Source organism: Antechinus flavipes, chromosome 2 (assembly GCF_016432865.1).
Source record: "Antechinus flavipes isolate AdamAnt ecotype Samford, QLD, Australia chromosome 2, AdamAnt_v2, whole genome shotgun sequence".
NCBI lineage: Eukaryota > Metazoa > Chordata > Mammalia > Dasyuromorphia > Dasyuridae > Antechinus > Antechinus flavipes.
In genome coordinates, this window is record NC_067399.1 from 170,934,944 (window position 1) to 171,511,659 (window position 576,716).

General features: G+C 33.2%; 1 protein-coding gene across 5 annotated transcripts; it reads right to left on the reverse strand.

Annotated features, from left to right (window-relative positions):
* Window positions 1-1,092: 1,092 nt before the first annotated feature.
* On the reverse strand, window positions 1,093-478,590 carry PLCB4 (phospholipase C beta 4). 5 transcript variants are annotated; one of them, XM_051975936.1, is made up of 42 exons: window positions 477,803-478,589; window positions 476,902-477,345; window positions 447,553-447,600; window positions 447,228-447,283; window positions 299,561-299,620; window positions 186,144-186,242; window positions 159,235-159,315; window positions 158,609-158,668; window positions 157,046-157,189; window positions 120,899-120,978; window positions 119,564-119,617; window positions 112,380-112,461; window positions 111,114-111,214; window positions 110,402-110,459; window positions 104,512-104,620; window positions 96,433-96,643; window positions 95,579-95,672; window positions 93,035-93,114; window positions 92,298-92,382; window positions 87,011-87,101; window positions 81,504-81,599; window positions 74,805-74,902; window positions 72,561-72,596; window positions 70,341-70,482; window positions 69,513-69,597; window positions 69,062-69,186; window positions 66,524-66,575; window positions 58,231-58,333; window positions 55,771-55,935; window positions 52,034-52,238; window positions 37,812-37,900; window positions 35,796-35,946; window positions 31,804-31,853; window positions 31,583-31,648; window positions 22,424-22,539; window positions 18,690-18,765; window positions 15,770-15,945; window positions 11,042-11,143; window positions 8,635-8,692; window positions 8,192-8,278; window positions 4,838-4,874; window positions 1,093-2,711 (listed from the first exon to the last, which is right to left on the reverse strand). In XM_051975936.1, the coding sequence occupies exons 6-42, from the start codon at window positions 186,225-186,227 to the stop codon at window positions 2,623-2,625; spliced, it is 3,618 nt and encodes a 1,205-aa protein (XP_051831896.1). In that variant the 5' UTR covers window positions 186,228-186,242; window positions 299,561-299,620; window positions 447,228-447,283; window positions 447,553-447,600; window positions 476,902-477,345; window positions 477,803-478,589; the 3' UTR covers window positions 1,093-2,622. The 5 variants fall into 5 exon arrangements, with proteins under 5 accessions (XP_051831896.1, XP_051831900.1, XP_051831899.1 ...); XM_051975940.1 differs by lacking the exon at window positions 4,838-4,874 and having other exon boundaries at window positions 477,803-478,590; XM_051975939.1 differs by lacking the exon at window positions 72,561-72,596.
* Window positions 478,591-576,716: the final 98,126 nt, after the last annotated feature.

Below are 576,716 nucleotides of genomic sequence, written 5' to 3' on the forward strand. Positions count from 1 at the left end.
ATATATATATATATATATATATATATATGTATATATATATATATATATATATATATTGATTGTGCAATTTGGAAACAGGATCCTTTTAGCTCAGTCTTTTTTGTCATAAAGGCCACACACAACAGATTTTAAAATTAAACAAGGGAAGTGGTATATGATATTTTTTAACTGGGAATGAATTTTCCCATCCAAATTTTTGTTTTGTGAATGAGCTTGGCTTTTGTTGTTTTTGTTTTGTTTTTTAGGATATCACTTAACTGAAATTTCATGGAATGAATTCAGATTTCAAAGTAGTTTCTTTTACGTGTCTCTCCTGACTATTTTTCCTGATGCTCTCTCATATTTCACTAATGCAAAGTTCCATTAGCTGGGTATGCCTGGAAAGCACAAATGATGGTTAACATAATGGCTTTTAATAGAAGGCAATTTTAATGTGGATGATTTGATTCTGGCATTTTAGCTTCCTTAGTACCAGCTATTAACTGTGGTTTGTAGGGGTTGCTGTTGAGAATTGTTTTCAGGGAGTGAAAATTTAATGGCAATGTGGTTGTAAGAGAAGGAGCTAAGTGATGATGGGCAAAGTATTAGACCTGGAGTCGAGAAGATTTTTCCTGAGTTCAAATTCTGGTCTCAGACACTTACTAGCTGTGTGACTCTGGGCAAAGACTTTAATCTTGTTTGCTTCAGTTTTCTCATCTGTAAAATGGGCTGGAGATGGAAATGGCAAATTATGCCAATATCTTTGTTAAGAAGATTCCAAATGAGGTCATGAAGTGACAACATGATCAACCCTCCCTCCTTTCCCCCATCACCAAAAAAAAAAAAAAGAAAAAAGAAAAAGTGAAAACAATAGCTGTAAGATACAAGTCATTGAAGTTCTACTTGCAGTTGGGAGAATACTTTCACTCTTTTGAGGGAATATTAAAAGGTGGGTCAATGTGCAAGATATCATTTTCTTTATTTTGGGGAATGGTGCTGGGCTCAAATTGAACTTCTTGAAGACAATGAGGAAATGAGAGGGGAAGGTTTTTCCTCCTCCAAACAATCCCACTGAAGTTGCCTTTAAGAACTACTCCACTGACCAAAGGAGAATTTGTTTTAAGTTTTTATTAGAGAAGTTGAAAGTTTAGTTTCAAGATTGATGGTAGCATAATTTTATCTTGTCATCTGTTTTGTTCATAGGAATACACAGAATCAGTTTGTACAAGCATATGCAACAATTCAATAGGTGCTTTGTGTACTAAAATCAGTTATCTGATTGGTTCTAAACTACCAAGATTCCATGCAGTCTCCTTTGCATTGGCTGGCAGCATGGTAAAATTCCAAATGGAATGCTTTTCATGCACTGTTCTGCAATATAACTACAGCAGGCTTTCAGCCCATGCAGATTAACACTGTAGCAAATTGTGTTTTTTTTTTTTTGTTTATTTTTTGTTTTAAATATTTAACAGACATAAAAAGGTTATTTCCTGATATGAAATTCTGAAAATCTGCATAAATATTTTTGTGTAAAATTAAATTAGTTATGTACTTTTTAAACTAGAACTTGAAGTATCAAGAATGCCCACATAATTCATTTACACACATATATATATATGTGTATGTATGTTTTTGTATACACACACATATATATGCTTGTTTCATTTTGCTAAAAGTCTTGATAATTAGTCAAATGCTATTCTGTGCCATACATTTAATCAGCACTTACTTGTTAAGAGAATGAATGTGATCTTACACATTTATATTCATCATTGGTGCTTGTGTCATGCAAACACAGGTCTAGTAGTCCTGCTTACTAATCTTGTCATGTGGCAACATTTAGGTGATTTTCTACAATATTGTGAATTTAAGTGTATAAATACTTTATACATTTTCACAGTTACAAACTTTTGCCAATACCCATTTCACAACCTTTAAGATACAATAATGAATTGTAATATTGGGAATCTGCAGCAGTAGGATCAAAATGCAAATTCTATTAAGCAATGTTTGATGTAAACTTTTCTTAAAGTGCCTAATACACAATTCTTTTAACTTTTGAGCACTGATGAATTTTGGCACCTATAGTTCTCTTATATTTTCCATTGTTTAACCATTCCAACAACTTCTACAGGAAATTGGCTTCTTTCGGCAAGATGAAGATATGGCACTTACTAATGAGGTAACTTGGATGTAAGGAATATCCTGCAAAGTTATTGATATGTCATACTATAATTTCTGCTAATGAATTTGCAGAAAGTTTTCCAATGCATGCATTTTTTGTTGTTTCTGCATGATATTTTACCTCAAACACGTTCTAGTACATCACAAAGCAGGGTGCTTAATATCAAGCTCATTTTCTTGTGATGATGCTGAACAAACATTTGAATAGAATTACAAATGGTTAAACCTTGTGCCTCATTGGAAAGGCAGGTTGTCACAATAATAACAGCTCCTATTTGACAAATGTTCTTCAGTACTCAAAAAGTTAAAACTGAAATATGCAACTCTTACATATTCTCCATGGTCTCAGGCAATGTATTGCCTAAATCGATGGGGGAAATAACAAATAGAAGAAATGATTTTAGTCTTCACTGTATAGGGATCTGCAGTTTGGAGGAATATTTGGACATTGTTAGCTTCTCAGTTTGGATTATGGAGTTTTACACCACTGTTGCTGGTCTTCGGTCCATCTCGGCTTCCAATTTCACCATCTGCTGCATCTCCTTTGCCTGTAACACCAGAAACAGAGTCTTAACCAGAAAACTGCTTGCTTGAAGATGGTGAGAACTGAACTATGTCCAGTTCCTCTCTCTCCCCTGCTCTACCCCAACATTTTGAAGCCGATTCTGTACAATGCCAGGGACATTAACCAAAACAGTGAAAAGTTCAGCCAGTTACGAATCTTGTTTAGTCTAAATGATATCTAATGATTTTACTCCTATCCATCTCTGAGATGAACTGAGATTGTCATGGCTTGTTGTTGATAAAACCAATGTCACTTTTTTCCTCATGGTAAATTAAATTGACCTTTATGTCGCCTAGATGCTAATGTAACTTGCTCAGTTGGTTTGGTTAGATTTTCATTTCAATGGAATATTTATTAGGGAAACATAGAGTTTGCTTGATTCTGTTTCCTCAGGTTCACAGACTTACCTATGTGCTTTCTTACTGGACAAATCAGCTCTTACTTCCCCAGGTAGGTTACTACTTATAAATCCCCAAAAAGAAATTCATGTTACTGCCAATTCAGGCAGAGCATCAGGACAACCCCAACAATTGGCAGATCTGAAGAGGGAGGTCTGATTGCTTCACATCATGTAGACAAAACAAGCAGCTGAGAAACTTTTTCACTTTTTAGGTGTCCCTGATGTTGTACCAACATAACCATTGCTCTGGCTCCCACTGTAAATATCTATATTTGCATATAGATATAAAGTGAATACCACAAGATATATCTAACCTGAAAAAAAATATTGACTGCTTCATTTTCAAATGATATAACATTTAGAAATAAAGAAAAAGTAAGAATGGAAACACAGAGACAGTAAGATACAAATCAAGATTTAAGTCTTTTGAAGTGCTCAATTCAGGTTGTGTACCTACGTTTCAGCTGAATAGTGGGCTCATTGGAGGGATCTATAGGATTGTGGATTGTGATCATCTGCTTTTAGTTTTGTTACAAAGTCTTGTTAGTAAATTAGTTTGACCAACACAATGTAATTGGAGAGTTCAGTTCTTGCTATGTCTTTTGAATAATATATGTTTCACTTGTAGCTTGATGGTAGGGGTAGACACAAGGTAGGGTGAAAGAGTTCAGGCCTTTATTCTTAAGATGAAGGTAATTTTTCCCCACTGTCCTATTCCTCTTGCCAACACAGAATTTTTAATTTTATTTTTCTTTAAACTAAGGATATATTTTTTAAATTTTATTTTAAAACTAAGGATAATTTGCATAATTTAGAAAAATGGAGATGTGAAGAAAAAAATACATATATATGAAGATGACACATGGAGACAGTGTTTAAAAACATGATAATGACACACTATAAACTTTGGAAACTCAACTATGTTTTGGTTTGTTTTTGAAAAAATAACAATAAAAAAATTTCTAAAGATTAGATTGTCTTGTGTTTTTCTTCTTCTTAACTGGTTGAAGTCAACATTTCACATAAGAAGAAAAATAAAAGATTTAATAGTAAGGTAATTTATTGTCATGATACACCAGATTAAACCAGAGGGTGGTTAATATGAATCTTATGAAGGAAGATGATTAGGAAGCTGGAGCAGAACAGATGATGCACTAACTACGACAAAGATTCTCTGAAAAGTGTCTACAAATTTAATTTTAAAGATGTGAAAGCCTTATCTGTCATTATTAAAAAACATCTAAGTCCATTTTCAGAGAGACACCAGGCTTACTAAAGCTACTCTCTGATATGGGAAGGTTTGTGGTCCTTTTGTCTTAACCCAGTTGCTGATAGCATTTATGGCAACAATTAAAGACTTCATTTGTGATGGACTTGATCCATGACCATGGATCTAGCCTTTCAAACTTACAGTTGGTAAATCCTGATAAAATACCACAGAAATAATTCTCAGAAGGGTTTTCAGCATTATTGCTCAACTGGATCCAGTTATGAGAAATACAAACATGAAATAAACAGTTAAGGCTATTCAATCCAAAACCCCAAATAATCATTGTGAACAGATGCTAATCATAAATGGTGAACAATGCTATTAGCAATCATTATCTGGCTGGTACTTTTGTGAGACTGCATTTGCAAAGAGTGCACCCAGGATAATCATCTCATTTAGAAGGAAAGCAGCAGCTTGCTGATTATAGGTTCAGTCCTACCTTGTGTTTGAGACACTGCATGACAGGATTTCAAAAGCTGTTTGTACAAAAATAGTAATGTCAAAATTGAGTCATACAACATGAAGCAAATAAAATAAATGAATACTGAAGTGAATTGAAGAAATGGATGCGGAAACCATATGGAGAAAAATAAAAGGTTAATAAAACATATGTCTGCCCATTAATGAAAAACTTCCCCAGGTCAATATCAATGGGAAAATAGTTGATCTTGGAAGCAAAGATTTTTTTCCCTTTTGCTTCTGCTTTAGAGACTTCAGAACATACACCTTTATTTAAGCAAGATCTTGCATAACTCTATTTGATAAAAGGCAAGAAAAAACAAGAAAGGAATTAAAACTCTGATTTCAATGGCCAGATAGAACTCTTTGGCATGAGAGCACTACAACTATTAATGGTAATGATATATCCAAAAGGATGACCAACTCCTTGAAGGGAAAGGGAAAGGAGACTAGAGCAAAAGAGGTTGATATTAATTAAAATGCAATTGAATTTGTGTCAGGAAAATCCCTGCCATTGTCACTTGAAGTGTTTTAATGGATTTGGTTCTTGAAAATATATCTACAATGCTGCACTGTTGGAAAGAAAAGCATTTCATTAGAATCCTGAACCAGGACTAAAAGCTGAGGGTAATCTTCACACTCAGTACTAGACCTTTACTCTAGAAGCATGTCTAGTCTTGGGTTCCACGATTTAAGAAGCATTTTGGGAACAAGACCAGCAGGAGAGCAAGAATTCAACCCTTTCACTAGGGCTAAGGGATGCTAGTAAGAGTTTTCAGGTAATGTTGGGAATTATTTGACCAAAGGAAGATTGAGAACAAGAGTATTCTACCTACACTAAATTTAGAATAATATTTGTGTTTTCCAGTTTAGAAATAAGAACCCATTTCTAACAGTGAAGATTGGGAAGCAATTAAAAGGCTTACCGAAGGTTAAAATATGACAAAATAAAGCTAGAAAGAATCTTACAAGTGGTGTAGTCCAATTTCTGTCATTTTTACAGATGAAGAAACTGAGGTCCAGAGACGTTAAAAGATTTGCCCAAGATCACACAGGTAGTTAAGAATCACATAGGATTCAAACTCAAACCCTGATACCAAATTTAGCATATGATTAATTACACCATGAATCATTGTGGAAACATCTCCAGAAGTCGTGAAATTCAGAATAAATTCCCACCTGCTGTTATCTTTGGTCTTCCTTGAAGTTGGCAATGTAACCCACTATAACATTTCCATACAGAATTTCCCTACAATTATTTCACTTTCCTTAAGCTCTGTGATTGTGGTGACTAATCTTTTATATTTTCCTTCTTTCTTCCTCTCCTCATTCTCTTCTCCCTAGCACTCTATATTGATTTTTGCCTAAAACAGCTTACTAAGTCCTCAGTTATTGTTTGATACATTTGAAATTTTTAAACATAAGGATGTTAGAAAATATACTTGATAGGTATTGGACAAATTCTATTACATATTAGGCAAGTTTATATTGCCATAGCTATAAGCACATATGCAATATCATAAAATGGTATTTTGCTGTGCTTTATAAAATTTGAATATTTTATTGAGTCTTATTGTCTGTGGGACCTATGCTTCTGTGATTCAAATTAACACTTAGTTGATAGGGAGCTTTTGCTATTAAAAGGAAATATGTGGAAATTTGAAACACAAATACTACCATAAAATAACCAGACATAGCTATATTTAAAATAATAATTTTAAGGCAAAAGTGTGTGACTTCCAAACTCTTGTTTTTATTCTCTTTTTCTGAAAAGTGTCTCAATTACAAATGAGAAGGAAACAGGGTAACTGATAAAATCTTATAATTAAGATACCTATTAAAATGTGACTGGTATATCAAGAGGAATGTATTGATTAAATTTTCAGTGGCATAGTCCAAAATCCTGCCCTAGATAAGAAATTTTAAAAAAAAAAAAGAGTTTTAGTTTTGGCTCTGCCAGTAAGCTGACAACCTTCTATGGGTCTCATTTTCCACATTTGTAAAATGAGGGGGTAGAATTTGATGGTCTTAAATATTTCTTCCAACTCTAATATTTTATGAGAAAATCATATATATTTACTAAGGAGAAATTTTAAAAGAACATTATTGTCTATTATAGGACTACCTAGTATATGTTTAAATACTCTAAAGCCACTGGTGAAGAGATGAAAATATCCAACTGTACATAGTTGTCTAGACATCTTTGAACTTATAATTAATAGTTTTTAAACCTACAGCAAACTATACCCTCAGGGGAGATATTTTAATGAATTATTCTTGTTAATTAGGCACTAAGTTCATTTATGTCTATATTTTTAAAGGGCTAAAAATGTTAGCACCTTGCAAATGTCAACAGTTTTCAGTAAAAAAGTCTTCGTTACCATATCTTTCTCATGATGGTGTTAGAAACTACAACATCATAATCCAGAGTTCACATTTTTCTTCTAAGAATCAATGAATCCTTAGTCAAATAATTTCAAAGATTTTCTTTGCCATATTTCCTCTCAATATGAATTACTTAATCTTGTAGAAAGAATGTATTACTGGTAGAAATATGACTCCAAAAAAGTCTCTCCTACAAAGAACAAACAAAAAAGTTTTTTGGAAGTTTCTATACTTTTAACAAAAAACAAATTTAGTTACTACAACACTGCTGAATTGTAGACACTCTCAACTATTACTTATGGTCATATTGTCTTAATATATAATTAAGCAGAGAGTATAGTGTAGTGGAAAGACCACTGGACTGGGAGTCAAGAGGACTAGATCCTAATCCTGGGTCTTCTACAAGTTAGGTGTGTGATCTTGGCAAGTCACGGCATCTCTCTGTATCTTTGATTCTTCATCTGAAAAGAAAAGGTGTGGATGACATGATTTATAAGGTCCTTTTAAGTTCTAACATTCTTTGTTAACTGTAAATGATGTTACTGGAGGCTCTTTTGATTGGGTGCCATCTACAACTGCTTGTTTGCCTATAGAAGATGAGGATCTACCTGAAAATGCCTCCAGAGAAATCTTTTGCCTTTTAAATAAAATATTTTGTCTTTGATGAGTATGAAGTCTAACATTTCTCATTGTATTATCCTCTGATCACTCCAGAAATGCCTTAATGCCTTTTGGCTTATTTTCCTCATGTCCACATTCCCTTCCCTGTTAAGCAACAATATTTTCCATCTCTTTAAGGTGTAATGGTGAAAAGTACAACTTCTTAAAAATCACCATTTCTTACTGTTTCTAATAGCAGTAGCTTCACTATTAAAAAAAGATAGTAAAAAATGTTTTTATCTTTATATTATAAAATAGCTATTTATTTTATACTATTCTGGTAAAATACCTGCTCATTTTGTTTTTCCAGGACTTCTAGATGCTCAAGTTGAACTTTTTTCAACTGATCCATTTCTTTTGACTGTTTCATTGCAAGCTGCAAATAAGACAGTGGAAAATTACATTAAAAACATAGATTGCCCTTTCAAAGTGATAGATGACTGATTGCCAAATTAAAGGAGATAATGAAAGTATATGGAACATAAAGATTTTTGAAAAGAGAAGTGTTGTTTATAAGGACAATTCATGGTTAGAACTTGGCTTAATTTTCTGAATGATACAAATAAAAGACCAAATAATGAACCTAATCTAAAACCTTGATTGGGGAAACTACTTTTGCCATTTAGTAGAGAGAGCAAAGCCAGAACTGAGATTTCTATGTAACTGGGTGTTAAGCTATACAAAGAGAATAAAAAATATATTCATGAGCAAGTACCAAAAATTAATACTTACTCTCTTTCTTTCTTCCAGAAACTTTTTAGTGTTACTGCTGTTTAGTTCCCTGACTCTCCTAAGAAAAGAACAAACACAAATATTTGCATTTGCTGACATGATACTGTATGCAGTTGATTAAAATATCAAATAAAGAGCATTAGCTTCTAATAAATTATTTGGATTTATTTATTTGTTTCTAGAGAACTAGTTTTGAGTGATTATAATCAAGCTCACTGAATAAATACAAAGACTCATGAGAAATGAAATATGACTCAACTCCCATTTCACAGACATCAGGTGTGTGTGTGTGTGTGTGTGTTTCAGGATTGTTTTTTGATAATTTACTTGTAGATGGTTTGGTAAAGTTTACTTAACAAGATAGCAAAATGCAACTTAAAAAAACAAACTTAAAGAATTCACAGTTTTTATCTTTTTTAAGCTGTCTATTTTAATTGAGGATTTATTTCTAGACCTGGTCTACCTTGAGAGTTATCTTTTGAAAGAAGGTTTGATAAATGAAGAGCACAATAAGATCAATAGGTAAACATTAAATGACTTTATAAAATGACTCCTTAAACGATCAGAATAAGTGAGGTTTTACTGTAATAATAATACTTAAAATTTCTGAACAACATTCTGTAGTTTTCACTCATATGATGCTTTCTTGATGGAGTGCCTTCTCATGAATAATCAAAGGGGAATACTTAAGAATGAGGTGCTCCAATATGAATCAAGAAAGTGGCGCTTACATTTAAAAGAATGAAGACTTTATTTCTTTCAGAGTAAACATGTATGACTCTTGATGAGGAAATGCAAAATGGGAAAAATAAAAATCTTAAACCTGATAGATCTGAGAATTCCAAGAGCCTAAGTCCCTGAATGCCTAATTTAGAAAATCCAAAATTAAGAGAGGTTAAGATGATAATGAAGATATAAATATTAATAATAACTGAAGGAATGTGAGTCAAATTCCATTACATGAAAATTCCCTCCTCTCTCTTCTATGGGTTACCCCAAGAGATACTAAAAGTCTTCAAGTCTTGGTTATAGCTTTTAATATTTTAAGCACTTATAAGCAATATTAAACAAACATAAAATATTTAAAAAATAAAAAACTCTAAAAAAATCAAAAACAAATGAAGTGGTACTTTAGCATTCTTTTTAGTAATATCTGACCTCTATTAATAATATTGGTATAAAATTAAAGCAGTAATTTATTATACTCAATATTATACTCATATATTCATATTACACTCATAATTTACTAATATTGTTAAATATTTTTCTTTTTTGGTATTTTAAAATCCATGCAACATTTTGACAACATTATTTAAGGTAAATGGCTCTCATAAATAAATAAGCTTGGAATGTGCTAAAATTTGTCTCACTTAAAAGTGTTACATGAGATTTTTGATCATGAAGAGATCATTTTTCTAGTATTTTATCACAGAATGTAAAATTCTTTAAGCCAATACAAAACTGAAGTGTGAATGAAATTTAATATTCAAAGCTTCACATTCTTCAATTTGAAAAAGAAACTTTAATTTAATATAAATCCTATAAGAATCAGCCAATTTAGGCGTCTACCTAACCATAGCCCAAAACAAGAAGTATAGTTTAGGTAACTTATTCCTAAAAATTTCACAGACTACAATAGTCAAGATTTTTGGTATCTTTTAAAAAAATAATCTGTAAAATGTCTACTAGATAATCATCACTGATATCTTAATAGAGTGTTTCAAGATCACAATAAAACAAACAGATTAGTTTTTATCCCTAAGACTCATGATTTCTCAGTGCATTTTCTATGGATTAATGACAGGCTTTGCTGTGGATCATTAAGCTCAGCCACAGGGTCATCTTCTAGCCAGTCATAGTTCTCCAGCAGAAGCCCTATGTGAACATCATTATTTGTGGACAAATTTAGAGTTTATTTAAATCCTTAGTGTGACTCAGAATCACTTTATGCTTGATAATATGTAAACTCCTAGATGTCACAGGAAGTAGATGGAGAAATTTAGAGGAGGGACTAAAGATTTCTACCTCAGTGTATGTTCCCTAAAAACTACGCTACTAGAAGGGGAAAAAAAAGAGTAATATTAATTCTTCCTAAAAATCAAATGAAAAAAGAGGTGGCAAGGCAGACAGCAAATCATCACCTGCATTGGCTGGCAAATTGAAAATTACAGTGGAAGAAGTAAAATGTCTAGATTGCACATGTGGCCCTTTAGAACAATCATAGTAAAGAATAAAATATTACTTCAATGACAGCCTCAATCATAAGCCTTCATAGCAGTTATGAGAAACAGAGAATATGATGAGCCTCAAACCCATGTCTTTTATTTCTAAATCAGAGAACACTTTTTTCTTGTGGTGTATGTAAGCCAAAGCCACACCTTCTCACAGTAAGCAATCTTCCACTTACCTCTCTCTTTCTGCTTTATTTTTGATTGATTTGTCTTGGCTGATGGCTTTGCTGTTTTCCATGGAAATCTTGGCCTGATTGGCGCGCATTTCCTTGCATTCTCTAGACACAAGGAGGATTTGCTTTGAATTTGTTAGGTTCACTAATGATTTTTATCTTCTTAGGTTACTTTTCTGCATGGGATATGTATGCATATATATATTATGTATATATATACATACAAACAAAAACACACTTCAAGATATCCATGCTCTATGAGTTCATCAATGACATGAGATCCAACCATTAATATATACCACAAACCTTCTGTCTCTAGTCTGAATATGGTGTGCCTCTGACTGAAATATTCATCATTGTGTGGACATTTAGGAAATAAACCTTTCTGGATTTTGCTAAATTGGGCCTTGAAAAAGAGACTTATCAGTACTGCATAACCATATGCCACCAAGACCAAGCTACAAATGTATCAGAGACATTCTTCAGCTATAGAATATATGCTATTAAATGCTTGTATCCAACACACTGCCACTTCTTGAAGGATTACAGATTAAAGTCTGAAAATCTCTGGATCTAATTATAGCCAGAATAGAATATCTGTGCTAGCTTTCTAGCAACACTATCAGCATAATTTTGAACCAAAAAAAATTATGAATTTTTTGCTTAGATGTCTGCTAAATTTATAAAAAAAGCAAGTAACTCATTAGATAATCTATGAGATATGTGTCAACCTTAAATAACTAAAATTCTTTATAGGCAATAGGATGCATACTATGGGGCCTGAAGTTAGGAAGACACATCTTCATGAATTCAAATCCAGCTTCTAACATTTACTAGTTGTGTGACCCTTTTCTGCATATTGAATCAAGAATATTTCTTATGGGCTAAGAAAAGTGACTACTTTTTTTCTGTTCTAGGGACAGAAATTTTATATTTTAAATGGAATTAAGAGGATATTAAGCTTTGAAATTTTCTAGAAGGTAAATTTTATTTTTTAAGGTCCTTTCCACTCTATTGTGGCACATAGATGAAGTGTTCTCAAGGTTTATGTTGTCAGTTTGAGGGCTGGTGGGTCCAATAAGAGGGAGTGGGAAGAACATCAGACCAGGAGTCTGGAAGAGTTCAGTTCCAATCTGGTCTCAGGTACTTTCTAGCTGGCAAGTCATTTAACTTTTGCTTATTTCATTTTCCTCAACTGTAAAATGAGGATAAGAGAATCTACCTTTCATGCATCTTGAGAAGATCAAAAGAGAGAATGTTTGTAAAGTTTAGCACTGTGCTATTAAAATGTTTTTTCTTTCCCCACCAAGATGTATGGCTTTGGGTATAGAACTAGCAACCCAATATGCATTATTCAAGAACCATCCTAGGTGAGTTGGGAAAGTTCAAGAAGAATCAGAATCTAAAGTCTGCAAAAATTTATTATTCTTAAACAGAGTTTGAAATTACTGAAAAGACCTGATAGTAGATTAACTATTGCTTCCTGGAAGAATGCTTTTATAGATAGGTAAAGAATGGAAAATACCTGATCAACTTCCAATATTTGTTCCCAGAATATTCAAATCAAAATCTGCTAAACATAGATTCATCAGTCTCCTTGTTTATATCTTCCTTTCCCAGTATTGTATAATCCTTCATTGTTTTTTAACCCTGTGCCATCCTCAATCTAGTTTTAAGAGTACCCATTAGTCAGTCATGATTAGCTCAGAAGAATATGGCTATTTGAATATTATGGTCCTGTCCTTTTCTTTAGCAAGAAATAAAATGTCATGTTGGCTAAGTCAGAAAAAAATGGAGTATTGGCCCATTTCTTCAGCATTCATCATCAAAACAATTTATATCAGGAAATTCATTTTTTTCAAAATGGGCAACACTTGGGGCAGCTAGATAGAGCACCAGTCCTGAAGTCAGGAGGACCTGAATTCAAAATCTGGTCTCAGACATTTAACACTTCCTAGCTTGTGGCTCAGGGCAAGTCACTTAACCCCAATTGCCTCAGCAAAAAAACAAAAACAAAAACAAAAACAAACAAACAAACAAAAAAAACCCAAACCCAAAATGGACAATTCTTAAGAGGTTGCAATCAATATCCATGGAAAAGATATATAAACTGATGGAATGATGACTCTTTCAAGCTATGAAAGTATTGTTCATTTATATACATTCACCCCAAATAATGATCAAATCTCTGAAAGTATAAAAAAAAAATTTATGGGACTGTGTAAAATAGGATGAGGATTTAGATAATCATACTGATGAAGAAAAAGATTGTTCAACTAAAACATCAAAATAATAGAAAAAAGTGGTAATTGGGGATTTTATTTTTGTCTTGTATTAGCTGCAAAAAAATCACTTACACTCTCCTTCATTATGTGTTTAATACATCCTAAAAATGTGACAAAGATTATGACCATGATTTGGGACATATCAATAATTGTTTAAAATAGTGACTAGAAACATAAATTTAATTTGAATTAAAGATTGACATCATTAATAGCCAAATAACTTCTGCTATGGAAGAATATATTTGGTAACCATTTCCTATGGCTTTTCAGAGATTCAATGAGTGCAGCCCCACTGGCCATCTAATACTTTGGAGTTTTGTGAAGATGGCAAGATAGGGCAAAGTCAAAAGATTTAATGCATATGAATCTGAAGAAAAACTGCCTTCTCTAGTTTTCTCAAAATGGGAATGACCTACCAATGAAGTCTAGAAAACAATGAACTTCTTTTTTTCCTCTACAAAATAGTTCAAAAGCAATAGATTAAGAAAGTCATTTTAAAACATTACTGCTCTAACTTGTAGTGCAAAATATTCTGTACTTAGTTTAATCACACTAAAAAAACAGAAAACAAAATTAATAATACATTTTTTCAATGTAGTCACAGCATGAGAATGAACTGTAAACTTAAAGGCATGCAAATGACAGTATCACCTCAATTATTTTTTCTTTGGATTCCTGCTTTCTGGATATTTTAGGTATGTGATGAGTAAATCAAAGGAGGAAAAAACTCAAATAAATTATTTTAGTTATTTGTTAGCAACCCAAGATAAAGACTTACATAGACAAAATTATATAAACTAAGGGATATTCAGGGATTATTAGGGATAATCAAGAATTGAACAAACAAATAACTCTGTTATTGACTTAATTCTTCCAATGTCTTTGATGTTCTCTGACACATCTTTGTTGAAAGAAATGACAAACCACTGAGGCATTTGGATATCTAATGGATAATATTTTGTCTTTTTATGTATCTCTGCAATATTAAAAGAATGAGAGGCAAGCCTTCAGTGCATTGGGTAACTGATCTCTTAGAACAGTGCCTGGCAAACAGAAAGTGCTTAATAAGTGCTTGCCTTGCTTTTAAAAGATTTATGGGAAAACATACTCTAGCTTTTGCCAGAATAAAATATGTTGAAGGAATGCAGCAACCTGCACTAATGGAGATAGTTTCCATACACACACGTGCACACACACACACAATCAGAGCTTTCCCAAAGTATCAAGGGAACCCTAGCCAAGCTGTGCTTGGAACACATATTAAAGTTTATGGCCTTGTTTCCAAATGAGGGAATCTGCTCATGCCATTTGCCTCTATCAAAAACTTGACTGAGGAAAAGTCACTGAAGCCAAACGAGATTGTATTTGCTAGCAGGAGCAAACAGACTTGAATTACTCAGCATTGTTCTAATTCCACACAGAAAGGCTATACATTTTTATAGATTTAAAAGGAGGGGATGTCTATTAGTAACAGCAGAAAAAAAATCAATGGTGCTACTATATTCTGGAATAGCCACGGACTGAATTAAAATCTGGCTTCAGACCCTTACTAACTGATTTTGGGCAAATCATCCACCTTCTGTATGGCTCTAGTTCCTCATCTGTAAAATAGGGGAAATAACACCCACTTTTCACAATTGTTGGGTAGATAAAATGAATTAAGATTTATAAGCACTTTGTAAACCCTAAAGTACTGTTTCCTCTCTTCTTTCTTTCTCTCTCCTTTTCCCCACATTGGTTCTAATTATCAGTATTGCCCTTCCCTGTTTCAGGGTTGTTACTCCCAGATGGAGTTGGTCTTTTCCCTCTTTATGCATCTGCCACAAATTTCTCTCTTGCCAATCTAAAGCTTCACTTTGTTCAAAGCCTAGGTTATGGTGTATTCTCTTCTTTACATCCTTTTCCTCCTGACTGTTCCAATTTCCATTGATTTCCCCTTCCTCTGAATTTCCTTAGCACTTATTTATTCCATTCATATGATACTTATTACATATTAATTATTCTGCTTCTCTTTTCAGGTGTGTATTTTTGTCTCCCTAGCTCCCTGAAAGGAAAAAGTTCAATTTTGGTATTTGCATAACTTTTGTGATGTCTAATAAATATTTCTAGGAGGAATGAATGAAATTATATATATGTAAATATATATGTGAAAATAACAGATATATAATCAATAAACAATGAATAATGATAAAAATAATATGCAAATATATAAAATAAACATATAATTAGTAAGTATGATATCTAAAATAAATAATAAAATTTTGCTCTTGGCTCAATGAACATTCATTTTTCTGAAAACAAACAAACCAAGGTACATATTGATGTTCAGAGTGAGAGTACAGTGCAGCTTCCTAGATTTCATCAATAAAATGCACGACAATTGTTGAAGTCTGAGTATGAAGGATAACCATATGAGTGATTTTTCAGTCTGTGACTTCAAACTTACCTGTCATGGGAAAGCTTTAGCTGCTGAGTTTGTTGCTCATGAGCATTGATCAACAGTTTTTTCAAGAGATCACACTGCTGGCTAAGGTGCAAATCCCGAATTTCTTGCTCCTCAGCGCTGTGGGTATTGATCATTTCTGACCATTCTTTCGTATGCTGGGCTACAATCTCTTTTACCTGTTCAAGGAAAGGAAGAGAGTTCCACTAGAATCCTCATGGATTAGCTATGATAGCCATGTGATGGAAGCAGACTGCAGATTCCATCGATAAGTAAAAAAGGCAATGGAGAGGTATATCTAAACATCGGTTAATTCCCCTTTTTGTTTTTAGTAAATGAACTACCTTTAAATAATTTGTATTAAATACTGAAGTTAGTAGCATCTAGTGGGTTTGAATAAATCAGATATTTCAAATAAGAATATCACAGTGCAGCATTTTTGACATTCCCATTAGAGCTCTGGTTTACCTGGACCTGGGACCTTTCCATTTCCTTTATTGGTATCCACTGCCCTGTATGACATGAACTCAGCTTTTCCCTTGTGAAGAGGATGAATCCATAATATGGATTATTTCATCATCTGCTTTCCCAGCAATCCAAAAATAAATAAAACACTATACTTAACTCAGCATATAGGGATAAAAAATTATAAAAATGTTAATAAACTGGAAGGAGGTATTGAGGCCACCAAGGAGAATAGTTCTTCTCAAGCAAACAAACAGCTATATCTACACCCTTAATATTGGAATAGTGATATGATGGTTTCATTTGTAGCTAAAATTTGAACCGAATGATCATGGTTCATGTGGAGAGAGGGGCAACTCGAATAAGTGATGATTCCCAGTCTCAGTTGGCAAAGATGGTCATTGATGATCTTGCCTAAAAGTTATAGTTGAAGGAAATTAATAATAAGTTTTCAAGAAGAAATAGTTTACAGCTTAGATTTTGAATTGGAACTCGGGAGCAAGATGTCTGAATTTCTAAATGGTCTTTTGAGAGCGTCTCTCACCATTTTTTATGACTGAGGAAATATGCATCTTTTGTGACTCTAATATGACTTTCCTCACCTGACCATCACCAACTATCTCAGGAGACATTGGGCAATGAACAGGAAGAAATCAAAATTATAGCAAATGCCAAAGAGCAATCAAATACTTTTGTATTTCAAATATTTCTCTGAAACCAAGGATATATAGGATTTAGGGCAGCTTCAGTTCTTGAAGTCTAAATAATTGTTCTCTTGACCTGATGAATAACCACTGTTCTGAAATAAACAAGTTATGACTAGAGATGGATTTCCAAAGGGAAAGGGCAGCTGTCTGGACCATGGCAATTGTGAGAAGTTTTTCTTTATATTTGTGTCTTGTTCTTCTGGACATTTGAGAATAGCTACAGTCCTCTTGACTTTTCATTTAATATGAATTAATCACCAAATGAGAAGTAACATGTAATACTGGATAACCTTAGATTCTAGAAGATCTGCATTGATCTCACTCATTAAGTCAATCAACATTTTTAAAGACCTATTATGTGCCAGACACTGAACTAAGAGCTGGAGATACAAAAAGGGGCAAAAGACAATTCCTGCCCTCGAGAACTTATACTCTAAAAGGAGAGTATGCAAACAAATACATAAAAAAAAAACTTTATATAGGATAAATAATTTTTAAAAGGCACTGAAATTGAGGTACAGAGAAAAGCATTCTCTAGATGGTAGGATTTTACTTGAAATTTAAAGGAAGCCAGTGCGTTGTAGTCGTATTCACATCCTACTTATGACACTTACAGATTGCATTAGATTGGGTGATTTCAATTCTCAGTACTCAGTACACTTTCTAAGATGATAAATTGTTACATAGCAGTTGGAATCTGCATTACTGAAAAGAGTTTTCTTTCTGGGAGTTCATCATACCAATAAAATCACAAATATTTCTCCTAAGAATTCATTTAACTATAATAAATGTGATTAACTTAGACTCTTCCCATTCAAGAAATTAGAATTTTGAGGGACAATTATTGTTTACAGGTTGCTATAAGTGCTTTTCTTCCTCATTATAATAAATCAAGATTTTTTCAAAGGGGCTGATCTGAATCAAGTTATTCTTAAGACACAGAAATGGTATATCATGGCCCTTACTAGATATTATAGCTATTATTTGTCTGATTTCCCAAAGGTAGCCATTAAGTTGGAGTTGAATTGGACAGGAATAGTACAAATAAATTCTTTCATTTTTGCTTTTTGTCTGATAAACAGCAGCGTTATCTCTGATACATGATTGCTTTTGAGGAATATCCTGGAAAATCCAAGTGTACTTCATTATAAGATGCTAGCTCAGATAAGATTTTAGTTCCAGAAAATTAAAATAATTAAGGTATTCAAGTTCAAATTTCTCTTCAGGTCAAACTGAATTCTTGAAGTTTGGTGGTTGGAGAATGCTAATTCGGATGTGGGGATTCAGCCTTCTGATGCACTCTACCTACTTTGAAGCAGTACAAATTGGATTTATCTTATTATTAATAACATGATGTCAAACATCAAACAGACCTTGAGATCTCTTTCTAGGGTACTGAAGGAATGTAGTCATTATATAGAAATGAGAGAAAATTTTCTTTGAAAAAATTTTAAAAAAGGTTCTCTTTCACTAGAACAAAACTAATTCAGTGATCAACTTTGGAATGGATATTATAAATAGAACAAGTCTCAAATAAGTTCCCCATTTGTTTCCATGACTTTCACAGAAAATCAAGTATCCTTCTGCTTGGAGAGTTTTCAGAACAACAAACAAGCTGTGAAATAAGCAAGACAAGCTCTTTTGTTCCATCATTTTGCATGCATCATTTGTATCATTTTATAAAAATAAACTTCTGTTGGCCTCATTCTCTTTTGAGTATGCCCACTGGCAAAACTGGCGTATTTTCTTACCTTAGATTTATGATCTGATGTTAATGTCTGAATTTTAATTTCAGTTTCTTTCTTCATTTCAAGACAATTACTTCCTCTAAAAAGGAAATATGTGCCAGAAGTTATATTTTTTCCATCCAGTTGGCTTTTGCTAAAAAGATTTCTATTGAATACAATATATTCATCAAACATGAAATGTTATGGCTTATGTGAATAACATTTTTTCCAGTAATATATTTACACCTTACAAATATTATTGGTATAATGATCATTCAATTTAACCACTTCACAATGAAATGCCTTTAGATCCAATGATTCTTCCATTTTTAGGGGTTTGTTATTGTGTGTTTCCATTTTGAATCCTATTCCCCACCCCTTTTCCTCCACTTTGCCAATAAAACTCACATTGGACTGAAAACTGGCAAATAAATTGTTAGCCTTGAAATGAATTTTTATTTATATTTCTTTGGTTCTAAAGCCAGTATTTATCTTTAAAATGTTTAATATGGGGAAAATATAGCATTTTATTTGGTATTAGCATAATTTTTTTTCTCTTTCTATTCTGAGAAAAAAATGTGATTATAATAATTTATTCCAGTTCCTGGTCTGGCTTGGTCATTTTCTTCTTCCTTAATACTTAGCATTCTTATGTGAACTAACTTTGAAATGTTTTTTAATTAAATCAATTCCTATTGAAATATCAGTACTGTAATCAAAGTAGGAACCAGACCCAAGGAAAGTAAGTCAGCCTTCCCTTTTAAGATACATTTGCTGATATTTAATATATCATATTAAATTACTGAATACATGTACTTCTTAATAACCATCTTATCACACTTTCAGATTATATTTTTATTATATTTTTTAACATTTCCTTTCTTTTCTACTAGACTATATTTCTTATAAGAATTTATAAGAACAAGGACTAAGCATTCTTAGTTATTCTCTTAGTGTCTTACAGTTTCTATAGGAACATTCACTTTTGTAGGATGAATACTTTGATCCAGGGATTCTTAATCTTTTTTTTTTTTTTTTTTTTTTGTCGTGGACTCATTTTCCAGTCTGATGAAACCTGTGGATACCTCAAAATCATTTAAAAAAAATCATAATTAAAGGAAATTCTAAGTTTTGGTTAGAAGTGAATTTTTCCCATTTGAGATCTATAGTCTTTCTGTAATCTATCCTCAAATTGGGAATCCCTGCTTTAGACTGCCCTTCACATTCTGAATAGACAGTATCTCCTTTATTAGAATAAATAAATTGATTCTAGAAATTGTGATCTCAATTAATTGAAAAATCTTAATCTCTCATTCTCACTATTTCTATTTTTCTGTTTCAAGTGTTTGCTTTCATTTTATCTGGGTTCTACACTGCTAAATTTACCTGCCACTAACTGATGCCATCATCTATCCACTAAGTATATAAAACACTTTTAATCAAGAAATCCATTCGAAGAACTCCAATTCCTTATTATAATTAATTGATCTTGCTTTCTGTTTTCTAGTCAAATTAAATGTTTCTTAGGGTCTTGAATTTTCTTCTTTGTCCTGGTTCACCCACTCTGCATTCAGGTGTACTTAATCGAATGCCTTGAGATTAATATACAACATGAGACACAACTGTTGTCTCATAAGCCAATAACTGCAATGCAGCTGGAGGTACCTCCTCTTTGCAATATTCTTCAGTCCCTGTGGCATTGAGAGTACAGATAGGATACTAAATTAATATGAAAATTTCCATTAATTTTGGAAGATATTTCTGCCTGAAAAATTTCCAGTAACTGAGAAGCTGTCCCTGACCATCATACTTAATAGCTTTGTTAAAAAGGTAAATAGGTTTAGGGTTTATTTATACTATAATTTATCATCAGGTAATTTAATCAGATAGGTATCCAGTTTAGACAATCCAATCCCATATCCCTTATTTTTCTCCTAATAACGTCTTTATTTGGATTATCAAGGTAATTGACTTAATTTTTGACTTCACTAGGTAAGAGCAACCTACCAATATTTAACACTGTGTAAACTTAGAGTGGGGGGGAGGGAGGTGTTTAAAGAGTGTCTATAGAGATAGCATTGAAACTAATTTAGTCTTTTCCATTTCATTCAACAGTGTCTTATTTATTGAGAACATTTTCAAGTGCTTTATTCTCAATTTATGTTGAAAATAAATCCAAATGTCATATTAGAGATAATAATTCCTCCCTCTACCCCCATCCAGATTCAATGATGCAGACTGAAAATAACTCTTAGGGGAATTATTTGCAAAAGAAACCTAAGGGTAGGCTGTGCAGATTAAACAGTTCTATCATTTTTCTTGAGCAGCTAGGTGGCACAGTGGATAGAGTGCTAAGCCTAGAATCAAGAGTTCCAAATTGGTCCCAGTCACCTGGCATGATACTTAACCCTGTTTGCCTCAGTTTCTTCATCTGTAAATAAAGTGAGAAAGAAATGGCAAGCCATTCCAATATATTTTCATTCTTCTTTGTTTGTTTTTGCTGAGGTGATTGGAGTTAAGTGACTTGCAGAGCATCACACAGTTTGAAGCGATAAGTGTCTAAAGCCAATGATTTCAGGGCTGATGCTCTATCCATTGTGCCACCATAGCTGCCCCACTCCAATATATTTTCCTAAAAAACTCCAAATGGGTTATGACTCAGACACCACTGAAAAATGCCTGAACAACAATAAATCAGTTATCTGCTAATTAGTGCGTATTATTAAATTGTTAGAAAGGTAATATGGCCAAATGGACTCATAACTGAGCTTCTGATTCCATCTGTTGTTGTTGGAAGAAGTCTCCATGCTTATGAAATCACAGATTTTTGATGTGTGTAGTATAATCACACACAAAGAAAGTAGCCAAGGAGCAATTTTTCTAATTGGTAAATCCTAATATCCATCAAGATAGAACACAATTAATTATAGGTACCTCTAAATAGAAACCATTTACCATTTAATTTATGTCAATCACAAAACTTTTTGGGATTTAAATCCTTTGAAGGCAGGGACTGTTTCTTTGTTCTATTTTGTATTTCCTGAGCTGAGGATTGTGTAGGTACTTAAGTCTTGTTAAATTGATGTCATTACATCAAATCTAGGGAACTAGAACTTAAAGAGCAAGTACTCCAATATCAAAAGGTCTTGTAGTGAAGGTAATTCATTATGTTTGCATGACTATAGTTTTCTAGAATCACCCTAAATAAACTAAAGGGTTCATCTACTAGACCTTGAGAGGAAAGCAATGCTTCCCTCTCAAAATCACTATTATCCCTCACTTAAAGGGTTGCAGAAAGTATCAATAGATGGTTGGAGAAGGCAGGGAAGCACAAAAGAAAGTCCAGAAAGAAACAGAGCAATCTTGGAAGTCTGGGTTCATCCCACAAGAACAGAACTTTTTTGTTTCCATTGTTTGTAGCCAAGGTATTTAAAAATGTTAGGAGCTATTGTACTGAACAGGCTTAATTTAAAGCATCTCTAGTGATATCCTCTGTAAAATTTTCTAGGAAAGTCTGTTTACTTCATGATGCTTAAATGAGCGAGTATCTTATTTTCAAAGAACAAATTAGTTATGAGTTTTAATGATTAAAACTGAGTAATTGAATATGAACACAATTCATATTTGGGTATGAACAGTCCTGCTGCAAAGTCAATAGCTGGCTGTCATGCTAAAAAAAAATTAAAAAAAAAAAAAGACTTTTTCTGGGGTAAGATAAAAAAGCTGTTTTTTTTGAGGAGAAAAGGAGGCAACATTACCCCTTCTTCTTCATTGCTTTTTCTAAGATTTTCTCATGAGATAACTTCTCTTTGTCAAACTGAGCCACAATTTTGTCAACTTGTGTACAGTGTAACTTCTGCATGGTGCTGTGTTCCTACAAAAAGAGCAAAACAATTAGTAACTTGGATTTACAAGATGACGCTAGACCAGCCTGTGTGAGGAAAACTCTGGAAACAATCTCCTCCTGTAGAACTGTGGCTGGCCAAGTCTTTCCATTGCCTTCCAGGACTTCATTTAACAGAATTAATAACTGTAGAAAAACTAGAGGATTACTGGGGATACCTGCATGCAATGAAAGAATCCCGGTTACAAAATTTCTGACAATCTTATCATCCAACTCCTATGAGAAAGGTATCTCTTCTAATACTTTTAGTTAATATTTTCCTCTTCTAGTGTCCATATATGTAGACATGGGCAGCTATGTCACAGTACATAGAGTGTTGGGCCTGGAATCACTAAAATTTAAGTTCAAACCAGCCTAAAAAACTTCCTAGCTGTGTAACATTGGATGAGTCCCCTTTACCCTGTTCACCTCAGTTTCCTCATCTGTAAAATGACCTGGAGAAGAAAATGGCAAATCATTCCAATAACTTTGCCAAGAAAACCCAACTCTTGTGGAATCTGAAATGACTGAACAATAACAAAACATTTATCTGAAGAAGCTAGGTGGTAGAGTAGAGTGATGGGACTGGAGTTGTGAAGACTAGTATTCTCACTGGTCTCAGACACTTCTAGCCATGAGATTCTGGACAAGTCACTTTACATGTGTTCATTTTCGTTTCCTCCACTGTAAAATGGAGATAATAATAGCACTTTCCAAAGTTGTTTTGCAGAACAAATAAGGTAATGTTTATATAGCACTTAGCATAGTGCCTGGTGTATAAATGAACACTTAAATTCATTCTTCCCTTCTCTTTTCTTTTCCTTTTTCTTCTCTCCTTTTTTTTTCTTTTTTTCTTTCCTTTCTTCCCTCTAACCAATAGTCTCATCTCTCTTGCCTTTCAGATATTTGAAGGCAGACATCATGTGCTTTTATGTTTCTTCTATCTCCACACTCCCAGTTCCTTTAGCAATACTCTTTCAAAGCTGGATTACCAGTATTTATTCTTACTTCCTGTTTGTGTAGGAGGCTGAGTACTTACTGAAATGGAACATCCTACCACTCAGTTGGGGCCATCCAGACTATCATTATCCTCTCTAGCTGGAAACATGGATTCCAAGTTTCCTCATCACACAATTAGCACAATAGACAAACACATTCTAGTTTGTCTATATTCCTTTTCACAAAAACATAGTTCCTGGCACAGAACATATTTATAGAGATATGGGCAAACCGGTGCCTAATAATGTATTTTCTTATATCATATATTTATTGCTGACTTTGGAAGGAAAGAAGGGATAAATATACAAGATGCCTAAAACAAGGTATGTCATATTTTTTGTAATTATTGCATTTTTGATCAATTAAAATTACATCTCTTTCATTGAATTGATCTCACACCCAATTTCCATTATCCTTTTTGTTTCTCCCCCAGACTGAACCTATCATGTCATTGGTAAGAAAATTCCTTCTCCAATGGCACCTTTTCTGCAGATTAGTCTTACAAAGTTTCCTGGGGGACACTGAGGCATTAAGTGACTTGTCCTGAGTGTCAGAGGTAGGGATGGAACTCAGATTCTCTTTGACTCTGAGGGTATCTTATATACTTGGTACATTTACTGGCTGATTTCTTTTTCTATATAGCCATAACTGTGGACTTTCACCCAAGGTGGTCCCTTCATCACCTGGAATGTAATACTTCCCTTTGGTGTCCATGTCTCTGTCGGAAGGCTTGCCACACATACCTGCACTGTCAGTTCTGCAGTGGAAGCTTAGAAACCACTTGGTATCCTAAGAGTACTGCCTGCATTTAGCTCACACACTCCCAAATAATCTCCCTTCAACTCTTTAGTCCATTGCTCATCCCATCCCCAACTTCTCCTGGAGAATGGATGAAGGTGATGAGGTCTTCAATGTTGGGTGTAGTTAGCAAAGGAAGTAATAAAAATCTGTCCCTAAGGCAGGCAGGAAAAAGGCACTGATAGAGATCAGTTTAATTCCATGGTCCCACCCTCAAAGGCACTGATAGAGATCAGTTTAATTCCATGGTCCCACCCTCTGGGGATGTCATCCAATCAGAAATCCAAGTCATGTCAAACCCCTGAGACCCACCCTCTGTAAGGGTCTTTGGCAGCCTCACCTTGTCATGCCCTATGAGAAATCCCAGTCATGTCCTGGAGGTTAAATTTTCCCTATAAAATCTACTTATGGTCCATCCTATGCTCCCTTTCTACTGCATAATTGTGATTTCTGCTGAGGAACTTGTCTTTCATATGCTCTCCTACTCTATTTCTTTTTACCATTCCCAGTGTCTATGTATCCCTTCATTTTGTCTGTAACTTATTTCCCTAAGTAAATCTACTTTTTCCCAAAGAGAATGGTCATTGTGAATTTTTCACATGACTGAATTCCAACTTTCGGTGCCTATCATTATCTGATGTCTTCATCATTCACAACAAAGAGAATAAATATTCATTGAACACCTAATAGTTTCGGGCACTGTGCTAAGTGCTTCATAAATATTATCTCATTTGATCATCACAACAACTTGAGGAGGTGGGTGTTATTATAATCCCTATTTTACAGTTAAGAAATCTGAAGCAGACAAAGGTTTAAGTGCCTTGGATAGAGTCAAACAATTTCCTAAATGTCTGGATCAAATTTGAACTCAAAACTTCCTAATTCTAGACCATACACTGCCTGTTGGTGTGCTTAGCTACCAAACACAATTCCTAGTTATAACTCTGAATCCAAAGAGAATCTGGAAGTGATGATCTGGAGGTGACAGAAGAGTGTGTTTTATATCTGCTTTTGGTGTATTTCATCCTGCTTTATTGCAGCAATCCAACATTTTAACACAAATTAAAAGGGAGGTATTCACTCTTTGCATTTAGCTAATTGTATTTTTTAAGGAATTGCCTTCCTTTTTCCAATTTTTTTCTCATTTTTTTTTCTACCTCTCTTATTTGCCTTTTAAAGTCTTTTATGAGCACTTCTTTTTTTTTTAATTAGAGCTTTTTATTTCCAAACATATGCATAGATAATTTTCAGCATTCATCCTTGCAAAACCTTGTGTTCCAAAATTTTTTCCCTCCTTTCCCCCATCCATTCCCGTAGACAGCAAGTAATCCAATACATGTTAAACATGTGCAATTCTTCTATACATATTTCCACAATTATCAATCTGCACAAGAAAATCAGATCAAAAAAAGGGAAAAAATTAGAAAGAAAACAAAAGGCAAGCAAACGGTTAATAAAAAAAGTGAAAATTAGTTGTATTTTCTGTTTATTATGTATATATACTTAGTTTTCACAGGCCTCTTTCTGAGTGCAGGTGGGCTCTGTTCATCACCAAACCACTGAATCACTCACAGTTGAAAAGATCCACGTTCATTAGAACTGATCAGAACATTGCCTTCAGCGTTCTTTTGGTTCTACTCACTTCACTCAGCATGAGGTCACGTCAGTCTCTCCAAGCTTTTCTAAAATCATCCCGCTGATTGTTTCTTACCCAGCAATAATGTTCCATAACATTCATGTACATAACTTATTCCGCCGTTCTCCAACCGAGGGGCATCCACTCAGTTTCCAGTTTCTTGCCACTAGAAAAAGGGCTGCCACAAACACTTTTGCACACGTCTTCCCTTTTTTATGATGGTTTTGGGATATGGGATGGGGGCGCTGCTGGATCAGAGGATATGACAGTTTTATAGCTCTTTGAGCATAGTTCCAAATCGCTCTCCAGAGTGGTTGGGTGCATTCACAACTCCACCCACAATGCATCAGTGTCTCACTTTTCCCACATCCCCTCCGACATTCCGCATTTCCTTTTCCTGTCATCTCAGCCAATCTGAGAGGGGAGTAGTGGTACCTGTGAGCACTTCTAAGAAGCCTCTTTGAGCTTGAAACTCATTTATCTACTCTTTGAGTTTTGTTCTGTGCCCATTCTGTCCTCAGATATCTGAGTTTGTGCTTTGGTCTGCCTGTCATTATGCTAGCTTTCTGTGGGCAAAGTTCTTTTCTGTTTCTTGCTTATTTTCTTTCCTTTTCTTTTGATATTTCCTTTTATACAATTTTAAGGTGTAGCTCTGCTTTTGAGGTAAAGGGGGCGCTGTCCCAACCTTCCTGCGCAGCTCTGAGCCTTGGCTTTGGGCACAGCGCCCCCTTGTGTTTGGAGGGGCTAACTTGGCTGCTCTGTTCAGGAAACAGCCTGCTTTCCCAGACTTTTCCTTCTGAGCTGGACTGGAGGCTGCCCCCTGCTGGGCTCCTCTGCTGAGCCAGGACTGAGAAGCTCAGGCGCTGATCTGCTGTGATTCAGACCCTCTCACCGGCTTTCCCAGGGTCTGTCTGATCTGGGCTGAACTCCCTTTTCACCGCAATGAGACTGACCTTTCTTGGAGTTTTTTCAGTCCCTCTTGAGCCGCAGAGGGCTTCCATTCTGTCAGACTGTTCAGAGGTTCGGTTTCATTTACTTTTGGGGGGAACCTGGGAGAGCTCGAGCAGCTTCCGGGCTTTACTCCGCCATCCTGGCTCTACCCCGGAAGTTTCGCATTCACTCTCTTGATTATGGAAAGGCAACATTTGGCCACAGCCCGATTTATCCCAGTTGACCTGTCTCCTCTTTACTTTGGGGAAGAATGGAACTAAATTTTCACATTAGTTTCTTAGTTGTGAAATTTTATTACCTTCTCTGACTTCTTTGATTTTTAGCATTTGTTTTCATAGCATTCAAAGTGATTTTTAAATATCTCCAACAGTTGCTGCATTTTGCATTATAAAAGTTGAGCTTTTTTTCTTCTACTTTATCCGGAGCTTTAGAGTAGAAAGAAGCCTTCAAAAACCAGTATTTAATATGAAACTGAATTTCCAACAACTGCTAGACTGTCTTCTTAAGACAAATCTGGGGTGTATTTGTATTCCAAGCTGACGACCAGACACAAAAGTTCCATTTGATGGAAGCCATGTGGGGATAGAAGAGGGAGGGAGGAAAACATACTTTTGTATGAGAAGAATGTCAGCTCCAGCGGGGAGTCAACCTAGTTAAGTCAACCTAGTGACTAACCATATAAGAACCAGACAGTGAGGATAATGATACAGTCCTGATGGCCCTAAGAAAAGCCTTAAGTGACTAGTGGGATGTTCCATTTCAATAATTACTTAGTTCTCCCACACAAACAGGAAGTAAGAATAACCACTGGTAACCTAACTTTGAAGAATATTTGAAAGACAGATCAGCTAGATTCTTAAGAAATCTGTGAAAATGAGTCTTTATAAAAAGTCGAAATTAAAATAGAAGTATACAAAGGAACCACTTTCCTTTTCATTAAAAAAAAAAATTGGGATGATTATTTTAATTTTATGAACAAAGCTCTTCCTCCTTAAATTACCACAAGTATAGAAATAAATATTCTTCAAAGTTGGGAGGGGATGTTAATTTACTTTACAAAAGTCTTACATTGTTTAACAAAGAATTAGTCATTTGATTCCTTTAGATATCAAAAGCAGTTAGATGGCACAGTAGATAGGGTATTGGAGGTGGAAAGATCTCCGTTCAATTCTTCCCCCAGATACTTATTAGCTGGGTAACCCTAAAAAGTCACTTCACTTCTGCTTGCCTCAGTTTCCTCATCTATAAAATGAAAATAATGATAGTTCCTATTTCTCAGGGTTCTGAGGATCAAAGGAAAAACTTATGTAAAAACACTTTGCAAACATTAAAATATTCTATAAATGCCACCTATTATTTTAAATATTAAAGTTTTATTTCTAAGACACATTCAGAAATATCTGTTACATACAATGAAATGTATCTGTGGCATACAAAATATCAGAATTCTAGAAAGCAATAATATTATCTCCTTTCATTGTATAATATTTTACAAAGCACTTTTATGTATATTATCTCCTTACACACACACACACACACACACACACACACACACACACACAACCCTCCTCTCCCCCCACCCCTTCCCCCAGGCACAAAAACCAAACCAAAACAAAAACCTTCTTCCAGGGTTAATGTAGGGCATATTCGCTCAATGCTAATATTAGAATTAGATAAGGGTTTAGTTTCCATGGAGTCAGGAAATTTAAATTAGGGAAATGAAAAGAAATGAAATTTAAATCAGAAAAATGAAATTGAAACCTAAGAAATGAAATCTAAAAGACTGATGTGGAACAAAAGGAAACAAAATTTCTGAAAGGAAGCCATAAATTAGAATAATAAACACATTATGAGAGATATTTAGGGGTAGGGACAAGATGTAATTAGGGGGAAAGATTTACCCAGCCAATGGGAGAAATAGGGGAGGAACTTGTATTTTAGAATAGGGAATAAAAAGCTATGCTATTGTACTTCTGGGGCATGGAGTTATCCTGGCTCTATCAGGGGGTTTGTAGAGTTCTTAGTAAGGACATGCTAATAAGGTAGCCTCCAGTTTAACAAGTTCCAATCCTTATTCCTCTCAAACCCATTATCTATGAGTGTTTAGGAAGGAGGGAGTAGAGGCAATGAGATTAAAGGGAACAGATCTGATCAAAAGCATACTTTGATTTAGGGAATTTCTTAAGTGAATTTGCTTATGAACTACAGAAAATCAATTAAAAATATGAAAATTTTGTAATCCAGAAATATTTATAGCAATTACGTAACATCATTCCAATGACAGTTTTGTTTTCACTGATAATTTCTAATTTCATAACTTCTCATGTGTCTTCTCTTTTTCATTCATTTAGCTTCGCTCTTAATCCAGGACTTCTTTATTTCTCTTTTAGACTCCTGTTATAATTTTCTGTTGGTCTACCTGCCTCAAATCTCTCCCTACTACAATTCATCATCCATTCAACTAAGAAGGTAATTTTTTTTTCTTTCAGTGGAAATGTGATGGACTCAATATGTAGAATGAGATTTATACTTTTGGATATGGCCAATGTAAGAATTTTAGTTTGACCATATGTTGTTAAACATACTTGTTTTTCTTTTGTATTTGTGAGGGGGTGAAATGGGAGAAATTTGTTAATTGGAAGAAAAAGTAAAGTATAGGTCTATGTTACATCTCTTGCTCAAGAAGTTCCATTATATACTTATTACCTCTAGAAAATAAAAGTTTCTTTGGTTTTAAAACTGTTTGTAACCTAATCCCTTCCTATTTTTTCCAGACTTCTTAAACCTTACTTCTTTATATGTGCTCTAAGATCCAGCTATACTTCATCATTCAAATGCATAGCTTTGCATTAGTTGTCCCTAAGGCCTTTAAATCATCACCTCCTTCTTTTGATTGTTCCCGGTTTCTTTCAAAACTCAAGTCAAATCCCATTTTCTTCAGGAGAACTTTCCAGTCACTCTAGCTGCTCTTGCCTTCCCTTGCATATTTCCTTCATATGCTTTGACTATTTCTTGTATTTACTAGGAAATATATGTTGTCTCTCTGATTAGAATGTAAACTTCTTAAGGACAAGGGAATATTTTTGCCTTTCTTTGTGTTCCCAGAACTTAGCATAATACCTAGAACATAACAAGAACTTAATAAATGCTTTGGTCACTAGTCAATTTATTTTAAAAATTGCTCATATTTTGGAGATGGGTTAACTTTATGGCAATTAGACAGAAACATTATAATATGAATGAAGTAGAGTTTGGATCAGAAAAACATGTAAATTTTTAAAAACTATAACACCATATTTGAAAGCTCAGTGATAGAATTGAACTGCATAATCATCATGGCTCCTTCATTTTATTGAAGTTTTCGACTTCTGCTCAGACAGTAAGGGTAAAGGCAGCCAAAAACATTCATTAAGCAGAATAGTTAAACAGCTGTGACAGAATGCTTTGTCCTATCCTGCTTGTATAAGTATTTCTCTCAGGTAGAGAGGCTTATACTTGATAAATCAGACTAAATCTTAACCCACTAAAATTGTTCTATGTTATTTTAATATCAGCATAAAACAGTGTTTTAGTATAAAATTGACTCATACACAAACTTAAAAGGAATTTTTGCATTTGGGGCAATATAGTAGTACTGTAGAAAGAATTCTGGTACATATCTTGCCTGAGATGCTTACTATTTGTGACCTTTGGTCTCAGTTTCCTCATAAATGAGGAACTCAATACAATGGTCTGGATCTTTTAAAGATATAGATCTATGATCCTATGACCATAAATATCTCAGCTTGGTGGGGTAGCAGATGAAGACAAAAGATCAGAGGATAGTTGTTTAGGAACTTAGACTGCTACCTGGTAGTAATGAAGTGAATTTGGTAGCTAGGTGAGCCATATAGAAGGGTAACTGACAGGAGAAAGTTTTGTGAAATTTAAGTGGGCTTTTGTTGCTCTGGGACCTATCTAGATGAATTCCCTTAGCTACTCCCTAAGGCAAGCAGGGAGGAGCATTGTCAGGATTATTTTCTAATTTCTTGTCAAATTACTTGGATTGACAAAATCATCATGAGCCCATAATCAGAAGATCAAGTTATAAGGTTATTTTTCTCCTATAAAAGAACCTATTGGTACTCTATTTCTTCACTAACTCCTGTTAGGGTTAGCCTTCTTACTAAGTGTCACAATGACTAATTCCCTTTGAAACAGCACCCTCAATCAATGGTATAATAATAAAATCTTTGTCTCTTTATTGGAGATGGTTATATTCTACACATTCTTTTGAAACACCTCATGACACTAGCTTTAAGCCCCAATATATTTTGGGATTCAACCCTCAAAGCCCATCATTAGCACCCTGATTTAATTTATTACTATAATTAGGTGTTTTCCTCTATTGTTTTTATGTTGTTAGGAAAAAAAAATGTCAATACCTTCTTAATTTGGCATTGGATCAAAGACTAGTTATTGTACCCTTCTTATTTGCTCTAAGCTGTCGTTAAAACTGTAGATGGCAAATAATGACCAATGACTAAATGGTTAAAATCTAATTCAGTATTATCTAGGTGACCAAAAACTTTTGTAGTAGTTACTTTATATTCTTAGGTGATTTGGGGGACAGAGTCCATAAGTCAATCAGAAGGAGAAAAAAAATTGTACCTTTGCATGTTTCTTCTTTAAAGAATTTAGCTCTTTTTGTTGTTTCTTTAAGTGTTTTAAGTAAGCCTATTGGAGAGAAGGGGGGAAAAAAAAGACACCAAAATCAGTTTTCCTATAGCCATAGGCATTGAATCAGACAAAAACAAACAACTCCTCTCCCCCCCAACAATTTTGGATTATATTAACATGCACATTATAATAAAAATATCAAGCCATTTTACCTTCATTTGTTTTAAGTCTTCTATCCTCACTTGAGGAATAAGTTCAATACCTAAAAGACATTAGGGTATTTTGTTTTTAACATTAAGCAAAATTAACTATACTATTCTTTATGCTATTAACATTTCTGTTACTCTTTATGAAGGACTTAAACATTTATCTTATATTTAGTATGAACATGGAAATGAGCATCTTCTCAATGGAAAACAACTGTATGCTTAAGAGAAATAGCCATTTTAATCTTTGCATTCTAAGGCATGTTTATGCTAGTCTACTTGCTTAGAGTACAAAGCAATAACTACAACACAAATTCCTGGAGTGCTGTTCCAAATTCATTACCAGATAAAGAACAAAAGCAAAAGATTCCATAAAATTAAATTTGGCATTTTAGCACTGATTGTCATATATAAGAGAAAAACCAAATGAACCAATATATAGCAGGATATTGTAATGGGGACCTAGAATTTCCCAAAGAAATATATCAACTTATCACAGTGTCTTTGTGATGAGCTAGACCAAGTGTTGCCATAGCAACAGCAGCTGGAAGAGATTTCCAAGACAATAGAATTATGTTCTGTTTTCATGTAGATTTTCTTTTGAAGCAAACATTGCTTATTTAATTTTCTGGAGCACTGAATGAAATCAACAAGAAAATTAAAGGGCACTGTATACCATATTTAATTTCCATTATCAGAAGGGGGAAGGGGGAAAAAATTGTACCTTGCATGTTTCCTTTTTAAAGAATTTAGCTCTTTGTATTGTTTCTTTGTGGATTTCAAATAAGTTTATTGATTTACCATATCTGATTTCTAGGAAAGTTGTAATAAAAGGCATGTATGATTAGGGATGGTAAGAATAAATCCATAGGTCTATTTTCTTAGTTTCATTCATTATAAGTAATATTCATTATTAATGAATAACAATTCATTATTATTTTATTCATTATAAGAACATGAACATGGTTATTATATGTATCTATAGATGATGAACCATATCATTTGTCCATAGTTGGCTTAATGTACCACAGATATACCACTGGTATACTATGACAAGACTGGGTAGGGAAGATATATCTGGCCAGCTGAAATACTTTTGGCTTTGATATATTAAGTCAAAATAGATTATTATAAGGAAGTTAGGGGCATGTTACTGATAGCAAAAGCCACATTTTACTCAAGCTTACTTCCTGGGTCCCAAGAATGCTTTAAGACTACTTTTCAATCACTACCAATCAAAAAATCCTCCTTTTTTACTGTCCATGCTATTTATTTTTATAATCTAAATTTCTGTTGGATAGAATGCTGGGTTGAGTGGACCACCTATTTGCCTCATTGTGACAGTTTTTCTGCTATTAATTGTGTAAAACATTGATTAAAAGGAACCCCCTCAAGCAGAGCCCTCAATTACTGGAAGTTAGTTTTTTTATACTAAGCTTTAAGGATAAGCAACACATAATTTAGAAGGCAAAGCTGACAGAGTATTTAAAATAATACACACACACACACACACACAAACACACAGACACAGACACACACACACACACGCACACACACACACACCCCTTCCAATGTAGATCCTAGGATAAATATAGGTTCAGGGCCACTCTCTTGGCAGAAGTCTTGCTAGTTAAGTGAAGTAGAGAGTCCTAATGTCATCATGTACTTCCTAACTGTGGGTCCTTGATCAGCACATTCTCAGTTTTCTCAATGGTAAAATGGCAATTTTAATTATACCTACTGCCCAGAGTTGTCATGAGAATCAAATGAAATATTTGTAAGGTATTTGTCATAGTGTCTGGTGCATAAGTGGATACTTAATAAGTACTTGTTCTCTCTCCCTTTCTCTCCAAATACTTTCCTATTCTTCTCTAATACTATAGAAGTATGTAATAGTAACATCATTTTGAATGATGGTTTTTAGATACTTCAAGTTCCTCAGTCATAAAACAAAGAATCGGTAATGCTTTCTTTGCTCTACTTACTGAAGCAAATTCATACAAGAGAGATTTTCCAGTGTTAAGGTGGAAGGGTCTTTCTTAGCTAACTAAATTTTCTTGTTTTGCTTGTGTCACACAGAATAACTGAGGTATGACTTTTTAAGGTTTCAGGTTAGTTGCTGTTCTTGTGAATGTAGGTGTTAAAAACAAGTTGTAATCCTTCAAATTTTAATTTGAGAATTGTGTAGGATTTCTTTTTCCTACTCTCTTATCTTGGAAACTTATAAAACCTCAGTGAAGTTTGTAAACCTAATTCTACTCTGCCATGTATCTATCTATATTATCAAAGCAGTGTTTTCTAATTCCTACTTTTAAAAAATGTGACATTGATAACAGATAAAAAGTACCTTTGTATTAACTGACACATGAGTCTCTCCTTACTGGCTCTCATTCTAATAGAAGCAACTTCTCTTCTCCTTCACTCAGAGAAAATCCAGGGTCTATTTTTTGCCCATTGTTTAACTATTACCACTCAACAAATTCTCCTTTTCTGAAGTCCATGCCATTTAGTTATACATGTTGCAAAAACCTTCATGTATTTTTAAGCTTTTTAAAGCTATTAAGAACTTAAAAGTACACAAAGATTTTTGGAACACCATGTATAACTGCACATTTTTGTCATAATCTATTCATATCTGGGATATCTTCCCAGTCCATCTCTCAACATATAATCTCCCTTCCCAAAACACAACTTCTTCCTATGTTACCATTTTTTTTTTTTTTTTTGTTCATTAATACTATTTATCCTGGCTAAAACTTTTGTACCTTCTTTTACATTTCATTTATTGTCCATATCCAATCATTTACTGTCTTGTTGATTCTTGAATGTCTCATATTCACTCATTCCTTTCCTTTGGTCTTATGTTCATTTAACTTGGACTCCTTATTACCTCTTGCCTATAGTCTAATGCAAATGTTGCCCAACTGGAGGAATTTACCAAAAAACTCAAATTCCTAACCTGACCTTCAATTCCTTCCTGCCTTCCCATTTCTGAATTAAAACTGGGAAATGAAACTAATCTTTATTTGTAGCCTTTTTAAACTTTATTGTTATATCTTGCAAAGACTCTTTTCATTTAGCCAACATTACAAAGGCTGCTCATGAATAGAACTTTATAACAAATTTCTCTTTTGTAGGTTCCCAAGTAGCATGATACTATGGGAAGAGTATTGGATTTATAGTCAAGAGTTCAAATTCCAGTTTGGCTGCTTTAAGTGTGACTCTGGGCAAGGTACTAACTCTCAATTAGCTTCATTCTCATATGATTCTGCTATTTATAAAGGATAAACATTGATTAAAGAACCTGGCTGAGAACTAGACTCATTTAGAAAGATGACTCTGGGTTTCAGAACAAAAGGTTTTTCAAGAGAACACAGGAAAATATGTCTAGAAATCCGCAGAGAATGGAAGAGGAGAGAGGGTAGATCAGTGGGCCATATCTACTCTTAGGGTTACACTAGTGATTGGGCAACCAAAATACAAAGTTCACTAACATACATTGGGTAATGGTCTAATAATCAGGGGTCTCAAACTACCGCCCACGGGCCAGATGCAGCAGCTGAGGACGATTATCCCCCTCATCCAGGGCTATGAAGTTTCTTTATTTAAAGGCCCACAAAACAAAGTTTTTGTTTTTACTATAGTCCAGCCCTCCAACAATCTGAGGAACAGTGAACTGGCCCCCTATTTAAAAAGTTTGAGGACCCCTGGAATTCTTAAAAGAAACAAGTGAGTCTGGAGCATTTTGAAGAGTTGTGAATTTAACTAGCATGGAAAGAATGAAGTCAACATAACTATGTTGAACCAAACAGTATTCACATTAAGAACAAAGAAAATTAACCACTAATGTCAATTCCAAATTGGAATAAATATGTGTGTGTCTTGTAATCCTGTAAATCCTGAAATACAGTAAAATAACAAAATAAGTGTCTCTAAGACAATACAGCAGTACTCTTCAGAAATAGCCATCAAAAGCAGCTAGAATGATTTCATCTTACCTTTTTTCCCTTCCACTCCTGCTCCTAGGCCAGAGGTGGTAGCTGGCCTGAGTTCAGAGCTGCTCTGAGGAGTCACATTGGCTTTAGCATTATTGGCTTTTCCTTTCTTGTCATTCTTGGAAGTGTCATTTGGCACATCAGCTATATCACTCTGAAATATATGGATTTTTATTTGCTCTTCAATAATCACACTTCAAGCTTAAACATATCAATAGGATGTCATATCATCTAATTCAACAGAAATTTATTAAATACTTTATATGTTCAAATCATTGTTCTGTGATCTGAATACACAAAGACAAAACTTCTGTCCCCCTTTGAAAAAACACAACAATCCCTGTGCTCAAGATTACATGCTACTATAGGTAGAAAAGTGAGAAGAGGAAAAAAAAAGGGAGGAGAGGGGACAACAAAGCATAAAAAGGATTATGATTCAGACCTTTGTTTCAAACTATTTCATCTCAGCTCCACTTTACCTTTTGAAAAATTACTGAAGACCACCCAAAGAGCTCTTGCTTATATGGATTATATCTAACAACAGTTATTGTATTTTAAGATAAAGTGACTTAGTAATATTCTGAAAATATATTGGACCTTTAAGAATTTCCTGAAATCAGCTTATGCCTCATATTTAAGTTCAAACTTCATCTTTGAAAATACCCTTTAGGGGTCCCCAGACCACAATTTGATAATTGCTAATTTTGAGCTTGAAAGGATTTAAAGGCCACCAATGCAATTTTGTTATTTTTAAGATGACACATAGAGAAATAAAGAGGACTTGTCCTAGGCCAGAAAGATATGAGAATTGATCCTAGATAATTATGATTCCAAATCTAGTGCCTATTCTGTTGTATAAGACATCCTGGGAGAAGTGCTGTATATGAATTTAAGAATACCAGGTTTAAATCTCACCTCTCATATTTATTATCTGTATAATTATGGACAAATCTTCTAACCTTTCTATGCCTCAGTTTTTCCATCTGCAAAAATGGGTATAACTCCTGTAGTACTTGACTCTTGGGGTTTTATGACACTCAAATAATGAATGAATTATTCTTTGAATATCTTTGAAATCTTGAGGAGCTGCAGGGCAGCCTTTGCTGACACAGCTGTTGCAGACTGAGAATGAGATAAATTGAGGAGAAGAGGAGAAGAGGAGAGAGGTCAGACAACTCAATGGCCTCTCAGTCAGAGAACAGCAACTGCCTCTGTCTCCTTGTATCATCCTCTCACACCAGGAGAAACATTCTGGGTTGGATCTCCAGCAGCCACTGTCAGGTGGCTTTTGTATGCCAACAGTCACTGTTGTCAGCAAGCTGTAGGGTGCTGATAGAAGAAAATGGTTTGGTCTGTTTCAGTTAAAAGAAACATTAATGTATGTGAAAAAGAGAAGACAATAAAGAAATGAAGAAATGTAATTTTAGTTGTCATTAAACAGAATGCACTGATTATGCATCACATGAAAATTTGCTTCCGTAATGTTTTCTTAAACTATAATAGATGTTTCTTACTTCATAATGGAACAGTTCAGATTAGAAAAGATCCTTTAAAAGAACAAAGAAGAAAGATGGACAATTATCCATGTAAGAGCCTGTTAATATAACGGCATGGGTTTTTGAAAATGAGTGACTCCAGATGTGAATTTTCTAATTTTCCAGGTTTGTATGATTTCATTTAATAAAGGCTAACACTTTCTCCATCTTGACTCTCGGAAGAATGAACTACTTGAATATTAGGGCTACTTTTCATATCTCATTTTTTTTTTAAGGAAAGCATGTGTGCACAGCATATGCTTGATTGTTGATTCCTGTAAAAGACAACAACAACAACAACAGGTATTTCTTTTCCTAAGAAGGTTGACATACCATCAAAAGTCCTAAACATAAGCCCAAATATATAAATCATCTCAAGGGTTCCAGTTCAGCTTGTAAATTTAATGAATGCTTTACTCTATGTATTATGTCAATATTTTTTAACATGGTCATAAATTCTGTTTTGCTAATAATTAATACTTACAGTTTCAATACCCATTGCTCTCATTTGATCTGCTCTCTTTTCCATTACAGAAAGAAATTTTTTTGGGTCTGACAAAGCGTCCACAATGTCTGAAAGAAATTCACTCATGTTAATCTTAAGATTTTTCATAATCATGCAATTCAGCTTGAAGAAAGGTTTTTCATCATGAATCTGTTTGATTATTTGTTTCATGTGATTGTTGCTCTTAGAAATCTTATCAAGGTTATAAGAACTTATATACCAAGAAAGAAGAAAAAGGAAGGGAAAATTTTCATTAATGATTCTCTACAGCTTTTCCCAATACATTTTCCCAAACATTTAATTTAATTTTGAAGTCTAATTTTATCATATATTAACAATGAGCATTTCTTCTATTATTTTCTTTCTTATAATCTGCACTTAAAGAGATTAATAACAACCTATATTTCACATGACATTCCCTGAAGTATTAACACACTTTTAAATACACAATTTTCAACAGTTAACAAAAGCAACAAACAAATTCTCCAATTTTAAATTATTTTTAGAAATTTGTGACTTTTCTCTCTTAACCTTCAGGAATTAACACTGTGTTTTGTTTTGTTTTGTTTTCATTTCAAGAGGAAACATTACCAATAACGGGAATTGTAACCAAAATGTTACTAAAAATATGCCAAAGAATATCCACAGAATTTTAAATAAGTTGACTCAGTTCCTAATGTTCTAATATAGGATCATACAAAAAAATCAGAATTTCAATCATCTTCAACTCATACCTAACATAAGTATACCATATATCCAACACGTAGTCAGCCAACCTTTGCTTGTGTAAATCTATTAAGGAGGAACCTTTGATATTGTGATCTTTTGATTTGCAAAGTTATAAGAAAAGTAAATGGAGACAGGGGAGTAGAATATTGATACATCCTTTCTAGTGTAAATGTCTGAGTTGATTTTATTATCAGGAATGCAAAATGCAAAACAATTTTTCAAAGGAAGATGCTTTTGGGTCATTTCCAATGGGAAATTAACAATTTTTAATAATGTAAAACTTTTCTTTTTTTCTTCTTGATTTTGGAAAATATCTCTTAAGTTGTTAAACAGTGGAAATTATATGCTTAATAGCTATGAATTCTTGAATATTAATGGGTGCTATATTTATGCATATATGTATCCTCATTACTTATGTTGTGTTCTCTGAACATGTAGAATCCGTCTCATATTTTTTTGTAAGTCTTGTAGGTTTAAGAGCAGTGCCTTACACAAAAAAAGGGTGAATACATAAATAAATATCAGAATACAAAAGAATTATGTCAATAGCTCAAAGGTCTGTGATTTTTTTTTGTGTGAACTTCTTCCCCCAAAGCAAAGCCTTCTATAAATTAGTAGACAAGTTTTAGAGAACTGCAGAAGACTGCATGAGGGGCCATTGGTATTACAGCTAGTAAATAACAGAGATACTAATTTAACCTGTATTTTTGTGAATCTCACTTATCACTTGATCCACTTTCTACTACTCAATCAAAAAGTGTTTATTAAGAAATAACTTAATAAAAATGAAAACTTTACTTTAAAATGAGAAAATTATTTAAGATGCAATACAGATTTTCTAAGGAATCAAACACAACTAAAATAATTTAAAAATATTTTTATTAAAAATTTAGATTTTAACTAATCCCATTTGTTGGTGTGGATTATTTGCATTATACATTAACTCCTTGGGAACAGGGACTGCCTATTGCCTCTATTGTATCCTTCCTACAAGTCCCTTGCATAGAATAGAAACTCAATAAATATTTATTGATTGGTTATTTGATTGATTGATATTGGTAATGATTTAGAAAATACTGATTGTATAATCAGGTAGTTTGCCTTTATATTTAGATACAGCAGTATTAAGGACATTAGTCATACTGTGCTAGCTAAGTTATAAGGTATAAAGTCCTAAAAAATAATAACTACTTAAATAGTTCTTAAGGTTTTTAAGAAGTTCACACACGTTATCCCATATGAGCCTCATGACAATTGTGAGATGAGTTATAATTATCTCCATTTTCAGATGGGAAAAATGAGATTAAAAAGTTATCAGGTGAGGCAGAATTTGAACTTAGATCTTCCTGACCATTATGTCATCTATCTTCCTCTAAATACAAATTATTCACCAACATTTTTGCTTTGAAGATAGGATAACTGCCATCTAATGGCATTCCTAAGACTGCATAATAAATCTATAGAACTGAGTCCCTGGCTTTATTTTAGGATCATAGAAGAAGAATTGGAAGGGACTTTAGAGGTCAACCAGTACCAATGTCCTATTTAGCAAATGAGGAAACTGAAGCTCAGATAAATTAGATGGCTTGTCCAGGGCCACATAAATAAGAAGCAACATAGTCAAGATTCAAACCTATGTCCTATGAATCAAAATCCACTGTACTATGCTGCTCTCTATGCTTTGTCCATTTATCTATGCTATATGGATTTTAAATAGTCCATAAAATGCCCTGGATAACTCCATGGATTATTTTATGTCATTGAATAGGGTGTTAAAAAATTTCAATTTTCTGTCATCTTCTTTGGTGGAATCTAGACATAACTAAAATGACTGAATTCAATAAGTACTGCAGATATATTCATTAGTTGGATAAACATCATTATTTAAATTTCCTCTCAATTACCAATATTATGATTTCTGTGAACTAACTGAGGAGTTAGACTACCAGGTACTGAAATTTTATGATTATTTTTATATATACATAAGACTGATGCTTCATTATTTTCTTAGCAGATACAAATTTTATTAATTTCCAAAATATCTTAAACACTGATTATGAATCTTTTCCTAAAAGTCCAAAATAGCTTTAAAAAAAAAAAAAAAAAAAAAAAAAAAGGAAAAGCTGGGTCATAATTAGATATGTACCTTAGACTTTAGGAAATAAAATTTCAAAACTTAAATAAAATTAATAATTGCTTTTGCCCACATCCTGACACTCTAGAGGAGATATCAGGTTGAGAGAGAAAGAAGGCTCTTTCAAATGAAATCATCATGATCTATCCAAAAAAGATCTAAATTTGGAAGAAAATAGAACTATATATCTAAAGAGAATGATGTATGTAATACATTGGGAATTCTCTGATGAGGTCAGAATTTTAAAGGGCCATGTCTAAAAAAATCATAGAGCCATGTTCAAAAAGAAAGGAGAAGTAATTTTAGAAACTGATGAACCTGATAGCCATTTAGTGCAAAAATCTAGAATGGATTATTGCAGGATGACTGTGGTCAGATAGGTAGGAGAACCAGATGAGATTAGTGTCCTGAAAACTTCAGAATACATGAAGAGAATGATCAATAATGTTTAAGGTTTATGGAGAAGAATAACAGGATTGAGAAAGGGCCAATAGATTTGGTAATTAAGAGATTACTGTTAACTTTGGACTCAGCAGGTTCAGATGAGTGATAAAGATCAGTTAAGAAGAAAATAAGAGGAGATAATACCCAGCAGTGTTATTGAGAAAATAGAGACGATATTTTTTTAAGTATTTGGCCCATTGACTAGCACACAGTAGGAATTTAATGAATGCTTGTCCTTTTCTTTTCCTCCCTTGAACTATAAATGTACATTGGTAGTTGATAGTTAGATTCTGAAGACAGAGTTTTGCATAGCTAACAGGCTGATGAGCCTCTCTATAATTTGCTAATCTGCTTTTTCCACCAGCCCTGGATCTAGGGTCCTGTGACTTGGACTTTGCCAAGTGTGGTAGGATATAGAAACTGATGGGGTTTGTGGTCCTTTGTTAGTTACTAATTTCAGTACTTAGCAGAAATAACTAGTAAAATAAGAAGCTATTAAATATGTTGTCAGTGTGCACATCTAGGACTGTGTCCTCCACTAGCCACTGTGAACATCTGAGAAGAAAAATCTACTTTTTTCTTGCATAAGTTTAACTGTTGTAAATGTGTATACAAATTAGATAGGTGGTTAATTATATCTATTACCCTAAAAGATTAAAGAAGGAAAACACCCTAATGTAAAAGATGTCTATAACAGTTCTTTTTGTGGAAATTGAATGTGTATTCACCATTTGAGAAATGGCTGAACAAATCATGGTGTATGAATGTGATGGAATATCAATGTGCCATAAGAAATATTGAAGGGGATGGTTTTGGAGAAAGACTAATATGGACTAATGAAAGAATGAGATGGGCAAAGCCAGGAAAATAGTTTATATGTGACAACAAATATTGTACAGAAAAATAATTGAAAGATTTAAGAACTCTGATCAGTAGTGATCAACCCTAATTCCAAAAGTATTCCTGATAAAACCTGTTATCTGCCTCTTGACAAAGAGGTGATGGACTAAGACTACAGATTGAGATATATTTTATTTGAATATGAACATTGTGGGAAGTTGTTTTGCTTGATTATATATTTGAGTTAGAGGGATTTTATTGTTCTTTATTTCTCAAGGGGAAAAGAATTGAAGGGAGGAGGTAAGAGATAGAAGACAGAAGGTAGATTTTTGTTGATTGAGGGTACCTAAGGTTCCTGGGTTATAGATATACTTTCTAGATGGGCTTCAAACCTATGTCTCCTAACTCCAAATTTAGCACTCACTGTATGACCGACCTATAAGAAAAAATTCCTTGAGGCTCTAACTCTTCTCCCATAGAGTAAGGCAAAGAATTCTCTATCACTTGAATAGCTTTGCTATTTTCAAGTAAGTGTATGATGTTGAAATGAGCCTTTACTTAAAGTACAAAAAAAAGGTTTTAAAAACCCCATATAATGTGTATTATGCATGAAGGACCTATGAGTGATATTTTACAGTCACCAAAGGTGATATTTTAGAACCTGCAGCATCAGCTGCAAAGAACAGTCAATCTTTCCTTATTATGCTTAAACCTAGAGGCTTTAGATTTATTGGAGAGATTTTTGCAAGCATTGCTATAGTAGACAAATTTCATTATTACTAAAAATTGGTTCAGGGAACAGAATATACTAAAAAGAGAATTTTCTGAAAAAAAAGTGATAGCATTCTTCTCTGTTATAACAGTAGTTATAACAACCTTTTTAAAAAGTACAGCTTTAGTCAATTGAATCTTAATTTGTCTTTTCAGTGAGCAACTCATGTATAAACTAATTACATAGAAATTGGTCTTTGGGCTGGTACCTCAAATAATATTGTATAAGTATGAGAATATTTAGAATCTATAATTAATTTAAACAGCTTCTCTTTAGGAGCCTTGAGGTTATAGATAACAGAGGCATTGATGTTGTGTTCATCCAATCACACTACCCATGTTCATTCTTTTCCAGCCAAGCAAATACCAGATGTTCATTTAAGGTAGGATACAGATGTAATTTGACCTTTTGTTTTTCTCTGAAGGAAAGCTGGAATTCATATCAAAGGAGATCTTCTATCTAGTAACATTGACCTCCTAGCTGTTCATAAGCAAAACACTTCATCTCTTACTCAGCTCCATGTATTTTTTCTCACTGTTCCTCATGGCTGGAATACTATCCTTCCATTCTAACGGACTTCCCTGGCTTCCTTTAAGTCACAACTAAAAACTCACTTCAATCCCTATTAATTTTTATGCCTTTCTTCTGTTAATTATTTCCCATTTATTTTATATAGTTTGTGTGCTCTCTCTCTCACTCATTCTCTTTCTCTCTCTCACTTTCTCTCTCTCTCTCTCCACATATATAGTATATATGTATATACTTTGTATGTTATCTCCTCTATTAAATACATATATAAGATATATGATACATATGTTTTTATATGTATATGTATGTAATTTATTTGTATGTTGTTTCCTTTATTAGATTGTAACTTTCTTGAGGGCAGGAGCTCTCAGCTTTTTTTTTTTTTTTCCTTTTGTATCCTCAGCACTTAGCACAATGCTTGGCACATAGAAGCCTTAATATTTATTGATTGATGTATACACAATTATTATACTAACTATTCTATTCCACCATATAGCATTGTGGCTTAGTCTGTTATTATAATAAATACCTAAATTATCAATCTGATTGCTAAATTGTCCTTAACATAGTACTAAGAGAAATTCCTGAGGTACTGACATCAGTACAATAGTCAGTACAGGTATTTGTTCCTCTCCTATTTTTCTTTTGTGCTTTTTCATCCCTCCTCAGCAGAGCTATCAAATTGAATCAATAAGCAATTAATAAGAATTTATTGTGCTAAACACTGAGGATACAAAGAGAGTAAAAAAAGAAAAAAAAAAAGGAGACCTTATGCAGTTTTGTCTAAATAACAGCACCTTAGACTCTTCTCTCTTATCACCAGGACTCTCCTCTGACAGAAAAGTTAGATATCTATTACTCACAACCTACTAATGCTACACCTGTTGCTTATGCTGTCATGTCTCTTCTTTGGAATCACTTTTATGTATAGGGCTTCTCCTGTATAATAAATAATATGCACTATATACCACCGGGTAATCAAAGATAGCCTTTCAATGGCTTGTGCAAATACAACCAATTATAATATATTTCACTTTTGTATGATAATTTTCATTTGGGAAATGAATAGAAATGAAGGAAACAAGAGCCTTCATTCTACTTTTGTAATGTAATTTTACAATTATATTGTAATTTTGATCTCTTTTCCAGCTTACTTGTTCAAGTTAATTGGTTACTTAACTCCCATAGAGTATTTACTCAATATACAATAATCCTGATAAAAATAAGAAACCATATAACTAGGTAGAGCAATGGAATAACTGAGGAGTGAGGAAAACCCTTAGCTATGTGACACTGGGTCAATCATTTACTCTTTCTCAACCTCATCTCTAAAATGGAGATAACTATAGTCCCTTCCTCACAGGATTATTGGTAAAGACTAATGAAGTAACATGTAATGTGCTTTAAAAATCTTACAATGGCATATAAAAACTAGATGTTGATAGTTATTAATAAGAAGATTGGGAAGAAAAACATATCATTCTGTGGAGTTTATAAAATACTTTTCTCACAACCCTGAAACTTGGCAGTGAAAGGATTATCATTCCTGTTCTATAAATGAGGAAACTGTGAAAATGATTATCTTTCATGAGCTACTATTAGAAATATTGCAATTCTTTTGGACCTTGGGGATTCTGGAGGAATAATATCTGAATAATAAAGATTTTATCATTGCTTTATTTTCTTTCTGCTATGGGAGATATGAAAAATTAAAAAACCAACAGATCATTAAAGATTGCTTAGTTATGAAGAAAATAAGAAAACAATAGTTCATCAATAATCTTTCAGAGAGTTTGAAAATTCAAAGACAGGAAAAAATGAATCATATCCTTAAGAAGCAACTCAGGAATGTGTCAACTAGTTCCATGACTGGCAAGGCTGTGTAGCAAGGTTTTTTCCAGGTTTGTTCCTTCTATGTTACATAATGAACACTAATAATAGCCAGCATTAATATCACACTTTAAACTCTATAAAATTCCTTCCAAATATTATCTCATTTAATCCTCACAGACTCTTGGAGATAACAATATAATTAACAACAACAATAATAATAACTAATATTTATACAGCATTTACTATATATCAGGCACTATGCTAACTGCTTCACAAATGTTATTGCATTTGATACTCACAAGTCTGGGAGATAGGTTCTATTATTATCCCCATTTTACTGGTGAAAAAATTGAGGCAGTGAAACTACAGTGAAACATTAGTGTCTGATGCAACATTTAATACAGGTCTTTCTGATGGACAGGTATAGATGATGTATTCATCATGCCACCTAGGTAACTTTCTTATTATTACTTTGAATACAAATTAATTATGTGTGAGTTAGAAATAGGTACAGTAGAAAACTAGATTTTCTCTTTTCAAGTGCTTTACAGTAAGGATAAAAATCAGCAACTCATGAGAAAATCGAGTTTTATATTAGACATTTTGCTTGAATACTTGAAGTAGAGAATCATTACTATCCTGCTTAAGAGGGAACAGGTTTTACAACTGAATACTGAAACAGAAGCAATAGCTTTCAATCATAGCCAGAAGAATTTAAGTTAGGTTTTTGAATAGCAGAGCTTCTTGATGGAAGCAATGAATATGATACTGATTCTTTTCTCTTGAGTATTTAAGAACAAGTTGGCCAGCATGATTTTGGAAAGGTTTGAATTCAGTAGAGTTCAAGGGAGAAGGAATGGAGTAGGAGTTTCCTTGTAGAACCCATTAGGAAAGTGGGAAAGGAAATAAGCTGTCTACTTAACGGGTTATGGAAGGAAAGATAACAACTCATTAGGGAAGAGAAGATAAGAATTGTTCCCTTTTTTGAGAGAACAAAGAGGTATGAACTCAAGGACAAAGACTTGAAAATTACTTTTAAATATAATGATAAATTTCTGGGTACTATTGAAAGCATCATTTAAGCTCAGATTTTTTTTTTTTTTTTTAAAGACCCTACTACTAGGCATTCAGAAAAGAATAAAACAAGCAAGAATCAAAAGCAACAGTGGATGGGAAAAGAAGAAATACTGAAGACTCATTTAATACTCATTAGTACAGGAACTGTTTCCAGTCTTTGGCAGCAGAGTAAGTATATCTTTTCTCTAGGCCACCAATATTTCACCAGTAATTCAAAGCTGTAATGGATATCTTCAGTGTCTTTTTTCCTCTGTGATAAAGCAATTAAAATAATACCAGTAATCCAATAGGCCAACTGGCATTTGACTTAGCAGTGCCTATAGAGCTTATCAATTGATTTTCTTTTTTTTAATTGTATTTTGATTGATAGGCAATGTAGCTTTATCAAGGAAAGGAAAATAAAAAAGATTTATTATTTTGTTCACAGAAATTTTGAGTCACCTTTTCCCTAGATTATACCTGTTACTTTCTTATAAAACATTTAGTTTTTCAAAAGACAGAAAAAAGGCTACTGAAACAAAGAAATAATTTCTAAGGGCCCCCATTGGTTAATTGTACTTCTAGAGCAATGAACCTAAATGGTAGTTACATGGAAAGCCACAGTTATTATGGAGATGAAGGCAGTGGAAGGGCATTTCTTCAACTTCCTTGATCACATGAAGGATGTAATATGTATATAGGTTTGGTCTTGTATATATGTTCTTTGAAGTTTTTGTAAATATTTTGTTTGAGGTGGGTGAAGAGATGCTAAGGATAGAAGAATCTGGTTTGTGTTGGGTGGAGGCAATGGATTAAAAAATGTATGTCAGTAATTAATTTGTGATTGAACAGGAAGAGTGCAATTTTATATAAGGAACATCTCAATATTAGTTAGTTCCTTTTCAGTCTCCTTTACTAGTTCTTCATGTCATGTTCTATATATGTGGGTGTCTTTTGGGCTCTTTTCTGGGATTTCTTCTATTTTTCTTTTAGTACTATCTCAGTTACCCATCAGTTATCAAGGATTCAATTATCATCATTAAGCAAATGATTTCAATCTCTCTAATTGTCACTCTCTCTCCTGAGTTATAGTCTCAATGACCAACTGCCTCTTAGGATTTCAAAATGGATGTCCTGTAGGCATCTTCATATATTTAAAAAAAAAAAAGAACTCAGTACAACTATTCCCAAACTCAGACCTCTAAATGAACTTTCCCATTACTAGCAAGAACTAGTCTTTTCTAGTCTTCTTTCTCAGCTTCTCAGCTTAGGGCTATCTTCCATCTATTTTACCTGCATCAATTTACTTATACTCATCTTTTCCATTAGACTATAAGCTCCTTGCTTTTTCTTTGCTTCCCTATCACATAGAATATGTCAATATATATTCCTTATCACTTTTGCAACCTCATTGACTTTTTTGATAGCTCAAATTCACTTACTTCATCTATTCAATCAACTGTCAATTTTTGTAATTTCTTTCTGTATAATACTCCTCATATATGTTTTCTTCTCTCCATTCATAGCCATAATCCTACTTTTGATCCTCTCTCATGGACTATTGCAATGGTATTGTTAATCTTGTTGGCTCAACTCTAATTGTCCTCCAAGCTACCCTCTACTCAATTGCCAAAGTTTTTTTTCCCAAAGTATAGGTCTAACTATTTCACTTACTCTTCCTATAAAAACTCCAATTGCTCCCTACTACATCTAGGCTAAAATATAAAGTCCTTTGTCATTTAACGTTCTTAATGATCTGATCCTTTCTACCATCCAGGTTTTTAACACATTACTCCTCTTAATATACTCAATGATTCAGCAATATTGGTTTACTTATTAATCCTCACATATGGTATGTCATTTTCTCTCTCTAAAAATGCCAATGTACTAAAAGGCTATATATTACTGTTCATGATGACTCATGATTAGCAGAGTACAAGGCAGAATTCTGTCTTAATGTCTTGTACATACGAAATGGAATGGAATATTACTGGGGAATGCAGGAACCAAAAGAGAGAGAGAGAGAGAGAGAGAGAGAGAGAGAGAGAGAGAGAAAGAGAGAGAGAGAGAGAGAGAAACTGGCTGCTCATATAATAGTGAGGGAAAACAGAAAGTTTGGGGAGTGCTGAACTAAAAACTGGTCATGATGAGTAGATTTCCATTAAAAATTTAAGAGTGGGGCATGGAACTTCATGGGATGCATTGTTTGAGAAAATACTTACATTGATGAAATCATAAAAATGTCAACTTACTGAAGCTTTACTAATCTTTAAAATAAATCTTTAAAAGTTTTACAATCCACGGGCCTCCTGGGTCTTAATGATAGACATTAACACTATTAAGACATTTTAAATCTGATACTTCTTAGCTGAAAGTAAATTAAATATTTCCTCCACTGAACATTCATTAATAAAGAAATAAATAGCAGATTTTAAAACTTTTAAGAGAAAATCAAACATAAACAAAGACTAGAATTTTGTTCTGTAATATTAGAGTAGCTGGTTATAAAAGTTTTTTGTAACATATGCCTTTTGAGAGGAGGTCCTCAACAATAGCTCTTTAAAACACAGAGAATATTTATTTTTTTCTTCATATCTTCAGACAGGAATATTACTTTTTACATAATAGATACTTAATAAATACCTATTGAATTACATCAAATTGAATAGTAACCCTAAACTTCCCATAAGGAAAATTTGTGAAGTTCTTGTAAGCAGTATAAACTTGAACAGCACCAATTTCTTGTGAATCTGATTGATTTATTGAAACGTTATGGACCTATTTGTATAGGAAAGTAGATGACTTATAGTGGTCATATAAGCATTTAGAGCGAATCCATCCTTAACATTCAGATTTCATAGGAAGAGTTTTTCTCTTTGGCAAGACCATTTTGGAAAATTTTAAAATTTAAATTTAAAAAAGGCTTTCAAGGATGTTTAAACTTATTTGTAATGAGGCAAAATAATTTCAAAGAAAGTTTTTAATCAAATGTTTTATAAAATGTTTATATAAAATTTGGAGGCCCATGGCATTTCCTCATAAGTCAAGAATTAAGCCAAAAGCCTTAACTGAATTTGCTGAATGACTCTTTAAAGGCTATCAGAACTAATGTATTCTCTGGAAAATTGAGAACAAATAATTTTAGAAACCATCATTTTATGCCATTACAGAGGGATTTGATTTCCCAAATGAGTCAAATTGTTCACAAGGAGCAAATTCTTATTAACAGAATCTTACCAAATAAAAATGTATTTCCCTTGTCCATTTTTAAAAAGGTATTATCTTATGTATTCCATGAAAAAAGATGGTTGTCTCTTGGTACTAATCCTTATTTTTCCACATAAAATCTCCAACCTGAGTTATTCTCCCTACATCTGTAACACACTCTCTAGTTTCCACGGGAGAATCTCCTACATTTTTAGCAAAAAACAATTTCTATGAACTCCTACTAGCTCAGAGAAATGGTAACACTTCCGCTATGACCCTTCTGCAGAGAATGTTTATATGTAAGGGGCTGGAAGTTTCATTTTGAACTTGTTCTTTGTAATTGACCAGGATAAGGAGTCAGAATGCTTTAAATAGAAAAATTGAAGTGTCATGCTTAGGAGACTCATAAAATACAATATAATGTTCATTTGTGGTTTTCTAAGTCAATATGCTGCCTGTAGGAATCTGTGTTTGAGTTTGACACCACTGCTCTAAAGCATTTTTTCCATAATGGAAATTTTGAATTCACTAAGTCAGAACTTATATGCAAGGATTTCAAAGAGATTTGATACTCTGATTTCCATAAATTCTATTTCCTAAAATTTTTCAATTTAATAGATTAAAAACCTGAAATTAATTCTCAATGCCCAAACCAATGACTTATTCTTAGTTATATCAAAGGACTACATAGAAATTAAGAAAATGGAAGCCCTCATTCTATTTTTGAATTAAAGTTCTCCAAGGATTAAGATCAATTTTAAACTATCATGTTTGCTCTTTGGCCTCAAAGGTAAATGAATAACCAAAAATCCTTGATCAGTTACTTGGTGAATATTAAGTTTAAGACTAAATAGTTAAATACAGGTCCATCACCAGCATGGATGGAAAAGGATTCTAATTATAACATCCATTGTACTAAATGTGGCAAAAGTGAAAAAATCCTAGCATTAAGGAAAACAATCCTAAATTTTACTAAAATGAAGAATGGACAATCTAATATCAGGTGTTCTAAATACTTTTGGACCAAGTCTAGAACGTTCTAAATCATCTAATAATCTCATACAGATTTCATTTATCTAGCATTATAGGCTAATGGAATATTTCACATAAGTAAATTTTATAGATAAATTAAGTTTAGCCCCTTAAGTGTCAAAGCTTAAAAATTTAATTATTTCTCATGGAAACATTTCTAAAATGTGCTACACTTTTCCTGCTTTCTTAAACAGAGAACAGAGAACATAATTCAACCTGCTCTTGCTGAATCACAGTAATCACTATGAATAGTACATAATTAGTATATTGTGCTCTAATACAGTACAATCTCTTGGGTGGCTGAGGTGTGTAGGTCTTTTTGATGCTTTGGTACACACAATATAGCTCCTAAGATTTCTTCAGGCTGTTTGCTATTGTTCTGTATCCTTTCCTTTCTTTTTGTCTTCATTATTTTCTCCCTTTTGATCACTTGCTTTATTTTATATATTGCTATTTAGGTGAGACTTAGAGGCTGAATATGTTTTTCCAATAGACAAGTTTTGACCTCTCAGAAGTCTCTTTTACTTTTTACAGTTTTAGGATAGAGTTGAATCAGTAAAGCTACAGTTGCTTGAAGGATGAATTCCAGATAAATTCAATATTAAATTTCCATCCATTCAAGAGTCTCTATAATGTTCTTAGAAGACAAAACATGATTATTATCCATAAGAAACTTACATTTTTTTGGATAGATGAGCATTAATATACACACCAGATATTGACTATATGATACCTATGTTCTCTTAGACAAGTTACAATCTTCATTGGGCATCTGTTTCTCTATTTGTAGAATGACATGTTAGGCTACATCATTTTAACAATACTATAATCCATGCTTCTGCTAAGATCATTGTAATGTTCTAGTTGATAGATTTTAAAGATGTGTAGATTCAGTTTTGGTTCAGACTGGCTAAATGTTTATTTGTGTTTGTTAATCTTTAGTAAATTTAAGTGATGTAATTTAAAAAACGGATTCAGCTGGGATTAGCAGAAACGTTCAGTTTACTGTGGTTTTTGGTTCAGTTTATTTAAAGTTTTTGCCAAAAACCATCAACAGCTCCTAAGTTTGCTGACAGAAGTGCTGTAAAAGCAGCGCTCCCTTGTGGATTTGAAGGAAAACTCAGGCAAAGAAGAATGAATGCAATTTATATCTTTTGGCGAAGTTGTATGTGGATGCTAACACTCAGCAATTGTTGACTTTATATTCTTTAGTTCGTTTTGATTGTCAGTATGGATGTACCCTTTATCAAAACATTTGTAAGGATTAATAGGCAATTCAGAATATGAAAGCCACATTTTACTAGAAACCAGGAGAGGTGAAGTAATTTATTCAGTCACTTTATTTGTTAGTAGAACTTTTCAGTGTGGTCCAGTGGGAAAGTGTTATCATGGGGTCAGAGGACAAGTTCAAATCATATAGCTACTAATTTCTAATGTGACTTCCGGTAAATCAATTGATTTCTCTGGGCCTCTTTCCTCAGTAGTAAAATGAGGTTGCCAGACTAATTGACCTCAAAGATGATCTTTTATTTCTAAATATATAAACCTGTTGTTTTAGGGGCTTTTCAAATTCTTGGTTTTTGGAAAAACCTACACACCATAATTCACTTGCAAGTGTTTACTTACCTCCAAAACCATCTGGCACATATGTTTTAAGCACAATGTTGCAGAAAACAGTTGGCAGTGATAATGGTTTATTCCCTTCATTTCGAAGAGAAATGTGTCTGTAGCCTGCCTGGAGGCCATCAAGAGGGAGGATTCTTTGACCAATCAGCTTGTTGTTGTCATCATACACAGCTATTCTCAAGACAGCCAGATCAGGGAGAATAACCTGTTAATCAAAGAAAAGAAGTTTTCACAGACCAAAATAATATGGTCAGTTACCAAGTGTCATTGTTCTAGTTATTTTGGACCTCAACCATATAGCTTTGGCTATATACTCTACTGTCACTGGCCAGAATATATATTCATTAAACATCTTTAATATTTCTAAAGTCAGATAGACTTTCTATTAAATTGTTAGGTGGTCAATGGTCAAACAGTCACAGCATTTTAAAGCTAGAAAAGAACTTTTAGAGAATTTAGATCCAATTGCTTATTTTACTGATTAAAAAAAATGAAACATAAACAGTTACTTGTTCAAGGTTATATGGCAAGTTAGTGCCAGAACCAGGACTTACACCCAGGTCCCCCAATTCCTAGTCCAATACTGTTTCAACTATCCCCAGTTTCTGCCTCCTGATGTTTATGTCTCATTATTTTTAAGGGCATAGAAAATATCCTTGAAACAATTATCTGAACCTTAAAGAACATTAATCTATGAATGAGAGTCAGGTAAGGTAGGTTCCTGTAATTTTGAGATCTTGGAGATTTTCTGCTATTAAACTGAAAAAAAATTCACCAGCCATAAATCATAAATAATATTCTGACCTCCTCAAGATACCTTCTTTTACTCCAAATAGAATGACTGAACACAAAAATCTGAATTTAAATGGCAGAAGTTTTATTCTTATATATTATTATTATGTATTATATATATTACAAAAGAGCAAGACAATAAAACAAAACTCCACACATTTTGTACCTTCTGGAATCAGTGAGGACCTTCTCTCACTGGCATGGGAGGAGTCAGCTCATCTGGGTCAAGTTGAACATTCTGGCTAAAGATAGGCAGAATGGCTTACTGGCCAGTGGAAAACCCATCCAACTCCATGGTTCACAATCCTAATCTGATTTCATGATTATTTAATGAGAACCTAAGACTCAACTAACTGGTCCCTAACTACTCCCTATATGGACTTCCTACAAAGTAGAAACTAATTTCATGGGGGTGATTGCAAAAGAAAGAAAAAAAAAATCTTTTTTTTTAAATGCAAGTCAATACAAGTTATATTATGAAGCAAAGCAGAATTTTAGTTTTAAAATGATAAAAACAAAACCTTCATAAACCAGGGTTCAGTTATATTAACAGAAATGGAAAGAAGTTTCTTTGTCAGTGGTATGTAGCAGTATAGAGAGTGTGGGGTTTAGTCAGACCTAGATTTAAATCCTGCCTCTGATTTTTTGTAGCTATGTGACTATGCACAAATCATAAGAAGGATGATATATAAAAAAGGAATATATATATATTTTTTACATGAAACCAGAATTAAGTGATCCCTGTAAGGAAGAAAATTTAGGCTTGATTTAAGGGGAAAGAAAAGAAAAGCTTTCTAACAATTAAATCTACTTAAGAGTAGAATGAAATGCTTTAGGAATTCTTCAAAAAAAGATTGAATGATGTGGGAGAAGGAAATCTTTTTTTTTTTTTTTTTTTTTATTTATAGAATGGTCTAGGCAGCCTTTTCCAACTCAGAGTTGATTCATTAACCTCTCTTAGCCTCAATTCAAACATCTGTAAAATGGGGATAATGATATCTGTAATACCATCTTGATAAGGATGCTAATTGTTCAAATGCAATAACAATAATAAAAGTATTAACAATTAGCATTTGTATAGCATGTAAGGGTTTGCAAAGTATTGATCTCATTTGATCCTTAAAACAACCATGAAGCTAAATACTTTATCTCCAATTTATAGACAAGGAATCTGAGACTGACAAAAAGTTGTGACTTGTCCAAAATAAGTGTCTGAAGCTGAATTCAAACTTGTCGTCTTGATTCCAGGTTTAGCAATTGCTTTCCAAATATATGAAAAGCTCTCTGTAAACTTTAATATGACATATAAATGCCATTTGTCATCATCATCATCATCATCAAGTATTTCTTTATATTTTCAGATGTGTGTGGATGTTTATACCAAGAGACACTTTTCCTAATGCAATAGATCTGACCATTGCAACCAAGAAAACTACAATTTACAAAGACATGAAGGACTTGTATGTATGTGTGTGTGTATGGGTATGCAAATATATATATATATAATATATATATATATATATATATATATATATATATATACACATACATACATATATAATATATACATACATATATATGTATGTGTATATATATATATAATATATATATATTATATATATATATCAGATAACCCCTCACAGAGGATATAGAAATGGATAATATACATATAACATATAAAGCAATCAGATTCCACCTTGCAGAGTATATAGAAATTATTAAGATTATTATTAAATTATTCAGCCCAAAAGACACACCAGCATTCAAAACAGGCTGAATGGGCTAACTTCATCTATATCCCTCTACTGAGGTGGTACTGAATTGTTAAGGCAAGTTTGCTATATTTGAATCAGGAAGGAAATTATTTTACTTAAATTAGATAATCTAAATGATTAAAATCGAAGGATTAATAACTCAAAAAGAAATTAGGGATCAGAAATTTAGAGCTAGAAGTGATCCTAGTAAACTCATTCAACTCATTCCCATCATTTTTTTCTCAAATGGGGAGATTGAGGCTTGAGAGGTTAAGTGACTAACTCTTAAGTCACACAGGTAGAAAGGAAGTGACAGTTGACTCCTCTGGTCCTCTGAATCCCACATACTATATCATTATGCCTGTCATTGCCATGAAATGATGCTAAAGGAAATAGGTTATTTATGTTACATGATATATAGAAAGTGGTTTAGTATCATGGCCACCTGAGGAAAAACAACAACAACAAAACAAACATGTTCCTAAAGGAAAAAATAATCACTTTAGGTGAGACACCAGAACAGTTAGGAGAGAAAATGCACATTCTTGGGGACAGCACTGTTGACACATAGATTTTTGATGAAACTCCAATTGACGATAAATTAAAAAAAAAGAAAAATACAACTGAGAAATAAAAACCAAACATTTGATATGATGACTGTGATCTCTCTTGGGACCCAGCATACACTGTCAGGATAAGTGGGGGGAAAATACATGATGCACACAGTCTACAGGTGGAGGCAGGTGCCACTAGATTGGGAGGAGCAGCACCATACCAACTTATCCATGGGAAGACATTGACCTTAGCTTTGGATGTAGCATCTCACCTGCCCTCTTGGCTGAAGGAATAGTGCAAGATACCAGCCACTGCCAGGGCAGGGAAGAAGATATCTCCAAGGATTGTTGGTGTCCGCCAGCGGGGGCTCATTCTGAGCAGACTGCATACCTGGAGCACAGGCATTGTCAACGAAGTAAGTGAGTTCCTCCAGGAAGGAGGAGAAAGCCAAAAAGAAGGAAAAGCCAAACAGAAAAAAAAAAAATCATATGACAGCTACAGAACTTATCCATTAGAAGAAGAAGAAGAAAAAAAAAGCTTGTGGATTAATTCAGCCACTACACCTTATATCTTCTGTGTTCTAAAATATGGCTCAAAAGTTAGTGTATTGAGCCAGACATATTGAAAATATCCTACCTTTCGGAATACGAATGATTCCTCATTGTAAACAGGATTGAGACCATTGTTCATAACCATACGTGTTCGAAACTCCTTCCGTATAGTGTCTGTGGGCAAACCGTACATATCCACTTCTACATACGTACCAATTTTCTTATCAGATAAGAACTGTCCTGATATAACCTGAAATAAAAACACAACTCTGATGAGAATAGTGGTTTAATGATTTAAACACATCCAAACCCCAATCCTCCACAGTCAATTACATAAAGATAAGGGTACTGATTTAATAACTAAATAGTAGCAGTAGATCCAAAACATATATGGGACAATTAATGATTCTCAATATGAATAATTCTAGTTGAAAGGAATCATCTCAATTTGAGACTAAAATATAGGTCAAAGGTGTCAAACTTGAAGCCCATTGACCCCAGTCCCAAATTCCTGATTAGGTTTTGAACCAATTTAAAATGTAATTGGAAAATGTAAAACAAAATATAATACTAATTAGATAATATTAATTAATAGTAAATAGATAAGTCAATATGCCAACTGTAGGGATATGTTTCAATTTGAATTTAACATCACTACTTTGGATAACATAGTAGTGTGTAAACTTATGAATTGTACTCCTGCTAGAATTGTACAGTGAATAGAGTGCAGGGATTGGAGTTATGAAAACCTAAGTTTGAATCTAAACTCAGATTCTTAATAGCTGTATGACCCTTAGGTATGCAATGTAACCAATCTGCTTCAATTTCTTCATCTGTAAAATGGCTGTAAAAACTTTCAGGGTTGCTGTGAGGATACAGTGAGATGATACTTATAAAGTCCTCTGCAACCTTAAAGCACTATATAAAAGATAGCTAAATATTAATTTCAACAAAACCTTTAGCCCTAATTAGAGTGGTGAATCTCCAAGAGAATATTTACTGAATTTGGCATAAAATGTAATATTTATAAAATTCAAACATATAAAGTGTATATTAAAAATTGTAATGAATATGAAAGTGTTTTTAAAAAAGTAGAAAACATGATACAGATATATCTGAGCTGGGCTCAGAGTCATTTATGAAGACATGAATTCAACTACTAACATTGGCTTATTTCATCTGTGAGATCATGAGCAAAGTCCTTAATCTTTCTTTGACCATCCCCCATCTTCAAACAAAACAAAACAAAACAAAAACAACAGACTGCCAACTTGCATTGGTGGAGGGAGAGTTTATAATGGGAATTCTTCATATAGATGAAACCACAGATCCAATAGGGTCAAAAGAGAATCATAGTTCATGAATTTTCCATTAAAAAAATTCCTTCCTATATTAACCAAAAATTAATATAGCAGGCACAGCAGATAGAGTGCATGGCCTGGAATTAGGAAGACTCCTTAATGGGTGTTCAAATCTGGGTTCAGATACATGTTACCTAGCATATTACCTATGTGACCTTGAGCATGTCATTTAAACCTGTTTGCCTCAGTTAGTGATCCATTAAATAGTTGGAGAAGGAAATGGCAAACCTTTCCAAGAAAACCCCAAATGGAATCCCAAGGAGTTAGATGTGACTTAAAAATAACAACCACAACAAACATATTAACAAAATGTTGGTTACACACTAAAGGATAAGTGTTTTTGTTTCTTTTATTCTATATGTTTTATTTGGGGGTTAGTTTACATTTCAATTGACTGCAAATCATTTGGCAAAACTTTTTCATGGGACCTAATATTCAGAATTTCCAACTAGTGAATTAAATTATAGATCATTAAAAAAAATAGCTATAGGTAAGATGCTTCCTGGGATTTCTGAAAATATTTATTCTACATTTTAATACAAATTTTTATAGTGCTCTATAAATTCATGTTTATTAACATAATGCAAGGATCAAAGGATGAAATAGTTGTAAGTCAAATCCACTATAAAATGACAAATTCACAGAAATTTATTAACCACAAAGAACAATTATTCTATTGTCCTTAGTAAGATTTGTCTTGATATTAATTGGACTATGAAATATTCCTAGAATTCAATACTATCAATTTAGAAGTCTTTTTTCAGTATCTTATTAAATGATCATCTAATCTCTTCATGAATAATTTTCATGATGGAGAGCTCATTATCTTATGAGGCATCATGAGACCTCATGAGAATCTATTGCTAGCCACTTCTTCCAATAGAAATTATAACTACTGAAGAATTTATTCCATAATGATTCTTGACTTCAGAACCATAAGAAAGAGGAGATCTCTAATCACTTATTGGCTCATTTTAAATGAGTGACATATTATTACTAATTAGTCTACAGAACATTATATTCAACCCATATAAACACAGATGTCTTAAGAGGAAGTGAAAATAATAAGTAAAAAACAAATCAATGGAACCCACTTAGTTTATGTCCACGTGCTACAAATAAGACTTTTTAAAAAGCTAGAATATAATATTTGGATTACTCAGAAATCTAAGACCAATCTTTACCTGCACTGAACAAGTAGCTGCAATAACACCATCTACAGGTGTTTCAGAGAAAGGATCAAATGTTCGATCTGGCCGTCGCATGAAATCTGGTTTGAGAAGATACCTGATATAAAGAAAAACATGAACAATTTTGTTTTTGTGACTGTCAATATCTTCATAGCCATAGTTGCTTGTGTAGTTGAGAGAAAAGAGGGTTTAATTGCTCTAACTATTCATATTACCTATCTACTCTTCTCAGTTTCACCAGGGACATTCAAAGTCAAACTGTTCTTTCTTCCATATACTGTCATTAACATTTATATGCTGAATTATGTACTGAAACCACTGGGACAAAGGCATGAAATTAATATCTAGATGAAATTGTAGCCTCAGATTTTATAAAGACCACATAAATTTCACTTTGAGGCACCATTAAAGAAAGGTCAATGTTTATTAGGTTGACTAGTAATTCAAGATGCTATGGAAGCCCATGGTTAAGTCACTTGTTTCATATTCAAAAGCATCAAATTAATGGTTGATCATGTTTTTATTTAAAGAAAAATATTTCAAAGAATTTTGAAAGAAAATTTTAATGTATTTTTATATACTTGGTTAAATATTTCCTAATGTAAAAAATTTTACATTTATTTTTAAAAATTTTCAGTCCCAAATTCCATTTCTCTTTCCTGCCCCTCCCCTACCTTTGAGAAGATAAGCAAAATATTGATTACACAGGTGAACTCATACAAAACATAAGTAGAAAACTAGTTGTTGTACCCACGGTGCTATAAAATACAGAATAGTGAAAGTTGCATTTTGGTCATGAAAAAGTTCAAAGAATTAAATATTATAAATGCATTCAGGAGTTTTCTGACAATTCTATTCAACAAATATTTACTAAACACTTAAAAAGCATACATTTATGTGATTACCGAAGCAAAATAAAAATACAACCTAGATCTCAAAAAGTTTGCAATCTAGTTGGAATAAGAAACATATGTAAATACCTAAATACAAGATAAATAATAATTAAATTTATAAGAGAAACCAAGCAGAGTGACCATGGGGGTTCAAGGAAGAAAGGAAGAAGGGAGAGGGTTCAGTTTCAAAGAGGAATTGCTAACTGAAAGATTTCAACAAACAGATATTAAAATAAGAAGAGATTAATTTTAGGCATGGGGCATGGGAGGCCATAAGGACCTGGAGACAGAAGAATGCAAAATGAAATCAAGGAAGAGGAAATAGTCCATGAAATAAAGTCAGAAAGATATGTTGAATTGTGAAAGGGATTAGATGCCAGAGTAAAGAGTTTCTCTTTTATTTTATAAGCAACAGAGATTTACTAAAGATTTTCAGTAGAGGATTGAACTTGTCATATTCATGAATAAGGAAGGCTTCTGTGAAGACTTGCCAAGAAGGATGGATTGGAGAAATGAAGACATTACAGTCAAGAATAGAGACCAATAGTCTAACCCTTTTCCTTAGGGAATAGGATTATAAGAACCTGGGTTAAGGTGATGGCCACACTGATAGAGAAAAGGAGACAGAGGTGAAAAAAATATAATGAAAACAACTGGGCAACTAATCAGAAGGGGAAGGAAAAATAAGAGTCTAAAAAAAAAAAAAAAAAAAAGCCTGCTGGAGGACTTCTAAAGAAATAATCATTGAAAACAGGGAAGTTAGAAATGAGTTTCTGCATTGGTGAGACACTCTGTCAGCAATGCCCAATGAGTAACTGAAAATGCAAGGCTGAGGATCAAGGGAGAAAAAAGAGCCAAGGAGACAGTTTATAGGAATTAATTGTATATATTGGAGGTGATAATTAAAACTATGAAAATGGATAAAACTACCAAATGAAGGAACATGGAGAGAGAATAGGGCCAAGAACAAAATCTTGTGCAGGGACGATCCCTCATAGGCTAAAGAAAGAAAAACAACTCAGCAGAAACAAAAGAAGGGTTAAAAGAGCAAGAAGCCAAGAAAGAAGCACAGGGATATTTTCAACAGTGTCAGATGTTGCTGAAAGCTCAGGAAGGGTAAGATGAGACTACCAGAGTAGTCAATTAGAAGGTTCCTGGTGACCTTATAGAGAGAAATTTCAATAAAGCAGTATGGAAAGAATCAATTAATTAGCAAACGTTTATTAAGCTTCTACTATATGCCACGCATTGTATTATGTGGAGAGGATGGAATTATAAAAAATGAAATATCGTCCCTGTCCTCAAAGAGCTTACATTATAATCTAAATGGGGAAGACAACACAAACAGAAGCTAGGAAGCTGGGAAGGGGGAAAAGATAAAAGAGAAGATGGTTATGTTGATGGAGTTATGGTGGAGAAGTCAATCAGAGATGTACCATAGTAGTGCAGCCATGGGAGAAATGAGGGGTCTGAGTCGAGTTCTTCTTAAGGGGCAGTTTGGAATTTATATCCTCTTCCTCTAATCAGAAAGGCAAAGGGTAATAATGAGGTAGAAGGGTGTAGAAAGAAGGCAGATTGCAAAAAGTAAAGAAATAGGTTGGCTTTGAGAAAGTGGTATTTGCCCAAATTCTTCCTGAAGATCTAAAAATCAATCAAAAGCATTTAACAGCTACTTTGTGATTTTCTGTATTATACTTAAGATAAAAATACCAAAACAAGATAGTTTTCTACTCTCAGAGACCTTATCTTCAAGCAACTAAGGGAAGAGAAAAACAAGACAAAGGCATGAAAGGCCAGGTATGGGCTAGCATAATAGACAATGTGCTGACCTGGACTCAAGAAGAGGTTGGTTAAAATAAATGAGATTTGTAGCGTGCTTAGCACAGTGTCTAACTATGTCATTCATTACCTTTCTCAATAAATTCTGGTAATTTCTTCCTACTTTTAGGATTAAGCACCTAGGCTTTTAAAATTTTTCCACATCTGGATTCTAGACTATATTTCTGAAGTTATTATTCATTACTCTCCTTCATATTTTCAGCATTTTAACTAACTAGTTCTTCTTGGTCCTCAAAGATTATGTTCCATCTCTCATCCTATGCCTTCTCCCAGGCTGTCCTCATCCTATTCATCCCCATCTCTCTGAATCCCCAATTGCTATCAAAACTTAATTCAAATGCCATCTCTATAGGAGGTTCTTCTTGACCCTAATTACAACTAATGTTTCTCTTCACCACTTCTTTCCCTTTCATTACATTTACTTTGCATATGTGATGTCCTTGGTCCTTTTCTAAAAGGAAGGATGAACAACAATGTTCTATCTTCTTATATGAACACTTATTCTTGTGAGCAGTAGGCAGCTAGGTAGTGCAGTGGAGAGAGTGCTGGGTTTGGAATCAAGAAGACCTGAATTCAAATTCGGCCTCAGACAGCTATGTGATCCTTGGCAAATCACTTAGCCCTATTTACCTCAGTCTCATTTGTAAAATGAGCTGGAGAAGGAAATGACAAACCATTCTAGAATCTTTACCAAGAAAACTCAAAATAAGGTCACGAAAAATCTGACATAACTGAAACAATTTGCTTTTATTTTCATTTTTGCATCTTTGCCCAGTGCCTGGCACATAGCTGGTCCTTAATAAATAATGGCTGATTGGCTGAATGGCCTGGCTTCAATCAGGAGACCTGAGTTCTAACTCTGTTTCTGCTTAACCTTGAGCAAATTACTTTGATCTTCTCAGTTTCCTATCTATAAAATGAGAATGTGGGGGTGGATGACCTCCTTGGTTACTTTTAGCTTAGAAATTCTATGATTTCTGAAAATAATGCTGATACTTATTAATTTCCATAACAGCAGAAAAGACACTAGATTCATATGGAATTTTAGTCAATCTAGTTTTTAAATTTTATTTTATTTTTTACTGTTTAAAAAAAAAAAACAGTTGATCAGCTTCAAAGTAAAAGACTTGAAAATAATAGTGAGAAAAGAACTACTGGAACAACATGTCTAACGCTCCCTATAGGTTTTTACTCTAGCTCAGAATATCGGTGTAACCAATTTGTGCAATGATGGGTAACAAATGAGAACTGTGGCTTTAAAATAGAATGACAGTCTTTCGATGTCAGCTGGATGCATCAAGGCAGGTTATTCCCTTCTGATGATGTGGGGTAGAGAGGGAGATGTGAAATTAGATACATTCTGCCAACTCAGCAGCTCTGCCCAGGCAGCAGCTGTCAGGAGCTTCTTTTTTACCCATAATGTAGTTTCTTTAGGGTTATAAGCATCCATAACCCAAACAGAAGAAATTGTATTGGGGAAGTTGTAAATTTAAAAATTTAACTTATTTTCACATTGGCTTTGATTAGAAGTAAATAATTGTCTTCAGAATGAGAGCGATTTATCCACATTTAAAAATAATAATAGAAAGAACAATGGATTTAAATTCAATATACTAAGACATGTTTTAATTAAATTGTTTGGTAGGAAAAAAATCTTAATTTTTATTGTCTATATAAATATGAAAATCCAAGTCAGTCACATAAACGCCTGAAGAATACTAAATCACCTTGTCTCTGGGGAATGTCTTTTCTGGGCCTAGAGAGTGTCCCATAAAACCAGAGACTCTGAATGTCCCTTATTAGATAGTTTGGTCAAGGTCCCAAAAGGGAGTATTGATTAGGGACTGAAGGAGATTCCAGCTTTCTGATCCATGCAAGGGCCTCAGCTCTAAGCCATATGGATGTGTGTGGTGGAAGAGAAGTCATAATTTGGAATCAAATGGAAAAGTGTTTTCACCTTCAACAAAGCCAGTGTTAGGACACCAGGATCTATTAAGGAAATAAAGAAAGCTAAGAGGAATATTAAAAAAAGCTAATAGAAATATAAAGCTAAGATGGTGTATTGTATATGCAGATGAATGAGAGAGAAGTGAGAATATGGAGAAAAGCTAACCTAATTTGGGTACCAATAATAAAATTTTAAGAAAATAAAACTCATTAAGAAAAATAAAATAAATTTCCCTGTTTTATTATGTTTCCTTGGGGGTCCCATGGAAGAATCTCTGTTTTCATACTTAGAGAAGTTGATTTGAAAATAATGAAATATTAGGGAAAAAATTCAGGTAAATTTTTATTTTATTATCTTTAGGTATTTGGGAATTAGCTTTTGAAATAAGGTCCTTTGTGAGAGTCAGATATGCCTGTATGCTATGTTTACATGACTTCTTTCCCACCTCTACTCTCACCAAAATTAAAGAATAAGAGAATCCTAGATTTACTCCTGAGGTTTTTATGCCACAGATAGTTTTTTTGGGGTTTTCTTTGACCCATATTCTGATATTATTTTTAAAACCATTGTGGATTCACTTGCTGGACGTAGAAAACAGGAACACTACTTTCTTATAGAAATACACTGGATGTAAAGTCAGACAACCTTGGTCTAATCCCCTATTTATATTACTTATGTCACTTGATTTTTCTGTGCCTCAATTTTCTAATCAGTAAAAGACGTGAATTGAATGAATTGATTTCTTAAAATTCTTTCCAGTTTTGAATCTTGTGACCTCTACAATTCAATCAATTTTTCTGGATATTTTCATTTTTAATTTTGTGATCAGGGGTGAAGCTTAAATGAAATAAGGGATGCAAAGTACTTTACAAACTTCTTAAAGCTCTACATAAATATCAGGTATCTATCTATCTATCTATCTATCTATCTATTGTCGTCGTCATCAGCATCAGCATCATCATCAGCATCATCAGCATCATATTTTTATTAGCCTTCAGTCGCTAGGCCTCCAATGTGGTGATGATTCCATTCCCTGAGCTTTCTACTACATTTCTGTGGGGCCCTCTATGTTTATAGAAAATACAAGAGTGTGCTGATAAATGTTTAATTACCAGATTCTTCATGAAGAGGGTAACAATATATGCCCATCCTTCTGAGCTTAATCGGCATTATAAACATTTTCTTACATTTAAACAATAATAAATTTATAGCAATTTGATTTATAGCAAAAGTCAATTTCTGAATTATAAATGTTCACAGTGAAAATTTCATTCTCTGCCAAAACTTGGCTCTATCTATGATATTAAGAGTTCTAAAAATATTGCTTTTTGGAGGCATTGCATGTAGGTGGCCTTGACCCCTGGAAAGGGCAAATAGTGTCCAATAGTAATGACTTTTTGCTTTTGTCATCAATAGCTGCCTTGGATCCTTATGACCTCAGACAAAAATGAAGGGGACTATACAAGATAACTCCCTATTTTTGCTTTTTGATAACAGGACTATCTTCCTTTATTTGCAGGAGATGGATAAGTATGGCATAAGGAGGGATTAATTTTGAACTTGTCATCATCAATTCCATAAGTTGGGCTGTCCCTTATGTAAATCTTTGCTTTTCATGTCTACTACAATTTTCTAATCATCCGGATAAAAAAATAAACAATCAAAAGACTGAAACCTAACAAATACTACTGAACTGAGATTTAGAAGAGAACTAAGGAGTCCATTTCATCCAACCCATGCCTGAATAAGAATCCCTTTTACAACATTCCCAACAAGTGGTCATCTAGTCTTTTCCTAAAGACTTCACTGAAGAAGAAACTACTAACTCTTTAACAGCCTGTTCTACTAGGATGCAGTCCTAATTAAATACCAGACATTTTCTCCCTAACAATGAAATTGAATTTTCCTCTTTGCCTCTTCTACTCCATTCATTCTAGGTTTTGCTTCCTGAGACCAAATAGCAATAATAGTATGTGAGAGTTATATAGCATCTTTGTAATTTAAGTGTTATTATTATCATTTTACAGATGAGAAAACTCAAATTGAGAAAAGTTAAATGACTTGCTCAAGTTCCCAGGTAAATGTAAGACAGTGTTGAACTCTAGTTTTCTTTACTTCAAGCCTAGCACTTTATCTACTATATCAATGGATGCACAACATCCTTTCAACAGACAGTCCTTCAAACACATGCTCCAACCTCTCCAAATCTTTTATTTTCTAGGATAAATATCCACATTTCCTTTAATATATACTCATTTGGCATAATTTAAATACCCGTCACTATCCTGATTATCCTTCTCCAGAACTTTTCCAGTTTATCAATGTCCTTCCCAAAATGAGACCCAGAACTGAATACAAACTATTTTTCAAATGGAATGAGGCAAAAGGCCTAAGCAGAAGGCTGGATGTTTCAGAAATTTATATATCCAAGTACTCACTAAATATATGTCTCCATGATAATTTTAATTTCTAAGAGAAAAAAGAATGAATAAGTGTAATCTCTTTGAAGGCTTGAAAAATCATTCTGTTATTCCATACCTGGAGTTGTTAATCCAGTTGTTAGTGAATAATGGGTGGGCATCCTCCAATCATCTGCCCAGAAGCTCTAAGTTTACAGACATATATACATTAGTACCTCTTACTTATCATTTTATTCAAATGAGCAAAGTGGTCAGGGCCAAATCTGTCCACATGGAATGAGTCGTCAATGCTTCTTTCTATCTGAAAGATTCTATCTTTCTATTTATTTTTATTGTAATAGCATGACTGATTTAAAATACTTATATTCAAGATTTTGATTTTTCAAAATGTTTTATAAGTTCTTTTAGATGATTTTGTAGATATAGTATAAATAGAAGAGCACTAACTTTCTCAATTCTTAATTCCACTTCTACACTTTCTATCAGCGTGAATTTGACTGCCAAAAATTCACTTTCTTTGAGTCTTAATTTATTTTAATTTTTTAAAAATCACATCACTTAGAGGTTGGAAGCCAGACTGCAAAAAGATTGAGAGGAAAGGAAGTGGAGTCAAGGAGCATAGACTTGTTTTTCTAGGTATTTGATGAGAAAAGGAGAAGAAATACTTGAGAAGATGGCAGAGTTTAATGGTTTGTTTCTTTTTAAGGATAAGAGAGACTTGGGCACATTTGTAGGTAATTAGGAAAGAACCAGTAGATAAAAGAGAGAATGAAGAAGATAGGGGTAAGGAGATTAGAAAAGGGGATGATTTAGGTTACAATCTGTTGGAGAAGATGAAATGAGATAGATCAAAGGTTTATGAAAGGGGTTGAATTCTATGAGAAGGATCACCTTGGAAAGGAGGAGAGAATAAGGGATATTGTCAGGGTATTGTTAAATTTAAAATACATGAGAGGAAGTAACTTTCTGCTTTATATGTAATACAAAGTTTTTTTCCTCAGTTTGTTTAGGGGATGAAAACTATGTATTTTGCTAATGTAAATCTATTTAGCAAATCCATTTCTTTTCCTCTTGTCCCTCATACTCAGCTTTAATTTGGCAACATGTAATTACAAGTGACATGATTTTATTAAACTTATAGCACAGGGCCATGAGACAATGACAACAGTTTAAACCATATTACTCACCCACATGATCCATTATATTCAAATTTTCCCTGATTCAATTGCATCGCTAAATCTGTCAAGAGACAAAAATAATTTAGCATCTTCTCTCCCTGGACAATGGAGATCTTGAAAAGCTATCTTTCATAATAGAAATCAGACGCACAACCTGGGAAGAATAGTTAACTTAAAAAGGGATTCTTCTGGCACGCCACAAAGAAACCAAAATATTTGTTTGAGGAAAATTAAAAAAAAATGAACATAATCACCAAATTATAATATTGAAATAAACTTGTGCCAGTACTTAAAGAAAACATTTATATACATGGTGAATTTAAAGCAATACTTTGAAGTTTTAATGTTGAATGTAAATTTGTTTTCCTGAAGCTTTTATTACTCACTTCTTTAAAATAATTTACCCTTAAAAAATAATCTGAGTATTATCTTCTCAACCTGCTTATCAGCTGGATTTGGAAGCACAATTTTTTCATTGAGCTGACTGCATGACCTTCATGACTATCATTAAGGCAAATGATGTGGTCACATGAAGAACAATGTGGATGTGCAGTCTGGCTAGATAATGAATATCAAGAGACTAGGCAAGAATCATGTGCCAAATATCATCTAGGTTTAGAGCACAACTCTGAGGAAAATTCTTCTAGAATAGAGGTTCTTAATTTAGGGGACTGGAATATTATCATGCTTTAACAAATGATGGATATCTTGACAAAAATGTCTGTACATTAATATAATTGGTTTACTTTGTTTTCCTATGTGTTTCATTTTATGCATTTCAAAACATTATTCTGATAAAAGGTCCATAGGCTTCTCCAGGTTGCCAAAGAAATCTATTACACACACAAAGTTAGGAATGCTGGATATAGAAGGTTTTTACATTGGCAGGATGAGCATGAGATTTTAGAACTCTTGGCAATTAAGGTCATGTTTCTGTTTTCTAAATGGATGAAAGAAGGATAAAGTAGACTGATTGAACATAGTTGGATCATGGGAGGATTCTCCTCCCATTCCAATCCTTACCCCCAGCACATATCATAAATGTTAATTTCCATTATTTGATTACATGTCAATGTATTTGATGAACTAAATTATAAATATGCTGATAATTAAAAATATCCTGTGCCCTTCTAAAGATGATGAAAGTAACCTCTGCTGCCAATTTTAAGTCTCTGACTACACTAATGATCTATAACAGCACAAAAGCTTAGATACTGCAGTGAATCTCGTGCAAGAGGTTACTCAATAAGTAAGACAACTATAACAACAATCAGCATTCATACAGAAGTTAAGAACCATTTATATGGTTTGCAAAGCACTTTACATATTTAATTTCATTTGATCGTCACAAGAACCATGTGAGATAGGTATTATTATTATCCTCATTTTAAAGATGAAGAAACTGAGGCTGAGAGAGGTTAAGTGCTTGCCAAAGACCACAAAGTCAGTAAATATTGAAGATAGGGTTCAAACTCAGACATTCCTTAGTCCAAGTCCAATATTTCATCCATAATGCTGAAATGATCAATCTTTTTCAAAGAAAAACAATTGAAGCTTTATGAATAGTAAGAGATGAATATTAGAATATTTTGTTTTTAATCAACATAGGCTGATTCTTAGAGTCTGGTGAGTGACTAATATGGGTAAAAACTGACTGATAGGGAAGAAATGTAATTTCTAGCCAATCAGAACATTACTGTAAGAAGAAAATATTTTTTGGTTTTAAGAAGAAAATTGTGCAAATAATTCTATGAAATGGATGGAATTTTTCTTTTTCTCTTTTTGTTTAATAAATTCATACAAATTTTCAATCTTTTAAAGATAAGCAATAAACAATAGACAAATACCTATATTTTTTAAAAAAGATCCCAATTTCTTAACCCAAACTAAAAAGAAAAAAAAATATGTATATACAAAAGCTATTTCCTCAATTCTTTCAATTCACTATATCCAGGAGTCTGGTCTTAAGCCTTAAGCCAGACTAGTTAAGCTAATTATAGACTGGAGTCCTTTCTAGCCCTAAAAACTTTGTGATTTTTATCCTGTTACTAGAACAAGGATATCTTCTGGTACCTACATAAATAAAATTCCACAGATAAGGTTTATGGTTGATTGGTCATAGACTGATTTTTTTTTCTTTCTAACAGTAGGCTTGTTTGTTTCTGATGAGGTATTAAATACTGTTCATTGTTTTATATTTGCTGAATGTGAACAAAAATTTAGTGATTGCCTAAAGGCAAAAATAGGCATGGTTCTTTGCAAAAATAGGACGAAACAGATTTGTAAGGATGGGAATTTAGAAAAATGGAAAGTGGAGGATGGAAGGACACATAACAAGAGATCTGTGACTCTGTATAAGAAAATGTTAAAGTGTGTTGTCTTTAACAATTGACCCTTTTCTTGTTTTCCCAAAACACATCCAACATGACATTCAGCCTTATGTCTGTTTTCTTTAAAAATGCTAAAAGCAAACTGATGGCATCTGTTGGCACAATACTATCAAAAGCCTTCCTCTGGAACTTGGGTTCACTGGACATCATTTTGTACCTGGGGTTTGATAGTTCAGTGACACCATCTGGCAGCCAGCATTCCAGAAAATCTGAGGCATGTAATTACTGGAATCCACTCGACCTCCCTTGGGGTAAATCCGACTCATTTGCCGTTTATTATAACTGTGCAACTTATTAAGGAAAATGGAATAAGAAGTGCTAAAGCAACAACAATACACTTAAAACAGACAACATTATTTCCCATAGCTATATATACATCCATTACATAGACAAGCTATATCTTTTAAAATGAATCTTCTGTGGAATTTAGAATTCATGATCTATAAGATAGCATATGACCTAAATAGATGTTGGTAGTTGGCAATCTACTTTCTATTTACTAGAGAATTCATGGGTATTTCAAAATGACACACTGAAAATTCACGCTCACACACACACACAAAGAAAGAAAATAGTTAGCTATTATTCCTTTTATCCTACAAGGATACTTCACAAATTCAATTGCATGCGTTTTCAAGTAACCAAGTCCAACTGATTCATTAAAAGAAGACATGTTGTAATGAATATTCCGTTCTGTAAAAGAAAGAAGAATATCCCTTCAGAGGCATGCCATCAAATAGTTTTACATGAGCCAGCACAGAAAAAAATAAGTGCAGCTTATATCATTAACTATCATATTGGTTTCATTTATGTTGTACAATTCTCCTTTCCCTTAATTCATAGCTGATTTTTGAAAAATTAATATTTTATTTTCTCCCAATTACATGTAAAGACTATTTTTATCATTCATTTTAAATAAAATTTTGAGTTACAAATCACAGAATTTTTATATAACAACAGCAATAAACTTGAGGAAGCAGAAAAGAATTTGTATTATGCTCTACTCAAATCCCATGTCCTCTGTATAAATGTTTTTCAGTAATGGTGAGTACTTTTCCCTCATAGCAAGTGTTATTTCAGGGAATGTTTTAAAGAAATTTCCACAACTGTTAATCAAAGAAATCTAGTTTATGTAGAAAAGTCCTTTGAAAATATAAATGATAAATATGTTCATGCTGTCCAAGGAGCTGCCTTCTGCTAACTTACTCCTAGTAACTGAGAGCCACCATGTGGGTGATTAGTGGAATAACAAGGAACTATATCATGGATATACCATCAATGGACAGTCTATCAAGCAAATCTCTATATCCCATCTCTTTCAAACCCCCCAAAAAGAGAAAAACTGAAAAAAATGCACTAAGTCAGATTCCAACACTGCAGGACAGCATAAGGCAAAGCAGACAAACATAGCTATTAAATGTAATCTTTTGTGTTACCTTCTGCTACATTGAAGCCCTGAAACTTTACAGGCTGGGCATAGTTGATCATTGTGGATAAATATGGGTGAATATTGGTTGTAGCGCCCACATATTTGTATGATGCCATCCATGCCTGTTCATCTTCCACAGTAACTAATCCCTGAAAACATATTTAAAGGAATAAATGCTTTTTATTTCTTCCATACTGCTTATTAAATTTATCATCTCAATGTAGATTTTTTTTTGAAGAATAAGTTATTCAGAGCTGAAAGATTAATGTTTTTCTTTCTTTAATGAATAATGTGGGCTGTATCTCAAATAATGATGGAAGGGCATGACATCTCATTAAATTAACAAAAAAAATTATAATTGTTTATATTGCTCCAGAGCTTTAAAATTTTCGCAGTGTTTTCACAAACCTTGTCTCTGTGATCTTCACAATAGTTTTGGTGAGAGAGGTAAGGCAAGAATAATTATCCCCAGTTTAATAAATGAGAATACCAAGGCACAGAGAAGTTGATTGACTTGCCCTGCTGTCATTCAGCAGGTTAGTACAAGAGCTGAGACTAGATCCCAGATTTGCTGATTCCTAGCCACAAGCGCCTTCATATTTTATATATATATAATGCTTCATTAACAACTAGTTTAAGACTTGTGAATGAAGTTTCTTCTCAGAACAGCATGGCATCTTTCTAAATCTATTTCTTTGAAATTTCATCATGTCACATGGAAAAATGAAGATGTAATTTGCTTCTCAGGAAATTCAGAGTATAAAAATAAAACTTCTAAATAACAAAATTAGTTTTAAATAGATAAAAAGACAATAACATTACTGAAAACTTTGAAGAATAATAGTTAAAGACTGAAAAAACTTCTCAATAATGGTTTGAAGCACCAACTCCCTAGATTATGAGTTGTTTTTAGTAACACATTTTTTTTTTCTAGTAAATCCACAGGTCTTTTCAACAAAACAAGTGGTTAAATTCATTTTTTAAAGAGAAAGAATATCAAATTGGTGGTTTGACCCAGGTGCCTGCATAATTCAATCCAAACTATCCAAGGGGCTTCTTCATTGTATCTCTATGTTGGTACTTAACACCTGCTATTAGCACTGAACTTATGTGCAAAGCATGATCCTTAGACGGTCTTGAGGTTGTGATCCATGTCTTTCGATTTCTGTGCTTTCTCAGAGTTTAATATAGTTTCTAATATAGAGTAGGACTTGATATTTACTGATCACAATAATGCCCTATCCTCAGAGTGTAGACTTAGAAACTAATTTTTTTTTCCACAGGACAATGAGGAAATTTGTTTTCTTGATTATCCATTTTTGTAAAAATGTTTTTTTCTTTCATTTTCAATGGAGGTGTAGGAGAAAAGGAAGAGACATGAGGGAGAAAAGGCAGATTTTATTGATCGAAAGCAATAAAAATTTTTAAATGATGCCCTAATCCTCATTTGTCTTCATTACAAAGCAAATACAAAGGAGGATATCTTTATAGCAGGCAAGACTGATTTGAGATTGTGGCTTATACAATCAGTGACTTAGCTTTACATTCATATTAAATTTATTTGGCAAATACATAATTTTCATCTTTATGAAAAAATAAATTAAGGTAACCTAATTCCACATAATGTTCTTTCTCTATAGTTAAGTCAATATCTAATCTCTTGTCAAATAAAAAATAAGGTTTAATATATTAAATATATTAAAGGAAAGTGCTAGCTATTAATGTTCTTAGGTCAGGTCAATATTTTAGATTATCAAGAGATTATATAGTTCTTTTTATTAGCCCAGAGTTCCTTTTAATTCAGTTCCAAGGGGATAGAGCTAATGACCTAATGGGTCATTAAAAAAAATTTTTTTAATAGGCTGATATTGAAGGCCTGGCTTTATATACTACAGCATTGAACCATAAAAATTCATTCTAATCAATTAGTGCAAATTAATTATTCCTAATCATGGCCATTAAACTTGGTTAGTATGTTTTTTTGATATGGTTTCATCAGACTTTAATAATCCTGTGTCTTGGAAAGTTGTTTTCTTTTTAATATTATGTATTATGAAATATAAATGTTATACGTAAAAATCAAATTTCTCTGAATAGGGAAGAGTAATTTAAGGACTTAATACTTCCTTGAAAAACTAGGTATAGGATTGTATTATTCACAAAATAAGTTGTGTTTTCTATAAATAGAGGAAAGTAGAAATTATAGGGAATTCTTTTTTTGTTTTACCTTTTTATTGTTTTCATGTTCAAGGTCTTCTGCAGCCTAAAGAGAAAAAAAAATTATATTTACCCCTCCAAACTGCAAAAAAATTATCTCTTACATGTTTATGTATGTGTGTCAAGAAACACACATAATATATTGAGAAATCTGTTTCTTCTAGAATAGTAATTATTTTCTAAGATTTTTATCAGTATAGAAAAGGATAAATATTTATTGTGTAATATCAAATGTACCTCAATAGCATGTAAGTTCCTTGAGGTCAATGACTGTTTTAATTTGTCATTCCCCTCACTAGTAGCACAGTGTCTAGTGCTTAGTAGACACTTAATATATATTTATTGAAGTAGAATAAATCTGTTTTATTTATAGACAGTAAGGAGGGGTAAGTTAATATTGGTATAATTTTTTTAAAGCAATGAATGGACATTAAAAAAAAGATGGGACAATTTCATTGTCCAAAATTGTCCTAATTTCATTGTCCTAATATTGCTTTTCTTTTACTTATAGCTTTACTTTTATATTTTCAGTCATATTTATTAAATAAGTTGGTTAGGTATGGTTCCAGAAAAAGCTTTTAAAGAAGTACCTGCCAAAAATGAGTGTACCTTCCTCACATGTGAGATGTAGAGTAAGCATTTAAACAAATGGCTGTTTGTTTTATTTTTATTTAATGTTGAAAGTAGAAACTGATGAAAATTATTGCCAACTGAATGATGGAGAAATACCTCAGTTAGTTGGAAAACAATATAAAATTGTTTACATTTAGCATAAGAAATTCCCAAGTCTGTAAATGTAAGATCATCCAAAATAGGCAATCATAAAACTTGAATAAATGAAGTGATTTGAAGTTTACAGAAGCAGTACCTTTGTTTTACATTTATACCACATTTATGTGGTAAGTATATCGTTTTCATCTTCATGAAAATTTGGTATCAGAAGACCTGGATTTACAAATCATGTTACCAAACTCTAGAATACCAGCTCTGTTACTTACCACCTGTGAGACCTTGGACAAGTAATTTAACGTCTCTGAGCCTCAGTTTCTTCATCTGTAAAATTAGGGGGTCTTGAACTAGAACAGGGATTCTTAATATTTTTTGTCTCATATAACTCTTTGGAAGTCTGGCAAAGTCTATAAAATCTTTTTTCAGAATAACATATTAAATATATAAAATAAAATACTTAGGATTATAAAGGAGACTCGATTGAAATGTCATCATCAAAATATTTTAAAAACAAGTTTACACACCCAAGGTTAAAGATTTAACATCACTTCCAGATTTGTGTCCTCAGTTCTCAGACCAATGTCTGACACAAAACAGATGTTCAATAAATACTTTATTTACTTGGCTTGACTCAATCTTATGCTCCTATGGTCTTTCATTGTATGTTCACTCATGATCAGTCTTACTATAAAAGTAGTTCATGCCTTTTTTTTTAAAATGGGTTATTGGGAATATGGGAGAAGGCATGCTAAAATAAGACTATTTATTGATGAAATGCCAGAACAGTGGACTAAAAGTCAGAAGGCCCAAGTTCTGAATTCAGTCTCACATAAACTAACTATGTGACTTTGCATAAATTGCTTATCCATTCTTTAGGTTCAAGTTTTCTTATAAATATAATTTGCATTAAACAACTTTTAATTCTTTCTAATTATTTTTTGGGGGTCTGTGATTACATTTAGGTTTTATTTTCTAGCCTAAAAAAGGTTCATGCTTTGGTGATAGTTTTGGTATTTTGATACCACCTTGATCATTGTGTTTTAGTTACACTATAAGACAGATACTTCATTAGTAGGCTGTATTTCTGGATGATTCAAGTACACTCCTTTACCAGCTGGGAAGGGCAGCTTCAGCATTTAAATTGTCTTTGTATGATTTTTTTCTCCACAGAGTAATACAGAGGAAGAGGCTCATGGCAATAAGGGGCAATGCCAGATGGACACTAATTGCCTTAGCACAATGTCTAACACACAGAAAAAAATTAATAGATATTTATTGACTGATTTTTTTTGTCATGTTCTATTACTGGGGATAATTCACTATTCCCTTAAAATTATTACTGTGTGTCTTGAAATAGGATACAAAAGTGTGTCCCCTAAAAAGGCTTCTTTTTTATAAGCAGTTTAGAAGGGAAGAGTAGATTTATTTTCTTGTGGGTTAAATTCCCTCAATTTCAGAGCAAACAGCTTCTCTTGGAATTCAAAGTTAAAAAAAAAAGTCAGATGAATAGAATGCAGCCGCCAACCTTCTTTACACTATTTGCAACAGCTTCCTTTTGACTGAAATCATCAGAGAGTTCACTTCCAAATTTGAATTCTGGGTGAGCTTCTTCCTCTTGGTCAACTGTATGAAAAAAAAGAGAGAGAAATTGGTCACAATAGCAAATAAGCAAGAATTAGGCTGTCAGGCATTGTTAAGTACTTGGGGATGAAATGGTGGTTAGTGGGGGAGAACAATACTGCCAAATTAGAAGAGGTCTCACATACATGTGGTTTTGATTTTAAAACTGAAATCCTTATGCAAGGATATGAATACCAGTTCCATCTCAGTGAGACATGAGTATTAGAAGCTTAATCCACAGATGACCCCATTTATATTTGAGACTAAAAACGTCACAGACCTTTTAAGATATTTAGTTCCATGCACATGTGCACACACACACACACACACACACACACACACACACTCCAATTAAATAGATAAAATTACTGAGAAAAATGCTAGAAATTTTGATTGGGATTTCAGTGCTGTCTAATGAAGTGATAGGTATGTAAAATGTGTGAAAAAAGTTAAGATAAAAAAAGAATTCTATAAGAGATTTAAAATTCTGGATAACATAATAGAAGTTAAAAGATTAGAGATCAGTGAATTAGGATGGTTAAGAAATATCACAACTCTTTCTAATACAAATAACAATAAAATATAATATTTATATAGTATTTCAAGGTTTGCAAAATACTTTACATGTATTATGTCATTTAGCTCTCACAACAATTTCTCTGAGATAAGTGCTTTTACTATGCCATTTTATAGAAAAAGGAAGCTGAGTTGCAAAAAACTAAATGCTTTGTCCAGGATCATACAGCTAGTAAGTCTCTCTAAATCTAAATAAAGTTACTGTTTATTTTCTCCTCTAAACTACTTAGAAAAAGGAAGCCCTTTTAGGGGACAGACTTTTGCATCCTATCTCAAGACACAGTAATAATTTTAAGGGAATACTAAATTATTCGCAGTAATATAACACGATAAGTAAGGGATTTGACCACATCTTTCTAATTCCAAATGTAGAACCCAGTCTTTTATATCAAGTCCTACATCTCTAATGCCAACAGTGTTTTATTTTTCATTTTAAAGATGCTCACATGAAATCCTTGAGAACAGTGTTGTAAATAAACTGAAGATAAGAACTTTGACTTATGTCAAGTGACAGTAAATGGATATGAGCAATATGACTCCTCTGTCCAGTGAAATGCATACTCCTTGAGGGTAGGGGCAATTTCATTTTTGTTTTTGGTCATTGGTCACTGTCTTTGATCATGGTCATTGTCTTTGGATGTCCACATAACTAGCACAGATCTTGGCAATCAATCAATCAACAAGGAGAGTTTGATAAATGCTTGTCTAATTGAATTGAATATTATGAATCAAGTGGGTTTTATTTGTTTTTGTTTTTAATTCTATATGTCACTGGCCTGATATCTTAAGGTTCTCCATACTCTGACTCCAACCTTCTCTGACTTCTTCTTCTGTGAATTATTACCTACTTCAACCAAGCCAACCTCTTCATTAGCCCTCAAAGATGTCATACTCATTCCTAATGCCAAGCCTTTGCTGATGTTGCTCTCTATCTTGAAATGAATCCTATTGCTCCTTTGGGGTTTCATTTCTCTAGGATGCCTTCCTCAATTATTCTAGGCCAAGTAGAGGCTCTCCTATAGCTGAACTCCTCTAGTTCCATTAATATTAGCACAGTAACTTAGCTATATTATATGTGCTTGTCTTGGGTAACCAAATGGGCTGTAAGTTCCTTGAATACAGGGAGAAAATGTTTCCTTTTCCATTTCCTCTAATAATTCACATAGTATACAGACGTTGTTTAATAGGTACTTGCTGACTGATTTGAATAAATGAACAATTATTTTGGTGGATTTCAAATATTGAACAATCTCTTCTGATCTTCAAGTCAGGTCAAACTTCTTTTACACTTTTGCAACATGGTTTCCAAGCAGTTTGATGTACATTTTCTGTTACAGGCTGCTACGATTTAAATTCTGTCTCACAAATGGGCTTCACTTCCTGATAGCTTTTGCCATTCTTCATCTGGTTGTGGGTCTTGCCCATGTGAACTATGGTACTTTGTAGCAAGAATAGCATAGGCAATATTTTGCCACAATTGTACTCAAATAATTCACCAGAATGGAAGAAAGGTGTTGGTGAGAGAATCTAAGAGCACTGTCCAGAGTTTAGGTAATTTATGCTATGCATTATATGTATTGTTCCAAGGGGAATTCATGGCTTCCTCTAACTGACACATTATAGGAAGAGCATTAATAAGTTGAATAGTATCCATAAGAGAGGAAGTCAAATGGTGTGGAGTCTTAAGATCATTCTCTATAAAGATTGACTAAGGAAAGTAGAGATACAGTTAGGTTTCTATTAAGGTGACTATTTATTCCTCTGAAGCAGTCACTTTATTTGAATTTACATTATTTATTTTCATTGTTCTGATATCAACATAATGTTCACTTGTGAATTTGAATGCAAGCGATTATTTCAGGGATTCATTAATTATTCGGCTTGGAACTTTGCTACACTTAACCTGGAGAAGTCAAGGGAAGGTATGATAGCAATTTTCATATTTTGGAAGGACTGGCATATGGAACTCAGATTACATTTATTTTTCTTGGTGTGAAGTGATAGGACTAGAAATAATAAGTAGAAGTTGTTAAGAGACAGTTTCAAACTAGATGTAAAAACAAACAAAAAAACAAAACAGGCTACTTCATGAGATAATTGTTCTCAAACAATTGAGGAGTTTGAAGGAGTTTTGCAGAAAGAATTCTAGTGGGGCTAGATTATGTTATGTTTGGAGCTCCTTATTGCTATGAGATTTTGTGATTCTATGCTGCCTGGGCCAAAGAACACCTGTTCTTGCAATTCAGACAACACTTAAAAATATTTATTAAAATTTTATCATATTCTAGGCCTTGTGCTAAGATTGAAGATACAAAGAAAGGTTTAAGTAGCTGCTGCCCTCAAACATAGTCTAAATATGAAGACAAAATATCTACAGGCTATATATGGAGTAGATGGAAGGCAATATGAGAGGAGTAGACCACAATAGCAAGGGCAAGGGGCAGGTAATGATAGATTGTAAAAGGCCTCTTGCAGAAAGTGGGATTTAAACTAATTCTTAAAGGAAGTCTGGGAATCTATAAAGTGAAGATGAATGCACAAAGAATTACAGGAACTGAGGAGGCAAAGGTAAAGAGATGGAAGATAGGGTGTTGTGTTTAAAGAAATGCAAGTGGAATAGTCTTTCTAGATACAGAAAAGTACCCTAAAATGAATGGAAAGGTACAAAGGACCAGATTATAAAGCACTTTAATTGCCAAAAATGAATTAATATTTAATCTTGGGAGAGAATAGGGAAGCATAGAAATTTATTGAGCTGTATATGACACAGTCAGATCTATCTTTTAGAAAACACCTTAGCAACTATTTGGAGAGTATGAATTAGAGTTTGGGAGATTTGAGGCCAATAAGAGAGTTATTGTAAATAATCCTAATAATAGAGGTTTGATTTAGGGTTGTGGCTATGCAAATAGATAAGGGGCATGTATAAAATGCTATTAAAGTAGAAATGACAAAACTTAGGAGAGGATTGGATACATAAGGAAAGTGGGAGGAATTGAGAATTATAGCCAGGTTGTATGGTTCCCTCTAAGATAATAGGCAAGCTCAGAAGATGGGAAGGTTATAGGGAAAGATAATGAATTCTGTTTTGGACGTGTTGAGTTTGAGAGATGTCCAAATGGCATTTAGCAAGGTAGGTCCTATAACACTGTAGGGAATAATATAGTATCATATTGTTACTCGTGGGTGAGTTTTGAAGGCAATATGACTGATAATTATCACAAGCAAGTGGAAAGTGAGAGAAAGTCATTGGTTTGCTATGGAGTTGAATTCATCATGGAGAAAAATGCAACTGTAGAGTATTGAATAGGGAGCTGTGATCTTAAACTAATTGTGTGACATCAACCATATTACTAAACTTCCTTAAGTTAAGCCTTTTCCCCTGCTGTTACCTAATTATCCTTCACAACTTCATAATTTTGATGCTCTTGGTCTAAGGGAGAAGATATTTGTGAAGATGTTTTGAATTTTTTAGACAAAAAATATCCTGTAAGAATATTTCAAAAGTCTTAGTGTAATTTTAAGATAAAACTGTCCTGACTTTTGGGACATCCTACATAATCCCAACCTATTCTATTATAAGACAATTGGATGGCACAGTGGATACAATGCCAAGTATGCAGTCAGGAAGAAAAGTTCAAATCTGTCCTCAAACACTAATTAGCTGTAAATCTCTGGGAAGTCACTTAACCCTGTTTGCCTCAATTTTCTCATCTATAAAGAAAGCAAACCACTCTAGTGTCCTTGCTAAGAAAATGGGAACATGAAGAGTTGGACACAACTGAAAAATGACAGAATAACAATTACAGCCATGAAACACGGGTGTTACTCATGATCCAGCTAAATGCCAATTTTCTATCATCTTGTTTACCAGCTCCAATGGGCTATTTTATGCCTATGACTTGCAATATACTTTGAAACTCCTCAATAATCCATTTCAAAACAAACAACAAGGCTGTCCACAAATATAAAGTGACAAAAAGCCTGAGAATTCCAGCTAACTTTATATAGTAAAGAGAATCATGGACTTAAAAACAGATGATCCTTTTTCAAGGGACAACTCACATACTTACTAGATATGTGAAGGTAGGAATGCCCTTTAATCTCTTCATGTCTCAGGTTTTTTTTTTTTTTTTATTTTGAAGTGGTCATAGTAAGTAGAATCTCAGAGATGGTTTTAGAGGCCAACTGATATATCTAGAATCCTTTCTATAATATATCTGACAAGTTATTCAACCAATCTAAATTGGATAATGACTTTAGAACATAAGGAGTTGAGGGCATTCTAGATGGCTCAGAAGGTAAACACTGGGCCTGGAGTGAGGAAAATCTGAGTTTAAACTCAACCTTAGACACTTACTAGCTGGGGCACTTAATCTCTGTCTGCTTTAGTTTCCTCAACTATAAAATGGGAATGATAATAGCATCTATCTCCCATGAAAGTTTTGGAAAAGAAATATCTGTAAAAGTGCTTAGCACAGTTCCTGTAATATAGTAAGCACTTATCAATGTTTATTCCCTTTCCTAAAAATGATCAGCACATAGAAAACATTTAATTCAATTTTTTTTTAAACATTCATTCACTTAATATCAGTCTATGCCCAGGCTATCAACATTCTAGGCTTCTTGGCAGCGAAGTAGATCAGTGGGTAAGAATACCAGAACCGGACTCAGGCTAAGTTCAAATACAGTCTCAGATGTTTACCAGTTGTGTGACCCTAGGAAAGTCACTTAAACTGTCTGTCTCATTTTCCTCATCTATAAAATGGAGATAACAGTAGCACCTGCCTCTCAAAGTTGTTGTGATGATTAATTGCTATATTTTTTGTTATATAATACTTGTATGTTATATAATATTTATAAAATGTTTTGCAAATGTTAAAGTGCATATAACACTAATTATTGACTAGTATTAGCTAGCTACTGTTACCTATTATTACTGTTGCTATTATTATTATTAAGTCTTTTTCCCTCAAGGTCTACCTTATTGCTTCTTAAAAACTGATTCCTTGCTAGAGTGCCAGGTTTAGAATAACAACTGCCTTATTGCTTCCACTTTCCAAATAGGATAATAGCATTATGTCAAAACAATAAATTATTGTTTCCACTTTCATTCCTTATATGCTGTTAATCTCAGGGTAATTATGAAATAAATGCTTTATATATTATAAAGGACTATAAAAGTGTAGGTAATTCTAATTATTATTATAGAGCAATAAAAATCCACTTTTGTTTCTTTACCTCAGTTGAAATAAGTTAGGGACATCAATAGTTTTATTTATCAAAATAATCACCATATTTCTCCAGTTCATTTACTATGTATAAATACAGGTTGTCATGCTGTTAATTTTCAGTAGTTTCAACTTTTCATGAGCCCATGGGTTTTCCTGGAAAAAATACTGGAGTGCTTTGCCATTTCCTTCTTCAGTTTATTTCACAGATGAGAATACTAAGGCAAACTGGGTTAAGTGGTTTGCTGAGAGTCCCTCAGCTATTAAGTGTCTGAAAACAGATTTGAACTCAGTTCATCTTGACTCCAGTCCTAGCACTCTATCCATTGTGCCAGTTAGCTGTCCTGCATACAGGTTTGCTACTTGAATTTGCATTTGTACTTTTTTTCATCACTCTTCATTCTTTGATTCCGCACATTCAGCATTGATATAAATAAAGCTGGAATTCGTGTTCAGGGACAAAAACCTAGAGCATGGGGTGTTGCTAACCTCCTGCTTTCTTCAAAAAAGATGTTTCAGGGATTTTCAGGCTATGAATCTATGCCCCTCAGTTGAATTCATAATGGAAAGGAGAATGACCAGCTATGACATAATCTGAATATTATCATAATAGTCATGCTGCCATATTTTGACTTTGAAGAACATAAAAATGTCAGATTAAGTATATAAATTTTAAATAAAACATATTAGATTAAAAGCCATTTATACACTTAAAGATTAATTAAATTAAAGTTAATTTCTATGCTCTTACCTCACTTTTCAAAGTACTCAAATAAACATAATACTTAAAAACTCACCACATTCTATTTCTTCTTCATTGTCATCTTCTAAGATATTTACTGGGGCTGCTGATTCTCCAGCTTCCATCATACTTTTTAATGCTTCAAGCTGTTCTGTTAAAAAAGATAAATCACATGTTTATAAATTCATGTTTTACAATAAACAGAAAAAGTGATAAGGAACAGAATGAATAGTCAGTCAAGATTGCTTGAGAACCTCTGTATTTTTCTCTGGGGGAGCTAATGTAGAGGAGGATGTTCTTTTTTTATGATTTTATTTTGTTTTTGAGAAGGATATTTTTTATAAGATGTTACCTTTACTTAGAATGCTCATTTCCACATATCTTGGGGGTGCCCATTGTCATTCTCAATCTGAATTTTGTTGTTGTTGTTTTCAAACCTGGATCGCATATCCCTGCAGCCTAGTTCTCAACCTCTCTTGTCTGTGATGCCTCCTAATTTCAGATCTCTGTCTGGCTCAGCCCATCTTCTCTGAAGGATTAACCATGCCTGATGGCCCCTTTCTTAGTTTCTTCTATTGTTTCTTACAGAATTCTAATTTGATTGGAAATAGGTTCTCTCACATCCTCTAACATTTTTCCTTGAATCTGCCACCTTTATTATCTTCTCCAATGGATGTTTCTTTTACTCCCAACAAATCAAAAGGTCTTCTATTCGTCTCCTGATAATTTCAGACAATTGCTCTGTGGTCATTAAACATCTCCCTTTTGGAAATTTTTTTTGGCGGGGTTAGAAGGGAATAAACATTATGTGCCAGGCAATGGGCTAAGCACTTTATCTTCACAATAAGCCTGAAAGATAGGTGCTGTTATTTTCTCCATCTTACAGTTGAGGAAACTGAGACAAATGGAAGTTAAGTAACTTGGTAATCATTAATTACTGTTGATTATGTCTCTTTTTATCTTCAACAAAGTCATGTACCAATCTCTAAGCTTTTTCCATTATCTTTTAAAATTTTTTATTTAATTAATTTAATATTTTCTAATTATACATGTTTTTAAAATTAATTTTTTAAAAATTCTTAATTTCAAATTCTCTCCCTTCCACTTGCCCATTCTTCCTCTTTGAGAATGCTAACAATTTGGATATTAATTATACATGTGAAATCATGGAAGAACACATTTCCAAATTAGACAACTTGTAAAAGAAAACACAAAAGTCTCCTTCACTCTGCATGTAGAGTTTATCCATTCTCTCTCTAGAGTTGGAAAGCATCTTTCTTTTTTATTGAAATTTTTATTTTCAAAACATATGCAAGGATAGATAATCTTTCACCATTGATCCTTGTAAAATCTTGTATTCCAATTTCCCTCCCTTCTCCCCACCCTCTCTCCTAGAAGGCAACTAATCCAATATATTTTAAACAAATAGCATCTTCCTTCATAGGTCCTTTGGGATTATCTTGGGTAACTGTCTTGATCAGAGTATATAAGTCTTTTGCAGTTGATCTCTATTACAATATTGCTATTACTTTTTACAGTGTTATGATTCTATTCACTTCACTTTGCATTAGTTCACATAAGTGTTTCCGGGTTTTCTGAAACCATCCTTTTGTGACACAACTTATTTGTTCAGTTATTCGCCAGTTGATGAGTATCCTCTCATTTTCTAATTCTTTGATGCCACAAAAAGATTGACTATAAAATATTTTTGTACAAATAGGTCCTTTCCCCATTTTTATCTTTTTGATCTTTTTGGGATGCAGAGACGGTATTGGTATTGTTGGTTCAAATGGTATGTACAGTTCATAGCACTTTGTTTATAGTTATAAATTGTTCTCATGGCCTTTGGGCATATTTTTAAATTGTTCTCCAGAACTCTACTAGCAGTGAATTAGTGTTTCAGTTTTTCCATTTCCCCTCTAGCATTTGTTATTTTCTTTTTTTGTGTCATGTTGGTCAATCTTATGAGTATGAGGTAGTATCTTAGAAATATTTTAACTTGCATTTCTCTAATCAATAGTTACTTAGCGCACTTTTTCATGTGCTTATTGGTAGCTTTGATTTCTTTTGAAAAGTTTCTGTTCATATCCTTTAACCATTTATTGATTGGAGAATGGCTCTTATTTTTATAAATTTGGATCAGTTCTCCATATATTTGAGAAATGAGATCATTACCAAAGAAAGATGTCAGAATTTCCCCTCCCTTAATTTATTGTTTTTCTTCTAATTTTTGGCTGCATCAGATATGTGCGTGTGTGTGTGGGTGTATGTGCACATGTGTATGTGCACGTGCATGTGCAAAGGCCTTTTAATTGCCTGTTATCTAAATTATCTATTTTACTTTCTGTAATTCTATCATTTGTTTGGTCATAAACTCATTATTCATAGAATACCTAATTTACTTATGATATCTCCTGTTATGTAGAAATCATTTATTTATTTTGACTATCTTGGAAAGCTGTTAGCATAGGTCTAGGTTCTATTCTACTGCTTTCCAATTTTCCCAGCAATTTTTGTCCAATGCTGACTTCTTATCCTCAATGCTTAGATTGTTAGGTTTATCAAACACTAGGTTACTCAGATCATTTACTACTATATATTGTATACCTAAACCATTCCTCTGATATACCACATTAGTACCAGATTGCTTTGATGATCATTGCTTTGTAATAAACTTTGAAATCTAGTAAAGTAAAACTGCCTTCCTTAATGTTATTTTGATTTATTCTCTTGATATTCTTGACCTTTTGTTCTTCCAGATGAATTTTACTATTAATTTTTTTTAGCTCTATAAAATATGTCTTTGGTAGCTTGATTGGCATGGCACTGAATAAGTACATTATCTTAGGTAAAACTATCATTTTTGTTATATTGGCTCAACCATGAGCAATTAATATTTTTCCAATTATTTAAATCTATGTTTATTTGTATGAAAAGTAGTTTGCAATTGTATTCTTAGAAGCCTTGGGTTTGTCATGGTAGAAGTATTTTATGTTGTATTTATTTTATAATATTTATATTCTATTTATTATACTTGTATTTTGCATTTATGTATACTTGTATTTATATTGTTTTTACATTGTATATGTTGTTTGCAATTTTTAAAGAGATTTTTCTCTATCTCTTGCTGCTAGATTTTGTTGGTACTTTTCTACTTTTCATGATTTCAACTCCTTCCTAAAGTCATTTTAGAATAAGGCTTGCTCTTCACCAGATCCTGTGTCCTTCATTCCCTTCTTCCCACTTCTTTGCAATCTTTCTTTCTTTTTTTTATTGCACCTTATTTGGTTCTCTTCAATGATTTTTTCCCATCTGCCTACTAGCATACTTAGGTGATGGGATTCTAAAAAAATTAACTCAATCCAGCTTTTCAGTTAAATCCCATTTTATTTAACCTTTCTTGACTGCCAAACTTTCCAAGGATTTGATATGCTTTGTTTCTATACTCTCTCTAAGCATTTAGTTCCCACTTCCTTCCCATGGCTTCTATTTCTAAGACCCCAGTGAAACTTCTTCTACAAAAGTCATAACTAATCTTCCCTACTTGCCAAATCTAATTTTCCCCCTTGAGTTTATGTCCCTGAATTTTCTGTGTTTCAGATTACCAACCCCTGTTTAGATTCATCTTTCAGATGCCATTATATTTGTTTTCTTCTTACCTTTCTATCATTTTCATAGGTTCTACTTTTTCTCCTCCTTAATGAATTCTCCAGTGTTCTATTGACTTTTCTTTCCTTTTCATTTTTTCTTTTGGAGGAGGAACAGGACCTCATCTATTCCTAAGTCTTCAACTATATACTATTACTACTACTAAAGATGATATTAATAAAGATGGTAAAATTAGATATACCTCATTTTAAATAATCATTTTTACTAGTCTTTATGTGGGCTAAGGTACAATATAGCACAATCCTCAAAGGAAGTCTTTGAATGTTTTATTAGCTCTTATGGATTTAATTATCACCTCAATGCAGAAGATAGCTATATTTTTGTGAAGATGAATATTTTGCATCTTCATACCACATATTAGACATCTTAAGTGCAATGTTCAAAACAGAATTTGTTATAATTTCCCCCAAACCCTCCTTTCTTTTTAATTTTCCTATCATTGTCAACAGTATCCTCATCCTTCCAGGCATCCAAACTTGCAACCTCAGTGTCACCCTTCATTTTTCACTTTCTTTCAACCTCACACAACCAAATCAGCTGCCAATTCCTATTGTTTCTACCTTATCACTTCCTCCAAACCTGGGACTCTTTTTCTTCTTCACTTCCTGACTTCCCTAACTTAAGTCTCAACTCCTATAAGAAGTCTTTCCCAATCCTTTTTAATTTTGGTGTCTTTCCTTTGAGATTATATCCAATTTATTCTGGATAAGTTATGTTCATGCATAGTTGTTTGCTTGTCTGCCCTATTAAACTAAAAGCTACTTGATAACAAAGATTTTTTTTTTCATTTCTCTGTATCCATTAAACTTGGTATAGAGCTTGACACATAGTATGTGCTAAATAAATTCTTGCTGATTTGATTTGATTCGTCCCTTACATCCAATTTTTTCCCAAGGTTTGTTGATTTCATCTCCAAAATATCTAAAAATTTCCCTCTTATTTCCATACTTATAGTCAGCATCCTTGAAAGTTATCCTTACATCTCCTCTTAACTAAGGTAAAAATCTTGGTTCTGTTTTCTTTTGATTTCTTATCTTTCTAATCCATTCTGCACACAATTGCCATATTCATTTTCCCAAATCAGGCTCTGACCACATATTCTAGATTTAAAAACTCCTTGTAGTCTACTAAAAACCATGGCACTGTAGTTTCTCTGAAAAAAACATTAAAAGAAAAATGTGTCTTAAACTATAAACTTCTTGGAGGGCAGAGGCAAAGTCTTATCCTTTGGCATTTAGTAGGTGCTAGATAAATGATTGGTTGTTTTTGATAATCATATCACATTAATTTCCTAAAATGGTGGTTTTCACAATAAATAATTGTTCAAATGAAGTGACTAGTGCTATAAAAACACATGAACAAAGATCTTTCAATGGATTCTGGGGAATGGAATGACACAAATCCTACTCCTTAGATTTGAGAAGTGAGATCATCCTGCAAAAGGGAAGAGCATCAGCCTTAGGTTAATCATATGCTTTCATGAAAATGGCTCAAACCAAAAAAGCCAGTGGAGATAGTAAATGTAAACTCTGTACTGGGACACAAATTATTAATGAAAACATCATATTATTTGTATCTACTTGACCATTGACCTATTGGGCAGGAGAGAGGAAAAATATGAATATTGGAGTCTTCAAGAATATTTTTTATGGAAATACATACTAAGAACTCAAATACTTCTTGGCATCAAATGAGAGAAATATTATGTTAAATTTAACAAGAACCTTCGAAATTGAGCTTATTGTACCTATAAATTGCAATAAGAAAATTATGAAGAACACTTGAAAGATGTGACCTGAAAAAGAAGAAAATATATTTCATCCTGGACACTAACTTTGTCCAGACATATACAGTATATTTGTTTTAAATGGCATAGAGTAGTACTTGACTTACTTTTTTCCACCTCAGGTTTCAGTCGTTTGTTTTTTATCAGAATTTTTCTTTTAAGGTCATTAGGGGATGGTAAAGGTCTTCCTGGTTCAAGCTAAAATATGAAAGAAAGAAATATATATATAAACTACTGAACAATAATCATGCACCTCATGCAAATATTAATAGAACCCCCAGATTCAGGCAAAAAATAAGGATTAGTAAGGTAACAAGTATAGTACCTAACAGGTAGATAACAGTCAGAATACTGAAGAGCTGAAACACTGAGTCAAATCTAATAACATGAAATTTAATAAGGATAAATAGTGAACAAAAAGTAGGAGTCCCACTTGATATGTAGCTGCATTCTACCCTCTGTTTTCTATCTGATCCCCAAGATTTCACCCTGCAGCAAGCTGCCTAGTTTGATTAAAGTTTATCTAACAGGACTCAGATAAACTATGCTGGACTCCAGCCACTTTTTTCTGTGTTCCAGCTGTCCTTTCTCTTTCTTCCAGGCCCTCCCTATCCCAGTCCTCCAATCAGATTCTACTTCGTGCTCTGGGAAACTTATCAATCAGCACTCTATGAGGAAAAGAAACTAAGGATGACTGTTATTATCTGCTACCCATCTGGTAAGAGATCCATCTAGATTCTCCTGGAAGATCTCTAGTGAAGAGACTCGCATAGAATATCAGTCAATCCCGTTAACTAATCTAATCACCAATAACTTCATTTACCATTTCTATGATTTTCCCCACCAAATAACCTTTTCCTGTCTAACCCCACTCTCTAAATGTAGTCTTTCCATATTACAATGCATATAAAGGCTGTCTTGTTATTATAGCATTTTTCCATTTAATATACTTCCATTTAATATATTTTTCAGTCCTATTTAACTCTTCATGATGCCAGTAAGAGTTTTCCTGGCTAAGATGCTGTAGTGACTTGACATTTTGATCCCTGAAATCCCCCCAAATATGTTGGGTTTTAAGAATTAGAGTTCAAGTTCTTATTGATTGGCCAACTATAAGTCCCAAGCCAAGCCCTCATTGGTCATTATTTGGGCCCTGATTGACTCAAAAAGTGAATATAAATAACAATTGTTTCTGTTTTGGCCAGAAAACCTGAGGGTCTTCATTTCCCAAATTGGATTTTTTTTTCTGACTGGGTAAAAGAGACCATTCTTTGTCTCAAAGCTTTCCCAGAGCAGTTTGATAGTTCAGATAATAGTTTTGGACCTGGAGTCAAGAAGACTCATCTTTCCTAATTCAAGTCTGACTTTGCTTACTAGCTGTGTGACTCTGGCCAAGTTAACTCAGTTCTCTTGGTCTCAGTTTCCTCATCTATAAAATGAGCTGGAGAAGGAAATGGCCACTCCAGTATCTCTGCCAAGGAAACCTTAAATGAGTCAGACATGAATAAACAACAAAAGAATTGCAATAAAAGAGAGATTAACTAGGAAAGTGATAATTACTTTTGTGCTCATAAGGACATAGTATATGTTTTATATTTAATTCTTCATGCTCTACATTAGGAAAGTCATACAGAGGACTTTGAAGGAATTAGGTGTGTTTAGCCTGTAGACTTGGGAGTGGTGGGGAGAGAAGATGACAAATCTGTTTTCAAACATTTGAAGAATTGTTAAATGGAAGAGTGGATATCTTGATATAAATGCTTTATGCAATATTATATATTACATATTTACATAAACTACATCTATAAATTATATTGTGCTATCTTATATTATGGCATATTATATATTATATAATACTGTACATTCTTTCTCTATCTGTTCTCCTTAGCTCCAAAGGGCATACGTAACAGGTGGAAGTTGATGAAATAGCTTTAAGCCTGCTATAATTAAAAACTTCCTACCATTAGAGTTATCCTTAAGTGGAACAGGCTGCTTTGACAAGTATTGGAAGCCTCCTCATTGAAAGTTTTCAAGGAGAAGTTGAATAACCACTTATAGGGTATACAGTAGAATAAATTTTTCATATATAAATTGGCTTAGATTTCATTACTCTACTGTCAGTCTGGTTGAAAATCTAAATTACTCTTGGTCTCTTGATTTTTTAACTCCCTGATTTTAATTGAGTAACAGAACATACAGTGGAAAGCATCTTGAATTTGCTCTCAAAGGGCTTTAATTCTAATCCTATCTTGGCTAATGTATCTTCTCGAGAATGCTACTTGACCTCTGTCTCCCAGTTTCTTTATCTGTAGGATAAAAGGGGTTGGGCTGAGTTTTTTACTGGCTCAAATTCCTGAGGACCTTGCCTCCTCAGAGCCTATGATTCTGAGCTCCTACTACATTACACATAATTTTTCCACTAGATGGCAGTAGAAAGAGTTATCATCTATTTTCCTTATCCTGTGTCATCAGTAGTCAAAATCATAGTGTTTCTTAAACTATAGTTCAGAATTGAAAACTAGGTAGCCATCCCTTCTGGCAACTAACATAATGAATGTTTAGCCCTAGTCTAATTTCTTAAGACTCTGGAAAATCATGTCTTATTTAGGAGATTTTTCAAAGAGCATGAATTCAGTTTAAAATCTTAGGATTTGCCTGTAAGAGATTGATATTAATAGTTCATGGAGAAGGAAGAGAAAAATATCTAGACTTTTATTTTGTTGTAAACTTGATAATCTTATGATAATTAATAGGACAGACTTGCCTTTCTCAAGCTCTTTGAGTCCAATTACAAGATAATGAGCTGGTGGGGCCCCCAAAACTCTTTTCTGACATGGACACTTTGATTATTGTCATCACCTGTCTTACACAGTGGATAGGTGTGTCTGTTAGAAGGCACTCATAATACTAATTATGATTAGTGTGTATCTACATGCCATGAAAAAATGGAAAACTAAAGGAGTTAGCTGGACTATTAAAAGACAAACTCTACTTTTACTCTAATCATTTCTACCTTCAGGGAAAGAGTTCTATATTTCTCTTTTCTTATTGAAATAGCCAAATGAACTCTCTTTATCCTTATCCTTATATATTTATCCTTCCCTTTCTCTCTTTTTTATTCAAACTTTCCTCTAAGTACCCATTTCTTATTTTATGTCTTTCTCCAATTGGCTATGGTGATCCTTTCAGCCTCAGAATCTTCATATTACTCATTTGGAATTTAACATATAATATACTCTTACATACTACTGGCAGATATATCTATGTGTTCTTATCTCCCCATTTGGATTGTGAGATCCCTAAAGGTAAGGGATGTTTGAAATTTTTTTTTTTAAATCCAGTGATTATCATAGGACCTTGTGTTTATGTGCTTAATGAATAATTCTTGTTTTATGACAATAAATGAAATGCAAAAATCTCTTAGTTTTTCTATAAGAATGAGTGTTCTGGCCCTATCATGAAACTAAGAATTATAAGTGATTCTATTTATGAATGAAACTCAGGGAATAAGTTGTAAGGAAAATTAATATTTCATCTTTGTATTTTTTATTTCTACTTTACTTATGTATTCTGTGAAATTGTTCTTAGGGAAAATCCAAAGTGATTACATTCATCTTCAGTGAGTACTGCTGATGAACAATGAACTGGGCCTGAATAGGAGAAGGAAGAAATAACCCTGGATAAAATTTGGGAAACTGCATTGTACTTTCAAGAACTACAAGTTTTACTTTGCTGCCAGAGATGATTCTTTTACCGTCATTATTCTTCCGTTGTTGTTCTAAGGCAAGAGAGCCTTAGTCATAAAGTGCCTTAGAAGACTCAAAATTCCAGATTACCCAGAAGTAATAGAAAAACAAAAACACTGAGTGTAAGAAGATTGTGGCAAGTTCCTGATGATGAGGTGTGTGAGATAAACGGAATAAGACATGGCACCAAAGGCATGTATAAACAAAAAGAAGATAGGTCAGTCAAGTATCAAGAGTGAGGGATAACCAAAAGATAGTCTGAGTTTTACACAAAAGATCCAGGAAAAGGCCTTCAATGATTGTTAGATCCTTTTATGAAGAATTTACTGGAAAAGATAGAAAAAACATACACATGATAAGAAAGGATGGATAGATTGTTATTTGAATGAATGGTAGGAGTAGCCAAATTGATGAAATCATCTCTCCATCTCAGTATCAAGAACCTCTAGAGTGACAGGGGTTCTCAAAGTTTTTAAATAGGGGGCCAGTTCACTGTCCCTCAGACTGTTGGAAGGCTGGACTATAGTAAAAACAAAAACTTTGTTTTGTGGGTCTTTAAATAAAGAAACTTCATATCCCTGGGCGAGGGGGATAATCATCCTCAGCTGCCACATCTGGCCAGCAGGCCGTAGTTTGAGGACCCCTGCTAGACTATCAAGTAAATTAGCAAATCTATAATCATCTGGATAAGCTGTTCAGCGTCAAAAATCAGGCTACACAATTCAGGCACTAAAGTAGATCTTTAGGCCTGAACTATCCAGTGTCTTATACCTATAAAATTAATTTCGCAATATGTACATGCAGGATTAGTATAATTAATGCAAGTTCATTCACATTTTCTTAAAACTTTTGATAATAAGGAAAAAAACAGAAGGAGGCAAGGTTGTAGATTTAGGCTTAAATAATAATTTGAGATTTGGCCAAGTAATTTTGCTTAATTAAAGATAATTTCTTGAAGCCTATTGATTTCTGAAGCTCATTTTGAAAACTAAGTCTGAATTAAATATAAACTGCCTCCCTGAATGTTCATTCCTAATTTCAGTATTAACTATGTGTTTTTCTCCTGTAAATCAAAATTGCTCTTTTGTGGTCTCTTAATAAATACTTTTTATTGCTCAAGGAAAGAATAATAATACTTTACATTTAAACAATGTTTTAACTTCTTTAATGATATTTTATATAAGTTGACATTTGATTTTGATACCATTTGATGAAATGAATATGGTAGCTATTTATCACTCTCATTTTACTGATGAGAAAACCAGCTTCAGAGAATTTAAGTGACTGATGCAAAATGAGAGAGCTGGTTAGTTTTGAATTAAGGTCTATTAACTGAGCTCAATTTCATGAAACCATATTGTGGACCTTTTGCCTATCCATAGCTACTTTATTACATTTTCAAAGAGAAGGCCAAATAACTACAAGGTCCTAGGGAATGACAAAATTAAATTGAGCTTAAGGTTCATTTTATTTCTGTCTATCTTGACCCCACTCTATTATGATTAAGCAGCCATTTGCCCCTAAAACATTATATTACATAAATATGGAAATCTTCTCTATTGGTCTGAAGTTCCTACTTGACTCTTTAGAAATGCATTTCAAAACAAATCCATTTAAGCTAGAAAAATGGTCTGCTAAAAATACATACTGGATGTGATTCAAGTGCTTGTTTCAACAGGAGATCTCCAAATAGATCTTCACAATACTTGGACATCTTGTACTGTTGATATTTGCTAAGGGAAATAATTGTAATTGTCAAATTCAAACACTTATTAACAATTATAGAAATCAAAAAATTCATCCCCATAGAATTCAAATATACTTTCTGCATAATGCATGACCATTCTCTTGATGTTTATATTAAAAGTATTTTTTAAAAATATCATATAAAAATAATCAGAAAGCAGCTTATAAAAATTGATGAGGTTAGCTAAAAATGTCCTCCAGTTTTTCTTAGCACTTTGCTTGGACCTCTGCTTTGCACTTATCTCACTCTCCCTTACAGGATATCTATTTATGTATAGACCTCTTCTTCCCCTCCCTTTGTCCCCAATTAAATTGTGAGCTTCCTGAAAACTATCTTTATAAACCCCAAATTATGGACTGAGCACAAGATAGATGGGTTTAATAAATACACATTGAATTGATGCTGTCACATCTCTAAATTAAAAGTAATCATAGGAATGTATCCCAGGTTTTAATCTTTTTTGGGGTAAATGTTTGAACTATCCTAAAATGACTTGGAAACTTTTTTTAATACCTAACATAATATACAGAAAATTACATCAATTTTTATTGGTTTTTATGGTTTAGGACAAAAAAAAGCATCTGGTTTGTCATTCATTACAAAGGCAGGTGTAGAAAGAAATGAATGGATCACTTTACCTGCAGTGATTTTCAAAGGACAGAATGACAGGATATTCTGATGTGACAAAAGCTGTTTCCTTGATGGCTTGAATCACATCCTTTAAAAGACAAACAGAGTTAATGAGTAGGAAGACCAGAGCTTTTCAGGTACTTACAGATAAGGTTTTACATATTGGGGAGGGAGTATTCTTCTCAGTACCTGGCAGAGTATTGTACATACTTAGTAACTGTTCAATTAAAAAAAAAAAAAACTGGAACAAATGAATGCATTCATCAAACTACCCATTTAGCTGTCAAATATCTCCATCATTATGTGCTGTGTCAAAGCAGTCCTTGTCAATCATTGTAAAATGTTCTCGTTGTTCAATTACAGTTGAATAAATAACCTGAATTACTCTACTGTGATAAATAGAAGACTATAGATGAAAAAATTTTGAGTTTCATGCTCCTCAATCAAGAATGTCATTTCGTTTTTCTTTGTTTCTACTTGGATTCCTTGCCATGATCTCTCAACTGAACTACTTTGTACAATCATAGTTAGAGCCACACAATTTAATTTTATTTTTAGTTATTTTATGTGTGCCAACTTTACCTCTCCAACCAGATTTTAAACACTGTAAGAGTAAGGACAGTGTATAATCAACCAATCTATAAATGTCTATTAAGTGCCTACTATGTACCATAGTACATATATTGTGTTAAGCTCTAGGGATATTAAAAAAAGACAATAGACAGTCCCTGCCCTCAAGGAACTTATAGTCTAATGGGGGAGACAATTCACAAACTAGAATGTATAAAGCAAGGTGATAAATAGGTGATGATTAATAGAAGGAAGAATTGGAATTAAGAAGGGTTAGGGGAGACTTCTTGTAGAAGGAATGCTGGCCACACAGTATGAAATCATTAAGTTTTATTGATGTCTTTTCTATGTATCCAATAAAATTCATTTCAAAAAGAAAGAGGCAGAAGCAGAAAGAAATGAATGGACCATCTATCTTCAGGGATTTTCAAAGGACAGAATGGTAGTATTTTCACCTGTAACAAAAGCTATTTTAAAGTTGGTATTCACTTTGTAAATACAATCTGCTTTTGCTGATCAGTTGATAGTGGCATTTATTGAATACACAGAACTGAACTAAATATCATGTGAAGGTAGAAAAAAGAGAAAAAAATTTCCTGCTCTCAAAAATGCTTAAATTATTACCCAGAATGTTATTCCTCCTCATCTCTACCTCCTGCTTTCTTGGCTTCCTTCAAGTTCCATCAGAAGCTCCTCCTTTTACAGGAATCCTTTCTTAATCCCTTTTAATTACAGTACATTATCTTTGCTGATTATTTCAAATAAAAGAGTTAAACAGAGAGCTTAACTATTTATAACAGTATTTTATTCTTCTCCTTAGACTATGAGCTCCTTGACAGCAGGGAGTGTTTTCTGCTTTTCTTTATATCCTGAGGGCTTAGCATACCACCTGGCACATTGTAAGCACTTAATAAATGTTTATTGACTGAATTATTGATTCTGAATAATTTGCACCTACTATATTTACTTATATGACACATTTCTTCTTGATATTTCTAATTTGTAACCAATTATGAGAAATGTGACTGAAAAAAGGGTAGAATTAATTCAGTTATGTAGGTTCTAGTCTGATAACATCTTTCAATCTCCATTAATTTTTTATTTTCCTTTCAGCAAACAGTAAAAAGAGAACTTTAATCTAGATGTTATTACTAATATATCTTTTTCCTCAGCAATTCATTATTGCTTTAAATGAATATTGCTTTACAAATTTAATTTGTATTACTATATTATGAATGTTTGTGAGATGTGAAGTATGCTAAAAGTAATTGAAAAGTGGTTTTTATATCTTTGATTTTCTTTTGTTTTAATTTTCTAATTTTGGACTTAAGCACCTTTGATCTAAGGAAAGGAATGTGTAGTTCTACTGTGCATCCTAGGCCCAGCTTTCTTCATCTTGGTCAATGCAAAAATGACCTTAGTTACTTGCTTCTTTAATACCAAGAGATATAAAAATAAATATTCCATCTGACTCTTGAGTGATTTTTTTAAAGAACAAGGTGGATTTAGCTGTGAGATAGTTACTACTTTAAAACAGAAAAAAAGGAATGTGAAGATGAATTTCTGAGAATAAGACATTGTTCCTGACTTTCTCAAAACAAGAAGGATGAATAGTAAAAAGGTTAAAAAAACCCACCACCTCAATACAAATATTTGTCTTTACTATTTCACCATACAAAATTTCAAATTCTTGTTCTGTCTTAGCTAGGAAGGAATGACAATTGTAGTTTTTGTTGGCAGAATGATACAATAAAAAAAGACAAAAAAAGATACAAAAAAAATGATAAAATAAAAAATAATCTTTTTGTGTGTCAAGGATACTTTCTCAGAATGTTTTTAAATATTCAAAATAAAATACATAAGATTTCAAAGGAAACCAATTATACTGAAATATGATTACCGAATAAGAAAACATTAAAAAAGTTTATGGACTCCAGTTCATGAACTCCTGCCCTTAGATACAGGCACATTTTCCATCTTACCTTAAAAAGAATATCTGTACACATTGCTTTTCCATGAGTTATTATTGGTTCTTGATCTTCACCTTTCCCATCCCAGCAATCTAGCTCAACGCATCTAAGAACACAATAAAATGACAAATATTTAATCTTTTAAGTAAAAGAGGACATGCAAAAACTTTAAAGTGCATCATTTTCTTGTAGCACTAGAAAAGGAATGAATTACTAAAATTATCTTAAATAAGATGTACTATCTAAAACTTTTTCTAATGTAACTTACTTTGATTCTATAGCATGTTTACAGTATATGAAATATTATATCCCCTTGTATTTTCATCACAAATACTAAATAATTTCATCATCTAATATGTGTAAAATGAGATATAAATGAAGAGTTTTTAATCTTATGGGGGTCATTTTGGATCATTTAATAGACTAATTTCTTACTTAGCTATCTATTATTCTAATACTTATGATATCTATTAGTGGAGGCTAAAGTTATATTTATATTTATAAGGAGGAAAAGGGAGAAATGTCATAGTCTACTCTATGTCATGCACCCTATTAAGCAGTTTCCAAATATTATCTCACTTGATCTTCATAAATCCATGTGGTAGGTGCTATCATTATTTCCATTTGACAACTGAAGAAATTGAGGAAAACAGAGGCTAAGTGTCTTGCTCAGAGTTACATAGCTTTGAAAAAAACTCCCCTTAAAATCCTATTTAATTTCTTATGCTTATCCACAATATATTGAAATCATGATGGAGAAAGTCATGATGTGGAAGAGATAACTGTATATGTCTTTTCAGGAGACTAGGATGGATTGAATATAAACATATAATACTGAGATAAAACAATGACTTTAGCTCACCAACCTGCATCCAGCTAAGAGGATTTGTCTGTACATTTCCACCGAAGATTTCCCACCAAATTGACGTCCTGTGAGATATGTGTTATGGGAAGAACTGATAAAGTAGTGGGCCAAAGGATGATCCATTTCTTGGTAAAGTTCCAGGCGGTCAAGGAAGACTGGCGCATTTTCATCAGACATCAGATATCTGCAAAACCCGTCACTGGATATGAGTCCTAAAAACAAAGAAAATAAAAAGCTTATATAACCTTTCACATTTATAGAGGATGTAGGAAATGTTAAATCATAAATATCCCAATAGATTGAGACTCCCTGTTTCAGTCACAGAAACTAAAGGAAGCTTGAAACAGTGAGGGTGTAAATTTAATCTTTTTCTAAAGAGTCTTCATTCCATAAAGACAGTTTTGGAGGAAGAGTTGACAAGAAAGTATATTAAAAAAAATGCTAACTTCATAATGTCTCATGCAAATAGGCAGAAACCCTGTCCAAATACCAATTCTCCCAGTTGACATTGCCCTTCTCTCATTTTCCCATAATTGCTATGTATGCACTTTCTATATGGGAATAAGTTGTTTTATCCTGTAGAACATAAGCTCTTCCAGGGTACAACATAGGGGCACAGAAAAATGCCCCTTAGAGCAAGAAACCAAAAGCTTGTTTGTAGAAGGCTGGAATTCTGAAGAGGTATACTTGAATCAAGGACAGAATGGTGCTTGTGGTTCAGCACCTACTCAGTGTGAGATAATGGTTCTCTATGGTGATGTCATGATTATGTGTGCTTAGTGTGCTGTACTGATGTTATCGTACTGAGGTATTTAAGGGAGTCTCAGACATAGAAGACTCTCTCCGCCACAGCTGTCAGCCCCAGACACAGAGAAGCTCCAGACTCCAGATTCCAGACTCCATCTTTGACCAGCCACATGGTAGCTCTCCTGCCTCCTTTACTTCTTCACCTAAAGACTAAGAATTCGGGCTGATCAGGAGGTCTTCCAGAGAGCTAGCCCGGACATTACATTTGTTGGTAGTAGGAATTGCATTCTTTGTATTTTATACTTTGTACTTGTATCCCCAGGGTCTGTTTTTGAAACATAGAAGATATTTAATGAAAGATTGTTGATCAAATATTATGGATTCATATGATGTGCAAATTAGCTTATGTAATCTCTGAATAATCAAGAGACTTGTATCAATTGCTCTCAACTTTTTTTACAAGCACAAAATTTGAGGAATGAGTCATAGTATAAATTTAAATGGTATTTATATGGATAATTTCTATCGTATTGATGCTATCTTTATATTCAGTTTTATAATAATTCCTTTCAAAGCTCTGAAATAAAAAAATATGTATTTAACTTTTGTCGATCTTTAGTATGTTGTATTTTAAATATGAGAATGCACAATTTTTTTTTTTTAGTAAATCTCTCTTTTTTTTTTTGAAAATTTAATTTTATTTAATAATAACTTTGTATTGATAGAATCCATGCCAGGATAATTTTTACACAGCATTATCCCTTGCAATCACTTATGTTTCGTTTTTTCCCCTCCCTTCCTCCCCCCCCCAAGATGGCAAGCAGTCCTATATATGTTAAATATGTTGCAGTATATCCTAGATACAATACATATTTGCAGAACCGAACAGTTCTCCCGCTGCACAGGGAGAATTGGATTCAGAAGGTAAAAATAACTCAGGAAGAAAATCAAAAATCAAATAGTTCACATTCATTTCCCAGTGTTCCTTCTTTGGGTGTAGCTGTTTCTGTCCATCATTTATCCAATGAAACTCAGTTAAGTCTCTTTGTCAGAGAAATCCACTTCCATCAGAATACATCCTCATACAATATCGTTGTCGAAGTGTATAATGATCTCTTGGTTCTGCTCATCTCACTTAGCATCAGTCCGTGTAAGTCTCTCCAAGCCTCTCTGTATTCATCCTGCTGGTCATTCCTTACAGAGCAATAATATTCCATAACATTCATATACCACAATTTACCCAGCCATTCTCCAATTGATGGGCATCCATTCATTTTCCAGTTTCTAGCCACTACAAACAGGGCTGCTACAAACATTTTGGCACATACAGGTCCCTTTCCCTTTTTTAGTATCTCTTTGGGGTATAGGCCCAATAGAAACACTGCTGGATCAAAGGGTATGCACAGTTTGATAACTTTTTGGGCATAATTCCAGATTGCTCTCCAGAATGGCTGGATTCGTTCACAACTCCACCAACAATACATCAGTGTCCCCGTTTTCCCGCATCCCCTCCAACATTCATCATTATTTTTTCCTGTCATCTTAGCCAACCTGACAGGTGTGTAGTGATATCTCAGAGTTGTCTTAATTTGCATTTCTCTGATCAATAGTGATTTGGAACACTCTTTCATGTGAGTGGTAATAGTTTCAATTTCTTCATCTGAAAATGGTCTGTTCATATCCTTTGACCATTTATCAATTGGAGAATGGCTTGATTTTTTTATAAATTTGAGTCAGTTCTCTATATATTTTGGAAATGAGGCCTTTATCAGAACCTTTAATTGTAAAGATGTTTTCCCAGTTTGTTGCTTCCCTACTAATCTTGTTTGCATTCGTTCTGTTTGTACAAAGGCTTTTTAATTTGATATAATCAAAATTTTCTATTTTGTGATCGGTAATGGTCTCTAGTTCATCTTTGGTCACAAATTTCTTTCTCCTCCACAAGTCTGAGAGATAAACTATCCTATGTTCCTCTAATTTATTTATAATCTCGTTCTTTATGCCTAGGTCATGGACCCATTTTGATCTTATCTTGGTATGTGGTGTTAAGTGTGGGTCCTTGCCTAATTTCTGCCATACTAATTTCCAATTATCCCAGCAGTTTTTATCAAATAATGAAATCTTATCCCAAAATTTAGAATCTTTGGGTTTGTCAAACACTAGATTGCTATAGTTGACTATTCTGTCTTGTGAACCTAACCTTTTCCACTGATCAACTAATCTATTTCTAAGCCAATACCAAATGGTTTTGGTGACTGCTGCTTTATAATATAATTTTAGATCAGGTACAGCTAGGCCACCTTCATTTGATTTTTTTTTCATTAATTCCCTTGAGATTCTCGACTTTTTATTGTTCCATATGAATTTTGTTGTTATTTTTTCTAAATCATTAAAATATTTTCTTGGAAGTCTGATTGGTATAGCACTAAATAAATAGATTAGTTTAGGGAGTATTGTCATCTTTATTATATTCGCTCGGCCTATCCAAGAGCACTTGATATTTTTCCAATTATTTAAGTCTGACTTTATTTGTGTGAAAACTTTTTTGTAATTTTGCTCATATAATTCCTGACTTTCCTTTGGTAGGTAGATTCCCAAATATTTTATGCTATCAACAGTTATTTTGAATGGAATTTCTCTTTGTATCTCTTGCTCTTGGATTTTGTTGGTGGTGTATAAGAATGCTGAGGATTTATGGGGATTTATTTTGTATCCTGCTACTTTGCTAAAATTATGAATTATTTCTAATAGCTTTTTAGTAGAATCTCTGGGGTTTTCTAGGTATACCATCATATCATCTGCAAAGAGTGATAGTTTGGTTTCCTCATTGCCTACTCTAATTCCTTTAATCTCTTTCTCGACTCTTATTGCAGAGGCTAGTGTTTCTAATACAATATTGAATAATAATGGTGATAGTGGGCAGCCTTGTTTCACTCCAGATCTTACTGGGAAAGGTTCTAGTTTTTCCCCATTGCATATGATGCTTACTGAAGGTTTAAAATATATGCCCCTAACTATTTTAAGGAAAAGTCCTTTTATTCCTATGCTCTCAAGTGTTTTTATTAGGAATGGCTGTTGGATTTTATCAAATGCTTTTTCTGCATCTATTGAGATGATCATATGGTTTTTGTTTGGTTGGTTGTTGATATAGTCAATTATGTTAATAGTTTTCCTAATATTGAACCAGCCCTGCATTCCTGGTATAAATCCTACTTGGTCATAGTGTATTATCCTGGGGATGATTTTCTGTAATCTTTTTGCTAATATTTTATTTAAGATTTTAGCATCAATATTCATTAGGGAGATTGGTCTATAATTTTCTTTCTCTGTTTTCAGCCTACCTGGTTTAGGTATCAGTACCATATCTGTGTCATAAAAGGAGTTTGGTAGGACTCCTTCAATCCCTACTTCTTCAAATAGTTTATTTAGCATTGGAGTTAATTGATCTTTAAATGTTTGATAGAATTCAGATGTAAATCCATCTGGTCCTGGGGTTTTTTTCTTAGGGAGTTTATTGATTGTTCTATTTCTTTTTCTGAGATAGGAGTGTTTAGGATATTTACTTCTTCCTCTGTTAGTTTAGGCAAGCTATATTTTTGGAGGTATTCTTCTATTTCATTTAAGTTGTCGAATTTATTGGCATAAAGTTGGGCAAAGTAACTCCTAATTATTGCTCTAATTTCCTCTTCGTTAGTGGTGAGTTCTCCCTTTTCATTTTTAAGACTAACAATTTGATTTTCCTCTTTCCTTTTTTAATCAGATTTACTAAGGGTTTGTCTATTTTGTTGGTTTTTTCATAGAACCAACTCTTAGTTTTATTAATTAATTCAATAGTTTTTTTACTTTCAATTTTATTGATCTCTCCTTTTATTTTTTGAATTTCAAGTTTAGTGTTTGACTGGGGGTTTTTAATTTGTTCCTTTTCTAGCATTTTTAGTTGCAAGCCCAATTCATTGACCTTCTCTTTCTCTATTTTATACAAATAGGCCTCTAGAGATATGAGATTTCCCCTTATTACCGCTTTGGCTGCATCCCATACATTTTGGTATGATGTCTCATTATTATCGTTTTCTTGGATGAAGTTATTAATTATGTCTATAATTTGCTGTTTCACCCAATCATTCTTTAGTATGAGATTATTTAGTTTCCAATTTTTTTTTGGTCTACTTTCCTGCGGCTTTTTATTGAATGTAATTTTCAATGCATCATGGTCTGAAAAGGATGCATTCACTATTTCTGCCTTACTGCATTTGAGTTTGAGGTTTTTATGTCCTAATATATGGTCAATTTTTGTATAAGTTCCATGAACTGCTGAAAAGAAGGTGTACTCCTTTCTGTCCCCATTACATTTTCTCCAGAGATCTATCATATCTAATTTTTCTAGTATTCTATTTATCTCTTTGACTTCTTTCTTATTTATTTTGTGGTTTGATTTATCTAATTCTGAGAGTGCAAGGTTGAGATCTCCCACTATTATAGTTTTACTGTCTATTTCTTCTTGCAGCTCTCTTAATTTCTCTTTTAAGAATTTAGATGCTACACTACTTGGTGCATATATGTTTAATATAGATACTTCTTCATTATTCATTCTACCCTTTAGCAAGATATAGTGCCCTTCCTTATCTTTTTTGATTAGATCAATTTTTGCTTTAGCTTGATCTGAGATCAGGATGGCTACCCCTGCTTTTTTGGCTTCACCTGAAGCACAGTAGGTTTTGCTCCAACCTTTTACCTTTAACCTGCATGTATCACCCCGCTTCAGGTGTGTTTCCTGTATACAACATATTGTAGGATTCTGGCTTTTAATCCATTCTGCTAACCGCTTCCTCTTTATAGAGGAGTTTACCCCATTCACATTTATGGTTAAAATGACCAATTCTGTATTACTTGCCATCTTGTTAACCCCGGTTTATGCTTTTCTCCCTTCTTACTCCCTTACCCCCCTTCCCAGTATTAAGCTTGTGAGCACCCCTTGCTTCTCACAACCCTCCCTTTTTTAGTATCCCTTCCCTCCCCTTAGAGTTCCCCCCCCAACTTGCCCCTTTCCCTCCCAGTTACCGTATTCCCTTCTACTTAGCTTATTCCTTCCTTTTTCACTTTTCCCTTCTCACTTTTCAATGAGGTGGGAGAAGTTTCACCATAGATTGAATATGTCTAAAATTCTTCTCTTAATGCCAATTCTGAAAGCAGTAAAATACTCACTATATTCATCCCTCTCCATTCTTTCTCTCAGATATACTAGGTTTTCTTTGCCTCTTCATGAAATGTAGTACCCCCACTTTCCCTTTTTTCTGGTACAATGTCCTTTCCACATCTAGTTTCTAGAACAAGGTATACATGTATTCTTTATACATCTTTATAGCCGAAATATAGTTCCCAAGATTAATCTTTACCTTTTTAGATTTCTCTTGAGTTCTGTGCTTGTAGATCAAATTTTTTGTTAAGTTCTGGCTTTTTCATCAGAAATAGATGAAATTCGCTTATTTCGTTGAGTGTCCATCTTCTTCCCTGGAAAAAGATGCTCAATCTCGCTGGGTAAGTTATTTTTGGTTGCATACCAAGTTCCTTAGCCTTTCGGAATATCATATTCCAGGCCCTTCCATCCTTTAATGTGGATGCTGCCAGATCCTGGGTGATCCTTATTGTGGCTCCTTGATACTTGAATTGGGTTTTTCTAGCCGCTTGCAGTATTTTTTCCTTTGCCTGAGGGTTCTGGCATTTGGCCACTATATTCCTTGGTGTTTTGATTTTAGGATCCCTTTCAGTAGGGGATCGATGAATTCTTTCAATGTCTATTTTACCTTCTGTTTCTATGACTTCTGGGCAGTTCTCTTTGATAATATCCTGGAAAATAGTATCCAGGCTCTTTTTTTCATCATACTTTTCTGGAAGTCCGATGATTCTCAGGTTGTCTCTCCTGGATCTGTTTTCCAGGTCTGTTGTCTTCCCCAGAAGGTATTTCACATTCTTTTCCATTGTTTGATTTTTTTGGATTTGCTTGACTGATTCTTCTTGTCTCCTTGAGTCATTCAATTCCAATTGTTCGACCCTGATTTTCAGTGAGGTATTTTCTTCACTCACTTTTTAAAGATCTTTTTCTAATTGTCCAATTGAGATCTTTTGTTCTGTGGAATTTTTTTCCATTTCGCCAATTTTGTTTTCCAGTTCACCAATCCTATTTTTCAAGGATTTGGTTTCTTTATCCACTCTCTCTTTAACTGACTTCTCCAGGCTCTTTTCCCAAGCCTCCCTCTCCTTTTCCCATTTTTCTTCTAGCTCCCTTGTGAGAGCCTTTTTAATTTCCTCCATGAGATTCATCTGTGCTGAGGAACATATGATCTCCTCCTTTGGGGATTCACCTGGGGACTGTTTGTTTTTAGTCTCCTCAGGATTTGGAGTCTGCTCTTTATCTGTATAAAAGCTGTCCAGGGTTAAATTCTTTTTCAGTTTCTTGCTCATTCTGTCTAATTATCAAAGACAAACTATCAAAGAAACAGAAGGAAAAAAACCCCTTGAATGGAGGCTGCTTTCTTTGGGGGAGGGGCAGGGTATTCATGAGGCACGGGTCCTACTGTGCTATGGCGCCTGCGCGCTGAGATCCGAGCGCTCTGAGATCCGAGCGGGCTGAGACACTGTGGGGGAGGGGTGGCCAGGTCCCGAGAGACTCCAGCTGTTTGGGGCTGTATTCTTCACCCCCGGTGTTTTTAGCTTCTCTACTGGGCTGCTGACTCGCTGCAGGAGCAAAGTATCTAATCCTGTAGCAAAGCTCTCCCCGCAGAGACGGCTGCGATCACGTCCCACCCCCTCTCCGCTCTACTCGGTTCTGAGCTGCTATCTGTGCTCTAGCTGCAGCTGCTGCCCGCAGACTGCTTCCGATTTAAATACCATCCCTGCCCTCGCGCAAAAACAGACCTTTCTTGACGAGTCTCAAGGATGGTTTCTCTTGGTAAGTAATTGTATGTTTTTTTTCAGTCGAGCATTAATTCAGAGGCATGAAATGAAATGGATAGTGAGAGAAAAACACGGAGGTTACACAGCAGTATGCTTCCTCTCCGCCATCTTGGCCGGAAGTCCGAGAATGCACAATTGAAAAATATTTCTACATTATATTTTATGAAATGCTGAATTTAAAATGGTACTCTGGCTAGCATGGTGTAAATTCTAATTTAGTATGAAATGTGATATATTTAAAACTGAAAATCAAAGTTACTTAATCTTGGCACCAAGAAATTCATTTGACCAATATCTATATGATTTACTTTAAATAAATTCCCACCTTCCTGCTTTTTTTTAATAGAGAAAGCAAAACGAAACAATGTGTCTTCTTCGTTACCTTTTGTCTTCAACTCATCATCAGGCTCATAAGTCTCAATTATCTGCATTGCCCTTTTTGTATCATAGAATGGGAATAAAATTTCATTCAGTCGAGGGTCTCGTTGATGCTAAGATTAGAAAATAATTCTCTTTAGTATGATAGTATTTGCCATATTAAAAATTCTTAGAATGTTTCCTATAATCAAAATAGAAAATTTCTAATACATGAAATGTACAGTATCACAATTGTAACTTAAAAGTGTCAAAATACTTTTTAAAATTTCTTTCCTTCCTTCCTTCTTTCTTTCCTCCAAAAGAAAGGTTTTTTCTAAGATACTTTCTCATACAGAAAAGCAGAGTCAGAGAAAATAGCTATTCTATACTGTCTTGTTTTTAAGAAGCTAGAGCAAGACATAAAACATGGATGATCATGCATATTCTAGACCTAAATCTATAGAATTTAACTGTAATCAATTACTATGCTGATATAGGATGAATCTTCCATAAAAGACTGCTCAGTATTAGCAAACTTCATTCTATTGAGCAAGTTTGCAAATGTAACTTCATAACTGAAATATCATTGCAAAACTGAAAATAAGAATATAATTCATTGATTTACATTTGTGAATTGGCAGGATGGGCCTAGTTTAGTCATTTAAAAAGCTAAGATCATTTCATTCTAAAGGAAATTATCTGAAGTTCACTCAGAATGCCCGTATTTAAAAGCCTATCAATTTCAGGGCTAAAATCTCCTGATCCTATATTAATAATAGAGGGAGGAACAATATAACCTTCCAATGGTGCCTAACTTCAAAGAGGACGAATGAAAAATTCAATTTACAAAATTTTTGGTAGTTACACTTCTTTTTTGTTCATTGTAGATTTGAGGGCTGCACACTGTGTACCTGATTCTCCATAAAATAAATAAAAAAGATAAAACAAAATTCAACTGTCATGGCAGATAAGCAGATGCAAGCAAAACTTCACCAATAAGTATGACCATAGCAACACTTCTTTACCCAGATATATGCACATACTTGGGGAAAGGTACTTTTAGGTTTATGAAATTTCTACCCCACCCATGATGCCCCCAACTTGAATGAATAATTTAAAGATAGACAATGTGACCAACAGAGCGCTTGATGCAATTTTTAAAAATGCACGTCTTTGGCCTCTTTCCAAAATCAGAACTGTTGATTCATAATGAAGCAACAAAATCTCTTCTGAAAGTTTATCCCAATGAAGCATGCTGATAGTCTAAAAAATTATAGCTTACAACAATATGGCCATGCAATGAAGGGGCATAGAATTATTGCTACCAGCAACAGATCTCCAGCATCTAAAGAATAGCAAAAACCATTCACTATCTGTGCAGCATCTAGAAGAAGCAAAACTATGAGAACAACTATGAAAGGTCAAATAAGCAGGATACACAATGTTCCCAGCTAGCAATATAGCACAGGCATGCAGTTGTGTAGCCCATTATTCTGATGAATTATAAACTTTTCACTTCTAGTTGAAATGAACTTATATTAAAAATCAAATGGCTAATATCTTTGTACTCTTGTTAATATCTGTTAATAATGGAAATGAAGAAGATGAATAAAAGAAAAAAATGATTGTGGCTGTGGTTATATAAAGAGCATAGTTGCCTTTTTGCATTATGCTAAGGATTAAATGTCTGTTTACTGTTTATATTGGTAAAATTCATGTAATATGTTCATTATCAAATACTCTGTATGCATGTGAGTGTATAAGCACACACACATAGATACTTATACATTAAAATGAAAAAAAATTAAACTAATTAATTAATTAATTAATTATATATAAAATAAGACCAATTAAAAATACATGGAAGAGATGGCTTAAGATTGGAGAGCAGAAAGTGAGAGATGGTAAAAAGAGGCAGGGAGAAGGAAAAGAATTGTATAGTTTTCTCATTTGTGACTAACTTGAGTCTTCCTGATTCTATTTGGATTTTTTGGGCAAGGACATTGGAGTGGTATGTCATTTCCTTCTCTAGCTCCTTTTACAGATGAAGAAACAGAAGCAAATAGTTAAGTGATTTGCCTAGGGTCGCACAGCTAGTAAGTGTCTGAGGCCAAATTTGAACTCCGGAAGATGAATCTTCCTGACTCTAGCACCACCTAGCTGCCTGGGAAGAGATTAGGAAGATATAAAGCAGCTCCCTTTTATTGCTCTAAGAAAAAGAGAGAAAGACAGAATTATAAAATAAGAAAAGGTACAGGAGAAAAGATGGATCATCATAGTTTTGCAACTTACAATGTTCATAACCTAGAAAATCTCTTACCCTCTTTTATTATCATCTCTAAAATGGGAATAATGATAATACGTGCTGTATCTCATAGAGGTATTAGAAGAAGCAAATGAGGCAACAGGTATGAAATCACTCCACAAACTATATAATAAAATGCAAATAAAGCTAATTGTTATTAGTAAAGTTTAGGCATTAATATTAGCATAAGGAATGCCAATGACTTAATGTATAACCTAATGTCTCATTGTATATACAGGGAGAATGGAGATGAAATTAAAGAAACTCTGCCAAAAAATTAAAAATGGTACTTGAAAGATTATTTAATACATAGTTTCAAATTTTCTGGCAATTGATAATAAAGTCCTTATAATATGATAATATATGTCAATGTATTTCTTTTCTCAGTGAGAGACTTAACATCTCTTGGCTATTACTGTCAAATGCAATTTATGATATTTTTACTTGAATCCTTCAGCATCAGGTCTATATGGAGATTCAAAATTCAGAGACAAAATCCTGAAGAAAATCAACATCTGGGCTACAATCTCATGATCACTTGGTTACTTTCCAGCAATAATGGACATTCATTTAGAACAACAACTGTTAAATGTCAAGAAATTTTCTTTAGAATTGATATGCAACAATTATTTATTAATCACTGATTGCATGCTAGGTACACTGCTAGGTAAGCTAATATATGTATCCTGTTACTATTTTCTTTAAAAAAACTGCTGACATTTTAATTTTTGTCACTGTCCTGGCAGCTGCCAGTAATTAAAATATTAACAATAGTCTATTATAAAATTTAATGTTCACAAAGCACTACATTGTGTCCTATTAAGTAGCAATGTTTGTTCCAGTTCAATGTCACACATGAGGTTGAGCTGGTGTGGGTTTAGATTTCAGACGTTGTTCTGACACTACTAGCTAGCTATATATGCCAGGGCATATTGCTCAACTTCTTTGGAATTAGTTTTCCTCATTTTAGTGTGTGTGTGTTCTGAACTAGATACTCTCTAAACTATTTTCCAGGTATAGTATCTAATTACTTCTGTTCTATTAGATTATCTATTACATGACTCATCTATTCTAATTGGTACTTAAATTCCATTCCAGGAATAAAACTTTGTGACTATTTAAAATAGCCAGTTAAGGTCTCTTCACACTAGTGGCTACTTGCTTTTTATTCTCAATATAATCAATATAACTAACTCTTGATTTCTTAGGCCACTCAATATTCCAATCATTGTTCTCTTATTTCAAGACTTTTGTCCATTTCTGTACTCATTAGTATCTTTATTTGAGGATTAAAAACAGAGAGGGAAAAACAGAACCAAAAACAGTCAATTTGATTATTTATTAGTAATATATTTGAGTTTGTAACTAAATGACTTAAAATTATTATTTGGTTATATGATCAGAAATGACAATGTTGTGGTCTTGATTAAGTAAATAAATTGGAGCTTTTGTCAATACTTTCTGCAAGTTTTATCAACCTGGACTTTGTTATTTCAATAATAAAGGCAAAGAGAACTTTCCTTAAGCCATCATAGAAGAGCCAAATATTTATCTATGACAAAATTTATTAGCCTGAAATGGTTGGATGCCATTGGCTAAATTACTTCCCCATCTGATTCACCTCTTTAGTAAAGATGACAAATAGCAGAATGTTTGTATTTGACTTACAGCTATATAATGTTATTTATAACACAACTTTCAAAAATGATGGCTGAACTGAAGCAATCATATTTATCAACATAGTTGTATATAAACACTGTATAATATTAGCAACTAGAGAAAACTTGGTACTGAATTGAATCCATCATTTTCATTACTCAAATTCAAGGCGTTTCCTTTCTCTCTATAGGAGTCAAGTGGAAGAAAGATAGAGAAAGTATTTAAAAGAAGTAAATAGTTTTAACTATTATGATAGAATGTAGAAGAAAGTCAACCAAATGACTACAGAAATGAAGAGTATATTTTCAAAACTGTTTTATGGCTTAGACTTTCAAAATTAAATGTACACTAAAGAAAATAAAGCAACAAGTAAGGGCTCTTGGAAAGTTAAATATGTATATACAACATTAGTAATGGTTCTTATTCAGAAACATGGAATTCTAAGTAAGATATAAGAAATGTCTAGTCATTGCTTTGAAGCCATGAAGTACATTTTTCCAAATGCAGTAAGTTAACAGACATCAGACTTCCTCTTTTCCATCCTACTATCTACTCATTACAAGGGAATATGTTTTTTGGCCCACCTTAATAATACTTTGATTATTAATGATTCAAAATGCAAGAACAGGACAACATAAATAGAATATTAGCATATATTGATGAAAAACATTCCAAGCAATCTATTTTTCTATTATTTACAATATAAGAATGTGGATAATACCTGGGTAAAGATTATAAGCATAGCATATGCATCACTAAGAAAGAATGGAGCACATAACAACTCAAAAAAATTTCAAATGAAATAAATAAATATTAAATTATATTAAGTGAATTTAAACAGTATTTTCCTTTTATTTTGCATGTAATCAAGACTTGATTAAAAATTCCTAAGACATAAATATAAATAAAATATGAAGGTACTGAAAATTTTTGGTGAAAAGAAGAAAGGGGAGTGGCAATGAGATGTTTAGCATTAATAATTTATCTAATTTATTTCTTATCTCTTTTTTATTATAACTTATCAAACATCTGCTATGTACCTGGCACTGAATTGATCGTTATGTTTCTTATGGTGATGAAAAATACATATTTACACATATATACATATATACATACATACATACATGTATATATGTTACATAATATCACTTTTAAACCAGCAAATGCATTGTTCTAATTATTTTCATGATAGTAAAACTTCTAGGTGGTTTTGATAAGATAGGCTTTCAGAAGTGTGAAGGATATGAAAATAAAATCTATCTGATATAAAAATTGGACCATGTAATTGCTTGTATAATTCCTTTCCTGTTATCAAATAAATTGAGTTAAAACTTTATTAAGTGAATCTGACTAAAAATTAGATTAGAAAAATGTAAAAATAAGAAACACACCTAAAATTCAATTAGCCTTTTCACTACAATAACAGTTAGGAAATCTAGTGATTCTTTAAGTTTGTTATAAAAATATTTCATTCTACTCTATATATCCTTACATGCAATCTACTAAAAAAAAAAAAAAAAAAAGATCGCTAATGCATGCATCACTAGTGAGAAAAAATTAGCAATGGAGAATCAAACTACAGTGCCATAAACTAATCATTCTCTAGCTAATTAAAAAGATCAATATAAAACAATTCAATACATTTTAATATATCTGACAACTGAACACCAACATGTTTAATTAAATTAATATAATATTATAAAAATTCATAGACACAATAGTTACACACCACAGCAAGTAATCAGCAAAAAGCAAGTGGCAAAGCCAACATACATAAAGCACAAGAACACATAGAGTTGCAGCTGATTTTTGCACCTGGAGGATGCCATAATGGAAAGATCAGCAGGTCAGAAGCAAAGCCAATGATGGCATGATGCATGCAATGAAGAAACTGGAAGAAGCAAGCCACTGCAGACAGACTTTATGGTAGTTAATGTATGAAAAAGCTTACTTCATTTAGAAAGCTCACTAATTGGTCTACCGTTAAATAATCAGTTTTGTCTCCATTGCTGAAAAGAAATTTATTAGAAAAAGTAAGTTTCTGTATATGATGCTATAGTAGGTACGATTTACATGTTGACATTTGTTGATGATACTTTCTAAGCCTATTTTCTAAGTAGTTGTACATTCTTTTAAAGGCCAAAAACCCTTTGTAAGGACTGCACCCCCCACACCCCAACCATGAACACCATAGTCAAGACTTTTACTATTCTTTTTCCCTAGTAATTATTTAAAAGCTGGTAATTCGAAAACAACATGTAAGTCATCCACTTTAGATATCTGAATGAATGAACTTTCCAATAACATAATAAGACTCCATACTTAATCTAGTTAGTTTACAAAATGTGTTAATAACCTAAAAGAGCAGGTTAAAATTACAGGGAGTTAGTAAAGCCAATGCAAGAAAAAAAGTTCCAGGTGCTTCCTTTAACTTATGTAAAAGTTTCTTGAAAATATGGAGTAAACTTTTACATTGATAAATTAAGAGTAGGAAACATAACTCTGACCTTGCCTGCTAATTTAGGATATGGAGTAACAGGCATGGCTGGATACTCTATTCATAATGCACTGAAATGTTGATGAAAAACATTCCTAACATGTGAGAAAAACCTAAAATGAGAATGATACAGCTTAAGAGTCACTTTGTATAAAAAAGAACTTACATTTTCCTAAAGAGGTCCTCGATGTCAGTCCGAGGACAAATTTTTTGTGTTAGTTCATAAAACTTTTCATAAGTAAATGCTGCAGGCTCAATTTCATCATTCTGGAAAGAAATGGAAGGTGGGTTATTCATTCAGCAGTAATTTCTCAATGAGGTGTAATAGAGACAATGAACTGCTGCCACTAGAGTCTCAAGGCATGTTGATTATGACTGGCCACAACCCAACTGGTAGAACCAACAAGTGCATCTCAGCAGTGATTTTACATGGTGTGGGAGCTAATCTGATAGAACATAGGTGGCTATATCTTTTTCTTTTCTTTTTTTCCCCTCCCAGGGTCACACAGCCAGGAAGTATTAAGTGTCTGAGATCATATTTGAACTCAGGTCCTTCTGACTTCAGGGCTGGTGCTCTATCCACTCCGCCACCTAGCTGTTCCTACTAGGCCTTTTTCTTTGCCATATACTCTGATATGTAACTCCAGGCATCTGTTGGAACTTTCTCAAATGCACTGAAAGAAACATGAAAGAGTTGGGAGAAACTATTGTTCCCTAACCAGTCTTCCTGGCTGTGTAAGCCAATGTTTCTTTATAGGTGAAAAAAAATTTAAAAAGGCAAATTGAAGCCACAACTTTTTTTTCTTTTGACAGTTTTATAAAACCAAGAGAAGGCACTTTATGAAAAAAAAATCTTTATTTTTCTCTATTTAATTTTGAGCAAGATTTGCTTAAGTAGTAACACTGACATTCATTCTCTATCATCAACAATAATAAAAGCTTGATTCTCTATGTGAAAAGTAACAAAGAGAAACAGAAAAGGTTTTTGTGGAAAAAATCTTATGGCCTAAGACACTTGTTAATTTTGCAATATCTATAATAGCTGGGATTCTATAAAACTCTATTGGGCTAAATTTGCTTTTAAAATACAAGTGTTTACTTAATCTTTCCATTAAACTTGATTATATTTTGTAGCCAAAATGGCTTTTCTAAGTCAAAAAGATATTTTAAACTTAATTCTTGTGTCTAAGAGAACAAAAATGATCAAAAAGTTATCTGTAAATTTTAAAATATTTTTGTTAAACCCATTAAAGTGTGCCAAAAAGTAAACTAATCAATTCCCATGGGAAAAAGGGTACTTGCAAAGTGAGGTGTCTGGCAAAACTGATTTAATTCATGACATAATTTTATGGCTAAAATAATTAAATAATTTGAAAATATTTTTAAAAAAGAGTTACTTAGTAATACATTATTAAAATAACTTGATAAATACCTTTCCACTGGGAAGACCTAACTCCTTAAGGGCTTGAAAAATCACCTTTTCTGTTTTACCTGATGCAAAGGTTCTAGTAATACTACAGAAGGAGAAAAAAAAAAGAAATACTGTTACTTTCACATATTGGCATTTTTTACTTGCCAAACAAGCCCAACCATTTTCACTTAGTCAACATACTTAATAGTAACAACAACAACCACAAATAACTGATATTTACATAATGTTTTAAGTATAACAACCCTATAATGTAGATAGAACAAGCATTATTATGCCAACTTTACAGGTAAGGAAATAGAAATGTTCTTTCTTGTAGAAGGTAAAAAAACAAGAAGAAAAACAAGGAAGAACCAAAACTAAACTAAAAAAGTTGTTTGACCTCTAAAAGTTACTTTCATCACTGATTCTGCTACAAACTACCTATTTCATCTTGCACAAATATTTTATCTCTCTCAGGCTGAGCTTTCTTATTGCAAAATGAGAATGAATTTTATGTGATCTCTAAGGACTCTTTCCTTTGCTTTGTTTTGCTTTGTATCTCCCAGGGTATACCACAGTATCTTGAAGGTGGGTCAATAAATGTTGATTAAAATGATTGTTTTTGTTTTTGTTTTTTCTGTTTTTAAAGGATGAGTGGAGATATTGGGAGGAAAAAGATAAAGAGTTAGTCAATAAATACTGATTTAATATCTACTATATGCCAGACACCATGCTAAGTGCTAGGAATGAAAATAAAATTCTTGCTTTCAAAGAGCTCACAGTCTAATAAGGGAGACAATATGCAAACAAATTATGTAGAAACAAATTATATGCAGGGCAAATAGAAGAATATTAACAGAGGGAAGGCACTAGAATTACAGAGAATTAGGAGAGTCTTCCAGTAAAAGGCAGGATTTTAGTTGAGATTTGAATGAAACCAGAAAAGTCAGGAGGTAAAGATATGAGGAGGGAGAGAAGTATGGGGGGCAGCTAGTGAAAATACCCAGTGCTGAGAAATGGAGTGTAAAGTTTGAGGAACAGGAAGAAAGCCAATATCACTTTAAAAAGTATGTTTGTGAGTGGGAGAGGTGTAAAACTCAAAATTTTTAAAAAATGTCATCTAAAAATAAATAAAAGTAAAAAAAAATGCTGATTTGAATTGGTATTTAATGTAGATTAGGACACCTATAGAAAGAGCTTAATAAACATTTGTGGAGTAACATTATCGAGTACAATGAAAGGTAGGAAATATCATTGCTAACTCATTGAACTTACATATAAAATTGTGAAGCCCTGTGGAATGTAATAACACGAGGCATAGCCTAGTTTTATTATGTTAGCAGAGAAAGGATATTATGCTATTAAGTGCTTTTCCATTCAACAACAACTAGACAATTATAAAATATCACTTGTTTCTCTACCAAGACATTTTGTATAGGATTGGCTCATCTAGTAATCTGGTATTAACTGTTCAATCACACTTTGCTACAGCTTCCTCACCATGGGCAAATTTTATATGAGTAAAATCACTGCATATTCTTAACTCTAGTGACTAATGTAGATGAAGAGAAAACTTTATGAGTTAATATAGTATATAAATTTCCTGATGGGTGGCAAATATGTAAGAAGCAAATATTGCAAATTCTTTGATTGAAACTTAAAATGAATTCAGTATGACAATTTCAGACACTGAATATTGCGCTCTGCTGCCAATACTGCCTGGATAGCTCAATGGTTTTTTTATTAACTAATTATAAGATTATGTACTTCAGATTATCCATCAAGAGCTTGTTAACTTTTCAAGTTTCCTTTTCATGTCTATCAACAATTTCTCTGAGAACAGTAGGCTTCACATCTAAGCCATGGAAATATCTTCTATCTGAGTATGAAAGGATTTTTAATGACTTCTACCAACTTCCCACCCTTTCATAAAGCTCAGACATTCATGCTGAGAAGATGGCAAATTCCTATTTAAGCATTAACAGCCTGTTACTAACACTGATTTGCCAAAATAGATGGGGAGAAGTAGGCATTGGGTAGATTTATTCAGCATTCATACAACGCTTTCCTCTTTCCAATGGGCTCCAAAGATTTCCCAAGAGGTTAATTTTAATATTTTAAAGTAGATAGAAATTATTGTCCATGAAGATTAATAAATCAGTGGGAAGATTATAGCAGTTTGCTCTCATTTATGGATCAGAGCAAGTCTCACTAATGGCATACTTTTATGATAAAAAGAACTTAGGTACTAGAACATATTTCTAGATGGGATGTTGCCAAAATTCCAAAATTCCTCAAATTCTTCTCTAACTAGTGGATATGTCTTTAAATTCAGTTAGTTGTGGCAAAATTAAATTTATATAGATTTCCAAATATTTAACATATGTCTTTTAGTTACTAAAAAGAATTTTGGGATCCTCCCACCAGCACAGGATCTCATATTTAGATTAGGAAGGGATTGTTGAGACCATCCATCTAACTTCAATGTTTTCATTTCATGGTTGAGTAAACTGAATCCCAAAGAGATCATGATTTGTCCAAAGTCACACGGCTGGCAAGTCGAAGATTTAGAATTGGAATCTGGAACTTTGACCCCAACTCCTATTTTTCATATTTTTCATTGTAAGATACTGCCTTGATTAGGGAATCTTAACACCTTCTATGATTGGACACTAACCATCAAATCTTAAATCCTAGATTTTATAACTAAACTGAGAAAATGCTGAATATGCTGCCTTTGTCTAATTGATTAAACATCATCTCTTCAGTCAATAGGCATTTATTAAGATATTAGATGTCTAGGTGGTAGGGATAAATACAAAAGGGAAACTAATCTATTCTCACTTTATTGAGTTTACCCTTTAGTAGGATAGATATCACACATCATGTTTGTAGAAATATGGCATTAGTTTTTATGGAGCCATAGGATATCAATATAATCTAAAAGGCAACACTATAAAACCAGCTCTGCTTGGAAAGAGGCTAACAAGGCACTTCTTCAGCTTTGGCAACAAGTATGCTCTACTCTGCCATCTTTTTTGTTAGGTTGTCCCTAAGGTAATTCAAATGGAAAAGAACTAGAGGCAAATGGCAGGATTGTTAATTGTGCTACATTCCTCAACCTATTCCTCCGCTCCTGGCTCTCACTCTTTCTCAAATTTAGCTTATGTAGACTGGGAAAGGTAGAGGTAAAGAGTGAAGATAGAAGGCAAGTAGAGATAAAAAGTACCAAGAAGTACTATGAATTTGTGTTGCAGAGAAATAGAAACAAAGACATAGCCAAAGACAGAGACCCAGAGAGACAGTGACTGAAAAAGTAGAATATAAAACATTTATGTCTTCTAAGTAAAGACCTAAAAGATAAATGAGAAACAAGATTTAAATATTCCTTAATTTGTCACTCCCTTGACCTTCTAAATAATGTGGTAGTGCCACTAGTGTGTAGCTATCCTTAATCAATATCATGATTCTGAGTATCAGCTCTCTTGTAAAAATTATGTAAACCATATTAATATTTCCACTTAAAGATCTTGAAAATTGATGCTATGTTATGTTATAACTGAAATGAAAATTTTAAAAGTATTTGCTTTTCATATCTATTATAGAATTCACTAAAATTTCCACCAAGCTCTTGGCAGATTGCACACCGGAAGATCCATCCACCATTTCTGGCTTTGTAAAAATCCTCCATCAACTCTAATAAACTCTTTTCTCCTGCCCCTTTTCTCCACCCCCAAAGAACAGATGTCCTATGTCAAGCACCTGTTAATATTGGCATGAACAGTTCATCAAAATCCATGAGCCAAGATTACAAAAGTCTGTTGTAGATGCCAAAATACCTTAGTTATTTCCTTTAAAAAAATAATAATGATTTTGAATGGGAATAGCCCAGAAAAAAGGCATAAATCACAAAAGTCTCTAGACCCTGTACAGCCATGAAAATGAGTACGATATTTGTTGTCAATGAAACTATAGTAGTTTAGGAAGTGTCCTAATCATAACCTATTCATTTCACTTTTGTTCATGCCCTAGAAACAAGCCTTGTTTTAGAAGCTGTATACATTTAGTAAGTGCATAATGTTGATCAAGTTGCATTTCTGAACTTTGCAATATAATTTTCCCCTCCAAAATTTAGACAACTATTTCAATATTGACTTTTAAATAAAAAATGAACTGTGTATTTCATAATAGATCCAGGATGCTTGGATATACTAAACAATTATACTGCCTTAAGTCAAATGAACAAATTATTTTGAATAAAATAGAGATTACCTAAAGTGTTCTCAAAAAAATCATTAAATATGAGGTTTAAAAAAAAAACTTTTAAACTAGGCATAAAACATTCACTTACAAATTAAGTAGAATAGAAAATTGTTAAGGCACATTTGTCAAGGAAGGAATTTATTGCAGATGAGAACTTGAAAGAAGTTTTAAAAAGCACTGAAATAGTATCCCTTTCTTTGCACTTTCCCTAACTTTCCTTTTTCATTTAATTTCTTCACTAAAATCATTCTCTATTGTAAATCCATCCTGTATCACTCCTACCTAAAGCTTCAATGTGATTTGGAGGTAATCTGGAGTTCTACAAGTGGAATATAAGTACGAACATCTGAACTAAAAAGACTTTAGTATAGCTCAGCAAGAGATTCAATAACTATAATTCTAGGAATGCCCCTATATCACCTACTAAGGCAGAGAAAGGTATCATTTTACATGGGTATACAATGTATTTTAAAAGGGAAATAGAAGATCATTTGAGAATTTTAATATAATAATGTAGTATGAAAGCTAGTTCATGTTACTAAACTACTTGAAAGTAAAAACATGAGAAGAATGTTAATGTAATTCTTATACATTTAATTTTTTTTAAATTAAAGATTTGTCCTTTAATTTAGTGATCCTATTGTCATGCATATACCTCAAGGAAGTCAAAGATGTTGAGTAATGTATCATATGTATGTGTATATATATATATATATATATGTATATATATATATATATATATACACACATATATATGTGTGTGTGTGTGTGTGTGTGTGTGTGTATTAGACTATATCATTAAATGATAGTATAAAATAGATGGACTTCACAGGTGCTTATTTAAACTAGGGTAATTTTAAGAATTAGGATAGAATGGGCACGCATATAGTTTCACTTTTTTCTCTAGCAAATTAGAGCAATTCAAAACCATCTCCATTTATATAAAAACTTCTTATGAAAATCCATTCTATTCTTCTTTCAAGAATGTTCAGACTAAAATTGAAGAGTAAAGTACAAACTAATGAAATAAGGAACACAGGAAAATCTATTTTCATTTCATTGAAAGAACTAGATTTAATAGCATTTTGATCTTTTAAAAAATTCATCAGGTGAGGAGTATTTATATTTTTTCTCTATAATGAGTTTAAAAGTAATAGTGGAGGTATGGAGTTGACTTTAAGCTTGGATGCTAGGAGTAGTTCTGATCTGAATCATCTGAACATCTTTTTTCTTAATTTATTTTTAAAAACAAATTGGTAGATATAAAATTGTTTGGGTCCAGGACAACCCCATTCTAGAGAAAATTTTTATTTCAAATTCTAGAATTAACTCTTACCCATGAAACCCACACAATATTCTCACAGTGTTCTCAAATAATATGATACTTCAAGGTAACTTACTGGGAGGAAAATTCTAGAGCTGGCCCAATTTTTACTGATGAACTTTCTGATAGCAAATAGAACAAAGAGTAATAGTTTTAAAATCTTAAAATTTACATATCTGTTCACTGTGGAAAAAGTAAAAGGCTATTAAACATATAAAACAATTTTCAAGGTAAGTGTTTTGATGCATCTCAATACATGTTTGTAATAAAATTTAATATCCATATTATTCTCAAAAAAACTAGCTGTGGCTTTCTCAGCTTGCACTGAATAAAAAAGCCCATGCCATATGCAAGTTCAAAAAGTCCCTGAATTTTGGAGGGGCCTTTATACATAAATACATCAAGTGTATAGGTAGTAATTAACAACAAGAGATTATAGGAAATATACTTAATATGACTAAAAGAGGAAACAGTATCTTCTCACTCTTCCCACTTTTTACTGGGTTATGATAGTCATGGAAATGGTATAATTATTGGAGATATCATACTACTGATGTAAGGAAAGTCCTTGCCAATATACATAAATAGCAATAAATTCCTATGGGATATGGGATATAATGAAACTTATTTTATTAGTTTGTACTTTACTCTTCGATTTTAGTCTGAACACTCTTGAAAGAAGAATAGAATGGATTTTCATAAGAAGTTTTTATATAAATGGAGATGCCTTTGAATTGCTCTAATTTGCTAGAAAAAAAAGTGAAACTATATGCATGCCCATTCTATCCTAATTCTTTAAATTACCCTAGTTTAAATAAGCACCTGTGAAATCCATCTATTTTATACTATCATTTAATGATATAGTCTAATATATTATATATAAATACATATGATACATTACTCAACATCTTTCACTTCCTTGAGGTATATACATGACAATAGGATCACTAAATTAAAGGACAAACCTTTAATTTAAAAAAAATTAAATGTATAAGAATTACATTAACATTCTTCCCATGTTTTTACTTTCAAGTAGTTTAGTAACATGAACTAGCTTTCATACTACATTATTATATTAAAATTCTCAAATGATCTTCTATTTCCCTTTTAAAATACATTGTACACCTGTGTAAAATGACACCTTTCTCTGCTTTAGTAGGTGACATTCATGAATTGCCATAATGGAAGAAATTGTCTTCAGACCTTCTGGCATTGATCCTCTCTGAAATTAAATAGGGGCATTCCTAGAATTATAGTTATTGTTTCTTCGTTGTTTTGAAGAGTTAAAGAAAAAAAGTCTAAGTCCTATTACAATTAGTTCTTTGAAGTTTGAAATGAAACTAAATTTTTCCATGTTCCTTATTTCATTAAAGTTTTAATTTTGTCCATTCTAGACTGAAGATAAAATTCTAGAAAAAAGAGCAGAGTAGATCTTCTTAAGAATTTTTTGTGATAACTCATTTTTAAGAAACTGAATATATTATGAGGTAGTTATTTAAATGAATATTCAATTATTATTTTAGATAAATCAATTTTAAAAGTATTGACATAGTGCCTTCTCTCTGATTAACAATAGTTACATAGTAAGATACATGATATTCATAAATTATTTACTTACCTCCTAACTGGAATTTTACCATTTGTGTTTGTCATAAATGCCAATTTCATCCAGCTGAAATCCAGAAAAAAATTTAATTGTGTTGTAGTTGTTTTTAGGGGGGAATTAATCTTAATATATATACATATTTTTTATTAAAGCTTTTTATTTACAAAACATATGCACAGGTAATTTTTCAACATTGACCCTTGCAAAACCTTTTGTTCCAAATTTTCCTCTCCTTCCCCCTACCCTCTCCCCGGGTAGCCTAATACATGTTAAATATGTTAAAATATATGTTAAATACAAGACATGTATACATATTTATACAGTTATCTTGCTGCACAAAATCTTAATATATTTAATCTTGTGTTATTATGAAAAATAAACTATAAATAATTTAATGCTTATTCAAATAAATACCTATACTTTGAAATTGAAAAATTAAAACTGCATCTTAAATTAATTGGAAAATTTATCACTTCTATTAAACAACATTTATCATTAGCGTCTGGTAAGTAGTTTGTCATTTTCTTGGAGTTTTTTATTTTATCATACCAATGAAGATCATTGCTACAATTGAGAAGTTAAGCTCTAGCATTAAATTGACTTTATAAAGTTTCCTAGTTCTGCTAGCTAAGATGGCTGCAAATCTCTGTCATATGCCATTGTCAGAATGGAATAGCATCTTTGATTTTCTGTAATGAGAAACTTTACTCAGCTTGGCAGCTTATGAATAAAGTGGAAGGAAGAGGGTGACATAAGATTGAGAATTAGCAGGGAAGCAATAGTGATAGAGCAAAGCGTCAAGAGACTGGTCTTACTCATTCCTTGTCAAACAAGGAGGTGCTAGCAATGTGGATTCTGATAGTTTTTATTTTTCCAGGCTCCTATTTCTCATTATTTGCAAGTAGAAAATTCTGGACAAGTGAACTTTCTAGCTGTTCTCTAGCCACTGAACATTGACCCTTCTCAAGGCTGCATAGAAGTGCTTGGGCTATGCAAAAAAAGTTTATGTGAAAACATGATCTTTTAATGCTAAAATAAAACCACTTTAACTCCACTTCCATGGTTTAGATCTGAATAGAGAAGGAGAACAGGACTTAGGTTAGAAATAAACTATTTCTAACTTGGATCATTTATTTGATGACAACCAAAAGTAGATGCATCTTTCAATCTCTCTCTCTCTCTCTCTCTCTCTCTCTCTCTCTCTCTCTCTCTTATCTCTCTGTCTCTGTCAGTTGATCTTTCAATATATGTTTACATACACACACACACACACATATATACACAACACATGTATATGATAAATAAAACTCTCAATTTTTAAAAAAAAAAACAGAGTAAAGTACTCACTGTTTCTTCAGGCATGTCATTGGACTAACGTTGTTAGCTCTAAAATTATGTATGATTGCTCTTAACCCTTCGAACCATTGCTGGAAGAAAAAGAAAATGAACTTAATAAAGGAATCCAAGAGGAAAAAAATTAAGCAATTTTATGATTCCTAATAGATTTTTATCTACTTTTCGGAAATTAAATAACAATTCTGCAATCCCTTGCTCCAACTTTTTTTAAATTTTTTACTTTCATATTTTATTCTTTAATAAACAGAGGTTATGGTTTTTATTCTTTCTAGCCAGATAAATGTGGCATCTGTAGTATCATTAAACAGCAGGCTGGCAACAATGGAAAGCTGCTCTTTGATAGATTTATTAGCTCCTCTTTTTACAATTTGAATAAATACAAGCCCTTCTTTCTTTCTTTAGCTGCTGGCAATCTTAGTAATTTCTAAACAATATTATACAATAAGTGATGGCATATTTAAGTATTCCCAGTTTAGAAAATGAATGATTTCTTGAAATAAGGAGGCAGACTAACTTTGTTAGGAGATTTCATCCTAATCTAGCTATCTGCTGCATAGTCTATCTGCCTTTCTTTCCCAGGAGAGCCCTAAAATAAAAAAATTTTCCACTGATCATGAGGATGCTTAGGAGTTAATAGTGAATCCTTATATATTTTTTGTATAAGGATTTAGACTTCAGCAGCAGGTTAGCCATTACCTCAGAGATTTACAAAGAAAATAGTGGAAAGGTTATGTATGGCCTTAAAGGGATTTTGATCTATGTAGATCATTATACTAGTAAGTGCCAATCCAGAAGCCAAGGCCAACATTTGCCTTTAGGCTTATTCACATGGCTCCTATTGACGTCAAAGGAAGCCACACATGTGAGCCTGGGGAAAGAATATAACCCTTACTAAAATGTTATTTAGTCAAATGGATATATGATTTATAGAGTAAAGTAGATCATGGCCCAAGCCCATGGAGATCGTTTTCAATGGTACTTAGTATGAATGGTCATTATTCTTCTTAAACAAGGGGAAAAATTTTTAATCTCTTATAACTTGAAAAATATAAATTATTTGTGCATTTATAACTAAGATTTCTTAGATCCTAAGAGAGTTATTGGAAAAACCATGAATGAGGAGGTGAAGCAATCATATAGCAAAGTACTGTTTCTTCCTTCCTCCCTCCTCCCTCCTCTTCTCTCTCTCTCTCTCTCTCTCTCTCTCTGTCTGTCTCTTTCTCTGTGTCTTTGTCTCTGTCTCTGTCTCTTTTTTCTCTCCTTTCTCTCTCTTCTCTCCCCTCTTTCTTTCTTTCTCTCTCTCTTTCCCCTTTCTTTCTTTTTCTTTTCAACATTTTACTACCAGAAGAATTTTGAGGGAAGACAAGGTACATGCAGGAACTATTTTTCCTCTGATTACATTTATAAAACTGTATAAATACACTTTTATAAGTGTACTTATAAATGTACTTTTTAAAGTTCCTACATCAGGAACACCTTGAGAATCTTAAATGAGAACTCAAAAGTCATGGTGTGTCGACAGAGAAACACTCGTGCTAAACAGGATGAAGAGTCTGAACAAATCATGCATAGTTGTTTGGATTATGAGATAGAAGAAATAAACAAAAGGCAACACAGCCTCAAGGTGTTTATCATCAGACTTCACTTCCTATGTCAAATTCAATATGAAAAACACTTTACTTGAGAACAGCGAATACTCCCTTATTGACTTCACTAACCACAAATCCATGAAGCTTCTCTACATTTGATATAAAAAGCCTACATAATCTGTAGTAGTAAAAGAAAAGTATTTTTTTCTTAATTTAAAGGTGTATTATGGCTTCCCAAACTAAAATAAATAAATCTGCTAACTTCTTTTTCTAATATTCCAAGTTTTGGACTCATTCACTTATTTTTTCTATTCCTTGTAATTTAGCCTCTTATATCACAAGCAGGTAGATGATGCAGTGGGTAGATGTCAGGTTTTGAGTCAGGAAAACTCATCTCCCTGAGTTTAAATCTGACCTCAGATACTTACTGTGTGACCCTGGGCAAATCATTTAATCCCACTGGCCTCAATTTCCTCATCTATAAAATGAACTAGAGAAGGACATGGCAAACCATTCCAGTATTTTTGCCAAGAAAACCTCAAATGGCATGACATAGACTCAGACATGACTGAAAATGATGGAACAAAATAACAACAAAACGTTAGTTAACACTCAAATGACAAAGGAGCTAGGTTCTGAATGTACTTTTAAAAAATTCTATAATCACAGTACTATAGTGGTCAGAGGACCTTAGTGGTCATACATTCCAGTGGAATATATATTCTATATATATTCCAATCTAAATAAAAAAGAATTATCCTTACATAATAACTGAGAACACAACTGAGAAATGATTTCCAGATTTTGTTCTAAAACTACCCACAAGGGGGAACCCATTCCCTCCCAAAGCATCCCATCCTGCTTTTGGATAGCTTGAATTGTTGGTAAAAATGTTTCCAATATTTAAGCCAAATTTACCTCTTTAAAGCTGACAGCTATTGCTTTTAGTTCTGCCCTTCTGGTGCCAAACAGAATAAATCTAATTCTTTCTTTTACAGGGCAGCTTTTCAAAAATTTGAAAACAGCTAACTTTCCTCATTTTTCCTCTCAAAAAACTTTTCTAACTATTCTATGAATTGTACCTATGAAATTCAATTTATTTTGACATAAAGTGGCTAGAGAACCTTAGAACTTCTATATCTGGAAGAGGTTTTAGAGATCTTTTAATTCAATCATATCTCCTGTACTTTGTGGTTGAGAAGCATATAACAAGATGAACATCATTATTCTGAAATATAGGGTCTTATTGATCTGATTTAACCTTTTTGTCTTATAAATATAGTTAAACAAATATTTGTTAAATGCCTACTGTATGCAATGTGCCCCTGCCAAACATTGCATATGCAAAAATGAAGTCATATACCAGCCCCTATCCTTAGTTGATGAAACTGTGGCCCAGAAAAGTGACTTAAGGTTGATCAGCAAGTAGATTGTATCAGAACCAATGAAAAGAACCTAGAACAAGAAAATCAGATGTCCTGTTGGTGAAGTTCTCTTTTGTTTAGATCATGTTATATGGATTTTAATCTTATCATGGCTATCATAATTTCTTCAATTCATCTTTATTGTAGCACACATCCTCAACTCTTGTCAAATAAATATGAAACCTAATTCAGGAAATAAATAATAGTGAAAACTTAACATTATTTGTTGGAATCTTTATAAACTGCTAACTCATTAGAGTTGATAGATTATTGATCTGATCTTACAAGAAAATGTTTTGGGCCAGAACCTGAAACAAGGTACTAAGTAAAACTAATTGATACAATGCTTGTATTTGCACCTTTACTCATTGGAGTTCACATGTTTGGGAAATTTCAGGGTTTAGTATGAGATATCTGAATTCACACCTCCCTTGAAGCTCTTAGAGGGAGAGCACTATGGTAGAAAACCCATAATCCCATTCTCTCAGAAGAGTCATATATAAGCCAGTAAAGAGTGATTCAGAAGAATATTTTCCACTTGGCTGGTTGGTGGAGGAAGGAGAGTTTTCAGAGGAAGAAGCTACGAGTTGAGAGTTCAGCGGAAGATTGTGAAGGCTCTCTCAGAGGCACAACCAGATTCATCTTCATCTCACACCACTGTGGTGGCTGGGCTCCTGCACTTCCCCCACTGAGACCAAGCTGGTCTGAAAGACTCACCAGAAAGCTAGCCGAGCCCCAAGTGAAGGAGACAAGAGATTCATTCCATCTTTGTGCTGGCTGGAGGCTGAAGAAAGCAAAGGACAATCTTCAAGAGCTCTTGGAACCAAGCAGAGAGAGAGGCCTCAACTAACCAGGCTACTTTGGAAGGAGAAAATAAACGTTTGTATTTTTACCAGCTGGCTGCATTTGGGGTAATTATTGATCTGAACTGATACTAAGGCTGCCTCCAAGAAAACCTCCCCCGAGAAACCTGCTCTCTCCCCCAGAGAGAACTATTATACTTATTTTAAAAGAAAAAGATCACCACAATTATTTGATCCTTTGCTTGTTCTTTCTTTTAAAAAATAATCTGGTGAAATGCCAGCAGATGTCAGTAGAATCTTAGTGTTTTGTGCCAATGTTATACTCTAGTGAAAAGAATAATGAATAATTTTTGCTTTCCGAATTCACAGAAACATGAAATTTTCACACAGATGTCACTTTGGAATATCTGAAAATAAGCAAGGATGTGAATCACCTTCTCAGAATGTTTCAATGGAATGTTGTAGAAAACTCTCCCTGGCACCTGACTTGTACATAGTCCTAAAAGGTGAATAGGTATCTATCTGCAGGAGAGTGATGCTATATTAATAGAATCTAAGCAGGGTTGAGTGCTTGGCTTCTGACTTTGATCAGGCTGGGTGAAATAGAAGGCTAAGACATAACTTAATCAATTCAGATGATATAGATCAGTGAAATAATTTATATGGGGAAAAACTGCTCTTTTCCTCTCATAAAATAAGTTTTTGGTCTAAATTATATTTCTGCTTCTGCTTTCCATTTAACTTTCTCTCCATAAGCATAGACATATCAGACACATCTTATTAATCCTCATTAACACCTCTGAGAATTGGCTATGTTTTGTTCCTGTTATTATTCGAATAGCTCTCATGATAAATGGCACTAATAAGATTTAGGCAAGATTACTAAAATATGGTATCTTTTTTGGACCTCCCATACACTGATGATTTTGGGTTTTTTTAATATATCCATTCATTTAACAAACATGCATGAATCATAAGATGTAGGTAGAACACCATTAGATGAAGAGGAAATTTGGAGTTTAAATAAAAGCAACACATACAGAGTGTCTCAAAAGTCTTGGTGAATTTTTTAAGCTACTGTAGCTTAAAATAGGTTCAATAGTTTAAAACCACACTAATACTTTTGGGACATCTTGTACACAGGTATAAGGCTTACAAAATTCTTTCTTCACAAAAAAGTCTTTGAAGGTTAAGTACTTCTTTTTCAGATGGGAAGACTGAGGCCATGAGAGACTAAAGGATTTGCTGAAAGTCACACTTTTCCTAACTATTATTATTGGAATGTAATTCAGGTCTTTGCTGTGAAATCTAGTGCTCTTTCAATGATGTTGGCACAAATTTTCTCATGGATCTTACAAGCTAGCAGAAGGAAAAGATTCAAATACATGCAGCTACAATTAACAATACTTATATGTTTTTAAGATCTTGGGAAAAGATTATTAATGACTTGCAGAATAGAAAATTTTTGAAGGTAGCATTTGGGTTATTTTTTTATGTTGGTAGGATTCAACAAGAAGAAAGAAGAAAGGATATGGCTATTCCACTTGTATCTAAGCGACAAGATAGCTGAAATTCAGTTTTAAGAAATCATTTGGTAGGACTTAAATTCAAAGCAAATGGAGAATTCATCTACTTCAGAATTAAAAATAGAATTTAGTAATGTTGATGTTGCTTTTTGTTTTCTGGATTGTACTTGGGGAACAGTGGCTTCCAGACTCTAAGAAAAGAAGGCCATGGCATCTAGAGGAGGGGGTGGAAGGAAGGAGGGGAAAAGTTGCAACAGAAGTTTTTGAAAGAATCAATGTTGAAAAATTACCCATGCATATGTTTTGTCAATAAAAAGCTATAATAAAAAAGTTTCACAACAATAAAAAGAAGGCCATGGGATCCTAATTTGGAACCTTCATGAAGTCTGAACTTTGTTCACATCATATACCCTGCTAGATTGTACACTCACTGAAAACAAGAGCTACCTTCTTAGGAGCAAATATGGTGCACTTTGTGCATAGAATGTTGCATGAATGAACAAATTTAAGCAATCAGATTCATGTTTCTTTGACACTAGAAAGTGGCTAGAAGGAAAGGAAAAGAGAATGAAAGGTTGAAAAGGCTTAATTTAAAAAAAAATGTTTCCAAGATTTTCTCTTATATTCCTTGCTGCAGCAGGCTGTGAGATTCTTGTAGCACTTTCAATCCTAACTCTTCCTACTGCGGTTAGATAATGTATACATGAGTAACAAATCCTGGTCTGGTGTTCTGGGTAACTCCCTTTGCTATTTCCCATGTAGAAGCTCAGGGAATCATGTTACTAGAGAAGGTCCATAAATTGCCTTCTATGTGCCCTATGCGTTATAGATAATTAAAGAGCTGGACTTGGAGTCTGGTAGGTTCAAATGCTGCCTCTGATATATGTTGACTGTGAGACTCCAGATTTAACCTCTGAGAGCTCAAAGCACCTACGACCAGAAAACTGGAGAAAAAGTGCCCACATGCATTAGTTGAGGGAGTTTCCCCAGTCCTGGTGCCCAGGGTCCATAACCAGTAGTGTCTGAAACCTCAGTAGTTTTATCCATGGTACCTCCTAGCTGACTCAAGATTTTCAATGATGGTTACTTCAAGAAAAGATTTTCATTTAACATCATCAAGAACACCCATACTCAACTTTCCCAATAACATTCAAATATCTACATGAAATAAATGTGGAGGGGCCATAAGATTCCAAATCTTTGCCTTGTCAGACTTGATCATGATACAGAAGGGATGGAATAAAGACCCTGCTTCATTTGTTGTATCTATGCAGCTCTCCACAGGCCATAGCTAACTAACTAGTACTAAGTTTTAGGCATGAAAAAAGTAGCTTACACCCACATTGTTACATTGTTTTATGATGAGGCAGATCCTATTTTAACTTGTTTCCAATGTATGAGGTTAACATTTGGCAAATTCTGAGAAATGCAGCAATGACTTTTTTTTTTTTTTTTTTTTTTACCCAGGACACATAAAATTGAAATAATTCTTCAAAGATTTTCAAACTAAGCATTACCTATTGGCTGACGACAGTGCTGGTATTTTATGTGGACCTATTCCACTGCTGGAAAGTGGAATCATTCCTTGCATATAGTTTCTCAAAAGCCATGAGTGGTCATGGAGAAATGTACTGGACAAACCCATGGCTTTGATTCAGAAAGCCTGGGTCCAGATTTATCCTTAGATATTCACTAGTTCTGCAACCTAGGGCAAGTAATCTAACTAGCTCTACGCTCAGGCTCTTAATCTGAAAAAAAAAAAAAACAAACGAAGGGGTTGGACTAGATAACGTTTAAAATATCTTCAATCTTTGTTAAGGGGCAGGTCAATTTCCTGAGAGCTTCTACAGCTGTGGATCAGAACATCTGAAGAAGTTGGAGGGCAGCCTTTGCTGACAAGGTGCTGTGGACTGGATATGAGATAAAATGGAGGCAGAGGGAAGAGGAGGGAGGTCAGACAACACAACAGCCTCTCAGTGGAGAGGTCAGAGAACACAACGACCTCTCAAGCTCCTTGATCCATACTGGGTAGGGTCTCCAGTAGCCACTGTCAGGTGGCTCCCGTGTATTCCAGCAGCTCTCTCATGTATTCTAACACAGCTTTGACACCTATTTCACAGGATTATTTCAAAAAAATGACTGATTTTGTTGTGTTCAGTTATTGTTACATCCAACTCTTCATCTTTCATGTAGGGTTTTCTTGGCAAAGATACTGCATTGGTTTGCTATTTTCCTTTTCAGTGGAATAAGGCAAATAGAGTTAATTGGTTTGCCCAAGATTACTTAGCTATTAAGTGTCTGAGGCCAAATTTGAATTTTCTGATTTCCAGACCCAGTCCATTATCCACTGAGCCACCACCTGTCTCCTTTTGAACCTTTAAGAGTTATATAAATGTGAAGAATTAATATTATTTTTTAAGAGTTACTTTTGCCAAGATTTTTTCCCAGATTTTTTATATAAGAACTAAATGAACAATGTACAATACATGGATGATGAAACTGAAGTTCGATTTAGGAAAAGTCATTTTATTTAAATCAGTTTAATACATAGAAAGTTCACATATATCTTAAGTCTGACTGGGTTCATGTATACATCTGTGATATACTGTCATTAGCTTCACATGACAGCATGGATAGTTTACAATTTTAATGTTCAGGATGGAGCATGGTTCTGATCCTGGTCTTCCTCTGCCTAGGAAAATTCATTGAACTGTAAGAGTCATTTTACAGAGAAATGAAGGTCACAAAAATATTAAGAGCTGGGTTCAGAATCTAAATCTTGGGGCTTCTAATCCCACACCTGACACATTGTTCCTTCATTCTTAATTCTAAGATAAAAATCAAACTGCTTAGCTTGGGATTTAAAGTAATTCACAATTTGTCCTAGCTTTGCTTTATAGGCTTGCTGTACACTCATGCTCTCCAGATACACTAGAAACCATCTAAACAGTCCTAATTATAATTTCTTGAACTTGGCTTCTTTATGTTGTTCAGTTGTGTACAGTTTTTCATGAACCCATTAGGGTTTTCTTGGCAAAGATACTGGAGTAGTTTGATATTCCTTCTCCAGCTCATTTTACAGATGAAGAAACTGAAGCAGAATTAAGAGACTTCCCCAGGATCACACGGCTACTACTCTCTAAGGCTGAATTTGAATTCATGAGTCCAAGTTCTGCACTTTATTTACTGCATCACTTCACTGCTCTTAAGTCTGAAATTCCCTATCTTTTGACATCTTCCTCCTTTTGACCACTAATATGGGACTGATCTAGGAGGTATCATACCTCTTGAAAAAACATTATCATCATTTCAGTGCTCCTTTCCTCTTTTCCTCATCACTGGTGCTAGCAATTATATAGCATTTTAGAATTTTATTTGATCCTCAAAGCAATCCTGCATGGTAAATGCTCCCATTTTTCAGGAAATGAAGGCACAGAGAAATTAAATGGAATGTTCAGGGTCACATAGCTGGTGAAAGTCAGAGATATGATTTGAACTACGATCTTCCTGACTCAGTCCAACAGTTGTTTATATGCCAAATTTCATTAGTAGCATTTTCCTTATAGACAGAGGGTGTTTTTTTGTCTTTTTGGTTTTTTTGGTGGTGGAGTCTATAACACTGTACCTTGTATGTAGCAGATATAATAAAGGCTTGTTGGACTGGACTGCATTAGACTGCTTTTCTGAATCAGTCAAAAAATCCATTCTTAAAATGAGTTAGATGTAAAAAGCTAAGTTTTTGCAAAAATCAGAAGCGATTTCTAGATCAACACATGTACAAGAAAATAGCAGATCATCTCAGAAAAATCAGATTTATAAATCAAAGATTCAAAGAGCAAACTAATGGAGGACTAATTTTAAAACCAAGGGAATCAAAAACCAAATAAAATACTTCATTAAAATCAGGGCTTTAATGGGGAAAAACCATAGGAAAGTGTCAAATCCTTCAGTACTGGAACACAATATCCACTCTCATAAACTTTGTAAAATTGAAATTGAAAATTTGAAAGAAGCTAAATAAAAATATTTTTATTTTCCTGATTCCATGCTAATACTTTTTTCAATCAAGCAACATTTATTTAGCATACTATGTCCCAGGTAGGAAGGTGAAATCCTTTTAGTACTGGAATATGGCCACAGGTGATGAAGGGAGATGAATACCTCATTAGGATTCTCCACCAGTAACAACAACAAAAAATATTTGGCCAGAGACTAAATTGGTAAACATGGGAATGGATATTATACTGCCACAAATGGGCAAAATTGGTCAAACATCTCACCAAACTAATGCTTATGTATTTCTGGGCAAAATACATTATGATAATCAAAACAATATGTTACCCTGAGATTCTAAAATGGAAAAGAAATTGAGATTACCCAGACAAGGAAATTGAAAACTTAAAAAATGATACTGAATTTCCCAAAGTTACAGAAGCCTTATCTTAGTCCTCATCCTCCTGGACCCGTTTAGAGCATTTGGCAATATTAACAACAAAGGTCTTCTGGATATCATTTTGCCTTATTTCTTGTAAAGCTATGTTCTCTTCGTTCTTCTCTTGGGGACTCAATGACTCACTTCAGTGTATTTCATATAATATACATTCTTGCCCTTTAATATTACTTCACTTCTGGGCTTTGGTTTCCTGACATATAAATTGGGATTGCATACTATCTTCCTCATAAGACATTAGGAAAAATGCTTTGTAAGTTATAAAGTGTCAAATTAATCCAAATTGATATTCTCATAAAGGTTGTTCTGAGCCTTCTTTTATTTCCCTATACTCTATTTTTTGAAGATCTCATTAACTTGCACAGTTTCAACCATTATCTCTATTTAGATGAGTCTCAAATCTTTTTATGGAGCCTTGACCTTTCCATTGAGTTTCTTTCAAATACACACATTAATCTACCTGCAAGACATCTCCACTGCTTGTCCTATCAAAATTGAAACTCAACATATTAAAAACAGAACTAATTATTTTTCCCACCGAGTCTGCTCCCTCTTTGGCTTTTCAATTTTTGTCAATGGGTGTCAGTTGAAATCCTTTTTCTTTCCCTTAACAGTATTCTTTTTTTCCCAAATACAGTATAGTGGTCCAGTTCGTTTTCTGGAGGTCTCTGGACCAGCCTTTGGTTCAGTTCAGTAATCACCACAAGAATAGCCAGGTGTTAAAGTCTAAATTCTTTACTGTCTCCTTGCCTGTGGCCCAGCTAGCTTTCCTGAGACCTTCAGATGGGTCTTGGTCTTAGTGGAGAAATGAAGGAGGCCAGCTATCATGGTGGTGTGAGATGGAGTGAATCTGTCTCTGGGTCTCCATGAGTCTGAACCAGTCTCTCCCCAAGGAGGAGGAGAGCCACCAGGAGCATGATCAAAGATGGAATGTCCCTGGCTGAGTTTGTCCTAGCTTTATATGCTCTAATTTAAGTATATTATCATAGGTGTGAATCTTGTACAATAGTGTCAATCTTGTAGAACTATATTAAGAACTAAGTACATGTACTAAGACTACTCCAGAACTATTAATCATCATGCTAAACTAGATAAACATTGTATTATCAATTCCAATGAATTAGCACCTTGTAAGAATCCTTGTTTCAAGTACAGAGTTCTGGTCCATAACAAGATAGTTCTCTCAAAAGTGTTTTGCTTCTGACTATCCTTTCCCCTAATGTGCCCTCCCTTCTAACAACATTCCCTTTTCTCACATCCCTTTTCCCTTCTCCTTTTCTGCAAAAGGAGAAAAAAAATAGATTTTTATACCTAATTGAGTGTGTACATTATTTCCTTTTTGAGCCAATTCTAATGAGAGTAAAGCTCTAATAATTTATACCATTTCTTTACTCCCTTTCCTTTCCTCCCAGTACATTCCTCTCTCAACTCTTAATTTTATTTTTTAGATATTATCTCTTCATATTTAATTCTGTCTATATATACTCCTTTTAATTGCCCCAATAATGAGGAAATTCTTATAAATTACAATTATCATCCTCTCATATAGGAATGTAAACATTAACTTTATTAGTTATATTATGCAATTTCTCTTTCCTAATAACCTTCTTTTGCTTCTCCTATGACTTGTATCTAAAAGTCAAATTTTCTATTTAGCTCTATTTTTTTTCAGTATGAATGTTTGAAAATCCTCTACTTCAATGAATATCCTCCTTTTCCCCTAAAGAATTATACTCAGATTTGTCAAGATGATTCTTGGTTGAAATCCTAGCTCTTTTATCCTCTTGCAAGTCCTCTAATCCTTCTTGATTTCTCACAAAATCATTAGCTTACGTTGGAAGCTAATTTGTTAAAAAAATCAAATTTAATTTTTAAGGAATTATTTTCCTCAGTCAGTTTTTGTATTCCCTTTTCCATTTGGCCAATTTTGCTTTTTAAAGACAATCTTCTTTTCATATGGATTTTTATATTTCCTTCTTCATCATTCTCATTTCTCTTCCCATTTTTCTTCTATCTCTCTTACTTGATTTTCTTTCTTTCTTTCTTTTTTTTTAAGGCTTGAGGCACAATTCTTTAAGAGGGACATAGTAACAAAGTGATACAGATCCAAAGAAACACACTCAAAATTGTACAGAAAAAATAGTACCTGAGAACCAGTTGAAGAAAAACAATCTTTTTAACTATGAATAAAAATTAGGAAAGATATTATAGTAATTTTATATTCTTCCTTGGTACATGGGAAGATAGAACAGCCTTCTTCAGTGTCACTATCAAGTCAGCAAATTGCTCAGCTACTACTCTTGCCTTATTTCTCTAACCATTACTGAGCGTGCATTCACCTTATAGCTTCTTTAAATGTACTATATCATTTTTTTTCAGATCCTCCCTTCCCTTCCTTTATTTCTTTTTTTAAAAAATCCTTTTTAAAAATTTTTATAATAACTTTTTATTGACAGAACCCATGAAAGGGTAATTTTTTTTACAACATTATCCCTTGCACTCGCTTCTGTTCCATTTTTTCCCCTCCCTCCCTCCATCCCTTCCCCTAGATAGCAAGCAGTCCTATATATGTTAAATATGTTGCAGTATATCCTAGATACAATATATGTTTGTAGAACTGAACAGTTCTCTTGTTGCACAGGGAGAATTGGATTCAGAAGGTAAAAATAACCGGGGAAGAAAAACAAAAATGTAAATAGTTTACATTCATTTCCCAGTGTTCTTTCTTTGGGTGTAGCTGCTTCTGTCCATCATTTATCAATTGAAACTCAGTTAGGTCTCTTTGTCAAAGAAATACACTTCCATCAAAATCCATCCTCATACAGTATCATTGTTGAATTGTATAATGATCTCCTGGTTCTGCTCATTTCACTTAGCATCAGTTCATGTAAATCTTTCCAAGCCTCTCTGTATTCCTCCTGCTGGTCATTTCTTACAGAACAATAATATTTCATAACATTCATATACCACAATTTACCCAACCATTCTCTAATTGATGGGCATCCATTCAATTTCCAGTTTCTACCCAATACAAACAGGGCTGCCACAAAGATTTTGGCACATACAGGTCCCTTTCCCTTCTTTAGTATCTCTTTGGGATATAAGCCCAGAAGTAACACTGCTGGATCAAAGGGTATGCACAGTTTGATAACTTTTTGGGCATAATTCCAGATTGCTCTCCAGAATGGTTGGATTCGTTCACAACTCCACCAACAATGTATCAGTGTCCCGGTTTTCCCACATTCCCTCCAACATTCATCATTATTTTTTCCTGTCATCTTAGCCAATCTGATAGGTGTGTAGTGGTATCTCAGAGTTGTCGTAATTTGCATTTCTCTGATCAATAGTGATTTGGAACACTCTTTCATATGAGAGGTAATAGTTTCAATTTCATCATCTGAAAATTGTTCATATCCTTTGACCATTTATCAATTGGAGAATGGATTGATTTCTTATAAATTAGAGTCAATTTTCTATATATTTTGGAAATGAGGCCTTTATCAGAACTTTTAACTGTGAAGATGTTTTCCCAGTTTGTTGCTTCCCTTCTAATCTTGTTTGCATTAGTTTTGTTTGTACAAAGGCTTTTTAATTTGATATAATCAAAATTTTCTATTTTGTGATCAGTAATGGTCTCTACTTCATCTTTGGTCACAAATTTCTTTCTCCTCCACAAGTCTGAGAGATAAACTATCCTATGTTCCTCTAATTTATTTATAATCTCGTTCTTTATGCCTAGGTCATGGACCCATTTTGATCTTATCTTGGTATACAGTGTTAAGTGTGAGTCTATGCCTAATTTCTGCCATACTAATTTCTAGTTATCCCAGCAGTTTTTATCAAATAATGAATTCTTATCCCCAAAGTTAGGATCTTTGGGTTTGTCAAACACTAGATTGCTATAGTTGATTATTCTGTCTTGTGAACCTAACCTATTCCACTGATCAACTAATCTATTTCTTAGCCAATACCAAATGGTTTTGGTGACTGCTTCTTTAATATAATTTTAGATCAGGTACAGCTAGGCCACCTTCATTTGATTTTTTTCATTAATTCCCTTGAGATTCTCGACTCTTTATTGTTCCATATCATTAAAATCATTAAATATCATTACTTGATATCGATACTTGAATTGGGTTTTTCTAGCCGCTTGCGTATTTTTTCCTTTGTCTGAGGGGTCTGGCATTTGGCCACTATATTTTTTGGTATTTTGATTTTAGGATCCCTTTCAGTAGATGATCGATGAATTCTTTCAATGTCTATTTAATCTTTGTTTCTATGACTTCTGGGCAGTTCTCTTTGATAATTTCCTGGAAAATAGTGTCCAGGCTCTTTTTTTCATTATACTTTTCTGGGAGTCCAATGATTCTCAGATTGTCTCTCCTGGATCTGTTTTCCAGGTCTGTTGTTTTCCCAAGAAGGTATTTCACATTCTTTTCCATTGTTTGATTTTTTTGGTTTTGCTTGACTGATTCTTCTTGTCTCCACGAGTCATTCAATTCCATTTGTTCGATTCTGATTTTCAATGAAGTATTTTCTTCACTCACTTTTTTTATATCTTTTTCTAATTGTCCAATTGGGTTCTTTTGTTCTATGGAATTTTTTTCCATTTCACCAATTTTGTTTTTTAGAGAGCTGTTTTCTGTTTCCAGTTCACTAATCCTATTTTTCAAGGATTTTATTTCTTTATCCAGTCTCTCTTTAAATGAGTGGGATGACTTCTCCAGGCTCTTTTGCCAAGCCTCCCTCTCCTTTTCCCATTTTTCTTCTAGCTCTCTTGTGAGACCCTTTTTAATTTCCTCCATGAGATTCATCTGTGCTGAGGAACAGATGATCTCCTCCTTTGGGGATTCACCTGGAGACAGTCTGTTTTTAGTCTCCTCAGGGTTTAGAGTCTGCTCTCTATCCGTATAGAAGCTGTCAAGGGTTACGGTCCTTTTCAATTTTTTGCTCATTTTGTCAGAAAAGAATCAAAGACAAACTAGCAAAAAGAAAAAAAGAAAAAAAAACCCTAAATGGAGTCTGCTTTTTTGGGGGGAGGGGCTTGGTGGTGTCACTGAGCTTCCTCTACAGACTGTGGGGGAAGCAGTGAGGCACTAGCACTCTGAGACTCCTAAAGTGTGCTGAGACACTGTGGGGGAGGGGTAGCCAGGTCCCGAGAGACTCCAGCTGTTTGGGGTTGTATTCTTCCCCCCTTCCCCCCCCCCCCACCGTGTTTTTAGCTTCTCTGCTGGGCTGCTGGCTTGCTGCCAGGGAAAAGTATCCAATCCTGTAGCAAAGCTCTCCCCGCAGAGACTGCTGCGATCACACCCTACCCCCTCTTCGGTCTGCTCCTGTGCTCTCATTGCCACTACCCTCAGCCTTCGCCCAATCTAAAACCATCCCCGCCCTCAAGCAAAAATAGACCTTTCCTGGCGAATCTCAAGGATGGTTTCTCTTGGTAACTATTTGTGAGGTTTTTTTTCAGTCAAGCATTAATTCAGAGGCTTGTAATGAAATGGATTCTGAGAGAAAATGTGGAGCTTACATAGCTGTGTGCCTCCCCTCTGCCATCTTGGCCGGAAGTCTCTCTTACTTGATTTTCAAAATCTGTTTTGAGCTCTTCCGTGGCCTGAGATCATTTCTTATTTTTCTCGGAGGTTTTGGATATAGGTACTTTGATTTTGTTATCTTCTGAATATGTGTTTTGATCTTCCTTGTCACCTTAATAACTTTCAGTGGTCAGAAATTTTTTGGTTTCTCTGGTCATTTTCTTAGCCTGTTATACTCTGCTTTTAACTCTTTGTTAAAGTAAGGCTATATTTCCAAGGTAGAGGGTGCAATGTCCCAAGCTTTAACAGTTTTGTGCAATTGTTTTTAGAGATTCTTCTAGGTTTCCTATAAGTTTTTAGTTCTTCCAAGGTGGTATGATCCAAGGAGAAGTGTGTTTCCTATCCTCCTGGCCTGTGTTCGGGTCTATTAGTGACCACAAGCACAGTTTTCTGCCCTGAAATTGGGAGGAGGGTCCCTGATTCACTCTGGATGTAAGTTTTAGTGCTCTAAATACATCCAGGATCTGAGCATGAGGAAAGCAACAAAGTCCTGCTTCAGTGCTAGCAAAGAGACTCCTAAAATCTCCTTCTGATGAGCTGTTCAATCTCCTTATTGTCTACAGGCCGAGGCTGCTGAAAGATGCTACTACCACTGCCACTGCTACATCTGCTGATGATTCAATAGCTCCCAAAACCTGCTCCTTGTTTGCTGGGGTTTCCTTCTCACTCTAGTGCAAAGAAGCTTTCCTGCTGACCCTATAAATCATCTTTCATGTCTGTAGCCTAAAAATTTTGGAAACAGTCAGTGTTACCACTGATTTAGAGGCCCCAAGTCTTGCGGGGCTAGGGCTGTGTTGGACTACGCTGTACTCCCATCCTGGTGCAACAAACCTTTCCTGCTGATCTAAGTTGTCTATGACTAGTTCACGCCATATTTTTGTGGGTTCTGATACTCTAAAATTTATTTGGAGACATTATTTAAAGGTATTTAGAGGAGCTTAGGGAGAGCCTCAGGCAAATACCTACCTGCCTTTACTCTATCATCTTGGCTCCGCCTCTGCATTTGAAATCTCAATGTCTGTACAATTCTACCTTCATACTATGCTGCCTTCAATCTGGCAATCATGCCTTTGTTCCTTCTCCCCACCCCCATTCCATATTCTTCCCTCATTCCCCCCAACCCAGCTGGAAACTCAGACTTTACTTCTGGGACACTGAGTTCTGATGGATGAACTTTTCACATGATCAGAAGCAGGATTTTTTTGCCACTTCTCAGCAACTTCTATAACTTGCCACGTCTTCCCCCCTCCTTTTCTAATTCCTATTTATGATCTATCTCTTTACCTCTCTCCCAAATTGTATTACCCAGTAAATTATTCCCTTCTATTCAATTTCAAAATATTTCTTCTAAATTCCATTATCCCTGGATAAGACCTCATCTCTATAGATTCCTAAATAGTTTTCCTTTGTCAATTTTCTTTTCCTTCTCATCTATCCTTCCCACTGTTGCCAGATGAGTCTGTCTTAGGTTTCTTCAGATACGATTTATATTAACTCTCTGTTCAAAAATCCTTTAATGGTTTTCTAAAAACCTTTAAAGAAATTTCTCTGCCTCATAGGTTAACTGGGTTTTGGAACTAAACTCAAGTATTAAAAAAAGATCTCTCCATGAGAATAAGTAATAATTCCCTAATACTTTAAGAAAAAGGAAGCTTGACTAAATAAATGGCTGTATTATAATGCTTGTCACTTTGGGCAAAATGATTCAGGTCACAGATTCCACCATGAATCTTTTCATTTCATCCATGTAGTTCAATTAAAAACTTTTTAAAAGACATTATTAGAATCAAAGCATTTTAGAATGAATGAAACTCAAAGATTATTGTGTTCATCCTGTGGCATGCATAGCTTAAAGCATTGAAGATTCTATATAACACAATCTAATAAAGTCATTTTCTGACTCTTCATCTAATCTTCTTTCTAGCACCATATACTGAATGATACAAAATGAACCCGGAGACAAATGATTGCATAAGTAATAATTAAAATTCCAAATGGATTTTACTTGCCTTCACCTTTATAGTAGACCCTAGACCTATGTTGAAATGGGGTAGGAATTTAAAGTAAATATAAATTTTATTTCTAGAGGCCAGAAAATAAATTCTTTACTATTTGTTATAGTTTTATTGCAACTATATTATTGTAATGCCACATTGTTATACTATTACAGTGTCACATTCCTCTTATCTAATATCTTTGTAATAAAAATAATTATAGCTAAGTGATTTTTTTCATGGTCTAGAATACACAAAAATTTCTTGGAAAAGAACAATAATGATATTTCATCAGTAAAATAGCATATTTACCATTATGCTCATCAGTATTTTGAATGATAGTTGTCAGGAGGGTGAGAGGTTTCTGAAGCAAGACCAAATTTATTGCTACGCTGTGGCCCAAGAAACAAGGCATATTCTTTCTAAAACCATAAGGAGGAAAAAGTGGCCAAGGACATGGCAACCTCTATTGGCTTTGTATTACACCTGCAGGATTAGCACTGTTAGCTTTGTCAAGGAATCGTAAAGGAGAATGGATGCTATTACCGTCACAGTGTCAGTGATTTAAATATTGCCTATTCAAACGTTTACAATGACTTTGCAAAAGTAATTGCTGAAGATACAAGAGCTGTTCAAAGCTGATGATTGCCAAAGTGAGCTGAGTGGGGAATGTTCCTCACTTTATATATGCTGAATGAAATCAGTTTCCTGATGCAGAAGGAAACTTGTAAAGAGTTATAAAAAAGTTCTTCAAGGCTAGTTCAGGGTTATTGAGAGAGGAATTTGAGAACCAGATTTACCTCAGAGTGAATCCAGTAAATTCAAAGGAAGAACTGTACATACAAATTTATTTTCACTCTGAGTTTTCAAAAGAAGAAAACAAATAAAATGTACACACAATGAAATGAGAAGACAGGAGATGATAATGGAAAAAGATGACCTTAAATGCAGACAAAATATATGATGTGATACTTCTTAGTGATGTGACCTTGAACAAATGAATTAATTTCCGTGATTCTCAGTTTCTCCTTATCTGGAAAATGGGGAATAATAGTAACTACTATTATTATTACAATTGTAATACTTATCACAGTTATTGCAAGGAAAGTGTTTTATGAACTTTAAAGCACTATAAACATGTGAGTGATATACAATCAACATTATTTTTAGAATTTGAATTCCTATAGCACTGATTGTTTATATCAGATACAACCTCTTTGGGAGTATAATATCATGTAACCTTGCTCTATTAGTTAAGTACTATTAAGTAGCAAGCCTCTGATTCTGGGTACTCATTCACTTTCTAAATCTTTATATCATCAGTGCTCTCAAATTACCTTCCATGCATACACTATCTATAATTCTTCAATTCTTATAATCATATTACTGGGAATACCCTCATACCATTTTTTTTTTGCACAGAACATTTTCCTTTTCCAAATGTTTTATTTCTCTTACATATAATACTAATTCTCTTCAACACTGGAGCTGAAAATACTGGGGACATACTTTATTCCCTCTCTTTTTTCTTATATTCCCTGTATTTTATCACACACACACACACACACACACACACACACACACACACACACGTAAAATCCCTTTATACCAACAGCAAATCTTTTCCTCTCTTGAAATGGGATTCATATTTGCTCCTTTCTATTTCCATTGCCACTGTCTTATGTTTGGGCCATCATCATTCCATATGTAGATTATCTCAACAACTTCTTTACTGGTCCCCTGCAATATATTGTGTATATAGATATATCTAAAATGCAATTTCAGTGACATTCAACTCCCTTCTCCCATTCAAAACTTTCCAGAACTTCCTAGTAGCCCTGTGGTTATTGTAATTGTTGCAAATTCCTTGTTTTCAAAGAGAACCAATGCGATCATAGGGTGATGTCTTGACTTGTGTGTGAGGCAGAGTTGTGCAAAGTCATCAACCCCACTCTCTCTCTCAGAGTGATTGAAATCTAGGGGCAGAAAGAAGCCAGAATGCCTGACAATGGCCCAGGATGCAATGGAAAATATCAGCTTCTTTGATATCTGACCACGTTCTAAGTACTCCACATCTATCTTCAAGGCCACTGGAACAAATTGTTCTTATCCACTCATTCTGCCAGGATGCTTGTGGTACTCACCTTCATAACTCATGTAGAAATAGCTTAGCTAAATTCTAAACTTCTTAGTCTGTCAATCAAAACTTATCTTTGATATTTTAACTCATTCTCATATCTTCCAGAAGGCCTTCCTTTAATTTCAACATTATTAAAATAATACTAAAATATGACATTTTAGTGTTTGTAAAACATTTGAAATATGTTATTTCCATGTTTGACTCTCACAATAATATAGGTAATATAGGTGTTATTTATTATTATCCCTATTTTATAGATGAGGAAACTAAAGCTGAGAATTTAGCAAGTAAGCATCTAAGACAGAATTTGAACCCAGGCCTTCCTAACTCTAAGTCCACTACTCTATCCATTAGTTTATTTGACTGCTTCTGTTATACCCATTGATATCCTTTTTTCCTAACTCTTTTAGAAGTTATCATCTATCTTCATCCTTTGGAGAGTTAATCACAGACAGTCTTGTTATATTACTTAAATGCTATGGGATATCCTATCCTCCTTGAGCACAAGATACTGCTAATAGTGCTTTGAATATGGTAAACCCTCAATATTTGATATGATTTTGGGAGGACTTACATAATGTCTTTTTAACTCTATGATTATGCAATTCTATGATAAATAATTCTTGAATGAATGAATAAGATGTTAAAAATACAAATAACTATGGCCAAATATATTCAGTATCTATCAATCATTCAAACCTAACTAAATTCATTTTCTAACAACAAATTAGCTGAAATCTAAGGGGTAGTAGTTTTGATGAAGAGAGAAGAAAAGAGAGGATAAAATAGTAACATAAAGATGTATGGCAAAACACTGGAATAAAGGCTTCTGGGGAGCTAACAGAAAGATAGAATAAGTGGGGTAAGAACCTGCACGGCATCAAGGAGGAGTAAGCTTAGCAAATATAAAAGAGCCTTTAATGGATACTAGGAAGCTAGGAAAAGTAGATTTATCAATTTCACAGTTTTGTCTAGGTTCAGGGTCATGAAAAACAAGGCAATTTAATGAATGGTTTCCAAATTGAACCTAAAGATAAAACAAATGAGTCTAATTATTGTTATTTAGCAGGAGGATTATCGCCTACTGAAAGGACTGGGCATTAAAAGCTGATGAATATACAGACAATACATTCACTGACTCATTTCTTCATTGTAACAAAGCTATATTTTTATAGATTTAATATAGAAATAATTGAAAACAAAAAGACAAACCAATTCTGCAAATCTCTTTACCTGAAAAGCTCAGAGAAATATGAATATATAGTTTTGAAGGATAAAGTAAAGATATTTTAATTAATTAGCAGTCAGTCCAACTCTATACTTGGTGGAAAACTGTGTCCATTACTTTTTAAAATGAGTGTTACTGTTTAAAAAAACAAACAACTTTCTGTTTTCTAAGCCAATGTAAAGAGATTGTTGAGATAGTCTACATATGGAATCATGTGACTTGCCTGGGTCAGATGCTTAATAACTCTCACCTAGATTGCTATAATATGATAACAATATGATACATTAAGTTTTTTGGAAGCAGGGACTGTGTTTTTATACACACACATACATATATTTTTTGTTGTGGTTGTTGTTTGTATCTCACTGCCTGATATGATGTCTTACACACAGTAGACTCTATTTGTTAGGTCTCTTGGAATTCATCTTCCTTTCAGTTCATTTTATATACCAATATCTTTTTAATTTTCCCCAATACTTTTCTCATATCTATCATTCTCTTGTTTGAAAACCTTCGATGGTTTCTTCTTTTCTATTGATTGATGGGATTCATCTTTAAATAGATAACTGTATGTTTTAACAATGAAATTGCTGAAATAATCAGCAAATTGGAATTTGAGGATAATGAAAATTTCCTAATTTATCTAGCTAATGATATTTTTTCTATTTTTCAGTAAAGTTTCTTTGCTGTACCCAAGTCACTTGTTACAATACCTAATTATGTTTTATTCACTCTTACATTCAGAAATGTCCTCCCTGCTAATTTCTAATAACAGAAACGCTACATTTTCTTTAAAATCAAGTTGAGGACCCATATCCTCCATATTGTGTACCATAAAATCTCAACCCACATTGATCTTATCCTTCTCTAAGACTCTACTACATGTTGGTTTGTACCCAGAACTTAAGAATTTATTTATTAATACTTGTGTTGTTTTCATCAAAGTCATCTCATTCACTGATCAATTCATACTATCTCTTCAAATAGATTATAAATTAATTTATAGTGGGAAGTAAGTCTTTTAATTCATGTATATATCAACACAACAATAAAAATAATTCAATTTTATGCAATACTTTATAATTCTATATGCACAGGGACCTTGTAAGGTAGATAGTGCAAGATAATTACACACATTTCACAGATGAAGAAACAATCTCAGAGAATTTCTCAAGTGTCATGTTGGGATTCTAACTTCATACTATGTACACATTTGCTTTTTGATAGATCTCAGGCTATCTTGGCAATAGGTGACTGACATTAAAGAGACTTAGCTTTAGTACAGTTTCATATATCTACATTTCAAAACTCCTTAGTATTTTTGGAAAAGTTATATATAAATACCAGATATCACATTTCAGCAACTAATATTTAAGATTTTACTCAACCAATGCTCTTTTAAGATGGAGTTCTACTTAATCAAAGTATTATTCTCAATAAGAAATTACCCCAAAGAAACACCATTTTGCAGGTCTGATTTCAGAGAATTCTATTAAATAGAGAGTACAATGGAACAATTTGATTTGTAAGTCTCTCTCCATGAGGCTTTTGTTATAATTAACAAAATCTTGTTTGGATTCCTCTAAATGTATTGAAATGAGAGAAGATAGAAGAGAGGAAATACTGAGGGAGGGAGGACAATAGTTACCAGAGTAAGATGGGTAAAAGCAATGGAAAGAATATAGGTCTCTTGTTAGTTTAACAACCACTAAATCACAACAAAGCAAAGAATATGAAGTTGAAATCCCTTTTCATCCATCTGCAATTTAAATCCAGTTACTCAATTTTGTGGCTGTTGTTGCTATTTATTTGTGTCTGATTCTTCATGACTTCATGGATTTCATGTCCCTATGAATATTATCTCCCGATGTCTGAACAAGTTAAAGTTGTTTTTGTGACACTAATTATCTATCTCAGTTTCTGCTATCCCATTTACCTTTTGTCTTTAATCTTTCTTCACATCTTTTCCAATGAGTGTCATCTTCTCATTTGACCCAAGTACTTAAACTTCAGCTTTGATATTTGACTTTCCAGTGAATAATCTGAATTATTTTCTTGCATTATTATTTGATCACCTTGTTGCTCAAGGGATTCTCCATTTTTTTTCAATACTACAATTCAAAAGTATCAGTTCTATGGTACTTAGCTTTCCTTATAATCCTTATAGCACAACTCTTATAGTCCTACTGGAAAAAAACACACATCTTTGACTAGATGAACCTTTGTCAGCACGGTGATATCTCTTGTGTTTTAGTATGCTGTCTGGATTTTTCATAACTTGCCTTTCAAGAAGCATCTTTAAATTTTGGGATTGTAGTCACCATCAGCAATGCTCTTTGAGTCCAAGAATTTGACACTGATAAAATTTGACACTGCTTCCATTTCTTCTCCCTTTATTTTCCACAAGGTGATGGGATAAAAAAGTTGCCAAAATTTTGGGTTTGTGTTTTTTTTATGTCAATCATCAAGTTAGCTTTTATATTCTTCCTTCACCTTCATCAAGAGGCTTCTTAATCCTCTTCACTTTCTGCCTTCACAGTGGTATCATCTGCATATCTGAGATTGTTGCTCTTTTTCCCAGAAACTTTTTCTCCAGCTTTTGATTCATCCAGACTGGCATTTCACATGATATACTCTGCATATAAGTTAAATTATTAAGGTGATCCATATAGTCTTGTCATATTCCTTTCCCAATTTTACACCAATCAAGTTATTCCATATTTGGTTCTAACTGTTGCTTCTTGGCCTGTATACAGGTTACTCAGGGACAAGTAAGATGAGTTAGTACTACCTTCTCTTTGTGCACTTGTTACATTTTGTAGTGATCCACACAAACTTTTTAGTGTAGACAGTCAAACAGAAGTAGATGTTTTTTTGAAACTCCCTTGATTTCTCCATATTATGGTGAATGTTGGCAATTTGCTCTCTAATTCCTCTATTTTTTTTAAAAAACATCTTGCTTTTCTGATAATTCTCAGTTCACTTATTACTGAAGTCTAATTAGCAGAATCATAAGTATAATCTTGCTTTTGTGTGAAATGAATTTAACTGTTTGGTAATTTGAACATTTCTTGGTGTTATCCTTCTTTATGTTTGGTATGTAAACTAATTTTTTTTTTCAATCTGATGGCCATATTGAATTTTCCAAATTTGCTGGCATATTGAGTACAGTTCTTTAACAGCAATATTTGTTATGGATTTAAATAGTTCAACTGGAATTTTATCACCTTCACTATCCTTATTGTTAGTAATACTTTCTAAAGCCCACTAGACTTCATTTTCTAAGATGTCTGTTTTCTTCTATTTATTTTCATTGCTCATATAAGGACATATTCATAGTTCTCATCATTTTTTGGAATTCTGCATCCAATTCAATGCAGTCCCTTTCCCTTTTCCCTTTTGCTTTTTTTTTGTTTCTTTCTCAGCTCCTTGGAAAACCTTACTAGGCATCCATTTTGCCTTCTTGTTCTTCTGTTTCTTTGGAATATTTTTTGTTGCTGCCTCTTCAGTGAACCTCTGTCCACAGTTCATGGAACATCTATCTAGCAGATCTAATCTCTTAATTATATTCATTACTTCCACTTCATATTCATAAAGAATATTATTTATGTCATACTCTTATTGTCTGATGGTTTCCTTTACTTTCTTAAAGTCTGAATTTTGCAATACGAAGTTCATGATCTGAGCCAACATTCAGCTCCAGATCTTGATTTTTTCCTTTATTTTGCTTAATAAGATTTTGTTTTTTTCAATTACGTGTTAAAATAGTTTTCACTATTAATTTTTGTAAGATTTTAAATTCCAGATTTTTTACTCCCTCCTCCCCAAGACAGTAAGTAATCTGATATGTTATGTATGTATAATCATGTTTAAGGTATTTCCATATTGGATATGTTGTGAAAGAAAGATTATACTGCAGTATTGATTTTCTCAGCCACTTATTAACTAAAGAGATACTCCCATTTCTTCTAAGGAATTCCTGCCCACAGTAGTATATGCAGTGATTGCTTAAATTTAATTCCCATTAATTTAAGTTTACTGATACCCAAGATGATGTACACGTTTGATCTTTCCATTTCCTGTATGACCACATGTAGCCTAACTTGATTCATAGAATTTACATTTCATGCCACTATATAATTCTGATCTTTGCAACACTGGACTTTTGTCACTGAACATATCTACAGAAGAACTTCTTTTTGACTTTGGTCCAACCAATTCATTAGTATTAATGCTATTTGTCTTGAACTCTATCCCAGTAACATGGTGGATACCTTCCAACTTGAGGAGTTAATGTTCCATTGTCATTTCTTTTATCATTTTAGTTTTGTCCATGGGGTTTTCTTGGCAAAATTAATGGAGTAGTTTATTATTTACTTCTCCACTGAATCATCCTTGTTAGAATTCTCTACTATGACTGTTCATCTTAAGTGAAGCTGCATGGTATATACCATAGCTTCATTGAACCACTCAAGCCCCTCTTCCAGGACAAGGCAGTGATCTAGGAAGATAATTCAATTTTGATATTTCATCAACTTTGTTAAAATGAGATTCCTCCAATGCCAATTTAAATATTCAGAGAAACAAATTCCATTAAAATTTCATTTCTATGGTATTTTTATAAATTATCTGGATAATTTTATTGGAAAACCCCACTTAGAAAGCTCAATAGTTATTTGCAATTTGTACAATGTATAATAAGCAGGATGGAAATTATTTAATTCCATACAAATATTTGACTTTAGAGTCTTGTAATGGCACTTTTCTGGATAAAGGAAGATGAAACGATATAAAATTGTAAAGTTCCACTTGAAGGTTTTTTGTTTTTCAAAAGAGGACTACTCAATTTTATCTAAAGTGAACCTGTGGTTTCAGTTCGATGTTAACTGCTGCTGCAACATAATAAAAAGACATCTGAATCCTACTTAATTTTCCAGACATCAAGATTGTATGGACTTGGTTGCATTTGGAAATAAGAAAAACAAAAACAAGAAAGCAGAGTGGCTTTTTAAACTAATGAAATGGGCATATGAATAATACATATTAAATGCTGACTTTTTTTACTTTGAATGCTTTCCATAGCTCATTGAAAAGCTATGGGCACAGGACTCTAGATGGGACTTCTGGTCAAGATGGCGGAGAGGAAGCACACTGCTGTGTAACCTCTGTGTTTTTCTCTCACTATCCATTTCATTTCATGCCTCTGAATTAATGCTCGACTGAAAAAAAACATACAATTACTTACCAAGAGAAACCATCCTTGAGACTCGTCAAGAAAGGTCTGTTTTTGCGCGAAGGCGGGGACGGTATTTAAATCGGAAGCAGTCTGCGGCCAGCAGCTGCAGCGAGAGCACAGATAGCAGCTCAGAGCCGAGCAGAGCAGAGAGGGGGTGGGGCGTGATCGCAGCCGTCTCTGAGGGGAGTGCTTTGCTACAGGATTAGATACTTTGCTCCGGCAGCAAGTCAGCAGCCCAGCAGAGAAGCTAAAAACATCGAGGGTGAAGAATACAACCCCAAACAGCTGGAGTCTCTCGGGACCTGGCCACCCCTCCCCCACAGTGTCTCAGCGCGCTCAGATCTCAGCGCGCAGGCGCCATAGCACAGTAGGACCTGTGCCTCACGAATACCCTGCCCCTCCCCCAAAGAAAGCAGCCTCCATTCGAGGGTTTTTTTTTTCTTCTGTTTCTTTGATAGTTTGTCTTTGATTATTAGACAGAATGAGCAAGAAACTGAAAAAGAATTTAACCCTTGACAGCTTCTATACAGATAAAGAGCAGACTCCAAATCCTGAGGAGACTAAAAACAAACAGTCCCCAGGTGAATCCCCAAAGGAGGAGATCATATGTTCCTCAGCACAGATGAATCTTATGGAGGAAATTAAAAAGGCTCTCACAAGGGAGCTAGAAGAAAAATGGGAAAAGGAGAGGGAGGCTTTGCAAAAGGAGAGGGAGACTTGGCAAAAGCAGAGTGAGGCTTTGCAAAAGGAGAGGGAGACTTGGCAAAAGGAGAGAGAGGCTTGGCAAAAGAGCCTGGAGAAGTCAGTTAAAGAGAGAGTGGATAAAGAAACCAAATCCTTGAAAAATAGGATTGCTGAACTGGAAAACAAAATTGGTGAAATGGAAAAAAATTCCACAGAACAAAAGAACTCAATGGGACAATTAGAAAAAGATCTTTAAAAAGTGAGTGAAGAAAATACCTCACTGAAAATCAGGGTCGAACAATTGGAATTGAATGACTCAAGGAGACAAGAAGAATCAGTCAAGCAAATCCAAAAAAATCAAACAATGGAAAAGAATGTGAAATACCTTCTGGGGAAGACAACAGACCTGGAAAACAGATCCAGGAGAGACAACCTGAGAATCATCGGACTCCCAGAAAAGTATGATGAAAAAAAGAGCCTTGACACTATTTTCCAGGAAATTATCAAAGAGAACTGCCCAGAAGTCATAGAAACAGAGGGGAAAATAGACATTGAAAGAATTCATCGATCCCCTACTGAAAGGGATCCTAAAATCAAAACACCAAGGAATATAGTGGCCAAATGCCAGAACCCTCAGGCGAAGGAAAAAATACTGCAAGCAGCTAGAAAAACCCAATTCAAGTATCAAGGAGCCACAATAAGGATCACCCAGGATCTGGCAGCATCTACATTAAAGGATCGAAGGGCCTGGAATATGATATTCCGAAAGGCTAAGGAACTTGGTATGCAACCAAAAATAACTTATCCAGTGAGATTGAGCATCTTTTTCCAGGGAAGAAGATGGACATTCAACGAAGTAAGCGAATTTCACCTATTTTTGAGGAAAAAGCCAGAACTTAACAAAAAAATTGATCTACAAGCACAGAACTCAAGAGAAATCTAAAAAGGTAAAGATTAATCTTGGGAACTATATTTCGGCTATAAAGATGTATAAAGAATACATGTATACCTTGTTCTAGAAACTAGATGTGGAAAGGACATTGTACCAGAAAAAAGGGAAAGTGGGGGTACTACATTTCATGAAGAGGCAAAGAAAACCTATTATATCTGAGAGAAAGAATGGAGAGGGATGAATATAGTGAGTATTTTACTGCTTTCAGAATTGGCATTAAGAGAAAAATTTTAGACATATTCAATCTATGGTGAAACTTCTCCCACCTCATTGAAAAGTGAGAAGGGAAAAGTGAAAAGGGAAGGAATAAGCTAAGTGGAAGGGAATACGGTAACTGGGAGGGAAAGGGGTAAGTTAGGGGGAGGAACTCTAAGGGTGGGGGAGGGATACTAAAAAAGGGAGGCTGTGAGAAGCAAGTGGTGCTCACAAGCTTAATACTGGGAAGGGGGGTAAGGGAGTAAGAAGGGAGAAAAGCATAAACCGGGGTTAACAAGATGGCAAGTAATACAGAATTGGTCATTTTAACCATAAATGTGAACGGGGTAAACTCCTCTATAAAGAGGAAGCGGTTAGCAGAATGGATTAAAAGCCAGAATCCTACAATATGTTGTTTACAGGAAACACACCTGAAGCGGGGTGATACATGCAGGTTAAAGGTAAAAGGTTGGAGCAAAACCTACTGTGCTTCAAGTGAAGCCAAAAAAGCAGGGGTAGCCATCCTGATCTCAGATCAAGCTAAAGCAAAAATTGATCTAATCAAAAGAGATAAGGAAGGGCACTATATCTTGCTAAAGGGTAGAATGAATAATGAAGCAGTATCTATATTAAACATATATGCACCAAGTAGTGTAGCATCTAAATTCTTAAAAGAGAAATTAAGAGAGCTGCAAGAAGAAATAGACAGTAAAACTATAATAGTGGGAGATCTCAACCTTGCACTCTCAGAATTAGATAAATCAAACCACAAAATATATAAGAAAGAAGTCAAAGAGATAAATAGAATACTAGAAAAATTAGATATGATAGATCTCTGGAGAAAATGTAATGGGGACAGAAAGGAGTACACCTTCTTTTCAGCAGTTCATGGAACTTATACAAAAATTGACCATATATTAGGACATAAAAACCTCAAACTCAAATGCAGTAAGGCAGAAATAGTGAATGCATCCTTTTCAGACCATGATGCATTGAAAATTACATTCAATAAAAAGCTGCAGGAAAGTAGACCAAAAAATAATTGGAAACTAAATAATCTCATACTAAAGAATGATTGGGTGAAACAGCAAATTATAGACATAATTAATAACTTCATCCAAGAAAACGATAATAATGAGACATCATACCAAAATGTATGGGATGCAGCCAAAGTGGTAATAAGGGGAAATCTCATATCTCTAGAGGCCTATTTGTATAAAATAGAGAAAGAGAAGGTCAATGAATTGGGCTTGCAACTAAAAATGCTAGAAAAGGAACAAATTAAAAACCCCCAATCAAACACTAAACTTGAAATTCAAAAAATAAAAGGAGAGATCAATAAAATTGAAAGTAAAAAAACTATTGAATTAATTAATAAAACTAAGAGTTGGTTCTATGAAAAAACCAACAAAATAGACAAACCCTTAGTAAATCTGATTAAAAAAAGGAAAGAGGAAAATCAAATTGTTAGTCTTAAAAATGAAAAGGGAGAACTCACCACTAATGAAGAGGAAATTAGAGCAATAATTAGGAGTTACTTTGCCCAACTTTATGCCAATAAATTCGACAACTTAAATGAAATAGAAGAATACCTCCAAAAATATAGCTTGCCTAAACTAACAGAGGAAGAAGTAAATATCCTAAACACTCCTATCTCAGAAAAAGAAATAGAACAAACTATCAATAAACTCCCTAAGAAAAAAACCCCAGGACCAGATGGATTTACATCTGAATTCTATCAAACATTTAAAGATCAATTAACTCCAATGCTAAATAAACTATTTGAAGAAGTAGGGATTGAAGGAGTCCTACCAAACTCCTTTTATGACACAGATATGGTACTGATACCTAAACCAGGTAGGCTGAAAACAGAGAAAGAAAATTATAGACCAATCTCCCTAATGAATATTGATGCTAAAATCTTAAATAAAATATTAGCAAAAAGATTACAGAAAATCATCCCCAGGATAATACACTATGACCAAGTAGGATTTATACCAGGAATGCAGGGCTGGTTCAATATTAGGAAAACTATTAACATAATTGACTATATCAACAACCAACCAAACAAAAACCATATGATCATCTCAATAGATGCAGAAAAAGCATTTGATAAAATCCAACAGCCATTCCTAATAAAAACACTTGAGAGCATAGGAATAAAAGGACTTTTCCTTAAAATAGTTAGGGGCATATATTTTAAACCTTCAGTAAGCATCATATGCAATGGGGAAAAACTAGAACCTTTCCCAGTAAGATCTGGAGTGAAACAAGGCTGCCCACTATCACCATTATTATTCAATATTGTATTAGAAACACTAGCCTCTGCAATAAGAGTCGAGAAAGAGATTAAAGGAATTAGAGTAGGCAATGAGGAAACCAAACTATCACTCTTTGCAGATGATATGATGGTATACCTAGAAAACCCCAGAGATTCTACTAAAAAGCTATTAGAAATAATTCATAATTTTAGCAAAGTAGCAGGATACAAAATAAATCCCCATAAATCCTCAGCATTCTTATACACCACCAACAAAATCCAAGAGCAAGAGATACAAAGAGAAATTCCATTCAAAATAACTGTTGATAGCATAAAATATTTGGGAATCTACCTACCAAAGGAAAGTCAGGAATTATATGAGCAAAATTACAAAAAAGTTTTCACACAAATAAAGTCAGACTTAAATAATTGGAAAAATATTAAGTGCTCTTGGATAGGCCGAGCGAATATAATAAAGATGACAATACTCCCTAAACTAATCTATTTATTTAGTGCTATACCAATCAGACTTCCAAGAAAATATTTTAATGATTTAGAAAAAATAACAACAAAATTCATATGGAACAATAAAAAGTCGAGAATCTCAAGGGAATTAATGAAAAAAAAAATCAAATGAAGGTGGCCTAGCTGTACCTGATCTAAAATTATATTATAAAGCAGCAGTCACCAAAACCATTTGGTATTGGCTTAGAAATAGATTAGTTGATCAGTGGAAAAGGTTAGGTTCACAAGACAGAATAGTCAACTATAGCAATCTAGTGTTTGACAAACCCAAAGATTCTAAATTTTGGGATAAGATTTCATTATTTGATAAAAACTGCTGGGATAACTGGAAATTAGTATGGCAGAAATTAGGCAAGGACCCACACTTAACACCACATACCAAGATAAGATCAAAATGGGTCCATGACCTAGGCATAAAGAACGAGATTATAAATAAATTAGAGGAACATAGGATAGTTTATCTCTCAGACTTGTGGAGGAGAAAGAAATTTGTGACCAAAGATGAACTAGAGACCATTACTGATCACAGAATAGAAAATTTCGATTACATCAAATTAAAAAGCCTTTGTACAAATAAAACTAATGCAAACAAGATTAGAAGGGAAGCAACAAACTGGGAAAACATTTTCACAGTTAAAGGTTCTGATAAAGGCCTCATATCCAATCAATTAGTCAATATGAAGCACTTATTATGTTCAAGGTACTCTGCTAAGTGCTGAGGATACAAAGAGAGGCAAAACAACATGGTTGCTGCCCTCAAAAAGCTCACATTCTAAGGAGGAAGTCAACATGCAATCAACCATAGAACCAGAGTTTCAAGTCTGACCATTCCTGGAAAAGAATGACACTCCTGACAAGTAATCACCAAGCTTTGGTTTAAAGAGCTCAAGTGGAGCCTTCAACAATTATTTCCTAAAGTAGTTCACTCCATTCCTGAAGAGTTTTTTATTAGGAATTTTTCCTCACATTGTTAATTGGATATTAATGGATGAGAATTAAAAATTCAATAGGCAAAAAGGAGGTTCTTTTAGGCCAAGCAATAATATAAATTATGGCTCAGAGATGGCAAGATATAGTAGACAAATAATGATGATGATGATGATAAATAACATATAGGATTGCCAAGAATTGTGCTGAGTGCTTTACCAATGTTATCTTATTTGATCCTTATGACAGTCCTAGGAGGTAGATACTATTATTATCTCCATTTTACAGAAGAGAAAATTGAGACAAGGACATTTCATTTAGTGAGGATACAGAGTTGGGGCCCATGCTACTTCTCTTAGAATTCACCATGATCTACTGCATCCAGAAGCAGTGGAGTGACTCCATCTTGTTCTTTGCAGGGTAAGCTTATGTTGGCTGATCATTAAGCACCTCCTATGGGCCATGCCTTGTATTAGACACAAAGTTAGATGCATCAGTTTCCTGCTGGATATTAGGATAAAGGGAGTTTAACATTAGCTTTCATTTTAGGATTTAAAATTCATTCATATTATGAGAAACCCAGACTAAATTTGTTACTGTACATCTCATTCACATTGCTTATTTTTGCTTGGCTGCCTTTTTATCACCCCATTCAAAAAACTTTACTCATACTGGTTCTTGTACTTGAAGTACTTTCCTCAACCTCTACCAGGACATCTTTTCTTACTACTTCAACTCATACCAATTTCTCTTTTTATCAATTTCTTATCAACATAAGAGGCTACAGCAGAATTTAGCCATTTATTGTATCCAAGTCTAAAAATACTTGAGGACTGCTAGAAATTAGATCCCAGGAGAGTAGAAATTGTATTAAAAAGTAATGATTTTTACTTTCAGGGCTGTATTTATTCAGTGTGTGTAGCATCATGGATTACTCGGTTCTAATGCCCAAATGTCCCTTGACTTCATGAAATTCAGTTTTCTCACCTGTAAAATAATGAGGATACAACAGATCTTGGGGTTCTAATATTGTTTATGACTGGAGATGCCTACAACCCCCTTCTCAGAATAATACCTTTAAATGCATTAAATAAAATGCAAAGAAGATTACAAAGAAAAAATAAATATATTGGAATACAGTTAAAATACAGTCCATAAGCTCAGGTAAAGAACCCCTGAAGCTGATGATTTGTGATGACTCTTTTATCCCTATTTCTTTGAAATGTTCACTTTATCATTGCTTTAGTCACTCAGTCCATAAGCATTTAATAAATCCTTACTATGTACCAGGTACTGAATTAAGTCCTGAGGAAACAAAGAATGACAAAAGACAAAAATCCTTCCTTTTAAGTAACTCACAATCATATGGGAAAGATAACATATAAACAAAAATGTACAAATAAGCTATATGTAAGATAAATTGGATATAACCAAAAGATGGAAGCACTAGAATTAAAACTGATTGGGAAAGATTTGTCATACAAGATGAAATTTTAGCAGGGACAGCAAGAAAGATTGTAAACTTATACAAAGGCTAATTTTTCTAAGATTGAAATAAATAGTCATTTGTATCTCAAAAATATATGTAATATTCTAGAAGTGGTCAATGTGCAATTTCACAATATAAATGTTGCTGTGGCAACTACAGAGTGGGAAGATATTTACAACAAAACTGCAGAAAGAAGGAATAATGCATCTTCTTTAGAAACACGCACAACTTAATTGTATAAAGAAAAAAAGCTTCATCCTCCTTGCTTGTCTAGATCAACAGGGTTAAGCAATCATTCAAAGTATGCACAATGTTCTAAGCAGAGTAAATCAATAACACAATATTGCAGCAAAATGTGTCTTATTAAAAGTATTTTACATGAAAAATAGATGTGGAAAATGAATACACTTTTAAAAAAGAAGCTCCATTGTCTTACTATTGCCCACAAAGGCGATGATCCACAAGGATCATGATATGGTGGAAAGAATACTCAACTAGGCTCATTTGCAATATATTATATTATCATTAGCTGAGAGGCTACCCAGGGGTCCTCAAACTTTTTAAATAGGGGGCCAGTTCATTGTCCCTCAGACAGTTGGAGGGCCGGATTATAGTAAAAACAAAAACTTTGTTTTGTGGGCCTTTAAATAAAGAAACTTCATAGCCCTGGGTGAGAGGGATAATCGTCCTCAGCTGCTGCATTTGGCCACAGGCTGTAGTTTGAGGACCCCTGCTATGTGAACAAAAAAAATGCCTAGTCTCTGAATATCAGTTACTACGGGAAGTTCTAAATTCTATTTTCTTTTTTATTGCATCCAGGGCCATTTCTAGTTGTCCTGAACAACCTAGATGGCTCCAGAGGTTAAAGTGAGGCTGGTGACTTTGCACAAGCCATCTTCACTAAAATTCAATTTACCTGCCAGTCATGAAATCACTTTCTTGACACTTTGGCCCTTTTTAAAAATGAAGGACAGACAACAACAACAACATGACTATCACTATGGATCTAAGTTTGTTCATTTGGAAAAGAGGAAATGTACTAAATGTACTAAATTTCTACAAAATAAAGTATAAATTTCTGAGCTCTCCTCTAGATTTAGTGTTTTTGTAGCTTGCTCTTCATTCTCCTTACATACAATCCCAGAAGAAAAAAGGTCACTAAATATCAGGCTCCTGGATCTTTGAAAGAAGAGAAGGGAACAAGTATTTATAAAGCACCTAATATGTGTGAAGCATTATGATAAGTGCTTTTTACAAGTACTTTCTTCTTTGACAATGGGAGTCTAAACATGATTTCAATGGACCTAAACAGAGAAGAGAGGGAAATTTCAATTTCATGCTACACACAAGGACAAAATCCTCTAAGTAAAAGAAAAGAATAACCAAATGCAATTAAGATCATCCAGAAGAGGGAGACCAGCTTAGGTAAAATACTCAAGATCATGGCACATGAGGATTGGTGGAGAAATTGGGATGTTTAATGTAAAGATACTAGAACAGATTCAGTAGAGATCTGATAGTTATTCTTCATGTATTTGAAAGACATCCAAATGGAAGAAGGCTCCAGTGGAGATAATTAAACAATGTGTAGAAGTTGCAAAGAAGAAAACAGTTACACAAAAGTGGGACGAAATGCTGCAAGGAAGAGGAGGCTCTGCTCTTTGCAAGTTACCAAGGAGATAATGGATAATGCCTTCTCTGTGGTGTTGAACTAGGGATGAAATAGTTTCTGAGGATCTTTCCAAATCTAAGAGTCTGTGATTCAGTCAGTCAATCAGATGCAAGTATTCAGCTCCTATTATATGCAAGACACTGCTAAGGCAAGTAAGGCAAAAACAGTCCCTAGACTCAGAGATTCTGGTCAGCCTAATAGTGGCAACAACAAGCAAACAGTGATGTAGAAACAAGTTACATAGAGGATAATTTGGAGATAATCAACAAAGAAAAGGCTTGAGAAGTAAGAGAGGTTTGGGGAAATTTTTCATGTAAAGTTGGGATATTAGATGGAATTCAGGGAAACCTGAGGAGCCAGGAGATGAATATCAGGCTTGGGAAACAGTAAAAAGACCTGGAGTCTGGAGACGGAGTGTCTTCTTAGAGGAACATAACAGAGGGAGTGTTACTCAGTCACAGAATATGTGGAGAGTCAGATATAAAAATACTATAAAAGTAGGAGGGAGCCAGGTTGAAAAAGTCTTTAAAAGCCAAAAGTAGATTTTATATTTGATTCTAGAGATAATAGGGAGCCACTGTAATATAGAGAATAGGAAGAAACATGATAAGCCTTGTGTTTTAGTAGCATAAGTTGAAGATATATTGGAGAGGGAAGAGACACAAAGCATAGAAAGCAACCAAGAGGCTATTGAAATAGTTCAGAAATGAGGTGATGAGGACTTATATCAGGCTGGAGGCAGTTCCAGAAGAGAAAAGATCATGTAAATGAGGGATGTTATGAAGGCAAATTCTAGAGGACTTGGCAATAGACTAGATATGGACAGATGAGAGTGAAGAATTAAGAATAACACCTAGGTTGCTAGTCTGGGAAACTGGGAGAATGTTGGCATCCACAGTAATCAAGCAGCTCAGAAATGGGGAGAATTTGGGGAAAAAAATATAAGGAGTTCAGTTTTGGACATGTTGCATTTAAGATATCTATGGGATGTTCATTTTGAGATGTTTTATAAGCAATTAGAGACCTGAACTTCAATATTAGGAAAGAAGTCAGGGCTGAGCAAGTTAGACTTATGAATAATCAACATGAAGTTGATAACTGAAACCATGAACTCACCAAGTAAAATAGTATAGAGGGAGAAGAAAAGGTACAGGAGACTGCCAAACAGCCCTGTAGTACACACACATTCAATGGGCATAAAGTCATAAGATTTAAAGCTGGAAGAGACTTTAGAAATAAATGTCACATTTTACAGATGAGGAGAGACCCAAAGAAGTTAAGTGAAATTTTCCCTAGATGTATGAGCAATAAATATAAAATAATATTTCTTCGTACTGACCTGTTATATAAATATGCCAGCAAAGAAAAAAATAATCCACAAGCACATATACATACAAACATATTTTTAATTTTTTAATTATTTAATTTAATTGATTATTTAAAGGTAGCATACCTTGGCAATTTCTGGATTTTCTGCCACCATATAAGTGAAGCTGATATTCACCAGGTCAGTGCCACTGCAGACACAGACTATCCTTCCCTCCAAATCACTCTCTGATTTTCCAAAAGCCTCAAGAGCTGCTAGGATTTTGGGATCCTGTTTCATAAAGAAAGCTAATTAGATGGCACAGTACTTAGGGAATAATTTAATTATACCCAACAGCTTTGAATAATAATGTACATACAATGTAGTAAATGTCATTTAGACTTAACTTGAAGATCTCCAATATAGGAAAACCAATCACTCTCTGAGATGCTTCTTGAAAATATGTTTTTCTTACATTTCAATAACCAAAAACTCTACTGACACCCAACTCAGATACAAGTATTCATCATTATATGACAATATTGTTATTATTTGAAAAGTAGGGGCCCAAAACTTCCCAATTATAGACAGAATCTCTTTCCTTCATGTAGTCATTTTTGGTTCTAATGCTAACACAGGTGAAGAGTTTAGACATTTGAATGAAATTTACTTATGATAATATGTTAAGAAAAGGCTTCTATGAAATTTTTCAACAGTGTCCCTAAATGATTCTAGAGGATTCATGTCAATTTACCACAACTGATTGTCACTGTTAAATCAAGAGAGATTACATTTGTCATGTAGCCCAAGAAATAGAATAAGTTTTTCTATATCTTTAAAAGTTTTGTTATTTTTAAATTAGAAATATGAAATAAGAAAGAAATATGAAAAATAGAAATAGAAAGATATATTGTTGCTGGAGAAAACTCAAAAAGTTTTAGAAAACTAGAAAAGTGAGGGTATGACACATTTTACAAAAATACAATAGGTCTCCTGAACATATTTAAAAGTTAGCATATTTGCAGAGTTCAGATTGATATTATGAGAAATATCTACCAAACCATGTCAGAAATGGAGAAGGTATAAAATACCATGTGCTTTGTGTAAAAACTGAAATATTCTCTAAAAGAAAAAAAAATTCTTCTGAGATCTAAATACTGATGAAAACAACTTTTATTCAAACATATTCATCTTTGGAAGGTAAGTTTGTGATCTCTGTCATTTTTCCTTTAAGAGGAAAGCAACATATTTCAGCCTTTAAAATGAGATGACATCTTTTAGTGTGCAGGTGCACAGACATGGAATTATACAAGCCATTTCAATTTTCATGTCAACTGAATGAAGCCCAGTAGTGAAGTATTCATTGCCAAATCAAAAAAAAATAGGGTATGTGGTACACTGGTTGTCAAATTCATTTTGCAGTTAAAGAAAATGTATCCTGGATGCTCAATAGAAAATTACCAGAAAAATCTTTTTTGAACAGTGAGATAGCTCCTGAAATCTCCCAGGAGTCCTCTTTTTAATAGGCAAACAGATTTCTGATACATTTATAAATAACAAATTTAAAATGAACCAAAATCTTAAAGCTTATCTAATTTCCAAAATGTGCTATTTTTCCCCACAGTAAATGGCTGATGCATTCCATGGTAACTTTTCAAATTAAGCACTTTTTATAAAAAAGAACAACAAAAGAAATCAATTACAGAGTACCTTTGGTACAGATCCAAAACGAATGCTGTTGATGAGGGAGCACTCTAATACCTGTCCTTCCTGAAAGCAAAGAGAGTTGCAATTTATTATTGCTTGAATTATAGTAATGTGTGTTTTTACTAAACAGCACTTAACATCTTAGATATTCAACAAATGGTTACCAATAATAATGGTATTTATGATGGTATTGAACTAATGTGAGGGGAAAAGGTAATTTTCAAAAAAATAAATGAGGATTATATCTTTCATACACCTTAAATAATCAAGAAATACAACTTTTCATTTCAAAGGGACATATGAGTATCAAAGTATAAAGAATTTTATGTATTCTAAAATTTGAAATTCAGGTTAAGGGAAGTTAAGTTCCCATAACTTTTATATAGGCATAGTCTTATCTTCTTCCTTCTCCCATTCTTCAATTATCTTTTATGTGTTGTCTTCCCTCCTTCAAATATATTCTCCTTGAAACAGGTACCATCTTTTTGCTTATTTTTATATCTCATAGCTCTTAACATCCTGCTTGGCATATATCAGCTAATCACTGACTTGAATATTTTCTAAGTGAAAGGATTAAAAAACCTAGTTGTTATATAAACTAAAGACAATTTATTGCTATTTTACTGTACCTTTCCTTCACTTTTCCAGGTCAAAAAGAAGCCAAATTCATCCACTTTGAAGAGGCAGTTAGGTTCAAATACAAAGGATTCCTGTTGAAGAAAAAATTATTATTCTTCATGAATTATCTTACTTTTCTTAAGAAAAATATAAATATAATATGAACTAAAAATCTGTATTAAGTTCTTATAATCATAAAAATAAACATTAGTTACAATTAAAACCTAAAATTAAAAGTAAAACTTAACTGACACTCATTCCTTATTAGAATCAAATTAATATATTTGAATTGAATATGGGCCTTTTTCCAATTTTTTTCACATCTTGTTTGAGGATATTCTTATTACACAGTTACAATGTTTGATGACATTACCAAAAGCATAAAGAAAAGTGAATTCAGAAGTGTAATGACAGGTCAGTAGCTATCAATCCCTAGGTATCTTTTTTTTCTTGCCTAGGCAGATTTTCACATAAAACTACATGGGGCCAAGTTAATAATTTGAAAAATTCTTCTAATTATCCTAGTGTTTGTTCTATATGATTTATATATAAACATTCACAGATGGTTGAGTTTTCCTCTTTTCATCTAGATTTAGTTTGAAATTAGAGTCAAAATTTCATTATCTAGGTTCTTAGTTATAAGAGAAGATGGCTGACATTCAGAATTTGTGGTAGTTATGGAGCCAAGATGGCAGAGAGTAGACAGGTCTTTGAGCTCTTCATGGCTTCTTTCAGAACCAACACCAGATCCAGCCTCTGAACAGGTTTTGGAGTGACAGAACACACAAATGCCTGGAGTGTAACACATTTCTAGAAGAAGATATTTTGGAAGAACTTCAGGAAAGGTCTGTCTCAATCAGGGTAGGGGGAAGCAGCCCAGAGCAGATACTACATAGGGATAACCAGGGAAAAGAGGCCACCCCACACTGGGGGAATCTACTGGGAAGTTCTTAGTCAAAATACAGCATTGTTGGTTACTCTGTCCTGGTTCAGAAGCCAGTGGATCAGCAGAATAGCTGTAAGACCTCCAAAACAACTGTAGAAGGCAAATAGTGAGCCCCAGCACAACAAGCAGGACTTTGCCACTCTATTCATCTCAGGAAGACCTTAATCTTTAAAAATGAACAAAAAAGCAAAATGAGCTCTGACCATAGATAGGTTTTATGGAGACAGAAGCACAGACCTCAAACTCTGAAGACACTAAAGATAAAATGTCTCCAGATGAAGCCTCAAAGGGTAATATAAGCTCTTCTCCAACTCAGAAGACTCTCTTGGAAGAATTCAAAAAGTATCTCAAAAGAGAGTTGAAAGAAAAATGGGGAAAGGAAATGAAAGCTTTGGAAAAGGAAACACAGAAATTGTCTGAAGAAAATCAATTAGTTCTTAAAAATAGATTTCGTAAAATGGAAAAAGAAAACAATTCTTTTAAAAACAGGATTGGTTGTTGGAATCCTTACAAACTGCTAACTAATTAGAGTTGATCTAATCTTACAAGAAGATGTTTTGGGCAGAACCTGAAACAAGGTACTAAGTAGAACTAATTAGTACAATGCTTGTGTTTATACCTTTACTCATTGGAGTTCACAAGTATGCCAGCTTCACAAAGTAAACTTTGTACCTTTGTGAATTCACACTTCCCTTAAACTTCTTTGGGCCAGAGAGCACTATGGGAGAAAACCCATAATCCCTCTCTCTCGTATCCCACAATTCATCCCTCTTGTATAAAAGAAACAGACAGAGGCTCTCGGTGAGATTTCAGTGGAATTACGCCAGAAGCCCTCTCTCCGAGGCAAGGCAAGAGAGAATATATTTTCCACTTGGCTGGCTGGTCGCAGAAGAGAGTTCAGCTGGACTGGAGAGGAGCACTCTGGTGCAGACAGAGAGCACTTTGAGAGATTTCACCGGAATGACATGAAGAGTGGTGCTGGCTCTGGAGGCTGAAGAAAGCAGAGGCAGAAGCAAAGGACAAAGCGGCAAGAGCTCTTGGAACCAAGCAGAGAGATAGGCCTCTAAACTAACCGGGCTATATTGGAGATAATAAAAGATCCGAACTTTTATCACCTGGCTGCATTTGGGAAGAAGATCACCACAATTGGTGAAAGGAAAACAGAGAACAACTCTCTAAAAATAGAAATGGTAAAATGAAAATAAATCAAATAAACAAAACAACTCATTTAAAATTTCAATTGGCAAAATGTAAAAGGAAGCAAAAATTTTAACTGAAGAAAACAATTCACTAAAAAATAGAGTTGAACAAATGGAAGCGAATGATTCAAGGATCAAGAATCAGTCAAAAAATGTAAAATACCTCATTGGAAAAACAACTGATCCAGGAGAGACAATTTAAGAATTTTTAGACTGCCTGAAAACCATAATGAAAAAAAGATCCTAGATGACATCTTTCAAGTAATCATCAAGGAAATTACCCTGATGTCCTAGAACCAGAGGATAAAATATTCATTGAAAGAATCCACTGATAACCTTCTGAAAGAGATGCCAAAATAAAAACTCTAACCAATATTATAGAAAAATTTCTGAATTATCAGATAAAGGAGAAAATACTGCAAGCAAACAGAAAGAAACAATTCAAATGTCAAGGAGCCACAATTAGGATGACTCAGGATCTAGTAGCTCTCATTTAAAGGATTGAAAGGCCTGGAACACGATATTCAGGAAGTCAAAGGAGCTTGGATTGCAGCCAAGAATCAACTATATAGCAAAACTAAACATTACTTTCAGGGGAAAAGATGGATATTCAATGAAATAGAGGATTTTAATTTATTTTTCATGAAAAGACCAGAACTGAACCAAAAATTTCATTTTCAAATTAAAAACTCAATAGAAGCATAAAAAAAGTAAAAAAGGAAAGAAAAAACTTTGTTTTTTTTAAAGATTAAAAATACTAGAGAGCAAAGAGATGAATGGAGTTTTCCTTAAAATGATCAGTAACAATTACTTAAAACCATCAACAAGCATCATATGTAATAGGAATAAACTAGAACATTACCAATAAGATCAGGGGTGAAACAAAGTTGCCCACTATCACCATTACTATTCAATACTATATTAGAAATATTAGCTTTAGAGAAGAAAAGAGAAGAAAAAAATTAAAGAAATTAGAGTAGTTAATGAGGAAATCAAAATATCACTCTTCACAGATGATATGATTGCATACTTAGAGAATCCTAGAGAATCAAAATCAACAAAAAGGTACTAGAAACAATTAACAACTTTAGCAAAGTTGCAGGTTAAAAAATAAATACACATAAATAAATCATCAGCATTTCTATATGTTATCAACAAAGTTCATCAGTAAGAGATACAAATAGAAATTCTTTTTAAAATAATTGGAGATAATATAATATATTTGGGATCTACCTGCCAAGAGAAAGTCAGGTACTATATGAACATAATAACAAAACACTTTCCACAAAAATAGTCAGATTTTAAAAATTGGAAGAATATCAAGTGCTTATGTGTAGGCCAAGGTAATATATTAAAAATGACAATTTACCTAATTAATGTACTTATTCAGTGCCATACAAATCAAATTGCCAAGAAATTATTTTACAGAGCTAGAAAAAATAATAATAAAGTTCATCAGGAAGAACAAAATGTCAAGAATTTCAAGGGAATAAATAAAAGAAATGCAAATGAAGATAGCCTATGTACCAGATCTAAAACTGTATTATAAAGCAGCAGTCATTAAACCATTTGGTACTGGCTGAAAAATAGAGTAGTGTATCAGTAGAATAAGTTAGGTTCACAAGACACAATAGTTAATGACTACAGTAATCTAATATTTGGTAAACCCAAAGACCCCAGCTTCTGGGATAAGAACTCACTATTTGACAACAATTGCTGGGAAAATTGGAAAATAGTATGGCAGAAACTAGGTATTGACCAATAATTAACATCCTATATATAGATAACGTCAAAATGAGTTTATGATTTAGGCATAAAGAGTGATACTATAAGTACATTAGAAAAACAAAGGATCGTCTGCCTCTCAGATCTGTAGAGATTTTGATTTTATTAAATTAAAAAGTTTTTGTACAAACAAAACCAATGCAGACAAGATTAGAAGGGAAGTAGAAAACTGAAAAAAAAATTTACAACCAAAAGTTCTGATAAATTTTTATCATTTATCTATTCATCACACAAACCTTTATCATTTCTAAAATATGTAGAGAATTGACTCAAATTTGTAAGAATACCACTCATTCCCCAACTGATAAGGGGTCAAAAGATATGAACAGACAATTTTCAGGTAAAGAAATTAAAACCATTTCTAGTCATATGAAAAAAGTTTTTAATCACTATTGATTAGAGAAATGCAAATTAACACAATGTTGAGGTACTACTACATACTTTTTAGATTGACTAAAATGACAAGAAAAAATAATGATAAATGTTAGAGGGGATGTTGTGAAAACTGGGACACTAATACATTTTTGGTGGAGTTGTGATCTGATCCAACTATTTTGGAGAACAACCTGGGACTATGCCCAAAAGACTATCAAACTGTGCATACCCTTTGATCCAGCAGTGTCTCTACTGAGCTTATCTCCCAAAGAGATCATAAAATAGGGAAAAGAACTCAAATTTGCAAAAATGCTTGTAGCAGCCCTTTTTGTAGTGATAAGGAATTGAAAACTGAGTGGATGCCCAACTCATCAATTGAAGAATGGCTAAATAAACTAAGTTATATGGATGTTATGCAACATTATTGTTCTATAAGAAATGAACAGCAGGATGATTTCAGAAAGTTCTAGAGAGACGTACATGAACTTTTATGCTAAATGAAATGTGTAGAATCAAGAGAACATTGAACACAGCAACAACAAAATTATGCAATGATAAATTCTAATGGATATGGCTTTTTTCAATTGTGATGAGATTTAGGCCAATTCCTAGACTGTGATGAATAGAGCCATCTGCATCCAGAAAAATGATTATGGTGTTCGAGTGTGGATCACAACACAACATTTTCACTTTTTTGTTGTTGTTTTCCCTGTTTTTTTGTTTTCTTTCTCATTTTTTTTTCCTTTTTGATCTGATTTTTTTTGTGCATCATGATAATTGTGGAAATATGTATAGAAGAATTGTACATGTTTAACATTTAACTTCTCAGATTACATATGAGAGCCATTGATACTACTTTAGACACTCTTCCTATAATTATCTAAAAAAAAGAAAGTTCACCTTCCTTGAGAAGAAAAATAAAATAAAAACAAAATACTACCTCTCAATATGTGAGTGACTACTAAGTTTTGTGTGACTTGGAAATGATATCTGGTGTATTTAAATGTGTTTTATTTCATTTATTTTATATAATTTTATTACTTTAAAACTTTTATCTATTTCAATAATGATGAAATGCAGTGCTTCTGGTAGCCATAATACAATCCTAAATTGAAGGCCTTCAGAATAGGTTCCTGGCATAATAACTTCTGTTCCCACATTTCAGAAAACTTCTCTAATCATCAAATGGATCAAACTGAACATTTCTAAATTAAGTTGGATAATTAAATGTGAGATGTTAAAGGCCAAATATTCTATGATTTTATTGAAACTACTGAAGACACTGATAAGTTCTACTTTGTTATTGGATAATAAAAAGGACATCATCTTTTGCTGCATTCTTTTTACTTGGCTCCAGTAATATGCATTAGCAAGCTTTTGAAGTACAATGTGAAGGTGATTCCATCTCTAAACTGTTCTCTTAAAGCAGTTTTAACATTCATTGACAAACACTTGGATTATGATTGTGAACTCAGTCCATTAATACTAGTCAATGATAGTAGTAATAAATGATAGTCCCAATGTACTCTGCTCTGGTGGGATCACATCTGGAGTACTATAGAGCATTTATTATTTTCAAGTCTGGAATTCACAGTCAAGAGAAGGCATTGATAAGGACAAAGATATCCAAAGTAAGTCAACTAGAATGATAAAGGGACTTGACTCTATGCCATGTGACTTGCTGTAAGAACTGGGGACATTTTGCTTGGAAAAAAAGGAGACTTTGAAATTGGCAGGGAGAGGAATGGTATGATAGCTGTCAATTATTTGAAGGGCTCTCCTATGAAAGATGGATTCAATCTTTTGTATTTGGACACAAAGGGCAGAACTAAAAACAATCAATAAATATAGGAGTTCCAAGGAAACAGTCTTAAGTTTGATACTAGGAAAATTTTATCAAATTTTATGAGAATTATGTATGAGCAGAATGAATGGCCTCAGGTCTCCTCTCAGGAGAAATCTCTAAGCAAAGGCTCTATAATCACAGTCAGACAAAAAGCTTTGATTAAGCATCTATTATGTGCCAGACACTGTACTAAGCACTGGGGATAGCCAACATTTGTATGGCAAATACTGTGTACCACTCCCTGGGCTAAGTGTTTTACAATTGGTCCTTACAGCAAACCTGTGAGGTATTTGTGGATGTTACCCTCATTTTTCAGATGAGGAAACTGAGGCAAAACAGGGGTTAAATGATTTGTTCAGGTTCACATAGGCTGTAAGTGTCCAAAGCTGAATTGTAATTCAGGTCTTTCTGAATTTCTAAAGATAGACAAAAGATATTCCTCGTCCTCAAAAAACTTACAGTGTAATACAATTTTTTACAATCAAGTCCTCTATAGGATAATTTATACTCTATATGGGACAATAATTAATAAAAGCACTAGAAAGAAAGGGTTTTGTGGAAGGCTTCATGTAAAAGGTGGGAAGGAAGATATACAATATAAGAAGATTGGAAAGGGGGAGGGAGGCATGGAGATTACCAAGGACTTTGAATGCCAGACTGAGAATTTTACATTTGATCCTGTTGGTAGTAAGAAGCTTCATAGACCAAAAGCAGGAAGAGATTAAAGAGGCTGCCTAACCTAATTCTCTCCTTTTAGAGAGAAAATTGAAAACTACAGAGATTAAATGACTTGTCCAAATTAGTACTCATAGTAAGTAACACAAAAGGAAGAAATCCTTTCTCTAACCGAGATTAGCTTATTGTACATTGAAAGAGTAGTACTGAAGGAAAAAAAAATTAAATTTCTGTTGGCTTGCAAATTTAAACCTATCAGACAGAATGTTACTATTAATCCCACATACAATTTTTGAACTGTAAGAGGCCTGAGAGAAAATCTAGCCAGTAGCTTTTTTTTTTTTTTTTTTTTAACATAAGCAGCTAACTGGTCCTGAAGTCAGGTATCATTTTCCCGAAATCAAATCTGGCCTCAGGTACTTACTAGCTGTGTAATCTGGGTAAGTCAGTTAGCTGTTTGCCTCCATTATCTCATCAGTACAATGAGCTGGAGAAGGGAATGGCAAATCCTTCTAGAATTTTTGCCATGAAAACTCCAAATAGGGTCACAAAGATTTGAACATGATTGAAAAACAACTCAGCCATATAATATAAACTACCTGAGAGTAGCAACTATTTCCTTCTGTTTGGAACAATACCATCAACATACAGTAGTAGAAAATAAATGTTGGTTAAAATCAATTACATACAGTAGTAGAAAATGAATGCTAGTTGAAATCACTGTGATCTGGGTACAATCAAGTTGTCACTCTTCAAAGTTTCAAAGCCCAATGTATTTTAAAAAGATTAGTTCAGCTATGTAAATAATAGGATCTCTTTCTTCACCAATTGCATATTATGGGAGCTGAAATTTTTATTTCAGTGGTGAATATAACAGTAAGAGAACATAACTTTAGTATGAAATTTAAAAATAACTAACTCAGATTAATTTATTATTATTTCAGAAAAAAAATAAAAGCTTCTTTATCCTCACACCCTCAAAAGAGGTCTTACTTGGAACAGTTTATGAGAATTATTTTAAAGTAATCAGAGTAAAACATAAAGCTAGGCAGAATCTTATTTTTTTGTATCCAGTTTTCTAATGAACCTGAAACTTGGTCTACATGGTTATGCTCAGAAAAATTTTCATGCTTCTAGCAACTTAACTTTACTCAGTTTCCAACTTGATCAGTAAGGGAAAGGGGATGAGAGGGAACTATAGAATATAGATCTAAAAGATGCCATTTCTCTGTTGGACATTTTCTATTGGTGAATACTTATTGATTCTTCTATTTTGTGGGAGAATGTTAAAGTTTGTTCTTCAGTGTTGCCAATAAGTTTCTGAATATCTGCCCAGAGTTCTTTGTGGATGGGACTTGCTTTCAATCTTGACGGAATTAAAAAACATTTGGTCTGAAAGTTTGGGAATAAGGTGGTAGAACACACAGGAATTAATGAGAACAGAAATAGTCATTGTAGTCCTGTAAGTATGTTTCAATGATACTTTGACTTGATTCTCTCATAAAAAAAAAAAAAAGCCGGTCTGTCTGTGTGTGTGTGTGTGTGTGTGTGTGTGTGAAAAAGAGAGAGAGAGAAAAAGAGAGAGAGAGAGAGAGAGAGAGAGAGAGAGAGAGAGCGAGCTAACTAAGACAGAGACAAAGAGACAGAGAAACAAGATGACCAAATATTTCTAATGGGCATACTGAGTCATCCTCCAAGTCTAAGAGAGCACTCATGTTGTAAGACTCTTATAAGAGGCTCCCTGACACTTGCCAGAGAACACCAAGAAATGACTTCCAAGATATTCAGCAGTCGTATATTTAGGCAGGCAGAAAGAAAGGTCAGAAAAACATGTCTTTAAGAGAGGGAGTGGGTGGCCAATCACCAGATACAAACTTAGATAAGCTAAGCAGTCACCTTATTTAAAAAGCAAACCATTTCTGTTTTAGAAATTAAAATGAGAAAAGAATAGACAAGAATTAGTATCTGAAGAGCTCGGGATATTTTTGCTATATGAAGTAAATAAACAGATTCTTTTGGTAATAATCATAGTTTTTTTTGGTTGTTGTTTTCTATGGAGAAATAAATAACACAAACAGGACTTTATAAGAAGCAAAAGAGATTCATACACACTTCCAATATAATGCCTTCTTACTAGCTTTAAAATCACCTTTTTATTTAAAAAGTTTTTAAATAATTAAATTCTTAGGTAATAGTCTTTTGGGAACACCACATAAACATCCTATTTCCAAAGTGAAGGAAAATGCATGTAAAACCTTAAATTGAGTGGATATTTTAATTAAAAGCAGAATTAAAAAATTAGTAATGATAATAGATAACATTCACATGATACTTAAAAATTTCAAAGTATCACACTACACTACTGCACTACATACATGTATCCTATGTATTGTGTATACACAGATGAATATAGTTATATATTATAAAACACATATAGTATTACATACATGCATATACACACATACCTATGTATGTGTATTTGCATGTACACACATAATACATACATATACAACACATCTATGCATACATGCTTTGTGTTTGTAGTGCCATGTGCACATGTTCAAACATGTAGACAGAGTATGTATACACATATATACAATTTGATCCTGACTACAATCCTATGAAGCCATGTTACCATTATCCTCAAATCACTAAGATCTCTTGTCCATAGTCATACAATTAGGAAGACTAAAGGACAGAATTTGAATCCATCTCTCTCATCTTAAAGTCTCATTTACTTTCCACTATTGCCATATTGTCACCAAAAAAAAAAAAAAAAAAAGTTGTATTACACTCTTGTTAAAAATTAACTCAATTCAATCTTTAAGAAGGCTGGGATGGCCATGGAAGACATTATGGTAGGTCTACAATTTCTTAAAGATTGACTAGAGTTAGTTTTTAATAAGAGTGAAATACAACTTTTTTTTTTTTTTGATGGCAATATGGCAATAGTGGAAAGTACACTTTATCTTTGTGTCTAGATTATAAACTGTTTTAGGCTGTTTGTCAAATTGAGAGAAGTGCTTCAAGATTTTATTTTCCTAAAGTGCAGATTAAAAACTATTCAGCAATTCATAGTTTTAGCTGGTTGCCTGGGAACATTGAAAGTAAATGACTTGGCTCAGGACCATTCTCGGTTATCCTGATATATATCCTACCAATGGACTCAGATGGTTATGAAGGAGAGAGTGAGGCTGGTCACTCTGCCCAGTTCTAGCTCATTTAAACCTAATTCACTTGCAAGTCACATCGTCCCTTCCCGATATCATAATCCTTTTTAGGAATGAAGGTAGTACAACAACAACTAACCTAAATGAGTTAGAGCAGGATTTGAATACAGATCTTTGTGACTCTGAAGTTGGACTCTGCCTCTACCCACTGAGAAAATACGATCATAAAATATATAGTGTCAATAAAGTTTATGGGGAAATTATTTAAAATGGGCATGATCGATGTCTGATAAATATTTATGCAATGAATTTGATTATGATGCATGATTTTAATCAACTGATGTCATGTTTCAGGAAGTAGATAGCAAAGGATCGTTGTGTTACTCTACCATTATCTGATTATTTAAACATTTCTTAAAAATATAGTACTGAGAAATTTGTAGACCTAGACAAATAATAAAAGAATCCTTGTTAAAAATATCCCAATTAGCTTTAGCCCACAATGACCTCAGTATTGTTCAAGTGAATCAAAAGCCTCTCAAGATATTTACATTTTAAGGAGATAAGAGGCAAAGTTGATGTATTGATAGATTTTCCTCTTTTCTGCATTAGTATGGGAAATTAGCATCCACAGGATCCACAGAAGACCAGAGTGCAAAGGAAGCTCTTGGGCAATTTGGTCCAACATGTAACAGAAGAAAAATTCTATCTACAATGTGCCCCAGGAATATTTGCCTACTTTTGCAAGATGATTTCCAATGGAGAAAAGCCTAGCATATTTCAAGGCAATATTCTACTTTCAGTTGGCTCTGCTAGCAAATTTTTCATCTCATTTAATCAATAAATATTTATTAAGTTCCTGCTGTATGACAAGGACTGTACTAAGTGTGAGAGCTAAAAACACAAAAAAACCCAGACAGCCCTTGTACTTAAGAAGTTTCCAGTCTGGGGCAGCTAGGTGACGCAGTGGATAGAGCACCAGCCCTGAAGTTAGGAGAATCTGAGTTCAAATCTGGTCTCAGATACTTAGACTTCCTGGCTGTGTGACCTTGGACAAGTCACTTAACCCTAATTGCCTCAACAACAAAAAAAGAAGTTTCCAATACAATGAGAGAAGATAACACAGAAAAGGAAGCTGAAAAGGGGTGAAGAGAGGAAAGATATCTAGAAGGAGCATGATAAAGTCTAGTCCAAAGAGAAATAAAGTCAATAAGTGAAAATTCACTCCTCTTCAAACTACTTCTGCCCTCTGTAGCCAAGTCCAACAAGTCTGGTTTCTCTTTTAGGTGACAGCCCTCTACATAATTGAAAAATAGATTTATTGGTACTTAAGTACCTCCTCAAGGTGTTCTTAAAGCTTGACTTCTTTCCTGTTCAAATGTCTTCACTAAAATATATAATCCCAGTGAATTACCCAGTTCTTTCAACTAGTCACAAAATATTTCCCTTGTGTTTTTATCTGATTTCATCCAATGGTTTAAAACTTCCTCATAAATTGATTAAGAACTTAACTATACCTAGTTTAAATCTTTAATAATTTTGATTAAATAAAGCTAGACTTGTTTACACCTACTTTATGTCTTTGATTAATTGAATATGTAACTTAATCAAAGAGTCATTCTTGCCCATTGAACATCTTGTTAATTACTTTGAAATTAAGGGGTATGAAATGTTGAGTTGATATTTGTGTAGTTGAATTCCAAATTACTTGAGCCAGGGAAGAATGGTAGAAAAGAAGGCTTAATTCATGATAAGTTTCAAATGAGAGGATGAGTCCGATTTGGACGCCATGTATTAGCTATTAGAGGTATGAGGGAATTTCTCAGGAGGCACTAGAGGTAGATCCATTTAATGAGAGCTCTACCCCCAAAACTACTTAGCACAATATCTTTTTATTTTCACATTCTCTACTGACAGCTTGTTTGACTGGTTCTTATCCAAAACATAATAGCAGTAAGCTCTTTAGAGTCTTGCCATAACTAAGCAGGCACCTGAATTTTGAACATTCTTGTTTACATTGGTAGAACTCAGAACAAAGCATGGGCCATAGATTACTGGGCCTGAACTTTGACAGAGAAATGAACACAAAACAAAACCCTTTGTTAGTGCTCAAGGACACTTCTATTGGAATACATAAATAATTTACTGCAGGAAGTTCTACAAAGGGTCAGCCAATAACTTTAATTAAATATTTCTGGCAAGAAGCCAAAGACAAGAAGCCAGACCAGTTGTTTAGTGTATATGAAATAAGGATGGTAGAATGCTTCAGCATGGCTATCTAATACTCAGAAGTTTATATTATTGCATATTATATGTCAAGCTGTTTGTTGAAAATGTCTTTCTTCCTTTCAGGAGAATGGAAAAAAGAACAACAGCTATGCTATCCCTGGATGGAATATATAAGCCTATCTCTATCTATCTATCTATAAATATATATCTAAGCAAATGATGTATGTCATTTGCTTAGAAACTCCAGTCAAAATAGGGAATAAAAATAAATAATAGCTAATGATAATTATTTTCATTTATATTTCACTTTAAAAATTTTAAGTTTAAGGCAATTCATGTCTTATTTTCATTGAGATTGGTTTTTTTTTAATTATCTCCATTTTACAGGTGAGAAAACTAAGGCTCAGAGAATAACTTGCCCAGGATTACAGAGCTAATATCTGAGGCATGATATAAATGCAGGTCTTTCTAACTTCAAATCTACTTTTTTTTAGTATGCCATCTAGCTACATAATAAAAATATTCACTTAAGTTATTTATTGTTAAACATTAAGTAAATGTTTTTGGATTAAGTTTCACTGCCTACAATGGCTGTGTTTCCCATATTCCCATTATTGTTGATAATTAGGTAGTTGAAAATAGGATCATTATAATCATATTCTAGATAAATCATCATAATAGTCTGACAAGGGTGTTCTTAATCTTGTTTTTGTCATGTACCCATAAGTAAGATTTATGGACCCCTTTTCAGAATGTTTTTAAACAAAAAACACAGGAGCAAAAAAAGGAAGCAATTATGTGAAATAGTGATTAAAATCTATTCCTCTATCTATTGATCCACAAAACAATCCAAGTTGATGGACCCAAGATTAAGAAACCCTGATCCAAATGAAGTAAAAGCACTTGATCTCATGTGATATCTATGAATGATAGGATTTAAAAATATGCCCTTAAAATGTTCTCATAGTGATCACTAGCTAAACAAAATATTTTTAAAATGACATTCTATTTGTCAATACATCATGATTTCATTTAAATAATTTTCCATAAAATTTAAATAAACAAGGGATTATTAAGTATTTAATATGCATAGAGAGTTGGTGATACAAAAATGAAAAACATACTCTTTGCTTTCAAGGAGTTAATAATTTAATGGAAACCGTTTTATACTAATGGGTATGAAATAAGGAGAATATGATAAGGCCAACACAGTGGCTGAAAAATAACTGCTATAAGAAATTTCAAGTAAAAGAGATCTTTTTCACCTGAAAGCCCAGGGAAGCATTCCTGCAAAAGGGGACATCTGAACCACAGTAAAACTTTGTGGAAAGGGAAAGAAGAATGTTCGTCATAGGGGATGGCCTGCAGAATTTTAGCCCAGTATGGGATTAAGGAGCAGCTTGAAATATACAAAGGGAAAAAGAGTGATCCTACACATACATCTTGGTAACAAACTGAGGATACCTATCAAATACAACTTGTGGACTATCTAAATTTTAAGGATATGATCTTTAGATTTTTCTCATCTGTGCAATTGGAAGCCACAAAAGGTTTTTAAATGGAAGAATGATGTTGTCATATTTGTACAGTGGGAAGATTATTTTGGCAGGTGTAAGAAGGATGAATTGGAGAGAGAAAGAAATTTGGGGTAGGCTGGCCCATTAGTGGGTTATTGCCATAGTCTAGGGTATATGTGATGAGAGAATCAGCTACAATCAGGAAGACTCGGGTTTAAATTGGCTTCAGGGACTTACTAGCTCAACTGACACACCTCATCACTCAACCTCTGTCTTCCTCAGTTTCTCATCTGTAAAATGATTCTACATCCAGGTAAAAGACATTGTTTTTTTTTTTTTTTAATTTTTAAATAACTTTTTATTGATAGAATGCATGCCAGGGTAATTTTTTACAGCATTATCCCTTGCATTCACTTCTGTTCCGATTTTTCCCCTCCCTCCCTCCACCCCTTCCCCCAGATGGCAAGAGTCCTTTATATGTTTGAATGGGTTGCAGTATATCCTAGATACAATATATGTGTGCAGAACCGAACAGTTTTCTTGTTGCACAGGGAGAATTGAATTCAGAAGGTATAAATAACCCGGGAAGAAAAACAAAAATGCAAGCAGTTTATATTCATTTCCCAGTGTTCTTTCTCTGGGTGTAGCTGCTTCTGTTCATCTTTGATCAATTAAGGCTCTCTTTATCGAAGAGGTCCACTTCCATCAGAATACATCCTCAAACAGTATCATTGTTGAGGTATATAATGATCTCCTGGTTCTGCTCATTTCACTCAGTATCAGTTCATGTAAGTCTCGCCAGTCCTCTCTGTATTCATCCTGCTGGTCATTCCTTACAGAACAATAATATTCCATAACATTCATATACCACAATTTACTCAACCATTCTCCAATTGATGGACATCCTTTCATTTTCCAGCTTCTAGCCACTACAAACAGGGCTGCCACAAACATTTTGGCACATACAGGTCCCTTTCCCTTCAGCCCAGTAGAAACACTGCTGGATCAAAGGGTATGCACAGTTTGATAGCTTTTTGAGCATAGTTCCAAATTGCTCTCCAGAATGGCTGGATGTGTTCACAATTCCACCAACAATGTATCAGTGTCCCTGTTTTCCCACATCTCCTCCAACATTCCCCATTATCTTTCCCTGTCATTCTAGCCAATCTGACAGGTGTGTAGTGGTATCTCAGAGTTGTCTTAATTTGCATTTCTCTGATTAATAATGATTTGGAGCATATTTTCATATGTCTATAAATAGTTTCAATTTCTTTGTCTGAGAATTGTCTGTTCATATCCTTTGACCATTTATCAATTGGAGAATGGTTTGATTTCTTATAGATTAGAGTCAATTCTCTATATATTTTGGAAATGAGGCCTGGTAAAAGACATTGTTGAAATGACTAGTCACAATGCCATGAGGAAAAATTAAATCCAAATAGAAGGGATGAATTGGAAGAAGAGACAGAGCTGTGATAAAGGCAAAGAGCAGTTTTAGGAGGAGTAAAACAATGAGGGGACCTGAAAATGGAGTAAATGGAGAGGGAAAGTCCTGAGTTGGGGATTTTTATAGGTGGGGAAATTTTAGTTCTATGATTGGAGGAGTTTTGGCTGGTAAAGGATCTTTGAGATTATCTAGTTCAACTTTCTAATTTTATAGATTAGGAAATTGAGATGTCATGAATAAATGTAGGAGAACTGGTATTCAAACTTAGATATTTTGATTCCAAATCTAGATGTCTCTCCACCATGTTACCTTCAGGTGAGACCATCATCAAAACTGAGCAGATGGGCTGAGGGCAACTGGCAATAGATGTCATGGAACCTGATGGGGCTAGATTCTGGATGGCAAGAATGCAGCTTGAATACTAAAGTAATCAAAGATGATAGCAGAAATTGATTGTTTCATAAGGTAGGTGGGAAGCAGGATGATAAATTCTTGAGGTTGCTAGATGTTAACAATGAATATTGGGACTAATCATTAATTTCAAAGCACAGGTTGTTGAGGTGATAGTGCCCAAGCTAGTGTCAGTGAAGAAGAAATGAGTTAACTCTTCCTCATGGTCGTGTGAATTTGTGGAGAGAGAGAGAGTAGTGAGGGTATTGAAACAGGTAGTATATATAGAGAGGGTGCTAAGTGATATGATGACTTTAAAAGAAAACTAAGTTCCTGTGGATGGAGGAATGAAGGAACGAATTTAGAATTACAACAGGATTCAGAGGACACTAGAGACGAAAGGCACAGAGGAGGATTGAGTCTGGGGTAAAGCAGAGCAAAAATGGATTGGGATGAATGAAGGGCTTGGAAAACAGAAGTTTAGCAAAGAAAAATGAAATTTTCACTTGGGCCACGGATCTAAGTCATAGGAAAAGATGAAATCTGAAGGCAAAAGATACATTGGCATCATGGTTCCAAACAGAATGTTACTTTGCTGAAGAAATGTCATCGTATAACCAACACATTTTTCTTTCAATTTCCTCTTTTATGAGGGAAGTATTAGTAAAGAGCTTGAAAATATTTTCACTCTTCCTTCTTCTGTGTCTAAAGGATTCAATCTTAATTTATATCCAGCTTTTAATTCTATAGTTTTGGAGAAAAAATCCACTCCTTCATGTAGCCTAGGAAATTTATTTATATTTATACTGCATTATTCCAGTTTTTCCATTTCCCTACTCCTCAAAAGAAAAAAAAAACACTGTCAATCAAAGATTTCAAAATTTTGTCATAACATTATTTAAAATTTCTATTCCCTGAAAGCTTATTTTCTTATTTTGCACTGAACCAATGGATCTTCAACTATTAACTTAAAGGCATAAATATTTACATAAAATAGAATATTCAGTAATTTCTCTACTAATTTTGGTCATCTTAACCACCAGCATAGATTAGCACAACTGTGATATTCAGCACTGATTGTGAAAGCTGGCAGAAATGAATGGATGCGTTGTATTGTGTCCTAGTTTACCTAGCATATGGATCTGACTCAAAATTGGGGAAGTGAGACATTTCCCTACTACACACCTTCCAAAGTCTCATATTCTCAGCAATGAACAAGACTGAATGCTATGACATCGTCTCTTTCATATATTTGAGTCTAAAATACTTGGAGAGTATTTAGTATGAGAGTATTTTGTCTGAGAGTGCTAGAGTTATATTAATGCTGTCCATGAATCACAAGATTTTGGAGCAAAAAGAGACTTGAGCAATCTACAAAAATTTTATTTGAGAAAAATAAGGCATTCTGACTTACTTCATATGTATTTTTCTTCATTTTCAATTCTCTTTTCTCCCAGCTCCCATACAATCTATGTCTACAAAATTCTCATGATTTTAACTACATGTTTCTTCATTCACTATATGCACCGATCTAGAGATCTGTCCCTATCCACCTCTCCCCGCACAAAACAGAATGAATTGTAAGTGCTATCCATGTGACTGGCTGAGACCAGGATTTCATGGGTAAAAAACTTCTAATCTCCAGGGTGGGTTTTTCTTCTACTACTATCAATAAAGTAAGAAATGCTAACAAAATGGGAGAAAGGGGGAGACGAAAGGAAAACTTTCAGAGAGAAATGAAACAAAACAAAACTAAACTAAGAACAATTATGGGGACCTATTAGAACAGAGAAATAAAAGAATAAGATATATTTTGTTTCAAAGGGATAAAAAGAAATGAATGGTCAAAAATAAGAAGACATGAGGAACAAAGGAGTAAAGATGTAGAAATTGGTTCATAACCTTTTTCATCATAGCTAGCATTTATACAGCACCCAGGGATTGTGCTAAGGATTTCACAAAGCACCTGACAATTACCCTGGGAGATAGTTGCTACTAATATCCCCATATAACAGTTAAGGAAATTGAGGCAAACAGAGATTAACTGACTTGCTCTAGGTCACATAGCTAGTTAGTAAGTATTTGAGGCCTGATTTGAACTCAGTCTTCCATCAAAGTGTCACTTAGCTACTCTATCACTCTTTGGACTAATATTAAATATTCTTCTCAATGTGCACAGTACTAAGTAAGATTAATAGCTGAGTCTGGGTTTCTGTTTGTTAGGCCTTTACAGTTTGAGATAGACAATACACCATTCCCAAAGAAGCTTATAATATAAACAACTAAAAATTCTTGGCAACGTGTGAGATTCATCTCTCACTTTTATCGCTTACATCTATTTAGTCCCCAGTTCAATTCAACAAACATTTATTAAACTGCTATTATAAGTAAAACACTTTGTTGAAAGGGATCTAAAAATTAACAAGGAAAAAAATAAATGGCATGGTCTTTGCTTTAAAGGTATTTAAAGACTTTTTAGTAGTCTATGATATACAGAAATATAACATATAAAACAGAAAAGTGTATAACAGATACAAAATGCTAGAGAAGTTTAAAAGTTGGGGCACTGGAAGAATAGTATATATCAGGAAGCTTTTATGTAGAAAAGAACATGAGTTGGAGCTTAGATAAGAAGAATTCAAACTGGGAAAAAAGAGGGTCGGGTATGTTTGGTATTTAAAGCCCTTTATATTCTAACAGCTTCCCCTATCTTTCTAGTCTTCTTATATTTTACTCCCCAAGGTATCCAGTGACACTGGCCTTCTGGCTGCTCTGTGAATAAGACATGCCATTTTTTGGCTCTGGACATTTTCTTTGGTTATCTTGTTTGCTAGAATTGCTCTCTTTCTTTCATATAGATCACCCACCTCCATGGCTTCAATTAAGTCCCAACGAAAACTCTATCTTCCATAGGAAGCCTTTTCCAGTGCCTGTTAATTCCAGTGCTTTCCCTCTGTAAATTATTTATTTATCCTATAGATAGCTTGTTGTATATATTAATAATAACATGTAATTAATTAGATCCCCATAGATTTTTGAGACAATTGCTGTGTCTTTTGGCTCTTTTTTCTATCCTCAGCACTTATCACAGTACATGGCACATGGTAATGACTTAATAAATGTTTGATTAATTGCTGTGTATTCCCTACTATACTCACTATACTACTATACATATGGTATTGTGGCTAAGTCTGTTGTATTACATATCCAGATTGTTGCTGTGGCTGCTAAACTGTCCTAAATAAAATACCCTGATACCAGAAGAAATTCCTGAGGTCAGTACTGATGCTTGTAACTTTCCTACTCATTCTCTTAGCCTTTCCTTAGGAGAGATATCCAATTGAGTCAATCAACAATTAATAAGCATTTTCTTATGTGCCAGGCTCTGTGCTAAGCCCTGAAGATACAATGATAGATGGAAAAAAAGCAGACCAAATGACATGTATTTTGTTATTCAGTTGCTTTTCAGTCACATCCAAGTCTTCATGACCCTATTTGAGCTTTTCTTGGCAAAAATATTGGATGGTTTGTCATATCAGGGTCTTGACTGGGGGCATATAGCTTATAAATATCTGAGGCTAGTTTTGAACACAAGCCTTCATGACCCAGGTCCAGAACTCTAACCACCATAATACCCAGCAGCCTTTTTGCTTTACAGACAATAATCCTAATAAAAATAAGAACCCAGACAGTTAGGTGAAACAGTGGCTATAATTGGAGTGAGGAAGAGCTGAGAAGTCAGGAAAACATTTAGCTATGTGATACTGGATCAATCATTTAATTGTTTTCACCTTCAGTTGTCTCATTTCTAAAAAGGTGAATAACAATAGCTCTTACTTTATAGGGTTAAGAGTGATGAATGAATGAGATAGCATGTAAAATGCTTTGCAAATTATTGTTGATTATAATTATTAATAAGATCAGAAAAAATAACTCACATTAATATTATTCTTTAAAGTTTTTAAAATACTTTTTTCACAATTCTGTAACTTGGCAGGTAAAGGATTATTATCCCCACAGAATATTGATTGATTGAAGTGTGCAACTCCAATTTATTTTTACTATGATTGCAATTCCTGTTATAGCCACCTCATCATGGAGTTGAGGCCAGCCTCCTCGTTATAAAAAGAAAATTGCTAGATTTGAATTCATCACCAAGGTTTAGATCCTAGTTTTGACACTAACTGTGTGACATTGAGAAAATGACCTTATTTCTCTGGCTTTGGTTTTATTACCTTAAATAAGGGGATTGGACTAGATGAAATTGAAGACTATTTCCAACCTCAAATCTCTTACCTTGAGTGGTAATGAACCCTAGTAGTAGCCAGCCTCTTTAGAACAGGGCTTCTTAAACTTTTTTCCACTCATTATCCCTTTTCCCCTGAGAAATTTTATGTGACCCCCACATTCAATGACATGACCCCATTTGGGGTCACAATCCACAGTTTAAGAAGCTTTGCTTTAGAATATTCTATTCAAATATTATATTTTGCTAGATAATGTACGAAGTAAAAATGATAGTAACATCTGTAAGGTAGATGAGTGTACTCTGCAAATAGGAAAAGGCAATAGGGAATATAGTCATGTTCCACTATTTCTGACTTTATTCCTACTATGTTCTAAGCTAGTGATAATTATCCCTCTAAAGAAGGGGGGAAAGGATGTGTGTGTGTGTGTGTGTGTGTGTGTGTGTGTGTGTGTGTGTGTGTATGGAGAGAGAGAGAGAGAGAATAAAAACCAATAAATTTCAGAGCTAGAAAATGACCTTATAAAGGATCTAATACATACCATCACCATATTTACAAATGATAAAGATTAGGGATTTTAAATGATTTGCTCAATGTCATGCAGTCTGTATCTAATTCATGATTTTGAATTCTATTGCACAGTTTAAGTTAGACAAATTAACAAGTAGATTCCGTAATTATCTGAGTATATTGGGAATGTACTGTGAATATTGAGAAAAGTCAATTCCTAGAACAAAGTCAATTAGCCTGATCTAGATTATTCAATTCCACAAACATTTAATCTATTGTTATTGCTCATGTTTACCCAACAAAATCAATAGTTGCCCAATCTTTATACTATGTGATTTCACATGTCAAAGCTCCTCAAAACCTTGGTAAGGAGGAATTATTTTTCATTTTTTCAGAAGGCTTGAGCTTACATGGGCAGGGAAGTTCCAATAGTAGAGTCCAAAAGTAAAATCTGATATCAGGACGATGCCTTTGCCTATGTTATATTCCATCATAGAACTTATAATAAACTGTGGAGAGGCAGGCATGGCAACTTTAACTAGTTCAGAGTTCTACTTCGTAAAGCTTAGAGGTTTGTTGTTATTACCAGATTAAGAGGTTGGAAATGTTACTTAGATTGTCTAAGTTAAATAAACCATGATGAAAGTATCTTGATGATTAATAAAATCTAGATACTTTATATATCTAGAATTTAACCCCCCTAATCTTCTAATAACTACAGTAGTTTTCCTTAGTAAAGCATAATATGATAATGATGCACCATCACTGCAAGATTCTGGAGTGCTTTCTGAGTCATCAAAGAATGATTAAATTACAAACAAGATAAAATCAATATTGAATTCATTTTAATGCACTCTACTTGAAAATTGGTCACCCAATGTCTGGTTTCACAGCAGAATTATCAAAGAATAACATGGATTTTACCAAATGATTCCTGAGTAAGAATTTTCTTTATCACATACCTAACAAGCGGTCTTGAAAGTTTTACACAAATAATTCTTATAAGGGAGAATCTGCTACCTCCTGACATAGTATGTTTCATTTGTGGCTAATTCTAGTTAGAAAGTTTTCCCATTGCTCCTAGTTTCTCCCTTTGGGACCAATCAGAACAAATTCATTTCTTCTTATAAATGACAGATTCTTGAAGACAACTATAACAACCCTCACAATTCTCTTCTCCATGACAAACATCTCTTGCTTCAAATAATTCTTATATAACCTTATATGATCTCAACGTCCTCACTATTCTGCTCACCCTATTGTGAGTATCAATTTTGGGACTTCTTAATCTGCTTTCTAAAATCTAGTTCTCAGGACTAATCATGATATTTCTCATGTATATAGTCTCATTAAGGTATATTTGGCCATATTTCTCTTCTCTTCACCTCATATACTATTTTGAAAAAAGGTACCTTTATATTAATCCCTAGTAAACTCATCTTGTTGTATTCAATTTAAAGTTCTGGTAGATTGGTTTGTTTTTAAATTTGATTCTATTACCCAATGTGTTAGCTATAGTGCCAAACTTTCTGTCATTTGCATAACTGATCATTGTACTATTTGATATGTATTTTGATAAAAATGTTATATAGCAAAGGGACAAACATAGATCTTTGAGTTACCAATTGAAGCTTTGAAGCTAGCAGAGCATCATTAATGTTGATACCTTGTGTCTTGCCATTAAAGTTGGTCCAAATTCATTGAACTGTCCTATTGCATAGTCCATTTTGTTCAAAATAATAGCAGTAGATTTTGCCAAATACTTTCCTAAAATCAAGATAAACTGCATAAATAGCACTCCTCTACCAATCCTGTTGAAAGGTCAAAATAAATTATTTTGACCCATACTTAATGTAATCAGAAGATTATCTTTGATCGCTCTTAATTTATTAGATGCTAATTAACCATTCTTTAATGAGAATTTCTAGTATTTTTGCCAAGCATCAAAGTTAAGCTCAATGGTGTGGAAATTTTGGGGTTTTTTTTTTTTTGAAGATTGAAATGACAGTTATTCTTTCTTAGTCTTACACTCATTTCCCTCTTCTCTATTATCTTTTTAACATCACTCACAATAGCTCAGAGAACATATCTTCAATATGGTGGGATGATTTTTATCTAAGTGTGATTTTTTTTTTAACATTTTGAAAATAGTAAGAATCCCCTATCACTTTCCTATTTCCCTTCAGTATCAATTCACTACTAAAACTGTTAATTTTATCTTTTCCTAAAGACCATTCTCTGGCAGGAGATATAAAGTCAAAGGAAAAGTATTTTCTCTGTTTTCATGATTCCCTCTATTCTTACAAAATTCTGGCTTAAGTTGAAGAAAGTAGGGAAAATCATTAGATCATATAGTTATGACCCAACTATCATTCCTTATGAATGTAAAGTGGAAATTATGAATAGTTTTAAAGAATTAGATCTAGTAAACGGAGTGCCTAAAGAACTATGGAGAGATTGCAATATTGTATAGGAGACAGCAACAAAAAAAATCATATTTCCAAGAAAAGAAGAACAAGAAAATGAAATGCCTGTCATATGAGGTTTTACAAATATCTGAGGAAAAGGAAAATAAAAGATAAGGGAGAAAGGGAAAAATATACCCAACAGAAAAGCAAGGAGAAATAAGCTTTTCTTAAATGAGCAATGGAAAAAGAAAAAGATAAGAGATCTCTTCAAAAAAAATAGAGCCATAAAGGAAAAGTTTCATGCAAAAATGGGCCTGATAAAAGTCAAAAATTGTAGAAATTTAACAGAAGCAGAAAAGATTAAGAAGAGGTAACAAGACTACACAGAACTATTCAAGAGCTTAATATCACCTCTAACCACAATGATATGATTACTTATTTAATGGCATATATCCTGGAAAATGAGTCAAGTGGAACTTAGGAAGCATTGCTAACAGTACGACTAGTGAAGGTGATGGAATTTCAGCTGAGTTATTTAAAATATTAAAGTATGATGCTATGAGAATGTTGCACTCAACATGCTAGCAAATTTGAAAACTACAACAGTGGCCACTAAATTGGAAAAGATCAGTTCATGTCCCAATCCTTAAAAAAAGGCAATGCCAAGGAATGTTCAAATTTAGCAAACAATTGGGCTCATTTCATATAAGATTCTGCAAACAAGACTTCAGCAATGTATAGACAGGGAATTATCAGATGTGCAAGCTGGTTTTTGAAGAGGCAAAAGAACCAAAGAGTAAATTGCCAACATTTACTGTTATGGATAAAGCAAGGGGGTTCCAGAAAAACATCCACTTCTGTTTCATTGACTACACTAAAGCCTGTGACTGAGGACCACAACAAAATGTGGCAAGTCCTCAAAGAGATGGCAATATTAGATTATCTTATTTTTCTCGAGAGAAACCTGCACGCAGGCCAAGAAGAAACAGAACCAAATATGGGAATGGTTTCAGATTGAAAAAGGAATATGACAAGATAATATAGTTTCACCCTATTCATTTAACTTTCATGTAGAGCACATTATATGAAATGCCAATCTAGATGAATCAAAAGCTGGAATAAAGTTGCTGAAAGAAATACCAACAATCTCAAATATGCATTTGATAACCACTCTGATGGCAGTGAAGAAGAATTAAGAAGCCTCTTGATGAGGATGAAAGAAGAGAGTGTAAAAGCTGACGCAAAGCCTAACATTAAAAAACCTAAGATTTTGGCAACTAGTCCCATCGCTTCCTGGTAAATAGAGGGAGAAGAAATGAAAATAGTGTCAGATTTTATATTTTCGGCTCAAAGATCACTGCAGATGGTGACTGCTGTTATGAAATTAAGAAGATACTTTCTCCTTGGAAGAAAACTATAGCAGAACTGAATAACATACTAAAAAGCAGAGACATCACCTTGTTGAGAAAAAAATTATAGTCAAAGGTATAATTTTTTCCAGTAGCAATGCCTGACTAAAAGGAAAGCTGACCACTACAGAACCAATGCTTTTGACTTGGGGTGCTAGAGAAAACCTTTGAGAGTTCCCTTGGACAGCAAGCAGTTCAAATCAGTCAATATTTAAAATAATTCATACTATTCACTAGAAGACTCAATACAGAAGCTGAAGCTTAACTGAAGCCACAAATAAGAACACAAGATTCATTGGAAAGCAAAAGCAGAGGATAAGGCAGATAAATAGTGTCATGGAAACAACAAATATGAACTTGGAAAGACTTTGGGAAATAGTCAAGTATAGGAAGGTCTGGCATGCAATGGCCAGCAGAGTCACAAAAAGTCATAAACAACTGAATAATTGGAAAACCACAACTTCTACCCTTTCTTTATTCCTCCTCTTTTACCTGCTAGTATGCTAAATATTCTAATAACACTTCCACAAACAGACTGAATTTATTGTAGTTAAATTAAGCTTTTATATTGCCTTTAGTTTGAAGGATAATTTGTTACCACAATTTGACTGGGAGGAATATTCAAACTTTGAACTGAATGTGGGTTTTTGGATATTGGTGTCTGTTTAGAATAAAATTTTTGAAAAGCTACAATTTCCCAGGAAATAGATAAAAAACTCTTAAAAAGTCATAAAATTTTAATATGTCTATTTGGTAGCCAGTATTCTTTATTAAATAGTTATCTCAACATAGGAACAGAAGTCAGAGCCACCTTTAAATTGCTATGCCTTGAACATATGCTTCAGATCCTAAAAAAAATCAGTCTTGGGATGAGCTTTGAGCAGTGGCTAATCCTTTTGCTTTTCTGTGATGCCAATTCCCAAAATGTAATCCTGGATACATCAGGCACTTCTTACAGAAAAGGGAGTATAACTCTGGACTCATACAAGCCAATTTCAACCATGGAGGACTATCATCTCTCAAATACTGTAATTAAGTTTTTTTTTTCATCCTATCTGGTTTATTTTGCCTTACCACTCAGTAGCTGTAGGGAAAATCTTCACAATATACATTAGGTGTTCATGTCCAGGGTATTCCCTGAAAGTGATAGAGTCCTCCTAGAAAAAGTACTCAATATAAAAAGTAGCCATCAGGCATCAAAGAAGCTATTTATATCTTCTACCAAAAAGAAATGCTTAAAACACATAAAAAATTTACAAATGTGCATCAGTCAATAGTCAAAACATAAAGCAAGGATTTACACATTTAACATATTCCCTCAAAAGATAAAGAGACTATTCAGGGGCTGATGAAAAAAATATTTCTCCTTCATTTTGGTCACAGGAGAACTGTGGACCTGGATGCAGATCTAACACAAAGAGAGCACTAGGACTTGTGGTTTCAGGAAATCAGAGGCCCTTCTTGAGTAAAGACTAGAGTGCAAATCAAAAGAGCAATGACCATTCTCTCTCTGGATCACACTGCTTTGCAAATACCAGAAACTTGCAGACTTACCAAAATGGCCCCCAAAAAGAAACAGCTACACAAAAAAAATCTGAAAATTTGGATAATACCTTCTCACCTTAAACATGAGCAAAACCCAAATTTAACATAAAGTTCAAAGTTAAGAAAAATTAAAAGAACCTATATACACCAAAACATTTATGACAGCTCTTCTTGTGGTGACAAAGAATTAGAAATTAAGATGCTCATCAAGTGAAAAAAGGTTGAGCAAATTTTGGCACATTCTTATGCTGTGGAATATGAAGAGGGAGGTGGCTTCAGAAAAAAATGGCAAGACCTATATGATTTAATGAAAAAGGAAGTAAGCAGAGCCAGGAGATCACTGTGCACAGTAACAGCTATATTGTGAAGATAAATTGTGAAAGACTTGGATACTCTGATCAATACAATTACCTAGGACAATTCCAAAAGACTTGTGATGAAAAAAATGGCAACTACTTCCAGAGAGAGAGAACTGATAAACTCTATGTGCAAGTTAAAGTAAAATTTTCTCACTAATTTTTTTTGTTTTTTTGAAAAATATGGAAATATGTGTTGTATGATTTCACATGTATAATTGATATCATGTTATTTGAGTTCTTGGTGGATATGGAAGGGCCTGAGAGGACAGAGAGAATTTGGAACTCAAAATTTAAAAAGAAAAAAAGTGCTAAAAAATAAATGCATAATAAAAATTTAAAAAAAATAAAAAGAAATGATGAACAGATTAATTTCAGAAAAATCCTGAAAGACTTACATGAAATGATGGAGAGTAAGTGAGCAAAACTAGAACAGCATTCTACAGAGTAACAGAAATATTGTACAATGATCAACTGTGAATGTCTTAACTATTCTGATCAATACAATGATCCAAGATAATTCTGAAGTATTTCTGATGAAAAATTCAAACTACTTTTAGAAAAAACCTGAAGGAGTTTGAATGCAGATCAAAGCATCATTTTTAAACTTTCTTTTTGCTGTTTTCTGTTTTCTTTTGCATCATGGCTAATATAGGAATGTTTTGCATAACTTCACATGTATAATCTATATCAAATTACTTGTCTTTTCATGGTAGAAGTAAGGAGGATGGGAGGGAGAGACTTTGAAAATCAAAATTTTAAAAAGAAACAAACATATTTTTACATGTAATTGAAAAATACTTAATAAAATAAAAATATAATGGAGAAAACATTTAGTAGAAAATATTAGTAACAAATCTTTTTACCTCTTCATATCTGTCAAAAATGGCTCCCTCCTGTAAAAATGGGGAAACTGGCTTCTGCCAGTTAAATTCATATGGTTTGGCCATAATTATCTTCAAAACCTGAAAATAAAAAGAATTGCTAATTAGTAAGTTAACCAAAAGAAGTTAAAATCAAAATGATATTTATTATTTTCATGCATATTTTTTTCTTTTGGTAAGCTTTTACTAACATTATACTTGGGTGAACTTTTATTCTCCCACTATGGATAAACAATATTATTAAAAAAAAAAAAAAACTACAAGCAATGTAAACAATAATGCACCAGAAATGTTTTGAAGATATATTTTTCAATACTACAATTTTTACTCTGTGAAGTAGGGACTTCTTGCTGTAAATATCATTACTGATCCATCCCTTTAAAAGCCTATTGGGGATCTCAATGGATAAAACACTAAATTTGGCATCATGAAGACTCATTCAAAGCACCTCAGACATTTACTAGCTGGGGGACCCTGCACAAGTCACTTAACCATGTTTATCTCAGTTCAAAAAAATGTAGAAGGAAATGGCAAACCACTCCATTAATTGCCAATAAAAGCCCAAAATGAGGTTATGAAGAGTCAGACATGATGGAAATAATCTAACAATAAAAAAGTATGGATGAAGTTTTCATTAATCACCATTTCAAGTGGAATGCAACACTCCATGAATTAACACTATTGAGATTCTATACCAACTTGCTACTGAAAGACACAAAGATGATTCACCTTGCTAGAAAGGGTGGAAAGAGGCAGAGGTTTTCTTCTAAGGCATGGGGAGTGGGGTGTGAAGGAAGGGAATAAGAATTTATGTAGTGTCTACTAGGGTGTCAGGCAGTGTGCTAAGCATTTGAAAATTACTATTTTATTTGATCCTCATAACTCTGTGAATTAGAATGCTATCATATCCTTATTTTACAGCTGAGGAAACTGAGGTAAACAGAAGTGAAGTGGTTTTCTCTAGATCAGACCAGTAATAATGTCTGACTAGCAAGTTGAACTTGGGTTTGTTTTCCTGACGCAAGGAGAAATGCAATGTAAAATCAGTAGTAGATCTTCTTCTATTCAGTTCTAAAAGAGAAAAATTCTTGGACCTAAGGCTGAGAAAGTACATGATTTCTATTTGCAGGTTCATTGAATTTATGTATTCTGCAGAGTAAAATGGATTTCAAAACAATTACATTGGAACACAAATGTGTTATAGATTGATCCACAGCCAGAATGACTGTCCACGGGTATAAAAGTCCTGACATTAAATACCAATTTGAGAAAAGAGTAAGTTCCTTTCATTTCTGTTAGACTGCTGGTGACAAGGAGAAAATGATCAGTAGAAATTTACCAAGATTTTACTAAGGGCAAGCACCATGCTAGATCCTAGGAATACAGAGAGCAACGAAAAACTGTCTAATTCCTTCTTTAGTTAAACAGACATCTGGATTTTACATTCTATGTTCTCCAAAGGAAGTGACAATAAGAGTCTGTCTGTATGTGTGTGTATATATATATGAGAGGGACACAAAATTTCATATATATATGAAAAACATATTAATTAATGGAGTAAGCCATAGGGGTGAGCAAAGTACTGACCTGGATTCCGTGCGTCCTTACCAAACCTATTTCACAGGACATACAGTAGAAGCACTCTGTGTTCACTACTTTCCCTTCCACTCCCAAGCCCTTCAGCTATTATATTCACATGTACTCACAGCACAAATTTGAATTTTTTTCAAGTTCATCTGCTTAATGTGAAGAACTGTAATGCTTTTGTTCCAAATGCAGAGAAAGAAAATGAATATTGGATCATTCAACAAACATTTGTTAAGTATTTAATTTGTGCCAGGCACTGTGGGAGATCGATTAGTCTGGAGAGGTTACCAAAAGTGGGCAGTGCAGATTAATGGAGCTTCCTATTTAGATCTAGAAGGAAGCTTAGACACCATAAAATCCAACCTCTTCATTTATTTGATTTTATCTAGCTGTCTATCTATCAGGGCAGGATGGGGAGATTGCTTTATTTCTGACTGGGGCTCCCATATAATATTAGAATCTCAGTGAGGACACGCAATGGGGTTAGCTCCCTATTGTTCAGAAAACCTATCGTTCAAGAGATCTACCTTATTCAGCCTTCTCTGGTAATAGAAACTACTAAGTATCACCTTGACCAGCAACCTTTCTATTTAAAAAAAATAAGAACACCTAAGCCCAAAGCATTAATGGCAGACCTGAGATTCATATCCAGCTTCTAAACATCCCCAAATAATTTTTCCTTACTACAGTAGGTAAGTCCCAAAGAGAAGTATAAGGGGGTTCATAACCTATGCACATATATTTCTATAAATTTTGTGAGTTTATGATAAATTTAAATCTGGGTCAGAAGCACTTGCCGAGCAGACTGGGAAAGAATTTGGATTTTTCAGAATTATGAGTCTGAGCTAAAGAATTGCTTACCATCACGAGAACTTGCTAAGAGATTGGCATGAGGAGAATCTGTTTAATGGCCTACTCTGTAGAAAGAGGCCAATTTGACCCCATATTTGGAAATGGTATGGTGTCATGGGGAAAAAGCACTGGGATTAAAATCAGAGAGTGTGGGTTTAGATATCTGCTCTGTCAATCACTGCCAGTGTGATCCTGGGCAGATCTCTTAATTTCCCTGAGTTTCAGTTTCTATATCTATAAACTGTAGTCAGATCAGATGACCTCTAACTTTCCTTCTAACTTTAAATTATGATTCTATGACTGGAAAATATTAGCAGACAGTGAATCATTATACTACCTAACTCTAAAAACTACTTCAAAATTTAGAACAAAATGAATTTAGATACTATGCTCCAAATGAGTGACCTGAGAATAAAATAAATTTGATAGAGAAATTATTTCTTTTTAAAATATGTTTTCTAGCTGTCATACCTGGAAGATTATTTTTTAAAAGAAATCTCTTTTAACAATAACTTTAAAATCTATCTACAGCTAGCTAGAATTAGGTTGTTGTTTTTTTTTTTAATTGTTATTGTGTTGCACCAATATAACCTGTTTACAAAGTACTATTTCCTTATGTCTGAGGTCAGATACTGAAAGTTTCATTGCTTTTTGTTCTCTTCCTCTTTGAGAAGTACCATCTCACTCAAAATAGTTTATAGGAGAGGGACACAAAATTCTTAAACTACCACAGATCACCCCAAGGGATCAGTGCATAGATTTCAAGAGAGATTTGTGAACTTGAAAGGGAAAAAAAAATCACCTCCACATTTCACTAAATTATATTTGAAATTTAGCCTTTCCTTTAATTATGATTTTTAAAATATTCTTTTCAGATAGGGTCTATAGCTATGCCAGACTGCTAAGGGAGTTTATGGCATAAAAATAGTTAATAATCTCTACTTTAGAGGGGAAAGCAGTCTAATACAATCAGTGAAGGGATTGTTACAAAGACAAAGGATGGATATATACCCATGCACCTTTTCCAGTGTAAATACCTTAACTACTTTGGAAGGAGACCAATGAGTTTTTAAATAGTCTTATTGTTTCTGAAGTCTTATGCAACTAAAATGGATTATAAATTTGACTTTCTGCTGAATAAAATTTATTATACTCAAGATAGCTCAGTGGGCAGAGTAAAGCATAGATGAAATATGTCCAGGAATTCTTTGTTTGACAATCAAAATGATATATATCAGGTCCCTCCAGAAAGATACTTTCTAAAATGATAACCAAAATCTAAGTATTTTAGTAGGTTAATAAAAGAGAACACAAATATAGGAGGGAGGTTGAAATGGAAGAATAGAAAGATAATAAAGAGGGTTGTTCAAATTAGAAATGAATAATACAATGTGGATACTTTCATTTGCCTCTTCTATTCTTATTCAAACCTGATATCCCTCTCCAAGGTGGGCTCACAGAAGATTTAATTACTAAAGAAGCCATCTATAGATCTGGCAGAGATAGGCAGGACAAGGAAATTTGGAATCAAGGAATTTCTTGTATCTGGATATACATACATCTATTCTCTGGGGCAAAGGATTGGAAAGTTGAAAGTATTAGGAAAAAGAAGGAAGTATTATGCTGTAATTAGGATTTTCTTGAGTAAAGTCCTCTCATCAAACCAGTTTCAAAAGCAACTACTACTTCATACCCTAGAGAATAGGAAAGGGTGTAAAAAATTAAGGCAACTGCAGTAGAAACATCTTCTAGTAATTCTTACTTCTTTTTGTATTTGATGAGTTTGAGCTAAGTGACTGAGAACATTATATCTCTTCTTAAAGACTTTCTAAATGTATTTAATTTGTATTTACTTATTTAAAATGTTTTTAAAATGTTTATTTATTTAAAATGTATTTAATACATTGCTCTCTCAACCCTTTTCCTAGACTATTCCATATTGGAGGCATCTGATGGGATGCTTCATTTTTCTTCCACTCCTCCAAATTTCATTATTTCAATATAGCACGGCAAACATAGCAACCCAACTGATTTTTCTCAATATTCTACTCTAAACAACTTCAAAATAATATCTTAAATAAAATTCTTGAGAGACACAGCCAACTTTGGAGTTGAGGAAGTAGAAGCACCAGTTGTGGTTCTTAGATGGGGCAGCAACACCTGCAACAGCAGTTTGGGAGCTTTCAGCCCAGAGACAGTAAAGGCATTGGAAAACTGGTCAGAAAGAGATTGCAAAGGGCGTTGGCTACAGGGCCTGGTGCTTCTTGGAAATTCTGTGGTCTGTAAGCAGCTCTGGGTTGTAATTACACGCTGTGGTCAATCACAAAGGAACAGGGGCCTTAGTCACAATTCTAAGGCAGGATTGGAGTGCTAACACTTGTGGCTATGGGAGAGCAGGGTTCCTTTCTGGGTAAAGATCAGAGTTTATACCAGTAAAACAACAATTACATCTCTTTCTGAATCACACCACCTTGGGAACTCCCACAGTTTGCAGATCCCTAGAAGTTCTGAAAATATAGTAGCATGAAAAAGCCTGTACTCCTGGATGAGCCAAGCCAAATGTAACATGAAGTTCAAAGTCAAGAAAACTTAAGACAGAAAAAGAGAACTACCCAAATTTTAAAAGGGGCACAAAAATTCACTAAAGAAAAGAAATCCTTAAAAGGCAGAATGGGTTGAATTGGAAAAAAAGAGTTACAAAATCTAATGGCAGAAAACAAATCCTTAAAAATCAAGTTGACCGAGTAGAAGCCATCAATTCCATGAGACATCTAGAAACAATAAAACAAAATTAAAAGAACAAAAAACAATAGAAAAAATGAAATATTTTATTGAATAAAAAGACCTGGAAAAGAAATCAAGAAGAGAGAATTTAAGAATTATTGGACTACATGAAAAACATGATTAAAAAAAAGAGGCTGGTCATGATATTTCAAGAATCTAGAGGATAAAAGAGAAAACAAAAAAAATCTATTGCTTCATCTGTTGAAAAAGATTCCAAAATGCAAACTAAAATCTTAAGAATATTATATCCAAATTCCAAAGCTCCCAGATCAAGAAGAAAATATTGCAAGAATTCAGAAAGGAACAATTCAAATATGGAACCAAGAGAAGATCTCACAAGACTTAACAGATACTGTGTTAAAAGAGTAGAGGGCTTGGAAAATAATATTCTGGAAGGCAAAGGAGCTAGAAGTACAATCACGAATAACCTATCTAGCATAATCTCTTTTGGGGGTTAAGTATTTAATGAAATATAGGATTTCCAAGCATTTCTGATGAATATAATTTATATTTATAATTATATTTATATAATGTTTTATATTCATAACTGAATATAAAATCTAATAATCAACTATAAGACTCAAGAGAAACAAAAAGATAAACATGGAAAAGAAATCATCAAAGACTCAAAGTTAAAGGGCTTATATTCCTACATGGATAGATGATATATGTTACATACTAAGAACTTTATCATTATTAGAACAGTTAAGAGTCCAAATGAACAGAGGACATTGGTGTTGAATAAATTATATTGGGATAATATTAAAAATAAAGAAATAAGAAAGAGGGATGCACTGGGAGAAAGGAGAAGGAAGAGGAAGAATGGGGAAAATTTTCTCACATAAAGAAGGCATGTAAGGAAGATCTTTTATAGTGTGTGAGGGGGAAATGGGGATGGGAGGAGGCAAGCAACCCTTGAATTCACTCTCATCAGAATTATTTTAAAAAAAGATAGATACACACCTATACAATACTCAGTTGAGCACATAAATCTCTTACCCAGCAGGGAAATAGAAGGGGAAGTAAGTAAGAGAATATGCAAGGGGGACTTGTGTGATAAAGGGAAGATAGATCAAGGAGGGTATTAACAAAATCAAAATAGACTTTTCAGCATTGATACAGTAAAGAGAAAGAGAAAAAAATTGAAAGAAAGCATTATGGGAATAAATAGTGAATGTGAATGAGATAAACTCATCCACAAAACAGAAGTAGAGAGCAAAAAGGATTAAAACCCAAAATCCAACAATATGTTGTTTATAAGAAATACACGTGAAATAGACACACACAGAGAATTAAAATAACTGGACAGAATGTATTATGTTTCAGCTGAATCAGAACAGGCAGAGATAGAAATCATGAACTCAGACAAAGCAACAGCAACATTTTTTTGTTGTTTTTAAGTTGTTTTCAGATTGTACATTCTTTGTGATCACAGTTGGGGTTTTCTTGGTAAAGATACTGATGTGGCAGGCTATTTGTTTCTCTAGCTAATTTTAAAGACTAGGAGCTGAGGCAAACAGGGACAAGTAACTTACCATGGGTCACAGCTAAAAAGTGTTTGAGGCTAGGTTTCAACTCAGAAAAATAAGTCTTCCTGACTTCAGACCCTACACTCTATCCACTGATCTATCTAGCTGCCCCCAAAGCAAAAATAGACCTATTTATAAGAGAGAATCGGGAAAACTATAATTTGGGTAAAAGATATCACAATCAATGAAGTTACATCAAAATTTTTACCACAAGTTTCTCTGATACTGTTCTCATTTCTTAAATATATTGAGATCTAATTTATAGTTCTCATAAATAACTAATGAGTCAAATTTATACAAAAATGGGTCATTTGCATGTTGATAAATGGTGAAAGAATATGAGGGACAGTAAAATACATAGAAAGAATTCCAGGCCTGAAGTCAAGAATACTCATTTTCCTGAGTTCAAATCTGGCCTCAGACAATTACTGAGTGATCTTAGCAAGTCATTTAACCTTATTTGTTTCAGTTTTTTCATCTGTAAAATGATCTGGAGAATTAAACGATGCTATTCCAAATATCTTTGACGAAAACATCCCAAAATAGGGCCACAAAGAGTGGGATATCGTTGAAACCACTGATCAGTAGCAACAGCAACAAGGAAATAAGCAGTTTTCAGAAAAAGAAATGATAGCCATCTCTAATTTTATGAAAAAATTCTAAATTACTATTGATTAGAGAAATGCAAGTTAAAATAGCTCTGAGGTACTATCTCACACTTAAAACAAATGAAAAAGGCTGGTGGGGATATAGGAAAATAAGTACATTAATACATTGTTGGTGGAATTGTAAACTGGCCCAACCATTTGGAACTATGCCCAAAAGGCTATAAAACTGTGACTAGATCTTTATCTCAAAGAGGTCAAAAAAGGGGGAAATATTTACATGTACAAAAATGTTTATAGCAGCTTTTTTAAGGTGCTAAAGAATTCAAAATTGAGATAATGTCCAGCAATTGGAGAACAATTGAACAGGTTGTGGTATATGATTGTGATAGTATACTATAATCAACTTACAATAACGTTTTATTACCTTCATCTCTTGACTTTAAATAAACCATTTTTAAGGGGCTAGACATTATATTTCATAAAACTAACTGAAGTTTTGTCTACTGATGCAGCACAAGAGATGTAAAAAGGAAAAAGGAAAAAAAAGAGAGGAAAGTCGCTCTTTAGGGTCTTTTTTATTTTTAATTTTTAGGGAAAAGTACTGACATGTTCAGTTCCCATCCCAAGTGATGCTTTTCATGATCTCTTTTCATCAAGGCACCTTTCCTAATATGGTTCAACTGTGAATGTGTGTGGGGGGGGATGGGAGGGGAAAAGACAACTCTGGTTTAGAGGATATAGGAAAAAATGAGATTGTCAAAAACAGACTTTAAAGACAACCCATAACCCAACCCAAAATTTAAATGCTCAGAATTGGCAGCACAAAGGGAAAGCTCTCTCCTGACTTGTACTGTGACAGTCTGAATGCCCCCAAAAATTGTACCAAAGAATAAAAAAAATAAAAATATAAACATAAGAAAAAAACCCATAACAAACTTTAGGTAACTATTTTGGACTGCAAAATAAGGATAAATTTAATGTTCAAACAAAATCTGATAAAATAACCATTTGGAAACTGGAAAAATAAATAAATAAATAAATAAACAAACTCCTTTTACGTCCCAAATCGATTTCTAAGATCAACTGCTCTCACAAGATCACCTAGACCTTTGGAGTAAATTTAGTTTAAGTGTAAAGTTAATTTGACACTAATACATAATGTAATTAATGATAAATCTGTCTAAATTCTAAAATAGATTCATTTTCATTAATTCATTAAATACCCTCTTTTTAAAGTATATAAAAAGGAAACTATGCAAGTTAATGTACATAAAAAAACTTCTCCCCAAAAAATCAATATCTGTGTTAATCTTTATAACAACTGAAATTTATAAAGCACTTTAAAGCTCATAAAGTGGCTTACATAAATTATCTCATTTACAATTTTCAGCAATACTCTGGGAAATCTATTATAGTTTTCATACCCCTTTTGACCGATGAGGAAACAGACCCTCAGAATCAATAAGTGATTCATACAGATCCTACTGTTGAAAAAAGCTGGGGGAGGAGGATGAATGATTTGAACCCAGCTTTTTTTTCATTCTAGGTTATGAAAGATGAAGACTATAGCTTAAGAGTATGAGATCTTTCTTTTCTTGAGGGAGAAAGATATATAGTATTTTGAGAAACCTCATACTCATTTGAAAGTACATAGAACTTATTTATTATAGCAAATGAACAACTTATTTTAATTAAAATGTTAATCCAGAAACTGCTTGTGTATTTTATTTTTTGAAAATTAATGAGAATAAAATGAAACAATTATTTGCAACATACTTTGAAGCTAACTTCCAAAGCAAACTTTACATGAAAAACCCCAATTTCAATTAAAATTTTATTGAACTTAAAATTATAGTAAAATTGTTTTTATAAAGAAGGAACCTGATGACTTAATTATATTGTTAGTTTTCCTCATTCATGCCTTTAAAGGAACATATTACAGAGTTTACTTTGATGTAAACAACTTAGAAGAGCAAAGAACTAAAAGAAATATTTAGTAGATAGCATGGTACAATGCAAAGACAACAATGAATGCTTTTAGGAGATTTAGGAGATGGATTAAAATACTATTTGCATCTTGAAGTTGTTATGTACGTTGGGCAAGTCACTTAAAACCTTGAAACCTCAGTTTCTTCATCTACAAAGTAGATATAATACTAGCAAGGTCTTGTGGCTAGATTGCTTAATTTAGCAAAAGGAAGCCCTCCTAAGTTCAAATCCTGTCTTAACTATTTCTTAGGTATGGTATGGAACCAGAGGAGTGACCCATGGTCACTCTTAACTTCTTCTTCAGCTTTAAAGTAGAAATAATATGCTTTTAGGACTTGAATGAAATAATGCTTGCATGGAGCTCTGTAAATTTTAAAGTGCTCTATTTGAGTTGCTTTGTGGATCTCATGAGATCATTTCCTACTCCTAAATTGCTGCTGCTCATTCTTTCGTTGTATCTTGCCAAATGTAAGCACTTGTTTAATATGTAGGGTAGACACTGCCATCACTGACATTATTTACTTGAGGCGTTTTTCTTCTTAGAACCAACCCCTCCATTACCACTCAATATTACACTCTGTTAGTTTCAATTTTTGGTCTTTGACAAGAATAAGAAAGGACAGAAAGAAATGTCTGGATTCAGCCAACGGATTAAATCTAAAAATCAAAAGAGAGAAAAGGATGAATAGAAAAACAAGATATTGTTAAATATGAGGAATACAAGTCATGGGATTGAAGTTCAAATTTTACCTCTGCCATTATGATCCATGTAACTTTGGTAAAGTCAATTAGCTTCGCTTTCTTTGTTCATTAAATTAGGAGGTGAAGATAGATGACCCTGAAGGTCCTTTTAAGCTCCCAGTTGGGAAATGGAGAAGATTGAAGAACTTTCCACCATCTAGAATTGCCAAGCACAGGTGTGCTGACCAGATGCATTCCATGCTACTCTGCAGCAGGGAGAAGGAGCTAGTCCAGAGTGGACCAATGCAATAATGGAGGAGCAGAGTCCTGGTTTCAGTTCCAGGGAGGAGAGGACAACTCTAGTTAGTGGTGACTGGAAGACAGAAGGGAGTAATGTGCATCACAGCATGACCAGGAGCTCTAGCAGTAGAGAAGGGACAGATCTCCGAAAATAAAAGAAGGAATTGAGACTTAGGACATAATTACTCATACCTCAAGACTAAAATCTGATCTCACTAATAGATGCTAAAAAAACAAAAACAAAATACAAAAACAAACAAACAAACAAAAACAAATAAATAAATAAATAGGAGCAAGCACAGGAGAAAGAATCTAACCATAGATAGTTCTGTGGGGATAAAGAAAATCTGGGTTCACATTTAGAGAAAAATAATAAAGCTAAAAAGTCACTCTTTATTTTATGAGAAACATCAAATGGTTCCAAGCACAGCAAGAATGTATAAAAGCATTTAAAAATCAAATAAGAGAGATTAAGAAAAAATTAGAAAAAAAATTCAAGAAAATCAATGAAATTGTGAAAAGAAAGACAACGAATGTGAAAAAGAGAATCAAAAACTAAAGGAAGAAAATAGTTCCCTGAAAACTAGAATTAGGTGAAGGGAAGCTAATTAAGTTCTAAGACACAAAGAAATAATAAAAAAAAATCAAAAGATTAAAAAAGGAGAGAATTGAAATATCTCATCAGAAAAATAACAAATCTGTAGAACAGATTGATGATAAAAAATATAAGAATAATTGGACTGTCTAAAATCATAATTTAAAAAAAAGAATTTTATACAATATTACAAGAAATTATCAGAGAAATTTGCCCTGAAGTTCGGAAACAAGAAGGCAAAGCAGAAATAGAAAATATCTACTGATCACTGTCAGAAAGAGATCCCAGGAGGAAAATATACAGTAATATCATATCCAGGTTTCAAACCTAAGTTAAGAAGAAAATATTGAAAGCAATAAGACGAAAAATTAATATCATGAAAGTACATTACACAAAATCTAGTAACTACTATATTGAAGAACTGCAGGTCTTAGAATACTGTATTTTGTAGAGCAAAAGAGCTGTGCTTACCACCAAGAACCACTTTTTTCAGCAACGTCAAGTATAATCCTGAATTTAAAAAAAAAAAGAGAGAGAAATGGGATACTCAACGAACTGAAAGACTTCCAAATATTTGTGATAAAAGAGCAGAACTTAAAGGAAAATGTGACTTTTGATATCCACGAGAAATATAAACATTAAGGACCAATTATAAGGGATTCAATAAGATCAAAATATTTATTTCTTCTAAATGAAAATATTATCAGTTATTTTATGACCATCATTTTTACTTGGGTAGTTTGAAAGAAAAGTTTGAGTGGAGTATGATGGCATGTATATATAACTGTGTAGGCAGAGATAAAAGGAGCAATTATCTCATACAAATGTAGCAAAAAAAGAAGAATAGATGTAAAAGAAGCCAGGGGGGATAAGGGAAGTAGTGTTAAACTTTCATGGGAATGGATTAAGGAGGGAACTACATATAAATCTAGAAGGGTATAAAAGTCTCCTAAATTTCGAAAGAAGCAAGAAAGCAAGGGGATAGGGTGGGGAGAAAAGATAAGGGAGGGATTCTTAGAGGGGTGGGTGGGTTAAGGAATAGGAAGGAAGTGCGGAGTAAGGAAGAAAAGGAGTAGGAAAGAATAAAGAGGAGACATAGGAAGAAGAAAAATGCAGTAAGTAAATTATAGCTTAGAATGAAAATGGGATGAATTTATCTATTGAATGAAACCTGACAACAGTTTAAAATTTTGAATTCAACATTCCATTATGCTTCTTTCTGAAAAATGATATAAAAATGAGAGATACTCACAAACATAAAATAGGTTAGTAATATAATTTTAAAAGTAGGTGTAGTAATCATGATTTCATACAAAGTTAAAGCTAAATTAGATTTAATCAAAAGAGAAAAATAGGGAAACTACACTATATGTCAGTCATTTATTTAATATTGTTTTAGACCATTTGAAGTAGCCAGGCAGTATAAAATATCTAAGAACATACCTGCCAAAGAGACACAGGAACTATATGAATAAAAACATAACATACTTTTTATACAAATAAAGTTAGATCTAAATAATTGACATAATATCCACTGTTCATGGGTAAAGTCAATATAATAATAATAATAATAAAAAAGGACAATCTTACCTATTTATGTAATTCCATTCCAATTAAATTACTAAAAATTATATGAGCTAGGAAAAATAATAATAAAGTTCATTTAGAAGCACAAAAGGAACTTCAAACAAAGCAGGGTGAAAAGGTTGTAAAGAAAGCAGATTCAGTAGTATCAAAACTTAAACTATACTATAAGGAGAGGGCTTTGTTGTGAGCCACTGAGCCCCTCACCTACCCAGTCCTGCAAGTCAGTCAGCAGAACTGCCCAAGGGGAAACTAAACTGACAGTCTCCCCTTTGCCCTAAGAGCTGACCTCAACCTTTAAAAAATGAGCAAAAAATCAAAAACAACTCTGCCCATAGACAGCTTTTATGGAGAAAGACAAGAACAGACTTCAAATTCATTGATAAATCAGCTACAGATGAAGCCCCAAAGGGTGATATGAGTTGGTCCTCTTCTCACAAAGATCTCTTGGAAGAATTCAAAAAGGATCTTAAAAGAGAGTGAGAAGAAAAATGGGGAAAGGAAATGACACATTTGCAAGAGAGTATAAAAAAGGAACATCAGAAATTATCTAAAGAAAATTCCCTAAAAAATAGACTTGATGAAATGGAAAAAGCATACAACTCCTTGCAAAATAGATATGAAAAAGAAACCAGTTCATTGAAAAACAAAATCTGTGAAATGAAAAAAAATGCAATGAACAAAACACTTCATATAAAAGTTCAATTGGACAAATGCAAAAGGGATACAAAAAGCTAACTGAAGAAAATAATTCACTAAAAATTAGAACTGAACAAATGGAAGTGAATCAATGAGACTTCAAGAATCAGTCAAACAAAACCTCCCCCAAAAAAAGAAAATGTAAAATACCTCATTGGAAAAACAACTGACCTTGAAAATAGATCTAGGAGACAATCTAAGAATTATTGGACTTCCTAATATATCTGCCAAAATGAAAAAAAAAGAGTCTAGACATCATCTTTCAGGAAATCAAGGACAACTGCCCAATGTCCTAAATAACCATTGAAAGAATTCAATGATCACCTAAAAGAGATCCCAAAATGATAAATCCAAGGAACATCTTAGCTAAATTTCAGAATTATCAAATCAAGGAGAAAATATTGCAAGCAGCCATAAAGAAACAATTCAAATATCAGGGAGCCATAATCAGGATTACCCAGGACCTAGAAGCTTCCATTATAAAAGATTGAAGGGCAATGGAATCTGATATTCTGAAAAGCAAAAGTACTTGGATTGCAGTCAAGAATCAATTATTCAGCAATATTGAACATCATCTTTTAGGGGAAAAGATGGACATTTAATGAAAGGTGGATTTCATCTATTTCTGATAAAAAAAGAACAGAGCTGAATAGAAAATTTGATATTCAAATAAAGAACTCAAGAAAAGCATTAAAAGGTAAAAAGGAAAGTAAAAATAACTTTCTTTTAAAAGTTAAAAAGCTTATATCCCTATATGGGAAGATGAGATTTTTAATTCCTGAGATCTATATCTCTGTTATGGGTATAATTAGAGGGTACAGGTATAATTTGATTTTATTGTGATAATTAAAAAAAGAAATTAGAGAAGGAATGGTGATTCAACTGGAAAAAAAAAGGAAAATGGAGTTAAAATGAGGTAAATTACATCTGATGACAGGCAAATATGACCTTCTGCAATTGAGGGAAACGGGGGTGGGGGGATGAGTATTGTGTAGATCTTACTCTCATCAGATTTGGCTCAAAGGGAGGATATTAGACACATTTAGCTTCACAGAGAAGCTTGTTTCATTCTATAGGGAAATAAGAGGGAAAGGGGGAAAGGAAGAAGGGAGGTTAATAGAAGGGAGAACAAAAGTAGAAGGGAAAAGGTATAAAAAAGGAGGGGCCTGCAAAAGGAGAGGGCTGTTTGAGGAATTGGATGATCAGTGACAAAATACAAGGGAGGAGAAAAAGGGGGAAAGGGAATATAAAAATATAAGTGGGGTTAAACAAAATGGCAGAGATAGTAATTTTATCTGTGAATGTGAATGGGATGAACTCTCCCTTAAAAGGGAAGTGGATAGTCGACTCAATTAAAAGCCAGAATACTACAATTTGTTATTTATAAGAAACTTATTTAAAGCAGAGAGATACATTTAGAGTAAAGATAAAAGGCTGGAGCAGAATCTATTATGCTTCAGCAGAGGCTAAAAACAAAAAAACAAACGGGGATAGCAATCCTGATTTCAGATAAAACAAAAGCAGAAATAGATTTAATTAAAAGATATTAGAAAGGAAACTACAACCTACTTAAAAGTATCATAGATAATGAAGTAATATCAATACTAAACATATATGCACCAAGTGGTATAGCATCCAAATTCCTAGAGGAGAAGTTAAGAGAGCTTCAAGAAGAATTAGACAGCAAAATTATACAAATGGGGGATATCAACCTTGCTCTCTCAGAACTAGATAAATCAAACCACAAATAAATAAGAAAGAAATTAAGGAGGTAAATGGAATCCTAGAAAAGTTAGGGATGATAGATCTTTGGAGAAAATTGAATGGAGACAGAAAGGAATATACCTTTTTCTTGGCACCCACATATGGAACCTATACAAAAATTGATCATGTATTAAGGTAAAAAAACCTCAAAATCAAAAAGCAGAAAAGCAGAAATAGTAAATGCATTTTTCTTAGATCATGATGCAATAAAAATTACATGCAATAAAAGGCCAGGGTAAAATAGACAAAAAATTAATCGGAATATAAATAATCTAATCCTAAAAAATGAGTGGGTGAAACAAAAAATCATAGACACAATAATTATTTGATCCAAGAGAATGACAACAATGAGAAAACATATCAAAATTTGTAGGATGTAGCCACCTTTGGCTACATAACCCCTTGGTTATTAGAGGAAATTTTATATCTCTAGATGCTTACTTGCACAAAATAGAGAAAGAGAAGATCAATGAATTGGGCTTGCAATTAAAAAAGCTAGAAAAAGAACAAATTAAAAAACCCCAATTAAATACCAAATTTGAAATTCTTAAAATAAAAGGGGAGATTAACAAAGAAATAAATAAATTAATAAAGAAAGGAGGGAATTGGAACACAAGGATTTGCAAAGGTTAATGTTGAAAAATTATCAATGCATATCTTTTGAAAATTAAAAAGTTTTAATAAAAATAAACTTGAAGTTGCTAACCTAAGTTCTTATGAATTATTTTTTCAAGTCTTTTTAAATTAAATATGTCAATATAATGTTTTCCCTTGAAATCATCTGTATCTTACTCTGCATTTAAAAACATTATTCTGAGAAGTAGTCTGGCTTTCCCAGACTGCCAAATGTATCTAAGACACATAAAAAGTCAATAACCTATTCTAAACATATTCACATGTTCCAGTTTCACCTGCCAGTCTGATCTTTAACCTCAGCCTCACACTTGGACTTAAAATAATCACATACCCTCTTTCTATATAAACCATCCCCAATAAGTGATCTCTAAATCTGTATATTGTACTAACTCTGACATATTCCCTTTTCTCCAGTTCCCAATTCTGGGCTTCTTTCAACCTGCCCTATACAACATTTGCCCATGTTTGGGCTGACAGCATCCTCAAAATATAGCCGAAATGAATCACACTTGTCCTGGAGTCAGCTATTTTTAGTCCCTATTTTGCCTCAATAATCGGAATATTTTTTCCATGTGTATCTGAATAATCTCTCTGGAAAATGCCTTAAGTTTCAACTTTAGTTTGTTTGGGTAGAGACAGCCGACCAAATCAGAGAAGGTACTTTTAGACATAATGAAAACAGCTGGCAAGTAGTGTCATTTAAAGGGTTTCACATACCCTTTCTTTTAAAAACTAACATTCTTATTAAGAATTTTAAATACATACAAATCCTTCAATTTAATCATGACTCCTGTATTTAAAAACTTTCAAAGTTGCCATGTAAATAAACTTGTTGGATATCTTCACATATCTTACACAAGAATAGAAAGAATCAGTTCAAGGAAAATACTATACCCTCTGGAACCTAATTCCTAACCATATCAGGAGAAAATTAGAGACTGCGGCCTGCATTCTGAGGTAAAAAAGGATTCAGAACAAACTCAGTTTATATGGATAAAACAGTTTACATGACCATACATCAGGGATAATGTATGGCTTTCAATAATTTCCAAGACAAAACAAAACAAAAAAACGAATTGAAAACTCTTTCATTCTTAGCTACAAAAACTCTTTCTTACTTCTTTTGTGCCTGAAACTAAAGGCAGAAACTAGCTTTGTAAAAGAGGGATGTTAAGGAATTTTTTTTAATGGAACTTAAGAGTTGTGATTTTTTTGGACTTGGTGTTTTATTCCCATGTTTATTGTTGTTTAGTCATTTCAATCTTGTCTGTCTCTTAGGAACCCCATTTGGAGTTATGTTGTCAAAGATACTAAGCTTTTACTTTTTCCTTCTCCAGCTCATTTTAGAGATGAGGAAACTGAGGCAAACAGGATTAAGTGACGTGCCTCAGGGTCATATAGCTGGTGCTGAGGCCATATTTGAACTCAGTATTGTAGGCCTGGCACTTTTAGCTGCATTATCCTATGTTAAGTATCTACAAAACCAAATAAAAAATAACCACCATTCTGATCTTTTCTTCTTTTTTTTACATTCTGTAACTAAAAAACAATGTAGACATAGAAAAAAGGAGAAAAAAATCTATTCCATTTAACTCCCTTTAAAAAAATCTTTTCAATAATGAATCTCCTCTGTATCCGTGTTCCATTAGGGGACTCCCACACTCAAGTTGGGATCATTCCTTACTCTCCCTTGGGTTCTATAGGATAGCCCTGAAGATCTGAGTATGCTTCTCAATGACTAGAAACCAGTAACCTCAGATTTTGACAAAAGGACATTTACTAAGTGGGCACAGCAATAAGAATTATTGATACAAATAATCTCCCTAAATCACAGGGGCATTCTCTCCTGCCATATACAAGATCCTCAGGGTGAGTAGGCTCAAAGTCATATTAAAATGATAACGAAACTTAGGATTTAATAAAAAAGATAACACATACAGGAATGAAGAAAATGGAGAATATGTGATGTAGCTGAGAGTGTAAGATGGTGACATGGTGAGGATGGATGGACCAAACAGAAGTATGATGTAGAGTTGAAACAGAATGGACTAAGTAGACTGTACTGGTTCCCACTGAATGTTCATCAACACAATCAGCCATATGGATTTTTTTTGAAATCAGAATGTTTTACTTTGTAAATCAAGTTATATCCATTCTATTAATCAACACAAAAAACAATGAGTCCCCATTGTATATTGTGGAATAACTGACAGGAAGAATCACATGGTACAATTTCTAAAACATCTCTGTAATATCAAAGAACACTCCTCAGATCCTGAATGCTTACCCAATTATTTTTACAGAGAATGCATTCACATAATTGTCTCTTTCATAAGATGTGTGCTTTTATTGGATTATTTTAAAATGTACTTGTTCTCATAGTTCATATAGTCACTAGGAAGCATTCCTCACACTAACAAGACCCAGAGGCACTGGAAAGAATTGAAGAGGTCACACACTTGAATGAGCCCTGAATCCCAAGAGTTCATGTGTACCTTTACTTTAGTGAATGTCTCAGATTTCCTACTTGAGGAATCTAAGCAGGTTAAAAAAAGTGTGAAAACTGAAATTATTTAATTAAATTCCCTGGCCCTTTAGTCAGATAAGCTTTCAGTTTCCTCATGCATTGACCATAGCCTAAAATTCTAGTAAGCTGTCCTAAAAATTCTTCCAGTTTTTGAGCCTGCAATCAATTATTTTCTTTCTTGAGGGGTAAAGTAAGCCCTGTTATAATCTGAAAGGCTAGGAAGCTATAAGCAAGTTTCATGAAGAGATCAGAAAGAATTGAAAAGACTTGTCAGATAATCATTAGGATAGCATCCTCAATTAGAAGACCAAAAAAAATTGGCTCCAGGAAAAATGAAAATTCATTCCTATTCACTCTTGCAACACAAAGGTTACTATGCTGAGAGGCTTTTCAAAAGTTGCCCTCTAAGTTATGCTCTATTTTTAAGATAAATAGGCCAAAAAGTCTAGTTAAGGCAACTAAAAATGGGCCTTTCGACCATTAGGAATGGTTTTTAATATTGTCTTTGGAATGCAATTAAGCTACTTTGATACTGCATACTACATATCAAAAAATCAACTTGACTGCCTCAGTATGACTCAATAGTAAAAGATATATATGTGTTTTATATATATATATATATATATATATATATATATATATTTATAAAACACATATATATATACACACACACACACACACACACACACACACACACACACACCTATATAAACAAACTGTTATTGTCATCCAGTTTTATAAGCATATATATCTAAAATTAGATAGGTTCAGGACAGCTAGGTAGTGTAGTGGATAGAGGACCAGCCCTGAAGTCAGGTCCTCCTGTGTGTCTCTGGGCAAGTAATTTAACCCCAATTGCCTCAGCAAAAAATAATTAGATAGGTTGCACCCCAAAGAAGATGGTACAAATGCTTTTTCTACTTTTTTTCTTTGTAAACAGCGCCACAAAACTACATTAACACTTTTGTGAACTGACAAAGAGCTAAAAAAAGTAGAAGTCTATAGATACAGCAAAGAGTAAATAAACTGTTGCATATCAATGAAATGGAATCCTATTTTTTGTGCTGCAAGAAACAATAAACATGATAAATACAAAGAAAACAGAGATTTATATGAACTAATGCAAAATTATATAAGCAGAGTCAAGGAAGCAATGTACATAATGACTATATCAATATAAATAAAAAGAACCATGGAACATCTGCAGATGAATGAAGATGTAGTTTATCTTTTAATCATGAAATATGAGAAGACACCTCATTGTACTCCTTTGTTGAGTTAAGGGGGTTCAAAGGATAGAACATTGAATATTGATTCTTTTTTAAAATATAGATATCATTTTCCTGATTTCTTTTCTTTTTTCCTTACACACATACAAACACATAGATATTTATATATAGATAGTTTATATATATGTATATATATTTATGGTTACTTTATACATCTGGAAGCACAACTATACTAATAATTATCATGGGAAATAGTTCTTATTCTAATCTTGGAACTCAATTAAAGTATATTAAAAATATAGTTGTAGGGTACTTAAAAAAAGGAGATGGGAAGAAATGCATACATATCTAAAAAACAAAGAATTACCCTAATCTTTGTCACAAATTATCTATGTGGTTTTTGGAAAGCCATTCTAAAAGTCTTTAGTACTATAAAAGGCTTTAGTACTGTATTTTTATCTCTAAAAGGAAGGGATTGATCTAGAAGCTTTTGACAATCTAGGAATCCATGAAACCCAAGTATGTTTTAAAGCCTTGTATTTAATGTTGTATCTCAGATGTGTTAAATGCCCTATGGCAAAAGAGGAAGAGTTACAAAGCAGAGTGATTAGTAGAGTTAGTACCAACTGTGCTATTGGATAGAGCACTGAATTTGAGGTCAGGAAAACTTCAGACCAAAAGCAACCTCAGAAACTTACTAGCTCTGTGTGTTACACTAGAAATATCGTTTTAATCTTCATTTGTCTCAGTTTCCTCATCTGCAAAATGAGGATAATAACAGCACCCATGTCTCAGGGGCATTTTAAGGATCAAATAAAATCAATATTTATAAAGTACTTTGAAAATCTTTCAGCAACATAAAAGTACTAATCCTTATTCTCATTGTAGTATCTCCCTTTAAAGGAACTTTATTGGAGTGAGCAAAGCCCTGTCCTTGGATGAGTTCTGTTCTATATAATTATCAACGTTTTGGATGAAATCATAAAAAAAATTAAAGATGATATGAAATTTGGAGGACTGGTTTAATACACTCATTGATAGGCTAGATTGGCTGCCCACATATCAAAATGAAATTTAATTAAGGATAAATGCAAAGTATTTTATTTAGGTTTTAAAAATCAATTGCTAAAACACTGAAGGAAATGTGGCAACCAATGAAATAAATTTGAGAGGAGTGAACAATGTGACATGGTCTCCCTAAAAGCTAGGATGACTTCAAGTAGCATCAACAGATGGTGCACAAGACAAGGGAGGCAAAGACATTAGAACACATATGAAGAATTCTGCTTAATTTTAGGGCATCACATTTTAGCAGACTGACAATATGAAGAGGGAAGTAAGCAAGATGTTGATGGAGCATATTACTATTATTTAAGGAAGTAGTGATGCTGAACCAGGAAAAAAGGAAAATGAGAAAATTTGGCTAGATGGTCTCATGGGTCCTTTCTGGTTTTATTTTAACAATGTAACTCTGTTAAAATGCAAAGGGTGGGGCATAATAGCCATCTTAAAGTATTGGAAGAATTAACATGCAGAAGAAGGATTGCATTTGCTTTGGTTGGACCCAAAGTTTAGAAGGAGGAAGAATGGGTGGAAATCAAAGAGATAATCTGGCCTTAAATAGAGAAAAGAAAAATCCTTAATAGTTGACATTGTTCACAAATGGAATGGACAGTCATAGGGGGAAATTAATACTCTCTCTCTCTGGAAGTCTTTGGAGGAAAAGCTAAATGATCGGTTCCTAGGTATGTTAATAAGGGGCTCCCTGCTTCTAACATATGGATTGGGCCAGATAACATGCGAGGTCTCTTCCAAATCTGAAATTCTATTATTATAAAGGGTAATGTAAATGTATTATATCAAAATTACTGAATATATCTACTTGATTTGTTTTATTATATAATTGCCCCCTTCCATGTGGCTTTTGGGGATACAAGAATTCTAATTATTTAAGAAAAATGACTGTTTCTATCTTCATTGTAATTCGAGGGAAGTCAAGAGTGGAATGAACAACCTGAATACTTATTTTTGATTACGATTCTGTCACATTAGAAACCAGCTCCTCAGGTGGCAGTAATGGAGAAGAAATTGGGCCTCCATGATGGCAATTACTTGAGTAATGAGTTAACTATATTTTACTTTTGACTGACTAAACCAGAATTTGAGTATTAAAAAAATCTAATTTCATTAGAATCAGGGGTTCTATTAAATTTAATTACAATTCCTTGAAGTTTTAAATGGAGGATAGCTTATAATTGCAGTATAGTTCCGCTTTCTGAGGGGCAGCACCCTAAATGTGGAAATATATGTGTGGAAAGATTGTTCAATTACAATGATAAATTTGATGTTCTGAGATAAGTTGCTTTATAGTCACCATTAAACTAAATGTTTTCAAAGCTGTGAAGGAAACTCATCCAGTTTTCCTAAATGTGCACAAAAGCAAAATAAAATGAATAACAGAAGCATAGAATCACAGAGTTGGACAGGATCACAGAAGCTGCCAACTCTAATGCATGCATGAACAGGAATCTCAACTACAGCATACCCAACCAGTGGTCATCTGTCATTTCCTTAAAGAACTTGAAGAAGGGAGAAATTAGTAGGATAATGGGAGTGCTCCTCACCTTCCATATATCACCCCTCCTCCCATTAGTGGCCTTGGCTCATAGTTCTATGGAAGGAAATAGACAAATGTTCTGAGTAGATTCATTAAAAGTAAAGTACATTGAAAAATCAAAAATGAGTAATTGATTTGAGTATTGCAATGCAAATATTGATGCTCTTTTTGAGGATTCATATTCTACTTCTGAGAAGCTCTTAATGCATGGGTATCCTCTTACATCAAAACTATATCCTCTATCCTCTATTTAGAAATCAAATTATCTTTTCTGAACTGAAAAAGTTAATTTTACTGAGGCACAAGTGTTTTTTTTTTGGGGGGGGGAGGCAAAGAGGTCAATGGAGGAGATAGTGCTAAATTGTTTAATTTCATTAATTATCCATTTCTTTGTAGGAACAAATTTACGATGTCTTAGCCTAGTTCATTTCACTTATGCATTCAACATATTTGTTGAGTACCTACTCTGTGTAAAGCATTATGTTTTTATATAGACTAGGTGTATTCATTTTCATGGACATTATGTCATGCATTATAGGGATAAAAATAGATATAAAATAAAAGTAAACCTAATTTCATATTCCTGAAACTTAAAAGTCTAGTGGGAGATAATACATATAAAAATATCCCAAATATAAGACTATAAAAATCGTAGTGCTGTTTTAAACTTTAATAGCTATTTAAGTTTTAAAAGTTTAAAACTTCATTAAGACTTTTGGAGCACCCTGTATAAATGTCATATTCATGACATCAGCAATAAATAAAATTCAGAAGAAGCTAAAGTCACCTTTGGTCACATATTTGTTATCAATTTTTAAATCTTTTAAATTATTTTTATCTTTCAGTGTATTTTAATTTTAATGAATACCTTCAACACTTTTTTTCTGATTCTTACATTGGAGCAATAAGCCAAGGCCACTAAGAGGGGAGCGGCACTGATTCATGGAGGGTGAGGACCATTTCAATCCACTCTCCACTGACTCCTCAAAACATCTTTACACCATAAGATAGAGGAAGGAGTTGTTGCCCAATTTTGACTCTAGTAGGACCCTGCCCCAGGACTTTCACCAGCACTAGGCAACCTTTCAAATATAAACTTTTCCATCTCCTACTCCTCCAGGGTCTAATTCAGGATGAGCAAGACATGAAGGGTTCATAACTGAGATTCTATGCCTTCTCTGCTTCTCTTGCTATATAAGACACTCCTTGTGTCTCATAGGACAATTCTTCATATTCTAACAGACTGAAAATTAAGGGGGGGTGGATTCTGATTCACTATATCCTCTGGAGTGCCTATTCCACAATTAACATCTTTTCATCTTAAACCTCTTTCTTTCTTTTTCACTCCATTTCTCCTCCTCCTCCTGATCCACTTCCTGCTCCTCTTCCTCCTCCTCAAGTCCTCCTGATTTCAGGGCCAGTGCTCCTCCCACTGTGGCATCTAACTGCACCTCTCTTCCATCTTCTTGCCCACATTGAGATACACCTGCCTTTCAATGATGCTACTTTTCTTGATTACCCTCTCCAGTATGTATGAATTATATTTTCCCTCATCTTCTGATTGTGATGGGAGAAACAGACTATTCTGTTGCTATTCCCTGCTATTCCCCAATCCTCTCCTTACCATCTTTACTAAGGAAATTCTTCACTGAGGTTCATTATGTACAAATTTATCAACCATTTTAGACCCAACTGGCTATAATTAATCAATACTTAGGATAGTCCTCCTTCCTTACTCTTTAAGTTCAATATCTGGCTCTCAATATTTCTATGCTCCCCAACTCCAGCCCTCACTTTTAAAATGAAACCCTCATAGATGCTTATTTCCCTGTTCCTCAACAGATTCAGTTCCCATGAGCTATTTCTCCAGTTTGTCTGAGTTACATGCAGAAATGGCCACAACTTTATTACTTTCATAACTCTTATGTTCCACTTTCATGATCATGAACTTTGAATTCTTTTATTTGATCATATCTTGTATTACTCTATCATTCCTTATGTCTTACAATCCCTCCAGTTTTCAATTGTTCCTTCTCCCTGCCCCCAAGCTATCCCCTCAACAGAAGCTACTCTTCTCTCATTCTCATATTTACCTTTTGTTAACCAGTTCAAGTCTATACTATTGTCCATCCTCGATTCCTTTCACTCTTTGTTTCATGGCTAATATGCCTTGCTAAGCCCAATTCTGAATTACTCTTACAATCTGTCACTTTTGCGTCAACTCATGTGTTTGTTGATTGGAAGGAAAGGAAATCATGAAACCCTATCCAGTAGACCCATTACAGATCCACATTCTATTATCGCTATTGGGCCACTGTAGTACCTAAGGAAATATTCTATTCCTAATTAATTCATTATCCCACTCTCCATGGTGATTATTCCAAATATTTTTTATCTCTCTTCAAACTTTTCACAACACCTCTCATCTCACATTCTTACTTCATACTTCACTTAAAAATAAAAAAAACTGAGACCATTTTTATAAAATCTCTCCTTTCTCTCTTCTCTTCCTCACCTTCTTCCACTACTCTCTTTCATTCCAATCTCAGATGCTGAGCTGACTATTTTCCTTGTGAAGATAAAATTGCCTACATGTTTCCTTAAGACTAACTTTTCCAAGGTCAAACAAGTAGTAAGAATAAGGAGCAGTATTTAACTAGAGAAAATGTTCTTTACTATACTTCACTGTTTGGCCATATTACAATTGTTTTTAACCAGCTTCTCATCCCAAAAAGTCCAGTATCTAATTATAGAAATTAAAGTGAATCCAGTGGAGTTAAGCTAACTTTGAAAAATGCAGTCATGCTTAATAATTCCTTTATTCTTCATGGAGCATGTTTAGAGTAGTACTTTTCTATCAACCACATGGATACTCTAAGCTATACATATTTTTTTATTTCTTTTAGGTTACATATGTACATTCATTTAAAAAATATTTCCATATGAGTCAGGTTGGAAGAGAAAAATGAGAATAAAAAGGAAAAAATATGATAAAGAAAAAAGCGAGACTAAAGAAAATAAGAAGGAAAAAAAGGTAAAAATAGTGTGTGTTGATCTGCATTCAGTCTCCAAGGTTCTCTCTCTGAAAATGGATGGCATTTTCCATCCAAAGGTTATTGAAATTGCCTTGAATTCCACGGATTTGCTGAGAAGAACCAATTCTATTATAATTTATTATCACACAATCTTGTTGTTGTATACAATGTTTTTCTAGTTCAGCTTATTTAATTCAGCATCAGTTCATGTAAATCTTTCCAGGCTTTCTAAAATCAGTCTGTTGCTCATTTTTTATAAAAAAATAATATCCCATTACTTTCACATACCATAACTTATTCAGCTATTTCCCAACTAAAGGTATCTACTCATTTTCCATTTTTTTGCCACCATAAAAAAAGGGAGATGCTACAAACATTTTTCCATAAATGGGCCCTTTTCCCTCTTTTATGATCTCTTTGATCAAAAATGGTTAGATCAGTTCACAACTCCACCAACAATGCATTATTGTCCCATTTTTCCCAATCTTCTCCAATATTTATCATAACTTTTCCTGTCATCTTATCCAGCTTGATACATTTGAGATAATACCTCAAAGATGTTTTAATTTGCATTTCTCTAATTAATAGCGATTTAGAGCATTTTTTTATATATATGACTGTGGATGTCATCTGAAAATTCTGGGATGTACTTCTAACAAATCTTTTCATATGTTGATTGGCTTGGGTCAGAAGCATGCAACAAAGTATCTAGGTCAACTTGAAATAGGAAAAACAACTATAAGTCTATTTCACAAGACAATCCTTGATATGGCTTTATCAAACTAAACAAGTTCTTTGAGCTAGGTAGGGCACCTTGTTATTGACTAAGAAAAGATTTGCTGTTACCTCTGGCAGTTCTTAAAAGTCAGCTGAACAATTAGAAGAGGAGTTCAGTTCAACATAATTTAGATCAGGAAAACCTGTGAGAAATGTTCTTCAACTGGAAGGCAGCAGGGGTATGGAAAAGATTTTTTCTCCTCCCTTTCCCATTAGCTATGGTGTCTAGACATGCAATAGTAAACAGAACATTCAGCAGTTAAGTTTGTTAATATGAGTGAGTCCAGAAAGGAGCAGGCTTTCTAGTAAAGAAGCATACTTTCCCCATGTACACAAACACAGACAGGCAGTAACTTTAGGGAGGTAACAGTTTCTGAAAAGATGCAAAGCGGAAGGAAAGAAAAGAATTGAATGGGGATTCAAGGGACACGTAGCTATGGTATTTAAGTGGTGTGCTACTTGAGAATTTCATATGGGAAATAGATATTGAGGTCCTGTGGTATTGAGCCATGCATAATTTTCAGTGGCCACAAATTGTTAGGATTCTTTCAAGGTAATAAGTCGGTTGTCTAATTTTAGCATCGTGCTTAGCAGTTCTCTGGTTCACTAATGTGTTTATTACTCACTGGAGTTCTACAAGATTCATAAGCTGAGAGATTCACAAGTCACAGCTCCCACAATCCCACTCTCTCGAAGGAGTCAACCTTTGAGTTCACACCTCTAAAAGAGCATATAAAAGGACAAGCTCACTAGAAGCACTTGGAGCTTCAGCCAGGACTCAATTGGGGAGATTGAGAAACCAGGATTCGGAGAGAGCGAGAGGCTGAAGCTGGAAGAGGCAAAGGACTAGCAACAAGAGCTTCTTGGGACCAAGGAGAGAGATAGGCCTCTAAGAAAGCTAATCAGGCCCAAGGAAGGAGATTAAGAAGCCAGAGATAATAGAGGAGTTGAACTTTTAACAGCTGGCTGCATTTGAGGTGATTATTACTTTGAACTGAAACGAAGGCTGCTTCCAGAAGCTCTCCAAGAAACCTGCTCCCGAAGAACATTATATTTAGAGAAGAGAACATTACAACAAATATTCTCTACGTAGGAGCCTCACTACTATTGTTCTCTAGATTTGTGCTCACTCTTTACATGGAGCCTGTGTATATTTGTGGAAGGATGCACCCCAAATTAATGGGGAGGGGAATGAACATGTTTTATAGCTACTATCTTTACTTGAGCTAATTATTTCTGGCTGACTATTAATGGGAAACAAAAATGGGCAATTGTTTTACAAGGGTGGCCCCAAAGAAGGACCTGAGATGAGTTTTACTCATAAAACTCTGAGAATGTGTTTTATAAATATAACATAAAATAATTCATGGTAAATATTTCAGAGTTATAAAGCAAAGAACTTTGTGCTAAGATTCTGTCACATTGGGATTGGAGCTAATTTTTTCAGAGGTTATTTTATTTTTATTACAGCTTTTTATTTTCAAAACATAAGCATAGATTATTTTCAGTATTCATACCTGCAAAACCTTGTGCTCCAAATTTTCCCTCCTTTCCTCCCACACCCTCACCTAGACATCCAGTAACCAATATGTTAAACATGTACAATTCTTCTATAACTATTTACACAATTGTCATGCTGCACAACAAAAATAAGATCAAAAAGGGAAAAATGAGAAAGAAAACAAAATTTAAGCAAACAATAAAAAATGAAAATACTATGCTCTGATCCACACTTAATCTCCACAATCCTCTCTTTTTTCCTCATAAGACCATTGGAACCAGCCTGAATCACCCTGCTGTTGAAAAGAGCCATGTGGGAGCTAACTTTTACCTTACCTGATCATTTACTAGATCTCCTGTTTGGTGGAAATCTAAATAAACATTTCAGTATACGCTCAAAAGTTTTCCATTTATGCTGTGTAACAGAATTATGAAATTGGGAATCCAAAATGTAAATAGTTGAAAAATTATTACTTGCAGGTAAAGTTTAGTTTTGTATTTTTAAAATAGTTTTGGAGTTAATAAAAAACACAATTTATTTTCTCATTCATTATCTCCTCTAGTTTGTAGTATTAGTTGGTTGTCTAAATTGGAAAGAGCTGATCAAGAGCTGGACACAGCTCTAATGCTATGAGATATATTACCTTGTTTTTTTGTATTTTGTTTCTAAATAGGAACAGATAAATGGTTTCTAGTTTTAGTTATTCTTGCCTTAGGTTTCAATTCAATTAAATAAGCATTTATTATGTTATTCTGTGTTATTCTGTGTTAGATATTATTACAGGCACTGAATATGGGGGAGCACAGAAAGTAAATTTCAAAGATTAGCAAAAAATTCTATTTGGGGAATTGTACTTTCTTTGCTTTCCTGATATTCACTCTCTTTTTCTACTGGATAAGGCATTCTTATTTAACTCTGGTCACAAATTGTCAGAGAGCTGCTAAACAGCTGCTACATTCCACCCCCAGGATGGTATTTCTGAGATTCCTTTGGGATGAAAATTTCTACTTTTATTATTTCTATTTTTAGTATAAACACTATTATCACAAGTAAATCGCTAGGCATCTAAGTTGGGTTTAAATGAACCCTGTGTAAATGAACAGATATATTTGAAAATTACAAGCTTATTTTCAACTTTAAATGCATGATAATTATTATTGCAAAACTCAAACAAAACTACACAGTGAGATTTGAAGAAATCACATGTAAGATAAAATCTGAAATGCAAAGATAAATCTTGTATATTCATAGTCAAAGAAATTCTTGTCTCTTCTGCATCCTATATCAAAATATAGTTTTATTAAGGTTTTATGGAAAGGTCACCACTGTAATATTAAAATCTATCCGAGAATACTGAAATCCCCTATGAGCCTAGCATATTAGTTCAGGACAACATTTATTAAAGTTTTGGCATGGCTCAATATTAACTTGATCCAAATATTACAAGCATTTTCAAAAGTTGATAAGCACTAGAATTGAAAACTACAACTCATATTTCTAAAACAAGGGAAAACTAGTTATCAATTAATAGAGATTAACTCCAAAGACACTGTACAACTGTAAGGCAATGCACCTACTAATTTCAGCTTTTGTTGAAAATGTCATTTGGATAAAGATAAATGGCCCAGAATGTGGTACTTTGTTGAAGCATTAAATTCATATTTTCCTAATTGTTAATTAACATAAACATCAAATTCAAAAGAAAAGAAAGTAACTCTATTTAGTTTCATAATCCCCACTGTCACACAATACTTTCACCTGTAGGGCAGGTGAAGTCTAGGATTATCTTGACAGATGCCAGGTGTATCATATTCTGTTTTCCTAGGTTTTCTTTTCACATTCAAGGAAAGATAATAATATTTATTTGGATCCATCTGGAAAGAGGGACATATTATCTGGCAAAGAAGTGAAGGATAGTCAGTCCTCCCAAAGCAATGGCAATGATTTTTTTAAATAATATTTTACAGAATAAAAATATAACCTTTCCTTTTGATAACTTTTTCTGCACAATATAATCACAACTTTAGTCAATGTTATAAAAAGCTACCTGTCTCAAAAATATGCTAACCATACATGTTATGATCTGACATTTTTAATGAAATCAAATTTTCTTTCAAGGGCACATTTTCTCCACATTATTTTTCATCATCCAGCTGTCAAATCACAGGATGTGTTTGCTTCAAAACTTAACATAGTTCATGCTTCTCTGGTCAGAAATACATAAATGTTAATTTGCAAAGTTCAATTTGCAATAGTTTTCATTCTTTCAGGGAGAAAGGAAAATTGAAACACAGATATATGTGTTTAAACTGCACTTTCTTTCATTCTGGTGCTCTTAAGAGAACTTAAGGATCAATCACCTTATTTTCCTAACTTGTTCTTCCTATCCTTCAAATCTAAGCATTATTCTTCCACATTTTAAAGGGAGTGAGAGATGCTAGACATAGCTTTCCTAATTTCCTCACTAACTTCTGATTACTTGTATCTATCTGCCTATACAAAGTGTCATTGGCCAATTAATTACTGGGGAGAGGGGAATAAGTATATGTTAATAAAGAAATTATAAAGTCTTGTTTTCATTATGTTTACAAAACAAAATTCAATGTAATCTGCAAGATTTTCTTCAGGGCAGAGAAAGATGGAAGATGGAGAGTGATTATCTTGATCTCAAGGTGAAGATGTGACTAGATCCCTTGCTAAGAATAAATAAATGTATGTAGTGTCAATTTCCCTTCTAGGGAGACTGCAGGTTTAAGTCAATTAAAAATGGAATACTAAAGTCAGATTCACTTGCAAATTCAGCTTTAGGACTTGAGAATAACAAGGTTAGAATTCCAGCTTTGCTGCTTAATTCCTATGTGATTTTTTGGGAAGTCACTTAATCTCACTAAGCTTATTTCCTGATTTCTAAAATGAGGGGGTTGAACTGGATGAGCTTTGAAGTTCTACTGAGATACAGCTCCAAATATCTGACCTTACCTGTGAAGTATATGGATTAAAGGGGGAAAGGCCATGTATTTTCCTTTTGATCTGGGCTACAAGACTCCACATAGCATGGGCAACTTTTTCATTAAATGCTAAATTGTCTCAAAGATCTAGTTCATATAATCTTCTTCAATGAGCCAGACAGACTAGATGGTTGTTAGGGTCCCTTTCAATTCTAAAATCCTTTGATGTTACCTGAAAATATTAGGATTCCTGGTTACCTCCCCTCGTAATAGTATCTCAGCTCTGCCACTGACTACTACATGACGATAGTCAAGTTAGTTCATGTCTCTGGGATTCAGTTTCTGTGTTTGTAAAATGAGGGGAGTTTAATTAGATGATTTTCAGGTTCCTTGTAACAATAAATACATAATCCTATGATCCTATGGTATTCCTTTCTTTAGTTAAAAAAATTCCTATAACTTACTAAGAATGAATGGATAAATGAATGAAAAAAACAGCATTAAGAAGGAAATAATGTCAGTGGGTTTCATAGTTAGTTTGCATATTAACAATAAAAACCCCACAAATCAACATTATCTATGTTGTAATGTATTTTTATTTATTTTGTTAAACATCTTTCAACTACATTTTAATCTGGCTTGAGTTGTACTCCGTAGTTTTCCAAAGGAGTTTGATACCTCTGGTGTAGTAGGTTTGGATTTGGGGAAGATATGGTAAATGCTAATTAATTAGAAGCCTAGAATTTCAGAGTAGGTGCTTAAATTCTAGGTTGGAGGTAGGAGCAAGAATACAGGAGCATAACATAAAAATAACTGAAAAGAACTGTGATAAGTCTAGATTGGGACTATATATGGTGAATGCTACACAACAGGGATCTCTGGGGACTTGGAAGGCTATTTGAGTTCTGGATCAAGACAGAGAATGAATTACAGGCAGTCTCCTGTCTGTAGTTGAATACCTAAAGCATCCACATAAATGTAGAGTTCTTGAGTGGTAATATGCTAACTACATGAGCAAATAGCTTGTTCACCATTCTTCTTACTCCCATTAAAGCCCATGTCCTTCTTGTTTAATGCATGGAAGATCTCAGCAACTGGTAAGGATCTGCCTCTCCAAATCAATAAGCTTTTCTTTAAAGTTCCTTCTAATGCTCTTATTCATTTCTGTGACTATATTTAAAACTACTCCAATATACTACTTCAAGTGAAGAAATATGGCAAGTAATAACATACAACAATAACAGAAAGAAAAAACCTGACATGCTTCAAAATTGGCTATTCTAATGGTGAATTCACCCTTACTTTCATTTTATGCAACAGTGAGTTTCAGCTATTCTTGTGTAACCAAATACTAATGTTGATGGATTGCTGCAATGTACGTCAAAGAAGAACTGAACTGCCATAGATGGCATTATCAGAAGGCAGTTAAAACTGCCAACCACTAGCTTTCACACTAATCTGTCTTTTTAGCACTATTTAAGGGCCACCAGCATTAGAGAAGGAAAGATAACTTCTTCAGTTAACATTTCCCAAGGAAATGTACATAGTTTCTGATTTTGTGTTAATGAACTATATTAATGAATCTCAGAGTTAAAACTAACTCCAGAGGTTATCTATTTCAGCATGATACTAAACAAGAACTCCCTCTATACCATAGCCAAAAAATGGTCATCCAGCATTCATTTAGAATATCTTTTATGAGGGAAGAGTCAGGTTATATTCCCCTATTGCACAGCTCTAACTATTAGGAAGTTGAAATCTATCTTTCTGTACCTTTTCCTCTCCAAGCCAACCTCTGCCTTCTGGGGCCAAGTATAACAAGCTTAATATTTCACCCATATAGCAAACGCTTTAAATACTTGAAGATAGATGTTATAGCTTTTAAGCTTTTCCTTCTATTGGCTAAACACACATACTTTAAATCAAATCTAATATGCTAAATCCATATAGATAATAGAGAGATCTACTACCATCCTGTTCATTTTACTAAGGATATACTGATCAATGTAATTTCTAAAATGTGGTATCCAAAAATGGAATCATTCTAAAGCAGAGCACAATGGGATCATTACCTCTCTCCTTCTGGGTACTATTTCCTTCAATGAGATCTAATATAATAATGACTTTTTGTACCCATCAAATTATATACAATATCAGTTAAGTTAGCGCATCAAATTTTTAAATTTTTCTTTTTCTCATGGCAGCATCTAGAAAGCACAAAATAATGTGAAAATTACCACTGCATGAAGATAGAACATTTAAAGTCATTTACCCCTCAAATCCCCCCAAAGATATTAAATGCACAAAGTATAGTGGAAAGAAGACTAGACTTCAAAACTGAGATTCTGGTTCTAACTTAGTCACTTGCTAACTGTCAATTCAAGCAGCATTTTAAAGTACTTAGTCTATGCCAGTCACAGTATTAAGCACTGGGGACACAAAAAATGGTTAAAAAAAGTCTCTACACTCAAGTTCATATTTTTGTGGGGGAGACAATATGCAAACAATTATGTAAAGATATATATTGGGTAAACTTGAGGTAATCTTAGAGGGAAGGCACTAGCAGTGTGGGCGGGAAAGGCCTCTTACAGATGGCAGAATTTAAGCTAAGTCTAGAAGGAAGCCAGGAAAGCAAGTGGGTATAGAAGAAGAGGGAGAGCATTTCAGGCTATGGGAGACATCCAGAGAAAAGGAACAGATAAGGGAGATGGAGTGTTATGTGCAACAAACTATAATAACTCACCGGCTTTTGTAGAACTTACTTTCTTTAGTTTTTACCATGAAGTGAAAACAATGCTGTTTCTCATCTATCTTAGGTTAATGTCAAGGATAGGGCATCCTAGGCAGAGTGCAAAGATAGGGTGGTATGAAGGTATAATAAATACATATTTGGACAATGAAAAATGGGAACCTAATTGCAGAAAAAAATTAAATCATGTCATCTGACGTTTTAATTTTAATATTATGTGATCAGTGTACATATGAATAATTATGAGATTCAATTTAACTGGAGGATAATTATCAAGTGATAGAATCTGTATTGCAAGCATAAATAGATTTATATAACTTTTTTATATAACTTTTTTAAGTTTGCAAAGTGCTTTCCATTTAAAGTCTCCTTTGAGCCTGGAAATTTGGGACTACTGGTATTATTGTGACCATTTTATACATGAGTAAACAGAGTCTCATCTTGTTACATGACTTGCCTAGAATCATGAGGCTATTACATTGTTGTTGTTGTTGGTAAGTAGTTTTTCAGTCATGTCTGACTCTCTGTAATCCCATTTGGGGTTTTTGGCAAAGATATTGGAATGGTTTGCCATTTTCTTCTCTAGCTCAATTTGCAAATGAGGAAACTGAGGCAAACAGGGTTAAGTGACTTGTCCAGGGTCACATATTTAAGTATTTAAAGTATTTAAGTATTTAAGAGCATTAATCTCTCTATAACTGCAGGCTAGATATTGTATCCACTGTATTACTTTGCTGCCCAATAAATGAGGAAACTGTGGCCAGAATCACAGGCCAATTGAGTTGATGCTTAAATCCAGATATCTCTGACTCCAAGGCAATTATTCTATCACACCAAATGTTATCTTCTTAAAGAAGTTATTAATAAATCGTCATATAAAGTAAGATTTCTATTATGCCATTAGAAGTAGATAATACTTTGTCTCCTATCCAGAGACTATTATTTCTGATTCTTATGTTTATATAAGCTGTTCAACACGAACATGTGTGATATAAAATAGGCAGTTTACAATAATATAATTATTAACTCTGAGGTACTACTTCACACCCATCAGACTGGCTAACATGACAGAAAAGAAAACTGATGAATGCTGGAGAAGGTGAAGGAAAATTGGGACAGTGATGCATTGTAGATGGAGTTGTACATGGATCCAACCATTCTGGAGAACAATTTGGAACTATATTATATTTTATATACTTTGATTCAGCAATACTACTACTAAGTTTGTATCAAAAAGAGATCAGTAAAAAGTGGAAAGGATCTACATGTACAAAAATATTTACAGCAGCTTTTTTTTGGTGGCTAAGAATTGGAAATAGAGGGAATGCCAAACAATGGGAAATAGTTGAATAAGCTGTGGTATTTGAATGTAATGGAACATTCTTGTGCTATAAGAAATGATGAGAGGGTAGATTTCAGAAAAACTTGGAAAAACTCAGATGAGTTTATGCTGAGTGAAGTGAGGAGAACCAGGAGAACACAATAACAGTTACACTATGTGATATTCAACTATGACAGAATTAGTTCTCAGCAATACAATGACCCCGATGCTCTATGCACTGGGGCTCGTGACTGCCTGTGATATATTAACTTCTAGCATGAGGTAATGGACACTAAGGTGGTCCTGGATCCAGGGAGAGCTTATTGACCCCTCTGATACATACTGTCTGTGCAACCCTGGTTAAATCATAGAAACTCAGTGCTCTAAGCTACTCTCAAAGTCAAAATTTTAGACAAGAGATAGGCCATCCAGTATCTATTGTGAGGGAGTTCCCTTATTAAGGATTCCATTTATGATTATGAAAGAACCAAACTAATCAACATCCCTACCCCAATGAATCATAAAGCCATTAACAAATAGAAAAGAATGTCCAAGTGTAGTGAGTTCAAATGTTGAGTTCTTGTTCTTCTTTAAAATATTATAAAAGTTCTCTCTGGGTGCTTTCCCTGGAATCAGGATTTTGCCGGTCCCTATTCGGGCGCCAAAATGTGGTAAGCTTTTTCTTCTCAAAATTCAGCCAGGTGATAAAAGTTCAGATCTTTTATTATCTCCAATATAGCCCGGTTAGCTTAGAGGCCTATCACTCTGCTTGGTTCCAAGAGCTCTCTCCGAATGTCGCCAAATCCAAAGGTCTGGTCCTTCAGCCTCTGTCTCTGCTTTCTTCAGCCTCCAGCCAGCTCCACTCTTCATGTCATTCCGGTGAAATCTCGACTTGTAGCTTCTTCCCTCTGAAGAACTTCCTTGACTGGCCCATTGAAGCTCTATTTATGCTCCTTCAAGAGAGGGATTGTGGGTTTTCTCCCATAGTGCTCTCTGGCCCAAAGAGCTTCAAGGGAGGTGTGAACTCATTGAACTCCAATGAGTAAAGGTGTGAACACAAGCCTTGTATTAATTAGTTCTACTTAGTACCTAGTTTCAGGTTCTGGCCAAAACATCTTCTTGTAAGATTAGATCAACTCTAATTAGTTAGCAGTTAGTAAGGATTCCAACATCTCCCCCTTTCTTTTGTTTTAAAACATAGGGGGTTTCTGAGGGGGTACACATAAATCCATCAATATGGGCCAGAACTTTGTAACAGATATACATGGTATACATAAATCCATCAATATGGGAGGCATTATACATAATTTACATAAGTACATAGCAATATAACACAGGCTAGTAGTAATGTAACAAATAACATGAATCATCCTGAAAATTTACACATGTCCATAAGTCCTAGAAACAGTCCAATAGGATTCCATTGTCCATTAGTTCATGTGCCAGGAATCCAATAGTTCCTGTAAGCTCTGAAGTACTGCAAAAAGTCTCATCAACAATTTTTCATCTTAAGGAATCCAATGATTCTTGCTAGTTTTTCAAGAACTGAAACAATCTCATCTTGTCTTAGGAAATCCAATGATTCCTGGGATTTTAAAAAGTTCTTTTAACAGTCTCATTGTCAGCTATCTGATTCTTTCTCCATCTGTGGAAATATAAGCAGATCCTCTTCCCCAAGCAGTTAACCTAATTCCCTTCTATTTACCAAATTTGGGATTTCTCCTCATCATCTGGTAAGGGTCAATATACATTTAGAGGCCCAATGAAAGCCTCGGTTACATTTTGGACATGGGGTTTTGGGTTTTCTCTCACCCTGTCTTTTCACTCTATCTCCATTTCTACATTGAGCTCTCAAATGTCCAACTTTTCCACAATGAAAACATCGACGAGTTTCTCTAGAATTCCTCTGCCAAGAAGGACCTTGTCTTTCCATCTTCATCATAGTCTGGGCATAATAAGCATTTGTGCCCACTGTGGCACAGCGTCTAATGATCTCCTCTAAAGAAGCATTTTTGTCTAGCCCCCATATAATTCTCTTGCAAACCTCATTGGCATTTTCCTTAGCCAAATGTCTAGTCATTATTTCTGTGGCAGCATTATCTCCAATGGTTCTTATTACAGCTGTTTGCAGATGTCACACAAAATCTGCAAAAGGTTCATTGGGACCTTGCTTTATTTTTGTGAAAGCATTATTTCCATCTTTCTGTCCAGGGAGAGAATTCCAAGCTTTTATTGCAGCCTTAGAAATTTGCTCATACACTGTTATGGGATAATAAATCTGTTCTGAACTCTCTGCATACTGACCTTCACCAGCTAGTTGGTCAAAAGCAACTTGTACAATAGCTCCTGTTTGTCTATTGCGTTGGGTTTGAATCCTACATAATTCATGAAACTCTGAAAGCCACAATAAATTTTGTCCTGGTTCAAGACATGTTTTAGCGATGGATTTCCAGTCATTCGGGGTTAAGATTTCATAAGACAAATTATCCAGTAACATCTTCACATAAGATGATGTAGCCCCATAAAGAGTGCAACCCTTTTTCAAATCTTTAATTTTTCCCAAATTAAAAGGAGTGTATTTTCTCTCTTTTTGACCTGAGGAGTTGAGCTCTTCAATCACAGGATATGCATTTATAAAATCAGATATATCTTCTCCTTCATTTTTTGCTTTAATTAATGCTTTTTCTAATCTTGTCAAATTCTGCTTTACAGGAGAAGTTGATTGTGTTTCTGTCTCTCTCTTTCCCCCTTGTTCCACCCATGAAGGGTTAATTGCGGGGGGAGGGTCATGAGATGTGGAATCACCTAATTCCTCCTGCTGTGAAGTATCATACTCAGAATTATAATTAACTCCATTCTCATCTGATTCGTCCTCCTTTTCACCTAGTAAAGTTGGCACTTCTTCCTCCTATACTTTCCTTTTCATCATTCTATCACTCAAATAACTTCTTATAGCCCATTGTATTACATTATATGTATTAATTATTGAGTTAGGCCCATTTTTATCATAGAATTGACAAAGATCCTCTCCAACCAATTTCCATTCATTTAGATCTAATTCCTTATCAAGAGAGAAACAAGGACATATGTCCTTTACAGTTTGTAAAAGTTCAGTGATTTGCTGTAAACTTATAATTAAACCTTGGCTTTCCATAACTTTGACAATGCTCTCTAAACATTTTCCTTGAACAGAAACAGGCTGTTTTGTAAATATCTGTCCCATCTTAGCTGAAATTCTACTTTAACTCTTCTAACAAAATTTCTTTGTTGCACTCACCCTAATTTCTGGGTTGAAGAGTCTTTTCCACTGGATCAGGATCAGAGGCTTTTCCACTTGAATCAGGATCGGAGCTTTTCCACTGAAATCCACTGAGGGGGTCTGTTAGCCCCACGTTGGGCGCCAAATGTTATGAGTTCAAATGTTGGGTTCTTATTCTTCTTTAAAATATTAAAAGTTCTCTCTGGGTGCCTTCCCTGGAATCAGGATTTTGTCGGTCCCTGTTCGGGCGCCAAAATGTGGTGAGCTTCTTCTTCTCAAAACACCGCCAGGTGATAAAAGTTCAGATCTTTTATTATCTCCAATATAGCCCGGTTAGCTTAGAGGCCTATCTCTCTGCTTGGTTCCAAGAGCTCTCTCCGAATGTCGCCAAATCCAAAGGTCTGGTCCTTCAGCCTCTGCCTCTGCTTTCTTCAGCCTCCAGCCAGCTCTACTCTTCATGTCATTCCGGTGAAATCTCGACTTGTAGCTTCTTCACTCTGAAGAACTTCCTTGACTGGCCCATTGAAGCTCTATTTATGCTCCTTCAAGAGAGGGATTGTGGGTTTTCTCCCATAGTGCTCTCTGGCCCAAAGAGCTTCAAGGGAGGTGTGAGCTCATTGAACTCCAATGAGTAAAGGTGTGAACACAAGCCTTGTATTAATTAGTTCTACTTAGTACCTAGTTTCAGGTTCTGCCCAAAACATCTTCTTGTAAGATTAGATCAACTCTAATTAGTTAGCAGTTAGTAAGGATTCCAACATCCAAGAACTTGAGGAGATCTAGAATGTAGGATAAATAGGAGAAAAAAATTGATGAAACTTAGAAAAAAAAAGACCAACTTTTTCTGAAGGAAAATAATCAAAAAGACACAGTCTATGATTGAGAGAACATGGGAAAAAAGGAAAGCCAAATATACTTTTAGATAGCAAAGTACAGGAAACTAGATGTGAGCTTGCCTTTTGATTTTATTTATTTTTTTAATAATTTTTTATTGATAGAACGCATGCCAGGGTAATTTTTACAGCATTATCCCTTGCATTCATTTCTGTTCCGATTTTACCCCTCCCTCCCTCCACCCCTTCCCCGAGATGGCAAGAGTCCTTTACATGTTGAATGGGTTGCAGTATATCCTAGATACAATATATGTGTGCAGAACCAAACAGTTTTCTTGCCTTTTGATTTTAAAGGGAAAGCATACTGGTTATAATAAAGAAAAAAAAAGTGGAGTGCTCTCTGTATGGTTCTAATGATACCATATGTGTAAAGGGGTAACCAATCTTTGGCAAAAAATTTGGGGTGTTGGGATAAGGAAAAGAATCCTAGAATTTCAGCTCTGAAAGGGGGCTATAGGTCTTACACAATTCACAATCAAGGAAGAAATCCTTCTATGATGTCCCTAAGAAGTGGATATCCTTGAAAAGTTATGAATCATTCATTCATTTCTAAATTTAAAAATATAATAATACTGCTTTAATAATTATTTTTAATATTTTAAAATAGGCAATTAACAATAATGTAATTGTTAACCCTGAGGTACTACTTCATACCCATCAGATTGGCTCACATGACAGAAAAGAAAAATGATGGATGCTGGAGAAAGTGAAGGAAAATTGGGATGAATTGTAGGTGGATTTGCACATGGTTCCAATCATTCTGGAGAATGATTTGGAACTATATTATATTTGCATACACTTTGATTCAGCAATACTACACTAGATTTGTATCCAAAAGAGATCAGTAAAAAAGGAGAAATGACCTACATGTACAAACATATTTATAGCAGCTTTTTTTGGTGGCTAAAAATTGGAAATTGAGGGAAATTAATTTTAATACAATCATAAAGTACTTTGCATAAATTATCTCATTGAATCCTAACAATGATCTTCTGGTAGAGACCACTCAAGTTGAATTATCTCAAAGTCTCAGAGACATTTAGTGATTTGCTCAGTATGTCCCAGCTCATAAGTGGTAGAGCTAATGTCCCAACTCTGGTCTTACATCTCTTATGCCCACTGGTTTTTTTAATCTATTTGTTTTGTTGTTTTTCCTGTTAGACTGTGCTGACTTAAAGGCATCATTTCTAAGAAACTGATGATATTTTATATTATAGTGAGTTAAATATGTGTGTGTATGTGTGTGTGTATAATACTCATGAAGATAGTTATAGAGAAGGCTATGAATAGAGAAAACTCTTGATTTCAAAGGTATAAACAACTCCCAAGTGAAGAAATTCTTTCTACCACTGAAGTTTGGCACCTTCTCTGAATCTTACAGTCTTTATTTAAAAGCTTCACAAAGAGCACAAAGAAATATCTTCTTAGAGTTCACATAGCCAGTATGAGGCAAAAGCAGAGCCTGGCTCCAGGTCTTGCTACCAGGAGGCCAGTTCTCTATGCATTCTATCCTGGTGCCTTTTAAATGCATTCAAATATTATTAGAAATAAAGAAGTAAAACACCTAATTTAGCTTTATCACAGGCCAATTTTTATATTCCAGCATTTCAACAGATCTATGAACTTAGAGAAAAGGTATTCTTTCAAGTATTATAAATATATATATATAAATTTAAAAATTTATTCATACCTTTTCATCTCAATTAAATTTTGTCTATTGTCTCCTATAAATGATAGGATCCATGAAATATAACTAATGTCCTAATAATAGCTAGCCTTAATATAAAATGTTATTGTTTGAGAAGAACTTTGTGCATATTACATCACTGAATCCTTCTACTATTCCCATTTTACAGCTAAAAAGCTAAGGCTGACACAAGTTACACACATTGCCTTGTATCACACAGCTAGAAAGTGATTGAGGCAAGATTTGAACTCAGATGTTGGAACTTGCTAATTCCATTTCCAGAATTCTATTCACTATCCTGCTTAGTGACCTTAATATACTGGACACCTTCCCCTGGATCCTCTGACAATAGTGTGAATACAAATAGAACATACCACTTTCTATTTTTTGTCCCTTACTTTCATTATATGATTATCCTACTCATTTTCTCATCATGTTTCTCCCTAGACATATGTATCCATAGATATATATCTAGAGTTGCTGTTCTTTGTCAATTCCTGTAATTGACTGTAATATGCTGTAACTTACTAATGCTTTTGAGGTAACCCCAACTTTTTACCTCTTTAGATATTCCAATGACTTGCTGTCATACACTATTGTCAGAAGATTATTAATTTTAAAAAATGTGACTTTCATAGAGAAGGTTGGGAATCATTAAAAAGTGTCATGGAATTTCCCAAAAGCAATTTAGCCTACTCCTCTTCTTTTGTTCAATTCTAGGCTCAATTCACTGTCCATCTGCAATGTCCATCCAATACATATACATTGATTATTCAGGAGTATAGGTTTTTTTTATTTAAATGCATATTATAGTTTGCACAACAAGCATTTTTTGATCCATTTAAATTTTTCAGGTCTGGTTTAGCCCAAATATTTCTGAATCATTATTGATCTCATTTAGAAGGAAATATAGTATTATGGATATTAATGAAATAATCATGATGTCATCCCAAAATGGGAGCATCTGAAGAATTTCACTATGCATAGGAATCTTTCTTACTTTTAGATGATATATACTGGCATATATGCTTTACTTAATGCTAATTAATAATCTGAAGATCCAATAAAGCTTTTCTTTCTAGTATATTTTTCAAAGAATTTAAGATAATTTTAATACATTTCTGGAATGTACCTTGAGGAAAGATTGCCTGTAAGGTAGCCTTTTGTTCTATCAAATCAAATAATTATCTATAGTTGATAAGAAATATTCAGCAAGATTTATATTCTCTATACTTTTCAGACTATGGTATAACTGTAAAAATGAGATCATCTATTGAATGTCAGTTATGAAAATATCTTTGTTTCTTATTCAAACTTTTATAAAGGATTGCCTTACTGTGTTTGGATTAATTTCATAAAGTTGGATTTTTTAGAGATGAAAGAGTGGATATATGAGTCACTAGTTATTGGAATTTTTTCAAATGATTTGTAGAGTTAATAAGGTCTAAAATTTCCCCAAGTATTTGGAATCCATTTTTCTCTCTGAGATATCTTGAGAACACTTTCATCAATGTCCACAAAATAACATCATCCTCAGAATAGATCTCCTCTGTATGTACATACTTGTTCTAAGCCTAGCTGCTCTTTCTATCTTGTTTTTTTCTCAATGCTGTGTCTACTTCTCATATATCAGGGATTATGCTGTTAAAGCTCAAATGTGACATAAAAACTCAAATTTTCACCATTAGGATTGCTATTTAAGTTAAAGACTTATTTCTGAAATTGTGTTCCATGAAAACTTAAGGTTCTGTATGCAGAACCAAATTATTCTATGAAAAAAAAGTACATTAGCACAAAGGAAAGACAGACAGATTCTCAATTTTGCTTATTGACATGTATACATTCAACTAAGTAATGAAGCAACTCAGGTAGAAATTAGTCATATGACAAAATACTAGATTTTTATTGATCAGATTTCAAATCATTGACCAATAATAAATAATAAATAAGGTGTTGATCAGTTTATCTCAGCAATATGCAAAAAAATCTATTTTTAGTCTGATTTTGTTTTACTATAAATATTTGATTCTGATTTCTACATCAAGAAATTGGGTATAATTGGGAAATTTTAAGAGAAGAAACCATTAATAACTAAGATAGTTAGACAATAGTATCCATGAGCTAGCTAAAGTACCACAACACAATAAAAAGAGATAGAAGGATAATTATTTCCAATTTATTTTTATTGCTAATGCAATTGTGTTCCCATTTTTAAAGTTTGATGCTTTTTCCAACAACAAAAAAAGATTTTCAGTCAACAAGTATTAATTAAGCATTTACTCCATTTCAGGAACTTGCTAAGTGTTGGGGACATAAGAAAAGAAAAAAACATAGTTCTTGCTCCTAAGGAACTCAAATTCTAATGGGGGAAACATGTAAAGAACTATATAAACACAAGATACAATATAAATGGAAGGTAATCACTAGGGGAAGACTTTAGTAATATGTGGGGATTGGGGGAAGCAATATTTTAAAAAATGAATACAGGATACTTAATCCAACCCTAACTCCCTTTTATCAAAAAATCAAAAACAGGGTTCAAAATACATAGGTCAATTAGAAAAATAAATGCATTATGAATATTTGGTGCATGCTAAAAATAGAATTGATGTTAATGTCTGAGCAGCTTTCCAAATTGCACAATCTAATCATTTCTTCTTCCTATGGATCACCACAATCATTTCAGTCTCTAGTATTTCCACTCTTTATCCAATCATATTCAACACAGATACAATATCCCTCACATATACTGTCTACCATGAAGTGAAAATAAGAGTGAATGGGAGGAAATTATATTTATCTATCATCTATCACTTAAGCTTTTCTGATTAGAGGGCTGGAAGATAGAATTAAAAAAAAATGCAACAAAACAAAAAAACTCTTCCTATAGTCTCCCTTTGTAAAGGACTCCAAATTCCAGACATCTCTCCATTTGCCTCCATTGTTTGCTTTCACCCAACCATCAATCTCATCATGTCCCTGAACTGGGTATCCTCGGATGCAGGTACCTGATCTCTTTAACATCGTCCTTCTTTTAGTCTATAAGTACCTTTAGGGCAAGGTCTGTCTTTCTTTTTTTTCCATATTTGTAGTCCTAAAGCCCTTAGTACAGTGCCTAGCACATGGTAGGTACTTAATAAATGTTTAATATACCTTTTATCTATACAACACAGGATTAATGTATTTAAATAAAATGGTTGGATAAATATAGCATTTATATGTTTATTATAGTATTTACTGAGAATTCACAAGGCAGTTTACATTGAATGATGATCATCAATATTCTCAACCAAATGAATTAATGAGAATAGATTACCCACAATAATAAGGAGCAGTCAATTTACTTATTTCTAATTTAATTTCTGCAAATCACCTATCAAGGTATCTCCTGGGATCTCATGATATACATTTCATTTAAGAACACAGAATAATTTTCAAAATTAATTTAGGTTAGACTAATTATACAGCAAATGTAAGTGTAAAGTCATCTGGAGTAGTTCTACTAATGCAATCTTTTTGGTATCCCAGTTCAGTTTAATTACTTGGTAATATCCATCACACTGAACTAAATTGTGTTCCCTTTGTTGTACGTAGTAAGTCTTGCATTTTTCAAAATGCTGTAGATAACAGATGTGTCTCACTTTTACAAAAGGCAATATACCAAACACAAATTTACAAAACCATTTAGAAGTTGATTATTTGCACTAGAAACCAATTGTTCTCTTTTTTTAAAAAATTGTTTACAGAGTTCCTTTTTAAAGATGAAGTTCTCATGAGCATTTGAAATATTATTTGATTAAAAATTGACTTTCACATAATTTTTCAGAATATAATTTTAGTGTAAAATGAGGTTCCACCTCTATTTTCTTGTTTCATAAAAGATATTTATTTGCTACTGACTTAACATTCTCTTTAGCATCTCCCTTTAAAGAATCATAGCAATATTCTGCCAATTAAAATAGACATTTATTAAGTACCTTAAATATATGCCAGGAACTGTGTTAGGGAACTATATTAATACTGTGTTTTCTGACTTCCTCTACCATTCCCAGCTGTCACTTCCCAACTTCAGACCTCTTCTGCCATGGCATAAGCTTGAGTACATTCCTAGTTGCCTAGTCCAACTTGCTAAACTATGGAGTACTTCCTCCCAAAGGAGTACTCAAAAAAGAAAAGATGAAGTATTATGGACAAATGTACGGCTTGATTTCTTAAGTAGAGTAAGATTTTGCTTAATGAGTAGAGGTCAGGATGAAAATGAAGTAAAATTCTGTTGTATACTGGACAACACAATTATGTTATATGAGTCTGATCAGTGAGTCATTAAAGAAAAGTTTATTACACTTAACCCCATTTCCAGTTTATTTAAACATGAGAGAATTTAAAATAATATGTTTTCTCAAATTTCTTTCAGCAGGAAATATTCTTGCTTAAACATTTTGTATGATAATAGCATAAATGCTATTGGAATAAGAGGAATAATTAGAGAGGCCACTGTAATTTCAATTAATTTTAGTTTCATTTGGTAGCACAGGGCAGATATATCAGCTGTCTTTAATCCTAATTTGCTTCATGATGTGCAGAAGTCACTCATTACTTTATCAAATCCTTGATTTTCCAACTGAAAATCTGATTAAACAAATTTCTTCTAATTTTCTCAAAAGAATATGAATAAAATGATGAAATTCTGGTAATAAAGAAGTTTTCCAAGCTGAAGTCCATTAGCATATGTCTCCATACTCCTTTTCCACATTGTACCTAACTGTCTTAAAACAGCAATTTATTATGTGTGTAGGATTTCTCAGAATGCTCAGCAAATTCACCAGTTATTCTTCTCCTTCTGAACTATGGTAAAGATTACTCCTTCCTTCTCCTAATAATAATAATCATCATCAGTTATATTTACAGACATCTTTAAAGTTGCACAAAGTACTTACATCTTCACAACTTGGCAGAGGATTAATGAAAAATTATTAGACATTTTGCAGATAAGTAAAGTAAGACTCATGGAGGTTAAATGATTTGTTTAAGGAGGCAAGCTAATAATTAGTTGAGTTGGGCTTTGAAATTGAATCTTTTGACTCCAATTATAGTGTGCTTCTTCAGTGAACATAGAAATGAATCATTCATCTCACTTCAATTGAGTAGACAGTTATATCACCTGTCCCACTTTTTTCTCCCCCTCAAAAATTATATTTCTATTTTTCAGACAATGAGATGAAGTACTTTCATAGCTATGATGGAAAAAAAATTCTTAACTGAACAAGAAATTGATGTAATCAGAAAAGAGAAAATAGATATTTTCAATTGCACAGAAAAGCTTTTGTACAAACAGCTAGAACAAGAAAGAAAAATACTGAGGGGAAAATCTTTGTAACATACATCTCTAAAAAGAGTCTGAAATCTAATAAGTGTATAAAACTAATACAAACATATAAGGCCATGAACCAGTATCTGATGCGTAAGTAGCCAAAGGATCTGAACAAATAGTTCTCAAAAGAATTGTGAGTTATTAACCACCATATGAAAGTTTGCTCTAAGTCACTTATAATAAGATAAATAAAAAAACAAGTCTGAAGTTTTTCCTCACAACTAGAAAATTGGCAATGATGAAAAAAGATAGAAATAGTGTTGGAGGTGTGGTAAATACACAATCATATGAATACACAATGGAATAGCTATGATTTGGTAGGACTATTTGTGAAAGCAAGTTAGAATTACAGTTTTTATAAGGTGACTAAAATGCCCAGACAACTTTATCTAAAAATTCCATGGCTTGGCAAACATCCCAAGGTTGTTAACCACAAAAATAAAACTCTCATATAAAACAAATTTTCACAATAGTCCTGTTTGTCATAACAAAAAACTAGCGACCAAGTAGGTGGCCACAGATGAAGGAATAGCTAAACTAATTGTGATATATAAATATAATGGAATGTCACTATGCTATAAGGAAAAAATGATTAGAAAAATTTCAGAGAAGTACCAGATTGTTTATATGAATTAATGAAGAGTGTACTAAGCACAACCAGGAAAATAACATATATAAAAATTTCACTAATGGAAATGAGGAAAAAAGTAAAACAAAAACAAAAACAATTTATATTCTCTCTCCTCCTTTCCCTGCCAATATATTATTCAGACAAGATTGATGTGTTTGTTGAACTGCTTTTTTTTCCCTCTTTTTTTTTTTAAACAAGTCTTTGTTAAAAAGGAGGATTCACTGGTTAAGGGACGTGGGAGGAATATATCATAAAATGAAGGCAATATACAAATAGAAGCTGTCTGTAGAAGATTAAAAACTATATTTCATCCCCATTGCAAAGGCAAAGGAAGGAGAGACTCTGAAAGAAAAAAAAATCTGTTATTCATCATTATGGAAGGAATAGCACAAATTGGGGCATCTGGGTCAGGCTTATAAAAACCTGAGGTAGTTTATGATTCCATCTACTGGATTATCATATAATCGCACAAATCTCAGATTTAAAAGGAATCTCAGAGATCATATAGTTTGTTTAACCTTCCCCAGATTCCTCTATGGATATTTCTGAAAAGTGGTCATAGAATCTTTCCTTAAGGATCTCTAGGGAGATTCATATAATCATATATTTAAAATTAGAAGGGATCTAGAAACCATCTAATACAATCCCTCCATTTTACAGATGAGAAAACTGAGACATAGAGAATTTAAATTATTTGAAAAACAAAGGATACTAGTGAGCCTAAAATTAAATCTAAAAGAGAATTCATAAGATCTAATCAGAGTTGTTTTAAGCATAGGATTCTAAATAAACCATATGTCCTGAATGTGTTTATCATTATCACATCTCTGGCTTAATCTCTATTCCTCCCATGAAGGGTGAGAAGGGATGTATCTTCACTAGTTCTCTATTTTCCTACTAACATGAGAGTCTAAAGTGAAGTTCATTGGTCTCAGAAAACAGATATGATATATGAAAAATAGCATTCAAATCAGCAAACACTAAGGGATTTCATTATGAACAGTTACTAGCTAAATACATTACACTACACTAAGCAATTTACAAGATTCCTAAATAAATACTGGTGTATAATGAAAATATTTAAAAAGACCAATCATTTAATGGGAAAAATTCATAATGTATGTATGATAGACACAGCAAAGAAAAACTTCTATAACCTTTTAATATGCCTTATTTTTGTAAGAGTATAAGGGGGAATAAGCTCTCATTTTATGCTGGGTATCCTTAGATTGGGTAAATGGTTCCCTTTTAATATTTGACTATTTTTGAGTAGGAGCTGACTGTTATTGCCCATTCTGAAATGCCATATCAGTTTATTAGGTGGCTGTGCACCTTCCCAATATAGCCAGGAGGTGATTAGGGGTGAAGAAAAAAAATATGTGATGGCTCAGAGCTTGGATAATAAGAGGAGTTACTGTATTCTAACTGTTCAAATTATGTGGAGGTTAGCCAGAGGATTTACTAGATTTACAGAGCTTTATCATTCAAATCCAGTAAATGTGTACCTCACCATACATATCATGCTATTTGTTCTTCATTAATACAGGGCTTTGAAATATTTACTGAAAACACAAGAGTTTTCACTTATAGAAACATTTTGAAAAAAAAAACACTAAAAGGGCAAGATGATCCTCTGTTAAAATGGCTTATGTTCACAAATTTCATTTTAATACTTATTTATTGATTAAGTATTGTCATTATTTGTTAAGGTAGATACTGGAATTCAATTAAACATTGATTAAGTATCCAGTGGTATCAAGATTTGAGTTAGGGCACTGCAGATACAAAGACAAAAACAAAACAATCCTTACGTGCCTCCAAGTTGCTTAAATTTTCCTAGAAAACTTGAAGGAGAAAAATACATAAGGATGATAGAAATATAGATTTGGGAGGAGATGATACAACACTTATAAGCTAGTTCGTATTTATGATTAAATTCATTAAAAATTGGCACAAATTCCTTTACTAGTTTTTTTCCTCAAAAAAAGCTTTGGTTTGTTTGTTTTTAACTTTAATTCCAGAGGTAATTAACATCTTTTCAGTAGGTGAAACTCCTTAAAAACAAAGGCAGAATAATTATCTCAGCATGTACCTCCTAACCATCTTATATGCAGTTAAAAATGTAGCTTTTAATAAGTTAAATTCTTTGCTGTCAGTAGAATATCAATAGTGTCTCCTTAGTCTGCTCATACTTCACTAATAAGAAAATAAAAAATTTATCTCATTTATAGTAGAACATAGTTTGATTAAATGAAAATTTATCAAATCCCTAAATGGTAAAACGGGCTCGATATAGTACCAGTAGTTTGATGATTCACCACTAATCAAGGAATAAGAAACTAGGGCAATTTCCCAAAGTTCTGTGTTCTCTTTAACATCCGTGTACAAATGTTCAATATAGCAGAATGGAAGCATTTGGCCCCCAGGTCATATTGGGAGAGAAATAACTTTAAGAAAAACACCATCATCCTTTATGGCTCTGAGAATATGTGAGTATAACACTGGTAGAAACCCAGCATGGACTCATTTTTTTTTTTTTAAAAAGGTGTTTGTTTAAACCTCCACCAAAAGTATGGTGATTTAACAGCAACCAGCTTATGTGATGAGCAATTGAGATGGACTTGGCTCTTTTCAACAATAAGGTGATTCAGGCCAGTTCCAATAGACTTGTGATGGAAAGAACCATCTGTACCCAGAAAAAACAAAAACAAAAAACTGTTGGGACTGAATGTGGATCACAACACATTATTTTCACCTTTTTTGTTGTTGCTTGATTTTTTTTCTTTTTCATTTTCCCCCTTTTGATCTGATTTTTCTGGTGCAACATGATAAATGTGGAAATATGTATACAACTGTACATGTTTAATGTATATCAGATTACTTGCTATCTATGGGAGGGGAGAGAAAAAGGGGGAGAAAAAGTTTTGCAAGGGTGAATGTTGAAAACTATTTTTACATGTATTTTGAAAATAAAAAAAAACCTATTATTTAAAAAAAAACAAAATGTAGTGATTGAAATAGTCAAATATTGAGGAAACAGTTTGTTCTAAGTAGGGCTCAGTCAGAGAGGTGAGGAGATATCCCAAGATATTTTTGCAAATAATTAACCATCAGAATACTTTGATATCCAGAAGTATGCTTGAATATTTTAGTCTATTTTGGAAGTCTACTAGCTGTTATTTGACTTGGTTGGCATTTACTATAGGAAGTAGTTGCCCGTTACTTATGTGTTGGAATATATCTGATTTTTTTTATTTGTTTTTTTTTCCAAGTGTCAGGTTTGATGAACCCTAATTAGATGTGATACAAGATAAATCCATTTTCCCTTAAAGGGATTCTTTATGTCAAATGATTAAAATGAGGCTATTCTATCCATTTGTATTGTCAGTCTCTTTATGGAAAATAAAGCAAAAAATAAAGTACACTCACTTATATGACTCCTGATTTTGTAAAGATTTTTCATAATCTATGAGACCTGTACCACAATTTCTAGGAGGAGGTGAAATTTCTAAATACTTGGTGGAAATTTGGAATTGGTAAATCAGATGCACTAATATCTCCAAATTAGAGATTTCTTTTTCTTAAAATCATACTGTAAAAGGCATTTTATACAAGCAAATGCTCAGAGAAAATGGCAAACTGGGAATGTCAACTTTGGAACCATATGGTTTGGGAGAAGAAAACAAAGTTGTCCTTTTGGGAAAAGCATTTCTCTGTTAGCTGATTGATATTTTCAAAATTCTCTTCTATTTGGGTGGGAAGAATTCTGACACTGATTTCTTTCCATACCATATATGAAAGGCAAGTTATGATTTCAAGATCTAAAATATCTGATCTAACAACAACAATTACTCATTTGGGCATATTTCATAATTATTCCAGGATGACCTTATATGTCCTCAAGACGGAAAGAAGACTCATGAAATGAGTAAATCCATTTCTATCTAGCTATGATTAAAAGCATAAGCTGTAGCAAACCAAGAGTGAAAACGTTTACAAAATCACCAATCTGTGAATCCAAATTTTGCCTGGCCACTAACAAATAAGAAAACAATAGCATTTTTCATATCATCCTTAATGGATAAAGAACAAAGGCTAAATTTGTAAGTTTGATGGAAACTACCAATTTGTCAATTCACAAAGCTGGTTGATATCACTGATATATTAGAGAAAAGAATCATGATTCCAAAAGATTTTAACAGATGAGAACTAAGTGTTGAGTCTTAGAAGGTGATACAGAATAATGATAAATTTTTAAAAATTAAATTTATTTTAAAAAAACACACAAGTACAAAATTGAAAAAGTATGGCTAAGTAGCAGTAATCTGAAAAAAAAATTACCCCGTGGTCTTAGTGAACTACAAATTCAATATAGTCAATAGTATTGTACAATGATCCCAAAAGCTAAATTAACCTCAGACTCATTGGGAGACATAGTGACCAGAATGACAGACATGAGCATCCTGCTAGAGTCTCTTCCTCAGTCAGAACTCATCTGAAATACTGTTTTAGATAGCATATTTAAGACCAATATTGATAAGCTGGAAAGCATTCATGAGACTATTAATAGAAAGTCTCAAAATCATGCCACTTAAAGATGAATTAAAGAAGCTAGTGACACTGATGGGGAAAACCAAAGACTTAAATGAGACATGATAACTGTTTTCAAGTATCCAGAGATTCCTTATAATAAAGATTGAGAGTCTTTGGAAAGAAGTATTATCCCACATAGAGAGAAATGAGGAAAAGGAAAATAATTCTTGTTTTTGGAAGCTCTTTTAAAACAAAATTTTGACAGGACAATTGCAAATGATCTCAGCTAGGGATAAAAGATAAAGATATTTTAAAAGATTCATGGTATTATCAAAGCCCTCAAATGAGCTCAGATTTTAAAAAGACACTGAAGAAGATGACAGGAAGGACATATCACCAAGGATGAATACAAATGAGTGGCATAGACCTGTAAAAATAGTTTCAGGAAGGGCAGAGCCCAGAATTAGCTGAAGGAAAAGGCTGAAGGAAAATTAAAAAAAAAAAGATTTACTTTAGTTGTGTTAAGAATATGAAAAAAAGAAAGTGCTAAGCCCAGTACTTGGAAGTAAATCAACAAACATTGATTGAGGCAGATAGTTTAATAGATAATAAATACCACACCACAAAGAAAATAGAGTTTCTTAATTTCTTGCTGCACTTTTTTCCTATTTCAGAGAATCATTTTCAAATACATGTTTGCTGTGTGTTAAATTGAATTGAAATTGGAAAAGGGAAATGCCAGAGAAAATAAGATAACACCAAATACATTCATTCAAGTACTATGATCCATGACAAATTATATCTTTGGGTACTTTAAAAAAACAAACAAACAAACAAACAAAACTCTGTGGATTACATTAACAAACTACTGCCAGTAATCTTTGAGTAACTATGGAGAAACAGCAAGTGCCAGAAGATGGGACATAAAACAATATTAACCTGTTTTCCAATAGGGGGGGGAGATGAATATTAGAGTCTGCAGATAAATTTTTCCCATTTTCTACTGTTTAGAATGAGCCTATTACTTATTTTACCCTTCAACATTTTTATACATATGTGTGTGTATATATATACATATATATGCATATATATATATATATATATATATATATATATTATATATATATATATATATATAAAACTCAAAATCATTAAGTAAACATGGTACTGTAGGGCAGCCTAGCTACACAGTAGTTAGAGGATAGATTTGGAATTACAAAGACTCATCTTTCTGATTTCAAATCCAACTTCAGAGTCTTACTAGCAAGTAATTTACCTCTGTTTGCTTCAGTTCCTCATGTGTGAAAAATAAGTAGGTGAAGGAAACTAAAAAAAAAAAAAATTCCAGTATCTGCCAAGTAAACCTCAAACAGGTTCACAAAGAGTGGGGCATGACTGAAGTGATTCAATAACAATAATAAAGCAGGGTACATTGGAAGAAGTATAAAGGAATGATACAACATAATCTCTGGGACCTCAATGTGCTAACCATCTATTTGGAAAGTCCAGACTAACATATAAGCAATTATCAACAAGACAAAAAAAAATCTATCTTGTGCAATATAAGGCATTGATACTGTAAGAATTCAGAGGATTCGATTAATTAAAGATATCTTAGGAGTTGAACTCTTTCCTAAAGGATGAGTAAGATTTAAATAGATAGAAAGAAGAAAGAAAGGCATGCTGGAAGAGAAGAATAATATGAAAAGGGTGGCGAGGGAGACTGATCACATACTTTTCTTCTTTTTTTTATAAAGCTTTTATTTTTATTTTCAAAGTATATGTACGGATAATTTGACCACATTGATCCTTGCATAGCCTTGTGTTTCAGATTTTCTCCTCCTTCCCCCCACCCTCTCCCTTTCAATATATGTTAAACATGTTAAAATATATGTTAAATCCAATTTGTATAAACATATACAATTCTCTTTCTGCACAAGAGAAATCATGATCAAATACTTTTCAAAAGGGGCTTTGAGGTATAGGGGATGCTTAATGAATCTGTTGAAAAGACCTTAAAAAATACTCTATAATAAAAGTTACTAGTCTTGCTAGTTTCTAATTGGAAGAATTTTAAACTAAGGCCACAGACTTTAATTTTTTATGCTTCAATGAATAGTAAACTACAGAGCTAAATGGGAAAATAAAGGGAAGGGCAGGAAAAGGTCATTTCACTCTATATAGGTATTCTTAAAACAGTACAAAATCTAAAATTTCAAGGTGATTATAATGAAAACTGTATCTGCAAATATAATTTTAAGAGTACTGGGAATGTTAGTGAGGAAGACTATATCTGCTTCCCTTGAAGAAATAGATACCAAATTTAATAGCCTTGAAAAAGAAGTAATTCACAAAAGAAAGGCATAGGAAACCTGACAAAAATAACTATTTCTGTGCCCAGGGTAATATTATGCATAAAAAACAAAGGTTACCTTTTGTCAGCCTCTTAAAGAGGTAAAATAGATTGGTTACATGGGAAATAAAATCTCTCTTCAGTTTCTCATTCAAGGGAAGTTGGGATAGTATTTCAATTAGAAAGCCTTTATTGCCAAGGACATATTCAATGACTTTCCTTCCCCCCAATTACAACACACAAGCTAAGGCCTATGTGCACATGTGGGATGTTTCAATGAGGATAGTTTAAAATGCTACTAGGGTGAAATTTACATTTACATCTAAGAATGATGTCTCCTAAACTCCTAGAGAAATATGATTTCATTTGTTATGCATTTAAAGTTAAAATTTCTTCATATCAGTTAACTAAACAGCTCTGGGGGCAAGGGTGAAATGTTGGACTTGGAGTCAGAAGATCAAATGTTAGTTACCTTTGAATGTAACTACCTGTGTGACCCTGGACAAATGAAGCTTACCTTACTTAAACTACCTGTAGCTTAATGAAGTCTCAGATTTAACATCCATAAAATGGGGATTATAACAGTACCTTCCTCAAAGGGATATTGTGAGGACCAAAGAGAGAATATGTGTGAAGCACTTTGCAAACTTAAAAACTACTAAATTAATGCTATTGTTATGATAGTGAAGATGGTGGTGTTGAAACCTAGATTTTTCTGAGTACTCATAGGCCCAAGTTTCTCATCGAAATCCTCTTCAATTACAACAACTATAATCTCAGTATCACATAAGGGAAGCTACAAAACAAAATGGACTCAGCAGTTCACACTATTTCCCTTCCATCCTCTCCAAATAATCACCATTTAAAAATCATGATTTTCTCTTCCTTGGCAACATCCTTATAAACAGCCAGATCTAACACTATTAAACTCAGAGTTTTGTTCTCTAAATGCAAATCAGAGGGGAAAATCAGCCAATCCAATTTGCTACACCTTTTAGGGTATTATGAATAACACATTCTTCCCCACTCCACCCCACAAGATAAACAAAATTAAACAATCAACTTTAAACAAACTTGGAGAATATTAGAATAAAGGGATCAAATGACAAATGCAGAGGTCCCTGGAGCCAAAGACTATTATAGTTAATAAAGGTCTCAGATAGCAGTCACTCTTTGGAAGCAGGGGGCAGTGTATAACCTGCTTTAGATTAGCATCTGTCAAAGCGTGCCATAGCTATGCAATTAATAGACTTGTATAGTTGAGAAAAGTCTATCGTGCCCATAATATTCATGAAAATGATGCTACCAAAAAATTCTGATTTGCCTAGCTGGAGAGATGAAATCTATTTTGAAAGGTCTGTCACTATAATAACAATTGCTGTTACCTACATGAGGTGCCATGGATTTGTTAATTTCTTTAAAAAAAATCTCCTAATGAATTTTGTTTATACTTCTCTTATCATTTAATATAGTCAAATTTGTACTGATTTATCAGTTTCCCTGTCTTATCTTTTATACTAAGTTAAAAGCTTTGCAAGGGCGGGATTAGACATCTTTAATGCACAATGTTTTATGTGTAGGAGACATTTGAGAAACATTTACTGAATTATACTGAGTGCTTCTTTAACAGCGCAATATTTCTTTTATCCTATAAAGTACCATGACATTTTGATTCAAGATTCTGGATCTTATTTGATTTCTCTTGTTAAGAACATTATATAATAATAAAAATTATGCAATTATATATATGTGTGTGTGTGTATATATGTATGTATATATATATATATAAAATAAAACTCACAAAAACTTATATTTTCTACATAGTTTTTAGGGGATAATAAAAAGTCAAATCATTCCCCCCCAATATTACCAAATGCATGAAATAAAAGCCTATAATAATATGATCAGCCTATAAGACAAATGTGACAACTAAATGATGCAAGTAGATACAGTGCCAAGACTGAAGTTAGGAAGACTCATTTTCCTGAGTTCTAATCTGATCTGAGATATTTACAGCTAGTAAGTTAACCCTATCTGCCTCAGTTCCTCAATTGTAAAAATAAGCTGAAGGAAATGGAAAAGAACTTTAGTATTCTTTACCAAGGAAATCCCAAATGGAATCACAAAGAACTGGACGTGACTGAATAACAACAAAAGGCAAATAATAGTCCTAACACCAGTATTATAAGCATCTTGTACTAAATAGCATTACTCATATTATTTACAGAAATTTATTGAAAACATTTTGAAATATTTTTATTTAGCAGGTTTACATAATCTGTGTCCTCTTTATCACACAGACAGAAAAAATGGAGATCAGAGAGTTTTGAAATGAACTCCATCTGCTAACTTTGTTATGACCATAGGTAAAATAAATTTTTGTAGTTGTCTTTTTACACTAGTTGTGTCAGAGATCTGATGCATTTATTAGTATATTCATTTATCTTACATCCTGGTGAATACGCTGTGAATAGCTTTGCATGGTACATCTCTCTAAATATCAGATCTTAAGCACTAATGATCACCTGACCCCCTAATCCAGGCTTCTCTCCAAATGGACTGCATCTATTTTGAAAGCCCTGTCACCCTAATAACAATTTCTATCATCTGAATGATGTGCCATTTTGGTTTTGTTACTCACGTGCCTTTGGTAATGATGTTATAAATCAATCAGTTGGAAAAATTTCCTTTGATTTTGCATCCTTGTCCACTCAGCTAAGCATAATTAATGTCCTTCCTGGTATTTGTATTTCAGTTGAGATATTAAATTGAAGCCCTGGCAACTACGAAAACTAAAATCATGGGGCATTATCAAAAGGAATTAAAGATAAGTCTTCAAGTACTGGACTAATTCCAAATTGGATACATACAAACCAGTGAATTTCCTCAGATTTCTGAAGCTGAATAATATATCCTTTTCTACTTTCCTTAAAATGCTGGATAGCTTGGCTATCTCCCACAATAAGCTAATTGTAATCTCTCACATTCAATTACACAGCCACTGTTGTAGTTTAGGTCCTAATCACCATTCACCTACAAATTGATTTACCTCTTTTTTACCATAGTCCATTCCACATGGCTGCTAAAGTTTTTCTTAAGTTTGGATTTGATCTCCCAAGTCATTTTCCTACTCAATAACCTCAAGGGGCTTCCTACTATCTTTTATCATAAAGTATACAATCTTCTGTTTAATTTTTAAAGAACTCTCTAATTTCACCTCTAAGCTATTTTTTTTAGCATTATGATATCCTATTTCTCTTGCTAATTGCCCCCAAATTCTGTGATTCAAGTAAATAGCCTTCTCACTGTTCCTCACATACATCTATCCATCTTTATCTATTCCCCAAGTCTAGAATATATTCTGTTTTATCTCAAATTCTTAGAATTTAAATTTTCCTTCAAAAAGATTTCAAGTACCATAGTCTGTACAACTCCCCTTCTCTCAAACCACTTTGCACTTATTTTATATATTCTCTTCATATTAATTCTAATTCTATTATATGATGTGCATTAGGTAGCTATGCATTGTGTAGTACTTCTGATCTCTCATATGGGCATATGCCCAAGGCTCTTCTGAGTAGAGATTGCATCATTTATTGTATTTTTTTGCTGTTTCCTAATATCTTGCATGTTCAACAATGTTCTGATTTTGTTCAGCTAGCTTTTCATGACCTCTTTTGGGGTTTTCTTGACAAAGGTACTAGAGAACTCACCCCATGTACAAGTTCAAAAAGTCTTTCATTGGCAGTTCTAAATTCCATGAGAATGATTAATACCACCACATGTTAATATTTAAATATTCTAAGAGTTCTAGGAATAACTCTATTGGAGAGAGAATACAATTTCATTATCCACCACTTTCACTTTTGAACCTTCATTGATATGCTTCCATTAACACAAATGAGCCATTATAATAACACTTTTAAATGTTATATATAACCAATTATTTAGCTTTTAGGCAAAAGAAAGACATAACAAAATCACAGATATTCACATATTCAATCAAGTTCATAAATAATAAAATGCATAAACACACACACACGTAAACCTAAGTCATGTTCTTCTACCAAAATATTCTGGGGAAAAAAAGAGGCAAACCCTCACAGAAACTTGTCAAGCAAACCATGAGTCTCAAGAATTGTCCATAGAAGTGTCCAAAAAAAGTGCCCTTAAAACATTTTCCCTTAAACATTGCTTCTACAACTAAGCTGAATTGATATAAATTGTGCTTGACCAACCTCTCACTGCGGACTTTCTCAACAAAAGTAATCAGTCTACTAGTTGACTTCCCTGGCTTTTTGCTTCCAACCAGCTGTTCTGTTCATATGGACATGTTCTGTGACATCAATGATACTGCAGCGTTAATCACTGACTTCTCTATTAACTTACTACATTGAGATTCTGAGTCCTTTCTGTGAATGGTCCTATCTTAGCTTATAGTTAGGAAAAGAAATTCTCATCTTCCTTTCAGAATCAAATAAATTACATTTTCTCATAAGTAGAAAACAGTTCTGATGCTCACTTCTCTCCAGTATTCCCTATCCTGACACACTCAACAAGAATGACTATCTCAGAATTTTAAGTAAAGATTACTGCTTCAATTCTTTTAATATTTAATTCAGTAATAAATGGCTACACAGGAAAGGGGAAAACCTTAAAGGAACAGTTTATTGAACTTTTTATTTGTCCTTGTTATCTCTTCTGTCAGATTCTAAGCTCCTTCTGAATAGAGATTGCGTCATTTATTGTATTTTTTACTATTTCCTAATACCTTGCATGTTTAACAATGTTTCAGTAATGTTCAGCTCTTCATGACCTCTTTTGGGGTTATCTTGACATACTAGAGAGCTTTGGCATTTCCTACTCCAGCTCATTTTACAGATGAGGACACTGAGGTAAACAGGATTAACTGGGATTGTTCAGGGTCATGCAGATGAAACTGTGTCTAAGGCTGGAATTGAATTCAGCTCTTCTTGAGTTCAGAGCTAGCTCATAGTCCAAGTATCTATCATAGTACCTGGAAACACAACAGCCACTTAACAAATGCTTGTTCATTTTTGATTAATTAGTCCCTAATAGATGAAGTCATATCCAGTCTCTAATAAAGCTTTATAATTGTAAGGATTCTACATTTGTAAAGAGGCTTCTCTCTGGTTTAGTTTATTTCTCATTAGCACATATGATAATTTTCTTTCTGCCTACATTTGAAGCGTAATTTATCCTAGCTTCACAATATATCTTTTATTGCTTTCTAAATCTATTAATAAAGCATGACATCACCATAACTAAAGGTATTTTATTTGTAGGCTGTCTGTTGTACATTCTCAGCATTAACAATTAAGCAAATTTATTAATCTTAAAATAGGTGCTGCAGACTTGTTTAAAGGAAAACTTCCCATGTGGCACAGCAGAGCTTCAACAGTAAGAAAAGGCAGCATTAGCAATCAGCCACATCTTCGGATCACTAGGGAATGTGATATCTACATGATGTGTTAGAGTTCTAGTGAAACCATAGAAATATTTTCAAAATCTTACCAGCTTCCCTGCAGAGGGAAAGCTAGGCAAGAAAGAACATTGAAAACGAGGGCATTAGGGAATGAGCCAAAATAAATAGAGGAGATAAAGTGAGAATATAAAGGCATCTAAGAACCTGTCCTAGGTGAAAAACCCTACATATACAAGATTTTCAAAGTTGGATCACATTCTTAAATGATTTTTAAAAAATAAGATAGCCAAGGTTATTCAAGAACAAGAGAGATAATTCAGAGAGATAGAGAATCATGTTAAAAAGAAAATAAGTAATTAATTCAGTAAGTTCAGTCTATATTGCTTTATTTTTGAGAGAGAAAATGGCACATCAGCAAGGTTTCCTTATTGTATAATAGATTTCATGCCCATACCTTTTGTTCTTTCTCCTCTAGATTTGATTCTTCCCTATTTTGAAAGTGAAATCTCAGGTTACTTAGCTCTACTCTGAAGTGATAATTACTCAGGGCTATCTTCCCATTTTTATTGTCAACTGAGCAGGTTCTATTGCTGCAATTAATTGATCCTGGGGAATTTCACATTATAAAAATAGAACTCTTATTTTGCACTTGAATTTTGACCTGCTAAACGATGATATTACTTGGACTCCTACAAAGACAGTGATGAACTGAAAAGCAACCCATCAGTTTTCCCTCTCCATTCCTTTTCCTAATAAATGAGATCATAATTGTTGATCTCAAAAGTTGATCTTGGCCAAATGCCAAGATGGGGAAAATATTTTCAAAAATCTGAAATGATTTAAGAAGTCAGAGATTGCTTCAAATGAGAAAAAATTAATGTGTGAAGTAGTTTTGTTCAAGGGAAAATGAAAAACATGACAGAGCAATGACTAAAGAAATAATTAGAAATAAAGTTTAAGAAGGCAGGGAGCAATTTGAAAAGAAAAATAAAATACATTATTTCTCTCCACCTGGCCAGAAAAAAAAATTGTTAGCCAGAATATAAGGAGTAATAACATTATTGGCATGGAAAAGAATTAGCAGTATTAATATAAGTAAAACAAGACAAAACAAAACTTCCATCTCTTAAAATTTATAACATTTTAAGTCATACAAAATTTAGGTCAGAGTAGTCAGTAAATTTCCTTCAAATATGAATCAGCATAATTTTTTTCTCTTGTTAAAAATATACAAATTAATATCTCTAAACAAACGATATCCTTATTCTTAACATAAATAAAGCCTTTTAGCTCTCTATATCCATGTGAAATAATAGTAAATTATTTCAAAAATTAATCTGATAAATTTTCAAAAAAATTTGGTTTCAGTAAAATGCATTAGAAATATATTAGACCTTAACAGCAGGAAGGTCATTATATTTAATATAATTCAGCATTCATTATTTTGTAGTTACTGGCAAAATCAAGACTTTTTTAAAACTTCTGCTCAAATAATTTTTCTACTACATCACAATGGTTATTTTTTCTCCTAAAACATAGATAATTTATCTAGCCATTAAACTAATGGCTTAAGCATCAAGATAGAAAAGGAAATAGAATGTATTTTCAAAGGACTGGGGAGAGGGAGAATTGGTCATTTTACTTTGTTTCACAAGTTTCTGTGTCAGGAGAATTTATCACTAAGTGGACATATTTCAATATTTATATTTTCTTATCACTATCTATATTTGCATATTGATAGTAGAAAAGATTATGTGATATTTTATCTTTTATACATTAAAATATTTGGATTAAAATAGAACATAAACATGCATTAAAATATTTTCTTTGAATAAATGTAAAAATCACCACAAAAGTCGTCAAAAAGTCTTTCCATGAAAATGTAATCCTGGATTCTTAATTAAAAAGAGCTAGTTCTGGAGATTTGAAGTTTTTTCAAACTTTCAAATTGGTATAACTTGGGGAGAGGTCTGCATTCTGATCCTTACCTAGTAAAGGCCCCTGATTCCTCGGGACTGCAACTGATTTTGTTCTTTAGGGTCCCTGACCTCTTGGGACTGGAAACAAAACTTTTCCTCACAATAACTACTACCAATGGATAAAACACCAATGCTGAGTCTAAGTGATAGCAACAGAAGCAACATCACTTTTGGGAATTCTCACTCCATGAAGGATCCAGTTCTGCCTGTATCATGGTACCATAGATCTGTTTGGTCTGCAAAATTGTCTCATTCTGAACTTTCATTGACTTTGCCATTCAAGAATTATATTTGAGATATTATTTTAAAATTGTTTGGAGAGAATTTTCTTTAGATGTCAGATGAGTGCTTCTCTACTCTGTCATCTTACTTTTAACTGAAAATATCTTGGCTCCACCCCCCTCCTCCAAAATCTCTACCTAAAAAAAAAAAATTATGAACTTATCATCATCAAGCATTAACATTTTTATAAACAAAGAAAAAAAGGAAAAATTGAAATGAACCTACAAATTTGTTACATAAAATTCAAATACAATAAAATTGTCTGTTTATACCCTTCTGAATATATTTTTGTTTTTTTCTGTTATTGTTTTATTAATACTTTTTCTTTCTCTTTCTTCACCTCTATCTCTTATTCCCTTATTGATTTTCTGCCTTTTATATTATCATCCTATTTTTTTCTTTCTTGACTTCCTTCATCATATGAAACAAATATAGTTGGGTATATAGTACATGCTCTAGAACTATAACTCTTTAACTCTCATTTCAATTGATGAGTCAAGTCCACAATATACCCAGTATTTACAATGCAAGACTTAGAAAACATTATAGAATATCATAAAAAGAACCACTTGTTAAAAGATTTTAAAAAACAGTTTAGTAGAATATGACTATGGTATAAGAGAGCTTGGTTTGATATCTAGTTAAATCACACTATTCCAAGAACATCATACATCAAGAACAAGGACAAGACACGCCAACTGGAGAAATCAGTATTTTTTCCATTAATATTTCTACTATTTTTGGATACAATCGCATTAAAAATGGTATTTTTAATAGTAATAGCTCTATCGCTGTTGGACAATACATAGAAATTGGGTGTGATTCAATAACAAGAGCACTAAAGATAATGAGAGAGGAGAGATTGTAACTAACTAAAGACTTAGGGAAGAAATCTTGGTGGAAATGACATAATTTGAAAGACAATTAAGGATTGACTTTCAAATTGTCTCAGAAAGGAGAAGATTCCAAAACTATGAAAAGATCATAGATTTTTACCACAAAAAAGCTGAATGAATAAATCTCAATCGCCATTAAGCCACATACCTCTCTATAAAGATTTACTGAGGAGAGGCTTTCATAGATTATTTTCAGTAGCAAAGCATATTTTTATAGTCACACAACTAAATGAAAATTTTGCAAATCGATGATTCATTCTATCATTTGAATTTTAAGGCAGTTGAAAGACAGCATAGCAGAAAATAGAAAGGTCATACTTAAGACACATGAGCTCCATGGCCACAAAACTCCCCACTCCTGTCAAAATCAGATTAAAATTAAAATGGAAAATGGATAAAAATACAATAAAACAGAGATGATGTTAATTTCTGGTTTTCTACGTGAATATGTATTACCAAAGAGTCCTTTTCCATTTATGTTTAACACCACTAGCATAGAAGACAGAGAAGCCTTGGGTTCAAGTCCAGCCTCTAAAGAAAATTAGCTCTATGCCCATGAGAAGTTCACTTAATTTCTCAAGTTCCCAGGAAATGTTCTAAAGTTGTAAAAATAAAGGTACTTATATCTATATCAGTGGAAGGAACTAGGATTTAGAAATGTAAAGAAAAATAAGGCCCAGAGAAATTAGAGCATTTGTCCACCAATCACAAAATGAGTAAAACATAAATCCAGGATTCACAAGTAGGTTTTCTGAATTCAAATCTAGGGCTTTCTTTTTGCTTTCCGCTATACAAAACTGCCATATAGAAAATTCATATAAGGACATAGAGGACCATCCTATAGGATGGAAAAAATGAATAAACAGAAGTAATGCATACACCTGTGAGATCATTATTTGTGAAAATGTGGTCTCCTGAAGCATCCTGAAGCAATATTTGGGCTATCACATATAGTGAGATGACCTGTCCCAGCTATGCATAGCCATTCCAGTAAAAAAACAGAAAACTGAATTCTTTACAATACATGAAACATTTCTGGTATCTGGTGACTATGAAAATGACTTTATATACAATGTTTCCACAGCCTCCTTCAAACACAAACTTCTTGGAGCTTTTCTTTTTGGTTGCTTCATGCTGATATAATCTAAATTTTCTGTTTTATTTTCAGTTTATAACTAGATACTGAAAGGTTTTCCCCAAATGAATCAGCTTACCTGAGATGAACATGTTGTATATTTGCCCATTTTAATATTTAAAGATATTAAACTATGTAGGAACTCTCAGTTTAAAGGTAGATTAACTTTGAATTCTTGGACCCTATAAAAGAATCTCTTGAATTCAATATTGTAGGATTCATAAATTCAATGGATTAATAGAGCTTAATTTTCTGAATCTGTACCAAAACTTTCCAAGTTTATCTTTTCTAATAAGCTTTTGTCTGTTTTCCCCAATAATTATATATGAGGTTAGCGCTTACAAAGCTTAGTAAGAGATACGTTTTTAAAATATTAGCATTAAATATTGAACTAATGCAATTTAATGAATGCATTAATAAACTTTAAATTAATGAATATCATATTAAATATTGTTTCAATGATATCTCAATTTCAGTGCATGGTTATACAACACATTATAATATAACATTATAGTATACATTATAGTATAACAGTATAGTAAACAGTGGTCTGAGTAGGACCATCACTAGTTGTCCTGACCTGTTTTTCCAGTGCATTCAGATGGCTCTGGAGGAGAAAATAAATCTGGTAACTTTGCACAGCCTGCCTTCACTTAAATCCAATACACTTGCATGGAAAGGCATCACCTCCCTAATGTCAGAGATCTCTTGGAGAAAGAAGGATGAACAACAACAACAAAACAAATGATCTGAGACTGACCAGATGAGAGAGTAATTCTTATGAGAGTGCTTTCAAAAGATATCCAGGAAATAGACTAGATCATCCAGGTAGTGTTTTTTAAGGTCTCTATTCCAACTTAGCAGCCAATCAAAAGGCTTCACTTTTTCACACGCTGGAAACAATTTCTGCATGTGCTATAAAGTTCAAGAGGGTGAATCTGAAAATTCTGGATCAGGAAGAGGATGCTGGATGGGCTCAGAAATGCTGGTCTCTCATTGGCCAATACAAGTATTCTATTACACCTATAACTTAAAACCCCCCAACAATCTCCTAGTTCTACTTCTGATCTCAACATAGAGGCAGGGAACTCTTGAAAAGGAGTAGGAGATATACTTATTAGGAAGATATAATTATTTGAAACTCTCCTCCATCCAGCCAAATACATAATGTGAGAAGCAAAAGAGTATAACAGAGTGTTGAACTTGGATTCACTTTATCCCTAACAATACTTGCAAATCACTTAACAATGTTTTTATCTATAAAATGGGGATATTTATTGAAGTGTTCTATTAATATCAGTTATTAAAGATAGGGATTGGATTTATGAATTCATAAATATAAGGAAATTCCAGGAAGGAAAGTTCCTCAAGAAATGCAGGTTAGTGACTTTCCTCAAATTAAAAAAAAATCTTAAGAGAATTGTCTGGGCCATTGAGAGGTTAAGAGACATGCCTGTTCAAATCAATCTCAATAGACTTTGGACAGAAAATACCATCTGCATCCAGAAAAAGAAAGGAGACTGAATATAAATCAACACATGCTATGTTTGCTTCTTTTTTCTGTTTTTTTTCTCTCCCATGGTTTTTCTCGTTTGCTCTGATTTTTCTCTCTTAACATGATTCATAAAGCAATGTGTTAAAATTAATTAAAAAAGAAAAAATGTAATAAAATTGTTTTGAATGTAACTGGGAAAAATATTAAATAATTTAAAAAGAGATATCCTAAATCACATGACCAGAATCTGTTATCAGTGAAGACTTGATGATATTCTTAGCTCTAAAATTGTCTTTCTATAGTTACTACATTATGATGCCTCTCAATATGAATTTTTTATTATTAACATGTACTTCATGCACTTACCCCACTTTATAGTCTATAATATAAACGTTTTTCTGAGAATTCATTGAATTCTCAAATTCTGAGATTTTATGACAACTAATATATTACTGAGGAATCTGAAAGAGATCACAGAGTGGGTGGAGTTTGGAATGTAATTTCCAATTACTGACATTAGAAGTAAGAGAAAAATACATAGATATAAATGGTGATGCTCACTATGACTCACCTATGTCCCATCTGCTTGCTGATAACCTTTGAACCACAAACTTTGCTACTCTTACTGAAGCTATATGAAGTTGGTTCCAATTTAAGAGTATGATGGGTTTTAATGTTTGAGTAGACATAAGCAAGAAGAAAAAGAAATGAATTTTCAAGAGATGACTCTTGCAAATGTTATAAATTGGGTGTAAATATGAGATGGAATGTGAATTATTCCCAAAATGAATGTACAAGGAAATGTGCAGGTCATACAATAAAACTCAAATATTCAAACAGATTAGTGATCTCATCTATCTAGGAGTTCTTTCCAACAATGCAAATAGAAAAATCATCTTGTCCGTGTCCTCCCAAAAGTCTGTACAGGGGGCTATAATAAAACTTGTTGACAATCTAAAAACTGTGATTCTTAACACCTTCCATCCTTTCTACCATTGCTCAGCCACCAAGACCACAGAAGCAAAAAAGGATCTGTGAACTTGTTTAAATGTTGAAGAAGGAAGGGATAGCATAGTAAGTAGCTGGAGTTGGTTAAAAAATAAACACCATAGGAGTTTTTATTAGAATTAAGGAATCTAAAATAAACTTTGCAGTCAAAAGAAAAAAAATCAATAAAGGTGGGAAAATGTAAGGGATTCTGTCTAGAAGGATGCATATTGCAGTTTTTTTTCTTTATAAGAATCCTGTCTGTAAAGAGTAAACTTGCTTGAATTTTCAGTTGATTCCTAGCCATCCATATTCCTAGTTAAATCTGTGTGATCAAAGAATAGATTGTCCCTTCTCTGAAGTTTTGTTTGTGTAAAGTGTCAGCTCTTCTGAAAAAGACATTTTAATAGAACACACACATACAAATATACACAGAGATGATAATTATTTGAATCATAACAAATAGTGTCATTTCTTCTGATTCTAATGTGACAACTCATGCTTATTTTTATGACCCTTCATAATCATAATGATTTTGGATAGAATACCCTTGGTTTTCCATTTATCCAGCCATTAACAATAGGTGTCATTAACTATACTGATATTGCATTTTTTTTCCAAGAATGATTGATTTGTACTTATATATTAGGGATCATTTCCTCAATTCTCTTCTGAAATTAGAGTATAGCATTGGAGATGAAGTCTACATCTTCATTTAATTCAATATATCTTTTACATGCTGTCCATTGTGTCATGGACTGGGTATGTAAAGATGGAAAGAGTAACAACAAAAATATGAAGGTGTTATAATGTTGGAGAGGGCTGTAAAACATAAATTAACTCAATCAATAAGAGTTTCTTAAGTACTTCATATTATAGGGTGTCCTAAAACTCTAGCTTTTAGCTTTCCACTTTTAAAATGTTTCAACAATAGTTGATAAAGAATCACTTTATTCAAGCAAAACGACACAGGACTGCTTCCTCATCATAAAAACAAGATCAGATAAGCTTCAATTTAAAATTTAGAAGCTTAAAATTGAGATTTGGGGGATATGCTACATAATAGATCCCGCAGCAGGGGTTGGGAATACAAAGATAAAAATGAAATATTTCCTCCCTCAAAGTGTATATTTTATATGATATAAATTTTTATGTTATATTTAACAGATGAGACAACAGGATATAAACAGGCATATCCAAAATAAATTCAAAGTAATGCAGTAGTCATAGGGGGTATTATTATCTAAGGGAACCAAGAATGACTTTATATAGAAAATGGAATCTGAGTTGAGTTAGGAAGGAAAGCAAAAATTCTAAAAGGTGGATGTTAGAAGGAAGTACCAATTCTAGACATGGAGAAGAATAGAGGTTTGGAGGCAGAAGATGAAATGCCCTGCATGAGAAAAACGGTGATAAAACTGGCTTAACAACAGCATTGTTGAGGGAGCTGCCTCATATTTGTATGTACTCTTATAGATCTGCCAGTTTTAGCTCCCTTTTCCTCACATGGGGTAATCCAACCTCAGCCACTTTATAGCTGTGTGATCCTGGGCAAATCACTTAACCACAATTTGTTTCCTCATCTCTAAATAGAGATAATAATAGGCTTCTCTTCAGGTTTGTGAGGATTAATTGAAATTACATTGGAGAGAAATTAAGATAATGCTGGCACATAATAAATGCTATAAAATTCTAGCCATGAGGAAGAGGAGGAGGAAGAGCACTAAAGAAGCAAGACATCCAGGAGGGAGAGAGTTAAGGTAATAATTCCAAACTTTTCTCATCAATATTCTTTAACCACCTGAATTAAGGTGTCACTAAATCTCTTTATCAAGCTACCCACTTCAAACAAAATAAAGGTTGGTGGTATGGTCTAACTCTTTATGAGCCCATTTGTGACTTTCTTAGCAAAGTTACTGGCATAGTTCACCATTTCCTCCTCCAGAAAATAAAATCAAGGTTGCCACTGTGCAATTCATAATGAAAGGAAAGCAGTACTTGTATGATGTATATGTAGCCCTAGAGGTTTCTTGTGACACTGCCTGGATTTATTGTGAGATCTTGTTTTAATGACAAGGCAACAGTCCTGTGTCATTTTGTATGAATAAATAAACCAGTAGCTACATCAGTTGCTGGTGACAAGGAAAACAATGAGTCTGTCCTCATTTAAAAAGTGCCCCAGGACATATCTTTTTTATGCTTAGGGAAGGCTTCATTTGACCTAATATTAGGAACTGTTTAAGAGACTGCTACTGATTAAAATCAGGTAAACATTTCATTATCCATTTTATTTAGCGCATCTATGTTTTTGCATTGTACTGGGATACCAGAAAGACAAGAATAAAAATTTCCTCTTTAATCGCCAATGAAATTGAAGTATAGGTCTAACAATCTGAACTCTTAGTATGTATGGGTGTGTATATATGTGTATGTGTGTATAATATATATATTATTGATTATTTAAAAGCTGGTCTGTTTAAACCACCAATGCAATCAGGATTTTTGTAGCTACTTAATTTGTTTTGTTTGTATTGATGGCAACACATTTCATTACATTTATGTAGATTTCCCATATATGTCCTAAATTGTTTGTTGAAAATGAAATGCAGGGGATGAAATCTATTTAGTAATTTAAAAGTACTTCAGTTGGAAGGAAGGGAAAATCTATTTTAATTTCAATTTGAAGCAATTATATAGCCTTTGTCCTTGAAATTAGAAATTGAGGACAAAATGAAGGAAAATAATGATGAATATAGTTAATTATATATAATTTATCTGATTTATGTTACAATTTCCCTCACAAAAGCAGTAAGTAATAGAGGACAAGGGGGTGGCAAGGTTGTGTTCCCTTGCCCTGAATTGGAAAAATTTACATTATTAACTATTTATTCTCTTTTAGCAGGTAAAAACTGTTGAATTTAAGCTAATTACTAAGAATTATGAGGTAAAATATGAATGGGACTAATTGGATGAAGTTTTCTCAGTTTATGAGATTAGGCCTAAGTCACATGATCCCCATACCCAGAGTTGGGAAAATGAGGTCTTGGGCTTCTGGTTTCAGGAAGTCACATGATTTCTGGGCCCAGGTCTCTAAAGGTCAGACTCACAGGAAGCAGACAACATTGGTAACCATTTGTCAAGGATGGTTACTTCCTTTTAGTCTATCCAATAAAAAGGCTTGAATCTTTTGCTATTTAAACCTGAGAAGCCAGAAGCTGGGTAGGTTCTGTGAGCACATGGTGGGAGTTGGGATGGCTCCCAGGTGTGTGTCTGGGCCTCCCCTTGCAGTCTTTGTACCTGAAAATGTCTCTGAGTATTTAATTAGGGAAAGGAGATCTAGCACACATCCTACACAAATAGACATTAAGGGTCTGTTTCCCTATAATATAATCAGACCCTTTAGGTGGTGACTTCTTGATGTCTCAGAGTTTCTAACTATTGGGTCTTAGGGTCCCAGTGTTTCTTCTCTGTTGAGTGTTATCCCAGTCCTCCCCTTTTCCAACTGAATTTGTCTTATAAAATTTATTTGAGATTGACTTTTTTGGTTGCTTGACTCAAATTGATGGAATATAGTTTCTGGGGGAGACAGGAGTAGAAAGGGCCCCCCCCCAACTGTGGGGTGATTCTGTTCTAACTATCTGTCAATGATTCTAAAGTCTTTTGGCTTTAGAATCAGTGGTTCTGAGGTCCCCCTAACTTTAGAGTGCTACTGAACTAACAAGCTGTCAATGATTGTAAAAGTCTTCTGGGGTAGGAATATAATATTTCTTCCCTTAGACTTTAGAGAAGATATATTAGTGATCCTAAGACTCTCTAACTTTAGAGTGCTGTTCTAACAATCTGTCTGTGATTCTAACGTCTTCTGACCTTAGGATAATCCTAGATCTGCAGGTCAGTGACAACCAAATTCCTGAGTCCATTCCTCAGACCTGTAGATCATAACATTAGCATATCAATGACATAAAGAACTGCATAAATTTGTCTCCTTGCTCTGGGCTTCCGGTTGAATTCTTTTGGAACTTAGCCTGCTTCAGTTGGCTTGAATATGAGTTCAAGTCTGCAAATTCTTTTTGAGATACCTCGAGAGGCCAGTTTGTGACCTCAACCTTTTGGGTCTCCTTCTGAACCTCAACAGAATGTTTTATATGATGTTTGTTGTCCTTAGGACCTAAAGTACTAATTATGGTTTTAGCCTTAGTCCCTCTGAACAATTTTGTAGAAATTAATGAATTGCTGAAATCAAGGACAACCAAAAACAATTCTTTGTTGAGCAAGAAATCTAAGGACTACTCACTGAGAAAAAAATGACATAGTTGATGACAAAGTTTCATTGTCCATAAAAGTAGAACAAGACAATATAAAATTCTGGATTTGGAGTCAGCAAATCTGGGCTACTTATATTGTATAACCTTAGCAAGTCACTTAAACTCTCTGAAACTCAGTTTCCTCATTTTTAAAATGAGAGAGTTAGACTAGATGTGCCCTGGATCCCTTTCAGCTCTAAATTTATGATCTTATGAACCAATGATCCTTTCATCTTTTAACTTCCAAAAACGTTGCTCAGATAAAACTGAAGAACAAAAGAGATTTTACTTACTTGATGAATTGCTAGAATGAACAAGATCACTGAAGATACTAACCCCAAATATTTGACCTAATAATTTTCAGGACCACTTTTAAGAGAGAAAAATACTAGAAACTTTGGATGGAAAATGGAGAAAGGGGTTGGTGGGATCACAAGAGTAATTTCAAGATTATTATTGAGCATAGGTTTCCTTCCTAATGATTGTCTAACAAATATTCAAGTAGCTAGGGAGTAGTAGAAGCTGTATTAAAAATATGGAGTCTAGCACTTAATCAGAAGGTTTTTTTTCCCCATTCTTGTCTGACAGAGAAATGACTCTTTGATCTCTTTTGTTACTGCTTAGTCATTTTCAGTTGTTTTTGTTTCTTCATGAGTCCATTTGGGCTTTTCCTGGCAGAGATATTGGAGTGATTTGTTATTTTCTTCTCAATTTCATTTCACAGATGAGGAAACTAAGGTAAATGGGTTAATTGACTTGTGCCAGAGGCCAGATTTGAACTCACTCAAGTTTTCCTGACTTCAGACCAAGTATTCTATCCAGTCACCTAATTGCCATATTTGATTTTTAGTTTCTGGCTTATTGCCCCTGGTTCTATCAAGCATTAAGTCTACTTTTACCCAGAATAGCAGTACCTTCCATTGCTGTGATCTATGGTGAGAAAATATGAAAGTAGAAAATACAAAAAGTGCTACAAAAAGGTAAGTACAAGTAGGTGGCAGAATAGTTAGAGTATTTAGTTTGCAAACCTCTTTGAGTTCAAATCTGGTGACTCTGAGCATGCCATTTAATCCTGTTTGCTCTAGTTTCCTCATCCATAAAATGAGCTAAAATCCCAAATAGGATCATGAAGAATGAGACAGAACTGATACAATTGAACAACAAAATTAAAAATTATCAAAACTGAGAAGATATCATTAGAACTGGGTAGCAGTGAGTACTATGTAAAATTTAGTCAGTGTTACAGAAATCATTTAATGGGTCAAGAAAATTAAAAAATTAAGATTACTTTAATTTACATGAGGACTAATAGCCTTACAAACAATGTTTTATCACAGGATTCTTTCCCATTGCTACTGAGAATACAGTTTTCAGAAGCTATATACAATGAAAAGAAAAAAAAGACACTAAGATTTGGAAGACAAAATAATCTTTTCCTCTTAGGGAATAGTGTGCAAAACAGGGAGTTAGTGCCTGCTCTAGAAGAGACTTCCAAAGCCAAAGCTATGAAACAAACAAAAAATGATCTCTGCATGCCAATTTAATTACTTCTCTCTCAAACTTCATTGGATCAACATTTAAAGAAGTTACTTGGCAACTGTGTTCATTTTAAACAAGCTTCAAGCTTTAAACAAACTTAAACAAGTTCATTTTAAACAAGAACAAGAGAGTTCACCCCTCTCACTCTATCAAATGAGAAGAATCATAGTTTAAGTGCCACATGACCATGTAATATCCACTGCCACACACATAAATCTGGTTCAACAGCCAGAGAGCTTTGAAACTCAGTTCAACTTGCTTCCTGCTGAAACCTTGCTAATACATGGACATCAAAAAAGCATAGGAAAAAAAAAGAATCTCTGTGAAATAAAGTCCTCAGGAGAATTTATTTCTTAAAAGTGCTAAACTGCCTCAAGTGGTTATAGTTTTTACCTGGGCATTTTTTCTGATTGCCCTCCTGGAAGGTTCACCCTCTCCACTCTGACTACTGATTGACTTGGGAAAATAGGTTGGATGACATTTTAGTTAATATTAGTACTAAAATATTGAAATAATAGTTGATAGTTTGCTAAAAGGAAGTTAAATAACTTTCAGAAAGAAAAAAAAATGGCCCAAGTATACTAAAGTATTTATTTGAGTGCTGGCAAAAAGACATTAATATCCAGCTAGCTTTTATGGGGCATTTTAAGTTTTGCAAACTCTTTAAAAATATTATCTCTAATTCCTTGAGGGCAGGAAATGTCTTTTGTCTCTTTTTATTCCATAGCATTTAGCACAGTTCCTGGAACATAGTAGGCAGTGAATGTTTATTGATTGAGTTGATTCTCACAATGATCCTAGGAAGTAGTGTTCTTATTATCCCCATTTTGCAGGTGAAGAAACTGAAGGAAGAAGAGATTAAGTTGTTTGCATAAGGTCACTCAATTATCAAGTGCCTAAGGCTGTCTTGGAACTCAGTCATTCAAACTAATTGATTTGATAATCCATCTACCACAAACTTTTTGGATGGAATTTTAACTGTCCATTTGTGCAAATAAGAAATTTCAGATGGCTAATCTAATCTTAGATTTGAAAATTTAGGAAGAAGGAGGAAGATTATTTAATGCTGAATCATTTTTAGTTATGAAGTTATGTAGGAGAGGATAGAATATTTTCTGGACTTTTAAAAATCAGTCTAATACTCAGTAGAAATGCTATTGAATAAAATTGCTCAGCCTATAAGGTATGCGTATCTACTAAGAGAAGGATCTGTTTTAGTCTTAAAAACAGTTAACAAGTCTGGAGGGACAAAGGAGAGTGGCTGAAGGGACATAGGATGGGGATCTTATTTTGAGCTATGATCTCAAAGTCAAATTGCTGGTCATTCTGAGGTCAAAGCTAAAAAGTCGTAAAGCAAAAGGAAAAATGGGCAGGAAAGAATGAGATGGATAGTATCATGGAAAAAACAAATATGAACTTGTATAGACTTTAAGAGATAGTAGAAAATAGAAGGGTCTGGTTTACTATGGTCCATGGAGGCACAAAGAGTTGGACACAATTAAACAAATTCAATGGAATTCAAGTTATTGTTGCTACTATTTTGGCCAGAGAACATCTAGATTTATTTGGAATGTAGTGATTTATTTCTCCTTTCAATATCAAATAACTCATTTAGTCAAAATAAATTTTAAATTGTAAATAGCTATGAAAATTGCCTTTTTCTACATGAAAAGACAAAGGTATTTGCTGGGTTCTTTGATTCATCTAAAATTGTTATTATTTTGCAGCAGTTATGTCACATAATCACAAAATCCTGAAATGCAAATGTTGGAAAGGTGTTATGCCACAGTTTTCTTTAACTGTCCTGACTCAGTTTCCTTGTACAAGTTTCCCTTGTCTCAGTCTTCCTAATTACTCCCCTAAGCTGTAAATCTCCCTCTGGTCCATGAAGGCTGAGGACCAATTAGTCTAAGGTTATAAATTGTTAGCCCAAGCAAGATAAACAAGAGTGTAGACCTCCTGATTATCTTCTGTCCTTGAGAATTTACAACATCCCTCTAAAACATTCCAAGATAATTCACTGACATATTTATCTCTGGGTTCCTTTTTAATTCATAGCCTTTTCCAGCTGGGCTCTTTCCTACTCTTTCCCTCTTCTTTGTCTCACAAAAGGTATAAAAAGGTTAGAGATTCTCCATTCATTGCTGGAGAATGGCGGCTGGCTGTGGATGCTGGACGCTGGATTCTTTGAGATGATAGTCTCCTCCAGACCTGGGACCAACATGAATTCCTTGGTCCCAGTATATCTTTATCTCTGTCTGACTGGATAATTTGAGACGAGAGTCCTGTCCAGTCAATCTTACTCTCCCATTAATAAAATATTAAAAACTCTCTAATCTCTCTCCTGCCTCAGTTTGTCTGGCATTACAAAGGAATGAGAAAGTGACCTGGTCCAACTGGTATTAAAAATAATATTTAAATATAACAGAAGGAAATATTGCCTTGAAACATTCTCAAAATATACCCCATGCACAAATTAAAATTATTTAAGACTTTTTGAGAGATGCAGTTAAAAAAGAAGGCCATTATTCCACAACTCACAAAAATAAAAAATTAAGTAGTATAAAATATGGAAACATTATCATCCAGGTTGATAATCAGTGTCACAGTTCTACAAATTCCAAATGAATGGAGAATTAAAAAAAAATGATAACTAGGTTTTACAAGTGCTTCTATTCACAGAGCTCATTAAGAACTCATAATAATAGTAGGTTTCATTTATTTAGTATTCTAAAGTTTACAATAAATTTTTATGTTAATTACAATGTCTTGAAATACTACCAAATGCCTTCAAAATATCCAGTTATGTTAAAAAGGAGAGATTTGTCTAAATTTTTTATTAGAAAAATGAAGTGAATAAAAATGTTTTTGTTAAAATTATAATTTGCTGTTTATAAGCCAGGTGATCATATTATATTTGAATTATTCCTTGGACAATTGCTTTATGAGTGATGTCAGACTCATTAGCCTCTCTAGTGCAACCAAACTGGTAATTACAAAATGTTTCACAATTTTTTTTAAAATGTTAATTTGTAGTTTTTTTGTTTTTTTTTAAGTCAGTATGTGACCAGAAGAGGTCCAATTCTGTTTTGTACTTGATATCATTGCTTTGGATGGGATATAGAAACTGAACAAAGTGAAGAGGTCATAGAATCCCTGTTTTCTTCAGAAATGCAAAACAAGCACTACTATCTATACATATTCTTTTCTGTCCCTTTTCCTCTTAGTCCTCCAAATGATGTTGCCATCTGGCACATTATAAACCCTTAATAAATGCTTCCTCTGTTGACTAGCTCTCTATCTTTATTGCATTATCTACTTTATATCCATGTATTTATTGTTTTTATTCATTCTACATAGATATGTGTACACACACACACACACACACATACAAAACAAAAAGTATTTTATAGATGTATAGAAGATATATATGCATATGTCTCCCCCAATAGAATGCAAACTCATTGAGAGTAGGAATTATTTCATTCTTTGTACTTTTACTCTGAAGCAGCACTTAGCAAAGAACCTGGTACATATTTGGTATTTAATAAATGATTGCTGTTTGGCTGATTACTTGAGATGTGATTGGATTATGTTTAGATAAACATATATAACTTTCAGTGATTCCCAGATAGTCCACTGCCACAAACCTGATCTCCTACATACCTAAAGAGATGCTATAAATCATCAAATGCCATTACCTTGGAAAAATCAATATTACAATGATGCAAATACGCATGGTGAGTCTAAGTAGGCTACAGCATATTACCAATGACAACTAAACCTAGGAGTGTCATTAGAAACATTAAGGTTGTCTGTGACCAGACAAAAAGTTAATTGGGTATATAGTAAAGAGAGAAAAAAGATGAGTAGCTTTAGTACTGTATTTGTTCTCAAAATGGAATAAAACACTCAAAACAGAGGTTCTTACTGTTTTTTGAATCATGGACCCATTTGGAGGTCGAGTTGAAGCCTACATGACAATGTTTTAAAAGCTTAAAAAAATGCATATGATTACAAAGGAAACCAATTATATTAAAACACAACTTGTCAAACTATTTTTAAAATTCACAGAGTCCAACCTAAAGATATGACTTATAGGAATGAACATGTGGATTTTGTTCTTCCTCAGTATTTTTTTTCTAACGGATTACTTAAACATATCTTGTGGGAGGGGGGTTCAATGCATTTTATTTGATTTTTTTGTTTACAAAGCATATTTCACTTTTAATTTTTGTATTACAAGCATATGGGCAAAGTATTTTGTGCAAAATTGATACTTCATGTAAGATTATTGAATTTAGAAACAATTTTGTGAATGTTCTATAATCTTTACTGAAACAGTGCTAAAGATGCAATTATCCAGTATTTTCAAAGTCTTGATGCATTCAGAAAAGTGACTTAACGTGTTTGGGGCCAAATTTTCAATAACAGCTTCTAAATCTGCAAGCCTGTGTTTTGGCTGTGGGCACCTTTCAGGCCGCCAGGAACATCACTTGGTGAACACTAAGAGCTTTAGATGCATCCAAAAATGGTAATAATCACATATCCAAGTATGAAGTTGAAAATTTTCTGTACCTCCCACATGACTCAAGTGGCACAAAGTAATGGGTAGCTAGGTTTAAGATTGAATTGGGGAAATATATTCTATGATAGATATTCACACTTGAACTCACAATTAAATATAAGATGCAAATCAAATAGAAATAATTAGGTAAAATGGTAGCTAAATGGGAAAAAAATAATTCTGGAAATATACACAATGTTGTGAATCTTTTTTAAAAAATCTTTTTCCTTTTAAAGGAAAAGGGGGGAGGATTTTATTTATTGTGTGTTTATGTAGTGATGAACAAATAGTCAGATTTAGTTCACAGAACTAAAATTATGGTAGAATGTTCTAGAAAAATCCTGCATTTTACCTAGTTTTTCTTCCCTAAGTTTTTCCTAGCCTTGCCATAGAATTTCTCCTCCTTAGCAAATTGATATCTTTTAAAATCCTCTCAGAACCTTTCATGGTTCCAGGTACTTCTATAAAATGAGAAAACTAGCATAAATTATCTCTAATGCTCCTTTCAGTACTAAGAATCTATGGTTCTAAAGAATTCAAAGTTATATGAACCCACAAGCTAAGGTGATTAGGGGAAGTATTAAGTCACATATTCTCTTCAAGATTGAGCAAATGATTGTTAAGCCTTGCTCTGGTGATTTTTAATCTTTTTCAGTATTAGGTGATGTGTGTGTGTGTGTGTGTGTGTGTGTGTGTGTGTGTGTGTGTGAAAGCTTGGTCTTGGAGAAAGAAATCTAGCCAGTAAACTGCAAGATACCTCAGCAGGTCCCTCCCTCCCTTAATCCCTCCCTCTCTCCTTTTCTTCCTTCCTTCCTTCCTTCCGTCTTCCTTCCTTCCTTTTTCTTTCTTTCTTTCTTTTTTCTTTCTTTCTTTCTCTCTTTTTTTTCTCTCCTTCTTTCTGTCTTTCTTTCCTTCTTCCTTCCATGTGACATAATGCTATAGTCAGATGAAAATGGAAGTCAAACACTTAGAAAATATGAATTTATAAAGAAATTTGAATTGTTTTATTATTTTACTATGCTAAGATTTTTGTCAAAAAAATTATTCATTCAAGAAATATTTATTGAGTATGTGCTAGGTATTGCAGGGATATGCTAGCAGCTTTCAAGTAAAGAATTGCTGTGAGACTAGGAATAATAGGAGCATTGAGTTATATCTCTCACCAGTTGTGATGTGTCTAAGAATGTATCGTATTTTTGTTTCTTTTTGTGTTTATTCTTTCCTGATTTTAGATGAATAAGTATCTAGAGATTAAATGGGTAGGTTATAATCTTGTGAATTTCCATAGATAAAAAGACTCACAAAAGGTTGAGCCACTAGGGTCAATAGCAGAACCTGACAGGACCAAGAGCAGTGTGGTCCAGTAAGAAGCTAGCCATGAGGAATAACTTACTTGACCCAGTCAGTTCAGCACAAATCAATAAAGTAGTTAAGACACCATGTCTTTTTTTTTTTTTTTTTTTAGCAAGAAAACGACTCTTTCCTTGGCTATGCCAGAAATAAATTTGGTCAGGACTCTAGGAAAGGAAAATGTATTCCCAGCACCAGGGAGTCATAATAGCTTTTTCCAGGATGATTCAAGAGTAGATCTGTGTAGACAATTAATTAGCATATAATTTCCAAACCAAAGATCTGTGATACTTGATTACATCTTTAAAGATGTCATTGGTATTTTGAGATGTCTTTAATCACTTTGCCCATTTTGAAAGGGAAGGTGGTGTGTTGTAGTACCATGGTAGAGACAAAGGGTGATTATTGGGGTATATTTATATATACCAATATCTAGTTTTCAACCATCTGCTAACCATGCTGCCTTTTACTTGGCATCTTCTCACTAATATATGACTCCAGGACCTGGGATCCTGTATACTGACACACAAATTTTTCTTTATTTTACTTAATTTGTGAATATACTCCATCACTTCCTTCTTCCAATTCTTCTTCTCCTACATGTGTTGCCTTCACTAGTAAGTATATAAATTCTTTATACTGTCTTGTTTGTTTGTGTTTTTATCTCTAGCACTTAATAAATACTTCACAAATGATTTTTCATTTACTCATTAATTCATTTAAAGCAAAATAAAATATAGTATCTTTCTTCATGAAGCTTATGGATCAGCAGAAGAAAGGAAGCAACACATATATAGCAGTAATAATAGGGAAACTAATAAACAAATTATGAAACTTAAAAGAAGAGAAAGATTAATTCTGTTGTTGGCATCAGGGAAAACATCATCGCGAGGGAGCCATTGAATATGGACCATGAAATGTAAGTATGCAACTGAAGCAAGTTTTGATATTTTATTTTACAAAAATAGATTAGGTTTTTCCAAAGCACTAAAGAGATTTAATAAAGGCAGATTTAACTTTTCCAGTCTATAAAACAAACAAATCCCTTTCTATTGGATTAATATCTCATAAAAGCTTCTTTTTATACTATAATAATCTACAAACTATGCCAAAGAATAATAAGCAAAAAAATTATGTAGTGCTCTTAGAAGTTTTAACTGATTATCAAATTTATCTGTAATCTCCAAAACTTTTGCTTCATCTCAGCTCAAACAACTGTTCAAGTTAACCTGACATGTTACAATATTGTCAAATATGGTATTAGCTACAATAACCAAATCAGAAATCATTAGTGTTAAGAAAAGGATTCAGTAGTTTAAAGAGTATTTAAAAAAGTAAATGGTAATCAAATAAGGCATTTCAATGGTTCAATTGACCTGAGAAATTGAGATTTCTAAGTACATTTTCAAATATGTAACATTTTCTCTATATTCTTGATCTTATTTATTTTCCATGATCAGATATAGCTATTCATTGTGTAATGCCAGAGAAACTGAGGCAGGAGAGAGATTAGAGAGTTTTTAATATTTTATTAATGGGAGAGTAAGATTGACTGGACAGGACTCTCGTCTCAAATTGTCCAGCCAGACAGAGATAAAGATATACTGGGACCAAGGAATTCATGTTGGTCCCAGGTCTGGAGGAGACTATCATCTCAAAGAATCCAGCGTCCAGCATCCACAGCCAGCCGCCATTCTCCAGCAATGAATGGAGGAATCTCTAACCTTTATATACCTTTTAGAGACAAAGAAGAGGGAAAAAGAGAGGGAAAAGCCCCGCTGGAAAAGACTATGAATCAAAAAGGAACCCAGAGATAAAGATGTCAGTGAAATATCTTGGAATATTTTAGAGGGATGTTGTAAATTCTCAAGGACAGAAGATAATCAGGAAGTCTACTCTCTTGTTTATCTTGCTTGGGCTAACAATTTATATCCTTAGACTAATTGGTCCTCAGCCTTCATGGACCAGAGGGAGATTTACAGCTTAGGGGAGTAATTAGGGAGACTGAGACAAGGGAAACTTGTACAAGGAAACTGAGTCAGGACAGTTAAAGAAAACTGTGGCATAACAATTGAAACGTATCTCTTGCCAAAAGAATAGTAATTTTCATAAGATACAAGGATTCCCATAACAAATTGCCATTTTAAGTATATACATATTTTGGGAGGCATTTCTCAATATAAATTTTAAATATTCTTTTCATCAAAAGAGGAAAACTATGTGAGTTAACATATTTCCCCTTTTATTTTACTTGTCAGAAACATCAGAAGAAAGTGTCTTGTTCTCATACCATACCCTCTGGCTTCCTCTCTTATACTGATATTCTGTGTTTTCCCCACATTTCTTATTTTATGCTGTGGTTTATCTGTGTCAAGCTCACTTGGAAGATAAAAATCATCAGTTATAAGTAATTCAAAGAAATATATAAATAAAGAAAAATACTTTTAAAAATAAACTTGAGCTGTTTCTAGACAATCTCAAAACAACTAGATTTACAAAATTCAGGAATGTACTATTTGAGTGCTGTACCTGATAAGAATCTTAGAAGTCTTCTTATCCAAATGTTTTATTTTATAGCTGAGGAAACAAAGGTCCAAAGAAATATCTTTGCTAAGATTTGAAGGCAGGTATTCTGACTTCAAATTAAAGAATAGGCCAAAGAAATCTATAGAGAAAAGATAAGACACAGTCCCTTTCTTCAAGCTCATAATTTAATTTTACCAAGTTATAGTTCATCTCTTGTAAGGGCAAAAATTTGGAAAATGCCTGTCAATTGAGGAATGGCTCAATAAAGGGTGGTGTGGGTTTATGATGGAATATTACTGTTCTATGGGAAATGATGATCAGGATGCTCTCAGGAAAAACCTGGAAAGTCCCCTATGCACTGAAGCAAAGTGAAATGTATTGTAAACAAAGTAATAGCAATGTTCCAGGATGACCAGCTATGAATGACTATGCTATTCTCAATAGTACAATCATCCACAACTACTCTGAAGGACTTATGATGATTGTGTCTGAATATAGATTGAAGCATTTTTTCTTTCTCTCATTTTTAAACTTAATTTTTCTTCAGGATTTTTATTTACATTAGAATAAAATGTCTATTTTTTTTCCTATCAATTGACTTTTATGGAAATATTTTGCATAATCTCACAATTGGTTTCTTAATTGTGGGTGGAGATAAGGGAGAGAACCTACAACTCAAAAATTTTAGAAACAAATATAATTTTTTTTGTTTTGACTGTAATTGAGGGAAAATTAATAAATAAAATGAAATCAAAGTTCTAGCTCAGTTTATATCTTAAAAACTTGGTTGAATAATTACCTGTTACATAGGACTTCTCCCCAGGTTATCTATTCACAATCACCCCCCTCCCCAATAAGTCAAAGAGCTATCACTGGTCTCTTTGCCTTCGGTTTCAAATTAACTACCATTCATATCACTACCAGATTAATCTTCTCTGTGTATAGAGCTGATTATATCAATTTTTTACTCACATCCCTTTTGTTACCTTTTTTTCTTTCTGAATAAGATTCATATTACTTAACCCATCTCAGTCTGACACAATCCTTCCTCCCTCTTTCCATGTTCTTTCACATACTATAAGTTCCAAACCAAATATATCACTTCATCCCAGAGAAATCTTATAAGATCCATAAGTGCTATCTTTAAATATTTGGAAAACCGTTGGGTGTAACTTGTCCAAACTGCCCCCAGAGGGCAGAAACAGAAGCATTAGAGTATGGAAATGTCAGAGAGGTGAATTTTGTTGTAATGAAAGGATAACTTCCTAATACTCCTTCATATATTTGTTCAAAAGTATATAATGAGGTGAATCAAGAGAGAATGAGCTCCCTTGGAAGATAAAAATCATCAGTTATAACTAATTCAGAGAAATATATAAATAAAAAAATACTTTTAAAAGTAAACTTGAGCTGTTTCTAGACAATCTCAAAACAACTATTCTTGTTTTTGTAAATTATTTTGCATCAGCTAGGTGACTCAATAGATAGAAAGTAATACATTTGAAGTCAGGAGGACAAGAGTTCAAATACTGCCTTACACAATTATTGTATTACATTTGGTTAAGACACTAAACCTCTGTCTGTTTTATCATCTACAAAATTGTAATGATAATAGCACTTACTTTCCAACATTGTTGTGAGGATAAAATGAGATAATAATTGTAAAGTGCTTTGTACAGTGCTAGTACATAGATAGTAAGTGCTATATAAATATCATACTGCTGCTACTGTCTTAATTAACTTTTTATTTCCTACAACATCCAATATAGTGCTCTGTAAAGAGTAGGGCCTTAAAAATCATGGAATTTAATTTAACATATTCCAAGTGAAGTTTTTATGTATAATTTAAAATGTATATTGAAGTGCATTTCATGCAGTTGGCTTAATTAGCATCAAGTATAAACCAAGTTATGTGCCCAATGTAAGCTTCTTAAAGACAGAGGCTGCTTTTGCATGGCATTTGGCACATAATACAATTAAAAATACTTGTTGATAGATTGCCAATGATCTGGCACTAGGAACAATTGTTTTATTGAGGTTCTTCAGGAAATTATCTGTGGATTAAAATTGGTAAATAGTATTTACTTAATAAATTATCTAGTTATTGACTTTCTAAAATAATCATGTGATAGACAGAGACACAAGAAATACATTAAGCCCCATTATTTACTGTCATAGCTTTCTTCTACTTCATCTTCCACTTGGATTTCAAAACACTCTTTCTTTAATACCAATCTATGTTATTCCCTTGCTCCAGAAATTTTTGCTATTTTTGTTATTGTTATTATTCTATGTATCCCTCAAGCCTTATATACTAGCTTTCACACAGTTGGCACCTAATAAATGATTGTAGTTTAAAAATGAAATCTCCTTTTTTCCTCTCTAGACTCTGTACCACTGTAAATTTCCAGACTTCCTCTTTCTCATTTGGAAGAGCCCTCTGCTTTTGTAGTCCCTTCCATTGATTGATCTATTTAGGCTATTTTAAAGAAGAGCTCAAGTCAGCCATATTCACTCCTTTATTAATCGTCTATGTCCAGGGTGGTTTATAGGAAGTGCTGAGTATATGGGTGTTGACTTAACTTGTTGACTTAGTTGTTATCTCTGGGATTTAAGAGAAGATGAGAGTTGATGAGCTATCTATCCCAGGGCTATGGAAATTTCTTAAAAAAACAAAACAAAACAAAACAACCCCCCCATCCCCCCCATCCCCCCAAAAAAATCATGGTGTAATTTATAATTCTGATACAATCTGGTAGCCAAATTAAAATTTCCCATGACTAAATGCGCATCTTTACTAAAGTAATTAAATTTACTAAAAACCAAAAGCACTTTAAAATATTTATGATAATATATTTTGGGAAATGTCATTAAGTATTTGGCATATTATATAGCATTTAAAAAAATTTTTAAACTGGATTCAATTCCCAGTGGGAAATGAAATTCAAATTCACTTGGGTTTTTGTAAGAAGTAGGAAAGTTGATCTAGGCAAAGTATGAGAAATGAGTCATGAACGAGATGCTTTAATGCCACATTTGAGGAGCCACCTCCCAATAGAGGAATCGTATAGCCAGAAATTATCTACAGACCTCATTTGGCACACTCCCATAATGTTCCTTTCAAGCAATACTGTATCTACATCATTCAAAACAGATGTTTGAATGTTATAATCTTAGTTATTTTTTTAAAAAGGTTTCATGTCACTAATACTGTGGTTCTACATGAATAATTCTACATGAGTACTGTGGTTCTACTTGAAGGGTGAAGTCCTAAAAAGTTCAAAAACTATTTATTAAGCCTCTTCTTAAATTAGGTACTAGGTAAAAGAAAAGACAATTGCCCAGAAATAATTAAATTTTGTGGGTAGGAAAAAAAATAAAAGATGAGCCCTGGAAGAAACTGTTCGAGATGAATGAATAAAAAAGCAATTATGAAGTGCTTATTACATAGCTGTCATATTTAAACACTGTGTTAACAACAAGAGATGAAAATTTAAATAACAGACAGTTGCTATTCTCATAGGTTTTACCTTTGAATGGAAGTAACAACACACAGAAATATGACTTTCAAAAAGGACACTTGGATCTAGCAAGTCCCAGGAATGCTAAGTAAACCTAAAGAGGAGAAGACTGACACACTTCATTCAAGAATAACTCAAAAGTTGATTTGTTTGTGATTATTGTTCCAGAGAAGGGGGTGTTTGAGAAAGGAAAAGGAAAAGATTAGAGAAGACAGTGTGGAAGAGGGGAAAAGAATGTAAAATGGAGCACAGCTGGGAGTTTTCTGTAATAGGAGAGAGAGAGAGAGAGAAGAGAGAGACAGACACAGGCACAGACACAAACAGAGAGAGAGAGAGAGAGAGAGAGAGAGAGAGAGAGAGAGAGAGAGAGAGAGAGAGAGAGAGAGAGAAAGGGGAAAAGAAAGGGGAGAAGGGAAAATGAAGGGGAAAAGAGACAGAGATACAAAGATAGAAACAGAGATACAGAGACAGAGAGACCGAGACAGAAACAGAGACAGAGACATAGACACAGACACAAATACAGACATAGACAGAAACAGACAAAAAGACACACACAAAGACAGAGAGATAGAGTGACATACAAAGACAAAAGTAAAAAGAGACAGAGAAATAGAGATAGAATCATATAGACAGAGAGACAAACACAGAGAGATACACACACAGAGAGACTCAGGGTGCAAGTTTATTCAGGCCATGGTAGCTTATCTCTGTAGGGGGACAGGCTGATCAGAAGGTTATGGAGGAAGTGATTGGAGAAAAATGAATGAAATCCAGATATATCTGAATCATTTAGGTTAGAGTGTCATTTCTTGGATTCCATTGAATGCATAGCTTTCTTGCTTTTTTTAAAATGATTGTTGCAAAAAGAATTTCTATAGCAATCACAATTATAAAATTAGTTCATTACTTTAAGATATTTTTATCACTCTAACATTCAAAAATTCTTTCCCTAAGTTCATGAGAAATTATTTAAGTCAATATGTTCGCATTCATTTCTCTTTAGACAAGAAAAACTGATCAATATCTTTATTCAAAACATTCAGAAATTTATAAACAGTCAACCAACTTTTATTCATCTAGGCTAAATAGTATCAAATCCATTTATTTATTATCCATTCTTTCAATTATCTTTGGAATTCTTTTCTTGATTTCACTTTGATTTTCCATATTCTTTTAAAATCGTGGTTATACACACTGTATACTGGTGATATATTGCCAAGCACAGAAGAATTACTTCAAAGCTTGCTTGTCATTTTACTTTTGAGTTATCTTAATATGGTAGCTATTTTAAAAGTAATCATATGAGGCTGATTCACTTAAGTTCATCAGCTATAACGCTGAGGTTTTTAAATATATTTTACTTACGTTTAATTAATCCTCTGTGCTATAATTGGTCTATCTATCTATCTATCTATCACCTCAAATTGGCCTACTGAATCAAAGACTGATGTGGATTTGCTATTTTTTGCCTATTTGATGGATGGAAAATTAGAATATGTATGAATATACAATATAGAAATAGGAGAAGTATTCCCCAAATTCATGATGAAATTATGGCCAGGAAAAAATAAAAAGTAAATACAAATTAAGGCAAACTTAATTGAATGTTCTTAGTAGAGTAAATATGAACAAAACTGTGTATCTAATAGTATCTATACCCTCTACTGATTTCCTCTTTTCTAAATTTTCATGAAAACCTATGCCTGTGGATTAACCATATGTGTTAAGGATTTGGAGGGGATGGGTATCATTGTTCAATATTAGCTAATGTAGTTTCCCTCCCTAAGTGGGGGCTAATAATAGTGCTTCCTATATTGTTGAAAAGTTCAGTAACAATTGGACAATGAGCAAGAACTTAGTAATGAATTTTGGGATCATAGTATATCACAGAGTAGACAATGAAAACAAATTTCACACAATGAAAAAAAAGGGTGCAGAGAGCATGTTTTCAGAAATAAATGGGAAAGTTCCTCAGGTATAATCTGATTATTCCTGAATACTACCATTGATATCTTGGGAAACTGCATTACAAGAAGACATTGGCATGACCCTGGTGACAATTTTCATTTACCTTTTATGTCCTGGAAAATTGCTGAAGCAGATGTTTGTGGTAATGAGAATCATTTGAAGGAGGCATTATATAACAGTATGGCACTGCCTGGTGACTGGATCATCTGCAAACCACATTCTCATAGTGAAGTCATATTTTCTAAATCAAACTGAACTGAACGTGAACTGAAAGACAGGAACACTTATAGAAAACTTTGTGGTCCCTTTAATGTACTGACCACTTTCCAAAAAGCATATCTAGAAGGCTGTAAAGATAATTAACATACACTATTGACCTTCAGTTACCAGGACAAAATGGTGGGCAACAGTCCTTTCCTTCCTACTACTACCACTTGCTACTATTCTCACTTTGCTGTTGCAGGAACCATCTTCTTCTTTCTCAAACTTCTCTTTTTTTTAGGGTAATATAAGTTTAATTGAAATAGAATTCTAAATCTAGTACAGGGAGGAAAAGGAAGTATATACTTTTCCCTCTTCTTTTGACTCTGAAGCTATTCCTACATCAGCTTTTATTCTATAGTATCCCTACTCATCCACCTCATTCCCTTCCTTCCCTTGTAGAATCCATCATGGAATCTCACCATTCTATCAGACCCTTTTTCTGCAGTGTCTCATAGCTCAAAAAATCTCTTTCCCACTGCCTGGAAGATAGGAAAAGTCAAGTATTAGACAAGTCCTTTTTTTCAAAGAGGAGACAAAAATAAAGATGTAAGAATTGTAAACACATTGTCCCACATAAATATCACATTTTTATGTTTATGACATAGTAAATATATTTCTGAAGACAGCTTACATTCAATGAAAATCATGAAAGAGATAGTCCAATTCAGTAAAATAAAATTAACTGAATGTTTCACTTTTCAGCCAGATATTTGATATTCTGTTCACATTCTAGAGTATGATAAAGAGTGATCTCAGAATTGGTCAATTTGAATCAGAAAAGAGTTTCAGATATCTATTACTAATTACTGACATTTATATAGAACTTTAAAGCTTAAAAAAACTTTACATAGATAATCTTATTTTGTGTCTCCATTTGCTCACCCATTAAAGTGGGGATATTAACACTATTTACTTGAAAGAATTGTGAGGAAAACTTTTTATAAACTTTAAATGTGAACTGTTATTATTATGAAAATATTAAGGATTCAAAATGTTTCAAACCATAAGAATTTCTTGAAAGGCAAAAATAACCATAAAAATACTTTTCCCAACACAAATTTCTCCTTGAAAAGTGACCATTTTCATCATACAAACTAATTATTCAAATGAAGACAACTACCCCCTTAGACTCCATGGGACACATTACCATTAATATGTCCTTCAGGAAGAAGTAAGATCACACTACATACTGCTGTGCCAATAAAATATTTTAAAATGGCTATCTGCTGTGAAGAAAACTTTTATCTATTTTGTTCTCCCGCCATTTTCCTTATAGGTCAAGTTTTTATCCTAGCTTCTATAACTAATGTTAGATTTTTTTTTTTAAGCCAACAACATTCATGTATTGCTCTCTTCTGATATTAGTATCCATGGAAACACTTAAAATGATACTGATGGTTTGTAATAGGAACCATCATCCCCTATCCATTCAAACTAAGTACGGGAAAAGCTTCCACTGAATTTTACATCTTCCAGCTACATTATGTTGCCAGAAATATAGCTGTTCTTAAGACTCTGTTACCTTTATCAGAAATTTTAGTTCTTATTCTTGATACAAAATGACAGATTAAAAAAACTATCTTGCCCAATTAACCCTTGTCTCATGGGATTGCATCTTGCAGGGATGCAGTTACTAGTTTCACTGATATTTGTACCCTAAAATATTAATAATTTCAAAACTCCATAATTCTGAAAGAGAGAACTCGGGTATCAACAGCTGGTATACATCAATAGTTTGTCATTATTAATTGTGTTTGGAGAAAACAATGTGATGTTTAGGGGGAAATAATTCTTACTTTTCTAGAAAAGATGCTCTTAACCTGGTATCTGCTCTTGTTTTCCTCCAACCCCCAAATTGTGATAATAATATCTCAATATAATTCATTTCCTTGGTAAGCTTATGTATTTTATTTTTATCAGTTTAAAAGATTCTGAGAAGTGTTCTAGAGGTTTCACCAGTTAGCCAAAGGTTTCCATGATACAAAACCAGGTTAAGAATCCCCATTCTAGAAAGAAAGAAGAGGGATAGGGCATACAGGCTGTATGTGAAGTATAATAATCATGCACATCATGTAATTTTAGCTCTGTGAGAAGCAATATGATATACTTGACAAAGGACCAGACTTGCAGTCAGAAATCCTTAGATTTAAGTCCTATTTCATACATATTGTGTGTGTGATATTGGACCCAGGATGAGTTGTGAGTTCAAATTTAGCCTCAGACACTTGTTTCATCTTATACAAGTCACTTAATATGTTTTTGCCTCAGTTTCCTCAACTTCAAAACCTACTTTACAGGGTAGTTGTGAAGATCAAATGAGATAATATATGTGAAGTGCTTATGATAGTGCCTGACATAAAAGAGCTATGTAAATATTTATTCCCCTATATGTTGCACCAGTGACACTTGGTTCAAACCATGCTTTTGTATGCATTTATTACTTATATGATCAAACAAGTCATTAACCCTTTTATTTATCTTTTTATTCATTTGTTTTTTCAGCAGTGCCTTTATGTGAAAAAATGAAGGGATTGGGTTAGATTATCTTCAAGACCACTTTCAGATCTAAATCATTTAACCTATGGATGCCCTAGGAATTTGGGAGATGTATGGTGGAAAGAAAAAAAAAAAACACTAGACTTTGAGACAAAAGATCTGAGTTGAGTCTTAAATTTTTTGTGTACTAGTTGTAGAAAAGTATTAACATCTCTATATGTCAGTTGCCTTATCTAAAATGAAGCAGTTGGAAAAGATTTCTAAAATCATTTTCAGCTATGATATTGGTTGATCCAATAAAATCTGAATGTCAAAAAGTCTGCAACATGCTGGATATCACAGTGAGCTTAAAGTGGCCATAGTAATACTCTTTAAAAATAGAGAGAAATTATTTTTCATAACCAGAGAAATTCTATAAGAAAATATATTGCTTTTTCAGTCTCTGACCTAGAATATGACTGGGGAGAGGGGGAATGACTTTTGGAAGAATTTGTAATAAAGATCAATGGCTGGCAACATTTAAGTAGTGCTAAATATAAAATGTGAATTTTTATACAACATTTTAATGGTGCCAAGTACTATATTTTCTAGGAAAAAATTTACTGATTTTTTGAGCATTTTATTCAGTTGTAATCCAAGAATAATTTTATAATATATATTTCTCAGAGTAGATTTTTCTAATACCAAGATGACATGCATAGGGAAAGGAAAAAAAAAAGCTACAGAAGTGTATAAATGTATGATGTCTTAGAATGAGACTTGGTAATACTAATTCATTATCTTTAGTAATTGAAAGACTATCTGGTGGAAACATTCTACCACTTTGTAGAGAGATTATTAACAATTTCCCATAACCTTCAACCCAACTAATCAAAAATAGCAATAGGATTGGAGTGACTAATGAGAGTATATATTTAAAAAAATTAATCAGATTGTTAAATGAAAGTTAAATTCAGTTATTTTTATTGATTTTTTTCCTTTTTCCAATTTGTTTAAATTTACATGTTCTGAGGAACTGGGTAATTTCTCTATTTAATAATGCATATTATTTTGTTTTTATATACTTAAAAAGTTAAATTAAGGTGGCATGCATCACTCCTAAGGAATGAGAATAACATTAAAGGTGATTAAAAGGCCATTCTCAGAAATAGGAAGATCTGGTCTAGAATTCTACCTCTGACACATTCTATTCCTTTTAACTTGCTATCTGTGTTGGAGGAGGAAAACTATACCTTAAGAGTCCCCCAAACCAAGGAAATCATTGATCTGGACAAATCCAAATAAACAAAAAAGAAAGGCAAACAACATATGTCTCCATCATAGTATGGTAAAATAGAATTTGATATGTTAGAAGTAATAATAGAGACAAAGCCCAAATAATGACTCCAAATTTTGGGAAGGAAGGGGAACAAGTAGAGAAATATTAATAAAATAATTTTATTCTAGTTTTATATTACCAAAATTGTTCAATATCAAAAATTGCTGAAAATCTTTTCTTATATCTTATATCTATAAACCTCTGTCTTATGAGCATTCTGAGTATATCAAAATAAAATCAAAAATCATACTTTGGTCATTCAGAATTATTTGCCATTGTTCAGTCAATTCAGTCCAACTCTATGATCCCATTTATGGTTTTCTTGGTAAAGATACTGTAATGGTTTGTCATATTCTTCTCCAGCTCATTTTAGAAATAAGGAAACAGAGGCAAACAGGATTATGTGACTTGCCAGGTTTGCATATCTGGTAAGTGTTTGAGGCAGATTTGAACTCAGGAAGATGAGTCTTCCTGACTTCAAGCATGGAACTTTATACATTGTACCATCTTGCAACCTATTCAGAATGATAATTTGACTAAAAAGAATGCAAGAAAAATGCTTCCATTACGTTGTCATTATTCTTTGACACATTAATCATCTTTGGCTTTCTGGATTGCTATCTTAGACTAAAGAAGCCTTTTGATGGTTAATAAAAGAAACTGTTCTTAATCAAGTTCCATTTCATACTGAACCCAAATAAACATATAACAAACTTTTTCTATTATAGTTTTATCCTACAAATATTATCTTTAGACATTCTGAGAACTACCAAATCTAAGAGGATCACAGACTTAGCACTATGACTAAATTTGATGTTCCCAAATTTAATGAACTGATTTTCTACTGCACTTATCCCTTCCAAGATTTTTTAAATGCCCACACAGCTATTTTTTTTCCTAAAACAATGTTACCTTTAAGCAAATAATCAAACAACTAATAAATTTTAGGCTGTCATAAAGTATACAAAGTACTTTATTTGATTCCCACATTACCTTCATTTTACAGATATGAGTAGGTGACACAATGGATAGGGCATTGGATCTAGAGTCAGGGAAACCTGAATTCAGATCTGGTCTTAGTTGTGTGATCCTGGGCAAGTCACTTAACCCTATTAGCCTCTATTTCCTCATCTGTAAAATGAGCTGGAAAAGGAAATGGCAAATCACTCTTGTGTCTTTGCCAAGAAAATCCCAAGAAGGGGTTATGGGGAGTTAGATACAACTGAAAACAACTGAAGAATAATAATAAGAAAATGTTTCCCCTGTCATACCATGAGTGAATTTAAACTCATCTCTTCTGATTCCAAATTTAGAGTTTTTCTACTACACCATACTGCCCTTATAAGGAAAATATTAGCCATCCAATGTGTCCATTATCTAAATCGTCTTAATTCACAAGCCCACACTTTAAATATACAATTTTAATTAATGTTCTAAATTTTAACTGACATAATTTAAGCTATGGTTACACTGAGCAAATATATAGTAAATTATTGTGCCCATTTATCTTGCTTTAAAAAACTTATTTATATAATAAATAAAGAGATAGAAGAACCTAATTTCATTTATTTAAATTATTCTTTTAAAAATTTTCTTGAGTTCCAAATTTTTTCTCAACATCCTGCCACCACCTCTGCTTACTAAGTAGGCAAGCAATAGAATATCAGTTATACATATGAAGTCATACAAAATATATTTCTATATTAGGATGCAAAAATAGCAAGAAGCATAAACACAATGAAAAAAAAAATTGCTCCAATCTGCCCCATGAGTTCATTTATTTGTCCCTAAAGATGGAGAGTATTTTCCATTATGCATCCTTTGGCACTGTCTTGGATCATTGTTTTAATCAGAATAGCTAAGTCTTTTTAGAGGTGAATATCCTTAAAATGTTTTCCCAATTTCACTTTAAGTCAACTCACTGCATCAATTCACATATATCTTCTCAGATTTTTATGAAACCATGCTGCTCTGTTTTTTACACCAAGTAATGCCATACCACAAAATCCTGTACCAGCACTTGCTCAGAATTGTTTCTTAAATGTCTGATAGAATTCACCAGACCATTTGTTCCCGGAGATTTTTCCCCTTAGGGATATAATTAATAGATCATTCAATTTCTTTTTCTAAAAAGGGTTATTTAAGTATTTTATTTCCTTTTCTTTAATCTGGGTAATTTGTATTTTTGTAAATATTCACCCATTTCACTTATATGTTGTTTTACTGGCATATAATTAGGCAAAATAATGCCAAATAGTGCTTGAATTTCATCTTTATGGGGCATTAATGCACTCTTGGTTGAATTGCAAATTGGTCCAGCCTTTCTGATAAGCAATTGAGACATATGCCCAAAGGTTATAAAACTGTGCATACCCTTTAACATAGCAATTTTATTAGGACTGTATCTCAAAGGTGCAAAAAAAGGAAAAGGACCTATTTATACAAAAATATTTCTAGCAGTTTTTTTTTTTTGTCATGGGAAAATATTAGAAATTGAGGGAATGGCCATCAATTGAGGAATGACTGAACAAATTGTAGTATATGATTATGTTAGAATACTATTATGCTATAAGAACTGACAAGCAAGATGATTTCAGAAAAGCTTGGGACCACTTAAATGAAATGATGCAAAGTGAAGTGAAAAGAACTAGGAGAAAGTTGTACACAGTAACAGAAATTCTGTATGATAATCAACTGTGAATGATTTAGCTGCTCAGCAATACAATAATCCAATAAATTCCAAAGGGCTTATGATAAAAAATTCTATCCATCTCAGAGAAAGAATTGATGGAGTCTCTATGCAGATCAAAGCATATTATTTTGTAAAAACAAACAAACAGAAACACTATTTTGGTTTCCCCTCTCACTTTTTTGAAGCTCTGTATTTTCTTTCACAACATAGCCAACATGAAAATGATTTTTGGTCATTGCACATGTATCATCTATATCAAATTGCTTTGCTTCTCAAGGAAAGGGAATGGGAGAGAAGAAAACAATTTGGAACTTAATTTAAAAAATGTCAAAAGTTGTTTTCACATGTAATTGGAAAAAAATAAATTTTTGTTGGAATCCTTACAAACTGCTAACTAATTAGAGTTGATCTAATCTTACAAGATGTTTTGGGCAGAACCTGAAACAAGGTACTAAGTAGAACTAATTAGTACAATGCTTGTGTTTACACCTTTGTGTTCACACCTCTCTTAAAGCTCTTTGGGCCAGAGAGCACTATGGGAGAAAACCCATAAGCCCATTCTCTCAGAAGATTCACATATAAGGCCAATGAAGAGAGAGCTATTCCAGAATATATTTTCCACTTGGCTGGCTGGTCGCAGAAGAGAGTTCAACTGCATTGGAGAGGAGTTGGTGGCTGGGCTCCTGCACTTCCCCCACTGAGACAAAGCTGGTCTGAAAGACTCACCAGAAAACTAGCCGAGCCCCAAGTGAAGGAAACAAGAGATTCATTCCATCTCTGTGCTGGTTGGAGTCAGAAGAAATCAGAGGCAGAGGCTGAAGGACCAGATCTTTGGATTTGGCGACATTCGGAGGGAGCTCTTGGAACCAAGCAGAGAGATAGACCTCTAAGCTAACTGGGCTATATTGGAGATAATAAAAGATCTGAACTTTTATCACCTGGCGGCGTTTTGAGAAGAAAAAGCTCACCACATTTTGGGGCCTGAACAGGGACCGACAAAATCCTGATTCCAGGGAAGGCACCCAGAGAGAACTTTTATAATATTTTATAGAAGAACAAGAACCCCACATTTGAACTCCAACATTTTGGACTCACAACAAATTTTATACATATATATCTTTTAATTTCATTTTCATTGGTAGCAAATTACTCTTCATTTTTGACACTGGTAATTTGGTTTTCTTTTTTTGTTATCACTGGTTTGTCTATATTCTTGTTGTTGCTTTTCAAAAGAAATCCTAATTTTATTCATTACTTCAATAACTTTTTTTTGCTTTCAATTTTATTAAATTTTCTTTTAATTTTTGGGATTTCTATTTCAGCATTTAAATTGTGACTTGAAATTTGTTCTTTTTCTAGTTTGTTTTTTTAAGCAATTCGTTGATCTGTTCTCTCTCTCTTTTGTTAATGTGTGTATTTTGAGGTGTATATTTTTCTCGAGCGACTGCTTGACTACATCCCACAAATTTTGATCCATTAGAATAAGATAATTTTAGTGTTTAATATTCTGCCATTATAGGACATCCCTATTCTAAAATCCATTCCTAGAACAATAGCAACAATGCTTGATGATCAACTATGAAAGACTTAGTTTTTCTCAGCAATGCAATGATAAAAGACAATTCTAAGAAATTCATGACAGAAAATACTGATCCCATCCAGAGAAAGAACTATGGAGTCTGAATGCAGATCAAAACATATGATTTTCATTTTTTTCTTTCTCATGATGTTTACCTTTTGTTCCGAGTCCTCTTTTACAACATGACTAATGTGAAAATGTTTAATATGACTGAACATATATAACCTATATAAAATTGCTTGCTGTCTTCAGAAGAGGAAAAGGAAGAGGGAAAAAAATTTGCAACTCAAAATCTTATAAGAATGGATTTTTAAAACTATCATTATATGTAATTATTTTTGGGAAAAAATAAAATACTATTAAGTAGTAGGAAATGACTAAATCTCACCTTTCACAATTGCTTCTTATGCATGATTTCATTGTCTTGTGTTAATTAACTCACTGATTACTAACCAGGCTGTTGAGTAGAAAGATCTTGGAAAAAAAAATTTACTTGATGTAATATTTTGATTCATCAATATAATAAAAACTCTTTACTTGGCTCCCATACTACTATATTTTTGTCATATCTTGCTTGCTTTACCTTGCACACACAGTAGAATTTATCCAGGCTTTTCCATATATTTCCATTCAGTGTGTCAGGAATTAAATAAATGTAACATCTTTCTACTTAAATGTGATATTATAGAATCTTTCTAACTACTCTTTGCATGGAAGAGACTATCCAATGGTGTCAATCAAAATAATAAGAATGACAGCTAACATTAACATAATACTTGTGAGACTTATTCATAGGAGAAGGCCTGGACAGTTCTTCCAACATTAACCTTTACACTTTGTTCTATATTTGAGTAATTAATGCTATATTTCTCAGTATAATCTAAATAATATTCTGCCTCAACTTATCTAGATACACAAAGCAACACTAAGCAAAGAGAACAAAATGTATTCAAAGAAACATTTTGTTTAACCTTTTGAAGGTTATCATTCTATATAAGCATGTTACTATCTATATAAGAGCATGTATTAATTACTCTTCAAAATATCTATCTGAATAATATAGGTAATGCTTTGCCTTTCAGAAACTAGCAACTACTTAAAAGTTTATTGAATTGAATGACTATGGGCATACATGAATTGCCTCTCCAACTATGGGTTTATATATTGTTGCTATAAATGAATATGATTTAAGAAACAGATACATGGAACTTGTGCATTCAAATCAATGTTCCCTCTTTGAGCCATTTATTTTTCAGAAATTATGCAATTACTGTGATATGGTCATTATCACTTTTTTAGAATTACCTTCTGATAATTATTTAGCATGGTTCAGTATGATAGATCTGATCCTACAAGGAGATGTTATGGGCCAGAAGAAACAAGGTACTAAGTAGAACTGATAGACAATAATGCTTGTGTTCACACCTTTAGAGAGCTCATATAAGCAAGAAGTATTTAAGTACTCATTGGAGTTCACACATTTGGGAGATTTCAGGGTTTATTATGAGATATCCAAATTCACACCTCCCTTGAAGCTCTTAGGGCCAGAGAGCACTCTGGGAGGAAACCCATAATCCCACTCTCTGGTATCCCATAATCCCTCTCTCGGAGAATGAGCATAAATAAATAGAGCTTCAGTGAGCCAGTCAAGAGAGTTCAGCTGAATTTAGATTGAGAGGGGAGCATCAAGTGAGTTCAGCCAGAAGCCCTCTCTCGGAGGCAAGAAAGATTCATTGCAACTTTTACCTTGGTGCTGGCTGGAGGCAGAAGAAAGCAGAGGCAAAGGACAAGCTGCAAGAGCTCTTAGAATCAAGGAGAGAGAGAGAGAGAGAGAGAGAGAGAGAGAGAGAGAGGCCTCTAAGAAAGCTAACCGAGCTATATTGAAGGACACAATAAAAGATTTGAACTTTTAGCACCTGGCTGTATTTGGGTAATTATTACTTTCAACTGAAACTAAGGCTGCCTCCAAAAAACCTCCCCGAGAAACCTGCTCCCAGAGAAAACTATTATTATTTTAAAGAAGAACAAGAACACCAACATGTGGTAAATTATCCAGACCTTTCTCAATTTTTGACAATATCTGGGTTTTGATGGTGGAATTTGGAACTAATTAAATTTACTCAGTTACCAGGCAAATAAATTAGGCTTTTGGATGAAGTTGAAGTGGGAAAGGAGATAGGAAATGAATTGTATGCCAGAAAAGTGATTTTCACCCCCTGCAATTCATTCTTAGGCTCCAAAGGCAATTCCAAAATTATTTGTCTCCCCTAAGCTCTCATAACACCTTGTTCATATCTCCCTCATGGAACCTATCCCATTCTATCCTGCAATATAATTATGTGCATGCATGCTTGAGTTAATTATTTGCATTTATATCAAATATAGGATTTATATTGCAAGTTCTAGTTTTAAAAAATAAATTATTATTTTTTTGAATGAACTCTGTAAAAAAAAATTAATTAATATTCCTTAAAACATGGTTAATAGATTTTATACATCTTGAATATCATTTTTCCAGATTCATTCTAATAGCCTGTTAATGTCCCTCCTAAACAGTGACTCCTATATTTGGCCAATTCACTTAAACCTGTTTATCTTAGTGTCCTTATCTGTAAAATGAGCTGACGAAGGAAATGGCAAATTACCCCAGTATTTTTTCTAAGAAAACTCAAAATGGGGTCACAATCAGACACAATAAAATAATAATAAAAATTTACTAAAGCTTTCTGGTTCAAACTTTGCTTCTGCTTACTCTACTGAAACTGTTTTCTCCAATGTTACCCATAACATTTTAACTACCAAATCTAACGGACTTTGCCATTCTTCTTTCCCCATAAACCTGGGAAGATTTTTTTCTTTACCTTATTAGCTTCCTGTATCATGGATATTTCCTGATTCTCTTTCTGCTTGACCACTCCTGTTTGGTCTCCTTCAATTATTCATAATTCCTCTCCTGGCAGCCTAAGTGAGGATATTTCCCAAGCCTCTCTCCTCACCCTTTTCCTCTTTTATACCTATATGCCTTGTTACCCAGACTCAAAACCTTGTAATTATCTGACTTGATCTTCTGCCAGCTCTTATCTTCAAAATAATTCTCATATCTGTTACTGTCTTCACTTAAATTACTACCAACCTCATCACATCTTTTATAGACTTGTTGTTCAGTTGTTTCAATTGTATCTAACACTCTATGATTCCATTTGGGGGTTTCTTAGCAAAGATACTGGAGTGGTTTGAATTTTCTTTTTCCAGCTCATTTTACAGATGAAAAAACTGAGGCCAAAAGGATTATGTGACTTTCCTAAGATTCCAGTGCTAATAAGTGTCTGAAGTACAATTTGAATTCATGTTTTCTTGACTTCAGGTCTGGAACTTTATCCACTGAACCATTTAATGATCCCTTTCATGTATTACTATTTCTTAACTCATTTCCTTCTTTATAATTTCTCCCCTTTTCAAATAATCCTGATTATGGGTACCAAAATAAACTTTTAATGAGCAGATTAGACCTGTATATTCCATTATTTAATTCCCAGTGATTTGAATTTCCAAATTCCAAATTCTTTGATAAAAATTTGCTCCATTTTCTTTACTGTACAGTCCTTAGTCTGTCAATTAAAGCATTTCTAACAATAGAACAATCTAAAACCAAGTTACCTTTTCAGTCTTATTTTAAATGTCTTCTTCCTTACATTACATTACATGTTTTGCCAAATTATATATATTCTTTATTTCCCATAAGAGACTATAAATTTTTTGAAAGCAGGGATGAAATTGTTTTTTTTTCTCTTTCTTAATATTGTATTTTTGTATTTAATAAGTAATTAATAAAAGTATATAAAATTTTATTATTTAACTAGATTGGACAAGAAGTGTAAGGATATAAAAGTATTAGGGAACTGCCAGGTAGTTCCTAGTAATCATTTTCACATTTTTTTATTCTTTTAAAATTATTATTTTAAGTATAATTTAATAATATATTCTAAAACTTTAATGATATATCCTAAAACATTAAACTTCTTTGCCTGTAACTTCCAGAACTTTTCTTTTTCTTCTTTGGAAATAAGAAAAATGTGTATCTACACTTCTGAAATCTTTCCCATCCTTAAAGATGATTGCTTATGAACATATTACCTTGTTTCTACATTGATTTTACAAAGTGCAGTCAGAAAAGACAATTTTCTTATTTATACTTCTACAGCTTATATGTCTGAACAAACAAAATGATTAAAGGATAAAACATTTTTTAACCCAACAGGGCAAATTTATCATAGTCTTGGATGGTCAGATCATCTGGAAATACTCAATGAGCAGCTTCAAAGGATTCCTAACTAACATTTCATAACTTTTAAAAATGAAAACTCTACATAGTCAGCAAATCTTTAAAAGAATTATTTATACTTGAAATATAATTGTGCTTGACCTTGCTCTAATAACCTATCTTCCCTTTCTGAAACTGCTAGCATTTTTACTTTATATCTGATATTGTATGAGACAAATTCAAGTCAAGAAACTATATAAAAGTCTCTATCCTAGGTACTAGAGATTTAAATGTAAAAAAGCATAGAGACATAGGTCTTACCCTCAAAGAACTGCTGCCAAGTAATAGGTATAAGACATATATACAAATAAGTATAGAAGAAGTTAAATCAGAATTTCTCATAAGAGATCAAAATGATTATGGTAACATGGAATCAAGGAAAGAGGAATAACTTCTGGCTGAAGTAATTAGGAAAAGTATCCTGGAGAAATGGTGAAAGAGTATGAAGGAAATGAAAGATTTCAATAAGTCAAAATGTGTATCTGGGTGGAAGAGAAAGGGAAGAATGAGAAAGAAAGGAGTCCATTCTGTATATAAATGTATGGAGATGGGAGAGGGTGGATTTGGAACAGTTAAATATAGCATTCTGTGGAATAAAGAATAAAGAAAAGAAAAGAAAGTTTGTAACCAGAATATGGAAAATTTTAAATGCTAAACTAAATTTTTTGCATTTTACTCAGTAGAGAAGAAACTGAAGATTTTTCAACAAAGGCGTGATGTGATCAGACATTTTTATTTGGAAGACTATTTTGACAGATGTTCAAAGGACTGATTGGAAACAGAAGAGAGTGGAAGCAGAGAGAACAGTTATAACACTATTAAATGCTGGATTTAAAGTCAGAAAGCCAAACACATCTTGCTTCTGCCACTTATTACCTTGGCCAAGTCATTTAACTCTTCAGGGTTTCAGTTCAATCATTCATAAATGAAGAGGTTGGATTAGAAAATTTCTAAGTTCTTTGAAAACTCTTCCTCTACGATCCTTAACTATGAAGGTATGAGTTAATTAGAATGTGACCAAGGTGATAGTCATGAGAATAAAAAGGAGAAGATAACTGTGAGACAAATATTCAGAGTTCCTTCAAATTTTTGAGTGTGTGTGCAACTTTATTTTAAAAGGCTGCCATTTTTTGAGAGTTTGCATAATTACTAAACCTCATAAATTAAAACATATGCAGAACCAAAAGAACAATGATTGAAGTTTCTCCAGTTTCTACAGCAAATGGAAATGTGGTACATTTTCTCTTCTTCAAAGAGCTGCTAGAGCATGTCCCCTTTGAATGCTGACAAGCTGCTTTACTAAAAAGACATGTGGAGTGGTTTTTCTTTGAATGCCACCAAAGCAGTTTTATTGAAATTTCAGTAGATACCTTGGCAGGAGGGATTTTGCTGGGAACACAAACTCTGGTTTCTGGTGGCCATGTAGGCAACTTGTATACACACTTAAGAGAGCTGTTGCTTCACCTCAATTAACTTTACTGAGTTAAAGTAGCAGAGTAAATCAAATCAGCAACATAAAGCAAAGGGAAAGAAAAAAAGAAAAAGAAGAAAGGAAAATTTTTGCAAGATATGAAAAGAAGGTAGAATAAAAAATCCATTCTCCAGTCTGAATAGTAAAGGAAGCAGTGAAGAACTCTACTCTTGGATGATTAGAATACTGAAATGCATAATACAGATGATGACATGGAAGCTGATAAATTTGTCAGTAGATGGAAATGGTCTTTACATTAAGTCAAAGAAAAAAGTGCAGAATTATAATACATGTTGAACCTAGTAAACTTCAAGAAGGATAGTATCACTGGGCCTATACTACAGTAATTTGCCAGTTATTCTGTTTACATCAAGTAACTCCCCTCTCTAATTATCCAATCCTTCCTCCAATCAGTCATCAAAGTCAACTTTCTAAAATGCAGGTCATACCATTATCACCCATCATACTCCTAATCAATGTTGTACTGTCTTCCTATTACTTTTGGATGGAATATATAAAAACTTCTTTTTGGCATTTAAAACTCATCAAAGATAACTTTTGGGGATAGCCAAGATGATGGAGTAAAGACTCATTTGAATTCTCTCAACATTCTTCTCCAAACAGCTTTAAAATAACATCCCAAATAAAATTCTGAAGTGGCAGATCCAACAAAAGATTATAGTGCAGCTTTTTTCAGCCCTATAAAACATAAGAGATCAGAGAGATTTGTAATGCAGAGATGGAAGGTAACCCAGAGCACTTGTGAATGAAACATTAGTGGTGAAAGTAGGTGGTAGCAACAGAAGGAACAGAAGCAGTAGTAGCCTTGGGAAGTCTCTAGCCAGAGATGTTGAAGGAACCTGGTAACTCTCAAAAAGAGAATACAAGGTACGCCTCTCTGAGCAATAGATACAAGACTAGATGGTGTTTATTATTCTTTTACCCAATTCTGAGCAGGAGCAGTTCAGGAGCAGAGAGGAGTACTTTCAGACAAAAAAAAAATGGGAACCCTGAGGAGCAGCTATCCTGAGGGAGAAGGAACCTAGAGATTACAATCTCAAGAGATCAGGAGCAGTCCTTGGGTAAAGACCACAGTGAAAATAAAGTAGTGACCTTTTTTTAGAACAGAGCAATGAAAACTTTCAAACTCTCAGAACTTGTTCTAAAATCAATATTGCAAAAAATCCTGAAGCCTATGACAATTTCCCTCTCCACTCAGGCGAGGAACAAAATTCAACATTAATATAACATTCCAAATAAAAAAATAGGATGAAAAAATGAAGAAACAACAACAAATAGCAAAAATACTTTATCATAAAATGCTATCAATATTGACAGAGAAGCTCAAAAAACAAACTCAGAAGAAGATAAGTAAAACCAACCATAATTAATTTTAAAAAATTAGAATCAAACAGAAGAACAAAAGAATTCCTAGAAGAGCTAAAATGATTTTCATGTCCAAATAAGAGTGGCAAAAGGAAAAAATGAGTAAAGAATTGAAAGCAAAAAAAAAGACAATTATGAAAAGACAATTAACAGTCTGGCAAAAAGAGGTCGAAAAAATACTGAAGAAAATATGTGAAAAATAAAATTAGCCAAATGGAAAAAAAGTTTAAAAATTAACTGGTTAAAATATATCTTTTAAAAGAACTGGACAATGGGGGAAACAAATACAAAATCTCACTGAAGAAAACAGTATCTTAATAATTAGAATTAGGTGAGTGGAAACTAATGATTTCATGAGATATCAAGGAACAATAAAGTCAAGTTAAAAGAATGAAATAATAGAAGAAAATATGAAATACATCATATAAGAAACAATTTGGAAAACAATTCAAGAAAAGATCATTTAAGAATGATTAAACTACCCAAAAGTCATGATCAAAGAAAAAATCTTGACATAATATTTCAAGAAACAATCAAGGAAAATTGACCAAATATCCTAGAAGCAGAAGATAAAATGAAAATTGTAAGAATTCTCCAATGACCTCACAAAAGACACTACAAAATAAAAACTTCCATGAAAAATACAGCCAAATTGCAGAATTTTTAGGTCAAAGAGAAAATATTTCAAGCAGCCAAATGGAAACCATTCAAACTGTGGAGCCAGAGTCAGGATCAAACAAGATTTAATAACTATCAAACTGAAGGAATGGAAAAGTTGGAATATAACATTCTAGCAGGCAAAATAGCTGGGATTACAACCAAAAATCATCTATCCAGCAAAAATGAGTATAATCTTTCAAGGAAAAGATGATATTTAATGGGATAGAGATCTTTCAAGCATTCTTGAGTAAAACCTAGACCTGAACAGAAAATATGACTTTCAAATATAGGATTTAAGAGAAAATTAAAAGGAAAACACAAAAAATAAATCATAATGAACTTTTAGTACTTTATCAATATTAGGGCACTTAGAAGGATTCCATATAGGAAAAGGATGTGGGAGCAATTTAATTACATTGGAATTATGTTTTTTTTTTAAACATGTATAGATAAGAAAGGGAGATTCACTGAGAAAAAGGGGAAGAAAGAAGAAGAATGGGGCAAATGATCTCACTTAAAAGAGTCCCACAGAGAAGAGTTTTTCAAATGTTGAGGAAAATGATAGGATTTGGTAGGGGAATAATGCATGAACCTCACATATATAAGTTAGTTCAAAGAGGAAAGAATATATACATACACACACACATATGCATGTACATACCTACTCAATTGGCAATAGAAATTTATCTTATCCAGCATGGAAGTAAAAGAGAAAGGGGATGATAGGAAAGATGTAAAGGTTATAAAAACAAAACAAAAAAAAAAAAAGAGGGCAGACAAAAAAAAAAAACACTGATCAGGATCACAAATAGAAGAAAATAGAATCAAAGTAAACATAGTAATCATAACTGTGAATCTGAAGAACTAACAAAAAAGAAGTGAACAGCAGAGTAGATTAGAAACTGCAATAAAATAATATGTCATTTAGAAAAAATCATGCTTGAAGCAGAAATAAACATATAAAATTAAAATAAGGTGCTGTGAAACAATCCATTATGCTTTAGCTAAAGTAAAAAGAGACGGGGTAGCAATCATGATCTCATATCAAGCAAAAGCCAAAACAAATCTAATTAAAAGGAATGAGCAAGGAAACCACAACTTGCTAAAAGAAAAGTTAAATTAATTAAAGAAAAATAGAATACTAGTGGAATACTTTTCCCTCTCAGAGTCAGAAAAATCTAACCATAAAATAACTAAGAAAGAAAATAAAGAGATGAATAGAATCTTAGAAAATTTAGATATGACAAACCTCTGGGGAAAAGAAAGAACAGGAAGGAAAAGAAATGAATGTACCTTTTTGTCAGCTGTTCATGGCACCTTAATAAAAATTAATCATACATTAGGGCACAATAACCTCACAATCAAATGTAGGAGAATTAAATGTAACTTTTTTCAAACCATGATACAATAAAATCATATTAAAATAGTCTTGGAAGCATAGATCAAAAACTTATTAGAAACTATATAATCTAATCTTGCAGAATAAGTGGGTCAAAAATGAATCAAATCTTGCAAAATAAGTGGGCCAAAAACAAATCATAGAAACCATCAATAGTTTCATCAAAGAAAATGACAATACCATAACTTTCCAGAACTTGTGGGCTATATCCAAATTGGTACTTAGGGTAAATATTACATTCTTAAATCTTACATCAACAAACAAGAGAAAGAACAAAATAGTAAAGTAGGCATGCCTTCAGAAAAAAAAAAAAAAACTATAAAAAGAAAAAAACTAAATCCCCAAGTAAATACCAAAATGGAGATCATGATAATCAAAAGAGAAATAAAATTGAAAGTTAAAAAATAGAATAAAACTATGAGCTGCTTTTATGAAAAAAATAGATAAGCCACTGACTAATTTGAGTAAAAAAAATAAATCACTAGTATAAAAATGTAAATTGTTGATGTGTTCACCAATGAATATGAAATTAAAGCATTTATTAGAATTTTTTGTCTTATTATATGCTTGTAAAACTGAGTGAAAAGGATGAAGTACAAAAATATTAATTGCCCAGATTAACCAAGCAGGGAAAAAAAGTACTTAAATTTTTCTTTGTCAGAAAAAGAAATAAAAAATGTCACCAATGAGCTTCCTGAGAAAAAAATCTTCAGGACTAGATGAATTCACAAGTGAATTCTATCAAAAAATTTAGGAATATTAATACTTCCTAGCTGTGTGACCCTGGGCAAGTCACTTAACCCCAATTGCCTCAGCAAAAAAAAAAAAAAAAAAAAAAAAAAATTAGAAATAATAAATCCCACTACTATATAAACCATTTGAAAAAAAAGTAGGCCTACCAAATCCCTTTTATGATAAAAAACATGGTTTTGATACCTAAACCAGGGAGAATAAAAATAGGGAAAGAAAACTATAAACCAATTTCCTTTATATATTGATATGAAATTTTAAAATAAAATATTATCAAGGAAGTTATAGCAATATATTAGAAAGATCATACACTATTGATCAGGTGGAATTTATACCAGGAAAAAATAAATTATCACTTACCATATCAATAACAAAAACAACAAAAAGCATAAATTACATCATAGATGCAGAAAAAGCCTTTTACAAAATACAACCCCATTCCTATTAAAAATACCAGAAACCATAAAAATCAATAGATCTATTCTTAAAATGATGAGAAATATCTATCCATATCATCAACAAGAATTATCTGCAATGGAAATAAAGTGAAATCTTCCCAATAAAATGAGGGATAATCTTATTTACTAGAACTTCTCACTATTGCAATAAAATAAGAAAAATAATTGAAACAAAATTGGCAACAAGGAAACAAAACGATCAATCCTTGTAGATGATACAATGAAATAAAGAACTCTAGAGAATCAAATTGAAACAGTAACCAACTTAAGCAAAGTTGAAGGATATAAAATAAATCCAGATTAAAAGAGTTAGAGAAATTTCATTTCAAATAATGGTAGATATTATAAAATATATTGGAGTCTATCTGCCAAGATAAATCCAGGTCTATATGAACACCATTAGATTGGAAAACAATTGTGGAAATATTAATTGTTCATTAGCAGGCTATGTCAATATAATAAACATTCTAAATTAATTTACTTATTCAGTATCATATCAATTAAACTATCAAATAATTACTTTATAGAGCTAGGAAAAATAATCATAAAATTCATCTAAAAAAAAAACAGAAAATCAAAAATAACAATGGAATCAGTGAAAAAAAAAGTGAAGAAAGGCAGTCTAGCTGTGGCAACCAAAACCATCTGGCACTGTCTAAGAAATAGAGTGATGGATCAATGTAATAGATAAGGTACATGATAAATACATCAAAGTAGATGACTATAATGTTTGATAAATCCAAAAATCTAAGTTTTAAATATAAGAACTAACATTTGACAAAAATTATTGGGAAAACTGGAAATCAGTTAGGCAGAAACTGAGCATCGATCTTTATGAAATGCTATATATGAAGAAAAGCTCAAAATGGGTATATGACTTAGGCACAAAAGGTAATACTATAAACAAATTAGGAAAGCATGGGGAAAATGTAGCTGTCAGATCTATGGATAAGACAACAGTTTTTTATTTTAAAAAGAGACAGGAATATAGAAAGTGAAATATATAGTTTTTTATTTCAGCATATGAAATTAAAAATATTTTGCACAAACTAATGCAGTGAGAATTAAGTTGCATTAGGAAAACAGGATATTGGGGAAAATATTTACATTGTTTAAAAAGTCTCATAAAAGCCTCATTTCTCATCTATATCTATATTTATATCTATATATAGATATATAAGGAACTAAGACAAATCATTTAAAAAAATACTTCCCTAAAGGTCAAAGAATATAAACAGAGTTTATAGAATTAAAAACTATCAATAGTTACATGTAAAAAAAGTTTTAAATCATAACTGATTAGAGAAATGCATATTATAACAACTCTGAGATAATATCTAACATGTTATCTAACATGAGAAAAAAGGAAAATGATATGTTGGAGTGCATGAGGAAAAATTGGGACACTAATAAACTAGTAAAGTTGTGAATTAGTTCAACAATATTGGAGAACATTTAAGAATACACTCAAAGGACCGTAATACTATTTGTACCTTTTGATCGAGCAATACCATCACTAGGTCTATAGATAAAGCAATCAAAGAATAGAAAAAAGGATATAGTCACACAAAAATATTTATGGTAGCTCTTTGTGGTAGCAAAGAATTAGAAATTGAAGCGATGTTCTTCAAATGCAGCATATCTGAATAAATTGTGGCATATAATTGTAATGGAATACTATTGTGCTGTAAAAAATAATGAGGAGAAAATTTTCAGAAAATCCTGGGAAAGACGTATATGAACTAATGCAAAGTAAAGTAAGCAGAAATTGTATAGTAACATAAATATTGTAAAATATCACCTATTCTGATTAAGATAATGATCCAAGAAAATTCCTAAGACCAGATGATAAAGAATGCTGTCTAAAACAGATAAACTCTGAGTGTAGATTGAAGCATGTTTTTTTACTTTCTTCTTGTTTTTGTTTTGTTTATGTTTTCTTTTACAACATGGCTAATGTAAAAATAGATTTTGTATGAATTAAAATGTAAAATCAATATCAAATTGTTTGCCTTCTGGGAGGAAGACAGAGAATTTGTATCTCAAATTTTTAAAAATGTTAAATTATTTCACATGTAATTAGGAAATATTTAATGACATTTAAAAAATGCTTTTAAGAAGTGCATCATAACCTGCTTTCCCTACCCTTTTAGTTTTCATATTATTCCTCTTTATGTACTTCCTGACAAGGCCTCCACATTGTTATTCTTTATATTTGGCACTTCATCTTATAACTCTGAACATTTTCTCTAGCTGTCTCTAATACTTAGAATGATCTTCTCCCCACCACCAAAACAAACAAACAAACCAAAAAAAAAAAAACCCCTCTATCTCCTGTCTCCAAGTTTCAGCTAGATTCTTGCCCTTTGCAAGTAGCATTTCCAGTTCTACTCATTCTTAGCACCTGCCACCTGAGACTATCTCCAATTTATCCTATCCTATATTCTTCTTTAAATATGATTATTTGCTTATTATCATTTCCATTAGGCAGCTCCTTGAGCACCTTGAGATCAGGAAACACCTTTGTGCTGGTTGTTTTCTGTTTCTTTTTATCCCTAGAGCTTATCTTAGAGCTTGGCATATATATAGTCAATACTTTAAAAATGCTTATTGACTTGATACAATGAAAATGAGTCATTTGTCTCCTTCTCCTGAACTCATTTCCACCTCCACAGCATTTTTCACAGTATTTTCTCTCCAATTACAATACCACCACCTTATTTCAAGCTCTAATCACCTCTCACCTAGACTATTGCAATAACCCCTTAATTGGTTACCTTGCCTCAAGTTTCTGCCTTCTACAATATATACTTTACACATTTGTAATCAAAGTGTTTTGTCTAAGGCTCAGAACTGACTATGATACTCACCTTCTTAAGAAACTCTACTGGTTACCTATCACTTCTCGGATATATTAAGGGATGTTAAGAGGTTCTTTGAACTTGTCTTTTTGAGTTTCCATAAGTAACTCAAAACTTTTCTAGAAGCACTGGACCAGAATATTCAGGAGACTTTGAAAGTATCAAGGTTGAAGTCCCACCTGAGCTGACATAATGTGTTGTTTGCATCCCAGGCTGTACTCCTGAGTCAAGACAAGCAACAGACAATCTGCATTAAGCTAAGTAAACTCCTTATGAAGCTGAGACCTTATATACCACTATATGCAGACCCATTATATCTTCATGGTTTAGCAGTTTCCAGTAGAAAAGAATGTGATTTTTGCTGTTGCCTCCTCTTTGGGAGGGGTTTTATTCTTTTCCCATCTTTACTGCATCCTTCCCCCTCTCAAGTCATGCTCCTTTAAGTGAGGATTTGTGTTTTATATTCCTTTGTTGTACTGTTACAAATCAACAAACTTCTGTCTGCATTCTGAACTCTTTGTGTTTTATCTTCATGTTCATTTCTCTTGTAATAAATCTAGTTTTCACATAAATTATGATTGCCTGTTGACAGATAAAATATATATTTTTTTATATATAAAGCTCATGATAATAAGGCTCAACCTCCCTTTCTCTTTGTATTACACAATATTACTCTCACTATAATCTAGTCAACCAACAGTTTTGGTTGTTCTTCACAAAAGGCTATTCATTTCCTGCCTTCTTGCCTTTTTACTAACCTTCTACTTTCCCTGGACTGTTCAAGCACTGCAATCAGATCTTCCTTTATTCTCCCTTCCACTAGTACATTATCCCTAAATTCACTTATATTTGTAGATATAGATGTTATCTCTCCCTACCCCAATGTCCAATCTAATTGTAAGTTTTTTGAGGAGAGGAGTTATTTACCCTTTTGTCTTTTTATCCCTAGTGATTGACACAATGCTAAGAACAAAAGATAATATTTAACAAAAGCCTGTTGATTGATTGTTTTATAATAATAATAAAATGAGTAGTATTTCTATACCACTTTAAGGTTTATAAACATCTCATTTTCTTCCTTAAAACAAAACTAAAAATAATTGCTATTGTTATTACTATTTTATGAATGAAAGTGAGGCTAAAAAAAATTAAGTGATTTGCTCAGCATCACACAACTACTAAGTATAAAAGGGGAAAAGAGATTAATTGACTATTACCAACTTTGGCCTTTTCATTCCAAATGGCTGTCTTCTATCATCAGTCAAGTGAGAAGCTACAACAGCCAGGAATGCAGTTAGCATACCATCACTTTGATGAAGTGCCAGTGATTTAATTTTAAAATGTCTGTTTTTAAAATGACATTTTATATATTTCCAATATGCCTAAAAACACTCAACATATAACTTCTATTCCATTGTACTTTTACTTTTGTTTCTATTTATTTTAAATATTATCATTTCCTCCAGCTACTAATTCCTCTGCTATCAATTATCATTATAAAATAGCAGAATTTCTAGCCAGATGGAATTACTGAACATATTATGTCAGAATTTTTGGAATGCTCTCATAGGAAAGTTTTTCTTTGCCTAAAAGAATGGGAACTGCAAAATTTCATCTCTTTTTTATGACTTAAGATTATTCAAAATACAACAAAATACAGAAAGAAACAAAATAGTTTTGGTAGCTTGTAAGAGAAACTCTTCCTTCTTTTAAGATTTTTTGTTTATTTCTTTTATTTGACTCCTTTGATTTTTTTTTAATTCTTATATTATTTTATATAATTTTTTGATTCTTAACTCTTACTATGTCATTTTCTTTTTCTCTCCAATTCCCAAGAAAACAAGATACAAAAAACCATGTGGGTTTTATATTATGTATGTATAAAGAAAAGACATACCACTTAAATTACAAAGTTTCCTGAGGGATAAACAAATTGTGGTATATCAATGGATTATTGTGTCATAAATAATGAGAAAATAGAAGACTTCAAAAAGATGAAAATACTTGTTTGAACTGATGCAGAGTGAAAGCAGACCCATAAGAACAATTTATGCTATAATATCAATGTTATAAGAGTTAATAATTTTAAATACTTGTAAAAAGTGTTCAAAATGAAATGAGCAGAATAGTATAAAAAAGATTTGAAATCTGCAAGAACTTTGATTAATGCAAGGATCATGCATAATTTGAGAATATTACTGATGAAACATGCTCTTCACCTGATAGTCTACAGAATAAAGTGTATTTACTTGTTTATTTTAGCTAATGAGGGAATTTGTGCTGTTTGACTCTGTGCATTTGTTAAATTTGTTTTCCTTCCTTTTTGTCCCAATGGAGTGAAGAATGGACCAAAAAATAGATTCGTATTAATACAAATTAAAAAAAAAACTTTAAAAAGATCTACAGGCTGTTTTGTACTATAATCCCCAACAAAAAAATACCCACAAATTTATTTCAGTAGTGACATAAAAAGGATGCATGAAAAGTAAATATAAACAAATATGACATGAGAAGTTAACAAGGTCAATGAAAAGGACATAGCTTTAATGAGCTCAGGCTATTTCCAATGATTTCAGGAAGATTTGAAGGGATATTGAAGCAGAAAAAATATATATAAATCACAGGGAAGAGGGTAAGAAAGGATATAGTTATAGCATGTATTGATATTAATATCCATAGTTCAATGCACGGTATCCATGTAATAAACAATGTGTAGTGGAAATGCCAGTAAAAGGAAGTGACATTAAGGTTGGGTGAAGGAATATGAGAAAAGCGCCTTTAATGAATCAGAAAATTTCTAAGCATTTCTGACCAAAAAAAATGGAGCTACAGAAAAAAATTGAGAGTGCAAATACTGCAGTCAAGCACAAAAAGTAAGCATGTATGAGCACTTGTAAGGAAATAAATAAGGATGAAATATTTATATTCTAACTTGGGAAAATGACACATGTGTCCCTCAGAATCCTATCATCATCAGGGTTGATAAAAGTAGTCTAATTAGGCAGAAGGCTTAAGGGACTTATGTGTGTCAATTTTAAAAGAGGAATGGAAAGGAAAGATGAAGAAAATATTCTAGTTGGGAGATGGGAGAGGAAGGATGAGAAACACTATTGCACATAATTAGGATATAGAAGTTGAAATTAATACAAACAATGAGGAAGTGGTATTAGGGACAGATGGTACTTGGATTTAATTTCTGGATTGCCCAAATGATGAAACAATAAACACCCTATTGGGTGCAGAAAGGAAAGGGACAGATACAGATAAAAGGAAATATAGATTAAGGAAGGGGAGTCCCAAGCAAAATAAACTCTTTAAGAAAATACAAAAATATTTATAGTAGTTCCCTTTGTGGGGGTCAAAATTATGGTATATAAATATGATGGAATACTATTGTACTGTAAGAAATGATGAATGAGTTCAGATCTATGTATGAACTAGGATGATATATATGAACTGATGCAGAATGAAATAAGCAAAATTAGGAAAAGGTCTATACCATGACAACAGTATCATAAAGTGAAATAACCTTGATAGGCCTAGCAAATATGATTAATGTAATAATCAATCATGATTTTAGAAGATTAATGATAAAACATGTTATTTATCTCCTAATTAGATAGATGGTAAACTCAGAAGAATGCAAAGGAAAAAAAATTGAACTGCATTTGGAGGGTGTGAGAATTTATTTTTTGACTGCATATATTTATTATTGAGGTTTACTCTTCCATCATTTCTCAATTGGTGGAAGAGAGAGAGAAAGTGGATTTTTATTGATTTAAAAAATACTCATTTTAAGCTGCACACATTCAGGATAAATAAGACCAGGCTTGATAATACTTTACATGTTAAAAGACCTGAGAAATTCAATTCAGTGCAAATTCAAAAGAGCCAAAAGTATATTATACTTGGACCCAAAATAACAACTTTTAAAAATAGCAGTTATTATTAGTTTATAGCCCCAAATTCACTAAGGATGAACAAAACATGTAACTGTTGGAGAAGACCTAAAAGGAAATCTTATTTGTGACTTATTTTTGAACTACCTCTGAATAATCATTGGGTAAATATGTTTGTTCACTTGAGAAAAGCCAATTGGTCCACAGGTTAGAATGGTAGAAGAAATAGACATTCAATAAAGAATTAAGAAAATTGCACATCCATTGTGCTAGATATTTGTAATTTTGGAATTTTGTTGGGAAATTCGTTGTTTATACCTGGAAAAGCTTAAAGGCAACCACTCTGTGTGGGAGGAATCACATTTTTTTTCCTGTTCCAAGTTTTTTAAATATTTGACTTAGTAATTCATAGCAACTTAATGATACTAATGTTATTGAAGAATAGTATCAATGATATTGAAGATCAAATGAGATAATAGATAAGGAACTTTGGATACCTTAAAATGCTACATAAGAATAAGTGATAGTGACTATGATGAAGATGATGATGATGAAAACACATTTATTGAGTACTTTTAAGATATATAATCTTTAATAAATCCTAAAACACTTGGCATAGAGGATTTATAACAATATAACTTATTTTAAAAATTTGTTTGAGATTAAGTAGTTAACTAAGTAAATAGTAACGCCTAAGCAAGGACTGCACAAATTGGAAGAGTTAAAAAGTAATGGTCCTGCAAACCTCAAGTCCTTGCCTGCTATGGGAAGAATAGGCTGCAATTATTATTCTATACTGATTTAAATCACTCAATCCTCCCACCTCATTTTGCCTGTTAGGACATAACATATGAGTCATCTTTTGAAAATAATACAATAATACCTCACTAAAAATAGATAGGGGTAATTCACCAACAAATTTCATTCTTAATACTTTTGTTATATTATTAAATTCTGATAACTTGGTAAAATAATGAGAATTGTTAGGTACTTAGTACTGACTGCTAATATGTGATTATTACCTATAGATTATAGCCCTTAACAGGAAGCTTTTGTGAAAAATAACATAATTTTAGAAATCTGGCATCTGAATTTAAACTTTTCATGAAAAATGTAGAGAACATTTCAACTTTTTTGTTAGAAAATTTGTTTTCTGGGTAAAGAAATAGATAACAAATTCTTCACTATAGCTCTAAAGAGCAATCAAAGAAAAAATACAAGGGTTCACATGTTCTGCTTTTTATTTTTATCCTTTGATGAATTTTAGTGAAAAAAATTTCAAATAATCAACTTATTAAAAAAAATTCTCAACCTTATAAACAAAAGACTTTTCCAGAGTTCAAAGGTAAAATGACCTTAAAAAGATAAATTCCAAATTGTACTGAAGACATTAAGAGATTGCATTTTGTTTTGTTTTTTACTGCATACAAATAAATAGTTCATGACAAAAGAATATCCCTTGAATATGGATCTTACAATGAATATTATTTAACTTGACAGAGTTAAATCTGCAAAACCCTTGGCTAAACCACAGGTGAATATCACAAACCAAAGGTAAGAAATTTAGAAAAAAGAAATAAAAAGTATTCTGGATATTCTATGGAAAACAAGACAATAACTGTAGTATATGAAGTATAAATACTATGATAGCAAATATATGTATATATACACATAAATAATTAATAAGGAACATGTGTATTATATATGTAAATACATATATATGTTATATATACACTACATATTAACAATATATATAATATAATATAAATATAATAATATAATATATAATATCTATGTATGTATAGCATCACTCAATTTTGAAAGTTAGAGGTAAGCAAAAAAAAACAAAACAACAACACATTATTTTGCCCATAGTTATAGTTTTAGAGGCAGCTGGACAGAAGAAAAAAAAACTGAACCTCAAATCAAGAAGAAATGAAAGTACAAGTCCTGGCAAATGGTTCTTGTGATAATGAGGCAGTCCAATTAAACTCTCCATGGTCCAGAAAACTCTTTAAAATTAAATTTCAGAAAATGCATCAGCCTATTTTAGTGAAATCATTTTCCACGCGAGTGAGATCATAGGTCTGTTCCAAAATAAAGTTCACATTTTATGGTGCTCTGTAGTTAAAGTACTCTAACTCATTGGGACTTCACAACAACCTGTGAGACAGTAATAAAAGTATGACCCTCATTCTCTGTATGAGAAAACTAAGATTTAGACAGAATGAATGCCTTGGTTCAGGGCATACAGCTAATAAGTGACATGACCAAGTACAGAACCCCAGATCCTCTGACCTCAAATTCAGTTCTTTTCTACTATGTTAAGATGCCTCCCTGAGTCCAATAAATATAACTAATCCTTCACATAATATTGAAAACAATACAAAGTCAATCTTAATATCAAATGAGCATTGGACATAATTAGATATTATGATATTAAACATGTTCTGAACATGATTAATATAAAAAAATCACTCAAAATATCATTGTGTACTGCAATGAAATATAAATAATAAAAGGACAAAGTTGCTTATTATATTATACTCATGTTTCTTCTATAATTAATTATTTATATAGTTAGATTTTCTTGTCACAAATATTTCCCCTTAGGAAATGGAATGTCTTAATTTATATTTTTAAAAACTCTATTAAATATAATGTTACTTACCTATATTGTTGCAACAATCATTATTAAATTTATACTACATGTGCAACATGAACATAGAGGGATGACAGTATTTATATTTAGTCAATACCAAATGTAATGATTTAGCTACTTATTTCTAGGATAAAACAGTGTATACTTACAGATCAGCTCTTGATGAACCAGGACTGATTGTCTAATTAGTCAAGTGGATGACTTCTTCTCTGTAATGTGAAATCACACACAAAAAATCAATATGAAGTCTTTTAAAAACGGACATTATCTATATCTACTTTCTACTTCAAAAATGGAATTAATAATAATAGTGGAAAAGCAGATTACTGCCTTTAAAAATTAATTTCCCTAACAAAAAAACCTTAATTTTAATGCTTTTCATGATTTAAATTATTAGCATCTTGCTCTGAAAACATTTTAAGTTAATAAAGTAAGAAAAATTGTCAGAACACAGAAGTTGAACAATAATAGTTGAAAATCTTCCAAAAATGGATATTTATTGGTCCTTTATGTCTCACTCAACAACTACCACAGATAGACTGTATTTCTTCCAATCTATTGTAATAGATAAGTTGAATATGGCAAAGTCATTTATATGCTGGGATGTTGGTACAGAAAAAATTACACAGATATTATATAAATTATATCTTTTTTACACCATATTTATAAAGAAAAAAAGGAGGGCTCATGTGGGCTCTAGATTTATGCTGGACTTCTGGGTTTTTTGAGTTTCAGATTTCAAAATCCATTCTACATATTTCGACCTCAGGAAGTAAATAGGAAAGAAAACATGGAAACATGTGACTAGAGAAAATTCCACTACTGAATTTAGGAGAAAAGTAGGGGAAAGAAATAAAGGAAACTGAGTGCATGAGAAGTTGTTGGAGTATCTATGGGAAAGTTATTCACATTATCGTAGTAAGTGTTCAAGTTACAAAGGCAAAAAGGGTACCACACAAGTCTTCTTTAAAGCATATTCCAAGTTCTTGTCATTTAAATCTGTTTCCCATTCACAATAGATTTTTTTTTGTTGTTGTTATTTGCTATTCTCAATTAGTACCTATAGTAAAGTAGGTTGGCAAATTTAGCTTTTGAGCAAAGATCAGGCACAAAAATAGATATCACTAAATGCAGCCAGGTAATTAAGGTGTTTAATGGTGATCTGGGTAGAGTGGTGCAGTGGTCACAGCTCTGAACCTGGAATCAGGAAACTCTGACTTCTAATCTAGCCTCAGCCACTATTACTTGAGTAGCCCTGGACAAGTCACTTAACTTTTCTGTCTCAGTTTTCTCAACTATGAAATGGGAAGAGGCACTGGAATAAATGTCTTATAAATATTACCTCAGTTGATCCTCACAACAATCCTGTAAAGCAGGTACTATTATTATTCCCATTGAATAAATGAGGAAACTGGGGCTATTTACTGAAATTTTTACCAATGTTTTATTCTTATCCTTTGGGACTTTTCATCTGACAGTAAACATGGAAACAAACTTCAGAGTCAAAGTTCTAAAAGATATATAGAATTATAAAGGAAAATTAATTTCTCTTTATATTTCTTTTCATAGTGCTCAGCTTCTGGACTAATTATTCTTAAGTTGCAATATTATACAATTGGTTCATATTGAACTTGAAGATTACTTCTAATCCTTTGTCACCTGTGTGCATAACATCTCCAGGTCGATCTTGTATTTATAAAACTGTTTTTTTTTGTTTCCTACTAACTTATTTTGCACTTATGCCTAATGAATTACACCAGGTTACTTGGAGATTTAGAATGGAAATACTTTAATAGATGGGATGACATGATATCTAGGACTTTACAATGTGAATATCTTGATGAGTATGTCATGAGGAACTAAAAAAAACCTTTTCAAAACAAAGATATGAGATTATGCTTTATTAATGGGGCTGAAACAAACAAAAATATTTGTCACTGATTTTAAATCACATAGCTAATAACTAGTACTAATTGTTTGCAAAGCACCTTAATAATAACTAGCATTTAGATAGCATCTACTATGTGCCAGGAGCTGTGCTAAATGCTTTACAATTATCTCATTTGACCCTCACAACAACCCTGGAAAATAAGTGCTGTTATTATTCCCATTCTATAGATCAGAATATTGAAGCAAGTTAAACAAGATCATCACAGCAAGTAAATATCTGATGCTACATTTGAATTAAAGTTGTCTCGACTCCAAGTAGCAGTTATATACTAGCATTTACAGATTGGTGATACCTAACAAAAAGAGCAAGCACTTCAAGATATATTCAATTCTATCAAGCATTATAATAAAATTCTCCAAACAATCAAATTAAAATTAATATTAATATGCCCTTAATTTTGAAAAGACAGAAGAGTGATAATGGTAACTTTCAGAGAAGAGAAGGAAGCAGGTTATCTGGAAATCAGTGATATAACAACTTAGATAACATAGTAAAATCTACAAGTACAAAAAGGTGAGATGTTAAAGAGAGACAAAGATAGACAGAGCCAGAGACGTGGAGACACAGACAGAAAGACAAAGATGAAGACAGAGAGACAGACAGAGAGAAGGAAGCAGGGAGAGAGCACTCCAATAGATATCTGGATAGCTTTACCAAAGGATATTGAAGTACCAGTGAAGAAGAACTCTGGAGAAGTTATAAAAGAATATGTTTCAGATAGTTCAGGCCAATTCCAAGGATCTTGTGATGAAGAGAGTCTTCTACACTCAGAGAGAGGATAACATGGATCACATAACATTTTCACGCTTTTTCTTGTTGTTTGCTGGAATTTTATTTTCTTTCTTTTTTCCCCCTTTTTAATCTGATTTTCTTGTGCATCAAGATAATTGTATCAATATGTATGCATATATTGGATTTAACATATATTTTGCTATGTTGAACATATATTGGATTACTTGCCATCTAAGGGAGGGGGTTCAGGGAAGAGAGAGAAAATTGGAACGTAATGTTTTGCAGGGGTCAATATTGAAAAACTATCCATGCATATGTTTTGAAAATAAAAAAGCTTTAATAAAAAAAAGAATACGTTTCAGGGCTATCCCCTAGTAGTTTAAATTTGAAAAGTTTCCAAAACTCTTTCTTTTTCTAGGTCTTTGCTTTCCTCACAAATGTCCCAAATTCACATAAATCCACATCTAATCATAGCAAGAAGATAACTCTGGGTTCTCAAAAGATCTGTGAACATAATACAAGCTTGTAGAGGTTGTGCCAGCCTGCTATACTAGTTTGGAAGAGAATACTTTCAGTAGTGGGTAGGAATACTTTGACAGGGGAAAAGGTCAGCTAGCAAAATTTACATAGGCAATACTAGCCTCAACATCATCATCTCCTGTTTCCATACTATTTAAGAATAGTAGAGCAAAAATGGGCTTCAGTTCAAACTCTACCTTTGGCATTTATTATTTCTGTGACCTTAACCGGACTCTCTGGGTCTTAATAGTAGGATATGATGAACTCCAAAAGTACCTTTGAAATCTAAATTTCTGATCCCATGAGAAGAATCCCTTTCATTATTAATATTTCTTGTCTCAGATGCTGAGATATCAGTGTAAATAATGACTCTCCACTTTATACCATATTTAATTTTCATATCCCTGTTATGACATGGGAATAGTACTATAAAAAAGATGGGACTAGCAGCTCAACTAGAGTAAGAATACATAAAGGAATTCTATAGAGGTCATCCAATTTTGAAGGTATTGAAGGATCAGTTCTCAAGTTATTTAAAAGAAAAGAAGATATCACATTTGTAGAAAAACAAAAAAAAAACACAACAAAAATCTTGGATATCATTGTTATAAAAAGAACTAAAGGGCAAGTGAAGGAATATCAACAACTGACTAATACAATTGCTTTCCTATATACAGTATTTTTACACAATATTTGCATACATTGAAAGAATCCTTGATGGAGGTAAGAGAAGGGAACAGGCTCATGTAAACACAAATATTGTAGAGTAGACCAAATATTTACAGTTATATAATTGACTAAAATATAGGGAATAATTCTAATATTTCTTACTACTATAATATTCTACTCTTCTACTAAAAATACTATTATTAAGCACAATCGGACATTTCTTAGTTTTCTGACTTTGAAAAAAAGCATTTGACTTAGTAAAATAAAATACTACCTTAAAGGATCTCTTCCAACACAATATGTCTTATATGTGTGCCAAATCATACACAATTCTTGAGAAATGTTTCAATAGAGATAATTTTGTACAATGGCCCTCTCATTATGATGATGAAGGTAAAGCATAAAACAGAGAAATGACATACTCAAGGAAATGCAAATAGCAGAGCATTCTTGGATCACAAAATGTATAAAAGACACTACTGTGTAACAAGAAAACACAAAAGGAAGGGCCAAGTTGTAAAGAGCTTTAAATGAAAGAAACAAAAGAGTTTCTATTTGATTCTATAACAGAGTTACTAGAGCTCACTGGACATAGTGGTAATATGGTCAGACTTTAGATAAATCCCATTTGCAACAAGGTAGACAGATTGTATGTGTGAGAGAGAAGGCAGAGAGACTTATTAAAAAGCTATTGAAATAGTCAAAATGAGAATTGATGAGGATCTGATCCAATACTATGATTGTGTCAGTAAAAAAAAAAGGGAATATTAATAGGAGATGTGAAGGTAGAAAAGAGAACATTTCATAAACTTCTAACTATTCACCCTGAAAACAAGCAAATGAAAAATGCTTGTTGGCTAGACTATGTTATATATTTGGATGAATTAAAGAGGTGGTCTATCAATATATGTACGTTTATAAGCAATAATTGGATGATAGAATCAGTGGAAGGATATAGTAGAACAAATTTATAATTGAAAAAGAAAGGAGAACATATAGTACGAGAAAGGTACAAGAGAATAATTATTGTTATTCTCTTAAAATAAAATAAAATTTTAAGAGATTTAATGAAAGCCTCTGGATTATTGGTTTATCTTCCATGGATAACTCATAGAAGGACAGAGTTGAATGAAAATGGAGAAACAAGGACTGGGTTGCCATCTGGAAGGAGTTTCTATATCAATGAACTACTATCACACTGGAACATCCAGGAAAAAATGCAGAATTAACCTGCAATGCCACTGACTTCAATAAATAAAACTAAGGCAATATTCATCAAATGAAGAAGAGACAGATATATTATAGTATATGAATATAATAGAATATCATTGTGCTGTAAGAATTTATTTCAAAAAACTTGGAAAAGACATATGAAGTAATGCACAAATTAAAAAAAGAACAAGAAAACTATTTATACAACAAAATTATTAAGCAATTTGTCTAATGCCATACATATAGCATTTGGCAGAGTTGGGACTCAAACCATGTCCTGTGATTTTTGACATTATATTTCTTCTATTCTATTTAACTGAACAGATTTTTTTTAGAAATTTAAGGTTTAGTATTAGTATTCTATCCTAAGTTATATAGTTATAAAAGTTGTGGTTATTGATTTCATTTTTTTTTCTCAAAAAGGACCAATGACATTATGAGGATGATGTCTTAACTTGCTCATGAATTGGACTTGTGTGAAGCAGAGCTGCATAAAGTCATCAGTGTCACTCTTCTCCAAGGTCACTGAAGCCTACTATCAAGGCAAAGGTTGTGACAACTGGCAATACCTCAAGATGCAATAGGTCACTTTGGCCTTTGTAAATTAAAGTCTTTCCCAAATCTCAGTTTTTGTGAGGGAAAATTCTCAGAGTTTCAGATTAGAACAGGAAATAATTGCTATTTACACTCATTTTAAACTTTTGAAACCTAAACAATGAACCACTGAAATTTGGGCTAGGGCTATTATTGACCATTAAATGAAAGGGAGGAGGAAGAAAGAGGAGGAACCTAGAAATGACTCAAATCTATTTGAAAATTTAAGAAAGAAACAATTCTCAGGTTGATAAATAGATGTTTTAACCTTTTAAAAATTCCAGATTGAGTAGATTTGTCAATAATAAAATAAAATAAATTCTCTAAAAATGATCACAAAGCATGTCCTTATATAACTTGAAAAATCATTAATTATATTGATGAATACTATATTTCTTCAGCATCTAATAGAATTCTTTACAAATAAAAGTTTGTAAAATTGTATCAAATTAATATAAAAACTAAAATATCTTTTTATATTTCACTAGTATAGTCATATCTGATAACATAGTCTTAATAGATCTATATCTACTCATGCTTTTTCAAATTTGTTAATTCTCAAAACTCTTTTTTTTGAATTTCATTTCTCACAGAATGCACTTATATTTTTATCCTTGTAAAAAGGCTTCAACTTATATTAGCCAGAATTGTTATCACCACAAAACAGTTGCTTGGAATGGCACAGCATCTACACTATCTCCTTTGGGTAACTATGCTTAAAAAGATGAGAAGAGAGGAATTCTTAGAGAAGAGTGTAATCACAATCTTATGTTTTACTGCCACAGGCAGACAATGTGGTATAGTGGGAAAATCTTGTCCTTGTATTAAGAACATATCAAGGAGTGAATCTAGTTTCTTATTCTTACTAGTTGTATAACCGTAGTCAAAGCCTTTAGCCACTTTAAATTTAATTCTTTCATCTAAAGAATTATGAAAACCATATGTATTATTTTCTTACATGTATGGGTCAGACTAGATGATCATTTAGGTTCCTTCTTTTCAACTCTCAAATTGGTGATTCTGTTGTAAAGACCAAATTGCTGTGACTAGCACGTGAAAACCCAGGAATACACCATTTCACAAACCTTAAAAATCCTATGTAAATGTCAGTTTTAATTATCATTATTGCCACTCCCAAACACATATTCAGGATTATATTCATTTACCTTTTTTTAAAATTTTCATTTAATTCCAATCCTAAATTTGATTTATGATTCAGTATCAAAATGAATGAACTTAGTGTTCAAAAAGGACCAGTTTTATAGGAATCAATTCTCAATTATTTGAAGGAAGAAAAAATATCATGTTTGTGGAGAAACAAAGTTTCTCAAAGTTTTCACAGTGTAAAATCCTATAAATCATATTGGAGAATAACTCATAAAAATTTTGTTTAAAAATTAAATAATCATATTTCCCTCCTACATTGTCCAATAATCCATGTGGCCAAGATTTTTGTCATGGAGACACATTTTTGGGGTCATGGAGATACAAATTTTTTTTAAAAATAATTCAATGTTTAGATTATACTGTTGGAAAAATTGTACTCTTTGTTAATGGCTTAAAATTGTTTTGCTCAAGTTTTCTATATTTGGAATGTGTTAGCCAAATGTCTGTTATGGAGACTGCTCTCCTGAATAAAGCCCAAATAAGAGGAGGAATTCTTTTTCAATAGAAAAAATAAAGACATCTCAGAGATAGCATTCTTATTATTGTATCAAATCCTGAAATAATATCAGGGCTTAGGAAAAAAGTATTCTCCTGATGAGTGACATACAGATGTTACTCACTAATGGTTTGTGGAAGTAGACTGGTATATTAATAATAATGATGATGATGATAATGATGACAACTGACATTTATATAGTATTTTAAGATCTGAAAAGCATTTCTACATAAAATGTTCCTTTTGCAGTTAGAATAACCCGGAAAGGGAAATATTATTATTCCTATCTTAGGCAAATAGAGGTTAAGTGACTTGTTTAATGTCACTCAGGTATTCAGCATATGAGGCCCAAATTACTCAAGTCTTCCTGAGTCTAATCAGTCAGTCAATAAAATTTGTTAAACACTTACTATGTGCTAAGCACTAAGGAAACAAAGGTAAAGGAGTCCCTACTTTTAAGGTGCTACAACTATATACAGGATAAATTCAAAATAACTGACAATATCATTAAAATTAAGAGGTATCAGGAAAGTTTCCTTTTTAAAAGATGGAATTTTAGTTGAGATTTTAAGGAAGTCAGAAAGCAGAGATGGAGTGAAAGAACTTTCCAGGCATAAAGTGTTAGAAAGTAAAAATGGCTAGTCAGAAAGTAGTTGTATTCGAGGAACAACAAGGAAGTTAATGTCCCTCTAATGCAGAGTACATATGAATGTATGATGCAAGATTATGAAGGGCTTTGAATGCCAGACAGGATTTTATATTTGATTCTAGAGCAACTGAAGTTACTGAATCGGATAGGAGGATTGGGGTTTGGAGTAGGTAAGAAGTTTAGACAATGCTTTAGGAAGATCATTTGGACAGCTGAATGGAGGATGGACTAAAGTAAAGAAAGGGTAAGGGAGAGTTTCCGTTTGGAACTCAGGTAATAGAATTCAGTTTTGGATATGCTGAGTTTAAAATGGCCACATAATGTCCATTTTGCGATATCAAACAGGAAACTGGAGATGTGAGATGAGGCCAACAAAGAGATGAAAACTGGACAAGTAGATTTATGAATCATAAGCATATAGATGATAATTGAATCCATGGGAACTTATGAGGTCAGTAAGTGAAACAGAGAAAAGGGAAAAGACCTATGGGTGACTAATAATTAACAGGCATGAGCTAGATAAAGATCCAACAAAGGAAATTGAGAAGAAGCATTGAGATAGATGAAAGGAGAGCCAGGAGACAGTAGAGTCATGAAAGCATAGAAAAGAATGCAAAAGAGAAGAGGGTAACAAGGAAAAGAGAGTAGTGAATAGTATCAAAGTGTATTCTTTACATCATCAAGAAGGATGAGGATTGAGAAAAGGCCATTAGATTTAGCAATTAAGTGGTCTTTAATTAAATTTAGGAAGAAGTTTTGGTTAAATGATGAAGTTAGAAGCCAGACTATACAATGTTAAGAAGTGAGGGAAAGGAAAAGGAGGTGGAGGAACATGTTCTAGAATGACTTTTCAAGAAAGTTACTCATAAAATGGAAAATAGTTACAAGAAGAGGTAGTTGGGATTAAGTGAAGGTTTTTTGAAGATGAAAAAAACAAGCACTTTTGTAGGCATTAAGGAGGAAAGCCAAGAGAAGGAGAAACGGAAGAAAGAAGAGACAGTAGGTCTGAGAGGGGGAGAAATTTACTTAAGAAAAGAGAATGTAATGGGGTTATTAAGAAATCCTATGCTAATAGTCATCGGATGCTGGTTGGCAACTTGATTATGCACACCCATTTTTGTATTACAGTTCAAAGGTAAAAAGGAGCACTTTCATTCAAGAGGGAGGTACTATTGCTGTAGGTGGAAAAAAAGACTCAGAAATCCTGAGGAGTAGTATCATTCCTGGTCCCAAAGTAGCAGTGGCCCTGAGAAGTATCAATTGTAATCCCAAGGAACCAGAGACCTTTCTTGGTAAGAACCAGAGCACAGGCTAAGAGAGCAGCGTCCATACCTTTTCCCAAATGATATTACTTTGGGATCACCAAAAATTCCCAAAATGCCAGTTAGCTTTGGAAATATCAGTGTAAAAAAGCCTAAAGCTTAAAACAATGACCTTTCCCACCTCACAAAAGAATAGAGTTCAACATTAACAGAAAATTCAAAATCAAGAAACGGGGGAAAAATGAACAAACAACAGCAATAACATCAAAAAATAACATCTTGATTATAAAAAGCTACTATAGTGAAGAAAAGATTAAGACACAAACCAAAAAAATAAATCAAATAAAATCAAAAGTCAAAATAGCAACAAACAAATTCTCAAAGTAAAATGGGAATTTGATACAAAGCCACAAAAATTCCTGGAGGAGTTCTACAATGATTTTCAAGTTTATATGAATGATAGAGGGAAAAAAAAAAACCTTAAAAATAAGAGAATGAAAGAAAATTATCAAAAGGTAATAATTAACAATCTGGTAAAGAGGCAAAAAACCCTGAAGAAAAACAAACCTTAAAATAAGATTTAGCTAAATGAAAAAAAAATCCACCAATCTTCTCGTAAAATAGATCCTAAAAGAAAATTCATAGGAAAATTATAGCCAAATTCCAGAAGTCCCAGATCAAAGAGAAAATACTTCAAATAGGTTAGAAAAAAATCATTAACATGCTATGTAGCCAAAGTCACACAAGATTGAACAGCTACTAGATTAAAAAAGTATAGAACTTAGAATATGATATTCAGGAAGACAAAAGAGTTGGATCTTCAAACAAGAATAACCTATCCAATAAAAATGAGTATATTTCTTCATGTGAAGTAAAAAAATATTTAAGGGAATAGTGAAAGCTTTCAAACATTTCTGATAAAAAAAATCAGAGTGGAATAGAACATTTGATGTTCAAATACAAGACTCAAGAGAAACATAGAAAGCTAAACACAGAAAGAAAGAGAATCATAGTAAGTAAAATAGACAATTTTGTTTATGGTATGTGAAATTAAAAATCTTTTGCACAAAATAATATATCCCAAATTATAAGGAAAACAGAAATAAATAAATATATTTATTTATTTTTATTATATTATATAATAAATGAACACATATTATGATAAATTATATCCTATATTTATATTTTATATATATATATTTATAATATGTATAAATAAATAAACTAAAGTCTAATAAAGGTTTCAGTGTTCAAATATATAAGAAACTGAACCAAAATTATAAGACATGTGCCAGTCCCCAATTAATAAGTGTTCAAAGGATGTGAATAGGCAAAGGAAGAAAGCAAGCTATCAAACGTGACATAAAAAATGCTTTAAATTACCACTGATTAGAGAAATGAAAATTAAAACCATTCTGAATAACCCCTCACACTTATGAGATTGGCTAACATGACCTGAAAAAGAAAATGACAGATGGTGAAGAAGATGTGGAAAAGAAGGTACAAGCACATGCCCATGAGTGGAATACCAAAGGGAGCAAGACTATTTTGGGGACAGCATGTTTGAGGATCATAAAACTATGCATTCTTTTTGACCCAGCAATACCAATACTAAGTCTGTATTCCAAAGAAAAGGGAAAAGGACTTATTTGTATGAAAATATTTAGGAGCAGCACTTTTTGTGATGGTAAATAATTTGAAATCAAAGGGACAGCCATCAATTGAGGAATGTTTAAACAAGCTGCGATATATGATTGTGATGGAATAAGAAATTTGATTTTTATAAAAAAATTTCAAGAAGTATGGTTTAAAAAAAACTAGGAATATACAAAGTTAAGACAAATCTAAAGTACATTGTACATAGTAACAACAATATTATAAAGATGATCAACCATCAAAGACTTAACTAGTCTGATCAAAAAAATGACTTAAGATACTTCCAAAGGACTCAAGATAAAAAAATATAATCCATTTCCAGAGAGAGAACTGATGAACTCTGAATGCAGACTGAAGTACACATTTTTTAATGTTTTTGTTGTTGTTGTAGTGTTTTGCTTATATTTTCTTTTATAACATGGATAATATGGAAATATATTTTCATGACTTCATATGTATCACTGCTATCAAATTGCTTGCCTTCTCAGGAAATCCAATTGGAAGGGGAGAAGAGAATTTGAAACTCATACAAATTTTAAATTATTTTTTTAAATTGCATATGCAATTAAGAAATATTTAACAACATAAATAAAAATATATTTCTATTTAAAAAGAAAAGAACAAGAATTGTATTGGATCAGTGAAATTGTAGAAGGAAAAAGCTGCTGCAATAAAAGCTTGGTTCCAGCTGAGTACTGCAATATGTTGATATTTAAAGAGGGAAATGGTGAACTGCTTTTCAAAATGTTCCACAAGAAGAGACTCAAGGGGCAGTAGAGGAGAAACGTAGTAAACAAAACTTATTTGACTGCTTTAGCAGAAGTACAGAAGTTAGTGAACTTCCTTAACTATGTATTGAGTAGATTTCCAAGGACTCAGAAAAACCTCAAATGTGTCAGAGGGAATGGTGGCCTCACCTAGCTGAAACACAGCAATCAAAGCATAGAAGAAAGGCTAAATACTTCTCATCTCTCATTAAGCTGGATTTTATTTAGGTGAAAAATAGAAAAGTATCTCAATTTTGCCTTGCTGTGTAGAGAAAAGAGGTAAATAAAGGTGACCTTAAATAGAGTGAATTAATGAGATAAAATATTGCCGTAGTTAACCATATATATCATGTATCAATGTAACAAGATAGTCTGACTAGTGTGCAAACTTACATGGATCTTGCCTTATTATGAACAGCCCTGGAGGTTTTGAATACAAAAATATGAGGAAGAAAAGATTTAAAATCATTCATTGCCATTGTTAACTAGCATCCATATGAAATTTATTCATGAATTAGCATACATTTGTCTTGATGTATTTTTAAATGCTACTCCTTATTATCTTCATAGCCAATTTACTTTCTTTTTTAATATCTGCCCATATTCTCATCTTTAAATATTTTGTTCAGAAAAACTAAAATTTGATTATATTGAATATAGAAATCTATTCATTCATCTAACAGGATGACATCGCCTACTAGTGGTGACTAACAAAACTACAGACATAAGGTGAGCTGGTGCTTGCATATCATTTAATAAAATGAAAAAATAGAAATATGTTTTAACTCAATTCATTAGGAAATTTTAAATAAACATGGAAGGTGATTGTTGACATGATTTTCAGGATGACCTAAAAGTATTGATGCAGTTTTCAGCATTTCAGTAATTAGTAAAGCTGAAAACCACATTATGACTTTGGGGATGCCCTGGTTTTTTTTTTTTTTTTTTTTTTTTTTTTTGTGTGTGTGTGTGTGTGTGTGTGTGTGTGTGTGTGTGTGTGTTTTTCAGAGTCTGAAAAGTAAAAGATTAATTCAGTGAATTCAAGAAAATCAAAACATGTCAACTTAACAGTTTCACCCCAAGGCTTGGAATCAGGAAAATTATGTTCTATTCTGGGCTTTCTCACTGACTCACTGTTTCGCTTTGAACAATTCATTTAACATCCCTCATGGTTCATATCCTCTACCTCTAAAATAGCACTTTCCAAGCATATTATTTTGGGTGCTCAGATGCCCTGCAGAGATCTCCTTACTGAGCGCTCTATGATATGTGTTCTCAAAGATCATTCTTTTTTTTCTCAAGGATGTATGACAGATATCACCAAAATTATAAAACTTTTCTGGGGATCAATAAGCAGTATCTTTTACTTTGGTTGCTTTGCTCCCCAGGAACAATATACTTTATTTCTGGTAATAGTCACAGAGGACTTAGTTCTATGTCTTTCACCTAAAATAGAGAAGAAAAATTACATAGAACAAGAATAAAGGACTGTCTTCCAAGGCCACATGGATGGCCTTAGATTGGAGAAGTCTTCAAGGCTTCTTCCCTTATATAATGTCATCTCTCATTGGATACTCTGATCAAAGAATTCACCAAATGATGTAAAGAGAGTCAGCCAAATCTATCTCAGTCCTTTTTGCAGTTCCTGCTCTGCAGCCAATTCAAAAAGGCTCTTCTCAACCAAATGGCTAATAGATCAAAACCAATTAGAGAATATCTACCTATATGCTCCAGTCTCTCCAAAGTCCTTCCCCTTGAAGTCATTTCAAATTTGCTATTAGTAAGGCTTTCTAGCTTCTCCATGTGAGGAGTTAGATCAGTTAAGGAAGCTGATAAGAAAACCCCTGATTACATCAACAATGTTGTAAATTCTCTGCATGTGGCAAGGAAGAAAAAATGGGATTTCTTATTTTTTCTCATTTCTTCTCTTATCCACTCCACAAGCTATATCCTCCTGCTCTGAAATGGAAAGGAGATAGGGAGCTGGCCTGTAAGCCAAGAAGACTGGATTCAAATTCAATCATCTTTGAGATTTGTGATCCTGAGTGAGTCACTTCTATTAGTGTTCTGCATCATACTTTGGGGCAGTCAGATGGTACAGTAAATAGAATATCAGGCCGGAAGTCAGGAAGGCTTATCTTTATGACTTCAGATCTGGCTTCAGACACTTACTAGTTTTATGTGTGATCCTGGGCAAATCATTTAATTCTGTCTGCTTCAGATACCTCCTCTGTAAAATGATCTGGGGAAGTAATCCTTTTTGTATCTTTGTAGTATCTTTGCTAAGAAAATCCCAAATGGGGTTACAAAGATATACTAAAATGAGTGAACAACAACAACAACAAAACACAATAGTCTTAAGATCAAAAGTTTCAGAGCAACTGCCAAACTCCATTGGCAAAAGTTTCTTTTTTTTTCTATCCCTTGAAATTCAAAGTCCAAAAAATAAAATAAAGTTTAAAAGAAATTCTAGAAACACAAAGAATACATTATTTCTTTTTTTTAATTTTACATAAAAGACAAAGAAAAAATTTTCACTTGCATTTAACTAAATTTGTATATGTTTTGTACATTAAACAGCTTCATTAATTCCTTCTAGCCATAGAACATGACAATATATTATCAGATGCTTTTTGTCAACATTAGAAGTAAGAATGAGGTCACATGTATTAATTAATCAGTCTTTATAAAATGTCCCAGAAAGGAACAGAAAAAGCAGAGTACTAAATCTTGACATTTACATTAAAATATATTTACTTTAAATGACTCATCTCAATAAGAGGCAGGGCTAGAATGGTCCAAGTGAAAGATGATATTTACCCAGGTAGCTGAGTTGACACTGAGAAATGAGTTAGGACACCTACATATTGGAACCTTTTCTGAAAAAGGTGCAAGGGAGGAGGGTAAGAGAGAATGGTAATAATTAGCTTCAGTCAGGTTCTTTGTGTTATACATCCATTTTATCTCTATATCAGTTTTTCATTGATAACTTAGAAAAGATCACCAAAACAATAAAAATGAAGGCTTTTCCAGTATCTTCTCACTTTGAATTGATGTGGTTACATAACAGATTTTTTTTTGTCTCCGTATTTACAAGGTCCTATTTGTTTGTATTGTTCATATCACATTATTTGTTTTAAAATAGTTGTTCTGGAAAACTAAAAATTGAAAAATTGCTAGGATCACATATGCACAGACACACAACACACACACACACACACACACACACACACATCTTCAGTTGCTTGTGGTCATTTAAGATCTATAGCATTTTTAAAGAGGGTAGGGTCTCAGCTCTGGAAACCTGGCTGAATGCCAACCCAGGTAATTATGCTCTGTCTACCTAATTTCCCTAGGCAATTTTAATTGAAAATGGTATTATCCTTTGCTTCAGCTTAATCTTCTGTGAAGTAAGTGTTCCTGTGTCCTGCTTCTTAATTCTATCCTAAACTAGCTGAGCTGATTTCTTTGTGCAGCTGAGGGGGGAAGGGAAAAGAAAAAGGTGGGGTGGTTTAGCATCTATCTAGGTGAAAAATAATAAATAAATACAAAGCAATTTATTTAACCTAATACTTGTGATCTTAAATCTTATCCCTTAAATTTTTCAAAAGTTTTTATTTGGTGGATAAAAATACAGAGATTTTCTTATTATAAAATTGTTCTTCATCTAACCCTAAAAAGTAATCATCAAAAATCACCAAAACAAACAAACAAAAAAAGTATTATAGCAATTTTATTACATATTTTAGAATAATAAGGGAGGAAAAATAAAGAGAAGGTTATTCATATAAGTAATTTGGAGGTCAATGAATAAATGTAAATTCCAGTTATTTAAAGAGGATTTTTAAAAAGTCATTTTTGAGTTTGAATATATGGATGCAAATTAAGCCTGATCTTCATTAGCAAAAATATTCCATTTGCAAATTTTGTGTTTATTTTTTTTTTTTAGGAAAGCCTAAAAGAATTTATAGTTCATAGCCTACTGCTATTTTAGTGCAACAATCCCATAAAATTCTAACAGAATCACTGTATAGAAATACTGCACAAAGGAGAAAAGTTCTCCTTCTTTCTGAGAAGAATTGCCATTCAAGTAGTCATTCTTTGGTCTTTTATATTCAGGGTCAAAGTAATGAGCCCTATGTATTTGGATTGCCATTCTTCTATAAGTCCCCTTTAGGCTCTCAGTTCAAAGATAGTTAATCTTCTCCCAAATTCAGTTCCTTCCTGTTGTGAATTTAAAAACTTCTATTCATGTTCAAAGCAAAATGAACAAATAAAAATGGTAAAAATTAATATTATGATAGAACTATCCAACAATTCCTCCACTTCCCCTCCCCTCCGTACCTGAAACTCTACAGAGTGACGTCTTAGAAGCAAAAACCATGATCTGAATGCCAGATTTGACCCTTAATAACTATGCGACCCTGCTGAAGTCACTTAACTTTTCGAAATATCCTCTTTCTTCACTTTAAAAAAAATGAGGTTTTCAAATGCACAGATAGAATAGAGTAGGAATCATTCAAAAGGCTGAGACTAATAAATCTCAGCATTTTTGAGATTCAGTGGGTGAGTTAAGCCTATCATTTTTGATACAATGTTCAGCATTAATATTGTTAAGTCTTCATAATTGAGGAATGGGTCAGAGGAAAAGAATAGTGGCTATCAGGGTGCAGGAGAGGAACTGATTTATATCAGAAACAGGTCAAATCTCACATAGGGATTACAATAGGACTGCCCAAAAGTAGTCCCTGTACTTAGATAGGCAATCTTTAAAATGAGAGAGAGAGAAGAAGAAGAATAAGGAGGAGGAGGAGGAGGAGGGAGGGAGGGAAAAAAGGGAAGGAGAGAAAAAGGAAGAAAATTAAAATAAAGAAAACAGGTTCTTAAATTACTTACTTCACAATGTTGAGGAGAAAACAAACTATGAATATATCAATTAATATTCTTATAGATGCCTTGATCTTTATGTCTCAAGGCAAATCAATTAACCTTTCAATGCCTCAGACAATTTTCCCAGATTGTAAGCTACCTGTATCATTAGGGGGAGTTTCCTCATCAGGAGATCACTAAAACAATGAAATCACAAGTCTGCTAGATAAATAAAAATTAAAAGTAATTTAAAAACAAGTAAAAATATTGTACAAATTGAAGAAAACCTTAACTAAGACAAAATTATCTTAGCAGTCCATTCAATAAAATTGCAAAAAAGGGAAATGATACTACTAAAGAAAGAGAATGAGAAAATGCTTAAGACAAAGAAACACATCAACTAGTGGTTCCACAAATTTTGAGGTGAAGAAAACTAGTCTTACTTGGATTGGAAGAGGAGAAGAACTGCAAGACAATAATCAGGCTTTGGTTTACATTCTCTTCTAATTGTATTTAAAGAATGAAAGCCATTGTTTTTTCATAACTGGAATACTGAGACTTGTGAAGAGAGCATCTTCCTATTGAGCTAACATATTCAGCTAAAAGATTCACTCCTAGGATTGATGTTGCTTCCCTGGGAAATTGAAACATTTCCAGCACTGGCTATATTTGACATCAAAGTCAAAGTATATCATGCTGAGCATTTCCTGTCCAAAACGAAGCAGGAATAAACTTCTTTTAAAGTGTGATATCCAAAGGGAAAAAAATGAAATGGAGAAATACATGAATAACAAGCAAATTTTAAAACTTTGATTATATTTTGTTTCCCTGATATCAGGAGAGCGAGGTTATTCATTTTTATTATTTTCATAATAATTTTCTTCAACTTATTTTTCATAAGTTAGAGAAGTTATATAGACATCATGTAAGTTATAGAGCTGGGAAGGATCAATCCTGTCTAGTAACTCTGCTCTTAGGCAAGCAAGGCATTTCTATTCTGAAGATAAAACAATCTGGTTTCTGGCTAAAAGTAGAGATATCAATAAATTATTGATATCTCTTGCTGGCATTTCATCTTTCAAAAGATAGAAAAAATGAAGACGGGAACATCTTCTCGGGATCTGATTCTATCTAGTAAGGAGGACCTGGTTGTTAGAATAGAAATAATAACCTGAAAAGGATATATAATGCCATCTTAGAGTTCACATTTTATAAGGAGGGTAACAAACTGAGGTTACAGGGGAAAACGAAGTGAGAAGAGAGCAAATAGAGAGAAAAAAGGAGATAAGATTAACCAAGAAGGTCAGAGACAACTTCCTTCTCTGATGCTTTTTAGATGCCAAGATTTGTAAAAGTGGATTTCCAAGATTGTGGAGATAGCAGAGGGTAAACAAGGAGTCTGGCATCCTGCTTTCTAACATAGAGTAGCCTTTTAACTGCCATATTCCAGATTTAGAAGTTTGCCAGTGTAGAAAAGAACTGTGTTATATGTAATAATAACACATTTGGTATTCAATAAAGTAAGTGCATATTGTAATGTATTGTAGTAGTATATTGTATAACTGACATTTTAAATGCTAGTCTTCCAACAAAATCAGTCTACATATCCCCCTCTTTATTCTCATCATTGTAATTCATAAAATAATAGGAATTGCCATCCAGATCTTCTATAATTTCCATCTATATCAAAAGTTCACTAACTTAGATTATATTATTTTAAAGCCATAAAAAAGATTCAGAAGTGGGATAAAAAGTTTATATTTTCACTACTGAAAAAGAAAAAAATGTGTGTATATATACATATATGTTTATACATACACATATACACATAAATGGATGGATAAATAGATCAATAGACAGACATAAATATTTATTATATATTATATATTTATTTATATTTATCAATAGAGTGTCAAGGGATACGAAGAATTGTTTCTTCTGAGAAGTAAACAATTCTCAGAAGTATTGCAAAGTATTTCGGACCAGTTGAAAAAATGTTCCAATTAGTAACAAGAGAAATGCAAGTAAAAAACAAAACAAACAACCCTCCCCTCCCCACAACTCCACAAAACTCCCAAGTTTCATTTTATTCTACAAATTAACAAAAAAAAAAAAAGAAAGAAAAAAGGTAGGGAACAAAGAGAAGAGAGGAAGAAAAGGAAAGGGACATAAAGAAGAGGGAGGAGAGAGAAAAGAGGAAAAGATAGGGAAGAAATAAGACTACACACACACACACACACACACACACACACACACACACAAACACACACACACACACAGATTTTTTTTTTTTTTTTTGGTGATAGCAAAGAATTGGAAACAAAGCAGGTAACTTTAAGTTAAATAATGACCAAATAAGTTGTGGTGCATCTGGCTATAAAATATTAATGTTTCATAAAAACAAACCAAAATGATTTAAATGAAAACTGCAAAGCATGTAAGGGCTTATATATGTCAATGAGAAGTAAAGGAAGCAAAACCAAGAAAACAATAAACATGATGACTAAAACAATGAAAATAGAAAAACAACCACAAAACAATTAAAAATGAATGTTGCAAAAATTAGAAAGAACAAGCTGCTCCTAAATAAGAAATAAAGAAAACATCTACGCCCTACTCTTTTGCAGAGGTGTGGGTCCATAGGTACGAAACACTTGCATACAAAGTCAATTTTTTGCAATGTATTGAACAGTTTTTGTTGTTGTTGTTGTTGTTTTTTCTTTGTTTCTGTTCTCTTTTTATTTTTATTTTTAAAAAGTCCCCTTTAAAAAGGGGATAATACCCTGAAAGGAAGGAAGGCCAGGAATACAGGAGGAAATTTCAATTATGTAACAAAATGTTTCAATAAAATTTATTTAAAAAAAAAAAACCTTGGAAATAAAATAAACTAAATTTAGAACAGGATCTTAAAATTTTGTATTATAATATTAAAACATAATTTTTCAAAACCCAGCATATTCAATTATATCCCTCTCACTATTTCAGTGAAAATAAAAGGCTTTCTGCCATTAATAAATAAAATAAAATTACTTCAAAATAATTGTAAAACAAAATAAACATTAAAAAAATACAAAGAACAAGCTTGGCCCTAAAGAAGAGATGTAAGAAGATATCTTCCCAACTTCTTTGCAGATGTAGGAAGTTTGTAAGTAGACTATTTCAGATTTTTGAAATGAATTTATCAGTTTTGCTGTTTTCTTCTGGAAGATAGCAAAGAGAGGAACACAGGGAAGTCTAGAAAATATAACATCCAAATCTATCGAGAAAAACCTATTTTTAAAATGAAAAACAAATTGCTAAGCCACGGAACAGCATAAATCAGGTTGTGATCAATCAACTTTAGAAAATAAAATTAATTGCCAATACTGAAACTGACAATATATTTTTGCATAAATATAAAACACTAACATACTACTAATAACATACTAATTACAAAATGGGAGCAGCTATTTGGTGCAGTAGATAGAGCCCCAGACTTGAAGTCCCGAAGACTGATTTTCTTAAATTCAAATCTGGTCTCAAACATTTGAATTATGTGAACCTGAGCAAGTTATTTTACTCTGTTTGCCTCAGTTTCCTCATTAATAAAATGAATAAAAGGAGAAAATGGCAAACCAGTATCTTTGCCAAGAAAATTCCAAAGGGGGTCCTGAAGAATTGTATAAGACTGAAAAAAATGACTGAACAACAGTAACAATTACAAAATATTTGTTCATCAATAAAACAGGCTAGTAGTAATTGTACTCATTTATCAGTAATCCATTGGCTGTTAGACCTTTTGCTTATGTGTATTTTATGTTAGTAACAATGAATTTCTATGTAAATAGTTTATATTTACATAGAAACACAGTACTAAATAATAAATTAAGTTGGTCTGCCAATTTTAACAATTTTAAATCTATACCAAATGATATCTGTCTAGTATTGTTGAGAAATAACTAATTAAGATGAGGTTGATGAATAACATTGGTGAAGCTGAAGGATTAGAGATCCCTTTAACCAATGGGAAAAAGCTAATAACAATGATTTTTAAAACATAAATAATACTTATAAGAAATGTCAACTTATTGAGCTCTAGTGTGACAAAAGATAGAAAAAGGAGAAAATGCATTTGTTTGGTGGAGTTCAAATTTAAAGTTAGAGAAAATATTTCTGGCAGAGTAGGAAAAGAATCTACCCATTCTGTGAGAAATCTTGAGAAAAACCAATTATGTCACTGAGAATCTAGTTTCTATTTTCTAGTTTTGATGGCTCTCTTGTAATATATTTCACAATGCTAACTGTAATTAGATTTGATAGGAATCATTCAGTTAGTGTTAATTCAATCAAATACATATTGTAATATAAATAAAGATGAATACAACAAAAATACAAACAGTGTTTTTGCTTTTGGTTATTTGGTTTCTCTTGGTCCAAATGTGATTTCATTCATATGGAGAAACTCAGCTGATGTAGACATGTAATTCAGAGGTAATTTAAGCTGTTGGAGAGCTTCCTAGAAGACTGGGATTGCCCATGGTGACACAGCAAATATCTGTTAGAGATGTAAGACTTGAAACCAGGTTTCCCTAACATCTAAACCAGACTTGCATTTATCTGCACATGCTGCTTCTTGTTCAGAAAAAAGTCAAAATATCTGAACTGCAACTTCAGCAGTTTCATATGTTACTATTAGAAATTATAAAAATCAAAATGTTTGTTATAAATAGTGGTATATATATTGTACAAAATAGGTAAAGAGATGATTAAGTAAGGAGATCAGAGTTGTCACCTAGGAATTCCATTCCAAACAACATACCCAAGCGTTGTTTTAGTGTTTATGTAATACATTGTTGCATCCATGCCATTATACTATCAGAACCCTTCTGAGAGATCACAGGAGGAGAAATCACTGAATGAGCAAGCATGTGAAGAACTAGATACTTTTCACATTTTGAAATTTGTAGCTCTTCAAAAATTCTCAGTGTCTGGTTACAATTATAATTAATCATTGGTATTGTACTAGGAATCTATAGCACATAGGAAAGACTTTGACTAGACTCTTAAAACTAGGGAGCTAAATGAATTCTAGTGATGTTTTAGTTGATTTTAAGGGTAGGACAATAGATATTCCTCTAATTCATTCATGCATATTCCAGAACTGTGACCTATTCTTCCCCTAATTATCATCCTGTAGATTGTCCAGCTCATAGAAAACTACAATCTTGAAACCTCTAGCATTTAAGAAAAAAAAGTAAAGACTATTTGGAACTCCTCAATGAAGTTAAATGACTTCAAAATTTAATAACACTTATTAATAAAGTCTCAGTGGTATGTTACCTTTTCTCTCTTTATGATATATTTTATCACCCCAGATCTCTCCTTATTAAAGGTATTTTACATTATGTTGTAAATATATTTAGTGATTTATGTACATTTTTAACACAATCTTCCAATGAAATGCACTCTTCTTGAAAGCAGTGTCTGATTCTTTTTTACATTTTCATTGTCAATGCCTAGAACCAGTCCTGCACATAGCAGGTGCTTATTTGAATTTAAATTTAACTGAATTGAGCAAATCCAAGGACAAAATAATAGCCAAAAACATTAAGTTTATCTGAGAATTCAACTATCATTCCAAATGGAAAATTAAAGCTTTAATAGAGAAAATTTTTACATTTATTTCCATCATACAAATGATCATACTGGAGAAAACAGTCTGATAAATCATTGTGCCATTACATAATTTAATATTCTCATTTTATATTAGTTCTTCTACTGAAATGACAGCAGTTCCATTTTAATAACTACCAGACAACCTAAAACCAAAGAGAATAAATCATCTTGCAGTTTCTCTATATTTCAAAAAGATGAAGAACCAGTAATTATGATACTATTTAATGGATAAAAATCAGTCTTATTTCCCTTGCTATAGTTCATAGAAAGATAAATATTGCAGAGAATCTCTCAAAATGCTTTTTTTTTGGGAAGTGGTATTTTTAAAGGACATGCTATTTTGTTATCAAAACAAAATTGTTGTGGTAACAGACTACTTTGCATGAAAAGTTACTTTTTAGGCAGCTAACTGAAGAAATACAGATGAAAAAATGATTTGGTCTAGACATTGTTGTCATACTCTATATTTGCCAGGGACAACTAGCTGGAGCTAGAGAAATTTTCAACAATCCATTTGTCAAGACAAGAGAACCCAAATCAAAATGTTATATAAAAGGAGCTTCTCTTGACAAATGTAAGAATGTTTTAGGTTTGTTTTGGCCTTTTCAGGGGGATTAAGCAGGGAGAAATTTGTGCCTCTATGAAATTCTTAAAAAGGAAGGAGTAGCATTCGGATGTTTTAGAGAGGACTGAGTAAGCGCTTCTCTGTAGAAAAAATATCTTTTCAATAATATAACATAAAAATATGCTATTATAATAATATTTAATAACATAATAACAGTAATAATTTAAAAGTGAACAAATTAGCCAGAGATCTCTGGTCCAGTCATCCATTCACTTGATGAATGGTAGGGAGACATTTTTACAGGATTTTATTCTGCCCAGAACTTTATTCTCCTACAGCTATTAATTTCCAGTACATTTGCCCTTTCACCCTTAATAATGCTATTATTCATGACAAATATTGGACATTTTCAGTACTAACTTCTCTGTTGTTAAGTGTTGTTCAGTTAATCAGTTGTCAGACTCTTCATTACCCCATGCCTTCTACTGGTTATGGGGTTTTCTTGGTAATGATAATGGAATGGTTTGCCATGTCCTTTTCCAAAGGATTGGGTGGCAAAATGCTTACTCAAGATCACACAAGTAGTAACTGTCTGAAACTGCATTTAAATTCAGCTTTTCCTAACTTCAGGTCCAGATCTCTATATAATGAGTCATCTAGCTTCCTCACTAACCTGTGTCCAGTTTGTCAAAGATCCAAATGGAAGGCAGATAGTACTCACCTGCTGTACTCCTATTTGAATAGAAACTATATTTCTCAAATTAGACTTCTTAATAATAGTTCTTAATACAGTTTTCACTTTCTCTCCACAAGACTGTGTTCTTGATTTCTAGCTTTCAGACATACGTTTTCAGACTTAATATATGGGCATGTTTGCCCCAGCCTTGCTTATATGTCTGACGCTTAGTGGTGTACTAGACTTTGTGGTTTTATCTAGATTTCTAGAATGGAGTTTCCCAAGTTGTTCTATCCCAGGTAAAACATTAAGTATGCAAAATATTTTTTGAAATTATAAAGAGCTATACTTTAAAAAATAATTCAAGGATTTGTCATTTCAACAGCAATAATAAACACTTAATCAATGAAACTTCAACTGCTCTGTAACTTAGTTGTCTAAAGAGTCGCTATAGTGGCCAAAAATAACATCATCCTAAAGTCAACTTGGTGACAAGCCAGCTAGGTGACATAGTGACATAATTATAAATTCTATCTCATATACTTACTAATCATGTAACTTTGGGGAAATCACTTGACTTAAATCAGCCTCAATTTCCTCATTTGTAAAATAGGAATGAAAATAGCATTTAATTCACAAGAGTGTGGTGAGGATCAAATGAGATAGTATATTTACATTGTCTGGCAATCCTTAAAGTGTTAATACCAGCTAAATTGATGATGATAATATGATGATGATGATCTTTTCTAAATGCAGTTAGATTAGGTTTCACATGATAAATATACGGTCCATCACCGAATTCATATTCAAAGGTTTTCCAGTGTAGTAGGATCTTCAAAAGTTTATACTCTGCTGGCCCAATTGTTCAGAGTATTGGGCAACCGTCTTCATGCTATGATGTCACTAAGTGAAAGAAATTTCTTTAAAAAAGCATTCTCAGACAAATTATTTTCTTCCTATAGTATAAATCTGAAGAACTGAACAAGGTGACAATATTTATTAGATGCTTTGCCTGCTACATTTTATATAAGTTTACTGAATTAACGAATTAGAATTCATTTCTTTCCCTTAGGTATTAAAGACAAACTTTGCTAAGATTAACACATATATATGTATATATAATACACACACACACACACACACACACACACATATATATATATAAATTTTAAACAATATTTTACAATCCACTTAGAGATACCAAAGAAAATGATGAAAGGCTTAACATGTTTTTAGCATGGTCTTCTCTTGGAAACTTTAAAATATTATATAAATGGTGATTATTAGTGAATACACAAAATACAGATATGAATACCCTTCCAAAGTTCAACTCTAGTCCTCATTATATATAATTCAGTATCCAGTCCTTTATTATTATTATTAATTATTTCCACTTAGGGAATTAACACTAACTTCCATTAACCAAAAACAGCAGTTACCTGGTCACAGTAAATCTGATGGAATGACAGGGAAAAACAAAACAAAACAAAACCTTCTTCTTAGTGAAGAATACTTAGAAAAATTCTCTAAACACCTAACCCTTATTATGCAATCTGCTCATCCAAGTGTCCATTTATATGCCCAATAGTCATTTTAATTGCAAATTAGAGGTCATTGCTGATAATATGGCCCTCTTCTTCCATTCTCAGGGCATTCTGGTCCCCAAAGTCATTAGTACAAACTTGTTTCATTTGCTTCTGATTCTATCTGCACATAGACCTGTCTGTAGGGACTGCTTAGCTATTTCTACACTTCTTTTACACAGACTGTGTCACTAGAAAAAAAAAAGTTCTGCCTTTTAAATTGCTACCTGAAATTCTCCCAAAATTTCTACATTTTTCTAGTTTGTGACCATAAGTACCTTTTACTGTAGGAACTGTATGATATGCTATTTGTTTTTTATTGAATCCATTAGGTTTTTTTAAGAAACAAGTCAAAGAACTTTGCTACCATTAAGTATTCATTTAAGGCAGATGTCTTCAGTCACAGTCATTATTCTGCCCCTGTATCTCTGGCTTTGGGTGGAAAAACAACAAAGGTTTATAGAAAATCCCAGTTTGACTAATTGGCTGGTATTTTATTCAGGCATCCATTTTACTCTTTTCCATGAAGAATTAAATTATCATTCCAAGTTGAAAATGAAAACTTTTGCTATTGTAAACAGAGTTTATCTTAGCAAATTGCTTTACTCCTGCTCATTACTTTTCCTCTCTCTACCAGTTTTGAGATCCTACTTTATATAACAATAGAAACACTCTAGCATTAAAAAACATATATTTTGGATCAGAAAGTTTCAGGGTAAGATCTTACAAATGGCATTTTCAACAAAGGAGCTAGTCTGATATGTATTTACCTTGTACAACTGAGCAGGACAGATTTCAATGCACACTGAGAAAGATACTACCAAGATAAAAAATGCATTTGGATGGACAATTAATCAGAATGGTTGATTTTACTTGTACTTTATATGCATTGTGCTAGAAATTGTTGATATAAATAAACAATGCAGCTTTTGTTATCTTAAAATTTAATTCAAGATAAATTTCTGAGAGAACAGAACTCTCCTAGTGTGGTCTTAAACTCCCGCTATCTCATAACAATAAAGTAAAAGTTTTATAGTATGTGGCACTGTTATTCACATTCACATTAGAACATAAATTACTAATGATTTTTAAGTGCTCATGCAGCCAATGAATAAAATAACTCCAAATAAATTGTATTTACATCTAATAGGCCATAATAGTTACACTGTAGCTCAACCAATTTTGTTTTTTAATGCCATCCCCAAATTCCATTAAGATGACTTATGAGATATACAATTAATAAAATCAACTTCAATTTTAAGTAAACAGTTTGTTTTTAAAGATGTATTCATTTATTATTATAGGCATTTATCATTGGGTTGTACTGACAGATATAAGTTTTCTTTCTCTTGAGGTCCTCAAACTTAAGTTGGATGACCACACTTTGAGAATTCTTGTTCAGATACAAATTTTAATAAATGACTCCTGAGATCTTATCCCATTCTGTAAATTTGTGAGATTTTGGAGTTTATATATTGAGAAATCATTCCTCACATTTTATTCTTTTCTACCAGTGCTTTTTGCTACTAAGAATAAAATCATGAAAACCACAATTTAAATATCATGTACAATGTACCAATATGGTATTTCAATTCAAGGTTTACAGACAAGTAATATACTTTAAAATTTTTTGTTCACCTTAAAATGAGTTATGTACTCTACACCCAACCTCTCCCAAAACAAAAATGACTAGCATAAATATATATATATATTTGCATTGCCATCTTCCACTTCTGCAATGTACTTCTTCACTTTTGCTTCAGAGAATCCCTCAGTCCCTCAAAATACAGCAAACGCAATCATTCTCTATATCAAACCTTTACTGTACTGTTGGGGCACTACTGGTGCCCTCATTTCCAAACATAATTATAGGCATATATATTATTTATACCTTTTTTATATCTAGATATAAACAAAGTAGTTTTACACACACACACACACACTTTTGCTTATTTGTGTTAGCTGTATGTATTTTATACTGTATATACTTCAATGTATATATGGATTCTTCTGATATGTTGTAAACTACAGTAAAGGCTTTTTTCAATTTTGCATTTCTATCTTCAGCAATTATCCCATATCTGATACATAGTAAGCACTTAATGATTGTTTTTTGATTGATAATTTGTGTGATTTCAAAAGTACAAGAAAGAAAAAAATAAACCCACCATCTAGGAGGGGGAAAACTATATAAAGTTGTAACTTCATCCTATAAGAAAAAAAATGACATAATTTGAAAGTTTTAATAATATACATTAGTAAATCTACTTTGATCATATATTTATGTAATTTAAGCTTTAATTAAAATAATACCTTACATATGAATTATGCACAGTTATGTGCTTTAATTATGCATTTTATACTATGAATGGCAAGATTTTGTTTTTTGTTTATTTGTTCTATTAATAAATAGAAATGTTTGTTTTAACTTTAGAAATTTTCATTTCCCTTTGTAACCTTCCTTATATCTTTTTATTTGCAATTATTCCATCTAATTAGTGAAAAACAGTTTTAAAAAAGGGATTTTTTTAAAAAAGTAGTATATAACAATCATTTTTTAAAAATAATCCTGATAATTTCTACTAAAGCCTTGCTTCAGCACCTCATTCTGGGAAAGAGCTATGCCAATTTACTTCAAGGTTTGATAAATTCCGTAAAATTGGGAGGCCTTGTCCCTTTTCTCAAATTCCCTATTTCTACTTCTGGAATCACAGTTCTCCCAAGAACTCTAGCTCAAAATCAATCATCTCTGATTCTCAACTTTACCTCACATTATTTTTTCCTTCCCACATACAATCAGTTTATAAATCTTGCTATATGCTAAATATAGTCAATTTATATTTAATTAACCCCAGACTCCAATTTTATTTAGTTAACTGTTCAGATTGTTTATCATCTTATCCATATGGTAGCCAATATGGAAACGTTCTCACCATCTACCTTCCGCCACCTTTCCAACTTTTACTGCTTACATAATCAAAACAACATTCCTCATGCTTCTGGAAAAGATGCTCCTTTGGGTTCAACCACAATGACCTCTCAGACAAATTTCTTCCCTGGTCCCTGATGTACTGTCTTCCCCATTTTAGAATGAAAGTTCTCTGAGGACAGTTTGCATTTGTATTCTCAGTACTTGGCACATTACTTGACACACAAGAAACAATTAATAAATATTTTTCTCCTTGACAATTTTCACATTTATCCTCTCTTCTGTAATTACACCAACAATCAGGTTTAGATTTTTACCACCTGGACTGTTAAATGAGCCTCCTAATTAGTCTTTTGGACATGGACCCATCAATCCATCCCTGCAAAAATATTTCTGCTTCGCAAATCTAATAATTTAGTCACTCTCCTACATAACCCATAGAGTTGTGTTTAAGATAAAATAAGAGCTTCCCAATTTGACACTGAAGGGACTTGCAACCTACCTCCATCCCATCTTCCCAACTATAAATTATGATTCCTTGATTCCCTTTCACATTCAACATTATAGCTCAAATAGAGTGCTATCTAGTCTGCAATCATTCCTTGAATTTTTCTGCCTCCATCTCTTGATTTAAATCATCTCTTATACCCAGAACACCTCTCCCCAATTGGGAAGCATCTCCCAGAACCTCCATAAAAGGAAGATGTCCAAGCCAGTCATTGCACTCAATCATGTTCTCATGACTCACCTTCTTATGAGCCTCTTTTCAATTTCCTTTTATGTGTTGTCTTCCCCATTAAAATGTAGGTCCTTTAAGAGAAAGGATCAGTTTTCTTTTCTGCTTATACCTGTATTCCCATCCCTCAGTACAGTGCCTGGCACTTTTTAAGTACTCAATAAATGCTTGCTGCCTGAATGACCAACTTCTGTCTCCTGGAATCTTTTTAGACCTCAGCTATCTAGCTCAGGTGCCACTTTTTCTATATATTCTTTCCCTCGGCTAAAATTATTTCCTAATCATTTCCAAATTTCCCTCAGCATGTTATTGATTTATTCCTTCATTCTCACCACAATCTACCAAACAGAATATTTATTTGTTGAAGTGCATTAGCTCTTTTATAAGATTCAGGCTATTGAGGGAAACAACCAAATCATTTTTCATCTGTACATCCTTACCACTTACTACAGTCTTTTGTATATATTGTTTAATAATTTTTTTGTGGAATTGAATACAAACATGGTTACTGTCTGCATATCTTTCATCTATACATCTAAAGTATGTTTAGAGAAGCTTGCCTCCAAATGGTTGAACATTAGATGATAAACTGTATGATTTCTATAACTTGGCAATACCATTTACTAGGTTGAGAGTTGATGATCTGTAAAAGTAAAGGGACTGATAACCATGAATTTTATTTCATGTTTATAACTGGTCTCCTATAACCTTTTCAATTTTCTTACATCTAATCCTCTCCATGTATTCTGTGACCTAGTGTCACTGACCTCCTTCCTCTTCTTCTCAAAAGAAAATCCATCAACCAAATCCATGCATTTTCACTAGCTATCCTTTATGCCTGGAATTCCCTTCCTTCTCATCTCCATCTCCTGGCTTCCTTCCAGATAATTATTGATCATAGAAAAAAGTCAAACTTAAAAAAATTAAATAAAGAGAAAAATCTATATTATATGCCAGCAATCTCTTTTAAATGTATGTGCATACATTTTATATGCATATGTATTTATAAATGTTTGTATGTATGTGTGTAAATATGTATATATGTTTACATACATATGTAAAAATGTCTGTGCTTATACATGTATGTATAACAGATTTCTCTATGTATATATGCATATACAGAAATCTGAGCTTATATATGAATGTATATCTATGTATGTGTGTATATATTCACATATCTATATCTATTTATACACACATATACACCACTTACTTGGAGAAGGTGTGGGGGAAGAATAGAGGAAAAAAGAATAAAGTAAAAAATGCAATGTTCTCTTTTTTCTAGAGAACAAAATAAAACCAACAAGGAAGCAAAGAAAAGATGGACAGGTATGATTACATTTGTCTTCTATTATTACATATGCTTCCTGAAATGGAAATTTATTGTTGCATATTTTAAATCTTCTCTGATATTATTCTGGGAACATGACAATGTTTTTGGTTTTTGTTTTCTGGTTATACATGTATATTAACTTTTAAAAATACACATCTTTTTATTTTTATATACATTGCTTTATGAATCACATTGGGAGAGAAAAATTAGAACAAAAGGGAAACCATGGAACAGGGAAAAAAAAAAAACAGAAAAAGGAAGTGAACATAGCATGTGCTGATTTATATTCAATCTCCATAGTTCTTTTTCTGAATGCAGAAGGCATTTTCTTTCCAAATTCTATTGGGATTGCCTTGAAGAACCAAATCTTTCATAGTTGATCATTGCACATTCTTACTGATATTGTGTACAATATATTCCTGGTTCTGATTGTTTTGTTCAGCATCAGTTCATGTAAAGCTTTCCCGGCCTTTTAAAAATGAGTTTGTTCATCATTTTTTAAATAGAACAATAACATTTTTTTACCTTAACATACCACAATCTATTTGGCCATTCCCCAGTTGATGGGCATCTACTATATTCCAATTCTTTGCCACCATAAAAAAAGAGCTGCTACAAACAGTTTTCCAGTTTTCCACATATGAATCTTTTTTCCTCCTTTATGATTTTCTTGGGATACAGACCCAATAGAGGTACTGCTGGGTCCTAGGTTATGCACAGTTTTATAATCCTGTGGGCATAGTTTCAAATTGTTCTCCAGAATGGTTGGATCAATTCATGACTCTACCAACAATGCATTAGTGTTCTAGTTTTTCCTACATTCCCTCCAACATTTATCATTATCTTTTTCTGTCATCTTAGCCAATCTGAGAGGTGTGAGGTCCAAAAAACATTCTTTCAGATTTCTGGATATCTCCTCCTATTTCTTATCTTAACAACTATATTCAACTGGCAAATGGATGTTGTTCCAAAAGTGTGTTGTAAATGCAATTGTTTAGAACATGGAATGTTTATTGCAATAAAAACAACAAAATAATTAGTTATTGAGTTTCAATCCAATCCATGAGTATTTAATATTTAACCCAAAAAGTAGCCAAAAAATTGTCATGATGGCAAAAAAAATTATTGCAATATTGATAAATAAACTGAGCACAAAACAATAAAATTAAATAATGCAATGTAATTCAACAAAGAAGTATTCAGTGGATACTGTGATATACTAAGGGAGTAGAATAAGAAATAGTTGTTTATCTCAAATGCTTGTATTTGAAAGAAAAGTTTTAATTAGAGAGAGGTAATCTGGCAGATGAAAAAATTTTGTGCAGATTTTGAAGAAGAAGACTTATGGGAATTTAAAGGTAGTTGACATTATTTCCTTTAGGAAAACTTGCCTTGAAAAATGTGGTATTAGTGGTGGTATGGTATCTATTATTACTGTGTAGTTAGCTTCATTTGTTTTTGTTCCTTTCTATTTGTGTATATCCCTACAAAAATGACTGGGGAGATTAGAGAGTGATATTTTGGGAGATGTAGGTGATATAGAAACAAAATGTATCAATAAATATGCATTATCAAAAAAAAAGAGAGAGAGAGAAAAAGAAAGAAAATCTTGCATGTTAAACCAGCCTGATGTTTTAGACAGAGGAAACATGAAGAGCTGTGGCAGTCATGCATTCTCATTAAAAACATTTTAGGAATCATTCCTCATACTTATCCATACCTAGAATGGTTATATGATACATACATAAATACTAATTTTACAAAGGAGAATCTCTGTGTCTCCCCTATAATATTTCTTTAAATATTCATTTAGCCAGGATTATAATGGATTTGACTGGAAGGGTTCTTTGAGGCCAACAAATTAAACTTCTTTATTGCACAAAAAAGGAAATAGTCATATGAAGGTTAAAAAAATAAGCCCAAAGATAAGAATTCACTATTTGACAAAAACTGCTGGGAAAATTGGATACTAGTATGGCAGAAAGTGGGCATAGACCCACACCTAACACTGTATATCAAGATAAGGTCAAAATGGGTTCATGATAGACATAAAGAATGATACTATAAACAAATTAGAAGAACATAGGATTGTTTGCCTCTCAGATTTGTGGAGAAGGAAGGAATTTATAACCAAAGAAGAACTAGAGATCATTATTGATCACAAAATAGATAATTTTGATTATATTAAGTTAAAAAGTTTTTGTACAAAGAAAATTAATCCAGACAAAATTAGAAGGGAAGCAATAAACAGGGAAAACATTTTTACATCCAAAGGATCTGATAAAGGCCTCATTTCTAAAATATATAGAGAATTGACTCAAATTTATAAATAGTTCAAGCCATTCTCCAATTGATAAATGGTCAAAGGACATGAACAGATAATTTTCATATGAAGAAATTAAAACTATCTGTAGCCACATGAAAAGGTGCTCCAAATCATTATTGATCAGAGAAATGCAAATCAAGTCAACTCTGAGATATCACTACATACCTGTTAGAGATTGGCTAAGATGACAGGAAAAGATAATGATGAGTGTTGGAGGGGATGTGGGAAAACTGGGACACTGATACATTATTGGTGGAACTGTGAACAGATACAACCATTCTGGAGAGCAAATTGCAACTATGCTCAAAAAGTTATCAAACTGTGCAATGTTTCTATTGGGATTATATCCCCAAAGAGATCTTAAAAGAGAGAAAGGGACCCACATGTGCAAAAATGTTTGTGGCATCCCTTTTTGTAGTGGCAAGAAACTGGAAAGTGAGTGGATACCCATCAATTGGACAATGGCTGAATAAATTATGGTATATGAATGCTATGGAATACTATTGTTCTGCAGAAAACGACCAGCATGATGATTTCAGAGAGGATTGGAGAGATCTACATGAACTGATGCAAAGTGAAATGAGGAGAACTAGAAGATCATTAAACACAGCAACAACAAGACTATATGATGATCAATTCTGAAGGACATGGATCTTTTCAACATTGAGAGGATTCAGACCAGTTCCACTTGTGCAGTGATGAAGAGAACCATCTACACCCAAAAAAAGACCCATGAGAAGAGAGAGTGGAACATAGCATAACATTCTCATTCTCTCTGTTACTATTTGCTTACATTTTGTTTCTTTTTTCTCAGTTTTTCTTTTGCCTTCCTTCTTGATCTGATTTTTTTTTTTTTTGCACAACTAGATGGCTGTGTGAATATGTCTACACATATTGTATCTGGTATGTATTTTGGCATATTTGGTATGTATTGGATTGCCTGCCAGGTTGGAGAGAGAAAGGGTGGAAGAAGGGGAAAATTTGTAACAGGGGTATATGCAGGGGTCAATGTTGGAAAAATTACCCATGCATATGTTTTGTGAATAAAAAGCTTTAATTAAAAAAAGAAAAGAAAAGAAAAGAAAAAAAAACTAGTCCAAATTCTTCCAAGTAGTGACCACCAGAAGCAATCTTTAAACACAAGTTCTCCAGCTCCAAGCCACTTCTCTTCCAAATGGACCATATTCTAAATTAGAGTCTATCCTGATGGAGAAGACTCTTAGTTATAGAGTTATTCAATAATTCAATCAATACAAATTTATTAAGTCCCTATTATGTGTAAGATACTATGCTAAAGTGCTAGAATTATTCATAAGTCAAACAGAACTTCTGATTGTTTTGGGTATTTTCTCTAAAAGGATGATAAAGGCTTTATCCTGCTTTGAGGTTTCTTTAACATTTGATTCTGCTAACCACCTTTCTTCTGGGATATCTTCTTCTCTTTGTTTTTTGTTTATTATTATTATTTTTTTAATGTTGTTGTCTTTTGGTTTACAGATGTAAAAAGTGAGATTGAGAGGTTAAATGACTTCCTCAGACTCACATAGAAGCCCCAAATCCAGATCTTCCTGTCTATAAAACCCAAACCTGCAGTGCATATAGTTTTTCTCTAGCAAAACGAGATATTTCATGGCATGACTTTGCCATTGACTGGAAAGCAATATATGCTCTTGGTCATTCTTATTATTGTCAGTTATATGTTAGGAAATTCTGACCTTGATGTATAATTTTTACTTTTGGCATAAATGTGGGGTTTATGATTTTTTGGAGCCAGGGTTTACTGACCTGAGTTGATCTTTTATAATATTTCCTGAAAGCATACAAACACAGAAGCAGAGTACAATGAGATTTGGAAATAGGCATAATGGTCAATTAGTTCAATCTGTACCTTTACAGCATACATAAATAAGTATTCATTTACTTAAAGACCTCCAATGAACAAAGAACCACTGTTTCCCTCTGGTATTCCATTATACTTCTGGATAGTTCTAATTACAAGGAGTCATCAAGCCTAAATTTGCTTTTATGCAACTTGCACTCATTTCTATTCATTATACATCCAAATAAGTTTAATTCCTCACAAAACTGAAAAGTAAAGTTCCACCGGATAAATATTACTGATTACTTCAATTAACCTTCACAAGGCATTAACAAGGCCTCCCTAAAATCTTGGCCATTTGCATCTGGGTGCTCTGCAATTTACCAGTGTCCTCCCTATTGAATAATTAATTATTATTCCATCTGTGATTTAGTTTTACATCTAAAAGCATTTTAGGTCACTTTTCAATTTACATTTTTAAAATGTTGCATAGAACCCTAATTAGTCTAGTGAGCAGTAATCTATCCCAGCATTCAACAATTGCCTTTCTTTTTCTTTTAATTGTTGCTGATCTTGTAAGAGTCATCCATAACAAATACTCTAGTGTTCTCTAAATCTCTGGCACTCCTTTTTCAATTACAGTTTGGCTTAATGCACAAAATTTGTCCATCAACTTAGGGAAACTATCCAGAAAGACAGACCATAGATAACTACTAGTCACACATACCTCTGGCTGCAAATTTTTTCAGCTTCCCAGAAAATCATTTGTAAAATGATGAATGATGATGACGCTAATATTAGTTTATAATTAGATGTTTAAATTCATATTTTAGTAATATATTTATATAAATGTAAATGTTTCTTTGTGTGTATATTTATACAAATATTTATTTATATTTTATTTATATTTATAAATAGCTTTATATTGAATTGCTTCACATACAATAACTCATTTAATCCTCACAACTCAATTAACACAAATCAGTGTATTATTCCCTCTTTATACTTATGAAAACTTTAGTTGAGAAATTAAACAAACTGCTCAAAATTGGGGACAAAGATAAGATAAGATACCTAAGTCTTTTTAGTCCTTATCTAATATTATTCCCCTGAACAAGATTTTTTTTTTGGGGGGGGAAGGGGAGAAGGGAGTAGAATAAAATAATAGCAGATAGTGATTAAAGGATAACAGTGAGCTATATGGTAAGAATATTGACGTTATTCAAGTCACACGTCATTTTAGAGGAGAAAATCATCATCTTTCAATTATGTGATCTTTCATGCACTATTATTTGTGAAATTTTACCTACTAATGCCCACATATCCTCAATGTATATGTAGATTATTCTCAGGAAAAAAAAAACAGATATAAATCAGAAAGTAGGCATATGGATTAGAGTTTTTTGATGTTCTGATAACATTTCGTGGGGGAAAAAAAAGACTAATACAAATTTTAGCTATTCTGCTTATAAAGCAATGTTAAAATGGGCCTCCAGTTAGGCTGGATCTGGAACCCTGTCCAGAAAGAGTCTCCACAACTGTCAAACAGATGCAGAGAGAAGCAGAAGGAAACTGAAGATGAATTGAATAGTTCAACTGTACTTAGGAAGGCTCTCCCAGACACACAGCTGTTTTTCCTACTATCCTTGGCTCTCTTACACAAAGATTCTAGGCTCTCCCTCTACTAATCCCAGAAGGTTTCTCACTTTAACACAAGTGCAGTCTGCCATGGTTTGAATTAATTTGTGCTTATATACAAATCTGTAATATAGTATACATGGAACAGTACGGAATACCCCAGAGAAAGCAGCCTTTCAGTAGTAAAGAATGAGATCTGTGGCTTCTGGTCTTCCAAAGTTTTGTGCACACACCCATTTGAGGTCATTTGTCAGAGAGATCATTTGAAAAGAAACTTCCTGGCATATGTCATGCTTTGTAATTGAATTCTGGGTAGAGAAAAGGAAGATATGCTTTTAAAAAATTTCTTTCTTTCCAGTTTTGCTTTCTCTGTCTCCCCCTCTCTCTGCCTCTGTTCCTCGCCCCTATAATTAATCTGCCACAGGTCTGTAACTAACAACTGTAGCTATGTTCTGCAAAGCACTGCTCCCTCCTTCACGTCTTTCATAAACCAAGTGAATTGATAATTGGGCATTGCTCCCTGGCCAATGATTCTGATATGAGACATCTTCTTGGTTGAAATTATTCTATTCAGTCTCATAATTTAAATTTATAGCACAAAAACAGGAAAGAAAAAAGGAATCTGTTCTACAGTATTGATGGGATTACTCTTGATTATCCTCTGGATCTTCTTAAGAAAGCTGCCTTTTGTTTTTATGGGAGGATCTTAAGTGAAGTTAGAAGGCATGTGACTAAAAATGATTAAAGAAAGGAAAAGACTAAGTTGACCTATGATTCCTCTGGCCAGCTGACTTCAAACAAAGCTTTGGAGAATTGCAAACTTGAATATGGAAACTATAGTTAAAGCTACAAGGTGATATAAGGACACAACTGCTATAAAGGCAGATTGGTAAGAATGAATCCATGTTGGAAAATAGAGACTTTCAAAAAAGTAGTTAACTTAAAAGTTTAAGTGAGCAGAATATCTATTCCAGTATACACAAATTTTATTCTAACCAATTTGACTCCTCTTCATTTATCACAAAATTCTCTTCTCTAGATTTTATCTATAATGCTAGAATAATAATATAAATAATAACTATACATGTATGCGTTTATGCATGCCCTATATATGTATTTGCACGTATGTGTTCACACACACACATACACACACATACACACATATACATACACACACACATCCATCACCAAGCTTTTGGCAGAACATTTTCTTTCTCCTTACTACGAATTCAGAAGAAATGAGATGAGTCTTCATGATAATGTTAGTTATTAAATATAACCTTTCTTTTAGGAAAATAATTCCATATTAATACTGACCAATTTCTTTGTAATACTACAACATAAGCACAACTTAAAACATATGGAAGAAAATTTCAAAATGCATTTCTTTTCTAGATTTATTTGCACTGTATGACATTTTCAGGCTAAGATAAAAAAAAATCAGATAAGTATATGAAAGTATTTAGGATTTCCAGGTTTTTATACATGTATATGCAATCATATGTAATTTACATGACAACATCAAGCACTGTGCCCAATTGGAAAATAAGATTGAATAATATTGAATGAGTGGCTTTTATTCCACTGAATTTGCAGTTAGATTGGATTCACATTCTAGCTCTCCCACTTACTATATAAAAACTTTAAACAAGTCATTTCAACCCCTTTGAGCCTCAGTTTCAAAGAAGGTTAGAATAAAGGATCTTTAAGGCTTCTTCCAGGCACTTTGGTGGTACAGTAGATATAGTGCTGGATCTGGAGGAAGGAAGACCACAATTCAACTAAGACCACAAACATTTACTAGCTGTGTGATCCTGGGTAAGTCACTTAATCCTGTGTGCCCTTATTTCCTCATCTGTAAAATGAGCTGGAGAAGGAAATGGCAAACAATTCCTGTATCTTTGCCAAGAAAACCTCAAAAAATATCGTGAAGTATGAGGCATAATTAAAATGACTAAACAACAACAACAACAACAAAACTTCTTCCAAATTCAAATCTATTATCCTTAAGGGTCTAGATTAGAGTCTTTAGGTGTGTGGTAAAGCACCAAACTCCTACCAGCTTAGCATTTTAAGATTTCCCATCAAAGCAATTCCAAATTAAATCACAGAACCCAACACCTGCCTATGTATATTTGTATATGTGTATATGTAGTTGAGTGTGTCTATTTGTCTATCTTTCTATCATCTATCTATAGCTGAGCGAGGTAGCACAATGAATAAGAACTAGGCCTGGAGTCAGAGAGACCTGAATTCAAACTCAGCCTCAGATACTAAGAGCTATGTGATCCTGGACAAGTCACTTAACCTATAGAAGGGGATGACAGCACCAACCTCACAGGGTAAGTGAGGATCAAATAAGGTCATATTTGTAAAACATTTAGCACAAACCTGGCACATAGCAGATGTTATTAAACACTTATTCTCTTCCTTTTAAAACAAAGGTAAAGAAGATTGAGATAGAGATCTTCTCATTTTACTTACAGAGAGTAAGCAGCCAAGAGTTGGCATGGTAGAGAGGAGAAGGAGCTGACTTCAGATGGGCAGAGCGTGGGAAGAAAAAAGTAAAGTAACCAAATTATTCCATTTGGACCAAGAAGAACCTTGGTAAGGTAGAAGGAGGATCCAGTCTATGCAGATGGCATTTGTGAAGAATGGGAGTGAAGGCTAACTTCCTGAAATGTGTCCCACACCCAAAAGCCACAAAGATGGTCAATACTGCAAAGGCCAAAAACCCGTGGAAAAGCAGCATAAGAAATGTCTTCCATTGTCTAAAACTTTGCAGACTGCTCAATTCAATTTATGCAATTACAGTGCTTGAAATTTAGCTTCATTTCTTCAGATTTTGGACTGCCTTTTTCTGAAAGGCAGCCAGACAAATTCAAATCAATTTTCTCCAAAATTATATTGAAGGTTTCCAAAATTCTATTGATGTAGATTAAATCTGCTACAAACAAAAACAAAGTGCTGATAATGAATGAAAGTAATTTGCTCTTGCATTTCATCTAATAAGAAGGGGCACTTATGTAATGATTAGAGAGGTTAAATATAAATGCAGTAGAGAATTTAACTTTAAATTATTTTTAAAACTGTGAAACAGATCATTCTTAGCCCACAAGGACTAAGTATAAGATTCAGAAGTACTCCTTTACAAATTCTATTATAAATGCATTGAATTATTGATAGAATAAAGTTAAATGGAGATTCTCTCTCCTCTCTATTCCAAAATCACAGATTCTTGAGACAAATATGGTAAAGTTGCCATGTAGGTATATGTGTTTTCTCTCCCACAACGTGTACATTAAATTGAATAATTTCTAGGACATTTTGTCCCAGTGAGAGAATAGGTAATTCAATTCAAAAAGCATTGATTTAAACTTTTATTATATACAAGGAATTGGGAATATAAAGACAGAAAGTTAAAACAAATTCACTTCTTTTGAGAGGAGGGCAGACAAAAAGAAAAGGTTTTGAGAAGGGTTCTAAAATAAATTGGGGATCTCAGAAGATGCAAAAGTAAGGAAGGGGAGAATCCCAGGTATGAAAGATACCTGAGGCTATGTGCTCTATTTGGTAGACATCAAGAAATAATTCTTTTATACTCCAGTTAATTGATTAAAGGTTTTTTTTCCTAATTTTAAAAATATATATAAAAAATCTTTTGCTGAAGTTGCAGGATTTAAATAAACCTATATAAGTCATCAGCATTCTTATATATCACTAACAAAATCCAACCGTGAGAGTTACAAAGTGAAATTCCATTTAAAGTAACTACTGATAGTATAAAATACTTAGGAATCTCTCTGCTAAGAGAAAATCAGAAACTTTATGAGCAAAACTACAAAACACTTTCCACCCAAAGTCTGATCTAACTAACTGGAAAAATATTAAATGTTCTTGGATAGGGCGAGCAAATATAATAAAGATGACAATACTACCTAAACTAATCTATTTGTTTAGCGCTATACCAATCAGACTCCCAAAAAACTATTTTAACAACCTAGTAAAAATAACAACAAAGTTCATATGGAAAAACAAAAGGTCAAGAATTTCAAAGGAATTAGTAAAAAAAAAAATAAATGAAGGTGGTCTAGCTGTACCAGATCTAAAATTATATTATAAAGCAGCGGTCACCAAAACCATTTAGTATTGGCTAAGACATAGATAGTTGATCAGTGGAATAGGTTAGGTTCAAGGGACAAAAGAGTCAATAACCTTGATACTCTAGTGTTTGACAAACCCAAAGACCCCAGCTTTTGGGATAAGAACTCACTGTTTGACAAAAATTGCTGGGAAAATTGGAAACTAGTTTGGCAGAAACTAGGCACTGACCCACACTTAACACCGTACACCAAGATAGGGTCAAAATGAGTTCATGATCTAGGCATAAAGAATGAGATTACAAATAAATTAGAAGAAAACAGGATAGTTTACCTCTCAGACCTATGGAAGAGGAAGGAATTTATGATCAAAGAAGAACTAGAGATCATTACTGATCACAAAATAGAAAATTTTGATTATATCAAATTGAAAAGTTTTGTACAAACAAAACTAATGCAGACAAGATTAGAAGGGAAACAATAGACTGGGAAAACATTTTTGCAGTCAAAAGTTTTGATAAAGGTCTCATATCCAAAATATATAGAGAATTGACTCTAATTTATAAAAAATCAAACCATTCTCCAATTGATAAATAGTCAAAGGATATGAACAGACAATTCTCAGATGAAGAAACTGAAACTATATCTAGCCATATGAAAAGATGCTCCAAGTCATTATTAATCAGAGAAATGCAAATTAAGACAACTCTGAAATACTACCTCACACCTATCAGATTGGCTAGAATGACAGGGAAAGATAATGCAAAATGTTGGAGGGGATGTGGGAAAACTGGGACACTGATACATTGTTGGTAGAATTGTGAACACATATAGCCATTCTGGAGAGCAATTTGGAACTATGCTCAAAAAGTTATCAAACTGTGCATACCTTTTGACCCAGCAGTGTTTCTACTGGGCTTATATCCCAAAGAGATCTTAAAGAAGGAAAGGGACCTGTATGTGCACGAATGTTTGTGGCAGCCTTCTTTGTAGTGGCCAGAAACTGGAAACTGAGTAGATGCCCATCAATTGTAGAATGGCTGAATAAATTATGGTATATGAATAATATGAATATTATTGTTCGGTAAGAAACGACCAACAGGATGATTTTAGAAAGGCCTGAAGAGACTTACAAGAACAGATGCTGAATGAAACGAGCAAGGCCAGGAGATCATTATATACTCCAACAACAATACTATATGATGATCAATTCTGATGGACCTGGCCATCTTCAGCAATAAGATGAACCAAATCAGTTGCAGTAATGAATTGAACCAGTACATCCAGTGAAAGAACTCTGGGAGATGACTATGAACCACTATGTAGAATTCCCAATCCCTATATTTTTGCCCGCCTGCATTTTTGATTTTCACAAGCTAACTGTACAATATTTTGGAGTCCAATTCTTTTTGTACAGAAAAATAATGGTTTGGACATGTATACCTATTTTGTATTTATTTTATACTCTAATATATTTAACATGTATTAGTCATACTGCCATCTAGGGAAGGGAGTGGGAGGAAGGAGGAGAAAAATTGAAATAAAAGGTTTGGCAAATGTCAATGCTGTAAAATTACCCATGCATATAACTTGTAAATAAAAAGCTATTTAAAAAAAAAAAAAGTCTTTTGCTGTCTAAACAAAAGGGTTAATTATAGCACCTAAAAGGAAAGTCATTGAAGCTTATTAATATGTTACAAAATACTTCTTACTAAGTATGCACCCACTCACAGACACAGATAAACACACATACACACAGATAGGGAGGGAGACAGAAGGGGAAAAGAGGGAGAAAGAATCGTATTTCTAGCCAGATTTGTTTTGATAATACTGAAAAAAATGCATGAATTATTTCTCAGTAATACTAATAGTATTTCTTCTATTCATATTTAAAATTTAAGAAATAACAGAAAGCTTTTAAACTCTGGTCCATTTAAGATGATAACACTGAATGCTTTACCTAAAACTGAAAGGAAATATGTGTGAGGACAAAGAAAATATCTTACTTAGAGACATGAATGTTATTACATGATCCTTTGAACCAGACAAAATTTAACAGATGAAAGAAAAATACTTTAGCTATCACTAGAACGGGGCTAAGGGGAAAAAAAAGGAAAAAGTAAATTTATGTGATAAATTAATTATACATTTTAAAAGAATAGTAAGTTGTATATAATAGATTGCAGTTTTATGTGCAATTTTTTTTTATTATACTTTTGGAAATGCCTATTTTATTCCACAAATTTAAAAATAATTACATAAAAGAAAAAAATAGAAATTAATAAAGTGAGTTGATTGATGCTTTCTTTACTAATAATACAGCACTCTTTATGAATAATACTCCTCCTCAAATGACCTCTTACATTCACTAATTCTGTTGAACCTTCCCAAGAACACAAGTTGGAAACTTTTCTCTTCTCCTTTAACTTCTTTATCAAGCAGTTGCCAAGTTCTGTGCATTCTGTCACCACAATATCCTTGTTCCCACTTTTCCCCTGTCAACCAGCTACTCTAATTTAAGTTATCACCTGAACTATTTTAATAACCTGATATAATAATTAGTTTTCTGCTTTTAGTCTCTCCTGTTTTCTATTCCTACTGCAGACTACTGCCTATGTCAACTTCTTAATAAATTATTTTAATTGTGTTATTCCATTGCTAAAAACAAAAACTGTTGATAATTTGCCTAGAGAATATACTAATAAAAGTATTTTATGGGAGAGACTTACACAAACTGATGCTGAATGAAACGAGCAGGGCCAGGAGATCATTATATACTTCAACAACAGTACTATATGATGACCAATTCCGATGGATCTGGCCATCCTCAGCAGTGAGATGAACCAAACCAGTTCCAATGGAGCAATAATGAACTGAACCAGCTACACCCAGTGAAAGAACTCTGGAAGACGGCTAAGAACTATTATATTGAATTCCCAATCCCTATATTTTTGCCTGCCAGCATTTTGGATTTCTTTCATAGGCTAATTGTACAATATTTCAGAGTCTGATTCTTTTTGTACAGCAAAATAACAGTTTGATCATGTATATTTATTGTGTATCTAATTTATACTTTAATATATTTAACATCTACTGGTCATCCTGCCATCTAGGGGAGGGGGTGGGGGGAAGGAAGGGAAAAATTGGAACAAAAGGTTTGGCAATTGTCAATGCTGTAAAATTACCCATACATATAACTTGTAAATAAAAGGCTATTAAAACAAATAAACAAACAAACAAATAAAAAAAAATCTTATGGGATTCAAGAGCCTCCAAAATCTAGCCTTAAATTGTTAGCTTTATTTCACATGACTATACTTCATTTACTCTTCATTCTAACCAAAATAGTCTATTCATTTTCTCCCATAATAATATAAATCTTTCCTTTTAAATTAAAATAGTCTTCCTGTACTTTTTCAGAATTTCAGTTCCTGTGTTTTAGGATTTACTAACCCTGCAATGATGCATCCTATTATTTTCTATGTGATTTGTCAATCAAATAACAACTTTGACAGGTTGGCCAGTTGTTTGAACATGCTGATTGGTCAGTTTAGTGACATAAGTCAATTTGATAGTCACTCTTTCAAAACTCTTTTCAGGCTAAAAAAATTAGATATGAAACACATCTGTAGAAGAAAGGAAATTCAATTTAGCAAATCTTAATTACCTTCTATATGAAAAGCTTTGGCTTGATGGAATTTGTTTGCATTTTTTTCTGGAGAAACAGACCGTTTATACAAATGATTATGTACAATGTAATTTCAAGAGTGAGATAGTGTGAATAACTGAGAGTAGATAAGGAAGGAACAAGAAAGATCTGTTGTAGGAAGTTGTAGCTAAATTGTGCTTTGAAATAATCTAGATATCCTGCAAAAGTGAAGAGAGAGCCTTTCAGTTGTGAGTAAGTCATTTTTATAGGAGTGTTGTACATGTGAGACAACTAGAGAGCTGTTTCAACTGGAATGAAGATTGCAGGAGCAGGGAATCTCTATAAAGTAATACTAGAAAGATAAATGAAGCTATGATATCATAATAATCTATGCCAATACTTAGCAGCTTTTCTCAAATAAAATAAAAACTACAGAACTGTAACATTAAGCTTGATCTCAAATGTATCAGAACATGCTCTACAATTCATATGGGGTATCACACAATTTTATGATAATCTATAACTTTTAATCTTTGATCATTACCCTCTTAACTCTAACCTGGGAGAAGAGGCTTAAATCCAAGGATAACCATTTACTTCTGTAATATTGGGCAGATCATTCACCTGCTCTAGGCATTTCCTCAAGTAATGAAAAGAATTGGACTAGAAGGTTCCTAAGTTCCTTCAATTCTAAATGGATGCTATGTCCATTTTGGTTAAAATGGCTTTTCACATATAATCTTAATTTTTAATATTTTTTTATAATCCCCATGGGTTAGTGACAGCAGAGATAGAACATAGAATCTATTCTTCCAGTTAGCTTCTTCAATAGGCTAAGCATGGCTGACTAGATAAATGTCCTGTGAGCATTTGGTAGAGTTTCACTAGAGGAAAAATAATTGAGTTCTAGTTAATTTACTGTCCTGAATACATTGTTAGCATTCAACCAATAATGAAAAGTCAGAGTGGAAAATTTCGCCATTCTAAGAAAATGAGGTGGATAAAGTACTAATTCTAAACCTCTTATGTGTAGTTAAGTTTATCTAAATTCTTGGGTCATTGCATAGTCACTGTAATTGCTACCATTAATTCTGTCAATCAATGTTTCTCAGGCAAAAGTGACTATAACATCATTTTCTGGAGAAAAGTAGATTAGAGAAGCAGGATAAGTTCAGAGTTCTCATGAATCTTGATTATTCAGTGAAAGAGAAAGTAAATATGGAAAACTGACTCAGGAAAAAAGATTTAGGAAGAAGAAGAAAAAAAAAAGATAAATAGGGAAAGAAGAAAAAAGCAATCATAACCCCCCCCAAATCCCCCAAAGAAACAAAATGAATCCAAAGAAAAGCAGCAAATATCTAACAGGAAAAGATTAGAAATAAGGAGATTAAAAAAGAATAAGAAGAAGGCTAAGAAGAGTAAAATGGCTTAATGAATGTGAGCTTAATTCTGAAAATGAGAAAAATAGAATGTAAGAAAAATATTAAATGCTAAGTATAAGATTATGCTTACTTGGTAGTATAAGTAGTATGAGATTATACTACACTGGTAGAAAAAGTTCAGAAGATTAAGACTCAGGAAGTAAAAAGATTGATAGGCATGGAAAGGAACTTAAAATATATTTTAAAATAATTTTTGACTTGTTCTAAGGTATGCATTTTAGGGAAAAAACACTGAAATGAGAGAAACATAAGTACACACACACACACACAAATATCATGAATATTTTCTTTAAGAAAAAAATCTGGACTATGAAAGCCATGTCAAAAAATATAACAACTCTGGAATACTCCAATAGATTCCTAGATGCTTGTTTCTGTATTATTTAAAATTAGGTCAAATCTATTAGCATTATAGTTAATGGGTTTAAATGCAAATTCTTATTGTGGTTGCATAGTCATATTTGACTCTTCATGATCCTATATATGCTTTTTTGGGCAAAGACACTAAAATAATTTGGTATTTCCTTCTCTAGTACTTAAATAAAATAGATTCTTTGCCCAGGATCACATTCATCTAAGGGCAGATTTGAACTCAGGTCTTCCTGACTCCAGGCTTAGCTCTCTATCTACTGAACCACCTAGCTGCTCTCAGAAAGTCTTAAATATGCTTTCAAAAAACTTTATAAATTAAATGAGCCTGAAGTTCATATTATACAATGATTTGATAAATGTCTTCAAATATTTGAATGGTTATCTTGTAAAAAAGGATTAGATTCCAACATGACCATTCCTTCTGTCTTCTTTGCTATCTCTTCATTTATGTCATCCTCACCCACTATAGGTATCCCCCAAGATTCTGTCCTGTATCACCTTCTCTTCTACTTTGCTGCCCTCCATGAAGTTTAAGCTCCAGTCACATTTGACTATTTGCTGCTATTAAGATATGAACTTTCATATCTGCCAATATTCCTTAGATTCCAAGCATTTGCCTGGAATGCTTTATACTTTTTAGTTTTTCCTCTAAACTTCCCTGGTTTCTTTCAAAACAAATCCCACTTTCTTTCACATCCCACTTTCCTTTAATGACTTCTAAGATTAGAATAATTCATGTGTCTCACTTTATCTTTAATTCTATCTCTTTGTATCTGTGTCTTTCTCAGTATCTCTGTTTTTCCTCTGTCTGTCTCTGTATGTCTCTGTCTTTCTCCTTGGTTCCATCACTTTCTTCTCCCACCTCCTCTGTCTTTGTCTCTCTCCCCCTCTGACCAGGGGCACATCTTTAATTCTGTCTCTGTCTTTCTCTTGTACATAATTATTTAAATGCTGCCTCTCCCATTAGAATATAAGCTGTATGATAGTAAGGACACAATTGCTGCCTTTATTTGTATCCCTAGCACTTGGCTCAGTGTCTGTCACATAATCATCATTTAATAAATGCTTGTTGGCTGGCTGATTCTGCCCAGACACAGAATGGCAGAATTAATAGGAAGTCGTGGAAGTTACAAAGTAACAAATTTTGACTTCACATCTGAAAAAAAATATTTCCAACAATTAGAGTTATCAAAAATTCAAATGGGCAAACTCAGGAAAAAGTGGGTTCTTCCTCTCCAGAATCCTTCAAGTAAAAGGACGATGATTATTTCTAATAAATAATGTAGAGGGAATTCTTGGTAAAACACAGATCGAGGTTAAATGATCTCTGATGTATTTTTTAACTCTGATATCCTGCAAAATAGTAAATGACTCGAATTATCACCATTTCTTCAAGAAATATAACTGATATAAAAGAACTAGCATAAGGAAAAGTCAAAAAGATGGCAAAAACGGCCATAGTAAGCAAATGTTTGATTTCCTTGCCAAGGGATAGGACAGCCAAGGGGAATTCCAATTTAGAATGTTCATTTGCAAAATGGAAGATGGGAAAGATCTGTAAAAACAACAACAAAAATGAGATTTCAGGGTCAAATAAAAAATATGTTGATTCTTCTATCCAAGGCTACCAGGATGAGATGCATTTAAAAAGGAGAGACATTCTGCCTAGAATTTAGAGTAGAATACCTGTATTTTACATCTGATTTAACATCCATTTTTATAGAATCTTACGGGCATTTAGAGGAAAATATTTTTAAAAAACAATATATGCTTCATAGATTAAAGGAATTATCCAAAATGTCAATTTGATCTATCATCAAGGGCAAAAAGAAACTAGGAACCTTGTTTTTTTACCTAAAACAATTAATCTATTAATCTTGCTTCTGAGAATAAATTGGTAGGCAACAGAGCCAGCTGGTTTATATTAGCTATTAGACTGCTGTCACTGAAGATCTTCAAGCAAAAGCTGTATGCTATTTTTTAGTGTATTGTAGAGGGCGAGTTGACTAAATAGTCTCTGAGGGGCCCTTAGATCAGGAGTGCTTAAATGAGAATGCATGTACTCCTAAGAAGTCTGTTAAGAGATTTCAGGAGGATTGTAAATGTGGGTGGGAAAATACATATTTATTTTCAGAAATCTTTAACAAATGTATCCTTTTTCTATTATTTAAAACATATGATTATGATTCTAAAAGGGATTCATAGGCTTCACCAAATAACCAAAGAGATGCCTAACCAAAAAGGGGAGAAGTCCAGTTTTAACCTCTCAGGTTTGGTCATTTTCTGAAGGAAACTCTTTCCTAAATAATGCTTCTTAAAATTATTTTAGATGTCTATATGACCAGTTTACCCATCAAGTACCCTGAGGGAAAGACAACAAGCAATTGTCAGTGTGAGAAAAGTCAAACTACCACCATTTTGACCATCATCTCCCTTAAGATTCTAATGACAATATCCCAGAACTCTGAGCACAAAATCCTTGGTATTATATATGTTCCTCACACCAACAGCCATGATATATGATATCATCACTGAAAGGAGAAATTATTGTGGACAGGAGGTCCACTTTGTGACTATTAGTAACAACTGTTGACCAATTGCCATTGGTCCATTTAAATATGTTCAGGACCCCCAAGACTGATAACACCTCCCAGGCCACTGGTCTTGCTGCCAACCAAATGCCATACACATGCAGCCACGCCAGATTACATGAAGCAACAAGAGACCCTGAGTTAGAAACTGGAAATAACATGTGCCAGGCAATTCAAACCCTATCATTACTAACACTTTGACCGGTATTTCCCTTCATACATTAATGAAGATAACAAAGGACCATGAACCCCCAAAACCTTGGAATAGCAATGCTTCCAACATAGTGCTCTTAATCATCATCCTGAGAAGGAATTCTGGTAGAGATGAAACTTACCAATTCCTCCTGCAGGTACTATAGATATAACTTCTAAAAACCCAGAAAAGAAAGTTCATGTCACCAAAATTCTTGAAATTTTCAAATGATTTAACATCGAAAAGTAATATAGTTTTATCAGTAGAAATGACATTAATGAAGAGGCATTAATGTATGTTTACTTATTCATTTCATTCACTCACAAAGAAAGAGCGAGAAATGACAGCCAGGCAGACTATATTCTATTAGGATATTGTATTAAAATAATGAAAAGAATGTCCTTATAATGTTGGGTGAACATCCTGTAGAAGAGTTATAGAAATATATTAACAAGAATTATATAAGATAGGCACGTGTGGATAGGTGATATGTATGTCACTGGAGGAAGTAACCACATCAGTGACTTCACAAATTCATTCTAATTTGGGAACATTAGTCTCCATGTGAGTATTTCTTTGAAGAAGACAGAATTTGAGGGGTGTACATGTTTTTATATCATCACAACCTAATAATCAAATGTCATAAAGCCTGCTTTTTAAGTGTCTTCATAATATAAAATAAATTTAGCATCAATCAAAAGCACTTAATAAGAGTTTAAGTGCCTGGCATATAGTAAGTGTATTATTATTACTATTATTATTATCATTATGACTAAATGACAGGCATTGTATTAAGTGCTATAAATATACAGAAGAAGTGAGAACAATACCTACCATCAGGGGACTATATTCTAATAACACAAGTAATAATCAGTGGTTCCAGAATTATGAAAAAAATCATGGCAATTTTTTCAAAATGAGTTGAACACCTAAAAAACTGGGAGTTTTACTTTTGTGAACTGTATTTTAACAAGAGAATTGTTAAAGGAAAAAGGAAAACTAAAAAATTTAGTTTACATATCACAGAGCTATGAATATAAGATTCAGATATTGATATTAATCAGATAATAGGATTTAGAATTTTTGAGATCATTCAAACTATACTGAAGTAGATGTATGTATATGTATGTATACATAAAATCTTAATGCAAAAGTGTTTTGCAATCCAGAACCTCATTTATCTACTCCCTGTAGATTTATATTTAATTTTATCCAAATTGCTTTATCTGAAAATCTAAATTACAAAGTGGGGAGGCTGCTCAACCCATCAATAAATGTTATGTGTTTATCTCATTTTGATACTATAAAGGCTTGTCAAAGAATGTGACAAATTTTATAATAAACAACACAAAACTTATACATCCATCTCACACTGTGTTCTTGTGATGAAAGTATTTTTCAAAATGTAAAATATTATAATTATATGAGTTATTAATCAACAATTGTTTTTAAGTTTCTATTATATATCAAATATTATGTTAAGAAGTGGTGTTATCAAGACCAAAATGAAAGAAGCTTCCATTTTATGAAAAGATAGAAAACAAGTATAGTGTGTGTGTGTGTGTTTGTATGTGTGTGTGTGTGTAATATAAAGAAAATAAATAAATATGGGTAAATGAAAAGTAACTAACTACAAGATAAATTAGAAGGGTACTAGTCATTGCAAAGGAAGGATTGCATTCTAACCTTGGAGAATGGCCAATACAAAGGTAAGATGTGAGAGGGAGTATCACATGTAAGGAAGAAAAAAGGACAGTTTGGCTTAATCACACAGAGAGGAAGCAATTGTCAATCCTTCATTTTTGAGGAGGATCAACAACATCATGGGTAATATCTTGACTTAAATGTGAACTGCATTTAAGTGAAGTGGAGTTACATAAAGTCATCAGCCTTCCTCTCTTTAAAAGTCATCTAAATCTGGAGGCAAGACAAAAGTAAAGATAACTGGCCATTGCCCAGGATGCAGTGGATTACCTTGGCATCCTCAATGTCTCATCAAACTCTTAGAGTGCCACAGTGCCTATTTCAGTAACTTTCATGGACATTGGAACAAATTCTTCTTAGCTTCCCATTCTACTGAGAGAAAGTTTTTACATTCTTAGTGTAGTCATCTCTCCCAACTCACCAATGTTTTTGAGACTCCTCCAATTACTCTTCACCTGGTTTATCCCACCTGACAAGATTGTTTTACCAGGGTAGCAACAGCATATGCTACAGCTTCTTGTGAGAGTTGGGTAGTAAGGTGACACCAGAGAGGGAGGGGTAGCCTTTAAAAGGCTAAAAATGACCTCACACCAGAGGTTTTAGTTCTGAGGGAGTAATTCAAAATGAGGGAAAGAATATAGGTTGGGAAATGAGTATAACAGGCTTTAAAAGCTACATAAAAGAGTTTGTCTTTTCTCGGGGCAAACATTGCATTTGATTCCATAGTAAAGTGATGTAGGCAGATCAGTACCAAGGAAAATTGTTTCGATAATAATGTATAGGATGGACTGGAGTAGTCACAGGTTTGATGAAGACAGAACAACTAAGAGGCTGTTGAAGTAATCCAGCTGAGATGTGATAAGATAGCTGTTGTGTGAGCAAAGAGAAGGGGTTGAATACCAGAAATATTGTGGAAGTAGAAAGAGCAAGATTTGGCACATGATTATCTATGTGGGGTAAGGGAGAATAAGGAGACAAGTTACACAGTTGTATACTACAAGAATGGTGCTGCCTTAATGGAAATTGGGAAAAATGGGGGAAAAAGGCAGGTTTGAGATAGGGAAACAATGAGTTCAGCTTTAAGATACTGAATTTGAGATGTTTGTAAGACATCCAAATGAAATGTCCAACAAGAAAATGGTGGTGCAGGACTGAAGCTCAGAGAAGAGAGTGGGGCTGGATGCACACACGTGTAATATGTTAAATTACATATATATGTGTATATGTAGACATATCTATATCTATCTATCTATCTATCTATCTATCTATATATATGAAATCATCTACAAAGATTTGATAATTAAACCTGAGAGCTGATAAGTTCACCAAGTGGAAGAGGCCAGACAGAGAAGAGAGCCTAGGACAAAACCTGCTTTGGTTTTTTCTTCAATATCCAGCACTAAGATCAATATTCAGCTCATAATGGGTGCTTAATAATTCAGCTTTCTTTCCATTGCACTACACTATCATCCTTCATGAGAATTTTTTGGTATGGTCTAAAAAGTGCATTTTAAGGCAATTTCACTGGGTGCATTGCTGGGTTAGTGTATAACACCATGAGGTAATTACTGTGAAAGACAATGCTATTTAGATGCATAAGGATGGTACATCTATTTTTAAGATATCAGGTCTCCTCAAGTGTTATTCACAATGTATATATTTTTATGTATTTGAAAGAAAATCAGGGATGATGAATAGTATTTTGGATATGAAGCTAAAATGATCTGGGTTTAACCAAATCCCTAAGCCTCTGTTGAGTGCCAGATATTATAAAAGAATAATTTAGACAGTGTATGATCTGCCAGTAGAAAGGGTTCACACCCTGACAAAATCATAGGTCTTAGTCTTATTATTTTCTGTTATTATTCTGTTCTGTTATAATTTTCACTGAAGATATCCTATTATGTTAGTTTAGCTATATAGCTCATTGTTTCAAAACTCACTACTCCCTCACCTTTGTAGAGAAAGTGCTTATCATGTAGATATGCTTCATAATTATGACAAAACAATATAATTATAACATCTCAGCTATTCTAATTATGAGGAACACATTTCTAAGAGTATTTTGTTTGTTTTTAAGCATAGTTGCATTTTCCAGATAACTCAAGAATTATTCATTGAAATAAAAGACGTTTTTGGTAAAGGTTTTTTTATTTAAAAGAAATTCACTTAATTACTCTGATCATTGGTCCAAGACATTTCCAGGCGACCCATGATGAAAAATGCAATCCACCCCCAGAAAAAGAGGGCTGATCAATTTAAATGCAGATTGAAACAGGCTTTTGTTATTTTTTTCTTTTTTTTGATATATGGCTAATATGGAAATATGTTTTGCATAACCTAACATGTATAATTGATATTATACTGCTTGTCTTCCCCATGAGTGGTAGAAGAAAAGAAGGGAGAGGATCTGGACCTCACCTTAAAAAAAAGTTCACATTTAATTAATTAATTAAAAAATAAAAATCAAAGTTTTGTCAAACTGTGCCTGAAAATTTCCTGGCTTATTTAGAATCATCATTCTATCAGTTATTATGGTACTGAATAAATTGTTACTGAAGATATAGTTACTGATGTAGGCCAAGATGGTGAGAGATAAAAAATTAAATGAGTTTATCTCTTCCTAGCTTTCTTAAAAACAACAAGATTATATGAAGATAAATTCTGAGGGACATGGCTCTTTTCAACAATGAGATGACTGAAGCCAATTCCAATGATCTTGTGATGGAGAGAGCCATCTACACCCAAGAGAGAGCACTGTGGAAACCAAGTGTGGATCACAACCCAACATTTTCACTCTTTGTTGTTTGCTTGCATTTTGTTTTCGTGCTCATTTTTTCCCTTTTGATCTGATTTTTCTTATGTAGCATGATAATTGTATAAATATGTATATATAAATATTGGACTTAAGACATATTTTTAACATGTTTAACATATATTGGATTACTTGCCTTCTAGGGGAAGAGGTGGAAGGAGAGGGAGAAATTAGGAACACAAGATTTGGCAAGAATCATTGTTGAAAAATTATCCATGCATACATTTTGAAAATTAAAAGCTGTAATAAAAAAAAAAAACTCTAGGACAAAAAAAAATTAGTCTCTAACTAACTTCTTATAAAATGTCAGGGGGCAGATAGGTGGTGCAATGGATAGAGCACCAGCTTTTAGTCAGGAGGACCTGAGTTCAAATTGGACCTCAGACACTTACACAGGCTAGCTGTATGACTCTGGGGAAGTCACTTAATCCCCAATTGCCTCAGTAACAAATAAACAAACAAATAAATAAATAAATGAAATATCATAAAATAAAAGTCTAAGGTATCATTCATCCAACATATTTTCTTGTCCACAAAAAAATAATCCTCTAGTTTTACCAAATCCTACAATTTTCCATTGTAAACGAAATCACTCTGTTTTCTTTGTCACTAAAACAATGAGCCAGTGGCACCTATATCAGCTTGTCTCCACTCTTCTATCTTAATTGCTGTGTTCATGAGTTAGAAAAAACATTTCAAGAACTGATCCTCAGGTGCTTTCTGGATGTTTTACTCCAAAGCTATAAATTCCTCATCAAAAGAAGATGACACATCTTCCTATATAACACCCAGGAACAATTTTTTCCAAGTTCTCTTTTAATACCAAACAGAACTCTAGGCAAAGACAATGTTTTAAATTCCATTTTAAATGTTACAACAAGCCTGAAGGAAATACACAATATATAAATGATAAAATGACTTTTCCATGAAATCTCATATATTAGAATATTTTATATACCAAGTAGGAGCTCCAGATCTGCCACTTACTACTAATATGAGATTGGGCAAATCTTTTAACTTCTCTAAATTTCAGTTTTCTTATCTGTAAAATCTGTAATCTGTAAAAGGTCTAATCTGGGGATTAGACTAGTTAATCTGTAAAGTCACTTTAGCCCTAAATCCATTCTCCTACGAACCCATGAACCTTTTGGACCTTAAAATAAATTAACAATGGGACATTAGGGTTTTGAAAAGTGATAAACATATTCATCAAAAACCTAAGCCTACTTCCTTAGAGATATTTTTACAATTACTTAGCTAGGTAATGACTTTCCCCCAATAAAATTTGACTCTAATACTTCTTTTGGTTTTATAAAGGTTTATATTCACAAAGTACAGACTCCAGCAGTTTCTCCCAATTTCCAAAACCCCAATTTCCCAAATCCAAAGGCTTTGACTATGAAATTCAAGCATCACATTAGCTAAGTGAAGATAAGTTTTCATCAGAGGTTGTGTACCAGTAAATGAATTTTGGAAACCACAGCAACTGAAGAAATTATCTACCAGTGAAATCTTGAATCTCTGAAATCCTAAAACATTTGTTCTAATAAGTCTGTGATTTTGAAATTCTTTCACTGAATATACAAAAGGCTAATAAATCCAAAATGGAAAAAAATTAATCTTAATATGTGATACTCTTGAATGCAAAGGTTCAATTTTTTCACTACCACACAGCTGACATCAAAAATCTATATATACTCACTTCCTATCTCCCCTGATACTACATTCCAATATTACTTTAGCAGCTGACTGTTAGATACCTTCACTTAATGTCCTATAGGTGTTGGAAACACAGCATGTCTCAAATGTATTGATTAATTTCCCTCCTTAATTCCAATTTTATACAAATTTACCTATTTGTTTAAAGAACCACCATCCTACTATAAAGCAAATTAGAAGAACAAAGGATAATCTATCTCTCAGATATATGGAAAAGGAAAGAATTTGTGGCCAAAGAAAAACTTGAGAACATTATGGAATACAAAAATCAATAATTTTGATTGTATTAGGCTAAAAACTTTTTGCACAAACAAAAACCATTGTAGACAAGATTAGAAGGGAAGTAATAAACTGAAAAAATGTTTGCATCCAATGGTTCTGATAAGGGCCTCTTTCTAAAATAGATAGAAAATTGACTTAAACTTCTAAGAAGTTAAGCTATTCTCCAACTGATAAATGGTCAAATGATCTGAACAGACAATTTTCAGATAAAGAAATTAAAACCATTTATAGACATATGAAAAAAAATACTCTAAATCACTATTGATGAGAGAAATGCAAATTCAGAAAATTCTTTGTACCACTACACATCTCTCAGATTGGCTAAAATGACAGGAAAGAATAATGGCGAATGTTGGAGGGGATGTGGGAAAACTAGGATGCTAATACATTGTTGATGAAGTTGTGAACTTATCCAACCATGTAGTGAAATGGAAAAAGCATATAATTCCTTACAAAAATGAAAAAATAAAGCAACTCTTTGAAAAATAGAATTTGTGAAATGGAAAAAAATCTAATAAACAAAACAACTCATTTAAAAGTTCAATTGGCCAATGTAAAAGGAGATTAAAAAAACTAATCGAAGAAAATAATTCACTAAAAATGAGAATTGAACAAATGGAAGTGAATGACTCAATGAGATATCAAGAATCAGTCAAACAAAAAAAAAAAATGAAAAAGTAGAAGAAACTGTAAAATACCTCATTGGAAAAACAACTGACCTGGAAAATAGATCCTGGAAAATAGAGACAATCTAAGAATTATTGGACTACCTGAAAACCATGATGAAACAAAAAGAGCCTAAACACTGGACCACTAGCTGTGCCCCAAATTTGGCATTCAATGTTATAGTTCCTTGCATTCATCAAAGCTATCTCCTATACTTGGAATGTATTTTTTCTTCATGTGTGTCTATGGTACTTTTATGAAGCTTTTTTTCTGATCCCTTCACTTATTAATATCCTCTCCCCATTCTCAAATTATCTTGTGTTTGTGTGTGTGTGTGTGTGTGTGTGTGTGTATTCCTAATAAAATAAAATACCTTGAAGATAAGAATTCTATGATTTTTGTCTCTTTATTCCAAAGCTCATAGCCACGTTTCTGAACATAGTAGGTATGTAATAAATGTCTAGATTTAATTTAATTTAAAAGCCGTTGGGTAATGACATCACCAATGAATAAAACTTTTAATTTATTGAGGTTTATGGCATTAGCACATGCAAGAAGAGTCAACTTTTCCTTATACTGTATAAATCTGGAGGAATTTGATTCACTGTTACCTGCTAGGTATTAGTATTTGGCAAGTAGCAGCAAAATAGCATGGTTTTATGGGCATTGTAAAAACTATTCATGGTCAGGGAATAGAATGTACTCAGAAATGAGTTATCTAAAATAGTCACAAATTTTTTCCACAACACAGTGATGTGATTTCCTTCACCAACCTTTCTTTCTAATAGCATGTCTTAGTTGTCAGTCATCACTTTGAAAATACACAAACTGAGTTAACCAAATTTGCTTGTAAAGATGTTTTATTTTAATAATTGCAACCCAGAGCTCAGTTTTTTTATGGATAACCACTTAGTGAGAAAAAACGGTTTATGTGACTTGTAACATATAAGTGATTTCAATAGCATGCCTTTCTAATCTGCAATATCAGACGTAATACATGAGTCAATATTATATCAATCCTCCTATATGTTCTTCCATTCATCCTTTCTGAGTCATATTTGAATGTCCACTTTCTCTTGTCATGTTAATCTTTTCACTTTTACATTCTGCCCTTTATTAGAATATTAGAATCTGTGTTAGAGAAAAGGATCTTTTGAGATATATTCAATTCTGTTTATCAGCTTGTGTTTACACTACAGTAGCTAACACAGTACCTGTACACATTAGATACTTAATAAATGTTTGTTAGCTGTATTGATGATTGAATGAATACCACATATAATGCTGTATATAACTTGAATAAATGACTGAATGTATAAAAACATTTATTAAGTGCTTTCTATGTCTCAAGTCCTATGTTAAGCAAAAGAATACAAAAAAGGAAAAGTCCTTAATCTAAAGGAATTTACAATCTATCTGGGGAAGACAATATATAAAAGAAAGTTCAGCTGCAGGACAGAGTCCTAAATATCCTAAGGATACAGCATTGTAGCTAAGCACAATGACTGGAGGTGCTTTCCTTTCATAGATTGTTAAGACAATAGTACCAAGGAACAGATAAGCATAAAGTGAGGGCAGATTGAAAAACTTGTAAGATCTTAAGTAATAGTAACAAGGCAGAGAGTCATCTTTGTGGCCTTCTGCCTTATCAGAAAGAATAGAGTTGTTGACTCCCATTTTATCCAAGGCCAGAGAACAGTTAAGTAGCCTTAGTGAAATGGAAAGGCAAAATAGGAGGTTTTTTCCATTAGTGGCAACTCTTCTCATTAAGCCTGTTTTCTGGAAAGACCAGAGCACACAGTAGGGGAAAAGGAAGACAGGACAGACTGACTCTAATAATGGTGGCTCTTCCCCACCCCACCCCCACAATCCCAGATGGCTTTTTGGGCATTCTGGAAATCCTGTTTAACCTTCACGGTTACCATATAAAAATGAGTTACTAGCATCTTCTGGTATAGAAATTAAAGAACAATTAAAGAACACCTGTTGTTTGTCTGTCTTCTCTCTCTGGCATGCATGTGCACAAACACAGAATCGCTCAGTCAGCATCATTTATTAAGGACCTATTATGTGCCAAGCATTGGGCGTTTGAAGAAAGGCAAAAAACGGCCCTTGCTCCCAAGGCGTTCTTACTGCTGTGGGAGAGACAACATGAAAACATCTATATACAATAGAGTGACACACAGATTAATTGGGGGTTTGTCTCAGAAAGAAGGTTCTAGTGGATTTAAGATTAAGGGGAGTAAGAAAGGTTTCCTAAGAAGGTGGAACAAAGATATAATAAAGGAATTGTTAGATTCATAAGAGGAATATGAGGAGAGAAAACTATCAGAAAACAGAGAGAGAAAAAAGTATCGAAGAAGAAAGTGAACAATATTGTCAGAGATTACAGAGGTCTAGAAGGATGAAGACTGAGGAAAGGCCACCGAATTTGGCAAATATTCCAAATTTAACTTGGATTGGACAGTTTTAGTGGGATTATAAACTTAGAAGCTGAACTATAAAGGGTTCAGAAGAGAAAGAATATCAAAGCACCATCACAGATATGCACCGGTTAGAGACTAGTCCTTGAAGCCTGCAGTATTAAAAGATTGGGATCCAGTTGTTTCCCACAGACTGTTTTTATTGCTGTGTGCCACCTTAAGTCATCCGATTTTAATTGTTTCCACTGTCACATTCATCTCTCAACCTTGTTCCTGACTTCCAGAATTTCAGATCATTTCTTTTCATTCTGGAAATTCCTTCAGCACCTGGAGTCTTCTCTCTCTAGAACATTCAATTACCCCTCACTTTTCTCAAATGGAATATCTTTCTATAAGGTCTTTTATTCCACTGATGAATTCTTGGAACCTCTATTTTAAAGAGGGGCCTAAACCATTCCCTTCTCAGCCTTATTATTGATTTCTATACTTCAAAACTTGCCCCAGTACCCAGTCCATTCCAGGCCTTCCATCTCTTTCTAATTTTCTTTTTTCCTTTACTATCTTCCTATTAGAATGTAAGCTCTGTATGAAAATGGATTTTTTACTTTCGAGTACCTGTTAAAATTAATAAAGAAGCAATAAAATTCCCTAGGTCTTTTTAGTCCTTAGCAAACCTTTATTTTCTTTTATGATTTAAGTTTTACTGATGTTTTCTTTCCATCTTTTAATCCCTATCACTTTCTACTAACACACAACTCCTCCACAAATAGAAGTCCTTCCTTGTAACAAATACAGTTAAATAAAGCATGTCAACACAGTGGCCGCAACTGAAAAAATATGTATCTCATTACTTTCCTCTATCCATTTCCTCTGCACCTAGAGAGAAGATGCTTTATCATCCATTGTTTAAAACATGATTGGTCACAGTCAAAATTCTATAATCTTTAGTAGTTTTCTTTTAAAATAATATATTTTTATTTTATAAATTGTCTTCCTAAATGCTTACTTCTTTTTCTTCAATCCCTTTCTTGGTTCTGTTCATTTTATTTTGCATCATACAAGTCTTGCTGAATTTTTCTGAATTCTTCATATTAAGCATTACTTATGATTACTTTCCCATTTGATTAATATGCCACAATTTGTTCAGTTATCTTCCAAGTTATGGAATTATATTGGGGGGGGAATTATTTTGGGGGGGAAATAAAGGTTTGCTAAGGACTAAAAAGACCTAGGGAATTTTATTGCTTCTTTATTAATTTTAACAGGTACTCAAAAGTAAAAAATCCATTTTCATACAGAGCTTACATTCTAATAGGAAGATAGTAAAGGAAAAAAGAAAATTAGAAAGAGATGGAAGGCCTGGAATGTACTGGGTACTGGGCAAGTTTTGAAGTATAGAAATCAATAATAAGGCTGAGAAGGGAATGGTTTAGGCCCCTCTTTAAATTATTTTTATGAGCAAAAAGTATGCCAATAAATATTTTTGAATGTGAGTCCTCTCCTAAGACCTGAATTTTTTGAAGTTAGCACAATGAAGTGTAAGCTGTAGAAGATTCTACCAAATTGAAAAAGCTTCAAGTATAGGGTCAACTCTGGATTATATATCTTTTGTCCAAGAAGATCAGAGAGGCTTATCACGAGGTAGAAAATTCAATCTAGTAATTTGTATAGAGATTGTACTCAAATTATGGTATTAATAATACCTAACATTTATAAACTTTAAAGTTTACAAAACATTTTACAAACATTAATCTATTCATCTTGATAACAATCCTTGGAGGAAGGCACTATAATAATTATGCTCATTTTACTGATTAAACATAGAAGTTGAATAACTTGCCCATAATCATCCAGCTATTTAGTATCTGAATCAGGATCTGAACTCATCTTTCTGACTTCAGATCCAATGATCTATCTACTAGCTACCTCTAAGAGAACAGGAACTAACAAAATTAGAGTTGCCTGATATAGGACTATTATAAATTATTGACATTAAAAATTTTAATTTTTAAAGAAATTAAAGAAAATAAATAAATGGTTCAAAAATATAAAATAAAATAGTAATCATATAATTTCTGAGAATGAATGTGACTTGCATAGCACAGAATAGTTTCAATGATAAATGGATTATGCAAACTATTTCTAATTTTGCATTAGAAATAGGCAAATCATTCAAGGGACTTAACATTATCAGCTTCTAATCATATTAGCCCATTTAGGTTTAAAATATGTAACTTGAATTCAATAGTGTCAGACTTGGGAAAAAGTTAGATTTCTAAAACAAGTAGATTACAATGGAAAATTGTGTGTTAAATGAGAAGGAAATAAGTTGCTTCCCTACAGACAATCTTTCTATATTTAAAATTCATGGTGAGTGAAGTGGGGCACCTGCAAGCAAGTTGAGACAAAGATTCAATAAAAAAAATTAACACTGAAACACAACTGGAATCAAATTGAACAAATGCAGAATAAGTCCCTAATTGTGGGAAAGCAACAGTGAATAGATAGATGTGCATTTGGAATCATGCTGATTCTGAGCTATCCAAAAAGGGTCACTCAATTTGAACCCAAATGTAATACAGTTCACAAGGGAAGAGACAGAGCTATCAAAAATAATGAGCCCTGAAAATAGCTAACAAGAAGGCTAGGTTTTATTCTCCATGTTCATTCTATATGGGAGAGACTAGAGGTCATATGTTGTCAGTCTTATCAATCACAAGGGGATCAGTGTTTACATCTGGTCAATTCAATCACTTAACTGTTTCAGTCATTTATCTGACTCAAACTACTGATGAAGGCTGTGACTATATAGTAAGTATACTATAAAGGGAAAAAAAATCCACGAAACTGTTATCTATTATGAAAAAAGCATTAAAAGACACAGCTGCTTTAGTGAAATGTTTACTTTTCAATCAACAGTTATGAGCTCATATATATAGATAATAAAAAATTATTTGTTTAGGATAATATGAGATTAAAAGTCCCTTATAACTTATGCACATATGCAATGCCTCTCAAATAAGTCCCATGAAAACTATATGGCTCTTTACAGGACTTCAGTTAGAGTTCTATCTAAATAAAGAACAGTACTGAAAGTCTCTATGAGTTCTGTAAGATAACTGTGCCATATCTTTTAAAATCCTGAACTCTTAATGCAGCTTTTTAGAACACTATATTAAAAAGATTTTTGGAAAATCCTAATGTATCTTTCAAGAATTAATTTGTTTTCTATATTGTAGTATTTCTATATTATTTAAAGGAAAAAAAGCAAAACAGTCCACAGAAAAAGTTTAGTATATTTTATTTCAATGATCAGAGACAGCTACCACTGTCCTACATATACTTTTAAAGAAGCAGCAGAATCATGACAACTGAGTTTCAGTTTATACATAATTTTAAATAAGTTCCTTTTCAACAACAAAAAAGATACAATATGTCTACTTTTTGATTGCTAAATCGATCTGTCAATAGGTATTCAGAAAACGAAAGAAATAGTCTTTCTTTCAAAAATGCCAAATAGTATCCCTAAAACTCTTAAAAAGAATTCATGGCTATGAAAACCAGAACCTACAAGTAAATCATTTCTGCTGGGATGGCAATGTCTGAAAGCAGTCATTCTTCTAACTTTTACTTATATGTGATTTTTGACTCACATTAAGAATTTGAAATTTTTTGAATTTTGAAATTTCTAAATTTTTAATATTAATATTCAATATTTAAGTCATGAAAAAATGAGAAAAAATGGAATTGTTTTGTCATATTACAAATTTCTATATCATGATTTCATTAAAGGATTTAAAGTTTAGTTTTAACTTTTCAAGAGAAAGATAAAATAGATAATTTATTTTTTCATTATTTTAAAAATATGTTTTAAAAAGCCAACTTTCTTTCATGTCATCTTGAAATATTTGTTGTACAAGCATCTAATCACCTAGTAACTAAAGAAATGGAATAGAATAATTCAACAAATGGCAAAAGTGGTGATTATGATTAAAAAATTTAAACTGAACCTCTACCTTTTATTATTGGGAAACAAAAGGAAAAACACTCAAACAAGGAATAAAAAAAGATTTGCTCCATCTGATGAGCAATGGAAAAAAAAAAGAAAAAAATCACTACCTCAGATTTGTCTTTATATCTTTATATTACAGGAAGTACCTATGCTCAAAGTAAATATTTCCAAGAGGACCATTAATTTCAAAATCAGCTGCAAAATGGAGAAAAAGACAATAACAAAATCAAAACAATTTTAGATAGAAATAAATTCAAAATTGTAATATAGTTTGAAGCAAATTATATAGATACATTAAATGAAACTTTTTATACTAAAATCAGACCAAAACTATACAGCTTAATAATCTCTTTTGTTTGCTTGTATTTTCTGTAATTAGAATATATTTAGCAAATACCTGCCACACTTGCACAACAAGTCAATAGTACAAATACTATTGGGTGTCAGAAAATAGTCTCTATTCCATAGCTGCCTAAACACACAAATTATTTATCTTTAGGGAAAACTGAAAACGGGACTTGGAAACATCATCTGCCAAATGTATTCAACAAACCTATTTTTAAAAATAAAACCCCTATAAAACCTTGAATTTTACTCACAGTTCGTTTAAAAAAAAATCCATTCTCTTACCTGAAATAACGGAGAGAGGTTTGGTACTTCAACTCAGAAGCAAGCTCTTGAGAACACTATTGATCTAAGGTTGAAAAGTGTAACTGCAATCACAGCTCTTTAGTAAGCCTCAAGGTTTCAAGGAGGGAGGGAGGGGAGAGAATGGGAGGTTTCAGAGTGAATAAGCACAACTCAGCCAGTGATTGTAACAATAACGGTTGACTGATGGGCAGTCCCATACCTCTGCCCTTCGATATGAGTCCCGGCAAAGATAGAAAAAGGAGAGAAAAGCCCCATGACATGTACTTTTCTCACTGCTGGCAGAACAACAAAAATTGCTTTTTTTTTTTTTTGATAGGCATAACACAGTGATAATAGGATCACTGCAAATACCAAGAAATGCTCCTTTCTATGAACCTGTGTTCAATTCACTATTCAATTCCTAAAATTTGAACATTTGGCTCCTAAATTTAAATATAATGTACCTATTATGTCTTTCTCTAAAACTGTCTGCATGCATAGCTACTACAATCAAAGTAGATTAATCGACTAAAAAACAATGCCAGTAATAATGACAACAGAACTACATCTAACTCTTAATTATTCAGGAAACTGATTATCCAGATTGAGGATAGAAATAGATATAATTTTTGTTTCAACTTTCTCCTCCTGCCACCTTCTGGCTATATTCCTCCCCTACAATACCTAGCAGAGATAAGGAGGGTAGAGAAAACTCACTGAAGTTGGCTAGGTATTAGGGAGCATATGAATTATATGTTTTGAGACAAAGTAAATTGAAACTACATGCCTAAAATGAAGGTGGGAGCAGCTCTACAGCTATCAGTTCTACCCTTGTCCATAATTTGTAAAGATTTTAAAAAATCCTGCCCCTTTTGTATCTTTTGGAATAAAGATATGCTTCTGTGTGTTCTTACCCACACCATAGCTTGAACTCCAATTGAAGAAATATTTTAACTTTGACTAAATCTCCAAATGAACCTTTTTTTCTTAGTTATTATAAGTGATATAACTTTATTGGGCTCTAGTAGTGAATTTAGTAATGACAATGAGACTTTGCCCACATGTACCCAAGGTGCTTTAGAACAATTACTGGATCACAAAGGTCCCTCACTATCTCTACTTTCATTTCTAATACTGCAGTGTGTCCAATTTTAGGAGTTTTAAGATTGTGAAACTAAATTTTATTTCTATCAAGAGGAGCATTTCATGCTTTTATTCTATTCTGTAAATATTTACTCAGCACTATCTCTGTGCCTTTAGAAATATAAAGTCAATATATGATATGGTCCCTTCTTTCCAAGTGTTTAAAATTTTTGTTTAGGATCTTGAAAATTCCCAAAGTGATTTCCATACCACTGCATGGCCATTTTGTGTTAGTATGTAACAGACTGTATAGAAGCAACATAACGTGATATGTGTTGATTCCAGAATCAATGAAATTAGTACATGTCCCTCAGCCTTCCAACTACAGCATTGCCCCATATGTTGGACTTGGATTTGGAAGGTCCATTGTATTTTTATTCTTTGTCTTCTAGGATTATCCCTGTATATTTCAACCATGTCTATGAACAGGAACAGGTGGAGAGAGAGAGAGATGGATAGGCAAGCTAAGCAAAGCTAACAATTGCATTCTTAGGAGTTATACCTCACAATCACATAACTCATAATTTACTGTCTTAGCATATTGTACTTATCTTACTCTCTCAAGTCTTCTTATTGGTGTTATTGTTCAGCTACCATACTTTAAAAAATAATTTGTATTTATATTTAGAGCATATTGACAGGATAAAATTCAGTTTTGGCAACTTCCAACCTGACCATTGCTAAAAGATGGAAATTAATTAATTTAATATGATGCTGGATGAGCTGATTTCCCATATAACTAAACCTGAATTCCCCAAGCTCCTTAAAATACACACACACAATATAAATATCAATTGTTATATTGTGCTATAGCATATTCATGTCCCAAAAAGATTATTAACATGTGGAAGATTATTTATACCTCTACAAAACAAGGCATCTGATTAGTATGATTTTTAAAATTTCTGCATCTACTTTTATATTATTTCTCTTTCACTTATAGCTGAAAACAAATGACAATCATTTCTTGCTGTTTTAACTTACATGCCTCTGGCAATCCAAATCCAAAATTTTACTGCTTCTGAATCTTCAAGAAACTTGTAACATACAACTATGTGCAAAGTACAACTAAAAAGACTCTGAGTAAGGACATGAGAATTTTTCTGACTAAAGTTCTTAGTTTTGCTATGTGAACTTTATGGTAGTAATTCTGGCAGAAAAAAGAAAAAAAAAGGTTTTCCCCTTTTAGTCCTTCCATCACAGAGAATTTCTAGATAAATGAGGATTAGCAATAAATAATCTCTTTTAAGGCAAAACATTACTGTATTTAAAAAATATACAAAAGATCAGGAATTAAGGCAAATTAAAATTTCCAGGAGAAATGATATTTACTCTCTTCCACCAATTTATATATACATAATATCTTTCTTTGATAAGATAACACAGAAGTGAACCTATTTTCTGACTCTGACCATCAGAAGTTGCTCAAGGAGCAATAGATTCATTTCATTCCACACTAGAAAAACGATAAACATTTTTCAAATGGGGAAAGAAATGCTTTTGCATCTCTTTTTAAAAAAATATATATATATAATGTGGGTAAAAACTAAAACAATTGTTCTACTGAGTCTTTCATATTTCCCACCTCATTTTTTATTCCAAAAGCAACAAGTCTATAAATCATGAGTGGCAACAATAACAGGTGACAAAGAACAAGTTTCTCAGTAATTTTATTCTAAGAGCTGTTGGGCTAACATGGGTGACATTCTAATAAACATCACAAACCCAGGCTTTGCTATATTCCTAAATAAATTACTGGAAATTATTGTTTCAACAAAGTGTCATTTTAAATAATATATACCTATACTGAATTACATATTTTTAGTCTTTTTCAATTATATCTGGTGACTAAATGGAACCCTTTTTAATATATGGTAGTGTATAAAAATAATTATCAATAATACGAGTCAAAGGAAAAAATGATAAAGATACACTACTGCCCTCAAAGTCAGTAATAGATTTTTAAAACCATGAAATGTAAGGGACTTTTGAATATCTCATAAATTTATAGTTTTTTACTTTTTTATGTTCCTCTAAAACTAAGGTTTATATGGACACAGAGGTTCAAGCAATACAAAATATTTGCCAAGAGAAATAATTTTTACTGATAATTCATTGTCTCATCATATAGCATCAATAAAGTAAATCTTACTGGGCAGAAAAAAATAGAGCCAAAAAAAAGGGCAAATAATAATAGTGTTTTAAGGTAGTTGTTAGGTCATTTTCTTTTCTACTCCAGGATCATGTAATGGCTCTCAATATCATAATGGTCTGATTTTAACAACCCAAACCCTATATATTTTGGTCAATTCTTCCTAAGCATCACATCTATAATTCTGGTGAATAATGGTGCTAAAGATTATAATAATATTATTATAATGTTACCTTATATGTTATATCCTTTTTTATCATTGTTATTAGTAGTAAATAATCAGAGGAAGAGTGGAACAGTTAAGGGAAGAATGATATTTAGGACTTGTGATAAAATGATATCCTTATATATTATTATATCCTGACTAATTAATTTTCTCATAAACATGACTACCTAAATCTCAGTTTTCAGTGAACGCTATCTTTTCTATTAAAATATAGCTCCTTATTGTAATACTGTAAGTAACTAATTGCTCAGTGTAAAAAAATAAATGCAATATAGATGAGATGAAAAAATGCAAATATCTTGGTACATATGAAATCTTATGCTCTGATATGAGCAGTAATAGAATTATTCATAACCTTGGCTCTGCTTTCTGTTTATCTCACCTATAGTGTTAACTTGGTCTCCTTGGGTACACTGCTACATGGCTTTTTATCGAAAGTCCTAAATATCATTCTTCCCTTAACTGTTCCACCCTTCCTCTGATTGCTTTCTACTAATCACAATGACCTAAACTCTTATAAAGAACTACTTTCCTAGATATGGCTTCTCTTTGCTCCAAAACTCCTTATGTTCTTTCTTCTTGCTCACAGGCATAAGAAAAGGAGAAAAGATCATCTCCATGTTTACCTTTGTATAATAAGACTCTCTCTTTTCTAATCAGAAAAAGGTTTCCCTTGACAACCAGGCTTCTATGTCACTAGTTCTAGCTAACTCAAATGCTATGTTTTCTGACTTAACCTCACTGTTTGTTTAAATATTATTTTGTACAACATGACTTAATATTGCCTTTCCCAAAGAACTACAGTTGCCATTCCAGCACTTTTAAAGATTTTTTTTTCATTTGTGCATGCACACTTAAAACAATCTGAACAAATAATTCTAAAATAAGTTACATAGCAATCCCATCACATAAATATAAAATTAATCAAATTTCACTTTTCCGGTCTTTTTCCTCCTGAACACATTTCCATGGGTATCATTAACCTTGTAATGAGTTGTTCAGATAACTTTCTTCCCTGACAAAAGAGGAAAAGTCTGAAACAACTGAATTCTGTGAATTGTGGTCCTTGTTGCAGCAACCTATTTTGGCATGAGAAGGAGTAGATTGATCATGTGCTCTGAGACAGAAGAAGTTTAATCTACCACCCCAAGAGTTTTTTTTAAAAGAATTGAGGCTATATATATATATATATATATAAAAAGAGGAGAGTTGTAGAGGACAGGACAATGGGCAGTGGCATTGAATTGGTCACTCAATGAGTCATCGAAAAGGCTAAAAAAGTTTCTGCAAGTAGTTTGAAACATACCTTCTGAGACTAAAGACATCTTTCTGTGTTCATTTTGAGGTATTTAAAAAGTTGCACTCCTCAAATTTCTTTTCTGTTCCCTGTTGTGTAAGGTGATTGTTTCCTAGATGTTTTCCATCATTAAAAAAAAAATTTCTATTTCTTAATTTTGTTCCACAATAAAAATATGCCTTATTACTTCTTTGTAATGTATGTCTTTGTATTAATTGTATGTAGATAAGAGTTCCACAGAAGGCACCAGTGAATAGCTTAGTATATACACAGAACAAAATTAGGTCAGAGAAATGATTAGACTGCCCTCCCGAACTTTAGGATTTCCTAACCAGATACCTGAGTAAATTGTGATAGAGTTGTATGGTTTTTATTTTTAATATTTTTTTATTAATTTCCCAAAAGACAGATCTAAACTGGATCCAGGTCTTTTATTCCTTTCCCTTAGGCTAAAAATGGGTCAGAGCACTATTTTGCCATCTGGGACAAGACTGGGACTGTTGATCAATGTCATCACTCACTCTTTCAGCTTCTTTCTTTCCCTACTAGGGAATGAGGGTGGGTGGGATAAGTTAAGGGAAATAACTAAGGAGTATGAAGTGCATACTAAGAGAAGAAATAAGTGTGGCCAGGCATAACCATTAACTACCACTTTCATATAGCAGAAGTAAGACATAGCATTCCTACTTTTTTTTTTCCTTTAACTTTTTCTTTATTGGGCAAAGCCTGCCAGAAAGCATTCACTTACAGGCTTTATCCTCAAAGAACAGGAATCAAACTATTTACTTTATACAAGCTAGCCTAGTTACTTCGAGACACAGAAAGAAAATTAGAGATGCAACCACTACACATTTCTGCAGAACCCTTACAAAGTTATTTTGTTCCCAATTTTTAATTATCTGACCAACTGAATCTTTACATAGAGGTTCCCAATAAGTAACAGCTCTCTTTTTTGTAGCTTTGACCAGAATTATGATTCAGTACCTAAGAAGAGATAGACCTGGTTGTATCCATTGTGGTTGCAATCACAACTCAATGAATTCACAAGCATTTATTAAAAAGTATATCTCCACTTCTCCATATAAATTTATTTATATCTTAACAATGTTTAACAGTTAGTCAAGAAACATTTATTCAGTGCCTACTAGGTTCCAAGTACTGTGCTGGAGACACAAAAAGAGTCAAAATACAGTCCTTGCCCTCAAGGAGATGACAGTTTCATATTATAAATCTAAAGAAAATGGATAAGGACTTTCTAAAATTCACTACATAATGAATACAGCAAAGGGTTAAAAGATTTCACCAGTTACAAATGACCTTGTTTGTGATTCTACTATCCCAGGTCAGATATTATTTTAAACAAAATTTGTCATGGAGATAGGGGAGAGAAAAATATTTATGAAGCTTATATCACTCTGAAAATAGTCATCACTGTTCAAGGCTTCATCTAACCAAACTAAAATAGGTTTATTCCAGTTTGCAGTGTATAAATATAAGGGGAAAAGGGTTGAATAGGAGAGTCTCCAACCAATTTGATGATAGTATAGATTATGGGTTTTTCTTTGCCTGAAGTTAGGAAAGCACTATCCCATGCAAAGCCTACGCATGCCCATTTGTGGCTTGTTGAAAGGACACAGGTAGCTATTGACTTGGTTTTTAGTGACTGGTGTTGCCCAAAAAGTGATGGTATAAATGGGACAGAGGAGAAAATATTCTGATCTGAAGAACAGTCTCATTTATATCTTACTACATTCCCTTGCCCCTATCTTTTGGTAGAGGAGAAAAGGTTGAAGACCATTGAGATGCAGGAAGAATTAAGAGTTCTTCCTCCTTTAGCCCAGAACAACTACTGGTACTTTTATTGTAGAGAGCTACAAGTGCTTCTCCCCACCTTTTTTCCACCCCACCATAGCCTACCTACTAAGCAACACTCGACATTTTCTGCCTTTAACTTTCTCTTTTTGAGCATTAGTCAAAAACTTCACATCTGAAAGGGAGCTTTCCAAATCCAAGAATCAGTGGCACCTTAGTTACTAACATAGTACCTGCAAAAGCAATATGTGATTACCCAATTGGCCTAAGAGGAGAGTTTTTTGAAAGTAGACATTCCCAGGCCAAAGGATGGAAGCAGCCTGGCCAATAGATACAGCTTCAGCACAAGCACAAAGCACATTCATCTCAGTTTGGATAAAATAATTATCAGCAAAACTTAATTCACATTGATTTATTATTCCCCTTGATGAGATAATTATGTCCATTAACTTTCTTTATAGAATCTTCAACTTTAAAAGAAACATAACTCATGGATTTGGATATTCAGATCTTTTATGGTAACAATGATGCTGTGGTAAGGCAAGGATTCTTAATTTGGAGTCCATGGATATATATCACAGGATCCATGAACTTGGTGGAAAAAATATGTTTTTATTTGAATATCTTCAACCATCTGCTTTGTTTTCCATTCTTGTCTAGAACTGTTACCAGTTCTAGAACCCATAATCAAATAGATATCACCACTGCTTCTATGTCAATCTACTTTCTTATGGTTCCACTCACTATTCCAGTTACTTTCTAAACTAAAGTATAGTTTCCCTGGCCATCATTCAGGAATACTTTTAGTTTCTTCTCTATAAGAATATATGTTTCCTGAGGGCAGATAGAGTCTTCACCTATGTATTTGCATCCTCAGCACTTAGCATAGTGATTTAATATTCATTTATCCATTCATCTTTCTTGAGGAGTAAAGTCTTGAGAGGAGAAAGTATCCTGAGATTCAGTTAGAGAGCTAGGCAGTTAACAGAATATCAAATGATTGCATTTAGTTCTTTCTAAGTCAGATTACTTTCCAATGACCTATGTGATTTCATTATCTGTTTATGTACTTTTAAGTCTTTTGCATCGACACTTTGGATAAAATTTGGAAAAATTGGATAAAATAAAGGCTATTCCATTTCAAATTTTCATTTATTATACTGAATGCCTGTAGGAGATTGGGATCTCTTTTACCTATACATGTAGAAACCTAGACATAAGAGAAAAAATAGATTATCTCACTGAAGAACAAAGAGGAAACCTTTTTATATAAATTCCCAGGATTATATCCAGTCTGTATGAGTCCAGATTTTGGGTAGAAAGATAGGTTACGCATAAGATTTTTTAAAAATTATATATAAAATATACTTGATTAAAATATATGTGACATGAAATTGGTAGATGTCAATCAAAATATATAAAACAATCCTCATAAAACCATTCATATTTTTGTAGATTGGATAAAGTAATTATCAGAAAAATTATTACCATTGATGAATCATAATTATATCCAGAAATTTTCTTTATAAAATTTTCAACTTCAAAAGAAGCATAACTCTCATGTATTTGGATATTCATTACATTATCAGATCTTTATGGTGACATAATGGTATTGTGGTAATAAAAATATTTTTAATTTGGAGTTCATGGATATATATTATAAGACTCATGAACCTGATGAGAAAAATACATTTTTATTTGAATATAACAAGTTTGTTTCATAATGCTACATATTTTATTTTGTGTATGTAAAAACTATTCTGAGAAGTGGTCCATTAGTCTTCACCAGATTGCCAAAGGAGTCCATGATGCTAAAAGTTTTAAAACTTCTGAGGTAAATAGGTTGTAAAGCCCATTACAGACAGAAGAACTGAGTTTGAGTGCCAATTCTGGCAATTACCAATTGTGCGACCATATGTAAGTCACTTGAACTGAGTCAGCTTCTTTCGCTATACTTAGAGAATTTGTAATCTTACTGATGTGATTGATTAAAATCACTACTTCCGTCCAACTGAATAGAAAGTCAGGAGCTCATACATTTAGAACTGAAAACCATACCCATACCCGGCCAATAATCCCCTCAATAACATCTCCAAGAAATAATTACTCACCCTCCACCTGAGGACTTCTACTAAATGAGAAGCCACTACATGTAAAACAATCCATTCCATTTCCAAGTATTTCTAATTATTAGGAAGTTTTTCCTTACATTAAACAACCTGCCTTTCTTCAAATACTAACCACTATTCATACTGCTTTCCATGGTCAAATGGAACAAGTCTAATCACTGTTCAATTTTATTCAACAAATATTTATTAAATGCATACTCCCCCAAAAGGCAAAAGACAATCTCTGACCTCATGCATTTTACAATCTAATGAGGGAGACTACATGTAAACAAATATATACAAAGCAAGCTATATATAGCATAAATAGGAAATAAATAAAAGAGGGAAAACATGGGAATTAGGGTAAAGCTTCCTTTAAAAGGTGAAATTTTAATTGGAACTTAAAGGAAATAAGAGGGGAAATATGGGAAATAGGATAAGGCTTCCTATAGAAGGTGGGATTTTAATTGGAACTTAAAGGAAGTCAGAGAAGTCAGCAGCCTGAATGAAGAAGAGAAAACATTCCACTCATGGGAGATTGCCAGAGAAAAGATCCAAAGCTGAAAGACAGTGTCTTGTTCATTGAAAAGCTTCCTGTTTCATCATACTTGAAAAAAAAAAAAAACATTTTGTGAACATAGCTTAGAATCTTGATTAGAGTCAATACTCAGCAGATCACTGAACAAAAATTACTTTGGTAGATGCACCTGACAGACTTGAATAGTTTAGTATATGGATGGGATGTACTTTCCCCGAGGAAAAACTTCAAGATATCAACTTTCTTTTACTAAATCAAATAGAGACCTCATATTTACTGTGGCTGTCTTTATGTTATATGACCATGAAGACACCTAGAATTTTGCTTTTAAAATCATCTCCAAAAACTTGCCTGTTAACATCTTTCATTAAAAATACTCATAATCTGTGCAAAGGTTATTTTCATGAAACTTGTAAAGCTGTTTTAAAGCCAGGCATATGTCCTTATTGTATTATAGGTCACCAATTTTTTTTTTTTTAATAATAGCACCCATGACTGTTTCCCCTGTTCTCCTGGGAATCCTTCTCTCAATTAAATATTTTAAGAATAAATTCTTGAGCACCCTTTTAAATTCATAGTGCCTCCAATAAGAATTTCTTCAGGGAGACTGCCACTGGTATTAGCCTATATCTTGCCACTGAACCCTCATGACTCTGGAGGAGACAGTGAGGCTGACAATTTTGCACAGCTTCACCTCACATAAATCTAATTCATTTGCAAGTCAAGGTGTCACCCCTCCCCTCTCATATCTTTAGTCCTCTTTGAGAATGAAGAATGAATAACAAAAAAAAAAAAATTCTGTATGTATGTTGCCAAGTTCAACTGCCATTCCCAATTTCATCTTAAGTATCCTTTCTACATTTTATCCCATGTATTACCGTACTAATTAATACTAGGGATTTAAATTGAAATTGAGAAGCTACTAAACGTTTTTGTCATGTATTTCTTTGATTCTGTCAATCCCTTCACAAAATAAAGTTTTTAAATGCATAAAATGAAATAAATATGGTTTCAATGAATATGTAATTTTTCCCTATAGAATTCAAAGGCCTTATGAACTTTATCTACTAGTCCCAAGACTCTAAATTAGGAACCCCAACCTTATCTAATACCTAAAATATGTTATTTTTAAGTACTGTATTTACTTTGTTGACTTGCTCTTCATATGGAATTACACGTTTTGAGTCCTATTTTGAATTTTCTAACTCCTGTTTAGAGTCTAAGTACAGAAATGCTCATTAAGTTTAGATTTGGGTGGTGGTAGTGGTGGTGACAAAATTGGATTTTCTTACCACAATACTAGCCAGTACATACATATATATATGTGTGTGTGTGTGTGTGTGTGTGTGTGTGTGTGTGTGTGTATTAAAGCTGTATGCTTGGGAGGCAGAGTACTGTGAATGAAAAGACTGAAATATCCTCAAGGAGTCGCAATCAAGGAATCTAATTCTCTATCTTGGATTTATAGATTGCACACTTAAATGTAGTATCATTAATTTTCAAAAAGGGTTGTAAAAATTAAATAAGATCATTTATGTAAAGTAAAAACTTTAAAGAATTCTGTAAGATCAAGTGTTATTATTATTATTGTTATTATTATTATTCTTTTTATCACGAATAATTCTAAAGATTTTAAATGAGCTGATATTTATTTTCATAATATGGAGAGTTTGGAATGACATAACTAATACCTGGCAGTGTTTAAAAAGGAAGTATCCTAGAACAAGAGCAGATCTGAAGGGCATTTGAAATAGTACCTTAGCTAGGATTTCAGGTAGAATGTAAATCAACCCAAACTGATAGGTATGTTGATTGCCAGTTGATTGCCTTTCAGAGATGGGATTCAGGAGCCTCATTCTGTCTTCAGTTCCAATGAATAACAATTTCCTCTCACTAGAAGCCCATTTCCTCTAGTTCAATATTGCCAGTCTCATCAATTTCAAAGTCTCCCAAACCCTCTGGAAAACACATTTTTTCCTAAGAAACTTTCTAAACTACTCTTTTAGACAAGCAATTTGTCTATCATCTCTCCTTTGTCCTCTCGGAACTATCACCTTACATTCATCAGATTTTAAATAGTAAAATATTCTGATTGTTAATCACTTGGCCATTCTGGAACTATTATATTCATTAAGTAAGCACTATATTGACACATATATATGATTATTGCATTGATCTCACATATAAATACCCTAAAATATTCTTTAGATTTGAAAAACATTGAATTATCTTCCTATTTTCTTCAAGTAACTTTTCCCTGGACTTTGATTACAGAAGCAATTCTTAGAATCTCTAGATTTATTTACTTCTAGTTTTCTAATCATTCAAAGTAAGAAGAAAGAGAGTTACCATGGGGTACTACCCAAATCATCTGTATTTTTTCTTTCAATTTAAAAAATATGTCATTTTGCAGCTAAAACAGAGAATAGGAAGGAAATAATAAATTATATAGTGATATAGCTCCAACAAAGAACCTATGTCATCATCCATCTTTTTCTTGGATGAACTTTAATAGCTATTCAGAAATATAAACAGTGATTGTTAAACCCATTTATTACCACTATATATTCTCCTCACTGGGATCCAACTGAACATGATATCTGTCTGCTAGTATCTGAAGACTTATTTTTATGGAAAAGGGATTAAAATTGTTCAGCTTAGCTCCAGGAGGCATAATAAGGAGCAGAAGATTTCAAAAGTCTGCTTTAGTAAGAAGTTGTAAAGAAAAATTTTCTAAATATTTCAGTTATTTACAAATTTAGTGGTCTCTTCCTTAATAGTTTTCTTTAAGGCAAAATCTATATGACTACTTGAATGTGTTGACTAACAGTTTCTTATTCATTTGTATTGTGACCTCCCTCCTAACTGACATTCTATGATCTACTGACCAAAAATGCTTGACTTTTATGATTGTAGAATAAAAAAGAGCTAACAATAAACAAATGTTGAATGCAATGTAATCTTACTCTGCAAAACTGGTTACATTTACAATCAACATTTATTTTATTCTCAAACTCATTTTTCTGTTTTTTAAATTTTTTCTCTATATATTTTGTTCTTGTTGTTCAATAGTTTCAATACTGTCCAACTCTGTGTGACATATTTGAGTTTTCTAAGCAATGATGCTATCATTTCCTTTTCTAACTCATATTACAGATGAGGAAACTGAGACAAATAGGGCCAAGAGACTTGTCCAGGGTCATATAACTAAATATCTGAGGGAAGATTTGAACTCAGGTCTTCCAGATTCCAGGCCTGACACTGTATTCACTGTAACCCTTGCTTGCTCTATCTCCATATTAAATGAAGTTTTTTTGGCCACTGAATCAAAGAACTTCATTTAGGAGGGAGACCATTATTCAAATGACTAAGAATTCTCTTTTCAGCATATTCAATATTCACATAATTTTAGAAACCTCAAAGGTACTTTCAAGAGCTAGCTATATAAATTTGTAAAGCTGGTACTTCTACATACTTCCAGGTAAAAAGTAAAGCAAAATAATAAGTATTTTTCTACAATATAAGAGGGCCCCTGCCCTCAAGATATTGCTTTTTAATGGAGAAAAATAACATGAAAAGGAGTTGAAAAGGAAGGAGCAGGATAGCACAGTTCCTTCAGGGACATACTGAAATCTAGATAGCTACTAGAAGCATAGCATTGTCTGACCCTCAAATGTAGGCTCAGTAGAAACTAACCAATTAGAGTAGTGGCTGCCATGGCAGAAAGATGTTCCCAGGTGACATTGCAAAGACAGAAGAAAGTCCCTGAGTTATGGTGGTGATGTGCAGAGAATTCTAAGAATCCAAAATAAAATTTTTAAATTTAATGTAACCCTTTCACATAAATGAAGCAAATTTGCAAAATTTCACTATATAATCAGCATTATTTCTAAAATTAACTTTGAAATCTGAAATAATACACTGTTTCCTAAAGCTGCTACTGAAACCACAGAGAAAGGGTTATTCCTCTTAAAATAAACTTCAAAGACCTAATAAATATTTTGAAGAGTAGTGCTAACATTCTGATTTCCCACAGATCATTCCAGGAGACAGAGCAAACAACCACAGTAAGATGTTGCATCCCTTCCTCTGAGTCATAACTACCTGCTTTGAGAATGCAACATTCTAGGTTTACTCCCTTTGGGAGACGTGACCCAGTGTAATTTGCATAGCCCCATCCAATTGTCCTAAGTTTGATTAAAGAAGGAAAGACCAAGGGAAAGAAATGGGAATGCCATTTCAAATCCTTCCCACTCTCTTTTCTCCCTCAACAAGAACACAATAAGTGATGCTGATATATAGAGGAGGCACAATGCTTGAGAAATGAAGAGAGAAAAATCAAAAGAGACCTAAAATACTGTGACTATGAAAAAGTAGAAGAGGTATAATATTGTAAGCTGAAGTTCCTCTATAATCTGTCTGCTAATTCTTGTACAAGAGGTAATGATACTCCTCTTCAGGGGAAAAAAAAAGCTGAAGAACAGGGGGAAAAGCAACAAAAAAGAGGGACCATAACATCTTCCAAGAGCAAAGCAAAATAATGACAGGGAAAAAGGAAATTTCTGTGGAATCATAAGTCTGTCTCATAATCTGTTTGTTTAAGAAAGTAGGGAAATGGAGGAGGTTGGAATAAAATCAGGAAGCTGTTTGAATTTTCCCACTTTCCCTAAAAAGCCACATGAAACCAAGTCTCTGAACAGAGTCTGAGAGAATGAAACCACTATCCAGCTCAAGATAGACTGAAAAAACTTCAAGAAAGGCCATTCTCATTTGAGTGAAAAGGGTATCCTGCCTAAATCAGATAGACTCTAGGAAAGTAGGTGAAAGGGTCTTAATCATAACAAATCAAAGACTAAGACTCTCAGTTCTGGCTTGGTAGAGAAGCAAATCAGTGGGGTAGCTTCTAATCCCAGCCCAGAAGATAATCTGGGAAACCAGGCTGTTTCCTGAAAAAGAGCAGGCAAAGCTAGCCCCTATAAAAACAAGGGGTCCTTGTGCTCAAAGCTGAGGCTCAGAACTGCATAGCAAGCTTGGAACAGTGAAACCTTTACTCCAGGAACAGAGCTCCACCTTAAAAGTTAAAAAAAAAAAAAAAGGAAATACCAAAAGAAAAGGAAATAAAATGAGCAAGAAACAGAAAAGAACTTTGAAGATAATAAAAACACTATGGTGACAAGACAGACCAAAACACAAACTTAGTGGAGGACAGGATGGCCACAGAAGAAATCTTTTAATAGTGAGATAAATTTATCTTAAACTCAAAGAGGCTTCTTAGAAATGCTCATAAAAGACTGCAGAAGGCAAATAAGAGAGATAAAAGAAAAAAATGAGAAAAGAATTGAGAAGTATGCATGAGAGAGACAACCATTTGGAAAAGAAAGGGAAAAAATTGTCTGAAAAAAAGCTACTTAAACAGTAGAATAAACCAAATGGAAAAAGAAATACAAAAGATAACTGAAAAAAATCACATATTAAAAACTAGAACAAGGCAAACGGAAGCTAATGACATTGTGAGACATTGTAAGAATCAGCCAAACAAACAAAAGAATGAAAAAATGGAAGAAAATGTGAAATATCTCATTGGCAAAATAGCCAACCTAGAAAATAGATCCAGAAGAGACAATATGGGCTACCTGAAGGCCATGGCCAAAAAAAAGAGCTTGTATAGCATTCTACAAGTAGACATTGAGGAAAACTGCCCCAATATTTTAGAAAGAGGGGAAAATACTCATTGAAAGAATCCATTGATCACCTCTGGAAAGAGATCCCACAAGGAAAACCCCAAGGAACATTATTGTGAAACTCCAAAACTATAATCTCAAGGAAAAAATACTGCAAGCTGCTGATAAAAACAATTCAAATATCAAGGAGCAATCATCAGGATTACCCAGAATCTGGCAGCTTCTACAATAAAAGACTAGAGGGCCTAGAATACCATATTCCAGAAGGCAAAAGATGTGGTGACAACCAAGAATTAACTACCCAGTCTTTCAGGGGAAGAGATGGAGCTTCAATGGAGTAAGAGACTTTCAATCTGGTCTATTGAAAAAAAAAACAGAACTAAACAGAAACTTTAAACTACAAAGACAGGACTCAAGAGAAGCATAAAAAGGTAAGGGGAAAATATTTTTAAAGGTTAAACTATTTATATCTCTAGATGAGAAAACAATATCTGTAACTCTTGAGAGCTGTATTTGTCACTGGGGTAGACAGAGAGTTAGACCACATGGACTTAGGATGTAGTTGTAAATAGGCTCTGACTTGATGACACCAAAGAAAAAAGACATTAAGAGGTAGAAAAAGGTCTGTACTGGAAAAAGAAAGGAGAGGTGTAATGGGACAATTAGTTCACACCAAGAGGCTCCAAAATACCTATTACAATTAAGGGAAAAAAGGGAGGGGGAATGTGTATTGTTTGAAGCTTTACCTCATCAGTTTTGGCTCTAAGAGGGAATAACTTAATCATTCAGTTGGGTATAGAAATTTATCTAATCCTATAAAGAAGTAGGAAGAGAAAGAGGGAACAAAAGGGAGGAGGGATAGAGTAGAAGGGAGGGCAGAAACACTAGTGGGTAGAGAGGGTTAAAAAAACATTACTGAGAGAAAGGGGCAGGAGTGATAGGAGATAAGGTAGTGGGTAGGTTGGGTAAAAAAAAACACACAGGATTAAGGACAGCATGGAAAGAGAGAACAAAAATACATACAGGGGAGAAAATAGGATGGAGAGAAATACAAAACTGGTAATCATAACTGTTAATGTGAATGGGATGAACTCTCCCATAAAACAGAAGCAAATAGCAGAGCAGTTAAAAAAACAGAATCCTACAATATGTTGTTTTCAAGAAAAACATATGACACAGACAGATATAATAAAGATAAAAGACTGGAACAGAATTTATTATGACTCAGCTGAAATAAAAAAAAAAGTAGGGGTAGCAATGCTGAGTCAGATAAAGCAAAAGTATTATTAAAAGGGATAAGGAGAGAAAATACATCTTGATAAAAGGTATGATAAAAATAAAGTAGCAATGATACTAAATGTATGCACCAAGTGGTAGAGCAGACAAATTCCTAGAGAAGATTTTAATTCAGTTACAGGAATAAACAATAAAACTATTCTAGTAGGTGGGGCCTCAACCTTTCCCTCTCAGAATCAAACAAATCTAACCACAACACAAACAAAAAAGAAACTAGGGAGGTTAAAAGGATTCTAGAAACCCCAGATATGATAGACCTCTAAAGAAAACTGAATAATGACAGAAAGGAATGCCCCCTTTTCTTGGCAGTACATAGCACCTACACAAAAACTGATCATGTATTAGAGCATAAAAACTTCACAATCAAATGCAGAAAGGCAGAAATAGTAAATGCTTCCTTTTCAGACCACAATGCAATAAATATTATATTCAATAAGGGCCAAGGGAAGATACACTAAAAAACAACTGGAAATTAAATAATCTAATTTTAAAGAATGAGTGAGTCAAACAGTATAGTTTGCATAGCAAGCTCTTAATATTCTCTCCCACCTTTTATCTATCTACCTCTCCATTCATCTATTTATCTATCTACCTTTCTATACTGTAATTTATAATTTAATTGCTACCATTGTGCATATTGTTTTTTGAATGCTACTTAATTAACAATGCATCCATTATTATGACCTTCTACATCAATTTTTGTAAATCTGTTGGGTATGGAGTGAAAATTCAGAAATGCTTTGATTTTCATTTTCCATATTAGTAATTTGGAACAATATTTTCTGTAGCTATTTATAGTTTCCAATACTTTTCAGAGCTATTTGTTTTTTTTTTTTTTTTTTTTTTATAATAAATTTTATTTTATTTAATAATAACTTCGCATTGACAGAATCCATGCCAGGATAATTTCTACACGACATTATCCCTTGCAATCACTTATGTTTCGTTTTTTCCCCTCCCTCCCTCCTCCCCCCCCCAGGATGGCAAGCAGTCCTATATATGCTAAACATGTTGCAGTATATCCTAGATACAATACATATTTGCAGAACCAAACAGTTCTCTTGTTGCACAGGGAGAATTGGATTCAGAAGGTAAAAATAACTCGGGAAGAAAATCAAAATTGCAAATAGTTCACATTCATTTTCCAGTATTCCTTCTTTGGGTGTAGCTGTTTCTGTCCATCATTTCTCCAATGAAACTCAGTTAAGTCTCTTTGTCAGAGAAATCCACTTCCATCAGAATACATCCTCATACAATATCGTTGTCGAAGTGTATAATGATCTCCTGGTTCTGCTCATCTCACTTAGCATCAGTCCATGTAGGTCTCTCCAAGCCTCTCTGTATTCATCCTGCTGGTCATTCCTTACAGAGCAATAATATTCCATAACGTTCATATACCACAATTTACCCAGCCATTCTCCAATTGATGGGCATCCATTCATTTTCCAGTTTCTAGCCACTACAAACAGGGCTGCTACAAACATTTTGGCACATACAGGTCCCCTTCCCTTTTTTAGTATCTCTTTGGGGTATAAGCCCAATAGAAACACTGTTGGATCAAAGGGTATGCACAGTTTGATAACTTTTTGGGCATAATTCCAGATCGCTCTCCAGAATGGCTGGATTCGTTCACAACTCCACCAACAATGCATCAATGTCCCCGTTTTCCCGCATCCCCTCCAACATTCATCATTGTTTTTTCCTGTCATCTTAGCCAATCTGACAGGAGTGTAGTGATATCTCAGAGTTGTCTTAATTTGCATTTCTCTGATCAATAGTGATTTGGCAGAGCTATTTGTTAATTTCATCTGACAAATCATCTACTTGGGAAGGGGACTATGTCCTTCTTATCTTAGTTGTCCTATTCATGAAAGAGAGTTTTAATTTCATATATTCTAAATTGTGTGGCATATAGTAACCACTGAATACATGCATGTTGCCTTGCCTTAAAAAAGGTAAAGAAATGTACATTTTAAGAAATACTTATCTTTTTAATTTAAATTTTTCATGTTTTTGCAATTAAAGGAGTATTTTTGTTGTCATATGTAAAAATTTGTTTTTATGTAGAACACTTCATTCTCCCAACAGTGAGAGGTTGCTATAGCTTAGTTTCAGTAGGGTTGTTTCTGCCTTTAAAAACACATTTCTGACCCTTTCAGATTATGCTTTTAACTAAAGTAGTATTCATAGAAGCAAAGTGAAAAACTCTAAAAATGAACTTATAACATGTATGTTATCCAAGTCCAGTTCTTAGCAACCACCCCAGTCTCTGTGATAAATAACTAATCTTTGTATTCTGCCCCTTCAAAGATGCTGTCTGATCTAGCTAGACAGTGTTGTCTCTTAATTACAAAAGATCATATCTTGTGCAAAAATATTTGTGCCAGTCCTTTATGTAGTGGCAAGAAATTGGAAACTGAGTAGAGGCCCATCAATTGGAGAATAGCTGAATAAGTTATGTTATATGAATGTTATGGAATATTATTGTACTATAAATAATGAATGGAAGCATGATTTCAAAGAGGCCTAAAGAGACTTACATGAACTGATGCTAAATGAAGTGAGCAGAACCAGGAGATCATTGTACACAGCAACAGCAAGATTATACAATGATCAATTGTGATGGACATGGCTCTCTTCAACAATGAGATGAGTCAGGCCAGTTCCAATGGTCTTGTGATGAAGAGAGTCATCTGTACCCAGAGAGAGGAATGTGGGAATTGAGTGTGGATCACAGCATAGCATTTTCACTCTTTTTGTTGTGGTTTGCTTGCATCTTATTTTCTTTCTCATTTTCCCCATTTTGATCTGATTTTCTTGTGCAGTGTGATATTTGTAGAAGTATGTGTAGAAGAATTGTATATGCCTCACATACATTGGGTTACTTGCTCTTTAGGGAAGGGAATAGATGGAAGGAAAGGAAAAATTTGTAACACAAGGTCTTATAAAGGTAAAAGTTATTTATGCATATATTTTGAAAATAAAAAGCTTTAATTTTTAAAAAAGATCGTGTTTATGCCAGAATGCTTACTGTTTTTAAAAAAAGTATTGATATATATATATATTTTTTTTTACAACACCTTAATTTTCCCCTTTATTGCTTATTGCTCCTCATTCTGCTGATTATCCTTTATAAAATTCTTTTTTTAAGAGAAAAAAAAGAAATGGAAAAATATCCTTTTACAAACAAGGAAGGGGAGAAAGAAAAAAATATTTATTTAGGTATCTACCATATGTCATAGGACCATAGTGCTAGAGTTAGAAGGTACCTTAGAGGTCATTCAATATAATTCTATCATTTTACTAAGAAGGAAACTGAGTCTCAGAGAAGTTTAGTAGCTTGCTATGAGTCACAAAAGTAATAAACAGCAGATCTGGGGTCTGAATTACGTTTCTGAAACTCTAATTCAGTAGTCTTTACACTGACAACTATTCTATTACTTCAGTGAAATGAGAACAAACGGACTTTAATTGTTCCATCTATTCTCTGAATATTCATTCAGACTAGTCCATAGCATGAGTTTTAACTTATTTTATTAGAGATGTAAATATAATCTACCTGTGAATATAGCCATAAAATGGCCCAAAGCTAACTTTTCTTGTTTTGTGATATATTACTTTGCATTCATTAGCACAGGCTCTCTGATCAGCTATTTACTATCATGATCAATAAGAAGTTACACATGTAATGAAATCTATTTTTCATATCCTACTGTGTATTTTGACTATTTATCTAATGATTGCACTCATTGAATTAACTCATATCAACTGTATAAATGAAAGGAACACATTCACATATAGTCCCAGAATTTCCCTGGTTCACTAGAAGAGAAACCATTTAATAGTTATCCCAAAATAAATAACATCCATTTGTATAGCTGCTTACTCTCACATCAACTATGGCAATAAATATTTGAATTATCTTTTTACACAAAATAAAATGTTCTCTAGCTATCTTAAAAATGTGAAAGCATAATTCACCTTTCTTCCAGTCTTATTGCTCATTTTCAAATTTGTCAGATTTCTTTGCAACATTTTAATTACTCCAGAGGTTGGACATTTAACTCCCTCAAACTATCTGTAGTATCACAAAATCTCAGAGTTTGAGGGAACCTCACAGGCCATTAATTTTAAGCCACAGCTAAGCAAGACTTCCCCCTACACTCACTCCGTACTTACAATATTACAGCCTTTGCTGGAAGAATTGAAACGAGGTCACCTGTTTCTTCCAGCTTTGAAGATAGGTATCATGTCAGCATACCTTCCTTCTCTCTCCATTCCAACTGAAGAGCTCTTGAAAGAAGCTAAACATTTCCCATTTATGTGACATGATTCACCATCCTGACTCCCTTCTTCTAGATTATCAATAAAGTTCCAAGAATTCTTCTGCATGTTAGTATAAGCATTAAATATAACTTACATTCAGTTAAGTTTGTACTAGAAAGCTAATAGGAAAATAAAGATAACTGAAATTCACAAATAATCCATCAAACTTCCTTGAATATCTTTTTTTTTATTTTATTAAACTTTAATCGAGGCTTCTGGAAACCATATTTAACTTTTTGACCTCCACAGTATTTCAATGACTCTTTTCTACCTCAAGGGAGCAGTAGCAATAAATAGTGGGCAGAGAAAAGTAAGAGAAGAAACCTTGATAATCTAATTGGATAAGTGACTTCTGGATAACAGAGAACTGACTAAATATCTAATAACAAAACTGGAATTCATGTAGACACATATTTGGAAGGCAAAAGGAGCTGAGAGAAAGAGTGGTACAAAGATATTCATTCCTTTTTTGTATTGATACAAGAAAGCAAGTTATAAAGCTTTCATTTTAAAAAACTTATATAAATTATAAATGCATTATTTTTTTTTACAACATAGCCATTTTTCAGTGTCAACATTCATAGTAATCTTATTTGATGGTATAATAAACATTTTTCTAACTATTGTATCCCACCCCAATTTTTTAACATGGAGAGAAAAGTATTTTGTGGGACTTTTAGTATTGGAGGTGAGATTTGAGATTTGTTATGTCAATTATTAATGTTATTGTTTGGTCATTTCAGTCAAATCTGACTTTTTATGCCCATTTTAGGATTTTCTTGGCAAAAATACTGGAGCGTTTGCCATTTCCTTCTCCAGCTCATTTTATAGATGAGCAAAATGAGGCAAACACAATGACATGCCTAGCATCACATAACTAGCAAATGTCTAGGCCAGATTTGTACTCACAAAGATGAATTTTCCTGATTCCAAAACCAGTGTTCTATACACTGTACTGTCAAGTGGCCATTTACTCATAGCAAGGGCTTTATTTTTAAAGAATTTTCCATTCCAAATGGCAAGCAGACCCATTTCATACAGCAAAAAACAAAGATGGAAGAGACTTTCCTCATAGTCCTATAGCTCAAGTTTTCTAATTCACTTTATGTATCTTGAAGAATTATTTTGGTCTCATATGCACAAAGTCCACTAATTATTAAGACATAAGCTGTGTACTCTAATAATGTGCAAACATCCTTGAAATTCTTTTTAAACCATGAAACATATTGTAAGTTTTATCTTGCTTAGAAATAGAGTGCTATTTATTTCCAAAGTTCCTGTTATTTGCCTGCCTTTTGACCCTGTTCAGAAATCTCTATACCACAGGAGCTCTAATACACAGCTGGGAAAATAACTGTCACTGAGCTAAACATCTTCCCAAACTGACACCATGAGATTGCCTTAGGGGACATCACATGGTTGGTCTGTTGCCTGCCTGTGTGTACAGCCTTGTTCTCTGGGATTTAATTTTATTTGAACTCTCTTTTGACCCTGAGACACTATATTTGAACACAAGAGCAGCATGGTATTTCCATGAGTTATAAAATACAAGCATGTTTTAAATAGCCTGTTGTTTCTCCTACCCTCAAAGTAATGGAGTTAACCAAGGCCATCTTATACTGCAACTACTTTCGTTCAGGATCTTTATCTAATTGTTTGTGTGTGTATATGTGTATGAGTGTGTGCATACAAATACATACATATATATATAATATATATATGTATATATATATATATATGTATATATATATATATAGAGAGAGAGAGAGAGAGAGAAAGAGAGAGAGAGAGAGAGAGAGAGAGAGAGAGAGAGAGAGAGAGGAGTACTTCTTGAGTTGCTCTCTAGCCTAGTACCCAGTTGCCAACAGAAGGAAGAAGAGATATAATGTGGAAATTCCTGGTTTTCCCCCATTTATTGACATAAAATATACCTTAAAAGATTAGGTATATTCCAGCCTCTCTTAGAGGTCACTCTTGATTTCATCACTCAGAAAATCGTGCAAAGTTTTTGTGAATCTGTCTTTTTTTTTAACTCTAATACTTTCTTAAAATGCATAATTCCATCTTATTTACAACAGAATTTATTCAGTTCCTGAAGTGTGCAAAGTACTGTGCCAAGCAATTCCTTATTTCTGTTATGGACATTATCATCTTTCTAGGTTCCTTGGTGCTACCTTTGACATTTTATTCTCTGTCAAATCCCCATAACCACCTTCAGCTGTTATCTTGTCACTTGTACCTCCACATTTCTTATTAACTGTCTGATTCTCTGCACACACATGACAACGGTTGGATTTACTTTCATTGTTTCTTTCCTGGACTACTGCAACCACCTCCTAAATGTTCCTCTGTTTCCAGATATGATCCACTTCAATATACCCTAAACACGGCTGCCAAATTGTAATTATTAAAGTGAAAAAAGAATCAAATAACCCAACTTGAGAAATTTCAATGACTCTAATGCTTCTGTGGAAACTCCTCTTGCCTTTATCTAAAGTCCTTCATAATGTGGTTCCAGTGTAGCTTTCTAGAAGTACTTCATAAAGTTTTCACTCATGTGTTCAGTTTTCTAAACTGACCTACTTTATGTTCCCTGGAAACATCATTTCAGCCTCATCTCTGGACATTTGCAGAAGTTATTCTCCATGCCTAGAATACTCTGCCTCCTCACCTCTACTTTTTGGAATTCCTACTTCCCATCAAGACTAAGCCCAAAATTTATCTCTTCTATGAGACCTTTTTTGCCCAAATTATTGTCCATTAGCTATTTTTGTATTTGGATTTCTTTTTACATGTTGATTTCTTCAGAAGTCCCTTGAAAGGAAATGATTGTATTATTTTGGTCTTAGTATCCCCTTATCCTCCTCTCCAACTAGAATTAACACATAGTAATAGTAGATGAGTGTAATAAATGCCTGAAATATACAGAAATATACAAAATATATGTAGAAATATACAGTTCATATAAAACCTAATCCTTAATTCTCAGGAATTAACAAACAGTATGTTGGATATATATATGGATATATATATATATATATATATATATATATATATATATATCATGTAGTTGAAGTCCTGGAAATGAATGAGTCTGCCAAAAGAGAGAATGTTGTGTGAGGAGAGACAAGTACCAAAGGCATTCCCTTACTAGATCCTGGCATTAAGGGGGAGGCAGATGATGAAGGAACAAAGACAGTAAGAAGCAATGGTTAGAGAGAAAGCAAAAATAGGTGATTGTGATATCTCTGAAACTAAGGAAGAAAAGAGGGCCAAGGAGGAAGAAGTAATAAATAATCTCAAAATATACAGAAAAGAGAATCAGAATTAAAATAAATATAATTAGATTGGTTAACTGGGAAATTATTAATGATAAAGCAATAATAGCAGTAGCATACTACTAGTAGTAATAATGATGTGGTGGTTATAGTAGTAGTGGTAGTGACAGGAGTAGGATAGTAGTTACTAATGGTGTAGGTGATGGTGGTAGTGGTTTTACATATAACTTTAAGGTTTTCAAAATACTTTAAAAATATTGTTTATTCTCATAATCCTGGGACTTAATGCTATTATTATCCTCAGTTTACAGAAGAGAAAATTGAAGCAGGGATTAAGTTGTTAGCCTAGGGCCACACAATAAATATTTGATAGATGTACAACTTCAAGGAGGAAGGGGATAACATATTAAATTCAGGGAATAGTTCTTCCTTTCCTGAACTTAGAATTTATTGTATGTATTACTAGTTTTGGAGAGTAGTGAAATCTTGAATGTTAAATCACAGTAATTTATGTTATAGACTGCTTTCTAAAGAGATCAAGGACATGAAGGCTTGTATTGCAGAGTTGTGAGTTGCCTGGCATATGAATTTTCCAGCTTGTGATTATGCCCATTTTCTTCCTCAGGGTATTGTGTGCACTGATGGAATTATATGATCCCGATTATATGAGCCTAGGTATAGGAAAAGTAAAAGAGCATTCCCTTGTCCAGGAAGAGAGAGAATGAAAAAGGGGCGAAGGTCCTTGCAATGCTCACTTATGGCAATTAAATTTTTTCTACTCAATGAGAAAACAAGTCCTCAAGATCAAGCTTCATAGTTTATACTATAGTGCATTTCCTAAAGTAGTTAACAAATACTTAGGACATAGAGATATTCAATAAAACAATTATGAAACTAAATGCTTTCTAAGTAAATATAGACACAGAATGAAGAACTGAAAGATCTCGCAATCACTTTAATTTGTCTTATCTATCATGCTATGATACAACCTTTTCATTGTATAAATGAGGAAAATAAAGCCCAAGGAGTAAAATGATTTGACTAGGCCACACAGTTAGTAAGTAAACTTAGCCTTAAACCCAAGCTCTCTGACGCCAATCCTGTGATATTCTCACCATATAAATTGACTGCAATATAATGGGCCCATCAAATTTTCTTTATAACAGCTATGAAATCAAATAATGAATTTGGGATTCATTGGGCAATTCCCATTCATTCCCATTTGGGAATTTCCCATTCATTCAATGGGGGAAAAAAAAAGAATATGGGAGTTACTATATATAAATCCACAAACAATAAATGTGGATTTGTATATAGTAACTCCCATATTCTCAAAGTATTCTCCAGTAGAATTTAAGCACTTTGAAGGCAAGAGCTTTCATTTTGTTTTCTTTCTATCCCCAGACCTAGAACAGTGCTTTGTAACAATAGTAAACAATAGTTTAATTCTAGGAGGTTAAAAAAGGGAAAGGTACCAAAATATGGACCAAAATTTTCATAGCAGTATTCTGAGATACAAAAATCTGAAAGATGATGAATGTCTACCAATTAGAGAAAATCTGAACAAACTGTGGTATATTAATGTAATTAAATTTTATTGTGCAATGAGAAATGATGATTATGAGAAATTTAAAAAAATACATTTATAAAAAGCACAGTAAGCAGAACCAAAAGAATAACTTAATGAACATAGTAATGTAAATGAAACTGATCCAGAAAGGTAATCATACTCTGATTTTCTGACCAATTCTATTCAGAGAAATGATGATGAAACACCCCCTACCTCCTCTCAATAGGGAGATCAGGGACTATAGATTCTGTATTGTGAAATAAAATCACTCTATAGAAAATCAATCTATATTATTATAAAATTATTAATATTATATATATTATTATAATATTATATATGTTAACTGTTATATTCTCAGGAAGGAATGGATATGATTAATGGAAAATGGCTGGCATAAAAACAAAAGGCAGCAATAAACTAGCTTGCTGAATTTAACCGAAAGACAAGCTCTCATAGAATAAAAATCAGAATCTTGATGCACATAATTTATCACTTTGTTTCTATGACTTAAAAAGTTACACATTATTAAAGTAATCATATATTTCCATCTTTATTCTTGAATATTTATTCTCCTATTGACTTCAAAGGATCTTGGCATTTAGATAAATATCATCCAAGAAGAGAAATGACCCATGAAGTTAAGTAAGTTGCAGATTTCTCATGGAGACTGTTTATAAGTACATCACATCCGAAGTAGCATTCTAATCAAGTTTAGAAGTTACAAGTAAAGCAGTAGAATGATCTCATGAAGTCTCTAAGGAATAACTGTGGCCAGATGTTATTTTTTGTTGTTGTTGTTCAGTTCTTGTACCTCTGGGTACAAGTCTTGTTATAAGAATAAGATAAGGCGTTATTGTGTTGTTCAATCATTCAGTCATGTCCAGCTTACTGTGACCCCTTAGACATTACTATCTATGAGGTTTGTTTTAAAAAAGATAATAGAATGGTTTACCATTTCCTTGTCCTGTGAATGAAGGCAAACAGAGGTTAAATGTCTTGCCCAGAGCTATATAGCTAGCGAATGAAGACAGATTTAAAATCAGTTTTTCTGATTCAAGACCAGCACTCTATCAGTGAACCACCTAACTGCCTCAGAGTAAGAGGAAAGAGAACTTATTTAGAATCAATAATCTTAGGACTAGAAACAAACTAATATATTGTCTGACTACAGGACCCAGTTGACTCCAGAGGAGAAAGTGAGGCCAGTGACTTTGCACAGTTCTCTCTCACTTAAATCCAATTCACTTGCATGTCATGGTATAACTTCACTGAAGGCACGGTTGTCTTCAAGAACAAAAAACAAACAACATACCCTTGGACAGTTATCAAAGCACAGAAATTAAATACTTTGCCAGGGTTACAAAAGCTAGCATATGTCAAAAGCAGGATTTTAATTCGTATATTCCTAGTTTTCAAATCAGATCTCTACTATATTTGACCACCTCTCATTCCATGTTGAACTATACAAGTTAGAAAAATATTTTTATGCTGAACCCAATGATATTATAAATAAATCCTAGAAAAGCACAATTATTATGAATAATCAAAGCTATGGAAATAAATATTTCAACCACAATTACCACTGCTACCAATATATACAATCATCACAGGACTATAGATCCTAATCAATTCATTCTCTCCCATGACTAGCTAATAATCACCTCTTACTTCCCTTACTTCTACTATTTCATTTCCCTGGCTATCTTAACTCCTAATTGTCCAACATAACATATCCTTCTCCACCTCCCAGTTCCATTCTGCTGTCTTGAATCAGTGCTTCATTCTTAATAAATTACACTTCAACCCAGATAGTTTCATTTCATTCCTCTCAATATTCATTGATCTGAGAAACCTTGATGTACAAAAGTCTTTATATCATCTCTAGCAACAATGTTTCTTTTCTCAAGTTTCATCCCAACCAAGAAAAAAAAAGCATGGAAAAGTAATACCCCTATTCATTGTTCCTCCATGTCATAGTCTACACACTACAATTGCCACCATAACCCAGTAAACCTTTTTTAATGTTCATTCCATCCATCTATATTACCCATTCCAAATCCTTCTTACATTCATCTATTAGACTCCAGGTCTGTTCTATATTTTGATGTTCCCTTGAATAATTGGTTCCCACTAGTTCATTAGCCTGATTAGTTCTCACAAATATCTCTAGTTCATTCAATTATTCTTCAAAATTTTATATTTTATTTTCACTCAATTATATGTAAGAACAATTTTAAATATTCATTTATAAATATATTTTGAGTTCTAAATTCTCCTTTTTTACCTCCCTCCTCATTGAGATACAAAGTAAAACATATTTCCATATTAGTTATTTTGTAGAAGACAATTTGAACAAAAAAAAATAAATATTAGATAGATAGGGGGAGAGAGAGAGAGAGAGAGAGAGAGAGAGAGCGAAAGAAAGAAAGAAAGAAAATGAAAAACAGTATTTTTTAGTCTACATTCAGACTCCATACATTCTTTCTCTGTAGAAGGATATCATTTTTTATTGTGACTCCTTTTGGTTGGTTTTAGATCACTGTATTTCTGAAATAGCTAAATCTTTCAACATTGTTCATAAAATATTGCTATTACTGTGTACAATGATATTCCTGGTCCTGTTCACTTCACTCTGCATCAGTTCATATGAGTCTTTTCAGGTTTCTTGGAATAATTTTGCTTGTTATTTCTTATAGCCCAATAGTATTCCATTACAATCATACACTACAACTTATTTGGTCATTCTACAATAGATTGCCTCACCTCACAAATTATATGGTTTCTAGGCCAATTTTTAATGTCCTTCTGCCAAATTCAGTTTCTGATTGCCTTGCTTAAAACTAGGTACATAAAGAAGCAATAGCTTTCAGCTCAATACTTTAGAATATTAGAGTTCTGAATATAACTGACTTGACAGGACAGCATACTATATAGTTCCAAAGACTTAAAAATCACTTAACAATTTAGGGAATTGTTTAGAGAAAGGGTAAGGAATGAGAAAATGGGGAATAAGATGTGTTGACCAATTGTCAATTTTACATTCTTCAATGGGATGAAATCTCTTATATATTAGGGGAGGGAAGATATAGGAAAAGTTGTAATTCAGTCATTAATATATGAAAATGCCATCGATATTTCACAAAAAACACATTTAATCACTAGTAAACAATTCTAGAATTGTATCTATGTATATATTTATCTATCTATATGTACATATATGTATGGATACATATATAAAGTCACATACATATATATGTTATATACAGATACACACATTCACACACACAAATATTGCTTAGTATTTAGAAGGATCAATGCAGAAATGTGAGGCTGTTAGGAATATATGTAGATATTATAAGTTTATATGTATATACTTACATATATATACATATGTATATTATATACATGTATAAAATACTTTTCTTATATATACATATATATAATTTTTCTTGATATATGTCTATATATATACACACAATCCTCGGATTGTTTTACATTTGATTAAAATGTTTCCCTCTATGAAAATAATTCTTTACTGAGAATGAAATAAATTTCAAGTACTGCAGTTTAGCACTGAATATCCATAACCTGCATTCAGCCATCTTTCTTCTTTTCTTTTGCAATTTAAATGCTTTGTCTATGTTGTCTCTTTTGTCATTATATTACTATCATTTTCCACTGACATCTTCCCCCACCAGACCTGCCCTCAATGACACCATAACAAATAAGTTCTATCAAACAAAACCAACCAACCATTTGTCTATGTCTAAAAATGCATTGATTAGGAACTTAGAGTGTTAAGTGGTGAATAAACAGAAATGACATCAATATTGACTAAATAATTTCATTCACAAGTTAAAATAATAACCAGAGAGTAATCAATGAAAAGGGAAAAGAATCCATGTTACAAAAATATGCAAGTATTGGAAATTCTGTAGAGGTAGCATTAATTGGAGAAAGCCTGAACAAACTGTGCTATCTGAATGTAAGGGAACATCATTATGCTATTAAAAAATGGGAAATTGGTAGTAATATCTGTATGAAATGAAGCAAAATGAGGTGTGCAGAACCCTAAGTTTATACAATAAAAATAACACTGTAGTTACAGATAAATTTTTAAAAATACTTTATCACTCTCCTCTAGGAGCCCAAATTCTAATGGAATATCTAAACTTGGGAGCCATGTTCTTGTTCCAGAGGTAATATATCATCTGAGAATCCTTTATTCTCTATTATACTGGAATAAATTTAGGGAAATAACACCAAAGTGAATTTAGTACATTCCAAGGGACTCAAAGTAATATTCACTGATCCACTTCCCCTTGCTGACTATACCCCATTGAGTTTCAGGGAATTAAGAAGCTATGCAAGTGAATGTTTCAACCACAGCTACCATTGCTACCAATATATAAAATCATCACATTTCTAAGGATCCTAATTAATTAATTCTCTCCCCTCCAATGGCTAGCTAATAATTATCTCTTACTCTCCTAACTTCTACAATTCAAAGTCATAATCTGCTAAGACAAAAATATCATTTCCTCAACTATCTTTATTCCTAATCATCCAACATACAAAACCTTCTCTGCCTTTCAATTTCATTCTGCTCTTGAATCAATGCTTTATTCTTAATAAATTACACTTTGTCTTAGATAGCTTCATTTCTTCCTCCCATTAATCATTGATTTCAGAAACCTTGATCTGTACAAAAATCATTATATCATCTCTAGCAACAGGTGCTTCTTTTCTCAAGCTTCACCCCAACCAGAGAAAAAAAAGCATGGAAAAGCAATACTCCTATCCTTTGTTCCTCCATGCCATAGTTCACAGTAATTGCCACCATAACTCAGTAAGCCTTTTTAAAAAATATTCATTCCATCCATCTATATTACCCATTCCAAATCCTTCTTATACTCATCTACTAGACTCCAGGTCTTTTCTATACTTTGATGTTCCCTTGAATGATTTGCCCCTCATTCATTAGCCAGATCAGTTCTCATAATGTACCTCAGTATTCCCCCTCAGCTTCTCACAACAATTATTGTATTATGAATCATACTATCCTTTATAACTATGTTAGTTAGCTCCTTGATCTTGAATTCTGAAATTTCTCTTTTTTTCATCCTAATCTCCTCTCTCCTCATTTCTCCATCTGCCTTATTTCTCCTAGATCTATTCTTCATTCTCAGATCTCTTGTGTGCTTTTGTTTTAATAGGCACAACATTAGACTTAGAAGGCCTACTTTAGAGATCATCAAGGCTAACTCTCATTTTTGAATGAAGAAAATGAAATCTTCAGTTTTTAAGTGACTTGTTTTTCAAAATGTTACTCTAATCTACTTCTCCGGATTTGTTATTTTCAATCAGTATGATTGACTTCCTTTTCCATCCCTGGAATAAAAATATACACATACTTACTCATACATGATTTCTCTTTGGAGAATGGATTAAAGAAAGACCAAGCATGGTAAAGGGAGAGCAATTAAAAAGCTATTCTACCAGTATAGCTGAGACGTGATGAGTATTAAATTGGCCATTTCATTAGACAGAAGAAGGAAGATGAAGAAGATGCTTTAAAAGGCTTTAAATGATTTGTCAGCTTGAATGTATATAGAAAGGGAAAGAAATGGTTATTGTGAGGTTCTGGGTTAATACATATATGATACTATCTTTAAAAGAAATATAGAAATTGGAAGTATGGGTGAGTTTACAAGGAAAGATAATTATTCTTTTTTAGACATTTTAAGACTGAACTATATATGACCCAGTAATGCCACCATAGGTCTGTTTCCCAAGGTGATTAAGGAAAAGATAAAATAACCTTTATTGTGATGGCAAGGAATTGGAAGTTGAGGAGATGCCCATCAACTGGAGAACTGCTGAATAAGTTGTGGAATATAATTGTAATGGAATAATACTATGCTATAAGAAATGATGAGTAAGTTGATTTTAGAAAAAATATGGAAAAACTTATATGAAACGATGCAGTGAAATGTGTAGAGCCAAGAGAACATTGCATACAGTAACAGTGATGTTTCTCAAAGACTAAACATAATGACTAAACTATTCTGAGTTGTATCAATATTCAAAAATGACCTATGAAGATATTATCCACCTCCAGTGTGAGAACTAAAAGACAAAATCATGTATTGTATAATTTCACACATATACACAAAATGGATGTCAAATGCTAGCCTTCTCCAGAGCAGAGGTGGGAGGGAAGGAGGGAAGGAAACAGCTTGAAACTCAAATGTAACAAAAATATTTTTTTTAATTTTAAGAAAGAAATATATATGGGAAATCTAGGTGGAAATGAAGACTAGAATTCAAGGGAAAATTAAAGCTTAACATACATTAGGGTAATGGGGTCAAAATCAATTAGAAATGAACCCTGCTGGCACCAAATATTTAAATTATTCATATTGAATTGTGTTGTTATTTATTTATTTAAAAATTTTCCAACTACATTTCAATCTGCTTCTGCCTGAACTTGAGAGTTTTGTGGGCTGCTTTCAAGTTTGTCACTTCTGGATTTGGAAACCATCTGCACAAAGATGATAATTGTGTCATGGAAATTAAGAATAAAAGAATAGATGTATAGCTCTATGTGTGTGCATGCTTATGTGAATATTACATATGTAAGTATATGTTGTATAACATATACAATACATACACATATATGATTATCTGAGGAGAAGGAATACTACCAAATAGGAGAGATTAGGAAAGGTTTCTATAGGAGATGGCACATAAGCTAAGTCTAAAGGCAGTAAAAGATTATAAGAAAATAGGAGTAGAAAGGACATTCTTGGCATAGAATTGACGTAGCCCTTGCAAATGCATGTATATATATTTACCAAAATATTCTCAAGACACTTCTCAGGAAGTGTCTTCACTTATGGAAATGAGAGGGTTATATTAGATTATTTCTCAGATCCTTCAGAGTCTAAGCTTTTGATCCTATGAATATTGACAAAATTGTGGAAACTAGAAGAAACATTTTTTCCCCTAAAAACAAGATAGGTTCATCAAGTATAGGTCACAACAGATTAATCTCATTTCATGTACAATATATGTACATCTTAGCAAAATATCTTACAAAAATCTCTCATACTATTGTTGCTGATAAATAGAGAGGAATGGGGTAGAGAGGAATGTTAAAGTCAAGTGGATTCAAAAATGGCTGGATAACTCAGCCCAAATAATAATCATGAAAAGGATCACTAACAACATGGAGGATGAGTGGTCCCTAATGGAGTATCCAAGGGATACTTTCTTGGTCTTGTGTAGTTCTATGTACTTTTAGCATTGACTTCAATGAAACACATGATAAATAATATGCTTTTCAATTCCGAAAATGACAAAACTACAAGGAAAGGTTAACACAGTGGAAATAAAACCCAAAAGATTAGATAGACAAACAGACAGATAGATAGATAGATAGATGCAAGTAAACATGGGAAAATAAGGCTCTTAGGGATTTCTTATTCCTAAGTCCTTTTTTTCTCCTACTTCATTGTCTTCTACTCTCACAACAAATGTAGCAATAGCCAACAGGAATCTAGAAATACAGAAAATCACATACTGAACCATAAATTGGGTCTATTTGGAACCATGTAGACTTTGAAAAATAAGTCTTTTGGTAAAGACTATTTAAGTTGTGTATTTTAAGTGCTGAAAATGAAATAGAAAAAGACCCAATAAAAATCCCTAAAATTTTCCAAAGGAGAGAATATCTACTGACTTTCTACTTCCCCAAAAATGAAAATTGGTCTACTGTCAGTTTCAGATACAGTATTTGGCTGTATCTGGGGCAAAGGAGAAAAAGAAAAAAGAATATTTATCATGAATTTTACAAGTGAAATCCTTATTTCATATGGTTAATAAGGATGACAATTTAAATTTCTATGACATTTTAACATTTGGAAAGGATTTTCCTCACAAGAATCTTATGGGATAGATAGTGCAATTATCCCCATTTTATAAATAATGAAATTTAAGTGTTAAGATTAAGAAATTTGTCCTTAATAACATAATATCCAATTTTCTGAGTTAAAGTTCTATTTTATATCCAATAAGCTCTCCATGCAGCACAAAAATCTGTATTATGTTAATCTAAAGTTAATTATTTTTCACTACCAAAAAAACTACAAATGTTTGGTTTTATTTACTTTTTTCTGAATCAGTACCTGATTTTCACATACTATTTTCCAGGACCTTTGAAAATTTTTTCTTTTATTTTTTCATTTATTTTAAGCTTAGATATAAAATAGGAAAAGGAAAAAAAATTGTCATATTCACAGCAGAACATTGGAGAGCATTCAAAATATAAAACAATAAATTCCCATTTCAAGAAAGTCTGTATAATGTATTATACATTATGTTCAGAGTTGTTTATCTTTTCTTTATTTCCCTAAAAGTTTTCTTTTGTTTTCTGTGAGGCACTTGTTACATACATATACATATACCAACACACACACACACACACACACACACACATATATATATTTCCATAATCATACACACAGATATATTCATATGCATCTACAGAAGATTGTATGTGTATTTCCACTTATCCTCTACTTCTCTAAAGAGAGATAACATCTTCTTTCATAAACCCCAAGTCTTTTCTTATTTTTTTCTAAATCAGCCAGTTCATCATTTCCTACACCACAGCAGTATCCCAGCCTTCTACTGTCTAGTTATTTTAAATAATCTAAAATAATATTGATTAATAAGACTGATGTATAGTATAGTTCTCCTGTTTTTCTCTTTTGATTAAATCTTATTTTAGTTTTAACTTTGAGATCATGATTACTCCTCCTGATTTTTTCATAATAAATTCTACTCCTGATCTTTATTTTATTTTTCTATGCATCACTTATTTTTATTATATTTCCTGAAAGCAACAAACTGTTGAATTTGAGTTTTTAATCTACTATCTGTTTCCATTTTATGGGTGAATTCATCCAATTCAGATTTTAACCTATAATTACTTGTTTATTTTCATCTTTCTTATTTTCCTCAGTATCTTTCTCACCATACTCTTATCCCTTCTGATGCCACTACTTCACGTGTCCCTGATACTTATTACTTAACCTACTCCCTCTCCAAGAATCCCTTTCTTGTCCTCTCCTCCCACTGTATCTGAATTTGGAAGACTTTAATATCTTTCTAAATATATATGTTGTTATATCTTTATCTCATTTCTGTTCATCTACATACCTCTCTATACCACCCTCTTATCCTATTTCCTCACTCTCTTATTTCTTTATAACTTTATAAGTCTTTTATTCTCTTATAAGTGTGTGCATTGTTCTCACATTAGCCCAGATCTGATGTTAGTAGGGTTTCCTCTACAAATTCCTTCTTTATCTTCTATCCTTCCCTATTCTCTTAGTCTCTTTTTTCCTGAATTTAGAATTTTTTGATATCCTTCTATATATTATGTATTTCAACTAAGGAAGGTGAATTTCCTAATTACAGACCTGGCATTCTCTCTACTCTGTCCCACCTAGCTATCCCATATGCTACTAAATCAATCATCAAAAAGTATAGTGATATGTTTTAGTACATATGGTTGGTATGCATAGGAATTTGCAGTGCAAAGGAATCCCCAAAGAGCTCCAGATTAGAAATTTAAAAGACAAATCATGTCACTAGAGAATATCTCTTCAGTATACAAAAAGTTGTATGATTTCATCAATGTGTGTATTTCTAATACTACTGTTCATAATCCATACATTATAGCTCCTTCTGTCCAACACTTGTATAGGTCTTTCCATAAATTTGCCACAGGCAGACTATCCAAATGATGGAGTGGGGGATAATGGTGGAGCAAATACCCCACTTTCTCTTAACATAAGAAGAATAGCAATGGACTAGGAAAACTGCATATTAGCTATTGCTCATTCATACCATGATTAGCAATCAATTTTTTTGAAGTTATATTTCATAGGATTTAAAGAGTAAGAATTAAAGAGTAGATTTTTTGATTGCCTCCTTTACACTTTTCTTTTTAATACTTTACACACCTCAGTAATGTCTTATAAATAATATATGACATATTATATTATTTATAAGCATAATATAATGAGTAATATAATATATATTATTTTAATATAATAATAAGTAATAGCTGCTTATGGCCTCCATGAAAACTGCCTATTGTCCAATGTCACCTAATGCATGAAATTGAATTCATCAAGGTGTGTAGAGGTCCATAACTTATACCCATACATCATTAGATGAACACTGATATCAAGGAATTCAGGCTTTGATTCTGGGCAATATTTTGAGGTCATTAAAAGAATATTGCAATTTCCAAAATGGCATTCCTTCTTCTCCTTTTCAATGCTGAGGCCAAATTATTATCATTTTAAGTATCTGTTAGATATATGTGTGTAAATTGTATAACCAAATATTTCTTTTTCACAGAAAATATTGTACTGATTGCATTAAGCCCCAAAAGATACATAACATGTATTGATGGACAAACTCTATAGGGTGTGTATTGAATGTTATATCATTATCTTAATCATGGTCATCTTTATTCACTTGAGCTTTTCCCACTACCTGAATGATTAGATCAAACTTTTTTTTTTGAGTTTTTAATATTTTATTAATTGGAGAGCATAATTGACTGGACAGGACTCTCATCTCAAATTATCCAGTGCTGAATGGGAGAATCTCTTTTTTTTTCTTTTTTTTAATAACTTTTTATTGATAGAACCCATGCCAGGGTAATTTTTTACAGCATTATCCCTTGCATTCACTTCTGTTCCGATTTTTCCCCACCCTCCCTCCACCCCCTCCCCCAGATGGCAAGCAGTCCTTTACATGTTGAATAGGTTACAGTATATCCTAGATACAATATATGTGTGTAGAACCAAACAGTTTTCTTGTTGCACATGGAGAATTGAATTCAGAAGGTATAAATAACCCGGGAAGAAAAACAAAAATGCAAGTAGTTTATATTCATTTCCCAGTGTTCTTTCTTTGGGTGTAGCTGCTTCTGTTCCATCTTTGATCAATTAAAGCTCTCTTTATCGAAGAGATCCACTTCCATCAGAATACATCCTCAAACAGTATCATTATTGAGGTATATAATGATCTCCTGGTTCTGCTCGTTTCACTTAGCATCAGTTCATGTAAGTCTCGCCAGTCCTCTCTGTATTCATCCTGTTGGTCATTCCTTACAGAACAATAATATTCCATAACATTCATATACCACAATTTACTCAACCATTCTCCAATTGATGGGCATCCTTTCATTTTCCAGCTTCTAGCCACTACAAACAGGGCTGCCACAAACATTTTGGCTAGATCAAACTTCTGAGTAATTATGGTTATCACTTAAGATGCTCTTTAATATTCTATGGCTTGATGGAACCAGTCCAATATTAAATATAAACAGCAGCATCTCAAGTACCTCCCCATCTACACCATCAAGTGGGACCCTAGGTTAGATCTCCTTTTTGACAAAAATAAACACCTTTAGCTAGCATCTGTTTTCTCATAATGGTAAGTTAGTGAACAATGTCATCAATGGTATTATCTTCCAAGGAATCTTTATTTTGAAATATGCAAGAAGGCCACCTTAATGCATGAGAGCTTTTTTGCTGTTTTTTTTAATAACTTTTTATTGACAGAACCCATGCCTGGGTAATTTTTTACATTATCCCTTGCACTCACTTCTGTTCTGATTTTTCCCCTCCCTCTCTCCCTCCCTTCCCCCAGATGGCAAGCAGTCCTTTACATGTTAAATAGGTTACAGCATATCCTAGATACAATATATTTGTGCAGAACCTAACAGTTCTCTTATTGCACAGGGAGAATTGGATTCAGAAAGTATAAATAACCTGGGAAGAAAAACAAAATTGCAAGCAGTTTATATTCATTTCCCCGTGTTCTTTCTTTGGATGTAGCTGCTTCTGTCCATCCTTGACCAATTGAAACTGAATTAGCTCTCTTTATCGAAGAGATCCACTTTCATCAGAATACATCCTCATATAGTATCATTGTTGAGGTTATCATTGAATCTCCTGGTTCTGCTCATTTCACTTAGCATCAGTTCATGTAAGTCTTGCCAGTCCTCTCTGTATTCATCCTGCTGGTCATTTCTTACAGAACAATAATATTCCATAACATTCATATACCACAATTTACTCAACCATTCTCCAATTGATGGGCATCCATTCATTTTCCAACTTCTAACCACTACAAACAGGGCTGCCACAAACATTTTGGCACATACAGGTCCCTTTCCCTTCTTTAGTATCTCTTTGGGGTATAAGCCCAGTAGAAACACTGCTGGATCAAAGGGTATGCACAGTTTGATAACTTTTTGAGCATAGTTCCAAATTGTTCCATGAGAGCTTTTAAGGTAACATTCTGACAGAGAATCAGTCTCAGGATAAAATAAAGCTATTGACAGCATTTTCCAGTGGTTGTCACCCATTTGATTGTCCATTTTCTTTCTCTAACTTCTTTTCATAACAATATCTGCTCTATTCTATTGTTAGAATACTGAGAAAATGAATAGTTGTCTTTTTGTTTTCACTCACAGTAACTTTTAAATTCATTGCACCTTCAATTTTTATAAAGATTCCCCCTTTAATTTAAATTACAATAAATGCTTGTTCTGTTTTTACCTTAAAGCCAAAGTCCTTATTCAAAGTCATCAGCTACATGTCTTTTTAGTTTCCAATGTGTTAGGCCCAGATAAGTTAGTTTTTGACTCAGGAAACTAAGGGCTATAAAGACAGAGTATAGTGAGCTACCACTTTCTACAGGCTTCCTAGAATGAAGCTCCAAATATAGGGATGCACCAAAAAAAGAAAACATCTGCAGTGATATTCTGTCAACTACTGAAAAGGAGAAACAAATTTGCTGCAACATTACACTCTATTTTCTGAGGATCCAAAATGTTTTCCATTTATCAAAGTTATTCATTCAATATACGCTGGCTAGCCGACACATCAATTAAAATAATTTATCTTTTAAACCTGAAGGGAAGGAGGGGGAGTGCAGAAGTAGTAGTTCTGAAGTATGCATGAATCTTCCTCCCACTAAATTTGCCTAGTTGTCATACAGATGGTTCAAGTTTATTTTGGCTTCTGTGAGGGTGGTATTTAGATTCAATCTACAAGAAACACACACATACAGGCAGCTCTTCCCTTCAAGAAGAGGCTAATTAGAACCTAAAGATTTAGGCTCTGCAGTTTTTACATTAGTTACTGTTGACTGGTATTGGTGTGTAAATAAGTAAACAAGCAGACATTTCTATTAACATCCCCTCAAAAAGCAGTAAGAAGTTCACACTTCACTTGGTGACACTGAGCTAACAGATATGTAGGCCTAGCTTTTGACTTGACTTGAAATGCCTTGGTTGTAATTTTTTCTTGCCTAGCAACTGCACTACGAGAAACATAATATGCTCCAAAGGTTGTTGCTAAATACATAATTTTACATTTAAAAAAATACAATACACAGAGGATAACAATATGAGCCAAGAACAACAAACCAGATAAAACCAAGAGCAGCCTAGAGGCTAAACATGGTCAGCAAAAGCAAGAAGAATCTATATATAGTAAAAGGCGATCTTAACAGCTAGAAATTTAATTGTTTATAGGCCTGTTTTACTTTATTCTTTGGCATCAAGGTCCATGTATGGAAATGAAATAAGCAGAATTTGTAGTCCAGATAGTAAAGAAGAAAGAACTCACAGTTTAAAATGCAGTATTTTACATCTAAAATGCTAAAATAACATAGCTCAAATTCTGATGTAAACCAGCATTAGGTTACAGTTCCTGTACAAGCATCCGGGTGGGTGGAGTCAGAAAGGGATATATCCAACTAAGAGTTTGTCCCAAATGCCTAAGTCCCAATCCTCTTGTCATTTAATGAGAGAGCTTCCTCTTGTGGCTTCCTGGCCATCCCAGAATGATTTCTCTGCCTGCACATATGAACTTTTAAAATACATTTAATCATTAATACAGAGACCTCCAGAATGGCACTTTCAAGATTAGTACTAAAGGGTTAAAATATGATATAGTGAATTCAACCCTTTGACTCCTGGCTTGTCAGTCAGTGATCCTTGACAAAGGAGAAAGTTGCATTAAAAAAAAAAATCCCTGACCAAGAGTCAGGAGACCTGGGACTTCATTCTAGCTCTATTATCACTTTCTTATTTAGTCTGATTCAACCTACCTGGGCTGATGATTCTTTTGGAAAAGAGGAAGCTGCATGGAATGATCTGCAAAATCCCTCATAGCTTTGAGATTCTCTTAAGTGTTAAAAGAAAAGAAAAGTCACTGGTGCTATAGTAACTTCCTGACACGGAAAGCTCTAGTTCAGCTTCCTTGAAACCTCTTGGGTTCCCTCCCTTTCACACAAAGTGTCATTTTGAAGAAAGGTAATTACAACTAACAATACATCAGAAAATGCCACCTGTAATATAAAACATGATGGCACAATGGAAAAGTATGCTGCCTAGAAGAAAACAGTTTTTTTTTTCAAGGTGGGACTATTTATTGTTGAGTTTAATATAATATCCTTAGTCTATTCTCTTTCAATTCTTTAAAAAAAGTGACATGTTGAAACTTGCACTGATCCATTTGCTTTTCCATGGCTACTGATTTGTTTGGTTTTGCGTTTTTCTTCTCTTCATGCCTGTTTTCTATGCAACAAGTTTGCTTGCACAGGGACGCAATTAGAGTAAGTATACTGGCCTTCCATGCGTTGTAACAAAATGATTATTCAGGCAGAAGAGAAAAAAAAGTCATCACTTGATGCAATATGTTGTTCTACCACGGCATTTTTATTTTTGTCTATACTGCCCATACTTATTATGGAAATACAATATCCACTTACTCTGATATAAAAGAAAAAAATTTTTTAATGACAAAGAGGGTGGGAAAAAAATTGAGCATGGATATGTCCATCATACTAACAATTGTTTTAAATGTCTTCTTAGTCAAGATGACTTAAAACACACACACACACAATAATTTAGCACGGATAATTCTGTAATTCCAAAATGACTAGGCATTAGATTTGATAGATAAAAGAATAATTACCTTAGCCCAGACTAGCTCTTTTCAATGCCTGAGGCAGATTCATAGAATGGGGGCTTACCAAGAACAAGCAAAATCCACAGATGTAATGAACACAATACAATTAACAGATTCTGTTCTCTGTGTTTAGTATAAAGTGGATAACAATATCTGGAGTGAATTGTTTATTATTTCAAGAAAAGTAAAGTTCTTGAGCTTATAATTAAATTATTTTGTCTTTCTAAATAAAAAATAGTACTGTTATTGGCATCTCTGTAGATTCAAATTGTGTTTTTATTATATTACTGTATCAGAGAAAGCTTATTAAAACTTCTAATTGATCGAGAAGGCAGAAAAACTGGATCACAATATCCTAATTGTCTCAAATCAGAATTAAATTGAGGAGACATGTGTGGCAAACTGATGAAACCGGGATCCTAAGAACTCTTGTTAAGGGAAGTACATGAAATGAAAATAATTGGGCTAGTTTCTAAAGCTAAAAAATATCTTTTCATATGAATTTGAATTGGGAAAATAAATTAATTTTCAAAGCAGCCCTCAGTGTTTCCATTAGGTCAAACATTATTATTAATTATGTAATCCTCTTTTAAACAAACAACCTGAGAAATGCACTTTTGGTGCTTTTGAATAATGCTTATGAAACTCAAATTTCTTTTTAAAATTTTATAAAAAACATATTATCTCATATAAAACAACATATCTATTCTTTTCTCAAGTACATAACATTTCTTCTACAAACTACGTATCACAAATATACTATAACTGTAGACCTCTCTAGGAGATATGTTATTGGTTAACGCCATGGCTATTTTTACTCAGCTAAAAGCCTGACATTCCTTCTATAAGTTTTTTTCCCTCTTAACTTCACTAATATTTTAAAATATATTTATTTTAGTAACTATTTTAAATTAAATTAAATTTTAAAAATTTAACACAGAATGATGATTTTTAGCATTAATTGTCAATAAAAAAACACAGAAAAGGCACTAGCTGGCAAAAAGAAAAAGGGAAAATATTTTTACTAAGTGGTTAGACTCATTAAAAGCATAAACTAATAAAAATAGCATTTGAAAAAATCACAGCAGATTTTGAGAATGCAAACTAATAATGACAGTCAGAAACTTGAAGAATATATAATAAAGCAGGTTCTATTTGGCAGGACTCCATATAAAAGGGCAAGGGAAAGCTACTCCCATATCTATATCTCTTAACATTCAAAAATCCACTTTTCATTTTGCTTCGTTTTCCCCCCTTCCTTCCCAAAGCATTACCAACTAGAAATAGCATATGTATTGTGTTTTTGTCAAATAAAATTTGTTGTGGGAGAAAGATTTAAAAAAAATTATTGCAAGTAATATAAAACACCCCTATCACTGGATGTTTAGATGAAAATCACTTTCACAGCTTCCTTCTTTTAAATAAAAAGTATCAGACAGTAGAACTACAGAATCCAGACAGCTAAGCCAACAGGAAATGGTTCACCAAGCACTCCCTTTAACTACCATATTTATAATTCAATTTTAGTACATTTGTAAACGTTTACTTTCCAATTGCCACCCTAATGCTTGCTTTAACAGCACACTAGATGCACTGACAACTGACAGCTTATTAGGATAATCTGTCTCAAGAGAACAGTCTTGAAGCTACTCTCCTGTAAATGTCTTCTCCTTTGAATCTACCCCAAAATGACAGCAAGTCATGCAAGGCTTTTGTCCCCAGGAAGATCTATTTTGTAAATGGTTGTAAATTATGTAATCATTCAACTATATTCTTAATTCCCCCAAACATAATACCTAACTTTGTATATTTAGAAAAAGAAATCTGGTTTCTGCAATGCTCTCGGTTTTCTTTGCAATGAAGCAGAGTAGAGTGAAAAGATATTTGGATTTGGAATCAGAGGACCAGATTATACTAGCTCAGCCCCCACTTATTAAGTAATTGTTGATAAATCATGTTACCTTTCTCTCGGATATGCTTCTTTGAGGTGGTGATAAATGGAATCAAGAAGACCTGAGTTCAAATTCTACTTCAAATACTTATTAGTCATATAACCTTGGGCAAATCCCTTAACATGGCATCTTCAGGTTCTCTGTCTATAAAATGTGGATAATAATAGTATCTGCCTCACAGTGTTAATGTACTGGAAGCAATTAAGATTATATATTTAAAGTTTCTTTTGAACTTTAAACACTATATAAATACCATTACTATTATTCATCTTCAAATTGAGGTTGAACTAGATCTAAATGATCCATTTCTATTCTAACTCTTTAATTCTACAAAATATATTATGAACACAGCCCCATTATGCAAGTCTTAAGAGGAGATGTGAGTATATTTTAAGGTAAATGAAAAAAAAAAACAGTTGGCAATGAATAGAATTAAAATTTTTAATGAATATAAAAGTACAAACTGTCCATGTTAACAGAAGAGAAAATTAATTACATAAAAATTCTCATCTTAGAAAAAGAAATTGAATAAGCCATCAATGAACTTCCTAAAAAAAATCTCTGGCGCCAGATGAATTTACAAGTGAATTCTGCCTAATATTTAAAGAACAATTAATTCCAATACTATGTAAAATATTTGAAAAGAAATAGACAAAGAAGGAGTCCTGCCAAATTTCTTCTATGACACAAACGTGGTGTTCTTAAACCAGGAAGAGCCAAAACAGAGAATGAAAATTACAGACTAATCTCCCCAATGAATATCGATGCAAAAATTTTGAGTAAAATATTAGCAAAGAGATTACAATAACTTATCAGCAAGAAAATATACTGTGACCAAGTGGAATTTATACCAAGATTGCAGGACTGATTCAATATGAGGGAAAAAATTGCCATAATTGATGGCATCAATAACAAAACTAACAGAATTCATATGATAATCTCAATAGTTGTAGAAAAAGCTTTTTGCATAGTACAGCACCCATTCCTATTCACATCACTAGCAAGTATAAGAAAAAACAGCATATACCTAAAATCATTGCCAAACATTATTTGTAATAGAGAGAAGTTAGATAAATAAGAACATGGATAACACAAGGATGCCCATTACCTCCACTATTATTCAATATTGTGCTAGAAATGTTGGTTCTAGCAATAAAAAAAGAAAAAGGAATTAAAGAAATTATAGAAAACAAGGAGACAAAACTATTACTCTTTGCAGAAATGTGATAATATACTTAGAGACTCCTAGACTATCATCCAAAAACCTACTTGAGACAATTAATAGCTTTAGCAAAGTTCCAGGATATAAAATAAACATATATACAAATCATTAGCATTTCTGTATATTACTAACAAGTCCAGCAACAAGAGATAGAAAAAGAAATTCCATTTAAAATAATGGCAATATAAAATATTTGTGTGTCTACATAGCAAGACAAATCCAGGCACTATATGAACATAATTACAAAACACTTTTCACACAAATAAAATCAGACCTAAACAATTGGAAAAATATCAGCTGCTCATGGGTAGGCCAAACTAATATAATAAAAATGACAATTCTACCTAAATTAGTATACTTGTTCAGTGTCATACCAATCAAACTGATAAAAAATATTTTATGGAGCTAGGAAAAATACAAAATTCATCTGGAAGAATAAAAGGTCAAGAATATCTAAGGAATTAATGAAAAAAATACAAAAAAAGTGACCTAAAAGTACCAGATCCAAAACACTATTATAAAGCATCAGTCATCAAAAGCATAAGATGCTGGCTAAGATTATAGAGTGTTGAAACAATGGAAAAGGTTAGATATACAAGATATGCTAATGACTATAACAACTTAGTGTTTAATAAACCCCCAAACTCCAGCTTCTGGGATAAAAATTCACTATTTCACAAAATATTCTGGGAAAACTAGAAAATAATGTCAGAAACTCAGCATAGACCTACATCTCACACCCCATACCAAAATGTCAAAATGAATAGATGACTTAAGCTTTTATAAAGGATGATACTACAAGTAAATTAGGAAAGCAAGGGACAGTCTACCTATCAGAACTTTGCAAAAGGGAAGAATTTACAGCCAAAGATGAACTAGAGAACATTGTGAAATGCAGAATGGACAACTTTGATTACATTAAATTAAAAAGCTTTTGCATAAACAAAACCAATACAACCAAGATTAGAAGGTAAGCAGAAAGCTGGGAAAAAATTTTTGCCACTAGTGTTTTTGATAAAGGCTTTATTTCTAAAATATATGAAGAACTGCATCAAGTTTATAAGAATACTTCCCAGTAAGATCTGGAGTGAAGCAAGGTTGCCCACTATCACCATTATTATTCAATATTGTATTAGAAACACTAGCCTCTGCAATAAGAGTCGAGAAAGAGATTAAAGGAATTAGAGTAGGCAATGAGGAAACCAAACTATCACTCTTTGCAGATGATATGATGGTATACCTAGAAAACCCCAGAGATTCTACTAAAAAGCTATTAGAAATAATTCATAATTTTAGCAAAGTAGCAGGATACAAAATAAATCCCCATAAATCCTCAGCATTCTTATACACCACCAACAAAATCCAAGAGCAAGAGATACAAAGAGAAATTCCATTCAAAATAACTGTTGATAGCATAAAATATTTGGGAATCTATCTACCAAAGGAAAGTCAGGAATTATATGAGCAAAATTACAAAAAAGTTTTCACACAAATAAAGTCAGACTTAATTAATTGGAAAAATATTAAGTGCTCTTGGATAGGCTGAGCGAATATAACAAAGATAACAATACTCCCTAAACTAATCTATTTATTTAGTGCTATACCAATCAGACTTCCAAGAAAATATTTTAATGATTTAGAAAAAATAACAACAAAATTCATATGGAACAATAAAAAGTCGAGAATCTCAAGGGAATTAATGAAAAAAAAAATCAAATGAAGGTGGTCTAGCTGTACCTGATCTAAAATTATATTATAAAGCAGCAGTCACCAAAACCATTTGGTATTGGCTAAGAAATAGATTAGTTGATCAGTGGAAAAGGTTAGGTTCACAAGACAGAATAGTCAACTATAGCAATCTAGTGTTTGACAAACCCAAAGATTCTAACTTTTGGGATAAGATTTCATTATTTGATAAAAACTGCTGGGATAACTGGAAATTAGTATGGCAGAAATTAGGCAAGGACCCTCACTTAACACCGCATACCAAGATAAGATCAAAATGGGTCTATGACCTAGGCATAAAGAACAAGATTATAAATAAATTAGAGGAACATAGGATAGTTTATCTCTCAGACTTGTGGAGGAGAAAGAAATTTGTGACCAAAGATGAACTAGAGACATTACCGATCACAAAATAGAAAATTTTGATTATATCAAATTAAAAAGCCTTTGTACAAACAGAACGAATGCAAACAAGATTAGTAGGGAAGCAACAAACTGGGAAAACATCTTTACAATTAAAGGTTCTGATAAAGGCCTCATTTCCAAAATATATAGAGAATTGACTCAAATTTATAAAAAATCAAGCCATTCTCCAATTGATAAATGGTCAAAGGATATGAACAGACAATTTTCAGATGAAGAAATTGAAACTATTACCACTCACATGAAAGAGTGTTCCAAATCACTATTGATCAGAGAAATGCAAATTAAGACAACTCTGAGATATCACTACACACCTGTCAGATTGGCTAAGATGACAGGAAAAAATCATGATGAATGTTGGAGGGGATGCGGGAAAACGGGGACACTGATGCATTGTTGATGGAGTTGTGAACGAATCCAGCCATTCTGGAGAGCAATCTGGAATTATGCCCCAAAAGTTATCAAACTGTGCATACCCTTTGATCCAGCAGTGTTTCTATTGGGCTTATACCCCAAAGAGATACTAAAAAAGGGAAAGGGACCTGTATGTGCTAAAATATTTGTAGCAACCCTGTTTGTAGTGGCTAGAAACTGGAAAATGAATGGATGCCCATCAATTGGAGAATGGCTGAGTAAATTGTGGTATATGAATGTTATGGAATATTATTGCTCTGTAAGGAATGACCAGCAGGATGAATACAGAGAGGCTTGGAGAGACCTACATGGACTGATGCTAAGTGAGATGAGCAGAACCAGAAGTTCATTATACACTTCAACAACGATATTGTATGAGGATGTATTCTGATGGAAGTGGATTTCTATGACAAAGAGACTTAACTGAGTTTCAATGGATAAATGATGGACAGAAACAGCTACACTCAAAGAAGGAACACTGGGAAATGAATGTGAACTATTTACATTTTTGATTTTCTTCCCGAGTTATTTTTACCTTCTGAATCCAATTCTCCCTGGGCAATAAGAGAACTGTTTGGTTCTGCAAACATGTATTGTATCTAGGATATACTGCAACATATTTAACATATATAGGACTGCTTGCCATCTTGGGGGGGTGGAGGGAGGGAGGGGAAAAAAACGAAACATAAGCAAGTGCAAGGGATAATGTTGTAAAAAAATTATCCTGGCATGGATTCTGTCAATACAAAGTTATTATTAAATAAAATAAAATTTAAATTAAAAAAAAAGTTTATAAGAATACAAGTCATAAAACCAGCAGTAAGCATTATATGTAACGGGGACAAACTGCAACCATTCCCAATAAGATCAGGAGTAAAACAAGGTTGCCCACTATCACCGTTACTATTTAATATTGTATTAGAAATGCTAGCTTTGGCAATAAGAGTTGAGAAAGAGATTAAAGGAATAAGAATAGGCAATGAGGAAACCAAATTATCACTCTTTGCTGATGATATGATGGTATACTTAGAAAACCCCAGAGATTCTACCAAAAAGTTATTAGAAACAATCTACACCTTCAGCAAAGTTGCAGGATATAAAATAAACCCACATAAGTCATCAGCATTCTTATATATCACTAACAAAACCCAACAGTTAGAGATATAAAAAGAAATTCCATTTAAAGTAACTACTGATTGTATAAAATATTTAGGAATCTATCTGCCAAGGGAAAATCAGAAACTTTATGAGCAAAACTACAAAACACTTTCCACACAAATTAAGTCTGATCTAACCAACTGGAAAAATATTAAATGCTCTTGGATTGGGCGAGCAAATATAATAAAGATGACAATACTACCTAAATTAATCTACTTATTTAGCGCTATACCAATCAGACTCCCAAAAAACTACTTTGATGAATTAGAAAAAATAACAACAAAGTTCATGTGGAAAAACAAAAGGTCAAGAATTTCAAGGGAATTAATGAAAAAAAAAATCAAATGAAGGTGGCCTAGCTGTACCAGATCTAAAATTATATTATAAAGCAGCAGTTACTAAAACCATCTGGTATTGGCTAAGAAATAGACTAGTTGATCAATGGAATAAGTTAGGTTCAAAGGACAAAACAGCCAATAACTTAAATAATATAGTGTTTGACAAACCCAAAGACACCAGTTTCTGGGATAAGAATGCATTATTTGACAAAAATTGCTGGGAAAATTGGAAATCAGTATGGCAGAAACTAGGCATTGACCCACACTCGTACACCAAGATAAGTTCAAAATGGGTTTATGACCTAGGCATAAAGAATGAGATTATAAATAAATTGGAAGAGTATAGGATAGTTTACCTGTCAGACCTGTGGAAGAGGGAGGAATTTATGACCAAAGAAGAACTAGAGATCACTATTGACCACAACATAGAAAATTTTGATTATATCAAATTGAAAAATTTTTGTACAAACAAAACAAATGCAAACAAGATTAGAAGGGAAACAATAAACTGGGAAAACATTTTTACAATCAAAGGTTCTGATAAAGGCCTCATTTCCAAAATATAGAGAGAACTGACCCTAATCTATAAAAAATCAAACCATTCTCCAATTGATAAATGGTCAAAGGATATGAACAGACAATTCTCAGACGAAGAAATTGAAACTATTTATAGACATATGAAAATATGCTCCAAATCATTATTAATCAGAGCAATGCAAATTAAGACAACTCTGAGATACCACTACACACCTGTCAGATTGGCTAGAATGACAGGGAAAGATAATGGGGAATGTTGGAGGGGATGTGGGAAAACAGGGACACTGATACATTGTTGGTGGAATTGTGAACACATCCAGCCATTCTGGAGAGTAATTTGGAACTATGCTCAAAAAGTTATCAAGCTGTGCATACCCTTTGATCCAACAGTGTTTCTACTGGGCTTATACCCCAAAGAGATACTAAAGAAAGGAAAGGGACCGGTATGTGCCAAAATGTTTGTGGCAGCCCTGTTTGTAGTGGCTAGAAGCTGGAAAATGAAAGGATGTCCATCAATTGGAGAATGGTTGAGTAAATTGTGGTATATGAACATTATGGAATATTATTGTTCTGTAAGGAACGACCAGCGGGATGAATACAGAGAGGACTGGCGAGACTTACATGAACTGATGCTGAGTGAAATGAGCAGAACCAGGAGATCATTATATACCTCAACAATGATACTGTTTGAGGATGTATTCTGATGGAAGTGGACCTCTTGGATAAAGAGAGCCTTAATTGATCAAAGATGGACAGAAGCAGCTACACCCAGAGAAAGAACACTGGAAATGAATATAAACTGCTTGCATTTATGTTTTTCCTCCCGGGTTATTTATACCTTCTGAATTCAATTCTCCCTGTGCAACAAGAAAACTGTTTGGTTCTGCACACATATATTGTATCTAGGATATACTGCAACCCATTCAACATGTAAAGGACTCTTGCCATCTGGGGGGAAGGGGTGGAGGGAGGGAGGGGAAAAATCGGAACAGAAATGAATGCAAGGGATAATGCTGTAAAAAATTACCCTGGCATGCGTTCTATCAATAAAAAATTATTAAAAAAAAAAGAATACAAGTCATTCCCCAATTGATAAATGGTCAAAGGAGATGAACAGAATAATTTTCAGAAAAAGAAATTAAAGCTTTCTATAGTTATATGAAAAAATGCTCTAAAGCACTATTGATTAGAGAAATGCAAATTAAAACAATTCTGAAGTATCATCAAACTTTTCTTTTGTCTATATTGAGCCTGTCGTAGCTCCCAACTTTCTTATATCTATTGGTGGGACTATCATATTCCTAATCACTTAGGTCCTAAATCTTAAAGTTTTCTAGGATTTTTCCATCTTAGTCACCTACCATAGTCAAGCAGTTGCCAAATCCTGTCATTCTACATAATTTCACTCACATTTATTCCCTTCTCTCCAATTAGGATTTAGAGTTACAGCTGCAAGGGAGTTTAAAGAACACTGTGTTCAATCTGTTCATTTTACAGATGAGGAAACTAAAGACCAAAGAGTGGTTTGTTCAAGGTCACAAAGATAGAAAAGGAAAAAGCCAGGATTTAAACCTTGGACGTCTTCCTCCAAATTCAGGACACTATCTATTTTGCTATGCTGAAGTGAATCAGAATTCTTCTATACTACCACCACTCTAGTTCAGGTCTTTATTTTCTCTTCCCTGGACTATTTCACAGTTTCCTTAAGTGGTCTTCTTGTCCCCCACATTCCTCCTCTCCCTAACCAATCCTTTACATAACTACCAGTATAACTTTCCTAATGCAGAGATCTGCCCATGTGAGTACACTCTCTAAAGCTTACAGTGGCTCACTATTGAATCAGTGGCTCTCTATCTCTATGAGATGAAATAACCATCATAATAATTATTACATTTATTTCATCTGACATTTAAACTTCTGTATAATCTGGTTCCAAATGACCTTCCAAGTCTTCATTCATATTTCTACCCTTCACTGTAGTTAGTAGATGCTTTTTTAGAAACAGCTTTTTTCCCCTAAACTAGAGCCAACTTCCACCTCTTTTTCAGATCAGTCCTTATACTTGGAATATAGCCTCCATCATCATCTGCATCTTTCAGATTCCCTAGCTTCCTTAAGGTCACCTTCCCTTTCATCTCCAACATCAATTGCTTATGACAAGGATCACACTTCAAGGCCAGCCATCACAGCCATCATTCTGAGACACAATTCTAGTGAGATTGCAGCCTTCTAGTAGCTTCTGTGGTTGCTAAAGTCATGACCAATGAACACAAAGAAAAGAAAGCTATTGATACCAAAGTCTTTCACACAGTCAAATGCTTTGATATTAGAAACTTACATAATTTTATCAATGGAAATTATATTTAAAAAGAGGCATTGCAATCTGCTTTTTTTCCTTAACCTAAAGACCATGGGACCTTTCCCTCTGACTTGAAATGGAAACTTCCTATATGAACTGTCTTCTCCATTATAAGAATATGAACTCCTTGAGAAGAGGGACTTTCTTACTTTTCTCCTTCTATTCCAGGGGTTTAATAAGTTTGACAATTGCTTAATAAATAATTTTTCATTCATTTATTCATTCTAGGCTCATCTTAGCTGTTACCATGTAATCCTTGATTCACAACACCCTCCCCAAAATACAGAGATATACCCTCTTAAATGGGTTCTTCACATTTTTCTAGAATATTTTTCTGGTTCCCCCATGTCACCATGATGCTTCACATTCTATCATACTATATATACATATGTTATTATACAATATTATATTATATAAATGTCAAATTCTTCCCAGAGATCTTAAGCTCCTTCTTGGTGAGCTTATGTCACATTTTAATTTTGTTTCCCTTTTGCCTAATAAAATCACTTGCATGTAATAAGTACTTAATAAATGTCTACTGAATTGCATTGACTTAAATGGTAAGAATCCAAATAATCTACAAATTTAAATTTACTACCATGTTACAGACAATATAAAATGTCATATATTCTCAGAAACAGTATCCCTTTATAGAAGTGACAGAACAGAAATCAATAGCATTATTAATGCAGGTCATCTGCCTTAGTCAATATTACACCAACCTCATCTGCTGTCAAACACAAGCTATGTGTTCTTTTTTAGGTGTGTAATTTGATCTTTCTAATATGCTATTGTTGCTGAAAGTTTAAAAAAAGGAATTCTGAAGTAGCCTGAGGCAACAGAAGTATGTTTTGTACTGTCCTTAATGGATTTTATTATTATCATCCATAACAAAGAAATCTCTTCAGAGAGGAGCCAAACTGCAGCAAAGGGCTCAGTTACAAAACTCACCATCCTATGTAAACATTAACAGATGGATGCCAAAGAATCTTTAATTATCTTGAGCTCATTATGCAGATATTAACCTTGACAAATTAATAAAGGTGAACTAATATACTTGTAGGCTTATTTAATTTAAATAGATCCAAATCACAAAATGAGAATGTGAATAGACTACAAAATGATCAATCATCTCTCTTTAAAGTGTTTTTTTAAGCTCCTAAAATTATGAAATAAATTGTTATTCACTTAATAATTTCCCCTCTTTTATATTGTGAGAAAAACTGAGATATGTTCCAAGCTATTAAACCATTTGTGATGTACAAGTCATCAGCATAATTGGGGGCATATTTTATTGTGACCTTTACAAAACTTTCATTTCCCAAATGTGACAGATAAGAAGTGCTTTTATAGTAGCAATAATGATTTTTTCCTATGGGATCTTGCCAATTATAAATTGGAAAAAGGGCCCATACTGCATATATATTTAGAATTTCAATGTACCTAAAATCCAGCTGGAACATTTGAGATTCACACTTGGAGCATTTTTGAAAAGAGTTTTACATAAAGGAGGAAATGGTAAAATGGTGTTGAACAAAATATTAGTATTCCATAGTGCCTCAATACAGCATAAAAAGCATATGCTAAATTCATTTTATGGGCTTATCTATTACTTTTATCTCCAAATGCCTTCCAAGCTATCTTTAAAGGTAAATATAAAACATTCTTTTATATTCCCTATGACCTGATAACTTCAATGGCAAACATCAAGTAAAGCTAGGCAGGAGTGAATAAGATTTTGATATATACAAAAGGAGGCTTTTGAATCTTCCTGACCTATTAGTTATTTGCCTGTTTCATTTATATTTCCTACATAACTTCCAACTCCTTAGGGATACTCCTAGACTCCATTAGAAGATAGTCTTATCTGGCTCTGAGAACTCAACTTGTGAGAACTCACCAACTGGTGAGAGTTGGTAGAATAGTTCCAGAAGTTTTATATACCATTTTAAGATTAAATTATACTAGGTATTGTTTTAGTGCTAAATGTTGCATTCTGTTTGGAAACTGGTAATCCAGATATTCTATCAATAAAATTATGTGGTCTATTATATTTTTGTAATGCTGCATTCTCTGAGATTTTTTCACCCATAAAAACACCTGAAAAGGATATCATTTGGATATACATACTTTAAAAGAAAGCTCTTTTACTACACATCCTTTCGCAGGTTACTAGAGTCTGAACACTAACTTCACTTTCCCAACTTCTAGTGGAGGTCCTCAAAGAATGTATTGTTGGTGGTCTGCCAGTGTTTGTGTTGCTATCTGAGGAAACAGCCTGGGAGGTGCACACAAGCAAAGAGACCATAGAATTTGGGGACTGAAACATTTTAAGCATTTAATTGTTAGACACTTCAAAATTGTCAGCACCACTCCCAGAAAAAAAGAAAAGCTTAGACCAGTACTTGAACTTTTTGTTTCTTTAATGTGTCCACTGATTGTTTTTTACCCTATTATAGGCTACTAGATAGTGGTTTTGCACACCCATACAAATGAAGACTACAATAAAAAATACGTTAACCATTATATTTCAGTCTACCAATTGTACTGTTTTTACTGTTATGGAAATCTGACAGAAGTTTTCCTCATAAAGTCGACTCTTTCATCTAGTTCTGCCTTTGTGGAAATGAGAGAAAAATATATACTTCATACACTGCTGAATGAAAATAAGAGGATGATGAAAATTGTTATAGTTGAAAATATACCTGTAAATTCAATTTTTCAAAGGGAAATTTGCATTCTCTCTATTAGGAATCCCCAGGACTAAAACAACATATTATGTTTTCCAATTTCAGTCTTCAAAAGCAATGTAATCGAGATGGCTTTGCCTGGGTAAACAGTTGTTTGAAAATGAATTCCAAATATAGCAAATATCTGCTTTCCATAAAAGAGTCTGTAAATTGATATGTAATACTTAAAAATCTACAGTGTCTCCCATTTGAAGTAACTAAAGGCTGTCACTACAACTTGAACAATAGCTTTCTCTCTTTCAGTGATGCACCTCTCTAAAGCTATACAAGTCTCCCTGGTCTAAAAATTCATGACGAGATGAGTAGAGGAAATCTTTTCTCCTGATATTTTATCCTTTCTAATGCTTTGGAAAGATGACAAAGTCTTCATTGTTATAGTCTTAAGTTCAGTTCATAATCAGGAAGTTCATAAACACAGGAAAACATGTGGTGATAGAAAGGAAGGGGTGAGGAGAACCTTTATGATCATAGGTTGAGAGCTTAAAGAGACTTCCAAAACCAAACAATCCTGTCTTGGATCATGTCCAAAATCACATAGTTGTGAAGTGGCAGAGAAATGATTCAAACTCAAATAATCAGATTCCAAATTCAAAGCCAGAAATTACTAAAAACTTCACAAATTTGTAAATATTATACCATTTCATTTTTGTACATGGATAGCCAATCCTTTGAAATATAATTTAAATTTAATAGATTGTGAATTTTTTGACTAAGTACAAGCTAGTCCTTAATTTTTTTGAGTGATTAAATTGCTTCAAATCATTGGTTTGGAGGAGACACTGCTACTTAAAATGATTTGCTCTCAGTCACAGAATTTAAAATTGAATTTATAGTTAAATCTATTTCACAAATAGTTTTTAAAGGAAAGATATTACTACATTATTCCAATTTAAATTATACAAGGTGTGTTAGAAGTTTAAAAATATATTCTAAACTTAAATCTATAATTATATTGAATTACTCCATGAGGTGTTCCAGAAGTTTCAATGGCAAGTTAGAAGATTAAAATAATGTAATTAAATAACATAAATTTAATTTATGAAAATTAATATTTATAAATTTAATTTTTGTCAAACTAAATATAATTAAACACAAATATTAATTTATAAATTACATGTAAGTTATTAAAATATGTTTAGCACAAATAAATACAATTTTATAAATATGTTTTAATGAGAAAAATGAATTCTCATGGGAGTTATTAATGTCAAAATTTAGCATTTGAGCAGTTTTATGATGTAGGTAGCTACATTTTATGATTCAGAAATTAAAAATCTATTCTTAAAATTAAATTAAAACATTGTATGTATTAATACATACACACATATATATGCATAAATATAATATTTTACTTTCTCTTGTAAAAGAGTTTGATGTCACCAACCTCAAGTTCAGTGATTTTAATAGTGGTTTCAGAAATATCAACAACAGCTATAAAAGCCTCTGAAACTCATGTGTCCGTGCCTCAGGATGCTGTCAGAATAGAGAAGTAACCGGATTTTGGAAGAGCAAATTCTGGCAGTTTCTTCATAAACTGCTAAGGATGGGCCCCCAAACTGGGTATGAGCTCTCCCTCCAAATATAAACCCAAATTCAGAATTTTGAACACAGTTATAATAATTATTACTTAATAATAATAATCATTGTTCCTAAATATGTTAAACACAAAAGACTAATAGGAAAATGGCAAACAGTTGGAGAAGATTCAAATTTTAAAGAGACTGCCAAAAAAGAGCTTTATTTATTTCTACAAAATTGTTGTTATAGTTGTTGTTGTTTGTCCTTTGTTCTCAAAGAGGACCATGATATCAGGGAAGTGATACCATCACATGCAAGTAAACTGGATTTACATGAGGAAGGGCTATGCAAAGTCAACTGCCTTACTTTTCCCTCCAAAGCCATCTAGGTCCAGTGGCAAGATATAGATGAAGAAGACAAAATATTGTGAACAGGGATGAGATTAAGCATTTGTAAAGTGTCTAGTGTGTTCCAGGCATTGTGTGGGTTAAGTGCTTTCTAAAAATTGTGACTTTCAATTGATAAATGACGGACAAAAGCAGCTACACCCAAAGAAAGAACACTGGGAAACGAATGTGAACTATCTGCATTTTTGTTTTTCTTCCCGGGTTATTTATACCTTCTGAATCCAATTCTCCCTATGCAACAAGAGAACTGTTCAGTTCTGCAAACATATATTGTATCTAGGATATACTGCAACATATCCAACATATAAAGGACTGCTTGCCATCTAGGGGAGGGGGTGGAGGGAGGGAGGGAAAAAAATTGGAACAGAAATGAGTGTCAATATAAAGTAATTATTAAATAAAAATTTAAAAAAAATTGTGACTTACTTGATTTTCACAACAATCCTGCAATATAGGTGTTATTATTATTACCAATTTAAAGTTGAGGAAACTAAGGCAAATAGATGTTAAATAAAGTTGCTCAGGGTCACACAGTAAGTGTCAGATGTCACATTCAAACTCAGGTTTCCTTAACTTCAAACCCATGCTCTTAATCCATTGTGCTACTTAGCTGCCTAGAGAAAATAGATATCTTGAAAAATATTAACATATATCTGGAAAAATAAAGTAAGTGACATGCAATATGTGTTATTATTGTTTTTTAAAATCAGGTTTCTAAGGAATATGCTTTCCACATATGACGCAGCTGCATTACTTACTCACTTTTTTTAAAAATCCTGGAATTCTACCAAAGCAAGCAATTTCAGGGGATGAGTGTTTGATATCATCTTAGAAAGTATATTCAATATCTATACATACCTTCTGGCTACTTCTAATGTCTGTAAACATCCTCAGATCTTTCATATTCTTTAAAAACAATAAAAGGAAATTGGGGCAGCTAGGTAAGTTTTCCTGATATGAGAGTGAATACTCTATCCAGTATGCCATCTAGCTGAACTATTTACACACAGTAAGTGCTTAATAAATGCTTATTTATCGACTGATCAATATGAGAAACGTAGTTCTTTTCTGTGCAACTTTTACATTAACTTTCATGATAATTCAAAAAAGCATAGACTGTAAAAGCTGGAAGAGAACTCAATGAACATGAAGTTCAATTCTCCTGACTTGGCAGAAAAGAAAATTACTCAACAAGTAGCTAAATATAATATGTCCAAGGTCAGACAGATGTTCAGTATCAAACACAGGATCAGGTCTCATGTTTTTTTAATTCCTAATCTAGTTTTCTTCTCCTCACTACATCATGCTGCCAAATATTGGCATTATTAGTTATGTATTATTTTATCATATCTGATATTTTCATAAATGTTTAAGGAGAAAGAACTCTAAATAATGAAAACCACAAAAATAAAAATAAAAAGCAAAGCCTTGCAGATAGAAGTAAAGATATAAATTAAGTGGACAAATGATGCACTGAGTCTCTATTATCTTCATGGTCATAATTTAATGTGAATGAGAATGATTTAACTCTACACATAATACAAAAACATTTTCTTTGATTGCTAGGCATGTTCTACCTGTCTTTCAAGTCCATGCTACCTAATGCTTGAAAAATTTACCTGTATTTCTATCTGGATTTAGTTTTTCATAATTACATAAGCCACGGAAGAGTAGATTTGTGATTAGGGATGTGAATTTTACTCAAGAAGAACATTTTTTATAGGTGAATAGACAAAGACAATGGAAGAGAATGTAGAAGGAAGATAGGAAGAAATGATTATGAAATTGTTCTAGAAAAATGTATGGCAAAATTTTTTTAAGTGAAGCAATTGACTGTGCTACCATTTAAAATGAATGTTCATTTTAAAAAGAAATATCATTTTATATATTATAGCATTAAGCTGCCATATTGAGTACCTATTTTTGGAAAATGTGATATGTTTTTGAAATACACTTTAAAAATTATGTTTTGCCATTTCTTTAGGGTGTTTAATAATTAGTGTATCATCAGAAATTTCCCCACTATTTAAGCAAAGGTTTTTTTTTAAGGATAAATGAATGTATACAAATCTAACTCATTATTTTTATTAAGCAGCAATTTGAAACATTGGCTAGATAGCTGCTAGGGTTGAAGTAAAAAAAACTGGATTCAATTTGATATCTGACAGTTTTTAGCACACTCTTCTTGGAAAAGTCTCTTAACCCAAATGTGATTCAGAAAACTAATTCTCTAGAGCTCACCGCTAAGGCATAGATAGATTCTAGTGCATTAGTGAAGACAGTCCCCTTTACTGAATAAATCAAAGATCTTTCATGTATTTGCATAATATTTTAATTAAATATCAAGAATCTATCACTTGCAAATAATCCATTGAGATCACATGCATTTTTCAAAATATTAAGATATCAAAACTGTTATAATCCTATTAAAATAATATATTTTATTCTTTTTTTTCTTGATTCTCACTGTGACCATCCCAACCTTATATTAATGTATATTTTTCTAGGCCATTACTTCTCTCTCTCTTTTTTTTGCTATTCATTTTTATTTTTTTTTTACATTTTATATATATATATATATATATATATATACATATATTATTTTATTTTATAATAACTTTATATTGACAGAATCCATGCCAGGGTAATTTTTTTACATTATTCCTTGCACTAACTTCTGTTCCGATTTTCCCCCTCCCTCCCTCCATCCCTTCCCCTATATGGCAAGCAGTCCTATATATGTTAAATATATTGCAGTATATCCTAGATACAATATATGTTTGCAGAACCAAACAGTTCTCTTATTGCCCAGGGAGAATTGGATTCAGAAGGTAAAAATAACCCAGGAAGAAAAACAAAAATGCAAATAGTTTACATTCATTTCCCAGTGTTCTTTCTTTGGATGTAGCTGCTTCTGTCCATCATTTATCAATTGAAACTGAGTTAGGTCTCTTTGTCAAAGAAATCCACTTCCATCAGAATACATCCTCATACAATATTGTTGTTGAAGTGTATAATGATCTCCTGGTTCTGCTCATCTCACTTAGCATCAGTTCATGTAAGTCTCTCCAAGCTTCTCTGTATTCATCCTGCTGGTCATTTCTTACAGAACAATAATATTCCATAACATTCATATACCACAATTTACCCAGCCATTCTCCTATTGATGGACATCCATTCAATTTCCAGTTTCTAGCCACTACAAACAGGGCTGCCACAAACATTTTGGCACATACTGGTCCCTTTCCCTTCTTTAGTATCTCTTTGGGATATAAGCCCAGAAGTAACACTGCTGGATCAAAGGGTATGCACAGTTTGATAACTTTTGGGGCATAATTCCAGATTGCTCTCCAGAATGGTTGGATTCGTTCACAACTCCACCAACAATGCATCAGTGTTCCAGTTTTCCTGCATCCCCTCCAACATTCATCATTATTTTTTCCTGTCATCTTAGCCAATCTGACAGGTGTGTAGTGGTATCTCAGAGTTGTCTTAATTTGCATTTCTCTGATCAATAGTGATTTGGAACACTCTTTCATATGAGTGATAATAGTTTCAATTTCATCCTCTGAAAATTGTCTGTTCATATCCTTTGACCATTTATCAATTGGAGAATGGATTGATTTCTTATAAATTTGAGTCAGTTCTCTATATATTTTGGAAATGAGGCCTTTATCAGAACCTTTAACTGTGAAAATGTTTTCCCAGTTTGTTGCTTCCCTTCTAATCTTGTTTGCATTAGTTTTATTTATACAAAGGCCTTTTAATTTGATGTAATCAAAATTTTCTATTTTGTGATCAGTAATGGTCTCTAGTTCATCTTTGGTCACAAATTTCTTTCTTCTCCACAAGTCTGAGAGATAAACTATCCTATGTTCCTCTAATTTATTTATAATCTCGTTCTTTATGCCTAGGTCATGGACCCATTTTGATCTTATCTTGGTATATGGTGTTAAATGTGGGTCCATTAGGCCATTACTTGTCATCATTCTTTACATTCCTCCTTTTTCAATCTTGTCTTGTAGTTAAGATTAAACATTTTATCATCCTCTACTCTTATATTCCTTGTCTACTTTCCCCATTGCCATCAAATTCAAATCTTGGACTACTCTTACTATTTTTATTCTTAGCTCCTACTCACATGCTACTGAACTTGGATGAAGAAATGCGCACAATGATGCTATCTGGATTCATTACAACTATCTTCACCACAAAAAAGGCAATTTTTCCTTTCTTTAGGAATTCATTCCTAATTGATTCTCTTTGTGCTCTCCACATGATTATTCTAGCCCTTTGTTCTTCAAATCTCCTGCACCATCCCTCCCCAAGTCTTCCTACAAAGGACTTTGCTTCATGTTCTACTGAAAAAATAAAGATTGTTTCCTATTAACTCCCTTCTCTATATTTCAAAATCCCTTGACATCTTAGTTCCTTGAGTCCAGACACTAATAAATATTTGCCTTCTCTCATCCACATGCAGCCTTCAGGATTCCTCATCCTTTATCCTCCTTCTTTCTGTCCAAATACCCCTGCAATTACTCACCATCTCTCTCTAAATTTTAATATCTCAATTTCTTTTTTTTTTTTTTTGGTCTTTTTATTTATTTAATATTTTACCCCAGTTACATTCAAAACAATGTTTTATATTTGTTTTTTATTTTATTTTTGCGTTTTATATGATGGTATACCTAGAGAACCCCAGAGATTCTACTAAAAAGCTATTGGAAATAATTCATAATTTTAGCAAAGTAGCTGGCTACAAAATAAATCCCCATAAATCCTCAGCATTTTTGTACATCACCAACAAAACCCAAAAGCAAGAGATACAAAGAGAAATTCCATTCAGAATAACTGTTGATACCATAAAATATTTGGGAATCTATCTACCAAAGGAAAGTCAGGAATTATATGAGCAAAATTATAAAAAAGTCTCCACACAAATAAAGTCAGACTTAAATAATTGGAAAAATATTAAGTGCTCTTGGATCAGCCGAGCGAACATAATAAAGATGACAATACTCCCTAAACTAATCTATTTATTTAGTGCTATACCAATCAGACTTCCAAGAAAATATTTTATTGATCTAGAAAAAATAACAACAAAATTCATATGGAACAATAAAAAGTCGAGAATCTCAAGGGAATTAATGAAAAAAAAATCAAATGAAGGTGGCCTAGCTGTACCTGATCTAAAATTATATTATAAAGCAGCAGTCACCAAAACCATTTGGTATTGGCTAAGAAATAGATTAGTGGATCAGTGGAAAAGGTTAGGTTCACAAGACAGAATAGTCAACTATAGCAATCTAGTGTTTGACAAACCCAAAGCCCCTAACTTCTGGGAAAAGAATTCATTATTTGATAAAAACTGCTGGGATAATTGGAAATTAGTATGGCAGAAATTAGGCATGGACCCACACTTAACACCATATACCAAGATAAGATCAAAATGGGTCTATGACCTAGGCATAAAGAACGAGATTATAAATAAATTAGAGGAACATAGAATAGTTTATCTCTCAGACTTGTGGAGGAGAAAGAAATTTGTGACCAAAGATGAACTAGAGACCATTACTGATCACAAAATAGAAAATTTTGATTACATCAAATTAAAAGGCCTTTGTATAAATAAAACTAATGCAAACAAGATTAGAAGGGAAGCAACAAACTAGGAAAACATTTTCACAGTTAAAGGTTCTGATAAAGGCCTCATTTCCAAAATATATAGAGAACTGACTCAAATTTATAAGAAATCAAGCCATTCTCCAATTGATAAATGGTCAAAGGATATGAACAGACAATTTTCAGAGGATGAAATTGAAACTACTCATATGAAAGAGTGTTCCAAATCATTATTGATCAGAGAAATGCAAATTAAGACAACTCTGAGATACCACTACACACCTGTCAGATTGGCTAAGATGACAGGGGAAAAAATAATGATGAATGTTGGAGGGGATGCGGGAAAACTGGGACACTAATGCATTGTTGGTGGAGTTGTGAATGAATCCAACCATTCTGGAGAGCAATCTGGAATTATGCCCAAAAAATTATCAAATTGTGCATACCCTTTGATCCAGCAGTGTTTCTATTGGGCTTATATCCCAAAGAAATACTAAAGAAGGGAAAGGGACCTGTATGTGCCAAAATGTTTGTAGCAGCCCTGTTTGTAGTGGCTAGAAACTGGAAAATGAATGGATGCCCATCAATTGGAGAATGGCTGGGTAAATTGTGGTATATGAATGTTATGGAATATTATTGTTCTGTAAGAAATGACCAGCAGGATGAATACAGAGAGGACTGGCGAGACTTACATGAACTGATGCTAAGTGAAATGAGCAGAACCAGGAGATCATTATATACTTCGACAACGATATTGTATGAGGACATATTTTGATGGAAGGGGATTTCTTTGACAAAGAGACCTGAGTTTCAATTGATAAATGACGGACAAAAGCAGCTACACCCAAAGAAAGAACACTGGGAAACGAATGTGAACTATCTGCATTTTTGTTTTTCTTCCCGGGTTATTTATACCTTCTGAATCCAATTCTCCCTATGCAACAAGAGAACTGTTCAGTTCTGCAAACATATATTGTATCTAGGATATACTGCAACATATCCAACATATAAAGGACTGCTTGCCATCTAGGGGAGGGGGTGGAGGGAGGGAGGGAAAAAAAATCGGAACAGAAACGAGTGTCAATATAAAGTAATTATTAAATAAAAATTAAAAAAATTTTTTTTGCATTTTAAATTCTCTCCCTTATCTCCATCCACAACTAAGAAACCACATGTGAAGTTATGTGAAACATTTCCATAAAAGTCAAATTGTGAAAGAAAACATAGATCTCCCATCCTATTGAAAATAAAAACCCTCAAGAAAAATTAAGTTAAAAAGAAATAGAGAGAGATAAGAGAGAGAGAAAGCTTCAATCTATAAACAGACATAATCAGTTCCTTCTCTGGGTATAGTTAGGATTTTTCATCATAAGTCCTTTAGAGTAGTTGTGGATGATTATGCTATTGAGAAAAGCAAAATCATTTATACTTGGTCATCCCAGAACATTGCTAATACTTTATATATAGTACATTTCAGCTTGCTCTTGAGTTCATGGAAAATCATTTCCCATGAAACAATAATATTCCATCACAAACATATATCACAGTATATTGAGCCATTTCCCAATTGATGGGCATTCCCTTAATTTCCTTTTTTTTTGCCCTGAGAAGAGAGCTGTTATAAATATTTTTGTACATATACAAATTTTCCTCCCCTCCTTCCCCAAATCCCTTTGATATTCATGCCTAGTAGTGGTGTTGTTAGGTCAAAGGATATACATGAATTTATAGTCCTTTGGGCACAAATCATATGTTTTGATCATTTATCAATTGTGGAATGGTTCTTATTTTTTACAAATTTGGCTCAGTTCCCTCTATGTTTGAGATGTGAGGCCTTATCATAATTTCTCCATTTCTTCTAGACACTTATGTTACCTACAAATATCTTTGAGTCTTTTTTATTCTTAAAAAAATTCCTCATTAAACCCTTCCATCTCCTCAAGCTTATTGACTTTGTCTTTCCTGATTTGTTCATCAAATTAAAAAGAAAACAATTTTCTTCTATCTATAGCTTCTCTATAATATATATATATACACATACATATATATATATATATATATATATATATATATACAATGTACATAGCTATCTATGTATAAACTATATCTAAAAGCTATTATACCTTCACTTGCTCAATATTTGCAGTTCCCAGTCCCATGGCTCAACAGAAATTGTTTTCTCTAAAATAATATGCAATCTCAGTTACAAATTCAATTGCCACTGTCTGAAACCCCAATTTTTTTGATTTTTTTTTACACAAGTTTTACAACACTGTTGATCTCTTCCTCCGGAATTCTAGTTTTTCATGACACCTCTTTCTTTCGGTTCTCTTCCTACCTATTCAACCTCTCTCTTTCAATTTCTTTTACTATACCATCATCTATATCCCAATTCAGCAGTTGCCAAAGATTCACTTAAAAATTCTATGCAAATGACTTCCCAATTTTTATTTTTATCTTGATGCTAATACTGACTTCTGGTCATGCATCTCCCTCTACCCTACTCATTGGACTTTTCAAACTGGATTCTCAAAGATATTTCAAATTCAGTGTATCTAAAATAAGACATTAGCTCTTCCCCCAAATTCATCCTTCTTTTATACTGTCCTGTTTCTGAAAAGAGTACCACCAGACAACCATGTTCACAATCTCAAGTCCTCCTTTATTCTTTACTATCCCTCTCCTGTATTTGTAATCAGTTGCCATATCTTATCCATTTCATCTGTATCACAGAATTCACATATCCCTTTTATCTCTAATCCACAAACACAATCTTCTAGTCTTACCCTATTTCGAGTCTCTCATCTCTCCAATCTATCCTCCACACAACTATCAAAACAATAGCTATAAAATACAGGACTGAGTACTTTGCTTCCCTATTCAAATAAGTTCCCATAGCTCCCTATTATCTTTAGGATGAAATACAAACATTTATTTGGTATTAAAAGACTTTCACAATTTACTTCCATATGACTCCCTTTTATGTACTCTTTGGTCTAGCCAGTCTGTTTTTGTTTGTTTGTTTGCTTGTTTGCTTTTTGTTGTTGTTTTGTTGTTGTTTTTGTTGTTGCTCCTCATGCAAGAAATTCTAATTTTTATATCAATGCTTTTTGCACAGGCTGTTTTCCATGCTTGGAATGTATTCTCCTTTACCTCTTAAAAGCTCTACTTTCTTTCAAGTATAACTTTTCCTCCCACATTAAAAAAAAAAAAACCTTACATTTATTTTGTGTATGCCTACATATATGCATATTTAAAAAATCATCTTGTATTTATTTCATATATATTTACATATATGCACATATTGTTTCCCTAGATGGGTAGCAATGTTCACTTTATGCTTTTGTATATCCAATACCTATCCCAATATTTCAACCAAAGGCAGTTCTTAAATCTTGTTGACTGAACAGCCATGTATTACTTCAAGAGTATAGCTGGTTGACAAAGCATGTGATATACTGTATATTAAACTCTCTCTATGAGCTGTCGATTTACCAGTTTCCTAGCTGCCTTTCCCACATCCCCTACTTTCTCTATTCATTGACTTTTTTTCAGTTTCTTTTGAAGGTTTCTTCCCTTGCCCATTATGCTTTCCCCACTATGTTTTCCCACCCTTGGTATTCACTGTAAATGTGTTAGGCAAAATTAACAAATCAAGTCTTGGCAGAAGCATCTGCCTTAACCTGCTTTGTAATTAAATATAACAATTTGAGGAGAAGAGAAAGGGAGCAGAGGGCCATAATCAGCAGGGAGTACATGGAAAAAATTCTTTGTCTGGTTTCAGTAATTTTAGTTTATTTTTCTTTCTGATTTTTTTGGCTGCTGTTTCCGTGTTTTAATGGTGAGGGATACATGCAAATTTCCTGACATGGAAATGTGCTAAAAATAAGAGAATACTCTCTAAAATCTTACTCATTTACATTTTTCAAATTGTAAACTCCATACTTCACAATCACTCTATTTGGGCCGAGATTTCTTCATTAGTAAAATGATGGAGGTTGGGCTACCTACTGTCAAAGTTTCCTAATATGTCTAATCCATATGATCCCACATTTTACAACATTTCAAAATTTAGGCCACTCTGTCAGTTAACTTTCTTTCCCAGGATCTCACTTAAAAGGGGTCTCAGGAGACAATGGCCATTCCAATAATAAAACTAAGGATTCATGAAAACTAGGCAAGCTAGTTAACCAAATAATAATAAAGTAGAAAAGAGAACATTGGGATTTTCAAGATTGCTTGTTTCATTTAATAATTTTAAAAGGGATTATTTTGAAGTTGATGAGTTCATACTTAAATCTAGGTATGGAAAACTTAAGTTATTAGTGACACCAAGTGAACTGAACCAGATAATCTGACAAGAAAGGACTTGGTCCTGTTATTATGAGAGCTGAAGAACTTTAAACACATTTCCTTCTTGTTTTTCAGGAAAGAGGAGTAAAAAAGAAAGAAAAGAAAAGAAACGACATGCTAAAGGATTCCTATATTCCAGAAGCTACTGAATTCTGATGTAGTTGTTTTCCTAAAATAAGAAAATACTGCTCATTTTAATGTATCCTACATGTGGTTAGTGCTGAACTGAAACACAGTAGCATATCTACTCAGACTTGAAATGAATGGTTGGATTCAATCCAAATCTCTTAGAACAGATTCCTGTAGCACCTAAAACACCACCAAAATTGCATCATTTTTAGTATTCTTAACAACTTGTTGCTGTTAGAATATTCAGGGAAACCAAGTTATCTTCTCATCTCAGAAGGTGAAGTCAGAAAGCATATTTTTCTCTTTTCCATTGCTTCTATTTATTGTAAGGGTGTGGATTGACTGAGTCAACCAATTACCAGCACCACCACCCCACTCTACTTAAAGGAACTGCTTTAACCAAGTGAGAATAAATCAATTTGAATAACTGATCAACGAAAGGGATTTCAACTAAGTGGGCCAAAAAGTATATTTGGATTGTTTAAGGAGACTAAATCAAATTCTGTGATGTGCATAGAAAGGCACAAAGTTCATGTTTTGGGATTTCAATGTCTATACAGAAAGTAGTCGAAGCAGAAAACACTCAGGAGTAAAGGGTAGAGTGTCTATAACTTCTTCCCTTCCTTCTAAATATTAGAGAAATAGAAGATTTGGACTTCTCATCAGTGATCTGATATCAGCAAACTAGTGATAGTACTGGTTAAAAGTACCATGTACACATGGAACCAAGGGTGTGTGTGTGGGAACAACTTGATACATTGAGAAAAAGCATTCTCAGAATTCTGTAAGGATGCACAGAAAATTATCCCAGAGCTAAGGGAAACATCATAAGAACTATAGCAAAAGAACTTCCAGGAACTAAGAATAAGTCCTATTAGTCTATATTCTAAGCTTAAGTCCACTTTTCTCTTTCCTCTATATGTTGGTAGAAGACTAGGTCACAAACTTTGTTGCTCTTATTGCTATTGTTGGGAGGGATATTTTAAACCAATTGTTCTTTATATTACCTACTAATATGCCACTGTATAGTCATTTCATTCATATTTAACTTTTTATAACCTCATTTGGAGTTTTCTTGGCAAAGATACTGTAATTGTTTACCACTTCCTTCTTGAGTTAATTTTATAAATGAAGAAACTGAGGTAAAAGTCATAGAGCTTAAAGTTGAACTAGGGTCTTCCTCACTCCAGGCCCAGTTTTTTATCTACTGTGCCACTTAGCTTCTTTTACCTTAGTAAAATAATCCTTTCTAAAAAATAATTAAATATAAGTGACTCATTGATAGCAAGTGCTAATCAAGCAAGTAAGTATATCAGAGAAAACTTGTAAAATATAGCAATAGAAGAGCAACCCACCACTTCCTGACTTTCTTTAGAACCTCAAGGAAAGAAACAGTCGTCACCCTGTTACAACCTTACCTGCTCTTCAGAGTGCAAGGAGAGATGACAAGCCTGAAGCATATGCTACATTATTTTGAAATGATAAGAGTTTTATAAAAGAAAAAATAAGAAATTCTTAAAATTAGGAAAACAGAAAATAAAAGTCAGTATTCTGATGAAACCAAGAAACCAAGACATAAGTAGAAAACTATGATGAGGATAATGTGATGTAAATCCTATGTAGTCCAGATACCAGTTGGAGGCTAATTATATCTAATATTGACATTGTACCTCACAAGAATTAAGTTATTACTTGATTTAACAGAAGAACCTTAAATCGATGTGGTATAGAAAATTGTGCATTGGAATTGAAGCCAATAAGATTAATGTTCAAATCCTGTCTCTGACACTTAATATATATCTTAGATGATTATTGAAAAGATAATTTTGGGTCTCAGTTTCCTCATTTATAAAATAGGGATAATAATAAGTAGAAAATTCTTTGCAAACTTTTAAGTACTATGTAAACAGTTTTTTGGGAAAACTGGAATTTACTCTAATAGAAATTAGGCTTAAGATAACATATTACATCATTGTTCACAAAAAATTCAAAATAGATATGTCTCCTATCTAATAAAGATAATGTGATTAAAAATAGAAAAGAAACAGATCTTTATCTTTCCCTGATAGTAGCAAAATATATTTTTTTAACCAAATAAGGGATAGAAGCAATTACAAAATACAATTAGGTAATTTTGATTACATAAAAACAAAAATATATGAACAAACAAAATTAATGCATCAGCAATAAAAAGGGAAACAGTCTATCAGGGAAAATTATTTCCTCAAATTTCTCAAAGAAGGGCCACAAACTTTTCAAGATATATAGACACATAACTAACAGAAACATATAAAATCAAAAGCCATTCTCTAATAGATAAGTGGTCAAAAAATATCCCCTCCTCTACTCATTTAGGAAGCAAGAAAAATGAATCCTATTAGATATATGTAGCATCAAGTAAAACAAATCCTCATATTAGCCATGTTTATACACACACACACACACACACACAAACACACACATACAAACATGCGTACACACCAACCTACACTGATTCCATCACCTCTATCTAGAGGTGAAATGCATGTTTCATCATGAGTCCTCAGAAACTGGTTGGTTCCATTAGAAGCATTACATTAAATAAGAATCTTCTGAGTATCTCTATGTATATTACTAAATATAGACATTTAGGAATTTAGCCATCTAGTAATTTAAAAATTCATCTGATCATGGTATTGCTAAAAATCTAATTAAAGTAGACCCCATAATCTTGGTCTCATTTACTTCTTTAGTAATTAGATTTAAAGTGATTTGGTAAAAGATCATCTATTCATGTCCTATTCATGACAAATTCATGAATCTCTTTCTATTCAACACTACCATTTCTAGATATTCTCTATCTCATCAATAATATTTTCTAAAATGTTCCCAGTCAATGTCACTGACCATTATAGTTTGCAGACCTTATTCTCTTTCATTTTTAGAAAATCTGAGAAGTAGCTGTCCTCTAAACTTGTGGTTTTTCTCTTGGATTCCCATGATATTTCAAAAATCAGTGGCAGTGGCTTGGCAATCAAATTTGCAATATTCTTTTTCAGGACCCAAAGATCCTTGACCAGGGAATCTGAATCCATCATTAACATCTATGGTCTCTCTTACCATCTTCTTACTTACTATGGAAATCAATCCCCTATTAGTCATTTTTACCCAATTATTTTTAGGATAAATGTTAGTTTTCTTTGCAGAGAAACCTGAAACAAAATAGAAATCGAGCAAATCTGCCTTAAATATTTTACCCAAGAATCAATTAAGCAACAATATATATTTACTAGGAGTTTAGAGCAGTATACTGTACCTAATATCTCCTGCCACTCTGAAAATTAATAACGCCAGTTGCCACAAACTAGATGGGATTTGCTCTGATGATTCAGCTGCTTTTGCTATCTGGTTTCTTTCCCCTGCTGCTATCATTCCCATTTAGAAAAAAAATAAAACAATCATTTTAATCTTTCCCTGCTTTCTCTGTAAGAGCTGTCAATTAAATGCTTAATTCCTATGTTAATGGAAATCAGAGACAACACACAGAGTTCATAGGTTATATGAATTCTTACCATAGGTTTATGATTGCAGCAATAGGTTTAAATCAAATCACTGATAAATAGTAAGTAGTTTTTTGGTAGAGAGTGACATATTGGGGTAAATGTAGTGATATTTTCAGAATCAGGTCAATGCTTCTTTTGGTGGTCTATTGTTGCAGTTGTGAATGAGATCATTAAGAAGCACGATTAGTCACACTGAATATATGAGGAGTGTGGGATGTAAGGAAGGAATCTTTAACATGCTAGGAATGAGTATTCAAATAAGAAGAATGACTTGGATTTATTATTGCTGTCATCATATTATTACATTCCTTACAAAAGGAATTTATATTATAAAACAAATACTGGGATTTTTTGCAGTGGTAAGGAAGTGGAAATTGAGGATATGCCCATCATCTGAGGAATGGCTGAACAAATTATGGTATATAAATATAATGGAATATTTTTGTTCTATAGCAAATGATGAGCAGACTGATTTCAGAAAAACTTGGAAAGATTTATATGAACTGGTGCTAAGACAAGTGAGCAGAACCAGAAGAACATTATATAAATGTACAATGTTGTAATAGCAATCTTATGTGTTTATCAACCATGGTAGACCTGACTCTTCTCATCAATACAGTGATTTAAGACAATTTCAATGGACTTGTTATGGAAAATTCCATCCATATCCAGAGAAACTGGACATGAATAAACTATGGAAACTGAATGCAGATCAAATAATAATATTTTTATATTTTTGTTTTTTCTTATGTTTTTTTCCCTTTTCTTCTGATTTTTATCTGACAAAATGACTAATATAGAAATGTTTAACTTGATTGTACATGTATAACCTATCTCAGATTGCTTGCTGTCTCAGAAAGGTGGAACTGAAGGGAGTGAAGGAAAAAATTTCAGAAATCAAAATCTTACAAAAATGAATTTGAAAAGTATAATTCATTGTAATTGGAAAAAAACACTATCAATTGTAGCAACTGCGCTCGCACCCAGAACACCCCTGAATCAGCCAGAGTCAGGATAAGCAAAAGTCCTCAATCTTTATTCTTGGTCCCCAGACTCAGGACTGAACAGGATGGAAGCAGAATCTCTGCAACCACCTTCCCTCCTCTACCCTACAGCTGAGAGTGTGTCTCTGGCTACCTTTGCTTCACCCCCTAGTCCCTCCTACAATCCTCTATACACCAATCATTGAGCCAGTACAGATAGTGGAAAGAACCATTTTCCAAGCATAAGCCCATAGAGCATCGTCCAATCAGAAGTTAGCCTCAAACGCTCAGCAGTCCTGATCTCAGTGCATAGTTCCAGCCCTCTACAATCAACCTTAAAAACTTCTAATAAAATAAATACATTAAAATTTAAAAATAAAACAAATGCTAAACATTTTTTTAGTTTCCTAATAGCAGATTAATGATTATTAATCTTTCTTTTACTAATAGGAGAAAATAAGACAAAAAGAAATTAAGTAACTTTCTCAGGTTCACATTGTAAGCAATAATATAGCTGATACCAGAAAATCTTTGTTAAAATTTATCATTAATAGCAAAATGATATCATTAGGAAAAACTGGCATGTACTAAAACAGAAAAACAAATTATTATTCATTGAAATTGTTAGTAATTGATTTTCTTCCAGAGAAATAGAAATATATTTTGTAGGAATCAGCAAGCATAAATATTTTAAACTATTTAATAAGTATTATTACTCTCACATGGGGCAGCTAGAAAGTATAGAATACTAGATCTAGAGGCAGGAAGACTCATCTTTCCTTGAGTTCAAATCTATCCTCAGATGCTTAATTAGCTGTGTGATGCTGGGCAAGTCAAGTTAATCTTGTTTGCCTTAGTTCCCTTATTTCTAAAATGAGGTACAGAAAGAAATGACAAATCATTTGCCAAAAAATTGCCAAATGGAGTAACAAAGAACCAGCCATGGCTGAAATGACAATACGGAATTACTCTTGTATATATTTAACAAACACTGTTACTGTTATTCTAGTATTTAATATAAGGGAATTTTATTGTATTTATTTTAATATATCTTGTTAATGTGTGTGAAATTTAAATTTTAAGATGACTTTAATCCTTCATGACATTAACCTGTGAATTAAATATTATATAAATTGTAAAATGAATAAAGTTTCTTACAATCATGTTGAGATTTCTAACCATAATTGAAAAATTAGCATAATGGTTAGCATAATGATTTTACTCATCCTTTAATTCTAAAATTATATATTTAAACATACAGAACACGGAGAATTACATTTAATTATACAATATATTACATTTTTCTCTTTATAAAAATGCTTTCCTAAACATTTCTCTATGAAAAATTAATCCTTGGACTTAATGAAAATCATAACAGCAGATGTCTCCTAAATTTATCAGTGATCAACAAAACCAAAACAATTCATCAGGTGATAGGAGGGGGGGGAAGAGCTTCAATTAAACAGTGTTTCTAATAACATATAGATTGAAAAATTATAACCAAATAAAAATAAAGAAGTTTGAATAAATAATAAAATATTTTTCAACAAGTGTCTCCACCCTCCTCTACAAAGAACAGAGAGAGGGAAGTTTTTTCATCTTTTCTTTGAAGCAATGTTTAATCATTATAATTCTGTGACTTAACTTTCCACTTTTTAACCTTACTTCCATCTACCTTTCCAATTCCAAATATGTTTCCCCAAAGTTCACAGATATGTCACTAACTAAAGAGGTGGGAAACACAAATAAATCACAGATGAATACCCACTAGCAATTTGGGAAAGTTATTACATTCACTTTCTTTTTTTTTTCCTTTTCTACTCAGTGAGAAATCTAAAATTACTTTTTTTTAATTTTTCATTCAAACTTATTGGTAAATTTAGTAATCAATTTTGCACTATTTTCTCTTTCCTCATTTTATAGAATTTTTTTTAACACAATTCAGCATTAGACAACACTAGATTGTAGATAAGATCAATCACACTTTCAAAATTAGTGAATATTATAAGAATAAAGTAATATGTTTAAATGTATATACATGAAAATGATGTAGAACTAATCTTTCCTAAATTTTAAAATATAGACCACTAAATATCACTATTATACAAACTATTAAAAATATTGAAGATATATTTTACATTTTCTATACATTGGTTCATTTGTTCAACAAGCCTTTAATAAACATCAACTGTGTGTCAGGCACTGTGCTAGGCACTGTAGATAGAAAATCAAAAAGAAGAGAAGAGAGGTAAATCACATAGAATGGCTTTAATAATAATGAAGTTGAAGGAGAGGCATTTGTCTATAATGATGGGGAAGGCAATAAAGAAAAAGAAGGAAAAGGAGAAGAATAAGGCCTGGGAGAGAAAACTTGGGATAAAAGCTATATTAAATGTTGCAGGGAGTCAAGAAGAAATGTAAAAAAAAAAAAGAATAGGCATAGAAAACTGTGAATCCAGTTGAAGTTAAATAATCATAAATCTTAAGTGAACCTAGTCAACTTGGTGACTTAAATTTTCTCCAGAAGGGTCTAGCAATACTCAATAATTACAAGCCTCCCCCTGTTCTCTGACAAGAAGAGAAAGAAAGATTCCTTATTCTTGAACTGAGTTTTAGACTTAAAACATAAGATGAAAAATGAAAATTCTTTCTCTTCCTCACAGATGCCAGAAGTCAGACCAAAGAAGATATGGACACAGACTCAATTCAATAAGTATTTAAGAGTTGTTTACATGCCATATACTGGACTATAAGCTCAGTTTCTTTATCTCATACTTTATCTCAAGCAAACATTCCCTTGAGGAGAAACAATATAGACACAAATAAGACTCTCTATTCCTCTGTGTGTATGTTTCTCTCTATGTATCTCTTCTCTTCCCTTCTTGTTTTGCTTCTCTTTCTTTCTGTCTGTCTATCTTCCCTAACAGATATGCTGAGATACATACATGTTTTATATTTCTCTATATCTCACATACATTTATATGTGTGTATGTGTATTCATCTATAACTACCTATCTGAATTTTTTGAGAGTGATTCCATAAGGCTGAGTTGAAGAAAGAATACATTCCAGCCACAGGAGACATTCTGTGAAAAAAGCATGGGATAAGGAGTAGAGGGTTATGTATAAGGAACAGCAAGCAGGGCCAGTTTTGTTGGAAGAAAAATATATTAAGGGTGTCATGTCCAATAAATCTGAAAAAGTAGACAAATTTCAGATAATAAAGGACATCAAATGTTAAGTAAACATTATATTGTGTTCAATAAGCATCAGAAACCAAAGATATTGATTAAAGCAATGGCTTGGTCAGTCAGTCTTGGTCAAGAATAGTCTTAGATCTCTTCACATTTTTACTGTTGGTGTAAATGGCCTTAACAGTTTACTAAAATCTTAAAGAAATTCCATGATTATAAAGTTGATGGACACAAAGCTTACATTTTTTTCCTAACTATTCCCCAATGAAAATGTTTCATCAGACCAGACTCTTTGAATCTATACTATATGTTAGAGTAAGAATATGCTTCTGACCTTTTGGGAAGTTCTTCCAATTCAATGGGCTATAATCATCACTTAGGATCTCTAAATACAGTAAATTATACAACAAATATTCAACGGATTTCCGGTTAAGATGGCGGAGAGGAGGCACACTGCTGCATAAGCTCCACGCTTTCTCTCACTATCCATTCCATTACAAGCCTCTGAATTAATGCTTGACTGAAAAAAAACCCACATATAGTTGCCAAGAGAAGCCATCCTTGAGATTCGCCAAGAAAGGTCTGTCTTTACTGGAGGGCTGGGACGGTTTTAGATCGGGCGCAGGCTGAGGGCAGCGGCAGTGAGAGCACGGGAGCAGACTGGAGAGGGGGTGGGGAGTGATCGCAGCCGTCTCTGCGGGGAGAGCTTCGCTACAGGTTTGGATACTTTGCTCCGGCAGCAAGTCAGCAGCCCAGCAGAGAAGCTAAAAACACCGGGGCTGAAGAATACAACCCCAAACAGCTGGAGTCTCTCGGGACCTGGCCGCCTCCCCCTTTCCCCCCCACAGTGACTCAGCACGCTCTGGGATCTCAGAGTGCACGCACAACACAGTCCTGCTAGTGCCTCACTGCTGCCTCCTGCAATCTGTAGAGGAAGCTCGATAACATACCCAGCCCCTCCCCCAAAGAAAGACTCCAGTTTTTTCTGTTTTTCTTTGCTAGTTTGTCTCTGATTATTAGACAGAATGAGCAAGAAGCTGAAGAGGACTTTAACCCTTGACAGCTTCTATACAGATAGAGAGCAGACTCTAAACCCTCAGGAGACTAAAAACAGACAGTCCCCAGGTGAATCCCCAAAGGAGGAGATCATCTGTTCCTCAGCACAGATGAACCTCATAGAAGTGATTAAAAAGGCTCTCACAAGGGAGCTAGAAGAAAAATGGGGAAAGCAGAGTGAGGCTTGGGAAAAGGAGAGGGAGGCTTGGCAAAAGAGCCTGGAGAAAGTTAAAGAGAGAGTGGATAAAGAAGTAAAATCCTTGAAAAATAGGATTAGTGAACTGGAAACAGAAAACAGCTCTCTAAAAAACAAAATTGGCAAAATGGAAAAAAATTCCACAGAACAAAAGAACTCAATTGGACAATTAGAAAAAGATTTTTAAAAAGTGAGTGAAGAAAATACTTCACTGAAAATCAGAATTGAACAAGTGGAATTGAATGACTCGAGGAGACAAGAAGAATCAGTCAAGCAAAACCAAAAAAATCAAACAATGGAGAAAAATGTGAAATACCTTCTGGGGAAGACAACAGACCTGGAAAACAGATCCAGGAGAGACAATCTGAGAATCATTGGACTTCCAGAAAAACATGATGAAAAAAAGAGCCTTGACACTATTTTCCAGGAAATTATCAAAGAGAACTGCCCAGAAGTCATAGGAACAGAGGAAAAAATAAACATTGAAAGGATTCATCGATCACCCACGGAAAGGGATCCTAAAATCAAAACACCAAGGAATATAGTGGCCAAATGCCAGAACCCTCAGATGAAGGAAAAAATATTGCAAGCAGCTAGAAAAACCCAATTCAAGTATCAAGGAGCCACAATAAGGATCACCCAGGATCTGGAAGCATCCACATTAAAAGATCGAAGGGCCTGGAATATGATATTCCGAAAGGCTAAGGAACTTGGTATGCAACCAAAAATAACTTACCCAGCGAGAATGAGCATCTTTTTCCAGGGAAGAAGATGGACATTCAATGAAGTAAGCGAATTTCATCTATTTCTGATGAAAAAACCAGAACTTAACAAAAAGTTTGATCTACAAATATAGAACTCAAGAGAAATCTAAAAAGGTAAAGATTAATCTTGGGAACTATATTTTGACTATATAGATGTATAAAGAATACATGTATACCTTGTTCTAGAAATTGATGTGGAAAGGACATTGTATCAGAAAAAGGGTAAAGTGGGGGTAGTACATCTCATGAAGAGGCATAGGAAACCTATTATATCTGAGAGAAAGAATGGAGGGGGATGAATATAGTGGGTATCTTACTGCTTTCAGAATTGGCTTTAAGTGAAAAATCTTAAGACATATTCAATCTATGGTGAAACTTCTCCCACCTCATTGAAAAGTGAGAAGGGAAAAGTGAAAAGGGAAGGAATAAGCTAAGTGGAAGGGAATACGGAAACTGGGAGGGAAAGGGGTAAGATAGGGGGAGGAACTCTAAGGCGGGGGGAGGGATACTAAAAAGGGAGGGCTGTGAGAAGCAAGTGGTGCTCACAAGCTTAATACTGGGAAGGGGGGGAAAGGGGAAAGAAGGGAGAAAAGCATAAACCGGGGTTAACAAGATGGCAAGTAATACAGAATTGGTCATTCTAACCATAAACGTGAACGGGGTAAACTCCCCCATAAAGAGGAAGCGGTTAGCAGAATGGATTAAAAGCCAGAATCCTACAATATGTTGTTTACAGGAAACACACCTGAAGCGGGGAGATACATGCAGGTTAAAGGTAAAAGGTTGGAGCAAAATCTACTATGCTTCAGGTGAAGTCAAAAAAGCAGGGGTAGCCATCCTGATCTCAGATCAAGCTAAAGCAAAAATTGATCTAATTAAAAGAGATAAGGAAGGGCACCATATCTTGCTAAAGGGTAGCATGGATAATGAAGCACTATTGATATTAAACATATATGCACCAAGTGGGGTAGCATCTAAATTCTTAAAAGAGAAACTAAGAGAGCTGCAAGAAGAAATAGACAGTAAAACTATAATAGTGGGAGATCTTAATCTTGCACTCTCAGAATTAGATAAATCAAACCACAAAATAAATAAGAAAGAAGTCAAAGAGGTAAATAGAATACTAGAAAAGTTAGATATGATAGATCTCTAGAGAAAATGTAATGGAGACAGAAAGGAATACACTTTCTTTTCAGTAGTTCATGGAACCTATACAAAAATTGACCATATATTAGGACATAAAAACCTCAAACTCAAATGCAGTAAGGCAGAAATAGTAAATGCATCCTTTTCAGACCACGATGCAATGAAAATTACATTCAACAAAAAACCAGGGGAAGTAGACCAAAAAATAATTGGAAACTAAATAATCTCATACTAAAGAATGATTGGGTGAAACAGCAAATCATAGACATAATTAATAACTTCACCCAAGAAAACGATAATAATGAGACATCATACCAAAATGTATGGGATGCAGCCAAAGCGGTAATAAGAGGAAATTTCATATCTCTAGAGGCCTATTTGTATAAAATAGAGAAAGAGAAGGTCAATGAATTGGGTTTGCAACTAAAAATGCTAGAAAAGGAACAAATTAAAAACCCCCAGTCAAACACTAAACTTGAAATTCTAAAAATAAAAGGTGAGATCAATAAAATTGAAAGTAAAAAAACTATTGAATTGATTAATAAAACTAAGAGTTGGTTCTATGAAAAAACCAACAAAATAGACAAACCCTTAGTAAATCTGATAAAAAAAAGGAGAGAGGAAAATCAAATTGTTAGTCTTAAAAATGAAAAGGGAGAACTCACCACTAACGAAGAGGAAATTAGAGCAATAATTAGGAGTTACTTTGCCCAACTTTATGCCAATAAATTCGACAACTTAAATGAAATAGAAAAATACCTCCAAAAATATAGCTTGCCCAAACTAACAGAGGAAGAAGTAAATATCCTAAACAGTCCCATCTCAGAAAAAGAAATAGAACAAACTATCAATCAACTCCCTAAGAAAAATTCCCCAGGACCAGATGGATTTACATGTGAATTCTACCAAACATTTAAAGAACAATTAATTCCAATGTTATATAAACTATTTGAAAAAATAGGGATTGAAGGAGTCCTACCAAACTCCTTTTATGACACAGACATGGTACTGATACCTAAACCAGGTAGGCTGAAAACAGAGAAATAAAATTATAGACCAATCTCCCTAATGAATATTGATGCTAAAATCTTAAATAAAATATTAGCAAGAAGATTACAGAAAATCGTCACCAGGATAATACACTATGACCAAGTAGGATTTATACCAGGAATGCAGGGCTGGTTCAATATTATGAAAACTATTAGCATAATTGACTATATCAATAACCAAACAAACAAAAACCATATGATCATCTCAATAGATGCAGAAAAAGCATTTGATAAAATCCAACATCCATTCCTAATAAAAACACTTGAGAGCATAGGAATAAATGGACTTTTCCTTAAAATAGTCAGGAGCATATATTTAAAACCATCAGTAAGCATCATATGCAATGGGGAAAAACTGGAAACTTTCCCAGTAAGATCTGGAGTGAAGCAAGGTTGCCCACTATCACCATTATTATTTAATATCGTATTAGAAACACTAGCCTCGGCAATAAGAGTCGAGAAAGATATTAAAGGAATTAGAGTAGGCAATGAGGAAACCAAACTATCACTCTTTGCAGATGATATGATGGTATACCTAGAGAACCGCAGAGATTCTACTAAAAAGCTATTGGAAATAATTCATAATTTTAGCAAAGTAGCTGGCTACAAAATAAATCCCCATAAATCCTCAGCATTTTTATACATCACCAACAAAACCCAACAGCAAGAGATACAAAGAGAAATTCCATTCAGAATAACTGTTGATACCATAAAATATTTGGGAATCTATCTACCAAAGGAAAGTCAGGAATTATATGAGCAAAATTATAAAAAAGTCTCCACACAAATAAAGTCAGACTTAAATAATTGGAAAAATATTAAGTGCTCTTGGATCGGCTGAGCGAACATAATAAAGATGACAATACTCCCTAAACTAATGTATTTATTTAGTGCTATACCAATCAGACTTCCAAGAAAATATTTTATTGATCTAGAAAAAATAACAACAAAATTCATATGGAACAATAAAAAGTCGAGAATCTCAAGGGAATTAATGAAAAAAAAATCAAATGAAGGTGGCCTAGCTGTACCTGATCTAAAATTATATTATAAAGCAGCAGTCACCAAAACCATTTGGTATTGGCCAAGAAATAGATTAGTGGATCAGTGGAAAAGGCTAGGTTCACAAGACAGAATAGTCAACTATAGCAATCTAGTGTTTGACAAACCCAAAGCCCCTAACTTCTGGGAAAAGAATTCATTATTTGATAAAAACTGCTGGGATAATTGGAAATTAGTATGGCAGAAATTAGGCATGGACCCACACTTAACACCATATACCAAGATAAGATCAAAATGGGTCTATGACCTAGGCATAAAGAACGAGATTATAAATAAATTAGAGGAACATAGAATAGTTTATCTCTCAGACTTGTGGAGGAGAAAGAAATTTGTGACCAAAGATGAACTAGAGACCATTACTGATCACAAAATAGAAAATTTTGATTACATCAAATTAAAAAGCCTTTGTACAAATAAAACTAATGCAAACAAGATTAGAAGGGAAGCAACAAACTGGGAAAACATTTTCACAGTTAAAGGTTCTGATAAAGGCCTCATTTCCAAAATATATAGAGAACTGACTCAAATTTATAAGAAATCAAGCCATTCTCCAATTGATAAATGGTCAAAGGATATGAACAGACAATTTTCAGAGGATGAAATTGAAACTATTACCACTCATATGAAAGAGTGTTCCAAATCATTATTGATCAGAGAAATGCAAGTTAAGACAACTCTGAGATACCACTACACACCTGTCAGATTGGCTAAGATGACAGGAAAAAATAATGATGAATGTTGGAGGGGATGCGGGAAAACTGGGACACTAATGCATTGTTGGTGGAGTTGTGAACGAATCCAACCATTCTGGAGAGCAATCTGGAATTATGCCCAAAAAATTATCAAATTGTGCATACCCTTTGATCCAGCAGTGTTTCTATTGGGCTTATATCCCAAAGAAATACTAAAGAAGGGAAAGGGACCTGTATGTGCCAAAATGTTTGTAGCAGCCCTGTTTGTAGTGGCTAGAAACTGGAAAATGAATGGATGCTCATCAATTGGAGAATGGCTGGGTAAATTGTGGTATATGAATGTTATGGAATATTATTGTTCTGTAAGAAATGACCAGCAGGATGAATACAGAGAGGACTGGCGAGACTTACATGAACTGATGCTAAGTGAAATGAGCAGAACCAGGAGATCATTATACACTTTGACAACGATATTGTATGAGGACATATTTTCATGGAAGTGGATTTCTTTGACAAAGAGACCTGAGTTTCAATTGATAAATGACGGACAAAAGCAGCTACACCCAAAAAAAGAACACTGGGAAATGAATGTGAACTATCTGCATTTTTGTTTTTCTTCCCGGGTTATTTATACCTTCTGAATCCAATTCTCCCTATGCAACAAGAGAACTGTTCAGTTCTGCAAACATATATTGTATCTAGGATATATTGCAACATATCCAACATATAAAGGACTGCTTGCCATCTAGGGGAGGGGGCGGAGGGAGGGAGGGAGGGAAAAAAAAATCGGAACAGAAACGAGTGTCAATATAAAGTAATTATTAAATAAAAATTAAATTAAAAAAAGAAAGAAAAATTCACGGATGAATAAATAAAGGTAAGGTGAAATTTTTTACATAATTCCATAAGTAAAAAAAAACAAATATTCAACATTGCCTCAAACTATTTTTAAAGTGCTATATAGAATCAATATGGTGTTTTTGTCATTGTCATTGTTATTGTTATTCAATCATTTTCAGTCATGTCTGATTCTATAACTCCAATTGGAGTTTTCTTGGCAAAGACAGCAGAGTGATTTGTCATTTCTTCCTCTAAATCATTTTAAAGATGAGGAAACTGAGGTAAATAAGGTTGTGACTGCCATAGGCCACACCACTATAAAGTGTCTAATATCAGATTTGAACTCAGGAAGATGAATTTTCCCAATGCCAGGCCCAGTATTTTATTGCACACCTAGAGGCCTTCAATATGACGCCAATAGGATAAATATCAATTATGTATCTTCATCAGATATATGAAATTAAAATCAACCGATGATTTTTGTTAAAACTTGTAGCTCATTTTCTTATAGAATAGAATTAAATAAAACACTTAAAATGCAATAAAAAAAATCTAGTATGTGTTTGGGGAGTGGAGCATCAATTCCTGAAACAAATTAGAAGTCTTTAGAACTATTACCTATCAAAGATGACATATCCACTTTATTGTTAGGTTTTAAACATCATTGACAAGAGACACAACATTAAATGAAAAAAAAACAAACAAACAATGAGAGCCTAAAAACAAGCACCAGAAGATGACTTTAGGATAGTGAATTTAAAATAGAGTAATTGTCACTGGTTTGGAGTTTGTACAGTTAAAAATCCTTTCTACAAATATAACCACAAGATGAGCTAGAATTCTGTCCACCGAGCTAGATGCATGTCTACTATTCAGCAACTGGTAAAGGTTCTCACTATTGCATTTCAGATGATCCGTGGAAGGTAAAGCATAGATGTATGACAGGATGAAAGCTGTCTTTCAGGCAGCCTAATGTTAAATTTGGGTCTTACCTAGAAATCATTAGGATAGCTTAATCATCATAATTAGCCAGTTTAGGGGATATTTATTTGATGGTGCTAAGGTTATTGCTGCTATTATCTATGAATTCTACCTTTTTCTTCCTGAGGCTATTTAGAAAACTAATTGAAGCACAAAGATTCGATATTTCTACAACTTGATACTTATTGAGATTGTTTTTAATCTTAATATTTTTTTCCTTCAACTTCTGGTATTCCTTCTGCAACTGATTCTTTGTGTCAAAGAAAATTTTCTGAAAAAAATCATCTTGGTGTAGTGCAAAAGGAACCAAAATGTTACCCAGGTAAACTTAGGACACCTTCAGAGGTTCCACAATGTCAAAACTATTTTCATAAAAATATTAAAACATTTTACTTTCTAATAGTAAATATCAACAGATATAACTCACATAAGTAAAAGCTATCTTGGAGATGTTCAATAATTTTTAAGAGTGCAAAAGAGTCTTGAGATAAGCAATTAAAAACAATACTGGGATAGTGAGTCAGACTCAATTTTACTACTAACTTTTGGATGACTTGGGCAAAAGTTTCTTTCCTTCTCTGGTCGTTGGGTTCCTGATTTGCAAAATATGTATTCCAACTTCCAATTCTATAAACTTTGCATAAAAAGCCCTTGTGTTCCTTAAATACCCTGGCGCTGGGTGACAATTAGTTTTTATTTATAAATGGCTAGTCAATGAATAAACTAGTCTGATCTGATCAAGTTTTTCAGGAAGGTAGTCTCTGCAATTGGCCTGAGACTAGATTATCTGGTATCTTGTCAGTATGTTATGAAATTTCCTGTCTTTACTATATCAAAACAAAAATTCCAGAAGAGAAAGCATCTCTTTTGAAATAAAATTTAGCATATAATTAATTTTAATTTTTAAAATGGCATTAGTTTCAAAAAAATTATATTCTTGATATATAACTATTCTTCTATTTGACTTAGGAATCATAGAAACAGAGAACTAGAAGAAAATTTTAAGAATTGCTTATCTTTTCTTATCTTTTCCTTCTTTGGAAACATGGAGACTATCTATAAATTGTACTAGACAGCTATTATGGAAACTATTTTCCAATATTCTCAAAGAAAGTTCCTTAATCTCCTTTAGTAATCTTTTCCCCAAAATCCAATAGAATAAAAGCTTAAGAAATCTTTCCTATAACTAATGAAATTCCTTGCAATTTATGGGTGATTATTGCATGAAAACAATGAAACAAAAGCCAAAGGTCCACTTCTAAGGATGAGTTAATTTTCATTTGTTCTGTGGACCCCTTGTTTGTTGTGATACGGGAGCCACCTGTCAGTGGCTGCTGGAGATCCAACTCAGACCATCAGAATAGATCCTTTTATGTGAGAGGATGATGATGATAATGATGATACAAGGAGACTGAGAGACAGTTGTTGATATCTGACCTCTCTCCTCTTTCCTCTGCCTCCAACTTATTTCATTCCCAGTCCACAACACCTGTGTCAGTAAAGGCTGCTTTGCAATTCCTTCAGATGTTATGATCCACAGCTGTGGGGGCTCTAGAAAGCAACATTACATTTTGTCACCCCAACTTGGGGACTCCAGAAAGCAGGACAATTAGGTTGCTGAATGTGGCCATATTAGCATAAAAGTACTATTGAAAAGTAAAAAAACTTTTAGAATGTGGGTTACTAATTGTGGGTCAGCAATATGATTTTTATAGGCAATAGTATATTTTTATTTTAAATCCCTTAGGCTATAGTCTAAGCTTAATTCCTCTCATTCTTACAGAACAGGGACAGCAGTTCAATCACTTAAATTACCTAAATATTCATTTATCAGATTCAATCTTTATACTATCTCCACAAATTTCTTTACTATTCTGTATTCTATCAAAAAATTATGGTTTGATTCTTAATGATGAACTCATGTTCCTCTGAATCCTCTTCAAAATCAAAATCTACAGGAGTTAGTTCCTTTAAAAAATGTCATGATAGTGGCTCAAACATTTTTGTCCATTTTATAGTGATGATCTTATTGTGAGCAATTTTAATAGGAGAAATTCTTGAGATAATTCTTAAAGAATATTATACCAACTTACGTAATATTCTACTCAGCATAATACTCTCTTTTCTACATCTAACTCTTATGCTGCAATTTCAAATCAATTTAAGTAGAATGTCTATTTCATCTGAAAATCTTCTACAACATTCAAAGTTCAGAATCAGAGTATATGGTTGCATTTTCTATTCTCATTAATGATTTTTTTAAAAGTTGATCTACATATTATATACTTCAATAACAATACTATATGATGACCAATTCTGATGGACCTGGCCATCCTCAGCAACGAGATGAATCAAATCAGTTCCAATGGAGCAGTAATGAACTGAACCAGCTACGCCCAGTGAAAGAACTCTGGGAGATGACTAAGAACCATTACATTGAATTCCCAATCCCTATATTTTTGCCCACCTGCATTTTTGATTTCCTTCACAGACTAATTGTACAATATTTCAGAGTCTGATTCTTTTTATACAGCAAAATAACGGTTTGGTCATGTATATTTACTGTGTACCTAATTTATATTTTAATATATTTAACATCTACTGGTCATCCTGACATCTAGGGGAGAGGGTGAGGGGAAGGAGGGGAAAAATTGGAACAAGAGGTTTGGCAATTGTCAATGCTGTAAAGTTACCCATACATATAACCTGTAAATAAAAGGCTATTTTAAAAAAAGTTGATCTACAATATCTACTCATGAGATATGGTTTTCAAGTTACATGAATATGATTTTGAATGCCATGATTGTCCACAATAACTGAGGCAAGTCCCAGTTTGACATAGTTCATGACTTAAAGAGTTGTCAATAAGGTGAACAGCAACTTAGAAATCTAGAATTTTCAAGTTATCAGGGATATTAGAGATCACCTGACATGACAGAGGAATGGGATAAGTATCTACTAGTATAATAAAATTGAATTAAAAACAAGATGAAAGGTTTTGTTTTTTCTCAACTCCCAAAATATGACCAAAGTCCAACTTACAACTGAGAGGTAAAATAGATCAACAATATAAATCAAGATTAGTACAAGAGAAAGATCATAGCCAACAAAAAAGGCATAAATCACATAAACTATAAGGTTATAAATTAGAGTTGCAATTCCACAGCATGACAATGAAACATGGAACTTATAGAGTAAGAGTAAGAAAATGCATTTTTTTTGTCTTCCTAGTCACTTACTATGAATTTATATAACTTAGCATTTAACAGTACATCTAATAATAGGGTGGTTCATGGATGAGTAGCTTATCTCTTTAACTTTCAAGAACATTATTTTCCTACTGAAGTCAAAAGAGAAAATGGACTAATATCTTTGGGAAACCCTACCAAATCTATACTATTTGTAACCACCTTATATGATGTTATATGGGAGTCTTATTGTTTCATAGCTAGCTTCCCTAAAATTATTATGTTTAGGACCCCAAGTTGATTCATTTTGAATCAACAATTTTTTTAACTACTATGTTCAAAAACTGAACTTGGAGCTACTTATACTTGGAGTTTATAAAATAAAAACAAAAACAAAACCTAAACAATCCCTGCCCTCAAGGACCTCATATATGAAGAATAAAACATGTGTAACTGAATACAAATCATATACAAAACAACACAAAACAAATTCAAGAGCCACAAAATGCTAAATACTTCAAAGATCAGGAGAGCTGGCATTCAAACTATGCTTTGAAAGAAACCCTATCTTCTTCCTTAAAGCAGCATAGCTGGAGTATATCAATTTACTATATATACATATATATATATATATATGTATATATATATATATATATATATATATATATATATATACATATATATATTATATATATGAGAGGCCCTGGATGAAAATAAGCAAAACACACATACACAGTCATAGAGATATATTCAATTTACAAAATTTGGGCATCACTGACTTAGAAAATTCATGACTTTAAGTGAATGATTAAAGGAATGTAAAAGGCTTTTCTATAAACTTAAAAAGATCAACATGGGAATTAGAACTGATCAACTAAATCACTACTGTCTTGGGAAAAAATTGCTCAAAACATTATCATCTTTGCTAGATGAATTTTTTCTAACTGGAAAGATATTATAGACATTTGAAGAAGAAAAAATGATCCTGTCGTTAAACTAATGATATGATGCTAGGTAGACATTTACATTAGATTTGCTTCATGAATTGGTGGCTGACATTACATATTATTTCCAAGTTGTCATTAATCTTAAAAAATCTGACAAAACACAGAAAGGGAATTTAGACAGTTGAATTCTATGTTTTTATTCTCTTCACTTTTACATTTCACTATATACTTTTATACAATACATGTTTATACAATAGCATGCTTTCCAATATTAAAATTATATTAGATTTAATATTGTTTTGCTTTATTTATAAAGATTTTAAAAAAATGAAAACCATTAATGCAGAAAATAGAGCAGATATACATACCTATCTTTCAAAAAATGATTTCAGAATTTATCATCGTGTAAAAACTCTGTCTTTCCCTGAAAATGCAAGGAAAAATATGTAATCATTTTGTTGCTTTTGTTCTTCATTCTTGAAGAGGATCATGATATCAGGAAGATGATGCCATGACTTGCAGTAAATTAGTTTTAAGTAAGGAAAGACTATGCAAAGTTATCTGCCTTACTTTCTCCTCCAGAAACACCTGGGCCCAGTAGAAACATATGGATCAAGAGAACTGAAGATGGACTCAGATGCAATAAAAAATAAAAGCTACTAGGCAAAAAACAGGGCATAAATATATACCTACCTCAAAACCTGATTTCAGGATTTCTCATCATGTAAAAACTGCCTTTCCCTAAAAATGCAAGAAAGAATATTATGTAATTGAAGAAAGTAAAAGAAATCAACTATTTTTATACCTGTAGAAAAGAAACATTCTCTCTGATTACATGAATTCATATGATTTTGATATCATGGATCATGTAAAACCTGAAAAAAATTAAGGCTCAAATAGTTTGCATATCTACATCATAGCATTTTTAAAGTATTTTTTATTATCGTCTCACAAATCTCAATTATGTGATCTTATAATAATCATTACTTCAATGGCCTGTGATTTCATCCTCAAGAGTACTCCTTCCAACAGTCATATTGCAATTCAGCGATCTCTTCCCATTCTTGTACACACCATCCTATAAATCCTTCATTTAGAGGTCTTCATTTATCCTGGGGGGAAAAAGGAGTCTCAGAGTGTTGGAATCCTTACTAACTGCTAACTAATTAGAGTTGATCTAATCTTACAAGAAGATGTTTTGGGCAGAACCTGAAACAAGGTACTAAGTAGAACTAATTAAGACAAGGCTTGTGTTCACACCTTTACTCATTGGAGTTCAATGAGTTCACACCTCCCTTGAAGCTTTGGGCCAGAGAGCACTATGGGAGAAAACCCATAATCCCTCTCTCTGGAAGGAGCATAAATAGGCCAATGGGCCAGTCGAAGAAGTTCTTCAGAGGAAGAAGCTACAAGTCGAGATTTCATCGGAATGACATTGAAGAGTGGAGCTGGCTGGAGGCTGAAGAAAGCAGAGGCAGAGGCTGAAGGACCAGACCTTTGAATTTGGCGACATTCGGAGAGAGCTCTTGGAACCAAGCAGAGAGATAGGCCTCTAAGCTAACCAGGCTATATTGGAGATAATAAAAGATCTGAACTTTTATCACCTGGCTGTGTCTTGAGAAGAAAAAGCTCACCACATTTTGACGCCCGAACAGGGACCGATTCAGATCCATCTGAACTAGATCACAACATTTTGGCGCCTGATCACCTGGCTGCATTTGGGAAGAAGATCACCCCATCAGAGGGACATGAAAACTACTATCTGAAGGACTGTCATATCAAGGTGAGGTTAATTTTTTTTTTATCCTCATAGGGCCAAACAAGGCATGAGCTAAAGTTTCAAGAAAACAAATTTAAGTCTTATGTCAGCAAGTTTTTCCTGATTATTAGAGTTATATAAAAGTAGAATGAGCTACCCGAAAAGTTGGTGGGAACCTCTTCCTTGAAGATTTTCAGAAACTGACTCAGGGTTTCTTGTACTTTATGTATTTGTGACCCCTCTTTGCTCAAGAAATTTTTACATGATCTTGGACATATAAGGTATATAAAATAGATACGCAAATCAAACATTTACTAATAATAAATCATAATTTTGTGACTTCTATATTCAGTTATGAGACCTTGTAGGGCATTGTGAACCACTGTTTAAGAAGTTGGAGGCTAGATGATCCTGAATATATTGGATATATGCATTGGAAGATTCCTCCTTTAATATATAGGTGGATCTAGATGACTAATGAAGTTTCTTTCTAATCTCTGTCTATCTAAAGTGTTGTCCAAATTATATGTACTTGAGTTTTCTATCCAATGACATATTACTATCCAAACAAAGCATATTCTTCATTGGCTTGTTTTATTTTTTTTAATCCTTGTGTGATAAAACAAATTCATTTGGGCAATTATAGATTTCATTTAGAAAAGTAAATAATGTTCGGAAAACATTATAATATCTTTACAAAGATGACAAAAGATGAAAACACTTTATGTGGGAAGTTCCATGGGAAGATAATGGACATTTAATAGACTGTTGGTGATTCTGTGAATTTGACTAAATATTCTGTAATTTGGAATTATGCAATTGATATGTTGTCATCTGCAATAAATATAGCTGGCAGATTTTACTTCCTACCCAATGTTTCTCTTTCATGACAATGGTAAACACTTTTATGAGCAAATTGCTCCCTATTTTATAGCTTATCAAGGATTTGGCAATAATTGTTATTTTTATTTTTACAAATGAAAATATTGACTGAGAGAGTTGTTAATATCTCTTTATGATCTGAAATAGAAAGCTACTAGTTTTTACACTTGATCATTTTAACTTTTCTGGCACACATTTCCCCCACAACTACTGCCTCTCCTTTCATGCTACCACTCTTCCAATACCCAGACCACTCCCTAACCTGTCAAAATCACATCAGCTAGGGAATATACTAGGAATTTTGGATGATTCCCAAAAGCCTCCAGAAAATTATAACTGCTCACTCTCACAACAGTAGGAGGTGGGAAAGAACCTTCACAGAAGGGCAATACTTGTGTCTGTCTCCCATTTTCAGCCCCAGAGAATGCTCATCTCATTTTTAATAATTCGTCCTATAATACTGACTACTGTTCATCCTTTCCTCTTCTCATTAGGGTGGGGAGAGGGCAACTCTTAACTCTTGGACTGCCTGAAAGAGAAAATTTACTAAACTAAATGAAATTCAAAAGATTGAGATTTAAATCCCTTTCTTTCCTGGAGCCTCAGTGTTCTTAATTCTAAAATGAAGATCTCTAAGGACCCTTCTAGTCCTAAATCTGGGATCTCAACATAATTGGCAAGGATCATTATCAAGGGAACTTCCAATTGTGCCATACTGTTGCCACACTTCATGGGAGACACTGGCAAGTAGTTAGGACCTACTCCAATATACATATAGAAAAAGCTCTTCTTTTTTGAAGCTCTGGGGCACTAAGGAGTCCCAAAAAATTGACCCCATACTTAACCTTTTAATTTTCATCTAATGGACCACACATAGTTCCATAATAATTGCTTCCTCTCCCTCCATGATGCTACTCTTATGAGATTCAGGCCAGTCTTCAAAAAGTGATGGCTATTGGAGCTATGAGACTATGTATGGCCTCTTCAGTGATAGTTAAAGCAGCTAAGTGTAGGGTTGAGTGTGGCAACTCTTAGTGCCAAATGATTTTCTGTGGAGTCCCTTTCATATGTATATGTGCATTTCTTATATAGATAGATAGATAAGTGTATGTACACACATATAGAATATATGTATGTGTAATATATCCATATATGCGTTATATTTATATATGTGTATGAACATAAATTACATCTACATATGTATATATATATATATAATATACTCTATATGCATACTCTTTTATTCCTCTCTCACACACAGATACACTCAAACACAAGCTGAAAAATTCCCATTACTTACACTTCTCTTGCATCCATCTGTGTGGGCAAGATACACAGAGAAAATTTCCCTATGAAAGGTGCAATAACACATTGATCAAAGCAATTCAAGAATACAATTTACTAAGGTTTTGAGGAATAGTGACTTATGTTGCTGAAGGGAGTATGAAATAATAAAATAATAGATATATGAAGATTGAAGAATAGAAAGAAAAGAAAAAAATGTGATATTTAATTTTAGATAATTACAACTATTAAAATGATTGATTTTATATATATATATATATATATATATATATATATATATATATATAATATATATATATCCATATCAGCAGTTTAGTTTTGTATGCAGTTATAAATAGAGTGCAGTCAAACAATAAAAATGGCTAGTGAATAGAATACATAATTGCAATCCTGATTTTGTAACTAATAGGTTCTTTAATTATCTTCTAGAAAATCATTTTAAACTCTCATAATTTTGATTTCATCAATGTGCATTATGGATAAAGATATATAGATTAGAATGGCAAAATTTTCCAAAATGGTATAAAATAGATATATTACAGAGTTCCCTATGCAAAACTGAAAATGAAGTGCAAAGAAGGAGCCAATAAAACATATACTATTTCCCCTTGCAGTTATTTGGATGTCTCCTTTCAAAATACACAGAATCCTTCCTACACATTGATTAACTGAATAATGTTCCTTGGATAAAACCACATCTAGATCTTTCCCAATCCAGTTCTAAGCAGTCAGAGTGATTAGAAAGTAGACTATTGCCCACTATATGATTTTAAAATAGTAAAGTTATGAATTTGATATGGAGCAAAATCTGATCATTAGCAACAGTATGGGTTTAAAAGTTTACTACTAGTGGTAAAATGAGAAAATGTTTATCTACTTGGCATAAAAGTTGAAATTCACATGTCTAGTTTAATAAAAATTTCCAATATGGAAATCTATGACCTCACTTCCAATTCAGAGCCAATTATCAGATATAACATGTGTATTGAATGCTTTGTTGTTTGTTTGTTTGTTTTCTTTTCTGATTTATCTAGCTTCCCACAAAAAAAGAAAAGGGAGAATTGCATATATGGAAAATCCACAGCAAGAAGAAAGCAGAACTATATGACTAATATAACTCAAAACCCACATTGACAGTTAAATAATATACCATGATATGTTTAAAAGCTGATTGTTATAAATAAATGTTGAGTTAGTATAGAGCAAAGTGGTAGCAAGAGGAAAAAATAAATTTATTATTTTCATTGTGCTATTTCTACTAGTCATTAGAACTAGTTGACTAATCATTAGGAAAGAACCACATGGATAATGAATTCCATGCAGTCATTTAGCTAACTTTTACCAACACATGCTAAGTAGTAGGAAGGAACATCAAGAGGTCATATGAGGCTAAGGTTCGACTTTCACAATAGCATTAAAAGAGACACACAAAATAAACCATCTTCATAGTCTGGAATTTGGCTTATTGAGCCTGCCAGACACCACTACTGTAATCCTGGCCCTGGATATAAAATAAAACATTGGATTTATTTCTTTACACTAGGGAAATCCTGTGTATAAAGAAATGGCCACAGACTACTTTGCAACTGAGCCAGGAATGTAGGCAAGTGTGTATTATTACCTTTGCATGTAATACACAGATAGATGGTACATGGCAGTAAACCCAGTCCCAGATTGGTAGAATGATGATTAGAGAGCAAAGATATTGTTATGTATTTTGCTTTTTAAAGTTTTCTTGACCTAAGATATTAGGTAAGTTTCCTTTCCAATAAAGAAACAATGCCAAATGTTGGAAAGGAAATTTGCCTGATTTAATGGGCAAAAACATAAAACCTGGAAAAGGGAGTATTATGGGAAAATGCAGAGCAATATAACCATTTGAGGCAAGTTTCCAAATTTTTGCTTGAAGGGAACCAGGGTCAGAGAATAGGATTTCTGCTGGTAGTGATTATAAACATACTGCCCGATGCATGCCAGAGCTAATTAGAACAATCATAAATGGAATTTGGGTCTTTTCACTTAAAAACGTCAGAAGTCCATCACATGGGTTGTATAAATTTCCATCAATTTTCGAATGTATTAAGACCTTCTTCCTCCCATCTCTATCCATTTCTATATTTATCACCTGAGAGAGTGTGCCATATTAGATAAAAAATTAGGCTTAAGGTAAGGAAATTCTCTGTCAAAATCATATTACTACTGGGTAGCTAGATAACCCTGGACAAATCATTTACCTCTGGTTGTCTTCTGAAGTTCCAGAGAACTTATTTATAACTTGAGATAACTAGAAGAAGGAGTTGCCACATAGGAATTCCCTATACTGAGGAAATCAGATGGTCAACATATTTCAACTATTTAAGGCCAATAGCCACAAAGTTTGAAATATTCTTCATAAAGAAGCAAACTATTTAATATGCCAATATATATATTAATCAGTCAAGGAAGAATCTAGGAATGAAGTTACCAGACTGAAGCTGAGAATTGTAGGATTTAGATCTAAACATCACCTTATGTATAATTTAGTCCAAGCCCCTCATTTTATAAACAAGAAAACTGGGGCCCATATAAGTAAAATCATTTATCCAAGTAGCAAAGCTAGGAACCAAATATTCTGACTTTGAATCCAATACTCTTGCACACTGATAATTGCAATGATCTTTAAAAAATACCACAAATTTGTACTTTTTCCTTCCTACCTATCCAGGGCCATTGGGACTGCTATTAAAAAAAAAAATCAAACAGGACACTGCTTGCAAGTGCAACAATATCTTTTATGTATAAATTAGCCTAATACCTACTTATTGTCACTGTCAACAGTCAGTGACCTTTAGTCAATATGCCTAATGAACCCATTCAGACAAAATGATTAAGAATGTAGTTCATATCACTTCATCTTAAGAAAAACATAATAAAGCTAGATAAAACACACATTATGACCATCTAAATTATAAAGAATATGGAGAACTTAACATTTTAAAATACACTGAAGTTTACAAACAATTGAAGTTTAAGATAACTGAAGTTTACAAAATCATAAGTATAAAAGTTAACTATAATTCCAGAATTAACAAAACAACTTATTGATATCTTTTTCCTCAACAAATTAGAGGTAGATTTAATGGAATCATTACTTCACTCAGTGGGTAATACATTTATAGAACCATTATCTACAATAATTTATCGGTATTTATAATTTTATTGAAAAAATGGTTATAATAGGTATAGTGGTATGGATTTGAAAATAATGGAGATCAAGATGAGTTTAGATAAATTCATGGATGACATCCTCACAATAAATTAATAATTGGAATGAAAGATGATAAAGCCAGACTTTTAAAGAAATACCATGTAAAGTTATTATCTTTCCTATAAATTGTCCATTGGACCCAAGTGTTCTTTAAAAATCAATATTTATGCCCCTCCACCCCCAAATAGAAGCAGAATAGCATTTGTTTGTAAGCACAGTTACCACCTTGCATCAATAAGGTGGTTAGGTGTTATAATGGATAAAGTATTGGGTCTGAAATCAGGAAGACTTACTTAGTACTTACTAGCCGTGTGACTCTGAGCAAGTTACTCAGTATATATAAATCTGCCTCAGTTTTTCAACCGAAAAGTGGGGATAACAATAGCATCTACCTTTCAGGGTTGTTATGAGGATCAAATGAGATAAAATTTGTAAAGCACTTTAGTACAGTACCTGGCATATCATAAGTGCTATATAAATGCAAGCTATTATTATCAGTTATTATTATCTTGCCTAATATCTCTAATGTCATATGTATTGCAGAATTTCACATTGGTAAACCTTTCTAGTATATTCCCCTCTCTAAATCTACAGATATAAAGGATCAAAAGGATAGGAATAGTGCCTAAACCTATTATTTCATCATAAAAGGAATTTACAGTAAAACAATTCCCTCTTATCAATGCAGATACACATTTTCTCTACAATGTAAGTTGTTATTCAGTCATTTCAGTTAGATTCTTCATGATCTCACTTGGGGTTTTCTTGGCAAAGACATAAAATGGTTTGCCATTTCCTTCTCCAACATTTTAGAGATGAAGAAATTGAGGCAGTTTCTTAACAGGCAAAGAGTTAAGTGACTTTTCCAGTCACACAAGTAGCAAGTGTCTGAAACTAGATTTGAACTCAAGAAGATGAATCCTCTGGACTCTTGTCCCAATGTTATATCCATTGTGACTTTTACCTATATAGTCTTAGAGAAACTGCCTATAGGCCTGAGTGGTTAAGTGACTTGTCCAGGTCAAATAGTATGTGTCACAGGGCTAGACTTTAACTCAAGTCGTCCTCACTTTGAAGCTAACTTTGCTACGCTATTTCAGAGATGACTTAAACAAAATTCTATACAACTTTATGCCACAAGAGAAACGTCAATGTAATACTGGGTAATCTGATGTCCTTCTTCAATACTCTGATGGATCTATAATGTCATTAATAGGCTTCCTCTCTCTAGTGGTACAATCTAGAAATAATGCAGAATAAAAACTATAGTCCTAGGTTGAATTCATCCATCTAATGGTGGATAAAAAAATACCTTGTATAGATCATCTTATCCAGTTTTTTAGCCTCTCTATATGATATAAGTATTTCTTTCCTTCACATTTGGATAAAATTAAGAACCAGTCTCTTGATTACTCAACAATAAACTTTCAACTAGAACCCAGAGTTTTCTAGTGTGCCATCAGTCCCAATACAAAATGGTATCATTTTATTATATTTTCATTTTTCATTTTTTTATTTTAATTTTTAGAAATATGCTCAGGGTCAAATGTTAAATGTAGATGCATTGATATAATTTTTAAAAGTAGATGCATTTAAACTGAGGTAGAAAAATCCAAAGGGGGAAAAATGAGGAGAAACAAAATACAGATTGTGAATACTGTTTATTTACACTTTGCAAAGAATAAATAATACCTTTTTGAAGTTGATGAAAACCTAGTAAAAATATTTACCCAGTAAACATCTTAATAAAATAAACTGTTATGATTATAGGGAAATCTATTTTAACAACTTCATACATACCCACGAGAGGCAATAGACTCTCCACCCCCGGAACATTTGGTAATTTTTACACACAATATGTACACAGTCTGGGATGTACCAAAGCATAAAATGAGGACTTAACACTAGCATATTAACTATAAACACTAGATTCTTTGTTCTGTAGGTTTAGATTAAGCTTCTGCAATAATTTTGTTGTTTTTGTTGCTGATCAGGGTCAAATGTCAAAGGATCACTTCTGACTTCTAGAGTTGTCATTTAAATCAGAAGTTTTTAATATTAATATTTGCAAGGGCTTCAAAATCTATTCTGCTTATTTTTTGACACTGAAGATCCTTGTAGATAGGGATTTTACATTTAGGTATATTTCTCATTCAGTTTTCCCTATTTAATTAATTGTGTTTTTAAAATATATCTGTCAGTAGATCTTCTTGGATAAGATATACAATTACTGAACCAATTTTAACAGCCTGTTTAAATAATGCCTTAACTTTGTATTAAAACTTGGCAGCAAACACATTCATTGATATCTAACACTTTTAAAGAAGTTAGGAAAAAAGTTAATGTGCAGCTATACTTACCTATTTTCTGTTCCAAATACATCTCTATGCCTTAACAATGACTGTCTCCCAAGGACAGATTGCTCTTTTTTCTAACCTCCAAACTGTCCCTCAGGTGGTATTTTGATATCGGAAATTGTACTGGGTTTTGATGGAGTTATTTAACACTTAGTACAATATCTAGCATTCAGTAGGTGTTTAATGTGTGTGTGCATGTGTGTGTGTGTGTGTGTGTGTGTGTGTAGTAGTAGTAGTAGTAGTAGTAGTAGTAGTAGTAGTAGTAGTAGTAGTAGTAGTAGTAGTAGCTGTTACAGTACTGCAAGTACTGCAAGTTCATTAAGGACAGTGAATATTTTTCCTTTTTCTTTGACTCCTCAGGATTTAATTCAGTGTCTTGAGCATAATAAATACTTGATGTGTTTTGTTGATTGAATGATTACTTGAGAATTACATAGTTGCAGTTACAGATAATTAGACTAATAATAATACTCCAAACCTTTTCTTCTTCAAAGGTATTTTTCAACTTGATCAATTTTCATAAGAGGCTAAGATAGTGAAATGTTAGTTAAAGCTCAGTTTCATAAAGAAACTGAGTTGAAGGGCTTTACTAAAGCATCAGAAACACATGGACTCTGGGTCCGGCACTGCTGCTCTCTAGTTTTATGATCTTAAGCAAATCTATCAATCTCTCTGGTCCTCAACTTCTTATTCTGTCAAATGAAGGTGATGGACAAGACGTTGGACTGCTAAATCAAAAAAACTCAGCATTTGCAGAACATTCTCCGAAATTTAGTCTCTGGGAAAATTTTTGCCAGTCATTTCTGTACTTACCTATACAAGAAAGTTCTGATTATGTTGAAAATAAATATATCTTTCCACAAAACAATTATCACAAAAAAGGGATATATGTTTAGTTCTGCATGTAAGGAAAAGAAATACTATATGGACACATTAGTGGTATTAGAATGAATCATTTCTAGCCTCAAAAAGATGACTGTCAAATTTCTGAGGATTTGTAAAAAAAAGAAAAATCTATGTACTTTTAAGAAATTATATTCACTCAAAATCCTTTTTCATGCAGTCAGCACTATATTCTGAAAACAGATTTACTTTTTTTATTATATAGTAAATGTGCTGAATTGTTAAATCCCTAAGTTTCACACTAGATCTTATCTTCTGGCCATAAACAAATACTGGAACTAAATTTCAGGAAGTTTCTTAGGTAGAAACAACTGTACGTTTTATGAAACAGTTTTAAAAAAAGATAACATTGTGTCCTATTTTTAATAATAATAATAATAATATGTTTTAATATATAAATAAGCTTTCAAATTTTGCTCTACTTAGTCTCACTGTTCTTAAAAGCCTTGAGTAATTTAGATGCTTTTCCATTCTATAGTACTTTTTCTTGAACTTCAACTTCTTGTGTTCATATAGAATACACCCATATTGAGGCTCTGATCTTACTCTTCCAAAAATTCTTTGAAAGAAATTTTTTTTAAAAACCAGCAGATGTGCTCACTAGGCCCATTGTTTGGTTTATATCTACAAAATTGTGCATTTTATCTGAATTGATTAGTTTGATTTCACCTTGGCTCTTCCATGAGTGATCAACTGTTTAATTTAACTTAGCTTATTAGTAAATGATCACTGTTTGGTCATTGCAGTGGCAGAAAATTAAGAACACAATATCCTTTATTACGACTATCTCCAGAATACTGAGCATACCATATTTGAGGCAAACATCAGTGTCTCCACCTCTCTCTTTTTTTTCCCTGAGGCAATTGGGGTTAAGTGACATGCCCAGGGTCACACAGCTATCTTGATCTCATCTTGAGTCCCATTCAATTCAACAAATATTTATTGAGCACTTATTATGAGTTCAACTTAGGAGATACAAAATAGGCACGAAACATATCTATTATGCAAAGTATATAAGTTACAACTTATGTGTGTCCATTTTAACTGCATACTAATATAATTTGAAAATACAAAGCTAAAATATTGTTTAATACCTTATAAAATAAGAAAAGTAGTGTGAGAGGCAGAGTCTCACATTGAATGCGACTTAAAATCAAAGACCCATGGTTAAATTATTCTCAGTGTTTTTACTCTAAAAAGTTTGATTTTTTTATTGATTAATTATTTTTATTTATATTTAGGAAATTTAGTTCTAGTATTTGTTATGGCCAGAACATAAGAATCCAGTGTGAAACTTATGGATTTAACAATTCAGCACATTTACTATATAATAATCAATAAAATTAAAAAGTAATCTAGATTCACGCTAAAAAACTAAAAATTGAATAACAACTCTAATCTGCATCATTATCAAAAAACTTCCTCACAAAGAATTCTTGGTATCAATAAAATCATACACATGAACCCTCAAAGTCACAAAAAATATGCAAAGGTTCTTTTCATACAATATTCAAGGATCAGGAATAGGGTCTGTTGAACTGTGATTTCAATTATATATATAATATATATATATATATATATATATATATATATATATATATATATATATATATATATATATATATATATATATATATATATATATATATATATATATATATATATATATATATATATCCCAAATGAGAAAACCATCTATCAATGCATGTGTGTTCCTACAATTTAGAATAAAGAACTAAGAGGTCTAGTAAATAAATAAATACTTATTAAGTGGCTGTTATGTGCCAGGCACTGTGATAAGCACTAATGACACAAAAATGAGGCAAAAGATAGCCCCTCTCTTCAAGAAGCTTATGATCTAATGGATATATCTAATAGATACTAATCTTACAATCTAAGGGCTTTGCTAAGGGTCACATAGCCAATGTATATGCAAGCCAGTATATGAAACCTAATCTTCCTGGTACCATGGCCAATGTTTTATCCATTATACTACTGTGCTTCTCTTACATATAATAGTTAAGCAAGCAGTCAAATAAATAAAAATAATTATCAATGAGTAGAAATAACCTACTGAATATTTTAGTGAAGCAATATGTTGAGGAATGGAGAAAGGAGAACTAATAAGTAGGACCTTTATCTCTGAAACATACTCTTTTCAAACTAATGAATTTAACTAAACTTTCATAAGTACAACACAGATTTCTTTCATGTCTGCCTTATCTAATTCTTAATAGGTGAAATAAAATTGGTCTGGAATTTTACACTGGTTATGGATTTTTTCCTATTATCTTTGTATTCTATTCAGATCTATAAGATAAACATTTTATAAACTCCATTAATAAGCAAAAGAAGTCTCCTGTATTCAAATAAGGAAATTAACATTGGTTTAAACTTTGTTTGATGTGTGGTTAACCAGGAATAACAAGTTCATTATTGGCTCAGTCCATTTCAGCTGTGGTTTGATCAGACAATTCTGATAAATTGAGAAGAAAAGAAAAAGAACATTACAATTCCTTCCAGAATCACATGAAATGTAACAGTAAGATTTAACTTTGTCATTAATGTGTTAAAAAAAATTCAAAACTTGGAGATTTAGTGTAGAAAAAAATTCAAACATGATGATAAAAATAATACTTTGTAAGTAATGTTTTCACTTCATATTATAGACAAAAATTCAGAATATACTATCGATTTCTGAAAAGGTCAATTTTTAAATAAATATATATATAATTTATATATATGTACATATATTATATATAATTTGTGTAAGTTATATATATAACATATATATATATATATAATTTATATAAATTAATTAAAGTCATATTATGTAAAAGAGTATACCAGTACAGTTTAACAATCACCCTTCTGGAAAGAAAAGAAAAGAAAAACTTTAAAAACTTTAATTAATTTGCATTATTATTTTTTTCATCACCTTCTTTAGAGACAATCAGAAAAAAAAAAAAAACAATAAATCAAGCCCTGATTTGTAGTCGTTGCGTTTTGTTTTGTTTTGCTTTTCTCAGTGTAAACATTCACACTGAAAATTTAATAATCAGCTGAGCTGGGAGAAGCCAGCTCCAAAAGACACTGAATTTATATGACATAAAGGTATTGAATTCTAGTGTGTTCGTGTATCTTAAAAAAAAAAGTCATTATTATTTTTAAATTTTATGATTCTAGCATATAGCAATAGATTTTAAAAACATGCCATGTTTTGCAAATATATGCAACAGAATAACAATGGATACTTGTTTATAGGGCTTTGACATTTGAAAAATGTTTTCATCACAAGCCTATAAGATATATAGCATAAATAGTCTATTACTCATTTTACAGATAAGGAGACTACAGGGCCTAGCTCAGTATTCAAGTGAGTCCAGATTCAAACTCAGGTTTCCAGATTCCAAGTCTAGGTTCAGTAGATCTCTTGTTTATTTTGCCAGCTATCAGACATTGTAAGTCTTCCTTCACCCCCTTACCCTATTTGTTTTACAGCCTCAATTACAGGGGTCCTCAAACTATGGCCTGCAGGCCAGATGTGGCAGCTTACGACGATTATCCCCCTCATCCAGGGCCATGAAGTTTCTTTATTTAAAGGCCCACAAGACAAAGTTTTTGTTTTTACTATAGTCCGGCCCTCCAACAGTCTGAGGGGACAGTGAACTGGCCCCCTATTTAAAAAGTTTGAGGACCCCTGAATGGACCTTCTTTTCTGTGGAAACAAAAAGGACAGACCTCTCTGTTAGGGCAGAGTTACAAGAGATAGCTCACCTGAAAAAGATCTTCTCCTATTAATAGCTTTGAGGAACAAGTTTGTCCAATCAAAAGATATCACCTCCTGGATACCATTCCTACCCTGAAAGCCCTCAGCAATAAAATCTGTCCAATCTGGAAATGCCCAGTACTCAATTAACCCCCAGACTAATTATGACCTATAAAAGCTTTGTTCTTTTGTTTCTTAGGAGAGTCTCCCTCTTCTGTATAAATAGATTTGCCTTGCTAGAAAACCAAGAATCCCCTTGTTGGTTCCTAAATTTCTGGTTCTGGGTTTTAGGTCATATTTATTCCAGCACTGACAATTTTACCCAAAGATATGTGGAGGGAGGAAATTATTTTTTAAATCAAAAACTTGCACAAGTGATATAGCTATTTAAACTAATTTTCTGATGAAACAAATTAATTTTCTGGAGAAAAATCAACAGATTAATTTTCTACATAGAGTTCGAAATGTTAATGCATTCTGCTTTTATCAACACAAAAATTATTTTGATATTTTGTTGTCATTATTGTATAGCCATATAAGACTAAAATTTTGTAGAATAATATTCACTGTATTGCTTCTCCTCCAATAAACACTAGAACACATGAAATTTTAAAAGCTCACCATTCTGCTTTATAAAACAATTACATATCAGTTTATTTTCAAGATATGTAAACTGTGACCACAAAAGCACTGACTGGCAATATATTTCCTCGCTGATTCCTTCATTTATATAGATCACAAACTCATCTATAAAATGGAGAGGGGGATGGTGACTGCTAAATACATATTTATTTCGCTTAGAAAAAGCATATTTTTGTTTAGAATTGGATGTAAAAATATTTATATTTATGAATTACTAGTCAAAAAATTATTCAATAGTGCAATATTCCATTTACAAATACTGATTTTGAGCTCATTTTAAGCATAGTTGTTTTAAAACTAAAAACACCAAAAATAATGAAATAAAACTCTATGTGTAAAATTATATAGCCAAAAAAAAATGCTTTGCCCTGACTAATTTCTACAAATAGTATAACTACATTGGAATACTATGACTAGTCAGTAGTAGTCAAAATTTAAGTTTAATAACTTCTAAAGGAGATTAAATTTTGCAACAAGTACACTTTTTAATCAACACTAACTTGCTTGACTATTTTGCATATTTAACACAGCATATCTTAACTCCTTTCTCGGGTTCAATTAGGCTAAGATGTGATCAGTTCTTGTTAACCATACCAAGTGAAAGAAGCAGTTATTCCAATAACTCCAATTGTCATTTAAATTTTTATTTGGAATACATTTTTAGTTTCCATTTAAATTTGCTTAATATTCTAGAAATTAATAGCGTTCTAAAACAAATAAGAAAGTCTCTTATAAGGTGTGAGGATGGGGGAAAGTAGGAAGAAATTTTTATAGATAGCACAACATTGAGGAATCTACTATAATATAGTTCTTGGACACTGAGCAACATCAGCAGAGAAAAGAAGTTAAGTGCAAGTATCAGAAAGAAGGTCTCTGAAAGCAAGAAAGTGAAGAAATCTTGCAGTTTCCAGAGAGTCATTTGGGACAAAGTACTTGTTTCCATCATCAGCTATCATAAATCTGGCCAAGTTACTTACCCTAATCTCAGTTTCTCTTAGCAAAATCTGACTTCTAATACATACTACCATCTAGGATTGTTGGGAGGGTCAAATAAAACAATGTATTGTTAAAGCTTTGAAAACATAAAACATTATGCAAACATGAAATTGAGTGATTATTATTATTAGGACAAATGGACAAAGCACAGTCCTTGCAGAAATCCAGCTCTCTTGACCCAGTGCTTTTTTGAAATCTAATATTCCTGATAGCATGAGCAAATTTAGCTTATCCTCTTCTATATATATTATTTTGTTGCTCATGCCTTTCTTTGTAGGGTGCAGCTTAAGTATTGCTTTTTTCTTTGTCACTTTGGGCGTCTATCCTGAGGATTTCTGCAATCTCATTATTATTTTGGGGGCAGAAGAAACAGGTGCAGCAGGTTATAGCTGAACATAGACAACAATAATAATAATAGGAGCTATTATTTTTTCACCAATTCTTGCATAAGAACTTCTGATCTGTCTTTTAGAATCATAGACTTTTGGGGTCTTAAAGGACTTCAGAGATCATCCCCTCTAAAAATTCACCTGAATCATTTCATCAGGGTCCCTATTGAATCAACCACTCTGTTTTAAGACCTTCAGAAGTTAGCAAGTTTCTGATCAAATAAGTCATCATCATCATCATCATCATCATCAACAACAACAACGATAACAATATCAAGATATAGCAAATACAGAGAGAAATTAAAAGAAATAAAGTATCCTATAGATCCAATTTTATAAAGGAAGATTTCACACACAGAACTATTAAAATTAGTTATATTTGGATTTGGCATTAATATGCAAATTGACTACAATTTAAATTCCCTCCCTTCCTCTGGACAGTTATAAAAGAATTCCCTTTATGCTACTTCTGAGAAAAAGTAGAGAAATATATACCAGTTTCCTTGAAATTCTTCAAAATGAATGAGGGATGGACAGAATGAGGACAGGTTTAAGACTCTTAGGGGGGCCTCATGGCTACAGTAAGATTCCTCATACTATTCTGGACAGTCTATTTTCTTGATACAGTTATTAAGCATTTCTGAGCAGGGCAATCACTGCATTGAAACTGTAATTCTCTGACTGCTTTCTCCACTTGAACTCTGAATGATGATATCGATAATAATTACAATGTATACTTATATAGAATTTTTCATCAAAAGCTAAAATGTATTTGTAAAATCTGACAGATGCTTTCTGCGAATGAGAAAAAAACCTTATATTTCTATGTCCTGTTACCTTAAGCTTAAATAGCTATTCAATCATGCTAAATAAATGACATAATGAACAGAAAACTAGACCTGAGTGAGTGAGGAAGATCTGAGTTTGATTCCTGCCTTAGATACATATTATCTGTGTGACCTTAAGCAAGTCTCTTAAATTCCCTCAATTTCTGATTTTTCATCAGTAAAATGGGAATGATAACAAGACTCAATTCCCAAGATGAATTGAGATAAGGTGCATAAAGCATTTTGCAAACCTTAAAACAGTATATAAATACCAAAGATGAAGGAGATCTTTATAAGTTATAATCTTTAACATCAACATGCTACAATTTCACTTTGATTTTTGAAGCATAATAGAAAGGTTTAAAAATGGCTTCCAGTAATTTTCCTTCTATGAATTCTTAGTTTATTTTTTAAAAATAATTTTTATTTTAAAACTCAGTGTCTAAATGAAATATAAGTATACATGTGTGTATGTCTATATGGTTGTATATATGCACACGTGTATATGTAAATACATACACATGCATATGTGCATCCAAGGATCCCTCAGATCTGGTAAATTTATAAGAAAGGCCTCTAAGAAAAGTGCCAGGTTCTCTTTTGTTGTCTCTGGCTTTTTATATCCCATCTAGTTTTCCTAGAGAAAATCACCTAAAGAAAATCTAGGTTTGGCTCATGTTTAAGGATTTCTAAAAAGGAAGTAGAAAGATGCTCAAAGTAGAAAGTAGAAAAATTCAAGGAGAGTCTTCTACTCTTACCCCAAGTAATTTAATTCTAGAAATCCTTGATTGAAATAATCAGAAATGTACCCCAGACATAAATTAAGTCCTTAATCAATTTGATATGATAATAGTGATTTGACCATTGAATGAAGGTAGAAAATGTGACTTTCTGAAGACAAATCTTTGGAAACATACAAAATGGCAGTCAATCCAGGGATATATCAGATAGGCAAACAAGGAACAAACATAGTACTCATTCTCTCTGTCTGTGTGTTCCTCTTTCTCTCTCTTCTCCATCTCTCCCTCCCAAGGGGATCAGAAAGTCTGAATCTGTAGGATTTAATATATCTATTCAAAATGAATAGTCATCTGAGAAAAGGTAGTTTTAGAGAGCATAATTCCTTGTGATAGAAAGAAATGTCAGCTATGGACTCTCTAAAGGTCAGTCCTCAAATATCAAAAGAAAACTACACTTAAGGAAAGCTTTATGACAATTCACAAAAGAAGAAAAGGGTTAGGAGTATTAACTTGCTCCCTTGCCACATGAGTTATCCACACATGATCAATCATTACTTCTGTAATTTTGTACATGTACCAAGCCTCCCCATAGATCCTGGTCCCAGAGTGGATGCTACAAAGGAAATACTTAAGAGAGAAAAGATTCAGAACCATTCACTCTTAAGGACTTAAAACATTGAGCTATAACTTGTATTTGTATGCTTCTAAGAGATTAATATTGAAAATATTAAAACAAAATATATTTGTGAGTGCCAAATATTCATAACTATTGTACCTTCACCTCACTTTCCACTGTGTCCAAACAACTGCAAACAAATCCACTTAGAAGCCTGTATATGAATTAAACTCATGCTCCTGTCAGTGGTCAGCTTCTCTGAGAAGGGAGAATATGTCTCCTCATGTCAGTCAGACCTGAGAAAGATACTCACAAACTTCTGACCTCTTAAAATCATTAGATTGCCTCCAAGCTTTGAAACATTCATCTCAAGCTACTTATTCAGATGTTTATGCTTAGGAAAAGGAAAGCAAAAAAAGAGATGAACAGTGGCCTAATGTGCAGGGTCACACTCAATTAGGCAATACATGTTACCTTCATCTACCCATGAACAGCTCCCATACCTATGAAGGTATATACTACCTTATAAGAAATCCAAGCAAGAGCCCTCACAGAGTCTTGACCAAGTTGACAAATAAGAACAAAGAGAAAGACTAAGAGAGAAAAAAAAAGAATATTGAGACAGAGAGAGAGAGACTGAAAGAACACCAAAAGGTGGAGTTATTTCTTTCAAGGTTCATTAAATGGGTCACTCTTTCTGGCTCAGTGTCTAATCACCTTTGAAGCAGCCCCTTCTCAATGCTTTTCTCAGAGGTACCAAAGAATGGTTGCATTACCCCAAAGTGACTTCGCATTCCATTTTAAGTGTCCAAGAGAGTTCAGCTCAGCAATATAGGATGCTCTTTCAATAGAGAAGATTGGGGAAAAGAGATGCTGATTATCACATTACACTTAAGTGAAATATTTATTATATTAATTAATATAAATAATGTCTTATGGAGGAAATAGCAATGAATTTGAAAGAGCTAGATTGAATTCAAAGTTCAGTTGCTTAATAGTAGTGTAATTTTGAATAAGTCACTAAATCTATCAGCTTCAGTTTATTGGATAACATCAATTGTTAGATCTTAAGTCAGGGTATCTATCTTGGAATGTTTGGAAATAAATGTGACTTGGAAATAAATCATTTAAACTGTCTGGGCTTTGGTTTTCTCAGCTTTAAAATGAGGGAATTGGAATGAATGGCTTCTACAATCTCTTCTAATTATAAATCTATAACCCTATGTCTATATTACCCATAAATTCCCTTCCCACTCTAGTTGGTTCTATTTTGTTGGACACAGAAATGGGCATCTTATAACTAAAGAATATCTATTGATGGACACTGAATATAGTTTCATTTTCACATGTCATTTCTGAATTAGGTGTCAATCATTTGGCAAATTTTTCAATGCATGACTTTTCAGCAGCTTAACAGACTATGGAGTTATCTTTTTAAAAGTCTAAGTTTCTGGTAAAGGGTTTTTTTCTTTTCTACTTATATGAATTTTATAAAACATACAATTTGCATATTTTGTAAGAGGCACAGCTACTATATTCAGCATTTATCATTTGAACAGTGAGGTATAAAAGAAAGAGCATGATATTAGAACCAGAGGAATTGAATTGTCCTGAGTCTGTCACTATGCAACTGCAACTGTATAGAATAGGGAAAGATATAAGTACTAGATTTGTGATTTCCTTGGTACAGGGAACTATCAGGTAAGGAAATCCTTATGCTATCAATGCAATCATCACCTTTGCTACTTACAATCATGAAGAGTTGCCTAAAGAAGTGGTATCAAACTCAAATGGAAAAGGGTACCATTAAATTGCACATAGAAATCCCTAAGGGCCTTCTTGTGACCTAGAAAACCACATATTAACATTATCTACATTCTGCTATATTTTTCTTTATTCTGCTAAACATTTCCCACTTACAATTTTATCTGGTGTGGTTGTCCCAGAGAGTGTTAGAGTACAATTATGTTTTGACATCTCTGGCTTTTAGCACAGGCAGTATGCATCAGAGATCTTCCTACCTTTGATGTGGGCTCTCTCTTCCCAATCCCTAATACAGCTTTAAATAAATAATTCCATCTCTCTGGGTCTCAGTTTCTTTGCATGTAAAATGAGGAAAATAGATAAGGTAAATTCCTTTCTAATCCCTAAAATCTGCATAGAGCCTCTTTTTTTTTCTTGACCATAGACAAAATGACTATAATTGTCACAATTTTGGCAATCATTCATACCACTCTCATGGGTCAGTTATCTTACACATTAACAATAATAACATTCATCATTAGGCCATTGAAGTACATTGCCAAAAGATTTGCAACCATAAAATTTTGAAAATTTAGAAGATAAAAATTCCTTTTTTGTAGCTATAAAGAGGTGGGCCAAGAGGCTTTGGTTAGTGACACTGAATATACAGTTCTAAAGGAGTCCTAGGAGGTAATGTGTTTTATTTTGTTTTATATATTATACAACAAAGCTCACAAAATTCAGAATGTCTCGCTCATTGAAGAATGAAAGTAAACAAAAAAATTTTATTTACATATTATCTCCCCTAAAATAACATAAACTCATTTACAGTAGGGATTATTATTTTGTTTTTGCTTTTCTTTGTATTCCCAGCACTTAATATTACAGAACCAGGAACATGCTAAGCCATTAAGTGATTCTCATTGACTCAAAAAATGGGGATCATTTTAAATCATCATCATAGATAATGGAATCTTGAGCTACATTAAAGAAAGCATAGTTTTCAAAAATAAGGAGATCCTTTATTGTTGACTAGGAATCCTAGTAATCTCAATCTTTGATCAAACAATATCTAAAGTATTCTGTTCAGTCCTGAGTGCCTTAATTTAACAGTACCATTGCTAAGATGAAAAGTATTCTGAGAAAAGCAACCATGATTACCATGTAAAAGAAGGATCAGACATATTTTCTTGGGTTCCAGAAGCCAGACCAGAAGTATTGGGTAGAAGTTGTAGAGGGTCAGATTTTGTCTTGATGTCAGGAAAATTTCTTAACAATTAGAGCTATGCTACATATCTCACAGTAGAATTATCAGAAAGGAGTTCCTTTCCAATAAAAATCTGGAAGTATTATACTATAGGTCTCTAGCAACTCTAAACTTTTGTGACACAGTGAATTCAGTTTTATCATTAACTTGTAGAAAAACATCAAATCTTTCCTCTATATTGAGGCACCTGTGTTTTATAGAAGCTGTCATTACCAAATAAACAATATTGCCATTGGTTACAAGCTTAAATTAGTGGCCAGAAATGGAAAGCATCATAAGCATATAAATCATCCATTTCTTCACAGTAAGATGCATTTGTTCTTATATTCCATCATATTTCTCTTAATTCTAGAGAGAACCTATGATTTTTTTCACTTACTAATATCAAATAGGAAGAAAGTATAACTACCCTCAGTGATTCTTAAGCATTTTAATTACACTGTCTAAATGACCTTTCAGGGGGAATTCAACCTAAAAAAGAAAAAAAGAATCAATCAAGGGTAAAATATGCAAATAATAAAGATCAATTTGAAAAGTCCCAAATTTTTTTGTAACTATGCTTTAAGTCAGGGGTGACATTTTCTAATATCTATTTTCCCAGCCCTACATTATATGCTCAATAGATTTAGAAAAATTTAGAATAACTGAAATTTATTTCTTGTTATTATGACTAGAAATGAATTGAAAAGAATTCTTTAAATTGTAGAATCTCTTAACTAATAACAAACTGAACACCTTTTTGGTGGCTGAATGTTCATTTTTAGGTTGCTCTGTATTATCATTTGGCTCATTACTGTAGTGTCTCCAATTGAAAATATAATACTCAGTCCATGGATAGGATTTGGACACTATGAACATATCTAGATCCTCCTTTTTAAAAAAATCCAATGGTCTTTTCTTACACCTTATTTTTCTAGACCTTTCAGCAGGATTTCATACTATTAATTAATCCATTTTCTTTTTTAAAAAATCTCCTTTCTTTAGTTTTTCATGAAATTGTTCATTCACAGTTATGTTCCTACCTTCCTTCATCATTTCCTTCCTTGGGTCATCATACCTGACCCCACCCATATTATGCATGTGACTCAGGACCCTGAGCTTTTTTTTCTTCTTTCTCTACACTTCCTCTTTTGGTCATCTCATCAGCACTCATTCAATATCATCTTTCAGCAGATGACTACCAAATTTCACCTTGCTTCTGAGGTCCAATTCTAATATAATATACTGTCTGCCAAATACCTCCCCTATTACAAAGGTGAAATTAACAATCCTTGGCAACAGATTAGCTATAAGTAAGAGGGGTGAGAGATAGTGAGGAGTTGAAGATATAAGCTCAAGGGATCAGGAAGATGTAATTGTCTTACATAGTAACAGGAAAAGTTTAAAATGTCAATTGAACATCCAATTATAAGGCAGATGGAAATGTGAAATTGGAGTTCAGTAGAGAAGTTTGGTTAGTATGGGTAAATTTGGGAATCATGAGTATAAAGATGGCAATGAATTCTAGGGGACCTAATGAGCTAGTCAAATGAAGTGAGCTGGAAGGAGAAGAGAGCAGATCCTAAGTCATAACTCTGTGAGCTATCTTGCAGGCTCTAGATGAAGATTCAGCAAAAGAAACTGAGAAATAGCAGTCAGATAGATAGAAGAACCAAAAATCTAGAAAAAGGAGAGTATTAAGAGGGAAAAGGTGATCAGCAATGTCAAAGGCTGCAGACATGTCAAGAATAGTGACGACTGAGAAAAATCCATTGAATTTGGCCGTTAAAAATTATTGGTAACTTTAAAGAGAGCAATTTAAATGGAATGATGAAGTTAGAAGCTGGATCATTAAGAGAAAGTGGAAGCACTTTTTGTATGTGGCCTTTTTAAGGTGTTTATCTACAAATAATTACAGTGCCAGGATGAAGATGTTGAGATCCCATTTTAGGCTTAGATAATGAGCCAGCAGTTAAGATTGAAAATAGTATGATTGAGTAGGGATTATAGAGGGGGCAATCTGCTGGAAAAGATGGAATGGAATGAAATCACCTAAACAGGTAGAGGTATTAGGCTTAGTAAAGAATAAGGCCACTTCATCATCTGGAACAAATGAGAAAGAGAAGAAAGGGATAGAGGGACATGAAATGGGGAAGAGGAGAGAAGAGGACAGACAGCAAATAGCCTAAATGACAAAATGCATAATATAGGATATGATATAATAACAATATAACATTCTACAGTTGTGCTCCTAAGCCAAGCTCATTAGACTGCAATTTGAAGGTTTCATTTTTTTATACTTTCTGACAATTAGGCCATTAATACTGCTCAAATCCCATGGTAAAACTGTTTTTCACAATCATTCAAAGCTACTATCAGTGGCTCAGCATCACATCTACCATTATGCTCAGTATCTGAGGATATAGTTCATTTGACTCTGATGTTTTGAACTCATTAAGGATAGGATAGCTAGGTATTCTCTTAATATTTTTTATTTATTTTAAGCAATTCCTCATTCAATTTTGTTCTGTCCTTTCCATTCCAAACATCATTGTCAAGAAAATCGAAGTGAAATAAAAATTAAATAGTAATATTTTCTCTGTCATCAGATATCATAACCTTTCCCCCACAAACCAACTGCTTATTTATTCTCCATCTTTTCCTGGTGAGTACTTATTAAAATCTCTCTCCTTTCAACTTCCTCCTAAATAAGTGGCACCTTAGTCAAGAAGTCTTTTCTGATCCTTTCACTCTTACGTGGTCTCTCCATCTTCCAACTTCCCATAACACTTTTTTATTTTTTCTTTGCAGTTATATATCATACCATATGAACATATGCTATATAACCTTCCTGACATCTATTTATCCTCATCATTTATTACAGTTTTTTGTAGATAGATAGTTGATGTTTGCTTCATTGAATTGAATTTTCCACTCTTATGTATAGAAAATGTTATAGATTAGAGCTGGGTATAAGGGGTCAAAATTCAAGACTTTAGACAAGTCGATTTCTCTGTTCCCAATTTCTATTTTGCTGCCAAATTCATAGGTTAGCAACCAGAATATTTAAGGAATGTAGGAAACTAGCCTGTCATAACCTAATGTTGTGGTCCTCAAACATTTCACCACAGAAACCACAAAAGGCCTATGAATAACAAACTCAACCTGTTCCCACTTTCTCCTGGGGAAAAAAATAATAAAAATTGTGTAGTGTTTTTCTTAGTTTCGATAAATAATAATATATCATCACTATAGTCTTATATTGTTCAAATTTTTGCTTTTGATTGCTGAAATGAGTCCACAATGGAAAAAAATATATATGTGGAAGGAAGAGGGAAAACATGTTTCATGTGATATTATTTTGGACTCTTAAGGAATTCTGTAAATGACTTGAAAATGATTTGGAAAAACACAACATTGGAAACTGCTAAATCATGAACCTTACTGTCCTTTAAGCACTAATATAATCTGAAAAAGTAAAAGTATCTTATTTACATAGAAAAAGTAACATCCTGGAGGATGTAAATTAAGTTGTAGGATTTTAAAACCTTTAAGAATTGAGCTTGAATCCTAAGAATTATAGGATTTTAAAAGCTTTAAGAATATCCCATCTCACCCCCAGCTCAAATATTGATTATCAAAAATGGTTGGCTATTTTAAAGGGCTATCTGGTATTTTTCTGATAGTATATAATTAAGATGTAAAATTCTATACTTTCACAGGAGAATCCTAAGGAGAAGTAGACTGTTACTTTTTGTTTAATCTGCCCAGAAATCATAGGAATTCACTCCATTTACTTTGTGAAAATATATCAACCCTGACTGTCATCATAGTATATTATATGATGGGTGGAGGAGACCAGGATACAGGGAAATGATTCACAATGTCAACTTGTGAGTCCATCAGAGGATATCTTTCTATTTGAACCTGACCAATTCTTTCATCAAATTTCTTCCAATTTATTTTTCTCTATTTACAATGAAAATTCAGGTATATGTGATTTCAGTTAAGGACCAAAAATATATAATTGTCCAGGTGAAAAAAATGTATTAAAAAAATATTGGCTCAATGAGGGAATATTTGAGCTCAAGGGCAATTCAGTGAAAGAAATATGTAATTACCTGGTACTGAGCACACTGGAGAACAAATGGGGATCTGGGGAGCATGAAAGAAAAGCTGCAGAGAAAAAAGCTGTCACTTAGAGAGGATCTGATGATGTTATTTTGATATCTCATTGGATGAAATTCTCAAAAAATCTTATGCTAAGTAGGTGGAAGAGACATTTCAAATAAACCTACCTAAGATTTATTTCCCTTTAAACATTTTTTTGTCTTGTAAAGAGAGGAAAGACAAGTACTTGAAAATTTCCCAAAAATGTCAGCCTTTTAATCTAGTCCTTCTTTAAACTATGTAGTTGAGTGGCTCAGTGGACACAGGCAAACCTCAAAGTAAGAAGATTCATCTTTGTGAGTTCAAATCTGGTCTCAGGTACTTAATCAGCTGTCTGACCCTGGACAGATCATTTGAAGATTTTTGCCTGTTTTCTCATCTGTAAAATGAAGTGGAGAAGAGGTGGCAAATCAATCCAGTATTTTTCCTAAGAAATCCCAAAATGAGTCACAAAGAGTCAAAAATGACTAAACAACTATAATAAAAATTGCCGGGTATTTTACTTTGCAGCATTGACTGAAATGTTAAGTTAAAATGATTTTCATAATTTGTGTAAACTACATTATGTTTTAGCATAGGAAAGGCTTCCAAAAGCTTGAAATTATAGACAATTTTTCAAAATTATTTCTTCTAAGTGTAGGATGAGTCATAAAAAAATAATTTTGATTTGTAAATCCCATACTTAATTCTTACAATGGCAATACAAACCTTTCTGTAACTCACAGGGCAAGTCATCACCCATAATGTCCATTGAATTATTCTGGTTTCATATCCAGTATTTCTTTCTACCAAACTATTGAATCTCAGCTTTAGGACCTGAGAAATCATTGTTTCATCCTCAGACAAAACTGGGTAAAGGACTCTTATAGTAGTTAAAATATGCATTTGTGTTTTAAAAGGTAGATATTGTCTCAAAGGGTTGCCTATTAAATGGATAAAATATTGAGGCAAGTGAGAAACGAGTATGATTTTATTGTACTGGTTAAGTTTTACAGCTTTATCATGTACTGGTAAATAAAGACTGCATTCACAACCATGGTCAATATTTGTTCACTAACAGCAAAAACTACAGAAAGGTCACTTTGCCAGTTGGCATGAGTTAAGAATCCCCCAATTCTCCCTTTTTTTTTTAAGACATCAAGAGGGTAAATTAACATTTTTTTCCTCTAAATCAAAATATTTTAAGTAACAATTTCAGTCTGAATACATCCATTTGCCATCACTGTAAGCTTATCTATTAGTTCTGACTTCATTATGCCCATCAGCTTCAGGATCCACTGTGGTTTTCAATTGGTTGTTGAAAATAGGACTTAGTCTTTATTGCCAATTACCTCTAACTTTTTTTATCTTCAATAGTGGCAGTAACTGGAAATCATTTTGATCTTTGTATAACTAACTGTATGCTTCAAAAATATGTTCACAACCAAGGCAAAGGTTGTAAATATCCGGGAAGAGTTAATCTTTTTCTGTGGTTATGATATTTATCTACTTAAAAACAATATGATAGTTTTCACTTTTAGCATGCACACATATTATGCACATATACACTTTTCAAAAAGTCTTAGTCTAGTTATATTTAATGCTTAGTGCTATATCCACACATTCACAGAAGCTGTTAACTTCTTTAAGTTTAGTTGAGTAGCAACAAATTAATTCAAATTACTAGAAAAAATATTTAAATATTTTATATATTCTAAAATGTGAAATTCTATCTATCATAGAGGAAAATCACAACCTCAAATAAAAATTAATAAATCAAGTCAGTTAAACACATCCTATGATACTGCTTTTTAAAAAGGAATTGCAAGCTATATTTAAGCTACCTAAAAATTAAATTTAAATATTTAGGAAAAAAGTATGAAATTTTAAGCAATCAATGATTCATCATTTCAATTCCTCATAGATAATCTCCCAACATGGATTTAACAGCCTTCTAGCAGAACTCCGTGTTCATTAGTATTGTTGAATATTACTGACATGTGCTACAAAATTATCAGGATGCATTAATTTTTTAAAAAACTGGACATGTTCATGGAAAGGGTGAAATAACAGACTAATAAGTATTATCTCAATTTGGAAAAGGGCTAAGAAATAATTTTTCAAATCTGGAAATTCTCCTTGGAAAGACTGCTATTAAGTCCTATTCACTCAACTTCTTGATGTATTTCTTTCTCTCATTCATAATATATCCAATAACACTATGTAAAGATTTCAGGTAATATATGAGGTTAAATGCACCCACTCTTTCAGGCACACAATGGCAAAAAACATAGGAAACTACTGTGAGTTATTTCATGTGGGTGTGCATTTCTAAAATAAAAAATATTATCACTCCAACAGATGTAAGTCTGCTAAATGATCAAGTCAGACTTGAAATTGTTTTGACAGTTCCACCAGAGCTCTTGAAAAACACAAAAATGTTTAGTGATATGAATGAAGATGAAGCAAAACTGATGTGGGAAGGACAATAAAGTTTGTAAAGATTTTCTTCTGGTTATATATTTTCTAGTATATACTACATCTAAGGGCATACCAGGTTAGCGATGGACTGTGGTCAGTTTTTCCATCATAGTGTAGGAATCAAGTTTAATTCATTAATATATAATCACTCAGAGAACTGCTATTTCATTTTTAAAATAAATTTTCATATTGTGTGATTGTTTTATTGGGGGTGAGAAAGTTTGTTTTAATACAAAAGTCTTTCAAATTTTTGCAATTCAATGAGGTAAAGCCAAATGACATATACATTATATATGTGTGTATATGATATATATGTATTTAAAGTTTCATACATATGTATGTATATTGCTTCATATATATTTGTAAATATAGGAAATTTTAATCCTATTGTATAAAAAAATCTGGCACTATAATTTATCTGAATGCTGTAAACTACATGTTGTTACATAGAGACTTTATTTTCTTTTATAGCAGATAATAAAACATTAACCAAGATCAAAGAATAGAAAACATTGTACTCAATGGACAAAATACACTTGTCAATATGGCCAAATTATAGTATTCAGGAATAAAGTTACTATTCCATATAGCTCTGTATGCAGTATTTTTCCCATCCCTGAAAACACAGTCCCCCCCCCCCGAATTTCTTTAACCCCGTTTTTATACTGAGATAATATGATTATTTACTTATTTCCCCCTATTTTTTGAAGCTAATTCAATTTTGTTTCCAGATGTAAGACAGACCACAAATGATGGTCAAACACAATTAAGAAACAGGTGTCTCTAGGATACACATATCTAACTGGAACACCATATCATATATTCTGCTTGAGAAGTGGCAACTACAAATGCTTTCAAAAATATTACACACAGCTGTGTTAGGAAAAAAACTGGATATAAATCAGGCATACCTTTGGGCATGATATTCTTTTTCAAAATAATAAAATGGTACATTTACATTTCACAATACAGTATCCTAATACTAGTATATTCTTTACTAATCCCAACAAAGTTACATTTAAAAAAATCACATTGATACAATAGAAATTGAAGTATTGCACAAGTTACATTAATAGTAAAAATAATAACATTTTAATTCTTTAAAACAACAATTTCCAGGCTCTTGTCAATTGCTACAAGATACATTTTACGGTCCAAAACCCCACATTTGCCTAGTTTTATTTATTTTTTTAAATTATGAACAGTCAAGGTTATTTTAATTGGAAATGGTCAGTCCTTCCTTCTTTTAAGCTTCCACAAAAGAGATACATGGATGTCGATTTTACATGCGTTGAAGAAGGCCAACTATTTTCAACAAAAATAGCCAGATAAACGCCAAACCCAAGCTATTTCCAGATCATAAAATGGTAAACGTCTGGACTGAGTCTGCGGAAACAAAGTAGGCGAAAACTAAAGAGGAAGGGGGTGGGGAGTGGGGATGGGAACGGGGGTTCCCTTCTTTTCGAAAGAGCAGTGCGACTCTGCCTGGTATCTGCATAGGTTCAGAAAAAGATATCTGTGAGTTCATGCGTGTGTGTGTGTGTGTGTGTGTGTGTGTGTGTGTGTGTACCATACAAACCCAATAAACAAACAAAACCCTGCGGCAAGGGAGGTAGCATCCTCAGGATTTCAGGACGCGAACCGAAACCTAGTCTACCTGTCACTTGTCTTTTAACTCCAGCCTCGGCGCTGGCAAGATATCTCTATTCATTGCCCGGATACGGGGTACTGGGACTTGTGGGGTTTTGTTTCCCTTTTGTTTATCACTATTATTATTCTTTGGCCTTGTAGCTCTAGTTTGCCCAGCCGCACACCATCTCCCTTCCCCCGCAAAAAAAGAACTCCCTAATGCCCCCAACCATCTTCTTCCCTCCCCCGCCCCCCTACTCCACCATCCCCAGTTACAGAGAGCCACTAGCATCAAGAAGAGCGGCTTCCCTCGCAAACCCCCAAACCAATAATCCCTCTCCCCGAAGCGCTCGGATCCTTACATCAGTCGGAGGGGCGGTGGGTGGGTTTCTCTAGTGCCAGCGTCTTGCAAATGGATGGTGGCAGCGCTGGGCACCAGCGGTCCTCTCCGGCCGCTCGGGGCTCTCGCGCTCTGCGTGTGTATGCCTCTGTCTCTGTGTGTGTCTATACGTGTCTCTCTCTTTCTCTCTTTCTCCTCTCCCTCCCTCCCTCTCTCCTTGTTCTCTCCTCCCGGCTTAAGAGCCAAAGCTTTCTACTTGCAACCCAAACCTGCCCAGGCTACGGAGCATGCCCAGTTTGGCTGCTCCGAGCCACTTAGAGCGGGTTAGCAATGTGCGGATCCTGCTGCTGCTGCCGCTGCCGCCGCCGCCGCTGCTGCTGCTGCTGCCGCTGCCGCTGCCGATGCTGCTGTTCCTGCTGCTGCTGTCCCTCCTCCTCCTCCTCTCCAGTTTAGGGAAACATTGGGGCTAGGAGGAGGGAGAGCAGACAGAAGAAGAGTGAGCCTCGGGGTGGGAATAGCTAGGTGTCCAGCCAGGGGACAGACCCAGGATCAACCCTCAAAATGTCTGGGGGGGTTAGGCAAGTGAGGGGTGGGCGCCGGAGGTGAGGTGGGCAGGGCGCCCCGTCTGGGAAAGCAAACGGTCTATATTGTGATCGGTTTCTACTTGCTGAAAGGAAGGATGGGGGGAGTGCAGGGGGAAGGAAGAGGGGGGAGAGGGAGAAGGAGGGGGAGAAGTGTGTGTGTGTGTGTGAGAGAGACAGAGACAAACAGAGAGAGAGAGAGAGAGAGAGAGAGAGAGAGAGAGAGAGAGAGAGAGAGAGAGAGAGAGAGAGAGAGAGAAAGAGAGAGAGAGAGAGAGAGAGAGAATGAGAATACACACGCGCGCGCGCCTCTCTCTTACACTCCCTCACTCCCTGGCTCACCTCTTTCCCCCCTCCAACCATCCTCCTCGTCAGGTGTGTGTGTCTAGTCTGGGTCACTCCTAGGGAACCTCGAGCGAATCGCGCCAGCGGTTCTTGTCTGCTGAGGATTGGCCAAACCGGAGAGTGCCAATATGACCGTGGGAAGAGAGGCAGAGCGTCCGGAGGGGATTGGGGAGGGGGTGGGGATGCGGGGCTGGAGGGAGAGGGGAGAAATGGATGGGCATCACGTGCGAACACACACACCATAAAGCCACCGCGGGGTGGGGACCGGCAGTAAAGGATCCATAGCTTTATGATAGTTCCAGATTAAAGAATGCTGAAAGGGGGTGCCAAAAAGGTGGGGTGCGGACTCGAATCCCCAAGATGCGCGCGTACTGGGAAATCCCATGTTCCCCGGTACTAATTTGTCCTTTAAAAACAACCCGCTCCGTGCACTCAGGAATAAAGATGAGAGTAGAAAGGTGATGGAGAGCATCTAAATTAAGCTCACAGACCTCTGAATATTGTCTTAACCCCCATATCTGGCTCACATTTTCAGACTTCATCTTTTTAGGCTACAACCAAGTGTTGAACCTATACTTTCTCCGCCTCCTGGGTTTCTCTTTCTCACTCACCCACTATTCCTATTCTTACTCTTTTCCCTCCTCCCTCTTTCCTCTTTCCTCCTCCCTCTTCTCTCTTCTCTCCTCCGGCCACCAAAACCCCGGAAAGAGGGACCTGCGCATTGTAAACTGCTTGGTGGCTCTCACAATCGAACTGGGCATGCTCAATAGCCGAAGCAGGTTTTGATTGCCAGGAGGGTAAAAAACTGCCTCTTGCAGACACCTGTAGTAATAAAATAGAAGAAGAAGTGAGGGTGAGAACAACAGCCTAGCCTCTGAACCAGGACGGGCTTTTTATCTTTCCTCAAATTCCAATATGCACTGTCACTGGGCAGGGAAGAGTGAGAAAAAGATGCAAAACATCAGTTAATTCTTAAAGTTAGAAAGGTCTAGATGCCAAATTATTTTTTCCCAGTCTGTTTCTTCTGCTTCTTATGCTTGTAATTTATCTGAAGAAAAGTAGTACTGGTTACAGCAGCTATGCCTGCGTGATTGTTTCTATATAGTCAAATGAAAAACTCAACTAGAGTTTTTCTCTAATGATGTCAAAAAATTACACGAACAGAAAGAATTAAACCTTTGCAGTTGGCATTGTTCAGGAAGTCAGAATGGAGATCTCTAAGATACTGATTGACGCCCCAAAACCAGTGCTCAGAATATATCTACATACCTACTGATGCAATATTGTTTTGAGGGAGTGTATGGGCTTGCATGTATTTACTCACACCCACAGATACCTCAGTTTATCTGCATACAAATGTTTGAACATTAGCTATATACCAATGTATCTGTTTATCAGCTTTGTTTATATTCACCTATTGCCCGAACATGTCATGTGAAATATTATATGTATTTTCTCTGTTGTTGATGTTTGGTAATTGGGAATAATTTATCCTAGAAATCCAAACAAGACCTGCCATAAAGCTAGGCCTTCGGGGTCAAGATAGAATATATAGCTAATATTTTAATTTAATTCAGGTCTTGATATTAAAAAATTTGTATACATATGACTTTGTTTTTGCTTAGTTTTCTAATATAATGTGAATTAACACCAAAAAAATTAATTTCAAGTGAAGGAAAGTCCTAATAAAAATAATGTAAAAGAGAAGAAATGGGATAATCAAGACCTACAAAGAAGTAAAATTATGTTGAATAGTACAGAAGGAAGAAAAGCTATATATATTTTTTGGAAATAGGTTGTTGGCCTCTAGTATTCTGTTTATAAACTAATATATTCATTATAATTGCTGAAGTACAAACACTATGTTATAAAGGCCAGTAAACTTTTAGATTCAGCTATCTTTGACTCAGCAATCTTTCATTTGCATAGTACTTTATAGTTATATAGTTATATACAGAATATAAGGCTCTTGTTTGACTTTCCTTTCAAACATTGTATCCTTACTGCTTTAAAAAGTACCTGGCACATAGTGGTGCTTTAATAAATATTTGCAGGACAAATGTTAACTAAATGAAGATAGATATGGCAAGAATTATTTCTATTTTATAGATAAAGAAGCAGTCTCAGAAAGGTTATGACTTCCTTATGGTCCCATGGGTAGTAAATAGCAATCAAGTATGTATGTCTGCCTCTAACCCAGTGCTCTTTTCACTATCATGATGCTTGAATGTTTTCTGTCCTTTATCTTTGAAGAGGTTCTTGTTAACCCTCAGCGAACTATAAGTTTTGAGTTGTTATCAAAAATCTTTGTAATGAAAGAGAAATAGAAACAGAAAAATCATATATTAGAAAGAACATCGAGCTGTATTCATGAAACTTGGGTGTTCTTCCTGATTCAGCCACTACCTATCTGTATAACCCTGAGCAAAGCAGAAGTCCTCCATTCCATGATATATAAAAATGTAGTTAGTCTAAATGATGTTCCTGTAGAAGGGACTGTACACTCCTTGAAGCATGAAGAAGCTATATCAATGGAGTGTGCAACTAGTTCCCCTGGCAACTTTTAAGGACATGCATGGCTTAATGCTGAAAAAAAAATTGGCACTTTTCCCATCAAATCCTTGGTGTTCCTTTGATACCTAGTCGGCCCCTTCCACCTTATGATAGCTGTAGAAGGGGAGGACACTTCCTGAAAACTTTATCAAACAGAATTAACCACTGAACGAGGAAAATTTGCTTAGTCAGTAGACTTTTAAAAAGGAGTAACTCCACCTTCTGGCTCTCTTTCCCAACTGTTAGCATTTTGTTTTCCTCTCTGGAATTTCCCATGAAATCCAAAGTATATTTCATATATACTTGTTTGGTTTGAGTCCAGACCTTAAAACTCCAGCTATCTCTCCTGTTTTGATTCTTTCTTTGAGCATATGTGAACACTATATTGTTAAACAATTACATAGTAGAATGATGTTCTATGGAATGAGCTGCCTTGGAAGTAATGATTAGTTCCTTCCCCTTAATTGTAGGTCTTCATAATGAGGTCTTATAAACTCCCTAAAAGCTGCATTTGCAAGGAATCTGTGATTCTGGACTTGGTGTTATGGATATTAAATCTCATGACCTTGTCTTTTGCAACATTATCTAAGCAATTGTGCTGACAATTGTGCTGATTATATTTATGTATATAGCTAAAAAAAAAAAAGATACCCTAATAAAAATACTTACAGTAAATTCTTTTCCTGCTCTTTTTTCTGGTCTGGACATGTATTTTATCTGAATGACTATATAATAGAATGGGCTTTCCTCCCATCTAGATCCACCAGTAAAAACAAACAAACAAAAAAAAAACCCCACAATTATCCTATGCAAATCAGAAATGTAGTAACCAAAAAAAAAAATCTAGTTAAGATTGAGTTAAATGTCTTATAAAAAAAAAAAAAGAACTTCTGCAAACTGACCAGTAAGTTTGAATACCTCCAACACGTATCCCATTCATTAATTAGTTTCTTCCCAATTATAAATATAAAGCAATGATATGCTATTTGGAGTTTATCACTGAAATTCATTAGATTTGGACTCAGAAGTAGTTTCTGTGTCTCTTCACCCCTTCCTAGCTCAGAAAGAGAGGGTTTTCTTTGTTACATAATGGCTTTCAATTAGACATGAAATAAACTCCTCTGATTAATTGGTGAAATGGTTTTTATTTTTGTTTTTCATATTACATTAGTGAATCCTAGGAATAAAGAAACATCTCTGAGATTTTTCTGATAATTACAACGATGTCTACCATTTACATAGTTCTTTAGAGTGTACAAAGTACATATATTCTTGCAATTGAGTCTCAAACATCCCTGTGAAGTAGATATCACCCCATTTCACAGATAATGTCTTAAACAGTTTAGAGTCTCGTTCCAGAATCATATAGCTAATAAAAATCTAATTCTGCATCAGAATTGAGGTCTTCTTAATACTGAGCCCAACATTCTATTTATTTTTTGCATCTAGCGGTCTCTTGAATGCCAATAGAAAAGTCTGGGGAAAGAAGATAGCACAATAATAAGAACAGTACAGCTGAACTCACAAAACATCAGGCATCTAGAAAACACAACAGATGAAATACTGATGGGGGAAATTCAGAGAAATCATAGTAAGTTCTCTATCCAACCTTTGTCTACAAAGGAAGACAGAGAGGTCTGTGGGGACTGGGGACAGGATCTAGTCAGGAGTATGAAACAGAGAGAATAATAACATTTAGGGAGAAAATGTCTGGACAAAAAGAGATCCCAGATCCATAAAGTTGTCTAGTACAATTTTTGATAATAGGTCCCAACTGTCTTTGGTTCTCTGTGTTCAATTCCAGGTTACAGATCTATGATGAACTGAGAAGCCTTGTGCCTGGGGATGGCTTTGAGGGCTGGAATGCTCAAGATGGTATACTAAGAAGACAACAGGTTCAGAAGCAAGGAGCAATCATATAGCTCAGAACCCAGAAGTGAGAGGAGTTTCAATTCTACCTCAGTCTGAAGTTTACAGAGGATTAACCATGGCAAGAATCCTAGGAGAAAAGAGAACCAGTCACTCGGAAAAATCAGAGCTTCCCCAAGAGCTAATAGAGCAGTATCCATTTATTGTTGCTCAGACCCTAATGCAGGTCAGGAACTTGTAGAGCTCAGTTTGGGGCAGGGAGTGGGTGGACAGCCAGGCTTTGCCATAGATCAGACCATTTTAGAAGCACTGAAAGCTTACAGGCCCATTCCTTATCTGAAATATTGCAATAAAGAAACATCAGTATCCCAAGAAAGCAGTAACAGAACTTCCCAGACCTCCCATTCAGAAAAGTGCAAAGTCCAGTACTAATATCAAGTCAGAAATAAAAAAATACATCTAAAGAATCATGAAAAAAGAATCCCACCATAAAGAGTTATTATGTGAGCAGGAACATGCAAGAAAAAAAGCAGAAAAAGAATAATTTCAAAACTTCTACAAACAAAAATTCATAGTAAAACACAACTTGGACGTAAATTTAACTATGCTTTTTTAAGGGATGAAAAGAATGTGTAAAAAATAAATTTACAAATTAAATGAGAGTGCTTGAAGGAAAAAATGGGAAAAATCAGAACTATGGAAGAAAGAATTGGAAAAGGAAAAAAATTAAAAAGGGAAAGTGAATTAAGAGCTAGGTACATAAAGTACAAAATCTCGTCCAAGCAACAAATTATTGGAAAATTGGACCAAGCTTCACCCAGAGAGAGGACAGTAGAACTGAATGTGGATCACAGTATAGTATTTTCATTCTTTTTGTTGTTGTTTGCTTGCATTTTTTTTCTCATTTGTTTCTTTTTGATCTGATTTTTCTTGTGCAGCATGATATTTGTGGAAATATTTATAGATAAATTGCACATGTTTAATATATATTGAATCATTTGCCAACTGGAGAAGAAGTGGGGGGAAGGGAGGGAAAAAAATTAAAATACAGGATGTTGTGGGAGTGAATGCCAAAAATTATCCATGTATATACTTTGAAAATAAACTTTAATTAAAAGAAAAAAGAAAATTGGGCCAAAATGGAGTCAATGATTCCATGAGACTACAGAAAGTATTAAAATAGAGTCAAAAGACATAATAAATAAAAATTAAATATAAGGATGATCTCAAAAACAAGGTAAGGGAAAAATCTTTGGATTACCTGAATGCCGTGAACAACAACAAAATAATCTAGACATCATATTTTTTTGTTATTGTTGTTGTTTTGGTGAGGCAGTTGGGATTAAGTGACTTGTCCAGAGTCACACAGCTAGTAAGTGTTAAGTGTTTTGAGGATAGATAGATTTGAACTCTTATCCTCCTGACTTCAGGTTCTCTATCTACTGCACCATTGAGTTGTCCCCTAGACATCATATGTAAACAAATCTTAAAAAAACACTGTCCAGATTTCTTAGAGGAGAGGGCAAAATGGAAATAGAAAGAATCTATTAATCACTTCCTGAAAGAAACTCCACCAAAGAAAATTCCCTGGAACATCATAGCCAAAATCCAGAGCTTCCAAATAAAAAAAAGAAAGAAAGAAAAAATCAGCAAACTTCCAGGAAGAAATTTAAGAACCAAGAAGCCACAGACAAAATTTAGCAGCCACCACTATAAAGCAGCAGAGAACATAGAATATGATATTCCAGATGGCAAAGGATGTATATATAGTCTTATGGAAAAGAATAACTTATCCAGCAAGATTAAGTATAATGCTACAAAGGGAAGATACATTTTAATGAAATAGAGGACTTCCAAGCATTCATGATGAAAAAACTAGGGTGTAGAAAAAAGGTTTAAAATTAAACTCAGGAGTGAAGAGAAACATTAAGAAGATAAGAATGAATAATGATAATTGACTAAATAAGGGTGAACTACTTATATTCTAATAGGTGATGATTTTTATGTCTCTGTAAGTGAACTTATATATAAGTGAATTGACTGAAAATGTGTATGTGTGCAGATTAAAAAAATTTTTGAGGGGGACAGTAATTAGCATGTACAATTCAACTTAACTATCATCAGGGTTATAGAGGGAATCTAATTAGACAAGACCTGATAGTGGTCTTGATGATCTCATTATATTTTGATGATCTTACAAAAAGAATGAAAAGAGGAGAAGAGAAATATACAAGGCGGGGGGGGGGGGGGGAGAGAAAGAAAGTTTAGGGAAAATTATCTTGAAGAATTAGACCATATAAGCAAAATGCATATCTCTCTACAAATAAGGAGGAAGGGGTAGGGAAGAAACTGACATCAACCTCTTTGTCATCTGAACTGGTCAAGGGAAGGAGGAATACTCACAAACATATTTGAGTACAGAAATATACTTTATTCAACAGAGCAATAGGAGGGAAAGGGAAGAAAGAATTAAGTGAAAATTTAAGGAAGGATTAGTCCTGAGCAAAAGAAACCCTACTATAGATCTTTTGAGGTGACAAAGAATTGGAATCTAAGAGGTTGCCCATAAACTAGTAATGTATAATAGTTATGGTATCTAAATGTGTTAGATTGTGTATATGTGTATGTATGTGTTGCTGACAAAGGTGGAGGTGATGGTTTCGGAGAAAGTTAGGAAGATTTGTATGAACTAATGCAAAGTAAAATGAACAAAACCAGCAGAACAATTTATATGTAACGGTTACAATTTGGTAAACATAAATAACTCTGAAATAATTAGAAACTCTTATTAGTGTAATGACTGAATGTGATCCTAAGGGACTAATGATGAAACATATTCCCCACCTCATGATACAGGGAAGAAGTAAACAATACAGGAAAAGGAAGTGTCCGTGTGTGTATAATACCCACCCACATATACATATATGTATATACACATATATGTATAATTATATATGTATATATGATATAGATCATTTGGAAATGTGTTTTGGTTGACTATTCATGTTTGTAATGGGTTTGATTTTCCTATAGTTCTCAAGTGGGGCTTGAGTGCCAATATTAGAGTGTAAAAAGGCAGCTTTTAGCTAACTGAAAATGTGAGTATGTATGTGTGCAAATTTAAAAAAAATTGAGGGGGTCAAAATTAGCACTTACAATTCCATTTAACCATTTAATATTGAATTAAGTTTTACAAAAGGATATTAACTTCAAAAATATAGGAAGAAGGTATGCAAATATTTCCCCTCCATCTGTCTATACCCTTTACAGGTATTGTTTTCTACTATGCCTCAGTTTGAGAGAGGGTGGACAGAGTAGCTCAGAGCTTTACTAAATTCCCACATAATATTGTTCCTACCAATTTCATGTCCACATGCAGTTGATTGTCCTGTGTCCCAGCTACAGATGACCTGGCATTCCAAAAATTATTCTCAAGGATCCTTCATTGTTCCTTATTTCAGTTCCCCATTTTTCAAAAGGGCCAAAGTGACGTACTAACTATGAAACCTGGACTCTGGAATTCTAGATATTGAAGATAGATGCTTTACTTCTTTTATAAATAGGGGCATTTAAAATTATGATAACTGTCAACACAATTTCTGCATCTAGAGGATACTCAGGTTATAGGCTCCATTCATTTCACCTGTTGCTGAGCTCCTCAAAGAATTTTGAGGTAAAGAGATCATAGATGAAGCTGAATAACCTTTTTGAGTGTTTCTAGATCTGGTTAGAGTCTTTCCTTCACCACATATTTAGTTGACCAGAAACAATAATCAAATGTCCATGCATGTTCCTAGACACTTTCCTTATTTCATCACAATTCTAAAGTAGCTCCCTAGTGCCCTCCCCGTGAGAACACACCATCTGCTTCCTAGTATCTTCCATATGGAGACATCATCTGAATGTGTTAATAGGGTCTTCAAATATCCTAGAACTCCATTAAGAACAGCTAAATGATATAATGTGTAGATTGCTGGGCTTGGTTGAGTTCAAAATGGGTTTCAGACACCAGATATGTGTGACCCTGGAAAAGTCATTTTGCCTCTTATGTGACTCAATTTTCTCTACTATAAAACAATAATAGTACCTACTCCCCAGAATTCTTGGTTCCCAGAGAAAACTGAGGGGCAGAAAGGTAAGTGACTTTCTAGGGAACAAATGAAAGAATTTGAACTTAGCCTAGTGCCCTATTCATTATTCCATGCTATGTTACATTTTTTACTTATTTTTCAGTATGCTTGATATGTTCTGCAGAACAAATTCATTGTTCCTACTTACCTAATGTTTATGACAATATCGCATAAAACAGCCTGAGAACATATGGCATATATGAAATACTTAATGATCCTATCCAAGTATGCTACATAATTGTTTTATGTTTTATACCAGTCTTTAATTGGGAGAAAATCAGTTTTGTAAGGAAAATGATAACTGTTAACTATCATTTTTATTCTATGAAGACATAAGAAAAAATTAGTTTGCAGCATAAGTAGTAGCTAATGCACATTCAGCAGGATTAAATATTCTTTTATTTTCAATGGCTTCTTGCCTTTGAAATCACAACAAAATTGCAATTTAATTAAATATATTCCTTTTTCTTTCCTCTTTAGTCTCAAACTTCATCTAGACACTATTTTTGGCTTACCTTAACGTATCTGAGTAGTAGTGTAATCAAAATTATAGATCAGCATAAAATCATGGGATTTTCAATCTAGAAGAGACTATCAAAAATCACTTAGTCCAACTCTGTCACTTTATTAAGCAAGAAATTGAAGATAAGAATAATTAAATGAGTTGTTCAAGATCTTCTTCTTCTTCTTTACTAAATTCCCACATAATAGTGTTCCTACCAATTTCATGTCCATATGCAGTTGATTGGTCCTGTGTCCCAAGCTACAGATGACCTGGCATTCCAAAAATTATTCTCAAGGATCCTTCATTGTTCCTTTTGTCAGTTCCCCATTTTTCCAGCATCTTAGTCTAGAAGATATCAGCCAGGTCAATTAAAAAGGTCAGTTAAGAAAAAAGAAAAAAAAATTGGTTTGAGAATTGGAAATTGTGCTTTATATAGAATTTGTGCTAAACATATATCATACTCCTGGTGAAGATTCCAACCCCCTTCTTTGCTAAAATTCTCTTTGGATTTATAAACTCCTAATTCACATTTTCTTTTCTAACCTATCCACAGATCTTAAGAATTTAATTCAATTTCACCTAAGTTTTTATTAAGTACCTATTGAGAACAGAGCAATGTGATAGATTCTGGATATGCAAAAGTGTTGAAAAAGAAATAGTTTGCCCTCAAGGAATTTATAATCTGGTGTAAACTATGTACATTAACAGCTTTAACATAAATCAGGCTATTTGAAGTCCTTAAAAGTCAATCTTATAAAGCAGTGGTTCTTAAAGTGCCAAGATACTTTTTAGGAGATATAAGAAGCTCAAACTATTTTAATATAATGTTAAGACAGTTTAATTTCAAACACCACAAATATCAATAAATATCACTCATGTAAACAAAAGTCAAACCATTGATTTCTTGAAATCATTGGCAATTTCTAAGAATAAAAAGAAATCCCAAGACTAAAAAGTTTGAAGACCAGTTTTATCAAATCTCAAGAGAAATTTATGAAGGAAGGGATTAATTTATTCTGGAATAGTTTCATGGCACCTGAGCTAAACCTTGAAACAAGGGAAAGATTTCAGCATATGGAAAAATGAGAGAGAGACATATCAGGCAAAAAAGTTGGAAACAGAGGGAAGTAGGAGATAATGGAGGGCAGTCTGGCCATCTGGTAGAGTGTGTGAAGTGCAATAATATGAAATGAGGCTGAAAAAAGTAGGTTAGACCTTGAGTGTAAAGGCATTAAATATTCAGCAAAAGAGTTTATCTTTTATTTTGTAAGTTAGGGGAGCCAAAGATAGGTTTTGAGTGAGTTGGTTAGTAATGGACTGGGAGAGGTAAACATTTAGAAAGTTATTTTAACATTTATTGTAATAAGGAGTAGTTACCAAAACACTGATAACATGACTCCAAAGTCTCTTCTCCTTCCCTACCTCCCTTCTTCTTCCCTCTCATTCTCTCTCTGTCTCTGTCTGTCTCTGTCTCTGTTTCTGTCTCTCTCCTTCTTTCCTTCCTCAACCTTGAATGCCAAAGAAGAAGGAAAAAAAAAGAAAGACGAGAAAGGGAGGAAAGGAAGGAATGAAGGAAGGAAGGAAAGTAGAGAAGGAGGAAGGAAGGAAGGAAGAAAGGGAGGAAGGGATAGAGGAAGGAAGAAAGGGAGGGAGGGAGGAAATGAGGAAGGGTGGAAGGAAGGTAGAAAGGAAGGAAGAAAGGAAGGAAAGAAGGAGAAAGGGACAGGGGACAGAATATAAGATAGTTGGACAGGCAGATAGAGAGAAGAAGAGAAGGAGGAAGGGAAAGAGGAAGAGAGAGACAGAGATAGAGGAAGAAGAAGAAGAAGAAGAAGAAGAAGAAGAAGAAGAAGAAGAAGAAGAAGAAGAAGAAGAAGAAGAAGAAGAAAGAGGAGGAGGAGGAAGAAGAGGAAGAGGAGGAGGAGGAAGAAGAGGAGGAGAAGGAAGAAGAGGAGGAGAAGGAAGAGGAGGAAAAGAGAGGAAGAGGAAAAAAGGAGAAAAGAAGGAAGCAGGAACAAAAGAGAGAGAGAGAGAAGATGTAAAATAGCTGGAGATAAAGAGACAGAAAGACAGAGAAAGAGAGATAGAGAGATAGAGAGGAAGGGAGGGAGGGAGGGAGGAAGAGAGACAGACAGAGGAAGGGAAGGAGTGAGGGAGGAGAGAAGAGAGAGAAAGGAAAGAAAGGATGAAAAACAAAGAAAGGATTAAGACAGCTGGCCAGCTTTTTAAATTGATATTTGAGAATTCCAATAAGGATTTCCTGGACCTATTGTTTACAGATTTGGAAAAATTGATTATGAAAATGAAAATTGGAAGCAAAGTAGTAATGTATGATTGGTAACTAGAATTAAATATGAAAAGAAATGGAAACAAAATGAGAACTTCAGAGACATTAGATTTAAAATACCACCACATTTCAGGGAATTGAGTAACTAAATACGTAGGTTGGACAGAAACATCAAGAATCCAGACACATGAGACAATTCCAAGCTATCCTAATAGGTACAATTATTCAAGCAAGGAAATGGAAATTCCTGTGACAGATAATTGCCCAAATAATAAAAAAGTATTTGAGTGTTCATAACTTGAATAAGTCAAACCTCTTCAAGAAATCCAAGTATACCAGACATCAATGAAAATAATTTTTCTCATTTATCAAGAATTGAATAGAAAGTAAAAAAAAAAAACAAAGGGAAAAAAAGAAGTAGTTTTTAGATTTCATTTTTAAGTTGTTTATATTCAGATTTGGGTTTAAAAATTGAAGGCTCTATAATTTTATTGATTTCCATATTCCTAATGCCAATGCAGACTATGTCCTCCTCTTATTTAGTATATGGTCTTAAATATTGATATATCCTTGAGATCAATCTTAGTGATGAGTTTTTCTACACTGGGCCATGCACAGCAGGCATACAGTCCATCACTAGATCCATACCCACATATAGTGAAGCTTTCTTAGATTAGTAGGATCAGGCAGAGCTTTTTCTCTGCTGGCGGAACTCAAGGTCATCAGCATATCATGATGAGGCATCAGATAAGAGCTATAGTAACATATACAAATTTAAATATATGGATTATATAAAATTATACATATATGTAAACATATATAGAATAAAAAGATGAGTAGCAAACCAAGTACACCAATTAATAATAATTGAATTTATGACATCTTCATTAAAAGTCTGAGTTTGAAAATAGAATTAGAATGAAATAATTTGGAAATGAAGTAATAATAGAAAATTGGAAAAATAAGAGTATTTTAGCATCCATCTGGGGAAAAATTAGTTTAATAACTCCCTTAAACTATTTTTGAGAAATAAATTTCAATAAACACTTAATCAGTAAAGGTAAAATTTGTCATGCATTCTCAGAAAGGGAGTCAAAATGATCTAAGTATGTACACAGATAAGTGAATATGAAGGTAAGGAAAAGAGTGATGACAATTTGGAGGATCAGGTAAGACCTCTATTAAGAAATGGAGATTGAAGGAAATCTTGAAGTAGCTGAGGTAAGGAGTGGGATCTTTCTTGGGACAATGTTCAAAAAAACAAAGGTGAGAGTAAAGGGTCAGAATGTATAGTCAATATAGAATGATAGATTGGAACCAACTTGTAAGGATCATTCAAGAAGAAGAGTTTATATTTTATCCTAGAACAGGGACTCTGAATTTATTTACGTTATAGACCTCAATGGCAGTCCAGTAAAGACTATGATATCCTTCCTCAAGTTATCATTTTCAAAAATATAAAGTAAAATATACAAGATTACACAAGGAAGCCAATTATATATATATATTAAAAAGAGTTATCTTTGTGTGTGGATGAAATGCAGCAGAGAGTAACCCATGGCAGATGAGTAGACTGGGGAGTCAAGTGGTTAGTGAATTTGAAGGAAAATCCAAAAGAAGAATCAATATATATGTTGAAGTTCCCTTATATAAGGATTTAGTGGGTGGGTGGGTGGAGAGAACACTTGTGAACCATGTGCTGAATTCATTGAGGAAAGGAAGGGAGTGACTTGAAATTCTATGGCGCATAGCTTCCAGGATTTTGATTGGGCAGTAGAGATGAATTATATGGACCTCAAAGGAGAGGAAAGTATTGATTGATAGGGAAAGAACTTAAAAATGGCAATGGGGAACAAGAATCCTCCCACTTTCTTTCATTGACCAGTGAGCCAACAAGAATGAATGAAGATGCAGCCATATTAAAAAGGAGAGCAATTAGTGCCTATGTCACTGAGAATGGTGTGTGACAGATTTCATTTATCACTAGAAGATGGAAAGAGTAAGAGTGGAAAAAATTTAGGATGAAAGGGAATTTTTTGCCTGTGGAATGGGCATTCTATTGGGCACAGTGGAAGGAGTGGATGGTTTTTGGTTGGAACTTTGAGATGGGAGAGTTGAGAGGGTGAGAATAAGGAACCAGGTGGTGGGGAAATGGGACTTAGATTTTCAGACAGAGAATTGGAATCAATTCCATTTGTTCCATCACAAGGAAACTTCCAATTCCTGTAGCTAGCCTAACTCCCAATCCTGGTATAAATAGGATATGCAAGTATGATAATATTCATTATTGAATGGAAGATACCACTTCTTTTTGCAAAGGAGGCTGAATATCAAGCTGGAGACAAGTGAAGCCTAAGAATAAAGGTACACGATCAGGTGATCAGATGGAAGGCCCAATTTCACCATTCCTAATCCCTTAAAAGGCTAGAAATTAGACAGGAAATAATTCAGCACAAGATAAAAGTTGAACCTCTGCAGCAAGACAAGGAAGGAGAAGGAAAAGAAGGAAACACCCCACCAATATTCTTCTCTGTCTTCTATCAAGGAAAAGGTGCTGTAGGAGATGGATAGCTTGAGGTCAAAGAGAAGGTTGATCCTCTTTGCTAGCACAAATGGAAGTATCACTTTTCCTTAGATAACACAGAACAGAAGATGAAAGGGCACAATCAGGTTTTAAATTTTAATAGATTTCATATAGATATAGAGCTATAATTATATAGAATTCTTCCAAATTATATACATTATTGGAAGACCAAAAAACTATTCTCTCTGTTTTCTCTGTATGTGCATATATATGTATGCATACATATATATACATATACACATACACATACATATACACACACAAACATATTGCTATACATATGTATATAACAAAAACTTATACACATAGGTATATACTATATACTTTTTGGAGTAGTATGTATCTATGTAAATGTTTGAAATATTACATTGCTATACATGTTTATAGGTAAACTTTTATGTATGTCTTGAATGTTAATGTAATATTAATTGTAATATCCTTGAGAGCAGAGACTGTTTTAGCTCTTTCTTTGTGTCCTCAGCACTTAGCATGTGCCTGGTATAGTGAGTTAGCACTTAAAAATGTTTGTTAATTGATTGTGATTAAAAATGGCATTCATAGTTATGATATTGTTTTTTAAAAATACTATTAAAATCGCTCAGAAATTGAGTCATAAAGGATCTCAGGAATCATCTGGTTTAACCATTAGCAGATAAAAAATCCCTTTTATAAAATCCCAGGAAATGGCTTCCAGTCTCTGCTCCGTCTTAGACATGGATCTTTGTCTGCAGAAGTGACCCATTCCACATTTGGATGATTCTGGTTATTAAACAGTTTTTTATATCAAATTTGCATTGGTCTTTTTTTTTTTTTTTACTTTGAGTCATTGCTTCCAGTTCTGCCATATTGGGCTTACTTTAAGAAATGAAATCCTTCCATCTGACAGCCCTTCAAATATTTGAACACAACTTATCAGAATAATATATAAAATTTGGAGACATTCATAGCATTTGCATACCTCCTCTGGAGTTTTGCCTTTAACTCTCACTTGAATTGGAAGTTTAGGTCTCCAAAGTGTCAACTGATTAGTATTATCCTCAGAATTTGAGGGTAATTCTGTTATACTTGGTTTGTAGTGCTATCAGTCACAAGTCTCTACTGGTGTACCTCACATTGACAAGTCAGCCAGACTTCAATTAATTTTTAGAAAAGGTAATATACAAACAGAGTATAAGAATAGTTGTTACAGAATATTGTGTTCCTAATCTAATTAATGCCTGAACCAAAAGGCTTAGCTTACAGAATGATAAGAATAAATCAATTAAAAAAACAAAATAAAACCAACCCCCAACCACATTTTTACTAAAAATGTAGTGTAAGTATTCTTACACAAAAGTGTCAGAATAAATTATTCTTTGCATATCTACATATGTCCGAAGAAATATTTGTATATGCATTAATATAGAAATTAATATATGTTTATATGTACATATGTGATTTTAAATTAGCTGGCATGCATGCATACATACAGATAAACATACACTTATATATACATACATATTTAAATTGAAAACAACACCAATTCACAGAAAAGAAATCAATAACAAATTGTTAAACTAACTAAAAAGTAGACCATTTGTCTGCTGCTATTTTTATGGGGTGAAAATAAGTCCTTGAATAAATTAGAAAAGAAATAATGGCATAGGTTAAACAATTATTAACCACACCCTTGAGTGACCTTTAAAAATCAGTTCAGTCCACAAAGATAGTGGAGACCTTCTCCACAACTACTCCAACAAAAAACAAGGAAAACTAATAGAATGAGTCAGGATCAGGAAATCCAAGGAAAAATCAGTGACTCATTTTTCATCTGAGGTCAGCATAGAGAGACAGAGATCTGCGGGGAGTGGAGACCAGGTCTAGCCAAGATGGCACCAGGCAGAGCCTTCCAATATAGACTGTATTGGAATATCTGACTGTATGTATACCAAATTAAAATGAGCTACTGGATTCAATGCGTTTATGTCTGACACTGCAAGAAATAAGAACAGGAGCCACTGTCACTTGTACCCTAGAACTAGAATCTAGTGCTCACTAAGAAAGAATCCGTTGCCTAGGACCAACCTGAGATTACTTAATAAACTTAGGGAGAAATTTTGGGTAAGTAGTAGGCATGAATCAGGAAAAGAAGTGAATAGCAGAGTCACTCACCCCAGGAGGAGAATAATTTGTTTAAAAGAAGCTAAACTGTAGTCTGCAGTCAAGCAGAGACAAAGACTCAGAAATGACCACAGAGAAGCAGTTACTTATGGCCAGAAGCAGCTTCAAGGAACCAGCTACATTCAGGAGAGACAGCCCAAGCAACGAATTGAAATTACAGAGATTACTGAAAAGAAATAACAATCAGAAGTCCTGTATTATGAATTGCCTTTGGCACATTTTTTTCCCAGAAAGTGAATTTCAGGTTTATGGAGGAGGAAGAAGGGAAATGTTTTGTAGTTACTTTTCTTATTATGCCTTTTTTTATTTTAATAAAAGCCTTCTAAGAGTTAATTATATTTACTTGATAAATTTAAAAATATTTTATTCTTTTAAAAATGTATTTATTTTAAACTTTAATGCAAAACATGAAAAAATAACATTACCATGTGGACAGCAGAACATGAGAGGATTCAAAGTATAAAGCAATAAATTTCCATTTCAAGTATGTTACTTGAATTTTACACATTGTGTTCAAAGCTGTCCATCTTTTTTTTTTTTTAACTTTCTTGTAGTTTTTCTTTTTTTCTCTGCTGTGCTCTACTGGATAATTTTTAGTTGAATGCATACTGATGGGGACTCATGAAATATTGTTTTAGGAATCAGTATATATGTCATTCTTTTTAAACTTATAGTTCAAATATAGTATATAGTATTAGCTGCATTCTGGGAACCTAATCTGGGAGCGCAAGTAGGGTGAGTATTCCAAAAGTAGTGTTCTCAAATATTCGTTGAGTGATTCTTTCAATAAACATTTTTTAAGCATATACTAAAAGCAAAGCACTAAGTTCTGCATTGTGGAAATAATTCAAAGTCCCAATGACTATGTAACTGCAAAAGATGAAGATCTGACCACACTGTTTCCGAAATTTGTCTATGCCCTCCTGTAAGTTTGGTATATATTTGGACCTCATCTTTTGTTCTCTTGATATTATGCGGATACAAATGGAGTATATGGTTTATCTATTGGTTACTTTTCACTCTTTATAATTGAGGAAATAACAAAGGTTGAATAAGACATGCTTTTTACCCTTATTTAATTATTGTTGGGAGATATGGAATATATAAAAATAACTAAAATATCTATATGCCTAGTGTTGTTTTCTAAGTACATGCAAAATGAATAATTGAAGCATTCCGTGAGGTCCTAAGGGGAAAAAAATCATTGCTGACTTGTAGGGTAACAGGGAAAGGGGAAGGAGAGGAAGGAATAAAAAAAATTTGAACACAAGGTTTTGCAAGGGTAAATGATGAAAAATATCTTTGCATGTATTTTGAAAAATAAAAAGCTGTTATATTAAAAAGAATTACTTGTCTCTCTCACTACCCCCTCCCTGAATAAATTAAAATAATTTTTTGAAAAATATCCTTCAATACATATTTATATGTCTGACAAAGCATTTCAACACTATACAAAAAATATTGTAAAGTTTCATTCTGAATTTTAATTCACTTCATTGTCAAGAAATGAGACATGTTTCATCTTAATTATTTTGGATTCATGGATAATTCTTGGATTGATCAGAATTCTCAAGCCTCTCAAAGGTATTTTACTCTAGATTGTTGTTATTCTTTTATAAATTATACTTTTACTCCCAATTATTTCATTCTGTATTATATATATATATATTATATATATATATATAATATATTATATAAAAGTCTTTCCAATTTCCTCTGAGATTGTCTTTTTCATAATTTCTTATGGCAGAATAATATTTCATCACATCACAATTTGTTTAGTTGTTCACTCACAGGAAGACTATCCCCTTACTCGCCAATTTTGGTATACCATGAAAAATACTGCTATAAATAATTATATGCATGTAGATACTTTCCCTCTTTCTTTAATTTTTTTGGTTTGAATCCTAGCAATGATGTAGATAAGTCAAAAAGTAAACATACTTTGATACCTTTCTGGGCATAGATCTAAATTACTTTTCAAAAGGTCTAGGCCAAATTACAATGCTACCAGCATCATACTGTTACACTCTTGTATTGTCTTTGCTTATGTATATTCCTTCAGTGTCTTTTTCTTGTCTTGTTATAGCTACAGCTAGCCTTTCTGGTACTATATTAATAATAATAGGGGTTTAATGGACATCCTTGCATTATCCCTGATCTCACTGGAATGGCCTCTAACTTTTCTTCATTAAATACAGCCTGTCCTTGGTTTTAGATAAGAATAATTTAATATACGAAGGAAATATCCACTTGTTCTTATTCTTTCCATTTTTTAACATGAAATCATTAAATTTTGTTAAAAGCTTTTTCAGTGTCTTTTGATATAATCATGAGGATCATATGTTTTTATTATTGATATTATTAATATGGTTTATTGTATTTATTGTCTTCCTTATTTTGAAGGACTATATCACAGGTATATACCCAACAGAGCACAGATTGTAATCTTTTTAGCAAATATTTTAATAACCTACTTGCTAATATTTCATTTTAACTAATTTTCAGCATTTATCAAGGATATTGGTCTTTACTTTCTCTTCTTTCTTTCTGATTAAGATACCAAGATGATATTTATACTATAGAAAAAAATTGGAAATGTGTCTTATTCTCTTGTTACTGCAATTTATAGAGTATTGGAATAAATTGTTTTATTTGAGTGTTTTGAATGCTTTATAGAATTAACCCATGAATCCATCTGCTTCTACAGATGGTTTTTTTTTGTTGTTTTTGTTGTTGTTTTACCTTTAATGGTACACATATGTCTTGTTTAATTTCTTTTTTTTTCTGATATTGGATTGTTAAATAGTTTAATTTCTTCATTTGTTAAGTGGGCTATTTTGAATTTTTATGAGTACCCACTCATAAAATTTCTTATTAAATTTCTTAAACATATAAATGAGCAAAATGGCTTCTGATAATTTTCTCATCTGTTGTAAATTCTTTTTTATTTTCAATTTACTTTTAGCTTTCCTCTATTTTAATATAATAAAGGTTAACTATTTTATGAGTTTTTAAAGAAAAACAGCAACTGGTTATATTTATTAATTCAATTACTATTTACTTTCAATTTTATTAATATAGTCTTTATTTTAATTTTCAGTTCCAAATTCTCTGCTTTCATATCCTTCCTCACCCATTGAGAAGGCACAAAATGCAATATCAAATTATATATAGGAAGTGATTCTTGTTCCCATGTTTGCCATGTTGTTTTAAAAAAAGGCAAGAAAAATAAAGAAGAGAAAAAATCTGCTTCAGTCTTCAATTAGTTCTCTATCTGGAGATAAATAGCATTTTCCATTATGAGTCTTTTGGAACTGTCATGAATCATTGTATGATGCTACACACAACAGAGCTGCTAATTCTTTCCCTGTTGATTATCATTGCAATATTGCTGTTGCTGTGTAAATAGTTCTCTTGGCTCTGCTCACTCCACTTTGGATCCGTTCATATGAGTCTTCTTAGGTTTTTCTAAAACCATCCACTTCATTATTTCTTACCATATAATAATATTCAATTACAATCATTTGCCATAACTTGTTTAGCTGTTTCCAAGTGTTTAAACATCTCCTCAGTTTCCAACAGTTTGCTACCAAAAAAAGTAAGATCTCCTGTAAATATTTTTTGGATTTAGATCTTTTCCCTTGTTTTAACTTGCAGTTTTCTAATAATTAGTGATTAAGAACATATTTCTGTGATTTGTCCTTGATTTCTTCTTTTGAAAACTACCTGTTAATAACCTTCAACTATTTATTAATTAGGAAATGACTCTTATTTAAAAAAAAAAAGAAATTTAGCTCAGTTCATTACATATCTGAAAAATAACCCTTATATCAGAGAAACTTGTAAATTTTCCCCAGTTCCCTGTTTTCTTTCTAATTTTGGTTTCTAATTATGGTTACATGTTTTGTTTGTTTAAAATATTTTTAGTTTAATGTAATAAAAATTATTCATTTAACCTCCCATAATCTCTTATTTTGTTATGAACTCTTCCCTTTTTCATTGATCTATCAGATAACTTATTACATGTTCCTCTAATTTATTTATGATATCATCATTTATTTATAAACCATACACCCATTTTGAGCTTATGTTGTTATACAGAGTAAAATGCTGGTCTATGCCTAATTCTTGCCAAATTACTTTCCAGTTTTCTTAGCAGTTTTTGTTGAGTAGTGAATTCTTAGTCCAAAAGCTTGAATCTTCAGGTTTATTAAATTCTAGGTTTCTGTGCTCATTTATTTCTAGATATTGTGTGCCCAATTTATTTAACTGATCAACCACTCCATTTCTTATTCAGTATCAGATTGTTCTGGCGTTTGCTAATCTGTGTTTGTGGGTGCTTGTGTTCAACTTCGTTTCTCAAATTCAGGGAGTGAGGTTCACAGGATTGTCAATCTCTCATCCTACAACATGGCCACAAACCCTTTTTATTCCTCTTTGTTTCCTCCTATAATTGTCTTCTCCTAAAAAAAAGATTAAAATAGAATTATCTTTCTTTTTACCTATGCCATTTATTTTCTTTCTATGACCCTTAAATGTATTAGGATTATGAGAAAATATTGGGTTTTTATCCTCTTATTAACATGTAAACAATTCATCTCTATTTCCTCTCATTTATACATGTGTGTACTTTTCATTATTTCTCTTGTCATCTGCATTTCTGCATTTTCATTTCTAAATATCTATTTAGTTATTTTTCATTTTATAAGAAATGTTTGAAAATTCTATATTCTACTGAAGGTATTCTACATTTTCCCCTGTAGTATTATAATTAATTTTGTTAGTTTATCTTTGATTTTAAACCTATCTTTTGCCTTTTAAAGTATTACACTGAGTTCTTTATTTGTACAGATAGTAAGTTTTATATAATTATTTTTGTGATTCATTGGTATTTGAACTTCTTCTGGGCAGCTTGTAATATTTTGGTTCTGACATGAAATCTCTGAAATTTGGCCTTGATGTTCCTGGGAGTTTTCACATTGAGATTTCTTTGTGGAAGTGACCCCATTATGTTTAGGGGAAAGACTTTTAGGTAAATTTTATTTAAAATTTCCTGAAATATAGTATTCAGAATACTTTTTTGATCAAAATTTTGTTTTAAGTAGCTTTATAATTTTTATATCATCTCTAATTGATCTGTTTCACAGAACAGTTATTTTTGATAATATATTTCTTAGATAATCTCCTCCCTAAACCCTTTGGCTTTGTTTTGATAATTTATAAAACATTTGATAATTTTTTATTGTTGACTCATTGATTCTTGTTTGGTCCATTATAATTTACAGAATAGGAAGGTCCTGAGGGAGATTTTTCACTGTCTCTTCTAAGATATTGATGTTCCTCACCATTCTTTTTTCTCTAGCTTTTTCATTCTGTACCACTTACTTTACTCTGTGGCTAGGATATATTTTCTCCTGAGGTTTTATCAAAACTTTTTGTGCAGTCTCTATCTTATTTTGGTTTGCTCCTGAGTGTCTTAAATCATCGTGTTTAAAGTTTTCCTTAATTTGCTCATTTGGGCCAAATTCAGAGAGACTGAATGGAGTGTAAATGAAGGTCCTATTTGATCCTATACATAGTGGAGTAAACTAGACTCCCCCTTCAAGTGACCTTGGGAATACTGTAAGATTTTGCATGGGGTCTTCCTCTTGTCTCAAAAATCTAGGACCTTTCTCTGCTGTAAATTTTTCCTGTGGTCTTTTTCTCCTATTAATGAATTTAGTAGGCACTCCTGTATTTGTTTTTTATGACTAGATTCAGTAATTACTTGGCCTGCATTTTGTCCAGGGATTTTCTTTCCCAGTTTGGTTTAGGCCCCTTGTTTCTGCATTTGATCCTTCTTGAAACAGAGCTGTTTTCTCTACAGTTGAGCTCATGATTTGTTTGATTCCACTTGGAACACCTTGAAGCTAATCAGGTTGACAATAATGAGTTTTGAAAAGACATAGGCAGACTAGCTTAGGTATGAGGTACATCATGCTTTAGAATAGTCTAGGACTTCCAAAGCTGTTCTCCTGTACCCTTGATTTTTGGAAAGGCTGAAATTTAGCTAGATGTGCTGCAGGACTTAAGCCCAGAGTGCTTAAGCTGTCTGAAGGTGCTGGGGAAAGCTGCCTCTTCTCAGCCTTGTGTACTTTTCTCTTTTCTTATCATTAACCCAGCTAATGTTTCAGAACTGTATCAAATAATATTGAATCATCATATTTTTAAAGGAGAGATAGCGCCTATTCCAATTACTTCTTTTGGGGGGTCTTATTTCTATAGCTAGTATTTCTAGAACAAAATTGAATAATAGTGGTGATAATGGGGATCCTTACTTCCCCCGATATTATTGGGAAATTTTCTACATTATTCTCATTATAGATAATATTTGTTGATGGTTTTAGTTAGGTGAAAAGACTACTGCACAAATTGCCAGAAGTTCAATGATGAATTAAAACAAACATACAAACTGACTTTGGGATAGGCTACTGACTCTAGAAAGGTAAAGCAACAGAGATATGGATTCAGAGACATGTAGTTGTAGGTGGAAGGGAAAGTAGTAGTCAAGATCTGTACATAGCTCATGGAGACTGAAATGGTGTATTATTTTCACCAGTTTTTAGGCAACATAGAGGACTAAAGCTTTTTCTCTGAGCTGTGTTGAAAAGAATAAAATAAGGAAGTATTCATTTATATTTATTGAAAAACAATTTAAATTCCTTTTCTGTTGAAATTATATATTAACTCTATCCTACTTTTTGTTTAGGTTCCTGTTGGTATGACAAGAACTAAATATTTAGATCCCAGCTATCTTTAGAAATTCCTAGTTTCACTCTGGGGTGTGGGCTTGAACTATGGTAGGTATATTTAGCAGGGAATATCCCACAAAACCGAATCCTAAGCACATATTGAAAAGATTATTACTATAAGAAGGTTGGATTTATATTGGGAATGTAGAATTAGAGAATAAATATATAAAATTTTTGCCAAAATACATACATGTATGTTTTTTTATTGAAAACATATGAATATATGAACCTTTCTTTGTATGATAAATATCATCTACTTAAAACAAAGAACCACCATTGTCTATAATGGAGAAATTCTAGAAAATTTTCCAATAATATCAAGGTTAAAATAATGATGTTCATTATTTTATACAATTCTGGAAATGTTAGCTAAGGTAAAAAACAGAAAACAAAATAATCATTTTCTATAGATGATAATATTCTATTTAGAGGATGCTAGAAATTCCATTAACATTAATTGAAACTAACTACAACAAAATATTAGAATACAAAGCAAATCCACATAAAATCATCAGCCTCTTTACATATTAAGAAAAATAAAACACTCATCAGGAAGAAATAGAAAAATTATATTTAGAATATTACAAAACATATAAAATACCTTGCATAATTCACCCATACAATACACCAAGATAAGATCAAAATGGGTTCATGATCTAGGCATAAAGAATGAGATTATAAATAAATTAGAAGAACATAGGATCATTTACTTGTCAGACCTGTGGAGGAGGAAGGAATTTGTGACCAAAGAAGAATTAGAGGTCATTATTGATCACAAAATAGAAAATTTCCATTATATTAGGTTAAAAAGCTTTAGTACAAATAAAACTAATGTGGACAGGATTAGAAAGGAAGTAATAAATTGGGAAAACATTTTTACAGCTAAAGATTCTAATAAAGGCCTCATCTCCAAAATATTTACAGAATTGACTCCAATTTATAAGAAATCAAGCCATTCTCCAATTGATAGTCAAAGGATATGAACAATTTTCAGATGAAGAATTTAAAACTATTTCTAGTCATATTAAAACATGTTCCAAATCATTGTTGATCAGAGAAATGCAAATTAAGACAACTCTGAGATACCACTACACACCTGTCAGATTGGCTAAGATGACAGGAAAAGAAAATGACAAATATTGGAGGGGAGGTGGGAAAACTGGGACACTGATACATTATTGGTGGAGTTTTGAATGGATCCAACCATTCTAGAGAGCAATTTGGAACTATACTCAAAAAGTTATCAAACTGTGCATACCATATCAAACTGTGCAGTGCTACTACTGGGCTTATACCCCAAAGAGATACTAAAGAAGAGAAAGGGACCCGTATGTGCAAAAATGTTTGTGGCAGCCCTTTTTGTAGTGACTAGAAACTGGAAACTGAAGGGATGGATGCCCACCAATTGGAAAATGGCTGAAGAAATTGTGGTATATAAATGTTATGGAATATTATTGTTCTATAAGAAACGACCAGCAGGATGAATACAGAGAATCTTGGAGAGACATACATGAACTGATGCTAAGTGAAATGAGCAGGACCAGGAGATCATTATATACTTCAACAATAATACTACATGATGATCAATTCTGATGGACGTGGCTCTCTTCAACAATGAGAGGATCCAAATAAGTTCCAACTGATCTGTAATGAACAGAACCAGCTACACCCAGAGAAAGAACACTGATAAATGAATATGGTCCACAACATAACATTTTCACTCTTTCTGTTAGTTTGCTTGCATTTTTGTTTTTTCCTTCTCAAGTTATTTTTACGTTTTTTTTTTCAAAATCCGATCTTTCCTGTGCAACAAGGTAACTATAAATATGTGTACATGTATTGTATTTAACATATACTTTAACATATTTAACATGTATGGGACTACCTGCCATCTAGGGGAGGGGGTTGGGGGAAGAAGGTGAAAAGTTGGAACAGAAGGTTTTGAACAGAAGGATCACTGTTGAAAAATTACCCATGCATATGTTTTGTATATAAAAAGCCATAATAAAAAATAAAATTTAAAATACAAAATACCTTGCATAAGAATTATATGAACACAAGTATAAAAGACTCTTTTCAGAAATGCAGATTTTTAAATTGTAGATACATCAATTGCTCATGCATGGACTTTGCCTATATAATAAAAATGATAATACTAAACAAATTATTTATTCTTTGCCATACCAAAGATTACTTTATAGAACTAGAAAAAGTTATAATGAAATTCTTCTGGATGAAATCATCTCATCAAGAATCTCAAGGAAAATAATGAAAAAAATAAAAGAAAAAGTTGAATGTACCATTTATCAAAAATTTTATCGAACCGCATTCACAAAATCGTTTGGTTCAAAAATAGAAAAATTGATGAATGGAACATATCAGATACATAAGAGCTACAAGGAAGTTATCATATTAACACAGTGTTCAATAAAACAATAAAATTCTAATTAATAAAATAAATTCTACTTAATGAATTGAGTTCATTGTTCAACAAAAATTTCTGGAAAAACTAGAAAGAAGTCTAAACAAAATAATAAAGAACAATGTTGGCTCTCAAATTTAAGTTGTGATTTCTGACTTCAATGGACTCTTATCCCATTTTCTTCAAGCCAATGACCAATACTGAAATACATACTAATATATAAATCATGAACAACTGACTAATTTTTTTATTCATGTTACATACAAAAGGCCAAAGCTTTCATAGAAAAATAGAAATAATTATAAGTTCTTAGTGATGGAAATGGTCAGTTAAGCCAACTTCCCAATACATATATGAATCCTTTCTATACTTTTCCTGACAGTTAATCTAAAAATTTCATGTGTTGTAGAATTTCATGTTACATCTTACAAGTTGTACTTAATGAGACCTTCTCTTGAATTTCTGAAAACTGAAGAAAAAAAGGGACTCTGCTATTTCCCATAAATTCCTATTAAATTGCCCAAGTCTGTAGGCCTGAGTCATAACTATAACTAATGTTGGATATTAACCAAAATAGGGTCAGGGGGTAATGTTGAATGTTCAGTATAAAACCAAAGCAAATATGAATCAGAGCATCTCAGAGATAAAGTTATCTTAATTCCACAGCGTCCAGCCTTTACTTGAACAAGAATCTCTTCTACATTATTCCTAGTAGATGACATCAGAAAAGAGCCATATTAAACCTGAACTCACCTTCTGTTTGATGAATTTATCTTTTGTCATTGTTCTTAAACATGAACTTATTTTTACCTTATCAGAGCACATTTTCTTGAGTTTTATTTTACATTGGATCAGGTGATGGCCCCAAAGCTATCATTCTTCAATAATTCAGCATATTTATTTTCAATTATATTAACTTAACACTGAATATTATCCATCACAGACATGTACTTATAAGAATAACTCAAATTATAGTCTTCGTTTGATCCTCATAGCAACCATGTGAGATTGGTAGGGCATGTGTTGTTATTTCCATTTTATACATGACAAAAATGAATTTCAAAAGGTTGAACTATTTTTCTGACATTAAACAATAGATTGAATCAGGATCTGAAGTCAATTGGTTCTAAATCCAAATTTCTCTTATTTTGCTATAGACTGTCCTCCAGGGCAACCTGCCTAGTTCATCTTTGTTCCTATAAACAATTCAGTACATGCCAGTTTGGATCTTTGATAAGAAGGAAGGTTATGAAGAGATTCAGTTGTCAATAGAGATTTGAAAAAGTACATTTCAAATTTTTTTCCCTTCTAATAGGCCTTCTGTACATTGATGCCTTATTTTCCTATACTTGTTTGACATTCATGCCCTGGCAATGGCCATGTGGCAATTATCCACAAATACTTCCTAGCAGTAAATTCTTGGTAATAATATGAATACACACAATAGAAAGTCATATTTTATTGAATGACAGACTGATTAGGTAACTTAATTATGTGAGTCCATTACCTATGACATTTATACATTACAAGGTAGTTTGCTTGACAGAACCATAAAGACATATTTTGGTGCCTAGAAAAAGATGTTAGCTTGGTATATATCTTTCAATATTGGTAACAGCTTAGAGAAGGGGGAAAGGATGAATGCAGGTTACTTTAAATGTAAAAAAGCATTTAATTAATTAATAGGACCCATTTTCTACATCAAAATGTGGATGACAGGCATGAAAGTATGAAAACATTTCAATAGTTGATGCTATAGATAAGAAAGGATGGTTATAGAGAATCAACTAACAAATAGTTTGAATTTCCCCAATTACCTGAAGAATGAAAGGTTAAATTTAGGATCCTGAGATAGATATCAACTACAAGTCAAGAATCAAGGCATGGGAAGATAAAATGTCATAACTGATATTGCTAGGTTTAACAATGTATTAGTTGCTCAGCTTTCTCTGACCCTTTTGACACAATCTGGAATGCCTTAGGCCATACTAGACTTACCTTTCAGCTGTCCTTAGGCCCTACAGTACTTCCTTAAGAAAATCAAACAATTCTTCTGTCCCATCTGATAACATGCTATTTCTTCTGTTCTGTTCCCTGAAATCTCAAAAGTCTGCCAGGGAGTGGAGACAAAATAGCTCAGTGAGAGATAGACCTTTAAACTTCTTGCCCCCTTATTAACTCAAATTGACATTCATGGTTTATGACATAACATTATAAGTAGATCTTTTGAAAGTAATTGATACAAAGAGAACATTGTTTCAATTCCAGGAATAGCCCATGCCAGACCTCCTGTTTCTGTCTTCTCCTGCATGACTCCAGTCTTAACTTAGACTATTCCTTCATTTTTTTCTCTAATTACTCCTCTGGAAGCAATCGGATGAACCAAATCCCAGATCTGGTTTAGACCAATTCTCCTCACCCAGAATTTCCTGCATCCCAGTCCAATCAAACTAAAACCTGTGCTTTCTACCTCTCTAGTCCTACTTTGGACTTTCACTGGATTTCACCCTCTTCTCTTAGCAATTGCCTGAGGACCACTGCAATTCTACACTTGATCCTTAGATCATAGGCATAGCCTCACCTCAGTTCTTTCTCTTTCCCACACAGAATTTATCCCAGGACTAGTCTAGTTTAATTCTCTATTTTCCCTTTTCCAAACGCAGTTGCTAAATAGAAATGTGTCAATATTAATAACAAAATAAACAGAAATCATATGATTTTCTCAATAGATACAGAAAAAGCATTTGATGAATTCAACACCTACTCCTAATAAAAACACTAGAAAATGTGGGAACAAATGGAATTTTCCTTAAAATATTAAGTAGCATCTATCTAAAACCATCAGCAAGCATTATGTGTAATGGAGCTAAGGCAGAAGCCTTCCCAATAAAATCAGGGGTGGAAACAAGGTTACACATATCAATATTGTACCAAGAATGTTAACAATTAGGAATAAGAAAAGAAAAAGAAATTGAAGGAATTAGAGTAGGTAATGAGGAAACAAAACTATTACTCTTTGCAGATGATATGATGATATTTAGAAAATCCTAGAGAATCAACAATTAACAACATTAGCAAAGTTGCAGGATGTAAAATAAACCCACATAAATATTGGCATTGCTTTACATTACCAAAAAATCCCAGCAGCAAGAGATTGAGAAACACCATTTAAAATACCTTGTCAATATAAAATTTGGGAGTCCACTTGCCAAGACAAAGCCAGGAACTAGATGAAGACAATTACAAAATACTTTTCACACAAACAGAGTTAAATCTAAACAATTAGAAAAAATCTATTTCTTATGGGTAGGATGAGCTCATATAATAAAAATGACAGTTCTACCTAAATTAATCTACTATTCAGTACTATACCAATCAAACTGTCAAGAATTACTTTATAGAGCTAGAAAAATAATTTAAAAAATTCATCTGGTTGAACAAAAGGTCAAGAATATTAAGAAAATTAATGAAACAAAAAGAAGGGAAGATTGCCTCACCCTACCAGATCTAAAACTATACTATAAAGCAGTAGTAATTAAACCATTTGGTACTGGCTAAGAAATAGAGTAGTGAGAGAGTAGAGAAATAGAGTAGTGAATTAATGGAATAGGTTATGTACACAAGATATAATAGCCAATCACTGTAATGTTTGGGCTAGCTTTCTGGAGGTCCTTTGGGCAAGCCTTGGTCTTAGCAGGATAGACACCATGAGAATGGTCAAGAATAGTCTAGATTCTTTATTCTGGCCCAGTCTTGATCTTAGTACAGGAGGTATGAAAGCCACCACAAGGCTGGTCAAAAATAGAGTGTATATCTTCCAATCTTTCTTAGACCTTATATACCTTATTGTAATTATATCATTACAGCATATTGATTATGTGTGAACTTAGAGAATCATTACATTACCATGCTAAGTACTAAGTATATATGTGAACTAGAGAACAATCATTCCATCAGTTCCACGGAGTTAACATCTTGTTTCAAGTACTTCTCCAAAGTTCTGCCCTCTACATCTTCTGCTTTCTTTTGTTTTAGAACACAGGTAGTCATGTCCTCCCTGACTTCTCAGGAAGGTGAGAACACCAAACCAGATATCTTTATCAGGTTTCCCCTGGATTGAAGGGTCTTACTTGAAACAGGTATACATAAAATCCATCAGCATGAGAGGTATTACACAAGCACATAATAATATAACTCAGCTTAGTAGTGATGTAACAAACAATATGAATCAATATGAGGAATTATACATGTCCATAAATCCTAGAGATAGTCTAAAACCAATCTGTTGTCTATTACTTCATGTGTCAGGGAATCCAATTATTCCTGCAAGTTTTGAAGTCCTATAACAGTCTCATCATGTGTCAGGGAATGCAATGATTCCTGCAGATTTTGAAGTCCTGCAACAATCTCATTAACAATGTTTGATGTTCATGAGTCATGCTTTTTCAATGACACATGTAGTCAGAGATAGAACCACTTAATGTTTCTTGAGTCTTTTCCTTTGTTTCAAGAGTCTTCTTCATCTCTCTGATGGACAAGGTGAATACAGCTTGTTGGCATCCATCTGATTCCTTCTCCATCTGTAGAGATACAAGCACACCCTCTCCCCTATGTACTTAACCTATTTGGTCCCTTTCATTCACCACTTTCTGGATCTTTCCACAACAACTAGAAATTATCTAAAGATAGTGGAGCTGCATGCATTGGACACTGCCCTTCCTTTGGGTTACAAAAACTTAATTGCTGGAACCAGTTCATCTTTATCAAAAATCAAAAAATTAATAGTATAAAGAGCTAAATTTAAAAGTTCTCTAGGATCACCAGTGGCAACTCATTTCTTTTGTTTTTGGAGAAGTGTCTTGATATCTGTGTTTCTCCTCTTTACTATTGCCTGTCCTTTAGGATTGAAAGATATGCCAGTGGTGTGTAAAATCTGACACTCTGCACAAAAATGTGCAGAATGTTTAAAAGTATATGCAGATCCATTATCTGTTTTTATTGCTTGTGGCACATTAATAATTGCAAATGCTTGTATAAGGAATTCAGTGACCATTTGGGCTATCTCTTTTGCTGCTGGTATTGCAAAAGTAAATCCTGAAAAGGTGAATACTACAACATGGATAAAAGACAGACGACCAAAAGATTTATAATGGGTCACATCCATTTGCCAAATTTCATTGGGTCTCAAACCATGAAGGTTTTTCTCTAGAGGAAGTGTAGGAGCATGGAAAGGAAGGCAAGCTCTATAGCATTTTACTATGCTCCAACTTCCTCTTTTGTTATCCCAAATTGCAAACATATGGTTTGAGCAGCCTAATGATATTTAGAATGAGATTCATGGGGTTCCCGAAATAAAGGAGTATTGGATAACATGGTTAGAAAGCTATCTGCCTTTGAATTACCATCAAAAATAGGACCTAGAAGTCCACTATGAGAGTGAACATGGAAGATGTAAATCTTACCCGGATGCTTTCTTACTTGCTCTTGAAGTTCCTTAAAGAGCTAATATATATTAGAAGCTACAAATTTTATTTGGACTGTGGCAATTCTTTGTACCATACCTACTGAACAGGCTGAATCAGATATTATATTTATATCTCCTGGATAATAAGTAAGAGCTAGCATGCTTGCATATAATTCATTCCGATGAGTGGACTGAATAGGAATTCTGACTACTCTCTTTATAGTTAAGTCCTGAGAGTATATAACACAAATGTTATGTTTGGATGCATCTGTAAAGATAGTTGGTCCTTTAAGTGGAACTTTAGAAACCTTTTCTTCAAGAATCAATTGCCAATTATGTAATAGCTGGGTTATCTTTAATGGAGACTCATGTGTAAAATTTGGAGCCATAGCTAATAAAATTTGCCACTCTGGGATGGTTTCACAGAATACAGTAATTTGTGTATATCTTGTCAGGTCTTATTCCAGATAATTGTACTGCTTGCTTAATGGCCTTTAATAAAATTCTAGCCACAAGTACTGGGTGAGGAGTAAGGCTTTGTTTTTGTTGTGCCGGGAGGTTCATCCATTCTATTACACTGTCTCTTTGATGAAGAACTGATGTGGGTGCCTCTTGTGTGCCAAAAACTGATATTTCTAAGGGTTTTTGAGTGACTCTTTCAACCACATTAGATAAAGCCAAGTTCAACTTTTCTCAAAGCCTCTTGAGCTTCTTTTGTAACTGTATTGACCTCAGGTTGCCTATTTCATTAGGCTTGTATTCTACAAAGTTCATTATACTCAGAAAGCCACAAGTTTTATCCAGGTTCTAAACATGTCCTTGCTATAAATTTCCAATCATTAGGGGTTAAAACTTCAAAAGTCAAATTCTCTAAACATCTTAACATAAGATGATGTTGGCCCATAAAGAGTGCAAGCCTTTTTTCAGATCTTTGATAATTTCTAGATTAAATGGAATGTAGTTTCTGTTTTTTTTTACCTGAAGAGTCAAATTCTTCGATCACAGAATATGCTTCTATTTTTAAATCAGTTATATCCAGTCCTTCCTCTTTAGCTTTAATTAGTGCCCTTTGTAATTGTGTCATGGGGGTAGGCAAAGCTTCTATATGGGTGGTGCTGATGGTGTCACTGTCCTTTCCCCTCCTCTTCCTCCTCTCTCCACCCACGAGAGTAAAACTGAGGGAGGATGGTCAAGAGATGGGGAATACCCTAATGGGGCCTGCTAGGGTGTAACTGAGCTGTGAAAGTGAGAAGTGCCATACCCCTTAAGTTCATCAGTGCTGTTCTTATCCAATTCTCCATGCCTTTCAGCTGTTTTGTCAGTACCACCCCCCCTCCTGCTCTTTTTCCTTTTTCTTTATTTTAAAACTTGTGGGATTCCTTAAAGACAATTATATTATGCTGTATATATAGACTGTTTCCTTAGAAATGGACTCAGGACCATTATCATTGTAATATTCAATTAATTACTCTCCTTCTAGGTTTCACTTATCTGGCTCTAATTTTTCTTCCTTAGAGAACCAAGGAAATGTGTATTCTAATGTATCTAAGAATCCAATGATTTACTCCTAAGTTACAATCAAACCTCACCATTTTATTAACCTAACTATGCTTTCTACACACTTCCCTTGGGGTGGGAAAGGCTTTTTTCTTAGTATTTGCCCCATTTTAGTTGAAAAACGAAAGTGACTAATTTACTCACCCTATTTCCCAATCACAAGGACATTTCTACTGAACTTACAATCTGTCAGTCAAACTGCTGAGCGTAAGGCCTCATGTCCAGAGCCTCAAAATGTAATGTGCTTCTTTTAGTGCATTCAGATGCCAAAATGTAATGTTCAAGCTAGCTTTCTGGAAGTCCTTTGGATGGCCCTTGGTCTCAACAGGATAGATACCACTAGAATGGTCAGTGTACTGATTATGTGTGAACTCATAGAGCCATTACATCACCATGCTAAGTACTAAGTATATATGTGAACTAGAGAACAATCATCTCATCTATTCCACTGAGTTAACACCTTGTTTCAAGTATACTTCTCCAAAGTTCTGCCCTCTACAAATAACTATAATAATTTCCTGTTTGATAAACCCAAAGACTCTGCTTTTGTGATAAGAACTCACTATTTGACATAAGTTGCTGAGAAAATTGGAAAACAATATAGAAGACATGAGGCATTGACCTAGATATAACACCTTTTACTAAGGTCAAAATAGGTTCATGATTTAGACATAAATGATGATACTACAGGCAAGTTAAGAGAGCAAGGGATAGTATACTTGTCAGATCTTTGGAGAAGGGAGAAATTTATGGCCAAAAAGAAAGAGAGAACAATATAAAATGTAAAATGGATAATTTTTATCATATTAGATTAAAAAGGTTCTGTACAAACAAGACCAATGTAGCCAAGAGTAGAAGGCAAGCAGAAAACTGGGAAACAATTTTCACAATCAGTGTTTCTGATAAAGGCCTCATTTCAAAAACATAAAGAGAACTTTTTCAAAATTATAAGAATACCAGCCCTTTTATAATTAATAAATGGTCAGAGGATATGAACAGACAATTTTCAGATGGAGAAATTTCTAGTTCTATGAAAAAATGCTCTAAATCAATATTGATTAGGGAAATGCAAATTAAGATAATTCTGAGGTATCACTTCACAACTCTCAGATTGGCTAAGATGACAGGAAAAGATAATGATACATGTTTCAGAGGATGTGGAAAACTAGGACACTAATACATTGTTGGTCAAGTTGTGAACAGATCCAGCCATTCTGGAGGGCAAATTAGAACTATATCCAAGGAGTTATAAAACTGTGCATATCCCTTTATCCAGCAGTGTCATTATTGGATCTGTATCACAAAGTGTTATGATTCTTACAAGGTATTAAGACAGTGGAATTGATAGAGACAATAATTATCTAATTTAGTATGGTTCAGTATGATTGATCTGATCCTACAAGGAGATGTTATGAGCCAAAACTTGAAACAAGGTACTAAGTGGGATTGAGGAGACGATGGTTAAATCTAATTTAGCATTGATTTAATCCTACAACAAATAATACTTTCCTAGTGATATAATGATTGATATATACTCAGTGTGGGGCATATAAGCAAGAAGCTCTCAGGGTCAGACACAGAAGCCCACAAGCCCACTCTCGGAGGTGAAGTCAGATTTATTCCAACTTCCACCTTTATGCTAGCTGGAGACATTGGGAGGACAAGATGCTGAAGCTGGCAGAGGCAAAGGATTAGCGGCAAGAGTTCTTGGAACCAAGGACAGAGATAGGCCTCTAAGAAAGCTAACCGAGCCCAAGGAAGGAGACAATACTTGGAAAGAGAAAATAAAGGATCTGGACTTTAATACCTGGCTGCACTTGTGGTGATTACTGGCTGCCTCCAGAAGCCCCCCCAAGAAACCTGCTCCCAGAGAACATTGTATATTTTAGAGAAGAACATTACACCAAAGAGTCATAAAAGAGGGAAAATGACCCACATGTATAAATACGTTTGTAGTAGCTCTTTTTGTAGTGGCAAGGAACTGGAAATTGAGTGAATGCCCATCAGTCAGCCATTACTGACTAAGTTATGATATATGAATGTAATGGACTATTATTGTCTTATGAGATATGATGAGCAGGTTGATTTCAGAAAAGTTTTGAAAGACTTTCATAAATTGATGCTAAATGAAGTGAGCAGAACCAAGAGAACATTGTGCACAGTAACAAAGTTATGTTATCAATTGTGATGGACTTGGCTCTTTTTAACAAGAGGTTCAGAGAAATTCTAATAGACTTGTAATGGAAAGAGCCATCCACATCCAAAAAGAGGACTATGGAGACTGAATTTGGATCAAAGTATAATTTTCATCTTTATTATTGTTTGTTTCCTTGTTTTTTTCTTTCTCATGTTTTTCCCTCTTGATTTCATTTTTCTTGTGCATAATGACAAATATGGAAATATGTTTAGAAGAATTGCACATGTTTAACCCAATTGCTTGCTCTCTTGAGAGAGGGTGGTAGGAGAGGAAAGAGGAAGAAAATTTTGGAACCCAATGTTTTGCAAAGGTGAATGTTGAAAATTATCTTTGTATGTATTTGGGAAAGTAAAATACTATTTAAAAAAAAGAATGTTGAGGGACAGCTAGATGACACAGTGTATAGAGCATCAGCCCTGGAGTCAGAAGGGACCTGAGTTCAAATCCAACCTCAGACACTTAATACTTACTAGCTATGTGGCCTTGGGCAAGTTATTTAACCCCAATTGCCTCAAAGGAAAAAGAAAAAAAAATTAATTTAAAAAATTATGTTTATATGTATTTGGAAAAATAAAATACTATTAAGAGAAAAAAAATAGAGATGAGTCAGTTCCCCCTTTTCTTTCAATTAGGAGTCCTAAACCGGAATGTGCTGAACCTTACTGTACTATCTCAACTCCTAACCCTGTTCAGGATCTTACCTTCTCTTAAGTTGAATCCAGAGAGCTACAAAGTTCTGGCCTAGTTCAGTCAAAAGTGAATCCATCAATTTCTTTATTCTGATAAATGCAATATCATCCACGATTCTTCTATCTTTCTCTATCTATCTCTGTCTGTCTCTCTCTCCAGCTCTCATTTGAAAGAGTTCTTAGAATTGGTCTGTTTGTGCCACATAAGGCATTATGAGGAAGAAGTCAGCTAAGTGGCAAAGAGGAAAATTTAAACTTGATGCCAGGGAAACACTTTTTAAAAAAAATTATAACTTTTTGTTGACAGAACATAAGCCTGGGTAATTTTTTACATTATCCCTTGCACTCACTTCTGTTCCCTTCCCTCCCTCCACCCCCTTCCCTAGGTGGCAGGCAGCCTTATACATGTTAAATATGTTATAGTATATCCTAAATCCAATATATATGTGCAGAACCAAATAGTTCTCTTGTTGTACAAGAAGAATTGGATTCAGAAGGCAAAAATAACTTGGGAAGAAAAACAAAAATGTAAGTAGTCCATTTCCCAGTATTCATTTCCCAGTATTCCTTCTCTGGGTGTAGCTGATTCTGTCCATCATTGATCAATTGGAACTGAGTTAAATCTTTTTGTCAAAGAAATCCACTTCCATAATGATCTCCTGGTTCTGCTCATTTCACTCAGCATCAGTTCAGGTAAGTCTTTCCAAGCCTCTCTGTATTCATCCTTCTGGTCATTTCTTACAGAACAATAATATTCTATAACATTCATATACCACAATTTACCCAGCCATTCTCCAATTGATAGGCATCCATTCAATTTCCAGTTTCTAGCCACTACAAACAGGGTTGCCACAAACATTTTGGCACATACAGGTCCCTCTCCCTTCTTTAGTATTTCTTTGGGATATAAGCCCACTAGTAACATTGCTGGATCAAAGGGCATGCACAGTTTGATAACTTTTTGGGCATAATTCCAAATTGCTCTTCAGAATGGTTGGATTCATTCACAACTCCACCAACAATGCATCAGTGTCCCAGTTTTCCTGCATCCCCTCCAACATTCATCATTATTTTTTCATGTCATCTTAGCCAATCTGACAGGTGTATAGTGGTATCTCAGAGTTGTCTTAATTTGCATTTCTCTGATCAATAGTAATTTGGAACACTCTAAGAACTAAAAACCTTTCATAGCAGATAGTCATCATTGATAACAGAAACAAATATCCCTACATACTCATGAGACCCCCCAGCAGATTAGAAAACAAAAAATAAGATGGGGAGAAGTCTTTCAGCTTTTTTTTTAATTAAAAGCTTCAATTACATGAAAAATGACCTCCTATGGAACAGCTGCTTGATATATGTAGATGACAGTCAAATGCCTTGTCAAAGTTACTCTAGTTTGAGACAGCACAGTGGCATCTACTTTAAGTCTTGTTTGGTTGATCAGGAATGGCAGGGTAATACAGTAGAGGGGTAGGAAGGAGATTTGGGAAACTTCTCAATAAAAAGAGCTGGATTTGTCTTTGGCTAGCTCTTAATTGTCTTGTATGATCTTGAGTTGACTTCTTGCCCTTCTGTGGCCTTAGTTTTCTCAGGTATAGAGTGAGGATTTGGAGTAGAGGATTTCTAAGATTTCTTCTAACTAATAATCCTTTCCAATAAATCTGTTGTATTTTCTATCTGAGGAGGAAGCCTAGGGGATTAAAAAAATATTTAGAACTGAGCTTTCAGGGTATCTTATTGCTCAGTACAGTGGAAAAGGAAATTGGAGAGTGATCACTTTATATCAACTACTTGCTAAAAACTTCTCAATTTTCCTTTTTTCATATTTCCTCAACCTAAATTCCAGCTTGTCTTTTCCAGCTTCTGCTTCGAATCCACATTTGCCAGTTAGATGATACAGATCCCATCCTTCAAAGTTGTAAATCTTTAAAAAGAACACAAAAATAGAATGAAAATTCAATTTTAGTGTTAACCTGGGTACAGACTGAAATTAAATGCCTTGAATGTTGAGGTGACTCACCACAGTGTTTTCTTTCACATACTTCAAGGTTTTCTTTTGGCTCTTAATTATTTATCTGCTCTGACATAAGTTTACATTCCAAGTTGTTCTGTCTAGCACATAGTCAGGCAGTAATATGAAAAGTGAAAGGCAAAAATTTCCTTTGAACTTGGAAGAATACAAGTTGATTAAAAAAGACAATTTAGTGAATAGAGTTCTCTAGTCAAAAAAATGAGCTTTATTACTTAAAATCAAAATGCCTAATGGCACAATCATAAAATACCTTCAGGTATAACTCAAAATATTCTTTGATAAACACCTGGATAGTTTAATACTTTTATATTTGTATTATTATGGTCATTTTATTTTTTTTTAATTTTTATTTAATAATTACTTTATATTGACACTCGTTTCTGTTCCGATTTTTTTCCCCTCCCTCCCTCCACCCCCTCCCCTAGATGGCAAGCAGTCCTTTATATGTTGGATATGTTGCAGTATATCCTAGATACAATATATGTTTGCAGAACCGAATAGTTCTCTTGTTGCATAGGGAGAATTGGATTCAGAAGGTATAAATAACCCGGGAAGAAAAACAAACATGCAGATAGTTCACATTCGTTTCCCAGTGTTCTTTCTTTGGGTGTAGCTGCTTTTGTCCGTCATTTATCAATTGAAACTCAGGTCTCTTTGTCAAAGAAATCCACTTCCATCAAAATATGTCCTCATACAATATCGTTGTCGAAGTGTATAATGATCTCCTGGTTCTGCTCATTTCACTTAGCATCAGTTCATGTAAGTCTCGCCAGTCCTCTCTGTATTCATCCTGCTGGTCATTTCTTACAGAACAATAATATTCCATAGCATTCATATACCACAATTTACTCAGCCATTCTCCAATTGATGGGCATCCATTCATTTTCCAGTTTCTAGCCACTACAAACAGGGCTGCCACAAACATTTTGGCACATACAGGTCCCTTTCCCTTCTTTAGTATTTCTTTGGGATATAAGCCCAATAGAAACACTGCTGGATCAAAGGGTATGCACAATTTGATAATTTTTTGGGCATAATTCCAGATTGCTCTCCAGAATGGTTGGATTCGTTCACAACTCCACCAACAATACATTAGTGTCCCAGTTTTCCCGCATCCCCTCCAACATTCATCATTATTTTTTCCTGTCATCTTAGCCAATCTGACAGGTGTGTAGTGGTGTCTCAGAGTTGTCTTAATTTGCATTTCTCTGATCAATAATGATTTGGAACACTCTTTCATATGGGTGGTAATAGTTTCAATTTCATCCTCTGAAAATTGTCTGTTCATATCCTTTGACCATTTATCAATTGGAGAATGGCTTGATTTCTTATAAATTTGAGTCAGTTCTCTATATATTTTGGAAATGAGGCCTTTATCAGAACCTTTAACTGTGAAGATGTTTTCCCAGTTTGTTGCTTCCCTTCTAATCTTGTTTGCATTAGTTTTATTTGTACAAAGGCTTTTATGGTCATTTTAAAGATAAAATAAACTAGATGTTCATCATTGCCTAAATTAATCTCTGATTTCTGATTCTCTGATAATCACTGATTCCCTCAGTATAGCATTAACCCTTTTGACGTCTCTCATGTACCATTTTTTGTACTTTAACAACAAAGTATTTTAGGAACTAGATTCAATGTTGTTCTGAATTACTGTTAAAAAAAGATAGATGAATTTAGAATCATAGACTAAGGGACTCAGATTACAGTTACTAGAAATCATCTCATCAAAATACTATCCTTGAACAATGCACTTGGAAACAAGAAGGCCTGTGTTTGAATCCTGCCTTAGATATTTGTATTTAATAAATAGCTTTGTATTTAATCATTGAAGTTCTCTGAGACTCAGTTTCTTCAGGCAATTAAATATCTATTAATTGTCTATGGTATACCAAGTCCTGAGCTAAGTGCTAGGTATGGAGAGTAAAAGCAAAGTCTCTGTTTATAAGGAATCTACTTTCTAGTAGGGACATAATATGTAACTATATGGGTATATACATGTAGAGAGAATCCACATGTGACAAATATTCACTCTTACCACTCAAAGTGTGGAGTTATCATTGTAAGAGTCAAAGGGAGGCAGCATAATTGTCTCTAAACATCTTTTGCCCCCACTATCCTCAAGATGCACTTTGATTCCTGTCAGGCAGGGAAGCAAGCAAGAATTTGGGGAGAGTAACCTCTTCATGCTCCAAGGAGTGTATAATTCCTTCTACAAGTGACATCATCCATGTTTTATGTATTAGGAAATTGAGGACTCCTGCTTTGTTCAAGGTTACATAGAAAAACAATGGTTAAACCAGGATTAAAAAAAAAAATCTTTTATGGCTACAATACAGTGTTTTTCTATTATACCATTTTCATATATTAAACTATTTATTACAAAAATATTTTTCCCTGAGGCAATTGGGGTTATGTGACTTGCCCAGGGTCACACAGCTAGGAAGTATTAAATGTCTGAGATCACATTTGAACTCAGGTCCTCTTGACTTCAGGACTGGTGCTCTATCCACTGTGCCAACTAGTTCCCCCTTCAAAAATATTTTTGACAGCACCTCCAAACTTATTATTTTCTAAGGGTCAATAAGGATCTCTTAAAATACAAAGGTCAGAAAACAGATTGTCATCATGACAGTGAAAACAACATTGGTTGGAGGCAGATATATATATATCTGACTGCCATTTACTACCCATGGAACCATAGATATATCACACTTTTCTTATCCTGCTTCTTCATCTGTAAAATAGGAATAATTTCGCCATGCCTATCTTAATTTAGCAACTATTTGTTCTGCCAGCATTTATTAAACTCCTACTATGTGTCAGACACTTTTTAATGCAGTAAGATAAAAAGGAAAGTCAAACAAGGATACAGTTCCTTGTCCTCAAAGAGCTTCTATTCTATTTGTAGGAGAGTTCAGTTTGTATCATGGAGGTGCTGTGTGGCTCGAAGGGAGGCAGATTAAAAGACTCTAGCTTATTTTCACCTTATCCTTCTCTAAGAAAGACTTGAATTTCTTTCAGGAGGGAAAGCAGGAGGTTGAGACTGGAGACCATTCTGCTGTCTTCAGAGATGGAAGTCATTGGACTAGAAGTGTGTCTATCTCTTCCTTTATATAGTGATAGTCTAGGAGAAATTTCTTTTCAAGTTTAATCAATTTCTGGTTATTATTCCATTATGGAGCAATGTGGGATCCCAAGTTTTATATTTTTACATACATAAAAACTTGAACCCTTTCCCATCAGTTCCACAATGAACACAAAGCACATAGCCAAGAAATTCATCTATCCAGTTCTATAGCAAAACAGATACCAGAGAAAGTATAATGGGAGAATATATACCAGATAACACAGAATAAAGGACCTCTCCCTTGGGAAGTGAGGTATGTTAGAGAGAGAGAGAAAAAGATAGAGAGAAGAAGGAGGAGGAGGAGAAGAAGGAGGAGGAGGAGGAAGAGAAGGAGAAGAAGGAGAAGGAGGAGGAGGAGGAAGAGAAGGAGAAGAAGGAAAAGGAGGAGGAGGAGGAAGAGAAGGAGAAGAAGGAGAAGGAGGAGGAGGAGGAGGAAGAGGAGGAGAAGGAAAAGGAGGAGGAAGAGAAGGAGGAGAAGAAGAAGAAGAAGAAGAAGAAGAAGAAGAAGAAGAAGAAGAAGAAGAAGAAGAAGAAGAAGAAGAAGAAGAAGAAGAAGAAGAAGAAGAAGAGGAAAAGGAGGAGGAGGAGGAGGAGGAGAAGGAGGAGAAGGAAGAGGAGGAGGAAGAGGAGGAGGAGGAGGAGGGAGAGAGAGGGAGGAAGCATGTCTCAGGCCTCACAGGATAGCAATCTAGAGAGAAGGGCATTGTGGAAACTGCTAGCTCCTTTTATGTTTTCCCGGTGTCTTCTTCTGCAATCCAAAGTGGAATTTAATTATTTTATCTTCCTTCTAAAAATTGGCTCAAAGCAACTCAAAATATGCCTGAAGAAAAGCCAAAGTTCTCTAGCTCTCACCAACTCCACCCTACTCCTTAAAAAGATTCATTTGTATCAGTGAGAAAAGGATTCCATACTAATGGACTTTGGGACTTGAATTATATATAAAACATATACTTACACATATGCATACATAAGCACTGTTTATATATACTATATACACACTTATATACATACATATATACATAAACACACACTTATCAAAACATATATACCTACATACATACATACATAGCTATATATTTCATACTCAAAAGAATTCTTTGGAGGAAAGTAATTTGTGTCTGAGGGAACCAGGAAAATCTCATATAGAAGGTAGCATTTGAAATGAGTGTTAAAGGAAGGCAGAGATGTTTAAAAATAAGAGATGAAAAAGGAATGTCTTCTAGATATCAGAATACTCAGGGCAAAGGAGTAGGTATAAGAAGTGGAACCTTGTGTATGGGAAACAGAAAGATTCAGTTTGGCTAGATCATAGAGTGTGTAGAGGGGAGAAGTGTATGATAAAGATGGAAAGGCAAGGTTGTGCCAGTTTGTAAAGAACTTTAAATGCTAAGCAGAGCAGTTTTTATGTGATTCAGGAGGTAACAGGACACCACTATCATTTAATGAGTAAGAGGATGACATGGTCATACCTGCCTTCTATGACAAAATCACTTTGGTGGTTCAAGAATGATGGTGAAGAATGGACTAAAGTGGAGACTTAGGGAAGAGAAACCAATTAGGAGGCTCTCACAATAATCTAGGTAAAAAGCAATGGAACTTTATCTAGGCTGTGAGTGCAAAGAAGAGGATAGATATAAGAGTCATGGATGTATAAAAGAAAAAAAATTGCAACAGATTGTATATTTAAGGTAAGTGAGAGTTGAATTGAGGTTGACTCTGAAATGAATGATAATCCTAGATAATTAGAAGGATGGTGGTAACAACAATCAAAATAGGGGAAATTAGAAGACATGTTAGTTTAGAGGGAAAAGGAACTCTGTTTTTCACATATTGAATTTGAGACGTATGTCTAATTTGAATTGTGTGATATACAGTTGGGAATAGAAAGACAGAGAGACACATATACACCCAGAGGTTAAGAGAGAAAGAGGCAGGCAGACAGACAGACAGAGACAGAGAGAGAGACACACACAGAGGAACAGAGAAGAGAAATAGAAACAGAGAGATGGAAATTAACAGAAACAAACCAACAAAAAGAGACTCATTGGATATATACAGTATATGTTGTAGTCAGATACATAGAAGTGATAATTAAAACCTACAGGTGCTGATGATGTGACTCATTTAAAAAATAAAAACAGAGGATTGAGCTTTGAGGTCTATCTGTAGTATATGACATGGAAAGACTAAGGAGCAGTCAGATAAAGAGGAAAATAATTAAGAGAGATTAGTGTTATAAAAACCAGGGAATATAAAATATCCAAAATATTAGAATCAACAATGATAAAAATAGCAGAAAGGTCAATAAGACTGAAGATTCATAAAGGTCATTAATACTGGTAATTAGGAGATCACTGATAACTTTGGACAGATATTTTATTTTTAAAATATTTTTTTTTAATTTTCACTTCTGAATTCTCTCCTTCCTATTCTTTCCCTACTTCCTGAGAAAGCAAGAAATATAATACCCATTATATATAAAGCCATATAAAACATATTTCCACATTGGCCATCTGGTGAAAGGTATGAAAAATAAACAAGTGAAAGAATATATGCTTCAATTTGTATTCAGAGTTCATCGGTTCTTTCTCTGGATATGGATAATATTTTTCATCATGTGGATCACTGTATAAGTCAAAGTTGTTATGTCTTTCATAGTTGATTGTTGCTACAATATTTATGTTACTATGTACCTGGTTCTGCTCACTTCCAGTGAGAACAAGTTCATATGAATTTTCCCAAGTTTTTCTGAAATCATTCACTTCAGCATTTTAAACACCAAATTATAATCTATCACAATCATATACCACGACATATTCAGCTATTTAACATTTGATGAGTATCCCCTCAATTTCCAGTTCTTTGTCAGCACAAAAAGACTTACTATAAATATTTTTGTACATGTTAAATCTTTTTCCTTTTTGTTGTGTCTCTTTAGGGTATAGACTACTAGCTATAATGATGGGTTAAAGGGTATATACATTTTTAGCCCTTTGGATACAATTCCAAATTATTGTTCAGAATAGTTGGATTGCTTCACAGCTTCACTGATAGAACTTTAGTGCACATATTTTTCTATATTCCCCCTATCATTTTCCTTTTCTATCATGTTAGCTATTTTTATGAGTGTGAGGTGGTATCTCAGAACTGATTCAATTTGCATTTCCCTAATTGTTAGTGATTAAAACACTTTTCATGTGCTTATTATTTGATATCTATTATTTGTATGTATGTATATTAATTATAAAATGGCTCCTATTTTTATAAATTTGTCTCAACTCAGATATATGTGACAAATGAGACTTTTATTAAAGAAACTTGGTGATTTCCCCCATTTCCTTGCTTGCTTTCTCACTTTAGTTATATTTGCTTTGTTTGTTCAAATCCTTTTTAGTTTAATGTAATCAAATGTATCCATATTACTTATCATTATTATATCTCTTGTTTGCTCATGAACTCTTCCCTTATTCATAGATTTGACAAATAATTTATCCCATGCTTCCTTAATTTGTTTGTGATATCACTCTGTATGTTTAAATCATTTTTCCCTTTTGAATTTATCTTGGTATATACAGTGTGAGTTCTATGCCTAGTTTCTTTCAAATTGCTTTCTACATTACCAGCAGTTTTTATTGAATGGTGAGTTCTTTCTTTAATAGATAGGGTCTTTTGGTTTAATCAAAATTTGCTTGTGCTCAATTGATTCTGTATTAACTATGCCTAATCAATTCAATGATCTACCACACTCTTTTCTAGCATCAAATTGTTTTTAATAATTATTGTTTTGTAATATAATTTTATCTCTAGCACTATGAAGCATCTTTCTTTCCCTTTTCTTATTGAATCCTTTGATATTCTTGACTTTTTGTTCTTTCAGATAAATTCTGTTACTTTTTTCTAGTTCTATAAAGTAATTCTTTAGTAGCTGAATTTGAAATAGCATTGAATAAGTAAATTAATTTAGGCAGTATTATCAGTTTTTCTTTTATTAACTCAGCCTACTCATGAGCAATGAATTAGATTGTTTAGATCTCTCTTTACTTGTTTGAAAAGTGTTTTTATAATTTTGTTCATATATTTATTGGGTGTGTCTTAGCAGATAGACTACCAAGTATTTTTTATTGTTTTTAGTTATTTCAAGTGGAATTTGTCTCTTCTTGATGGTTTCTTTTTTGGGGGAGGTTATATATAGAAATGCTGAGAATTTATATAGATTACAGAGTCCTTTAGTTTATTGATAAAGTTTCTACATAATTTGGACAATTAATAACATCTACTTCACAGAGATAGTGTAAAGATAAAATGAGATAATAATAATAGTTTATGATTTAAAAAGTACTTTACATATGTAATTTCATTTGATTGATGCATGCAATATACTCTGCAAACTTCAAAATGCCAAATATTATTCTTCTTAACATAACTCTCTCTCCCTCTCATTATGAGGGAACTTAGGAAATAGGAATTTCAAGTACTTGTCCAACGTAAAACAGCTAAATGAAGCAAATCCAAGGCAAGAAACCATGTCTTCTGACTCTCTTATTACTTCATATCTACATATTCAAGTATTTAGAGAAGTAATGAAATAAACAGGAACCTGGAATCTGAAAAGGACAATGTGTCACTTTATGTACTAAATATATTACCAGGAAGTAACAAAATCAGAATAGAATCATATAATTTTAGAGTTGGCAGGGTAATCTAATTCAACCCTCTCATTACATAGATGAGGATATAGGCATAAAGAGGCTATACCTTTTCTAGTAAATGGAAGAGTAAACGGAACTCAGTGGTGATTGCTGTAAAGAGGTTCATTCCAAAAACCTTGGGTACACAGAAAAAAAGTCTGTGATTTTTGCTATTATATTTTAAAAGACATTTGAAATATCCCACACAAAAATTGAACTAATGTGATCTATAAGGTAATAATTAAAGTGATGATGTTATTAATGATAATACAAAGTTAGATATAGTTAGGCTTTTCTTATAATAACTCTTGAGGTATGTATAGTATTATTATGCCCATTTTAGAGAAGAGAAAACTGACACCCAGTGGTCTTGGAACCAAACTACAGAGCCTTTATTTTGTTATACTGACTTGTGTTTTGGCATTACTTGAGTCAACCTGACCTAATAAATGTGCAGAATCTCAACAGTATTAACAGTCTTTATATGGGTTTTTCAAATTCCCTAGAACATAGCTTCTTGTAACCAAAATAAATTTCAGGTTGTGTTTCTTTGCTTGATCTAAATGTCAAACAAAAGTTTCAAGTTAAATTTTCACGTTTTTCTCTTACATTCTATGTCAAATGTGGGTTTTTGTTGTTGTTGTTATTGTTGAAACTAGCACTCACTTCCTTAGATACCCCCAGACAATAAGGGGGAAATACATATTATAGGAATGTTTATTTACTGAATGCACATATTTTTGCAATGAGTTACCCCAAATATAATGAGTTTAATTTTATTTAATATGAAAAGGAATATTTATATGGCAGTTAGAAGCAGTGAGATGACACAATGACTAGAGATGATCTGAGTTCAAATCCTGACTCAGATTTGTGACACTGGGCAAATTACTTAACCTCTCCCAGACTCAATTTCCCCATATTTGAGATGAGGATAATAATCATGTCTACATGACAGGATTCCTGTGAGCAACAAATAAGATAACATATGTAAAGTACTTACAAATCTTACATTGCTGCATAAATGTTTATTCTTATTCTTAATTTTATTTTGATCAAACACACTAAGAAAATTCAGTTTTAAAGATTGTTTTGACTTCACAATCTAACTCAAAAGAGGCTGCATAGGATCACAAATATGGAGCTGAAAAACATCTAGGATGACATCTAGCCCAAAACTCTACAGAAAAGGAAGCTGAGGTGCAGGATAGTTAGGTGACTTAAGGGATTTCAAACCAAGTTCTCTAATGCCAGAGTCAATGCTTCTTCTATTTTCCCTGTTTTCATTAAATCCATTTTACAATAGGACTTTTTCTTCAAAAGAGTGTTTAAAATTGCAGTCCTTTGGTATCAATAATATACTGAGGGTCAGTGAAAAAGCAATTTTGATACATTTTCTTCCTCACTCCTGGAAAGAGACACTATTCTTCATTTCTTTTCAGTAACATTTCTCTTCACATATTGAAAAATTGGAAAAAAGATAAAACAATAGGTCATGAATTTCCCATTTTATAAATATCTTAATTTCATTATTTTTATCTTTTTTCAAATCCATATTTGTATGTGTATAATTTGTACATACAGATTCATGCCATAGTTTGCAAATGCCATTTAAAAACAATGTTTAAATTTACCTGGATTTTTGGGAAACCACCAATTGTATAAATAAATTCAATTACTTTTTGTTTACTATGTAATTTTTCAAACCAGTTTGGGAAGACACAGATTCTATAATAAATTTGCATACATTTTTGTCACTTTTCTTACATATAAATTTTTCTTCCCTACAATCAAAAATCTGGAAGATATAATTGCCTTCATTGATAAAATATTTTTCCTGAAAATATCAGTCTTTGATGATTTCACAGATCTCTGATTTCATCAATATAGTTTTTCCTCCAGTTATGGATCATTACCAGTCTATACCATCTCATGTTATTTGACTTTTGTCTATATCCTCTGACAAACTCTTCACAAAATCTAACCAATGTGCTGAAATTCTTCCCCTTGATCTTTAAACACTGAATGGATATTAATGTAGTATGTGAGCAATTCATTGGTTACCCCTCACTATTACTCTATAACTAACCTCCTTCTGTTTGTTACCTGTCTTTCTGAAGGTATCTTAAATATTATTTCTAATGCATAGTTCTTCATTGTAGTATATTGCATCTAATTTATGCCCATTTCACATATTTTCATGAATAATTATTTATAGAGGATGCTATTTCATTAGAACCATATTGTAGTTAAATATAATTTGGGATTTGGAAATTAAGTATTCCTCACTATCTTTTTGTGACTTAGAAAAATTTATATCTTTAGTGAATTGTAATGATTAGTAAACCCCAAATTATGAACCTTTATGACTCTCAATTAATCAACTTTAAAAAACTGGGCAAAACACTTTTCACACAATACCTATGTAACATATTAATATAATACTTTCTAGTTAGGGCATATTTGTAAAATATTATATTTGGTTGCAAATGATGTAGGTTTGAATCCCAGTTATCTCATTGAGTAGTAGTCATGGAACTAAGAAAAAATCATTTAATTTTTCTGTGGCTATTTCCTCATTTAGAAAATGAAGATCATAATACTACTGTCCAACATTTTATTGGTCTTCTTTCATGGTAGAAAAATCTAACAGAAAGATAAAACAAAAGGGAAAATATAGAATTGAATAAACTGATAAAGAATTTAGAACTGAAAGAATTATGTTGCATTTTTAAATGAGAGAATTACAGAATACCTATCTATTTCAGCATTACATGATGCTTTCTAAAAACAGACCATGTACTAGAAAAATTATAAACAAATATTAAAATTAAAAATACCAAGCAAAGATTTTATAGATCAGAATACAAAATAAATCATAGATAATATAGGAAGCATAATAAAAAGATTAATATCTAAATGGAAACTTAATAATGATATCCTTTTTAATAAGTAGGTAAATATATAAAACACAGTAACAATTAATAACTAGGAAAAAGGCCATAGTAATTTTTATATTACATTCCAGAATTTCTGGGATATAGCTAAAGCAATTTGCAAAGACAATGTTCCTGAGAACATTTTTAATGAAGTAGAAAAATAGAATTAATGGAATGAATATGAAATTAATAAATTTAAAAATCAACAAGCTAAAAGTAATTCAAAATCAAGAAATAGATACATAATACAACACAAGATTAGAGACTGATAAACAAAACTAAAGTTTATTCTTTGAAAATCAGATCAGTAAACTTCTATGTAGTCTATTTTAAAGAGGAGTAAAAATCAAATTTACAAAATAAAAAATGAACAAGGTAAAACTACAGTAGAAAAAAAGAATTTTAAGTTATTACAACATACTATATACAGTTATATGTCAGCAAAACTTGTACATTTTTAAAAAGAGAGATGGCATCTCAAAAATATAAAATATCCAACTTAACAGAATACTAAATAAGCAGCTTTGTCAGAACAGCAAATCATATTAGTTATTAAAGGTAAAGCTTTTATGTAGATAGATTTTCAGGAAAAGTCTATCAAACTGTTAAATAATAATTCATGAGTATTCAAGAAAATTTATTTTCCAATTTCTTTAATTTGTTAGTTATAATTATATATGTAAAGTTTTAATATGAATTTAAAAAAAAACATAGCAAAATATCCAACAATTATTCACTATAATCAAGATGGATATATGTATATATATATCAGGAATGCAAGAATGATTTTATATTAGCAGAAACCACCTATCATAATTTGTTACATGAAAAAGAAAAACATCCAGAACCACATTATATGAATTAATGAAAAAAAGTCCCAGTAAAAATAACTACAAAAGACATAACATATTTCAGAGTCAGTCTAGCAAGACACATTGAAGGAATACATAGATGCAATTACAAAATATCCCCTTAATAAATAAAGACTGATTTAAATAACATGAGATAGTCAACTATCATGGCCTAACTGAACCAATATAATGAAACCAATGTTATTACTCATTCATTTATATATTTAATGCAATACCAAGCTATTCAGAGGACACTTCATGGAGCTACACACAAAAAGAAAAAGATTTATTTGGTGGAATAAAAATAAGATCTAGAATCATAAAGAAATAACGAAAAAATGAGAATAAATGGAACTAGTATTTCTAAGTCACATTATACTATCAAACCATAATTATCAAAATTTTTAGAACTGCTCAGAGTGTAGGCCACTATAGAAGAGAAAACATTGTAGAGTCCCTAAAAGGAAATCACTTCAATGTCTGTCTCCACCATTCTGACCAGAACATCCCATAAATTTATCAGATAATTTGGACTTCTCACCAGCATTTGTAGGTTGTGTGAAACATCAAGAGAAATAGCAGTGGGGGAAGACAGCTTCAAAACTGTTCAAAGATCCTAGCAGAAAACTACCTTTTCCTCAAGAGAACTTCATGAGTTCCTTAGGAAAAAGAAATGGACTGCTTAATCTTTAAAGAGAACTTTATTCTTTGCAGTCCTTTGCAGCACAGACAAAATTTAAAAAAAAAAATGCATGCTATTTTGAAATTGTTCCAATTAAACTTAAGGTACCATCCTGGATGTAGTATAACTAAAATAAGTGAATGACTATCACAGATGGAACAAACCAGGTTATGACTTTGTGATTATCAAAAGGTCAGTAAAGCCATCAGATGTCCAGCAAAGGGACATTATTCATAATTATCAGAATTTACCAGTGGCTACAGTAGCCAACTCTGGTTAGAAACCAACTTCATGCCACACCTAGAAGTAAAACTAGTGAAGATAATGTTTGGTAATCTTCAATTAAGTTTTAGTGCATTATTCTCTCAGAGATGGTGTGGTAGTATAGAGGGGAGTTATGTCACAATTAGGGGGAAGCACAAGTCATATTTTTGTAATGCTGTCCTTGCTATGTTTTCTCAATAAATACTTCTTTACAAAAGTTAAAAAATAATAAGCTAAAAAAAAGTTTGTGATTGGTTAAAAGAGCAAAATAAATCAATAAAACAAATTTGATAATGAAAAATCATTTTTTAAAAATTGAATTCTATAACATCATTGTTCAATAAATGCCAAAACACAAATTACATAGGAAAGAATTCACTATTTACCAATAAATGATAGGAAAACTAGAAAGTTTTTCAGAAATTAGGCTTAGTGGCAGCTTTTATGACAGATACCACATTAAATTAAAAAATTTATGTTTGGTTTTACTATTAGAGAACATGCTATAAAGCAAAAATAAAACAAAACAAAAGAGAGCCAGATCAGTTACATTTCTTATCCACAGAAAAGGAAATTTTTTAACAAATAGGAGATAGTGACTATCATTAAAAAGTAATAATTTTTATTATATGAATTGAAAAGTTTTTTTCAAGAACACAATGCAACTAGTTGAGGAGCTGAATGGGTTTCAGTACTTAATACAGTGTCTGGCACATAGTAGGTGGTGAATTAATGTTTCTTAACTGAGTGACTGAATGGGACATGTGCTTCTTCACCTTGATGCACCAGGTCTTTCCCACTACTATGTTAATCATTACTGACTGGGTGTTTGAGTTTGAAGAGGTGGGTGTTGTGAACTGTGGCAGCAGCATATATAATTATTCTCATAAAATCTTTGAAATGTCTAGAAAACAGAAATCATAAAAGCCTTATGATTACAATCCTCTTAAATGGAAAAATACTGAAAATGGTTATATTAATGACAGCTTAGCTGTCATAAAAGAGTAAATTCAAGGTCCACTTCATTTTTAGTTAATGGTATGGAAACAAAAGCCCAAAGTACTTATCAAGCCAAATTAATGGAGAAAGACTTGATAAAATGAGTACAATATAAAGACCAAGTAATACTGCTTTGTGAAAAAAACAAATAAAAAGAAACCAACCAAACCAAAATAAACTGTAAATTTTGAATTGTTAATATGCAAAACAAGACCTGAAACCCTGGAAAATAAAGTGATGGTTGGTAAAACTCTACAATGCCTCACATTTATCTATTTACAATATAAACTATATAGCTAGATAGTACCAGAAAAAAGACTTTACAACACTTAAAACATTCTCTGTATTATTTTATGCTTTTAAAATGTTTGTAAGAATTGTATAAAGACAAACAAAATCAGGAGATACTGTTTTGTAGTGTTCTGATATTGTTATTCTATATTTATATGTTTTGGACAACATTAATTTTTAATTGAAATTTTTTTCAGTTTAATTTTTTTAGCCTAACTAGGATAAGAAAGAAAGTGGTCAACCAGGAAAAATACATACATTTACATCAAGCACCTGTAATAAAGGTTTAATATCCAAAGCAAGGCATATAGAAAACTAAATCCAAAACATAAAAGAAAAAAGTATTTCCTAATGGATATATGGTCGAAGGATATGAATAAATGTTCCTCAAAAGAAAAAGTCCAAACTATGAAAGACCACATGAAAGACCATTACAAGTTAAAATAGAAGAAATATATATCACAATAATCCTAAAATTTCATCTCATGTTTATAAATTAAGATGACAAAAGATGGGAATACTCAATACCAAAGAAGGTATAGGGAAGAGAGACAGTCACACTAATATTGTGTTTGTAGAATTGAGAATTGTTTACCCATTTTTGCAAGGTATTTTGGAATTTTACCACAGAAGCAAAATGCCCATACCCTTTGAGCCAGAGGTCCGGTTTTATATTATAAAAATAAGACAAATCAATAAGATTTTTTTATATGCTACCAAAGTGAACACATAAATATTTAAAAAGAGAAAAATGCTAACAGTATTACCTATCTTATTGAGTTGCTATGATGGTGAAATGAAATGTATGTAGTGTTTGCAACTAGAAAGTATTATCTATCTACCTATCTGTCTATTTGTCTGTCTGTTTATCTATCTATGATATTATAATTAGATCCTCCATATTCTTCCCTTTTCCATGTTGTCTGATATTCTCACTTGGTAAAAAATATAATCCAAACATCAAAAGCAGTTGAGTCTTTTAAAAAATTATCAAAGACACTCATTTTTAATAATGCAGGAAGTTCATTGAAATTCTGATTCAGGTATTTACTATGTGACTTACTCAACATCTCTGAGCCTCAGACTCTTCATTTATAAAATTAAGATAGTATTACTTTCATTACCTGTCTCTCAAAGATGATTAGCATCTTCAGATGATCTCAACATTGAATGTTTTGTTATGACTATAATGCCACAATGGTAATGATAACGCAAAAAAATTGCATTAATTATATTTTCTTAATCTGACTGTTATTACTTCTCTACAATATATAATGTGTTTCTTGATCTTTTTATAAGACTGGAATAAAGTAGGTCATATAATAAATGACATAAATACTTGATTTTAGGTGTCACCTTTTGGAAAAGACATTACTAGATTGAAAAGTATCTATGGAAAGGAAACCTAAAAGGGAAAGGACATAAGGACCCTGCTTATAAAAAAGTGTTTGAAGGAACCAGGGAAATTTAGTTTGCAGAATTCAACTCTCAAAAGGACAAGATAAGTAGCTTATTCAGTCAGTCTGTCTATCTATACCTATCTATCTATCTATCTATGAAGGGAATTGTCCATTTGGAGGATAGAATAGATGCATTCTGCTTGGCCCCTGGAAATAGAACAAGTAGTAGTAGGTAGAAGTTAGAGAGAACTAAATATTGACTCAATGAAAGTCCAGTGTGGTGAATAGCTAGGTATCACTTGATTTATGCCACAGGGATTGACAATCTTAACCAATCAGCAATTTCCCCTGCATTTGTTGCTCTGAAGAGGCTTTACTCTTCAATAGAGAAGTTAGGTTTCCTAATTCTTGCATTTGTTGGCTCCTATCTTAAACTATATCAATGTATAATTAATTTATTTTAAGCTTTCCTCACCACTTCTTAACTGCCCCCTCCTGCTCAAGGTAAGAATTACAGGAAATACTGAATATCCAATATGTTAGGTATCGTAAAATAATAAACTATCTTGCTTTATTTCCTCTCTTCCCTCACCCTGACCACACACATATATAGACAGAAAGGCAAAGATAAACAATACAGAATTGTAGAATGATTAGAACAGAATTCAGTGACTTGTAACTCAGTACAATCAATTAGGAACTCAATATTCAAGCTTCATTGGGACAGTGTCTTTGCAAAACCATTAATTGGCCATTTTATATTTCATTCCCGCAGAGCATGGTCTGATCAAACATAAGAATGATTATCTTTCCAGTTGCTTTGCTTTCTCTCTTTCCATGATGTCAGTCTGCTCCTAATACAAAAGGAAGATTTAGACTTCCAATTCACTCAACTATTCACTCAAATCTATAACGCTGCTTGGTTTTAACTAATTGGTACAAGATGTCCCTAGGCAGGGTACGCTCTGTTCCTTTTCCCTTTTCAGTTTCCTTTTGTGTGTTCTTATCCCTTTAGGTTGTGAACTCCTTGAGGGGAGGGACTATCTTTCTTTTTCTTATTCAGTATACTTAGCACTTAGCACAATGTGTGGCACATAGTAGTGCTTAATGCTTACTGAATTGAAGAGAAAATCTTCCAAGATTTTTCAATAATCCAAGGTTGATATTTAAAGAAGAAAATGTACAAAAGAGTAAAAACCAGACAAATGTCTTGGTATAAACTAATCAAGCCCCAAATTCATTTTATGAATATAGAGAAGAACATCATTCTCCTGTCCTGACTGAAAATATATCTTTACTGTCTAGAACAAATAAGCCTAGAAAAACTACTAGTCAACTAGGTATCCAGAAGTCCCCTCCTCTTGTACCTAGTGTAGCATTAAGTATGATCAGTAGATCAGTATGATCTAGATAAACAATCAAATGATAGGGAGAGGGAAGAGAGGGAGGAATCAACTCAGAAACGAATTATATCAAGAATCAGAGAGAATGTATCTTCTGCATATGTTCATTTTTTGGTTGTTTTGTTTTAGTTTAATTTAATTTGATTTTTTTCAAAGTTACCTGTGAGTAGGCAGAGAGCTACTTTGTATGCTCTAATAAAGCAGTAGGATGAGGAGTGTCATATTTTAAAAAAATAAATAAGAAACTACCTGAAAAATAAAGCTATCTGAAAGAGACAGTTTACTCCTGAAAAGAGAGGAGATCTTCAAACAAAGGCTGGATGATGACCCGTATAGTATGTTACAAAGGGCATTTGGAATGTTTTACTTGTCATCATTTTCATATGGCCTCATGACAGCCATGTATATTTTGCTTGAACAATTCTTTCTCAATGCAACAAAGAACTGTAGTTTTTGACAACCAATTGCAAATGATGTTTCCCAGAAAAACAACAACAACAACAACAACAACAAAAAACTATTCCTCTATCGGGAAACAAATGTTCATATTTTTAAACATATTTAACATATATTGGATTACTTGACATCTAAGGGAGAGGGCAAGGGGAAGGGGAAGAAAATTTAGAATATATGGTTTTCAAGGGTCAGTGTTGCAAATTTATCCATGCATATGTTTTGAAAATAAAAAGCCTTAATAAATAAAAAGAAACAAATGTTCATGCTGTATATTTCCCCTTTTGTTCAGAATGTTGGATTTCTAGACCTTTCATACTAGATTATTCAAAGGTTTCAGAACATAAACATAATTTAATCATAGACAAGAAAGAATTACTCACATTTAATAGGCCAAAAAAGAGAGAGTAAGAGGGATCATGAGTGACTTTCTTGAGGTCACAAAATGAATTTTGAGAGAAAGCCAGGAAAAAAAAATTGCTTCTGCAATTTCCCTTTGTTAACTCCCACCTCCCCCACCTCTTGTCCATTAACTTTGTCAATTCTCAATAGTGATATTGTTTTTGTCTGTAGAAGTGGAACAAAAATTCAGCCAAAAAGAAATGTTTTCAACATTATAAAAGGTCACATATCAATGGATTCTAATAGTGATATGCACTTATAATTAAACCAAATATATAGCCTTAAAACTCACACAACAGTTAACACTTGAAGGATTTTGCAATGAACATTTATGCACTACTTCAAGTTAATGATTATACATTGGAAAACTTTTGGTGAATGCATAAATAATCAAAAGCATGTTTTAATTCTTAATGTGCTTTGGTTGATAAAGCTTTAATGACATAAGCACACTTATACAAAAAGAACTCTGGACAATCCTGTATGATGGCAATTTCACTATTTTAAATTAAGGAATTTATACTAAGGACATATTTCATGTATGAGGAAAATGAATACCTAAGTAAAGATGATCCTAAATTGTATATGAGTTGTAAGAAAGGAATCTGTTACCAAAAAAAAAATTGCAGACTCACTGAAATACCCTGGCTTGGAAAGTAACTATATTATTTAATACAAAGCATAATATTTCATGATATTTAACAATAATTGTTTACTTGAGATTGTCAAATTATCTTTAGACAAAATAATTTGATCAAATATAAAGGTTGCTTGTGGAACTTTATCTCCATCTATATCATGTTCTCTAAAATGTTGTCATGCTTCATTAAAGTTCATATATTCTTTGTTTTCTGGAGTTCCTTGGACATTTGATACTGGACTCTCATAAGTGTTTGTCTAGAGTTTCTGGTTCAAGAATCCTAAATTTGTTTGATTAAAAGATTTCATATTATTTTAAATTAAAAATGAATACTATGTGATGGCAATTTTAGTCTATTTGTGCTGTTGGAAGAGTAAAAGGTCCATAGATTATTCCAAGTTGTAGTTGAATACAAATCATTAATAAATAGTTACCACTTCTTTTCAATTTATATTCCATCTATTTGTCAAAAGACATCTTAAGTCCATTTACAAAATTAACCATATATTAAATAGGACAAGTAAAAATAAAAACAGAATAGAGACCATTGCAAATGAGCAGAGGGAGTTGCTATTACTAGGCCCCTGATGTGAGCTAATTATTTTCTAATGGTGTGATAGAGCACTGAAAGTAGACTATTGAAATCAGGAGACCTATGTTCTAGTTCTGGTTGCTCTGCTAATTGTGTGGCCATGAACAAATCACTTTCCATTTCTAAATATCAGTTTCTTTCTATGTAAAATCAAGTTCCCTTACTGTTCTGACATTCTATAATTTTCTGACAGAATTTGACTTAGTATGCCTGTCAACTAAAGGAAACATTGGTTTAAAAAATTTTAATTATTTTAAAATAAAATATACAAAATTCAACTGAAGAAACAAATTTTTTTATCCCTGGAATTTAAAGTTAAATATATGTTTGTCACATAGATGGTTCTATAAGAACTCTGAATTTAAGAGAGCTCACCATTTCTAACTGGATCCATAGCCACCATACTGCACTCTAAACATCTTCTGGCTGTCTCGTCAAGTACATTCCACCATGACTTTTCCCATTTTCACAAATTGCTCTGGAAGCAGCAATTTAATTAATACTACTATTCTTGGAAAGAACACGTCAATCAATGGTTTTAGAACTTTCTGTGACATCCCAAACCAAAACTTCCTCTTCAATATTTGAATACAAATTCTTTAGGACAGGGACTTTTGCTTTGTTTCCCCATATTTAACATAATTTTCTACATAATGTTTAATAATTATTTTTTTGATTCATATTTGGGTAAAGGAGCCTATGAACATGTTTTCAATGAGTTTTTTTTTTTAACAAGTGATACCTTGTTAAAGAGTACCTGCCTTCCTAAATATTACTAAATATTTAATATAGGTGCTACAGTATTTCAATGCATCTGGGCTCTTATTATAGACACCACTTTTCATTATGCAGATCATAGCCCATTTATATCTCCCTATCCTATGTTACTCTCATAGATGGATGATTATAAAGATATGGGACTAAATTTGTGATTTCATTAGTGTAAAGATTCTCTCTGACAATGTAAATTGGTATCTTCTTGCAATTTATAGTATTAGTGAGTTTTCCTAGAGTACTTATGGGTGATGTGACTTGCCAAGATCTTATGTCCAATACCTGGCAGATGTAGGATTTTTACCCTTGGCTTCAAGGCCAGATCTTTATCTACTTCAAAAAAGGGACATCTCTTGTCTCTCTCTATATATAAATCTTCTTTCTTTCTCTCTCCCTTTCTCTCTCTCTCTCTCTCTCTCTCTCTCACACACACACACACACACACACACACAAACATACACATTCTGATTATCTCTGTTTTTGTCTTTCTGTCTCTCTCTCTCCCACATGTGCCCGCCCCCCCACAAGCATACATATGCATACTACACACAGAGAGAGGTTGATACATACCATACATGTAGACACACAACACATACATACATACATCAAAGGGTACATGTGTGCACACATACACATTCACATACATTTTAAACATACTATGCCATGCCATTTTTTAGGACTAGAATGTCAGTTCCTTGGGGATTTCTTCTACAAAGTGAATTATTACTTGCTCATCATTTTTATAGATTTAGGTATTTTCTTGGACCACCAAAAGATAATGTTGCCCAGGCTCTCATAGCCAGTATGTGTCATAAGCAGGACTTGGACTCTACTTCTGCTATCTCCACAGCCAGCTTTCCATGTGTCATTCTATTCTCCAATAAACGTAAACAGCACTGGAATGATTTCTGTAGCATATGGTCCTTATGAACTGATTTGTCATTTCAAATATCTTTAGTCTCTCTCTCCTGTCTTCTCTCTTTATGATTTATTGAAAACAGTTTTATTAAAGGTGAACCTGTATTACTTATATCTTGATCAATTCCAACTGATATGCTTAGCCAGAAACAGGAGTGTAAAAAGATCCTCATGTGCTTATCTCTTGGTGTGCTTTCTCTTCATAATCATCCATGCATGATATATTTTGGATTTTAAATAAACAGCCTTCTCTTGTAAAGGGCTGAAACTCTTGGATTGATGCACTGAGATCCAGACAACTGAGCACTTAAGGCTAATTACCAATTGGGCAATACTCTATTAGCATATTCTTGGAAAATGGCCCTTCCCACTCTTTTGTGCTAGCTTGATAATTGCTGTATATAGAGAATTGTAGGAGGGACTCGGGGTGGAGTAAGACTAGCTGGAGTCACTTTTGGACAGGAGATGAAGAGGAGAGGTTGTGGAGATCCTGTGTCTGTCCAATTCACTTCTACCCCTAAAGACCAAGGACTTTTGCTTATCCTGACTCCAACTGATTCTAAGGTATCCAGGGTGCTAACTCAGTCTTCACATTCTCTGGCAAAGAATCTTTATTCCTCAGCTTTAAATATCCTATGGTCCTCTTCATGAACAACATGATGTGTTTGTTCAAAAAAAGTTTATTTCCCTAATTCCAATTTTCTATTTTTCCTTAAAAAAATCATATTTCTTGAACACATGGCACTGGCAGAGGAAGGTATTCTTGGGTGTAGTCAAGATTAAAAACCTATCTAGTGGAACATGAAATGATTGCTGGATATGTGTTCAGGAACCTGGATTCAAATTTCAGCAGTGATCTCAACTATCTAAATGAAGAGTTTAATCATTGAACATCTTTGGCATTGGTTTTTTCTTTTTTTTTAGGTAATTGGGGTTAAGTGACATGCTCAGGGTCACAGAACTAGTAAGTATCTGAGGTCATATCCACTGTGCCTCCTAGCTGCCTCTAGTTTCTCCTTCTTTAAAATGGAAACAGTGCTACTGTGAATTACCTCATGGAGTTGAGGTGCAAAACATACTTTATTGGTCTTATAAGCTTATATAAAGATGTGATGATTATGTATCTAAATGAGTTAGTATATGCATCTGTCTGGGTATGTACATATGGTAAAGTAGAACCTTGCTAATTGATTACTATCTTTAACTAAATAATGGGGCATATGCATATCACTAATCAAAATCTTAAAATGAAAATCAGCTATTTGCTATGGTGAAGAGAAAGGGAAAAAAGATATTTTCATAATCCTAATCTACAAATGCACTTTTTTCAATTAGCCAGCATTATTAAGTGTACCAGCTACTGTGTTAAGCACTAGGGATACAAAGAAAGGTTTAAAAACATATAAGACAAGTGGATGCCCATCAATTGGACAGTGGCTGAATAAATTGTGGTATATGAATATTATGGAATATTATTGTTTGGTAAGAAATGACCAATAGGATGATTTCAGAAAGGCCTGGAGAGACTTACACGAACTGATGCTGAGTGAAATGAGCAGGACCAGGAGATCATTATATACTTCAGCAACAATACTATATGATGATCAATTCTGATAGACCTGGCCATCTTCAGCAATAAGATGAACCAAGTTCCAATGGAGAAGTAATGAACTGAACCAGCTACATCCAGAGAAAGAACTCTGGGAAATGACTAAGAACCATTATATTGAATTCCCAGTCCCTATATTTTTGCCTGTCTGCATTTTGGATTTCCTTCACAGGCTAATTGTACAATATTTCAGAGTCCAATTCTTTTTTGTACAGCAAAATAACTGTTTGGACATGTATATTTATTTTGTATTTAATTTATACTTTAATATATTTAACATGTGTTGGTCATCCTGCCATCTAGGGGAGAGGGGAAGGGGAAGGAGGGGAAAAATTGGAAGAAAAGGTTTGGCAATTGTCAATGCTGTAAAATTACCCATGCATATAACTTGTAAATAAAAAGCTATTTAAAAAAAAAAAAAAGAAATGACCAACAGGATGATTTCAGAAAGGCCTGGAGAGACTTACATGAACTGATGCTGAGTGAAATGAGCAGGACCAGTAGATCATTATATACTTCAACAACAATACTATATGATGATCAATTCTGATGGACCTGGCCATCTTCAGCAATGAGATGAACCAAATCTGTTCCATTGGAGCAGTAATTAATTGAACCAGCTACATCCAGTGAAAGAACTCTGAGAGATGATTATGAACCACTACATACAATTCCCAATCCCTTTATTTTTGTCCACCTGCATTTTGGATTTCCTTCACAGGCTAATTGTACCCTATTTCAAAGTCCAATTCTTTTTGTACAGCAAAATAACTGGATGTGTATACTAATATTGTATTTAATTTGTACTTTAATATATTTAACATGTATTTGTCAACCTGCCATCTGGGGGAGGGGGTGGGGAGAAGTAGGGGAAAAATTGGAAGAAAAGGTTTGGCAATTGTCAATGCTGTAAAATTACCCATGAATATAACTTGTAAATAAAAAGTTTAAAAAAAACACATAAAACACACCATTCCCTGTTCTCAAGAATCTAACAGCTGACTAATTTTGAATTGAGCATAAGAAGTGGTATAAAGGAGATAAGCTGTTTTGTAGAAAAAGAAGGAGCTAATAGAAAGTCCTAGTTCTTTACTAATATCCATGGAATAGCAAAGGACACATAGGAGGGATTTTGCATGTTGGGGGGATCCTATATAGAGTATTTATGGGAAGAAACCAACAAGAATCCAACGGATAAGAAGAAACAGATGAACTAGAACGTGTACCATTAGAAGCATGGAAATCCCATCTGATAGAATTGCTGAATTCCCAATGTGGAATATTTCCTATATGTACCAATTAAATTTCCCCCAATAGAACTTTCATCCTTTGTTGATGCCTTCTCTATTTATGCCTCAATTTGTGTATTCATTGACTGTTAATACCTTCTACCCACCAAAACCTTTGTCAAGTTTAGGAGTCCAGCCTTAGCCCTTCACAAATTGAGATACCAAAAACAAGGACATTCCTTCTTCTCTTTTAATGAAAGATTGCTATGGTAAAAAGTTATCAAACTGTTCATACCCTTTGATCCAGCAGTGCTACTACTGGGCTAATACCCCAAAGAGATACTAAAGAAGGGAAAGGGACCTGTATGTGCCAAAATGTTTTGTGGCAGTCCTGTTTGTAGTGGCTAGAAACTGGAAAATGAATGAATGCCCATCAATTGGAGAATGGTTGGGTAAATTGTGGTATATGAACGTTATGGAATATTATTGTTCTGTAAGAAATGATCAGCAGGATGAATATGGAGAGGCTTGGAAAGACTTACATGAACTGATGCTGAGTGAAATGAGCAGAACCAGGAGATCATTATATACTTCAACAACGATACTGTATGAGGATGTATTCTGATGGAAGTGGAGTTCTTTAACAAAGAGAAGATCTAACTCAGTTTCAATTGATCAATGATAGACAGAAGCAGCTACACCCAAAGAAAGAACACTGGGAAATGAATGTAAACTGTTTGCATTTTTGTTTTTCTTCTCGGATTATTTTTACCTTCTGAATCCAATTCTTCCTGTGCAACAAAAGAGTTCAGTCCTGCACACATATATTGTATCTAGGATATACTGCAACATATTTAACATGTATAGGGCTGCTTGCCATCTGGGGGAGAGGGTAGAGGGAAGGAGGGAAAAAATCGGAACAGAAGTAAGTGCAAGGGATAATGTTGTAAAAATTTACCCTGGCATGGGTTTTGTCAATAAAAAGTTATAATTATTTTTTAAAAAATAAAAAAATTCAAATCCTAAAAAAAAAAAAAAGATTGCTATAATAAGAGGAAGGAAAAGGAAGGAGAAAAAAAGATGTTTTCATAATCTTAAACTGCAAATGCACTCTTTTCAATCAGCTAATCAGCTAGCATTTATTAAATTGACCAGCTATTGTGTTAAGCATTAAGGATACAAAGAAAGGTTTAAAAACACTGAGACATATCAGTCACTGTTCTCAAGAACCTTTCCCATGAAGGCCTTATGAGAAGTATCTAATTCTTAATCAGACAGTGAACATTTATAAAGTGTCTTCTATGTATAGGCATTATGCTAAATGTTGGGGATACACAAAAAAGAAAGAAAGAAAACCCCTGCCCCAAGCTCTAAATCTATTAGGTTGTTACCTCTTATGCCCATATTTCAGAAGTAATCTTAACTTGGGGGACACAGAGGTCTTAGGAATAGTATTAAACTTTAAAGTAGCTCAGGATCCAGAAGGGTTTAGGAGGCTAAAAGCTGAAAACTAGATAGTTAGTACTATTTCAGCCACATAATGAGTTAAATAGGCTTTTGTAAACTGGTCTGGGAACTCAACCAACTTTTATAACATTGTTTGTATGGGGAAATCTGTTCCAAGTTCCAAACAACTGACATAAAATCAAACTTTAGGAACACAACCTATTCATATGCTGGGGACTACCTTGCTGATTTCTTAAACTTGATGGAAATTAGCCAATGGGTGTGTCTAATGTTGACATAAACATAATGTTCTGAGATTTGCTATTGCACATTAATAGACTTAGCTTGATTACCTACTCCCTCAGTATCTGTACTGTATAGTACTCCTCTAACTATCCCAGTCCACAATGCTATCTCCTCCTTCTGAATGTTTTCCTATTATACTTATTTTTGGACCATTTATGTGAATTAAAAAACTCACTACCATTTGCTGTCTTTTCATATCTATAGATCTTGTTTCTCTAATAATATTTAAGCCTTTTGAATGTAAGAATATTGTTTTGTATTTTCTTAGTTTTGCCACAATAGGAAATGAAATTCCTCACACCTAAGATATTTAATGAAATTCTGTTTATAATATTGGGTTTTATCCAATTCCAATTATTCAGTGATGAAGAAAGCCATATACACCTAGAGAGAGGCCCGTGGGAACTGAGTGTGGACCACCACATAGCATTTTCATGCTTTCTGTTGATGTTTGCTTGCATTTTGTTTTCCTTCCCAGGTTTTTTTTTTTTACTTTCTAGATCCAATTTTTCTTGTGCAGCAAGATAACTGTATAAATATGTATACATATATTGGATTTAAGATATATTTTAACATATTTGACATGTATTGGACTACCTGCCATCCAGGGGAGGGAGTGGGGGAAGGAAGGAAAAATTTGGAACAGAAAGTTTTGCAAGAGTCAATGTTGAAAAATTACCCATGCATATATTTTGTAAATTGAAATGATATTGGGTTTTATAACTAGATAAAATTGACTTATATTTTGTGGAAGCCAAGATTAAAGCTTATTTTAAGTCTGAACTGGATTTCCATAATATATATATCTATCCTATTTAGGTCCAGGATATATAATTTCATCAATGTAAGAAACTCCTTGTATATGGTCCTCCTCCACAAAACAGAAATCATAATCTATCTATGATTTAGTCTATAAGCCTTAGGAGTAGTCTGTGGCACAAATGGGTTAATTGGCTTGTCCAGGGTCATAATGAATAAGTTTTATAAGCAGGATTTGAAGGTAGATCTTCCTGATTCCAAAATCAACACTCTACTTTACCACAATGAATAAAGACCAATTCTGTTCCCATAAAATAGATTCATATAGAACTTAATGTCTGTACCAATATTCATTTGTGTAATTGGATACTATATTGCCTTGTATTGTTATTTAACTATTTTCCCAAAGAATATCTATGTGCAAAGGCTATCAAACTGTGCATACTCTTTGTTCCAGTGTCTCTACTGAGTCTGTATCCCAAAGAAATCATTAAAAAACATAAAAGAAATCACATGTGCAAAAATAGTTGTAGGAACCCTTTTTGTAGTGGCAAAGAAGCGAAAACTGACTGGATGCCCATCAATTGGGGAATGGTTGAATAAATTGTGGAATATGAATGTAATGGAATAAAATTGTTCTATAAGAAAAGATCAGCAGAATGATTTCAGAAAGGACTGGAAAGAATTCCATAAATTGATGTTTACTGAAGTGAGTACAACCAAGAGAACATTGTACATAGTAACAGCAAGATTATATAATGATCAATTGTGATGGACTTGGCTCTTTTCAATAAAGAGGTGATTCAGGCCAATTCCAATAGACTTGTGATGGAGAGAGTCATCAGCATCCAGAGAGAGGACTATGTGGACTGAATGTAGAACACAACATAGTATTTTCACCCTTTTTAGTATTGTTATTGTTTGTTTGCTTTTTTTTTTCTTTCTCATTTTTCCCTTTTTGATCTGATTTTTCTTGATATGATAAAGGTATGACATCATATTATGTTTATATTTATCATGATATGTTTAGCATGTTTAGAAGAATTGTATATGTTTAACATATATTGGATTGCTTGCTGTCTAGAGGATGGGGGAGGTGGGTAGGGAGGGAGAATTCGAGGTTTTGCAAAGGTGAATGTTGAAAAATATCTTTCCATGTATTTTGAAAAACAAAAAGCTATTATTATAAAAAAGAATATCCAGTTAATCTACTAAATTATAGATTGCTTGAAGGTAGAGATCATGCTATGTTCTTCTTTGGTATTGATTATAATGCTTAGTAAAGAGCTGAAAAAAATATAACAGTTCAAAAATAAATATTTATCGAATAGATTTCAATTGGAATGATTTAATTAAATTAAATATTCAGATTAATCTTCTCTCTTAGTCTAGAAGAATGGACCCATACAAAACAGAATATCTAGTCATATTGTATAAAAGAGGTCAAGGAGGGAAATCATTCTTATAAAGTTACCAAGTCAGTTCTTCAACATGTTTGGTTTTGTTTATATGGCAACACAAAAGTGCCTCTATACTGAGGAATGATTCATTCTGTTACTGACAATATTGATGACTTCTGAAATTATATGCTATTGATAGAATCATAAGAATTTATTAGCAAACTATATAAAATGGATATGATCTTCTCTAATTACAATCAAGAGAATCCTTCTATTCTATATTTCTAAGAAAAAGCAAAAATGGAAACAAATCTAATCTCTTTCAAAAGAAAATCTCTCAGCACAGGTGAGGAACCTTCTGACTACCAGGAAGAATATAAAATCCCATGGAGAAACAAGAAAAGGCTAGTTAAAACACTCACCTTCACTCTACCAATCTCTCAAAGTTAGTGCTAGAAGACTGAAACCCCTAAAATATGTATTTTTATTTTAAAAATTTTATTAAAACCCCAACTCCCTGGAATTATAGGCAGCCAGAGAAGACATTGGAAGCCAGAGTTTCAGTACCAAAACACAACCAGAATTGATGTGTTTTGTGGAGGCTGGAAGGTATAATTTAAAAATTATGGGGTTAATTTGTTTTTCTATCTCCAATGGCCCCTGAGAAGAATAATGTAATTGATCACTCAGTCACAGTGATGAAAAGGTCCTGGTACAGAGCCAGTTCTTGTCTCCTCTTGTAAATTCTTCTTTTGGGGCAGGGAAGCAATCGGCTCTTATGTGATTTCCTCTAGGCTTTCTGGCTATTTCCTGGATACAGTAGACTTTCTGGTTATCACCCTTTGTTCTTAGCTCTGACAATCTAAGACATTTCATAAAAAATGAAGCAAAACAAAAAGCCCTCAGAAATAACATTTTTCTTAAGCATCTGGGATTACAATAATGCATCAAGAGTAAAGCTGAATAATAATAATAATGCTGTTCCTTTCTGATGTAGAAAGGCAAGAGCTGGCAGATTTTGAATACATCATAATCTGAGTTTATCAAGATTCTTAAAGGAAAGAAATTAGATGTAACAATAATTATAGTAAATCAAAATATTCATCGATTAGCTAGTTCAACTTTATCTGAATAATAATTATAATCCTTCTGAAGTTAAAAAGGTGAAAAAACTGGGACCTAATCAAATTGTAAAGAAGAAAAAGATTGTCTTCAGAGTCCCCAGCATACTTTTATCCCATAGTAGAGTTCCTAATGCATCTATATGGCATCTACTAATATTTATTGAGGGATATAACAAATTTCTAATATATTCCAATTGTCCTACCATATGTGCATGGGGCTGTAATAGGCCCTGGAAATACAGACAAAAGTCCTTGCCATTAAGGAATATATAGTCTCTTAGCAAGATTCAATCTGTAAACAGATTTTTAAAAAATACTTATGATCATTTGAAGTGGGTGAGACCACTAGAGACAACAAGAAAAATTTCTATAGGCATGGCACATGAGTTGAACTTTGAAGGAAGCCAGAGATTCTGAGGGCAAGGAAGAGGGAAGGGAATAAACATTTATATAGTGTCTACTAACATGCCAAGCACTCATTCGATTCTCACAACAACCCTGCAAATTATGTGTTGTTATTATTCCCATTTTATACTTGAGAGAAACTGAGAAAGAGTTAAGTGAATTCCAGTGTTATACAATTAGTGAGTATCTGAGGCCAGATTTGAACTCAGATTTTCCTGACTCCATGATTTTGAGTCCTAGAATTCTTGGAGATTAGAAAAGGGACGTTAATCTGGAAAGGCAGGCAGCAGCTATAATATGAAGAGCTTTAAAAGATATATTGAGTAGTCTGTGTTATTAAAGAAGCAATTGAGAGAGGTACTGAAAGTTCTTAGTGGGAGAAAGGACATGGTCTGATTTGTGCTTAAGGAAGATTATTTTTCAATTTTGAACAGCATAGATTGGAATAAAAAGATACTGGAAACTTGTTCACACTAAAGTTTACAGCTGTTAATAATTTAGACTTACATTTTAACTGAGATCAAGGACATAGAATGAAGAAATTAAATTTAAAAGGTAGAATTTCAGACACTAAGAGATAGGAAAGAGATTTCAGAGGAAAAGCAGACTCCTGAATATGCCCAAACATCAAGCTAGCCCTTGACAACTCAGTCAAAATGATAGGCAATGCTCACAAAATGGAAAATTGGCTTTTCATTCATATCATTAAATTTATAGAGATTAAATAGGTATAAAATTTTTACTAGACACAATTCAGTTTCAAGACAATCTAGGGGTTTGGGGAGAAAGGTTAGTTCTTTGATCTTTAAAATTAAACATTAACTTATATTCTCTATGAATAATATATATAAAATCATATGGGCAGAGAAAAGAACCAAAATGAGCTTCCACAAAGCATAAATATATAAGGATGGCTTAAACAAAGCATAATTCTTAGGATTAAAAGTAGAATGGGAAGAATATAGTCAATTCCTAGCAAAGTCCCATATTAGAAGAATGGATAATCCATTAAAATTTTTAAATATCCAGGAATTTATAAGATTATTTAAAAAACTATTAAAAGAAATTCATGATCTATTTCTTTACTGTATTTCTTATTAACTTTATATAAAAAGCAGCCATGGTAGAGAAACAAAATTCAATTAGTACTGAGCATGTTATCATAATAGAAAATTACCACTGTTTTTAAATGCTCAGAAATAGATGTTTCATTTTCTATTTGAATTGCATTTTTTTTCATGAAATGATTTTATATAGAATCAGCAAGATCAGTTAATTTTTGAAAAAATCTTATTTGTATTTGCTCTAATATAACATGTAACTTCTTGTCTTTACCTGTGCATGTATATATGTGTGTGTGTGTAATATATATATATATATATATATATATATATATATATATATATATATATATATATAATAGTGTGCTTCCTTTTGACTCAAATTTATAAGTTGTAAGGGACAGTAGCAAATATAATTAGTTTTGCAAAGCCAAAACAGCAGATGAAATGATGTTTGTTTCCTGTGCATAGGCTACCTTGCTACTTATTTACATAAACACAGCAGGAAAAAAATTAGAGTAATAAAAACCTGAGGAACTTTGTACCTTAAACTATTGATTATGAGGTAAATGGCCATAGCCTACATCAATGAAGATTTGGAAAGTATATTGGTTAGTCACCATAAGTTAGAGTTAGGTCTCTCACTGAGGAAGACTAAACCAAGAATGACCGTTAAAGAAAAAGGGAGGTGATATATCATACTATACTGTGACCTGTTCAATGAAAGGCTAGGGGGAAAAACAAACAAACAAACAAAAAAAAAACCAAACCTTCAGAACCTGGCTAGTAGAGAGGCTTCTGCCAAAACTTAGCTAAGGGTCTCAGTTCTTTCTGGAAAAGGATAACATCCCAGTTGAAGATAAGAGTGCCAGTCTATCACCATTATGCAGGAATTGTCTTATCTGAGCAGAGGAACATCCCACTATAGTAATAGAAAAGCCAATCTGTCAAGAAAATACAGAGAAGACAACAAGGCTTGTGAGGAAATAACCCAGGCCAATAGCATAACAACCTAGACTAGCAGCAGAGAGAAAAAGAGCCTTGTTCATCAGTGAGGACAGTTTCAAGAGACAGAAAAGATGTTGTGGTCCTATAGTGAGTTACTTTGGATATTTATCTTTTCTATACATTTTCCTCATTATCATTATGCTTTACATTTATGTACTTTCTCCCTCCATGGCTATTATGCGTACTGGTGGATAGTATGCTTTAGATTTTTGGGAGAAATATTTTGTAACTATTTTTTTTGATATTCTATTTGAGTGAATGTCTTTTTGAAAAAATAAATTTTATTGCTATCTTTTGCTTTTTAAAAACATTATTAGAATTCCTCTGTTTTTCTCCCTCTCAGAAAGCCATCCCATATAACAAATAATATTTTAATGAAAAAAAAAGTGTTAAGAGAAGAAAAGCAAAACTAATTAATACTATGAATAAGATTACACACACACACACACACACACACACACACACACACACTGTATCATATTTGAGGATTTTTTAGCATCCACAAAGGATGAGGATTTCTTCTCATTTCTCTTCTTTGAGAGCATGTTCTTTATTTTCTTTTCTTTTTCTTTTTTTTTTTTTTTGGAAAGGCAGTTGAAGTTAAGTAACATGCCTAGGGTCACAAAGCTAGTGAGTGTTAAGTGTACTGAGTTCAAATTTGAACTCAAGTCTTCCTGATTTCAAAGCTTGTGCGTTATCCACTGTGCCATCTAGCTGTCCCAATATTCTTTCTTTATAATTTTGTCATATTCACTTTTGATTATTTTGTTCTTTCCATTTACATTGCCGTGGTCATTATCTATATTGTTTTCTTGCTTAGCTTACATAGCTCTTCATGAGATCACACCTCTCTTATTCTTATAGCATGGTAATTATTTATTACTTCTTTTATCACAATTTGTTAAGCCTTTTTAAATCTAATTGGTTTTTAAATTTTTGCTAGACAAAAATCATTGCTATAAATAATTTTGTATATATGGGAACTTTCCTTTGAATGATCTCTTTAGGAATAAGCCTAGTAATGGGCATTTTTATAATTCCATTTGTACAATTTCAAATTGCTTTCCAATATGGTTGTACTGATTCACAGTTCCACCAATAATATAATAATGTTTATAATAAAGCATAAATATGTACATATAAGTAAATATAAGATAATTTTAGAAGAGGGAAAAAGACCTGAAAACCAGGTTTTTATTGATTTATAAAGTAGAGAAGGGAAAATATGAGAAGGAAAAAGACTGAAAGGGAGAAAGGGACCAAGATGATAAATGTGAGATAGGGGAAGAGGAAGAGGTGCATATGGCATGAAATAGAAAAGCATCATCAATAACTGGCTAAAATAACTAAGTCCTCTGAAAAACTGGTATCATAACATAATTCCATTGTCCATGGTTGCCAATATTTTTCCACAATCCTTTTTCTTGTTTCCTAGGCAGTTTATGATGTAGAAGAGAATGCCTAACAGAGTTAAGAAGAGACATGTTAAAGACCTATTTTAGAAGATATTTATTAGTTGTATGATGATGTGATCTTTTTCTTCTCAAAACGCAGCCAGGTGATAAAAGTTCAGATCTTTTATTATCTCCAATATAGCCCGGTTAGCTTAGAGGCCTATCTCTCTGCTTGGTTCTAAGAGCTCTCTCCAAATGTTGCCAAATCCAAAGGTCTGGTCCTTCAGCCTCTGCCTCTGCTTTCTTCAGCCTCCAGCCAGCTCCAACTCTTCATGTCATTCCGGTGAAACCTCGACTTGTAGCGTCTTCACTCTGAAGAACTTCTTCGACTGGCCCATTGGCCTATTTACGCTCCTTCCAGAGAGAGGGATTATGGGTTTTCTCCCATAGTGCTCTCTGGCCCAAAGAGCTTCAAGGGAGGTATGAACTCATTGAACTCCAATGAGTAAAGGTGTGAACACAAGCCTTGTATTAATTAGTTCTACTTAGTACCTTGTTTCAGGTTCTGCCCAAAACATCTTCTTGTAAGATTAGATCAACTCTAATTAGTTAACAGTTAGTAAGGATTCCAACAGTATGAGTCTAAGTAAATCACTTTTCTTTTAGCCTCAATTTCTTTATCTGTAAAAGACAGATAATAGCACTAACCTCACAGTATTGTTGGGAAGTTCAAATAAGAAAACAAGCAATTTGCAAACCTTAATGTGTTATATAAATTCTATCTTTTAAAAAATATTTGCTTCAACCTTTTCTTGTGATATCTTTTTTTAATCTTGCTACTCCTTCTGAACATCTCATCCCCAAAATTTATCTCCCAAATTTTATGTTTTCCTTGATTTTGCCTAAGCCATAAGCAGCTCTGATTAAATTTAATCTTTGTTTTTCTTCACTTTAATTATTTGTTTCTTTTCTTATGCTGCTGCTGGCATACTAGCAGTTTTTTTTTTTCTTGTTTCCCCATATCTTGAGGACAGCATTGTTGGAAATTTCTAGTTGCTGGTGAGTGGAAGAGAGAAATCATATCACAGTCTACTGAGAATGATAAAATATCTGAGCTAAAAGGGATCTTTAAAATAATCTTGTGCAAACCATTTTATAAAGCAATATGCACCTATGCCTCAGAATTTATTAAACTATTTATGCCCTTTGACCCAGAAGTATCACTACTAAACTTATACAACAAAGAGGAAAAAAAAGAAAGAAAAAGAAAGAAGGAAAAAAAGAAAGAGAAAGAAAGATAAAAGAAAGGAAGGAAGGAAGAAAATAAGATAGGAAGGAAGGAAGGAAGGAAGGAAGGAAGGAAGGAAGGAAGGAAGGAAGGAAGGAAGGAAAGAAGGAAGGAAAGGAAGATGTACAGAAATATAGTACTTTTGTATTGGCAAATAATTGGAAACTAGGGTGTATCCATCAATTGGGGGATATCTAAATAAATTAGATTATATGAATGTAATGAAATATTACTGTGTTAAGGGAAAGAATGAAGGGAACTGTTTGAGAGACACTTGACAAGACTTGTATGAACTGAGAGAGGAGGAAGTGAACAAAATCAATATTTTTATAACAACATTGTAAAAACAGAAAATTTGAAAGATGAGAAATCTGATCAATGAAATGACCAACCATAATTACAGAAAATTATTGATGAAGCATGCTACCCACCTTTTGATTCATAATTGATGGACTCCTATGTAGAATGAGACATATTTCTTTCAACATAGACACTGTGAGAATCTGTATTGTTTGACTATGTATATTTATTATAAAGGCTTTATTTTTCTTTTTTTCCCAATGTGTAATTGAGGAGGGAGAGGGAAAAAGTTGTTCATTGAAAAACAATAAAATTTAATTAAAAAAAAAAGATTGGTTTACTCTCCCTAAATTTATAGATGAAGAAACAAAGACCTGGAAAGATAATACAGTCACACAGTCAGTTGATAGCTGAGCCAAATCTCCTCTTTACTTTCTCTCCAGGCTTGTTATAGATAAAGAAAAAAATGCTTTCTATAATTTGTTCAAATAACAAGTTTAATTTAGAAAATGCATTCTATCTGTTTTTTCATTGAAAATAATAATTCTTGTATTTATATAGATCATAATTGATGTCAAAATATTTTTGCATATATAATATCATATGTGTAAAGATTAAATATATCTTTTCCTAGCCCTTTTATAAGGGCAGTTAGATGGCAGAGTGGATAGAGCACTGACCTAGAGCCAAGGAGATTTACAATCCTGAATTCAAATACAGCTTCAGACATTTACTATCAATGTAACCCTAGCCAACTGACATTCTTTTCATTTCCCCAATTTCCTTATCTGCAAAATGAACTAACTGGAAAAAGAAATGGAAAACTACTCCAATATTTTTGTCAAGAAAATCCCATATGGAGTCACAAAGAGTCATACACAATTGGAAATGACTGAACAAGAGCTTCTATATATAATCGATATTTTAAATTCTTGGTGAGTTGAACTGAATCCTCAAAATTTAACTTCTAGATCTATTTTTCACTATTTTATCATAGATGACTTCTTATGTCCTTTCTGCGCAAGTAGTTTTCCCCAATTTACTAAGAGAAAAAAATCCTGTTGACCAAGTCATATGACTTGGCCTGGTTGGAACTGCAACCTGACTTTTGACTTTGAGTTCAGTCTCTTTTTTGAATTCCTGGATAACTCTAGATTTCACAATTGAAATCATCATAGAATAAAATTTTATATTTTAAAATCACCAAAATGACATCACAAAGTCACATATAAAGGCTATATTAACTTGAAATTGCATTCACTGTGCATAAATTCTTGCATGCTGCTGTTTGCCTATAAATAGATCATCGGCAGGTATACATATGATGTCTACATAAGTTAAAGAATCACTGAAATCTTATGCTTTGCAACTCCTTTCTCCCCACAAATCTCCAAATTCTTGACACACACACACACACACACACACACACACACACACACACACACACTGTCCATTGCTGGCCTGGTGTATCTATATAGTGTTGTCTATATACATAATTTTAAAAATTCCAGATGAACCACACTTTATTATATCTAAAAACCTATCTGGTTTACAATTGTTTGGTTTTAATTAGTTTCTTCAGCACTTTCGATAAACTCACCCAGTTTTTTTAGTTAGTTTATATGAATAGAGTTTTCCTGTGCAAAAGCTTACATGAACAGATACAAAGTATTCAGTTGAATGTATTGTTTTTCTACTCCTAAGAGCAAAGTTAGAAGTCATCACCAAAGTTTAGCTCAGCATTTAAAAACCACAGACACACACACACACACACACACACACACACACACACACACACACACACAAAACCTTTTGCATTCTAACACTTCAGTTGTGTTGCATCTATTTTCTTTGTTTCAGTGTGATTTGGTCCTATTATGTTTTTCAATGAAAGGAAACTCTTTTCTCTTTTCATCTTAGGGCAATATACACTATGCCAGCCCTCTAGCATCTATTCTTGTTATTATCATTTTTGTTATCATTAATTATTTACTATTTGTCAAGTACCAATAGCACACCCTCTTTCTCTAGCTAAATATTTCCCATCTGTCACAGATCTCTCAATTCTTGTTGCCATGGAGTCCCCTGAGATACTATCTCCTTTGGCCCTACCAACTGAGCAGCAGGCTTTAAAGAGAAGCCAGCTGTTCGGTGGTACCTTGGAAGGAAGGGGAGAGATTATGAGATTTTTATTGAGTCCAAATTTAAGATATTCTAACTTTTTTTTACTAAGTTGTAACCTTAGTATTAAATGTCCTAAAATCCAGATAACTCTGTAAGGACAAATGTACATAGCCACTGGACCAGACTACACATAATATGTCATCATTTCTGCAGTTTTCAGAATTGAAGAAGATTGTTATATCCAAATTACAAGCATGGATTAACTTCTTTCTTTAAGATAGCTCAAAATAAATACTTGAATGTTTAAGCTTTAAAAGCTGTCCGATGGCCTTTTAAATGTTAGATCAAAGATTCTCCAAGATACAAATACATTTTTCTCTTCCCTTAGGTCTATCATACTGATGAAGTCTAATTTCTCCCCACTAGCTAAAAATGTTATCATATGCATTCCAATCTTAGAATCATAGCTTATTAGTTATTTCCCCAAATTTCCTCCTTGCTAAGAGAGGTTTATTTTTTAAATTAAAGGTGCCTAGCCTCATACCATTTCCCTGGTTAATAATTCTGGGAAAGATTCTACTGACTTGGTGATAGGAACCTAATCATGGCTTGAGTTTTCTTTCTTATATAATTTACTATTTTCTCTCAAATGCTTTGTTATTTGAATTTTTTTTATTCTGGCCTGATTTTTAGTAGAGTAGGCTCTGAATAAGGGGCTGAAGCCACATATTATATCCTATATTGAATCTAGTAAGCCATGGAAATTTTGGAGTGAATGGGATATATGAAATTATATATATGAAGTTGATTTTCTTGATAAGGAGGAAATTTGAGGGGAATACCTAATAAATTATAATCCTAAAGCTGGAATGCATCAATAACATTTTTAACTAGTAGAAGAAATTGGATTTCATTAATGCGATAATATAAACATAAGGGAAGAGAACATCATTTATCTCTTTGGGAATCTTTGACTCTAACATTTAAAGCATGTCTTGCATAGCACCTAAATGCTCTACCCTAAGACCTCATGATTCCATCTTCTGAGACAATTCTATCTCATTGATTCTTAGTTGTCATCTGCTGAACCTTCACCTTCAACTGCTACTCCTTTTTCTTTGCTATCATCTATAGCTACAGATTAGCTGTCATCATTTGCTGTTTGCTAAAATTCTGGAGCTCTGCCCCACAGTTGCTGCTTTTACCACTATCACTTTGAACTATGGCTAGTTCTTCCATAGGGAGAAATCATAACTCTTTCAGAATGAGAATGTATGGGTTAACATAAATAAAAATCAGATTACATATTTTTTGCTTCATTGTAAATCTACCTCATGGTCTCACTCAGCACAATAAAGCTGCTTGATGATGGAAAGATTTACAAATTCACCTTTTTACAGAGAAGAGTCCTAAATCTTATACTTACTCCTAGCTAAGAAAGGATTAAATTCCAATCTCATCTTTCCTACTTTCATTTCTTTGGGTATTTTTGAAAATGGGGATAAACAGTTATATGTTTCCATTTGTCAGTTTCTACTGTTCCTCAAATGTTAAGTTTATACTGGATCAATTCAATTACCTTAAAGCTTCAAAAAATCTCTGGATGACATTTAAAAACATTAAAAGGAACGGGGCAAAAATTGGAAATCTTGTCAGCTTTCCTGCTATCATGGCAAAGTACATTCCCTAACATATAAATAACAACATTTTGAATAGAAAAATACACATCTTGTTAGCCTCCTTTATTCATTACTAGTATAAGAACCAAATTAGTTAATGGGAATAGCAATGAATATAACAATCATTCCTATTCAAAAACAATAAATTTTGGAAATTTGACTCCATGTGACAATTTCTTTATAAGGACCAATTCTCTTTCCCTCCAACTATCTTGTCATTATGGAGATTGAAAGTAGAAGATGCAAAGAGAAAGACTAGTTTATTTCACTGGGTATATGGAATCTCTGGCTGTTCTGGTGAATACATTTAATAATAAAATTAAGACATGATCAGGATGACACTGTGAGTAAGGCAATACATAGCTATTTAGCATCATGATTCCTTCCTTATTTACAGCTCTGTTGGGTAACTCAACTGGCAAAGGTTTGCAAAAGTGCTCTATACACATTATCTCTTTTAATATTCTCAATAACCTTATATGATTTGAAAATGAAGAAACTAAGGCTCAGAAAGGTGACACAGTGATTAGGAGTTTCAGGCCTAAAGTTAGAAAAACGGAGGTCAAATTCAGCCTTACATACTTCCTAGCTATGTGATTTGGGGCAAGTTAATTAGCCCTGTTTGCTTCAGTATCTTCATCTATAGATCTGCACATTGTATAGTTTCATAAGAGTAAAAGGAAATGGTGAATCACTTAATATTGGTCACTTTGTGACCAAATGGGGTCACAAAGAATTGACTATGACTGAATAATAATAAAAACTGAAAAAAAAACCCACTGAATTTGGAGTGAGGACTTTACTTCAAATCCTCTGTGACTTAGTTCCTTATTTTGGGCAGGTCACCTAATATCCCTTAGCCTTAGTACCACATCTGTAAAAGAAAGTGATTAGACTAAAAATGTTGTCCCAGATCACTCCAAGTTCTAAATCTATGATCCTATGACTTTCCAAGGTTCACATAATTATTGTTTAATAATGCAGCTGTGGTTTAGCAAATGATATGGTTTGTAGACATCAAATGATGTGATTTAGGAGAGCACCAAATATTGGGGTTCAATCATGTGAGGAATTCACAATGACCATTTTTTTGGGGTAAAACATAGGTTTATTCAGGTGAAGAGGATACAGAAAAAAATGAAGAGATACAATAGACACTAGGAATGGTAAATATGAAATAGAGTTGGGAGAGCACATAGTAAGAAATATGATTTTAATAATTAATGATGGAAAAGACAAATTCCCTAGTGGAATTCACAATTAGCCAGGAGAAAGAGAACACCCCATGATGTTGGAGTTGGAGCATCCTAAAAGAGTTAGATATAAGAAAAAGAAATAACACCATCAGGCATGGTGGGGTTTGAGAAGAGAGAGACACCATGAAGCTTGGTGGGGTGGGATCATGAGGCTAAACTGATTCCTATCCCTGCCCTGTCCCAGGGAACAATTCCATCAATATTTCATTCTTTCTTTGCCAAGCACAATTAGGACCTCTTCATTTAGGGTAGGATTTAATCCACATTTGGCTATCTCTCACATAATTTTCTTTTTTACTGGTCTTGCCAATTCATTATTCCCAGAAGTGTAGTTTCAATGTATTCAACTGAGTATCCTTGAAAGGTAATCCTATTTTTTAGGAGATAGTTGTGGGAAGAAAGCACTTATCTAGGATCAGTCACAAGATCCTTACATGGGTTTATACCAAGTCAACAGAAAAGAAAATACATACTAGTATAAATACTGGTTTAAAACTTGTGTCTGTATATGTACAAAAATATTTATAGCATCTCTTTTTGCAGGGAAAATTGAAAATTGAGAGGATGCCCATTAATTGGGGAATGACTGAATAAACTGTAGTATATAATTAAGATGGCACATTATTGCTCTATGGGAAATGATGAGTAGAATGCTCTCAGAAAAACTTGTTAAGTCCTCCATGAACTCAAGCAAAGTGAAATGTACTGTATACAAAGTAATAGCAATGTTATGAAATGATCTGCTGTGAATGACTGCTATTCCTAGCAATGTAATGATCTAAGACTACCCTGAAAGATTTATGATGAAAAATACTACCCATGCCCAGAGAAATAAGCAATTATATCCTAATACAGACTGAAACATACTTTTTTAAACTTTATTTTTCTTGAGAGTTTTTTTTTGGGGGGCTTGGGAAATCTATGCTTTCTTTTGAAACATGACTTTCATGGAAATATTTTGCAGAACTTTACATGTGGGAAGAAATGGGGAGAAAGAGAGGAAATCTGGAACTCAAAGTTTTAAAAACAAATGTAAAAAAAATTTTATATGTAAATGTAGAAAGTAAAGTATTAAACAGAAAAACTTGTGTTTGTTAATGATTACCTTGAGCAAGAAGACTATCTCTTCTGCATCTCAGGTAACTCATGAGTACCTTTCCTATCTGAATGTCTGATTCCATGATAAATAGATTAATGGACTACTGAGGTCCTAAAGAAAACAATTTCCTAAGGTTGGTTAGGAATTAGTTAATTAGCAGTAAAAATGAGGAGATCCAGTAGATAGAGCACTGGAGTTGGAGTTGGTAATAACTAAGATGGAATTAGACACTTAAGTAGCTATGTGATTCTGGGCAAAGCAATTAACTTCAGTCTGCTTCAGTTTACTCATCTATACTAAGGGGGATAATTATACCACCTTCCTCCTAGAGTTTTTTAGAGATAAAAATGGGATAATATTATAAAATGTTGTATAATCCTTAAAACACTGTATAAATTCTAGTTATTATTTCTATTATTATTATTGCCTCTAATTCTAGCTCTTAATACTCAGCCCTGCAGTCACTTCTCCAAGTAGGTTTCTCAGGATCAAAACAGGCTATTATTGCTCTTCAATTAACCTGGGAAACCACAGGAATCTTCATCCTCTTGAAACCTTCGGAAATATTCTAATTCCAATTTTATTATATAGGCTTATATAGACTTGTAAGAAGCTGAAATATCTTATTGATTTTTGGTTTTTTTTTCCAATTTTAAATTCTTCTCTAAAAAGTACCCTGTAGATATATACACATATGCATAAACACACACACACACACACACATGCACACTGTATAAAATATATTAACAATCTCCCCCCCCCCCCAACGCTGACATATATTAGATGGGGCCATCTAAGTCTTGTTTTATATTACATTGGGTTACATTGATTTCAAGAGATATTGTGAATGGGTTAATTCTAATTCTCATATATATATGTATATATAGATATGATGAACCCACAATATATGCATATAATTTGCATGTAACATTCAATGGATCTTTAAAATCTGCCCTATGCCTTTGGATATGCAGATAAATATTGTCTGAATTAATTAATCCAATCTTGTGAGAATTTCTGAGTACCCCTTGAAATGCTTGAGAATGATCAGAGGTTGTATAAAAACCACAGTTAGACATTCACATCTCAACTATGTTACATGAATAGCAATAGGGGTTTGACTATACTATGAGGTTTGTTTTGCTACCTTGACAACATATCTTTCTGTATACATGAATGTGAAACTATTATATGTGTTTTTAATTTGAGTGCCCCAGTAAAGTAAAAATCAATTCGACTAAATTCAATTGAATAAATATATATTGAGTATCTGCTGTTTTAAGGCACTGAGAAAAGTATTACAGACTATAAAAAATAAATAAATAGTTGGTACTAATAAGTAACTTTCAAGACATTTAAAAGAAGGAAGATAAATAAATAGAATACAGGACAGAATGGAGAAAAAATAATATTTTAGGAGAGTAACAAGCAAAGTGCCATGGAAGGGTAAAGGATAGAATTTATTTCTGGCTAGGACTGAGATCAGGGTATTCTTCAAGGAGAAGGTGGCATTTGAGCTGTGTCCTGGGGGATAGGTAGAATTTCCACAACTATAACTGGAGGCTGGAGGACTGGAGAGGGCATTCCAGGAAAAGTAAATGGAAAGCTATTTTAGTTCAATAGCTTGAGACTATGATCTGTGATAGTATATACTTTGAACGAACAATGATTTATGCTAACCTACTTTTTTCATGATTTCCCCTTAGAACTAAAATCCCAATCATGCTGAAGAAATAATATAATACTTAAAAAAAATACTAACGTCCTAGGATATAAAGGCATACAAAGTAAGCTGTTCATACAGAAAAGTCCATTGCCCTGAGCCTGACCATTTATACATTGCAAAGTTATGGGGAATTTTCTATCTGAACCAACGTTGGAAAGATGCTGCTTTTATTAGTTGTAATGTCATCTAAGAATAATAACTAAAAGTGGTTTCTTCCTAATGATATTGATTTAGAGACTAAAAGGAAAGCAAACAATATAATGAAGACAAACATTCTTCAGAGTTGTCTGATCTATGGACTTCTATAGCTTAATGAGACTGGGCAGTAGGAATTCCTTTTGAAGAAGGTGACAGGTAAGGCAGACCCATTGACTGAAGAAGACCTTTATGGATGAGATTCCATTATCTGTACTATATATTACTGTGTAGAAGTGACAATGTTTATCAAAATGTGATTAAATTTCTATCCCTTCCTTTTACTATAGTAGTTTCCTCACTAATTTTTAGGCACATGTGATGAAGTGTTGTACCATGCCCCTTCCCCACAAGTATCTTCTATCCACTTTTAATCTTAGCTTCATTTTCAGTAATGTTAATTATATAGAAATCTGTACTGAATACTGTAGCATTCAGCACAATTGATAGAACTCCCTTTGTCAGGAATTATCAAAAAGTGAGTAGAATCAGAGATGAGAACGACTTTGCTAAAGCTTATATAAAAACATCAAATAGCGAGAAAAAACATGTATGATATAACAAAACATAGATTAGAATATCTGTATTTTAAAAGTTATTTCAGAATGAATACAGAGGAAGATTTTATGTGTAATATGTATTAATTAATAGACTACATAATTAAATTTAAGATATGAAATAATTAAAATAAAATGCTGAGTTTCTTGAAATAACAAGTACTTTTGTTCTCAAAAACAAAGTAGATTTTTCTTTTCTGTTGGATTGAGCTTCTACTAGTAAGATAAACAGGCATTTTTAAGTTATTTAAAAAATCAAAAAAGTCACTGGTAAACCCAATGTATTCTTATGAGACAAGAGAGATAAGCAAGTGATTTCAGGGTTCTAGAAGCATCTAGTCAAATTTATTTGATGGTCTTATTCTTAGATCTCTCCTTCAGAGTGACAATGGGACCAAAACAACTAAACCGTTATTTCTTGTCAGATATCTTTTGTACCTTAAGGAGAAAGATGCATATTGTGCTAGAGGGATTTATTTTTGTTTTATAGTTCAGAACTGAGATTTTTAACAGTGTAGGAACTCCTGGAATGGATATTCTACCAATGCAGAGTAGCAATTCACCTATAATTTGGTTTTAGGGAATGATTCAAAAGCACTGAGAGGTTGTCATAAAGCCAGTATGGGTAACAGGTAGGATTTTATCCCAGATTTTTCTGACTATGAGGCTAACTAACCTTCTGTTGACTATGTTACATGGTCACTTCTGCATATACTATACATATTAGGTTATTTTTTATAATTGTAAGCATAAAGAGAATTAATTTGTTACATTTTAGAATTAAGGAAAACCGCAAAAATATTTAAATATTTCAGTTTTTTTTTTTTTTTTACATTGCAGCAAATCAAAAGAAAAAAAAAAGAAAAGAAGAAACCATCAAAAATCTTCCTTATTTTTCCTTTTGCTGGTGTTTTTCTTCTTGTATTGGTAATAACATAGAAAATAGAATAAACTATTCTCTGAGACTTCAGACTTCTATGAACAATAAATAAAAGCGTTTTATAAATGTTCTACACAAGAACATTTAAAGCACTGAAGCCTCTGATAAGGTGCTGTGATCCCTAAAGGAAATATAAAGAAAAAAATAGAAAGTGGTTCTCAAAATTTTTAATTCCCTGATCTATTTCAGTGAGGCAAACTATATTAGATAGATAGATAGATAGATAGATAGATAGATAGATGATAGATAGGTAGATAGATACAAATAGATATAGATAGATACATATACATATATATATATAATATATACACATATATATGTGTATATACTCAGTTCTGTTCTTAATATGAAGATGCTTCCCTCTAAATCAAAATCCATTAACAGGTCATTAAATTGTTGTGATAAAGGGATGGTGGAAATGATTGATTGTAATTCAAATGCATTTCTGTATACAAAGAGAAAACAAAGACCCTTTCTAAGTACACCTCTCCAAATTCATGCATATCAAATGGAAGAGATACTAAGGGAATGCAAAAAATACTAAATTTAAAGGCAAAAAGCTTGGTTTCAAATTCTCATATTTACTATCTTTGTTACTGATTGATCCTTCTATACAATATTTTCTAAATTTATAAAATGAGAGTGGTCTCCAAAGTCCTTTCCATCTCTAAATCTTATCATTCTATAAATAAACACATACACATGCACATACCTTTTCCCTTTGCCAAAAGAACTTCTATATCATCTGAGATTCTGTATCTACATATTGAGTCCCTATTCTTTAACCTATGAACAGGGAAAATGTATTTCCTGAATCTAAAATCAGGACACCTGGTTTGCTTTATTATTTGCTTGAAATCAAAACTCTTCCAGAAAATCAGGTCACTGTATCCACAGGCCACCTGGAAAACTCTCATAGTTCCCTTTGCAAACAAAACTGCTACTTAGAGAGCTCTATTATTGAAGATTCAGATTTTTCTCTTCCCTTGAATATCTCCCAAAGTTACTCCAGAGCAGAGATTCTTACTCTGGAGATTTGAGGGGTCAGTAAACTTGGTTAATAACTACAAACATTGCATCTTTATTTTAGTTAACCTCTAATTGACATTTAGCATTTCCTTCTATTGTTTAAAATTATCATTCTGAGAAGGGAGCCACAGGCTTTATCAGACTACCATGACCTTAAGAAGGTTAAGAATCCCTGGAATAGAGGACTTTCTTATAACACAGAACTAGGATAAAAAGAGTTACTGTAAGCATCAAGCCATTTTGAGATAAGCTTTGGGAAGGCAAGGCAGCCTATCTCTTTTTATCATCCCCAACAGTTCTTAGGAAATGCACTCATAAGGCACACTGGTTAATACTTAGAGTTTGATTGATTGGCTTTTGCATTATCACAAATATCAGTCCTTTGTTTTTAGTATTATCTTTTCTTCTTTCTAATATTGTTTCTTTCCTCCCTTTCTGTTCAGAGTAACCCATTATCCATAGGGTTTTTTTCATCCTTCTCCCTTTTAATCCTTTTGTGATTAGATTAAGGTATTATTGATTGATCAGTTACTTAGCTGATCATTAAAGTTAGTCAATCAACAAGTCCCAATTAGAGACTCCTAACTGAGATTTTATGGGGATTATCATGCTTTACCCCCACTATGCCACAATGTATTGTTGTGAATATCAATAGATCATGGTGCACTAATAAGAGAATTCCTGTGATATAGGAGAAATCATCACCAAAATGTAAAACCAGCTGATTTTTAATTTGCTTTTATATTATAATTATAGGGAATATGGGAATTAATTCAACTCATACTCAAATAGGATTTCTTAAATAATATTCCTAAAAAGGGATCCTGCATCTAGAGTAACCATCCCATATTCATTATTAATGGTTCTCCAGGTGACTGTAAATAGATTTCAAGGGTCTTGAAATAGGAAAAAAAGCTTAATCTTGGAAGAAAAAAAAATCACACCCTCAATTTTACTAACTTTTAACTGAAACTGAACATTTCCTTAAATTGTTCTAAAATATTCTGAAGAGGGGTTCATAGTTTTCATCATATTGTCAGAGGGGTCCATGTCATACTCCAAGGGATAAGAAGCCTCCTCCAGAGAATTGCTATGAATCTTTCAAGTTTTCTATTCTGAGTTTTTTTTATCCATGAGTTAGTGTGTATATATATATATATATATATGTTAAAAAAAACAAATAATAATTTTCTCATAATGAAAAGATTATCATTTTAAAAGTGTAACCATTTGTAGAGATATACACATGACATGTGTGTGTATATATGTAATTTTTTCCAGAGCATCATTGTGCTACAGTGATAGTCTTCATTATCTGAGAAGTTTACTCATATTAAAAAGAAAATTTCACATTCTGAAGTGTATCAGTTTGGTCTTTAGCATGGAAAGTGCCCTCCCTTTTTAACCCATATAAAAATATAGATTGTATAATATCTATATTGCCAAGGAAAACTGAAATAATTGAATAAATTTGAATTTATTCAACAGAGAATGGGTCCCATTAGCTAGTAAGAAAATCTTTTATATAGTTAGGGCAAAAGATATTCCATTTAATTTAAAATGGAAAACATAATGCAGATATTTTGGAGATTAAGGTGACCTTGTAACAAGAAGGTTGAAGGAAAGATAGCAGGTAAGGTGTGTTGTGTGAAATTCTTAGGCAGACCATGCAACTAACTACAACGGAATAGGGACCACAGCTTTGCTTAGACAAGATTTATCTAGAAATGAGGCTCAAATAAATTACAAACAAAAAAGAAAGCAATTAAGAGAATCCATCAAAATACTTTCTCATGCAAAACAAACCAAAATTAGACTGATGAATTATTATTGATTTTCTCTTAAATATATGAAGATTTCTGGATCATTTCCCTTTAGGAGGAGATTCTGTTTAAAATTAGACTTGAAAAAATAATAAAGGAATTTGTTTTTTGAAACACTGGGACATTGGGTGGCACTCCACAATGTGACCCTATATTTAAATCTATCCTTGAGTTAGAGGAAAGGGCTTATAAATACTAATAGTCTGTTGATTCAGTGTGGATTTGTAGTTCCTTCCCACAAACTTTGCATTACAGGTAGGTGAAAATTGAAATCACTTTTCCTATCATCTTACTGCAAAGTTTTTATGTGAACAAAATTATTCTACTTATTCTCTTAACCATGAATTAGCCTTAAAATTACATTAAGACTGACATGTTCTAATACTAGCTTATTGACACAATAATGTCATTTCATTACCTGATTTGAGTTTGTTTACTTCTGTATATTGTTATCCAAAGTTGAGACTGTTTAAATATTAACTTTTAAAAAATACAAACTTGTCCTATCCAGTTATAAATTCTCTCCCAGCTTTTCAAAAATAGATGGAATTTAGATTTAAAAGTGAGTATCAAGAAAAAAAGACTTTTTTTTCCCTTAGAGGCAGCTGTAATGGTAATTATATATTGCTCTTTTCTTTTTAAAAATATTTTTATTTCATTAAATAGTTTCCAATTACATAAAAAATTTTAACATTCTTTCAAATTATTTTTTTTGAATTTAAAATTTTCTCTCCCACCCACTCCAAGAGAAAGCAAATAACATATTAATTATATATATGAATTCATGCAAAACATATTTCCATATTATATTACTTTATTCTACATTGGTTTTGAGAAAATAAAGATTATTTCTTTTAAGATTATGCTTTAGGAGGTCCAATGTAATGTGAAAGGACCAGGCGTCTATAGAGTAACCTTTCATTCATAGTTTATTATTATACTAAGATAATATTTCCTATCCTTTTATTGCCATTTCCTTTCATGTTATTTTTAATTAAGAAAGGCTCAGTTGTTTGCATTGCATCCTAGTTCCTCTGTTTACTTGTGCTGCCTAATTTTTTTTTTTTTTTTGAGTCAATTGACCTTCCATTGCTTAGGTTTCACACGGCAAGAGAACCAGATTGAAGTTTCAGCTTGACCACTTAATAGTTTGTGAGTCTTGGCAAATCAATTCTTTTCTTGTGCCTTAATTTCTTCTTCCTCTATCTAGCATGTATATGGATGCCTTAAAATTTGCAAAGAATTTTACAAATAATACATAATTGCATATTTACAATGATTTGAGGAATCAGGTGCTATTATTATACTTATTATAGAACAGGAACCTGAGGTAAACAGAAACCAGAACCATACAGTTAATAAGGGTCTGATATTTGAATCAAATTCAGGTCCTTTTGATTCCAGGTTCAGTGCTCTCTTGTTTCTATAATGTCTCAACTTGACCACTAAGTAACAGTGTGCCTCTAAGCAAATCGCTTCTCTTCTCTGAGACTTGGCTTCCTTTTATAAGATACAGTAACAACATTTGAAAAATCTATCTCTCAGGACTGTGGTGAGCAGTATGTTTTTCAAGATGAAAAAACTGACATAAATATTAGTGTCATTGTTGGACATAATCTTTATATTGTACTAGAATAAAAAAAAAAAAGACTGAAGAACCATTGAAGTTCATAGTGGAATTAGATTTTTTAAAATCCTGGATCTCAAGACTTCTGTATTTTTGGTCCAAATAAAGGGAGATATCTAAATCCATGTGTCACAGAGTCTTATGTTCCAAGGTCAGTTATTGCTATTGCTGCTATCATATGACAGGCAAAGATAGCTTTGAGTTCATGTTCTGGTCATTGTAGATGAGCATTTGGAGAGGATATAGTCAAGGTCACCTCTATACTTCTCCTTTGGGCCTATTAGTTTCACTGTTTTATAGTCGTAGGTGACACCCCAAAGACTAGCCATCTGTCAAAGGCATGCTGTGGTCATGAGGCAGATGGCAAGAGGGGTAGCTCAATCACCATAAATTCACCTCTTGCTTCTAGAAAAGAAAAACGATTCAATGTACCATTTACAAGGAAAATATGTCAGTCATTTCTATGCTTGTTTACCTCAACATCTGAAAAATGGCCTGTGTGCAAATTATCATGACATTTTGTCCCTTTTAAAGGTCAAGCTAAAATGATCCTTTTTTACCTGAAGTCTTCTCTACTACTTTAGAGTGAGATCTCTTATCTTATAGTATACTCCTCTTATGTACATAATGTTTTCTCATTTATCTTTTATTTAGGTTGCAGATATTTTGCTATTTCAATATATCAAAAATCTGTTATTTTGTCAGAGTGGGCCCACCATTTACTACTCTGCCTCATAATCTTTTTGCACTTAGTAAATGATCTTTAAGCGTTACTATGCAGGAAATATTAGTCACCTGGAGGCTAGCTTGACAACTATTCTCTCTTCTTGTAGACAAGTATTTTATCTTCTCTAATACTTTTGTACAAATTCATCCATGAGAATATTACCACTAGAAGTCAAAAGGTAAAGATTACAACCTGACCATGATCTTCCCATTTATGTTTTTCATGTCTTCCTATAATTGTGCCTCCCCCCAACCATCCAATCATCATTTAAATGCCTTTTATTTTCCAGGCACTATGCTAAATCTTAGGGAAACAAAATTCAAAATTCAGATTCAATCTTCAAAGAATCTACAAATAACAGCATGCATATAAGATAGATACGATAATAATAGGAAATAGATGAAGAGGGAAGGGATTTTCAGAGAGGGGAGTTCACAGTGTAAGCAAACCCTTCTGCAAAAAGCAATATTTAAGCTACCTTTAAGAAGGTCAAAGAAGCTAGGAGTTGGTGGTGAGGAGGGAGGGAATTCTAGGTATAAAGAATAGTCACTATCAATGGGAAGAGCATAATGTGTGAAGAACAACAAACAGGCAAATGTAGCAGGAGCATGAAGTGTGTAGAGGGGAAAAATAGAAAGAGGTTGGTTGTGAAGTTTTAAATGTCAGAGGAATTTTAATTTGATCTGTAAGATAATAGGGATCTACCAGAGTGAAAGGAAGTAAAATGATCATTTTATGAAAACACCTTAAGATTTGAAAGGAGTGATTGGAGCAAGGAGACAAGTCAGGGAGGTCAACAAGGAGGCTATGGCAATTATCTAGTTGAAAGGTGATAAAGAACTTTGCAAGGGTGATGGCTAGTTGAATAAAGAGAAAGAGATGTATATAAGAAATATTGTGAAGGTTAAAATGACCACATTTTAGAATAGATTGGATAAGTGATGTGAGCGTGAGTAAGGATGCAAGAATTAACTTTGAAATTGTGAACTGTGTGCCTGAAAGAATAGTGCTGCCCTCAACAATAATAGAAAAGTTAGGAAAAGAAGAAGGGTTGAGGAGAAAGATGAGGTTTATCTTGGACATATTGAGTTTGAGATGCCTTTGGACAATTGATTTGGTTGTCTACAAGACTGGAGTAGAAAGAATAGATTTAAGAATAGATTTATAGATTTTCATGAACCCATAGAATTGATGAGATTGAGAAGCAAGATCCAACCATGTTTGTAGAGCCCCTCTCTAAGCCTCATAATATTAACCAAGGCACTCCATAAACTATTCATTTGTTACTCCCTGCACTAGTTACATGATTGACCTATCTCCTTTTCTGGTCATGAAAATTTTTAGTGATATTTTCCTCTTTGGTAAATGTCTCAATTTGATTAATCTGTCATTTGATTGTCAATTGTCAATTCTATGACTCATCCATTTTACTCTTCAGAGATTTTTCCATCCAAATCAAAAAAAAATGATCACTTTTCATGATTTGCAGAAAAATTGCCTTACCAGAAGTATATCAATGTTTAAAATCATTGATTTTGTTTCACATAGAAATTAGGGGGTGTTGAATGGGATGCACAATTTTTCTCAAAGGCACATATCCCACTTTCTTCTTCCTTTTCAAATCTGGGCTCAGTTTACTATCCATCTGTTGTCCAGTTTATTATCCATCATATTGTCTATTGAAGATAAGTTTTGAAAGAACAATGTGCTATAATCTAACTCCATGTCACAGTTTGGAAAATAAACATTGTTCATCCACTTTAATTTTCCAGTGTGAATTATTAGGGAAACTTTCTTTCAGTGATTGTAAATGTTATTTAGAAAGCTGTGGAATATTCTGGGTCTCGATAAACTTAAATAGATGTCATTTGTAAACAAGAACATCTGTAGGAACTCACCATTTATAGGAAATTCCTCTTCCATTCAGGCATCAGGAAATTCAGTGGAATTTCCTATCACTTAGCATAGATCTTGGCACCTAATATAAGCTTAATAAATGTTGTTGATTGATTGATTTTGAGAGTGATAAGCCTACTTTCTAAGTACACATTTTCTTGTTTTATCCTTTTACTAATATTAATGATCAGAATATAGGTGAACCAAGTTATCTCCATTTTTGAAACCTTTAAGGAACCTCATATTGTCTTGCTATATGCATGGGATATAACTGGAAGAGGTGATCTAAAGTTGCAATTTTCTTCATGAAACAAATTTTACTATAATCAACAATAAGAAAACAATGAAAAACCTTATATTGTCTTTATTTTTCAGTCAGATGACTAACTGAAAATGTAGTATACTATATCAGCATTTCTGAAAGTTGTTTGTTTGCTTCTGATATTTTCTTTTTATTTAGAGTGAGCATGTGATTTCATTAATCTAAGACAGTCTTCAGAGAGAAATCCCATCTACCGTTCAGATCGTCAACTTAAAATTTTAGTGTTGACTGAGAGCCCTGAGATGTAAGCAACTTGCTCAAGGTTTCTCATATTTTCATCAAAGATGCCCTTAATAGATGTGTAGATCATTCTTATAGGTTTTTATAGAAAAAGAGAATAGACTTGAGCTGAATGGATGGTTTTTCTTTCAGGCAATTTTTTGTGGATAAATTATTCTTTTTTTTCTTTCTTTTTTTTCTGAAGCAATTGGAGTTAAGTGACTTGCGTAGAGTCACCCAGCTAGGAAATGTTAAGTGTTTGAGGCTAGATTTGAACTCAGGTCCTCCTGACTTCAGGACTTATTCTACCCACTGAATCACCTGGCTGTCCCAAAATTATTCACTCTAAGCATTTGAGATTTTCCCTGCTTTTATATATCTTAAGAACTGATTTTCCAATACACCCTCAAAACTGTGCTGCCCCCTCACTTAGTTGATTTGGCCTAGGTGCTCTTTCACCATTGTATTTCTTCAAGGCTGTTTCCAATTTTTCATTTAATGTGTTGAAGACTCTGATGTTGAGTCCAAATATGGTTTCATTGTCATTAATGAAGGATATAATAGGTTATACAAATATTAACAGATTTTTTTTATTTTTTTCCTCTGTCTTCTTTCTACTTTAAAGTTGACTCAAATGCTCTTGGTATAACCTGGATTAATTATCTCTCACATCAAGCTCTCTGAAAACTAATTTCTGTACATGTATATTCAATTAGGTAACATTGTTCACAATCTTTCATTGTCCTCCTCCATATGGATTTCTAAATAACTTCATATTCTAATTTGGCATTGCCTTTTTCTGCCATGTATCTCTTCTTGGCAAAAAAAAAAAAAAAAAAAAAAAAGTGTTGCTAACTGAGATGCTTCCAAAGTTCATTGAGGCTTTTCTATTAAATTTTTTCCTGAGGCAATTGGGGTCAAGTGACTTGCTCAGAGTCACATAGACACTTAATACTGTCTGAAACTTTCTATGGAATTTTCATAGGAAAATTTTATGTAGAAGATTAAATAAATAATGTTAATTGTCTATTGTATTCTCTGAGAACCAGGACTTACATTTTGCTCTTACAGGAGTCTCTGGTACATTAAAGATATTGAGAAGTTTCTTTCTTTACCATTGGCTCAAGCACCCATAAGCTGTGTTCCCATCATTTTAAAAACCCAATGACTAGTACCCCAATTCCATATAACCACATCATCAGATGAGCTTTTACAAAAAGATATTTACTCATATATATAAAACAAAGATTTTATAAATATTTTCTTTAGCCCTTTGAGGGCTATACTATATACTACCAGGTCTGGGATGTAACACCTTCCAGGAGTTCTGGAAGGAAAGTTAGAAGAAAGGGGAAGAAAGTAGACTTATAATGTAGTTTAGTTGCTACATAGCATTAGCATTACCAAGTTAACTTTACCAAAACTGGCAATGTTCTTGTATCTGAACTCCTCAAACATGGCAGCTGAATCAACTACAGCATCTAGTCTAAATTCTTAAACATCTGGATCCCCATGGCTCACAATCCTAAAACAAATTTGGGTCCTCTCTCTGCAAGTTGGTTAGTTGTTGTCATTCATTCACAAAGATGATCAAAATGACATCATTATGTTGGAGTTAAATTAGTGTCTCCCTGCACCTAGAATTAAAAAGGCCAATAATTTCTGGGAGCTTTATGGCTTGATTTAAGTGAGAATAAGTGACTCAGTGTCTTCTCTCATTACTTTATAGGATGAATGATGGAGTCCTTCATTCTCAGATAGGAATACAACAAAAGTTCCTGACATGGCTCAGTCAAATCCAAGCTCAGTTCTCGTTCTTTCATGTGAGGGTGACTATGGTATTCTCTTCTTTTCTAAAATATGATGGTTCTCTGGGAAGCAGGTTTCTTGGGGAGGTTTTCTGGAGGCACTCTTAGTTTCAGTTCTGTTCAACAATCACCTCAAATGCAGCCAGGAGTTAAAAGTTTAAATCCTTTATTGTCTCCTTCAAAATAGCCTGGTTAGTTTTCTTAGAGGCCTATCTCCCTCCTTGGTTCTAAGAGCTCTTGCAGCTTGTCTGCCAGCTTCAGTCTCCAGTTTTTTCTGAATCTTGATTCTCCTCCTGACTGAATTCTGGCTCTCAATCTCTTTTACTGACTGACGCCAGGAGTTCCTTATATATGATCTTTTAAAGGTGTGCACCCAAAGGTTGACTCCTCCTCTGGGAGAGTGGGATTGTGGGTTTCTGACTTGTGAATTTCCCAAACTTGTGAACTAATGTGTGAGCTGATGTGTGAACTCTCAAAGGTGTAAACATAAGCATTGTTTCTATCAATTCTAGTGATTTAACACTTTGTAAGGATTCTAACATCTCCCGCTTTCTTTTAATTTTAGAACATAGGTGGTCATGACCTCCCTGACTTCTCAAGAAGGTGAGAACCCCAAAAAAGGTGATCACGCCTTCCCTGACTGCTCAAAAAAGAAGTGAAAACATCATAAAAATAAGGTGATCATACCCTCCCTGACATCTCAGGAAGGGAGATGAAAACACCAAAGGAAATGGAAAATCAAATCAGATTAGCGAGTTTCTAAAGGGGCTCATTTGAGAGAGTTATATGTAAATCCATCAATATGGGAGGCATTATACATAATTATAGAAATTACATAAGCATATAGCAATATAACACAGGCTAGTAGTGATGAAACAAATAACACAAATCAACATGAGAAATTATGCATGTCCATAAGTCCTAGAAATAGTCCAAAAGAGATCCATTATCCATTAGTTCATGTGTTAGGAATCCAATAATTCCTGCAAGCTTTGAAGTACTGCAATAGTTTCATCAACAATTTTTCATCTCAAGGAATCCAATGATTCCTGCTGGTTTTCAAGTCCTTGAAACAGTCTCATCTTGTGTTAGGGAATCCAGTGATTCTTAGTTCTTAGGTCTTCTCCTTTATTTCCAGATTTTTCTCTTTTTCTGTCTCTCTCTGATGGACAAGACGATTGCAGCTCATTGGCACCCATCTGATTCCTTCTCCATCTGTAGAAACACAAGCAATCCCTCTCTCCCAGGCAGTTAACCTATCTAATTCCCTTCTATTTACCACTTTTGGGATTTCTCCTCATCATCTAGCAATTATATTGGAGCAGTTTGCACTAGACACTGCCCTTGGTTTAAAAAATCTGTATTCTCCCCATCTGTAATGCCTTTCTCCCATGTGATTACTTTTAGGCTGATTGGTCTTATCAGAGTCCTGACCTTCTAAAGACTCTCTGGGTGTAAACTCAGCTGCCATCATGCCCCACCTGTCTTTTAATTGATATCTTGGAGCTGGGCCCTGCCTCTCATTTCCTTGGGTCAATCTATATTCTGAGGCCCAGTGGAAGCCTAGGTTGCATTTTGGACATGGGGTTTTGGGTTTTCTCTCTCCCTGTCTTCTCACTCTATCTCCATATCTACAATGGGCTCTCAAATGTCCAACTTTTCCACATTGAAAACATTGACAAGTTTCTCTAGAAGTCCCTTGCCAAAATGAACTGTCTTCCCATGTTCATCATAGTTTGGGCATAATAAGCATTTGTGCACAGCACCTTATAATCTCCTCTAAAGGAGCATCTTTGTCTAGTCCCCATATTATTCTTTTGCAAACCTCATTGGCAGTTTCCTTAGCCAGATGTCTAGTCATTATTTCTGTAGCTGCATTTTCTCCAGTGGTTCTTGTTACAGCTGTTTGCAAACATCCCACAAAATCAGGAAAAAGTTCACTGGGACCTTGCTCTATTTTTGTGAAGTCTTTACATCTATCTTTCTGTCCGGGGAGAGAACTCCAAGCTTTTATTGCAGCCTTAGAAATTTGCTCATACACTGTTATGGGATAATCAATCTGTTCTGAATTTTCTACATATTGACCTGCTCTGGTTAGTTGGTCAAAAACGATTTGTACATTAACTCCTGTTTGCCTATTGCGTTGGGCTTGAATTCTACATAATTCATGAAACTCCAAAAGCCACAACAAGCTTTGTCCAGGTTCTAAACATGTCCTAGCTATGGATTTCCAATCACTCGGGGTTAAGATTTCATAAAACATATTATCTAATAACATCTTAACAAAAGATGATGTAGCCCCATTAAGAGTGCAACCCTTTTTCAAATCCTTAATTTTTTTCCAAATTAAAAGGAGTGTATCTTCTCCTTTTTTGACTTGAAGAGTTAAGCTCTTCAATTACAGGATATGCATTTATAAAATCAGATACATCTTGTCCTTCATTTTTTGCCTTAATTAAGGCTTTTTCTAATCTTGTCACAGGCTCCTTAATAGGTGGTTCTGATTGCATTACTGCCTCTCCCCTTCCTCCTTCTCCCTCCACCCATGAAGGGTTAATTGAGGGGGGAGGGTCATGAGATGAGGGATGATCTAATTTCTCCTGCTTATCATTACTTTTTTGGGGGGAGATGTCACAAGGAGCATTATACTTTTCAGAAACAATCAGGAAAACTGATGTGATTATTAATCTTAGAGCAACAGGTTAGATGCTAGATATGGAGAGGAAAACATAGCTAAGGACATGACAGGAAGGTAGCTGAGGTAAAACAAGATAAGGGATCTGGAACTGGCTAAATAGTTTTGTCAATGTCTGCTCCTTTATCCATTTACCATTTTGGAACATCAACAACTTATATTGTTGTTGCTATTTGTTCTTCATATTCAGAAGATCAATGACATCATGATAGAGGGATCAATATACAATGTGTTCTATTATATAACTGATCAGTCCAATAGGAACTTAGAAGGCTGAACAAATAGTCTATTTGGACATTTGAGATGAAAATATCTCTAGATTTGCATATCTGTTTCCTTTGTGCTATTGCAATTCTGCTTTGCTCATGCAGCACATTGGCACCTTTGATTTGGGCACCCAATGCTGAGTTGTCTTGTGCTAGTATTCATGCTTCATAGTCAATTCTAAAGTTCTTCAGAGAGACCTGGAGTATGTCCCTGTATTGCTTCTTCTGACCTCTCTGAGTTCTTGATTTGTAAAAGTTCTCCATAAAATAATATTTTAGATAAAAATACATTTGGTGGGGCAGCTAGGTGGTACAGTGGATAGAACACTAGGCCTGAAGTAGGAGGACCTGAGTTTAAATCTGACCTCAGACACTTAACATTTCCTATCTGTGTGACCTCTGGTGGTAAATTATTTAACCCCAATTACCTCAGAAAAAAAAAAAAGGAAGCTTCTAGTATAGTCTAAGTTTTTAGCTTCTCTGTTTCTTGATCTTGAGCCACATTTTTCAATATATTTTTCAATCTCTTCCCATGTACATTTTTACAATGATGTCACTGAAAATTAAAATGTGTTTATTCCAGCAGATTGCAATTGCTTTTAAAAAAATAATTAATTTTATTTACTTTTTGGTTACATTTAAAGTTCTGAACTATCTCCCTCCCCCCCCTCCCCCCCCCCCCCCCCCCCGCCTTCCATACTGCACTGAGGACACTTTGACCTGGATATATATGCATACATAACATATATGTTATAGTATATTATATGTATAGTACATAGTATAAATTATATGTATAGTACATATATGTATAAATATACATAAATCACACTATATGTACTTCTATTTGTCAGTTATTTCTCTGGAGGTGGATATATCACTTTCCTTCATGGGTCTTTTGTAGTTGATTTGAGTATTTATAATACACAGAGTTACTTAGTTGTTCACAGTTATTCTTTAAACAATATTGCTATTGTTGCATATGCCATTCCCTTAGTTTTGCTCATGTCATTCTGAATTATTTTATGCAAGCATTTCCATGTTTTTCTAAGACCAAACAACTCATCATTTCTTATAGTAATTATAGTAGTATTCAATCATAATCATATTCTACAACTTTTTAAACCATTCCACAATGGATGGACATCTCAGTTACAAGTTCTTTGCCACCACAAAGAGAGCTACTATAAATATTTTAGAACATATAAATTCTTTTCCTTTTCCCCTGATAATTTTAGGAAATAGACCTAATAGTGGTATTGTTGGGTCAAATGACATAATTCCTTTTATAACATTTTGGGCATAATTCCACATTGCTCTCCAAAATGGTTGGATAAGTTCACAGTTCCATCAACAATGTGTTAGTGTCCCAATTCTTTCATATTCTCTCCAACATTTATCATTTTAGTCAATTTGATAAGCAAAAAATGATATCTCACAGTTTAAAATTGGCATCTTTCTAATCAATAATAATTTAGAGCATTTTTCATATAACTAAATATTGTTAAGATTTCTTCAGCAAAAAAAAGCCTTTACTTATATTTTTATCATTAGGTAATGATTTATAAATTTTACAATATTTTCTACATATTTGAGATGTGAAATCTTTATTTGAGAAGCTACTTATATAATCCCCTCTCCCATTAGCCTATTTTCTTTATAATCTTGACTACATTGGCTTTAATTGTACAAAACCTTTTTAAGTTAATGTAATAAAATTACATTTTACATCTCATAATGTTCTCTTTCTCTTGCTTATTCATAAATTCTCTTATAGGTAACACGTTCTATATTCTAATTTACTCATATTTCCCTTATATCAAGGTCATATGTCCATTTTGACCTTATTTTGGTAAAAGGAGTAAGATATTGGTTTACACCCAATTTCTGCCAGCTGCTTTCTAGTTTTCTCAACTTTTTGATTTAGCAATTCTTATCCCTAAAGTTGAAATCTTTTCATTTGTCAAACACAAGATTACTATAATCATTAATCACTATGTACTTTATGTCTACTCTGTTCCACTGATCAACCTTTCTACTTCTTAGACTCGTACCAGTAAGAATTTATGCTATGACTTAGAAAATTTTTACAAAACTGTTAGGCCAGCCAGTGATGCTAAAAGGGAGAGGTCTTTATTTGGCCAATTTAACTCCTACAAGAGAAGGCTTGAGGCTTAAGAGATATCCAGTGGTGGGATCCCAGGAAAGAAAATCAGGGGCATCAAGAAAAGGCGATAACTAGACCAGTTACAAAACCTTTAGTGTTATATCCTCTGGTCTATTGCAAAAGATGCGAGTATAATAATTCATTATCAAGTTGTTTGTAGGATTTCCTTATCTTTTCATCTACTATAATGGAATTCAACATATAAATTGAAGATATTTTTATGGTAGTTTTTTTGTTAATGCTTTATACTTGTCATGGGTACTGAAGGATAAAACAACTAAATATCATATGAAATGATTTTTCTTTCATCCTTTATTTAGAGTTAATCCATCAATAAACATTTGTTAATCACCTATAATTTTCTATGAACTATGCTAAACACTTCTCCAACTCCTTTCTTTTACTCTCTAACAAGAACCCATTGGACATCCAACCATTTATCTGCAACTTTCCTACATATTTTGGCTTGATTTATTGCAAAAATATCAATCTGTGATATTCCATCTTTGTATTAAATAAGGGTCTTATACCAAGATCTTTAAAATTTAAGTGATGGTTCAAAAGCTATCATTCTTAACATTCTTTAAAATAATCACCAAAGAAGTGGAAGCCCATTTCCCTTTCCCCTCTTTCTCCCAATACATACAAATAACTGAAAGCCATTTTGCATTTCTATTTCTCTCTTTTCCATGAATTGCTTGAGCCAAATAATTTGGCACCAATGGTCAGACTTTTTTTTTTTTCCATTCCAATTAAATTATGATCATCTTAAAGGAAGGAATTGGTGTTTATTTAACTTTGTATATGCCAAGTACATTGAAATTGTTCATGCTTAATAAATTTGGAAGAAGTGAGGTATCTGAAAGTAGTTCAAAAAGTTCTATCTTAAAAGCCTTTAGTAATTGCCATACACTTAGAAAGAATTCTATCAGCAATGTAAATATAAAATAACCTATATTTTAAGCACAATACATAATAACAACAACTAAATTTAGCACTACAAGTATTATCTTATTTGTTCCACACAACAACTCTAAGAGATAAGTGCTATTATGCTATTTTACAAATGAAGAAGCTAAGAATATGAGGTTAAGTGACTTGCCTAAGGTCACATAGGTAATATATCAATGAGACAAGATTCAAACCTGAATTTTCTTCTTTTCAAGTTCAATACCCTATGAAAAAACTAACTCTAAATAATTCAATGGAATCCATTAAAACATGGAAGTGAAGCATTTATTCTAAGAGATCTTTGCTTTGACTACTTGGAAGGCTTTGAAAGACAGCAGAACAATTCTGAGTTCTTTTGAGTTTATTTATGTTACTCATCTGAAGTCAGAGCCAACAATTTTAATGATCTTGAATATACATTGAATTTTTCTAGCTGAGTGTTGGTCATGATGACTGACTACATTGTCATCTTGGAAAAATGACACAAAAACCATACAAAAGTCTGAGTTGACCTTTTCAACATAAATCTTTACTGTGCTCCCTGAATCTCCTATCTGTAAAAGTAATACCAAATAAAATCGATTTTCATACAGTTTATGGCAAAGGCAAATTGCTTAAATAAATGGATTTTATTTTCTTTACTACTTACAAACTTACTAATATTAAACAACCATTTCTTGGATAAATTCTTAGACTTCCAGAGCTAAGGAGACCTCAGAAATCATAATGCATCAAAATGTGCCCTTTGTAGAAACCCAGCCAACTTCCCTCTAATCTCTTGCCATCTTGCTACCTGAACCAAATTATATTTAATGAAATAAATATTCATCATACTAAGCATTAAAATATTATATTTAAATATTTAATACAATAATCATTAAATAAATAAAATATTGTGAAAAATGATATTAACGTATTACTTTCTAAATCGAAATGCAGCCTATAGAGATCTTTTTGTAGGGTTTAGTGGTCCCTTATTGATCTAGAGTTTGACACCCCCATTCTAGTGCAGTCCTCTGATTTTACAGATGTCAGAATCTGGAAATATCAAGAATCTTCTGATTTCTATCATCTGACTTAGTGAATTTCACTTGATCATTCTTGGATTTAATTTCTTCACTTGGAAAATGAAAATGTTGCTTCAGAGATAGTACATTCCTAGTAAATGAAACAATGGATTTATTTGTTCAAGATTATAGGATGAGGTAATTGTAGAACCAGCCTCAGGAACCAAATAGGTATTTACTGGATAATAGCTTAAACAGGCTTAAAATTTCAGGAACTAGTAAAAAGCTACAAGTCTGGACTTCATAAATTGTTTTGTTGATTTAGGAAAGTGACAGGATTAATGCTAATAATGTAGATTAAATGTAAAAGTGTCTCAGGAGCAACTTATTAAACATTTACCAGAACATTACCACCCTAAGTCTAGGAGATCTGTTTAGTACACCTGTCTTATGAAATTAAACTCAAACAGAAACTAATCTCTTTTGTGACATATTAACTTAGAAAACGACAATTTAACATTATTTGTGTTGTATTGCAGTATAATTTATTTTTGTTAAACATTTTCCAAGTACGTTTTAATTTAGCTCAGGTTATACTCTGGGGTCTTGCTGCTCTGAAACCCTTTACTATGTCATACTATTGTATTTGTTTTAATTTTATAACTTCTTTTATTTCTAAGAATGTCTGAGAAAAGATATTGATGCTTTGTATCTGAAGAATCAGAATTAGATAAGAATCAGATATTTTTGATTGTCATTTATCTCATATTTGCCCAGAAAAGCAGAGAGATCATGAATTTGGTTATTTGAAGTTTCATATTCCCTTGACTGCTGCGAGAAAACATATGGTAAGTTCTATGTACTTTGCATATCTTTACTGATGCCTGACTAAGCAAACAAATAGTACTTACTTAATTGTATAACCTCCAGTAAAATACTGACTTTCTTGGGCCACAATTTCTTTCCATTTAAAATTAAAGGATTGGAATAGATGATATCTAAATTCCCTCCCAGACCTTCAGTTCTTTTGCTTTATTATTCTTAAATTTTTGGAATAATTTTTCAAACTTGGAAAAATTAAAAAGAAAAGAAGACTTAGATGTAGTCCAAATAATCTGCACCTATCTAAAAGGAAATTGAGTTATAGCTTAAATATCATATCAGCAGAAATTTCTTTTTTGTTTGTTTGCTTTCTACCTATAAGCTTCAAAATCAGAGAAGTCCCTTAGATATAGTAGGGGCAAAGTTTTCTATCAGGAAACATGTGGTTGTTAGAGGCCTTTTAAAAAATCCAAGCAAAAATACTCTAGTACTCCCAGCTGGAAACTGATTTACCACCCCCTAATTTCAGTCCAGTTAGATCAAGACCTATAGTTTAAATGATACAGGCACCCTGTCATTAAGCAATTTCTTGAATTTCCAAACGGGCTTCCATGTATAGCTGAAGATGAGGATCAATTGTTCATTTAGTCAAGTTCTTATTCTAAACTTCCCCCCACTCCACTAATTCCTCTTTTGAAAAAAAAAATCCAATCTTAATGCTATATTTCCTTAAGCATTGAATTTCATGAGAGTGAATGATGTTCTACTGTGTTCTTAAAATTCTTTCCAAGTTCATTTGCTCTTCTGAGTTCTTGCCTTTTAACTATCCTCCATGTTTGAAATGTTCTTCCATCTCATCTCCATCTCTCCTTGCTTTCTTCAAAATTCAGCTCAAATTCTGTCTTCTACTGGAGGCTTTTTCAAATGATCTAATCTTCTGCTAGTTTCTTTTATTTCTGAGATTTACTTTTTATTTAC

Bases quoted from the DNA above. Each gene is read 5' to 3' on its own strand.
- PLCB4 (XM_051975936.1), bottom strand. From the start codon at position 186,227: ATGGCCAAACCATATGAATTTAACTGGCAGAAGCCAGTTTCCCCATTT. The intron at 92,383-93,034 runs GTAAAGTGATCC...TATTTCCCTTAG, and splicing joins TCCTTTGAAAATCACTGCAG to CAAATATCAACAGTACAAGA. The intron at 4,875-8,191 runs GTATTTTACCAG...TTGTACAAACAG, and splicing joins TGGAAAAACAAAATGAGCAG to CTTTTGAAATCCTGTCATGC.